Source organism: Amblyraja radiata, chromosome 11 (genome assembly GCF_010909765.2).
Source record: "Amblyraja radiata isolate CabotCenter1 chromosome 11, sAmbRad1.1.pri, whole genome shotgun sequence".
Lineage (NCBI taxonomy): Eukaryota > Metazoa > Chordata > Chondrichthyes > Rajiformes > Rajidae > Amblyraja > Amblyraja radiata.
This window is the reverse complement of record NC_045966.1, coordinates 62837869-63414584: the sequence shown is the minus strand read 5'-3', so window position 1 is coordinate 63414584 and position 576716 is coordinate 62837869. Positions and strand designations below refer to the sequence as shown.

Here is a 576716-nt window from a genome sequence, read left to right as displayed (position 1 = left end):
CCCTATTTCCTTCCATGAAGCCAATTTTATATACGGTGGGCTGGCTCTCCCTGGTTCCCATGTGATCTAACATTCCAGAGCAGCGTACCATGCAGAACATTATCCAAGGCCTTACTGAAGCTGTTCCTAAGTACAATGCCTGCAGCATTGCATTGCTCCATTAATGCTTTACCTGAAGTGATGTGGTGCTCTGTCATCATGGCCCATATATCACAACTCTCCTTCAATTCACTCCTTGCAATTTGTGGCACAAATTAATTTAATTCCCTGCAACAGGAGTTTATCTTGGTACCAGTGCACCACACCTTTGCTCCGTGTACAGGCATGGCACTCATTCAGTGCCCTCCATGCACCAGTGCAGCACTCATTTGCTGTTTTGCCTGCATCAATGCAGCACTCCTTCAGTGCTCTGCATGCACCCTGGTGCATTACTATTGTATAGCAATGTTACTAAATTTTGAGATTAAAAAAATAAAGTCTGCAATTTATCCCACCAGATAAAGCATAAACAGAAGTTTAATTTGACACCTAATTCACTTTCATATCTTCAGTATTAAAAAAGCTATGGCCATTTTCATACTCTGAAATTAGCATCTTGTTCCCTATTACTTTTCCATTGACTTAACTCAAAAGCTGTGATCGAGAACAGTCAAAAGCCCATAACTTTCTTAAAAATTAAGAGAATTGAATGAAATTTTCAGTTATTATAGATTGAAGCATTCTGAAACAAATATGAAACAATCTTACTTGGATGACCTGAAATTAAAACATATAATTAACTAGTTACCCAATTGTAGCTAATTACAAAATTCAATTACTAGATCTAAACATCTATTTGTTTCTTCAGAAAAGGTTAACATTTTTAAATAGCCTGTCCAAATAACATTCACACAAGAATTCACAATCTAACATGATTTTTAAATCTCGTCATGAATTTATAGGCCAAATGGAAGGAATTTAATGTTTAATTCCCGTAAATTAATGAGCATTTTAATCATCTTGCGAGTGGGTTTTTGTGGAACGCAATCGATTGGAACGTTGCGGTTGCAGTGAATATGAACCCCATATCGGCAGGAAAAACACTGCCGGTTCGTATGGGGCCAAAATCACATTATCGCCAAGGAAATTTTGATTAGTCATCCTAAGAAGCAAGTTTATATGTAAAATATACGACTTACCTTATGTTTTGTCCTCTACATTAGATCCGTCCCATCGTAGGCGTTGATGGCGTTATAAGTAGCTTTTTTAATTTTACTCCAGGGATTAAATTGTCCCATGATTTAAAAAAAAAAACTTCCGAGAACGGAAGTCGGAACGATTTCTCTGCAGCAGCTGAACAGGCTGAGAAAGTTCAACTCTGGCAGGCTGGAGAAAACGGCATTTTAATCCCCCCCCCCACCTCAAAGGCGCCAAACTTGTGCACACGGCGCTGCTGAAGGTAGGTATTGTAACATCGCTATATTGTATGCTATTCCACTGTATTCAACCGATTGCATAATGTTGGAGAGGTCACAGCCGTTGACAACAGCACTGTCACTTTCACATGGTACACAATAATGCTGGAGAAACTGAGTGGGTGCTGCAGCATCTATGGAGAGAAGGAAATAGGCAACGTTTCGGGCCGAAACCCTTCTTCACCTTCACATAGTTGACTTGTCTTGCTTATTATATGCTTAGTCTTCTAGACCATCCCACCGCAACTAGAGAGCAGTCCTGAACTACTATCTACCTCATTGGTGACCTTCGGACTATCTTTGATTGGACTTTACTGGTTTTACCTTGCACTAAACATTATTCTCTTATCATGTATCTGTACACTGTGAATGGCTCGATGGTAATCATGTATTATCTTTCCACTGACTGGTTAGCACGCAACAAAAGCTTTTCACTGTACCTCAGTACACGTGATAATAAACTAAACTGTGAAAATTGATAATGATATTGATGTGCAGGTGGTTTATGATGTGGAGTTTGACTCGCTGATAAATATTGATGAGCTTTGGTGGTGAGTGTAATAAATGAATGAGCTCCAAGTGTGTGCAATAAATTCTCTTGCTCTTAAATTCTCTTAACCTTGGGAGCACAGTTGCAACAGTTCAGTTGTTTCTTCCTTTCTGCGCAGCATCTGGCTGTTGTGGTGCCACTGGATGTGTGATACAGTTGAACTTGCTCACGGAACTCATGGCAGGCTTTTCTTCTGCTGGCCAAACTCCTCCCACCTAATATTTCTTATTCCCAACTTCAACCATTCATATGTCACGCACAGCATGTTCAGTGCAGGCTCATTATTCACCTCACTTCAAGACTCTGTCGACAACTGACTGGACCAAAGAATCAAACATTCCCAGACCATGAGCAGAGGTTGATGTTGTAATTCCTGTGCCATGCCATCATTTTCTCCAAAATCCACTGAGAGCTGGTATCTATATAAGTAAAAGTCTCATCTTGACCACTTCCTGTCTGTGCTGTATATTCATTTTAGAAAAAACGGTACCCCATATCGCTATGATTTTTGGCCATCTTACTCACAGTCCTCATCCGCTGAGGCAGCCCCGAAGCTTTTTCCGATCGATGAAAAATAAAAAAGTTATGATTGTTTAAAAAATCTTGATCAGCTGATTGGTCCTCTCACCTGTCAATCACCATGTTGAAGGTAACACCCCTTCTGGAGGGGGGGGGGGGGGTGGGGGCAGGACTATAAAACCCCGGATGCCTGGACATGAGTCAGTCACTCTGGAAGATCACGAGGGAGAGGCCATAACTCTGATTCTGCTGTGAGTCAACTGAACTGTGTGTCTACTGAGCTGTGAGCCTGCAATGTACTTGCAATAAATGATTTGTTAGCCCTTAATGAAAATAAAATGAGTTGTTTGGCCTTCCGTGCTCGAAACTGAAATGGCAATGGAAATGAAATGAAATGAAATGAAAATGAGATGAGTTGTTTGGCCTGTCCGGTGCTTGAAACTGAAATGGCAATGGAAATGAAATGAAAATGAGATGAGTTGTTTGGCCTGCCCTGTGCTTGAAACTGAAATGGCAATGGAAATGAAATGAAAATTAGATGAGTTGTTTGGCCTGCCCTGTGCTTGAAATTGAAGTGGTAATGGAAATGAAATGAAATGAGTTGTTTGGCCTGCCTGAAATCACTCATATCGGCCCACAAAGCCCCTATTAGCCAAGAAACCAGTCCCTTTTGTCCAAAATGCCCATATTAGCCCAGGAAGAGCATTTTGGCCCAAAAGGCCCGTGCTAGGACAGCAAAAGTCCAGAAAAAGTGCCTTTCACTGAGATTTCACTCAGATTTTTTTTTAAAGTGTCCCTTCAGCCATCAGGCCTGTACTAGCCCAGGAGGAATCCCTTCTGCCCATCACTAAGCATTCCCCCTGCAAGTATTAAACCTCACCCCAGTATTTTTCTCCCTCCCTTCATTGGCTCCCAGTGAGATCCAGGCCAGGATAGACTTTCCTCTTTCATTGCAGTGATCTGCAGAAATAGATGAAAAATGCCTAAAATTGATTCTCCACCCTCTCCCCCTTCTCTCTCACAGTCTCTCACCTGTTTTGGGCAGAATTTTGGCAGTTTCTGAGCTGCCAGCCCACCAGCCCTGAGTGACTGAACTGCCAGCCCACCAGCCCTGAGTGACTGAGCTGCCAGCCCACCAGCCCTGAGTGACTGAGCTGCCAGCCCACCAGGCCTGAGTGACTGAGCTGCCAGCCCACCAGGCCTGAGTACCTGAGCTACCAGCCCTCTGGAAACCAGTTCCTTCGGCCCACAACACCCATACTAGTGCTCCAGAAAGCCCCCCCCCCCCAATTGGGGGACCAGGCTTCCAGTGTGAACATGGGACCCAACGGGTCCCACTTAGTCTAGTAGTCTCTTGTGTAGGATGGAAGTGCAGATGCTGGTTTAAACCGAAGATAGACACAAAATACTGGAGTAACTCAGCGGGAGAGGCAGCATTGCTGGAGAGAAGGATAGGTGATGATTCGGGTCTAGACCCTTCTTCAGACTGAGTCTCTTACCCACTTTCCAATATCACCAACTGCTTTGGATACAGAGACAGTTCCACTACCTTCTTCCAGTCTTGCGGTATGTGGAGCTCTGTCTATATTAGAAGCACCCTCTGACTTGGCAAAGCTTACAACTAATCTCTTACAGCTAAAAAGACACACTGTGCTGAAGTAACTCTGTGGGTCAGGCAGCTTCTCTGGAAAACAGATACTGTAGGTGACGTTTTGGTTCAGAACCATTCTTCAGGCTGACTGCAGTGGTAGGGAGGAGGAAAGCCTGGCAAGTGATTGGTGAATACAGGTGAAGGGTTTTTGTTTGATCGGCGGATGGTTGGACAAGGGCCAGAGGTGAAGGCAAAAGGTGTGAGAGGGTAGGAGAGGAGCAAATTCTGAATCCAGAGGAAGGAATCTTGGTGGAAGGGGAGAGTGAAATGAGTGCAAGTCTTGTATCCATCTATTTTGGCCGGCTTTGTCCTGCCCCACACTCAAGAGGCCACGGAAGGTGACCCAAGCACACCAGTGGCAGAGACGCACAAACACACACGCACCAGGGCAGTGACACACACACACACACACACCAGGGCAGCGACCCACACACACACACACCAGGGCAGTGACCCCCCCCCCCCCCCCCCACACACACACACACCAGGGCAGTGACACACATACACACACCAGGGCACTGACACACATACACACACCAGGGCACTGACACACACACACACACACCAGGGCAGTCACACACACAGACACACACACCAGGGCAGTAACCCCCCCCCCCCCCACACACACACACACACCAGGGCAGCAGGAGCGGAAATCGCTATCAAAACATGGGGGAGGGGCACAATTACCTGGTGGCTGAGCGCGCGCGCACACACACTTGAGGCTTCAGCCGTGGGCCCTGTGGATGGTAACATAGGCAGCTGACCTGGTTGGTGACCGACTCCGAACTCCAGCAACAGCAGCTTCGTCCACCCCGAATCGTGGGGCTTCAATCAGCAAGTTCACGGAGCCTTTTATCGCCCGGCGTGCCATAAAATCGGCCGGCGGGGCTTCATCATCGGGAGTCTCGATCGCCTCGATGCAGCAGTTTGATTTTAAGCCACGCCAGGCGATGAAAGGCCCTGCGAACAGGCCTATTCAGCCCTTAGAAAGCGTTTGATACCTGCTTGAATCTTTCAAAAGCTACGTGATAAATAACACGAACAAATAAAACTGAAGCAAATAAAGGCAAACAGAAGAACCAACCCTGGAGGGGGGAGAGGGAGAGAGAGAGATGGGAAAAAAATTGTAAATAATGTGAGTGACGTGAATGAGGGACTTACCTGCAAGCCAGCCAGGAAACCCATTCGACCGGAGCCCTTAGTGACCCGACCCGTTTAAATCCGATACCAGTTTAAATCTTTCCCATCCACCAATACATCCAAAAATGGTAATTGTACCCACATCAGACAGCTTTAAGAAATTCTCTGTGAATACCTTCAGTAATACTTGAAGGTCAAAACACAATTGGTGACACATCGTGTTAATACGATGTTAATAGAGACATTTAACAAGCGCTTAACAGTGACACCCCCACTGTCTCGCGGAAAGTGGAGATTTTAATAGATTTGATTTCACCGAATTTCAAAATCCGGATTACAAAACATGGGGGGATTGTCCCCCACCTCTCAAAACATGAGGGGGACGTGTCCCCCCCCCCAGGATTTCTGTCCATGCAGGGCAGTGATACAAACAAAAAAAAAGAAACATGGCAGGAAAGCAGCAGAGGCTCACGTGCACGTGGGACGGTGCAGGAAACCCCGGCAGGGACTGTGAGCCATGAGCAGGGGCCAGAGCCAGCAAGCCGGGCACATGCTTGTGTTCATAGTATATGGCACAAACACAGCTTCAGTCTTGTGTGCAGGGTGGTGCACCCAAAACCTAAGCACAGTCTCAAGGACTAGAGACACAATTCTACCACTCAGATAAATACTCCACTGTGACACCAGTTCCTGGCCACGAAGGTAGTACCATGCTCCATTGACGCCAGGAGATTTGTGTTCTATGATTAAAACACCCCAAAGTACGAGAGGACCCTGAAGCGTTTGCGAATCTGTTGCCAATCGTGTTGTAACCCAAATTGGGCAGATTGTAATCAATTGCCTAGATTAATCGTTCCCGTGGAAGGCTAAAGGCAAAAGCCAGTAGCTAATTCAGGATCCCGAAAGGACAGATATAAAGGAGATAGTTCAGCATCTGATAGACGCTGTCCCCAAGGTCTGCCCAGTGAAACCTGATTGGGGCAAAACAGCAAAGGGGGCAATCCAGCTGACTTTCCAGAGAGATTGCAGGAATTAGTTCAGGCAATCGGGAATACAAAATCCCAGTGGCAATGCACCGCGAGCAGTAGCATTTGTAAACGGGCAGCACCCTAAGGTGCAGGGACTTCCTGGTGACTCATTATTTGCATGAGCAGGTCAAGGCCATCAAGAAGCTTGGTGACATGATTACCAATCTGTTCCACATGGGGGCGCCTCAGCATGGCTGTGTATACACTGGGAGAGTAACAAATCAAACGTCAGGAAAACAGTGTGGCTACCTTTTCAACTACAGTACTCTTCAATGCCTTTCCCTCAACAGATTTCTCTTTTAAATCATGAGTCTGTTTTTGGACATTTTAAATGTGGTGTTAATTTGTTTGTGAATTAAGTGACAACTTTTGTTCGTTGTGTACCTGATTTCTATTAAAGGGGAAATAAAACAAGTTGCCCTGTTTCCACACTATATCACTCTTTGACCATGAGATGGATTCTTGGATAGGATGGATTCTTAGCTATAATTCAGAGGATGGGAGAAATGAGGAAATGAATCAAGTAAGTAGCACTGCAGATTAGGCAGTTAGAAACTAAATGGCTGCCTCCAACGAGGGGACCGAGAAATAGAGGTGGAGGAGGTGGTGGACAGAGAGGAGTTTGCATCCGTTGAAGGAAACCGGGACACTGGAAGAGAAACACAAAAAGCTGGAGTAACTCAGTGGGTGAGACAGCATCTCTGGAGAAAAGGAATAAGTGACATTTTGGGTTGAGACCCTTCTCCAGACAGATATTCAGGGGAAAGGTGTAGATTGATGGTTCATGTTTACAAAAGGGAAACAAGAGATATAGAGATGTAGAACAAATGAATGAATGATATGCAACAAAGTAGCGATGATAAAGGAAATAGGCCATTGTTTGCTGTGGCCTTCGTTGAAAACGAGTCATAGGGTGACAATGTGTAAACAGGTCCTTCGGCCCAACTCGCCCACACCGGCCAACAATGTTCCAGTTGCACTGGACCCACTTGCCTGCGCTTGGTCCATATCCCTTCAAACCTGTCCTATCCATGTACCTGCCTATTTCATAAATGATGGGATAGTCCCAGCCTCAACTCCCTTCTCTGGCAGCTTGTTCCATACACCCACCACCCTTTGTGTGAAAAACGTACCCCTCGGATTCCTATTAAATCTTTTCCCCTTTACCTTGAACCTATGTCCTCTGGTCCTCGATTCCCTTACTCTGGGCAAGAGACTGTGCATCCAACCAATCTATTCCTTTCATGAGTGTACACCTCTATAAGATCACCCCTCATCCTCCTGGGCTCCATGGAATAGAGACCCAGCCTACTCAACCTTTCCCTATAGCTCACACCCTCTAGTCCTGGCAACATCCTCGTAAATCTTTTCTGAACCCCTTTCAAGCTTGACAATATCTTTCCTATAACATGGTGCCCAGAACTGAACACAATATTCTAAATGCGGCCTCACCAACGTCTTATTCAACTGCAACATGACCTCCCAACTTCTATACTCAATACCTTGATTGATGAAGGCCAAAGTACCAAAAGCCTTTTTGACCACCTTATCCACCTGCGACTCAACCTTCAAGGAACCATGTACCTGTACTCCTAGATCCCTCTGCTCTACAACACTACTCGGAGCACTACCATTTACTGTCACTTTTGTATCATCAGAAACTTGCTAATCTTGCCCTGTATGTTCTCATCCAAATCATTGATGTAGATGACAAACAGTAATGGGCCCCAACATCGAACACTGAGGCACACCACTAGTGTGCCTCACTAGACAGGCCTACAGTCTGAGAAGCAACCTTCCATCATCACCTTCTGCTTCCTTCCAGGGAGCCAATTTGCTGTCAATTCAGCTATCTCTCTTTGGATCCCATGCGATCTAACCTTCCAGAGCAGCCTACCATGCGGAACCTTGTCGAATGCGTTACTGAAATCCAAGTACACAACATCTACAGCTGCCCTTATCAACCTTTTTGGTCACATCTTCAAAAAAATCGATCAGATTTGTGAGACATGACCTTCCACATAAAAAAAACCATGCTGACTATCCCTAATCAGCCCTTGCCCATCCGAATGCCTGTATAACCTATCCCTCAGAATACTCTCTGGTAACTTTCCAACTGCAGATGTTAAGCTCAATGGCCTAAAGTTCCCAGCATTTATACTCCAGCCCCTCTCGAAAAGACGTACAACATTTGCCACCCTCCTGTCTTCCGGCACCTCTCCTGTATTTAAGGACTCATAAATTGAAACCAGGGCCTCCGCAATGCCCTCAGATATATCTGATCAGGCCCTTAAGAATTGTCTTCCTTCATACACGACAATGTCTTCAGTACTTCTTCAAAGGTAACACTGACTGCTCACAAAGTATAAATTTTACTACCAATATGTTAATTGCATTCACTCCTCCTACTGGTTGTAAGGCCTGCGCAGATCCTTTACAAATATTTAATAGTTACTGACAATGAGACTCAACAAGATGACTTGGAAATTAGTACAACGACTTGGGTGGGGGAGGGACGGAGAGAGAGGGGATGCAAGAATTACTTGAGTTACTCCAACTTTTTGTCTGCCTTCGGTTTAAACCATCATCTTCTTCTTTCGTGTGGCGTGCACAGCCTAAAGTTGTTGGACAACTTGGTCTATTTGATCTTCCGTTTGTGCACGTCGAGTTGATTGCATTAGTCGAAACAGGGCGGACCACGTGAAGGTTGCAATCTTCAACCCCAAACCATCATCTGCAGTTCCTTCCTATCAACCACCTGGCCAACCGACAAGGGAATATCCTCAGAGTAATAAACCAGGAGGTTATCCCAGGATAGATGATGATGATCCTGGAAACACCAGAGCAGTGTACCTGCCCTTTCCCCCACCACACCAGCAATGACAGGGGGACAGTGGGAGGATACCAGTAGATAATGCAGGACCACATGTCACCACCACTGTAATGGGAAAGGACCTGAGTTCTTAGTTGATACAGGGGCATTAGTTTCCACCATTCGTCAGTTTAAATTACCTGACACTCCCATTTCGCAAAATCATTGTACAGCGGTGGGAGTTGAGAATAAACTCACCGTTGAACCTTTGAATATGTAAGGATGATCGAATAACGCATCTATTTACACAAACGTACGGGGCCTCGAGCACCAAGACGGCTTTGGGATACATATATTTAGTAGCAATGTTACAAAATTTTAAAAGATTAAGTCTGCAATTTATCCCATCAGATAAAGCATAAAAAGAAGTTTAATTTGACACCTAATTCACTTTAATATCTTCAGTATTAAAAACGTTATGGCCATTTTCATACTCGGAAATTAGCTTCTTGTTCCCTATTCCTCGAAGTGATCGAAGACAGTCAAAAGCCCATAACTTTCTTAAAAATTAAGAGAACTGAAATAAATTATCAGTTATTATAGTTTGAAGCATTCTGAAACAAATATGAAACAATCTTACTTGGATGACCTGAAATTAAAGCATATAATTAGCTAGTTACCCAATTGTAGCTAATTACAAAATTCAATTACTAGATCTAAACATCTATCCATTTCTTAAGAAAAGATTAACATATTTAAATAGCTTAAGTGTCCAAATAACATTCACACAAGAATTCACAACACAACACAACGACAGATGGCACAATGGGCTAAGTGTTCGGCTGGCAACCGGAAGGTAGCTGGTTCGAATCCCACTTGGAGTGCATACTGTCGTTGTGTCCTTGGGCAAGACACTTCACCCACCTTTGCCTGTGTGTGTCCTTGGGCAAGACACTTCACCCACCTTTGCCTGTGTGTGTGGATGTAATTATGTGAAGCACTTTGGGGTCAATGCAAGTTGACTAAAAATGTGCTATATAAATTAAAAAAAAAAAATTAATTAAAAAAAAAAAACATGATTTTTAAATCTCATTGTCATGAATTTATAGGCCAAATGGAAGGAATTTAGTGCTGAAATTGTCCCGCGATTTAAAAAAGAAATTCACAGAACGGCAGTCGGAACAATTCTTCAGCATTAGCTAGCAGCCCGAGAAAATATATCCAGGCCAGGCAAGAGAAAAAAACGCATTTTAACCCTGCCCCCCCCCTCAAAGGCGCCAAAGTTGCGCACACGACCAGTGGCAGAACTGCAGAAACCGCTGAAGGTAAGTTTTGTAACATACCTATATTTAGGTCCTAACCACTCTCCAAATAATCTTGTGATCAGGTGTATTGAGCAGCCACTAAATATTTGTAAAGGATATGCGCGTGGCCTTACAACCAGTGGGAGGAGCGCGATTAACTATTGGTAGTAACTTTGTTGCAGAGTACGAAAGAGGGAAATTGTAGTGGAACAAATGGCAATCGTAAAAATAAAATGAGGTCAAAGGGTAACAGGACATCTATTTAGCTGCCAGGGAGGTTGGATTGAGCTGTGTTTGTTGATCTGTATCTGTCTGATGTGCATGATTTACAACTGTAAGACCATTCTGAAGAAGAGGAAAATGCTTGAGTGCCTACACCAGATGCAACACATCAAAGGGAGGTACAGTATATAAAGATCACACAAATCTTTGTTCCCAGTGATCATTGTATTTGATCCAGAGATGCTGCCTGTCCTGCTGATTTCCTCTATATTCCTGTGTCTACCATTGTATTTCATTGCCTCACACAATCTTTGTGGTGCGTTTTAAAGCTTTCTTTAACATTACCTGTTCCGGCCCTGAATCACTCACACAAGTGATTGGGATCCAAGATAGGAAACACTAGCACAGGACACAGGACCTTGGGCAAGGACACTAGCCAGGTTTCCCACCCCGTGCTTCCAGTATCAGACTCTGTGTTCCACTTTGTGCTAGGTCCTGTACTCTTTGCAAGAGCCCATGCATGGATTTTGAGCACAGTACGCTGCACATCGGACCCTCTGCCATGAGTGCAGACATGTGTCCAGTCCAAAATACAGCGCTGGCTCATGCACAGGGTCTGGGGCCCTGATACCGAAGCATGGGCTCGCACACAAGCACTGGGATAGCAAACTTAAGCTCAGGCTCACACGTAGCAGGGATCCCAGGCACAGGCTCGAGCGTACGCAGTGTTCATGGCAGGAAATCCAGGAAGGTGCTCGTGTCCGATGCGGTATCTCGGGCAGGAAACTTGGGCACTGACACGAGCACAGACTATGTGATAGGCAATGCACTTGTCCTTTCCAAATACAGTAAAATAAATGGACCAAAATATGAAAGTGACTTTTAATGAAATTATTTACATTGGGCCCATAGCAAATGCTGTGCCCGAATCCTGGGGTGGCAGAGGCGTACTCACTCGGCCTCTGGGTTGGGCTGGAGCAGAAACAATTCCGAGACAGGGAACCCAGCACATTCCTTCCACTCAGCCTGCAGTTTTCATCTGGGGAAGTGGAAAGAAATAACAAAAAGATCAAAGAAGCTGATCAACAGCTGGGCAGTGTCCACACTGAAATACAGGTCAGGCATAGATCAGGCTAGCTTCCTCACCCTGAACATACTCGCATACACAGGCCTGGATACTGAGCCACTGTCACACCTGCTCCAGGACAGACACACACACACACAACAAGGCATTTGATGAGGTTCGACATGGCAGGCAATTCAGCATGGGAAGCTATTCTGGAAGGTTAGACATGGGATCCAGGGAGAGCTAGCTGACTGGATAGAGAATTGGTTTCATAGAAGGAAGCAGAGTGTGATGGTGCAAAGCTGGTTTTCGAACTGGGGGCATGTGACCAACAGTGTGCCTCAGGGATCAGTGTTGGGCCCATTGCTGTTTGTGGTTTATTTCAACAATTTAGATGAGAAGGGGAAGACAGAATTAGTAAGTTTGCAGGTGACACTAAAGTGGGCGTAAATGGTTATCAAAAATTACAGCAGGATCTTGATCATTTTGGCAAGTCGGTTGAGGATTGGTTAATGGTGTTTCATGCAGAGAAGTGCCAGGAGTTGCAATTTGGGAAGTCAAACCAGGGCAGAACCTTCTAAGTGAATGTCAGGCCCTGGGGAGTGTTGTCGAGCAGTGGGATCTAGGAGTGCTCGTACAAAGTGGTGCTACCAGTACGTAGGGTAGTAAAGAAGGCTTTCAGTACATTGGCCTTCATCTTCAGGGTATTGAGTATAGAAGTTGAGACGTTATGTTACAGCTGTACAAGACGTTGGTGTGGCCATCTTTGGAGTATTGCATTTAGTTTTGGTCATCCTGCTATAGGAAGAATGTTATTGAGCTTGAAAGAGTGCAAAGAGTATTTATGAGGATGTTGCCAGGACATGAGGCCCTGAGCTATAGGGAGAGGCTGGGTGGGCTAGGACTTAATTCCTTGGAGCGCAGCGGGCTTAGGGATGGTCTTATAGAGGTGTATAAGATCATGAGGGCAATAGATAGGGTGAATGCAGAGTTTTATTTTTACCCAGAGAAGGGGAGGACATTGGTTTACGGTGAAATGAGAAAGATTTATTAGGAAAACTGAGGGGCAACATTTTCACAACATGGAACAATCTGCCCGAGGAGGTAGTTGGAGCAGGTACTATAACAGGTGTCAACTACCTTCTCTGCTAGCTTGTTCCATATAACAGACAGGTACAGGGAGAGAAAAAGGTTTACAGGAATATGGACCAAACACGAGCCAATAGATCATGGTTGGTATACGATTGAACTTTATTTATCCCAGGAGGGAAATTGATCTGCCAACAGTCATAAAACACAAAATACATGAAATTAAAGTGACTAGGGGAAAGGATTGGGGATGTGCAAAGATTTGGGGAGCGGAGGGTAGTCAGTCTACCCCACGAGGAGTTTTAGTTTGATAGCCACAGGGAAGAAGGATCTCCTGTGACGTCTGTCCTGCATCTTGGTGGAACCAGTCTGTTGCTGAAGGTTCTCCTCAGGTTGACCAGTGTGTCATGGAAGGGGTGAGCTGTATTGTCCAGGATGCTCCGCAGTTTGAGCAGCATCCTCCCCTCCAAGAGCACCTCCTATGAATCCAACCCCAGCACATGGCAGCAAAGAAGATGGCACTGGCCACCACCGATTTGTAGAACATCTGCAGCATCTTGATGACTCTACATCTACTGCGGTACAACACACTCAGACATCCCACCTACAACCCACACACGGGCATGGATACACAAATGCAAGAACCAACTACCCACACATGACTGCACAAACACGCATACTGACCCCGTTTCCACTTGGGCAAAGATATTTAGCAGCATGCTGAACACACAGAGCCACTCAAACCAACCCCTACCCCCCTCTCCAGGCACAGACCCATTCACACAGGGGAACGCCAACACATACTGGAGCTCTGACACACAGGCCACTTGTGCGAAGGTTATCACACACACCCACTTGAGCTAGGGGTCTCACATACAAATTACTCGGGTTTTATCACACACACTTATACTAGGGGTTTGACGCACACAATGACTTAGTAGTCCTGAGGCTCTGACAAACACACATGCATGTACTAGGGGTCTGAGACATAGATATGCTTGCATGGAGGCTCACACCCACATGCACATTCCTGTGAGGGTTCTGATACACACACTTCATTTCAGTGCTAAAAAGCTGGAGGGATTAGATGCCTCACTAACTTGATCAAGTTTCTTGAGGAAGTGATGGAGGCAGTGGATGTTGTCTCTATGGATTTTACTAAGACATTTGATGAAGTCCCTCGTGAAGATTCCAGAAGATTATGGATTCAGAACTGGCTTATTCATAGAAGGGGTGTGCAGTGGGAGAATGTTATTTTGGTTAGCGGTCTGTGAGCAGTGATGTTCCATAGGGGTGTGTGTGTGTGTGCGCGTGTGGGTTGGACATACATATAAACGGGTTGCTTAACTTTGCAGATGACACCGAGATTGTCGGGGTCATAGACTATGAACAACTACAGACATGGACGGTGGATGGCAGATGAGGTTTAATCCAAGCAAGTGTGAAGTCTTCCATTTTGGGAGGTTGAATGCAAGGGGGAAATATTCCCCCTTGGGATGTAAGTTGGGATGTAATGTTAAAATTGTACAAGGCATTGGTGAGGCCAATTCTGGAGTATGGTGTACAATTTTGGTCGCCTAATTATAGGAAGGATGTCAACAAAATAGAGACAGTACAGAGGAGATTTACTAGAATGTTGCCTGGGTTTCAGCAACTAAGTTACAGAGAAAGGTTGAACAAGTTAGGGCTTTATTCTTTGGAGCGCAGAAGGTTAAGGGGGGACTTGATAGAGGTTTTTAAAATGATGAGAGGGATAGACAGAGTTGACGTGGAAAATCTTTTCCCACTGAGAGTAGGGAAGATTCAAACATGGGGACATGACTTGAGAATTAAGGGACTGAAGTTTAGGGGTAACATGAGGGGGAACTTCTTTACTCAGAGAGTGGTAGCTGTGTGGAATGAGCTTCCAGTGAAGGTCGTGGAGACAGGTTCGTTTTTATCATTTAAAAATAAATTGGATAGTTATATGGATGGGAAAGGAATGGAGGGTTATGGTCTGAGCGCAGGTATATGGGACTAGGGGAGATTATGTGTTCGGCACGGACTAGAAGGGTCGAGATGGCCTGTTTCCGTGCTGTAATTGTTATATGGTTATATGCAATTAATGGCATGACCCATATCAGCACTGATGTACAGAGGGATCTTGGGGTCCAAGTTCATAACTCCATAAGTGGCAGCCCAAGATGACAAGAGTTCAGGGCATGCATGTAGTTAGGGTGAAAAGCCAGGAAGGCAGCAGGTAGGAAGCGTGGATAATGAGAGAAATTGAGACTTTGTTCACAAAAAAAGAGGCATGAGATTGGCATAGGCAGCTCGGATCATGTGTATTTTTTTTTTTAACAAAGGGTGGCGAGTATATGGAACGAGGTGCCGGAGGACGCAGTTAAGGCAGGTACCATCATACTATATTAGAGACAATTGGACATGTACATGGATAGGAACGATTTAGAGGATTATGGGCCAAACGCGGGAAGGGGAAACTAGTGTAGGTGCGTTGGTTGGAGTGGGCAAGTTGGCCAAAGGGCTCGTTTCTACTCTGTATGACTCAACGACTCTCTAAAAAGTGATCACCTCGTGGAGCTGCAGGAGGTGGATAAGGTCCTTAATGTATATTTCTCGTCTGTTTTTACCATGGAGAAAGACAGGAATACTGGGGAACTTGGGATAGTTAATAGAGACCTTCCAACTTCTATACTCAATACTCTAAATGCAGCCTTGAGGACAATCCTTATTATGGTCAAAGAGGAGTTGGACACATCTCCTGGGCCAGATCAGATACATCTAACAACGCTATCGGAAACCAGAGAAGAAGTTGCGGGAGCCTGAGATATATGAATCGTCTTTGATTCACAGGCGAGGTGCCAGATGACTGGAGAGTGGCTGATGTTGTGCCTTTATTTAAGGGCTTCAAGGAAAAGCATGAGAACTTTAGACTAGTGAACCTAAAATATGTAGTAGGTAATTACTGGAGAGTATTCTGAGGAGCAAGATATATATTCATTTGGATACAGCAGGGCTGATTACTGTGTTCACCTCAAGGAATACCTACATTGAACCCCCCCCCCCCACATCCACCTGTCACTTGCTAGGCAGTGTCGCTTCTAATTACCCCCCCCCACCATTCCCCGCGGAGGGTGCTGATCAGGACGCATCACAGCATGGTTTAGGAACAGCTCCATCCAAGACCACAAGAAATTGCAGGCAATTGTGGACGCAGCCCAGACCATCACACAAACCAACTCCCTTCCATTGACTCCATTTATACCTCACGCTGCCTCGGCAAAGCCAGCAGCATAATCATGGACGAGTCGCACCCTGGTCACTCATGGAGTCAAAGAGTGATACAGTGTGGAAACAGACCATTCGGCCCAACTGAATTTAATCAGGACAGTCAGACTGGTCGGAACGGTGGATCAACTGTCGGTACCTGTAATCTGGGTTGGGTCCAAATTGAGAGGACTGGAACCAGAGTTGAAAGCCCCAAGGCAGAAGCTAGAGGCGCAGGCAAGCGTCGAGAAAACACACGTGGCTGTGGCAGCGAGTCTAGGTTAAAACGTGGCAGTAGAGCTGGAGAGCAGGAGGAATCACAAAGGAATCAGGACTGTCTGCCTGATTACATGCCTCGTTGTAACCTTACCCTAGTTTAGTTTAGTTTAGAGATACAGCGTGGAAAAAGGCCATTCGTTGCACCGAGTCCATGCCGACCAGCGATCCCGTACAACACTATCCTACACACTAGGGACAATTTACAATTTTTACCAAAGCCAATTAACTTACAAACCTGTACGTCTTTGGTGTGTGGCAGGAAAACGGAGCACCCGAGAAAAACCCACGTGGTCACGAAGAGAATGTACAAACTCCGTAGTCAGGATCAAACCCAGGTCTTTGGCACTGTAAGGCTGCAACTCTACTGTTGTACCACCATACAATTATAGAGAGGCTGGGAACTTTTTCTTTGGAGCACAGAAGGCTTTTAAGGGACAGAAGTTTATGGGTAACATGAGGGGGAACTTCTTTTCTCAGAGAGTGGTAGCTGTGTGGAATGAGCTTCCAGTGGAAGTGGTGGAGGCAGGTTCGATTTTATCATTTAAAAATAAATTGGATAGGTATATGGACGGGAAAGGAATGGAGGGTTATGGTCTGAGTGCAGGTAGATGGGACTAGGTAAGTGTTCGGCACGTACTAGAAGGGCCGAGATAGCCTGTTTCCGTGCTGTAATTGTTATATGGATATAAGACTGAGGTGTACAAGATCACGATGGGTCATAGGAAAGGTTTGGAGACCCATGGGTCAAACAAAGGAAATGAGACTACCAACTTGGTCGGCGAGGGCAGGCTGTGCTGAAGAGCCTGTTTTGGTGTGGTACTACTCTACGAGTCAATAAAAATACAGCATAGGAACACGTCCTTAGTCTGTCATGCCTGCATTAACCACAATGTCAAATTAAACTCATCTCATCTGCCTCCACATGGTCTATATCCCTCCATTCATGCTTGGTTGTGTGCCTGTGTGAATGCCTCTTTGAATGTTACTGTCATATCTGCTTTTAATATCTTCCCTGGCAGTGGATTGCGTAGAGTCATCCAGCATGCAAAGCAGCTTCTTGGCACAATATTTCCATGCCGACCAAGATGTCTACCTGAGCTAGTGCTATTTGGCTTTGTTGGGCCAATATTCCATTATATCTTCACTATCCATTTACCTATACAAAATTTTTAAAGATTGTAATTGAATCTGCCTCTATAGCTTCTTCTGGCGGCTTGTAGTATATACCCACCAGCAACTGTGTGAACATGTCGCCCCTCATGAACTTTTCACATTTTACCTGTCTCATCTTAAAACGAGTTTTAGACTGAAGTGGAGAAAAGACTGTCTGTCTGTGACTGAAAAGACTGAGAACATTCACTTTATCTATGCTCCATGACGTTACATACATCTATGAGGCCACTCCACAACCTCCTGGGCTTCAGGGAAAAAATGTATTCGTCAGGCTGGGCCTTTGATGCCACGGGTGCACCTGTACTGGGGTTCCGATGTCAAAGCTCTGACGCTGGCGTGGGAACTTGTACCGGGGCTCCCACACAGACAGACATGTCCGTACAGGGACTCCCACACAGACAGACATGCCCGTACAGGGACTCCCGCACACACAGACATGCCCGTATCGGGGCTCCGAAGCAGACTGATGCCCGTGCTAGGGCACCCACACAGATCGGCGCATCACACTGGGTCTCCAATCTAAACAGGTACGCCTAAGCCTGGGCTCCGACACACACAGACTCATTTGTACTGGGGCTCTAACCCATACAGACACACTTGTACAAGGGCTCTAACACACACGCAGACACAATTATACTGTGCTTTGATATATACAGACAGTTACACTGTTCTTTGACACACATAGACACACTGGTGCTGGCATTCTTACACACAAACACACTTGTATGGAAACAAGCCCTTCGGCCTAACTAGCCCACACATCCCAGCTGCACTAGTCCCACCTGCCTGCATTTGGTCCACAGCCCTCCAAACCAGTCCTATCCATGTACCTGTCTAACTGTTTCTTAAATGTTGGGATAGTCCCTGTCTCAACGACTTCCTCTGGCAGCTTGTTCCATACACCCACCACCCTTTGTGTGAGACAGTTACCCCTCAGATTCTTTTAAAATCTTTTCCCCTTCACCATAAACCTATATCCTCTGGTCCTCGATTCATCTAGTCTGGCAGGAGACTGTGCATCTACCCGATCTATTCCTTAATTAATACACCTCTATAAGATAACCCCTCATCCTCCTGGGCTTGAAGGATTAGAGTCCCAGCCTACTCAACGTCTTTCTATAGCTCAGACCCTCAAGTCCAGGCAACATCCTCGTAAATCTTCTATGTACCATTTCCAGCTTTGTACCAACATCTTTCCTATAACACAATGCCCAGAACTGAACACAATACTCTAAATGCGGCCTCACCAACGTCTTATACAACTGCAATACCGGGTGGCGCTGTACAATGGCAGCCTCACTAGCGTCTGTCTCATCCTTTCCTTCTTTTGTGGTTTTTAGTTTGTTGTTAAATGTATGTTTTAGTGTATCTTTAATTTTGTATTATGCGGAGGGGAACTTTTTAAAATCTCTTTCCTCGACGGAGATGCGACTTTTCTGTATTGTATCTCCGTCCACACTGCGGCCGAACATCGTGGAGCTTGCAGCGTCTTGATGGGGATCGACTTTGGGAGGCTGCGGACTTAACATTGTGGAGCTGGCGGTCCCTTTGTCAGGGATCGACTTCAGGAGCCTGGGGACTGAACATCATGGAGCTCGCAGTCCCTGGGTTAGGGACCGACTTCGGGAGCTCCAACCGCAGAAGCTTCAACCGCCCCGATCACGAGAGCTTCAATCGCCCCGACGTGGGAGCATCGACTGCCCCGATTGCGGATGGTTCAACTGCCCTGTCCGCGGGAGAAAAGGAGGGAAGAAGATAAGAATTTTTATTGCCTTCCATCACAGTGCGCTGTGGTAGCTGTTTATGTTGATTTTTATGTAGTCGTGTGTCTTGCTGCTGTTTTGGTATGACTGTATGGCAAATCAAAGTCCTTGTATGTTCTTACATAATTGGCTAATAAATTATTTGTATCTTGTATCTTGAACATGACCATCCAACTTCTATGCTCAATACTCTGACTGATGAAGGCCAATGTGCCAAATGCCTTTTTGACCACCCGATCTACCTGTGACTCGACCTTCAAGGAGCCATGCACCTGCACTCCTAGATCCCTCTTCTCTACACCACTCCCCAGAGCCCTACCATTCACTGTCCGGCCCATGTTAGACGTCCCAAAATGCAACACCTCACATTTCTTTGTATTAAATTCCATCAACCATTCCTCAATCCACCTGGCCAATCGATCAAGATCCTGCTGCAATTTTTCACAACCATCTCCACTATCTGCAAAACCAGCAACTTTTGTATCATCTGCAAACTTGCTAATCTTGCCGTATATGTTCTCATCCAAATCATTGATATAGATGACTAACAGTAACGGGCCCAGCATAGAACCCTGAGGCACACCACTAGTCACAGGCCTCCATTCCGAGAAGTAACCTTCCACCATCACCCTCTGCTTCCATGAAGCCAAGGATATATCTGATCAGACCCTGGAGATTTGTCTACCTTCATACATGATAGTACCTTCAGCACCTCTCCGACTGTAGCACTGACTGGTCTCAAAGACGCTTCCATTGACTGCCCCAAGTTCCTCCGTCCTCCTGTCTTTCTCCTTGATAAATACAGAGGATGTGAGAGAGGACAGGCTCCCATTTGCACTGTGTCGCACATGAATACAGGAGACATTTGCACAGTTTGTTGTGCACCCCAATACTCACAGTCTCAGTGTTGATAGATTGGATCCTGCTGTGCAGTTCTTTCTCGCCACTTTGCGTGTGTGGCTGCGTGTCTGCACTATGGGAAACAAGCGTTACATCAGGGTGAATAACATAAAATTGACTGGTTCAGTGAGAACATCATTTTGCATGGAGTTATTCAGAATCATTTGCAAAGATATCTAGTCCACAGTGTGCTGTTTTGTGGTTTTCCCATCTGGGTTTAGTTTAGAGATACAGCATGGAAACAGGCCCTTTGACCCACCGAGCCCGCACTGACCAGCGATCCCCGCACATTAACACTATCCTACGCACACTAAGGACAATTTACACATTCACCAAGCCAATTAACCTGTACGTCTTTGGGGTATGGGAGGAAACTGAAGATCTTGGAGAAAACCCACGCGGTCACGGGGAGAACGCACAAATTCCGTACAGACAGCACCCGTATTTGGGATCGAACCCGGATCTCCGGCGCTGCAAGCGAGCAAGTTACAGCAACTGTGGATGGATGCATTTACAGCAGACGGATTGCAGCGAGGGTTCATAGCCCGACTCTTAGGATATTGGTAAACACTTTAAAACATGACTCTGTAACATGCAAACTTTCTGTGGGACATGGCTGGTGCTGTATTGTCCAGACCCAGCAATGAATCTCTGGAATTATCTGCCCAAAGAGGGTTGCGGAGGATATGTCAGTGCACAAAGAGTGATATAGCATAGAAACAGGCCCTTCAGCCCAACTAACCTACACCAGCAAATATACCCTGTCTACACTGGTCCCACCTGCCCGTGCTGGACACATAACGAGGGCTGCCAAGTTTTGACAGAGCATTTCAGTATTCTAGTACCTGAAAATCAGTATTTTGCTGAGGAAATCAGTATTTTTACATGGTGCCATTTTGCTGGGAAAAAAAATGTTATTTTCTATGTGCGGTCATAAGAGTACAACAATGCATAACTTTGCTACCAATTGACATGTCTTCTAAGCACCTTACTTGACAGTGCATTCATTGCCATCTCTTTGTATACTTCTGTTTGAATGGCTGCTTCCTGCCTTTAGCACCAGATGATGATGTAGAAGCCATTTTTGAAGCCTATCTCTCCCTCCCTCGCTGCTCCCTCTCTCTCTCTCTCTCCCTCCTTCCTCTCTCTCCCTCCCCCCTCCTCCTTCCCTCTTGCCCTCCCTCCTGTCCTCCCTCTCGGGGGGGGGGGGGGGGACGGGAAAAAGAAAGGAAGAGGCGAAATATGAGGTGCTGCTCCTCCAATTTGCGATGGGACTCACTCTGGCCAAGGAGGCCCAGGACAGAAAGGTCGGATTCAGAATGAGCCACCGGGAGATCAGGTTGGTTAATGCGAACTGTGCGGAGGTTACTTCTACCCCCCCACCCCCCCCAAATTCCTTTGACAGGTTGAATCAAAACTTTCCCAATCTCGTTGTTTTATTAATTGAACACGTAGATGGAGTGTAATCAGATGGAACCAGATTCAGATGTGATGTTTAAGAGTTATTATTTGTCTTTAGTTTTAGCTTGAACCAGGACATCTGAAGATTCAAAGTTTAATATAGTAATTGTGCTGATACTGACTCCAACCAACCACGTAATGAATATCATCCATTCCGGAGGCTTTATTTTTCTGATGCCATTTAAACTTCACTTGGATTTCAATCACTTCAATGTAAAAGTAAATAGGAATGGCGCGCAATGGCACAAAAATTTGCCCTCGGTACATAACTGTAATATAATAATATATGCATGTTGGTAGGTGCAACCAAAACAAAGATCTTTTATCATTGTTGTGTTATGAATACCACAGAAAATATTATGTACTCTCAAGATCACATTTAATAGAATAATATTGCTTAAATATATAGTTATTGGACTTTGCATTTCGGACATTTGCAATTAGGTAAAAGGTTGAAAAGCAGGACCTCCAGGATAGTTATCGTTGGTTTGCTTCCAGTACCTCGTGCAAATGAGGGTAAGAACAGAAAGATTATGAAGATGAATGTGTGGCTGAGGAATTGGTACAGGGGAGAGGGATATAGATTTCTGGACCATTGGGATCTTTACTGGGGCAGTGGTGACATGTAGAAAAGGTCCTAACTGGAGGGGGACCAACATCCTGGCAGGCAGGTTTGCTAATGCAGCATGGGTGGGTTTAAACTAGATTAGTGGGGGAGGGGGGGGGGGGTTGGATCTCACATAAGACAGAGGCAGGTGAGAGGTTAGAAGTCGGTATGGAGGGTGGTGAGAGAAAGGTTCGAGCACAGAATTGGCAGGAGGACGGCGGAGAGCGAGGAAGGAAGGTTGGTTTAAACTGCATGTATTGTAATGCAAGAGGCCGGACCGGTAATGCAGATGAGCTTAGGGCATGGATAGGTACGAGCGATTACTGTAGTCATTACTGAAACTTGGTTAAGAGAAGGGTAGGACTGGCAGCTCAATATTCCAGGGTACAGGAGAGACAGGGGTGAAGGTAAAAGAGGAGGGGGCGTTGTGTTATCGGTTAAAAAGGATGTCACGGCAGTGTTCAGAGGTGACATTAGGAACGGTTCGTCTAGTGAGACTATATGGGTGGAGCTGAGGAACAAGAAAGGGATGATCACCTTACTGGGGGTGTACTACAGACCCCCAAATAGCTAACGGGAATTAGAAGAACAAATGTGAGAGGGCAACACGTGGGCGGTCATGGCGGTGCAGCGGTAGAGTTGCTGCCTTACAGCGAATGCAGCGCTGGAGACCCAGGTTCGATCCCGACTACAGGTGCTGTCTGTACAGAGTTTGTACGTTGTCCCCGTGACCTGCGTGGGTTTTCTCCGAGATCTTCAGTTTCCTCCCACACTCCTAAGACGTACAGGTTTGTAGGTTAATTGGCTTGGTAAATGTAAAAATTGTTCCAAGTGGGTGTAGGATAGTGTTAATGTGCGGGGATCGCTGGTCGGCGCGGGCCCAGTGGGCCCAAGGGTCTGTTTCCGTGCTCTAAACTGAATTAAACTGATAAACTTGATCTAGTCTTGGGAAATTGGGAAGGGCAAGTGAATGAAGTGTTCGTGGAGGTGCCTTTTGGAAACATTAATCAGTAGGGTTAAGATAGTTATGTGCAGGTGCATAGTTCCCTGAAGGTGGAGTCGCAGGTAGATCGGGTGATCAAAAAGGCTTTTGGCACATTGGCCTTCACTAGAGTATTGAGCATAGAAGTTGATGAGGCAACATTTAGAGTATTGTGTTCAGTTCAAGGCACCATGTTATAGGGAAGATGTTGTCAAGCTGGAAATATAGAGATTAATGAGGATGTTGCCAGGACTAGAGGGATTGAGCAATAGGCAGAGGATGAGTAGGCCGGGACTCTATTCCTTGGAGCGCTTGAGGATGAGGGGTGATCTTATTGAGGTGTATAAGATCATGTGAGGAATAGATTGGGTAGATGCACAGAGTCTCGAGGACCAGAGGACATAGGTTTAAGGTAAAGGGGAAAAGAATGCGGGGTAGCTTTTTCGCACAGAATGGTGGTGGATGTATGGAACAAACTTCCAGAGGAGGCAGTTGAGGCTGGGACTATCCCAACATTTAAGAAACCATTAGACAGGTACATGGATAGGACAGGTTTGGAGTGATATGGATCACACGCGGGCAGGTGCGACTCGCGGAGCTGGGCCATGTTTGGCCGGTAAGGGCAAGTTGGACCGAAGGGCCTGTTTCCACACTGTACCCCTCTACATTGGACAATAAATAGTCGGGCCCTGTGAATTGTTGTCGAACAGAGAGAACCAGGATACAGGTGCATAGTTCCATGAAAGAGAAGACATAAGTACAAAGGACGCTTGGAGCTCGGAGTCAGGACGCCATATTACAGCTGGAAAGACGTCTGCACATCCGCATTATAGTTACTGTATACAGTTCTGGTCAACCTGCTACAGGAAAGATGTCATTAAACTGGAAAGGGTGCGAACTCTAAGCTGAACTAAAGATTTACAAGAATGTTACCAAACCTGGAGATATAAAACCGTGAGAGGCATGGATACTGGATTTCCCGGCAATGAAGACTCTATTTTTTACCCAAAAATAAGACACGGAAAATTTACCTGTGTCTTGGAGGCCGAAGGTTAGGTTGTTGGCCAAGAAAGATAGACTTTGCTATCCCTCAGTACAGCAAGTTCCAGAACGATGGTGCTGTACTGAGGGATAGCCAAGTCTATCCCTCATTGCTGGCAGCTGATGGGAAGCAGCTGTAAAGTGGCTGTGAAAGAACAGTGCCGTGGGGGGGGGTGAAAGTTCCTTTCACAGCATGTGGGAGTCTGGCCCCGGTCAGCACGGGCAGGAGCGTTGAGTAGGAGGGGGTCGGGGATCATGCCAGTAACTCACTCACTCACCACTTCCGTAGAGCTCTGGGTGCGGAACCACCGTATTGTGGCCGGGGAGGGAAGTAGCTCGGGTGGTTGCGAGCGGCCGCCGGGACTGGACAGCGGAACTGGCCGCCACCTCAGCACCTTCTGCCGGCCCGCCCGCCACCCAGTTACGGTGTCCTTCGGCACAGGCACAACAGGTGGAGGTGGTGGTTGGAGGGTAGCGACTGGGCGGAAGGCTGGCTGCTCTGTCCCGGGCTCTCTCTCCCCCTCTCTCTCTACTAGTCCCAGGGCAAGCGACCTGGGCGCTACAGCCAGTCCCGGGGCAGCCGACCTGGGAACTGCAGCCATTCGCGGGGCACGCAGTCGACCTGGGTGTCACTGCCAGACCTGGGGCAAGCAACCTGGGAACTGCAGCCAGACCTGGGGCAGGCAGCTGACCTGGGAACTGCAGCCAGTCACGGGGCACGCAGTCAACCTGGGTGTCACTGCCAGACCTGGGGCAAGCAACCTGGGAACTGCAGCCAGACCTGGGCATGCGAGGGATCTGGGAACTGCAGCCAGTCACGGGGCACGCAGGCGATGTTGCCGACCTCTAGACTAAACTAAACCCTCTTGATCCTGTCCCACCATCCTTTTTTCAAAATTTAGCAATTTAAATTGGGGTTGTGTCTTCGACACAGGTGTGTCTTCATTGCTGGGAAATGCGGTAAGTTGAATAGCCGGTTATTTGTCCAGGTCATGGGAGTCTAAAAGTGGAGGGCACAGCTTTAAGATAAGAGAGTAAAGATTTAAAAGGGACCTGAGGAGCAACAGTTTGAGCGAACTACCAGAGGACGTGATAGCCAAATTTAACTAAGAACATACAGCACAAGAACAGGCCCTTCGGCCCACAATATTTGTGAGAGCATGATGTCAAAACTATGTTATCAACCTGCGCATAATCCATATCCCTCCATTCCCAGCATATATATGTATATGTATGTGTATATATAAATGCCACTATTGAATGTGCCTCAATCACCAACTGTTGCAGCGTGATCCAGACACCTACCGCCCTCTTTTTTTTGTTTAGTTTAGAAATGCAGTGCGGAAACAGGCCCTTTGGCCAACTGCGTTCGCACCAACCAATGATCCCGCACATTAACACCATCCTACACTATGGACAATTTTATATATATTTTTATACCAAGCCAATTAACCTACAAACCTGTACGTCTCTATAGTGTGGGAGAAACCGAAGTTCTTGGAGAAAACCCACGCAGGTCACGGGGAGAACGTGCGGACTCGGTAGACAGCACCCGTAGCCAGGATCGAACTCGGGTCTCTGGCGCTGTAAGGCAGCAACTCTACCACTGCGCCTCTGTGCCGCCCGCTGTGTAAATAAAGATGCCTTGCACATCTCCTTTTGCCCACTCAACTTAAAGCTTTTCCCTCTCGGATTTAAATTTTCCATCTTGGGAAGAAGGGTCTGACTGTCTTTATGCCTCTCTTAATGTTTTCAGGTCTTCTATCAGGTCTCCCTAGAGCTTCCATTCAAGTCTGTTCAACCTCTCCCTGGAGCTAATACCCCCTAAGCCAGGCAACATTCCGGTAATCCTCTTCTGCACGCTTTCCAAAGTCTCCAGATCCTTCCAGCCATGGGTCAAACAGAGCTGCATACCATATTACAAATGTAGCATAACCAAAATCCTATAAAGCTGCATCATGACATCCTGACATTATAGTTAATGCCCCGGCATATGAAGGCAAACATACCCTGTGCTTTCTTTACCATGCTGTCTACTTGTGTTGCCAATTTCAGGGAGCTGTAGACTTGACTCCCTCTATACAGATTCTTCTGTACATCAATGCTGTTGAGGATCATGCCATTAATTGTATATTTCCCCCTTTTATTTGACCTAACAAAGGGCAACATCTCGCTCTTGCTTCGATTAAACTCCATCTGACAGTTCTCTGCCCATTTCTGTATCTGATCTATATTGTACTGTATACCTTGACAGCCTTCCTCAGTCAGCAATCTTGCTGTAAGCTGCACACTTACTGACCAAACCGTTTACGTTTACATACAAAATATTGTCCTTCCACCACAACCCTCTGTCTTCCATCAGTAAGCCTGTTCCAAATCCATACGACCAAGTGACTGCTAATCCCGTGCATCTGAATTGTCTGGATACCGTGGAGATTTTAACAAATGCTTTATCCATGTTGACAACGTCCACCGTCCTACCCTCATCCATCACCTTTGTGACCTCCTCACAGCATTGTTCCGTTTCATGACATTTGACTATAAAACACTTGTGACTTAAAAAATTCAAATCAAGTTGGTAAGACTCGACCTGCCATACTGACAGTTCCTAATTAACAAATTTTCCTCCAAATGGGAGTAATATTATCCCAAAGTATCTTCTCCAATGGCTTCCCTACCACTAATATGATGCTCACCGATCTATAATTCCCTGGATTGTCTCTATTTTCCTTCTTAAATAAAGGAGCAGCAGCAATTACTCTCTGCCCGGGGACCTCGCCTCTGGTTAGTGAAGACAAGGATCTTGGCCAGACTCCCACAGTCTCCCCTTTTTTCTCACTAAATAGTCTGTGTCCTGGGGATTTATCCACCTGAATGGTCCTCAAGAGCTCCAACACCTTTTAAATCTCAAACTACCCTTGCATATTAGTGTTCTACCTATTTATCTCATTCTCCTACACTTCCCTTTCCTTGGTGAAAAGACATTTGGACAAGGACATGGATAGAAAAGGTTTGGAGATATGTGCCAGGTGCCATAAAGTGGGACTAGCTTGGTTAGGCAACTTGATCAGCATGGACGAGTTGGGCCACTCTCTACCTGCCCTCTATCCTATCCCACCATCCAGCCCCTCCAGCATAAGCTGTGATTTACTTGTATTTCCTTGGATTATACTTGGCGCTAGCAATGACATTGGGGCCAACAGCACCCAGACACCATGTCCCACATAGACATGGGACAATGATTTTTTTATGTGCCGACATTGACTCCCCAGCTAATGTAACATATTTGAAATTAACAGATTTATTGTTTCTATTGTGTATATTGTCATCAGCTGTTGCTGTTTTCTTTGTTTCTGCCGATGCATTACTTGACTTCCACAATATTGAGAAAACGGTACCTTGCAGCTCACTTCCTCCATCACAGGCACCGTTACAATCAGCCGCATGCACCTCTATCTTCTCTAACGGGAACGGCTGACCACAAATCGGACACTCAACAGCAGGTTTCTTGGATGGCGAGATGGTGGCAAATTCCTCAGCTTCATCTTCTATCAACAGTAGGTCCTCAGGCTCCTATGGTGCAGCAGGGAAAGAGGAGATCATGGAGAAGAGATGATGAGAGAGGGAAGAGTGCACTGAGCCTACCAAATGCATTCATGAACCATGGGATATTTTCACATTGACATATACCAGTGTGTGGCTGCACTTATCGAGAACATCCTAGAATGACGGTTTGCCTCGAACAGACCAACACTGATATTCATAGTTTACCCACCCTAACAACTTCCATCTTGTCCTTCTATTTCTGTTTCTTTTTTAAGACTTCCGCACATACTTGAATACCCAAGGGGCACAAGAAATGTGTGGGAAGGAACTACAGATGCTGGTTTAAACCGCAGAAAGACACAAAAAGCTGGAGTAACTCAGCGGTTCAGACAGCATCTCTGGAGAGAAGGAATTGGTGATGTTTTGGGTCTCAACCACTCCTTTTCTCCAGAGATGCTGTTTGACCTGCTGAGTTACTCCTGTTTTTTGTGTCTATCTTCAGGCACAAAAGAGATCGCAGGTGCTGGAAATGGAGCGAGAAACAAACCGTTGGAAGAACTCAGCAGGTCAGGCAGCATCTGTGGGGGAGGAGGAGGAATGTGGACAATGATCAGTCTAAAGAAGAGTTGTGATTCATAATGCAATCTGTACATTTCCCTCCATAGAAGTTGTCGAACCTGTTGAGTTCATCCAGCAGGTACACAAAATTGCTGGGGAAACTCAGCGGGTGCAGCAGCATCTATGGAGCGAAGGAAATAGGCGACGTTTCGGGCCGAAACCCTTCTTCAGACTGTTCATCCAGCGAGTTCATCCAGCAGTTGGGTGTTTGCTCAGATTCCTAATTCTCACCTTTCTGTGCAAATAAATTGTTTTATTTGATTTGTTAGTGGTTATGTGAAGATACAACAAATTACCATTCACAACCCCAAGCCCTCTTGCCCGTCTCACCGGAGTTGAGTCATTGTCAGATCCTTGAGGACGTTCACCCTCCGGATGTATCTCTTCAGATAAGCTTTGTTGCGTCTCTGCAGAACAAACATTTTTGTTACTTATCACAATGTTCACTATTTATCTCCAGACAAGACACTGAGTCATACTGTTCCAACAGAAACAATGCAAGGATAAAGGGGTGGCTTTCGCCACAGGTGAGGTCCTGAGGACTGCAAAGCCAGTGTTGTTCATTTATTAATTTAAGAAGGGAGATAATAAACAATCTGGGAAATTATAGGCCATCTCACCAGTGGTAGGGAAACTATTGAAGATAATTCTTAGGGACAGGATTTAATCTTATTTGGAAAAGAATGGGCCATTTGGGGATAGTCAGCATGGCTTTGTGCAAGCAGATCATGTCTTACACATTTGATTGAGTTCTTTCAGGAGGTGATGAGGATGCTTGATGAGGGTTGGCAGCAGATGTTACCTCCATGGACTTTAGTAAGGCATTGGACAAGCTCCAGAAAATTAAGATGAATGGAATGCAATGTGATTTAATAGTTGGTTTGACTGGTTTGACCATGGAAAACAGAGTAGTGGTGGAAGGGTGTTATTCTTGCTGAACTAGTGCAGGTCCGCAGAGATCAGTTCTGCATTCTTAGTTGTTTGTGATATATATATATATATAAATGACTGTATGAAACTGTAGATAGACACAAAATGCTGGAGTAAGCGGGTCAGGCAGCATCTCTGGAGAGAAGGAATGGGTGACGTTTCGGGTCGAGGCTCTTCTTCAGACTTACACTGTAGATGGGTTGGTTAATAATTTACAGACAACACAACAGAAGGTGGTGTTGCAGACAGTAAAGAAGGCTGCCAAAGGATACAGCAAGATATAGATCAAATACAGGCACGGATGGAAAAATGGCAGGTACAGTTTAATTAGATTAGATAGATTAGATTAGATTAGATAGCCTTTATTGTCATTCAGACCGAAGTCTGAACGAAATTGCAGCAGTCAAACATACATAATCTGTTGAGTATCAGATGTTGGGAGGTCAAATGTAATGTGAAAGTACAGTTAATGGCAGGATCCTCAACAGCATTGATATAGAGGTATTTGGGGATTCAAGTTTAGTTTAGTGATGCAGCGCGGAAACTGGCCCTTCGGCCTACCATCCGCACCAACCAGTACATTAACACTACCCTGGGTCAATTTTACATTTACACCAAGCCAATTAACCTACAAACATGTACGTCTTTGGAGTGTGGGAGGAAACTGAAGATCTCGGAGGAAACCCACACGGTCAGGGGGAGAAGGTACAAACTTTGTACAGACAGGACCCGCAGTCAGGATGAAACCTGGCAACTCTACTGCTGCTTCTTCAAAGCAGCAAACAAGTAGAGAAAGCATAAGGTACGCTTGCCTTCATTGGTTGGGACATCCTGTACAAGAGTTAGGAAATGATGTTGCAGCTTCATAGGATTTTGGTTAAGCTGCATTTCCATACTGGGTGCAGTTCTGATCGGCCCAATACAGAAAGGATGTGGAGGCTTTGGAGAGGATGCGGAAGAGGGTTACCAGAGTGCTGCCTGGAATTAGCCAGAAAGGCAGGTTGGTCTAACCTGATTAAAGTTGATAAATTGTGCGAAGCTCAGATAATATAGGCAGTCAGAACCTCTTTCTCCAAGATTAAAAAATTAAAGATTAGAGGCAGAGGAATAATGTTTAAAGAGATCTTTTACATAGAGAGTATTAAATGCCTGGATACGGCCGGCAAAGGTGACATAGGTCAGAGTCGTAGGGTCATACAGCATGGAAACAGGATCTTCGGCCCAACTTGCCCACACCGACCAACATGTCCCATCTGCATTAGTTCTGCCTGCGTTTGGCCCATATCCCTCTAAACGGTCCTATCCATGTATCTGTCTAATTGCTTCTTAAACGTTGCAATATTCCCTGAACTGAACACAATACTTTAAATGCGGCCTCACCAATGTCTTATGCAATTGCACCTCCCAACTTCTATACAATACTCTGACTGATGTGCCAAAAGCCTTTTTGACCACCGCATCTATCTGTGATGCCACCTTCAAGGAACTATGTACCCGCACTCCTAGATCCCTCTGCTCTATCATTCATTGTAGGTCCTGCCCTTGTTCGACTTTCCAAAATGCAATACCTATCATTTCTCTGTATTAAATTAAAATTAACTGTTCCTCAGCCCACCTGGCAAATCGATCAAGATCCTGCTGTAATTTTTGACAACCATCTGCACTATTTGCAATACCACCCACTTTTGTATCATCTGCAAACTTGCCAATCTTGCTATGTATGTTCTCATCTAAATCATTGATATAGATGACAAATGGTAATGGGCCCAGCACCAAACCCTGAGACACACCACTCGTCACAGGCCTCCAGTCCGACAAGCAACCTTCCACCATCACCCTTTGCTTCCTTCCACAAAGCCAATTTTCTATCCCTTCAGCTATCTCTCTTTAGATCCCATGCGATCGAACCTTCCAGAGCAGCCTACCATGTGGAACCTTGTCAAATGCTTTCCTGAAGTCTATACATGCAACATTCAACCTTTTTGGTCACATCTTCTAAAAACTCCATCAGATTCGTGAGACATTGTGCACTACAGCGTTGTCCCACGTACAAAAAACATGTTGACTACCTCTAATCAGCCTTTGTCCATCCAAATGCACATCTTTCCTATCCTTCAGGATACTTGTTCTAGAATCTTTCCAACTAAAGATGTTGAGGTCACTGGCTTATGGTTCCCAGTCTTTTCCCTACAGACCTTCTTGAAAGGAGACACAACATTCGCCACCCTTCAATCCTCCGGCACCTCTCCTGTACCTAATGTCGACTCATAAATCTCAAGACAGACAATTTCCTAGCAAGAAAGAACTGCAGATGCTGGTAAAATCAAACGTAGACACAAAATGCTGGAGTAACTCAGCGGGTCCAGCATCTCTGGAGAGAAAGAATGGGTGACGTTTCGGGTCAAGACCCTTTTTCAGACTGATGTGAGGGGAGGGGGCGGGAGGGAGATCGAATGTAGGTGGAGACAGTAGACCTGGTGGGAGAACTGGGAAGGGGGAGGGGATGGAGAGAGAGGGAAAGCAAGGGCTACCTGAAGTTAGCCTCCATATTTCGCCTGGGTAGTTTACATCCCAGCGGTATGAACGTTGACTTCTCTAACGTCAGATAGCCTTTGCTTTCTCTCTCCATCCCCTCCCGCTTCCCAGTTCTCCCACCAGTCTCACTGCCTCTGCCTACATTCTATCTCTGACCAGCCCCCTCCCCTCACATCAGTCTGAAGAAGGGTCGCGACTCGAAACATCACCCATTCCTTCCCTCCAGAGATGCTGCTTGACCCGCTGAGTTACTCCAGCATTTTGTGTCCACCTTCCACAATTTCCTCTTTAGTTTCCCACAATGTCCGCGAATATATCTGATCCGGCTCGGAAGATTTATTTACCTTCATGCACGTCAGGACCTTCAGGATCTCTTTGACCTCTTCGGGTGGTGGCAGATGCAGCTACGATAGTGACGTTCAGGACAGAAGGGAATAGTTAAAGTAGGTGTCATATTCAGCACGAATATCATGGAGCAAAGCGCCTGTTCCTTTGCTGTACTATGTTACAAGCAACATATGTTCTGAGTGCAATGGGCATTTTGTGACCCAAACACAATGGATGTACATTAACCCCCCGTTATAAGGGTCCATGGGGCAAGGGGACGGTGTTTGTTATTGCCGATTGTCCGTTATGACCGAGTAAATTGTTATAGAGTAAGACAGCAAGGAAACAGGCCCTTCGGCACAACTTGCCCACTCCGGCCAACATGTCCCCACTACACTAGTCCCACCTGCCCGTGTTTGGTCCACATCCCTCCAAACATGTCCTATCCATGTACCTGTCTAACTGTTTCTTAAATATTGGGATAGTCCCTGCCTCAACTACCTCCTCTAGCAGCTTGTTCCATACACTCCTTGAGTGAAAGGTTAGAGACCAAAGCTGCAAGCAACACTCTGCAGTCTCACCAAGCCCCGTCCAATTGTAGCTGAACATCGCTGCTCCTACACTCGAAACCTCTCGTTATGAAGCCAACACTCAACCTGTATGGTGAATTCAGGCACGTGCCGTGAGTAATTACTCAGGGTAGGCAGTCAGTTGGCTTTTAAAAATTCTTAAACCGTGCATGCGCAGATTGTTCCCTCCCTAAGCTGTCAGTCAACTTTTATAAAATCTTCAAAAGCCAAATCTCTTAATAAAGTACCGTATTTCCCGGCAATGAAAACGCACCCCCATTTTGAGTTGCTAAATTTTGAAAGAATGCTGGTGGGACATAGAATTTCTCACGCTCAAAAAAATAAAAATAAAGAAAGCAATTTGCCCAAGGCTTCCAAATCTCCTTCATTCTGAATTACTGAATGGGTGGGGGGTGGAGGGTGACGGCAGTGGAGAGATGGTGGGAAAAACAGGAGCACACCGGGACAAGTTGAATCAGTTGTGATATTGAATGACAATACTTGTTCAAGGAACCAATTAGGGGGAGTTCCTTTCACCCTGTGGTGGTGAGTCTGGCCAGGGGTAAAGTTGTGGGGAAGGCAGGAGCATTGAGAAGGAGGGGATCGGGGATCATGCCAGTAACTCACTCACTCACCACTGCCCCCGCGGTCCGGGCGTGGAGCCCCCGCATTGTGGCCGTGGGAGGTAAGCAGCTCGGGTGGCTGCGAGCGACCTCGGGACTGGACAGCTGAACTGGATGCCACCTCAGCGCCTTCTGCCGGCCCGCTCACCTCTGGCTTCTCTGTCTGAACATCTCTCACCTGCCCCTCGCCGGCTTCGCTCGTCAGCCGCTTCCCGCAAATCCTTACATTCCGACAGCCGAGTAACCTCAATTGGTCCCTTGATCGCGCTGTCAGAATTTAAGGATTTGCGAGAAGTGGCTGACATGAGTGAGGCCAGCAAGCGGCAGGAGAGAGGTTTTCAGACGGAGAGCACTGCCAGAGGTGAGCGGGGGCCGGCAGAAGGAGCTGAGGTGGTGGCCGGTTCCACTGTCCGGTCCCAGCGGCCGCTCGCAGCCACCTGAGCTACTTCTCCCCCCCGGGCACAATGCGGTTGCTCCGCGTCAGGAGCGTCGCGGCAAGTGAGTTGCTGGCATGATCCCCGACCCCCTCCTTCTCAACACTCCTGCCCTCCGCGTAACTTTACCCCGGGCCAGACTGCCCACACGCTGTGAAAGGAACTCTCCCCTCCTCAGCGGCGCTGTCCTTTTACAGCCGCTTCCCATCAGCTGCCAGCAATGAGGGATAGACTTGGCTATCCCTCAGTACAACATCATTCTTGATGTTGCTGTACTGAAGGATAGCCAAGTCTATCTTTCTTGGCTAACAACCAACTTCGGCTTCCAAGACACGTAAATTTTTGTGCCTTATTTTTGGGTAAAAAATAGCGTCTTCATTGCCAGGAAATACGGTATTTAAAAACATATAGCACCAAGAAATGTACTTGCCACATCATTTGTACACGAACTCCATTCTTCTCTCTTTGTTTCATAAGATACTCTTAAGATGATGGCAATCCATGTTTGAAAAATCCGCCAAGAAACTAGTGCTGCGCATGCGCAGTACTGCAAAGGCAGAATTTCAGCTGCCCTCAGTCTGATTAGATACACATATACACACATATATGAATGTGATATAGATGTATATAATCATATTTCTCCAGATTTTTATATATATAATGATAAACTTTATTTCGGACTCAAGGCCCAGACAAGGGACAATTGCAAACCTCCCCGCAACTTTACCCTGGTGTCCCAGCCGTGCTGATCCGGGCCAGACTCCCCACACGCTGTGGAAGGAACATAGGCATCTTTTTGCTTTTTATTGTGAGGCAGAGAGGCAGAAAGAAAATGCTCTTGAGGAGAAGATTTTTACGAGGATGTTTCCATAACCGGCTTCTAGTATCTTTGCTCTGCTATAGGATCTTTCGTGCGGAAACGGAAGCCGGTTACGGAAATGGTGCTGAAGATTACCCATGACCCTACTACGGCGTTTTCGTCGCGTGGACTATCTTGCTCCGCTATAGGATCTTTGGTTTCCACCCAGGTAACTGAGAGCAGCCTTGTCACATAGGAGGTAGTGTTAAAACAACTAACCAGCCTACATAAATATCAGGACAGATCCCACTAACCAAGCTTTGCTCACCTGTATCAATAAACAGCACATCATCTTCCAGGTGATGATCATGGTTGGCAGAGGAACCAAACCGTCTGGTGTCATCACACTCTCCTTGTTCACTGTAGCAAATGGAAGGAAGCATTCGCAAATTATGGAAAATACATAGTCATACATTTCCATAAGCGTGGAAACAGGCTCTTTGGCCCAACTTACCCTTGCCGACCAAGATGGCCCATCTACACTAGTCCCAATAGCCCGCATTTGGCCCATATCCCTCTAAACCTTTCCTATCCATGAACCTGTCCAAGTGTCTTTTAAATGTTGTTATAGTCCTTGCATCAAATACCTCTTCTGGCAGTTTGTTCCGTATACCCACCACCTTCTGTGTGAAAAAGCTATCCATAAAGTTTGTAAATGTTACCCCTCACCTTAAACCTATGTCCTCTGTCTTGCAGTCTATCCAGTCAGGTAGTTTCCCCTGCAATCCGTTAGATCTAACCTTTCAGAGCAGCCTACCATGTGGAATCTTATCAAATGTCTTACAGAGATCCATATAGACAACTTCTACGGCTTTGCTGCCATCAACCTTTTTGGTTACTTAAAAAAAAACTCAATCATGAGAACCCGATTTCCCATGTACAAAAAAGTGTCCTGACTATTCCTAATCCACCCATTTATCCAAATGCCTATATATCTTATACGTCAGAATACTCTCCTGTAACTTGTCTACAACAGATGCTAGGCTCACTGGTCTATAGTTCCCAGGTATTTTCTTGCAACATTGAAACATATAAGATTGTTAAGGGCTTGGACACGCTAGAGGCAGGAAACATGTTCCCGATGTTGGGGGAGTCCAGAACCAGGGGCCACAGTTTAAGAATAAGGAGTAAGCCATTTAGAACGGAGACGAGGAAACACTTTTTCTCACAGAGAGTGGTGAGTCTGTGGAATTCTCTGCCTCAGAGGGCGGTGGAGGCAGGTTCTCTGGATGCTTTCAAGAGAGAGCTAGATAGGGCTCTTAAAAATAGCGGAGTCAGGGGATCTAGGGGGAAGGCAGGAACGGGGTACTGATTGGGAATGATCAGCCATGATCACATTGAATGGCGGTGCTGGCTCGAAGGGCTGAATGGCCTACTCCTGCACCTATTGTCTATTGTCCTTTTAAATAAAGGCACAACATTAGCCATCCATTTTATCAGGACACATCACTGCTTGGTTTGGGAACAGGCAATACCACATGAAATTGCAGCGAAATGTGGGCACAGCCCAGGCCATCACACAAACCAACCTCCCTTCTATTGATTCCTCACACTTCCTAGGTATAGAAGTGTGAAAATGCACACCTCCGGATTCAGGGACAGTTTCTTCCCAGGCAATCAGGTAATTGAATTGCGTCAAGTTGGGAAAAGGGGAAGTACAACGGGATCCGGGGGTCCTTGTTCATCAGTCTATGAAAGTAAGCATGCAGGTACAGCAGGCAGTGAAGAAAGCAAATGGCCTTTATAACAAGAGGAGTCGAGTATAGGAGCAAATAGGTCCTTCTGCAGTTGTACAGGGCCCTAGTGAGACCACACCTGGAGTACTGTGTGCAGTTTTGGTCCCCTAATTTGAGGAAGGACATTCTTGCTATTGAGGGAGTGCAGCGTAGGTTTACAAGGTTAATTCCTGTGATAGCGGGACTGTCATACGCTGAGAGAATGGAGCGGCTGGGCTTGTACACTCTGGAGTTTAAAAGGATGAGAAGGGATCTTATTGAAACATATAAGATTGTTAAGGGTTTGGACACACTAGAGGCAGGAAACATGTTCCCGATGTTGGGGGAGTCCAGAACCAGGGGCCATAGTTTAAGAATAAGGGGTAAGCCATTTAGAACGGAGACGATGAAACACTATTTCTCACAGAGAGTTGTGAGTCTGTGAAATTCTCTGCCTCAGAGGGCGGTGGAGGCCGGTTCTCTGGATGCTTTCAAGAGAGAGCTAGATAGGGTTCTTAAAGAGAGCGGAGTCAGGGGATATGGGGAGAAGGCAGGAATGGGGTACTGAAAGAGATGATCAGCCATGATCACATTGAATGGTGGTGCTGGCTCGAAGGGCCGAATGGCCTACTCCTGCACCTATTGTCTATTGAATCATCCTACCACAACCAGAGAGCAGTGCTGAACTACTATCTACCTCATTGGTGGCCCTCGGACTATCCTTGATCGGAATCTGCTGGCTTTACCTTGCACTAAACAGTATTCCCTTATCATGTATCTGTACACTGTAAAGGGCTCGATTGTAATCATGTTTTGTCTTTCTGCTGACTGGTTAGCATGCAACAAAAGCTTTTCACTGTACCTCGGTACATGTGACAATAAACTAAACTGAACTGAATTCCTGACTCCTCACCTGTATTTTATGATTTATATGTGTAAGAAAGAACTGCAGATGCTGGTTTAAATCGAAGGTAGACCCAAAATGCTGGAGTAAGTCAGCAGGTGAGGCAGCATCTCTGGAGATAAGGAATTGGCGACATTTCGGGTCGAGACCATTCTTCAGATTGATGTCAGGGGAGAGGACGGGACAAAGATAGAATGTAGGCGGAGGCAGTAAGACTGGTGGGAGAACTGGGAAGGGGATGGAGCGAGAAATCAAGGGCTAACTGAAGTTAGAAAAGTCAATGGTCATACCGCTGGGATGTAAACTACACAAGGTGATGTTCCTCCAATTTTGCGCCGGGCCTCACTCTGACAATGGAGGAGGCCCAGGACAGAAAGGTCAGATTGGGAATGGGAGGGGGAGTTGAAGTGCAGAGCCACCGGGAGATCGGGAAGGTTACGACAGACTGAGCGGAGGTGTTCAGCGAAACATACCCTGTTTGGGTTCTTGGATGGAGTCGGGTGGAGGTAAAGGGACAGGTGTTGCATCTCCTGCGGTTGCAGGGGAAAGTACCGGGGAGGGGGTGGTTTGGGTGGGAAGGGACCAGGGAGTTTCGGAGGGAAAGGTCTCTGCGGAAAGCAGAAAGGGGAGGAGATGGGAAGATGTGTCCAGTAGTGGGATCCCATTGGAGGTGGTGAAAATGTTGGAGGATTATATGCTGTATGCGACGGATGATGAGGTGGAAGGCGAGTTCTAGGGGGACTCTGTCCTTGTTATAAATGGGGGGAGGGGGAGTAAGAGTGGAGCTGCGGGATATCGAGGAGACCCTAGTGAGAGCCTCATCTACAATGGAAGAGGGGAACCTCTGTTCCCAAACGAATGAGTTCCTGGTATGGAACACCTCATCCTGGGCACAGATGCTGCATAGATGGAGGAATTGGGAGTAGGGGATAGAGTCTTTATGGGAAGCAGGGAAGAAGTGCAGTCAAGATAGCTATGGGAGTCAGTAGGTTTGTAGTCAAGATAGTTATGGGAGTCTAATGATTTATATATCTCAGCCAGGGCATCTGAAATTTATTCTTTAGCTTTCCAGTGTTCATAAGACCATAAATCCTAGGAGCAGAAATAGGCCATATTTTCCCCTCATAACCCCATTCTCCTGGCTTCTCCTGCAACCTGTGACACCCTTCCTGATCAAGAACCTATCAATCTCTGCCATAAAAATACCCAATATCTTAGCCTCCACAGGCATCCGTGGCAATCAATTCTACAGATTCACCACCTTCTGGCTAAAGAAATTCCTCCTGATCTCCATTTTGAAGGTATGTCCTTTTATTCTGAGGCCGTGCACTCTGGTCTTAGACTCTCCCGTTACTGGAAACATCCTTTCCACATCCACTCTATCTAGGCCTTCCATTATCCAGTAGCTTTCAATGACAAACCCACTGACTCCCAGGGCTATCTGGACTACACTTCTTCCCACCCTGCTTCCTGTATTGACTCCATCCCCTACTCCCAATTCCTCCGTCTACGCCGCATCTGCTCCCAGGATGAGGTGTTCCACACCAGGGCATCAGAGATGTCCTCATTCTTCAGGGAACGGGGGTTCCCCTCTTCGACTATAGATGAGGCTCTCACCAGGGTCTCTTCAATACCCCGTAATTCTGCTCTCACTCCCCATCCCCCCACTCGTAACAAAGGCAGTCCCCCTTGTCCTCACCTTCCACCCTACCAGCCGTCGCATACAACAATTAATCCTCCGACATTTTCGCCACCTCCAACGGGATCCCACCATTGGCCACATCTTCCCATCTCCTCCCCTGTCTGCTTTCCACAGAGACCGCTCCCACCGTAACTCCCTGGTCAATTTGTCCCTTTCCACCCAAACCACCCCCTCTCCTGGCACTTTCCCTTGCAACCGCAGGAAATGCTACACGTGTCTCCATTGAAGGACCCAAGCAGTCTTTCCAGGTGCGGCAGAGGTTCACCTGCACCTCCTCCAACCTCATCTATTGCATGCGCTGCTCTAGATGTCAGCCGCTCTACATCGGTGAGATCAAGCGTAGGCTTGGCGATCGCTTCGCCCAACACCTCTGCTAGGTTCACAATAACCTACCTGATCTCCCAGTGGCACAGCACTTCAACTCCCCCTCCCATTCCGAATCCGACCTTTCTGTCCTGGGCCTCCTCCATGGCCAGTGAGGACCACCGTAAATTGGAGGAGCAGCACTTCATATTTCGCTTGGGCAGTTTGCACCCCAGCGGTATGAACATTGACTTCTCTAATCTTAGGTAGTCCCTGCTTTCTCCTCCCCTTCTCAGCTCTCCCTCAGCCCACTGTCTCCGCCTCTTCCTTTCTTCTTCCCGCCCCCCACCCCCACATCAGTCTGAAGAAAGGTCTCGACCCGAAACGTTGCCCATTTCCTTCGCTCCACAGATGCTGCCTCACCTGCTGAGTTTCTCCAGCATTTTTGTCTACCTTCAATTTTCCAGCATCTGCAGTTCCTCTTAAACATCACAACTTCTAAACTCAATACTCTAACTGATGAATGCAATAATGTCAAAAACCTTCTTGACCACCCTATCTACCTGTGACACCACTTTCAAGGAACTATGCACCTGCATTCCTAAATCCCTCTGCCCCACAACACTCCCCAGAGCTCTACCACTCACAGGTTAGGTCCTGCCCTGGTTTGACTTCCCAAATTCAACAGTCACACTTAACTGTATTAAACTCCATTAATGATCCCGCAGCCAAGCTACCAAACCGATCAAGATCCTTCTGCAAATTTTAATAACCATTTTTGATAATCATCTTTGCCATCTATAATGCCATCTACATTCATGTAATCTGCAAACTAGGTAATTTGTAGAGTCTCATCTAAATCGTTGATATAAACCACAATAAGCAAAGGGCCCTGAGGCACACCATTATTTACAGGACTCCTGTCTGAAAAACAACCTTCCACCATCACCTCCTGCTTCCTTCCATGAAGCCAATTCGCTACCAGTCCGCTAGCTCTCCCTGGATCCCATGCGATCTAATCTAAGATGCAGAACCTTATCAAATGCCTTGCAGAATTCCATTTAGATATCGCCTACGGCTTTGCTCTCATCAACCTTTTTAGTTACTTCCTCAAAAAGATTCTGAGACACGATCCTAATCACCCCTTGTCTATCCAAATGCATATATAGCGTATCCCTAAGAACCCTCTCCAGTAACTTGCCTATCACGTGTTAGGCTCACTGGTCTATAGTTCCCAGGCTTTTCCATCAACTCTTTTTAAATTAAGGCACATTATTAGCCATCCACCTCACAAAAAGGTTCAAAAGGTTCATGTATCTAACAATGATTTGCATGCCTCAGCCAGGGCGCCTGTCATTTCTTCTCTAGTCTCCCAGTGTCCTCAGATATATCTGATCTGGCCTGGGAGATTTATCCACCATCATATCCCCTGAAACATTCAGCACCTCCTTGATTGTAATACTGACTGTCCTGAAGACACTTGGCAGTTCACCAATCTTCACATTTTTCTCCATAGTAACCACAGAGGAGAAATACTAATTAAGGGCCTTACCTATCTCCTTCAGCTCTATACATATATGGCCGCTTGGTGACGTTTCGGGTCGTGACTCTTCTTCAGACTGTTGCGGTAGTAGGGAGAAAGAAAGTTGAAAGAGAGAAGGGGCAATTGACAGGTGGATACATGCAAGGGTTTTTTTTGGATGGGCAGATGGTTGAACAAAGGCCAGTGTTGAACAGACAAAAGGTGAGATAAAGATAGAAAAGTGTGAATTGTGAAGCCAGAGGAAAGGAATGCATGTGGGAGGGGTGGGTAGAAATGATAGCGAATCCAGGGGGGGAGGGGCCACAGGGGGGAGGGAAGTGGAGGGAGGCGGGCGAGAAGAGAAGGGAGAGTTTCGCTAAACACTTGTCCTCAGTCTGCCTAAGGCCTACTGGATCTCCTGGTCGCTAGCCACTACCCCTCCCATTCCCATACTGACCTATCGTTTCCCTGCCTCCTCCAATGTAGAGCGAGGCCACATGCAAACTGGAGGAACAGCAGTTCGTATACCGCTTGGGTAGCCTATAACCCAATGGTATGAACATTGAATTCTCCAATTTTAGTAGTGACCAACCCCACTCCAACTCTACCCCATCACTCTCCAGGTTTTGTCTTGCTTCTCGTCTCTTCCAGCTTTCTTCTTCCCCCGACGATCAGTCCGAAGAAGTGTACTGACCCGAAACGTTACCTATCCATCTTCACCAAAAATGCTGCTTGATCCACTAAGTTACTCCAGCACTTTGTGTTTTTTTCTGTCCAACCGTTCCTGTAGTTAATACCCCATGATTAAATCTTCATTCTGGGAAATCTCCTTTCCTAACTCTGTCCACTTCCCTCCCAGCACCATTTCCTCAGCAAGCATACACACGCACACACTTGCACAAACTCTTTCCTATGGAGCACATACATCTATGACCACCAATTACTCAGCTTGCACATGCACACCCAACACTCCAACCACCCACCATGGAAATCTAACGACTCCCTGCATTCATACTACACAGCAGCATCTTTACACATACACTCCACACAACACTCTTCTTCCTCTGCAGATTTAGGTCACATCATCCTAACCCACCAAGAATTGCAACTAACTCAGTATCATCTCTCTGCTCCACACACCAGGCAACCCATCTAATTGTGGCATGCGGATAATCAACACTTTCCTTCACAGTCCCATCAGTTACAACTGGTATTCTGTAAAAAGCACACCAGAATGTGCATCGATAGGCCACAGTCCTTGCAATCACAGTGCTCTGAATAGGTTCACATGGAATATTAGCAGTAGCAATTATATCAGGCAATAATGATTCCTGGAGCCAATCCCCACAATCAACAAGTAGTTTTCTCCTTGTACCTGTTCTCTTCTCCACCATCCTTCAGGATTTCTTCAGCAGAAACATTTAATGACTGAAAACAAAAGAAGAAGAGCAATGAAGAAAGATGTGCATAGTGGTAAACCTTCTGACAGAATGACCGACAAGGGGACTCTCTCTAATACCTTGTGCTCCCACAACTGACCTCATCTCCATCAATTAGATGAAGCAAAATGTGTTAAGTATATCCAAGCAGGTTTCCTTAAAAGAGTATATGGATAGTCCAACTAAAGGAGAGACCATGCTTGACCTTGTTTTGGGAAACGAGCCTGGCCAGGTGACTGGTATTACGGTGAAAGAAAAGTTTGGAGATAGTGATCCCAACCATACATTTTAAGTAGGAACTGCAGATGCTGGAAAATCGAAGGTACACAAAAATGCTGGAGAAACTCAGCGGGTGCAGCAGCATCTATGGAGCGAAGGAAATAGGCAACGTTTCGGGCCAAAACCCTTCTTCAGACTGTTCAAAAAGGAACTGCAGATGCTGGAATATCGAAGGTACACAAAATTGCTGGGGAAACTCAGCGGGTGCACCAGCATCTATGGAGCGCTTCTTCAGACTGATGGGGGGGGTTCGACCAGAGAAGCAACCTATACCCGGCCACTGACACTCTCCTCCGCCTATATACCCTCAATAACTCCTCCCATTTCCTCCAAATACAAGGCGTAGCTATGGGCACACGCATGGGCCCCAGCTACGCCTGCCTCTTTGTCGGGTACGTCGAACAATCCTTGTTCAATACGTACCAGGGCCCATCCCCGACCTCTACCTCCGCTACATCGACGACTGTTTTGGTGCCACCTCCTGCACCCACACACAACTGACTGACTTCATCCACTTCACCACTAACTTACATCCGGCACTCAAATACACCAGGACCATTTCTGACACTTCCCTACCATTCCTTGACCTCACTATCTCCATTGCAGGTGATAGACTTCTGACCGACATCCACTATAAACCTACTGGCTCCCATGGCTATCTGGACTACACTTCTTCCCACCCTGCTTCCTGTAAGGGCTCCATCCCCTACTCCCAATTCCTCAGTCTACGCCGCATCTGCTCCCAGGATGAGGCGTTCCACACCAGGGCATCTGAAATGTCCTCATTCTTCAGGGAATGGGGGTTCCCCTCCTCCACCATAGATGAGGCTCGCACCAGGGTCTCTTCCATACCCCGCAACACTGCTCTCTCTCCCCATCCCCCCCACTCGCAACAAGGGCACAGTCCCCCTAGTCCTCACCTTTCACCCCACCAGTCGTCACATAGAACAAGTAATCCTCCGTCAGTTTCGCTACCTCCAACGTGACCACACCACTCGCCACATCTTCCCATCTCCCCCATGTCTGCCTTCCGCAAAGACCGCTCCCTCCGTAACTCCCTTGTCAATTCTTCCCTTCCGGGGCCAAATCACTGGATGGATTTAAGAGGGAGTTAGAAAGAGCTCTAGGGGCTAGTGGAATCAAGGGATATGGGAAGAAGGCAGGCTCGGGTTATTGATTGGGGACGATCAGCCATGATCACAATAAATGGTGGTGCTGGCTCGAAGGGCTGAATGGCCTCCTCCTGCACCTATTTTCTATGTTTCTATGTTGTTCCACCATCCTCCCTGCTAGGGCCCCTTTCCAGTCAACTTTGGCCAGCTACTCCCTTATGCCTCTGTAGTCCCCTTTGCTTAGTTGCAACACCTTCTGTAACAACGGATTGCACTGATTCACCGCCCTCAGACTAAATAAATTCCTCCACATCTCCTTCCTGAAGGAACATCCTTTTATTTTGAGGCTATGGTCTCCGCTCCTGGACTCTCTCACTAGTGGAAAGGATGTTTCCACTTATCCACGCCTTTTAATATTCGGTAAGATTCAATAGGGTCCCCCTCATCCTTCTAAACTCCAGCAAGTACAGGCCCAGTGCTGTTAACCCTCCTTCCCTCACCTTCCTTCCTCAGCACCTGTGCACCAGTGCCTCCTGTCATCAGTACCCCCTTTTCTTCCCCATTCTCCTTCCTTATGATCTGATTTCCTTTCTCTCCTCCAAGTGAAAGGCCTGGATGGAGTGGATGTGGAGAGGATGTTTCCACCAGTGGGAGAGTAGGACCGGAGGTCATAACCTCAGAATAAAAGGACTTTCTTTTAGGAAGGGATGAGAAGGAATTTATTTGATCAGAGGGTGGTGAACCTGTGGAATTCTTTGCCACAGAAGACTATGGAGGCTAAGTCAGTGGATATTTTTAAGGCAGAGATAGATAGATTCTTCATTTGTACAGGTGTCAGGGATTATGGGGAGAAGGCAGGAAAATGGGGTTAGGAGGGAGAGATAGATCAGCCATGATTGAATGGTGGAGTAGACTTGATGAGCCGAATAGCCTGATTCTGCTCCTGTCACTTTTGACCTTATAAACAACCACAAGCCGAGGCCGCCCACACCGCGTCTCTCGCTTTATTCCAGTGCACCTGTGTCCGACCACCACCGGCGTCCGGGCGAGTTTTCATCACTTCCTTGTCCCCCGCGGCCAAGTCGTCTTTCCCCCAGTCGGCCTTGTCCAGCTGCGCTCCGTGGCGAGACGGGGCCGAGCCGGGCCCGGGCAGCAACGGCGGCCCGAAGTCGGCCTTGACCAGGGAGCGGCTCTGCGCCCGCTTCAGGCAGCGTTCATACGCCTGTAGCTGGCACAGCAGGACGCGGGTGTACTGGTCGGGATCCAGCCCAGAGGGGCAGAAGGGAATGCCCCAGAAATAGTTCACCGGCTGGTCGCGGCTCTCGCCGTCTGGCGGCGGCGGCACTGCTCGGCCCGGGCTCCCGGTGGCAGCGGCCCAGCGAGTGGACGGTGAACCCATCGCCGGGGAGCCGCGGCCGCGCGCCTCGCACTCTCCGGCTGCGGCCGCGCGCACCGCTAGGGCAGCGTCACGGCCACGAGCACCGGTAGGGCAGCGTCACGGTCGCGCGCACGCACCGCCAGGGCAGCGTCACGGTCGCGCGCACGCACCGCCAGGGCAGCGTCACGGTCGCGCGCACGCACCGCCAGGGCAGCGTCACGGTCGCGCGCGCGCACCGCCAGGGCAGCGTCACGGTCGCGCGCGCGCGCCGCCAGGGCAGCGTCACGGTCGCGCGCGCGCACCGCCAGGGCAGCGTCACGGTCGCGCGCACGCACCGCCAGGGCAGCGTCACGGCCACGCGCGCACGCACCGCCAGGGCAGCGTCACGGTCGCGTGCACGCACCGCCAGGACAGCGTCACGGTCGCGCGCGCGCACCGCCAGGGCAGCGTCGCGGTCGCGCGCAAGCACCGCCAGGGCAGCGTCACGGCCACGCGCACGCACGGCCAGGGCAGCGTCACGGCCACGCGCGCGCGCACCGCTCGGGCACCGTGCACGAGCAGGGTCAGCAACGGTTGGTCCCAATGGGCCCAATCCAGAGGAATCCAGTGGTCCAGAGCAAGGGGATCCAGTGTTCTCAGACCAATGCAAAAGATCCAGTTATCCCAGTGGGAAGTCTATCGATCTAGTCCAGTAAGGTAGACCCAGTGAGAGAACAAAGATCTAACGTAAAGCAGTGGAGGGGACAGTCATCAGATTAGTCAGAGACTTGAATGTGTCTCAAAGCGGGAGAAATGTATTCAGTTCATAGGACAAGGATTTGGATAATATACACGGCATGGTTAGTTAGTACATTTTCTAATAATAGCACCAAAATAGGTGGCATCATAGACATTGGAGAAGTTTGTCAAGATTACAATGAGATTTTGATCAGCTGGGTTGTAAGTGAGTTGAGGAATAGCAAATTAAATTAAGATAACTGCAATGTGTTGCATTTTGGAAAATCAAACCAAGTTATGTATTCCGACTGCGCATGCCCAGGTCAAAGGTCACGATGCATAAACAGCCCTGGAAAGCAGTGGAGCAGTGTCTCTAGGGAATGAAAAGGTGGATAAATTAGCAAAGGAGGCTGTAAAAAAAAGAAACATAGAGGTAAACTTACAACTATCTTTGCGGAAGGCAGACATGGGGGAGATGGGAAGATGTGGCGAGTGGTGTGGTCACGTTGGAGGTGGCGAAACTGACGGAGGATTACTTGTTGTATGTGACGGCTGGTGGGGTGAAAGGTGAGGACTAGGGGGACTATGCCCTTGTTGCGAGTGGGGGGATGGGGAGAGAGAGCAGTGTTGCGGGGTATGGAAGAGACCCTGGTGCGAGCCTCATCTATGGTGGAGGAGGGGAACCCCCATTCCCTGAAGAATGAGGACATTTCAGATGCCCTGGTGTGGAACGCCTCATCCTGGGAGCAGATGCGGCGTGTGAATGTGTGTGAGTGATTGGTGGTGGTCGGAGGGGCCGTAGGCGCAGATTGGCAGCCACGCTTCCGTCAGTCTGCCCCAGGGCAGCTGTGGCTACAGAAGTAGCTTACCACCACCGAGTGTGACTGAGGAGTGAATGAATAATGCGATGTAAAGCGCCTTGAGTATTAGAAAGGCGCTATATAAATCCCATCCATTATTATTATTATTATCCAAATATGAAGGAAAACACATTGTGTGGAAGAAAATAAATCAGGAATGGCAACAATACTGGGAACAGGAGGCAAAGGGGAGACACCTCTATTCGCTACAAAACAGAGTGGGCATTACAGCAAGAAGAGGGGGGAACAGGAAGGAACAGGTAGTATTAACAAGATTGAGGATAGGACACACTCACCTGAACAGCACATTTAAAATATTGGGAAAACACCCTACTGGGCTGTGTGAGGAATGCCATCAACCAGAAACAGTTCAGCATGCCCTAATTGCATGTAGGAGATATGAGACAGAAAGAGGATTTATGATCATTGAAATGAGGAAAATTGGAATGACAGAAATATCAGTAAAGAACATTCTAGAGTGTGGAGGGAAAGGAAAAGGAATAAAGTTGTTGTTTGATTTCTTGAGGGCCTCTGGGCTTATAAAAAGGATATAATGTAAAGACATGAGTACTGTGGAATGAAGCCAGAAGGTGGCAGCAATGCAACATTGCGGATGCCGGCTGCCGTAAAACTCCAAAGAAGAAGAAGAAGAAGAAGAATAAGAACAGTCAGCCATGGCTCAGTAAAACTATAAAGGATAGTATTCGGCTGAAGGCAAGGGCATATAAGGTAGCCAGAGATAGTGGGAGGGTAGAGGATTGGGAAGCATATAAAGGTCAGCAAAAAATAACTAAGAGACTAATTAAGATGGGGAAAATAGACTATGAAAGGAATTTAGCGAATAACATAAAAACTAATAGTAAGAGTTTTTATAGCTATATAAAAAGAAAAAGGGTGGCTAAGGTGAACGTTGGTCCATTGGAGGGTGAGACTGGAGAGTTGTTGGTGGGGAACATGGAAATGGCAAAGGCATTAAATGAGTATTTTGTATCAGTCTTCACCATAGAAGACACAAAAAATATTCCAACGCTGGATAAACAGGGGGCGGTAGGAATGGAGGAGCTAAATACTATTAAGATCACCAAGGAGGTGGTATTAGGGAAATTAATGGGACTGAAGGAGGATAAATCCCCTGGGCCTGATGGATTACATCCAAGGGTCTTGAGGGAGATAGCGGTGGGGATTGTGGATGCATTGGTGATAATTTTCCAAAACTCCCTGGAGACAGGAACGGTCCCAGTGGATTGGAAAATGGCCAATGTAACACCTATATTTAAAAAAGGAAGTAAACAGAAGGCGGGTAACTATAGACCGGTTAGTCTAACATCGGTGGTGGGTAAAATGTTAGAGACAATTATTAAAGAAACACTAACGGGGCACTTGGATAAACATGACTTCATCGGACAGAACCAGCATGGTTTTGTGAAGGGGAAGTCCTGTTTGACGAATCTGCTCGAATTCTTTGAGGAAGTAACAACCCGGGTGGATAAAGGGGAACCGGTGGATGTGGTATACTTGGACTTCCAAAAGGCTTTTGACAAGGTGCCACATAAGAGACTATTGCTAAAAATAAAAAATTATGGGATTGGGGGTAATATATTAGCATGGGTAGAGGATTGGCTAACAAATAGGAAGCAGAGAGTGGGGATAAATGGTTCATACTCGGGATGGCAACCGGTAACTAGCGGGGTTCCGCAAGGGTCGGTGTTGGGACCCCAGTTGTTCACAATTTATATAAATGATTTGGAGGAGGGAACCAAGTGTAATATATCAAAATTTGCGGACGATACAAAAATGGGAGGAAAAGTAGGGGATGAGGAGGATAGGAAGAGTCTGCAAAAGGATATAGATAAGTTAGGTGAGTGGGCAACAACTTGGCAGATGAAATTTAATACTAATAAATGTGAAGTCATTCACTTTGGGAAAAAAAATGATAGGGCAAGTTATTTTCTAAATGAGGAGGAGCTGCGTTGTAATGCAACGCAAAGGGATCTGGGGTAGTAGTACATGAATCACTAAAAGTTAGTACGCAGGTGCAGCAAGCAATCAGGAAGGCCAATGGAGTTTTGGCCTTTATTGCTAGGGGGATTGAGTATAAAAACACGGAGGTCTTGCTGCAGCTGTACACAGTATTAGTGAGACCACATTTGGAATACTGTGTACAGTTCTGGGGTCCATACTTAAGAAAGGATGTACTAGCCCTGGAGGCAGTGCAGCGAAGGTTTACAAGATTAATTCCTGCAATGAGGGGATTGACATATGAGGAAAGGTTAAGTAGGCTGGAACTCTACTCTTTGGAGTTTAGAAGAATGAGAGGCGATCTCATTGAAACGTATAAGATCGTGAGGGGCCTTGATCGGGTGGATGCACCGAGGATGTTCCCAATGATCGGGGAAACTAGAACTAGGGGACATAGTTGCAGAATAAGGGGGGGCTCTTTTAAAACTGAGATGAGGAAGAACTTCTTCACCCAGAGGGTGGTTAATTTATGGAATTCACTGCCCCAGGGAGCAGTGGAAGCAGAAACATTAAATATATTTAAATCTAAAATAGATGTTTTTTTAGCTGCCAAGGGGATAAGGGGCTACGGGGAGAGGGCAGGGATATGGACCTAGGTATGGTTAGTATAGTAAGACCTGAGTGATCTCCTGGACAAGTGTCGATCGCCTGGATTGGGGTCGGAGAGGAATTTCCCGGATTTTTTTCCCGAATTGGACCTGGGTTTTTATCCGGTTTTTTGCCTCCCCCAGGAGATCACGCGGTTCTTGGGGTGGAGAGGGGAGATAGAGGTATAAAGGGGAGGGTAGTGCCTTGTGTTCTGTGTCTTGTGTCTACTGTTTGTGGGTAAGGGTGTCTGTTTAGTGTTCAGCCATGAGCGAATGGCGGTGCGGGCTCGACGGACCTGGTGGTCTACTCTCGCACCTACTTTCTATGATTCTATGATAAGAAGAAGTGGAGCAGTGCTCTTTGGAGCAGTGAACCTTCATTTCATCTGTTTTTTCCAGCTTTGATTATTCTAGGTAAGAAAATACTGCATTGATTCTGTGTAAATACAGGTGAGGAGGTGGTCTCTGGTGAGGGGGAACTGATAAAGTTAACGAGAAAGGACAAAGGATAACACAGTAGTGAAACGGGTAACAAGAATGCGGCCAATCAGGAAGAGGAATGGATACAGTACAAACAGAAGGTTGTACCTTCCATCAGACTCTAAAGGAAAATTGTTGTAAAGATAACATCAAATTGAAAAGGAGTAGGGGGAAGCCACATGAGATAAGACCACAAAAAGAACGTTAATTCATTGATGGAGTTTAGAAAAGGAAAGCCTTGGTGGAAATTGTCTACAGTCCCCAGAAGAGAAATAGAAAATGTAGTATCAATTGGGAAGATAGAAGTGTGCACAAGGATGATACAATGATCACCGAAGACTTTAATCCACATTTAGAATGGGAGAACCATTCTAGATTAGGATCCTGAAGAAACAACAGGAAACTGGTTATGTTAGATCCAGTTTTGTGTAGACATAGAAAATAGGTGCACAAGTAGGCCATTCGGCTCTTCGAGCCAGCACCACCATTCGATTATCCCAAATCAGTACCCCATTCCTGCTTTCTCCCCATATACCTTGATTCCATTAGCCCTAAGTGCTCTATCTAACTCCCTCTTTAAATCATCCAGTGAATTGCGTAGCGAACCACAGTGCGAACTCCATCATCAAGTTCGCTGACGACACCACTATTGTGGGGCGTATCACTGATGGGGATGAGTCAGAATATAGAAGAGAGATCGAGTAACTGTCCATATGGTGCCAGCGCAATAACCTGGCCCTCAACACTAGCAAAACCAAGGAACTGATTGTGGACTTTGGAAGGAGTAGGAGGGGGACCCACAGCCCCATTTATATCAATGGTTGATATAGATGGTTGAAAGGGTCAAGAACTTCAAATTCCTGGGCGTGCACATCTCTGAAGATCTTTCCTGGTCCGAGAACACTAACGCAATTATCAAAAAAGCTCATCAGCGCCTCTACTTCCTGAGAAGATTACGGAGAGTCGGATTGTCAAGGAAGGCTCTCTCTAACTTCTACAGGTGCACAGTCGAGAGCATACTGACCGGTTGCATCGTGGCTTGGTTCGGCAATTTGAGCGCCCTGGAGAGGAAAAGACTACAAAAAGTAGTAAACACTGCCCAGTCCATCATCGGCTCTGACCTTCCTTCCATCGAGGGGATTTATCGCAGTCGCTGCCTCAAAAAGGCTGGCAGTATCATCAAAGACCCACACAATCCTGGCCACACACTCATCTCCCTGCTACCTTCAGGTAGAAGGTACAGGAGCCTGAAGACTGCAACAACCAGGTTCAGGAATAGCTACTTCCCCACAGCCATCAGGCTATTAAACCTGGCTCGGACAAAACTCTGATTATTAATAACCACTTTCTGTTATTTGCACTTTACCAGTTTATTTATTCATGTGTGTATATATTTATATCATGGTATATGGACACATTTATCTGTTTTGTAGTAAATGCCTACTATTTTTCTGTGTGCTTAAGCAAAGCAAGAATTTCATTGTCCTATACAGGGACACATGACAATAAACTCACTTGAACTTGAACTGGCCTCCACTGTGTTCTGTGGCAGCGAATTCCAGATTCACAACTGTCTAGGTGAAAATGTTTTTCCTCATCTCAGTCCTAAATGACCTTATTATAACCCCTTATTATTAAACTCTGACCACTGGTTCTGGACCCCCAAAATCGGGAACATTTTTTCCTGCATCTAGCTTGCCTAATCCCTTAAGAATCTTATATGTTTCTATAAGATCCCCTCTCATCCTTCTAGATTCTAGTGAATATAAGCTCAGTCAATCCATTCTTTCATCATTCCGGGAATTGACCTGGTGAACCTACGCTGCACTCCCTCATTGGCAAGAATGTCTTTCCTCAAATTAGGAGACCAAAACTGCACACAATACTCCAGGTGTGGTCTCACCAGGACCCTGTACAACTGCAGTAGGACCTCCTTGCTCTTATATTCGTCCACTTGCTATGAAGGCCAACATGCCTTTTGCTTTCTTCACTGCCTGCTTTCACGTAACCCTTGCTTTCCCTCTTACTCCGTCTCTCCCCCATCTTAGTTCTCCAACTAGTTCTACTGTCCTCCTGATTAAATATTACTGATAGTATGCTGCATTGTCACCTTCTCCTCTGCTAACAATAAACCATTCTATAGGGACAATAGAGACATTTTGGTTAACTTTTAAAGAATACACAATTGACAAGGAAAGCCAATCTTAAATTGCTACAATCTTTAAAGCAAAACCAACAATAATGGAAACTTTCCAGGCATGGTTACGTAGAAAAGTTGATGAGGGCAGAGCTGTAGATGTGTACACAGACTTCAGTAAGGTGTTCGACAAGGTTCCCCATGCCAGGCTGCTCTGGAAGGTTAGATCGCATGGGATCCAAGGAGAGATAGCTGCATGGATAGCAAATTGGCTCCATGGAAAGAAGCAGAGGTTGATGGTGGAAGGTTGCTTCTCGGACTGGAAGCCTGTGACTAGTGGTGTGCCTCAGGGTTCGGTGCTGGGCCCGTTACTGTTTGTCATCTACATCAATGATTTGGATGAGAACATACAGGGCACGATTCGCAAGTTTGCTGATGATACAAAAGTTAGTGGTTTTGCAGATCGTGAAGATGGTTGAGAAAGATTGCAGCAGGATCTAGATCGATTGGCCAGGTGGGCCAATGGTTGATGGAATTTAATACAGAAAAATGTGAGGTGTTGCATTTTGGGAAGTTGAACAAGGGCAGGAACTACACAGTAAATGGTAGGCCTCTGGGTAGTGTGCCGAGTGGAGGGATCTAGGAGTACAGGTGCACGGTTCCTTGACGGTCAAGTTGCAGGTAGATAACGTGGTCAAAAAGGCTTTTGGCACATTGGCCTTCATCAGTCAGAGTATTGAGTATAGAAGTTGGGAGGTCATGTTGCAGTTGTATAAGACGTTGGTGAGACCGCATTTAGAGTATTGTGTTCAGTTCTGGGCACCATGTTATAGGAAAGATATTGCCAAGCTTGAAAGGATTCAGAAAAGATTTGCGAGGATGTTGCCAGAACTAGAGGGTGTGAGCTATAGGGAGAGGTAGAGTAGACTGGGTCTCTATTCCTTGGAGCGCAGGAGGATGAGGAGAGATCTTATAGAGGTACTAGACTAAGTGGGACCCGTTGGATCACAGTCACACAGGAGGCCTGATCCCCCAACGCAACCCATTCCAGAAACGCAATATTCCACCACTAATACGTTCCCCTAATGCAATATTCCACCACTCACCAATAGCCTTTAACTGTGGGGGAGTATAACGGGGGAGGGGGACAGGAGCCAGCGAGGGGGGCCAGAGGGGAAGGGGCTGGAGGAATCACAGCGGGCGATGTGGACTCACAGCGGGCGCTGCTCGCTGGATGTTTTCTGCCGGGATCAGAGTCTCCGTTTTCTGTTTGGCGACATCTCCGACAGGCCGGGCCGGATTGGGCCGCTTCCGGTTCCTCCGAAAATTGTGTCCGGTTGGAGACCTCCGTCGGCCATCCAGCGCCTCCCTCAGCTCCATTAAAGATGCGATGGCGCGGAAGGGGCGCACCGTCCCGTGCAGTGACAGGAGAAAAGACCAATCCATGTGACTGGCCGGAGAGTAGATCGATCTGCGCATATTTAAACCTCGCTGACTTTTACATTAGACCACTGATCGGAATTAAACTTAAATATAGATACAAAATCATGAGAGGAATAGATCGGGTAGATGCACATAGTCTTTTGCCCAGAGTAGGGGAATCGAAGACCAGAGGACATAGGTTCAAGGTGAAGGGGAAAAGAATCCAAGGGGTAACTTTTTCACACAAGGGTTGGTGGGTGTAAGGAACAAGCTGCCAGAGGAGGTAGTTGAGGCTGGGACTATCCCATCGTCTAAAAACAATTAAACAGGTACATGGATAGGACAGGTTTGGAGGGATATGGACCAAGGGAAGGCAAGTGGGACTAGTGTAGCTGGGACATTATTGGTCGGTGTGGGCGAGTTGGGTTGAAGGGCCTGTTTCCACACTGTTTCACTCTACGACTATAAGTGAAATGTGAAAAAGGGAAAATCAATTAGCCTGACGTTAGTTGCAGTGCGGTTGAATGGGAGAATACTGTACAAGCAACCTTTAGACTTTAGAGATACATCGCGGAAATGAGCCCTTCGGCTCAGCGAGTCCACGCAGATCAGGGAGTCCGCGCAGACCACCTGTACACTAGCACCATCTTACACCCTAGCGACAATTTATAATTTTACCAAAGCCAATTAACCTACAAATCCGCACAGCTTTGGAGTGTGGGAGGAAATCAGGGCACTCAGAGAAAACTCACGCAGTCACAGGGAGAGTGTATAAACTCTGTACAGACAGCACCCGTAGTCAAGATCCAACCCGGGTCTCTGGCACAGTAAGGCAGTAATTCTGTGACTGTGCCATTGCGCCACTCATATAATAGAATGTGTTTTACGCATGTTTGAGTAATGCATTTTTGAAATAATGTGCTTGTTTCTTTAATACCAAAACTTGATTTACACACTTGTATTTTCAGAATGACATACTTAAATTTACTGGTGACAGCATATATACATTGTGCATATATATATATAGTGCATATATATGTTTAATCTACGTAGATTTGAATTACGCCCTGCTTTTCAAGCACTTAACCCTACGTAAAGCAAGAGGTGCCTGTAATTGGAAATGATGCATTTATAAATAAACTAGACCAAGTGCAGACCCGTTGGAATTGGGCTGTTAGCAAGGATTTATGAATGGGAATTGTGGAAATGTATTACATTTTTTAATTGTAACAAGCAAATAGAAACCAAATAGATAAGACTAGATATGAAAAAACATTAACAGCGTTGATGTGGAGAAGGCTCTTGGGGTCCAATACCATTGCCCGATGAAAAGGGCATCATAAGTACATAAAGTGGTAAGAAGGTACATGGCAAGCTTAAGACCATAGAACATAGATGTAGAATTAGGTCATTCAGCCCATTGAATCTGCTCCGCCATTCAATCATGGCTGTTCTATTATTCCCTCTCAACTCTATTCTCAAGCCATCTCCCAGTAACCTTTGGCGCTCATTCACAGATCACAGTCAGTTCGTATTGGTGGAAATGTGTCAGCCTCGATAACAATCAGCACGGGAGCAAGGCTGCGTGCTTAGCCCCCTGCTGTACTCACTCTATACTCATGACTGCGTAGCCGGTCATAGTGTGAACTCCATCATCAAGTTCACTGACGATATCACTGGTGTGGGACGTATCACTGATGGGGACGAGTCAGAGTACAGAAGTGAGATCGACCGACTGACCAAATGGTGCCAGCACAATAACCTGGCCCTCAACACCAGCAAAACCAAGGAACTGATTGTGGACTTTGGAAAGGGTAGGATGGGGACCCACAGTCCCGTTTATATCAATGGGTCAATGGTGGAAAGGGTCAAGAGCTTCAAATTCCTGGCCGTGCATATCTCTGAAGATCTTTCCTGGTCCGATCATAAAGAAAGCACATCAGCGCCTCTACTTCCTGAGAAGATTACGGAGAGTCGGTATGTCAAGGAGGACTCTCTCTAACTTCTACAGGTGCACAGTAGAGAGAATGCTGACAGGTTGCATCGTGGCTTAGTTCGGCAACTTGAGCGCCCTGGAGCGGAAAAGACTACAAAAAGTAGTAAACACTGCCCAGTCCATGATCGGCTCTGACCTCCCTTCCATCAAGGGGATCTATCGCAGTCGCTGCCTCAAAAGGGCTGGCAGCATCATCAAGGACCCACACCATCCGGGCCACACACTCATCTCCCCGTTACCTTCAGATAGAACCTGAAGACTGCAACAACCAGGTTCAGGAATAGATACTTCCCCACAGCCATCAGGCTATTAAACTTGGGTCAGAGAAAACTCTGAACATTAATAGGTCATAATCTGTTTATTTGCACTTTATCAGTTTATTTATTCATGTGTGTATATATTTATACAATGGTATATGGACACACTGACCTGTATTCGTGCCTACTATGTTCTGGTGTGCTAAAGGAAAGCAAGAATGTCATTGTCCAGTCAGGGACACATGACAATAAACTCTCTTGAATCTTAAATCTATCAATCTCTGCTTTAAAAATAGTAAATGTCTTGACTTCCACACCCATCTGTAGTAATGAATTCCACAGATTTATCACCCTCTGACTAAGGAAATTCCTCCTTATCTCTATTCTAAAGGCAAGTCATTTTATTATTTTATATTTTCCAGCCTGTACTCTGCCTCGGCTGGAAACATCTTTTCCATATCACTCTTAGGCCTTTCATTATCTGGTAGATTTCGATGAGATCCCCCTCATCCTTCTAATCTAGCGAGGTCAGGTGCAGCACCTTCAAACTCTCCTCCTACATTAACCCAATCATCCCTGGGATCATTCTCGTAAACCGCCCCTGGACCACCTCCAAAACCAGCACATCCTTCCTCAGATATGGGCCCAAAATTGCTCACAATATTCCAAATGTGACTTCACCAGGGCCTTACAAAGCTTCAGCGTTACATCCTTGTTTTCATATTCCTGCCCCCTTGAAATAAATGCATTTGCCTTCCCTTTTGGAATCTTGTACCAGCACGCCCATGTCCCTTTGCACCTCCGATTTCTGAATTCTATCCCATTTAGAAAGCAGTCTAAAAACCTTTATTCCTTCTACCAAATGCATGACTGTATTCTATGTGGCACTTCTTTGCCCACTCTCCCAATCTTCTGCAGCCCCCTGCTTCTTCAACACCACCTGCCACTCCACCTATATTCAGATCATGCACAAACCTGGCTATAAAACCATCAATTCCACCCTCCAGATCATTAACATATAATGTGAAGAGTTGCGGACTCTACACCGACCCCTGCGGAACACCACTAGTCACCGGTAGCCAACCAGAAAAGGCCCCTTTCATTCCCACTTTTTGCCTTCTGCCAGTCAGCCAGTCTTCTATCCATGCTAGTACCTTGTCTCCAATACAATGGGCTCCTACCCTGTTTAGCAGTCTCACGTGTACCTGGTACCTAATCAAAGGCCTGATGATAATCCAAGTAAACACCATCTCCATCCCTCCCCCACCCAAGTCGTACCAGCTTCAAAGTCGTCGTCTTCTTCTTCTTCTTCTTCTTCTTCTTCTTCTTCTTCTTCTTCTTTTCTTCTTCTTCGTTCTTCTTTAATTCTGCTTCTTCTTCTTCTTCTCTTCTTGAGTGGTTCACGGCTCGCTGCTTCTTGTAGCGGCTCTCTGAGTGTCGTATTCTTCTGTAGGAGGCAGTCTTCCTATGCTTAGTACTCTTCCTCCACTCCTCGCTTCTATCCTCTTCATTCCCTTCCTACTCATCCTCTTCCTCTTCCTCTTCCTCTTCCTCTTCCTCTTCCTCTTCCTCCTCCTCTTCCTCCTCCTCTTCCTCCTCCTCTTCCTCCTCCTCTTCCTCCTCCTCCTCCTCCTCCAGAGGCCCTCAAGAAATTAAACAACACCTTTACTCCTTTTCCTTCCCCTCCATACTCTAGAATGTTGTTTTCTGATATATCTGTCATTCCAATTTTTGTTCATTTCACTGATCAAAACTCTTCTTTCTGTTTCATATCTTCTACATGCAACTAGAGCATGCTGAACGGTTTCCGGCTGATGGCATTCCTCACACAGCCCAGTAGGGTGTTTTCCCAACATTTTTAATGTGCTGTTCAGGTGAGTGTGTCCGATCCTCAATCTTGCTAATACTACCTGTTCTCTCCTGTTCCCCCCTCTTCTTGCTGTAATGCCCACTCTGTTTTGTAGCGAATAGAGGTGTCTCCCCTTTGTCTCCTGTTCCCAGTATTGTTGCCATTCCTGATTTATTTTCTTCCACACAATGTGTCTTCCTTCAGATTTGGATAATTGTAGGTTTACCTCTATGTTCTCTTTTTTAACGGCCTCTTTTGCTAATTTGTCCACTTTTTCATTTCCTAACACGCCAATGTTTGCTGGGACCCACAACAAAGTCACGTCACTGCCCTTCCTTGTTACTTGGCTTAATAGTAGTAGAATTTCATACACTAGGTCAGGCCGCCTATGGGATGCACCAGACCCAATACTCTGGATTGCAGACAATGAGTCGCTACATATTAATACTTTGCATGGTTGCACCTGTTCCATCCACCGAACTGCCATCAAAATAGCGTACCGTTCCACTGTATATACTGCCAAATAGTTATTTGTTCTTTTGCAAATCTCAACATTCATCCCTTGCACTACCACAGCTGCCCCTGTTGTTTCAGCTACTGGGTCCTTTGATCCATCTGTGAAAATTAAGAGGTGTTCCCTGTATCTATTATATATGTGGTTATGGTATTCTGTTTTTAGGTCCGAATTTTCTTCCCTCCTTTTTGCCTCCCATATCTCCAGATCTACTTTTGGGATGTTTAGTAACCATATTGGAACAGATGGCCACAATACTGCAGGGCAGAACTCTTTGTCCTCTACTTCCATGTCCCTTGCCACACCTCCTCCAACCCAGCCGAAGCTTCCAGACTGAGCCACCCCTCTCTCCCAGCACTCCTGTACTACCTGTTTTGTTGGGTGGTTCTCTCCATGACCCTTAAGGCTTAGCCAGTAATTAGCCATTAGTTGTCTGCGGCGCAGTCTCAACGGCATCTCCCCAGTTTCCACCTGTAGTGCACATACAGGTGACGTCCGCACACCTCCTATACAGATTCTTAGAGCTTCCGCTTGGACTTTGTCCAACTCGGACAACACTGACTTAGATGCTGACCCATACGCTATACTGCCATACTCTAGTCTCGATCTGATCAGTGATACATAGATATGTTTAACAGATAATATATCTGCTCCCCACTCTAAATCTGCTAAGCATCTCATTACATTGATGGCTTTTTTGCATTTTCCAATTATTTTTGTAATGTGGACCCTCCATGTTAATCTGGAGTCAAAATGGACTCCCAGGAAACGGAAATCTTTTACTCTTTCCAAATTGTTGCCGTATAGTTTTAACTGGACATCCTCTTTAATTTTCTTCCTTGTGAAAACCATTGTCTTTGTCTTCTCTATAGAGAATTTAAAACCCCATTTCACTCCCCACTCTTCCACCTGGGCTATCCCTTGCTGCATTTTTTCCACGATAAAATCTATATTCTTCCCCTTTCTCCATAGGCTGCCATCATCTGCAAAGAGCGATCGCCCCATCTCTGGTTGAATGTTTGCAAATATATCATTGATCATGATTGAGAATAGGATCGGGCTTATCGCACTTCCCTGGGGAGTTCCATTCTCGACTACACATTTACTAGAGATGTCTGACCCTATTTTAACTTGGATACTTCTACCGTTAAGAAAATCCATTATCCAGTTAAAAATATTTCCTCCTACTCCCATTAAATGCAGCTTTATTAGAAGACCTTCTCTCCACAACATATCATAAGCCTTCTCTACATCAAAAAATACAGTAACTACAGATTCTTTTTTAACTTGTGCTTTCCTTATATCATCTTCCAAGCACAGAACTGGATCATTAGTACCTCTCCCTTTTCTAAAGCCACTCTGATAATTAGCCACTATACCGTTTTCTTCCATTAGATGCATTAATCTTTCATTTACCATTCTTTCCATCAGTTTACACATGTGTGCTGTTAAAGCTATAGGTCTATAATTTACTGGATTACTTGCATCTTTCCCTGGTTTTCTAATAGGCACAATGATTGCTTCCTTCCACCTCTCCGGTATTCGCCCTTCTTCCCACACCTTGTTATATAGTGCAAGTATCTTTTGGAGTCCCTCCTCACTTAGATGCTTTATCATTATGTAACAAATATCATCCTTCCCTGGGGCTGAGTTCTTACACTTGGCCAGAGCTCTCTTTAGCTCCCCCAAATTAAATGGAATATTGTACTTGTCCTCTGTGATACATTTCCTTTGTAAGGCCTCAACATTTTCCTCTCTTGTTCTTTCCCTACCTCTTCTTCCTTCATCTGATAAGTTGTGGGAGCTGTGAACCCTACTAAAAGTGTTAACCATTAGTTCTGCTTTGTCTTTATTTGAGACTACAGTTTGATCTCCATTTGTTAGGATAGGATAACTCCACTCCCTTTTATCACCTTCCATTTTTTTAATCATCCCCCATATCTCCCCTACCTGTGTTGTGTTTCCAATTGAATCACAATACTTCCTCCAATATGCTCTTTTTGTTTGTCTTATAGTCCTCCTTACAATTGCCTGAGCCTGTTTGTAATTAATCATGTGTTGGTAGTTATGAGTTCTTTTTACATGCTCCCACTAGGGCAAATCATGCGATATAATAATATTGACCACCACTGCTATGCCGATGACACTCAAATCTATGTAGCGCTATCACCAAATGACTATCGCCCCATAGATCTGTTGTGCCAGTGCATTGAGCAAGTCAAAGACTGGATGTGCCAAAATTTTCTCCAACTAAATAAGGACAAAACGGAGATAATTGTTTTTGGTGCTAAAAAAGAAAGGCTTAAAGTAACCCAACACCTTCACTCTCTGTCCCTGAAAACTTCAAACAAAGCCAGAAATCTTGGGGTCATTATGGATTCAGATTTAAATTTCGACAGTCACATCAAATCAGTAACAAAATCGGCCTACTATCACCTCAAAAACATAGCAAGATTAAGAGGACTCATGAGAGCTCAAGATTTAGAAAAACTTGTACATGCCTTTATTAATAGTAGGCTAGATTATTGCAACGGTCTCCTTGCAGGTCTTCCAAAAAAAACTGTCAGGCAGCTACAGCTTGTTCAGAACGCTGTTGCTAGAGTTCTAACAAAGACCAAATAATTTGAGCATATTACACCAATTCTTAAATCCTTACATTGGCTCCCTGTATGTCAGAGAATTGATTTTAAAATCCTGCTGCTCACCTATAAATCACTACATGGTTTAGGGCCAAAGTATATCACTGACATGCTTCCACTATATAAGCCTTCTAGACCGCTAAGATCTTCTGAAACCAATCTGCTAGTGATTCCCAGAGTAAATACAAAACATGGGAAAGCAGGATTTAGTTACTATGCAACAAATAGCTGGAATAAACTTCCTGAAGATTTAAGACTTGCCTCAACTTTGACCACTTTTAAAACAAGACTGAAAACTTTTATGTTTACTTTAGCTTTCAGCTAAATCTTAACTACATTGCACTTTTAACTTTTGCACTTTTTATAATGCATTTTTAATTTTGCTTTTCTTTTCTTTTAGTTCTTCTATTTTATTTCATTTTATTATTTCATTTATTGTATGACATGTTTTTATGTGAAGCACTTTGAGTCTGCCTCGTGTATGAAATGTGCTATATAAATAAAGTTGCCTTGCCTTGCCTTGCCTTAATAATCTGAATGCTCTGTTTCTATTCACCACCGCCTCTTTACATTTATTGTCACACCACGGCACAGCTTTCCTTTTTGATCTTCCTTTACTTTTAGGTATGGAAACTAATGCTGCTCTTTTGATACCTTCTGACAATTTATTCTCAAGTTTTCTATATCTGTCTCTTCTTGTATCGATTTTACATATCTATCACTTTCCTCCTTAAATTTCTCCCACTTAGCTTTTCCAAACACCCATCGTCCACTTCTGTTTTCTTTACTCATAGTTAAAGTAATATTTATTTTGCATAGCACAGGATGATGATCACTTCCTATGGTACCCTTTTCATATACTTCCCAGTTACATTTAGCAGCAATCCTATTAGAAACAAGTGTAAGGTCCAACACAGACTCCTTCCCTTTCCTAACATCTACCCTGGTCTTCTTTCCATCATTTAGACATACTAGATTACCATCATTTAATAATTCCTCAATTACCTGTCCATTATTATCTGACTTTCCACTGCCCCATAATGTATTATGTGCGTTAAAGTCCCCACACCAAATAACATTAGATTTGCTCTGGCCTTCTACTTCCTGTAACTTATTGACCTCTAATCGCTTACATGGATTATAGTAATTTATTACCACTATTTTCCTCCTCTCAGACCATACTTCTATTACCACATATTCCTGTTCCTGCCCAATTCCTAATACCTTGTATGGTATCCCTTTTTTAATGAAAGTGGCGCAACCCCCTCCTCCCACATTTCCCCTATCACATCTCACTGCAACATAATCATATAGAACAAAATCTAAACTTGGTTTCAACCAGGTTTCCTGGATACATACGCCATCTGGTTTTTCCTTCCTACTGTCTATGAATTGCTTAAAGTCTTGCCCATTGGCTAACAAGCTTCGTGCATTCCATTGTAGGATTAACATTATTACTATTAACCCACACATGTTGACTCTTGGCTTGCCTGGATACTGAGACCATCATGTATTTCCTCCCACTTCAATCCTGCCATGCCCAAGTGGTGGACTGCAGCCTTTACAATGATTTGGATCCTTTCTGTTTTGGATTTTACTTCTGCTGTCGCATTTATTACTCCTGCTATAAATATAACCAGGTTTTTCTTTTCTTTCCATATACTCTTTTCTTTTTCTTTTATTGTCTCCATTATGCCCATATCTTGCTCCCTCCTGATCCTTCTTTCATTCATCTGTTTTGTAGGGTCAGCCCTTTTTGCTGCCTCTGCATAGGAGACCTTTTCCTTCACTCTTATGTTTTGTACTTCAGCTTCACGTTTCATCACCTCACAGCCCCAGTAAGCCACACTATGCTCTCCTCCACAATTACAGCACTTTGGTCTGACCCCCTCTCCACACTGACCATATTCATGGTCCCCACTACACCTTGCGCATTTCCTCGCCCCCTTGCACATTTTAGCTATATGCCCACATTTCTGACATTTGAAGCACCTCATTGGTTTGGGTATGTACTCTCTTACACTATATCGCATGAATCCAAAATGGACCACTTTTGGAAGGGATTCTGTCTTGAATTCAAGCAGGACTGACTCAGTTTCCTCTTTCTTTGCTCCTTTGGTCATTCTTTTGGCATTCATAATTAATTCACATCTCTTTCTGAGTTCCTGAACCAGTTCACTCGTATTGACTTTGAGAGGGATTCCATAGATAACCCCTTTACACCCTGCCCTCCTCCGTTCTCCCACTCTCACTACTTTGATTATTTTGATTTTGTCAATCTTGTTCATTTTCATTGCCTTTTCAACTTGAGCCTCACTGTTGCACCCTATTAGCATGTTTCCATCTTCCAGCACTCTTGCATACTTTACTTCCCCAACCTGGGCTCTGATTATTTTTAAGGTACACAAAATTGCTGGGGAAACTCAGCGGGTGCAGCAGCATCTATGGAGCGAAGGAAATAGGCGACGTTTCGGGCCGAAACCCTTCTTCAGACTCTGATTATTTTTGTCAGCTTCATTGGCTCTATCTTCTTTACTCCTCCTTCTCCTTCAAACCTCACCACTACATTTAACGAAATTTCCTTTTCTGGTTCCTTTTCTGGTTCCTTGTCTTCACTCTCCGATCCACCGATATTGCTTTTCCTTCTTTTACGGCTGCTCTTCCTGGGGCTACCCCGTGTTCCCACGGTTTCCCACTCCTTCTCAACATTTCCTTCATTATCCTCTCCTCCACTGGCCTCCATACCACTAGACCCACTCTCGCCTGTCATTTTGTAACAGCAGGGAATATTCTGCTCCGGCCTGCGAGTTGCGTGCGCACCGCCGCTCCTCAACCCACGCGCAATCTCAAAGTCGTCTTGTTGAGTCTCCTTGACTTTAACTTGTTCTCACCTAACAATGGCCTGTTTGGTTCATCATCGTTACTTTTTTGCCTATATTTCATTCAATTGTTCTATAACACTCTACATCACATTCTACATCACAAATATTTCCCTTTCCCCCTGACTCCGTCTGAAGGTGGGTCTTAACCTGAACTTCACCTATTCCTTTTCTAGAGATACTGTCTGACCCGCCGAGTTACTCCAATATTTTGTGTCTATCCACTGATTCTCCTTTGTCTGTACTGCTCTTCCAAAAAATTCAACAGATTTGTTAGGCAAGATCTCCCCTTAACAAAAGCATGCTGACTTTGGCATATTTTATCATGTGCTTCCAAGTACTTCTGAACCTCATTCTCAATAATGGAATCAACAATCTCACCAATCACTGAAGTCAGACTAACTGGCCCATTATTTCCTTTTTTTGCCTTGCTCTTCTCAAATAGTGATTTGCCAGTACCCTGCAATCATTCCTGACTATAGTGATTCTGAAAGATCACCACTAATGCCTACATGAGCTACCTCTTTGAGAACCTGGGCTGAGGTCCATCTGGTCCAGGTGACTTTTCCACCTTCAGACCTTTCAACTTCTCAAGCACCTTCTCAGTAATAGTGACTGCAATCATTTCTGCCACCCGACCTTCTTGAATTTCTGGCACATTGCTGGTGTCTTCCACTTGGAAGATTGATGCAAAAATCAGTTCATTCAATAAACGATAGGTGCCATTCGGCCCTTCGAGCCAGCACCGCCATTCAATGTGATCGTGGCTGATCATCCCCAATCAGTACCCCGTTCCTGCCTTCTCCCCATATCCCCTGACTCCGCTATCTCTAAGAGCCCTATCTAGCTCTCTCTTGAAAGTATCCAGAGAACCAGCCTCCACCTGAGGCAGAGAATTTCACAGACTCGCATCTCTTTGTGAGAAAAAGTGTTTCCTCATCTCCGTTCTAAATGGCTTACCCCTTATCCTTAAACTGTGGCCCCTGGTTCTGGACTCCCCCAACATCGGGAACATGTTTCCTGCCTCTGGCGTGTCCAAACCCTTAACAATCTTATATGTTTCAATAAGATTCCCTCTCATCCTTCTAAACTCCAGAGTATACAAGCCCAGCTGCTCCATTCTCTCAGCATATGACAGTCCCGCCATCCCGGGAATTAACCTTGTAAACCTACGTTGCACTCCCTCAATAGCAAGAATGTCCGTCCAAGAATATCCAGTTTAGGGGACCAAAACTGCACACAATACTCCAGGTGTGGTCTCACTAGGGCCCTGTACAACTGCAGAAGGACCTCTTTTCTCCTATACGCGACTCGTCTTGTTATAAAGGCCAACATGCCATTCGCTTTCTTCACTGCCTGCTGTACCTGCATGCTTACTTTCATAGACTGATGAACAAGGACCCCCAGATCCCGTTGTACTTCCCCTTTTCCCAACTTGACGCCATTTAGATAGTAATCTGCCTTCATGTGTTTGATACCAAAGTGGATAACCTCACATTTATCCACATTAAACTTCATCTGCCATGCATCTATCTGCCCACTCCCCGAACCTGTTCAAGTCACCCTGCATTGTCATAGCATCCTCCTCACAGTTCACACAGCCATTCTGAAAGGGACCCGTCAATCCCTACTCTTTGTTGCCTGTCTGCCAACCAATTTTCTATCCATGTCGGCACTCTACCCCCAATACCATGTGCCGTAATTTTGCCCACTAATCTTTTATATGGGACCTTATAAAATGTTTTCTGAAAGTCCAGGTACACTACATCCACTGGTTCTACCTTGTCCATTTTCCTAGTTACATCCTCTCCACATTAAACAGGCCTCTTCTCTTTCTGTTTTTAAATCACTTCTTAAAACCCATCTCTTCTCCGTGGCCTTTGATACCCAGTAAGATGTCGACTTTATTTACTTGATTTAATTTCTTATTTTGATTGCTTTTATTGCGTGGCTATTATTTTTACTCATGTTTTATGTCTTTTAATTTATTGTTGTATTTCATATGTAATTTTTGCGCCTCATGTGAGCTGTTATGTTGTCTGTTTATGATGTCTTGTTTATTCTTCTGTACAGCACTTTGGTCAACATTGGTTGTTTTAAAGTGCTTAACAAATAAAGTTGGATTGGATTGGATTGGATCCTCAAAAAATTCCAGAAGATTAGTCAAGCATGATTTCCCCTTCGTAAATCCATGCCGACTCGGATCGATCCTGTTACTGCTATCCAAATGTGCCGCTAATTCATCTTATAATAATTGACTCCAGCATCTTCCCCACCAGGCTAACTGGTCTATAATTCCCTGTTTTATCTCTCCTGCCTTTCTGAAAAGGTGGGATAACATTAGCTACCCTCCAATCCACTGGAACTGATCCTGAATCTATAGAACATTGGAACATTATCACCAATGCATCCACAATTTCGAGAGCCACTTCCTTAAGTACCCTGGGATGCAGACCATCAGGCCCTGGGAATTCATCAGCCTTCAGTCCCATCAGTCTACCCAACATAATTTCTTGCCCAATGTGGATTTCCTTCAGTTCCCCCGTAACCCCAGATCCTCTGGCCACTACTATATCAGGAAGATTGTTTGTGTCCTCCTTAGTGAAGATGGATCCAAAGTCCCTTTCAACTCATCTGCCATTTCCTTGTTCCCCATAATAAATTCACCTTTTTCCGTCTTCAAGGGTCCAACTTTGGTCTTAACTAATTTTTTCCTCTTCACATACCTAAAGAAGCTTTTACTATCCTGCTTTATATTCTTGGCTAGCCTACCTTCGTACCTCATCTTTTCTCCCCGTGTTGCCTTTTTAGTTATCTTCTGTTGCTCTTTAAACATTGCCCAATCCTCTTGTTTCCTGCTCATCTTTGCTATGTTGTACTTCTTCTCTTTTATTTTTATACTGTCCCTGACGTCACTTGTCAGCCACGGTCACCCCTTACTCCCCTTGGAATCTTTCTTCCTCTTTGGAATGAACTGATCCTGCACCTTCTGTATTATTCCTAGAAATACCTGCCATTGTTGTTCCACTGTCATCCCTGCTAGGGTATCTTTCCAGTCAACCTTTGCCAGCTCCTCCCTCATGGCTCCATCGTCCCCTTTATTCAACTGTAACAGTGACACCTCCGATCTACCCTTCCCCATCTCCAATTGTAGATTAAACCTGACCATATTATGGTCACTACCTCCTAATGGCTCAAGTTCCTTTATCAAATCCGGTTCATTACATAACACTAAATCCAGAATTGCCTTCTCCCTGGTAAGCTCCAATACAAGCTGCTCTAAGAATCCATCACAAAGGCACTCCACAACCCATGACTAGTTTAGAGAACAGGCTCTTCGGCCCACCTTGTATGCGCCGATCGCTGGATCCATGCATTCTACATACTAACACTATCCTACACACTCTAGGGATCATTTACAAATGTACCAAGCCAATTAACCTACAAACCTGTATGCCTTTGGAGTGTGCGAGTAAACTGGAAATCACAGAGAGCAGGTTACAGGGAGAACGTACAAACTCCATACAGATAGATCCTGTTGTCAGGATCGTACCTGGGTCTCTGGCGCTGTAAGGCAGAAGCTCTACCACTGTGTCACTCTGCCACCCCTAACTATACTACTTGTGCAGCATCATTTTCCAGTGGTCCAATGTCCACTCTTGCCTTTCTTTTACCGTTCATTTATATCTATCTATATATTACTGAAACTCTCATCTTGTTTGTTTCTATGTGTGTGTGTGTCTGCGTGTGTGGATGTGTGTGTATGTGATCCCGAAACTAAGCCAAAATGGTACAATATAGCGCTACAATTTTTGGACCACCTTACTCACAATTGTTTTGTGGTGTCTTTTTTAATCAAGTTTCGTTCACATTGATGTTATATTTTACAGGTTATTCACATTTTTAACTTTACAAAATCCAGTTTGAGAAAGAATCACTTGAACACTGCAGTGGCAGTTACAGCTATGATGTCACAATGAGATCTTATTTACATAAACTGTCGTGAGCAGTGCTGCACCCGACAGTGACATCACAGTGGGATCTTATTTACATAAACTGCCTGTGAGCAGTGTTCCAGCCCACAATTCCATCATAATGGGATCAACAGCTTCCACCTCAAGGGGGGCTAGGGAGGGGAGAGGGGTTATGGAGGGAGGGAGGGAGTGAGATTTAAAAAAAAATCAGTTTTAATCAAATTCTTGGGAGGTTTAATTTACTACAAAAAAAAAATGGTTTTCATTGTAGAATAGGGGAGAGTTTTCATTTACAAAAAAAATCTAGAATTTGCCTTGTGGGGAGTGGGATGGGGGGGAGATGAGCGCTGACGCCGCCCGCCCCCCACATGGGGACGTTTGATTGGCTCCGTGGAGCACCGACACCGCCCCCAGCAAAAGGTTTCATTTACAAAACAAAAATAACGGTTTTCATTGTGGGGGTGTGGGAAGGGGGGTAGATGAGCGTCGCCACCGCCCCCACCCCCACGGAGGGAGAGGTGAGGGAGGGAGTGGGGAATGGGGAGTAGGAGACATTTTATTTAAACATTGTGTTCAGTGGGGGAGTGAGATAGGGGAGAGGTGAGGTGTGGGGGAGCAGTGACATAGATGTAGAGGAGGGTAGGAAGGGGGGGGGGGTTATGGAGGGAGGGAGGGAGTGACTGAGGGTAGGGGAAAGGAGAGGGAGGGAGAGGTGAGGGGGGAGTGGGTGAGGGTAGGAGGAGAGCAGAAAGAAGTGGGAGGGCGAAGAGGAGGGGAAGGGAGTGCTGGGGATGAAGGGAAATGAGCTGCGCCTGCACAGTTGGGGGCTAGGGGTGAGTGGTGAAATGTTGCGTTGGGGGAATGGGTGAGTGGTGGAATATTACGTTGAGGGAACGTGGCCCAACGGGTCCCACTTGGTCTAGTAGAGTGCATTCAGACCACTTTTTCCACATTTTGTTATGTTACAGCCTTATTCTAAAATTGATTAAATTAATTTTTTTAGCATCAATCTACACACAATACCCCATAATATAAAAGTGAAAACAGGTGATTAGAAAAATTTGCAAAGTAATTAAAAATAAATAACCGAAATATCACATTTACATAAGTATTCAGACTCTTTACTCAATACTTTGTTGAGGCACCTTTGGCATCGATTACAGCCTCAAGTCTTCTTGGGTATGACGCTACAAGCTTGGCACACCTGTATTTGGGTAATTTCTCCCATTCTTCTCTGCAGATCCTCTCAAGCTCTGTCAGGTTGGATGGGGAGCGTCGATGCACAGCTATTTTCAGGTCTCTCCAGAGATGTTCGATCGGGCTCAAGTCTGGGCTCTGGCTGGGTCACTCAAGGACATTCACAGACTTATCACGAAGCCACTCCTGCATTGTCTTGGCTGTGTGCTTAGGGTAATTGTCCTCCGCCCCAGTCTGAGGTCCAGAACACTCTGGAGCAGGTTTTCATCAAGGATCTCTCTGTAATTTGCTCCGTTCATCTTTCCCTCGATCCTGACTAGACTCCTAGTTCCTGCCGCTGAAAAACATCCCCACAACATGATGCTGCCACCACCATGCTTCACTGTAGGTATGGTATTGGCCAGGTGATGAGCAGTGCCTGGTTTCCTCCAGATGTGATGCTTGGCATTCAGGCCAAAGAGTTCAATCTTGGTTTCATCGGACCAGAGAATCTTGTTACTCGTGCCTTTTGGCAAACTCCAAGTGGGCTGTCATGTGCCTCTTACAAAGGAGTGGCTTCTGTCTGGCCACTCTACCATAAAGGCCTGATTGGTGGTGTGCTGCAGATATAGTTGTCCTTCTGGAAGTTCTCCCATCTCCACAGAGGAACTCTAGAGCTCTGTCAGAGTGACCATCGGGTTCTTAGTCACCTCCCTGACCAAGGCCGTTCTCCCCGATTGCTCAGTTTGGTCGGGCGGCCAGGTCTATGAAGAGACTTGGTGGTTCTAAAGTTCTTCCATTTAAGAATGACGGAGGTCACTGTGCTCTTCAAGACGTGCAATTCTGCAGAAATTGTTTTATTCCCTTCCCCAGATCTGTATCTCGACACAATCCTGTCTCGGAGATCTACGGACAATTCCTTCGACTTCATGGCTTGGTTTTTGCTCTGACATGCACTGATACTTATATAGACAGGTCTGTGCCTTTCCAAATCATGTCCAATCAATTTAATTTTCCACTGGTCAACTTCAATCAAGTTGTAGAAACATCTCAAGGATAATCAATGGAAACAGGATGAACCTAAGCTCAATTTTGAGTGTCATAGCAAAGGGTCTGAATACTTACGTAAATGTGATATTTCAGTTATTTATTTTTAATTACTTAGCAAAAATTTCTAAACACCTGGCTTTGCTTCTTCATTCTGGGGTATTGTGTGTAGATTGATGTTAAAAAAATGAATTTAATCCATTTAAAAATAAGGCCGTAACGTAACAAAGTGTGGAAAAAGTGAAGGGGTCCGAATACTTTCTAAATGCACTGGTATCCATATCATATCTATATCTATCTATATAATATTAAAACTGTGTGTTTCTGCCTGTCTTGTGGTTGCCAGCCTGTGGGTGCCAGCCTTTGATTCGTTGCTACGCCAACACCAGACCCACAAACGCCCAGATTTTTTCCATTTCGGTAGAGATTTCACTTTTCATTCCAAGTATCCACTCCTCATTAAATTTCGTCGTGTTTATGTACACATTTTTAATAAAATCCTTCTCCCTCCCCCACTCACTAATTTTGTCGCTTCCTGCTGGCCAGCGACCATAACGGCTGCTGGCACCCGCCTCTCGCCTCAAAGACGCCATTTAAAAACAGCCGCAATGCTGAGTGCTGGAATCTTATATTCGGGAACGGCTTGAGTTGGAGGACCACGTCTCCCGTGGGGGCTATGGGTTGGGAATGGCTGCGTTGGGGGAGCAGACCCAACGGTCTGCACTTGGTCTAGTACCTATTAGAACTCTGATCTTGGATGTGTGTGTGTTTGTTTGTGTATAATCACACCTTCTCGATAAAGCGACACCCTGACGATAAATTTTTTAAATATTCCGCTAGAGATGTGATGACGCGCCCCCCACCCCTCAAACTCTAACCCCCTCCCTCTCTGCGCCACCCCCCCCTCCCTCTCTGCCCCCCACCGTGGGGGCTACAGATAGGGGACGCCTGCGTTGGGGTAAAACCCGACTTATTAATGAAAATGTTCAACATATCTGAAAAAACGTTGAATCTAAACAAAATGGTCTCGCTGATGACATCACAATGGGTCTACTCCGCGCAGTCTGCGCTGTGTTCCACGGGCTGCGAGTGACGTCACCCCCCCCCGCCCCCACCCGCCGAACTCGGTCCTTCGGTTGACGCCCTTTGCTCCCCGCTGCTCCCCTCCTCCTCTCCCTCATCTCCTCTCCCAAGCCCCTCTCCCCCCCCTCCGCTCCCACCACTCCTCTCCCCTCCCCCGGCCTCTCTCCTCTCCCCACCTCTCTCCCCCCTCTCTTCTCCCCCCTCCCCCCTCTCTCTCCCACTCCTCTCTTCCCCCTCTGCTCTTCCCCCTCTTTTCCCCTATCTCCATCCCCTCTCTCCCCCCTCTTTCCACCTCTCACCCTCTCTTCCACCCCCTCACCCCACTCTCCCCCCTCTCTCTCTGTCTCTGCCCCCTCCCTCTCTGCCCTCTCTCTCTATATCCCCCTTTCTCTCTACTCTCCCTCTCTAGACGCGCCTGCGAGTTGGGGGCTATGCGTGAGAGGATAGGGCGGGGATGGGGTAAAAGGAATAATATTAAGATAATATCAAGGGGGGTGATTAATGTGTATGTGTGTGTGTGTGGGGGGGGGGTGGTGGTTAGTGTGTGTGTGATGCCGTAGGCCACCCACCCTCCCGCAACCGTGCGTTGAGGGGGCGGGACCCAACGGGTCCCACTTGGTCTAGTATATCTATATACTTTAAAAACTCTGTGTGTGTGTGTGTATGTCATTTTTTTGGCCTTTGATTCGTTACTCCGCCAAAACTGGACGCTAACATGCCGAGATTTTTACCATTTCGCAAGCCATTTCACTTTTACATTCGCTCATCCACTCATCATTAAATTTAGTCATTTTTCTGTAAACATTTTTAATAAAATCCTCCCCCCCCCACTCACTCATTTTTTCGCCGCTGCTGACAAGCGACCATAACGGCTGCTGCCGCCCGGCTCTCCTCCATAAACGCCGACATTTTTCCCATTTCGCTAGCGACCGACATTTTTCCCATTTCGCTAGCGACCGACATTTTTCCCATTTTGCTAGCGATTTTACTTCCTCCACTTACCCCCGGCCCGGCTCTGTCACGCTGGCCGAAGCCAAAGATCGCCTGCTCCCCCCGCTGCTTTTCGCCATCCTCGCTGGCTTGCACTGTCCGAAAATCCCGCGCGTCCACGGCCTGTCGGCCCGCAGGCGCATTGAGGGCATTCGCAGTGTCTCGACGGGCGTACGCAGCGTCTCGACAGGCGTACGCAGCGTCTCGACGTCGTACGCAGCGTCTTGACGGCGTACGCCTAGCGCGTGGCATTGCGCGATGATGTCATGCCGCCCCCTCCCCATGCAACCGCACGTTGCGGGAACAGACCCAATGGGTCTGCACTTGGTCTAGTCTATATTACTAAAAGTCTGAACTTGACCGCTTTTGGCTCGCTGTGGCGTGATTTCTGAGAAAACGCCGCCACCTATGGCCGTCATTTTTGGCCACCTCGCTCAGAGCCCCCCTCCGCCTTCCGGGACCGGCGGAATTTTCCCATCGATGAAAAATCAGAGCGATATTAATGTTTTTTTAAAAATTGCCATTCTCTCTGATCCCCCCTGCTGGTGGGAGGGGGGAGGGACTATAAAAAACGGAAGTCGTGTGACTCACTCAGTCTCTGCAAGATGGAGGAACCAAGAGGATCACGTTTCTCTGAGCTCTGAATAACACTGAACGCATGTGTACTCAACTGTGAGTGCCCTTAATGTGGTTTGAAAATGAAAATATGGTTGGTTTGAAGTAAAAATGCACTGCTAATGAAGTAAAAATGCACTGCTAATGAAGTAAAAATGCACGGCTAATGAAGTAAAAATGCACTGCTAATGAAGTAAAAATGCACTGCTAATGAAGTAAAAATGCACTGCTAATGAAGTAAAAATGCACTGCTAATGAAGTAAAAATGCTCTGCTAATGAAGTAAAAATGCACTGCTAATGGTTGTTTGGGTTGAAGTAAAAATGCACTGCAAATGGTTGTTTGGGTTTAAGCAAAAATGCACTGCTAATGGTTATTTGGGTTGAAGTAAAAATGCACTGCTAATGGTTGTTAGTGTTTAAAAAATGTTGAGAGGGGAGGGGTTATAAAACCCGGAAGTATGGGTGTGGCTCAGTCTCTGTATGATGGGGGAGGGAGAGGTCACAACTCTGTCTGAGCTGCGAATCAACTGAACACACTGAATGTCTACTGAACTGTGTGTGGTGTTTTGTGTGGTTTTATGGTGGTTTCACCTTGCTTGAAATGGTATGAAACAGCATTTGAATATGGTGGCCTTGCACCCTGCATGAAATGGTATGAAACTTCATTTGAATGTGGTGTTGTTGTACCCTGCATGAAATGGTATGAAACTGCATTTGAATTTGGTGGCCTTGCACCCTCCTTGAATGGTATGAAACTGCACTTGAATTTGGTGGCCTTGCACACTGCTTGAAGTGGTATGAAACTGCACTTGAATTTGGTGGCCTTGCACCCTGCTTGAAGTGGTTGGAAACTGCACTTGAATTTGGTGGCCTTGCACCCTGCTTGAAGTGGTAGGAAACTGAACCTAAATTTGTTGGCCTTGCACCCTGCTTGAAGTGGTATGAAACTGCACTTGAATTTTGTGCCTTGCACCCTGCTTGAAGTGGTATGAAACTGCACTTGAATTTTGTGCCTTGCACCCTGCTCGAAGAGATAAGAAACTGCACTTGAATTTGGTGGCCTTGCACCCTGCTTGAAATGGTAGGAAAATGGATTTGAATTTGGTGACCTTGCACTCTGTTTGAAATGGAATTTCAAGGAATAGCCGTGAGTCAACTGCCAGCACGCCAGCCGTGAGTGAGCTGTCAGCACATGAGGCTTGAGGGACTGAGCTGCCACTCCAATAATCCATTTGGGCCACAATGTCCATACTAGCCCTCTGGAGACCAGTAGTCCCTGCAGCCAACAACACCCATACCAGCTCTCCAGAAAGACCCCCCCACTGGCCACCAATATTGGAATTGGTGGAGAGGTGGAATATTGCGTTGGGGGACCAGCCCTCCCATGTGAACATGGGACCCAATGGGTCCCACTTAGTCTAGTATATTACTAAAACTCTCATCTTGTTTATTATTATGTCTATGTGTCTGATCCTGAAACTACACCAAAACGGTACATGATAGGCTACAATTTTGGCCCACCTTCCTCACCACTGTCCTGTGGTGTGCTGTATCAAGTTTTGTTCAGATTGATGATATATTTTACAAGTTATTCACATTTTAAACTTTCCAAAGACGACTTTGACAAAAATCTCTTCCATCTGCACTGGCACTTAGCAGCGTATGACGTCACAATGGGATCTAATTTACATAAACTGCCCATCAGCAGCTTCCACCTCACAATGACATCAATGTGGGTAGGGAGGGAGTGACTGAGGGTAGGGTGGGATAGGTGAGGGAGGGAATGGGGGAGGGCAGGAGGAGAGGGGAAAGAAGAAGGAGGGTGAAGAGGATGAGGTGGAAGTGCTGCGGATTAGGGGGAATGGAGTATACAGGTAGGTAGAGGGATGGCGAGGCGCACTTGGGGAGGGTTGCCGTGACTCGTGTCACAACGGGGATCTCTGGCATCACAACGGGAACCCGTCAACCGCCCCAGCGCAGTTGGGGGCTATGGCTGAGTGGTGGAATATTGCGTTCAGTGACCAGTCCTCCCGTGTGACAGAGGCCCAATGGATCCCATTTGGTCTTGTATATAAATATATAAATTTATACAGTATTACAGCATGGAAACAGGACCTTTGGCCCAATTTGCACACACCGACCAATATGGTCCATATACATTAGCCCCACCTTCCCATGCTTGGCCTATAACCCTCAAAACCTGACCTATCTATGTACCACTAAATGTCTCTGAGACGTTATGATAGTACCTGCCTCAACTACGTTCCATATACCCACTACCTTTTGTGTCAAAAAAAAGTTACCCCTCAGGTAACCTATGTCTTGTGGTTCTCTATTACCCTACTCTGGGCAAAAGACTCTGTGCCTTTATCTGATCTATTCCTCTCATGATCCTGTACACCTCTATAAGACCACCCCTCATCCTCCTGCGCTCCAAGGAATAGAGTCCCAGCCTGCTCAACCTCTCCCTTTAGCTCAGGCCCTCTGGTCCTGGCAAAATCCTCATAAATCTTCCTTGCACCCTTTCCAGCTTAACATCATCTTTCCTATAACAGGGTGACCAGAACTGAACTCAATGCTCCTAATGAGGCCTCATCAATGTCTAATACAATGTCTATATTCAATACTTTGACTGATGAAGGCCAATATGCCGAAAGCCTTTTTGATCACTTTATTTGTGATGCTGCTTTTAAGGAACTCTGTACCTGCACACCCAGATCCCTCTGCTCACAACACTCCCCAGAGCCCTCCCATTCACTGCTTAGGTCTTGGCCCTGTTAGACCTTCCTCTGCAAAAGCTTTTGCTATCTTCTTTTATATTATTGGCTACCCTAACCATATTTCATCTTTTCTCCCCTTATTGCTTTTTTCGTTGCCTTCAAGAAACGGATGCCTTTAAGAAACAGTTAGAAGGATGCATGGATAGGACAGGTTTGGCATGACATGGACCAGACTATGGAGGCAAGATGGGAGAAGCTGACCAAAATTGACTGGAAAGAAACCTTAGCAGGGATGACAGTGGAACAACAATGGCAGGTATTTCTGGGAATTATACAGAAGGTGCAAGATCAGTTCATCCCAAAGAGGAAGAAAGATTCTAAGGCGAGTAAGAGGCAACCCTGGCTAACAAGGGAAGTCAAGGCCAGTATAAAAATAAAAGATAAGTATAACATAGCAAAGATGAGCGGGAACCAAGAGGATTGGGTAATGTTTAAAGAGCAACAGAAGATAACTAAAAAGGCAATACAGGGAGAAAAGATGAGGTACGAAGGTAAGCTAGCCAAGAATATAAAGGAGGATAGTAAAAGCTTCTTTAGGTATGTGAAGAGGAAAAAAATAGTTACGACAAATGTGGGTCCCTTGATGACAGAAACAGGTGAATTTATTATGGGGAACAAGGAAATGGCAGACGAGTTGAACAGGTACTTTGGATCCGTCTCCACTAAGGAAACCACAAGCAATCTCCCTGATGTACTAGTGGCCAGAGGATCTAGGGTGACAGGGGAACTGAAATAAATTCACATTAGGCAGGAAATGGTGTTGGGACTGATGGAACTAAAGGCTGATAAATCCCCAGGGCCTGATGGTCTGCATCCCAGGGTACTTAAGGAGGTGGCTCTAGAAATCGTAGACGCATTGGTGATCATTTTCCAATGTTCTATAGATTCCGGATCAGTTCCTGTGGATTGGAGGGTAGCTAATGTTATCCCACTTTTTAAGAAATGAAGGAGAGAGAAAACAGGGATTATAGACCAATTAGCCTGACATCGGTGGTGGGGAAGTTGCTGGAGTCAATTATAAAAGATGAAATAGCGGCACATTTGGATAGCAGTAACAGGATCGGTCCGAGTCAGCATGGATTTACGATGGGGAAATCATGCTTGACTAATCTTCTAGTATTTTTTGGGGTTGTAACTCAGAAAATGGACAAGGGAGAGCCAGTAGTCCCACGTAGGAGATTAGTGGGCAAAATTAGAGCACATGGTATTGGGGGGTAGGGTACTGACATGGATAGAAAATTGGATGGCAGACAGGAAATAAAGAGTAGGGATTAACGGGTCCCTTTCAGAATGGCAGGCAGTGACTAGTGGGGTACCGCAAAGCTCGGAGCTGGGACCGCAGCTATTTACAATATACATTAATGCTTTAGATGAAGCGATTAAAAGTAACCTCAGCAAATTTGCAGATGACAAAGCTGGGTGGCAGTGTGAACTGTGAGGAGGATACTGAGAGGATGCAGGGTGACTTGGACAGGTTGGGTGAGTGGGCAGATGCATGACAGATGCAGTTTAATGTGGATAAATGTGAGGTTATCCACTTTGGTGGCAAGAACAGGAAGGCAGATTATTATCTGAACTGTGTCAAGTTATGAAAAGGGGAAGTACAACGAGATCTAGGTGTCCTTGTACAGCAGGCAGTGAAGAAAGCTACTGGCATGTTGGCCTTCATTACAAGAGTATAGGAGCAAAGAGGTCCTTCTGCAGTTGTAGAGACCTAGTGAGACCACACCTGGAGTATTGTGTGCAGTTTTGGCCTCCAAATTTGAGGAAGGGCATTCTTGCTATTGAGTAGGTTCACGAGGTTAATTCCCGGGATGGCGGGACTGTCATATGTTGAAAGAATGGAGCGACTAAGCTTATATACACTGGAATTTAGAAGGATGAGAGACTTTGTCTCCATCACAGTGAGGATGTGCTTGGTGAACTCACTGTGGTGGATGTTTAATTTGTGTGTATTGTATGTTTTGTTATTATTGATTCTGTGTATGACTGCAGGCAACATAATTTCGTTCAGACCGAAAGGTCTGAATGACAATAAAGGATCTATCTATCTGTCTGTCTGTCTGTCTGTCTGTCTGTCTGTCTGTCTGTCTGTCTGTCTGTCTGTCTGTCTGTCTGTCTGTCTGTCTGTCTATCTGTCTATCTATCTATCTATCTATCTATCTATCTATCTATCTATCTATCTATCTATCTATCTATCTATCTATCTATTTGAAACATATAAGATTATTAAGGGATTGGACATGCTAAAGGCAGGAAACATGTTCCCGATGTTGGGGGAGTCCAAACCAGGGGCCACTGTTTAAAAATAAGGGGTAGTGTAATTCTCTGCCTCAGAAGACAATGGAGGCCTATTCTCTGGATGCTTTCAAAAGAGAGTTAGATAGAGCTCTTAAACATAGCGGAGTTAAGGGATATGGAGAGAAGGCAGGAACGGAATACTGATTGTGGATGATCAGCCATGATCACAGTGAATGGTGGTGCTGGCTCGAAGGGTCGAATGGCCTACTCCTGCACCTATAGTCTATTGTCAAACACAGGCAGGTGGGACCAGCGCAGTTAGGACATGTTGGCTGGTGTGGGCAGGTTGGTCCGAAAGGGCCTGTTTCCACATTGTATGACTCCATGACTGGTTTTTAAAAGCTTCCCAAATCTCTAGCTTCCCACTAATCTTCTCTTTAGCTTTTATGCTATCTTTGACTTCCTTTGTCAGCTATGGTTGCCCCGTTCTCCCCTTACTATGCTTCTTCTTCTTTGGGATGCAAAAATGCTGCCATAATTCCTGCTGGGATCCCCTTAACCCAGCTCCTCCCTCGTGCTCCTGTAGGTACCATTACTCAACAGTAATACATATACATCGGAAATGTCCTCGTTCTTCAGGGAACGGGGATTCCCCTCCGCCACCATAGATGAGGCTCACACCAGGGTCTCATCCATACCCCGTAACACTGCTCTCTCTCCCCATCCCCGCACACGCAACAAGGGCAGAGTCCCTCTGGTCCTCACCTTTCACCCCACCAGCCGGCAAATACAACACATAATCCTCCGCCATTTCCGCCACCTCCAACGTGACCCCACCACTCGCCACATCTTCCCATCTCCCCCCATGTCTGCCTTCCGCAAAGACCGCTCCCTCCGCAACTCCCTCGTCAACTCTTCCCTTCCCTCCCGCACCACCCCCTCCCCGGGCACTTTCCATTGCAACCGCAAGAAATGCAACACCTGTCCCTTCACCTCCCCCCTCGACTCCATCCAAGGTCCCAAGCAGTCGTTCCAGGTGCGACAAAGGTTCACCTGTATCTCCTCCAACCTCATCTACTGCATCCGCTGCTCTAGATGTCAGCTGATTTTCATCGGTGAGACCAAGCGTAGGTTGGGCGATCGTTTCGCCGAACACCTCCGCTCAGTCCGCAATAACCTACCTGACCTCCCGGTGGCTCAGCACTTCAACTCCCCCTCCCATTCCCAATCCGACCTCTCTGTCCTGGGTCTCCTCCATTGCCAGAGTGAGCAACAGCGGAAATTGGAGGAACAGCACCTCATATTCCGTCTGGGGACCTTGCGTCCTTATGGCATTAACATAGAATTCTCCCAATTTGGCTAGCCCTTGCTGTCTCCTCCCCTTCCTTAACCCTCTAGCTGTCTCCTCCCACCCTCCCATCCGCCCGCCCTCGGGCTCCTCCTCCTCCTCCCCTTTTCCTTCTTTCTTTCCCCCACCCCCCATCAGTCTGAAGAAGGGTTTCGGCCCGAAACGTCGCCTATTTCCTTCGCTCCATAGATGCTGCCGCACCCGCTGAGTTTCCCCAGCAATTTTGTGTACCTAGTAATACTAACACATCTGATTTCAACTTCTCCCACACTGCAGGTTGAATTGTGCATTGATTTAATTGATCACTGCCTCCTAGGGGTTCCATCACCTAAAGGGCCTGTCCCGCTTACGCAATTTTTTTCGCCGACTTGCCAGCACCCGTCATAGCCGCAGCAGGTTGCCGAAAATGTTCAACATGTCGCGGGGTGACGCCTGTTTGGTGGTGAGTAGTCACCCAAAGAGTCATACCTTTTTCTGGTAGCCGCTGGATTTTCAGCATGTTGAACATTTTCCGCAACCTGCTGCGACTATGACGGGTGCCGGCAAGTCGCCGAAAAAATCGCGTAAGTGGGACAGACCCTTTAAGCTTCCTATTCAAGCTTGGTTCATTGCACAACATAAAATCCCAAATTACCTTTTCCTAAGTGAGCTCAACCACAAGTTGCTCTAAGAAACCGCATTATAGGCATTGTACAAATTCCTTCACTTAGGATCCAATACCAACCAGATTTTCCCAGTCTACTTGCATATTGAAATTCCCCATGATTGCTGTAACATTGTCATTTTTACATGCCATTTTCATTTCCTGATTAATTTGTGTCTTGCATCCATTCGGACTGTATATAACCCCCCCTCAGTCTTTTTACACTTGCAGTTTCTTAACTCTACCCACAAAGATTCTACATCTTCTCATCCTCTGTTGTTTCTTGCTGATGATTGGATTGAATTTCCCAAAAGCCTTGAAAACTGGTTATTAAACCTCTTTTAAAAAAAGCGGAGCCTAGATGCCTCTATTATTAACAACTATAGACCAATATCAAACCTATCTTTCATAAGTAAAATCATTGAGAAAGTTGTCCTCCAGCAACTTAATCACTTCCTGGCTTCAACTGGCTGCTGCTTCAACTGGCTGCTACGACAACTTCCAGTCAGGATTTCGACCTCTTCATAGCACCGAGACCGCCCTTATTAAAGTTGTAAACGACATCCGTCTTAACACAGACTCTGGCAAAGTTTCAATATTAATGCTATTAGACCTCAGTGCTGCATTCGACACTGTTGATCACTCAATACTTTTGGACAGGTTGGAAAAATGGGTGGGGCTCTCAGGCACAGTCTTTAGTTGGTTCAGGTCATATTTACAAGATAGGAACTATTTTGTTTCCATTGGCGACTTTGTATCAGAACCAACCAACGTGACGTGTGGTTCGATCTTAGGGCCCTCTTTATTCAACATCTACATGCTCCCACTAGGGCAAATCATGCGAAATAATAATATTGACCACCACTGCTATGCCGATGACACTCAAATCTATGTAGCGCTATCACCAAATGACTATCGCCCCATAGATCTGTTGTGCCAGTGCATTGAGCAAGTCAAAGACTGGATGTGCCAAAATTTTCTCCAACTAAATAAGGACAAAACGGAGATAATTGTTTTTGGTGCTAAAAAAGAAAGGCTTAAAGTAACCCAACACCTTCACTCTCTGTCCCTGAAAACTTCAAACAAAGCCAGAAATCTTGGGGTCATTATGGATTCAGATTTAAATTTCGACAGTCACATCAAATCAGTAACAAAATCGGCCTACTATCACCTCAAAAACATAGCAAGATTAAGAGGACTCATGTCAGCTCAAGACTTAGAAAAACTTGTACATGCCTTTATTAATAGTAGGCTAGATTATTGTAACGGTCTCCTTGCAGGTCTTCCAAAAAAAACCTGTCAGGCAGCTACAGCTTGTTCAGAACGATGTTGCTAGAGTTCTAACAAAGACCAAAAAATTTGAACACATTACACCAATTCTTAAATCCTTACATTGGCTCCCTGTATGTCTGAGAATTGATTTTAAGATCCTGCTGCTCACCTATAAATCACTACATGGTTTAGGGCCAAAGCATATCACTGACATGCTTCCACTATATAAGCCTTCTAGACCGCTAAGATCTTTTGAAACCAATCTGCTAGTGATTCCCAGAGTAAATACAAAACATGGGAAAGCAGGATTTAGTTACTATGCAACAAATAGCTGGAATAAACTTCCTGAAGATTTAAGACTTGCCTCAACTTTGACCACTTTTAAAACAAGACTGAAAACTTTTATGTTTACTTTAGCTTTAAGCTAAATCTTAACTACATTGCACTTTTAACTTTTGCACTTTTTATAATGCATTTTTAATTTTGCTTTTCTTTTCTTTTAGTTCTTCTATTTTATTTCATTTTATTATTTCATTTATTGTATGACATGTCTTTATGTGAAGCACTTTGAGTCTGCCTCGTATATGAAATGTGCTATATAAATAAAGTTGCCTTGCCTTGCCTTGCCTTGAATTCCTTACCAACAGAGCCACCCTGCCCACCTGCCTGTCTTTTCGATAGGATGTGTACGTGTGGATGTTCAGCACCCGGCTGTGATCCTCTGTCAGCAGCGACCCTCTGATGCCCACAATGTTGTACCTGCCAATTGCTAACTGCACTACAAACTCATCCTCCTAGTTTTGTATCTTGCTTGTATTTAGATGTAGCACCTTCAGTTCTGTATTTACCACCCTTCTTCTCAAAATGGTCCCATGTTGCCTGACGTTAGACTCTCAAAACTTCCTGTCTGATTACTCATTCTGAATGAATGCATACTTTATTGTCCCATTTGACGAGTCTCAGCGTAATTCTGAAGACTTTGGTAACCTCTCCTGTACTCTCCTTCCCTTTATCTTTATTCATACTTTTCCAATCTGTTGTAGCCCCCCCCCCCTCCCCCCTCCCTCCCCTCCAGAATTTACTTTAAAGCCCTGCATACAACTCTTGTTATGCGATTCACCAGGATTCTGGCCCCAGTATGGTTTAGATGTTGAACCACCAGTTGCCAGAAAATCGGTGGTGGACCTTTTCATGCATTCGTAGACAGGGCTGATTAGGGATAGTCAGCATGGTCTTTTACGTGGGAGTTTGTGTCTCATGGTTCTGATGAGTTTTTTGAAGAAGTAATCAAAAAGGTTGATGAGGGCAAAGCCGTAGATGGTGTCTATCAATAGACGTTGCCTTCAACAAGGCATTTGATAAGATTCCACATAGTAGGCTGTTCTGGAAGATTACATTGCATGGGACCCAGGGAGAACTTCCCGAATGGATAGAAAATTGGCTTCATGGAGGAAGCGGAGAAGGAAGATTGTGTTTTGGATTGGTGGCCTGTGATTAGTGGTGTGTCTCTGTGATCTGTGCTGTGCCCATTGCTGTTTGTGATTTATATCAACGATTTGGATGAGAATGTACAAGGTCTGATTAGTGAGTTTGACACAAAAAGCTGGAGTAACTCAGCGGGACAGGCAGCATCTCTGGAGAGAAGGAATGGGGGACGTTTCGGGTCGAGACTAAAGGGTCTCGACCCGAAACGTCACCCATTCCTTCTCTCCAGAGATGCTGCCTGTCCCGCTGAGTTACACCAGTTTTTTATGTCTATCTTCGGTTTAAACCCGCATCTACAGTTCCTTCGTACACTGATTAGTGAGTTTGCAGATGGCACTAAAGTGGATGGTATTGTAGATAGTTGGTTATCAAAAATTACAGCAGGATCTTGATCAGTTGGGCAAGTGGGTTGAGGAATAGTTAATGGTATTGAATGCAGATAAGTGTGAATTGTTGCATATTGGGCAGGACCTTCACATTGAATGGCTGGGCCCTGGGTAGTGTTGTGGAGCAGAGGGATCTAGGAGTGCAGGTACTGTATATAGTTCTTCGAAAGTGGTGTCGCAGCCAAATGGCATGGGCAAGAAGGTGTTCATCACCTTGGCCTTTGTCAATCAGGGTATTGAGAATTGAAGTTGGGATCTATTTTATAGTTGTACAAGACATTGGTGAGGCCACATTTGGAGTATTGAATTCTGTTTTGATCATCCTGCTATATGAAGAACGTTGTTACATTGGAAAGGATGCAGAACAGATTCAACAGGATGGTGCCAGAACCTGAGGGCCTGGTCTATAGGGAGAGGTTAGGCAAGCTGAGCCTTAGTCCTTGGAATGGAGGATGATGAAGGGTGATCTTAGAGAGGTGTATACGATCATGAGGGGAATAGTAGGGTAGATACTTTTACCCAGAATAGGGAATCTTGGTGGCATGGCCAAGTTGGGCCAAAGGCCTGTTTCCATGCTGTAAGACCCCACGGCTATAAAATGTGTGGGACAGGTTTTTCAAAAGTGGTGGGTATCTGGAACACACTACCTGCGGTGGTAGTAGAAGCAGATACGACAGTGATGTTTGAGAGGCTTATAGAGAGGCGCATGGGTAGGCTGGGAACGGAGGGTTATGGATCATCTGCAGCCAGGGAGATTAGTTTAAATGTTCAGCATGGACATTGTTCTGTGCTAACTGTTCTATGTTCTAACAGGTTACAGTCATAGTCCTGCAGCATGGAAACAGGCCCTTCAGCTCTACTAGCCCATGCCTACCAAGATGCTCCATCTACACTAGTCCTGTGTTTGGCCCATATCCCTCTCCACCTCTCCTATCCATGTACCTGCCCAAATGCCCACTGATTGTTTATATAGTACCTGCCTCAACTAACTCCTCTGGCAGCTGGTTCTATATAACCACCACCCTCTGTATGTAAAAGCTGCAATGCAGGTTTCTATTAAACCTTTCCCCTGTCACCTTAAATCTATGTAGACTGTTTAGGTTTTAGTTTATTGTCACGAGTATCGAGGCACAGTGAAAAGCTTTTTTGAAGCTTTCAACGTTCAGGGCCATCGTTGCAAAACGAGGAAGGAACCTCTTCACTTCCTGATCATTATCTCCTTTGTCTTGTTGACATCTTGCTACACCATGTTATGAGGTTCTTGATCTCCTTCCTGTATTATAGTTGTACAAAACGTTGGTGAGACCACATTTGGCGTACTGTGTGCAGTTTGGTCACCCTGCTTTGGGAAGGATGTCATTAAGCTGGAACGAGTACAGAGAAGATTCTTGCCAGGATCCGAGGGCCAAAGGTGTGAGGAAAGGTTAGGCAGGGTAGGACTTTATTCCACGGAGCACAGGTGGCTGATCTTATAGATGTGTATAAAATCACAAGGGGATTAGATAGGGTGAATACACCCAGAATCTTTTACCTAGGGTAGGGAAATCAAGAACCAAAGGCATAGGTTTAAAGTGAGCAGGGCAATATTTAATAGGAACCGAGGGGCAATGTTTTCACTTAGATGGTGGGGACTAGATGTAACGAGCTGCCAGAGGAGGTAATTAAAGAAACAGATATTACAACAGCATTTTAATCTAGAGATACAGCATTGAAACAAGTCCTTAGACTCACCATCTCCACGGCTACTATTGATCACCCGTTCACACTAGTTCGATGTTATCCCACTTTCTCATCCACTCCCTACGTATGCCTGCAACTGGGAACTCAAGAGCTCTGCAAATTGGTTGCCTGGTCTGCACTTTGTCTCGTGATGCAGAGAAGGCCACATTAGGAGCACAGGATGCAGTAGCTGAAGATGAATGAGCTGCAAGTGAATTTTGGTTCAGGTGGAACAGCTGTTTAGGCGACTGGATGATTGTGAGAGTGAAGGTGTAAGAACGTGTGCGGCACTTCCTGGTGTTGTGGGGAAAAGTGCCATGGGTCAGAGAGGGGTGGGATCCGGAACAAAGTCATGATTGGATCAGACAGTCATGGGTGGAGCTATTGCATTGCAGCTGACGTAAAAGATGACGAATGATGTACACAAATTGCTGGAGTAACTCAGCTGGTCAGGCAGCATCTCTGGAGAAAATGGATAGCTGACGTCTCAGGTCGAGCTGAAGAGTCCTGACCTGAAAAGTCACTGAACCACTGTCTTCAGAGATGCTGCCTGACCTGTGAGTTATTTTGGCATATTTGTCTACTTTTGACATCAACTACTGTCTGCAGTTCCTTGTTATTACATGAAGAATGATGTGCTCGACTTGAAGATTCATAGGGTGAAAGGTGAGGATGAGAGGAACTCTATGTCTATACAGAGGGTGATGTGTAAGAGCAGAAGTATATGATACAGAGCAAATGCAATATAGGGCTCCAACCACAGTGGAAAGGAGCCTTGTTTCCTGTAAAAGGCAGATGCTGTGGGAGTCAGTGCTTTTGCGTAAAAGCCAGTTGATGATTTTTCCTCTGACTTGGAGACAGAGAGATGATGAAAAAGAGGGAAACGGTGTAAGTATGCCAAGTTGATTAAGTCGGAGATTCCAACATGTTGAAAGAAAAAAGCCAGCTGTGTAGGAAGGAACTGCAGATGCTGGTTTACACCGAGGATTGACACAAAATGCTGGAGTAACACAGCGGGACAGGCAGCATCTCTGGAGAGAAGGAGTGGGTGACGTTTCGGGTTGAGACCTTTCTTCCAAGAATAAATTTGTGGAATTAGCTGACCAGCTCCAGCCCCACTCAGTCACAGGCAAATGCCAATCTCATCTTTCACCTGGGCAACGTGCAACAAAGAAAGAGTCCACCTGGATGAGTCCAGACAGGATTTCTGTTCCACACTGTCTATTCCTCACGTGGCACTTGTATGAGGATTGTTTTCATCAACAACTAGAACCATGTTATTGAATAATAATAGTCTTGGTACATTTATTTAGCATGCAACAGCAAGTGAAAACTTTGGCAAGGCATGAGTGTAACACAGTGACATAGAAGGCAGCTTCTATTATTGATTGCTCTGTTACTGACTTTGCAGTGTGGAGATTGTGCTACATTCACCCGCAGGTTAACAGTGTCAGTACTTTATCCCAGGGACAAATTCCTTCGCATTGGGGTTCAAATTGCTTCCAGTCTGCAAACAAAAAAGTCAACAAAGTATAAGTCAATCACTTCAACTCAGTGAAAACGCTACTGCATCACTTGTTTGCACATTGATAATTCCACCACATTCTAACACAAGCATTGCCCATAGTCATTCAAACATCACAGCTGATCATATCTTAGATGAAATCCACACCTGTTTCTTCATCAGATCATTCAATACTCTTATCAAAAAAATTTTAAGCTTCTAAATAGTAAGTTATATTCAAAAGATAAATTTATGCGGCAGGGATAGATACAAAATGTTGGAGTAACTCAGCGGGACAGGCAGCATCTCTGGTGAGAAGGAATGGGTGACATTTTGGGTCGATTAGATTCAGATTCAATCTGTATTGTCATTGTGCAGTGTACAGTACAGAGACAACGAAATGCAGTTAGCATCTCACCCAGAAGAGCGAACATAGAATAATGGAACAGTAAAATATATATATGTATATACAGTAGCAGTAGTGCAATGTTTCTGGGGGAAGGAGTGTCCGGGGGGTGGGAGGTGACTGGCAATCACCAAGGTGCAGAATTAAGTTGTGTAACAGCCGCAGGGAAGGCTGCCAATAAAGGCTGCCTATATTGGCAGTTTACAAACAAACAGTCATCAAATGAATATATCGCCAAGTTTATCAATAATACATTCGACCTCCCGCGGCGACCAGCGTTCACAGAAGGCCGCTAAAGTCCCCGTGAACACCACGTGTTCCCGCTCCAGGGACACGCGGGCACGGACGTAACCCCGGAAAAGGGGGAGGCAGTCGACCCCGGTGCAGCCGTCGACCCCGGTGCCTGGACCCGCGATCGGCCATCTTGGCCAGGCCCAGGAGCAGACGGACAGGGAGATCCCCCCCCTCCCTCCCGACCCTCCACCTTCTGTACTGGGTGCCCAAATATCAGTAGTGTGGGGCTAAAATGTAGCCAAAACTTGAGGAGCAGCCCCTTCAGATTGTCGAACTTGGGCAGCAACCTCGCACACTGCATGTAGACATGGAACACGGTCTCTTCCTCGTCGCAGAAGTGACGGGCGGCTGGCGAGTCCATGAACCGGCTCAAGTACCTGTTACAGGCCACAGCCATGTGCAACTCTCCACCCCAGGTCCCCGATGTAAAGGAGGAGGAGGAGGACTCCCTTATACTCCACTGGGGACCGCTCCCGCCGTCAGGTGGTGATACAGACCGCCAGGGCATGCCTGGACGGAAGACGAGGGCGTGGAAATGTGGAGTGTGCAGGAGCAGCCTGTACAGTATGCGCCTCTCAGCGTCACGCAACGGCACGTTGGGCATCTCAGAAAGGCAGCTCATGTTCCGTGGGGCCGGCTCTCGGGAAGGGACCCGGGCTGTGGATCCTTTCCTTCCACACTCTAAAGACGTGCAGGTTTGTAGGTTAATTGGCTTTGGTACAATTGTAAATTGTCCCTAGTGTGTAGGATAGTGTTAATGTACGGGGATAGCTGGTTGGTGTGGACTCGGTGAGCCGAAGGGCCTGTTTCCAAACTGTATCTCTAAACTAAACTAAATTAATTCCCATTGACAAAAACAAAATTCCAAATGAGGTTCAATGGAAGGAAAAGGCATGTTCAAAATGAGGGGGACCTGGGAGCAGAAGCTGAAGCAGCAGATATAAAATCACAGGAAATATTGGGATATATTCAGCCACAGGTTGTTAGGTAGCCCACAACTGCCGTTCTGTTGTCACAGAGAGGGTTTGTGTTTATCATTATGGTCAGGTGTACCCAGATAATGTAAAGCTTGGTTTGCGTGCTATCCAGTCAAATCATTCATTACAGGAGTATAAACATGTATATGCAAGTACAGGAGGGGCAAGGAGAAAGTTTATAGTTGCAGAGTAAAGTCCCCGGTTTACAATGAGGTCGGTTGAAAGATTGGGACTACACCCTAGCTCAGGGGAGTAGTCTGATAACAGCGGGGAAGAAACTATTTTGGAATTTGGTGGTTTGTGTTTTCAAACTTTTGTATCTTCTGTCCAACAGAAGTCAATGAATGCGGTGAAAAAAGTGTCGGAAAAGCTCTTCCACCCCCATTACGATCAGTCTGAAGAAGGGTCCAGACCTGAATCTTCACCTATCCATTTTTACTGAGATACTGTCTGACCCACTGAGTTATCCAGCACTTTGTGTTCTTTTGTGTAAACCTTGTTTCTACACTGAAAAAAGTCCTTGATTGAGTTGACTGTTTTCCTGAGGCATAGATGGAAGTGTAGATGGAGTTAATAGTCGGGAGGCTGGCCTGTCTGACGGACTGGGCTACAAGCATAACTCTGCAATTTATTGCAGTCTTCAGCAAAGCTGTTGCCAATCCAGGCTGATTACGTTTGCTCAGTTGCCCCTCTGATTCCCTTCAGGAGAGCCCAACTGATTTTGTTTCCACATCCCTAGAGGTGGTGAATCTCTAACTAATGAAAAACTATTGTGGAATGGGTGATATTTGCAGAAATTCAAAGCAGAATAGGTAGAGATGGACTATTTGGGAAAATCAGTGTGTTTGAATGGCACTGCACACCCTTTACTTAATTTCTGCCCTCGCCCCCCTCCTATGCACCATCAGTGCACCGTGATCACATTGTATACCTGCACGGAGCACTGCAGATATATGCCCAGGTTTAATTTGGTATTTCCTGCCAAACCCTAAATCTCCACGACAAGGCAGTATAAGAGCAGTAGGGCAGAAGGAACTTCACTCCCTGATTCTATTTCATAAATAATCCTGACGTGCAAATGTATTGCTGCTGCTGGGTCTAAATCCTGGGTCTCCTTACCTGTGGAGTACTTTCACAACATAGACTGCAGTGGTTCAAGGTGGCAGCTCACCTCAACCTCCCACTGAGGGTTTGGTTATAATACTGACTGCAGCCATGCAGGACTGAGTAAACTGCAGGGCAGTGTGGCCAGAAAGATTAGTGGATTATATTGGGAGCAAGCTACAAGGTGCAAACATTAAGGAGGAAAGGTTTTATGATTCTAAAGGGAGAAGGATGTCTATAACAAACTACTTCAACTTGTGCAGAATACTAAATTTGTTCTTCGAGTCATAGAGTCATACAGCATGTGCCTTCGGCCCAACTTGCCCGTGGCAACCAACATGCCCCATCTACACTAGTCCCACCTGCCTGCTTTTGACCCATATCCCTCCAAAGTTACCCTATCTGTGTACCAAATCTTTCCCACTTCACTTTAAACCTATGTCTTCTGGTTCTCGATTCCCCGACTCTGGACAAGAGACTCTGTGCGTTTGCCTAACCAATTCCACTCATGATTGTGTACACCTCTAGGATAAAGCCCTAGCCTGCTCAACCTCTCCCTATAGCTCAGTCCCTCGAGTTCTGAAAACATCCTGGTAAATATTCTCTGAACCATTTGAAACTTAACATCTTTCCTATAACATGGTGACAAAAACTGAACACAATAGACAATAGACGATAGGTGCCATTCGGCCCTTCGAGCCAGCACCGTCATTCAATGTGATGATGACTGATCATCACCAATCAGTACCCCATTCCTGCCTTATCCCCATATCCCCTGACTCCACTATTTTTAAGAGTCCTATCTAGCTCTCGCTTGAAAGCATCCAGAGAACCTGCCTCCACCGCCCTCAAATGCCTCAAAACTCATTGGCCAGCTGTTCATTCTACAGCAAGACAATGATCCCAAACATACTGCTGAAACAACAAAGGAGTTTTTCAAAGCTAAAAATTGATCAATACACTCTAGTGTTTTATTTATACTGTTCCCTCCATAATGTTTGGGACAAAGACCCATCATTTATTTATTTGCCTCGGTACTGCACAATTTGAGATTTGTAATAGAAAACAATCACATGTGGTTAAAGTGCACATTGTCAGATTTTATTAAAGCCAATTTTTATACATATTGGTTTCACCATGTAGAAATTACAGCTGTGTTTATACATAGTCCCCCCATTTCAGGGCACCATAATGTTTGGGACACATGGCTTCACAGGTGTTTGTAATTGCTCAGGTGTGTTTCAATGCCTCCTTAATGCAGGTATAAGAGAGCTCTCAGCATCTTGTCTTTCCTCCAGTCTTTCCATCACCTTTGCAAACATTTATTGCTGTTAATCAACATGAGGACCAAAGTTGTGCCAATGAAAGTCAAAGAAGCCATTATGAGAGAGAAACAAGAATAAAACTGTTAGAGACATCAGCCAAACCTTAGGCTTACAAAATCAACTGTTTGGAACATCAGTAGGAAGAAAGAGGGCACTGGTGAGTTTACTAATCACAAAGGGACTGGCAGGCCAAGGAAGATCTCCACAGCTGATGACAGAAGAATTCTCTCTATAATAAAGAAATATCCCCAAACCCCAGATCAGAAACACCCTTCGGGAGTCAGGTGTGGATTTGTCAATGACCACTGTCCGCAGAGGTCCTAATGAACAGAAATACAGAGGCTACACTGCAAGATGCAAACCATTGGTTAGCCTCAAAAATAGGATGGCCAGGTTACAGTTTGCCAAGAAGTACTTAAAAGAGCAACCACAGTCTGGAAAAAGGTCTTGTGGACAGATGAGATGAAGATTAACTTATATCAGAGTGATGGCAAGAGCAAAGTATGCAGGAGAGAAGGAACTGCCCAAGATCCAAAGCATACCACCTCATCTGTGAAACACGGTGGTGGGGGTGTTATGGCCTGGGCATGTATGGCTGCTGAAGGTACTGGCTCACTTATCTTCATTGATGATACAACTGCTGATGGTAGTAGCATAATGAATGCTGAAGTGTATAGACACATCCTATCTGCTCAAGTTCAAACAAATGCCTCAAAACTCATTGGCCAGCGGTTCATTCTACAGCAAGACAATGATCCCAAACATACTGCTAAAGCAACAAAGGAGTTATTCAAAGCTAAAAAATGGCCAATACTTGAGTGGCCAAGTCAATCACCCGATCTGAACCCAATTGAACATGTCTTTTATATGCTGGAGAGAAAACTGAAGGGAACTTGCCCCCAAAACAAGCATAAGCTAAAGATGGCTGCAATACAGGCCTGGCAGAGAATCACCGGAGAAGACACCCAGCAACTGGTGATGTCCATGAATCACAGACTTCAAGCAGTCATTGCATGCAAAGGATATGCAACAAAATACTAAACATGACTACTTTCATTTACATGACATTGCTGTGTCCCAAACATTATGGTGCCCTGAAAATGGGGGGGGGGGGGGGGGGGGGGGGGGGGGGGGGGGGGCTATGTATAAACACTGCTGCAATTTTCACATGCATCACGGTGCCCTGAAATGTATAAAAATGGCCTTTATTAAAATCTGACAATGTGGACTTTAACCACATGTGAATTTTTCTATTACAAATCTCAAATTGTGGAATACAGAGGCAAATAAATAAATGATAGGTCTTTGTCTCAAACATTATGGAGGGCACTGTATATCCCACATAGAACAATGAAATTCTTATTCGCAGCAGCATAACAGAATATGTAAACATAGAGTTCTATAGACAATATATATACATACACTTAAAAACAAATAAACAATAATAGTGGAAAACCAATGCCCCCAATATGTAATTCAGAGCTTGAGTAGGAAGAAAACTGCAGATGTTGGTTTAGATAGACACAAAATGCTGGAGTAACTCAGCAGGCCAGGCAGCATCTCTGGATAGAAGAAATGGGTGATGTTTCGGGTTGAGACAGTCTGAAGAAAGGTCTCAACCCGCAACGTCACCTATTCGTTCTGTCCAGAGATGCTGCCTGCCCCATTGAGTTACTCCAGCATTTTGTGTCTAGTTCAGAGCTTATAAGGAGTTTGTAGTGTTTAATAGCCTGATGGCTGTGGGGGAAGAAGCTGTCCTGAACCTGGATGTTAGCAGTTTTAAGGCTCTTTTTCCCCGATGGCAGGGGTGATCAGAGTGTGTGGCCAGGGTGGTGAGGGTCTCTGATGATGATGAGTCTCTGACCTGTAAATTCCTTCGATGGTCGGGAGATCAGAACCCGTGATGGACTGGGCAGTGTTCACCACTTTTTGTAGCCTTCTTCACTCCTAGACATTCAAGTTGCCGAACAAGGCCATGATGCTCTCTACTGTACACCTGTAGATGTTCAAGAGAATCCTCTCTGACGTACCAAATCTCTGCAATCTTCTCAGGAAGTAGAAGCGTTGATGGGCTTTCTTTATAATTTCATCAGTGTGCTGGGTTCAGGAAAGATCTTCGGAAATATGCACGCTCAGGAATTTGAAGCTTTTGACTCTCTTTGCCATCGTCCTGTCGATATAGACAGGTTTGTGGGTCCTCATCCTTTCTCTTCCAAAGTTCGCAATCAATGGGCGGCACGGTGGCGCAGCGGTAGAGTTGCTGCTTTACAGCGCTTGCAGTGCAAGAGACCCGTGTTCATTCGGGGATTCGGGTGCTGTCTATACTGAGTTTGTACGTTCTCCCCATGACTGCGTGGGTTTCCTCTGAGATCTTCAGTTTCCTCTCACACTCTAAAGACGTACAGGTATGTAAGTAAATTGGGTTGGTAAATAACAATTGTCCCTAGTGTGTGTGGGATAGTGTTAATGTGTGGGGATTGCTGGTCGGCGCAGACCGAAGGGCCTGTTTCTGCGCCGTATCTCTAAACTAAAGTTCCTTGGTCTTACTGACATTGAGAGCCAGGTTGTTGTGCTGCCACCATTTGGTCAGTCGACCGATCTCACTTCTATACTTTGACTCATCATCTTCTGTAATTCGTCCAACAAAAGTGGTATCATCGGCGAACTAGAAGATGGAGTTCGCACTGTGTCCATGGCTGCACAGTTGTGAGTATAGAGTGAGTAGAGCAGGGTACTGAGCACGCAGCCTTGAGGTGTTCCCGTATTGATGGTTATTGTGGAAGAAGCGTTACTGCCAATTCAGACTGTGGCCTGTTGATAATCCAATTGTAGAGGGATGTGGAGAGACCTAGTTCTGTGAGCTTGATAAGTAGCTTGGGGATGAGAGAATTGAAAGCTATGCTGTTGTCTATAAACAACAGCCTGACGTATGTGTTTTTACTGTCCAAGTGATCCAGTGCAGAGTGGAGAGCCAGTGAGGTCGCATCCTCCGTTGACATGTTGTGGTGGTAGGCCAATTGTAATGGGTCTAGGTTCTTCATAAGTTCATAAGTGATAGGAGCAAAATTATGCCATTCGGCCTATCGTCTACTCCGCCATTCAATCATGTCTAATCTATCTCTCCCTCCTAACCCCATTCTCCTGCCTTCTCCCCATAACCCCTGACACCTGTACTAATCAAGAATGTATCTATCTCTGCCTTAAAAATATCCATTGATTAAAGATATCCATTAGTAGGTTAACCTATGATGAGCATTTGTCGGAACTGGGCCTGTACTCGCTGGAGTTGGACAGCGGGGAGGGGGGGGGGGGGGGGGGGGGGGGCACGACGACACATTGACACATGCAGAATAGTCAAAGACCTGGATAGAGTGGGTGTGGAGAGGATGATCTGATAATAGCCTCAGTCTCACATTCCTGTCTACATTGTGTTATATAGTCATACAGCCAAACGTACCCATACCGACCAACGTGGCCTATTTACACTAGTCCCACCTACCTACCTACCCATGCACATCCAAGTACCTGTCCAAATGTCTCTTAAATGTTGTGTTAGTACCTGCCTCAACCACCCTCTCCTGCAGCTCATTCCATATACCCTCCACTCTTTGTCTTAAACGGTTACCCTCAGGTTCCTAATAAATCTTTTCCCCCTCACCTTAAACCTATCACCCTTCCACCTCACCCTCTTTCCTCCATGAAGCCAATTTTCTATCCAGTTGGCTAGCCCTCCCTGGGTTTGACGTAATTGGGCCTATATTAGCTGAGTTTAGAAGAATGAGGGGGGACTTCATTGAAACTTACAGAATAGTGAAAGGCTTGGATAGATGTGGGGAGGATCTTTCTACCAGTGGGAGAGTCTAGGATTAGAGGTCATAGCATCAGAATTAAAGGACGTTCTTTTAATTTGGATGCCAAGTCAGTGGATATTTTTAAGGCAGAGTTAGATAGATTCTTGATTAGTACAGGTGTCAGAGGTTATGGGGAGAAGGCAGGAGAATGGGGTTAGGAGGGAGAGATAGATCAGCCATGATTGAATGGCGGAGTAGACCTGATGGGACGAATGGCCTAATTCTACTCCTATCACATATGACCTGGCTTATGACCTTATGACAGCCTCCACAGCCTTCTGTGGCAATGAATTCCACAGATTCACCACCCTCTGACTAAATAAATTCATCCTCATCTCCTTCCTAAAGGAACGTCCTATAATTCTGAGGCTATGGCCTCTGTTCTAAGCCTCTCCCACTGGTGGAAACATCCTCTTCATATCCACTCTATCAGGCCTTTCACTATTCGGTAGGTTTCAATGAGGTCCCCTTCGTAAACTCCAGCGGGTTGAGGGCCAATGCCGTAAAATACTCATCATATGTTAACCCACTCAGTCTTCACAAATCTAGTCTTCACATATCTAAACCAAAACTATTTTTAAAAAAAGGAAAATTTTCACATAACAGGAAATCAATAGATAAAATCCAAGTAAAATATGCAAAACAATTTGGTTTTGCACAACATTCCTTTCAGTTCATTTCAGTCCATTCCTGGGATCATTCTCGTAAACCTCCCCTGGATCCTCTCCAGAGTCAGCACACCCTTCCTCAGATAATGGGACCCTAAATTGGTCACAATACCCCAAATGCGGCCTGACCAGCACCTTAGAGCATTACACCCGTTTTTGTATTCCAGTCCTCTTGAAATAAATGCTTGCATTGCATTTGCCTTCTTGTTGAGGTAGGTGTTGATATGTGCGATAAATAACCTCTCAAAGCACTTCATCATCACAGTTGTCGTTGAGGCACGTCACCTTACTCTGCTTGGGCAATACTCTTAAAGCAGGTGGGAACCTCAGACTTCAGTAAAGAGGTTGAAAATGTCTGCAAAAACTGCGGCCAGTTGGCCTGCGGGGTTTTTAAGAACACAACCAGTTATACCATCAGGTCCAGTCGTCTTCTGAGGGTTCACCCCACCTAAGGATCTTCTGACATCGGCCTCTATGACTAAGATTGTAATAGCATCTTGGTGGAAGGCACATCAGTGTTCTCCCAATCAAAGCGTGCGTGGAATGCTTTGAGCTCGTCAGGGAGTGATGCTTCGCTGTCGCTTGAGCTGCCTCCTGATTTTGCCTTGTAGGAAGTGATGGCATTCAAGCCCTACCACAGTTGCTGAACATCCGCCTCATCCTACAGCTTTGAGCGGATGTCTCTTTTGGCTTTTTTATGGCCTTGTCAAGATCATATCTGGCCTTCTTGTATACCTCTTCGTCGCCAGACTTGAATGCCTGGGATCTGGTCCTCAGAAGAATGCGGATCTCCTGGTTCATCCAGGGCTTCTAGTTGGGAACCACTCAGATGGTTTTTGTAGGAACACACTCCTCCACACATTTCCTTATGAAGTCAGTAATAACTGTGGCATACGTTGCTAAGTCCTTGAACATTGCCCAGTCTACTAACTCCAAGCAGTCCTGTAGATGTTCCTCTGCCTCCCCTGACCAGCTCTGTGCAGTCCTCACTGCTGGGGGTGCACTCTTCAGTTGCTGCCTGTATGCAGGAAGAAGCAGCACAGCTGAATGGTCAGTTTCCCGAAGTGCGAGCGAGGGATGGAGTGATATGCATCTCTCTGGTCAAGGGTGTTTAATCCTCTGTGGCTGCAGGAAACATCTTGGTGGTAGTTTGAGAGTGGTTTTTCATGTTGGCTTTGTTGAAGTCCCCGGTCATGTTGATGGTAAAGGCTTCGGGGTATGCTGTCTGGTGCTTGTTTAAGAAAGAACTGCTGATGCTGGAAAAATCAAAGGTAGACAAAAATGCTAAAGAGAAACTCAGCGGGTGAGGCAGCATCTATGGAGAGAAGGAATAGGTGACGTTTCGGGTCGAGACCCTTCTTTTCAGACTGATGTCGTGGGGGGGGGGGGGGGGGGGGGGGGGGGGGGAAATGTAAGAGGCGAGGACTGTAGGCTTGTGGGAGAGCTGGGAAGAGGAGGGGAAGGAGGGAGAAAGCAAAGACTATCTGAAATTGGAGATGTCAATGTTCAAATTGGTGCTTGTTGACCACAGTGTGCAGCTCCTCCAGTATTAGACGGACGTCTGCCTGGGGTGGGGTGTCCACTGCCATCATGATGATAATGGTGAATTTTGTCAGGAGTTAGAAGGGGCGACACTTCACCGCCAGATAGTTAGACAGGACTGCCACATCTGAACACCACGCAGAGTTGACCATGAGGCAGACTGCCCTGCCTATCCCTTTCCCCGATGCCTGCGTTTGGTTCATACGATGGATGGGGAAACCTTCAGGTTGGACGACTAAATCTGGGGAGCTGGGGGTGAGACATGTCTCTGTGAAACAGAGCAGACAGTATTCCTTTGATAAAAGCAGCCTTGACCTTACATCCTCCACTTTATTTACCAGTGACTGAACATTGGTCAGTAGAATGGTAGGAGAGAGGGGTCGTAATCCCCTGTGCTTCAGTCTGACATAGTCCTGCCCATTGGCCATGTTTCCAAACACACACTGGATGCCTCCCTGGTGTTTCCAGGTACTGTACTCACTGTTCCTGCGATCCCCCGCGAGGTCGGGGATTCCCGTGATCGTGATATTCTCGTTGCCGTCGGTAGATCGCAATAGTGCTAATGCGTTTAAATGCATTAGCAGCTTGTTCGTTACAGCACTAATGTTTGCTGTTTCTTTTATCTGCTAAGCTCAGAACTAGTATATTTGATTGTTTGCTGTTGTGCAGCATTCAGGCACCATCTTCAATCACATTGACCTCACCAATGTCTTATACAACTGTAACATGACCTCCCAACCTCTATGCTCAGTACTCTGACTGATGAAGGCCAATGTGCCAAAAACCTTTTTGACTACCCTATCTACCTGTGATGCCAGTTTCAAGGAACTTTGTACCTGCACTTCTAGTTCCCTCTGCTCTACAACAATCCTAGAGGCCTACCATTCACTGTGTAGGTCCTGTCCATGTTAGACTTCCCGAAATGCAACACCTCACACTTGTCTATACAGTATTAAACTTCATCAACCGTTCCTCAGCCTACTTGTCGAATTGATCAAGATCCTCCTGTAACTTATGATAACCACTATCTACAATACCACCCACTTTAGCATCATCTGCAAACTTGCTAATTATGCCATGTACATTCTTATTCAAATCATGGATGTAGATGACAAACAGCAATGGGTGCAGCACTGAACCCTGAGTCACAGGCCTCGGGTCCGAAAATCATCCTTCCACCATCCCCCTCTGCTTCCTTCCATAAAGCCATTCAGCTATCTCTCCTTGGATCCCATGCGATCTAACCTTCCAGAGCAGCCTACCATGCAAAACTTTGTCAAATGCTTGGCCGAAGTCGATATATACATCTACAGCTCTGCCCTCATCAACCATTTTGGTCATATCTTCAAAGAACTCAATAACGTTTGTGAGACAAGACCTCCCTCATACAAAACCATGTTGACTATCCCTAATCAGCCCTTGTCCATCTAAATGCATGTTTATCTTATCCTTCAGAATATTCTCTAGTAACTTTCAGACTACAGATGTTAAGCTCACTGGCCTGTAGCTCCCAGCATTTCCCCTGCAGCCCTTCTTGAAAAGAGGCACAACACCCTCCAGTCTTCTGGCACCTCACCCGTATTTAATGACGACTTGTAAATTTCAGCCAGAGCACTTGCAATCTCCTCTCTAGTTTACTACAGTGTCCTCGGATATATCTGATCAGGTCCAGGAGATTTGTCTACCTTCATACACGTCAGGATATTCAGCACCTCTTGGCTGTAATACTGACTGCTCTTAAGACACTTCCATTGACTGCCCCAAGTTCCCCAGTCCTCAGGGCTTAGTTCACAGTAAAAACAGAGGAGAAATACTCATTGAGGATCTTGCCCATCTCCTGTAACTCTACATAGAGTTGACCGCTTTGATTCCTTATTTTCTCCCTGGTTACAATTTTCCCCTTTATATATACATAACATTTCTTGGGATGATCCTTAATGCTATCTGCCCGAGCTACCTCCTGTCCCTTTTTTGCCCTCCTGATTTTTAGCTTGCTTCTCAGATGGAATTGATTCTTGATGGAATTTAATTTGAATTTGAAACAAATCTTTGTAAATGCTATTTTAGCAAACAACTCGTCCATAGGTGGAGGAGTTCCCAAGTGAACAACGTTAACAGTTTCAATCAGATGTAAGTTGGCAGGATTCTCACAGAAAATACCACGAAGATATAACTGATACATTAGACACGGTGATGTGATTCACTCTTCCAGGCAGAGGAAAGAATCCATTTTTGTCAAGTGAAGCATTTTGGGAAGTTAAACCAGGGTAGGGGACAGGGTATGATGACATGCTTGCCTTCATCACTTGAGGCATTGAGTATATGAGTTGGGATGTCATGTTAAAGTTTGTACAACACATTGACTAAACCACACTGATCTGGTTCTGTACTGATCTGGTCCCCACACCATTAGCATACATAGGCATGATGATTGGCATAGATATGGTGGGCCAAAGGGCATGTTTCATCCTGTACTACTCTGACTATAACACTGCGCGGGAGATCCTTGCAGCTATTTTGAGAAGGTTTGTTTTGAAGTTGGAAACGTCAGTAGAGGGCACAGTGCAGGCTTTCGAGAAGAGGGCGAGCAGAAACATGGTAAGGCAACGTAGGATATTCTATTTTCCTTCAATTGTTAAAAGAAACAGTTATGGCTGTCGGTCAAGTGGTTTTGTTTAGTTTATTTAGTTTAGATTAGAGATACAGCACGGAAACAGGCCCTTCGGCCCACCGTCCGTTCCTGCAGAAATGATGTTCCTCCAATTCACGTTGGGCCTCACTCTGACAGTGGAGGAGGCCCAGGACAGAAAGGTCAGTGTGGGAATGGGAGGAGGAGTTAAAGTGTTTAGCAACTGGGAGATTGCGTAGGCCTGGGCGGACTTTTCAGCAAAACGATCGCCCAGTGTTCGCTTGGCCTCCCCGATATATAGGTGTCCACATCTAGAACAGCGGATACAGTAGATGAGTTGGGAGGAGGTGCAAGTAAGGCCAAACGTAAATTGGAAGAACACCTCATATTTCACGGGCAGCTTACAACCCAGCGGTATGAATATTGATTTCTCTAAGTTCAAGCAACCCTCTCTCTCTGTCCCTCCCCCACCCTAGTTCTCCTTCTAGTTTCACTGCCCTCCTGATTAATTTTACTGTTTGTATGCCTCATTGTTACCTTCCCCTCATCCAATAATGAACCATTGCACATTTCCTTGATCATCGTCGGCTTTGATCTGTTCTTTTCACATTACATCTTCGTTGAAGCATGCAGAGAGATGGGAAACGTTCAGAAAGAAATGAAACTTGCAGTCAGACACAAAATGAGCAGAGGAACGGGAACCATGCAAAGGGAAAGGAATCATTCAGGGAAGAGCAGAAGTGCGGAAAATGAAAACAATTGTGAATGAGGGCTCTATCAACCTGGAGTAGAAAGCTTCACTTTGATAACACCCGAGGCAGAGATGAAGAAAGAGATCTATCTTGGTTTGCAAGTCCACTGCTTCTTGAAACACCAGTAGATATAGAAGTAAAGAAGGCCTATGGCACACGGCAGGCTGTTGAGTATAAAAGTTAGGAAGTCATGTTGCAGTTGTATAAAACCTTAGTTAAGCAACATTTAGAGCAATGTGTGCAGTTCTGATCGCCGCATTACAATAAGGATGTGTGGGCTTTGGAGAGGGTGCAAAGGTTTCACCAGGATGTTGCCTGGATGAAAGAGTATTAGGTTTAAGGATTTGTATTATGTTCTCTGGAGCGTTGGAGGCTGAGGGAAGACCTGATGGAAATGTATTAAATTATGAGAGGCAAAGAAAGAATATATTGGTCAGAATTTGTTCCCCTAGAGGGAAGTGTCAAATTCTAGATGGTTTAGATTTAAGGGATTTAAAGATGTACAAGGCATGTAATTTTACAGAGTGGTGGATGCCTAGAACATGCTGCTGGGTTGGGGGTGAAATTACTTCTGATAACAACATTTAAGAAACATTTAGACAGGCACATGAACCTGCAGGAAATGGATACCAGCCACATAAAGGCAGGAGCAGCTGAAACTGGCATCATGGTTGGCACATACATTCTGTTCCTGTTCTGTACTGTTATATGGTCTAGATGTGTAAACAAGATTCCCCAGGCCCCTGTATAACTGGAGCAAAGCATCTCCGCTCTTGTGCTCATAACCTCTTAAAATAAAGACTGGAAACATTGTAGGTGAGGGATATATCAACAAGCGACAGCAGAGATGGAGAAACTGAGAGGAAAATATCTACCTTGAGGTACAAGTCCATAGCTCCTTGAAAATGGCACCACCAGTAGGTGAGGAATTAAAGAGGCCACATGGGCACAATGGCCTTCACCACATTGTCCTTTGCATCTTAATTTCTTTCGGAATCCATACACAATTATAGCAAAATGAGGACACCCTCGCCTTGAACACAAACATCTCCCACCATTAAAAAACTAGATTCGCTCATTTTTTGCATATTATGTGTGATCTGCCACAACCCTATCCATTCTCTTTGCCCATATCCCCCTAATGCCTCTCTATCCTCATCACAGTCCACACTGTCTTTCTCTTTTTATTCCATGTATTACTTGATCCCCTATCATTGATGTGAACCATTGGGGTTCCTGCACTGGTATCTGGGCCCCGCTGGTCACAGCCTTCCAACCTCAACATGACTTGTTTATTCCCACTCTTGCATTTCTGTTTGTTAACCAGTCCTCAACCCACATCACTCGTAATCCAATGCGCTCTAATTTTGCACCCAAAACCTCTTTGTGGTGCACCTTATTGGAGGCCTTCCCAAAATCCTAATATACGATATCAAATGGTTTCTTCTTACCTATTCTGCTGCAAGCTCAAAATTCTTCGAACAAATGTCACAAATCTACACTGCTCCCGTCCAAACTTATCTTTATTTTCCCAGCCTCCTGCTACACATTCTTAACAATAGATTCCAGCATTTTTCTTTCTATTGATGTACTGGAAGTCAAATTAATTGGTCTACTATCTACTTTCCTTTCCTTTAAGCAGTGAGGTTATTTTGCTAAATTCCAATTGCACAGAACCATTCTAAAATCTTTGGAAGATAACAACCAGCTCCTGCACAATTAAGGATGCATGGAATCAGGCTGGCATTTATTGCTTTTCAGTCCCATTAATTTCTCCAATACTAGGTTTTTACTAATTCTAATTTCTTCTCCTCATTCTCGTGAGACCTGTAGTTCTCCAATATTTCCGAAGGTTTTCTGTGTCTTCTTCCCTGAAGACAGATACAAAATATTTGTTTAATTTCTCTACCGTTTCCATATTCCACCATATAAAATTAATCCTGTCTCTGTCTGCAGGGGATCCACTTATCTTTTCCATTTTATTTAGGTATGGAAATTCTTAGTGTTGCTTTCATGATTCTCGCTCATTTTCATTCATATTCTACTTTCCTTTTCTTTATCAATGCTTCGGTTTTAGTGGAATACTGAAATATCCCCAATCCTTGGTATACTGCTTTTCCATTATTGTATGTATGTAAACATATGTATGTATGTAAGCATGTATGTATGTAAGCATGTACGCATATGCATGTATGCATGACTTTCTTTTTTTCTGTCTTTCTTTCTGTTTTGTGTAGGAAAGAACAGATGCTGGTTTAAACCAAAGACAGACACAAAAAGCTGGAGTAACTCAGCGGGCCAGGCAGCATCACTGGAGAGGAGGAATAGGACCCTTCTTTAGACTGAGAGTCAGGGGAAAGGTAACCAAGAGATATTGACGATGATATAGAGAAATATAGAACAAATGGATGAAAGATCTGCAAAAACATGACGATGATCAAGGTAAGGTAGAGCCTACAATGGTCCATTGTTGGCTGTGTGCTAGATGATAACGAGTTATACAGACAATGAAACACAACAGGACAGTAAAACTAGAATGACGACTAGGGTGGGGGTAGGGCGGAGAGAGAGGGGGTGCAGGGGTTACTTGAAGTTAGAGAAATCAGTATCATACTGCTAGGTTGTAAACTGCCCAAATATGAGATGCCGTTCCTCCAAATTGTATTTGGCCCCACTCTGACAATGAAGTAGGCCTGGGTCAGAAGGGTCAGTATGGGAATGGAAAGGGTAGTTAAAGTGTTTGGCAACTGGGAGATCACGTAGGTCAAGACAGATCGAGTGAAGGTGTTCGGCAAAAAGTTTGCCCGGTCTACGTTTGGTCTCACCGATGTACGAGTCCACAACTGGAACAACGGATACAGAAGATGAGGTTGGAGGAGGTACAAGTGAACCTCTGCCTCACCTGAATGGACTGTCGGGGACCCTGGACAGAGTCGAGGGAGGAGCTATAAGGAGAGTTGTTGCATTTCCGGTGGTTGCAGGGGAGGAGGTGGTTTGGGTGGGAAGGGGTGAGTTAACCAGGGATTTGTGGAGGGAACGGTTCCTGCGGAAGGCGGAAAGGGGTGGAGATGGGAAGATGTGACTAGTGGTGGGATGCTGCTGGAGGTGGCAAAAATGATGGAGAATTATGCGTTGTATGCGATGACTGATGGGGTGAAAGGTGAGGACTAGGGGGACTCCGTCCCTGTTGTGACTGGGGGGAGCGGAAGCAAGGGTGGTGCCCTATAGAATGGTTTATTATTAGCTGAGGGGAAGGTGACTACGCGGCATACAATCAGTAATATTTAATCAGGAGGATAGTAGAACTAGTTGGAGAACTAAGATGGGGTAGGGACGGAGCAAGAGGGAAAGTAAGGGTTACGTCTGGGGTGGAGATGGGAAAATTTTACAATTGGTGGGATCCCATTGGTGGTGGCAAAAATGTTGGAAGATTATGTATGCGACAGCTGATGGGGTGAAAGGTGAGGACAAGGGGGACTCTGTCCCTGTTGCAACTGGGGGGAGGGGGAGCAAGAGTGCTGCAGGGTACAGAGGAGACGTGGACCTCATCCACGACAGAAGAGGAGAATCCCCGTTCCCTAAACAATGAGGACATTCAGATATTGGAACACCCCATCTTGGGTGCAGATGCAGCGTAGATGGAGGAATTAGTAGGGGATAGTCTTTGAAGTAGACAGTGTGGGAAAAGGTGGTCTAGATAGTTGTGGGAGGCAGTAGGTTTATAATAGTCAATAGTCTATCTCCTGTGATGAAGACAGTGAGATCAAGAAAGGGGAGGGAGATGTCGAAGATAGTCCAAGTGAATTTGAGTGATGGTTGGATATTGGTAGTGAAGTCTATGCTTCTGCATGGGTGCAGGAGGCAGCACAGATGCAGTCATCAATGTAGCGGAGAAAGGGTTCGGGGGATAAGGCCAGTGTACGCCAGGAACAGGGATTGTTCGATGTACCCTACAAAGAGGCGGGCATAGCTGGGGTCTGTGCGAGTGCCCATGGCTACGCCTTTGATTTTGAGGAAGTGGAAAACATTGAAGGAGAAGGTGCCAAGAGTGAAGACCAGCTCTGCTAGGTGGAGGAGAGTGTTAGTAGAGGGAAATTGGCTGGTTCTGCAGTCGAGGATGAAACAGAGGGCTTTAAGGTCCTCCCGGTGGGGGATATAGGTGTCGTGACTGAACATCCATAGTAAAGATGAGGGAACAAGGGCCTGGAAATTTGAATTAATTTCCTTTATTTCCCTTATTTTTTTTAAAACTTATTTTGGTAGACAGCTGCATCACATGTCCTGTTCATATTTGTTGCCTTAAAGGGATGTGTATAACTTATAAACGGCATTATCTCTTTAAAGGCTAGCCACTATTTTGTTGCAGAGCCCTCAGTGTATTTCCCAATTTACAATAACGTTCTATGCTCATACCTTCCCAGTTCATTATTTTAAATCCTGGTTTCAAATTCATACAACATGTTATCATGTTGTGATCAATCCCCTGATACTCCTCTTAATTAACTGATCACGATCTCCCATTACACAAAACTAGATAGTTACTCCAACACTTTGTATCTTTTTTGTATGTACCAGCATCTGCAGTTCCTTGTATTTCTTCTAAAATTAACCAGTTTCCTGGCTCTTTGGTAGCTTGATTCATAAAATAATCTCTTACAAACTCCTTGAATTCACCTGCTACTACTACTGATCAATTGGTTCGTCTCGTCAATGTGTAAATTGGTCAATGTATCACCCTTTTACAGACACCAATACTTTCTCAATTTATACTGTGTCCTGCATTGCCATCATTCTTTTAGAGACCTTCAGTCATCTCCCACTCTCACAAAATTAGTGTACACGGTTTTTATGTAATATACTAGTGGCACTGGTGATTGGTCAACAGATAGAAAACAGAGTCAGAATAAACACCTACTCAAACTGATTTCACTATTTGATTTCCTGAGCTGAGATTCACCTGCTCAACTGTACATTTTTATATCAGGCTACCACTCCTCCTTTTATGTTTTTTTGTATTTCCTCCAAAATTTAAATATTCTGTTTTACTTAATTTCCAATCTTGGTCATTTTGCAACTATTCTGTAATGGCTAATACACTTAAACCTATTTAATTCAGTTTGTGCCATTAATTGGCATACCTTAATTCGAATGAAGATCCATCATTTATTCATTTGCATCTGTACTCCACAATTTGAGATAAGTAATATCACATGTGGTTAAAGTGCACATTATCAGATTTTATTAAATGCCATTTTTCTACATTTTGGTTTCACCATGTAGAAATTACAGCTGTATTTATACCTAATCCCCCCATTTCAGAGCACCATAATGTTTGGGACACATGGCTTCACAGGTGTTTGTAATTGCTCAGGTGTGTTTAATTGCCTCCTTAATGCAGGTATAAGAGAGCTCTCAGCACCTAGTATTTCCTCCAGTCTTTCCATCACCTTTGGAAACTTCTATTGCTGTTTATCAACATGAGGACCAAAGTTGTGCCAATGAAAGTCAACGAAGTCATTATGAGATTGAGAAACAAGAATAACACTATTAGAGATATCAGCCAAACCTTAGGCTTACAAAATCAACTGTTTGGAACATCATTAAGAAGAAAGAGGGCACTGGTGAGCTTACTAATCGCAAAGGGACTGGCAGGCCAAGGAAGACCTCCACAGCTGATGATAGAAGAATTATCTCTATAATAAAGAAAAACCCCAAACACGTCTCCGACAGATCAGAAACATTCTTCAGGAATCAGGTGTGGATTTGTCAATGACCACTTTTCGACCACTGAAGAATTCATGAACAGAAATACAGAGGCTACACTGCCAGATGCAAACCACTGGTTAGCTGCAAAAATAGGATGGCCAGATTAGTTTGCAAGAAGTACTTAAAAGAGCAACCACAGTTCTGGAAAAGGGTCTTGTGGACAGATGAGACGAAGATTAACTTATATCAGAGTGATGGCAAGAGCAAAGTATGGAGGAGAGAAGGAACTGCCCAAGATCCAAAGCATACCACCTCATCTGTGAAACACGGTGGTGGGGGTGTTATGGCCTGGGCATGTAGGCTGCTGAAGGTACTGGCTCACTTATCTTCATTGATGATACAACTGCTGATGGCAGTGGCATAATGAATTCTGAAGTGTTTAGACACATCCTATCTGCTCAAGTTCAAACAAATGCCTCAAAACTCATTGACCGGTGGTTCATTCTACAGCAAGACAATGATCCCAAACATACTGCTGAAGCAACAAAGGAGTATTTCAAAGCTAAAAAAATTGTCAATTCTTGAGTGGGCGTCAATCACCCGATCTGAACCCAATTGAGCATGCCTTTTATATGCTGGAGAGAAAACTGAAGGGGACTAGCCCCCAAAACAAGCATAAGCTAAAGATGGCTGCAATACAGACCAGGCACCCATTTCCATGAATCGCAGACTTCAAGCAGTCATTGCATGCAAAGGATATGCAACAAAATACTAAACATGACATTGCTGTGTCCCAAACATTATGGTGCCCTGAAATGGGGGTGGGGGGGGGGGGGGCTATGTGTAAACACTGTTGTAATGAGAAACCAAAATGTATAAAAATGGCCTTTATTAAAATCTGACAAGGTGCACTTTAACCACATGTGATTTTTTTCTATTCCAAATCTCAAATTGTGGATTACAGAGGCAAATAAGTAGATGATGGGTCTTTGTCCCAAACATCATGGAGGGCACTGTATATATGCACTATCCCTTTCTGCAAGATGCTGGCTGGCATTATCTGTTATAGTGTACTCTCCTTCGTGTCCAAGAGGGGAGGGGTGGGTCAACAGTGGTAGAGTAAAAGCAAAAGGAATTTACAGGCAGGAAAGAGAGAGGGATAAAGGGTCAGAGTGAAGGAAAGAGTGTGTCAAATGACACATAGAGAGGCAGCAGCAAAGACATCATTGTAGGAATAGATCAGGGAGTGATTGAGATGTGAAAGTTATCAGGATACGAGGGGTAAATGGAGTCAAAGTCCAACAGCATGGAAACAGGCGCACCTCGTCCAATGCCAACCAAGATGCTCCATCTAAGCCTCTCACATTTGCCTATTTGACCTATGTCCTTCTAAATATTTTCCTATCCATGTACTTGTCCAAATGTATTTTAAATGTTGTTATTCTATCTACCTCAATTACTTCCTCTGGCAGTTCATTCCATATGCCCACCATTTCTCCCTCAGGTTCCTATTAGGACTTCTCCTCTCATCTTAACCCTATGTCTTCTAGTTCTTGATTCCCTTACCCTGAGAAAGATACTCTGCATTCACCTTATCTATTCCCCTCATGATTGTATACACTGTAATGTGATCACTCCTCAGCCTCCTGCATTCTAAGGAGTAACTCCTAGCCTATCCAACTTCTCCTCAAAGCTCATGCCATTGTCGTGACATTCCTCGTAATCTCCATTTTCCAGCGTAATGGTAAGCTTTCTATAACAGATCAAAGCTGATCACAATACTTTAATGCTCCAGGTGCAGCCTCACCAACATTTATATGAATGTAACATAATGACCCAACTTCCATGCTCAATTCTGACTGATGAAGGCCAACATACCAAAAGCCTTCTTCACCACGCTTTCTACCTTTGATCCTACTTTCCAGGAGCTCTGTATAAATAACTGCCGATCCCTCTGCTCTACAATACTCTTGTGGACAGTTCTGTTCATTGTCAACATTCATCCCTGGTTTAGCATGCCAAAATACAACAGCCCACACTTATCTTAATTATACTCAATTGGTCATTCCCCTGCCCACTTGCACAGCTGATCAAGATCTCTGAGTGTTTTCTGTCAACCATTTTCACTGTCTATGATAGCACTTACTTCAGTGTCATCTGCAAACGTATTCATCATGCCTTGTACATGCTCATCCAAATCATCCATATAGATGACAAGCAGCAAGGGCCAGTAGCAATCCCTGATGCACACCACTAGTCACAGGCTTCCAATCTGAAAAACTAACATGAACCACTACCGTAGTTGGATTAAAAGGCATTGGATTAGTAGAGAGTCTATTCCAGTGTAGCAGCAGCAGGAAAGTTTAAGATGTAGCTGCTGGATTGGTCAAGTAATCAAACTTGGCTAACTGAGCAGCTAATAAAAAGACAAGTTGTAGCGGAGGGGGCTAATGGGAGCGGCCATGTTGGGAGACAGGCTGTGTTGCGGTGAAGTGCTACATTGAGGGTAAGTGTGATGCTTTCGCTCAAGAGGTTTCGGCAAAGAGGAGGACAAGAAGTCTGCTGTTTAGTTTAGTTTAGAGATACAGTGTCAATAAAGGCCCTTCGGCCCACCGAGTCCGTTCCGACCAGCAATCACCTATACACTAGTTTTATCCTACACACTAGGGACAATTTTACAGAAGCCAATTAAACTACAAACAATGGGGAAACTCAGCGGGTGCAGCAGCATCTATGGAGCGAAGGAAATGGGCAACGTTTCGGGCCGAAACCCTTCTTCAGACCAAACCTGCATGTCTTTGGAATGTGGGAGGAAATTGGAACACGCAGAGGACACCCACATGGTCACGGGGAGAACGTGCAAACTCTGTACAGACAGCACCTGTAGTCAGGATCAAACCCGGGGCCTCTAACCCTGTAAGGCAGCAGCTCTACTGCTGTGCTGCTGTTCCACATTGTTGTGTGTGATTATTGTGCTATTTTTTCCTTTGGTGGTGGTAGTTTTCAGTAGTGGTGGCAGGTAGAATGGTGCCATGTTCCTCCTGCAGGATGTGGTAAGTCAGGAAACTGCTGGTGTCCTTGATGACTACACCCGTCGGTATTGTGTCAAGGTGCAGCTCCTTACAGACCACGATAGGGAACTGCAGTTGGATTCATAGAGAGGGGTTATAGAAAAGTGCTCACGCCTAAGGTACAGGAAGAGAGTAGGTAGGTGACCATGAGGTAAGGGAGCAGGCAGAGAGTGCAGGAGACCATTTCTCTTCAATACAGACATACCCTTTTGGATTCTGTTGGGGGGATGATCTATAAGGGGTGAACAGCAGTAGGGCAGTGACACTGAGCCTGGTTATGAGGCACAGCAACAAAGGGTAATATCAGGGAGAGCCATAGTGGTAGGTGTCTCTATTGTTAGGGGAGCAGATAGGAGATTCTGTGGCAGGATTGTGTGTTGCTTCCCTGGTGCTAGGGTCCAGGATGTCTCGGAGCAGCTGCATGACATTCTCAGTAGGAGGGTGAGCAGCCATTAGTCGTTGTGCACGTTGGCACAAATGACATGGGTAGGAATAGGGGTGAATATAGGGAATGAGACAAAAAGGTTAAAAAGCAGGACCTGCTGGGTAGTAATCTCTGGATTACTCCCAGTGCCACCTGCCAATGAGGGTAGGAACAGGAAGATAGCATCATAGAGTGATACAACGTGGAAACAGGCCCTTCGGCCCAACTTTTCCACACCGACCAACATATCCTATCAATGATAGTGGCACCTGCCTCTAAACCTGTCTATCCATGTACCTGTCTAAATGGGATAGTGCCTGCCTCAACTACCTCCTCCAGCAGCTCTTCCATACACCCACCACCCTTTGTGTGAACAAGCTACCCCTCAAGTTCCTACTAAATCTTTCCTCCCGCACCTTAAACCAATGTCCTCTGGTTCTCGATTCCCCAACTCAGGCCAAGAGACTCTGTGCGCCTACCCAATCTATTCCTCTCATGATTTTGTACACCTCGATAAGATCACCCCTCGTCCTGCTGCGCTCCAAGGAATAGAGTCCTAGCCTGCTCAACCTCTCCTTATAGCTCAGGCCCTCCCAACATCTATACTCAAAAGATGGCACAAAATGCTGGAGTAATTCAGCAGCTCGGCAGCATCTCTGGAGAAAAGGAATAGGTGACGTTTCGCGTCGAGACCCTTCTTCAGTCAGGGGAGAGGGAAACTAGAGGTATAAAAAGGCACAGAACAAATCAGAGCAAGCACTGCTGACCCAGGAAAGGTGGAGCCCACAATGGTCCATTGCTGGCTGTGGAAGAGGTGATAACGAAGGGATGTGGATAGTGGAACTGATAGGATGACTCGGATGGGAGAGGGATGGAGAAGAAATGCAAGGTTACTTGAAATTAGAGATATCAATATTCATACCACTAGGTTGTAACCTGCCCAAGTGAAATATGAGTTGGTTTGCACGTGGCCTCACTCACGGTGGAGGAGGCCCAGGACAGAAAGGTCAGTGTGGAAATGGGAAGGGGAGTTAAAATGTTTGGCAATCGGGAGATCGCATCGGCCAAAGGTGTTCAGCGAAATGATCGCACAGTCTGTGTTTTGTCTCACTGATATATAAGAGTCCACACCTAGAACAGCGGATACAGTAGATGAGGTTGGAGGAGGTCCAAGAGAACCTCTGCCTCACCTGTCGGGGTCCCTGGACAGAGTTGAGTGAGGAGGAAAACGGACAGGTGTTGCATCTTCTGCGGTTGCAGGGGAAGGTAAATGGGGAGAGGGTAGTTTGGGTGGGAAGGGATGAGTTAACCAGGGAATTGCGGAGGGAAAGTGGAGAGGGGTGGAGTAGGAAAGACTGATGTGCCAAAAGCCTTTATGACCACCCTATCTACCTGTAATGCACCATGCACCTGCACTCCTAGATCCCTCTGCTCTACAACACTTCCCAGAGCTCTACCATTTACTAGGTCCTTCCCAAGTTAGTCTTCCCAAAATGCAGCTTCTCACATTCCTCAGTATTAAATTCCATCCACCGTTCCTCAACCCACCTGATCAAGATCCTGTTGCAATTTTTGACAGCCTTCTTCACTATCTGCAATATCACAAACATTTGTGTCATCTGCAAACTGACTAAACATGCCATGTGCATTCTCATCCAAATCATTGATATAGATGACAAACAGCAATAGGCCCAGAACCAAACACCGCTAGTCACAGGCCGCCAGTCCGAAAAGCGACATTCCACCATCACCCTCTGCGTCCTTCCATGAAGTCAATTTCCTATCCGTTCAGCTATCTCTCCTTGGATCCCATACGATCCAACCTTCCAGAGCAGCCTACCATGCCGAACCTTGTCAAATGCCTTACTGAAATCAATATATATGTCTACAGCTCTGCCTTCATCAACCTTTTTGATCACATCATTAAAAAGTTCAATCAGATATATGACACGATCTCCCACATACAAAACCACCCTGGCGGTCTGTGACTATCCTTCATCAGTCCTTATTTATCTAAATGCCTGGTAGACAAAAATGCTGGAGAAACTCAGCGGGTGAGGCAGCATCTATGGAGAGAAGGAAAAGGCGACCCTTCTTCATCTGTATATCCTATCGCTCAGAATACTCTCTAGTAACTTTCCAATTACAGATGTTAAGCTCACTAGCCTATAGTTCCCAGTATTTTCCCTGCAGCCCTTCGTTAATATTTGCCACCCTCCAGTCATCCGGCACCTAATGACGACTCATAAATGTATTGTATTTATTTACCTTTCTTGTACATCAGTGGAGCTGCACACTAAATCTCGTTGCACTGACGTGCAATGACAATAAAAGATATTATTATTATTATTATTATTATTAAATCTCGGCCAGGGCTCCCGCAATTTCCTCTCTTGCTTCCTACAATGTCGCAAGATGTATCTGATCAGATCCGGGAGATTTATCTATCTTCATGCGCATCAGGACCTTCAGCACCTCCTCGACTGAATACAGACGGCTCTCAAGACATTTCCAATAACTGCCCCAAGTTCCTCCATCCTCCTGTCTTTCTCCACGGTTGAGTCAGGAGGATGGAGGATCGTCATTGAGGACCTTGCCCGTCTCCTGTGAAACCCACTCACTCTGGTTCTCTTTTCGTCCTTTATTTATATAAAATGTCTTGAGATTATCCTTGGTGCTATTGGATAATGTTGATAGGGCAGATGAAAGTGTGGCTGAGATGTTGGTGCAGGGAGCAGTGATTCAGATGTTTGGACAATTGCGATCTCTACTGAGGCAGAGGTGACCTGTACAAGAGGGACGGGTTGCACCTAAACTGGAGGGGAACCAATATTCAGGCAGGCGGGTTCGCCAGTGTTACATGGGTGGGGGGGGGGGGGGGGGGGATGTAAGACTGAGGAAGGTGAGAGGCTGATAGTCAGTATGGAAAGTGATGAAAGAAAGTTTAGTGGATAGAATAGGCAAGAGCACAACAGGGAGCGAGGAAGGACTGTTGGATTGAATTGCATTTATTTCAATTCGAGAGTCCTAACATGCACGATGGATAAATCAGGGTATTGATAGGTCCGTGTGACTGGGATTTTGTAGCCATTATGGAAACCTGGGTAAGAGAGGAACAGGAATGACAGCATAATGTTCTAGGATACAGGTGCTACATGAGATATAGAGATGTGGGAAAAAAGGAGGTTTTAGAGATACAGCGTGGAAACAAGCCCTTCGGCCCACCGACCCCAAACTGCACAATGATCACTCGTACACTATTTCTATGTTATCCCAGTTTTGCATCCTACACACCAGGGGAAATTTACAGAAGTCAATTAACCTGCTTTATTGTTGCTTCATCAGTTCAGGAGAATGTCATGGCAGTAAGATGATACGAAGATAGGTGGAGGGGCAGGTAGTGTGGAGAAAGCACGGACTCTGCAAAAGGACTTGGACAGGTTGGGAGAGTGGGCAAAGAGCCAGATGGAAAATAGCATAGCAAAGTGCAGTCATGCATTTTAGTAGTATGGATAAAGGTGTAGAATATTTTCTAAATGGGGGGAGTTCAGAAATTGGTCCAAAGGGACTTGGGAGTGGTAGTTTTCAAAAAGATAATTTGCAAATCAGGCGTTCGAGAGGGTCCATTGGAGATCCACAAAAATCATCCCAGAAATGAGGGGAGAGAGAGAGAGGGGGGGAGAGTGAGAGAGAGAGAGAGAGAGAGAGAGAGAGAGAGAGAGAGAGAGAGAGAGAGGCAAAAGGAGCCAAGAGCCAGTGAGAGCAAGGACAACATAGCCAGAAAAGGGGAGCGTGTGACAGAGAAATGTCAACATACAGAAAGGAACAGATCCCTCTTCCATTTTGTAAAGGTTATCTAAAACAAATAAATGACATTACTTTCTCCTATAAAGCAGCCACACAACACTGTGTCATCCATGTTTGCCCTGCACCATGTTCTCTTTCAGATATGAGCTTGTCCTTACCACGATGTTCTCCAGTGATCCGCTGCTGTTGATCATGAGCCCACTGAGTTGATCCTGGATCTGTCCAATGGTCTGGGGAAGATCCCTTGCTGGAATAAACCATTCATGCTCCTCTTCTTCCTCCAGCATTTCCTGAAAACAGCGCTCGATAAATTCTTCCTCCCATAACTCCTCTACAATCTAGGATCAAAGAAACGTTTGGGAAAGCCTTGTTATACCAGAAACCCGTCTCCTGCACATGTACAAACGAGCAATGGTTTCTAGTGACTGTGACAATGGAGCAAAGTGGATGAGTACCACTCAACTGTTCGTGGTGCAGGGAATCTGAATTGTGTTGATTCATGATCCAGTGATGCCTCCATTTCATGTCTCTCAATGGCTTTTCCCTTTCCTCTCTCCCTTAATCATCTCCAGCCAAACATCTCTACATACGTCCGATTCTGACCTCTTCCAAAATCAAGTTTTTTATTGCTTCATCAATAATAGCAACATACTCTGGACTGTCATCTTTAATGTCTCAGAATCTATCTTTCCCACCTTAGAGATGCCTGAGAAATCTTTTATGACCATTTGTTAGATTAAATCTCCTCAGGTGACCTAGTATCACATGGTTTGATAAAACATAGAAACATAGAAAATAGGTGCAGGAGTAGGCCAATCGGCCATTCAAGCCTGCATCGCCATTCAATATGATCATGGCTGAACATGGCTGAAAAGAACATAGAACAGTACAGCACAGGATAAGCCCTTCAGCCCACAGTGTTTGTGCCAAACATGATGCCTAGCTGAACTGAACTCATCTGCCTGTACATGATCCATGTCCCTCTATTCCCTGCACTTCTATCTGAAAGCCTCTCAAATGCCACTATCATATCTGCCTCCACCACCACCACTCCTGGCAATGCGTTCCAAGCACCCTTCACCCTCTGTGTAAAAACATTTGCCCCACACATCTTCATGAAACTTTCCCCCTCTCACCTTACAGCTATGTCCACTAGTGGCTCCAGGGAAACCAGAGCAAAACTGCACACAATACTTCAAATGCAGCCTAACCAAAGTCTTATAAAGCTGCATCATGACTTCCTGACTCTTATATTCAATGCCCCCACAATGAGGGCATGTATACCATGTGCCTCCTTTACCACCCGTACTACTTGTGCTGCCACTTTCAGTGAGGTGTAAATTTGTACTTCAAGATCCCTCTGCACATCATTCGGGCCGAAACGTTGCCTATTTCCTTTGCTCCATAGATGCTGCTGCACCCGCTGAGTTTCTCCAGCATTTTTGTGTACCTTCCTTTATTTATTTGCCTCTGTACCTTTATTAAAATCTGACAATGTGCACGCTTTAACCACATGTGATATTTTCTATTAAAATCTCAAATTGTGGAGGACGGAGACAAATAAATAAATTATGGGTCTTTGTCCCAAACATTATGGAGGTCACTGTGTATCACAAACAGCATTGAGTCAGGAAGTGACGATACAGCTCGGTAGAACTTTGCTTAGGCCACATTTGGAATATTGTGTGCAGTTCTGGAAAGGTGCAAGCGCTTTGGAGAGGGTGTAAAGGAGGTTCGGCGTTAGAGGATTTTCAGCTACACGCAGAGGTTAGATAGACTTGGATTGTTTTCTCTGGAATGCCGGGTGTTGAGGGGAGACTTGATAGGTATGTAAAATTCTCTGTTGCTATCAAACTACTGAATGAACTTCACACAAGCTAATAGGGCAGTCTCCAATCTCCCAACCAACCTCATTGTGGCCCTTGCAATTTTTTTAATCTGCACTTTCTCTGGAACAGTAACTCTATAATACTGTATCATGACAGTCTGCAGTCTGGCTATGTTTCTCTCTTCACTACCTGTTGTCCTTGTGTATGGCTTGATTGTACTCATGTATAGCTTAATTTGGGCAAATCACAAAGAGCTGGAGTAACTCAGCAGGTCAGGCAGCATCTGTAGAGGACATGGATAAGCAGCTTTTTGAGTCGGGACCCTTCTTCAGAATCTGTAATTTCTTGCGTCTGGTATAATTGATTGGATGGAATGCAAAACTATTTTTTCCACTGTTTCTCATATGTACTGAGATACAGTGAAAAGCTTTTGTTTGGGTGCTATCCAGTCAAAGAAAAGACTATACATGAATACAATCAACACAGTGCACAGATACAGGATAAAGGATACACATTTAGTGCAAGATAAAGTCTGACTAAAGATAGTTTAGAGGTCTCTAGTGAGGTAGATGGGAGATCAGGACCGCACTCTATCTGATGACAGGATCGTTAAGTTGCCTAATAACAGCTGGGAAGAAACTGCCCCTGAATATGGAGATATGTGTTTTCAAATTTCTGTACCTTTTGCCTGATGGGAGAGGGGAGCAGAGGGAGTGACTGGGGTGAGACTGGTCCTTGATTATGCTGGTGGCCTTGTCGAGGGAACATGAAGTGCAGATGGAGTCAATGGAAGGGAGGTTGGTTTACGTGATGGTCTGGGCTATGCCCACAACTTACTGCAATTTCTGGCGGTCCTGGGTGGAGCTGATCCCAAAACATGCATCCTGATAAAATGCTTTCTACAGCACATGTGTAGAAGTTCGCAAGGGGTGTACGGGACATGCCAAACTTCCTAAGCCTTCTAAGGCAGTAGTCATTGGTGTTCTTTGTTGGCCATGGTTTTGAAGTTGCTCTGGGATGCTAAATGCTTTCAGTTACGAAACCAAAACTGCCCTTGTTTCAGTGTATGGCCTTATAGAAGTTCCACTCTTCTCTTGCTACTTTCAGTTGTTGAACATTTCAGCATAAATAAGATTAAAGGACAAAAAGGTACCAATGGGAACTGTACCATGTCCTCTATTTAAAATCTGAATTAATTACTGGATGAAAGTACATGATAGATAAGTGTGAGGCGGAGGCAAATAGCTTGCAAAAGGATGCAGAATGTTTATGGGATGAGTGTATATCATGATGGGAATGTAAACAATGTCAGGGAGTGTGTTATTATCTCTTCAGACAGAACGGTAAGAGAGCTATGCCACAGGAAGCTGTCCTTTATTGCTGTAGGGAGGATGTTAAGATGGAAAGAGTGCAGAGCAGACTCACCAGGCCGTTTGCCAGGACTTGAGGACCTGAGCAATAGGGAGAGGCTTGGCCGGCTAGGACTATCTTGCTTAGAGCGCAGGAGGCTGAGGGGTGATCTTAAAATCATGATATTAAAATCATGTGTAAAATCATGAGATTCAATAGATCAGGTGGATGGATAGAGTGGGCCGAGTGTAGATTGGGTATCTGGGTCGGCATGGGTAAGTTGGGCCAAAGGCCTGATTCTGTGCTGTGTGACTCCATGACTGGAAATAGGAAATGTTAATGTACAGAGTGTGCTTGCACAGGAAGTGCAGATTCAGCATGCAGTATTCATTATAGCAAGGACAATAGCAGGACAGGAATCTTGCTTGTTTGCCTCTCCCCTGACTCTCAGCCTGAAGAAGGGTAAAGGGCCTGTCCCACTTGGGCGACATTTGCGCCTCATTTACGTGACATCCTAAAAATTGGTTGGATTGTCGTGATGCGCGCATGGCGTGTGACGAGGCAGTGCTCAAAATCCTTGCGCGCCACCTGCGTGACATATCCCTTGCGCACGCTGACGTACTGATGGCATACGCTGACGTACTGACTGCGTACGAGTAGCACGTGGTGACGCATGGATACACACGGTGACGCACGAACATTGCCTAAGCTAATTTATTATGCGTCACCGTGCGTCAACGTCCGTAACCATGCGCCGCCCCTACGCTGTCGGGCGCGCCAATTGCACGTTATTGGAGCGCCACACCACGTGACCACCGGGTATAAAGCGCGCGTGAGTTTTTGAAAATCTTCACCATAGTATCTTTGATTTTCACTGGGAAAATCCTTGCCAAGGAGATCGGAATAAGTACGAACGACATCGCAAATGGCTCCCAAAAGATGCAGGTCCCTCAAGAGCATTTGGCGCGCGACTGTCGTACTGCTAGACGATTTTCGCGTGACTGTCGCTCGTCAGTCACTACCGGCCTGTCGCGTAAATGACCCGCAAATGACGCCCATGTGGGACAGGCCCTTTACTCCCACTGAGTTACTCCAGCATTTTGTGTCTATCTTCGGTGTAAACCAGCATCTGCAGTTCCTTCCTACACAAGAATTTTGCTATAGTTCTGCTGGACTTTCACAAGGACACACCTGAATATTGTGTGTAGCTTTGATTGCCATTCCTTAAATACACACTTGAGTTTAGTTCATTGTCATGTGTACCGCAGTTTTTGTTGCGTGCTAACCAGTCGGCGGAATGTCTACACATGATTACAATCGGGCCATCCACAGTGTACAGATACGTGACAAAGGGAATAACTTAAATAACGTTTAGTGCAAGATAAAGCCAGTAGTCCGATCAAAGTCAGTCTGTGGGTCTCCAATGAGGTAGATAGTAGATAGGTAGATAGTTGCCCCATAGAAGAGGAGCGAAGAGGGAGTGGCCGGATTGCGACGGATCCTTGATTATGCTGCTGGCCTTGCCAAGCCAGCCTGAAGTGTCGATGGAGCCAATGGAAGGGGGGGGTTGGTTTGTGTGATGGTCTGAGTGGCATCCACTATCCTCTGTAATTTCTTGTGGTCTTGGATGTAGCTGTTCCCAAACCATGCTGAGATGCATCCTGATAAAATGCTTTATGCGATGCATCTATAGAAGGTGAGAGTTGTTGAGGACATGACAAACTTCCTAAGGCTTCGAAGGAAGTAGACGCATTGGTGTGCTTTCTTGGCCATTGCTTCCATAGGGGTGGTTTAGGACAAGTTGTTGGTGATAATGACCCCCAGGAATTTGAAGCTTTCAACCATCTCTACTTTGGCACCGTCAATGCAGACTGGGGTATGTGGACCACTTCACTTCCTGAAGTCTTGCTGAAGTTGTGAGAAAACAGGACATGAGGTTCTCAATCTCCTTCCTGTACTCTGTCTCATCATTAGTTGATATCCAGCCCACAATGGCGGTGTCATCTACAAATTTGTACATTTAATGGGATTTGTACATGGAGTAAAGAAGGGGGCTGAGAACGCATCCTTGTGGAGCACCAGTGTTGAGGATTATCGTAGAGGATGATTTGTCCCCTATTCTCACTGATTGGGTTCTTTTGGTCAGGAAGTCGAGGATCCAGTTGCAGAGATGAGTGCTGATTCCAAGTCCCGCGAGATTGTTGATGAGCTTGGATGGGATAATGGTGTTAAAGGCAGGGCTGTAGTGTATGTATACGAGTCTGATGTAGATGTCTCTCTTCTCCAGCTTCTCTGGCATCATCTGTGGACCTGTTGTGGCGGTAGGTGATGGCAGTGGGTCAAGGCCGCTGGGTAGACTGGATTTAATGCATTCCATAACTAGCCTCTCAAAACATTTCATGATGGTGGATGTCAAGGCCACTGGACGGTAGTCATTAAGGCATGAGATTTTGCTTTTCTTCGATGCTGGGATGATGGTGGCTTTCTTGAAGCTGGCGGGTACCGCAGAATGGAATCGGGAGAAACAAATTGTCCGTGAACACTCTGGATAGTTGGTTCACGCAATTGCATCCAGGCCAGTTGCTTATCACGGGTTTACCCTCAGGAAGGCCGATTTAACCTCTGCAGCAGTGACCCTGGAACGAGGCACACTCGAGACTGAAGAGATGGGTGTCATCGCCCTGTTGGCCTTCTGCTCAAAACAACCATAGAAAGCATTCAGTTCATCAGGTAGGGCCGCACCATCACCAGTGATGTTGCCTAATTTCATTTTGCAGTCAGTTATATGATTCAGCCCGTGCCACATTCTGCAAGTTCGAATGATTATACTGGGATGTTTATCCCAGTATTATCTCTTAACATCCTTGGTGGCTTTGCGGAGATCATAGTGGGCTTTCTTGTACTGCTCGTGGCTGTTTAACTTGTATGCTGTAGATCTAGCATTAACCTGTGAATGTACCTCGCTGGTTCATCCATGGTTTCCGGTTTGGGGAATACTGGGATTATCTTAGTCAGCACATGGTCTTCCATGCGCTTGCTGATGTAGTCAGTCACAGCAGTGGCGTACTCATTCAGGTTAGCGGCAGAATCCCTGAATATGGAATAGTCCACTGACTCAAAGTAATTACGTAAGATGTCACCCGTGTCCGTTGACCAGCATTTCCCAACTCTCTGTACCGGATCCTCCTGCTTCAGTTTTTGTTTGCAGGCAGGGAGTAGAAGCACAGCGAGATTATCAGATTTCCCCAAATGTGGTCGAGAGACTGAGCAGTAGGTGTTTTTTATTGATGTGTAGCAGTGGTCAAGGGTGCTCTGGCCCCTGGTGGGCCAAGAGACATGCTACTAATACTTTGGTAGTATGGCCCTGAAGTTAGCTTTGTTGAAGTCTCCGGTTGCAATGACAAGGGCTTTGGGCTATTTTATCTCAAAGCTGTTGATAGTGGAGTACAGTTTGTACGAGATGCAACGAGACCTGGGTGTCATGGTACACCAGTCATTGAAAGTAGGCATGCAGGTGCAGCAGGCAGTGAAGAAAGTGAATGGTTTGTTAGCATTCATAGCAAAAGGATTTGAGTACAGGAGCAGGGAGGTTCTACTGCAGTTGTACAGGGCCTTGGTGAGCCACACCTGGAGATTGTGTACAGTTTTGGTCTCCTAATCTGAGGAAAGACATTCTTGCCATAGAGGGAGTGCAGAGAAGGTTCACCATACTGATTCCTGGGATGGCAGGACTTTCATATGAAGAAAGACTGGATAGACACGGCTTGTACTCGCTAGAATTTAGAAGTTTGAGGGGGGATCTTATAGAAACGTACAAAATTCTTAAGGGGTTGGACAGGCTAGATGCAGGAAGATTGTTCCCGATGTTTGGGAAATCCAGAACAAGGGGTCACAGTTTAAGGATAAGGGGGAAGTCTTTTAGGACCGAGATGAGAAAAAAAAAATTCACACAGAGAGTGGTGAATCTGTAGAATTCTCTGCCACAGAAGGTAGTTGAGGCCAGTTCATTGGCTATATTTAAGAGGGAGTTAGATGTGGCCCTTGTGGCTCAAAGGAATCAGGGGGTATCGAGAGAAGGCAGGTACAGGATACTGAGTTGGATGATCAGCCTTGATCATATTGAATTGTGGTGCAGGCTCGAAGGGCCGAATGGCCTACTCCTGCACCTATTTTCTATGTTTCTATGCACAGTACTCTTGGTGTACAACAGTGCGATAGTTTCATAGTCAAAATTGCCGAGGCTCTAAGTGTTCAGAGGCTCTGCCTCTACCATCTTCTCAGCAGTGCACTCCAGATTCTGGGTGCATTTTCTTTTTTTTTAATGATTTCCTCTTACTTCTTTAACAGACTTACTTCCTCACCTATGGCTTCTATTCTTTGTCATCTCCATGAAAGGGATACGTTTCTCACTATCCATCCATCCTCTCCAACTGATCGTCACCACGAGATTTCATTCCAGGCAAAATGCTGGTGAATCTCAAAAGTGCATTCCAGACTTTCAAAAGTGCATTCACGTCCTTTGTATCATGTGATGATTGGAACTGTATTCCATCTGTGTCTACAAAAGTATACTCTATGCTCAGCTAATGAAGGCCAGCATCCATCCCCATACCTTCTTCACCATCCTATCTACCTTTACTGTCACATTTACTGAGCAGTGTTGTACACCAAGTTTCTCAATGCTCCATCGAGCATGGGCCATTCCATTCATGCTGTATGTCCTATGCTATTTAACTCCTCAAACTGAATCACCTCTCAAATTAAATTTACTAATCCAGTAGCTTAATTGTATACTACTATACCCACTCTTGAGTTGCCCCACAAAGGTAGAATAAGATTGGCCCATACTCGCTGGAGTTTAGAAGGAGAGGATCCCGTTGAAGACTGGTGCTGAGAGGTATTTCCCCTGGCTAGAACTGAGGAGAAAAATGTACTAGTTTAGGACTCAAATGAAGACACGTGCCTCATTCAATGGGTAAGGAATATTTAAATTCCAGAGGACTAGGTTATTGAAAACTGCAACCACTATACGTTTAACATCCTTGGAATCATCGAATATGGGTATTGGTGGGAAACAAGACTGAGGGAGGAGATCAGCTAAATCATTGACTAAATCAGGGAATTGGCTCAAGAGGCTGCCGCATGGCTTCTTTTGGTGCATGTTCTGACATTGTTTCTGCTGATATCCTTAACCTTTTCACTTTGAATAATCCTTTCAAACTCCATGCTTTGTTTTTGTTTGCATGACTCATCATTATAACTGTCTTCTATCCTGACAGCCATTGCACACTCACCGCATGGCCCCATACCAAGAGTCCACAAAACCCTTCCACCAGTCATTGTTCTTCAGTGTTACAGCTTGGAAACACACTGCCCTTCAGCCCACTGAGTCCATGCTGACCAAGTATCACCCACACATTCGTTCTACGTTATCCCACTTTCATATCCTACACAATAGGCATAAGCCAATTAACCTATAAACCTGGATGTCTTTGGAATATGGGAGGTAATTGGAGCACCCGGAGAAAACCTACGTGGTCACAGGGATAATGTACAAACTCCGCACAGCCAACACCCTGACGTGGGTCAGGATTGAACTTGGGCCTCTGGCTCTGTGAGGCAACACCTCTACTGTTCACCACTTGTTACCCTTCCTACGGAGTCACCATCCTTTCTATCTTTAATGTCATCTTTACAGAATAGGGGAGTTGCCCATGAATGGCGGCAGACGCTCCCCGGGATGCCGCGGAGAAGCCGGGCGACAAAGCCTGCCTGGAACAATGGAGCCGTATGGTGGCGATGGGGCCTCGGCCGTGGCGTTGGAGCCTTGGCGGCGGCGGCGGCGGCATTGGAACTGCATGGCGAACTAAGCCTCGCGGCAGCGGCGGTGAAGCCTCGCGGATCAACCCACGGTCAGCGGTCAATGAGGGCACTGAGTCCACACCGATCCATACACTAGTCCCATGTTACTCCAGTTCACATCCGACACAGCACGGGCAATTTAAAGAAGCCAATTACATACAAACCTGCATGTCTTTAGAATGTGGATAAAAACAGGGGTACATAGGAGATAGTGATCGACTTCAGGAAAAGTTCAAATTCCTAGGAGTAACTATCACCAACAACTTCTCCCGGACCACCCATATTGAAGAAACGACCAAGAAAGAAGGCTTAGGAAGTTTGGCATATCACCAACAATCTCTCACCAACTTTTACAAATGCGACATAGAAAGCATTTTATCAGGATGCATCACAGCTTGTTTTGGAGCGAATTATGGATGCAGCCCAGACCATCACACAAACCAAAGGTGGACAAAAATGCTGGAGAAACTCAGCGGGTGAGGCAGCATCTATGGAGCGAAGGAATGGGTGACGTTTCGGGTCAAGACCCTTCTTCACACAAACCAACCTTCTATTGACTCCATTTACACTTCACGCTGCCTCGGCAAGCTCAGCAGCATAATCAAGGTCGAGTTGCAACCTGGCCACTCCCTCTTATCCCCTCGGGCAAAAGGTATAAAGTGTGAAAACACACCCTCTAGATTCAGGGACTTTCTTCCCAGCTGTTATCAGGCCACTGAACCATCCTAGCACCAACTAGAGAGCAGTCCTGAACTACGAACTACTTCACTGGAGACCCCCGGGCTATCTTTGATCGGACTTTACTGGCATTATCTTGCACTAAACGTTATTCACATCATTCCTTTTATCCTGTGTACACTGTGGGCGGCTCGATTGTGATCATGTATTGTCTTTCCAATGACTGGATAGCACGCAACAAAAGATTTTCACTATACAGCGGTACACGTAACATTAAACTAAACTAAACTATCAGGGAACCTCCTTGCCCGAGGTATTCTGTTGCCAGTCCTGATTTGTCCTGGCGTTTTTTTCTCGCCTCCAGTAACCCCCCCCCCCCCCCCACTACAAATAGTCTGAAGAAGGGTCCTGACCCGATTCATTTTAATTTAGTTTAGAGATACAGTGTGGAAACAAGTCATTCGGCCAACCGAGTCCATGCCGACCATGGATCCCTACACATTAAAACTATTCTACACACACTAGGGATAGTTTACATTTATACAAAGCCAATTAACCTACAAACTTGCACGCCTTTGGAGTGTGGGTGGAAACTGAAGATCTCGGAAGAAAACGCACGCAGGTCACGGGGAGAACGTACAAAGTCCGTACAGACAAACACACATAGTCAGGATTGAACCCGGGTCTCTGGCGCTGTAAGGCAGTAGCTCTACCGCTGTGCCACCGTGCCACCCACACCACCGTGCTGCCATAATTTTCTCCAGAGATATTGCCTGACCTGGTGAGTTATAGTCATACAGTCATAGAGTGATACAGCGTGCAAACAGGCCCTTCAACCCAACTTGCCCACACTAACCAACATGTCCCAGCTACACTAGTCCCACCTGCCAAAACCTATACTATCCATGTACCTGTATAACTGATTCTTAAATATAGGGCTGGTCCCAGCATCAACTACATCCTCTGGCAGCTTGTTCCATACACCCATCACCCTTTGTGTGAAATAGTTACCCCTCAGATTTCTATTAAATCTTTTCCCCTTCACCTTAAACCTATGGTCCTCGATTCACCTGCTCTGTGCATCTACCCGATCTATTCTCCTCTTAATTTTATACACCTCTATAAGATCAGCCTACTCAACCTCTCCTCATAACTCAGACCTCCTAGTCCTGGCAACATCCTCGTAAATAGTCATTGAGTGATGCAGTGTGGAAACAGGCCCTTCGGCCCAACTCGCCCACAACGGCCAACAATGTCCCAACTACCCTGGTCCCACTTGCCTGCGCTTGGTCCATATCCCTCCAAACCTGTCCTATCCACGTACCAGTCTAACTGTTTCATAAACAATGGGATAGTCCCAGCCTCAACTACCTCCTCTGGCAGCTTGTTCCATACACCCACCACCCTTTGTGTGAAAAAGTTGCGCCTCGGATTCCTTTTAAATCTTTTCTCCTTCACCTCGAACCTATGTCCTCTGGTCCTCGATTCCCCTACTGTGGGCAAAAGAGTCTGTGCATCTACCCGATCTATTCCTCTCATGATTTTGTATACCTCTATATGATCTCACCTCATCCTCCTGCGCTCCATGGAATAGAGACCTAGCCTACTCAACCTCTCCCTATAGCTCACACCCTCTAGTCCTGGCAACATCCTCGTAAATCTTTTCTGAACCCTTTCAAACTCAACAACATCTTTCCTGTAACGTGGTGCCCAGAACTGAACACAATATTCTAAATGCGGTCTCACCAACATCTTATACAACTGCAACATGACCTCCCAACTTCTATACTCAATACTCTGACCAAAATGCCAAAAGCCTTTTTGACCACGTTATCTTCCTGCGACTCGACCTTCAAGGAACCATGTTCTCCGAGATCCCTCTGCTCTACAACACTACATAGAGGCCTACCATTTACTGTGTAGGTCCTGCCCTTGTTCGACATCCCAAAATGCAACACCTCACTCTTCTCTGTATTAAATTCCATCAAACATTCCTCCACCCACCTGGCCAATCGGTCCAGATCCTGTTGCAATCGTTCACAACCATCTTCACTATCTGCAAAACCACTAACTTTTGTATCATCAGAAACTAACTAATCTTGCCCTGTATGTTCTTATCCAAATCATTGATGTAGCTGACAAACAATAGCGGGCCCAGCACCGAACCCTGAGGCACACCACTAGTCACAGGCCTCCAGTCTGAGAAGCAACCTTCCACCATCACCCTCTGCTTACCATCCATTCGGCTATGTCTCCTTGGATTCCATGCGATCTAACCTTCCACAGCAGCCTACCATGCAGAACCTTGTCAAATGCTTTACTGTAGTCCATGTACACAACATCTACAGCTCTGCCCTCATCGACCTGTTTGATCACGTCTTCAAAAAAAATCAGATTTGTGAGACACGACCTCCCACGTACAAAACCATGCTGACTGTCCCTAATCAGCCCTTGCCCATCCAAATGCCTGTATATCCTTTCACTCAGAATACTCTCCAGTAACTTACCAACGACAGATGTTAAGCTCACCGGCCTATAGTTCCCAGCATTTTCCCTGCAGCCCTTCTTGAAAGAGGCACAACATTTGCCACCCTCCAGTCTTCCGGCACCTCTCCTATATTTAAGGATGACTCGTATATTTCAGGGCTCTTGCAATTTCCTCTCTAGTTTCCCGCAATGTCCTCGGATAAACCTGGTAATAAATCCAATAAGACTGCTTAGTCTGAAGGGTCTTGACCCGAAACGTCACCCACCCAGAGATGCTGCCGGTCCAGCTGAGTTACTCCAGCATTTTATGTCTATCTTTGGCCATAACTGTACACAGTACTCCAAATGCAGTCTTACCAACATCTTGTACAACTGTAAGATGATGGCACTCAATGCCCTGACCAGTGAAGGCATACCACCAATTTTAATGGCATCTACAAACTTACTAACTATACCACCTACATTCACATCCCATTGATATAAATAATGCGAAATAGTGGAGCCAGCACCGTCCCTGTGCTATAACATTGTCGCCATGCTTCCAGTCTGAAAAAGAATCCTCTACCATCAATCTCTGCTTTCTACATTTCAAACCAATTTTGTATCCAGTTGGATAGCTTGTCCTGCATCCCAGCTAATCTAACTTTCCAGACCAGCCTACCATGGCGTACCTTATCAAAGGCCTTGCTGGTCCATGCAGACAACGGCTACCCCACTGCCAACAGCCTTCTTGGTCACCGCTTCAGAAATCTCAAATATCTCTGCCTTTCCACATGCATGTAGTCCTGTCTGTCAGAACCTCCTCCAATAACATGGCCTGGATAACAAACACACACCAACATCCTCTGAAAGCGAAAGAAATCAACTCAATGATTCTTAGTAATTTGTACAGATGTACCACAAAGAGCATCAGGCCTTGGTACAACATCTGCTCTGCCCAAGATCACAAGAAAATGCAGAACTTGTGAAGATCATGCCGTGCATTACACAAACCAATCTCCCCCGCCACAATCAACTCCTACACTTCACGCTGCCTTGGGAAGGCAGCCAACATAATTGAGGACCACTCACTACCTGGTCATTCTTTCTTCTCCACTTTCCCATTGGCCAGAAGGTATGAAAGCTTGAAACTGTGTACCACCAGATTCAAGAAGATGTTATCAGACTTTTCAACATGCTTCTCTTATCCTTGCAAAGAAGACTGATATCCAAACCAGCCTTGCTGTGACCCTTACATATTTGTACATTTTCTGTAGCTGTGATAAGACCATATAGGAACAGAAGTAGGCCATTCGGCCCATTGAGTCTATTCCACCATTCGATCATGGCTGATCTATTATTCTCTCAACCCCATTCTCCTGCCTTCTCCCATAACCTTTGACGCCCTTACTAATAAACAAGCTATCAATCTCCACTTAAAAATACCCAATGATATGGCCTCCACAGCCATCTGTGGCAATGAATTCCACAGATTCACCACCCTTAGGCTAAACAAATTCCTCATTTCCATTCTAAAGGGCCTGTCCCACTTGGCCGTCATTTGCGCCTCATATGTAAAATAGGTCGTCACGTTGTGACGCACGTGTAGCGTGTGGGTAGCGCAGGACAGGCGCATGGAGAGGCGTGGAGGAGTGTGGACTTGCGCGCGGTATCGCGCGGCGCTCCAGGATTTCGTCCTGTACGAAATCCTCGCGCGCCACCCGCGTGACGTATCGTGTAAGCAGGCTGAGGCATTGGGTACGCACGCTGATGCATTGGCGTCACACGCTGTGTCCCGACGTCTCACGTGTATCGCGTGGTGATGCATGGTTACGTCACTGTGCGTAACCATGCGTCGCCGCCGCCGCAGGGTGTTCTAATGACGTCATGCGCACCAGGCGGCATGAAGACGCGTGATTTGCGCGTGACGTCGCGTGTAACGACGCGTCGACCTATTTTACATATGACGCGTAAATGAGGCGCAAATGACGGCCAAGTGTTATATGGTTATATTAAGTGGGACAGGCCCTTAAAGGTACGTCCTTTTCACAGAATCATAGTCATACGGCGATAAAACAGGCCCTTCGACACAATCTGCTCACGCCGACCCACATACCCCTGTAATGATATTAGTCCTATCTGCCTGTGTTTGGCTCATATCCCTCTAAACCTATCCTAACTATGTATCTGTTCAAATGTTTCTTAAAAGTTGTGATAGTGCCTGCCTCAACAACTTCCTCCGGCAGCTCGTTCCATACACCCACCACCATATATGTTAAAAAGTTGTCCCTAAGATGTCTGTTAAATCTTTCCCCATCACCTTAAACCTATCGCCTCTGGTTCTTGATTCCCCAACTATGGGGAAAAAGACATTTACCCTATTTATTCCTCTTACGATCTTATACACCTCTATAAGATCACGCCTCATCCTCCTGCGTTCCAAGGAATAATGTCCTAGCCTGACCAACCCGAGAGCTCAGGCCCTCGAGTCCAGGCAACATCCTCATAAATCTTCTCTGCACCATTTCCAGCTTAACAACATCTTTCCTGTAACAGGTGACCGAAACTAAACATAATACCCTAAATGTGGATTCACCAATGTCTTGTACAAGTGATGAAGGCCAATGTACTGAAAGCCTTCTTGACCACCCTATGTACTTATGATGCCACTTTCAAGGAACGATGTACCTGCACTCCTATATTCCTCTGCTCCACAACCCTCCCCAGAGTCCTACCATCCACTGTGAAAGTCCTGTGCTGGTTTGATGTCTCAAAATGCAACACCTCACACTTCTCTGTATTAAACTCCATTAACCATTCCTCAGCCCACTTGCCCAACTGATCTAGATCCTGCTGCGATTTTTGATAACCATCTTCACTATCTTCGCATTTTTCAGCTTGAAATTGTGCAATCTGGTGCATACTGTAGCGAGTCTTTTAACTTACACTTGAATGCAATATTTATGCTTTAATTTGGTTTAGCTATGAATAAGGTTAGGCTAAATTACATTCATAATTACATTCCACAGTAGAGACAGGCTCTGATCAATAGGTGCAGCACGTGAATGATCTTAGTATATTCATGTATGGAAATCAGATTATAATCAAACACTTGGCCCATGTTGACCAACCCGAGTCTCACTGCACACCTGGTACTACTACTGACCCTGACTCCAGTTGCATACCTTCTCTCATTCCTGACGCTGAGTCCAGCCTTACACCTGGCCCCCTACTCTGCCCTGATCGTTGCTGCTTACCTGCTTAGGTTCCCAGTGCTGAACACTCCCATTGTCTCAGCTTTGACTGCACACCTAGTACTATTCCAGACCTTGACTCTGGATGCACACTTGGCCTTGCTCCTAGCCCCTCTGCACTGACAATATATCTGGCCCACACATAAAGCCCCATATCTGACCCCCTGGACTTAACCTATTACGTTCAAGTCCACAGGTGCTTATCTAATGCGGTAATCGTTTATGGGGCACTTCACAGACCAAATTTTGAAAAACAAAATTTGCTACATCCATTGGCTTCCTTGTTATCTAACATGCTAATTACTTTGTCAACAAAGTCATCAATTGGTTGAACACAATTTCTCATCCATAAAATTATACTCACTCAGCTGTATAAGTATTCTGTTACCATTTCCTTCCTTTTCCTAACAAACTGTCCTGAAGTCATTTTCACCCCCAATATTTTCAGTATTTTGCTGTCTTCCTCTCAGCTGGGACTTTTCCGAAATGCAAAGTCCAATAACTATATATTTAAGCAATATAATTCTATTAAATGTGATCTTGAGAGTACATAATATTTTCTATGGTATTCATAACACAACAATGATAAAAAGATCTTTGTTTTGATTGCACCTACCAACATGCATACATTACTATATTACAGTTAATATGTACCGGGGGCAACGTTTTATTCCAATGCACCCCATTCCCAATTACTTTTACATTGAAGTGCTTGAAATCCAAGTGAAGTTTAAATAGCATCAGAAAAATAAAACCTCCGGAATGGATGATATTCATTACGTGGTTGGTTGGAATCAGTATCAGCACAATTACTATATTAAACTTTGAATCTGCAGATGCCCTGGTTCAAGCTAAAACTAAAGACAAATAATAACCTCCTCACACATTCCCCTGCAAGTGTCTCTGTCACTCCTTTAAAATATGCCCCTTCTTTGAACAAGCTCTTAAACATTGCATCTGAATCAGTTTCCATCTGATTCCATCTACGTGTTCAATTAATAAAACAACGAGATTGGGGACATTTCTATTCAACCTGTCAAAGGAATTTGGGGGGGGGGGGGGGTTAGAAATATTCAGTGAGGTAAACAAACATAATAGTTGAGTGGCAAGTGACAATTGTGGTACCTTCCCAATACTGAAGGAAATATTGGGTTATCGGGGCTGTATGTTGTGACAGACAGCCTGACACCTTGCATGTCATTTTATGATTACACTTATCCCATCCCCCTGGATATTCTGGATTAATAAATTAAGGTTTTGTCAACTAATTACAAATCTTCAAATTACAAATCAATAACATTAGCCAACTCTGAAACACGAATCACTGAGCATTGGGATCCAGACAGCACAGACAACTGGTCTCAGTTCCCCGCTCAAATCTGGCAGTGTTCTCTGTCTGAACCAGCAGGGGTCACGGAGCATTTTTGAAAGTGGGGGGCTGAGCGATCACTGATCACTCGCCTTCGGGATACCCGGCGAGGGAGTGGATCAACTGAGTGGGGGGAGGTTGTGGGAGGGGGGTGTGGAGGGAATTTTTGAAATTTAATGTATTAAAATCATGTTTTAGTGCATTATGATTTCAAATTTTTTTGTTTGAAGTATTTTTAAGAGGTAACTTTTTAAGGGTGGTGGGTGTATGGAACAAGCTGCCAGAGGAGGTAGGTGAGGCAGGGACTATCCCAACATTTAAGAAACAGTTCGACTGATACATGGATAGGACAGGTTTGGACGGATATGGACCAAAAGCAGGTAGTGTAGCTGGGACATGTTGGCGGGTGTGGGCAAGTTGCGCCGAAGGGCCTGTTTTCACACTGTATCACTCTATGACTACATTATGCTTCCACCATGCATGAATACTTCAAAATCAAGTGGCCGAGTTTTATTGCCATATACTCAAGCATAGAAACATAGAAAATAGGTGCAGGAATAGGCCATTCAGCCCTTCGAGCCAGCACTGCCATTCAATATGATCATGGCTGTTCATCCAAAATCAGTACCTCTTTCCTGTTTTTTCCCCATATCCCTTGATTTTGTGAGCCCCAAGAGCTAAATGTAACTCTCTTGAAATCCAGTGAATTGGCTACCGCTGCCTTCTGTGGCAGAGAATTCCACAGATTCACAACTCCCTGGGTGAAGAAAGTTTGTCCTCATCTCAGTTTACCCTTTATTCTTAAACTGTGACCCCTGGTTCTGAACTCCCCTAACAGCAAGAACATTTTTTCTGCAGTTACAGTAAGTGAAAATCTAGCAGGCAAACAGGATGCTTTCTCCAACCACCCCCATTTGAAGGCCACTATCTTCCACCGTTTCTACCCAGTGCTTGGTATTACTTCCAGCAGCCACTGGTTGTCCTCCAGGATGCACCGAGCCGCAGCCTGAAGGGTGAATGCTAGTAAAACTAGTCCCTGACAGTCACCAAAAGAGTCGCCTCAGTGGGACAGGCCCATGTGCTCCCCTTAGGCCAAGTCATCCAAAGGCATGGCATTTCCTTCCACTGCTATGCAGACAATACACAACTCTATCTCCCCCTCAAACCCAACAAACGATCAAATTTACTCAGCCTTACCCACTGCCTCGAGGATATAAAGTATTGGATGGCCCAGAACTTCCTCCAACTAAATGAGAGTAAGTCTGAGGTCGTCCTACTCGGCCCCTCAGAACCCATCAAAATGATAGCAGGCAGCCTTGGAAGCCTTACCCCATTACTCAAACCTCACGTCAAAAACCTTGGTGTGATATTTGACTCTGCGTTGAAATTTGACAAACAAGTCAATGCCGTGGTAAAAGCTAGCTTCTTCTTCGAGCGATAGCTAAAATAAAATCTTTCCTCCGATTTGACCACCTTGAAAAGATCATCCACTCATTTATCTCCTCCCACCTTGATTACTTTACACTGGCATCAGCCAATCATCCCTGTCCCGCCTGCAATTGGTCCAAAATGCCTCAGCGAGACACCTGACGGGCACCCGAAAAAGGGATCATATCACCCCAATTCTGGCCTCTCTCCACTGGCTCCCTGTGCGGTTCCGAATCAATTTCCAGCTCCTTCTTTATGTTTACAAAGCCTTTAACTGGCTTGCCCCCACCTACATCAAAAATCTGCTTACCCACCACACCACCTCCAGATCCCTCAGATCGGCCGACTTGGGATTACTGACCATCCCGCGGTCTAGGCATAAGCTCAGGGGCGACCGCACCTTTGCGGTTGCAGCACCTAGACTATGGAACAGCATCCCTCTTAGAATAGAATGCCTTTTATTGTCATTCAAACAGACAAGGTTTGAACAAAATTGCATTCCACCACTCATGACATTACCAAAACAAAAAACCAAGATACACACTTAACACAATTTACACAAACATCCATCACAGTGAATCTCCAACACCTCCTCACTGTGATGGAAGGCACAAGTCTTATCTCTTCCCTTTGTTCTTCTCCCACGGTCCAGCATTCCAACTGCAGCGTAGAGGCGACTGGGGCTCACGATGTTAAAGCCCCCGGCGGGCGATGGTAAGTCCCGCGACCGTTTAAGCCACGCCGGGCGATGTTAGGCCCGCCTCCGAGTCATTTAAACCCCGCGATTCCGGTGGGAGAAGTTGCCATTGCAGGAGCTCCGAAAAGCGGTCTCCCACCAGGGACCTGCGAGCTCCCGATGTTCCTGTCCACCGGGCCTGCGGCCGGAGCCTCCGAAGCTCCGAAGTCGGGTTGCAGCCGCGCGCCACCACAGCTCTCCCCGCTCCGAAGTCGGCCAGCTCCGCGATGGCAGGTCACAGGCTCCGCGACTGAAGTCCTCAGGTTGGTTCTGCTTGGAGGCCGCCGCCGGCTCCATGATGTTAGGCCCAACGACACCGGAGACCCGACAGGGAAAAAGTCGGGTCCCCGTACAGAGAAGAGATTAAACGGTTTCCCCCACCCCCTCACATATACACAGCTAAAAAATAATAACAATTATAACCAAAAACATACATCTAACGGGACAAACAATTTAAAAAAGACAGATGGACTGCAGTCGAGCCACTGCCATTAGTTGCCGCCACACTCCACACTTCCCATCAGAACTGCCCCCTCCATCAACTCTTTTAAGTCTAGACACATACATACAGCGCTCCCTCAGAGGACCTCAAGAAAGGCTTGAGAGTAGAAATAAGTCTAGACTTAAAACTTATTTCTACTCTCACGCCTTTCTTGAGGTCCTCTGAGGGAGCGCTGTATGGATGTGTTTATGTATGTATTGTTAGATCTATGTACCACTGTATGTAGCACGTTAGTACCTGCACTGATGTGAAGCACTTTGGTCAACGAGAGTTGATTTTAAATGTGCTGTAGAAATAAAATTGACTTGACTTGACTTGACGTGTACCTGTCCAAATGCCGTTTAAATGTCATTGTGGTAATTTCAAGTGTAGAATGAAGACAAGAGTGTTTAGTTGTCACGTGCAGCGACATCAGAACAATGACATTCTCAGTTGCTGCATCTTAACAGGCCGGTTAAAGCAACAACACACAGATATATGTAAATAGATTGATTTAGTTTACTATAGCCATCTGTAGCGAGGTACAGGGAAAAGCTTTTGTTGCGTACTATCCGGTAAATGCAAGCAAGCCGCTCACAATGTACAGATAAAGGAGAACGGGTGCAACATATATAATCAATAATACAATGGATTAATAATCAGTAATATTGGGTAATCATCCCGGCATATCAGCGGAGGCCCATGTATTAGCATTACAATTAATGCCCCACAGCGCCGGAGACCCGGGTTCGATCCTGGTCTCGGGTGCTGTCTGTGTGGAGTTTGTACATTCTCCCTGTGACCGCGTGGGTTTCCTCCGGGTGCTCCGGTTTCCTCCCACATCCCAAAGACGTGCGGGTTTGAAGGTTAATTGGCCCTCTGTAAATTGTCCCCTAGTGTGTAGGGAGTGGATGAGAAAGTGGGATAACATAGAACCAGTGCGAACGGGTGATCGATGGTCAGCACGGACTCGAGGGGCCGAAGGGCCTGTTTCCACGCTGTATCTTTGAATTAATTATAATATTGAACAAATCAACTTACCTATCGGATTTGAACATGAATAATATTATCCCAAGGTTGCAGTATTTGAATTTGAATGGCATTTACTGCATAATCCACAAGGTTATTCTTTGTAAAGTGAAGGGCAAAGTTCATCTCTACAAGTTTCATTTTCTGACATTTGTAATTTATATTTACCATCTTGCCTTTGCTTATTTGTTCCCACGATACATGAATCCAAGACATATTTAAAGATGAACAAAATATCAATTTAAAGACAGATATCAACTAATTTCCCTGATTGAGTATGAATATCGATTTCTTTAACATCCCCTCTCTTTCCGTCCCACCCCACCCGAGTGGTACTAGCTTCAAAATCGTCTTGTGAGAAGGAACTGCAGATGCTGGTTTAAACTGAAGTGAGACACAAAATGCTGGAGCAACTCAGTGGGACAGGCAGCATCTCTGGAGAGAAGGAATGGATGACGTTTCGGGTCGACACCCTTCTAAGGTTTCGGGTCAACACCCTAAGAAGGGTCTCAACCCGAAACGTCACCCATTCCTTCCCTCCAGAGACGCTGCCTCACCCGCTGAGTTTCTCCAGCATTTTTGTCTACCTTCGATTTTTCCAGCATCTGCAGTTCTTTCTTTACCCAGGGCTGCCAACTCTCACGCATTGAGCGTGAGACTCATGCATTTTGACAAAATCTCATGTTCTGTCGTGGGAAATTCTGTGATCAACAAGAATTTCAAAACTCATATCAACTGCATGGGCCGCGAGTGTTGGAGAGCCCGGGACGTAAAAGCAGCGGCAGGGACAGATGCGGACGGGGAGCCGGGGCTGGCGAGTGTTTGCTGGGCTGGCGAGAGTTTGCCGAGCTGGCAAGTCGCTCGCTGCAGCTCCTGCCATGGAGCAGCCTAAGTGCAAGAGTCCCGGGCCGTCAGAGGCATTGGAAGCGTTGTGTCGCGGCCGTTAGAGTCCCTGTGCCGAATTCGCCCTGGTGACCGGCAGGAAGGCCTATTCTTTCGCTCCATAGATGCTGCCTCACCCGCTGAGTTTATCCAGCATTTTTGTCTACCATCCACTGTAGTGTTATCTGCAAACTTACTAATCATGCATTGTACATTCTCTCCTTGGACCCTATACGATTTAACCATCCAGAGCAGCCTACCATGTGAAAACTTGTCAAATACCTTTCTGAAATCCATATATATGTCTGTAGCTCTGTCCTGATTAATCTTTTTGGTCACATCTTCATAAAACTCAATCAGATTTGTGAGACATAATCTCCCACGTACAAAATTATGCTGACTATCCTTAATCAGCCTCTGACAATCTAATTGAATATATCTTTTATTCCGTGGTTGTGCCCTCTGGTCTTAGACACTCATGATCTTATAAGATCACCCTCATCCTCCTGTGTATCAACAAATAAAATCCTAGCCTACTGAATGAAGCTCTCCCGATAGCTCAGGCCCTCAAGTCCTGGCAACGTCCTCATATATCTTCTCTGCACACCTTCCAGCTCAGCAACATCTTTGCAACAACAGGGTGACCAAAACTGAACACAATATTACACAACACTAAATGCAGCCTCACCAATGTCGTGTACAACTGACCTCCAAATTCAGTAAGGTTCAATGAGATACTCCTTCATCCTAAACTCCTGTGAGTACGGGCCCAGTACCGTTAAACACTCTTCATACATTAACCCAATCATCCCTGGGATCACTCTCGTAAACCTCCTCTGGACTCCCTCCAATGCTAGCACATCCCTCCTCAGATATGGGGCCCAAATCTGCTCAGAATATTCAAAATATGGCCTGACCTGCTCCTTATAAAGCCTCAGCATTACATCCATGCTTTTACAGTGCCATCCATAATGTTTGGGCCAAAGACCCAATTTATTTATTTGCCTCTGTACTCCACAATTTGAGATTTGTAATTAAAAAAAAATCACATGTGGGTAAAGTGCACATTGTCAGATTTTATTAACGGGTATTTTTATACATTTTGGTTTCACCATGTAGAAATTACAGCTGTGTTTATACATAGTCCCCCCATTTCAGGGCACCGTAATGTTTGGGGCACATGGCTTCACAGGGGTCTTTCCACCAGTCTTTCCATCACCTTCGGAAACTTCTATTGCTGTTTATCAACATGAGGGGCGGCGTGAACTTACCATCTGGAGCCTGGGTTCCCTCGCCGGGGATCCCCGAAGAGCCTACAACATCCTGAAGCCGCGGTCTCCGGTGGGGAAGTGCCAATTCGGGACTTACCGTCCCGACGAGAGGGCCTGTACATCCGGTCGCCCATAGTGGCGACTGCGGAGGTTTATGGCCCCGACCACGGGGGAACAATGGAGGAGGACTGACTGTACTTTGTGCCTCCACCACAGTGAAGAATGCTGTGGTGGATGTTTGTGTTAAATTTTTATTGTGTATTGTGTGTTCATTTTTGATTGTACAGCTGCTGGCAAATTCATTTCACTGCACTTTATTGTGTATGTGATGAATAAATCTGATTGATTGATTGATTGAGGACCAAAGTGGTGCAAATGAAAATCAAAGAAGCCATTACGAGACTGAGAAGCAAGAATAAAACTATTAGAGACATCAGCCAAACCTTAGGCTTAACAAAATCAACTGTTTGGAACATCATTAAGAAGAAAGAGAACACTGGTGAGCTTACTAATCACAAAGGGACTGGCAGGCCAAGGAAGACCTCCACAGCTGATGATAGAAGAATTCTCTCTATAATAAAGAAAAATCCCCAAACACCTGTCCGACAGATTGGGGAGTCTTCAGGAGTCAGGTGTGGATTTGTCAATGACCACTGTCCGCAGAAGACTTCATGAACAGAAATACAGAGGCTACGCTGCAAGATGCAAACCACTGGTTAGCTGCAAACATTGGATGGCCAGGTTACTGTTTGCCAAGAAGTACTTAAAAGAGCAACCACAGTTCTGGAAAAAGGTCTTGTGGACAGATGAGACAAAGATTAACATATCAGAGTGATGGCAAGAGCAAAGTATGGAGAAGAGAAGGAACTGCCCAAGATCGAAAGATGGCGGCGCTGCCTTAGCAGCTGCGGCTCGCCTGCAGTCTGTCTGTTTTTTTCTTCTTTTTTTGTGTTGTTCTTTTGTCCTGTTTAGTTGATTTTTGGTTTATTATGTTGTGTATGTGGGGGGGGAACACGTTTTTGGTCTCTTCCTTCAGGGGATGCGACTTCTTTTGTCGTATCCCCCGTCTCCGCCTGCGCCGAGGCCTAATGGCGGAGCTGGCGGAGCTGGCGGCCTCGGAGCTGGGACAGCGGCAGCGGCGACCAGAACTCGGAGCTGGGCAGCGGCAGCGGCGACCAGAACTCGGAGCTGGGCAGCGGCGTCTTTGGCAGTGGCAGCGGCGACCAGAACTCGGAGCTGGGCAGCGGCAGCGGCGGCTTTGACAGCGGCAGCGGCGGCCTGGCCTCGGAGCTGGGACGGCGGCAGCAGCAGCTGGGACGGCGGCAGCGATAGCGGTGGCCTGGCCTCGGAGCGGGGACAGCGACAGCGGCGGCCTGGCCTCGGAGCGGGGACAGCGGCGACCAGAACTCGGAGCTGGGGCACGTTCCGGCGGCAGCGGCCACTCGACCCGACCGCGGGCCCAGTGGACGACAGCGGCGGCAGGGACAGCGGCAGCGGCCTCGGCGCAGAGGGAGAATAAGGGATGAGACAAAGACTTAAGACTTTTGCCTTCCACCACAGTGAGGAGGTGCCTGGTGAACTCACTGTGGTGTATGTTAATTTGTGTGTTTTGTGTGTTGTGTGTTGTACTTTATGTAGGACTGCAAGGCAACAATAGCTACTTGTTACTGACAATAAAGGCTACTTGTTACACCACCTCATCTGTGAAACACGATGGTGGGGGTGTTATGGCCTGGGCATGTATGGCTGCTGAAGGCACTGGTTTACTTTACTCAATCTCATACTTACTTTATTAGCCAAGTATGTTTTACAACGTACAAGGAATTTGATTTGCCATACTGTCATACTAATAAAGAGGTCACAGAACACACAAAATACATTTTAACATATACATCCACCACAGTGATTCCTCCACATTCCTCACTGTGATGGAAGGTGAAAAAAAGTTTCAATATCTTCCCTTCTTTGTCCTCCAGCGGTCGGGGGCCTCTAACCTTCCGTATGGCTGCTGAAGGTACTGGTTCACTTATCAGCATTGATGATACAACTGCTGATGGCGGTAGCATAATGAATGCTGAAGTGTATAGACACATCCTATCTGCTCAAGTTCAAACAAATGCCTCAAAACTCATTGGCCGGCGGTTCATTCTACAGCAAGACAATGATCCCAAACATACTGCTAAAGCAACAAAGGAGTATTTCAAAGCTAAAAAATGGTTAATTATTGAGTGGGCAAGTCAATCGCCCGACCTGAACCCAATTGAGCATGCCTTTATATGCTGAAGAGAAAACTGATGGGGATTAGCCCCCAAAACAAGCATAAGCTAAAGATGGCTGCAATACAGGCCTGGCAGAGCATCACCAGAGAAGATACCCAGCAACTGGTGATATCCATGAATCGCAGACTTCAAGCAGTCATTGCATGCAAAGGATATGCAACAAAATACAAAATACTAAACACAACTAATTTCATTTACATGACATTGCTGTGTCCCAAACATTATGGTGCCCTGAAATGTGGGGACTATGTATAAACACTGCTGTAATTTCTACATGGTGAAACCAAAATGTATAAAAATACCTTTTAATAAAATCTGACAATGTGCACTTTAACCACATGTGAATTTTTCTATTACAAATCTCAAAATGTGGGGTACAGAGGCAAATAAATAAATGATGGGTCTTTGTCCCAAACATTATGGAGGGCACTGTATATTCCAGTTCTCTCAAAATGAATGCTAATATTGCATTTACCTTATTTACTACCCACTCCACCTATATATTGGGAATTCTGCACTAGCACTCCCCAATTCCTTTGCATCTCCGATTTCTGAATACTCTCTCCATTTAGAAAATAGTCTGCACCTTGATTCCTTCTGCCAAAGTGCATGACTGTACTCTTTGCTACACTGTATTCCATTTGCCACTTCTTTTCTCACTCTCCCAACCCATCCTAGTTCTTTGCAGACTCCCCGCTTCCTCAACACGACCTGCCCCTCCATCTCTCTTCGTATCGTTAAAGCCACCGTCCATAATGTGAAGAGTAGCGGACCCAACACCGACCCCTGTGGAACATCACTAGTCACCAGATAGCCAACCAGAAAAGCCCCCCTTTATTCCTATTCTTTTCTGCCAGTCAGCCAATCTTCTATCCATATTCCTACCTTTGCTCTGATACCATAGGCCTCTATCTTGTTTAGCAGCCTCATGTGCGGCACCTTATCAAAGGCCTTCTGAAAATCCAAGTAAACAACATCCACTGACTCTCCTTTGTCTATCCTGCTATTTGCTTCTTCAAAGAATTCTGGCAGACTTGTTAGACAAGGTTTCCCCATAAGGAAAGCTGGCTTACATCGGCCTCTTTTGTCATATTCTTCCAAATACCCAGAAATCATGTCCTTAATAATAGACTAAAATCTTACCAACCACTGAAGTCAGTCTAACCGGCCTATAACTTCCTTTCTTTGGCCTCGCTGCTTTCTTAAACAATGGAATTACATTTGCGATTATTCAGTCGTCTGGAGCTGTTACCTACTCTGGTGATTCTTGAAAGATCGCTACTAATGCCTCCACAATCTCTACAGCTACCTCTTTCAGAACCCTGGGCTGTAGTCCAGGTGACATCCACCTTCAGAACTTTCAGCTTCACAAGAACCTTCTCCTTAGTAGTAGCGAATGCACTCACTTCTACCCCCTGACTCTCTTGAACTTCTGGCATGTTGCTGGTGTCTTCGACTGTGAAAACTGATGTAAGATAATTATTCAGTTCATCCGCCATTTCTTTGTTCCCCATTATTACTTCTCCAGCATCATTTTCCAGTAGTCAAATGTACACACTTGCCTCTTTTTTACTCTTTAAGTATCTGAAAAAACATTTGGCATCCCGCTGATATTTTTGGCTAGCAAGCCATATGCTATACCCTGAAGCGGGCTGCTAAGGCTGGTTTTGGAAGCATATGCTACAGAGGCGTTTAAGAGGTTTTTGCATAGGCAATATTAGTATGCAGCGAATATATGGATGTAGATCACGTATTGGCAAAAATAATTTGTTTGCTTTTGCATCATCTTGAGCACAGACATAGGAGCCGAAGGACCTGTCATTGTGTTGCACTGTTCTATGTTCTATCTCCATACAATAATTTAATGTCAATGTACCCACCACCGATATCAGGTTCATCAGTCGGTAGCTCCCAGGTTTTTCCATGCAGCCTTTCTTAAGTAGAAGCACATCAGCCACCCTCCATTCTTCCAGCATCTCACTAGTATTTATCGATGGTACAAAATTCTCTGCCAGTAGCCCAACAATTTCTTCTCCAGCTTCTCTCAATATTCTTTGATACACTTGATCAGGTCCCTTGAATTTGGAGTCATTGAGTCATAAAGTGTGGAAACAGGCCCTTTGGCCCAACTTGCCCACACCTAACAACAAGTCCATCTACACTAGTCCCATCTGCCTGCATTTAGCCCAAAACCCCACTAAATCTATCTTCTCCATAGAGAGGTTAATTAACTAAAATTGCAGAATTCAATGTTCATACCATTAGATAGTAAGCTATCCCAGCGCAACATAACGTCCTGTTCCTCTGGTTTGCATGCGGCCTCACTCTTGTAATGGAGGCGTCCGGACAGCAAAGGTATTGAGGTACAGCTCCTGAAGGACCGTGTTGGGGAACTGGAGAAGCAAGTGGATAACCTCAGGTTCGTCCGAGAAACGGAGTCGTTCCTCGACAAGTCCTACAGTAAGATTGTTACACCTAAGGTACTGGAAGAGAGAAGGTGGGAGACAGTGAGAAAGGGAGGGAAGCATGGAATGCCAACGTCCCCGGGTGTTGTACCTCTTGTGAACAGGTTCACCCACTTAGAAGCTGTCGGGACAGAAGACGTTTTTACACTGAGCGGCGGACTGGCTTGCGATGCGAATAGGGCTGTTGAGCCAAAACCAAAAAGGCCAACGTCAGGCAACGCCATTGTAGTGGGAGACTCCATTGTGAGAGGTACGGACAGGGGTTTCTGCGGCAACAGACGGGATTCGAGGATGGTGTGCTGCCTTCCTGGTGCCAGGATCCAGGATGTCACGGACCTCAAGGGCGAAGGTGAACAGCCGGAAGTGGTAGTGCATGTCGGCACAAACGATGTTGGAAAGAAGGGGATGAATATTCTGCAGCGTGACTTTAGAGAGCTCGGAAAAATGCTGAAAAGCAGGACCTCCAGGGTTGTTATCTCCAGTTTGCTTCCAGTTCCTCGTGCTGGCGAGATTCTTCAAAGGGAGATACGGGACCTGAATGTGTGGCTGAGGAACTGGTGCACGTGGCAGGGATTTAGATTCTCAGATCACTGGGATCTGTTTTGGAGTAAGGGGGAACTGTACAAAAGGGACGGATTGCATCTTAACAGGTGTGGGACCAGCATTCTGGCAGGCAGGTTTGCCACTGCTACACGGGTGGTTTTAAACTGAATAAGGGGGGTGGGGTGTCGAATGGGATAGTTCAGAATGGAGTTAAAGGGAAAGGGTTTCTTAAATGTGTGAGCGTAGAGACAGAGGGGTGTAAAATGAGGGTAGAAGCAATAGGTAGCAAGGCGAAAAGAAAAAGTGGCAGGCAGACAAATCCAGGGCAAAAATCAAAAAGGGCCACTTTTCAACATAATTGTATAAGGGGTAAGAGTGTTGTAAAAACAAGCCTGAAGGCTTTGTGTCTCAATGCAATGAGCATTCGTAATAAGGTGGATGAGTTGAATGTGCAGATAGCTATTAATGACTATGATATAGTTGGGATCACAGAGACATGGCTCCAGGGTGACCAAGGCTGGGAGCTGAACATCCAGGGATATTCAATATTCAGGAGGGATAGGCAGAAAGGGAAAGGAGGTGGAATAGCGTTGCTGGTTAGAGAGCAGATTAACGCAATAGAAAGGAAGGACATTAGCTTGGAGGATGTGGAATCGATATGGGTAGAGCTGCGAAACACTAAAGGGCAGAAAACGCTAGTGGGAGTTGTGTACAGGCCACCTAACAGTAGTAGTGGAGTTGGGGATGGCATCAAACAGGAAATTAGAAATGCGTGCAACAAAGGTAAAACAGTTATAATGGGTGACTTCAATCTACATATAGATTGGGTGAATCAAATTGGCAAGGGTGCTGAGGAAGAGGATTTCTTGGAATGTATGCGGGATAGTTTTCTAAACCAACATGTAGAGGAACCAATGAGAGAGCAGGCTATCCTAGACTGGGTATTGAGTAATGAGGAAGGGTTAGTTAGCAGTCTTGTTGTGCGTGGCCCCTTGGGCAAGAGTGACCATAATATGGTTGAGTTCTTCATTAGGATGGAGAGTGACATTGTTAATTCAGAAACAAGGGTCCTGAACTTAAAGAAAGAATGAGACATGAATTGGCCAAGATAGACTGGCAATTGATTCTTAAAGGGTTGACGGTGGATATGCAATGGAAGGCATTTAAAGACTGCATGGATGAACTACAACAATTGTTCATCCCAGTTTGGCAAAAAAATAAATCAGGGAAGGTAGTGCATCCGTGGATAACAAGGGAAATCAGGGATAGTATCAAAACAAAAGATGAAGCGTACAAATTAGCCAGAAAAAGCAGTCTACCAGAGGACTGGGAGAAATTCAGAGTTCAGCAGAGGAGGACAAAGGGCTTAATTAGGAAAGGGAAAATAGATTATGAAAGAAAACTGGCAGGGAACATAAAAACTGACTGCAAAAGTATTTATAGATATGTGAAGAGAAAAAGATTAGTTAAAACAAATGTAGGTCCCTTGCAGTCAGAAACAGGTGAATTGATCATGGGGAACAAGGACATGGCAGACCAATTGAATAACTACTTTGGTTCTGTCTTCACTAAGGAATACATAAATAATCTGCCGGAAATAGCAGGGGACCGGGGGTCAAATGAGATGGAGGAACTGAGTGAAATCCAGGTTAGCCGGGAAGTGGTGTTGGGTAAATTGAATGGATTAAAGGCCGATAAATCCCCAGGGCCAGATAGGCTGCATCCCAGAGTACTTAAGGAAGTAGCCCCAGAAATAGTGGATGCATTAGTGATAATTTTTCAACACTCTTTAGATACTGGAGTAGTTCCTGAGGATTGGAGAGTAGCTAATGTAACCCCACTTTTTAAAAAGGGAGGGAGAGAGAAAACAGGGAATTACAGACCAGATAGTCTAACGTCGGTAGTGGGGAAACTGCTAGAATCAGTTATTAAAGATGGGATAGCAGCACATTTGGAAAGTGGTGAAATCATTGGACAAAGTCAGCATGGATTTATGAAAGGTAAATCATGTCTGACGAATCTTATAGAATTTTTCGAGGATGTAACTAGTAGAGTGGATAAGGGAGAACCAGTGGATTTTCTGGACTTTCAGAAGGCATTCGACAAGGTCCCACATAAGAGATTAGTATACAAACTTAAAGCACACGGTATTGGGGGTTCAGTATTGATGTGGATAGAGAACTGGCTGGCAGACAGGAAGCAAAGAGTAGGAGTAAACGGGTCCTTTTGACAATGGCAGGCAGTGACTAGTTGGGTACCGCAAGGCTCAGTGCTGGGACCCCAGCTATTTACGATATATATTAATGATTTGGACGAGGGAATTGAATGCAACATCTCCAAGTTTGCGGATGACACGAAGCTGGGGGGCAGTGTTAGCTGTGTGGAGGATGCTAGGAGGCTGCAAGGTGACTTGGATAGGCTGGGTGAGTGGGCAAATGCATGGCAGATGCAGTATAATGTGTATAAATGTGAGGTTATCCACTTTGGTGGCAAAAACAGGAAAGTAGACTATTATCTGAATGGTGGTCGATTAGGAAAGGGGGAGATGCAACGAGACCTGGGTGTCATGGTACACCAGTCATTAAAAGTAGGCATGCAGGTGCAGCAGGCAGTGAAGAAGGCGAATGGTATGTTAGCATTCATAGCAAAAGGATTTGGACAAGGGAATGGCCGAATGGCCTACTCCTGCACCTATTTTCTATGTTTCTATGTTTCTACGAGGACAAGTTGCACCAGGCAGAGGTGAGTGTGATGAGAGGGAAATGGTTGGATCTGTATTCATTCAACACCTCGCCCATAATCCTATTCCTCCACACATAAACAACCTCATTCTCTCCCTGATTCATCTTTTGTCCCAAATATCCCTGGAGAACATCTATGGGTTCTCCTTTACCGTATCTGCCAAATCTATGTCATGTCCCTTTTTTCCCTCCTGGGATTGCGTGTTTCAGTTATCAGGAGGCCAGGTAGACTGGAATTGGTTCTCTGGAGTGGTGGTGACTGAGGACAGAATTGAGGTGTTCAAAATTATAAAAGGCATTGATAGAATAGATGGAGAAATAATTTCCCCTCAGTAGAGATGTCTATCATCAGACATCATAGATTAAGATAAGCAGTAGGACAACTGCATGGATTTAAACAAGATATTTTAATCAAACAGTACATAGAACTCTAAAAGTCACTTCCTAATTAGATGGTAGAGAAGATGACCTGTAACATTTAAGAAGTAATTAGATGAGTACTTGAATTGCCATGACATTGAAGGCCACAGGAAAAGCTCACGACAACGGGATTAGTATAGACAGGTGGGCTGAGAGTCTTGATTTCATAGTTTACGACTTAATGATGAGAAAGGTTGAGCGATTAATGTGTCAAACGGGGCATCTTGGTTGGCAATGGACAAGTTGGGCCAAAGGGTCCGTTCCCTTCCTGTATGATTAAAGCAGAAAGACAGCGAGAGAATTAAGAGAGAGTAGTTTGGGAATCAGAGAGCCAGTCAGTATTGAGGCCCGAGGCAGAGCAGAGAAGTAAAGAGGCACAGCCGCAAATCAGAACAAGGGGAGGTATAGCTGAGCAGACTATTGAGATGGCTGTGTTGGGAGAACGTGCGTGTTGAGATGAAAGCGCTGTTCCAGGGCAAGCGTTTGGGTTAGGCTCAGGAGGCTTCAGTGAGGAGGCTGAGCCGAGGTAGAGAGTAAAATAAGATGAGGTATTATTTTATTTTTTATGAGTTCCTCTCGTAGTAGTGCAGTGACAATGGCAGTTCGGGCAATGGTAAGCTGCTGTTGCAGGGAGAGTTTCAGCTCCCATGAGCATTACATCTGTAGCAGCTGCCCAGCTGCATAATTTAATTGTTCTATCTGGGACGTATGACAATAAAACACTCTTGTCTTAACTCCTGGACCAGAGTTGCCCTCTACAAGTGGGATGAGTTTCACCTGAACTTTGCCGGGAGGTTCACTAATGTTTCCTAGGAAGGTTTAAACTAGCGTGGAAGAGGTGTGGGAACCAGAGCAGAATGTCAGCAAATGAAGAAGTGATGGGAAGGTAGAACTTATGACTAGTCAGTCTCGAAGGAAAGACAGGCAGAGAGAAGTGAAGGAATATGGTGACACTGATGGTCTGAAGTATGTGTTTTTCAATGCAAGGAGTGTTGTGGTTAAAGCAGATGAACCAATGAACGAATAGGCCCTTCAGCCCACGCCGACCAGCGATAAACCTGTACACTGGCACTGTCACAAGGGACAATTTACAATTAATAGAGGCCATTTAACCTACAAACCTGTACGTCTTTGGAGTGTGGGAGGAAACCGGAGCACTAGAGAAAACCCACATGGTCGCAAGGAGAACGTGCAAACAGCACCCGTAGTCGGGATCAAACCCGGGTCTCTGGCACCGTAAGGTAGCAACGCTACTGCTGCGCCACTGTGCCACCTCATTGACAGTTTAGTTAAATAGGCTAATTGCTTAAACTTCTGAAGGAGAGCAGGAGATGGTGATTTTCAACGGGTATTTAAGGCAGGCCTAAATAACTGAAACTGTGACTATCAAATTGTGGAGCAAAAAAATGATTTGTCTGGTGCAGTTAGCCAGGTGAAGAGGGACTGTCATGTTTATAGAGGGATTTGAAAACAAGATTAGAAATTTCAAAATCAAACCAATGCTCAACCAATACCAAAATTAACGAGCACAGTAGCAATCAGTAAATTGGCTGAATTAATACGAGGACAGCAGTGCTTGGGATGAACCAAATTGCAGGGAAAGTTGTAAATGCAAGATTGACCAAGGGACAAGTGAAGCAGTTGAGTGCAGAGAAAATAAGAAAACAAGTGAGGATTTTTGCATAATATATGCTCAGGCAGAATTGGGCAAATAATGGAGAGGGCACATAGACTAAAGCCCAAGCTTTGTCCAAATTTATACAGATGCATCAAAAGATTCAGTAGATAAAGTAGGGGTAGCATTTATTGTACCAGAATTTCACATCAAAGTAGGGAAGAGGATCAATAATGAGGTCTCAGTATACACAGGTGAAATGATTGCAATACTGTTAGCGGTACAGTGGGTCGAGGATACTAGGCCTTTAAGGACAGTTATTTGTTCAGATTCAAGTTTAGCAATAAAGAGTTTACAGCACAGCCATTCAGACAGTAGACCAGACATTTTGATTGAAATACAACAAACACTATTCAGAATTCAAATGATGGGGCTTACAGTCATATTTTTATGGGTACCAGCACACATTGGCATTAGAGGAAACAAAATGGCAGATAAGGTAGCAAAAGAGGTAACAAAAAGAAGATTGATTTAAGTATTAACATAGGTAAAACTGAAATCAAAGACATTATTAAGCAAAGACTGAAGGAAAGATGGCAAAAGCAATGGGAGGAAGAGCGGAAAGGACGGTGGTTCTACAGAGTCCAGAGGAAAATGGGAGAAATGAGATGTGCAGGAAAAAAACAGAAAAGAGGAGACAGTAATTTCAAGAATCAGATTTGGACACACTGGTCTGAACAGTACACTTTTTATAATAGGCAAGCATAATACAGGCAGATGTGAATACTGTGGGCAAGAAGAGACAATAGAGCATGTAATTATACATTGTGAGAGGTATGAGGAAGAAAGAAGACAAATGAGTGAACGATTCAGAAAAGAAAAAGTACAATTTGATTTAATAGATATTTTACAAAAGAATTCATATAAGTGCTATCAAATCCTGTTGCTTTGTCTCAGGGTAACCAATTTGTTCGGAAAGATATAGGTTATTAGTATATAAGTTGTAATGTTATTTGGTCCACACTCCATACCAGTTGGTGGCGGTAATGCACTAAAAAGTTGTTTGCCAACCGCCCCAAAAAAAAACTACATAGAAGATAGAAGACTAAAGCCCAGCTGAGTGAAGTTAAACAGAGAGGATTAACCTCCAAAGAGTGGACAGATACAAGGATGGAGTCTGTGCATTGAAAAGTGAGTTGGCAATGGGAATCAAAGGACGATGGTTTCAGTCTTCCTAACATGTACTTTATGTATGCGTTGATGACCCATTGAAGATGTTACATTTGGTTCTATCTCCATGAACATTGACCCACTAATTAAGAATCTCTAGCAAATTGTGATTTCATCCTCTCATTCCGGATTAGATATCAACCAAGCAACATGAGAGTGGAAAGAAGGAGAGAAACTGGTGATGGTTAAGTAGACCCAAGTATAAGAACCTCAGTCGGTGCTTTAGGATAATGATGCAGGTGGACATCAGAACAGAAGTAGGAGAAAGCCAAAGATTCCAGAGATATGTGTGGGGTGCTGGTGAGAAAATATCATTGGACACATCATAGGTGTTTTTGTGATAGTGCCCCAACTCCACACTGCCTGCTTTTACCCCTTACCCGAGATGTAAACAGCACTGTTCTCGTAGGCCTATTTTGTCTGCCTATTCTTGCGCTCTGAACGGATTTTTCCATACCTTGACTCTATCCTGTTTTTTCTCACCCAGTTTATCAACGAGGCACGAGGACAGCATCTCAAACTAAACGCAAATTGGAGGAACAGCATCTCATATTTTGGCTGGGCAGTTTACAACCCAGTGGTATGAATATTCATTTCTCTAACTTTAGTAACTCTTGCATCCCCTCTTTCTCCACCCAAGTCGTACCAACTTCAGTCGTCTTGTTGAGTCTCGCTGTCTGTACTCATTTTCACCTAGCACACAGCCAACAATGGAATGTTTCCTTTATTATCATCTTACTCTTATGCATATCTTTCATTCATTTGTTCTACATCTCTCTACATCACTTGTAGAAAAGAACTGCAGATGCTGGTTTAAATCGAAGGTAGACATAAAATACTGGAGTCACTCAGCATCTCTGGAGAGGAATGGGTGACGTTTCGTCTGAAGAAAGGTCTCAACCTGAAACATCAGCCATTCCTCTCCAGAGATGCTGCCTGTCCCGCTGAGCCACTCCAGCATTTTGTCTCTACCCTCTCTCTACATCACCGTCTATATCTCTCGTTTCCCTCTCCCCAGACTCTGTCTGAAGAAAGGACTCAACCTCAAACGTCACCTATTCCTCTTCTCCAGAGATGTTGTCTGACCTGCTGAGTTACTCCATCCAGCTTTTTATGTCTATCTTTGGTTTAAAGCAGCATCTGCAGTTCCTTCCTACATATTTCCAGAATATTCAGTTTTCAATAAATTGTGTTTGGGGAATTTTCCTGTCTTAACTCTAGAAAATATGTCCTCATGTTTGTATAAATATACTCGGAAAGCAGCACAGCAAGCCAGCAAAAGTTTGTTTGCAGAAAAGACGGACTAATTGTCCAAGTTACTCCATCCAGCTAGTGTATCAGGGGCCTGATCGCATAATACACTCGCATACAGACTGATTCCTGGGATGGCAGGACTTTCATATGAAGAAAGACTGGAGACTCGGCTTGTACACGCTAGAATTTAGAAGATTGAGGGGGGATCTTATAGAAACTTATAAAATTCTTGTAATTTTGTAAAGGGGTTGGACAGGCTAGATGCAGGAAGATTATTCCCGATGTTGGGGAAGTCCAGAACTAGGGGTCACAGTTTAAGGATAAGAGGGAAGTCTTTTAGGACCGAGATGAGAAAATCCTTTTTTACACAGAGAGTGGTGAATCTGTGGAATTCTCTGCCACAGAAGGTAGTTGAGGCCAGTTCATTGACTATATTTAAGAGGGAGTTAGATGTGGCCCTTGTGGCTAAAGGGATATGGAGAGATGGCAGGGATGGGATACAGAGTTGGATGATCAGCCATGATCATATTGAATGGCGGTGCAGGCTCGAAGGGCCGAATGGCCTACTCCTGCACCTATTTTCTATGTTTCTATGTTACACTGTATGTTCATTATGTGAATTTTAAGTGTACAATAGTTTGATATGTTACATTGACACTAATCAATCTAGTTAAATATATGTAGGTTACATTCTGAGCAATTGCTGGAGCACGTTTCTGTTGCATCTGACAATATATAAACATCCACAGCAGTTGTTACCTGTCTATTGAATTCCTCTTCGTTTTCCATCCACATGTACTCTGCAAAGGGATTATCGTCATCGAACGAGTGACCATTTAGTATTACGTCGTCATTGTTGATGCTTGGAATATTCTTGTTCTGACTTGGGTCTTTCATTCTTGCTACCTATTAAACAGAGGAGTTTGGAGAGGTTATGTGATCTCCAGACGTGAACCACTGCCTCTGGTGCCGTGTGGGTAGTTCCTGCAAACTGGGTTTGATCCTGGCCTCTGACACTGCAAGGTTTGCAAATTCTTTCTGTGATCCCTCACCCACATCTCAAAGACGTCGATAAATTAAATAACTCCTGTAAATTACCCCCTAGTGTAATGTGAAAAAAAATAGGTTGCAGGACATGTGAGGGATAGGACGGAGTGACTCCACAAGTCAGCGTTGCATCAATGGGCAAAATGGCCTTCCATGTTGTGAGAAACATTAAATATAAATAATCTGCATCAGCCTGTGAACATTGACTGACATTGCCTAACTGCATCTTACCTCACCTGGTGAACTTGCAAGCATAAGAGTTTGGTCTAAAAGATTTTTAAGAATATTATTCATAATAGTGTCCAACGTGTGAAAGAATTGGAGTAAATGTCAAATGGTATGGCATTGGCACCTGAAATAGGATGTAGGTTGATGATCAGTGCATACTGAATTGGCCGAACGGCCTGGCTCCGTTTCTGATTGTGGCGACATTAACAGTTTCTTATCTCACTGACCAGCATTCTGTTCCCAACTAAATCGTCTTTATCTTGTTTATCTCTGACCCTGATGCTACTCACATCTATTTCTGGCATTTCCTGTGCATATGAAGCGTATTACAGCCCCAATACCTGACACACAACAGCATCGTCCCCAAAGTTGAAGCACTGGCCTGGAGCTGAACTGAGAACGTTGCAGCGACGAGCCACTGGGAGAAGAGCACTGTGGTGAGCGAGCAAGTAGCGAGGAACACTGTGACCCAGCAGGGAGAGCAAGATAAACCAGTGTTCGTTCATCCACTGAGCCGAAGGAGACAGTGGGAATCAGGGGAGACCTTGGCCTGGGGGAGCCGGGGTTAGTGGGGGTTGGGACCGGGTTAGTGGGAGGAGGGACCGGGTTATGGGGAGGGCCTAGGTTAGAGGGGGGGGACCCCGGGTTAGTGGGGTGGGCTGGGTCAAAGGGAGGGCCCGGGTCAGAGGGGTAGCCAGCAAAGGTCTCGGGTTTGGGGGAGCCCAGGTTAGTGGGAGCTATAGCTCGGGGCGGGACTGTATCGCGGTGTTCCTCATTGTGGCGCTGGGTTCTTGCCACCAAACTCTTGCCCAACGCTGGCTCGACTGTGTATCACTCACTGTGCGTGCTCAGGCCGGCTTCAATCCACAAGCTTACTGTCGCAGGGCGGCTCAGTGGCGCTGTGGCCAAGGCTCAGCAATGCTTCACCACTATTACTCCAGACTCAGCCCGCACACAGCGAGTAGCGCGGCGCTTACTGCGTGTACGCACCTCCCCACTGTGACATCACATAGTCCACCCCTGCTGCAACTAACTGGAAGCGCAAGGGCTGGAGAGTCAAGTTGCCTCTCCCCAAACCCCACTCCCTCCCCTCTCACCCAAAGATCTTATAGCTCTAAGATCTTTGCTCTCACCCACACAATCCCCCTCACACATACACATAACCCCTCACACACGCATCCCCTCTCACACACACACATACATCCCCTCTCTCACACACACACCCCCTCTCACACACACACAACCCCTCTCACACACACACACACAACCCCTCTCACACACACACACAACCCCTCTCACACACACCCTCTCACACACACACATCCCCTCTCACACACACAACCCCTCTCTCACACACACACACATCCCCTCTCACACACACACACACACCCCCTCTCACACACACACATCCCCTCTCACACACACACATCCCCTCTCACACACACACATCCACTCTCACACACACACAACCCCTCTCTCACACACACACAACCCCTCTCTCACACACACACACACACACATCCCTCTCTCACACACACACACACATCCCCTCTCACACACACACACACACACATCCCCTCCGCCACACCCACACACATCCTCCCCCCTCACACACACATAACCCCTCACACACACAACCCCTCTCTCTCACAACCCCTCTCTCACACACACAACCCCTCTCTCTCACACACACAACCCCTCTCTCACACACACTACTTCCGCTCTCACACACCCTCATCCCAACATCACTCCCCATAGATAGACAAAAAAATGGAGTAACTACTTAAATGTTACTTTGGGAATTTATTAGCAGAAAAAAAGCGGTCTTGGATTTAAATTGTGTAGGTAACCAAAAATTGTTTTCTATATAACCTTCCTGCAGTATTGAAACACCATTGTTTCTCAAAAATGCAGCTGCTATTTTAACCGAGGGTAGCCATTGAAATTAACAAACATCTATTGACACTTATGCTACAGCACTAATAAACAATGTAAAGTCTGAAGAAGGGTTTCGGCCCGAAACGTCGCCTATTTCCTTCGCTCCATAGATGCTGCTGCACCCTCTGAGTTTCTCCAGCAATTTTGTGTACCTAAGGTACAGCTTTAGTATTTTTAGCTTGCAGTAACAAAAATAAACATTACTATTGAAACATTATCTTTAAAAATCCTACAGGCAGAATAACTCGGGTATTGTGAGTCTAAAACTTTGTGGTGTCAGACTACCTTTCCAACATTGACAACATTGTCTTTTTCATGTGCTACTCCAAAATATCAAGTTTCTTAGGAACGTGCCCATAGCATTCGAGCAGAACTACTGGTGCTGGGAATTTGTAGGAAGGAGCTGCAGATGCTGGTTAACACTGAAGATATACACAAAATGCTGGAGTAACTCAGCGGTTATTGATTCCACAAGCCCCTAGAGCTCTATCTAACTCTCTCTTAAATCCATCCAGTGATTTGGCCTCCAATGCCCTCTGTGGCAGGGAATTCCACAAATTCACAACTCTCTGGGTGAAAACTTTTTTTCTCACCTCAGTCTTAAATGGCCTCCCCTTTATTCTAAGACTGTGGCCCCTGGTTCTGGACTCGCCCAACGTTGGGAACATGTTTCCTGCATCTAGCTTGTCCAGTCCTTTTATAATTTTATATGTTTCTGTAGGATTCCCCCTCATCCTTCTAAACTCCAGTGAATACAAGCCTAGTCTTTTCAATCTTTCCTCATATGACAGTCCCGCCATCCCAGGGATCAATCTCGTGAACCTACGCTGCACTGCCTCAATCACAAGGATGTCCTTCCTCAAATTAGGAGACCAAAACTGTACGCAAAACTCCAGATGTGGTCTTACCAGACCCCTATACAACTGCAGAAGAACCTCTCCTATACTGAAATCCTCTTGTTATGAAGGTCAACATTCCATTAGCTTTCTTCACTGCCTGCTGTACCTGCTGGCCAACTTTCAGTGACTGGTGTACAAGGACACCCAGGTCTCGCTCTACCTCCCCCTTACCTAACCTAACCTCATTGAGATAATAATCTGCCCCCTTGTTTTTGCCACCAAAGTGGATAACCTCACATTTATCTATATTATACTGCATCTGCCACGCATCTGCCCATTCACTCAACCTGTCCAGGTCACCCTGCAACCTCCTAACATCCTCTTCACAGCTCGCACTGCCACCTAGCTTTGTGTCATCCGCAAACTTGCTAGTGTTGCTCCTAATTCCTTCGTCCAAATCATTAATATATATGGTAAACAGTTGCGGCCCCAACACCGAGCCTTGCGGCACTCCACTCGCCACTGCCTGCCATTCTGAAAAGGACCCGTTCACTCCTACTCTTTGCTTCCTGTCTGCCAACCAATTTTCTATCCACGTTAACACCCTACCCCCAATACCATGTGCTCTAATTTTAGTCACCAGTCTCCCGTGCGGGACCTTCTCAAAGGCTTTCTGAAAGTCTAGATACACTACATCCACTGGCTCCCCTTCATCCATTTTACTTGTCACTTCCTCAAAAAATTCCAGATTAGTCAAGCATGATTTTCCTTTCATAAATCCATGCTGACTTGGACTATCCAAATGCCCCATTATTACCTCTTTAATAATTGACTCCAGCATCTTTCCCACCACCGAAGTCAGCCTAACTGGTCTGTAATTCCCCGTTTTCTCTCTCGCTCCTTTCTTGAAAAGTGGGATATCATTAGCTATCCTCCAATCCACAGGAACTGATCCTGAATCTATTGAACATTGGAAAATGATCACCAATGCATCCACTCTTTCTAGAGCCACCTCCCTGAGGACCCTGGGGTGCAGTCCATCAGGCCCCGGGGATTTATCATCCTTCAGTCCCATTAGCCTACCCAATACTATTTCTCGCCTAATGAAAATTTATTTCAGTTCCTCGACCCCCTTAGATCCTCTGTCCTCCAGTACTTCTGAGAGATTGTTTGTGTCTTCCTTAGTGAAGACAGATCCGAAGTACCTATTCACTCTTCTGCCATTTCCTTGTTCCCCATAATAATTTCACCCGTGTCTGCCTTCAAGGGACCCACATTTGACTTTGCTACTCCTTTTCCCTTGACATATCTAAAGAAGCTTTTACTGTCCTTCTTTATATTCCTTCTTTATATTCTTGGTCCACAGCCTACTATAGCTCGGTTTATAGGTAGGTTATATACCTGAACAGACAACCTTTGTCATTACCACAAGTCCAACCTCCGCAGTTTTGGGGACAGAGCCTTCTCCAGGGCAGCTCCCAGGCTCTGGAACTCCCTCCCCCAACTGATCCAGCAATTCCGTGTCCCTCACCATCTTCCAGTCCCGCCTCAAGACCCATCTCTTCACCTCTGCCTATCCTTAGCCCCACGTCCCCCTCCCTTTTCATCTGTGCTTGAATTGCCTCATATTGTGTTTTGAATTGAATTCTGTCTTTAATTTGTGTACTAGTCATGTCTCTACTATTTATTTCATTCCGCTTACATGTTTTTCCTCTACTTGCTAAATTTTTGTAAGGTGTCCTTGAGACTCTTGAAAGGCGCCCATAAATAAAATGTATTATTATTATTATTATTGCAGACCTTGCAATTGTGTTAGCAGCACTTGTTCTGTAACTGTAACATTATATCACTGTAATACTAAACTCTGTACTCTGATATTTTTCTCTTTGCTTTACCTGTTGTACTTGTGTATCGCTTGATTGTTCTCATGTGTATTCTCATTATTATCTGGTGGCCGATTAGGAAAAGGGGTGATGCAACGAGACCTGTGTGTCATGGTACACCAGTCATTGAAAGTAGGCACGCAGGTGCAGCAGGCAGTGAAGAAAGCGAATGGTATGTTAGCATTCATAGCAAAAGGATTTGAGTACAGGAGCAGGGAGGTTCTACTGCAGTTGTACAGGGTCTTGGATCAGGATGCATCACAACAAGGTTTGGGAACAGCTCCATCCAAGGCCACAAGACATTGCAGAGAATTTTAGATGCAGCTCAGACCGTCATACAAACCAACCTCTTTTCCATTGACTCCATCTATACTTCATACTGCCTCGGCAAGACCACCAGCATGATCAAGGACCGGTGTCATCCTGGTCACTCCCTCATCTCTCCTTTCCCATCAGCTAGAGGTACAGGTGTGAAAATGCACACCTCCAGATTCAGGGACACTTCTTCCCAGCTGTCATCAAGCAACTGAACCATCCTATCAACAATTGGAGAGTGGTCCTGAGCTACCATCTACCCCTTTGGAGACCCTTGGACTATCTTTAATCGAACTTCACTGGATTTTATCTTGCACTATACGTTATTTTCTTTATGCTGTATTTGTACAGTGTGGACGGCTCGATTGTAATCATGTATAGGCTTTCTGCTGACTGGATAGCACTCAACAAAAAGGATTTTACTTTGACAATAAACCAAACTAAACTACTAAAAAGTTTTATGCACATGGAAAAAATTCTCACCAGTGCCCCTTGACCATCTCAAAAGTGTTACTCTTTTATTATGTCTCCCCTCAGCCTCATCTGCTGCAAGAAAAACAAACGCACTCCTTTCCAGTCTCTCTTCATAATTCCATCTCAGGCAACATCCCTGTGAATTCTCTTTGGCACTCACTACAGTGTTAACACATACTTCCTCTGGTGTGATAACCAGATCTGCACCTTACTCCAGCTGGGGCCTGTCCTTTCTTTCAGCTTTACTTGACCTAACCTCCACCTTCCTCTCAATCCTTCCACTTGCTGACCTCCTGGGTCACACCTCCTGCCTCCTGTTTAACCCCTCCCAAGTAGCACGGAAATCTCTCTGCGAGGATATTGGTACCCCTCCAGTTAGGTGCAACCTCTCCTTGTACAAGTCCCACCTGCCTGGAAGCAAGAGCGGAACTCGCTATCAAAACATGGAGGTGACCGGGGGACACAATATTTTGGCGGTCATCCGCACACTCACGCACACACGCGTGCGCGAGGCTTCGGAGGCTCAATCCAGCGCTAAATGCAGCTCAACTCTGCCTGTCTCACCGGGTTAACTACAGCCCTGTCTGGACTGACATGACACCAGCGCTGCTTCTCCGCGCTGGCCATATTTCCCGCAAGTTCAGGAAGGGCTGTAGGCTCACCTGGTGGGACAGGCAGAGTTGAGCTGGGTTTAACGCTGCTTCTCTGCGCTGGCAGTGGGCCTGGGGTTACAGCTCCCGTCTGACTCCCGACCAAAGATCCTATAGCGGAGGACCTTTGCTGCCGACCTCTCTGGCCACCCGTGGGGTGGGCACTCGGGACAGCGCTGGAGAGCCGGCCGGGATCGATCCTGGCTGCGGATGAAGTGCAGGCCTGTGCCACGTCTCCCTCCTCCAATCACTCTAACCTCAGTCCCACCCCCACACTCCTCCCCCTCAAATGATCATGCTGAATCATCATGTCCTGCCCCCATTGCCTGCTGATCGACGTCTCTCTCGTCCAATCGGCGCCCTCGATCATCAGTCCCACCCCCACTGTCTGGCGGAAAGCGGTAATTTCACCGGGTTTTACAATCCGGATTACAAAAACTTGGGGGGGATATCCCCCACCTCTCAAAACATGGGAGGACGTGTCCCCTCTGCCCCCCCCCCGGGTTTTCCGCCCCTGCCTGGAAGAGTGCCCAGGCAGCGATGTATGTTCAGAACCCCTCCCTGCTGCTGCATGAGTTCCTTAGTCACCTGTTGAGCTATATTATTTTCCTGGAAAGAAAAAGGAAGCATATTTAATGTTTGGAATCAGATAGGGCTCTTGAGGAATACAAAAAAAGCAGGAAATAAAGGAAAATCAGTTCTTTACCATTAGGATTAAGGAAGATCCAAAAGCATTTTATGCCTACATTAAAACCAAGGGGGTAGCTAGTGTCAGACGATGCAAGGACAAAACAGGGAATTTATACCTGGAGCCAGAGAAAGTGGATAGGATACTAAATGATTACTTGATGAAGTTGATATTCGTCAAGGAGAAGGACAGTGGATATTGAGGGAAAAAAGGAGTATGTTAATATTCTGGAGCATGTTGCTATCAAGAAGGGAGGGGAAGGTGATGAATCTCTTGAAGAATATTAGAATGGATAAGTCCTCCGGGACCTGACGAGATTTATCCCAGGTTACTGCGGGATGCAAGAGGAAATGTTATTGGCCTTGACAGGCAAGGACCTAGAGGACTGAAGAATTGTCAATGTTGTTCTTTTGTTTAAGAAAGGCCAAAGAGATAATCCAGCAAATTATTGGGTGGTCGGTGAATCTTATGTCAGTGGTAGGTAAATTACCAGAGAATAGTGTTAGGGGTAGGATTTGCTTTTATTTGGAAAAACATCGGAGACGATATAGACAATGGACAATAGGAGCCATTCGGCCCTTCGAGCTAGCACCGCCATTCAATATGATAGAAACATAGAAACATAGAAATTAGGTGCAGGAGTAGGCCATTCGGCCCTTCGAGCCTGCACCGCCATTCAATATGATCATGGCTGATCATCCAATGATCATGGCTGATCATCCACAATCAGTACACCGTTCCTGCCTTCTCGCCATATCCCCTGACTCTGCTATCTTTAAGAGCACTATCTAACACTCTCTTGAACGCATCCAGAGAACCGGCCTCCACTGCCTTCCGAGGCAGAGAATTCACACTGATTCACAACCATCTCTGTGAAAAAGATTTTCCTTATCTCCGTTCTAAATGGATACCCCTAATTCTTAAACTGTGGCCCCTGGTACAGGACTCCCACAACATCGGGAACATGTTTCCTTCTTCTAGCGTGACCAAACCCTTAATATTCTTATATGTTTCAATAAGATCCCCTCATCCTTCTAAATTCCAGAGTGTACAAGCCCAGCTGCTCCATTCTTTCAAGATATGACAGTCCCATCATCCCAGGAATTAACATGGTGAACCTACGTTGCACTCCCTCAATAGCAAGAATGTCCTTCCTCAAATTTGGAGACCAAAACTGTACCCAATACTCCACTGTGGTCTCACTTGGGCCCTGTACAACTGCAGAAGGACCATTTTACTCCTATACTCAACTCCTCTTTGATATGAAGGCCAACATGCCATTCGCTTTCTTCACTGCCTGCTGTACCTGCATGCTTACTTTCAGTGACTGATGAACAAGGATCCCCAGATCTCGATGTACTTCCCCTTTTCCCAACATGACACCATTCAGATAATAATCTGCCTTCCTGTTTTTGCCTCCCAAGTGGATAACCTCACATTTACCACATTAAACTGCATCTGCCATGCATCTGCCCACTCACCCAACCTGTTGAAGTCACCCTGCATCCTCATAGCATCCTCACAGTCATACTGCCACCCAGCTTTGTGTCATCTGCAAATTTGCTCATGTTATTTTTAATCCCTTCATCACAATCATTAATGTATATTGTAAATAGCTGCGGTCCCAGCACCGAGCCTTACGGTACCCCACTAGTCATTGTGCTGCGATTGCACCAAGTTTTGTTCCGATCGGTGGTCTCATGTAAAAAGTAAGTGAGGTTTGAAAAATCTTAAAAACCGCGCGTGCGCAGATCGATCTCCTCTCCGTTCAGCACCGGGTAGGTTGGTCTTTCCTCCTGTCGCTCCGCAGGACGGTCCGCCCCTTCCTGTGCCATCGTGAGTTTACTGGAGCTCAGGATGGCCGGCGGAGGTTTCCAACTGGCCACACAACCCCATCCCCCCACAATCTCCCAACCACCTCCTCCCCCCGCCCCAAGGCCCACCCCCTACGGCCCCACACATCCCCACCAGCCCCACACCCCCCCCACAACACCCCCCGCCCACGGCCCACACCCCCCTCCCCGCCCACACTCCCCATCCTGCACTCACCCCCCTGGCCCACACAACAATGCTCTCCAACCCCCGCCAGAACCCCTCCTCCCCCGGCTGTAGGACGCTTCCACCCCCGGCCCCTGACAGACCCCTCAGGAAGCCATCCCCCTCCCACGAGCCCCTGTCTGAATCCGTCCCATCCCCAGCTGCAGGATGCTCCCCAACGGTCCCCGCCTGAAGCTGGTGGGGAGTGGTAGTGGTAGGCCATGGCAGCGATAGGCAACGGAAGGCCACGGCAGCGGTAGGGGTAGGCAGCGGCAGGGGTAGGCAGCGGCAGGGGTAGGCAGCGGTAGGGGTAGGCAGCGGTAGGCCACGACAGCGATAGGCAGCGGCAGGCCACGGCAGTGGTAGGGGTAGGCAGCGGTAGGCCATGGCTGTGCTCCACTCCCATCCCCACCGGCCCCCGACAGGTCCTGCGTTAAGCCGTCCCTCTTCCTGGCTGCAGGATGCTCCCACCCCCACTGGCCCTCGACAGCCCCCGCCTGAGGCCGATCCCCTCCGCCAGTTGCAGGACGCTCCCCCCCCACCCCCACCGGCCCCCGAAATCTCATCTTTAACGTTTCAATTGTTGTTATATTTTAAGAGTTATTCCAATTTTAAGCTTTAATAAATCCCTTTTCCACTTGCCGTGCTGGTGAGCTGCGCCTGCGCAGTAATACCTGTGGGTTCTACGTCACAATGGGAACCCAAAGGGCGGGAATGGCTGCGCCGTCATAGAGCCGCGAAGAGTGGTTGGGGGGGGTGGTTGAGGGGGGATGGAGTGAGTGCCGGATGCTCCCCCCACCGGTACCGGCCCCCCGGAAGCCTCGCCTGAAGCTGCCCCCCTCCACCGGCTGCAGGACACTCTCCCTCCCCCCCCCACTGGCCCCCGACAGCTCCCGCCTGAAGCCGTCCCCCTCCCCCGGATGCAGAACACAACAAGAGACGCAACAAGAAAGAATGGACTGAATAAATCTCATCTTTAATGTTTAAATGGTTGTTATATTTTAAGAGTTATTCACATTTTAAGCTTTAATAAATCCCTTTTCCACTTGCCGTGCCCGTCAGTGCACCTGCGTTGTGATACCTGTGTGTTACATCACAATGAGAACCCAATGGACGGGAATGGTTGCGCTGCCGGAGAGCCTCTGAGAGTATGGGGGGGGGGGGGGGGGGGGGGGGGGGGGGGTGTTGAGGGGGGACGGAGTGAATGCGTGGGGGGGGGGGGGGGGGGAGGGCGAGAGGCAGAATGCGGGAGGTGGGGGGGGGGAGATCAGGGGCGTCACAACGGGAACCTATCAGCCGCGTCTGCGCAGTTAGGGGCTATGGGTGAGTGGTGGAATATTGCGTTGGGGAATGGTTGCGCTGGGGGACCAGGCCTCCAACGGGTCCCACTTAGTCTTGTGTGCTCTAATTTTGCCCACTAATCTCCTGTGGGACCTTAATAATAATAATAATAAATTTTATTTATGGGCGCCTTTCAAGAGTCTCAAGGACACCTTACAAAAATTTAGCAAGTAGAGGAAAAACATGTAAGCGGAATGAAATAAATAGTAGAGACATGACTAGTACACAAATTAAAGACAGAATTCAATTCAAAACACAATATGAGGCAATTCAAGCACAGATGAAAAGGGAGGGGGACGTGGGGCTAAGGATAGGCAGAGGTGAAGAGATGGGTCTTGAGGCGGGACTGGAAGATGGTGAGGGACACGGAATTGCTTATCAAATGCTTTCTGAAAGTCCAGGTACACTACATCCACTGGCTCTCCCTTGTCCATTTTCCTGTTTACATCCTCAAAAAATTCCTGAAGATTAGTTAAGCATGATGTCCTCTTCGTAAATCCATGCTGACTCGGACCGATCCTGTTGCTGCTATCTAAATGTGCGGCTATTTCATCTTTTATAATTGACTCCAGCATCTTCCCCACGACCGTTGTCAGGCTAACTGGGAAAGGTACTGTAGCATGGCTTTTAGCGGGAGAGATCCATTTACCCATAGCTGCCATTTCTCTGCCTACATTTCCAACAGATCGACACACTGATGTATCCTTTGGCAATTTTCATTGCTATTCAGAACTCTGCTAATTTTTCTTATAATCTATAAACTCACGTATCAGACCAACAATATTTTATTCCAAATGATTCATATATAATACAATCAACTGATCCCTGCAGAAGACAACTAATTACAAACCTCCAGTCAGAAAAAAACACACCTCTACCACTATCCTCTGTGTTCTAGCCCATTTTGGATCCAATTACCAAGTCATTGTCAATATCATGTGACTTAATTTTCTGCAACAATCTACCATGAGAGACCTGATCAAATGCTTTACTAAAGTCCATGTAGACAACACACACTGCTCTACCATCATTACGGTAATCATTTTCATAATTTCCTCAAAAAAATCAAATTTGCACTGCACAATGTCATACTGACCATTCCAAATGCATGTAAATCCTATCCCTGAATATCCTATCTTCAATAATTCTCCTACCACTAACGTAAAACTCGCCAGCCTACAATTTCCTGGTTTGTTTCCATTGCGCTGCTTGAACAGAGGAACAACATCTGTGAATGTATTCACCACAACTACATTTACATCCAGATTGTCAATGAGTGCAACAATCAGCAAGTCCCAGCATCGTCCCTGTGATGTAGCACTGATCAAAGTGGAGACTCGTAGTACAAAATCCATGCTTTATTCTTCAGCAGTCCCCCCTTCTCCCTGGCTATCCATTTATTTTTAATTTAGTTATAAAAGGCCATGTAATTTTCTTTAATCCAACTTGTCAAATGCATTTTGGGCCCCGTTTGGCCATTCTAATCGCTCACTTGACTTCTTTCCTCCTTTCTTCATATTCCTCAAAGGGCCTATCTGATTTCATTCACCTAAACTTTGCATGCACTTTCTTTTTCTTTTTAACTGAATTTACAACCTCTTTGCTCATCCAAGATTTTCTTACTTTGCCATCCTTATCCCTACTACTTACTGGAACATGCCGGTTCGAAACTTCGATTAATTAGCTACATTAGAGGTGGACTTACCCAATAACAACAGCTCCCAGTGTGCCCTCGCAAGCTCCTGCCTGCAAATGTGGTCATTGAAACAGGAGATGTGGAGCCAGTATGGATAGAACTAAGGAATTGTAAGGGTAAAAATATCCAAATGGGACTTATCTCCAGGCCCCCAAGCAGTAGCCTGGATATAGCCATTATTATTCATTTTGTATATCAATAATAAATGTGAAGTGTCAAAAACTCTTGGAACTATTCTCTTCGCTGATGATACTAACTTACTCTGCTGTGGAGACAACTTGGAACAGCTCCTGGATAGTATGGAAAAGGAATTGAGCTGGATGAAGATTTAGTTTGACGAAAATATACTCACATTGAATTTAAGTAAAACAAAATTCATAATATTTGGAAATCGATCAACCAACACAGAGAAAAAGCTCATGATAAATGGCACAGAAATAGAAAGAGTATCTGAAATAAAATTTCTTGGAGTATTAATTGACAACAAATTAACTTGGAAACCTCACATAAATTATATTAAAGCCAAAATATCCAAATCAATTGCAATACTGAATAAAGCCAGAGACCTACTAAATCAAGCCTCCCTGTATATGTTGTACTGCCCCCTCATACTCCCATACATGATCTACTGTGTGGAGGTATGGGGGAACACATACAAAACAAATACACATCCAATCTACATCCTCCAAAAAAGAGCAATAATAATTATACATAAAACCACCCACAATCAACAAAACCATTATTTATCAGACTAAAAACATTAAAATTTCAAGATCTGACAGATTATAAAACTATCCAAATTATGTTCAAAGCAGCTAATCAGCAATTGCCTTGTAATATCCAGGGGTTGTTCCAACGGAGAGAAAGCAAACACAACCTGAGAGGAACCTATATATTCGAAAAACCGGAAATAAGAACTAATGCTAAACTCCATTGTGTTACAGCAAAGGGTGTTAGTCTCTGGAATAACTGCCATGATGAGCTGAAAAAATGTAAGACTCTATTCAAATTAAAAACACTCTTCAAAAACAAAAGATTGAATGGTTATGAGCTGGACCAGTGATTTTCTTTTCTGTTTGGTTATTTCTTGTTTGTGGACTGTTCAACAGATTTTGGGTCCATTTGTTCCCATTATTTTGTTTTTTTCCATGAAAATGTATAGAAAATAAGAGGGGGTAGGACCAGAAAAGTTTTCGAACTTCTTCTTACCCCTTTTGAACATGAACGATATTATTTGTATTATTTGAGTTACTTATTTGTTTGTTTTCCTTTGTGTTTTATTTTCTTTTTTTATTGCTTACAAGTTTATTTGTGTTTGTATTTTTTAACATGTTCAATAAATTAATAGATAAAAATAGATATAGGGTGCATGGTGAATCAGGAGTTAAAATTGGCATGTAGTAAAGGTAATGCTACGGTTGTTATGGGAGATTTCAACATGCAGGTAGACTGGGAAAATCAGGTTGGTACTGGACCCCAAGAAAGGGAGTTTGTGGAGTGCCTCCGTGATGGATTCTTAGAGCAGCTTGTATTGGAGCCAACCAGGGAGAAGGCAATTCTGGATTTAGTGTTATGTAATGAACTGGATTTGATAAAAGAACTTGAGGTTAATGAGCCATTAGGAGGTAGTGACCATAATACGGTCAGGTTTAATCTACAATTGGAGAGGGAGAAGGGTAAATTGGTGTCAGTGTTGCAGTTGAATAAAGGGGACTATGGAGCCATGCGGGAGGAGCTGGCCAAAGTTGACTGGAAAGATACACTAGCAGGGATGACAGTGGAACAACAATGGCAGGTATTTCTGGGAATAATACAGAAGGTGCAGGATCAGTTCATTCTAAAGGGGAAGAACGATTCCAAGGGAAGCAAAGGGCGACCATGGCTGACAAGGGACGTCAGGGACAGTGTAAAAATAAAGGAGAAAAAGTACAACGTAGCAAAGATGAGCGGGAAGCAAGAGGATTGGGTAATGTTTAAAGAGCAACAGAAGATAACTAAAAAGGCAATACGGGGAGAAAAGATGAGGTACGAAGGTAAGCTAGCCAAGAATATAAAGGAGGATAGTAAAAGCTTCTTTAGGTATGTGAAGAGGAAAAAATTAGTTAAGACCAAAGTTGGACCCTTGAAGACTGAAAAAGGTGAATTTATTATGGGGAACAAGGAAATGGCAGATGAGTTGAACAGGTACTTTGGATCCGTCTTCACTAAGGAAACCACAAATAATCTTCCTGATGTACTAGTGGCCAGAGGATCTGGGGTTATGGAGGAACTGAAGGAAATCCATATTAGGCAGGAAATTGTGTTGGGTAGACTGATGAGACTGAAGGCTGATAAATCCCCAGGGCCTGATGGTCTGCATCCCAAAGTCCTTAAGGAAGTGGCTCTAGAAATCGCGGACACATTGGTAATAATTTTCCAATGTTCTATAAATTCAGGATCAGTTCCTGGTGTTTGGAGGGTGGCTAATGTTATCCCACATTTTAAGAAAGGTGGGAGAGAGAAAACAGGGAATCATAGACCAGTTAACCTAACATCGGTGGTGGGGAAGATGCTGGAGTCAATCATTAAAGATGAAATAGCGGCACATTTGGATAGCAGTAACAGAATCGGTCCGAGTCAGCATGGATTTACGAAGGGGAAATCATGTTTGACTGGAATTTTTTGAGGATATTACTAGGAAAATGGACAAGGGAGAGCCAGTGGATGTAGTGTACCTGGACTTTCAGAAAGCATTTGATAAGGTCCCACATAGGAGATTAATGGGCAAAATTATGGCATATGGTATTGGGGGTAGAGTGCTGACATGGATAGAGAAGTGGTTAGCAGACAGGAAACAAAGAGTAGGGATTAACGGGTCCCTATTGTTTATTGTCGATTGTCTATTGCTTATTCTGTACCATCCCGCAAGGTCCAGCCTTATTCGTATTCAAAATAATCTTAAAACACTGTTGTGATAACAAATGCTCTTCCACTGAATCACCAGTCATCCGGTCAAGCTCATTTCACAACAGAAGGTCCAGTATGTTCCCTTTTCGGGTTGGACTATGTACACACTGTTTAAGAAACCTTCTTTGATACACCTAATACATTTTGCTCTGAGTAAGCCTTTGGCACTAATGTTGGGAAAGCTAAATTGGCTCACTAAGTACCTGCCTCAACCATCTCCTCTGGCAGCGCATTCCATATACCTACCACCTGCTGTGTTAAAAAGTTGTCCTCAGCTTCCCATTAAATCCTTCCCCTCTTAGCTTCAACCTATGTCCTTTGTTTTTTAATTCCCCAACTCTGGGTAAAGGGCTCTGTGCAATCTGACTATATATTTGTTCGCATGTCTCCTATTTAATATTGCAGGACCTATCATACAATTCCATTTGAGTGTTTTCTTATTTTTAAGCTCTATCCATATCGCTTCTGCAGTCGAACCCTCCAGTATGCCCCTACAAGTGCTGTTATGGGTGTAGAGCAACTTCTCATCCCTTTTCCATCACATCGGAAAAATCAAAACTCTAGAATATTTAGCTGCCAGTGTGTCTCTTTCACAACCATGTTTCTGCATCATAATCTCAAGCACAAATCCAGGATCTAAGTTCATCTGCTTTCCCCACAAGACTCCTTGCATTGAAATATCCACATTTCAGCCCAACAGCTTTGCAATAGTCCTTCACCTCTCCCTGTTTGTCCTTCCTTTGAACTTACTGGTCCTCACCTCTACCTTCTGATAAAAGGGACACAAAGGACTCAACTGGTCAGGCGGCATCTCTGGAAAACATGGATAGGCGACGTTTCAGGTCAAAACGCTTCTTAGTCTTGGACTCACCAGATGTACCCTTGTGCTAGGAGTCACCAGATGTAGATGCGGTAATAAATGAGCATTTTGCATCCGTTTTCATCAAGTAGAATGACATGGAGTTAGATCAGTACGGAGGATGCTAATGCAAGGGCAGTTTGAGATTAAGAAGGAGGAGGCATTGGGCTCTTGAAGAACATTAAGGTGATTACATTTCCAGAGCTGATGGGATCTATCGCAGGCTATTGAGAGAAGCAAGAGAGAAGATTGCAGGAGCCTTGAAAAAGATCTCTGGATTTTCTCTCGCCACAGGAGAGGTCGCAGAGGACTGGAGAATAGTCAATATTGTTCCATTGTTTAAGTATGGTAAATATTCCAGGTTAATGGACTATTTCAATCAATGATACTGGGTTAACAGAAAGTAGCCTAAATGGCTGGAGTTATATAACATATTCTATACCAATGAAGTAATAGATAAAACTAATAGATGAATGAAGCTGACGACATCCTGGGTTAATGCATTAACAGGTTCCTCCATGTAACTGGTTTTAACAGTAGGTATTCCAGGTTTCTCGTTTAACAGAAGGACACGAGTTACTTGGGAAAGAGAGGCATTACTGGAGAACCAGGTCCAGTGGCAATCTTTACTCCTGCATTAGGAGTACCCAGAGATACCCTTTGTTACTGTAGAGCATTGCACGGTGGTTCAGTTTACTGGAGTAATCAAATAGATTTCAGTTTAAAGAAATTGCAGAAGGCACTGGAGGTCACTGAAGTAGTAGATATACCCAGGCTCTTGGAGCTACATAAAGTATTCAGAGGTCATACCATGCATTCTTGGTTATCATTAATAAAATATTCTCTGGATTAATAGAGTTGCAAAAGATATTCCATGTAACAGAAGATACTCATGTTGAATGGAGTAACAGAATGCTATCCAGGTTATTGGATCAAGTAAACTGATTGTTTAGTAAACAGGTTGGTCAGTAAGTTTGCAGATGACACCAAGATTGCTGGAGTCTCAGACTGGGAGGAAGGCTGCAGCAACAAAAACATTCCAGTTGGCTACAGAGGCAGGAGGCACCCCAGAATGAACCTGTTTGCCGGATTAGTTCAAGTATTCGAGGTTACTAGAATAGTAGATGGTACTCCACTTTATTGAGATAGTATTCCAGGTTACTGGAGTAACAGAGACACTTTTTTAGTGACTAAAGTAACTAGACATTCCATGTAATGGAGTAATAGATGTTGCTGCCGGTTACTGCATTAGCACAAGGGGCAGTCTGTATTTACACAATCGAGGAAACTGGAGTATCAGAAAGGATTGTACTTTCCTGGAACAGCCTGTACATCAGGTTTCTGCATGCATCCCAGGCTACCAGTGAAGCAGAACAACCTCTGGTTTATAGATTTACAGGCCATTGGGTCCATTGAGTTTATGTTGGATTTCAGGGCATCCTCATGAATTTCATTCCCGCACATTTGCCTGTAACATATTTTCTCCTGTTCACAACATATTTTCTCCTGTTCTCCAGGAGAATCGGCCCGATTCTCCTGCCACCTACCGACCCCAGGGCTCATTTCCAGTGATCAATTAACCTGCACGGAGAGGCAGGGGAGGGAGATAAGGGGTGGGAAGATAGTTCTGAGGTTGATCCCATTTTATTGTCTGGTTTTACCTGGCCTGAAACACCATAATTTCACAAACATGTATCTACCAATAACCTAGTTGTAGCCACATTAATTACAGGAAGTACACAGTGTGTATTGTGTTAAATGTACTATCAGGGGTTGTGTACAATGTGTGAGCTGGCTTGGCGCTGATCCGATTGCCTGTTGCAACACGCTGCTGCTGCTGGCTGGATGACATGGCCCCTGCAGACTGCTATTGTAAGTACTGACATCATCGCCTGGCTCTGTTCCAGCCTCACCGGGAACCAGCTTCATAACCTCGCTCTGTCAGGCTCCGCCTCAGTCTTTGCACTTTGTCTGCATGGATGTGAACGCGCAGGCAGCCTTGGCTCTGAAAGTGCCTGCTGTGTAATGTGGTGAAATAACTCGCCCTGGGGAGGTTAGGTGTGTCACTTGCTTCTGAACTGTTTACCGTCACATGACCTTTAAGCAGCCAGAGAGGAGGATCTTTGGCAAAGATCTCAGAGCGGATCTTTGAGAGGAAGTTTCCATGTGGCCTGCGAGGGCCATATATGGAGTGCAGGAATCTCCAGATAAGGAGGTTCCTGTTTCCACAGATGGTGTTTCCTGCCCTGAGGCTGACTCTGCTCCATAGGCAGTGACTGGGCGAGTGATGAGGAGGTGGGTCAGGAGGAGGAGACTGCTGTATTTGGCAACCGATGGGATAGTGGGCTGGCAGTAAGCCTGGCAGAAGTGAATTAATCTGATAGCACGGTCAAATCATAGTTCCACACAGGGCATTACAAACAATCTCCAAGTAAAAGTGACTTTTTTTAAATTTCAAAGTAGACTTTATTCAAGTAATAAATATATACAATACAGGAACTGTGCAAAAAATTCATCCGACATTCTCGGAGACTATAGATTCAGATTAATTCAATTTTAATTGTCATTGTCAGTGTACAGTACAGAGACAACGAAATGCAGTTAGTATCTCCCTGGAAGAGCGACATAGCAAATTATTTGAATAAATAATAATAAGTGTCGGGGGGGGGGGGGGGGGGGGGGGGGGGTGATTGGCAGTCACCGAGGTACGTTGTTGAGTAGAGTGACAGCCGCCGGGAAGAAGCTGTTCCTGGACCTGTACAAGCATACAATACTGTTTACACAAAGTACACCAATTTCCCCCCCCCCCCACCCTTGCCACTCATGTGGCCCACTAGCATGGAATGTCTTCCCTTATTTTTGAGGAGCGTCTCCACCACACTCTGCCCCCCATGTCCAGCAGCGGGAGGACCCGAAACTGTGGTCCTCCCCCACAGAGCATTGGCGTTGGCTGCACCGAGCTTCAGTGCGTCCCTCAGCACTTACTCCTGCAGTCTGCAGTGGGTCAGTCGGCAACATTCCCCGACGGACATCTCGCTCTGCTGGGTGGTCAACAAAGCTCGGGCAGACCAAAGAGCGTCTTTCACCGAGTTAATGACCTTCCAGCAGCACTCGATGTCAGTCTCTGAATGTGTCCCTGGGAACAGTCCGTAAATCACAGAGTCCTCTGTGACGGAGCTGTTCGGAATAAATCGTGACAGGGACCCTTACAAACCTCTCCACACTCTGCAAAGAGGTGGGCAACTGTCTCCTCTCCATAGCAGCCGTCCCGAGGGCAGCTTGCGCTGGTAGTAGGGATCCGAAGGTGCAGGAAGGACCTGACTGGGAGGGCTCCCCTCACCACCAGCCAAGCCAGGTCTTGGTGCTTGTTGGTGAGTTCTGGCGATGAGGCATTTTGCCACTCAATTACTAATTCAGCGTGTTCAGATAAAGCATCAAATGGCGATTGTGAGTGGCAGAGATCTGCTCTTACACACCTCTGGCACACCTCGACTGGTGTTTTTAAGGTGGGACTCTAAAGAGTCAAGAGTGTTTTATTGTCATATATCCTGGATAGAACAATGACATTCTTACTTGCAGCAGCACAACAGAATATGCAAACCTAGTGCACTGTAAACAATATAATAAACAAGAAAAAAAAGTTCAGTGGGTGTATATTAATATACACATACATATACATATATATATATAATATATTTAATATATATACATATGTGTATATAAACACACACACACACACATTTACGTGCACGTTAAAAACAAACAAACAATAATAGTCTATGTAGTTCAGAACTTATTTGGAGGTTGTAGTGTTTAATAGCCTGATTACCTAGTTGTAGGGAAGAAGCTGTTCCTGAACCTGGACGTTACAGTTTTCAGGCTCCTGTACCTTCTTCCCGATGGCAGGTGTGAAATGAGCGTGTGGCCAGGGTGCTGTGGGTCTCTGATGATGCTGGCTGTCTTTTTGAGACAGTGACTCTGGTAAATCCCTTCGATGGTGGGTGGTCAGAGCTGGTGCTGGATTGGGCAGAGTTCACCACTTTTTGTAGTCTTTTTCGCTCCCGGGTGTTCAAGTAGCCGAACCAAGCCGTGATGCCGTTGTAGACACAAGGAACTGCAGATGCTGGAATCTTGAGCAAAAAACACAGCGGTCACACCTGGAGAAGATGGATGTGTGATATTTTGGATTGTGACCCTTCCACAACTTGTCACACCGACCAAGATGCCACACCTATGTTGGTCTCATTTATAGAAACATAGAAACATAGAAAATAGGTGCAGGAGTAGGCCATTCGGCCCTTCGAGCCTGCACCGCCATTCAATGTGATCATGGCTGATCATCCAACTCAGTATCCTGTACCTGCCATCTCTTCATACCCCCTGATCCCTTTATCCCTTGATCCCTTTGTCAATGCTTATCAATGCTTGGTCCATATTGCTCTAAATTTATCCTATCCATGTAACTGTCCAAATGTCTTAGATGGTGTTATTGTGCCTTCCTCAACTACGTCCATTGACAAAGTGTTCAAGAAGGGACTGCAGATGCTGGAAGACGTCCATTGACAGCTCATTCTATATAATCACTTCTTTAATCCTCCACATGTTACATCTTTTCCCACTTAAATCTATGCCATTCACCTACACTGGGAAAAATTTCCTGTGCATTCATCCCATCTATTCCCCTTCATAAGATTGCACATCAGCCACCTACGATCCAAGGAATTATCTTCTAGTCTGCCCAATCTCTTCCTATAGCTCAGGCCCAATGAGCCTTTGCAACAACCTCGTAAATCTACTCTGTGCTCTTTCCAGTTAAATGGCATCTTTCCAGTCACTCTCTGTAGCTGAAACCCTCAAAATGACCATAGCTGAACATAATACATGGGTTACCTCCCATTATTCCAGCATGCAAGGAAAAGCCTGAGAATTGCAAGGAATAGAGCTGTATATAATCATGAGCGGAATAGATCGGGTAGATGCACAGAGTTTCTTGCCCAGAGTTGGTGAATCGAGGACCAGAGGACATAGGTTTAAGGTGAAGGGGAAAGATTTAATAGGAATCTGATGAGTAGCTTTTTTACACAAAGGGTGGTGGATGTATGGAACAAGCTGCCAGAGGAGGTAGTTGAGGCTGAGACTATTCCAACATTCAAGAAACGGTGGCGCAGCAGTAGAGTTGCTGCCTTACAGCGCTTGCAATGCCAGAGACCCAGGTTCGATCCTGACTATGGGTGCTGTCTGTATGGGGTTTGTATATTCTTCCTGTGGGTTTTCTCCGAGATCCATGGTTTCCTCCCACACTCCAAAGATGTACAGATTTGCAGGTTAATTGGCTTGGTGTAAATGTAAATTGTCCCTAGTGTGTATAGGATACTGTTAGTGTACGGGGATCGCTGGTCGGTGCGGACTCGGCGGACAAAAGTTTACTCGCTGTATCTCTAACCTAACCTAACCTAAACTAAACAGTTGGACAGGTACATGGATAGGGCAGGTTTGGAGGGACATGGGCCAAATGCAAGCAGGTGGGACGTGTGTAGCTGGGACATACATGTTGGCTGGAGTAGGCAAGTTGGATCGAAGGGTCTGTTTTCACACTGTATCACTCTCTGACTTTATGACAACCTGGGGAACTATAGACCAGTGAGCCAAAAGTCTGTGGTAGGCTAATTATTGGAGAACATTCTGAGGGATAAGGTATATATGCAGTTGGATAGACAGGGGCTGATTAGGTATAATCAGCATAGTTTGTTTGAGTTTGAGTTTTTATTGTCACAAGTCCCAGGTACAGTGAAACATTTTGTTGCGTGCTAACCAGTCAGCAGAAAAACAATACATGATCACAGTCAAGCCATTCACAGTATCCACACACACAAGATAAAGGCAATAACGTGAATAACGATGAATGTCCAGTAAAGTCCGATCAAAGATAGTCCAAGGGTCTCCAATGAGGTAGATAGTAGCTCAGGACTGCCCTCTAGTTGTTGATAGGATGGTTTAGTTGCATGATAACAGCTGGGAAGAAATTGTCCCTGAATCTGGAGGTGTGCGTTTTCACACTTTTGACTGATGGGAGGGTGGAGAAGAAGGAGTAGCCAGGGTGCGGTTCTACTTAGGGGCCTTCAATGCAGACTGGGGTATGTGTACCACTTCACTTCCTGAAGTCGATCACTATCTACCTTTGTCTTGCTGACATTGAAGGAAAGGTTGTTGTCTCAACACCAGGACATGAGGTTCTCAATCTCCTTCTTGTACTTCAACTCATCATTAATTGATCTCCGGCCCACAATGGTGGTGTCATCTGCGAATTTGTAAATTTAATTGGGTTTGTACATGGCTGTACAGTCGTGGGTGTACAAGGAGTAATGAAGGGAGCTGAGAACACATATTTGTGGAGCACCAGTGTTGAGGATTATCGTGGAGGATGATTTGTCCCCTATCCTCACTGATTGGGGTCTGTTGGTCAGGAAGTCAAGGATCCAGTTGCAGAGATGAGTGCTGACTCCAAGTTCCACGAGTTTGTTGATGAGCTTGGATGGGATAATGGTGTTAAAGCAGAGCTATCGTGTATGAATAGGAGTCTGACGTAGAGGCCTCTCTTCTCCAGGTGTTCCAGGGATGAGTGTAGGGCTAAGGCAATGGCATTATCCGTGGACCTGTTGTGGTGGAAGGCAAATTGCAGTAGGTGAAGGCTGCTTGGTAGACTGGATTTAATGCACTCCATAACTAGGCTCTCAAAGGATTTCTGTGGTCGAGGAAGAAACGGAGGGCATTACGATCTTCCCAGTGGGGGATGGAGGTGTAGAGCGACTGGACATCCATAGTAAAGATGAGGGAGTGGAGGTCTGGAAAACGAAAGTCATTGAAGAGACGAAGAGCATGTGGGGACATAGGTAGGGAAGGATTGGACCAGGGGGGATAGGATGGAGTCGAGGTATGTGGAATTTAATTTGGTGGGACATGAACAAGCAGAAACAATGGGTCTGCCAGGACAGTTCTGTTTGTGGATTTTGGGGAGAAGATAAAATCAGGCTGTGCGGGGCTGGGGAACGATAAGGTTGGAGGCTTTAGGGGGCAGAGAGCCCTCTGTGGTAGATTTATTAGGAAAATAAAAAGCTAATGGAATCCTAGGTTAAGTAGCAAATTGGTTTAATAAAAGATACTGGGAATTCTGCAAATACCCAGTACTTCAGGCCACATTTCCTGCTATAGAGTCATAGATAATGGTTTGTCGATGACCATTTTGTCCCAAACATGATGCCAGTTTAAACTAATCTCCCCTGCCTGCATCTGATCCATATCCATCCATTCCCTGCTTATCCATGTGCCTAGCCAAAAGCCTCTAAAATGCCACTATCATATCTGCCTCCATCAGCAGCATGTTCCAGTCAGGCATCATCTTCTGTGTAAAAAGATTGCCCCACATATCTCCTTTAAATGTTGCCCTTCTTACCTTAAAGCTATACCCTCTAGTCTGGCATCCCCACCCCGGATAAAAGGTTCTGACTGTTCACCAAATCTACACCTCCATTTTTTAATATACCTTTATCAGGTCTCCCCTCAGCCTCTGGGGCTCCAGAGAAAACTATCCACATTTGGTCCAACATTTCAATTTCAGTTAATACCCATTAATCCAAACAGTATTCTGATAAATCTCTACTGCACTCTCTCCAAAGCTCCACACCCTTTCTGTAACAGGCAACCAGAACTGCACAGAATTTTCCAAATGTGGCTGAAACTAGTCCTATTAAGCTGCAGCATGACTCCTTGCCTTCTATAATCAATGTCCTGGCTGATGAAGACAAGAATACTATCTACCTTCTTTACCACTATCCACGTGCCCCTTCTAGGGAACAATGGGCTTGGACCCCAAGATCCCCCCCCCCCCCACCCCCAAGATACATCAATGCTCTTAAGGATCTTGTCATTAACTGTATACTTTACCCTTACATTTGATCTCCCAATGTACAACACCTGCTAGGATTAAACTCCATCTGTCATTTCTCTGCCCATTTCTGAGGGTGATCTATATCCCGCTGTATACTTTGACAGCCTTCCTTGCTGTCAGCATCTCTAAAGAATCCTCTCCAATAGCTTCGCCATCACTGACAGGAGGCTCCTTTATATCTGGCCTATATAAAGAAGAAGGGTCTCGACCTGAAACGTCACCCATTCATTCTCGCCAGAGATGCTGCCTGTCCAGCTTTTTGTGTCTATCTTCGGTTTAAACCAGCATCTGCAGTTCCTTCCTACAAAGGAACAGGCCCTTCAGCCCACAATGTCCGTGCTGTAAATAATGCTAAAATAAACTAATCTTATCTGCCTGCTCATGATCCACACTCCTCCATTCCCTGCTTATCTGAAACCTTCTAATCACCTATCATTTCCTTGATTATCTCTACTTCACCTCTGAAACAAAGGATCAACATTTACTGTTGTCCAATCCTCCAGAACCTCGCCTGTGGCTGGAGAAAATACAAACATCGTTGTCAAGGTTCCTTCAATCTCCTCCCTTGCCTCTCTCAATAACCTGGGATTGGGGACACTTCCTTCTCAATACAGGGGCACCGCAAGGCCATGTGCTCAGCCCCCTGCTCTACTCACTCTATACTCATGACTGTGCAGTTGGAACAGTTCCACTTCCATCTTTAAATTTGTGGACCAGACCACCATTGTTGGACGATTGTGGATAATGATGAGCCAGACTATAGAAGGGGAGGCAGAATGTCTGACTGAATGGTGTCAGCACAAAAAACATGCGCTCAACATCACAGGGTGGCCTGGTGGCGCAGCGGTAGAGTTGCTGCCTTACAGCGCCGGAGAACTGGGTTCGGTCCCGACCATGGGTGCTGTTTGTACAGAATTTTTACGTTCTCCCTGTGATTGCGTGGGTTTTCTCCGGGTGCTCCGGTTTTTCCCCACACTCCAAAGGCGTATGGGTATGTAGGTTAATTGGCTTGGCGTATGTGTAAATTGTCCCTAGTGTTTGTTAGATAGTGTTAAAGTGTGCGGGCATTACAGGACGGTGCGGACTCGGTTGGCCAAAGGGCCTGTTTCCGTGCTGTAATTGTTATATGGTTATATGGTGTGCGGGCATTACTGGACGGTGCGGACTCAGTTGGCCAAAGGGTCTGTTTCCATGATGTACCTCTAAAACTAAAACTAAAAACAAAATCAGTAAAACCAAGGAGCTGATTGTTGACTTTAGAAGAGGGAGGCCAAGGATGCACAAATCTGTTTTCATCAATGGGTCAGTGGCGGGGAGAGATTCAACAACTTCAAGTTCCTGGGCATGCTGAAGATCTGTCCTGGTCCCAGCACATTGATGCAATCATAAAGAATGCCCATCAATGCCTCTACTTTCTTAGAAGATTGAGGAGATTCAGTATGTGGATGAATAATCTCTTGAAAGTGTATTCTACAGTTTTAGGGTAGAGAGGATATTGACTGGTTGCATCACGTCCTGGTTTGTCAACTCAAACATCAGGAACAACCATCAGATCATTGAACTCTACAAACTCTGAACTATGAATTGCCTTGTTTGCACTAGGGATTTCAGGCTTTGGTGTTGTTTTTGCACTATATATATTTTTTAATCTATATATCTTTTTGGTGTTCATTATGGTATCTATTCAGCATCTACGCCACTATTTTTACCTGTTGTGCAGCTGCAAGTAAGAATGTTAACCCCAACTCTTAAAATGTGGATTACAAACATGTCTGAGACGCTACATCTTGAAGATATGAGAAGGGTTTCGGCCCGAAACTTTGCCTATTTCCTTCGCTCCATAGATGCTGCTGCACGCGCTGAGTTTCTCCAGCATTTTTGTCTACCTTTGAAGATATGAGACTTGTCTTAGCAGGAAAATCAGAGCAATTTTCAAAGATATGGTCTCCTTTCATTGATTCATTACAAGGATAATATGCAACACAACTTCGGAATTAAACCGAATTACGGACTAGGTGATGGGTGCGGTGAAAAATGAAGCAGGTATATCAACACTTTTTTTTTCTTTTTTTTTTTTTTAAGTTTTTACTCACTCACTCTTTGATGTATTTGGTAGTTTAGGGGTTCTATTCTTACAGATTCACTCTCTTTCTCACTTTCTTTCTTTCTTGCTCTTTCTCTCTTTTTCTATTTCATCTTTGTTAAGATCAAAATGGAAGCTGTACAATAAATGTATTATGTCATATGCCACGGTTTATACTTTTGTACACGGCTTCTAATAAAAATATTAATTAAAAAAAAAAAGAATGTTATTGTTCTGGTTCAGGACATATGACAATAAAACACTCTTGACACTCGAGACATTTGACTCTTGATCCCATAACGCCCTGTGGATTTATCCACCTTAATGCTCTTCAAGAGACACAACACCACCTCCACCTTGATCTCAAACTTCCCTAGCATACTGATCTCCCCACACTCTCACTGTCCACTATGTTTATATCAATGATTTGGATGGGAAACATACGTGGCAAGGTTAGCAAGTTTGCAGATGTCACAAAAGTGGGTAGTATTGCAGATAGTGAAGATGGATGTAAAATGTTGCAGCAGGATCTTGATTGGTTGGGCAAGTGGGCTGAGGAATGGTTGATGGAGTTTTAGAGAAATGTGAGATGTTGCATTTTGGGAACACTAGGGCAGAACTTACACAATGAATGGTAGAGCTCTGGAGTAGAGCAGAGGCATCTAGGAGTACAGGTACATTGTTCATTGAAAGTGGCTTCATAGGTGGATAGGGTGGTCAAAATAGCTTTTGGCATGTTGGCCTTCATTTAGAAGTTGGGAGGTTGTGTTGCAGTTGTATACGATGTTGGTGAGGCCAGTTTTGGGCACCATGTTATCGGAACGATGTTGTCAAGCTGGAATGGGTGTAGAGTAGATTTATGAGGATGTTGCCTGGACTCGAAGGCCTGAGCAATAGGGAGAGATTGAGCAGGCTGGAACTCTATTCCTTGGAGCGCAGGAGGATGAGAGGTGATCTTTAGAAGTGCACAAAATCATGAGAAGAATACATTGGGTAGATGCCCAGAGTATGGGAATCGAGAACGAGAGGACATAGGTTTAAGGAGAAGGTGAAAGATTTAGGAGGAGCCTACTGACCGGACGGCTGTTACTGCTCTCCCCCTGAGTAGTGACCTCCCCCTCCATCAATATTATCCAAAAGGTTATACTTGTTTTGGACGGCAATGGACACGGGGTTCCTGCACTTTATGCCTGCACCCTTTCCTGATGGTCATTCAGCTACTATCTGTCTATACGTTAGGTGTGACCACCTCTCTATAACTCTTATCTATTATGCACACATACTCCCATTATTTCAGATTTTTGCATCTTTAATGCCTTGGGGGGATTTTCACAAACTGCATTGATAATGACTGGAATTGACAAAGTAAAGGTAATAACCGTAGATATTTCAGTGCGGTGGGTTTTGGGCCATTTGCTTCCATGGAGCTCAGTGCAAGGAAGCTTGCTTTTTGTGATGGGTATTCATCTCCTGGGGTTAAATATATGTTTATGATTACAGAGTTTGCCACAATGTTTGCTGGTGAGCCTAATATCAGTGGTGAGAAAGTTATTGGATGGGGCTCTTTAGTTTAGTTTAGAGATACAGCGTGGAAAATGGCCCTGTGGCCCACTGAGTCTACACTGACCAACGATCACCTGTACATTATTTCTATGTTATCCCAGTTTTGCATCCTACACACTAGGGGCAATTTACAGAAGCCAATTAACCTACAAACCAGCATGTCTTTGGAATGTGGGAGGAAACTGGAGCACCCGGAGAAAACCACGAGGTCACAGGGAGAACATGCAAACTTAGTACAGACGAGCACCTGTAGTCAGGATCGAACCTGGGTCTCTGGCGGTGTAATGCCCCTGTCCCACTTAGGAAACCTGAACGGAAACCTCTGGAGACTTTGCGCCCCACCCAAGGTTTCCGTGCGGTTCCTGGAGGTTGCAGGTGGTTGCCGGAGGTTGCAGGTCGTGGAAGCAGGTAGGGAGACTGACAAAAAACTCCGGGAACCGCACGGAAACCTTGGGTGTGGCGCAAAGTCTCCAGAGGTTTCCGTTCAGGTTTCCTAAGTGGGACAGGGGCATCAGACTGCAACTCTACCGCTGTGCCACAGTGCCGTTCTTAGGGACAGGATCTACCAGGGAAAGTGGGTTAAGGAATGGCAAATTGAATTCGACTCTGACAAGTATGAAGTGGTGCACTTTATGACATTATTGTGGTGTATAAGCTCATGAGGGGCATGGATAAAGTGAACACTCATAGTCTTTCTCCCAGATCAAGGATTCTAAAACTAGAGGACATTGGCTTCAGGTGAGAGGAGGGAGACTTGAGAGGCAAGGTAGCTTTAAAGCAGATACAGTTATGCATTTTAAAAGAGACTTGGAAAGATATGAAAAAGGAAATGTTTGGATGGCTATTGCCAAATCCAGACCAATGGGACTACCTGCAAATGCCATCATTGTCAGCATAGACGAACCAGCCTGTTTCCATACTATATAGCTACATGACTTCAAAAGCAAAATTGGAGGCATTTGATAATGAGGAATGAAGTTATACAATTCAGGAAGACAGCAATGATGGGCCAGAGGAGTGACATGATGCATTTGGAGAGGGCAACAATGAGTAAAGCATAGGCCAATCGTGGCAGCCATTGAAATTGTTCTGCAAGGTGCAATGCTATTGCTGCAAACTAAATCCTCGCACAGCAGAAGATGTTTGCAACCCCAAAGCAACTGACAAATTCATCCCACCAGTCTTCCAAATGCTCATTTGAAAAGAAGAGTACATGAATCCGGTGTTCATCACCTGGGCAAGGTCTACGAACTGACTGGGAAAATCTTTGTTCTAGAATTTGCATGGATTTTGGGCAGATCCAGAGAAAAAAATTGCCAGACATCCACAATGCCTGTAACACAGGGTTTGAAATCTGCTTTGTGACTCGTCTTGTGCCAACACACAGCTTCTGTCCATGTTCTTTGAGAAAACTCAAAAGACATTCAATAACGTTTTCTGCCTCCTATCTGAACCCAGCTCTTCAGTGTGCTTGGAGCTGCATTTGAAAGCAATAACAGAACATACAATAGCACAGGATGGTGGGTTATGGAACGAGCTGCCAGATGGAATAGTTGAGGCAGGTATAAAAACAACATTTAAAAGACATTTGGACAGGTGCATGGATAGGAAAGGTTTAGAGGGAAGGTTTTGGAGGGATATGGGTCAAACCCGGGCAGTTGAACGTGTAGATGGGGCATCTTGGTTGGCATGGGCACGTTTGGCAGAAGGGCCTGTTATTGTGCTGTATGAATCTATGACATGAAACGCAGAGCCTTGGATCAGCAAGACCATAAGCACGCATCACACACAGGTCTGTGAGACTTTAATTGTGGGTCACTGGAGACATCTGTGAGACATCAAATTAAGATGCCTCGATCTGAGAAAATCAAATGAGATCCTGGATCTGTGAAATCATGGATCCCTGCAAATGTAAAGTGCAGTTCCCTGGTCTTTGGGACATCTAACACAGGTACATGGTCTGTGGGACATCTAACACAAGTCCCTAGTCTGTAGGACATCTAACACAGCTCCCTGGTCTGTGGGACATCTAACACAAGTCCCTGGTCTGTGGGACATCTAACACAGGTCCATGGTCTGTGGGACATTCAACAGAAGTCATTTCATTTATGAAACATCAAACAACAGTCCCTGATCTGTGAGACATGAAACACTAGACCCTGGATCTGCAAGACAACAACACAGGCCCCTAGATCTGCAAGGCAGCAAATGCTATTCCTGGACCTCCGTAACATTTATCATGGGACATCAAACATGAGTTTCTGTATTTGCGACACAACTGATGCAGATCCTTAGATCTGTGAAGTGTCAAACACAAGTTCCTGGATCTGTGAGATATCAATTGTTAGTCCCTGAATCTGTCACACATCATTTGTGGGTCCCTGGACCTCCACGACATCAATTGTGGGTCCCTGTAACTGTGAGACATCCAACACAGCTCCCTAGATCTGCAGGAATTCAAACACCAGTCACAGGAAGACATCAAATGCTAGTGTAGGAAGGAAATGCCATTGCTAGGTTACACTGAAGATAGACACAAAATGCTGGAGTAACTGAACGTGGCAGGCAGCATCTCTAGAGAGAAGAAATCAATGATGTTTTGGGTCGAGACCCTTCTTCAGACTGAGAGTCAGGGGGGAGAGAGTCTAGAGATATGAAGGGGTAAGGTGTGAAAACGACAGATCAAAGCAGACGATAAGGAAATGTAGAATGATTCACTTTAGCTGAGGGGGAGGTGACAAGGAGGCATATAATCTGTAAAATTAATCAGGAGGACAGTGAAATTAGTAGGAGAACTAGGGTAGGGAAGGACGGAGAGAGAGGTAAAGCAAGGGTTACTTGCTAGTCCCTGGATCTGTGAAATATCAACCGTGGTTCCTGGATCTGTGAGACATCAAACACTAAATCTGTGAGACTCAATCCTGGATCCATGGATCTGAGAGACATCAATTGTGGGCCCCTAGATCTGCAAAGCATCAGATTCTTCATACGAGTCATCTTTACATATAGGAGAGGTGCCGGATGTCTGGAGGGTGGCATTTCAAGAAGGGCTGCAGGGAAAGGGCTGGGAACTATAGGGCAGTGAGCTTAACATCTGTAGCTGGAAAGTTACTAGATAGTAATCTGAGGGATGGGATATACATGCATTTAAATGGACAAGGGCTAATTTGGGATAGTCAGCATGGTTTTGTACATGGAAGGTTATGTTTCATGAATCTGAATTTATTAGAGCTATAGATGTTGTTAATATGGACTTCAGCAAAACATTCAACAAGGTTTCAGATGGTAGGTTGCTCTGGGAGTTAGATCGCAAAGGATCCAAGGAGAGAGCTGACTGAATCGAAAATTGGCTTCATGGACGTTGTTTCTGAGACTGTAGGCCTGTGACTAGTAGTCTGCCTCAGGGTTCAGTGCAGGGCCCATTACTATTTGTCATCTACATCAATGAATGGCAAGATGAACAAGTCTGCTGAGGATACAAGAGTGGGTGGTATTGCAGGTAGTGAAGATGATTGTCAAAGATTGCAGCAGGATCTTGATTGGCTGGCCAGGTGGGCTCAGAAATGGTTGATGGAGATGATGATACAGAGAAATGCGAGGTGTTGCATTTTGGAAAGTCTAACATTGTCTGACAAAGTGAATGGTAGGGCTGAGGGGGTGGGGGATTCCTTTCCTATCCATGTACCTGTCCAAATATCTTTTACATTTTGTTTATTGTACAATATTGTTTGAGGCAGCAGAGTGGCACAGTGGTGGAGTTGCTGCCTCATTGTGCCAGAGACCCAGGTTTGATCCTGATGTTGTGTGCTCTGTACAGAGTTTGTATCTTCTCTCTGTGGCCACATGGGCTTTTTCTAGGTGCTCCAATGTCCTCCCATATTCCAAAGTGATAAAGGTTTGTAGGTTCATTGGTGTCAGTAAAATTGTCCTTAGGATATGTAGGATAGTGTTAGCATATGTGTTGATCGCTGGTCGGCATGAAATCAGTGGGACGAAGGGCCTGTTTCCACACTGTTTCTGTAAAGCCTAAAGAAAAGCAAAGTTTAAAGTCTACCTGCCTCAACTACTCCTTCTGGCAGCTCGTTCCATATACCTACCTGTGTATGAAAAAGTGGGCCACAGGTTCCTATTAAAGCTTGATAGACACAAAATGCTGAAGCATCTCTGGATGCAAGATAGGCACAATGAATATAGACACAAAATGCTGGAGTAGCTCAGGCATCAACTCTGGGTAGAAGGACCTCCTGCGTGAACTACTGAGTTACTCCAGCATTTTGTGTCTATTATTCATTGTGTCTATCTTGTGGGTCATCGTGTCTATCTTCCTACACAACTATATAACTAATAGTCTCATCTTGACCACTTCATGTCTGCGCTGTATATTGATTTTAGAAAAAACACTACCCTATACCGCTATGATTTTTGGCCATCTTACTCACAATCCTCCTCTGCTGAGGCAGCCCTGAGGATTTTTCCGATCGATGAAAATGGAAAAGTTATGAGTGTTTAAAAAATCTTGAGATCAGCTGATTGGCCCTCTCGCCTGTCAATCACCACGATGAAGGTAACGCCCCTTCTGGGTGGGGGGGGTGACAGGACTATAAAACCCCGGATGCCTGGACGTGAGTCAGTCACTCTAGAAGATCGCAAGGGAGAGTCCACAACTGTGATTCTAAGGTGTGAATCAACTGAACTGTGAGTCTGCAATGTAACCATATAACCATATAACAATTACAGCACGGAAACAGGCCATCTCGGCCCTACAAGTCCGTGCCGAACAACTTTTTTCCCTTAGTCCCACCTGCCTGCCCTCATACCATAACCCTCCATTCCCTTTTCATCCATATGCCTATCCAATTTATTTTTAAATGATACCAACGAACCTGCCTCCACCACTTCCACTGGAAGCTCATTCCACACCGCTACCACTCTCTGAGTAAAGAAGTTCCCCCTCATGTTACCCCTAAACTTCTGTCCCTTAATTCTGAAGTCATGTCCTCTTGTTTGAATCTAAGGGAAAAGCTGGTCCACATCAACTCTGTCTATCCCTCTCATCATTTTAAAGACCTCTATCAAGTCCCCCCTTAACCATCTGCGCTCCAGAGAATAAAGACCTAACTTATTCAACCTTTCTCTGTAACTTAGTTGTTGAAACCCTGGCAACATTCTAGTAAATCTCCACTGTACTCTCCCTATTTTGTTGACATCCTTCCTATAATTGGGCGACCAAAATTGTACACCATACTCCAGATTTGGTCTCACCAATGTCTTGTACAATTTTAACATTACACCCCTGCTTCTATACTCAATGCTCTGATTTATAAAGGCTAGCATACCAAAAGCTTTCTTTACCACCCTATCTATATGAGATTCCACCTTCAAGGAACTATGCACGGTTATTCCTAGATCCCTCTGTTCAACTGTATTCTTCAATTCCCTACCATTTACCATGTACGTCCTATTTTGATTTGTCCTGCCAAGGTGTAGCACCTTACATTTATCAGTATTAAACTCCATCTGCCATCTTTCAGCCCATTCTTCCAAATGGCCTAAATCACTCTGTAGACTTTGGAAATCCTCTTCATTATCCACAACACCCCCTATCTTGGTATCATCTGCATACTTACTAATCCAATGTACTTGTAATAAATGATTTGTTAGCCCTTAATGACAATGCAATGAGTTGTTTGGCAATTTGGTGGCCCGCACTCTGCTTGAAATGCTATGAAATTGAATTTGTTGACCTGCACTCTGCTTGAAATGGAATTTCAAGGAATAGCCATGAGTGAACTGCCAGCCCACCAGCCCTAAGTGACTGAGCTGCCAGCCCACCAGGCCTGAGTGACTGAGCTGCCAGCCCACCAGCCCTGAGTGACTGAGCTGCCAGCCCAAGAATCCATTCGGCCTACAATGTCCATACTAACTCTCTGGAAACCAGTCCCTTCAGCTGACAACACCCATACTAGCACTCCAGAAAGTCCCCCCAACTATCCTATCTATTTTCTACATGACCTTATACAATTTCAAAAAGATCACCCCTCATCTTCCTGCACTCCAAGGAATAAAGTCTTGGCCTGCCCAACCTCTCCCTATAGCTCAGGTACACAAATCCTGGCAACATCCTTGGAAATCATCTCTGCACTCTTTCGAAATTAACATCTTTCCTACAACCAAAACGGAACTAAATATTCCAAATGTGAGCCTACATTGTCTTGTACTACTGTAACATAACATCCCAACTTCTATACTCGATATCCTGGGGACATTGTGCCAAAAGCCTTCTTGATCATCATATCTATCTGAGACACCACTTTCAAGGAACTATGTACCTGCACCCGTAGATCCTTCTGCTCTATAACACTACCCAGAGTCCTGCAATTCACTGCGTTGGTCCTGCCCTGGTTCGACGTACCAAAATGCAACACCTTGCACTTACCTGCATTAACTTCAATTAACTTTTTCTCAGCCCACTTGCCCAACTGATCAAGATCCTGCTGTAATTCTTTCTCCAAGATCCTTTCTCCAGCTCAGTAATTTTCTGAGTAATTGGTCCTCTGCAACCTTATCAGATAGATTATACATGACACAATTCCAGCATGACCTGCCTGCTGTTACATTATATCCTGGCTAAAAGAGTCTCCTGCATGCCCTCTTACCTACCTTATCTGTCCACCCTGCCATCTTCAATCTGATTCCTTCCTTTATAGTTTAGTTTAGTTATTGTCAAATGTGTCAAGGTTCAATGAAAAGCTTCAGTTGCATACTAACCTGCCTGTGGACAGCCAGCACATTCTGTTGCCTTGTGCCATCCTTGTGTCTCGGACATGCTAGCGAGCAGCACAGGGGCCCCACAGGACACGGTTCTCTCTCCCTTCCTGTTCATCATCTACACCTCAGACTTCAGATATCTCGGATTCCGGCCACCTGCAGAAGTTTTCAGATGACTGCAAATGTGGGCTGCATCAGTGAGGAGGGGGAAGCTGAAGTAATCAACGACTTTGTTGAGTGGTGTGGGTTGAATCACATGCTGCTCAACACCGATAAGACTAAGGAGTTTGTGGTGGACTTTAGGAGGAGAGGCACACCCCTGTCCCCTGTCTCCATCAATGGTGTGGATGTGCAGTTTACCAGGGAGTACAAGTACCTTGTAGTGTACCTGGACAGTAAACTGGACTGGTCCAGGAACACTGAGGCATTATATAAGAAGGGACAGAGCCATCTGTATTTTCTGAGGACAATGGACAATAGACAATAGACAATAGGTGCAGGAGTAGGCCATTCGGCCCTTCGAGTCAGCTCCGCCATTCAATGTGATCATGGTTGATCATCCCCAATCAGTACCCCATTCATGCCTTCTCCCCATATCCCCTGACTCCGCTATTTTTAAGAGCCCTATGTAGCTCTCTCTTGAAAGCATCCAGATAACCTGCCTCCACCGCCCTCTGAGGCAGAGAATTCCACAGACTTACCACATTGTCTGAGAGAAAAAGTGTTTCCTCATCTCCGTTCTAAATGGCTTAATCCTTATTCTTAAACTGTGGCCCCTGGTTCTGGACCCCCCCAACATCGGGAACATGTTTCCTGCCTCTAGCATGTCCAAACCCTTAACAATCTTATATGTTTCAATTAAATCCCTTCTCATCCTTCTAAACTCCAGAGTGTACAAGCCCAGCTGATCCATTCTCTCAGCAAATGACAGTCCTGCCATCCCGGGAATTAACTTTGTAAACCTACGATGCACTCCCTCAATAGCATGAATGTCCTTACTGAGGGCGGAGTTCGATTCACTGGAGATGGTCTAGGAGGGAAGCAAGCTCCTCAAACTGTGGAGCATCCTGGACAATACAACTCACCCCTCCATGACACACTGGTCAACCTGAGGAGCACCTTCAGCAACAGACTGGATCCACCAAGATGCAGCACAGAACGACATCGTTTTTCCCCTGTGGCTATCAAACTGTACAATTCCTCCCCCCTCTGTCATGGGATAGACTGACTCCCCTCCCCCCCCCAATCTTTGCAGATCCCCAATCCCAGACATTCCACTCGTCTCTTTAATTTCATGTTTCATGTATGTCGTTGTGTTTTATGACAGTTGGCAGACCAATTACCCTCCTGGGATAAATAAAGTTCTATCGTATTGTATCATATTAATGCTCCCTCTGGTCTGAAGCTGCAGGTGTCATTTTCCTCTCCTGGAAGTGATTGAAAATCTAAGTAGGTGTGAGTGAACAGGCCTGCCGCTGACATGGGCAAGGATTGGCTGTGATCGATAGCACTGCTTCTCAGTAATGGAATGATCCAGTAGACCGCTGGGCCCTTTAAGTCAAGGCTTTGACTCTGAGAAGAACCCCACCCTTGGACTCTAGTGCTGAAGGTGCATGTTCACAGATAGCAGCCTTTAGCCTCCAAAGGTACAGAACACTAATTGCTGTAGCTCTGGCATTTTGCAGGTTAGACCAAACCATCTCCACCTGATGAACAACACACCAATATGCAGTAATTTAATGTATCCTGTAACTGACCTTATGTTGTGCTAGTTACGAAGGTAAGGCAGCACACTTGCAGTGTACAGTAATTCATTGTGCGAGTCAAGGACACGTTACATATATGTTGCAACCGGTGGCGGAATCCTTCACTGTTCAAACTTCATTGTTAACCACAGATCGCAGTTTCCTGCTTTGATTAAAGTCGTCATGCAGTAATGCAACAGCATTTCTTAGCCGTTTTGATGGTCTGAATGGGTATGGTTGAGGAATAGCTGGGGAGTAAATTTGGAGTAGGAAGGAACTGCAGATGCCAGTTTACACTGAAGATAGACACAAAATGCTAGAGTAACTCAGCAGGACAGGCAGCATCTCTGGAAAGAAGGAATGGGTGGCGTTTCAGGTCAAGTCCCTGCTTCAGACTGAGAGTCAGGGGAGCCGGAAATGAGAGATCTGGAAGGGTAAGGTGTGAAAACAATAGATCAAAGGGGACAAAGTGTAAGGAAACTGTAGAATGGATCATTGTTAGCTGGGGAGGCAGCAACAAGTCATACAATGTAGCATTTAATCAGGAGGACAGTCAGACTGGTCAGAGAATTAGGATGGGGGAGGGATGGAGAGAGAGTGAAACCAAGGGTTACTTGAAGTTAGAGAAATCTATAATCATACCGCTAAGGTGTAAGCTACCCAAACGAAATATGCATTTGGCATTTGACAATGGCGGAGGATCAGGTCAGAAAGGTCAGTTTGGGAATGGGAGGGGGAATGAAAGTGTTTAGCAACCAGAGATCATGTCGGGCTAGGCAGACTGAGCGGAGGTGCTCAGTGAAATGATCGCTGAGGCTGCGCTTGGTTTCGCCGATATACAGGAGTTCACACCTGGAACAGCGGATAGAGTAGATGAGATTGGAGGAGGTGCAAGTGAACCTCTGCCTCACCTGAAAGGACTGTTGGGGTCCCTGGATGGAGTCGAGGGAGGAGGTATAGGGACAGGTGTTGCATCTCCTGCGGTTAAGGGGAAAGTACCTGGGGAGGGGGTGGTTTGAGTGGAAAGGGACGAGTTAACAGGGAGTTGCGGTGGGAATGGTCTCTGGATTATGTGCTATATACGACATTTGGAAATTGGCTCTGGCTGGTCAATGAAACAACTTGTATGGCATCCATTTGTTTTTTTGGGATTAAAGAGAAAAGTTTAGGACCATGAGACAAGGATGATTCCAGGAATGAGTGGGTTAACATATGATGAGTATTTGACGTCACTGGACCTATATTCGATGGAGTTTAGAAGAATGAGGGGGGACCTCGTTGAAACGTATAGAATAGTGAAAGGCTTGGATAGAGTGGATGTGGAGAGGGTGTTTCCACTAGTTGAAGAGTCTAGGACTGGAGGTCATAGCCACAGAATTAAAAGACGTTCTTTTAGGATGGAGATGAGGAGGAATTTCTTTAGTCGAAGGGTGGTGAATCTGTGGAATTCTTTGCCAAATAAGGCCGTGGAGGCCAAGTCAGTGGATATATTTAAGGCAGAGATAGATAGATTCTTGATTAGTACAGGTGTCAGAGGTTATGGAGAGAAGGCAGGAGAATGGAGTTAGGAGGGAGAGATAGATCAGCCATGATTGAATGGCAGAGTTGACGATGGGCCAAATGGCCTAATTCTGCTCCTATCACTTATGATGACCATATTTTTTCGGCATTGGGAAAGCGTGAGACTGCTACATTTTTTTTTCAATTTCAAGATTCCAAGTCGTGCAAATTTCCCCCCATAAATCATAACCCAACAAACTTAAGAAAAATCTTTTAAAGATTTATTTTTCGTCAGGGTATATTGTACACCAAATATCCGCTCGGCAGTAAAGCGCATTCCATTGTGTAAGAAGCGTGAACAGGCAGGTGCTCCGTTTACAAACACTACATTGAAATGTATCCACCAGTTAAACGCAAATTGGGAACATACAAAAAAATACACGCCTACTCGGTAGGTAACAGAAACATCCCGGCTCTGAATCTATTTACACTCAGATTACAAAAATATACTTTAGATATTTTTTGCATACTTTCGAGGGAAATGCGTTGGCATTTCTTCCCTCCCCTCTAACAGCAAAGTGCCTTTAGTGACCAAGTCTCCTTTTCACCTTTAAGGCTTTGACGCGTCACATCCACTAACAGAAATACATGTCAGCAAGCTGCACATAAAAGGCACACAGACTTATCAGAACTTTACCAAAGAACAAAGCAAGGTTCAGCCACTTGGCAACCGCGGGGGCAGCTTCCCCGGCATAAAGACATCTCCGGTACATGCTGGTACACGGCATTCCAACTGCATTTCATTGTGTTGAAGGGATCGGAGACAGCATTGCACGATAGAAACATTAACCCTGTTCCATTCCAGACAATACAGGATGGAATATGAAAAGGCATAGCCCCCTCATGTTAGACAACCGTACCTGCAGAACACTGAGAGGGGCACTGCTTGGCACATGTACACAAGAGCACGAAGAAGTCTATTTATATAAAAACATGTCCATTCCCAGAGACCTGAGTAAATTCAGATTGCAATTGTCCTTGGTGTGAGTGTCGATGACATTTCCGACGTGGCTGGGCTCACTGCATGAAAGGTGCTGGTGACTGGAGAGTTGAAGGATGCGCTCACTACTGCGCACGGATACGTGTTAGTGACTGGAGAGTCAAAGGATGTGCTCACAACTGCAGAGGGATACGTGTTAGTGACTGAGGCGTCAAAAGTGCTCACTACTGAGGAGGGATACGTGTTAGTGACTGGGGAGTCGAAGGAAGTGCTCACTATTGAGGAGGGATACGTGTTAGTTACTGGGGAGTCAAAGGAACTGCTCACTACTGAGGAGGGATACGTGTTAGTTACTGGGGAGTCGAAGGAAGTGCTCACTATTGAGGAGGGATACGTGTTAGTGACTGAGGAGTTGAAGGAACTGCTCACTACTGAGGAGGGATACGTGTTAGTGACTCGGGAGTCGAAGGAAGTGCTCACTATTGAGGAGGGATACGTGTTAGTTACTGGGGAGTCGAAGGAAGTGCTCACTACTGAGGAGGGATACGTGTTAGTTACTGGGGAGTCGAAGGAAGTGCTCACTACTGAGGAGGGATACGTGCTTGGGACCGGGGAGTCATACGACGTGCTCACGACTGCGGAGGGATACGTGCTAGCGACTGGAGAGTCAAAGGTACTCACGACTGCGGAGGGATACGTGCTGGTGACTGGGGAATCAAAGGACGTGCTCACTACTGAGGAGAGATATCCGCTGGTGACTGAAGCATCAAAGGAGGTGCTGGCGGCGGGGTAGGTGTTGGTGACAGGGGACTGGTAGGAGATGGTATTGGCGGCGTTTGAGCTGGAGATACACATGGCCTTTTCAGCTTTCTTCTCCTTCTGCCGCAGGTGTATTTTAGTGTGTCTTTTCCTCTCATCGCTCCTTGCAAACTTCCTGTCGCAGATTTCGCAGGCGAAGGGCTTCTCGCCGGTGTGGGTGCGGATGTGGGTGGTGAGGTGGTCGCTTCTGCTGAAGTTCCTCATGCAGATGCGGCACTGGAAGGGTTTCTGACCGGTGTGGATGCGGATGTGGCGAGTGAGTTCATCAGACCGGGAGAAGCGACGATCGCAAGTGTCCATCGGACAGGCGTATGGCCGCTCGTGGGGAGGGGTCTTGCTGGGTCGGTTTGGATATTTCCTCAATCGAGACGGTTTGATCAGTTGAGAGTGGTAAGTGTTGATATTTTTCAGCTCCGAGCAGCTGGTCTGGTTGGCGATGGCTTTGATAGTGGACAGTGGGATGAGAGAAGGCTGCGCTCTGGGCTCCAAGTTTTGGAAAGGTTTCTGCTCCGAGCTGCTCACGCTCATGTCCTCTTGCTGGGAAAACATATAGTCTGGGATCATCGGTAGCTGGAAGTTGCTGCTACAGTTCTTAGTGTCGGAGAAGCTGGGGGGAGGGTAGTGAACGGAGCTGGCCGGGCTGGGGAAGCCCTGAGACTGCGCCTCCGTGAACATATCGGAACTAGTGTTGGTAAAGGTTGAAGAAGCAGAGTAGATGGCATTGGACTGGCTTTGCTGTACCGAGCAACTGATGGGCTGGCTGGACGAGGCTGCGTTTGAACAAGGAGCACTCATGCTGACGATGCCGCTGACCAGGCTGAAGAGGGGCTCCGGCCACAGGCTGTTGTTGCTGGAAGCGGGCTCCAGCGAGAAGCGGCCCGTGTAGGTGACGGATGGAAGCCTGCAGTTCTGGGCTCCGTACGACTCAATGAGGGACTTATCACCATTGGGCGAAATGTCGGTGAACGTGTCTGCAGAGAGAAGTGGAGATTATTTTAATAAATTAGATCAAACATACATCATTGATATAACATTAGGAGGGTAAATGTGGCACTGTTAATCTGTGGATATTCTTGTACGTAAATCCACCTTTGTGCATTTGTGGTGTGTATTTGTCAGCCTATTTCTATTTCAGACGCACTTCTACGCATTCCTGCCTTGCGAACTATATCTCAGGAATAACTTCTCTTTTTCGCAGCACTTTAAACATTATCACAGCGGTCAGAGATGGCGATACTATGACTGTCGACTCAATAGTTGGTCTAAAATGTATGGACTGTCCAAAGGAGGTGGAGCAGTGGAATGTTTGAGCTCTAGGTTTGTCACCGTAGTGGTTGGATGTTGAAGGGCCGGGGGGGGGGGGGGGGGGGGGGGGGGGGTCTCATCAGTAGTTTTTTACCCCCACGTTTATCTCTGTATACATTTCTCTGCAATCACATTGAATGCAGTGTGCTTTGTACATCGTGTACATTCACTGTGCTGGTTTATTTGTGCCTAGTTTTTATTTTGGTGTATATATATCTGTAGCTTTTGGTATACATCACTGAAGTCGTTTATTTATGTGCCCTATGTCCATCGCGGTACATTGTCACCAAGCGCGTTTTATATGTTTGTAGTTCCCTGTCCCACTGGTGTAGATTTCGTCTCGTCCAGTATATTTCCGAGTCCCGTGTTCATTGCCTGTAAATTGTACTGCGTTTATTGCCTTGTGTGTGTGTACGCGTGTGTGTCTCCTTGCCTCTGGTTCATTCGTTGACCGTTTCACCGTTCCCCATGCGCCGTATGTGACTGCGTGCAAGTCGACGTTTGGATTTCCCCGTGTATTGTCAGCGCTGAGTCCTCCCCGCGTATTCCCTGCCCTGTCCCTCGCTGTGTGGCGCCGTGTCCTCGCACTGCACAGGAATCAAGGAGCAGGGCATTTCCTCACACCTTCTCGGTGTATAGCGTCCGGGGAAGTCCGGGCCATGTCGGTCGGTCGGGGGCAGCTGGCGTGTGGCCGGCCGGCCGGCCGCTCACTGTCGGTGTCGGCGATGCATGGACTGCGGGCGGAGGTGAGATGCCGGGGCTCGGTGCGGGAAGAGATGCCCGCGGAAGCCAGGGACTCACCTGCCGGCAGATGCTCGAACTGCTCCAGGGGTTCCCCATAGAACGGCTGGTCGGTGGAGGCGGTGACAAATGTGCCCGTCATCATCACATCTTCCAGCTTCGGGTAGGAGTCCAGAGCCTGATAGAGCGGCTCGGGCAGCAGCGACGGCAGACTGATCTCCGCCTTGGTCACCATTCTCTCTGGCTGTTTGTCTGTCTGTCTAGCGGCGCCGGGCTGCGGTGCGGGTACGGGCCGGGGTAGAGGGTGCCGGTCTGGGCTGGGCTGGCTGGGCTGCCACCGCCGCCGCCACCACTACCACCACCACCGCCTGTACTACTACTGCTGCTCCGCTCCGCTGCTGCTCTGCGCTCTCTCCCCGCGGGATGAATGCTATCCCCGCCAGCCGCCGCTATTTAGCGGCCTTGGCTCCGCCCCGCCGCTGACGTACATGCCCAAACATGGAGCGCAGGAAGCCCATGTATGGGCAGCGGCTTCTTCCACGGCCATTGCTCCGTGACGTTGCGGGGGAAGGGGAGACCCCGGGCCGGGGAGAGATCACCTCTCTTCCCCCTGCAGCGGTAAACAAGCCGGTTCCCCGGCGCGTCGGCAGCCGCCAGCGCCGCCCGTCCCGCCCGCCCCGTCGCACCGGGAGCTCCCCGGAAGAGCCGGGGCTCCGCCGGACCATATTTGGTCTGGCCGCTCCCCGGCCCATATTTGGGCATCCGGCGGGTCCCGGGCCCGGACCAAATATGGAGCTTCCGCCGGACCTGGCGGCGGAGAAATGCTGAGCCGAGTGCGCTGCTGCCAACGACCGGGACACCGTGCAACCGGCTCCCGGCAACAGGCTCCAGGCTGCCGGCCACAGGCTCCAGGCTCCCAGCCACAGGCTCATACAACAGCGGCGCCCACACCCGGCACAGGCAACCCCCCCCCCACCCCACCCCCTGCACAAAGGCCAGCGGGGGAGAGGGAGGGAGCGACAGAGGTGCAGCCCAGTGCAGCTCTCGGTGGGTGAGCGTGGGTGAAGAAGTGTCTCGACACGAAACGTCACCCATACCCTCTCTCTAGAGACGCTGCCTGTCCCGCTGAGTTACTCCAGCACTCTGTGTAAAGCAGCGTCTGTACTTCCTTCCTCCACGGCCTGGCCTGTCCCGGGCCCCAGTCACATGTAGGAGCCGCTCCTAGACCCGGGCACACTGGCAGAAGCAACTAGATACGCTGCCCCGTCTGCCCAGTGCTGTTACCGGTGTGTCCCGGAGCCAGCCCGCCCCCTGCTCCACTGGCGGGCCCGCCCCCGTCCCATTCATAGGTCGTGATCGCGTTTCCTGGCCCGCAGCCCAGCCCTACCCGGCCCGACCCGACCTGCCTCGCCCCGCCGTGCTGCCAGGCACCTGGGCTGGCGAGCCGGATTTCCGCCGGGGCTAAAGGCCGTCTGGACGAGGGCAGTACATGTACACAAAATGCTGGAGTAACTCAGCGGGACAGACAGCACCTCTGAAGAGAAGGAATGGGTGACGTTCCGGGTCGAGACACTTCTTCAGACCCGAAATGTCACCCATTCCTTCTCTCCAGAGATGCTGCCTGTCCCGCTGAGTTACTCCAGCATTTTGTGTGTCTTCGGTGTAAATCAGCATCTGCAGTTGCTTCCTCCACTGTACATGTACAGTCCGTGTGAGGGTATTCGTGCCGGCACTCCCACACTTCACTAGCGCAGTCGGAACAGGAACGTGAGCTGGCGAGGCTTATGTAACAGTCCGTGTGGCACCTGCCTGTGCTCTCCTGTACCACTGCCGTCTCTTCGTTAGACTCCCCCTCTCCTCCACACGCACACTGGATAGCAAACTTCCGCATGTCATTCGCCACTGGCGAGCGTGGGCGCGGTCTCACACACTGACACTGACACAGGAACTGCCGCGTTTGTCAGCACGGGATTCCTGCTCTGCTACAGACAGCATCAGCAACCATCTTAATGGGGCGGCTTCCCCGTCAGAGATTCCGCCTTATCAGCCCACGTTTGTCTTTTCTAATCAATAAACTATGAATGAAAATGAACACGCAGAAATACACAGTTGTGGAGAGACAACTATCAGGGGGAGGGAGGGGGCGAGGGAGAGAGAGAGGGGGGGGGGGGGGGGGGGGGGGGGGGGGGGGGGGCGAGGGACGACTACCATTTCATAATGTGAGGTAGCGGGGGGTAAAGATGGGGGGGGGGGTATAACTTCCGAGGATGAGGTAGCGGGGGCGAGGGAGAGAGGGATGCAGGAAGGCTGGGCAGTGCGAGAGGGAGTTCCCAGTGAAGCCGCCAGCTGCGCTCTCCCTTCAATCCTCGGCTTTCCTGCCGCAACCCCCGCGTTTGCCAGTAAATCAGAGTAAACACCAGGCGAGGTGGAGCTGTGTGGGGCGGTCCGAACCCCGGCACTTGTCATCGAGCAAAACTGCATTCAGTGCATCTGGTCACGGTTAGAATCAGCACCCCCTCCCCCCCTCCCGAGCTCCCTCCCATATTAGAGCCCCCCGCGACCCCATGGCAGTGAGTCTGGGACAATCAGAATGAACCCCCTGTCCCACGGCGCCGTAAACCGCTGGGTTCCCCGACTCCCAATCTGAAGAGGGTCTCGACCCGAAACGTCACCTATTCCATTTCTCCAGAGATGCTGCCTGTCCCGCTGAGTTACTGCAGCATTTTGTGCCTAGTTCCCCCGGGCAGCTGGACTCTTCAATCCAACAGTTCCCCACGACTGACAGGCAGCAGTTTCATGGAGGCATTGTAATGGTTTTACAAAGAGCTCTCCAGGCGAGTGTGTGATTATCCCCCCCCCCCGTCCCACCAGCTTCTGCCCGCGCACACACCTTCCGTGGGCTCGTACAACCAGACTGGACCCCCACTGACAGTCGGAGGAAGCTCCTTAATCATCGTTTTTGCATATCTTTCATTCATGTTTTCTATCTCTCTCTACATCACCGTCTCCTTTCCTATTCCCCTGACGAAGGGCCTCGACGCTACCTGACCTGCTGAGTTACTCGAGCATTTTGTGTCTATCCCCTACGGACAGTACTCGCCAAGTCTGTAACCGTGCAGTAAGTCAGCCATCTTACAGTTCGTACTAGATGCCACCATAGAATGGACAGAGAGGGGGAAGGACAGCTGCCCATAATGATGGGGGTGCATAATACACAGCCCACACAGGGAAGCATGTACACGCACACAGAGGCAGGCCCTCGCCACTACAGTCAGACGGCCCCAGAGAGATTCCCTCACTAGTGATAGAGTGATATTGCACGGAAACAGGCCCTTCAGCCCAACTTGCCCACACCGGCCAACATGTCCCACTACACTAGTCCCACTTGCCCGCGTTTGGTCCAGATCCATCCAAGCCTGTCCTATCCATGTACCTGTCTAACTGTTTCTTAAACTACCTTCTCTGGCAGCTTGTTCCATACACCCACCACCCATTGTGTGAAAAATCTACCCCTCAGATTCCTATTACATCTTTTCCCCTTCACCTTAAACCTATGTTCTCCAGTCCTCGATTCACCTACTCTGGGTAAGAGACTGTGCATCTACCCGATCTATTCCTCTCATGATTTTATACACGTCACCCCTCATCCTCCTTCAGAGTCGCAGTCTACACAACCTCTCCCTATAGCCCAGACCCTCTAGTCCTGGCAACGTCCTGGCAACGTCCTTGTAAAATTTCTCTGCACCTTTTCCATTTGGGATATCCCCAAATAGATGGAGACTGCTCACTGCAAGCAGACAGTGAGAGGTGCCCGCAGCGAGGCGCTGGGTTACCCCGCTAATCCTCTCTGCACAGAGCCTGCTTATCGCTGGCTGGCGCGATGCCAGCGCAGGTTTCGACGCAGTCAGATTGCAGTGCGGTTGCGTGTTGCTGCCCGGGCTCCCCTCTTGTATCTGCCAGTCGTGCGTCATCGTGTGTGTGTGTGTGTGCGGGCTTCCCAAGCATCGACCCGGCTCCTCGCCTCATCCATTATTGATGGATGGCTCCAGTCAACTGAGCTGCCAGCCTCCGCCGGAAACTCCCTAACAGGGAATGCCGCACACGGCTAGCACCAGTGGCTGACAACGACACTGCAATCCCCCGTGGACAGGTGCCCCACGCATCCCCGCCCCGCACGTACACACCGCGGCCAGGGACCCCCCTCTTCCCCAGACTGAGCGAGCAGCCCCCGCCTGGATGCTGCTTCAACGCCTGTACTCGCCGCCACGCACCCAGACTAGGGTGCCAACATTCACCTTGTGCCGCGGAGAGCGGAGGGGAGGGGAGGGGGGCAGGACGGACGGACGGTCTGAGACTCGTGTGGGAAGGGACTGCAGATGCTGGTTTACTCCGAAGGCAGTCACAAAATGCTGGAGTAACTCAGCGGGACAGGCAGCATCTCTGACTGGAGAGAAGGAATATCTTCTCGACTCGAAACGTCAGCTATTCATTCCTTCTCTCCAGAGGTGCTCCCTGTCCCGCTGAGTTACTGCAGCTTTGTGTGACTGTGTGCAGACTGAGACTCCTTGCGATCCAGTCCGCAGTCCAAGCGGGACACGTGCTACCCTCGGAACTGACGGGAATTGCGTGAGGGGGGGGAATGCACCGGCGTCTGGGGGTGGTGGATAAGCGCAGATAGCCGCACTCAGCCTGGTCTCACACTGTGGCACATACACGGCCCGACCCATGGGAGTGCAACAGTGCTGGAGACAATCGCCGGGGACATGCCAATAGAGTGTGTAGATAGAGGCATGTTTACAGCTTCAGCAAATGTAGTGGCAGTGGGGTTGATGACTGAATAGGTGAAAGATGAATGGGGAAGATGCGGCGACATAGATCAGCATCTCTGTCTGAACAAGGGTCTCCAGCGATGTTGCCTGACCCACTGGGTTACTCCAGCATTTAGTGTTTAGCTTTAGCGTCTGTCCCGGGGTATCTAACATCGCACAGACGGAACGTTGACGGTGCCTCTGTCGGCAGCTGCAGTCTCGTCTGAGTTTTTTCCAGCAGGGTTTCAGATTCTCAGCACCGGCATTTTGTAACTGTTCTCGCCGCCTCTTCTCCCACAATATCAAACCTATTTGATTTTTAACATTTACCGGGAATGGTCGACCTGTTTGATGCAGCCTGGCCTGTAAACGCATTTGCTTCCCACACACATGGAGGCCATTCGCTCCATCACTGGCCATGCCAGCTCCCACTCCCCTACACCCTATTTCCCCCACATTCCCATCAACTTCCCCAGTTTCTACGCTTCACCTACACGCTCGGAGCTCTTTACAGCGGCCAATTCACCCAACGATCTGCACGTAGTTGGGACGAGGGAGGGAGGAGACGGGGCATGGCAGAAACCTACTGGGTCACCGGGAGAGCCTGTAAACCACCACACGGATATCTGTCAAGGTCATGATAGGACCCGGGCCACCGCATTTGAGGTCGTGGCTCTACCGTCTGTGCCACTGTCCCGCTGCCGCTACCCTGTTCTCGGCTGCTACCTCCAAACTACGTTTTACGTTGTTTTTCGATAAATGTCAGCGAGTTGGCTTTGGAATTTCCTTATGGCAATCGTGCAATGGGCCACGAGTAATGATCGATAAATTCTAGCGCGCTGTCAGGGTTATTTTTTTGCGGTTTTTCACTGATCGCGGAGATGGGATTAGTCAATGGAAGATAGATGGAGACGTGTGTCCAATACCATATGACACTTCCCGTGAACAACTCGCAGGCCAGCCAGGGACCGAGACAGCGTAGGCTGAACCACGTGTGATGAGGTGGGACTGAGAGAAAGATGAACGTGGCAGACATGAGAGAACACAAGGGTCTTTAACGCACAGGTGGCTGGTGGATTGGGGAAGTACCGGCATCGGAGATAGAACATAGACACATAGGAACAGGTCCTTCCTGTCATAGAAACATAGAAAATAGATGCAGGAGGAGGCCATTCGGCCCTTCGAGCCAGCACCGCCATTCATTGTGATCATGGCTGATCGACCCCAATCAATAACCCGTGCCTGGCTTCTCCCCATATCCCTTGACTCCACTAGCCCCTAGAGCTCTATCTAACTCTCTCTTAAATCCATCGATTGACTTGGCCTCCACTGCCCTCTGTGGCAGGGAATTCTATAAATTCACAACTCTCTGGGTGAAAACGTTTTTTCTCACCTCAGTCTTAAATGACCTCCCCTTTATTCTAAGACTGTGGCCCCCTGGTTCTGGACTCGCCCAACATTGGGAACATTTTTCCTGCATCTAGCTTGTCCAGTCCTATTATAATTTTATATGCTTCTGTAAGATTCCCCCTCATCCTTCTAAACTCCAGTGAATACAAGCCTAGTCTTTTCAATCTTTCCTCATATGACAGTCCCGCCATCCCAGGGATCAATCTCGTGAACCTACGCTGCACTGCCTCAATCACAAGGATGTCCTTCCTCAAATTAGGAGACTAAAACTCAACACTCTGGAGTACACAATACTCCAGATGTGGTCTCATCAGACCCCTATACAACTGCAGAAGAACCTCTTTTCTCCTATACTGAAATCCTCTTGTTATGAAGGCCAACATTCCATTAGCTTTCTTCACTGCCCGCTGTACCTGCACGCCAACTTTCAGTAACCGGTGTACAAGGACACCCAGGTCTCGCTGCACCTCCCCCTTGCCTAACCTAACCCCATTGTCCGTGTCGAAAATGGTGCCAGGGCAAACTAATCTCCTCTGTCTGCACATCATTCATATCCACCCATTCCCTGTGTATCCATGAGTCTATCTAAAAGCTTCTTAAAGGTTGTGATCATGTCTACCGCCACCACTAACCCTGGCACCCATCAACTTCAGTGTAAAACACCTGCCTGCACGACTCGTGTAAACCTCTCACATTTAAGGGCCTGTCCCACTTGGGCGTCATTTGCGCGTCACGCAGGTGGCTCGCGAGGATTTTGCGAATCCCCAAATGCTGGGGCGCCGCGCGCTACCGTGCGTCACTGCCAACGCCACCACGTCTCACCACGCGCACCATGTGCCCAAGTAGGATAGGCCCTTAAAGCTGTGCCCTTTAGATAGGACTGGTAGGCTGCATGGTCTGTCGTGTCTGCTCCACCTTGTCCGTTAGATCGTGGCTGATCTTATACCTCAGCAACACTTTTGTGTACCAACCTGGGATTTCACTAATATCCAAAAGTTGACCAATCTGTTTTGAATACACACACGGACTGAACATCCGAAGCTTTCAAAAGCGTTTCCATTCGCCGCGGGAAGAAATGCCATTTATTTCGCTTATTCTGAAGCCAACAATTGACTTTATTTGAAGATACAACAAAGATGGTCAACAAAGATGGTGAATTTGATGTGATGGATTTTAGCTTGATGTATGCCAGGGCTCCAAGTGGCAACTTAAGATATAAAAACCTTTCTGGGATACAAAGGAGAGTGGCAAAATATGTCCAACATTGGCACAGGGTCCCAGAAAGATGTGTGTGGGAGGCTCCATAAGATCATATGTGATAGGAATAGAATTAAGCCATTTGGGGCCCATCACATCTACTCCACCATTCAATTATGGCTGATCTATCTCTCCCTCCTAACCTCATTCTCCTGCCTTCTCCCCATAGCCCCTGACACCGGTACTAATCAAGAATCTATCTATCTCTGCCTTAAATTTAACCACTGACTTGGCCTCTACAGCTGTCTGTGACAAATAGTTCCACAGATTCACCCCTACAGGCTTCGGGCTGTAGGTGGGCTGGTCTGTAGGTGGCTCTGTCCTCAGTTGAACAGAATAATATGGGCCAAGCACTTCCCACGTCTGAAAGAAGTGGGAAGTGCAATGGGACAAAATAGTGTGCCATAAATCGGAGGCTATTGGAGGCTGTAGAGACCAGCGGATCTTTGTTATGGGTACTAAAAGTTCCCTCAAAGTAGCAGCAAAGATCAAATAGACACCTGGTTTCATCAAGGAGTAGGACGAGGAGGACAGTGTGAACAATACTAACATGCAAGGGCAGTTTGAGGTTGAAGAGGAGGAGTTTTGGGGCCCTTAAGGTGGATAGGTCCTCAGGGCCTGTTGCCATCTATCCCAGGTTAGTGAGAGATGCAAAATGGACATTGCCGGAGATCTGAGTCATTGCATCTTCTCTAACTACAGATGAGGCCCAGGATGACGGGATCGTTGCTAATATTGTTCCTTTGTGTAAGAGACAGTCGAGAGAATCCATGGAATTATAGGGCGGTGAGCCCCATGTCAGTGGAAGGGAAACGTTTGGAGACGATTCTTTGGGATATAATCTATTCCCATTTGGAAGAGGTTGGATTAATCGGGGATAGTCAGCATGGTTTTGTACATGGCTGCTTATGTCATACTAACTTGACAAGTTTTTTGAGTAGGTGGTAAAGGTGATTGATGAGGGTAGGGCAGGTAGATGTAATTTACATTGATTTTAGTAAGTCTTCTGATAAAGTCCCCCACAGTAGGCTGCTCCAGAAGATTAGGATGCATGGAATTAACAGTAAATTGATTGTATGGATTCAGCATTGGCATACTGATCGAAGACAGAGGGTTGTGGTGGAAGGACAATATTCAGGCTGCAACCAGTGGAGTTCTGCTGGGAAATGTGCTAGGACCTCTGTTGCTTGTGATATATCTAAACTACTTGTATGTCAATATAGATGGGCTGGGTAGGTTTGCAGATGGCACCAAGATTGCTGGGGCCACGGAATATGAGGTGTGGGTGTCATAGTGTACAGCGAAGCATAGATCAGCTACAGAAATGGGCAGAGAAATGGTCTAAGGAGTTTAATACAAAAAAGTGTGAGGTGTTGCACTTTGAGTGGTGGAATGTATAGAATTAGTGGGAATATGCTCTATAGCATTAATATACAGAGGGATCTTGGAGTCCATGACCATAATTCCCTAAAAGTGGCAACACAAGTAGATAGAGTGGTAAAGAAGGCATATACAATGTTTGCTTTCCTTGGTTAGGGCATTGAGTATAAGAGTCAGCATGGAGCTCTATCAGACTTTGGTTAGGTTGCACTTGGAGTATTGCACACAGTTCCGGTCGCCCCAATACAAGAACAATGTGGAGGCTTTGGAAAGGTTGCAGGGGAAGTATACCACAATGATGACTGGTTTAGCGGGCATTAGCTACAGGTAGTGGTTGGACAGACTTGGATTGTTTTCTCTGGAATGCCCAGACGTAAGGGGAGACTTGAAAGAAGTATATAATATGATGAGAGGGATAGATAGGATAGACAGTCAGAACCTTTGAGTCAGGATGGGAATAACAAATACTAAGAGGGGCAAATGTTAAAGGAGATGCTCTGGACAAATGTAGTTTTCACCAAGAGGGTGATGTGCCTGAAATCTAATGCCTGGAATGATGGTGGAGGCAGGTACAACAGTGGCATTTAAAGTACTTTTGGATAGGCAAATGAATATGCAGGGAATGGAGGGATATATGTTATGTGCTGGTGGATAAGAATTGGTCAGCTTCTAGTGAAGCACATACATTGTAGCCTGAAGGGCCTGATCCATGCTGTTCCATTCTGAGTTCCCTGTTCTCCCTGGAGTAGAGATTGCGGGAAGATTTTTGCTGAGGAGCAGAGATTTACAGAAGCATTAGAGAGCTGAGGGAGACTTTTATTTCACCTAGCGTGGGCAGGGAGAAAGGGTGGGAGAAACTCTCTCCTCACTTAAACAATGCCTGGACCAGAAGCAAAAATGCGGAGTGAAATGTGGAATCAACTTGAAGAAAGGTAGAGGGAATGGGGGAAGGGGGGCGTGAGGTAGAAAAATGGGGGCTCCCAGAGTAGAGCAGTGTGGGTGGCGAGAGGTTGGAAGATGTAGAGGATGAGAAAGGAACTGGTTGAGGGATGTAAAGGGAGTGCAACCAGCAGTCTCTTTTGCCTCAGGCAGACACGAAATGCTGGAGTAACTCCAGCGGGACAGGCAGCATCTCTGGAGAGAAGGAATGGGTGACGTTTCGGGTCGAGACCCTTCTTCAGACTGATGTCAGGGGAGGGGGCGGGACAGAGGTAGAATGTAGTCGGAGACAGTAAGACTAGTCGGAGAACCGGGAAGGGATGGGGACGGAGAGAGAGGGAAAGCAAGGGCTACTTGAAGTTAGAGAAGTCAATGTTCATACCGCTGGGGTGTAAGCTGCCCAAGTGAAATATGAGGTGCTGTTCCTCCAATTTGTGCTGGGCCTCACTCTGACAACTTAGGCCCAGGACTGCATAGGAGGGAATAGTGTGGGAATAGGAGGGGGAGTTAAAGTGCTGAGCAACCGGGAGATCAGACAGGTTAAGGCGGACTTAGCGGAGGTGTTCAGCGAAACGATCGCCTCGCCTCGCCGATATACAGGAGTTGACACATGGAACAGCGGATACAGTAGATGAAGTTGGAGGAGGTGCAAGTGAACCTTTGCCTCACCTGGAAATACGGTTTGGGTCCTTTGATGGAGTCGAGGATGGAGGTAATGGGACAGGTGTTGCATCTCCTGCGGTTGCAGGGGAAAGTACCTGGGGAGGGGGTGGTTTGGGTGGGAAGGGACGAGTTGACCAGGGAGTTTCGGAGGGAACGGTCTCTGCGGAAAGCAGAAAGGGGTGGAGATGGGAAGATGTGGCCAGTGGTGGGGATCCCGTTGGAGGTGGCGAAAATGTTGGAGGATTATATGCTGTACGCGGTGACTGATGGGGTGGAAGGTGAGGAGATGCGGGACTCTGTCCTTGTTATGAGTGGGGGGAGGGGGATCAAGAGCGGAGCTGCGGGATATCGACGAGACCCTAGTGAGAGCCTCATCTATTATGGAAGAAGAGAACCCCCGTTCCCTAAGGAATGAGGACAGATGCAGTGTAGACGGAGGAATTGGGAGTAGGGGATAGAGTCTTTTCAGGAGGCAGGGTGGGAAGAAGTGTAGTCTAGATAGCTATACACAGAAAATAGGTGCAGGAGTAGGCTATTCGGCCCATTGAGCCAGCACTGCCATTCAATGTGATCAAGGCTGATCATCCACAATCAGTACCAGGTTTTTGTCAAGGTGCGCTTTAGAAAGGAGATGCCAAATAAACGCAAAAGTTCGGGATGACCACCTAATGCCCAAAGTTCTCAGGTATTTGCTTGCATCTGTGGGACGACAGATGGCACAATGGGCTAAGTGTTCGGCTGGTGACCGGAAGGTAGCCGGTTCGAATCCCGCTTGGAGTGCATACTGTCGTTGTGTCCTTGGGCAAGACACTTCACCCACCTTTGGCTGTGTGTGAATGTGTGTGAGTGATTGGTGGTGGTCGGAGGGGCCGTAGGCGCAGATTGGCAGCCACGCTTCCGTCAGTCTGCCCCAGGGCAGCTGTGGCTACAGAAGTAGCTTACCACCACCGAGTGTGACTGAGGAGTGAATGAATAATGCGATGTAAAGCGCCTTGAGTATTAGAAAGGCGCTATATAAATCCCATCCATTATTATTATTATTATTACCCTGTTCCTGCCTTCTTCCCATATCCATTGATTCCGCTAGCCCTAAGAGCTCTATCTAACTCTCTTTTGAATGCATCCAGTGAATCGGCCTCCACTGCCTTCCGAGGCAGAGAATTCCACAAATTCACAACTCTCTGGGTGAATTCACAACTCCCTGGGTGGGTTTGTAATAGATGTCAGTCAATAGTCTGTGATGGAATCTAGAAACGGTAGGGAGATGTCGGAGATGTTCTAAGTGGATTTGAGTGCAGGATGAAGTCAGTAAGTTCTGCGTGGGTACAGGAGGTAGCACCGATGCAGTCGTCAATGTAGCGGAGGTAGAGCTTGGGGATAGGGCCAGTGTACTCCTGGAACAGGGATTGTTCGATGTACCCTACCAAGAGGCAGGCACAGCTGGGACCCATACGAGCACCCATAGCTACGCCTTGGATTTGGAGGAAGTGGGAGGAGTCGAAGGAGAAGTTGTTAAGGATAAGGACCAGTCTGCTGGGCAGAGGATATCTCAGGATATCTGCAAAGTAAAAGATGTGAGGGAACCAGGGAAAAGTAAACCATGTGGAACAGTGGCACAGCTTTATCACGCCAGAGACCTGGGTTTGGTCATGACTAGTGGGTGCTGTCTGTACGGAGTTTGTACGTTCTCCCTATGATCGCATGCGCTTTCTCCAGGTGCTCCGGTTTCCTCCCAAATTCCAGACGTGCAGGTTTGTAGATTCATTGGCTTCTGTAAATTCTTCCGAGTTTGTAGGATAGAACTAGTGTACGAGTGATCGTTGGTTGACGCGGACTTGATGGGCTGAAAGGCCTGTTTCCATGCTATATCTCTAAAAAACTAAAACAAAAAATGGATGGAGAGAACGGGAGAGCAATGAGGAGGGAAGAACAAAATAAAGAAGAATGGAACAAAGGGTAAATAGATAAATGGTGAAGGAGGGGAGTGAGGACCAATGTAGTGCTTGTGTTCACAGTGTATTTGGAAGCAGTACACATCAGACTCAAGATACACAAGTGATCACAGATAAATCATGGCTTCATGGTTTACAAACTTTCACAGCATGCTTTACAAAATGGAACAAAATGGTTCTTTACGAGTTTCTTGACACTCCACAGGCACGCAATAGAAAATCACTGTCTAGAAATTGCTTCCAGGTTAGATTCCAGACGTTTACCCAACAGGACACATGTACCAGCTGAAGACCAGGCAACACCATGATGCTGTCTCCAGTTGCAGTCTGCCCCACTGGGACGATCTGAAATGCTATATAATGTTTTCAAAAAGCTGTAGGGATCTCATGATATTTTCATCCTGTAATGAAGCAGAGACATAAAAGGTAATTGTCCTACCAGGAATGTGATTGGTATTCATTTTGTTTATTATTTTCACATATACCAAGATACAGTGACAATAGCGTGCTGTCCAGACATACACATCAGTTAGGCAGGAGGAGGGGAATGATGAGATTAGGGCAAGATTAGCAAGTTTGCTGATGATACAGATGTGAGTGGTTTTGCAGATAGTGAAGATGGTTGTGAAAGATTGCAGCAGGATCTGGATCAATTAGCCAGGTGGGCAGAGGAATGGTTGATGGTTGCATGATTCCTTGAAGTTCGTGTCGCGGAGTATATCAGGCGGTCAAAAAGTATTTTGGCACTTTGGCCTTCATCAGTCAGAGTATTGAGTATAGAAGTTGGGAGATCTTTCCCTCTCAAACCCATTCTCCTGCCTTCTCCCCATTACCTCCGACACCCGTATCAATCAAGAATCTATCAATCTCCTCCCAGTGGGGGTGGCGGGGGTGGCGTGGGCCCAGTGGGGGTGGCGTGGGCCCAGCGGGGATGGCATGGGCCCAGTGGGGGTCAGCGGGGTGGCATGGGCCCAGTGGGGGTCAGCGGGGTGGCGTGGGCCGAGTGAGGGTCAGCAGGGGTGGTGTGGGCCCAGCGGGGATGGCGTGGGCCCAGTGGGGGTCAGTGGAGGTGGCGTGGGCCCAGCGGGGGTGCGGTGGGTCCAGTGAGGGACAGTGGGGGTGGCGTGGGCCCAGCGGGGGTCAGTGGGGCTGGCGTTAGCCCAGCGGGGGTGGCGTGTGCCCAGCGGGGGTGGCGTGGGCCCAGCGGGGGTGGCATAGGCCCAGCAGGGGTGGCGTGGGCCCAGCGGGGGTGGTGTGGGCGGGTGATGGCTTGGGCCCCGGCGGCGGGGGGAGGCGAGGGGAGCGGGCATCACGGCGGCGGCATCTGCCGTTTTTTTTTGGTTTTTTTCTTACCCTGGGGGAAAAAAGGGGGGTGCGGTCGCACCCAACGTACCCCCCTCTTCGGACGGCCATGGTACTGATTGGGGATGATCAGCCATGATCACATTGAATGGCGGTGCTGGCTCGAAGGACCGAATGGCCTACTCCTACACCTATGGTCTATTGTCTATCCCAGCCAGGCACTCACCTCCCTCATTGTAAAAAACCTGCCCTGCACATCTCTTTAAACTTTTCCGCTCTCATCTTAAAACAATGCCTCTCGTATTGAATTTTTCCAGTGGGAAAATGGTTCTGACTGACTATTCTATCAATGCCTATCATCATTTTATATACTTCTATCACGTTTCCCTGCAACCTCCGGCGTTCCAGAGAAAAAGTTTGTCCAACCTCTCCCTCTAGTTAATACCCCCTAATCCGGGCATCATTCTGGTAAACCACCTCTGCACCCTTTGCAAAGCCTCCACATCATTCCTGCAATGGGGCGACCAGAACTGGACGGAATACTCCAGTGGAGCTGCATCATGCCCACCCTGCTCTCCTCTGTGACCCTGCCACCCTCTCATTGCTTGACCTGGGCACGAAGCTGCTGTGCTGGTACTGCAGGGGTATCTCTGCATGCTGCCAATAATCTGGAGTATACAGATGGTGCTGGGATCAGCACACAGCACATAATTTGTGGGTTCTCAGCAAGGTCAGTGGGGAAGGTCAGAATATAAAGGTGGAATAAATCCAGTGGGATGCAAATTGACTTCTCTAACTTCAAGTAATCCCTGTTCTCCAACTAGTTCTACTGTCCACCTGATTAAATATTACACTGTATGCCACATTGTCACCTTGCCCATAGCTAACAATGAACCATTCTACATTTCCTTTCATCTGTTGTTTTCACACCTTAGCCTTCTATATCTCTAGACTGCATCTCCCCTAACTCAGTCCGAAGAAGGGTCTTGACCCGAAACATCACCCATTGCTTCTCTCCAGAGATGCTGCCTGTCCTGCTGAGTTACTCCGGCATTTTGTATCTCAGTGGAATAAGGAATGTTCTTCCAATCCGATGTCCTTGCTTTGCCTGAGGCCACCTGGCCTTCACTCGCCTCGGTAAGTGAGATCAGCGATGTGGAATGAGCTTGCCGTGTCAAGGCACTTACCATAAGGCAGGATTCTATAAACTCGTCCAGAGTCACCACACCATCTTTGTTTTTGTCCATTTTCTGTGAAGGTAAAGGTATTAGATTTCATTAGGAACTGCCTCCACATAATGCTGCAGAATTAACAGTATTCTGTTTGAAGCAAGGAGCGACCGCAGTCAATCCTAATCTTAAATTCTTGAGTACATTAAGACTGAAATAATTTGAGAAAGTCCATTGCTTCATGTCCACACACATCACTCTGAGGTCGAGGGTCAAAGGTGCCTGATCTTCAACCCACTCGCATTCAACAGATGAAAATGTTGAACTATCCTGGACCTTCAATGCACAGTCCTGGCCACTTCCCAAAGGGAGTGCTGTTCACCAATGGTGCATGATCAAATGTTATTATATTTACACTTCATCCCCTCATCCAAATCATTGATATAGATTGCCGACCGCTGGGGTTCCAGCACTGTTTCTCTATGGATCCAACTGGCCAATTTGAGTGTGACCTGTTTATTCCCAATCTAAATGTTATATCTGTTAATCAATCCTCAGTCCCCACCAGAGTATCACCACATAATACTACACCTGATCCAAGGGAATGGATCCTTCCCTTGTAACGACTGCACTCAGGACCAGCCACTTTGCTAGTCGGGTGCCTACTCACAACAGTTTATTGGTGGTTTTCACTATCCCAGTGAACAATGCCGAGATTATCCACAACTTTCCTGCAGACGTTTGGCTAATTCCACTCCTCGTGGCTTCAGGGCTACTCGGCAATGCAGCGATGGGTTCTCCTGTGGATGGATCAATGCAACCATTCTGTGACGGTACTGCTCATGGGACTGACGTCTGAGGGTGAAGCCCTTGAATAGTCACCTGCCTGCAGAAGCTGCAGTGCAAGTGATATCAACGCTGCTAGCCAAGAGAAGCAGCTTGGTGCACTCATACCCTCTGTATGTCCTGGGCTGCCTCATGGCCAGTGAGCAACCTGCTGCGGACTGGTGCTTTCTGCTGTGTAATATTAGAATGAGTTCCATTGGTGGAGGTGAAGGGACTGTGATGGGCCAAAAGATTGTGGGAGTGCTGGCTTCGATATATCAATCATCAGTAGATGCAGTTGAGGTGCTGGAAGAATGGAGGGGGGCTAATATTGTGCAACCAGTGACTCTAACATCTCTACCAGGCAGAATGTGCAGAAAGGAACTGCAGGTGCTGGTTTAGACCAAAGATAGACACAAAAAGCTGGTGTAACTCAGCGGGTCAGGCAGCATCTCTGGAGAGAAGGAACCCTTTTATCCTTTTCTCCAGATATGCTGTCTGACCCGCTGAGGTACACCAGCCTTTTGAGTCTATCTCTAGTAGGTAGGTTACTGGTAGTTACTGGGTTCAGAGGGATAAGACATATATACATTTGGATAGACAGGAGCTGATTCGTGGCAGCATGGTTTTGTACATGGGAGAGTCATGATTGAGTTTTTCGAAGAAGTAACTAAAAAGGTTGACGAGGCAAGGCTGTAGACCTTATCTATATGGACTTCAGCAAAGCCTTCCACATGTTAGGCTGCTCTAGAAGGTCAGGAGCATGAGATCCATGGAGAGCTAGCTAACTGGATGTAACGTAGGTAGACAAAAGTGCTGGAGAAACTCAGCAGGTGCAGCAGCATCTATGGAGCGAAGGAAATAGGCAACGTTTCGGGCCGAAACCCTTCTTCAGACTGATGAATAGGCAATGTTTCGGGCCGAAACCCTTCTTCAGACTGATGTAACATTGGCTTCATGGAAGGAAGCAATGGAATGGCTTCATGGAATGTCAACTGGATGTAACATTGGCTTCATGGAAGGAAGCAAAGAATGGTGGTGGATGGTTGTTTATCGGACTGGAAGCCTGTGACTGGTGGTGTGCTTCAGGGATGTGTGGTGTGCTTCAGGGATGTGTGGTGTGCTTCAGGGATGTGTGCTGTGCTTCAGGGATGTGTGGTGTGCTTCAGGGATGTGTGCTGTGCTTCAGGGATGTGTGCTGTGCTTCAGGGATGTGTGGTGGGCTTCAGGGATCTGTGGTGGGCCCATTGCTGTTTGTGGTTTATATCATCGATTTGGATGAGAATGTACAAGGCATAATAAGTAAGTATGCAGATGACACAAAAGTAGGTGGTATCTTAGACAGTGAAGATGGTTATCAACAATGACAACAGGATCTTGATCAGCTGGGAATGGCTAAAAGAGTTTAATGCAGGTAAGTGTGAGGTGTAGGATTTTGGAAAGTTATACCAAGATGGACTTTCAAAGTGAATGGTATAGCCCTGGGGTGTTTTGTAGAATTGATGGATCTATGCATCCAGGTACACATTTCCCTGAAAGTGGCATAATCAGTAGAAAGTTTGGTATAATGGGCTTTTGGTACCTTGGCCTTCATCAGTCAGGGTATTGAGTACAGAGTACAGTCTGAAGCAGGGCCTCGACCCGAAATGTCACCCATTCCTTCTCTCCAGAGATGCTGCCTGTCCCGCTGAGTTACTGCAGCATTTTGTGTCTATTATTGAGTGTAGGTTATGTTACAGTTGTACAAGATGTTGGTGAGGCCGCCTTTCATGTATTGTGTTGAGTTTTGGTCACCCTGCTACAAGGGGGAGATCATTAAGTTGGAAAGAATGCAGAGAAGATTTACAAGGATGTCGCCAGGACTCGAGGGCCTGAGGCATGGGGAAAGGTTGGTCAGGCTACGACTTTATTCCTTGGAGTGCAGGAGGATGAGGGGTGATTTTACAGTAATGTAGAAAATCATGAACAGAATAGATGAGTGTATTTTGCCCAGAACCAAACGTTCCATCCATGCCCCTCTCTCCATACGTTCATGGAGAGAGGGGCATGATTTAATAGAAACCTGAGGGCCAACTTTTTGACTCTGAAGATGATGAGTATGTGGAATGAGCTGCCTGAGGAGGTAGTTGAGGCAGGTACCTTCCTGCGCAGCATTTAAAAAACATTTTTAACAGATACATGGCTAGGTTTTGGCCCATGGAAGGATCTGGGCCAAATGTGGGCAACTGGGACTAGCTTAGATGGGGCATCTTGGTCGGCATATACGAGTTGGGCCAACGGGGCTGTTTCCATGCTGTATGATTCCATGGTGACACATTGGCACAGCAGTAGAGTTTCTGCCTCAGAGCGCCAGAGACCCGGGTTTGATCCTGACTACGGGTGCTGTCCGTACGGTGATTGCATGGGTTTTCTCTGGGTGCTCTGGTTTCCTCCCATGTATAGATTTGTAGCTTAATTGACTTCCATAAAATTGTGAATTGTCCCTACAGTGTAGGATCTAATGTGATTGCTGGTCTGAGAGGCCTCGGTGGGCCGAAGGGCCTGTTTCCACACTGTTGCTCTGAAGTCTAAAGACAATAAAGGTAATTCTATTCTTCTATTCTATTCTAAGTGGCCATGCCACTTCATCCTAAATGAATCCAAGACCACTATACCCAGTGCCCAGGGTAAAGCATCAACCCCCCACCACCATCCACTGACGCACAGTAGCTCAGCGGTAGAGTCGCTGCCTTGCCGACCCAAGTTCGATCCTGACTACAGGTGCTGTCTGTATGGAACTTATACCTTCTCCCTGTGACTGCATGGATTTTCTCCGGATGCTCCAGTTTCCTCCCATATTTCAAAGATGTACAGGTTTGTAGATTAATTGGGTTCTGTATAATTGCCCTTAGTGTGTAGGATAGAACTAGTTCCAGGGTGATTGCTGGTTAACGCAGGCTCAGTGGACCTTAGGGGCTCTTTCCACACTATATCTATAAACTTCAACAAAACCTGGGTCCCTTCATGGCAGATCTCATGCCCCTCCTGACAGTAAGGAGTTTCCCTGCAAAGATGCCTGAAAGAGGTCTTACCTGAAAGAAGGTGTCCACATGGTGCCTTGGAGCATCATCCTTGAGCACGGGATACGTGCACTTCCCCATCATGCTGTAGATGGCCCTCACAATGTCCGTCATTTCCTGTAGCATTGGCAACACAAACAGCTCACAGCACCCTCTTGCCTGCACCCTCCAGTTTCCCCACCTCACAAGCAAATGTACTCACAAGGCCCGAGCTGCCCTCCCCATTTCCAACAACATACAAGTAAATGTCTGCCCTTGTCATCTACAGTGCCTCTGCCGACTTCTACTCCATCTCCCGTCATGTTCCTTTCTACTTTGTGGTGCAATCATTCAACTTCCAAATGAGTTCCAGTCCACCTGGTCACTTAACCTGTTGTTAGTGATTATCCATCCATTGCATTAACGCACCCACCAAACCGATCCCATTTGAATGAATGAATGCCCTTGAGCTGAACACCTACACCCGCTACATTGGGGCATGGCTATGTTCCTGGACTGTGGTTCAGTGTCCTGGGGCCAATCCCATGGACTGTCATGGGTAGGAAACCTCTTCCTGAACACCAGTCCTCGTCCTCCCTAAGATGACCGCACCCTGACCAAACTGGACACCCCAGACATAGCTGCCTAATGGGTCTGTAGTTTGTGAAAGGAAATTGCTGGTGATTTAGGAGAGATTGCTGGTGATTTAGTCTTTGCCAAATCACTTGCTGCCGATGCATCGTCCCTTTTGTCTTTGTGAGGTGTTGCACTTTGGGAGGTCGAATGTAAAGGGAAAGTATACATTTATTGGCAAAATCCTTAACAGCATTGATGTACCGAGGGATCTTGGGATCCAATTCCATATCTCCCTTAAAGTAGCAACACAAGTAGGAGAGGTAAGAAATGGTATGCTTGCCGCCAATGAGGAGGCCATTGGCTCACTCGTGTTTTTATCCTTTTGTGCGCAAAGCATCAAGGCAAATTCCTTGTATGTATACATACTTGGCCAATAACATGTTATTCATCCATTCGTAGACAAAAGTGCTGGAGAAACTCAGCGGGTGCAGCAGCATCCATGGGGCGAAGGAAATAGGCAACGTTTCGGCCCGAAACGTTGCCTATTTCCTTCGCTCCATAGATGCTGCTGCACCCGCTGAGTTTCTCCAGCATTTTTGTCTACCTTCGATTATCCAGCATCTGCAGTTCCTTCTTGAACATTATTCATTCATTCATTGAGTAGAGAAGTCATAATGCAGCTCTATTAGACTTTGATTAGGCTGCATTTGAGTACTGCATGCAGTTCTGATCATCCCATTACAGGAAGGATGCGGATATTTTGAAGAGGGCGTACAAGAGGTTTACCAGAATGCTGTCTGGATCAGGGGGTATTAGCTATAAGCAGAGGTTGGACACATTTACATTGTTTTCTCGGGAATGTCAGAAGTTGTGGAGAGACCTGATAGAAGGATATAAACTTATGAGAGGCATTTATAGGGTAGACAGTCAGAACCAACAAAGATTTGTCACAAAACAAAGATTTTCACTGTACATCAGCGCACATAATGATAATAATAAAACAAACCAATCTGCCAAAACTATCTGATATCCTATTTTTGCCCTGCTGATTTCCAATGTACTCCTACATCTCTTAAACTGCTCCATGGTTTGCTTGATCCCAGCTTCTTTTTCCTGACTAGCATCTCAGTATACCCAGTCAACTAGAGCTCCTTAATCTTGCCATCTTTATTGATCACTCTAACAAGAACATGCTGTCCCTGAATTCTCCCCACCTCAGTTGTGAAAGCCTCTCACTCACCAGGTGTCCTTTTACCTGTTACACCCTCTTCCAATCAATTGTCGCAAATTCTTGTCTAATGCCTGCAAAACATCCCTACCCAATTTAAGATTTTAATTATAGACCAGTCCTATTTATTTCTATAACTATTTTAAAATTGATAGAATTATGGTCACTGGATCATCACTTCTCCAGCCTCATTTCTGAATAAGAGGTGCAGAGTTACTCTCTCTCTAATAGGATAATATACATACTGTTTGGAAAAAACCTTTCCTGGACACATTTAACAAATGCTGCATAATCCAACCCCTTTGCAATGGTAGGTAATGGCAACTTCCCTCATATTTGTCAAATGGGAGAAGCTGAAATCATCTCTCTCAACCGTGTTATCTTTGCAGCTATCTGGACCTCCCCACACATATGTCCAACTGACTATTGGCGGTAGGGGGGCAGGAGCTATAATACAATCCCATCAAAATTATCACCCCCTTCCTATTTCTTAGTTTCACTCTTACTGGTCAATCCCTCAGGAATAGTGAAAGGCCTGGATAGAGTGGTGTTTCCACCAGTGAGAGAATCTAGGACCAGAGGACTCAGCCTTAGAATAAAAGGATGTTCATTTAGGAAGGAGATGAGGAGGAATTTTTTTAGTCAGAGGGTGGTGAATCTGTGGAATTCATTGCCACAGACGGCTGTGGAGGCCATCAATGGTTATTTTTAAGGCATAGGTAGATAGATTTTTGATTAGAGTGGGCAGTAAGGGTTATGTGGAGAAGGCAGGAGAATGGGGTTAAGAGGGAAAGATGGATCAGCCATGGGATGGACAGAATGGCCTAATTCTGCTCCTATCACTCACGAACATGAAAATCTTAATATACTGCCATGATGTTCTCCCTGCTCAAAAACGCAACTCTAAATCCTCTCTTACCTCAATCTCTATCCCTGCTGCAGCATTAAGATAAATGCAGTTTACTTGATCAGACATTCCTCTCTCCCTGTCATGTTCCTGCCTGTCCTATCTAGTGAACTTGCTCACTTTAACATTGATATTTGACCCAACTTGCCCACTTACCATATTACCGCTTTGAATCCCACCAATGATATTGGTCCCCAACAACAGAGGCATCAGAAGAGAGACACAAAAAGCTGAGTAACTCAGCGGGTCAGACAGCATCTCTGGAGAAAAATAGGTGTGTTACTCCAGCTTTTTGTGTCTATCTTTGGTTTAAACCAGCATCTGTAGTTGCTTCCTTCATGACAGAGGCATCAGCAGTGATCTGTGTGTTATGCCACCGACCCAATCAAAACAGCATCCATTCATCCTTTCCCCCTGACTCCATTCACCAAACCAATTTTGGATCCATTCATTGTCCAATGCCATGGTAAAGTTCACACAGACAACATCTGCTGCCTTGCCTCATCAATCTTCTTCCTCACAACTGTCCCTCATTCAAATGAGTGACAGGACTTCCCTGCACAAAGTCACGCTGATTCACCATGATCAGCCCTGGCTTTCAAAACGTACAGACCTGGTTATGAAAGGGTTCCTGAACTGTTTGCAAGTCAGAAACCCAGCCACTAGCCGTACCCACAGAGCAGATGATGCCTGCAGATGGGTTGACCCATGGGAATACATTACCTGCAAAAGCATTGTCCAAAACTCTTCTTTTGCCATTCTTAATAATGAAGCTGATATTAACAGATTACAGTGTTCAAAAAGGAACTGCAGATGCTGGAAGATCGAAGGTACACAAAATTGCTGGAGAAACTCAGCGGGTGCAGCCGCATCTATGGAGCGAAGGAAATAGGCGACGTTTCGGGCCGAAACCCTTCTTCAGACTGAAGAACAGATTACACCCTGGTCGACGACGGGCTAATAATGATATTTTAAAAGATTTAACGCCAGATGAAGTTTTAAAAACGATTGGACTCAAGGAACTGCAGATGCTGGTTAATTAAAAAAACGTGCTGAATTAATTCAGTGGGTCAGGCAGCATCTCTGGGGAACATGGATAGGCGATGTTTCGGGTTGGGACCCTTCTTCAGAATGATTATAGTGGGGGTTGGGAGAGAGGGGGTGGAGGGAGAGTGGGAGGGAGGTAGAAGGGGAGCTTTTTCTAGCTTCCCCGTCCTCCTCCATCTATAAGAAGTGTACTGACCCGAAACACCACCCATCCATGTCCACCAGAGATGCTGCCTGACCCGCTGAGTTACCCAGCATTTCATGTTTAAAAAAAAATATTGTTGACAGTTTTAAAAAGGATAGTGCTGTTAGCCTGGACAGTGTGCTTGCAGATGGGATTGACACAATGAACAACAATGTGTTAGTCAAACGTATCCTTCCTGGGTTTCATTCAGCAAAATTCCAGCGTGTGTCTCAAACCGTCACCTGTAGCCCTGGTGCAGCTGACAAGTGCTTCACTCCAGTCTCCTGTTAGGATGTACACAAGTCAGGCTCTTGTTAATGGGGATGATACGTACATAAATTCTACCCCTTAGCATTTTCTTCAATACGTTCCCTTCCACTGACATATAATAACCCAGCTTACAATTACCTGGATATACCCAGTACCCTCCGTAAATGAACAACATCAATGATCCACTGGTATCTCATCTGTGCTTAATGGAGATGTAAAAATCTCCCAGGAATCTCCTCCTTTGTTTCCCACAATATTCTGAGACAAATCTCATCTGTCTGTGGGGATTTATTTATCTTTATGCATTCCAAGATACCTGACACCTCCCCCTTGTGAATACTGACCTGCTCCAAACTATCAAGCACCCCCTCCCTGATCTCACTGTCCTCCAGTCCTTGGTGAATACAGACAGGGGAATCAAAAACCAGAGGACATGGGATTAATGTGAGGGGAGGGGGGAAGATTTAATAGAAATCTGAAGGACAACGTCTTTACACAAAGGGCGGAAGGAACAGCAAACCATTATTATAACGGACCATGGGGGTAGGGGCGAGGCGTAGGTGTCTGTTATTGCTTTTACCGAGTAAGGTATTATCATTATATGTAGTTGAAACAAAGAACTGCAGATGATGGTTAATACACAAAAGGACACAAAGTACTGGAGTGACTCATTGGGTCAGGCAGCATCTCTGGAGAATGTGGATAGGTGACATGGGGACTCCATGTCAGACTGATTCAGTCTGCTGACTTACTCCAGCACTGTATTGTTCCACTTTAAAACTAGGCGCTGAGGCCACTAGTCTGCACCAGTGAGCACTTTTTAACCCACTGCACATTCCGGCTGTTGCAGCTCATGTTGTAGCCCCTGGCAACAGAGTGTTCTTCAGGCCGCCAACAACGACAGGACACGTCACCGTGGGGCTCCCTCCCCTCTCACCAGCTGTCTGCCAAGGTGGAATACGGCGACTCCGGGGGAGAAAGAGGCTGTTGTGGAGGAAGGAGCGGTGGAGTGGACAGTGATGGGAGAAGGAGGTAGAGGAGGTGGCGGAGTGGACAGTGTGATGGGAGGAGGCGCGGTGGAGTGGGGAGTGGACAGTGATGGCCGACAGGAAGAAGCTATAGCTGGTGAGAGGGGAGGGAGCCCCATGGTGTCCGAGCACGTCCTGTTAGTGTTGGCGGCCTGAAGAAAGCACTGTCGCCAGGGGCTACAATGTGAGCCGCAACAACAACCTCGTCAACAGGATGGTCCGGTGGGTGAAGAGGGGCTCGCTGGGGCACCTTGTGAGCTGGGGGTGGCGTTGGAAGCAGGCATTGCAAGTGGCCAGGAAAGCGGTGCAAGCCGAGGGGGGCATCTACAGGTCCATCCACTATTACCAAAATGTGTTATAAAGGGGTCCATTAAAACAATGGTTCATAACCATATAACCATATAACAATTACAGCACGGAAACAGGCCATCTCGGCCCTACAAGTCCGTGCCGAACAACTTTTTTCCCTTAGTCCCACCTGCCTGCACTCATACCATAACCCTCCATTCCCTTCTCATCCATATGCCTATCCAATTTATTTTTAAATGATACCAACGAACCTGCCGCCACCACTTCCACTGGAAGCTCATTCCACACCGCTACCACTCTCAGTTTAGTGTATATGGAACAAGCTGCATGGTGAGGTGGTTGAGGCAGGGACCATCACAATGTTTAAATACATTTGGACAGGTACATGGATAGGATAGGTTTAGAGGAATATGGGGTAAATGCACACAGGTAGGACTAGTGTAGATGGGGCATGTTGGTTGGCGTGCGCATGTTGCACCGAATGGCCTGTTTCCATGCTGTATGACTCTATGCCTCTAGAAGCATTCACTTCGGACTTTGCCCATATCCATTAGTTCCATGCATAACCTCTTTGGTCCCTACGGGAGCCACTTTATCATGCCTTCTCTCTTGTTCCAAAGATGCTTATAGAATGGCTTAGAATTCTCCTTAATCTTACCTTACAACGATATTACATGGTTTTGCTACATTGACGACTGCATTGGTGCTACCTCCTGCACCCATGCAGAACTCACTGACTTCATCCATTTCACCACCAATTTCCATCCGGCACCCAAATTCACCTGGACCATCTCCCTACCATTCCTTGATCTCACCATCTCCATCGCAGGTTACAGACTACTGACATGACACCCACTGACTGCCACAGCTATTTTGACTGCACTTCTTCCCACCCTGCTCCCTGTAAGGACTCTATCCCCTACTCCCAATTCTTCCGTCTACGCCGCATCTGCACCCAGGATGAGGTGTTCCAGACCAAGGCATCGGAGATGTCCTCATTCTTTAGGAAACGTGGGTTCTTCTATTATAGATAAGGCTCTCACCAAGGTCCCCTCTGTATCCTGCAGCTTCGCTCTTACTTCCCATCCCCCTACTTGTAAGGCTGGGTCCCCCATGTCCTCAGTTTCCACCATATCAGCTGGTGCATACAACATATAATCCTCCCACACTTTCGCCACCTCCATCTAGATCCCACCACTGGCCACATCTTCATCTCCTCACCTTTCTGCCTTCCGTAGAGACCGTTCCCTCCGTAACTCCCTGGTCAATTCGTCCCTTCCCACCCAAACCACCCCCTCCCCGGGTACTTTCCTTTGCAACCGCAGGAAATGCTACACTTGTTGCTTTACCTCCCCCTTCGACTCCATCCAAGGACCCAAGCAGTCTTTCCAGGTGAGGCAGAAGTTCACCTGCACCTCCTCCAACTTCATCTACTGCATCCGCTGTCGTAGGTGTCACCTTCTCTACATCGGTGAGACCAAGCACAGGCGCTGTGATCGCTTCGCCCAACACCTCCGCTCAGTTCGTGTTAACCAACCTGATCTCCCGGTTGCCCAGCACTTCAACTCCCCCTCCCATTCTGAATCTGACCTTTCTGTCCTGGGCCTCCTCCATTGCCAGATTGAGATCCAGCGTAAATTGGAGGAACAACACCTCATATTTCACTTGGGTAGTTTATACCCCAACGGTATGAACATCGACTTCTCTAATTTCAGGTAGTCCTTGCTTTCTCTCTCCTTCCCTTCCCCCTTCCCAGCTCTCCCACATAGCCTACTGTTTTCCACCTCTTCCCTTTTTTTCCCCCCCCCCCCCCCCCCCCCGATATCAGTCTGAAGAAGGGTCTCAACCCAAATCGTCGCCTACTCCTTTTCTCCATATATGCTGCCTTACCCGCTGAGTTTCTCCATCATTGTTTGTCTACTTAGGATATTACACGGCCTATTTCTGGCCACCTAGTTTTCTTAAGTTCATCCTAAACTATTTATATTGCAATAAGCATTTGGGGCAGCATGGTGGCGCAGTGGTAGAGTTGCTGCCTTATAATGCCAGAGACCCAAGTTCGATCCTGACTACGGGTGCTGTCTGTACGGAGTTTGAACGTCTTCTCTGTGACCGCGTGGGGTTTCCCCGAGAGCTCTGGTTTCCTCCCACACTCCAAAGATGTACTGGTTTGTAGGTTAATTGGCTTCAGTAAAAGTTGTAAATTGCCCCTAGTGTGTAGGATAGGGCTAGTGTACGGAGTCACTTGTCAGTGCGGACTCGGTGAGCGGAAGGTCTTGTTCCCGCACTGTATGACATGACTTCAGAATTAAGGGACAGAAGTTTAGGGGTAACATGAGGGGGAACTTCTTTACTCAGAGAGTGGTAGCGGTGTGGAATGAGCTTCCAGTGGAAGTGGTGCAGGCAGGTCCGTTGGTATAATTTAAAAATAAATTGGATAGGCATATGGATGAGAAGGGAATGGAGGGTTATGGTATGAGTGCAGGCAGGTGGGACTAAGGGAAAATAATTGTTCGGCACGGACTTGTAGGGCCGAGATGGCCTGTTTCCGTGCTGTAATTGTTATATGGTTATATGGTATCTTTATCTCTAAACTAAACTAAAGGAACTCTCTGAATTTTAATTGCCTGCTTCCTTTCGAATACTTCCTATTTTCATGATCAAACCATGAATAATCTTTGTTATCCAAGGTTCCTTAATTTGACCACCTTTGCCTTTCACCATTATTGGAACATGTTGGCAATTAACTCTTGGCAACACTCTTTTAAAAGATTCACACTTGTCAGGTGTTGGTTTACAAATAAGCATCTGCTCCCAATCTATTTTTGCCAGATCATTTCTTTTGCTATTGAAATCAGCCTTCTCTCAATTCAAGATCTTAACTCAAGGACTAACTTTCTTCACAGAAACAGAGAAAAATACGTGATTCAATATGATCATGGCTGATCATCTAAAATCAGTACCCCGTTCCTGCTTTTTCCCCATATCCCTTGATTCTGTTAGCCCTAAGAGCTAAATCTAACTCTCTCTTGAAAACATCCAGTGAATTGGCCTCCACTGCCATCTGTGGCAGAGAATTCCCCAGATTCGTCTGGTGGCTGATGGCATGGGGAGATAGGAAACGGGAGGAGAAGAGAAGAATTGTCTATTGTCTATTGAGTCATTCCATAACTACCTTGATGTTACAGAATTATGATCACTATTCCTACAGTTCCCCCCCTCCCCCGCTGCCACTGACTCTGCCCACAATTGGGAATAGCCTGGTCTCTCGTGAACTATCCACATATGTCTCACAAAACTCTCCTGGATGCACTTTACAAATTCCATCCTTTCTAATTCCACAGCACTAAGCCAATTACAGTCAATACTGAGATGTAAAGACCCTCCACTATGATAAATCTGTGGCTCTTACACTTGTTCTGTGATGTGCTTACATATCTGAACTCAAATAAAGAACAGTATAGGAACAGACCCTTAAGCCCACCATGTCTATGCCAATCAGGAAATAGGGGTGTGGGAACTGCCGCGAGGAGGGAGGGGGAAGGGGGGAACAAAGGAGAACCTGGCGTGGGATACTTTGTTGGGGCCCTTAATGTGGCGAAACAAAGAATATCACTGTGACTTATCACATGTGACAATAACGTACTCACTCATTCATTCATTCATTCATTCATTCATTCATTCATTCATTCATTCATTCATTCATTCATTCATTCATTCATTCATAACCTCAGCAAAGTGATTGCCCCTCCACTTTTCCTAAATGTTCCTCATTGGCCTCTTTGGACCGTCCCTCCAACATATCCCCCCTTTGTACCATTGCAAAGGTATCCCTAATCAGTAATATCATTCCTCTTCTTCTTCTTGATTCAGATATATCAGCTAGGACTCCTGCTATTTCTTCTCTAGCTTCCCACAGTGTCCTTGGATATATATCTACCTTCATACATTTTGGAAAATCCAGCAGCTCCTTGACTGTAATACAGACTATGCTCCATTTCTCAAGTTTCCTCGACTTCATATCGTTCTCCACGGTAAAACAGAAAAAAATATTAATTGAGGCCTTGCCCAACTCTTGTGGCCACATATAGATGACCACTGTGGTTTCTGAAGGCCCCATTCTCTCTCTAGTTACCCTTTTTTCTCCTAATGCCCCTGTCCCACTTTGTGCCCCACCCAAGGTTTCCGTGCGGTTCCCGGAGGTTGCAGGTGGTTGCCGGAGGTTGCAGGTAATGGAAGCAGGTAGGGAGACTGGCAAAAACCTCCGGGAACCGCACGGAAACCTTGGGTGGGGCGCAAAGTCTCCAGAGGTTTCTGTTCAGGTTTCCTAAGTGGGACAGGGGCATTACATGCATGAACTCCTTTTGGTTAATCCTTAATCTTCTATGCCAGAGCTGCCTGTATCTCATGCACCTTTTTGCCCTCCTGATTTTCTAGGGCCTTCAATGGAGGGTATTCCTCCATGGAAACACTTGATCCCAGCTGCACTATACGTAACCTATGCCTCCATTTTTTTCTGATCAGAGCCCCAATTGTTCTCATCATTCCTACCTGCCTTGCCTTTCACACAAACAGGAACATGTCAATTTTTTGCTGTGACCCTTTTTAAAACATCCCACTTTCTGGATGTCCCTTTGAATACAAACAACCTACTCCCATTAACTTTTGCAAGTTCCTGTTTAATACCACGTTTCCCTTGCCCCAGTTTCTAACTTGAGGATCACACCTATTCTTATCCATAAATACTTTAAAGCAAACAAAACTGTGTTTGCTGGTCCCTCACTTACTTACACTTCAGTCACTTGCCCTGCCGAACTCCCAAAAAAGTAGTCCTTTGTAGTGCCCTCCACATATTGCCTGAGGAGACTTTCACCATGCTTGACAAATTCCACTCCATCTAAGCTCTTGGCACTTTGGCAGTGGCACTTGCAGCCTACCTGATCAGCATGCCCTCCACCACTAGTGCACCACACTGCAGTGTGTACCATCATCAAGATGCAATGCAGCAACTACACAGCGGCTTTCCTGACAAGGCGCCTGTCCTCCTCCCCTCATATGCCGAGGACATACAGATGGGATCATGATTGCCAAGTTCCTCTCCAGCAAGCACCCTTTCTGATGTAGACATCTATTGTAAATTTTTCCTGGTTGCTTGGCCAAGATCCTAGCACCAATCTGTGCTTAGATTGTGTCCCCGCACACACTGCCACCATGTTATGGATTAAACCCAGCATTAAACCCAACATTACCCTCTGCAGATTCTTTCTTTACAAACCATCCCTCATGCCCACTGCACTCGGGGCCTCATCCTCCCATTAGTCCCTTCACTAACCTAAAAAAGGAGATCAGAAGGGCAAAAAGGGGCCAGGAGATAGCTCTGGCGGGCAGCATAAAAGACAATCCCAAAAGATTTTATAAATACATTAGGGGGAAAAGAGTAACTAGAGTGAGAGAGTGGGACCTCTCAGGAATAAAAGCGGTCCACCTCTGTGTGGAGCCACAGGAGATGGGCAAGGTCCTCAAAGAGTATTTACCGAGGAGAAAGACAGTAGGATGGAAGATATTCAAGCAGTAACTGGAAGTGACATGAGAGCAGTCTCCGGGGCCTGATCAGATATATCCGAGGACATTGCGGGACACTAGAGAAGAAATTGCGGGAGCCCTGGTTGAAATTTATGAGTCGTCCTTAAATACAGGAGAAGTGCCAGAGAATTGGAGGGTGGCAAATGTTGTGCCTCTTTTCAAGAAGGGCTGCAGGGAAATGGTGGGAACTATAGGCCGGTGAGCTTAACATCTGTAGTTGTTACTAGACTAGACTAAGGGATCAGGGGGTATGGAGAGAAGGCAGGTACAGGATACTGAGTTGGATGATCAGCCATGATCATATTGAATGGCGGTGCAGGCTCGAAGGGCCGAATGGCCTACTCCTGCACCTATTTTCTATGTTTCTATGTTTCAATATGATCATGGCTGATCATCCAACTCAGTATCCTGTACCTGCCTTCTCTCCATACCCCCTGATCCCTTTAGCCACAAGGGCCACATCTAATTCCCTCTTAAATATAGCCAATGAACTGGCCTCAACTACCTTCTGTGGCAGAGAATTCCAGAGATTCATCACTCTCTGTGTGAAAAATGTTTTACTCATCTCGGTCCTAAAAGATTTCCCCCTTATCCTTAAACTGTGACCCCTTGTTCTGGACTCCCCAACATTGGGAACAATCTTCCTGCATCTAGCCTGTCCAACCCCTTAAGAATTTTGTAAGTTTCTATAAGATCCCCCCTCAATCTTCTAAATTCTAGCGAGTACAAGCCGAGTATCCAGTCTTTCTTCATATGAAAGTCCTGACATCCCAGTAATCAGTCTGGTGAACCTTCTCTGTACTCCCTCTATGGCAAGAATGTCTTTCCTCAGATTAGGAGACCAAAACTGTACGCAATACTCCAGGTGTGGTCTCACCAAGACCCTGTACAACTGCAGTAGAACCTCCCTGCTCCTATACTCAAATCCTTTTGCTATGAATGCTAACATACAATTCGCTTTCTTCACTGCCTGCTGCACCTGTATGCCTACTTTCAATGACTGGTGTACCATGACACCCAGGTCTCGTTGCATCTCCACTTTTCCTAATCGGCCACCATTCAGATAATAGTCTACTTTCCTGTTTTTACCACCAAAGTGGATAACCTCACATTTATACACATTAAACTGCATCTGCCATGCATTTGCCCACTCACCCAGCCTATCCAAGTCACCTTGCAGCCTCCTAGCACCCTCCTCACAGCTAACACTGCCCCCCAGCTTCGTGTAATTTGCAAACTTGGAGATGTTGCATTCAATTCCCTTGTCCAAATCATTAATATATATTGTAAATAGCTGGGGTCCCAGCACTGAGCCTTGCGGTACCTCACTAGTCACTGCCTGCCATTGTCAAAAGGACCCGTTTACTCCTACTCTTTGCTTCCTGTCTGCCAGCCCGTTCTCTATCCACATCAATACTGAACCCCCAATACCGTGTGCTTTAAGTTTGTATACTAATCTCTTATGTGGGACCTTGTCAAAAGCCTTCTGAAAGTCCAGAAAATCCACTGGTTCTCCCTTATCCACTCTACTAGTTACATCCTCGAAAAATTCTATAAGATTCGTCAGACATGATTTACCTTTCATAAATCCATGCTGACTTTGTCCAATGATTTCACCACTTTCCAAATGTGCTGCTATCCCATCTTTAATAACTGACTCCAGCATTTTCCCCACTACCGATGTTAGACTAACTGGTCTGTAATTCCCCATTTTCTCTCTCCCTCTCTTTTTAAAAAGTGGGGTTACATTAGCTACCCTCCAACCCTCTGGAACTACTCCAGAATCTAAAGAGTTTTGAAAAATTATCACTAATGCATCCACTATTTCTGGGGCTACTTCCTTAAGTACTCTGGGATGCAGCCTATCTGGCCCTGGGGATTTATCGACCTTTAATCCTTTCAATTTACCTAACACCACTTCCTGGCTAACCTGGATTTTACTCAGTTCCTCCATCTCATTTGACCACCGGTCCCCTGCTATTTCCGGCAGATTATTTATATCTTCCTTAGTGAAGACCGAACCAAAGTAGTTATTCATTTGGTCTGCCATGTCCTTGTTCCCCATGATCAATTCACCTGTTTCTGACTGCAAGGGACCTACATTTGTTTTAGCTAATCTTTTTCTCTTCACATATCTATAAAAACTTTTGCAGTCAGATAGAAGTTACTGGAAAATATTCTGAGGGATAGGATATACAGGCATTTGGATGGGCAAGGGCTGTTTAGGAACAGTCAGCATGATTTTGTGGGAGGTCATGTCTCACAAATCTGATTGAGTTTTTTGAAGACGTGAGCAAATAGGTTGATGAAGGCAGAGCTGTAGATGTTATGTACATGGACTTTAGTAAGGCGTTCAATAAGGTGCCACATAGTAGGCTGCTCTGGAAGGTTAGATCTCATGGGATCCAAGGGGAGATAGCTGAATGGATAGCAAATTGGCTCCATGGAAGATAGCAGAGGGTGATTGTAGAAGGTTGCTTCTCAGAATGAGGGCTGTGACAAATGGTGTGCCACAGGGTTCGGTGCTGGGCCCGCTACTGTTTGTCAGCTACATCAATGATTTGGATGAGAACATACAGGGCAAGATTAGCAACTTTGCTGATAATACAAAAGTTTGTGGTTTTGCAGACAGTGAAGATGGTTGTGAACAATTGCAGCAGGGTCTGGATCAATTGGCCAGGTGGGTGGGGGAATGGTTGATGGAATTTAATACAGAGAAGTGTGAGGTGTTGCATTTTGGGACGTCGAACAAGGGCAGGACCTACACCGTGAATGGTAGGCCTCTGGGGAGTGTTGTAGAGCAGAGGGATCTAGGAGTACAGGTGCATGGTTCCTTGAAGCTCGAGTCGCAGTAGATAAGGCAGTCAAAAAGGCTTTTGGCACTTTGGCCTTCATCAGTCAGAGTATTGAGTATAGAAATTGGGAAGTCATGTTGCAGTTGTATAAGACGTTGGTGAGACCACATTTAGAATATTGTGTTCAGTTCTGGGCACCATGTTATAGGGAAGACATTGTCAAGCTTGAAAGGGTTCAGAAAAGATTTACGAAGATGTTGCCAGGACTAGAGGACAAAGGACATTTCTTGTCACATACACCATTTCTGGTGCAGTGAAATTTGAGTTGCCATTTGCAGCACACCAATAAAAGTAAGACGCCACATTAAAGAAGAATTTAACATAAAACATAAAAATATTCCCCCATAATGGTTCCCACTGTGAGGGAAGGCAAGAAAGTCCAGTCCTTATCCTCTTGTTCACCCCGTGGTCGGGGCCTATTTGAGGCCTCCGCAGTCGCCGCAACGGCGGCCCGGTGTTTCAGGCCCTCTCGCCGGACGATCGAGCTCCGGCGTCGGGAGAACACAGTTCAGCGGCTTGGAGTGTCCGGAACGGCCGCTTCCTCCCCGGAGACCGCGGCTCCCGAAGTCCACAGGCTGCGCTGGTCGGAGCTCCGACACTGGCGATCTCGGCGAGAGATCCCAGGCTCCGCAATTTTAAAGTCAGCGCCATCGCGGCTGGAAGCTCCGCAACAATAGCTCCGCTATGTCGGAGTTGGCGGTCTCAGCACTCCGGAGCTTACCAGACGGCGACCCGGGTAAGGCATCACCTGCTCCGTGATGGCGCCCCAGCGCAGCCCTGCCGCTGAAGCCGAAGTTCTGGCCGGTCCCGGCAGGAAACGCCGTTCCAGTCCCGTTGGTAAGCCGCAAGGAAGGGGCGAAGATACGGCTCGGAGAAAAGCCGCATCTCCGACCAGGTAGGGACCGAGAAGTGCAGTTTCCCCCCACCCACCCCCCTCCCCCACATAAAAAGATTAAACCTCCAAACTAAACTTTATAACATACTAAAAAATAAAAAAAAGGGTGAAAGGACGGACAGCTGCATCGGGGCAGCCATACTCGACGCCGCCCACTCGGAAGAGGACGTGAGCTATAGGGAGAGGTTGAGTAGGCCGGGTGTCTATTCCATGGAGCGTAGGAGGATGAGGGGAGATCTTATAGAGGTATACAAAATCATGAGAGGAATAGATTAGGTAGATGCACAGAGTATTTTATCCAGTGTAGGGGAATCGAGGACCAGAGGACATAGGTTCAAGGTGAAGGGGAAAAGATTTAATAGGAATCCGAGGGGATTCTCTTTTACACAGAGGGTGATGGGTGTATGGAACAAGCTGCCAGAGGAGGTAGTTGAAGCTGGGACGTATCCCATCGTTTAAGAAACAGTTGGACAGGTACATGGATAGGACAGGTTGGGAGGGCTATGGACCAAGCGCAGGCAAGTGGGACTAGGGTAGATGGGACATTGTTGGTCGGTGTGGGCGAGTTGGGCCGAAGGACCCGTTTCCACACTGTATTAGTGCGGAGGAGGCGCTGTCCTGAACGGCTGCCTGTCCTGCAGCTGTCCGTTTTTTTTCCCCTTCTTTTTTATTATTTTTAGTACGTTGAGTGTGTAGTCAGGGGGCCTAATCTTTTTATGTGTGGGGGGTGGTGGGGGGGAAGGGGGAAACTGCTTTTCGATTCCCTACCTGGTCGGAGGGGTTGCCTTCCTCCGAGCAGCGACTTCGACCTGTCCTCGCGGCCTACCAGCGGGTCCTGGAGCGACGTTTCCCTGAGGGGACCGGGCCAGAACATCGGCTTTGGCGGCGACGCAGAACATCGGCTTTGGCGGCGGCGCAGAACATCGGCTTTGGCGGCGGCGCAGCGCTGGAGCGCTATTGCGGAGCGGGCGATGCCTTTCCTGGGTCGCCGCGCTGGAACTCCAGTATGCTGGGACCGCCGATAAGAACATTGTGGAGCCGCGGTTCTGTGGAGCGGCCAGCTGCGACGTTGAACTTTACATCCCGGAGCCTGTGATCTCTTGCTGAGATCGCCAGTGTGCGGAGCTCCGTCCGGCGCGGTCTGTTGGCTTGGAAGCCGCGGTCTCCGGTGGGAAGGCGGCCGTTCCTGGCACCCCAAACCGCTGGGGGTTCTCCCGACGCCGAAGCACCATCACCCGGCGAGAACATCGGGCGCCGTGGCGGCGACTGTGGAGGCCTCAATAGGCCCGACTATGGGTGGACAAGAGGATGGGGACTGGACTTTGTGCCTTCCCCCACAGTGGGAATCACTGTGGGGGGATGTTTTTGTGTTGAACTTCTTTTTGAATCTATGTTGTATTTTTATTAGTGTGCTGCAAGGACATCAGAATTTCCCCTGAATAAGGGGATTAATAAAGTTTAATCTAATCTATTACTCTATGACTCTATGACCTAGTTACAAACACCCTTCCCACTGCAACAGTCCCCTTCCCGTGAATCCCAGCCTACTGAACCAACATGGCGAAGAAGCCCCCTCGCACACGTCAGTGAACTCCAAACCTTCTGCTGGACGGCACGGTGATGTGGTTGTTGGGTTGCTGTCTTACAGTGCCAGAGACTGTAGGATAGCCTTAGTGTACGGGGTGATCGCTGGGTGGTGTGGACTGGGTGGGCCAAAGGACCTGTTTCCACGCTGTCTCTCTAAACGAAACTAAACATTCTGATGTTCCAGTTCTCCCCATGAATACGTCCAAGTAATCAATCATTTCACCATTCAACCTCCTCCGAATGAGCATATTTCCTGAGCACCTTCTCATCCAAACCATCCATCCTGAAATACCTGGCCTCTCTCCGCGCATCTGCTGCACCAGAAAGCAACACCACCGCCTCAGACATCTTGCAATAGGCAGCCGAGCAATCTCGTTGCTTACCTCTTTATTGATAAATCCATCCTTGTTAATGTCATACAGATTAAAGGTCCATGTCAGCTTCTCATGAGCGGTTCCTCTCAGCAACACCGAAAGAGCCATCACAAAGTCCTGAGCAAACAAAAGAAGAAAATGGTTCACCCTCTGAATATTAGCTCCAGAAAGAATGGTCTCGCCCCGAAACGTCACCCATTCCTTCTCTCCAAAGATGCTGCCTGTCCCGCTGAGTTACTCCAGCTTTTTTTGTCTCTCTATTACCCCAAGGATCATGCCGCCACTGTTAAGCCCTGAGCCCTCATCCCACTCCTTATCCCTCCAACGGGGCGGGAGAGTTGGAATGGGCAGCAATGCAGGCAGTCGAATGAAGGGGGAGGAGGGATGGCCTGTGACAACATCGTGATTGAAGTGAGGTTCATCCAAAAACTGCAGATGTTGATAAACCGAGATAAAACAGTGCTGGAAACACTCAGCCTGTCACACAGCTTCTCACTCAGTCACAGAGTTATACAGTGTAGGAGAGGCCCATTGACATAAACACATCCATACTGAGCTTTGTTCTATTTGCCTGCATTTCACCCAGATCCCACCAAGCCTTTCCTATCTATGTGTTCATCCAAGAATCCTTTAAATACTGTAATGGTTCACTCAATGTGGACACTGTCACATTGTGAACATCCTCACAGTGCAAACACTCTCGACATGATCACTCCCAGCACACACTCTCACAGTATGTCCATCTGCAAGTGTGAGCATTCTCTCGGTGTGAAAACACTCATCATGTGAACATTCACAGTGTGAACATTCAGTGTAAACACACTCATTGTGTGAACACTTACAATGTGAACACTTATAGGGTGAAAACCCGTAAAATGAGCATCCTTGCAAAGTGAACACGGTGTGTACAAGTTCAAGTGTGAACATCCACCTATTGTGAACTTCCACAGTGTGCACAATCTCACTGCAAGAACACACCAGAGTATGAACATCCTCACAACGCAATCACGCTCAGAGTGAATGGGTTCACTCTCGCAATGTTTCGACATTTAGTGTCAACCCTCGTATTGTGCGTACTCATTCCAACAGTGCGAACAATCTCGCAATGTGAACATGAACAGTGTGCATATCCTCAATGTGAATGCACTCATAGTCTGAACACATTTGAAGTGTGAACATCCACACAGTGTGAACTAATAGTGTCAAGCGAATTTATAGTTTAGTGTGAAAACACTGAATATGATCACTCCCACAGTGTGAACATCCTCACAATGCTGTCACCCTGAAATCATGACGACCACCCTTGCAGTGTGACACTCACGGTTTAAACACACTCACAGTGCACACTCTCACAGAGTGAAAACAAGAACTCACTCATAATGTGAATAGCCTCACACAGTGTGAAAAAGGTGGCAGTGTAAACAGGTGACCACACTTCAAATAGTGCATATGCTCTCACAGTATGAACAGTGCGAGTACACTGATGGTATTAACATGCTCACAATAAATACCTGCACACGCCTGGTCACTCATTGTGTGAACATCTTCACATTCTGAACATTCTCACTGTATACAATTACAGTGTGAACACATGGTGTGAACTTCTGAGATTTTACACACTGCGTGAAAACCTTCAGTGTGAATGCACTCAGTGTGAACACCCTCTGTGTGAACTCCCACAGTGTGAACTCCCCACTGTATGAACATACTCAGTATGAGCACACTCAGTGTGAATACACACAGTGCGGGCATATTCACAGTGAACACCCACAGTGTGAACACCCTTGCAGTGTAAATACCCTCATAATACAAATACTCCCTTCCATAGTGAACACAAACTGCAAATGCTGGGTTACAAAAAAAAGTCACAAAGTGTTGGAGTAACTCATTCGGTCAGGCAGCACCTCTGGAGGACACACACACACACACACACAAAATGTGAACATTCTCAGTGCCAACACACTAACTGTTCCAATATCACAGCATTAATACTCTCAGTGTGAACACTCACAGTGTGAACACATACATTATGAATACACTCAATATTAACATCTGTGAACACTCTCACAGTGTAAACTCACTTGAACATATATGCAGTGCCCTCCATAATGTTTGGGACAAAGACCAATCATTTATTTATTTGCCTCTGTACTACACACTTTGAGATTTATAATAGAAAAAAATCACATGGGGTTAAAGTGCACATTGTCAGATTTTAATAAAGGCCATTTTTATACATTTTGGTTTCACCATGTAGAAATTACAGCAGTGTTTATACATAGTCCCCACATTTCAGGGCACCATAATGTTTGGGACACAGCAATGTCATGTAAATGAAAGTAATCATGTTTAGTATTTTGTTGCATATCCTTTGCATGCAATGACTGCTTGAAGTCTGTGATTCATGGACATCACCAGTTGCTGGGTGTCTTCTCTGGTGATGCTCTGCCAGGCCTGTATTGCAGCCATCTTTGGTTTATGCTCGTTTTGGGGGCTAGTCCCCTTCAATTTTCTCTTCAGCATATAAAAGACATGCTCAATTGGGTTCAGATCGGGTGATTGACTTGGCCACTCAAGTATTGACCATTTTGTAGCTTTGGAAAACTCCTTTGTTGCTTTAGCAGTATGTTTGGGATCATTATCTTGCTGTAGAATTAACAGCCAGCCAATGAGTTTTGAGGCATTTGTTTGTACTTGAGCAGATAGGATGTGTCTATACACTTCAGAATTCATTATGCTACTTCCATCAGCAGTTGTATCATCAATGAAGATAAGTGAGCCAATACCTTCAGCAGCCATACATGCCCAGGCCATAACACCCCCACCACCGTGTTTCACAGATGAGGTGGTATGCTTTGGATCTTGGGCAGTTCCTTCTCTCCTCCATACTTTGCTCTTGCCATCACTCTGATATAAGTTAATCTTCGTCTCATCTGTCCACAAGACCTTTTTTCCAGAACTGTGGTTGCTCTTTTAAGTACTTCTTGGCAAACTGTAACCTGGCCATCCTATTTTTGTGGCTAACCAGTGGTTTGCATCTTGCAGTGTAGCCTCTGTATTTCTGTTCATGAAGTCCTCTGTGGACAGTGATCATTGACAAATCCACACCTGACTCCTGAATAGTGTTTCTGATCTGTCGGACAGGTGTTTGGGGATTTTTCTTTATTATAGAGAGAATTCTTCTATCATCAGCTGTGGAGGTCTTCCTTGGCCTGCCAGTCCCTTTGTGATTAGTAAGCTCACCAGTGCTCTCTTTCTTCTTAATGATGTTCCAAACAGTTGATTTTGTAAGCCTATGGTTTGGCTGATGTCTCTAATAGTGTTATTCCTGTCTCATAATGGCTTCTTTGACTTTCATTGGCACAACTTTCATCCTCACGTTGTTAAATCATGTTGATAAATCATATTCATAGTGATGGAAAGGCTGGAGGAAAAACTAGGTGCTGAGTCCCAAACATTATGGTGCCCTGAAATGGGGGGACTATGTATAAACACAACTATAATTTCTACATGGTGAAACCAAAATGTATAAAAATATCGTTTAATAAAATCTGACAATGTGCACTTTAACCACATGTGATTTTTTTAAATTACAAATCTCCAATTGCAGAATAGAGAGGCAAATAAACAAATGATGGGTCTTTGTCCCAAACATTATGGAGGGCACTGAACACACAGCTGTAAATGGTGAAACAATGAATTGGAAACACAAAACGTTGGGGTTACTCATTTGGGTCAGGCAGCATCTCTGGAGAACTTGGATGGGTGATGGAATACCCATCCAAGTTGTGGCAGGAGTACAGGTGGAAGGGTAAAAATGGGCGTGCCCAGATGGGGCACAGGGAAGGGGGGTGGGGTGGACAAATAAAAGGGGTGTTTCATGGTTTATTGGAGAATTCAAAGCTCATACAGTGTGGCGACTGATTGAGGGTCGGTGTGGACCCGCTGGGCCAAAGGGCCTGTTTCCATGCTTTATCTCACAATTAAACTAAACATGTGAACACACCTACAACATGAACGATTCTACAATGAATGACTTACAATGTGACTGGGTTTACAATGTGAATGGGTTTACAAGATGAATGGATTTACAGCATAAACAGGTTTTGTAGGTGGTTATGCATGCAACCAAATATGTAGCTACCTCATTACCATTTGACACTCCCACCTTAGGTAGTATAACTGTAGTATCTGCATGCACCCTCCCTCTCTTGGTTCCAGTACGTGTGTAGACCAGTTGTGGTCAGTGCTGGGACGTGTGGATGTAGTGTCTTAATAAAGACTTAGTGAAGGACTAAGGACCACGTCTAAAATACCTTTACAGGTTTCATTGTAAATGGGCCTAAAATAGGAACAGGCCAACGTCATCAGTTTTACAACATGAACGGCCTGCAATGTGAACAGGCCATTAGGTAGATATGTGCTGTCAGGTGGATTCAAATAGTCATAGCACGGAAACAGACCCTTCGGCCCGACTTTCCCATGACGAACAAGGTGTCCCATCTGCACTAGTCCTACCTGCCTGCATTTGGCCCATGTCCCTCTAAAGACTTTCTGTCTATGTACCTGTCCAAATGCCTTATACATGTTGTTCCAGTACGTGCCTCAACTACGTCCTCTGGCAGCACGTTCCACATACCTTCCATCCTCTGTGTGAAAAAGTTGCCCCTCAGATTCCTATTAAGTCTTTCCCCTCTCACCTTAAACCTATGTCCCCTGGTTCATGATTCCTCTACTCTGAGTATAATACTTTGTGCATCTACTCGTTCTATTCCCCTCATGATCTTATACACCCCTCATCTTCTTGCACTCCAAGGAATAAAGTCCGAGCCTGCAAAACCTGCCTCCTGGTAGCTCATGCACTCAAGTCGAGGCAACATCCTCGTACATCATCTCTGCACTATTTCCAGATTAACAACATCGTTCCAATAGAAGGGTGACTAAAACTGAATGCAATACACCAAATGTTGCCTCAGTAACGTCTTGTACAGCTGTAACATAACATTCCAACTTCTATACTCAAAATCCTGACTAATGAAGGCCAATGTGCCAAAAGCCTTCTTGACTACCTTATCCACCTGTGAAGCCACTTTCAAGGAACTATATTGTGCGTTCCTGGATCCTTCTGCTCTACAACACTCCCCAGAGCCCTGCCATGTAGAACCCTGGTTCTGTAGTGTCATTTCACAGCTGTGTCATGACCTCACTGACTGCCAGCTCAGTGTTGGCAAATGATTAGCCCGCAGATGGTGGCATCCTTGTTGGCAGACCCCACTTCTCACTGGGTGACCCCCCCCCCCCCCCCCTCCTGCCCCACCGAATGATATCCATAAAACTCCCCTGCATCACCAATCTGTCATCCTGCACAGCCTTGGCTAGACCACAGTTCATGAAAAATACAGAAGCATCTTTAAACCAAAGAGGGTGGTGAAGGATGAGATGAGAGATTTCTGGATGCGGATACAGATTTCCTTCGTTAGTTGGGTGATACCTCAAATTTGATGGCTCCATCATGAGTGCTGTCAAACGTATTGAAGAGGTAGTGGGCGTACATGCTGGCATCTAGAAGGAACAAACAATGGTCATTGCTCAGTTACCACTCACCCATGGTTCATTACTGCCTATCACTCAGACAAAAATCAATGTTATGTCACCTATCCCAATAATTATTTAGCACAGAAGCTTTCAATCTCCATAATAGTTACGCACATCCACAGAAATCTCATCGTTCACATATTCCTTTTGATTATTTGTTGTTGCGGGCAGTGAAGTCCACTACTTCATATCACTCCCTTTCTCAGTCCCACCCTCACACTTCCACCCAGCATTGGTAACATCCTCAACCTTGTGGGGTGATTCTGCAGTGGCTCCTCCAACCCCCAAACCACCCTTCCTCTCCCTCCCTCACAAATCCCCCCTCATCAGCCTCTCACCCCATCACACCCTTCCTACCCCTCACATCCCCCTCCCTCCTCTGAACACCCTCCATATCCCTCTCTCCATCTGCCACCCTTCCTCTCCATCACACCCAACCTCCCACTCACATCCATCCTCCATCCCTCCCTCCCCCCACTTCACGCATTCACTCCTTTTCCACATGTTTCTCCTTCCCCCTCACACCCTCCCTCCCCCACACCCCAGCCTGCCCCTGATCCACTCACAACCAGGTCTCCATCCACACGCTCCCTCCCCCACACCCCAGCCTGCCCCTGATCCACTCACCACCAGGTCTCCATTCACACGCTCCCTCCCACAACCCCTTCTCCCTCACACATACTCACAGCCTCCTTCTCCTTCCCTTCCCTTACATCCCTCCAACTCTCCTCACTATTCTCCCATCCCTCCTCTCGCTGCCATCCTCACTACATCCCTCCCCCCTCCCCTTACTTTCCTCCCACCCCCCTCACATCCAGCAGCATGGTGGCACAGTGGCAGAGCTGCTTCCTCACAGACCCAGGTTCCATCCTGACCTCGGCTGATGCTTGTGAGGAATTTGCACCTTCTCCCCGTGACCGCGTGGGTTTCCTCCCATATTCGGTAATTACCCATAGCCTGCAGGATGGGAAGGTGATATAACACAGAACTAGAGTACGGGTGATCAATGGTAGGCGTGGACTCGGTGGGCCGAAGGGCCTGTTTTCACTAAACTAAACATTCATCCATTCCTCCCCTCACAACTCACCTAATCTGGTAATAAGATGTGTTCCAGGAGCCCGACCCCTGTAGCTGGGGTCCTGACTGTTTGTTGTCGACTCCCCCTCAAGGATCCTCACTGAGTTCTACCCTTCTGCCTGTTTTTGGCCCTTATCTCATGTACCTGTCCAACTGTCTTTTAAATCTTGTAATTGAACCTGCCTATGCCACCTCTTCTGGCAGCTCATTTCCACATACCCACCCCAACCCCTTTTACCTCAAAGCTATGCTCTTTAGTTTTCATCTCCCCTGCCCAGGGGAAAAGAATATGACCACTTTATGTACTCCCCTCGTGATTTCATAAACCTCTACAAAGTATCCCCTCAGCTTCGTACGTTCCAGGGAACACAGCCCAGTTCATCCAGCCTCTCCTTATAGCCCACACTCCCAGGCCTTGTAACATCCTCATAAATCTTGTCCACTCCCTTTCTAGCTTAATCTCATCCATTCTGTACAGCCAGAGCTGTGCAGAATACCACAAGTATGGCCCGTTACCTATCCAGTTTGTGTAGATCGTGTTGTAATCTTAAAAAACCTTCTTCACTGTCCATGAGACCGCAAGTTTTGCTGGTATAAAGGAGGACAACATTCACTGACAATACCGACAATTCCGGAAGTGGCGGCGCTGGGAACGGCTGCGGCTCGCCTGCAGTCCGTTTCTCTTTACTTTTTTGTGTTGTTTTTTTCCGTTTTGTCTAGTTACGTTTTTGCTTTTTAGGTTGTGTTTATGTGGGGGGGGGGGGGGGGGGGGGGTGGGGGGTTGAACCGGGGTTTGCTGTCTCTCCCTTCGGGGGAATACGACTTTTTTGTCGTATCCCCCTTCTCTGCCTCCGTCTGCGCTGAGGCCTAATGGCGGAGCTGGCGACCTCGAGACTCCGGAGGCAGCCTGACAGGACTCGCCCTGGGCTCGCTCCCGTGAGGGTGGCCCAGCTCGGGGCTGGAACTGCGCTCCCGTGAGGGCGGCCTGGCGAGGGGCTGAGACTCTCCCGTGAGGGCCTGTGGCACTCCCGTCGGAGCGGCCCAGCCCGAGGGTGGAACGGCACTCCCGTCGGAGTGGCCCAGCCCGAGGTGGAACGGCACTCCCGTCGGAGTGGCCCAGCCCGAGGTGGAACGGCACTCCCGTCGGAGTGGCACAGCTCAAGGGAGGAACGGCACTCACGTGAGGGCGATCCGGCTCGGGGCTGGAACGGTGCTCCGGGGGCTGGGACGGCGTTCTGGTGGCGGTGACCTAAGTCCGGGGTTCAGCCGCGGGCCAGCGGCTGCGTACGTTGGACTGGAGGGCGGCAGCTTCGACCACCCCCGGGCCGCGGTGTTTGAACCGGCCCGTTTGTGGGGTTCGGTGAGCCGCGGGACTGTTGTGCCATCGCCCGGTGGGGAATCGCCTCAGCGCAGAGGGAGAAGAGGAGGGAAGAGACAGTAACCCTAAGATTTTTGCCTCCACCACAGTGAGGAGGTGCTTGGAGGATACACTGTGGTGGTGTTAATTTGTGTTTATTGTTGTTTATTATTGTATGATTGTATGTATGACTGCAGGCACGAAATTTCGTTCAGACCGTAAGGTCTGAATGACAATAAAGGTATTCAATTCAATTCAATTCGGCACAGAATTTCTTAGCAGTTTCCAAGAGGGTTTCGTGAACCAGTATGTGAATAGTACAACTTGAGGGGGGACTATATTGGACATTCATCCCAAGTTACCGGGAGAAACAAGACAGGAAATTGGAGAGGCCTTGACGAAGATCGTTCTATCTTCGTTTGCCACAGGTGAGAACGGGAGAATAGCTACTGCCATTTATTTGTTTAAGAAAGAAAGTCGAGATAAATTATAGTCCCATAGGTATGCTATCCGGGAAGTTATTGAAGAGGATTCTTCAGGATAGGATGTACTCGCATTTGGAAGAGAATGGGCTAATTAGGGTCAGGCTACGACAGGTCAAATCTGCTTAACTTGATTGAGTTTTTTGAGGAGGTAATGAAGTTGATTGATGTGGATCGGGCACTGGATGTTGTTTACATGGATTTTATGAAAGGCATTTGATTATGGTATGATTATTTCCTTATGGTAAGTTGATCCAGTAGATTAAGATGGGATCATCGTGACTTGGTCATTTGGATTCAGATCTGACTTACTCATGGAAGACAGAGTTTGTGGTGGAAGGGTGTGTGGCTGGAGGTGTCAGACCAGTGAATTCTGCAGGGTTCTATGCTGGGGGTCGGGTACCAGTGAATTCTGCAGGGTTCTATGCTGGGGGTCGGGTACTTTTTGGCGCTGCCGTTCCGCGCCGCTGTTTCGGAACCGCTGTTTATTGATTTTTGAAAAATTATTGGTTTAGTAACTAAACGTTTAGTTAGACTAAATCAAATCTGATCGAAATGGCCCAGTAGTTTTGTTTGGCTTGCTAGTGACAGGAATTAACCACATAAGCCATAAATCAAGACATTATTTAGTCAATCTAAAAGCAGAAATAAACGATTTCTTAAGCAACTATTTTAATAAAATATGATTCCAAAATAGTATTCCTTCGCTCCATAGTGTTTCAAAGAAACAGTGGTGCCGAAACGGCGGCGCCGAATGGTACCATTCCATTTGGTACCGAATGGTACCATTTATGGGCACCCGGTGCAGAGGGGGGAAGGATGGGAGGGAGGAGTGGGCCTCCCTGTCGGTCTGCTCCTGGGCCTGGCCAGGATGGCCATTCGCGGGTCCAGGCAGCGGGCAGTCGATGGCCGCACACCGGTCGCCTGCCTGCCCCTTTTCCGGGGTTACGTCCGAGCTCGCGTGTCCCTAGAAAAGGAACACGCAGTGTCCATGGGGACTGTGGAGGTCTTCTGTGCACGCTGGTCACCACAGGAGGTTGAATATATTATCGATAAGAATGTTAATATTTTAATTTGATAATTTTGTTTAAGTGTTAAGAGGGAACACGTGGTGTCCATGGGGACTTTGGAGGCTTTCCATGAATACTGGTCGCCGTTGAAGGTCGAGTGTTTTGTTGATAAACGGAACACTCGACCTTCAACGGCCATTCGTGGGTCCAGTTGACGTTGATGTTATTAATTTGACGATCATTTGTTTGTAAACTGTCAGCATAGGCAATCTTTGATTGTGTTAATACTCTATGTTTATGTTTATTTTTTGAATAAAAGTAGTTTCATAATAAATAAAAATAAAAAAAAAATAGAATGGTACCATTCCGCTATGCTGGGACCTGTGTTGAGGCTGAAGGCTTGTGCTGTAATGTGCTATGTTTAATGTTAACAACATTGTCATGCGAATCGTGAATGTATATGGCAGTGGACCCAGCACCAATCCCTATTGCACAGGTCACAGGCCTCCAAACGGAAAAAAACCCTCCACCACTAGACTCCGACTCATTCCACCGACCCATGTTTAACCTTAAACTTCAACTATTTATTTGCCCCCAAAGATGCTGCTCAACTTGCTGTGTCTCTCCAGCAAACTATTTGTTGCTCCAATTTTTCATCCAGTTGGGAACTCTCCCTGGATCCCATGTGATCTAACCTCTTGGACCAGCCTACCACGCAGAACCTCACCAAAGGCCTTGCTAAAGTCATTGTATATGGGGTCCACCGCATCGCACTCATTTATATCATTTGTTGCCTCTTAACACAAGTCATTAAAATTGATGAGATGGATTTCCCAGGCATGTTGGTTGGAGGATGGGCGGTGTACGTTGAGAGATGGGTTATGGTGTTGGGGAGGGATGTGTGATGCGGGTGGGGACAGGGGTGATGACGGTGGGAGGCTGTATAATGTGAATGGGGAGATCTGTGAGGAAGGTGGAGAGTTGTGTAATATGGACGGGAAAGTCGGTGACATGGGTGGGGATAAATGGATGAAGTTGAAGGTGTGTTTGGTAAAGTAGATGCGGAGATAAACATAGCCCAGTACAGCAGGCGAACAGGAATTTATATAATGTTCATGTCCAATATGAATCCAACTTAAACAAACCACTTGTGTCTGCACGTGATCCATATCCCTCAATCCTCTGCATTCCCATGTGCTGAATCACTACCACTGCTTCGTATCCACTGCCAGCACCACCACTATGCGTTCCAGGCACCCATCACTCCCTGTCTAAAAGAAATGTGCCCTGCACAGGGCAGCACAGTGGCGCAGCATTGGAGTTGTTGCCTGACAACGCCAGAGACCTGGGTTCGATCCTGACCATGGGTGCTGTCTGTACGGAGTTTGCATGTTCTCCCCGTGACATGCGTGGGTTCACTCCGGGTGCTTCGGTTTCCTCCCACACGCCAAACACGTGCAGGTTTGTAGATTAATTGGCTTCTGTAAAATATCCCTAGGCTGTAGGATAGAACTAGAGTACGGGTGATCATTGGTCGGCACAGACTTGGTGGGCGGAAAGGCCTGTTTCTACGCTGTATCTCTAAACTAAACTAAACTTTAAATTTGTAGGGAACTGCAGATGCAGGTTTAAACCGAAGATAGAGACAAAATGCTGGAGTAACACAGCAGGACAGGCAGTATCTCTGGAGAGAAGGAATGGGTGATGTTTAGGGTTGAGAAGAAGGGTCTCGACCCAAAACATCACCCATTCCTCCTACCCAGAGATGCTGCCTGTCCTGCTGAGTTACTCCAGCTTTTTGTGTCTGTCTAAACGTTAAAATTTCTCTTTCTCAACTTAAAACTATGCCTTTGAGTCTTTGACGGTTCAGCCTGAGAGAAAGGCTCTGGCATATTCCACCGATGCCTCTCCTGTTTATATACTTCTACCAGGTCTCCCCTCAATCGCTGACCTCCAGAGAAACAATCTGTTTATCTAATCCGTGATCACACTCATAATGTTACTTACGATGTGAATAGACTGACGAGATTATGGTGATGCGGTGAGATGATACGGTCAGTGTGGACAGGGAGATGGTCAGTGTGGGAGTGAGGCGGTCAGTGTGGGAGTGAGGCGGTCAGTGTGGGAGTGAGGCGGTCAGTGTGGGAGTGAGGCGGTCAGTGTGGGAGTGAGGCGGTCAGTGTGGGAGTGAGACGGTCAGTGTGGGAGTGAGATGGTCAGTGTGGGAGTGAGACGGTCAGTGTGGGGGTGAGGCGGTCAGTGTGGGAGTGAGACGATCAGTGTGGGAGTGAGACGGTCAGTGTGGGAGTGAGACGGTCAGTGTGGGAGTGTGATGGTCAGTGTGGGAGTGAGACGGTCAGTGTGGGAGTGAGAAGGTCAGTGTGGGAGTGAGACGGTCAGTGTGGGAGTGAGGCGGTCAGTGTGGGAGTGAGATGGTCAGTGTGGACAGGGGGACGGTCAGTGTGGGAGTGTGATGGTCAGTGTGGACAGGGAGACGGTCAGTGTGGGAGTGAGACGGTCAGTGTGGGAGTGTGATGGTCAGTGTGGGAGTGAGGCGGTCAGTGTGGGAGTGAGACAGTCAGTGTGGGAGTGAGATGGTCAGTGTGGGAGTGAGACGGTCAGTGTGGGAGTGAGATGGTCAGTGTGGGAGTGAGATGGTCAGTGTGGGAGTGAGACGGTCAGTGTGGGAGTGAGGCGGTCAGTGCGGGAGTGAGGCGGTCAGTGTGGGAGTGAGACGGTCAGTGTGGGAGTGAGATGGTCAGTGTGGACAGGGAGACGGTCAGTGTGGGAGTGAGGCGGTCAGTGTGGGAGTGAGACGGTCAGTGTGGGAGTGAGGCGGTCAGTGTGGGAGTGAGGCGGTCAGTGTGGGAGTGAGACGGTCAGTGTGGGAGTGAGACGGTCAGTGTGGGAGTGAGATGGTCAGTGTGGACAGGGAGATGGTCAGTGTGGGAGTGAGGCGGTCAGTGTGGGAGTGAGACGGTCAGTGTGGGAGTGAGGCGGTCAGTGTGGGAGTGAGGCGGTCAGTGTGGGAGTGAGATGGTCAGTGTGGGAGTGAGACGGTCAGTGTGGGAGTGAGGCGGTCAGTGTGGGAGTGAGGCGGTCAGTGTGGGAGTGAGACGGTCAGTGTGGGAGTGAGATGGTCAGTGTGGGAGTGAGGCGGTCAGTGTGGGAGTGTGATGGTCAGTGTGGGAGTGAGATGGTCAGTGTGGGAGTGAGATGGTCAGTGTGGACAGGGAGACGGTCAGTGTGGGAGTGAGGTGGTCAGTGTGGGAGTGAGGCGGTCAGTGTTGGAGTGAGGCGGTCAGTGTGGGAGTGAGACGGTCAGTGTGGGAGTGAGATGGTCAGTGTGGACAGGGAGACGGTCAGTGTGGGAGTGAGGCGGTCAGTGTGGGAGTGAGACGGTCAGTGTGGGAGTGAGACGGTCAGTGTGGGAGTGAGGCGGTCAGTGTGGGAGTGAGGCGGTCAGTGTGGGAGTGAGACGGTCAGTGTGGGAGTGAGATGGTCAGTGTGGACAGGGAGACGGTCAGTGTGGGAGTGAGATGGTCAGTGTGGGAGTGAGGCAGTCAGTGTGGGAGTGAGATGGTCAGTGTGGGAGTGAGGCGGTCAGTGTGGGAGTGAGACGGTCAGTGTGGGAGTGAGATGGTCAGTGTGGGAGTGAGACGGTCAGTGTGGGAGTGAGATGGTCAGTGTGGGAGTGAGACGGTCAGTGTGGGGGTGAGGCAGTCAGTGTGGGAGTGAGATGGTCAGTGTGGGAGTGAGGCAGTCAGTGTGGGGGTGAGATGGTCAGTGTGGGAGTGAGACGGTCAGTGTGGGAGTGAGACGGTCAGTGTGGGAGTGAGGCGGTCAGTGTGGGAGTGAGACGGTCAGTGTGGGAGTGAGACGGTCAGTGTGGGAGTGAGACGGTCAGTGTGGGAGTGAGATGGTCAGTGTGGGAGTGAGATGGTCAGTGTGGACAGGGAGACGGAGTGGGCAGTGAGGTTGTCTCCACCCCAGGAGGAGGTTAGCTTTGCCTGCGATGGTGCCTCGTTACCAGTAGTCTGGCTGCGGTCACAGGTGCCACTAACTCTATCTACATCCATGAACGCTCTCCCCTTCCCACGTGACGCAGCCTCCCACAGGTGCTGAGTTCCAAGGGCAGACAGCAGGCCAGTGTGGACAGAAGCAGATACAAGATACAGAGCAAGGTCAAAGAGTAAGGTTGATAGCCCCACTGCTGCCCGGCTGCTACACCTGCAGTGAGATGGCCACTGGGCAGAGGTGACTGCCTTCCACACCGGACAGTGTGGCTGTACGACAGCTCACTCTCCGCACAAAGCCCACATGGCCCTAATGCCCCTGTCCCACTTAGGAAACCTGAACGGAAACCTCTCGAGACTTTGCGCCCCACCCAAGGTTTCCGTGCGGTTCCCGGAGGTTGCAGGTGGTTGCCGGAGGTTGCAGGTAGTGGAAGCAGGTAGGGAGACTGACAAAAACATCCGGGAACCGCATGGAGACCTTGGGTGGGGCTCAAAGTATCCAGAGGTTTCCGTTCAGGTTTCCTAAGTGGGACAGGGCATTACTCTGTGTGGGAAGGGACTGCAGATGCGGAATATAGACACAAAATGCTGAAGTAACTCAGAGGGCCAGGCAGCATCTCTGGAGAGAAGGCATGGGTGACATTTCAGGTGGAGACAACATCTTCAGTAAACCAGCATCTGCAGTTCCTTCCTACACATTCTGGGACATCTCGTCTGCTCTCTCTCTAATTAATTCTGTACAGTAATATGATGAGCAGACCTGTACACATTGCTCAGTGTCATCAGACTGGTGTTTTATACAAATTCCAGCATGACTTCCCAGTTCTAAGCATTTAAAAAATATTTTCATCCTTGGCATTTGGGCATTGCTGGCAAGCCCAGCATTTATCCCATCCCTAGATGGATGTGAGAAGTGGCAGTGATCTGCCTTCTGGATCCACTGTGCTGTTAGTGCTCACACCATCTCACTGCAATATTATATGAAAAAGGAACTGCAGATGCTGGTTTATACCAAAGATAGGCACAAAATGCTGGAGCAACTCAGCGGGTAAGGCAGCAACTCTGGAGAACATGGATCGCTGATGTTTTGAGTCGGGTCACTTCTTCAGGCTGAATGTGGGGGGAGGGAACGAGAAGCAAGAAAAGACAAGGACAAACCAGGGCGGGCAACTGATAACCTCAGGCAGGGAGGTTAACTGAGAGACTGATTGTTGTCCAGTGGCGGGGTGATCCTAAGAGGGATACATCGTTGGGAACTGAGTCACCAAATTTTAGCGCAAGGGGGCGGGGTGGCAGAGAGTGGGGGGGGGTGGGGGGGGAAGTTACCTAAAATTTGAGATTTCAACGTTCATACCGCCGAGTTGTGAGCTGCCCAAGCAAATGATGAGGTGCTGTTCCTCCAGTTTGCTTGTGACCTCACACTGGCAATGAAGGAGGCCCAAGACAGAAGGATCAGCACAAGGTCAGAAATGTGGATGTTTTCCTTATTGTTCCTTTTCATTTACATCTCCTCATCAAATGCAGCAGCCCACACCTTCATGAAAGAGGACTGGGACAACATTCAGACATCAGCTAATAAGTGGCAACTAACGTTTGTACTTCCAGAATAGCAGGCAATGAGCTTGTCCAAACAGAGGGAGTCAGTGGCATTGCCATCACTGAGTGCCTTAGTGTCACCACCACTGGTCACAGACTCATCTGCACTGGCTGCACAAATGCTATAGTTACAAGAACTGGCTGGGTATTGTATGAGGCGTGACTCACTCCCTGACACCGCAAGGTCTTTCCGCCATCTACAAGGGGAGACCTCTCCCCTTGACAGGATGAGTGGCAACTCCAACAGCTCTGAAGAAACTCAACACCATCCAGGACATTCTCATTTCAAATGTGCTCGGGTGGAAAACCTCATCTTGGGAAACCAAGACAGAGATATTGAGTGTAAGGGATGGCGTTCTAGTACAAGAGACAGGAAGGGAGGAGGTCCCGTTAAGGTAACTGTGGCAGCTGATAGTAGATGGCAGTCGATAAACAGTCTGTCCCCTGTGATGGAGATAGAGAGATGGAGAAATCGCAGAGAGGTGCCAGAGATGGTGAAAATGAACATGAGGGCAGGGTGGAGGTTGGTGGTATAGTTGATGAATTCAATGAGGTTTGCACTGCTGCGGTCATTGGAATAGAAGGGAAAGAGCTCCTGAATGATGTAGGGGTATGTTTGGAACAAGAACAAGGCAGGGATAGCAGGGGCCCATGCAAATGACCATGGCTATATCGTTGATTTAAAGAAAGTGACAGGAGTCAAAAGAGAAGTTGTTAAGGGTGAGGACATGCGGAGGAGAGCATTAGTTGAAGAGTACTGATTGGTTTTCTGTTCAAGGAAGTAGCAGAAGGCTCAGAGCGAGGCCTTCCTGATTTGTGAATAGTGGTGTAAAGGTGTAAAGCTGAGACGATGGAGGTCAAGGAATTGAAAGTTATTGAAGTGGTGAAGAGGCTGTGAAGTGCAGGTCAGGAGGAACTGGGCAAAGGGCACAAGATAGAATCTATGTACTCGGGAGCTAGTTTGGTGGGGCAGGAGCAGGCAGAAACCATGGCAATTGCTGCTCGTGGATTTTGGGAAGGAGATTGAAACAGGCAGTGCGGGGCTAATGAATCTGGATTGATAGATGATAGCTTTACTAAAAGATGTTAGTCAACAAGATAGCTTTCTCCAACATTCCATTATTTCAGAGCTACCATAGTTGGAATTCACATATTTTAAAATTCTAGATTATTCTTAACTAAATTCAAATTCCACAGCTTCACTTGTGGATTGTCACCCTAGACTTCAACTAGTCTGTAAATAATGTAATCTTTATACACCTTAGTCCATACCTATTGCCATTTAATTCATTACAGTCAGTGGCTGTATACTTCCTGACAACATCAAGGAGTTCTGAGAATCCACCAGCCATTATAACCATTCTGTTCTGTGCTTCACTCTGTAGCTATTAATGTCATCATACACCATATGGCAAATGCAGCAGCAAGCTCCCATCACTTCACAGCTGTGTTGTTACAACAATTAACACCACTTGATGTGAAGAAATGTTGGAATGCAAGTCGAACATTTGTTCAGCAGGTGGGTTTCACAAACAGTCTGGAGACATTTGGGCTTGGCCAGTGAGTCCTGATTTATAACTAATTTCATTAATTCACAAAAAGTCTGCACCTGCATAACATTTCTCAGCAGCTCGTCATTATGCCTGTGTTCATTCACCTTATTCTCCAGCGACCTCAAAAATAAGGCCAATTGTAAAGGTATGAAGGAAAAACGGTCTACAGTTTCAAAAATACAGTGCCGTCCATAATGTTTGGGACAAAGACTCATCATTTATTTATTTGCCTCTGTACTGCACAATTTGAGATTTGTAATAGAAAAAAATCACATGTGGGCAAAGTGCACATTGTCAGATTTTATTAAAGGGTATTTTTATACATTTTGGTTTCACCATGTAGAAATTACAGCTGTGTTTATACATAGTCCCCCCATCTCAGGGCACCATAATGTTTGGGACACATGGCTTCACAGGTGTTTGTAATTGGTCAGGTGTGTTTAAATACCTCCTTAATGCAGGTATATGAGAGCTCTCAGCGCCTAGTCTTTCCTCCAGTCTTTCCATCACCATTGGAAACTTTTATTGCTGTTTCTCAACATGAGGACCAAAGTTGTGCCAATGAAAGTCAAAGAAGCCATTATGAGACTAATGCACCTGTCCCACTTAGGAAACCTGAACGGAAACCTGAACGGAAACCTCTGGAGACTTTGCGCCCCACTCAAGGTTTCCGTGCAGTTCCCGGAGGTTCCCAGAGGTTTTTGTCAGTCTCCCTAATGGTCGAAAGTGGTTTCCGCTTCTTCTATGTTCCGGAGATTATTTCAAAAAATTCAAAACCGGCCGCGACTAAAAATCTGTTGCCGTTTTAAAAATCGGTAAGACCTTCCACTACCTGCAACCTCCGGCAACCACCTTCAACTAGCATCGCAACCGGCTTCGACTAAAAATTTACCGATTTTTAAAACGGCAACCTATTTTTAGTCGCGGCCGGTTTTGAATTATTTGAAATAATCGCCGGAACATAGAAGAAGCGGAAACCACTTTCGACCATTAGGGAGACTGACAAAAACCTCCGGGAACCGCACGGAAACCTTGGGTGGGGCGCAAAGTCTCCAGAGGTTTCCGTTCAGGTTTCCTAAGTGGGACAGGGGCATAAGAATCCAAGAATAAAACTGTTAGAGACATCAGCCAAACCATAGGCTTACCAAAATCAACTGTTTGGAACATCATTAAGAAGAAAGAGGGCACTGGTGAGCTGACTAATCGCAAGGGGACTGGCAGGCCAAGGAAGACCTCCACAACTGATGACAGAATAATTCTCACTATAATAAAAATAAATCCCCAAACACCTGTCCGACAGATCAGAAACACTCTTCAGGAGTCAGATGTGGATTTGTCAATGACCACTTTCCGCAGAAGACTTCATGAACAGAAATGCAGAGGCTACACTGCAAGATGCAAACCACTGGTTAGCCTCAAAAATAGGATGGCCAGGTTAGTTTGCCAAGAAGTACTTAAAAGAGCAACCACAGTTCTGGAAAAAGGTCTTGTGGACAGATGAGACGAAAATTAACTCATATCAGAGTGATGGCAATGGAGGAGAGAAGGAACTGCCCAAGATCCAAAGCATACCACCTCATCTGTGAAACACGGTGGTGGGGGTGTTATGGCCTGGGCATGTATGACTACTGAAGATACAGGCTCACTTATCTTCATTGATGATACAACTGCTGATGGCAGTGGCATAATGAATGCTGAAGTGTATAGACACATCCTATCTGCTCAAGTTCAAACAAATGCCTCAAAACTCATTGGCCGGCGGTTCATTCTACAGCAAGACAATGATCCCAAACATACTGCTAAAGCAACAAAGGAGTTTTTCAAAGCTAAAAAATGATCAATTCTTGATTGGCCAAATCAATCACCCTATTGAGCATTCCTTTGATATGTTGACGAGAAAACTGAAGGGGACTGGCCCCTAAAACAAGCATAAGGTAAAGATGGCTGCAATACAGGCCTGGCAGAGCATCACCAGACACCCAGCAACTGGTGATGTCCATGAATCGCAGACTTCAAGCAGTCATTGCATGCAAAAGATATGCAACAAAATACTAGACATAACTACTTTCATTTACGTGACATTGCTGTGTCCCAAACATGGTGCCCTGAAATGGGGGAGTCTATTTCTACATGTAATTTCTACATGGTGAAACCAAAATGTATAAAAATGTCCTTTATTAAAATCTGACAATATGCACTTTAACCACATGTGATTTTTTCTATTACAAATCTCAAATTGTGGAGTACAGAGGCAAATAAATAAATGATGGGTCTTTGTCCCAAACATTATGGAGGGCACTGTAGATACGTTAAGGGATAGAGTACATAAATAATGACAGGTATTTGAGCAAAATGCTTGATTTACTTTATCGTAATCAGAAAGAGTATCAGTGAGAAAGATGAGCTATCTATGGTTAACAAGGAATACATTAAATCTAGAGCTCATAAAATGGCAAGGCTAGTGATACTGGAGCACTAAAAGGCACAAAGGGAGGGGAAAACAATGATTAATAGAGAAAAGTGGTAAGTATTATCGAAATAAAGATCAAGGACTTCAATGGATAAATAAAAAGGACGAGTGCGGACAGTGAGACTTAGTCGGGGAATCAAGGATATGGTAAATACTTTGCATTACTGGGAGGAGGGGCTGCAAATGCCCAAAACAAATTTGATGGGCTAATTTCAAATATCCTGGAGGATACTATGGATATGATTCAGGGCATTGAGTCTGGAAGTCATGATGCCACTTTAGTTTAGTTTAGTTTAGATACGGCATGGAAACAGACCATTCGGCCTACCGACTCCGCGCCGACCACTGCTCCCCGTACACTTACACTATTCTGCACACACTAGGGACAATTTACAAATTTTACCAAGCCAGTTAATCTACAAACATGCACATTTTGGGGATGTGGGAGGAAACCGGAGCACCCGGGAAAAACCCACGCAGGTCATGAGGAGAACGTACAAACTCTGTACAGACAGCAACTGTGGTTAGGATCGAACTCAGGTCTCTGGCACTGTTAGGCAGCAACTCACCACCGTGCCACCTGTGCTATAAAAACTTTGATGCGGCTGCATTTCCATTACTACCTACAGTTTTGGTCACTGTATTACAGGAAGGATGTGGAGGCTTTGGAAAGGGTGTAGACAAGGTTTTCCTGGATGCTGCTTGGTTTAGCGGATATTAGCTGTAAGGAGAGATTGATTGCTTTCTCCGGGTAGTTGGAAGCTGAGGGAATCTGACTAAGGTTTAGGCGTAGATAGGATAGACAGTCAGAATCTTTTATTAAGGGTAGAAATGTTAAAAATTAAAGGCAGTAGGTTGAAGATGAGAGAAGGAAAATTTAAAGGAGATTTATGAGGCAAGTTTTTTGTGTCTGGAAGGTGTTGCTGGGGAGGTGGTGGAAGCAGATGTGACAGTGGACTTTAAGAGGCATCTATGAACAGACTGGAACTAGTGTGACATGGATGATGTGTAGGCAAATGGGATCAGTTTAATTTGGCATCTTGGTTGGCACAGGCATCGTGGACCAAAGGCCTATTCCTGTGCTGTACATTTCTATGTTTGATGTTGTAGCTGTACAAAGTATTGGTCAGACTGCATTGAGAATATTCTGTAGAGTTCTGGTCATCATACTACAGAAAGCATGGGGTAGCAACCAGGCATGTGCCGTGAGTAATTACTCAGGGTAGGCAGTCAGTTTGCTTTAAAAAAAATCTTAAACCGCGCATGCGCAGATTGTTCTCTCCATAAAAATAAAAAATAAAAATAAGTAACAATTCAATTTGCCCAAGGCTTCCAAATCTCCTTCATTTTTTAATTACTGAATGGGTGGGGGACGGAGGATGAAGGCAGGTGGAGAGATGGTGGGGAAAACGGGAGCACACCGGCATGTTGAATCAGTTGTCATCTTATTGAATGACAATACTAATTCAAGGGACCAATTGGAGGGAGAGTTCCTTTCACACCGTGTGGAGAGTCTGTGCCAGGGGTTAAAGATGCGGGGAGGGCAGGAGTGTTGAGGAGGAGGGGGTCGGAGATCATGTTAGTAACTCACTCACCGCTGCCGCAGCGCCCCGGGCATGAACAGCAGAACTGGCCGCCACTTCCGGGGAAGGAAGCAGCTCGGGTGCCTGCGAGCGGCCGCTGGGACCTGACAGCAGAACTGGCCGCCACTTTCAGCGCCTTCTGCCGGCCCGCTTACCTCTGGCAGAGCTCTCCGACTAAACATCTCTCACCTGTCGCTCGCCGGCTTCGCTCATGTCAGCCGTTTCCCGCAAATCCTTAAATTCCGACAGCCGAGTAACCTCAATTGGTCCCTTGAGCGCGCTGTGGGAATTTAAGGATTTGCGGAAAGCGGCTGACATGAGTCCGGTGAGCGGCAGGAGAGAGGTTTTCAGACGGAGAGCACTGCCAGAGGTGAGCGGGAACCGGCAGAAGGGGATGTCTGGTCCCGGCGGCCACTCACAGCCACCAGAGCTAATTCACTCAATGGCCACAATGCGGTGGCTCCGTGCCTGGAGCGTCGCAAGTAGGTTACTGGCCCCGATCCCCTCATTCACAACGCTCCTGCCCTTCCCGCAACTTTACCCTGGGCCAGACTCCTTAAACGCTGTGAAAGGAGCTCTCCCCCCAACCCCGGGAAATACGGTATTTTAAAACATAAAGCACCAAGAAATGTACTTTCCGCGTTATTGCTACACAAACTCCATTCTTCTCTCTTAAAATAATGACAATCCATATTTGAAAAACCCACCAAGAAACTTGCGCTACGCATGCGCAGTAGGCTGCTGCACATACGCAGTACAGCAAAGGTAGAATTTCAGCTGCCTTCAGCCCCACTTGTCATTGACGGCTTGAAGCAGCGCTGACGGCACGTGGGCTGCACAGACCTTCGCGTGTTGCAAGTATTGCGGATGAAAAGCACGGAGAATTATGCCTACCTTAGAGATCGATCTCTTAGATAGGCATAATTCTCCCATGCCTTTGCTATTAATATTTAATAATTAACATTTCATAATTTTAGTCAGGGAAGGCAGTGCCTACCCTGCCCACCCTGGCGGCACGTGCCTGGTAGCAACAGAGAGTGCAGAAGACATTCACCAGGGTATTGCTTGTAATGGAGGGATGTAGTTATAAGGAGAGACTAGATTTACTCTTACTGGAATATATGAGTCCTTATTGAGGTTAAACACATGAGGAACATACTGCCCTAATTTGACAAAAGGAAGCAACTGACACATTTGTCAAAATTGAGTTCTTGCTTGTTTTAGGGTATTTGAGATATGCTCTACACAATGGTGAACAAAATAAGTCTTCTCCGAGTACAATTTGAAAATATTTATACCAGAGAAGTAAGAAATTCCATCAAAAAGAGCTGAAAGAAAAACACGTTTTCCTCACTTGCAAGAAAACTCCTTTCTGTCAGTTGCTTCATTTTGTCAAAGTAGGGCAGCAAGCTGTAGATAGATAAAATATGTTGGTGTAACTTAGTGGGCCAGGCAGCATCTCTGGAGGGTAGGAATGGGTGACGTTTCGGGTCAAGACCCTTCTTCAGACTGAGAGTCGGGGGACAGGGAGTCTAGAGATTTGGAGGGGTAAGATCATAAAACAGGGCTGCCAACTCTGGGCGAGAATCGAGAGTGAAAAATTGCGAGGGAGCGCAGCGACCAAGCCCGAGGGAGCGTAGCAACCGAGGGGGAGAGGGTGTGGGAGGGGGATGTCCTACAGTAGGGAGCTTTTGCATTTTTCAGCTTTATGCAATCTGGTGCATAGTGTAGCGAGTCTTTTAACTTACACTTTAATGCAACATTTATGCTTTAAATTGGATTAGGTATGAATAAGGTTAGGCTAAATTACATTCCTAATGCTCAGTGCTGGAGTGCTGGAGGGGAGGAGTAGTGCTGGAGGGGAGAGTAGACTCTGGGATGGATGTGTTTGAGAGGCGTATGAGGCACAAGGTGCAGGTCATCCTGAAAAACCCCGGCATCCCCTCCATGTAATTCTGGAGAGTCAAAAGAGCATTTGGAACAACAACCGGCTCCTCTCCCTGCCCTGTAGAACGGAGCGGTTCAGGAGATCCTTCACCCCTGCAGCCATTAGATTTTATAATTCAAACCGCTAGGCAGTAGGGGGATGCATTTTGCAATTTTTAATATTTAATTGTTAATTATTGGTCTTTTAAAGTATTTATTGCTCTCAGGTAGTGTCCACATTGTATTCTATGTATTTTCTGTCTGCGTTCGTTTTGAATCTGTGGGTTTGTTGGTTGGGGGCTTCTGGACATCTGAATTTCCCTGAGGGGATCAATAAAGTATTTATTATTATTATTATTATTATTATTATTATTATTATTATTATTATTATTATTATTATTATTATTATTATTATTATTATTATTAATTACATTCCACAGTGGAGCCAGGCTCTGTTCATCAGGTGCAGCACATGAATGACCTTAGTATATTCATGTATGGAAATCAGATTATAATTCATGCTGTTATGCATATATAAAGAAAGAAATCCATAGAAACAAGGCAAGAGGAGTCAGACTTCCATCACTGTTCTGCACAAATAAATTAATCAACCTTACACTTTGACTATAGAAGCAAGACGAAATTAATGCCACATATTCAACCAAGTATATGGTTCAATGAAATTAAGATATATATGTAAAACATATATTAGGAACAGGCCCTTCGGCCCACCAGGTCCACACCGACCAGCAATCTACCATACACCAGTTATATCCTACACGCCAGGGACAGAAGCCAATTAATCTACAAACCTGCACTTCTTTCGGATGTGTGAGAAACCGGAATATCCGGAGAAAACCCATGTGGTCATAGGGAGAATGTACAAATTCTGTCCAGACAGCACCCGTAGTCAGGATAAGCTGTGAGCCGAGCATCAAAAATGTGTCTAGAAATCAACTTTCGTGACCCATGTCTTGGAACTACAATTTTACACAGATTTAGATAAAATATAATTGAGAAGTCATAACTCGTCAGTGCCAAAAGTTGCACATTAATTAAACAAATTACATTAATTAATTAAACGAATTACAAAATGAGGTCGAAAAAGTAAGCGCCATCTAGTGTATGATATATAATATGCCCATATTGCACCATGGGGAGCCTATTTCCATGTTGCAGTCTCCTTAAACCATATATTATACCATATATATATGTATGTATAGATATATATGACTTGTGAATATGACTGTAATCATATATAATTATGTATAACTATATTATATAAAAATAATATAATGAATATAATTGTGAGTGTGTTTTTTGTTTGAGACTGCCGCAGAGGTCCGGCTCTTGAACCAGCCTAATTAATGGGTGAGGGCAGTTCCTGTGGGTTCCCCCGTTTACTGAACCCCACTGACTGCCAGTGTGCAGAGTAGGGGCCACGGCCATAGTGGGACTGGGGCAGTGCCAGGCTGGAGGAAGACTAAGGAATCTTCCACTGACAGGAAAATGCCTAACCCTAACCCTAAGTTTCCCCCCTTCCAGAGCTGCCCACGGCTGGAGCTGCAGCTGCTTTGGGACCGGCTGCGGGCTCCGTAAGTGTGGCCCCGCAGCGTGTCCACCTCAGCCAGCATGCCCTTCTGGTGGTGATGATGGTAGGGAGCAGCACTGCTATGCACGCCGCCCGGCCACCTTCAGCACCACCATAGCACCGGCTCCGTCAGTCCGCCGGCACGCTTGCTGCAACACCGACCTACCGACAGCCCAACCGACTCCTCGCAGTACCAACTGTAGGCCCGGACCAACTCTCACGACCCACCGGAGGCCCGGCCCGGCTAAACGCTCTTACCACCCGCCGGAGGCCCGGCCCGACCGCTCTCACCACCCGCCGGAGGCCCGGCCCGACCGACCGCTCTCACCACCCGCCGGAGGCCCGGCCCAACGCTCACCACCCGCCGGAGGCCCGGCCCGACCGACCGCTCTCACCACCCGCCGGAGGCCCGGCCCGACCGACCGCTCTCACCACCCGCCGGAGGCCCGGCCCAACGCTCACCACCCGCCGGAGGCCCGGCCCAACTCTCACCACCCACCGGCGGCCCGACTGATCCACCACAGCATCCATCGGCCTGCCGGCAAGCCCGACCGACAGACTGACAGACTGACCGACTGACTGACTGACCAACTGACTGACCCTAATCCTAACCCTAGCTCTACATTTGTTATTTATCATTTTTATTTAACAGTTCACATCATAACTTTATAAAGTTCCTTCCCACACACTTTGTTAAGTGAAACAGGTCCTATTCTCATAATATTATTCACCTCAACTAAGTATTTTCCTCACCTCCGTTGCTGCAGAGAATACAATCCCAGTTATCAAATCTTTCTTCAACGTGAAAAAAAAATTCCAGCCCTGCCAACATCTTCATAAATCGCCCATGGATCCTTTCCAGATAAATTGCACACTTTCTACAATGTGTCATAGTCTTACAGCATGGAAACAGGCCCTTCATCCCAACTTGTCCATGCAGATCAAGATGCCCCATCTAAACTAGTCCCATTTATCCGCATTTGGCCCATATCCCTTTAAACCTTTGCTGTCCATGTACCTGTCCAAATTTCTTTTAAATGCTGTCATTTTACCTGCCTACTTCCCCTGGCAGCTCGTTCCACATACCCACCATCCTCCGCGTGCAAATGTTGTCCCTCAGGTTCCTATTAAATCATTCCTCTCTCACTTTAAACCAGAGGTGTCAAACTCATTTTAGGTCACGGGCCGGATTGGGCAAAATGCGACTTCATGCGGGCAGGATCAGTTGTGCACGCTCAAACTCACCCTTGCCATTAATAAACCATTTGAAATCGAACATTAGCAGACACAAATGTAGCCCTAACAAAACAAATTGTAAATGTAGGCTACACAACTGTACCTAATTTTTATTAGCCTGATTCCAACAATCAAACTGAGACAATGAACACAGTTAGCCTCTAATTTTTATAGAAGTGATAGAAGTGAGGGTGTGTGTGAAGATGTGTGACAGTGTGTGTCAGCGTGTGTGAGAGTGAGGGTGTGTGTGCCAATGTGTGTGAGGGTGTGTGTGAGGGTGTGTGTGAGGGTGTGTGTGAGAGTGTGTGAGGGTGTGTGAGGGTGTGTGTGCCAATGTGTGTGAGGGTGTGTGTGCCAATGTGTGTGAGGGTGTGTGTGGGTGTGTGTGAGGTGTGTATGCCAATGTGTGTGAGGGTGTGTGTGAGGGTGTGTGTGAGGGTGTGTGTGAGGGTGTGTGTGAGGGTGTGTGAGGGTGTGTGTGAGGGTATGTGTGAGGGTGTGTGTGAGGGTGTGTGTGAGGGTGTGTGTGAGGGTGTGTGTGAGGGTGTGTGTGTGAGGGTGAACCGGCGACAAGCACCCGGAGTGAGCGGACATTCGGAGACTTGGCAATGTCCGGGGAGCGTTTCCCTCTCTCCTCCCTCCCCCCGGGAATGCGAACTGGCCAAGGGCTCTGTGTCCAGCTGGGGTCTGGGGGAGGTGAGGGGCAGTGACCCGGGGGTCTGGCGTCGGAGCAGAGCCTTAGCCCGAGATTCATCCCCGCGGCTCCGGAGGCGGCACTGACCCCCCCCCCCCCACTCACCGGGTCCGCTCCTGGCTCCGGGCCGGGGTTAAAACTCCATGGGGTGTGGACAGAGCGGCCGACAGACACAGAGCAGTCGGAGGTGAGGGTGGGAGGTGTGAGCGGTGCCTCAGGGGTCTCACCTATTACACCATCTGCACGGGAATGTGTAGTTTAGTTTAGACTCTAAACAAAACTACTTCTTTTCCCCCCTAAATCATCCCGCGGGCCGGATTGGACCCCTTTGCGGGTTGGTAGCTTGGCATCGCTGCTTTAAACCAATGCCCTCAAGTTCTTGAATCACATATCCTGGCAAAAAGACTATGCATTCACCTTATATATTCCCCTCATGGTTTTAACTCACATCTAAAACAATTGTTGCTTTATTTTGAATTTCCAGCACCTGCAGATTTTGGTTCCATGAATGTCAAATGGAATCATTAGTACTGCAGGTACATTGCCGTTTTAAATAGTGTGCGATGGGCTTAAGACAATCAAATTGCTCGTTCTTTACGGGAAACCCGCCGACAGAAAACTAATCTCATTGGTGAGTGCGGAGGAGAACGGGAAGCCTTGGGCGAATTGAATTGTCCGTGACTTTATTTATTTATTTATTTTTTAAATAAAAAAAAAAAATAATAAAATGAGCCTGAGAAATTTTGTGATCCGCGTGAGAGCGTGAGAATTTCGTGAAATGCGTGAGTCTCACGCTCAATGCGTGAGAGTTGGCAGCCCTGGTGAAAATAACAGATCAAAGCAGACGATGTAGAATGTAGGAATGGTATGGTAATGTAGAATGGTTCATTGTTAACTGAGGGGAAGGTGACAATGAGGCATTCAATCAGTAACATTAATCAGGGGGACAGTGATACTGTGAAGTACAGTAAAACTCAGAAGGACAGTGATAGATGGGATATATGGTCATTCTTTTATCCAAGTCAAGGGAGTCTAAACCAAGAGGGTACGGGTTCAAGTTGGGAGGCAATTAATTTAAATGAGATTTGAGGGGTAAACGTGTGGTGGTATGTGGAGGGAGTGGCCAGAGATTATAAGGTCATAAGTGATAGTAGTACAATTAGGCCATTCGGCCAATCAAGTCTAGTCCCCCATCATGGCTGATCTATCTCTCCCTCCTAACCCCATTCTCCCGCTTTCACCCCATAACCCCTGGCACCCGTACTAATCAAGAATCTATCTATCTCTGCCTTAAAAATATCCACTGACGGCCTCCACAGCCTTCTGTGGCAAAGAATTCCACAGATTCACCACCCTCTGACTAAACATGGTCGAGGTTCAGACTGTTGTTAGAATGTTTAAAAGGCAGGTGGGCAAGTACGGATTGGAAAGGAATGGTGGGAAAGGGCTTAATGTGGGCAATGGATGAGCATCCTGGTTGGCATCGGTCTGGTGGGTGGGCCGGTGTTGCTGTGCTGAACAATTCTATATGATCCCTATTGCAAGGGACAAAACCAACAGGAACAAATACTGACACATTGTCAGGTCCTGATCGCTGGTATCCATGGGGTTTAAGGGAAGTGGCTGCAGAAATAATGGATCATTTGAAGTTTCCCAAATGGACTGAAATGGACAAACAGATTGGAAAATATGGATAGAGACAGAGAGAGAGAGATTCTAATTAAAATCTGGCTTAAAATATTTGACAGTGTAATCCAGCCTATTGCGCTTTATGGTAGTGAAGTATGGGGTCCGCTCAGTCACCATAGTTATAGTAAATAGGAAAAACATACAACGGAGGCCCTGCATACGGAATTTTGTCGGAACATCCTCTGTATCCAAAGGAAAACACCAACAAACGCATGTAGGACAGAATTAGGCAGATACCCACTGATAATAAATATCCAGAAAAGAGCACTAAATTTTTGGAATCACCTTAAATCTAGCCCCCCAGATACCCTCCAGTTTAAAGCCCTTAAAACACAAGAGGGGAGCCCAGAAAAGAGTTCCCTGTGTCAGTTGGTACTGAGACTAACACTCCTATTCAGTTAAACCCTATCCAGTTAAACCCTGACCGGCCTCAGATCAATACTGACCCCCAATCACCAGTTAGAGTGAACCAAATTATCAAACAATGTAAAGAAACGTATTTGGAACATTGGGATAAAGAAACCAAAAGCCAAAGCAGATTAGAATGTTACTGTTCCCTAAAAAGAGATTATAAATTGGCAGACTATCTCTCAACTGTTAGAGACATAAAGCAGAGACAGATCCTCACCAAATACAGGTTAAGTGACCACTATTTGGCAGTTGAAAAAGGAAGACAGAAGAGATTCTGGCAACCAAGAGAAAACAGAATATGCGGCCACTGTTCGACAGATGAGGTTGAAACAGAGGTGCACTTCCTCCTAAAATGCAAAAAATTTGACAAAGCAAGGAAAGCACACTTTGACGAATTCAGTGTGGCAACCCCTGATTTTACTTCGGAGTCACGTGAGTGACTACGTGAAGAACCCGCTCAGCACGCATGCGCGGCATTAACGCCAGCAGTGCAACAGCGGCTGCAACGGGAGTTAGGCGCTCCCGCTACAGAATGAAACGGACCGTCTGGTGAGTACCCTGAGGTCGGGTTTCTTTTACAGGGGAGCCTTTTTCTGCTTGTGTTTTACAGGCAGAGAAAAAGGCTCTGGAACAAAACTGTCCCCCGTTCGAGGAGGAACGGTTTCCGTCGGGGAGGGGGGCAGCAACAGGCGGTAGGAGCGTTTACCCGGTGTTCCGCTATTCCCCGACACCGTGCCGAGGCCAGCCCGCTAGTACCTGAGCAGCGGGCTGGATGCATAGCCACCCGAAGAGGCATCCGGCAGGTGTTTTCCCGATTTCGGACGGGACGTCTCTCCACCCGCACGGGGGGAGAGAGAGCCGCCTGAGCCGCTGGAGCGGCTCTCAGAGCAGGTGCCTGCGAGACGCGCTGCTTGAGGGGCGCTCTCGCTTCTACAAGGCACAAAAGCTCTAGAAGAAGGCGGTAGGAACAATTACCGGGCGCTCCGCTATCCTCATCACCGCGCCGAGCCCAGTCCCGCTAGTGCCTGAGCTGCAGGCTGGATGTTTAGCCATCCGAAGAGGCATCCGGCCGGTGGCTTCCGACTTGTCGGAGGGGACGTCTCTCCACCCGCATGGGAGAGAGACAGCCGCCTGAGCCGCTGGAGCGGCTCCTGGAGCAGGAGCTCCTGCGAGACACGCTATGTGAGGGGCAGTCTCGCTGGGGGTTCAGGCATACCCTCCACAGTGCCTAGGCACTGCCCATCGCTTCCTCCTTAGTGTGGTTAGCTTTGGGGTGACCAGGGGCTGGGCTGGTCATGAACAGGGGTCACTGGCTGAACAACATCGGGAGTATGCTTGAGGTACAGGATCAGGAAGAGCTGCTGGGTGTGGCCGCTATGTGGCTCCACCACTAGCGAGATGGCTTTTCAGTCTCAACTGATGGCCAGCTTACTACCTGTTCTTTCAAAAATCTCCAAGACAGGTAGTCATGAGGCGTTGGATTTCATCACGCTTCCCCTAAATTGCATTTACTCAAAGTGGCCACCATTATTGGAGGGTACATTGAGCATCGCTTTAAAAAAGCCAAAATATCAAAAAATGAATTTGATATCCCTGACGTCGGCTATCATTTTCGCATGCTCTTCCAGAGGGTCACGGTAGTATGGCAAAACACCTGACCTACTGTTCGCAGTGCTCCGCAACTTCTCAGGAAGTTACAAAACCTGCCCTCAAAGAACGCCGACCTCACAAAAACTGGACGAAGTGTCCAAAATATCGGCGCAAGAGGGCAGGGTCTGGAATGAGCACCACACGTAAACCAGTCAGCAGTACCTCTAACGCGTCCACCAGGAGGGTCCACCTCATGGTACTGGTGAAAGCTCGGGGCCTGCATGCCAAACCGTAAGCCTTTCAGGCCAAGGCCCAGAGCAGGCCCCATGGAAAATGCGCCACCCCCCAACACCACCACCACGTCAGACAACGTGCAAGACTCGTTGGACCGGCAGGAAACAGAAGAATACCCATAACCATGGAGGTAGGTGGGTCTGGTTCCTACCAACGTATACAAAATAGGGGCTTAATACTGACAGGGGAGATTACACCTGTTTTAAGAAGCACGGGAGTCTATCACAAGTGATCAGTATATACTCAATGGCTTAGTGGATACAAAATACAATTCATACTAGAAAAATTGCCACCAGTTCAACATTCACCCCAGAGGGTATTTTCCCTCTCCATTAAAGAAACGAGAGGGACAAGCTGTACTTACAAAGGGTATCATGGGAAACATGAACCCTTGGAATTCGTATCAAATATTCGTCACTAAACCGAAAAAGATGGTGGATGTCGCATCATCATTGACTTAACTTCACTAAATATGGTTGTTAAGTATATACATTTCAAAATGGAAACGGTTGTTACTGCCAAACAACTAATTTCCAAAGGATACTTCATGGCAAGCATTGATCTTAAAGATGTTTACTATTTTAGTACCATTCACAAGGATCATCGCAGATACCTGAAATTTACCTGGATGGGGCAGCTATGGCAATTTAAAGCGTTACCCAATGGGAATATAGGCAAGACCATGGAATTGACTATGTTAGCTGTATCAGCTACCAAACAGTTATTCGAAACCCTGGGATTGTCTTACATCCAGATAAATCTAGGTTGAAGCCATCCACAATCATGGACTAAGGTACACAAAATTGCTGGAGGAACTCAGCGGGTGCAGCAGCATCTATGGAGCGAAGGAAATAGGCGACGTTTCGGGCCGAAACCCTTCTTCAGACTTCTTCGGCCCGAAACGTCGCCTATTTCCTTCGCTCCATAGATGCTGCTGCACCCGCTGAGTTCCTCCAGCAATTTTGTGTACCTTCGATATTCCAGCATCTGCAGTTCCCTTTTGAACACAATCATGGACTACTTGGGCTTCACAATTAATTCAGTCTACGTGACTGTAACTTTGCCAAGAGACAAAACAATTGAATTGGCACAATCATGCAACAATTAATGGTCCACGTACTCCCAACTATTCGACAAGTAACAGATTAATTGAGAATATGGTAGCAGCATTTCCGGCTACACAATTCAGACCTTTGCACTGTCAAAACTTACAAAGAGCAAAGATACAGGCACCAAAACGACATACAGGTCATTATGATCGTGTCATTGAAGTCACCCACTGAAGCAATATCATAACTACAGTGGTGGGCAAAAAATGTTTGGCATAATTTTATGGTTTAAAAGCATATGCACAAATATGCATCACTTGCATGTACGGTCACAAATAGATAATACTACGGTGGTGGCCTACATTAACCATATGGGCGGCATAAAATCGGTATCATGCGACAAGTTGGTCAACACAATTTGGCAATGGTGTGTCGAAAGACATATTTGGCTATCAGTAACTTACCTGCCAGGTAAGCTAAATACAGTGGCAGACACCAGGTCACGTAAATTTAATGACAATGGATGTTAAACCCCAAATAATTTGCAAAGTTATCATGCAATATTGCACGCCAGATATCGATTTATTTGCATCAAGGCTAAATCACCAGATACCTATGTATGTCGCTTGGGAACCAGACCCTGAGGCAGCAGCGGTAGTTGCGTTCGCGCTGGATTGGGGAAATTTTTCTTCTATGCATTTCCTCCCTTCTGCCTCATCAGTTGGGGACTACGCACAATACAAATGGACTCTGTTTCAGGTATTTTGATAGTACCCGACTGGCCTACACAGCCATGGTTCCCAAAACTCCATAACATGGTTGTTGAAACTCCGATGGTATCCCCAGTGACCCAGAGTTATTTACACCCAGTGTCGGGCACAAGCCACCCGTGCCATGAAAATCAAACTCCTGGGTTGCAGATTCTGCACAAACCACTTCTGGGACTGGGATTATCAGAACAAACCATCGACACCATGTCAGCATCCCTTCGAACATCCACTGAAAAACAGCACTTGTCCAGCATCAAGAAATGGGAGAAGTACTGCTTGGATAAAGGGACCACCTACTCAACCGCTACAGTTACCAACGTACTGGAATTCCTGGCGAACCTTCACCACGATGAAGGACTCAGCTACAGAGCCATCAACACAGCTAGAAGAGCCATGCCTGTCTATTTAAAACCAGCTCCAGGACAACAGGCAATGGGGTCCCATCTGCTGGTGGTCAAACTAATAAAGGGTATTTACAACTCTAACCCCTAGACCATGGGATGTCAGTGTCCTGACATACCTCAGGGGATGGCCACCAGCCAGACCCCTTAACCTGGAACAATCTATGCTCAAAACACTCAAGTTGATGGCACTTGTATCTCCACAAAGGGTCCAGTCACTACACCTATTGCGACTGGACAACATGATCACAGCTCCAGACCAGATCTGTCGTTATCCAGCGACTGATCAAACAGAGCAGACCAGGAACACCTAATCCAGTCGTGGAATTCCGGGCTTACCCACCAGAACCACGGTTATGTGCCATGACCCACCTACTATCCTACATAGACACAACCAAAATATTCGAGGGAGATGAAAAGCCTTGTGGGTCAGTCATAAAAACGTTATGGTCGGGTGACGAGCCAAACCATTGCGAGATGGCTCAAGCAGGTGCCAAAAACTACTGGGATAAACACTAACATGTACAAATTTTATTCCACCAGGGCAGCATCCATGTCGACGGCTAAAAGAATGGACATGCCTATAGACCACATCCTGGCTACAGCAGGATGGTGGGGGGAAAAGACCGTTCAGAAATTTTATAATAAGCCGTTGGCAAAACCTGTTTTATTTGCAGTAAAGATTACGGACTGCAAATATTTAATTTAAGCCCAGGGGAGCAATTTAATTCTTGTTGTTATTGTTTAAAAAATACCATTGTGTTTTTCTACAAATAGATTCATTGGTTGATTACGATAACACTTCATCTCTCAAGAACTTCGGCAGTGAGTGAAATAAAACTGTTACACGGTTTGAAATCACAGATCTTTGAAGTCTTCACGTAGTCACTCACGTGACTCCGAAGTAAAATAGTAAGATTAAACGAGAACTTACCAGTTTGAAGTTTGATCTGTATTTTATGAGGGGTTACGATGAGGGATTACGTGCCCTCCGCTCCCACCCTCATTATATGGATCAAACTAATAAATTGATGTCTCCTTATCTTTACTATGTTTACTTCAAATAACTGTGTCTATCTGTGATTCCACACCGCTGCTTGGAAGTATGCCGCGCCTGCGCACTGAGCGGGTTCTTCACGTAATCCCTCATCGTAACTCCTCATAAAATACAGATCAAACTTCAAACTGGTAAGTTCTCGTTTAATCTTACTATTTTAAAGAACTAGACGATACATCAAAACTATGAATAATCCTTGGCGAAGGAAATACGGCACATCTTGGTGCACAATACGTAGCAGCATGCCATAACCTGAGAGACGGTGAATGACCAACATGCACATATGTACGCACACACTAATTGACATTAACTGACACTAAGAAATTAATATTGAATTGCTAAACTTGCTATTGTGTTGTACTGCTTACAGCTGCAAGAACGTGTAGCATCAATAAAGGGCTATAGGCCTATTGCGAGTTTATGTACAGGGACATATCTATCCATGCACTGTATACTTGTATTTATGCTTATGCATTTTAAATATGTATGTCATGTTTTATACTTTGGCAATATAACAAGGTTTTTATCATGCCAATAAAGTTTTTTAATTGAAAACATTGAAATTGAGAGACAGACAGACAGACAGACAGACAGACAGACAGACAGACAGACAGACAGACAGAGAGAAAGAGAGAGTGAGAGAGAGACGAATGGGGAGAGAGAGAGACAGATAGAGAAGGCAGAGAGGCAGAGATGGTGAGAGAGAGGGAGAGAGAGAGAGAGAGAGAGAGAGAGAGAGAGAGAGAGAGAGAGAGAGAGAGAGAGAGAGAGAGAGAGAGAGAGAGAGAGAGAGAAAGAGAGGAAGCGAAAGAGAGGAGGAGAGAGAGAGGGAGGGAGAGGGAGAGAGAGAAAGAGACACAGATAGAGGGAGACTGTGTGTGTGAGAGAGAGAGAGAGATAGAGAGAGAGAGAGAGGGAGAGAAGAGAGAGAGAGAGAGAGAGAAGGAGAGAGAGAGGGAGAGAGAGAGAGAGAGAGAGAGAGAGAGAGAGAGAGACAGAGAGACAGAGAGACAGAGAGACAGACAGACAGACAGACAGACAGACAGACAGACAGACAGACAGACAGACAGACAGACAGACAAACAAACAGACATAGACAGAGAGGGGAGAGAGGCTTGTTGATAAGATATCAGAGTCTATATTTAAGGAAAATAGCAACTCATTTAGAAAAGTTTATTATAATCTCATTGAAACATGTAAGATTGTTAAGTGTTTGGACACGCTAGAGGCAGGAAACATGTTCCCGATGTTGGGGGAGACGAGAACCAGGGGCCACAGTTTAAGAATAAGGAGTAAGCCATTTAGAACGGAGACGAGGAAACACCTTTTCTCACACAGAGTGGTGAGTCTGTGGAATTCTCTGCCTCGGTGGAGACAGGTTCTCTGGATGCTTTCAAGAGAGAGCTAGATAGGGCTCTTAAAAATAGCGGAGTCAGGGGATATGGGGCGAAGGCAGGAACGGGGTACTGACTGGGGATGATCAGGCATGATCACATTGAATCGCGGTGCTGGCTCGCAGGGCCGAATGGCCTACTACTGCACCTATTGTCTATTGTCTATTGTCTAATCAAAATAAGTCAACGATTTAGTTTTCATCAAACTATGTTTGATAAATTTGCAAGAGTTCTTCAAGGATGTGGCGCACGGAGTCAATAGATCTTTCGAGAGTCATAGAATGATGATAGAGTATCTTGTCTATGCCGACCAAACTGACACGCTGAGCTAGTTCTGCATTCGGCCAATATCCCTCTGAAGCTTTGCTCTCTGTATATCCTGATATATTTTGCGTCAATTTCTACAACTTTCTGTGTCCGCTCATTCAAAATAATGGATAGCTTCTGAATCGAACCGTTGTTCCCGAGGTCCATCCTAAATCTCTCTCCTCTCACCTTAAGCCTTTGCCCTCCAGTTTTGAGAATCCTCTACCCTGGAAAAAGACGACGTGCTCATTTTACCCATGTTCCTCACAGTTTTATATGCCCCAATAAAGTCAATCCTTAGCGTCCCAAGCTGCAAAAGAAAAAGTTCCAGCCCGTCCAAAATTATATCAACCTTATTCCCTATCTAATCTTTCTATGCCGTGTCTATTCAAGTGCCTGCCAAAATGTCTCCTGAACCTCACCAGCTACTCTGGCAGTGAGTGATAACAACATGTTAGATGGATCATCTTATGCCACTCACCTCCATGTGGAAAAAATTGAGAGTATATTTGTTTAAAAGTATCTTCGCTAACAACACCACTGGGACATTCCTGGAAAAAGAAAACGAGAATTAAGAGTTGTGGATCTAGCCCCCCCCACCCCAACTCTCCAACCCCCTCCCCCACCCCATCTCTCCACCCCCTCCCCCACCTCAGCTCTCCAACCCCCTCCCCCACCTCAGCTCTCCAACCCCCTCCCCCACCCCAACTCTCCAACCCCCTCCCCCACCCCAATTCTCCACCCCCTCCCGCCCCCTCACCCCCTCCCCCCCCTCACAACAGGGGGAGGAAGTTGAACCACCACATGAATGGCCCCAGCAAATAAATGATACACCATGTGTCGTACAACTCCTTGTCACTGCATCTTAGAATACGCACCAGCAGAGAGTAGGGTGTGGAGATAAAGGCTGGGCACACAGTGTCTATGGTTCTGTGAAGGACTCTACAGTGGAGCCACTATCCCACAGTCCAGAGACCTGGGTTTGATTCAGACCTCTGGTGCCGTGTGTGCAAGTTCTCCCTGTGACTGCGTGGGTTCCTTGGGGGGCTGCAGTTTACTCCGACGTCCCAAAGGCATGTGAGTTGGTGGGTTAATTACATGCTGGGGTCCCTCGTGTGTAGGTGAGGTGTTGAACTAGGTGGGAGGGAGAGTGGTGCACGGGAATCTGGTGGGTATTGTATAAATAGGCTGATGATTGGCATGGACAGTGTGGGCCGGAGAGCCTTTGTGTTAGTCTGCGATAATGACTCACCAGTATGTTGTGGGATGTGTGGGGCCCTGGTGCAGGGGCTCGCTCAGTACTTCCCTGGCGTGAGACCCCTGCTCTCTGCTGTGGTAATCACTGGCATAATGGTTCAGAGCCAAGGCAATGTACATTCTTTCTATCTCACCAATGGTAACACCAGTGCTAATGCCACCAAAGGCTGGAGTTGTTCAAAGAGTGTCCTGATCACCATCCTCTGGTCTCTCCCGAGACTTGGCCCCATTGCACTGAGCTTCCCCAGTGGTTGAAGCACACAGAAACTCAGCATCTCCTCACTGTCCCCATCACCAAGCTGTCCCTCAATACATATATGACCCTTTAGCTAAGTTAACCCAGCCCGCCTCCTTTGGGGGGAGAACACTGTGCTGCAGTGTGTACGAGGCACACTTACGTTCTTGAATCCTCTGTACAGCACCTGGATCTCTCCCCTGGTGAAGTTGGTTTGTGCCTGCAGCTGTCCTAAGCCTTCAGGCCGATGGCAGACTGTGTGCATTTCCAGCTCATCTTCTAATTTGTCTGCAAGAAGAAAATGGAAATCTGTGAGGGAAATAAGAGAGAATTGATCTCTGGAACAAAGCAGAACCACTCAGCCAAAGATCACAAGCCCACAACCCTGGCCAAACCAGGAGCGGAAGATAAACCAGCGCAGTGAGCATTGGGTAAATGTGACAGCAATGTCCTTGTATTCAACAGACAATAGGTGCAGGAGTAGGCCATTCGGCCCTTCGAGCCAGCAACGCCATTCAATGTGATCATGGCTGATCATTCCCAATCAGTACCCCGTTCTTGCCTGCTCCTAATTACCATTGAGAAAGTTATGGTGAGACAATACTTCTGTTCAAGGAGCTCCCAACAGGGAATTCCAGCATTTAGTCCCAGTAACACTGAAGGACTAGTGATATATCTCCAGGTCAGGATGATAGACGTGGATGTGATGAATGGGAACCTGTACTTGATGTTCCCATGTGTCTACTGCCCTGCCCTTGGTGCTGGAACACATGGAGGGGGCAGATGGTCTCAAGGCTGGAGATGGTGGATGGAGAAGACAAAGGGTGCAGATGGTGGAATCTACAAAGAAAGGAAGTTGAAGAGTGGACATAGAGAACCAGAGATAAGGGTCGTGGGTGGACGGGGAGGGGGAGAGGAAGAAAAATGGGGGGCCTGGAGTAGAGAGGATTTAGTGATGAGTGGATGGTGGAGTAAACAGAAAAGTAGGAGCAGGAGTAGGCCATTCGGCCTTCGAGCCAGCACCGCCATTCAATATGATCATGGCTGTTCATCTAAAGTCAGTACCCCGTTCCTGCTTTTCCCCCCATATCCCTTGAATCCTTTAGCCCTGAGCGAAATCTCTCAACTCTCTGGGTGAAGAAGTTTTTAGTCATCTCAGTCCTAAATGGCATACCCATTATTCTTAACCTGTGACCCTTGGTTCTAGGCTCCCCCAACATCGGGAACATTTTTCCTGCATCTAGCCTGTCCAATCCTTTAAGAATGTTTTATGTTTCTATAAGATACCCTCTTATCCTTCTAAATTCCTGTGAATGCAAGCCCAGTCAACCCATTCTTTCATCATAAGTCAGTCCCACCATCCCGGGAATTAACATGGTGAACCTACGCTGTACTCCCTCAATAGCAATAATGTCCTTCCTCAAATTAGGACACTAAAATTGCACACAATACTCCAGGTGCGGTCTCACCAGGGTCCTGGACAACTGCAGTAGGACCCCCTTGCTCCTAAACTCAAATCCTCTCGCAATGAAGGCCAACGCTAGCTTTCTTCACCGCCTGCTGTACCTGCATGGTTACTTTCAGTGACTGATGCACACACGCCCAGGTCTCGTTGCACCTCCTCTTTTCCTAATCTGTCACCATTCAGATAATAATCTGTCTTCCTGTTCTTGCCACAAAGTGGATAAACTCACATTTATCCACATTATACAGCATCTGCCCACTCACCCAACCTATCCAAGTCACCCTGTATCCTCATAGCAGCTCACATTGTCACCCAGTTTTGTGTCATCCACAAACTTGGAGATGTCACATTTAATTCCCTCATCTAAATTGTTAATATATATTGTAAATAACTGGGGTCCCAGCGCCGGGCTTTGCGGCACCCCACTAGTCACTGCCTACCATTCTGAAAATGGCCCGTTAATTCCTGTTCTTTGCTTCCTGTCTGCCAACCAGTTCTCTATCCATATCAATACCCTACCCCCAATACCATGTGCTCTAATTTTGCCCACTAATCTCTAGTGTGGGACCTTGTCAAAGGCTTTTTGAAAGTCCAGATACACCACATCCACTGGCTCTCCCTTGTTCATTCTACTTGGTACATCCTCAAAAAATTCCAGAAGATTAATCAAGCTTCATAAATCCATGCTGACTTTGACCGATCCTGTCACTGCTTTACAAATGTGCTGCTATAACATCTTTAACAATAGACTCAAGCATCTTCCCCACTACCGATGGAAGGCTAACTGGTGTATAATTCCTTGTTTTCTCTCTCCCTCCTTTCTTAAAAAGTCATCCAGTTTCCGATCACAATTGTGTTATATCACTTTTGACCATGTAATACAAATAGTGTTCCCGAATTCATCAACCTTGTTATATAAATTCCCATTGTGAAACACGTAACATAGCATAACCTCAAACAGTTGGTAGTTCACATCTACTAAGTGCAGAATGAAAAGAAACAGGTCATAGAAAGATTGGCTGTGCATTTCAACCTTGTCCTAAATAGACCCACGTGTGGACACGTTAGCAAACAAGACTTTTGCCCCACTGGCCTTTATCAATCAGATCATTTAATACAGGTTGGATTGCCCATTCGGCCCATCAAGTCTACTCTGCTATTCAATCATGGATGATCTATCTTTCCCTCTTAACCACGTTCTCCTGCCATCTCCCCATTGAGGAGGTAAACAAGAAGACTGATGAGGCAAGGCAGCAGATGTCGTCGATATGAACGTTACCAAGGCATTCCATGGACAAAGTCCTGCAGTGTAACCTGATCCAGAGGTCTAAGGCACATGGGTATCAATGTAACTAACTGGATCAAAAATTGGTTTAAGAAAGTACAGCAGATGCTGGTAAAATTGAAGGTAGTCACAAAATGCTGGAGAAACTCAGCGGGTGCGGCAGCATCTATGGAGAGAAGGAATTGGCGACGTTTCGGGGCAAGACTTTCAGGTCGAGATGTTTCGGGTCGAGAATTGGAGAGTTTTGGGTCGGGTCTGAAGAAGGGTCTCGACCCGAAACGTCGCCAATTCCTTCTCTCCATAGAAGCTGCCTCACCCGCCGAGTTTCTCCAGCATTTTGTGTCCAAAATTGGTTTGGTGATGGGAGCCTAAGGGAATTGATGAATAGATGCTGTTGGATGTCAGTGGCATAACACAGATCATAGACCAGTGCTGATGCCTCTGTTGTTGGGGACCAAGGTGAGAGATTTGTTCGAGCTGCTCGGGAAGGTTTAAATTAGTCTGGCAGGGGATGGGATTCAAAGCGGTAATATCGTAAATGGGCAAATTGAGTCAAATATAAATGTTAAAGTGAGCAAGTTTCCAGGCAGGAACATGACAGGGAGAGAGGAATGTCTGATCAAGTAAACTGCATTTATATTAATGCTACAGGAGGGATATAGATTGGGCTAAGAAAGTATTGGGAGTTGCGTTTATGAGCAGGTAGAACACCATGGCAGTATTTAAGATATTCATACGTTCATAAGTGATAGGAGTAGTTTTAGACCATTTAGCCCATCAAGTTTACTCCGCCATTCAATCATGGTTGATCTATTTCTTCCGCTCAACCCCATTCTCCTGTCTTCTCCCCATAACCCCTGACACCCGTACTAATGAAGAATCTATCTATCTCTGACTTAAAAATATCCACTGACCTGGCCTCCACAGCCTTCTGTGGCAATGAATTTCACAGATTCTCCACCCTCTGACCAAATAAATTCCTCCTCATCTCCTTCTGAAAGGAACATCCTTTAATTCTAAGGCTATGACCTGTGATCCTAGAGTCTTCCACTAGTGGAAACATCCTCTCCACATCCACTCTATCCAAGCTTTTCACTATTTTATTGTTATAATGCAGTTACACAAGTCATTGGTGAGGCCTCAACTGGAGCACTGTGTTCTGTTTTAGACTGCCTGTGAGGGGAAAGAGGCCACTAAACTGGAAAGAATGCAGATAACATTTATGAGGATGTTGCCAGGAGTCAAGGGCTTGAGTTACAGGGAGAGGTTTGGCAGGCGAGGACTTTATTTTTGGGGAGTAGTGGACATCATGGAGCTGGCAGCCTTGCTCGAGACTGACTTTGAGCCCCACCGCGGGGCTATGGACTTATCATCGGAGCCTGCGATCCCTTGCCTGGGTTCGACGCTCCAACCATGGCCTGCGGATTTCAACATCGAGGAGCTCGCAGTCTCGAGTAGAGACTGATGTCGAGAAGCTCCAAGCCACAGGAGGTTCGATCAGCCCCGACTTGGAAGTCCCATCGCCCGGTGCGGGGAGCTCAGATCCCCCCGATGCGGGAGCTTGATCACCTTGACGTGGAGGGCTATACCGCCGGTTGGTGGGAGCCAAGATCGCCCCGACAACGGAAGGTTTGAGTGCCCAGTCCATGGCAGAACAAAGAAGGGAAGGATATTGAGCTTCTTTTGCCTTCCATCACAGTGAGGAATGTGGGGGAGTCACTGTGGTGGATGTTCATGTTATAATCTATTTGGATGTCTTGTTGATCTTTATTGGTATGACTGTATGGCAATCTGAATTTCACTCTACCTTAATTGGTACATGTGACAATAAACTGACCTTGAAACCTTGAAACTACTGGGGTGATCTGATAGTGGTGTATAAAATCAAGAGGGGCAGAGGCACGTGAATGCACAGTCTTTTTTTCCCAGGTGTGAGTATAGGCTTAAAGAAAGAGGGAAAAGATTTAATGGTATCCTGAGGGGCAACTTTTTTAGTTATGCAGAGGATGGAATAGAACAGGTTGCCAGAGAAAGTGGATGATTATTACAATCAGATTATTCAAAAGATGCTTGGACGCGTACATGTACAGGGAAGATTTAGTGAAATATGGGTCAAACGCAGGCATATGGGACTCGCTTAGCATGTTGATGTGCGTGAACAAGTTGGGGTGAAGGACCTGTTTTCATGCTGTAGAACTCTCTGACTCTTGTTGCAATGAGCTCTGGTTCCCAAGGCTGGATCAGACTGGCTGCAGATACTTATCAAACCGTGGAGTATCTGTGGGTGACATCTGTGCCAACTTTTGCTTTTGAAGTGTGCTAATAGTTATGATTTTACAATGAGCTGAGGGTCATACTGTGTATGAATCATCAACCATTACAGAATCATTCATATACAGCTGAATGAAAAAATAAAATTAGATTCTGATGAAAAGTTGCCACCTCTCCCTGTGTAGATGCTGCCTGACCACTGAGTATCCTTGGCATTCTTCACTTCCACCTTGCAATCATCTTGTCCCTGATGTATCATATGTGAGACACAAATTTCCTACGTCCCACAGAACCACACAGTTATTCTGTGTGGCCTGTTCAACATGCTTCACATGTAACTAACAGTCGAGAATACAGATGAATGCAATAGTTGCATTGCTAAGAAACCATAGTCATTCTTAGAAGTCATAGAATTTTGTGTAATAAAACAATTCTGACAATAGGGAAAAGGGGGATAGAGGCTTGAGGGTTTTAAAATCACAATAACAGTTATTTATTTAGCAGGATTTTCAAAATAAAGGCCTTTTTAATAACTATACATTTCTTCTTGTTCTTGCATATGGTGTGCACAGCCTAAAGTTGTAGGACAACTTGTTCTATTTGATCTTATTTGATTTTGCACGCCGGGTTGATTGCATTCATCGAAACAGGGCAGACCACGTGCAATCTCCCACCCCAGCACTTTGGAGGGACAATGTAAAGGGACAGTATACAGTTAAGAGCAAGACCCTTAACAGCAATGATGTGCAGGGAGATCTTGGAGTCCAAGTTCATAGCTCACTGAAGGTGGTGGCGCAAGTTGATAGGGTGGTACCATAAAGCGTATGGTATGCTTGCCTTCATTGCAGGGGCGATTGAATATAAGAGTCGGGAGGTCATGATGCATCTCTATAGGACTATGGTTAGGCCGCATTTGTAGTACCGTGTGTAGTTGGGGTCTCCACATTATAGGAAAAATATGGAGGCTTTGGAGAAGATGGAGATTTTCCAGAATGCTGCCAAAATTAGAGGGTTTCAGTTACAGGGAAAGGTTGGATAGACTTGAATTGTTTTCTCTGGATGTTTGGAGGTTGAGGGAAGATTTGATACAAGTGTATTCAATTATGAGGCATAGATAGACAGTCAGCACATTTTTCCCAGAATGGAAATGTCCAAAACTAGGGGACATAGCTATAAGGTGAGAGGCAGAAGGTTCAGTGAAGATGTGTGGGAGAAAGCTTTCTTTACACAGACATGTGGGGATTTGGATGGCATTGCCAGGTGGTGGTGGTGGAGGCAGATGTGGTAGTGGTGGAGGCAGTATGGCATTTAAGAGGCTATTGGATAGGCACATGGAAGTGCAGGGACTAAAGGGATATGGATCATGTACAGGCAGATGAGATCAGTTTAACTTGGCATCATGTTTGGCACAAACATTGTGGGCCAAAGGACCCCTTGCTGTTCTATGTTCTATGTATATGCAATGAGTTGCCAGTGGAGGTGGTAGACGTGGCTACAATTACAATACTTAAAACGCAGGTGTGTGGATAAGGAAGATTCAGAAGAATATAGGCTGAATACAGGCAATTAGCTCAGGAAGGCAACATGGTCAGCATGGATGAGTTGGACCGAACGGCCTGTTTTGTGTTGTATAGTTCTATGAGTCTACAACCGCTATTGGCCCAGATAGTGTTTGGAGAGAGCTGCTGGGGAGAGAGTGTGTGTATTTACACCATTGCACTGAATTCCCGGGATGGCGGGACTGTCATACGATGAAAGAATGGAGCGGCTGGGCTTGTATTCACTGGAATTTAGAAGGATGAGAGGATATCTTATAGAAACATATAAAATGATAAAGGGATTGGACACACTAGATGCAGGAAACATGTGCCCAATGTTGGGGGAGTTGAGAACCAGGGGCCACAGTTTAAGAATAAGGGGTAGGCCATTTAGAACTGAGATGAGGAAAAACGTTTTCACACAGAGAGTTATGAATTTGTGGATTCTCTGCAATAACCAGCAGTGGAGGCCGATTCACTGCATGCATTCAAGAGAGAGTTAGATAGAGGTCTTAGGGCTAGTAGAATCAAGGGGTATGGTGAGAAAGCAGGAACGGGGTACTGATTGTGGATGATCAGCCATGATCACATTGAATGGCGGTGTTGGCTCAAAGGGCTGAATGGGCTACCCCTGCTCCTATTGTATATGTATCTATGAAAGTCGTTTCCCGGATGGGGCGCTGGTCAGGTCCCCTCAGGGTGCTTTCCGACTCGGGCAGGGTGTTAGTCATAACCTGACTGGTGGCCATGCTCTGGTACTGGTTGACCACTTTGGTCTCACTGGCTACTTTTGTTGGGATCATCCAGAGGAAGTTGGTGGATTTCTTAGAGTTATGGAGTCATAGAGTGATACAGTGTGGAAACTGGCTCTTCAGCCCAACTTGCCCACACCGGCCAACATGTCCTAGCTACACCAGTCCTACCTGCCTGTGCTTGGTCCATATCCTTCCAAACCTGTCCTATCCATGTACCTGTCTAACTGTTTCTTAAAGCCTCAACTACCTCCTCTGGCAGCTTCTTCCGTACACCCACCAACTTTTGTGTGAAATCTCCGGGGCCTCTTCTGGGGCAACAGACAGTCCTGAGTCTCTCAATCGAGGAGGGGGGGTCAGTCGCTGGTGTACATTCGCACCCAGGTGGCAACACTCCACCTCAGGACCCTGCAGAGATACCTGTATGCTGTACAGTGAAGATGCTGGTACACTGTGGAGCTGCCGGGCTCTTCACTGTGGAGCTGCCAGGCTCTTCACCATCGAGCTGCCCAGTTGTACGTAGTTCATTGAAAGTGGTGTCACAGGTAGATCGGGGAGTCAAAAAGGCTTCACCAGTCGGTAATGCGTATAGAAGTTTGGAGGTCATGTGGTAGACACAAAATGCTGGAGCAACAAGCAGCATCACTGGAGAGAAGGAATGGTTGACGTTTTGGGTCGAGACACATCTTCAGACTGATGTCAGAGGAGGGGGCGGAACAAAGATAGATTGTAGTCGGAGACAGTAAGACTGGTGGGAGAACTGGGAAGGGGGAGGGGATGGAGAGGGAAAGCACGGACTGTCTGAAGTTAGAGAAGTCAATGTTCATACCGCTGGGGTGTAAACTACCCAAGCAAAATATGAGGTGCTGTTCCTTCAATTTGCGCTGACAATGGAGGAGACCCAGGACAGAAAGGTCAGATTGGGAATAGGACGGGGAGTTGAAGTGCTGAGTCACCAGGAGATCAGGTAGGTTAAGGCGGACTGAGCTGAGGTGTTCAGCAATACGATTGCTGAGTCTGCGCTTGGTCTAGCGATGTAGAGAAGTTGACACCTGGAACAGTGGATACAGTAGATGAGGTTGGAGGAGGTGCAGGTGAACCTCTGCCTCACCTGGAAAAACCATTTGGGTCCTTGGATGGAGTCGAGGGGAAAGGTAAAGGGACAGGTGTTGCATCCCATGCGGTTGCAAGGGAAAGTACAGTTGCACAAGACATTGGTGAGGCCGCATTTAAAGTACTTTGTTCAGTTCTGGGCACCTTGTTACAGGAAAGATATTGTCAAGCTGGAAAGGGTACAGAGAAGATTTACGAAGATGTTGCCAGGACTCGAGGGTCTGAGCTATAGGGAAAGGTTGATTAGGCTAGGACTCTATTCCTTGGAGCGCAGGAGGATGAGGGGTGATTTTATGGAGGTGTATAAAATCATGAGAGGAATAGATCAGGTACTCGCATCTACTTTATATAAATTTCCATCAGGCCTCCCCTTAACCTCTGATGATCCAGAAAAAACAACCTCTGTTTCTCAACTCCAGTCGCCCTCCTCCCCCATGTACTTAATTGGGCCAACATTGTTAACCCCTCGTTGGTCTATGTAACACCTAGTAACCTCTATCTTGCCCATCTCCTTCTCCTCTTAATTCCAGCTACCTCTCCCTCCATTTTTAATCCTGATGCAGGGTTTGGAACAGAGAGGTCCCACAAATGCTGCTAAAACCTCTGAGTTACTCCAGCAGAGTTTTTCGTTCCCCTAGATTGCAGCATCTGTATTCTTGTGTCTCCAAGCTCATCCAACATCGCCTTATTGCTAAGCCCTGAGACGTCCTGGACCCTGGCACTGAGTAAAAGTCCGGTCCCACTTAGGCAATTTTTTCGGCGACTATCACAGTCTTAGCAGGTCGCTAAAAAAGGGGTGACTGGACCCCCCCAACGACAATGTCTATGTCCTAGGTCTACCACCTAGTCGACGTCAAGCGACGGCAAACTACCGACAACCGGCGACCCAATTGTCACGACTTAGGACGTCCACCAACGACCAAACATACGACCTCACAGGTGGCAACCTATGCGAACCAAAGTCAACCTACGACAACTGAAGACAATTCAGTCGCCGGTACCTGTCGCCGGTTGATGTAGGTTGACGCAGGTATCCACCAATGGAATTCACCAAAGTCAGCACCCGCCGATAACCAACGTCACCTGGCGACAACCTGCGTCATCCTGACGACAACGTACGACAGCACCTACGACCGGAGAAGACAAGCTATGTCAAGGCCACAGTCGCCGAAAATTTTGAACATTTCAAAATACAGCGGCGACCAGAAAAACGTTACGACTCTTTAGGCGACTTGAGGAGACTACTCACGACCATACAGGCGTCACCCAGTGACCATGTGAAAACAGTCTAGTCGCCTGTAGTCGCTGAAAAAATCACTTGTGGGACAGGCCATTTAGTATAATTCACGTTAAAACCGTGTACTTTAGCTTGTGTTCACAGTCAGAAGGAAGTTAGTGTCTAGGAAGATAACCATATGAACTTGCTATTGTAACTAAATAACGTAATCAGTACTTACCTATACTGATCTATTTAGTGCACAAACAGCACATACCTGCCTTGTATTTAGCCCACAGCACAGAAATTTAATTCCTTAGTACAGTTTATTCAGTCCAACACTACACCACTTGTTACACAGTCTGATGGGCCTTGATTTTGTATCTCTCTGAAAAATGACTCTTTGGAAGGCAGGGGATACCCCAAGTGTCAGCCTCAGGTCGTGTGCAGGTGAGCTCTGTGGCATACCCCGTCAAAACAGGTAGACCCTTTTGGACACAGTTGATGGGGATGAGCCGTCAGGGTGAGCAGTGTCAGTTCTGAGGAAGTACATAGATACATAGACAATCGGCGTAGGAGTAGGCTATTCGGCCCTTCGACCCAGCACCGCCATTCAATGTGATCATGGCTGATCATCCACAATGTGTTCATGGCTGATCATCCACAAAGTAGTATGCTTTCTTAGCCCTATTGCCAATGTGGTTGGACATGAACAAATTGTTGATGTTTATACCTAGGACCTTCAGCCTCAATTCATGGAGCAAGGAGCAAAACATGCGTCAAACGGGGAAGCAATGCATGATTTACAGTAGTCTCCACAGAGATATCCAAACTGGCCGTCCCAAATCAATTTCCATGCTCTACCTTTTTGTAACATGCATCAGTGATACCTGTGTCGCTAGGTGTTCACATATGATTGCCGTGGCAGTCGATTGATTGTGGCACAGGGCCTGCTGATGCTGGCACTTCAGTTAAGCCTTCCTCCAGTGAGTTATGGCTCACTCTCCATGTTTCCTCATTACTCATGTTGCTGTCATGGAGAATACACTTTCAGAGCACTAGTCTGTTGCAGTGGGCACAGTATCTGCAAGCTCAGTAAGAAGCCCCTTCTCTGGCAGTAAGCTACAAGAGTAAGTTCTTAAAGCAAAGATGCCTCATTTTCACAATTTGCTGGAGTAATCACACATTTGGCTTTTGCAGAAAAACACAGTGGCCATCTGTGCACCAAAATCTAATTTCTATGCAATAGTCACAAACTTCAATGTAATTTTAGTTTAGTTTAGAAATACAGCGCAGAAACAGGCCCTTCGGCCCACCGAGTATCCACCGGCTAGTGATCCCCACAAATTAACATTCCCCTTCACTCACACAAGGGACAATTTACATTTATACCAAGCCATTTAGTTTAGTTTAGGAAACCGAAGATCTCGGAGAAAACCTACACAGGTCACGGGGAGATGGTCCAAACTCCGTACAGATGGCCCCCGCAGTCAGAATCAAACTCGGGTCTCTGGTGCTGTAATGCCCCTGTCCCACTTAGGAAACCTGAACGGAAACCTCTGGAGACTTTGCGCCCCACCCAAGGTTTCCGTGCGGTTCTCGGAGGTTCCCAGAGGTTTTTGTCAGTCTCCCTACCTGCTTCCACTACCTGCAACCTCCGGCAACCACCTGCAACCTCCGGGAACCGCACGGAAACCTTGGGTGGGGCGCAAAGTCTCCAGAGGTTTCCGTTCAGGTTTCCTAAGTGGGACAGGGGCATTAGGCAGTAGCTCTAACGCTGTGCCACCATGCCATCCTAATTCATGGATCTCACTGTGTTCAACTACTGCGTCTTGTAACAGTGGCTGTGAAGCCCATTGGGCTGCCAAGGTTGCAAAAGAGGCTGCTGTATAAATGAAAGGTTGCCATTCTTTCAAGTGTTGTATGAGGGTGCACTACCAGGGGTGTATGACCAGGGTTCAATCCTGACCTCGGGTGCTATGTGTGGAGTTCGCACATTCTCCCTGTCATTGTGCGAGTTTCCCCCCGATGGCCCCAGGGCATAGGAACGCGGAGCATAATTGGCCATTAAATTGTGATTGAACGGTAGAATCTGGGGGAACAGATGGAATGTGGAGAGAATACAATACAAGTGTCTCAACCTGAAACGTCACCTATTCCATTTCTCCAGAGATGCTGTGTTTAAGAAGGAACTGCAGATGCTGGAAAATCGAAGGTAGACAAAAGTGCTGGAGAAACTCAGCGGGTGCAGCAGCATCTATGGAGCGAAGGAAATAGGCAATGTTTTGGGCCGAAACGTTGCCTATTTCCTTCGCTCCATAGATGCTGCTGCACCCGCTGAGTTTCTCCAGCACTTTTGTCTACCTCCAGAGATGCTGGCTGACCCGCTGAGTTACTCCAGCTTTTTGTGTCTATCTTTGGTTTAAACCAGCATCTGCAGTTCCTTCCTACACAATGGGATCAGTGCAGGGTCGATGTATGGTGGTCAGTATGGACTTGGTGGGGTGAAAGGATGTGACAGGTCACTGGAGATCACTCCAACATAGCAGCAGCACATTAAACGATGAGAGGAGTGATTTAGACCATTATCCCCCTACACAACAGACTCACTGCAGAACAGGGAGAGCTCAGCCAGCCCCTTCCCAACACTGAGGAGGGGGTCAGCATGGCACGTAATCCATCCCAGCTCAGGCCACACTGTAATGGCTTCCAACCCACTGTCGCATTCTGAAAATTACAATAGAAAACAGAATACCCCTTGTCCAAGCTGAATGGAAACATGCGGCAACTGTATGTTTCCAGGGCAACAGGTGTTGCTGGGCTAGCTGTTGCAATGGTAACCTTCAGTTGCTAGGCTACTCTATCGCATATTAATGGCAATTAACCAGCTGCCAATTAAAGGTCACATAACAGACATTACTTCGCCGATGGCTAACTCCTCCTGTTCACCCTTAACCAGGATGAGCAGTCCTTGAAGTTTGGAGGTTTATTGGCTTCGGCAGAATTGTGAATTGTCCTTAGTGGGTGATCGCTAGTCGGTGGGGAATTGGTGGGCGAAGGGCCTGTTACTGCACTGTATCACTAAAGTCGAATGTCTACACTGGTCCCATTTGGCCCTCATTTGATCTGTAACTTCTCTTGCGTAGAAGGGAAAGTCTTGTATGAAAGGAAAAGCAAATCAGCAAATGTTGCAGCTTTCCGGGTTGGCACCTCATCTTTTGGTGGACCTGGTGCCTCACCCGACATACCCCATCATTGAAAAAGGCTTGGTTGTAATGGTGGAATGTGGGACATTTACCAGAATGCTGGCTGGATTAGAGGGTTTCAGCTACAGGGAGAGGTTGCATAGACTTGCACTGTGTACTCTGGAACGCTACAGGTTGAGGTGAGAATTGACAGAAGTATATAAAATTATGTGACATAAATAGGATAAACAGTCAAAACCTTTTTCCCAGGGTGGAAATGTCCAACACTATATGGCATAGCTATAGCTGTGCTGTACTGTTCTATGTTGACATGATGAACCCCGAGTTTACAAATTATTGGGGTGAACATTCCTGCTGCTGTTAGTCACACAGCACAGAAACAGGCCCTAGCCCCAACTTGCCAATGATGACCAAGATACCCGAATACACTGGTCTCACCTGCCCTCATTTGGCCCATATCCTTTTAAAACATGTATCTGTCAAAATGCCTTTTAAATGTTGCTATAGGACCTACTTCAACTCCATAGTGAGGCTCTAGTGAGACCACACCTGGAGCAGTTTTGGTCTCCAAATTTGAGGAAGGACATTCTTGCTATTGAGGGAGTGCAGCGTAGGTTGGCGGGACTGTCATATGCTGAGAGAATGGAGCAACTGGGCTTGTACACTCTGGAGTTTAGAAGGATGAGAGGGAATCTCATTGAAACATATAAGATTGTTAAGGGTTTGGACACGCTAGAGGCAAGAAACCTGTTCCTGATGTTGGGGGAGTCCACAACCAGGGGCCACAGTTTAAGAATAAGGAGTAAGCCATTTAGAACGGAGATGAGGAAATACTTTTTCTCACAGACAGTGGTGAGTCTGTGGAATTCTCTGCCTCAGGGGGCGGTGGAGGCAGGTTCTCTGGATGCTTTCAAGAGAGAGCTAGATAGGGCTCTTAAAAATAGCAGACTCAGGGGATATGGGGAGAAGGCAGGAATGGGGTACTGATTGGGGATGATCAGCCATGATCACATTGAATGGCGGTACTGGTTCGATGGGCCGAATGGTCTACTCCTGCACCTATTGTCTATTGTTTATTGTCCCTCCTATGGCGGCTCGTTCCATATACCCACCACGCTGTGTGTGGAAAATGTTACTGCTCGGGTACCTGTTAAATATCTCCCTCGCACATTAAACCCAAGTTCTTTGGTCATGATTTTAAACATCTGTATGAGATCACTCTTCAATCTCCTGCACTCCAAAGCATAAATTCCAAGCCTGCCCGGCCTACCCCTCTCGCTCAGGCCAGCAAAATGCAACACCTCACACTTATCTGCATTAAACATTAATCCATTCCTCAGCCCACTTGTCCAGCTAATCAAGATGCTGCTGTAAATGTTGATAATCATCCTCACTGTCTATGGTACCACCCAGCACGATGGCGCAGTGGTAGCGTCATAGACCCGGGTTCGATCCTGACTACGGGTGCTGTCTGTACGGAGTTTGTACATTCTCCCCATGACCGCGTGGGTTTTCACCGTGTGCGCCGGTTTCTTCCCTCATTCCACAGATGTGCAGGTGTGTAGGTTAATTGGCTTCTGTAAATTATCCCAGGTGTGCCGGGGAAGAGGGTGGGCTGAAGGGCCCGTTTTCACACTGTATCTCTAAACTGGACAACTACTTTAATGTACCTGAGGCACACCCCTAGTCACAGGACACTAATCCGGAAAAACAGCCTTCCACCATCACCAACAGCCTTCATTCTATAAGCCAATTCTTCATCCAGTTGGAAAGCTCTCGCTAGATACCATGCGATCTAACCTTCCAGAGCAGCCTTGCACAACCTTATCAAATGCTTTGCTGAAAATTATATACAGGTCTACAGTTCTGTCCTCATCAACCTTTTTGGTTACTTCTCCAAAACACCCAATCAGATTCGTAAGACACGATCTCCAAAGTACAAAATCATGCAGATCATCCCTAAGCATGCCCTGTCTATCCAAATGCATATATATATGTATATTATCCCTGAGAGTACTCTTTAGTAACTTGCCTACCACAGATGGTAAGCTCCCAGGCATTTCCTTGCAGCCCTTCTAAAATAGAGACAGGACATTAGCCACTGTCCAGACTTCCGGCACCTCATCTCTGCCCAATCGTGATTCATATATATCTGCCAGGGCACCTGCAATTTCATCTCTAGTTTTACACAATTTCCTCAGACATATCCGATCTTGTCTTTCATGGGTTCTGGGAGCAAAAGTAGGCCATTTGGCCCACCAAGTCCATTCAATCATAACTGACCTATCTTTCCCTCTCAACCCCATTCTCCTGCCTTCACCCCATAACCCGATACCTGTACTAATCAAGAATCTATCTATCTCTGCCTTAAAAATATCTATTGACTTGGCCTCCACAGCTGTCTGTGGCAATGAATCCCACAGATTCACCACCCTAAAGAAATTCCATCTCATCTCTTTTTAATCTGAGGGTCTTAGACTCTCCCACTAGTCTGGGAGAACTATCTACCTTCATAAGCCTTAGGATGATCAGCACCTTCTGCGGGGGGCTCCACACAGAGATGATCGCAATGGTTTTTGAAGGGCCCGATTCTCTCTCTGGTTACCTTCTTTCCCTTAATGTACATAAGATCTCTTTGGATTTTCCTGAACATTATTTGCCAGAGCTATATCTTTCTCCCTTTATGCTATCCAGATTATGCTTCTCAGTTCCTGAAACTCCTCCAGGAATACACTTGATATCAGCTGTTTATACCTGTCCTGTGCTTCCTCTTTTTCCTGACCAGAGCTTCAATTTCTCTCATCATGTAGGCTTCCTTATGCCCACCTTGCCCTTCACTCTAACAGGAACATCCATGCCCTGAAGTCTAACCAATTTAAGCAAGGTCCTGCCTAATACCATTAACCTCCTCCAATAAGGACCCAAGCAGTCGTTCCAGGTGCGACAGAGGTTCACCTGCATCTCCTCCAACCTCATCTATTGCATCCGCAGCTCTAGGTATCAGCTGATCTACATCGGTGAGACCAAGCGTAGACTTGGCGATCGTTTCGTCGAACACCTCCGCTCGGTCCGCACTAACCAACCTGATCTCCCGGTGGCACAGCACTTCAACTCCCCCTCCCATTCCGAATCCAAAATTTCTGGCCTGGGCCTCCTCCATTGCCAGAGTGAGCAACACCGGAAATTGGAGGAGCAGCACCTCATATTCCGCTTGGGCAGTCTGCACCCCAGCGGCCTGAACATCGACTTCTCCAATTTCCGGTAGATAGGTGAATGGAACAAGCTTGCTGTCTCCTCCCCTTCTCAGCTCTCCCTCAGCGCTCGGGCTCCTCCTCTTCCTTTCTTCTTCCCACCCCCTCACCCTACATCAGTCTGAAGAAGGGTTTCGGCCCGAAACGTTGCCTATTTCCTTCGCTCCATAGATGCTGCCGCACCTGCTGAGTTTCTCCAGCATTTTTGTCTACCTAATACCATTAACACTGGGCTTACTCCAATGCAGAATTGTAACTTTACAGATCAATGTGAGATGTTGTATTTGGGAGCACTAGCATTGGCAGAACTACACGGGGCTCTGGGTAGTGTTGTAGAGCAGAGGGAACCAGGACTACAGGTACCTGTACATAGTTCCTTGAAAGTGGCACCACTGGTAGGTAATGTGGTCAAAAAGGTTTTTAGCACATTGGAGTCAATCAGAGCATTGAGTATAGAAGTTGGTAGGTCATGTTGCAGTTGTATAAGACGTTGGTGAGGCCACATTTAGAATATTGTGTTCTTTTTTTGGCACCATGTCTTAGGAAAGATGTTGTCAAGCTAGAGAGGGTGCAGAGATGGTTTACAAGGATGTTGCCAGGACTAGAGGGTGTGAACTACAGGGAAAGGTTGAACAGGCTGTGAGTCTATTCCTTGGAGCGCAGGAGGATGAGGGGTGATCTTACAGAGGTGTACTAAATCATGAGAGCAATAGAGTCTCTTGTCCAGAGTGAGGGAATCGAGAACCAGAGGACATAGGTTTAAGGTGAACCTGAGGGGTAACTTTTTCACGCAAAGGGTGATAGGTGAATGGAACAAGCTGCTGGAGGAGCTAGTTGAGGTAAGTACAATCGCAACGTGTAAGAAACATTGAGACAGGTACATGGATAGGACAGGTTTAGAGGGATATGGACCAAATGCAGATAGGTGGGACTAGTGTAGCCGGGACATGTTGGGCAGTGTGGACGTTGGGCCTATTTTAAAGCTAATACAGTAGAACGGTGATTGCTGGTCCCAGAAGCTTGCCTATGGACACTTCAGTCAGTTGCCCTTCCCAATTTCCTCTGTCTAGATCATGCTCATTGGAGACCTTTGAACTACTTTTAATTGGACTTTATCTTGCACTAAATGTATATCTTTTATCCTTTATCACTGTGGACGGCTTGGTTTTAATCACGTATAGTATTTTCTTTGACTGAATAGCATGCAAACAAACACTGTACATCGGTACACACGACAATTATAAACTAAACTAAGCTTTGCCCATCTCCCATGGTCTACATATTGCCTGAGGAAACTATCCTGTACACATTTGAAAATTCCACCCCATCTAACCCGTCTATATTGACAAAGTTTGAGGGCGGCCTCACTCTGACAATGGAGGAGACCAAAAACTGTCTCCTGTGTGTCCCATAGTCCTTCTCTCATTCCCCTTCCCCTCAGGTGGAACAGGTTCCCCTGTTCCTCATCATTCACATCACTGCCCTGCATCCAATACATCATTGTCCGACATTGCCGTAACCTTCAACGTAATCCGATAACTAGTTACATCCTCCCTCTCCCACCCCTTTCGAATATCTGCAGCGACTACTCACTCCACAATTCCTCAGTTCATAGATCATAGGGGGACAATTGGGCCCTTTGGCCATTGAGTCTACTCCGCCATTCAGACATGGCTGATCTATCTTTCCCTCCCAACCCTATTCTCCTGCATTCGCCCCTTAACCTTTGATACCCTTACTAATCAAGCAGTCATCGTCAAGGGTCAAGATTGTCTTCTTGTCATATGACCCAGTTTGAACAATGATATTCTTACTTGCAGCAGAATTTCATTGTTCCATCAATCTTCATTTTAAAAATACTGAATGACGGCCTCCACAGCTGTCTGTGGCAATGAATTCCACAGATTCACCACCCTCCAGCTTTCAAGAGAGAGCTAGATAGGGCTCTTAAAAATAGCAGTCGGGGGATATGGGGAGGAGGCAGGTACGGGGTACTGATTGGGGATGATCAGCCATGACCACATTGAATGATGGTGCTGGCTCGAAGGGCCGAATGGCCTACTCCTGCACCTATTGTCTGTTGTCTATTGTCGGAAGGATATTTGCTCATCCCTCCTCACCCAGCCCGCCCCCTTCCTAGCAACCGCAGGAGATACCATACCCGTCCCTATATCTCCTCTCTCACTTCCATCTCCGGACTCCAGCAGTCCTTCCATGTGAGACAGAGTTACACATACACCTCGTCCAATCTCGTCTATTGTATTTGGAGCTCCCGCCGTGGCTTATTTTAAATCGGTGACACTCAATGACACTAAGCAGCCATTTCACCAAGCAGGGTCCATTTGCAAGGCCTGTTGGCGTTCCCAGTTGTTAACAAATTTAACTCCCCTTCCCTTTCCCATTGTGACCTTTCTGTCCTTGGCTTCGACCATTGCCAGAATGAGGCCAGACACAAACTAGAAGAACAGCACCTCATGTTTCGCATAGGTTACTAATTCTACTTTGTTATTCCCTCACTGTTCCCCTTCCCCTGTGCGTTTCCACCTTTACCCCTTCCTCGAGCATCACATTTCACTCTTCCGTGTCTTTCCTTAAAGGGGCTGTCCCACTGCGGCCAAGAGCGGAACTCACTATCAAAACATGGAGGGGACGGGGGACACAATTTTCTGGCGGTCACACGCGCATGCGCACACTCACACACACGCGCGAGGCTTCGGAGGCTCAATCCAGCGCTAAAAACTGAGATTTTAAAATCGGGATCACAAAAACCTGGGGGGGGGGGTGTCCCCCACCTCTCAAAACATGGGGGGGACGTGTCCCCTCTTGCCCCCCCGGGTTTTTCGCCCCTGACTGCGGCGACCTAATCCGCAAGTTCAGAAGAGTGTCTTCGACCTTCAAGCAGCTCGAGGGCACTCGCCTGAAAAACCACGAGCTAGATCAATCGTCAGTGATGAAAGCGCGGGGAGAGAGGGGGGTAGAGAGGGGGGGGGGAGAGAGGGGGGGGAGAGAGGGGGGGGAGAAAGTGGGGGGGAAGAGAGGGGGGAGAGAGGGAGGAGAGAGAGGGGGGGGGGGCAGAGGGGGGAGGAGAGAGAGGGGGGGGAGAAAGTGGGGGGGGAGAAAGTGGGGGGGGAGATGAGGGGGGAGAGAGGGGGGGGAGAGAAGGAGGGGGAGAGAAGGAGGGGGGGGGGGGGAGATAGGGGGGGGGGGGGGAGAAGGAGTGGAGACACTTTTAAGAAGCCAGACAACTTTTACTTATGTTTAGCGGGCATTTAACATTACTGGTCGCTTTACTTACCATTTTTTTACCAGAGAAGGGTAGACCCGATTCATGTAAAAAAAACACTGCTTGCCATGTGAAATCATCTGAATTCTGCAGATCCTTTGAATGATGGAGGGGTTCTGCAAGAGGGGCTAATGGAGAGTTGTATTCTGAACTCTGAAATTGTTGGTAACAGGCCAAACACGAGATTGGGGAGAATGAAGATAGACACAAAATGCTGGAGTAACTCAGCGGGTCAGATCACATCTCTGGAGAGTAGGAATAGGTGACGTTTCGTGTTGAGACCTGTTCCTCAACATGCTGCACACACTCGGGAGCGGATATGTTGTGGTGAGTCCTGCAGCGACCCAGATTCACAAAGCACAGCACGGCCCTCTTATCTCCCAGTCCACTGGGAGCACTGCTTGCATTTTGGAGCTCATTCTCAAATCAAACTCGAGGAAAACTACCTTTAGAGACCTTGAATATGCTTGCACCGCACAGGAGTTTAACCTTGTAACTTGCAGCTTGATGGATTCCCAGAATAACTAGCATTCTTTACAAAGCAATACATCAGGGGGAGCAAACAAGATGAAAGTAGGGCATGAGAGTATGAATTATCTTAAAACATGCAGTGGAGCCATGCAGCACAGAATATAAAACTATGAGAGCCTTCGGTAGGGCAGACATTCACAACCTTCCCCAGGGTGGAAATGTCCAACAACAGAGGGCACAGCTATAAGGTGAGAGGGAGAAAATCTAATGGAGATGTGTGGGTTTAAAAACACACTGGGTGGTGGGGAGGGGGGACCTGGATTTGCTGGGGATGGCGGTGGAGGAAAATACAATAGTAAAAGGCCCATGGAAATCCAGGGAAGAGAGGGATATGGATCATGTTTAGTTTAGTTCAGAGATACAGCACGGAAAAAAGGCCCTTCGGCCCACCGAGTCCGTGCCGACCAGCGATCCCCCGCACACTAACACTATCCTATACTCACTAGGGACAATTTACAATCTTTCCAGAAGCCAAATAACTTACTAACCCGCACCCCTTTAGAGTGTGGGAGGGATATGGCGAGTTACTGATTGTCAATGATCAGCCATAATCACAATGAATGGCGATGCAGGCTCGAAGGGCCAAATGGCCTCCTCCTGCACTTATTTTCAATGAAACCGGAGCACCCAGAGAAAAACTTAGCAGGTTTGGGGAAAAGTGCAAACTCCAAACAGACAGTGCCCGGGGAAAAGAATCTCTTATTTTACTCTCCCTCTCTCTCTCTCTCTCTCTACCCACTCTGTCTCCCCCCTTCTCCTCTCTCGAACACTCTCTCTCTCTCTCAATGTCTCTCCCTCTCTCTCCTCTCACAATCATTTTCTCCCTCCCTCTCTCACACTTCCCCCTCTCTCTACCACCTGTGACTCTCTTACCTCTCTTTCCCTTCTCTCTCTTTCCCTCTCTCTCACTCCCCTTCTTCCCTCTCTTCCCCCTCTCATCCTGCCTCCCTCCACCCCCCTCCTCCTCCCCCCTCACTACACTTCCCGCCCCTGCACTAGTTTAGAGTTTATTTTACATTGGCATAGTTTAGTTTAATTTGCTTGACTTTGGTATATTTTTGTGTAGTTTTGTGTAGTTTAGAGTGCTTCAGAGTAGTTTTAGAATATTTTCATTTTAATGTTTTATAGTGCTGAGTGCATAATGAGAGGATTTGAGTATAGGAGTAAAGAGGTCCTTCTGCAGTTGTACAGGGCCCTGGTGAGACCCTGGAGTATTGTGTGCAGTTTTGGTCTCCTAATTTGAGGAAGGACATCCTTGCTATTGAGGCAGTGCAGCGTAGGTTCACAAGGTTAATCCCCAGGATGGTGGGACCGTCATATGAAGAAAGATTGGAAAGACTGGGCTTCTATTCACAGGAATTTAGATGAGAGGGGATCTTATAGAAACATAAAATTATAAAAAGAACTGGACAAGCTAGATGCAGGGAAAATATTCCCAATGTTGGGAGAGTCCAGAACCAGGGGGCACAGTCTAAGAATAAAGGGTAGGCCATTTAAAACTGAGATGAGAAAAAAACAAATTTCACCCAGAGAGTTGTGAATTTGTGGAATTCCCTGCCAGAGAAGGCAGTGGAGGTCAATTTTACTTCGGAGTCACGTGAGTGACTACGTGAAGAAGCCCGCTAGGACGCATGCGTGTCATTGCGCTACACGCATTGCGAAACGTCAGACGCGGTGGAAGGACGTTCCCCCGCGGCGGCAATTTAAAAAGCCGCTATTGCAGGTAAGGTTTTTACTCTGCGGTCTTTTTGCCTTTTTGCCCACTACAGACGGAGAATGGAGAAAGGGAAAAAGACAACGAGGGCTGCGATGAAGCTGGTCAGGGAGGACCGCGGAGCAGCGGACAGCCAGCAAAAGCAGCCGTCGGCACTGAGATCACCCGTAGTGGGATCAGCTGTGCCCTGTGTAGCCGCCGCGCCGGCCAAATCAACGCGGCCGGGCGGCAAGGCAAAACACAAAACAAACAGAGTCGTGGACTCGGAGGAGTCCGACTCTGATACACCGCGGGAGGCCAGCGACCGAGAGCGCTGGACCCGTATGGGACGGTGTTTGGAGCATCTGCTCCAGCGTGACTGGCTCTGGGATTTGGAGTCAGGCCACTGTGGACCCTATATCAAACCCACAGCAGCACCTTTCCAAGGGCTGCATAGTGTCTCCACCTTATCGGAGGGGAGCACTTCGGGTCAGTTCTGGGCTGACCTGGAAGAGGGGTCCGCAGAAGAACATACAAGTGTGCATGGGGTGCAAGAAAGAGAAAACTTGCTGGATATGGTGGCAAATTTCATACAGCCAGAACAAACTGGGGCAAATCTGGAGCCAAAGCTTGCTGCCAGTATTGACTATATGTCACTGAACCAGTTACAAGAACAGGCTGTAGTGGATACAACAGGAAGACATATGGCACCAGGCAACTGCATTTCCCTAAACGTCCCAATCATCAACAGCTGCATCTGGAAACACATCGGACCGGGGGTCAGAAGTATGGACGTGAAACTACAAAAAGTCCTAAAATTGCTGACTGCAGGAATAACGGCAATTGCCCGCACTGTGGATGACAGGGTTATGTCCCAAGATCAACAGGACGCGCTGGCACTGTTCTGCAACACCCAGCACTAATTAAACAGCATCAGACAAAGTGCCATACAGCCGACACTTAATCCTAAATTCGCGGGACTGTATAAACCTGGAGCCACCAAACCATCCATTCTCCTGTTCGGAGGCAACTTATCAAAGCAGGTAAAGGAGCTAGACGAAGAAGCAAAAACTTTGGGGTTAATAAAAGGAACAACGCACCCTGTAAAAACCCACCACAGCCTACGACAGCACCCCTACGCATCCACCAGCGGAACTGGTGAAATTTCGAGGGCATGGCACTCCAAACTAGTCTTTTTTAGGCCATGGCCCAGGCCGGCCTTCCTGGAAAATGCGGGGAACCCCAACAACACCAGCAACCAACCCGAAAAACCAAGCACCAGCACAACAGCAACGGAAGAACTTCAGGAAGAAGTAGTCCTGCCACTGGTAACAATGGAGTTAGGTGGGTCTGGTTCCCCAAATAATATGGGAAGCATGGAGGTTGGGGGAAGACTATACTGGTTTTTGAATGCATGGAGCATGCTAACAACCGATACTTACGTCTTAAGCAGTATCCAGGGATATACCATAGAGTTTATACACGAAAACAGCCCTCCAATTCAACATAAACCAAACCGAGAGTTTGTGCTCTCTGATAAGGAAAAAACAGAAGCACAAGCTGAACTGGAGCGGCTTTACATAAAAGGTGTAATTGAGCAAACGCGACACGAACCATTAGAATTCGTGTCCAATATATTTACCAAAACCCAAAAAAGATGGTTGTTGTCGCATCATCATAGATCTGACAAAATTGAATACATTTGTACAATATATTCACTTTAAAATAGAAACCTTTGTTACTGCTAAACAACTAATTTCCAAAGGGTACTTCATGGCCAGCATCGATTTAAAAGATGCTTACTATTCAGTACCCATACGAGGTGACCACAGATGTTACTTAAAATTCAACTGGATGGGACAACCTCTGGCAATATAAAGCACTGCCAAATGAGCTAACATCAGCCCCCAGGCTGTTCACAAAAATCTTGAAACCAGCCCTAGCGTTTCTACGGAAACGCAAACACATGATTATGGCATATTTAGATGACATACTCATTGTGGGCATAACTTTGGAATTGGCCATACTAACTGTAACAGCCACAAAACAGTTGTTTGAAAAACTGGGATTTATCATCCATCCAGTTAAATCTAAACTAACACCGTCCACTACTATGGACTACTTGGGATTCACCATTGATTCAGTTCATATGACGGTGACACTACCTAAGGAAAAGGCCAGAGAAATAATAGAGGTTTGCAGCAACCTCATTGACATCAGAAACCCATCCATCAGATTGGTAGCTAAAGTAATTGGTAAAATCGTGGCTGCTTTCCCAGCCATACAATTTGGACCCCTACATTACCAAAACTTACAGAGAGCCAAAATTCAAGCTCTAAAAATTAATGCAGGTCATTTTGACAGACCTATGAGACTACCAATCCAAGCCAAAACGGAACTAAAATGGTGGATAGATAACATCTGGCTTTGTTCCAACCCAATCATTGTCAGTAACCCTTCGATGGTACTACAAACTGATGCCAGTGCACTTGGGTGGGGAGCCACCAATACCATCACCAGCTGTGGAGGTAGATGGACAGCGCAGGAGGCATCCTTCTTACTCACACTGGGTATAAATTATTTGGAAATGTTGAGTGCATTTCATGGCCTTAAGTCATATTGTACTGGATCACACCACCAGCATGTTAGATTACAAATAGACAATACCACTGTGGTAGCATACATCAACCACATGGGCAGCAACAAATCGATATCATGTGACAATCTCGCTAATTCAATTTGGCAATGGTGCATCCAGAGAAATATTTGGATATCAGCCACTTACCTACCAGGGAGACTAAATTTAGTGGCAGACACCAGGTCATGCAAATTTAATGAAAACACCGAATGGATGTTAAACAAAACGGTGTTTGCTGATATTACAGCAAAATATGGAACACCAGATATCGATCTTTTCGCATCCAGACTAAACAACCAGATATCTAACTATGTTTCATGGGAACCAGATCCTGGGGCAGCGGCAACAGATGCATTTTCGCTGCATTGGGGGAAATTGTTTATTTACGCATTCCCTCCCTTCTGCCTCATCAGTCGGGTATTAAGGAAAATACACCAAGACTCTGCGTCTGGTATTTTGGTAGTACCCGATTGGCCTACACAACCATGGTTCCCAGTGGTGCAAAACATGGTATTAGAACCATGTATTACTATCCCACACAGACCAGATCTACTACTACATCCCGTGACAGGGGATAGCCATCCAAGCCATAAAAGCTTGAACCTGTTAATTTGTAGAGTTTAAAGACACCACTTCTACAACTGGGACTAACGGACCGAACAGCAAACATCATCTCGGCGGCCCAAAGAGAATCAACCAAGAAACAATATCTGGTCTACATCAGAAAGTGGGAAACGTACTGTCATAAGAACAAAATCACCAACAGAAATATCAACATCCCATCTGTTCTGGAATATCTGGCAGGCCTCCACTATGATGAGGGGCTCAGCTACAGTGCCATCAACAGTGCCAGAAGTGCCCTGTCGACATACCTATGGCAAGGGACAGAGCGTTACACGGTAGGGACTCACCCTCTGGTAACCAAGCTCATGAGGGGAATATTTAACACAAACCCCCCAAAAACCAGGTACTCCCATATATGGGATGTAAGCATTATCCTGAAAGCACTCAGGAACTGGTCACCAGCATCTACCCTGTCCCTACACAGACTAACATTAAAAACAGTCATGTTAATGGCATTGGTCACGGCACAGAGGGTTCAGTCACTGCACAAACTCAGACTGGACAACATGACATCCTCACCTGACGATATTACGTTCCATATTTACGAACTCGTAAAACAGAACAGACAGGGATCAGCAGGCCTCAATATCCAATTAAGGTCATACCCTGCAGATGACCGCCTCTGTATAGTTAAACATCTATCACTATACATGGAGAAAACAAAAATCCTAAGAGGCAATGAGAAGGGACTGCTGATCAGCCATAAGAAACCTCACAAAAAAGTGACGGTCCAGACGATCTCGAGATGGCTGAAACAGGTACTGACGCAGGCTGGGGTGGATACTAACGTGTTTAAATCTCATTCCACCAGGGCTGCAGCTACATCGGCAGCAGTACAACTGGATGTGCCCATGGACCAAGTCCTCGAAGCAGCAGGATGGTCATCGGAAAGAACTTTCCAGTTATTTTACAATAAACCAGTGATGAAAACTGGAACATTTGCAGAAAAAAATTTAAATTCTGTAAATTAATTAAAAACCCATAAATGGGGTTATAATTTGTGTTAATAAATTTTATGATTTCAATAACGAATCATGTGCAATTAAGTTAACACTATTCCTCCCACAGTCAAGGCAGACGTGTGCATGGACTCGTTTCCACGGCATGAAATCACAGAGCTTTGAAATCTTCACGTAGTCACTCACGTGACTCCGAAGTAAAATAGTAAGATTAAACGAGAACTTACCAGTTTGAAGTTTGATCTGTATTTTATGAGGAGATACGATGAGGGATTACGTGCCCTCCGCTCCCACCCTTGATCATATACTTAACTGATACCTCTTCTCTAATCTTACTATGTTTAGTCATTACAGTTATCTGTGAATTCACACCGCTGCTTTGAAGAATGACACGCATGCGTCCTAGCGGGGTTCTTCACGTAATCCCTCATCGTAACTCCTCATAAAATACAGATCAAACTTCAAACTGGTAAGTTCTCGTTTAAACTTACTATTCACTGGATGAATTTAAAAGAGATTTAGATAGAGCTCTAGGGGCTAGTGGAATCAAGGGATATGGGGAGAAGGCAGGCAAGGGTTACTGATAGTGGATGATCAGCCATGATCACAATGAATGGCAGTGCTGGCTCGAAGGGCCAAATGGCCTCCTCCTGCACCTATTTTCTATGTTTAGAGTTTTCGTTTTAGGGGTGCTTTAGAGTAGCTTCAGATTGTTTTAGAGTAGTTTTAAAGTAGTTTTGTTTGTTCTAGAGTAGTTTTAGTGTTTTAGTGTTTAGAGTAGGTTTAGAGTGGTTTTAGTAATTTATAGTAGTTCTGGAGTAGTTTACTTTAGTTCAATTTAGTGTCGTTTATGGTCATAAAGTACATAAGTGTGGCAACACGCCCGTCGGCCCAACTTGCCCACACCGGTCAACAATGTCCCAGCTACACAAGTCCCACCCACTTGCCTGCACTTGGTCCATATCCCTCCAAACCTGTTCTGTCCATGTACCTATTAAACTGTTTCTTAAGCGATGGGATAGTCCCAGCCTCAACTACCTCCTCTGGCAGTTTGTTTCATACATCCACCACCCTTTGTGTGAAAAATATACCCCTTAGATTCCTATTATATCTTCCCCTTCACCTTGAACCTATGTCCTCTGGTCCTCGATTCCCCTACTCTAGGGCAAGAGACTCGGTGCATCTACCCGATCTATTCCTCTCATGATTTTTACACCTCTGTATGATCACCCCTCATCCTCCTGCGCTCCATAGAATAGAGACCCAGCCTACTCAACCTCTCCCTATAGCTCACACCCTCTAGTCTTGGCAATATCCAAGTGCAGGCAGCTGAGAACAGTTCATCCCGGCATCATGTACGGCACATACATAGTGGGTCGATGGGCCTGATCCTGTGCTGTACTCTTCTATGGGTAAAGGTCCTTTGGCCCAACTCGTCTATGCCAACTAAGGTACCCAGTCTAAACTAATCCCATTTGCCTGTGTTTGGCCCAGATGGAGGCATGCTGCATGGAAACAGGCCCTTCAGCCCAACTTGCCCAGACCGACCCACCTGTCCTACCTGCCTGCTTTTGGTCCATATCCCTCTAAACATATCCTACCCATACAACTGTCAAAATGTTTCTTAAATGTTGCGATAATACCTGCCTCAATTACGTCGTCTGACAGCTCGATCCATACACCCACAACCCTTTTGTGTAAAATAGTTACCCCTCAGGTTCCCATTAAATCTTTCCCACCTCACCTTAACCTTATGGCCTCTCATTCTTGATTCCCATACTCTGGGCAAAAAACTGTGCGTTTACCCAATCTATTCCTCTTATTATTTTATACACCTCTATACGATCAACCCTCATCTTTCCACACTCCAAGAAATAAAGTCCTTGCCACCTCAACCTCTCCCTATAGCTCAGATCCTAGAGTCCTGGCACATCCTTCAAGGTCGGCAGAGGTGTGGCAGGTGAAGGATGCAGACCATCAGGCCCTGGGGATTTATCAGACGTCTGTCCCATCAGGCTACCCAGCACCATTTCCTGCCTAATGTGAATTTCCTTCAGTTCCTCCGTCACCCTAGATCCTCTGGCCACGAGTACATCAGGGAGATTGTTTGTGTCCTCCTTAGTGAAGACAGATCCAATGTACCTGTTCAACTCGGCAGCCATTTCCTTGTTCCCCATAATAAATTTGCACTTTTCGCTCTTCAAGGGTCCAATTTTGGTCTTAACTAATTTTGTTCTCTTCACATACCTAAAGAAGCTTTTACTATCCTCATTTATATTCTTGGCTAGCTTACCTTTCTACCTCATTTTTCTCCCCGTATTGCCTTTTTAGTTATCTTCTGTTGCACTTTAAAAATTACCCAATCCTCTTGCTTCCTGCTCATCTTTGCTAAGTTATACTTGGTCTCTTTTATTTTTATACTGTCCCTGACTTCCCTTGTCAGCCGCAGGTCGCCCCTTACTCCCTTTGGAACCTTTGTTCTTCTTTGGAATTAACTGATCCTGCACCTTCTGTATTATTCAAGGGTCCAATTTTGGTCTTAACTAATTTTGTTCTCTTCACATAGAGTTAAATGTAGTTTGTGTTTTTTAATAGTGTTTTTAACTGTGTATATGCGGGGGGGGGGGGGGGGGGGGGGGGAAGGGGGAAACTTTTTAAATCTCTTCCCTGTACGGTAGATCCGACCTTTTCCTTGTTGGGTCTCCGTTGTCGTTGGGGCCTAGCACCGTGGAGCGGCCTCCAGCCTGAACGACCTGGGGGCTCCAGTCACGGAGCCTGCGGAGCTGCGGACTTACCATCGTGGGGCTGGCCAGCATCGGAGCGTGGGGAGCGGTGGTGACTCGCTGCTGCGGCCAGACCATGTAGCTCGGAGGCTCCAGCTGCAGCCGCAGGTCCGGTGGACTAGGACATCGGGAGCTCGCGGGTCTGGGTGGAGAGACCGCTCTCCGGAGCTCCCGCAACGCGACTTCTCTAGCCCGTGTCGCAGGGTTGGAACGACCCGGAACGGGGCCGTACATCGCCCGGCGCGGCTTCATGGCCGTGGGACATTCCAGCGCCCGCCGGGGGCTCCAACTTTGTGACATTTAGACCGGGAGCGGGGCCGTACATCGCCCCGCGCAGCCTAAAATGGCCGTGGGACTCACCATCGCCCGCCTGGGGCTTCGACATCGGGAGAGAAATGGAGAACAGGGGAGAGAAAAGACTTTGCCTTCCATCACAGTGGGTTCACTGTGATGGATGTTTGTGTGAATTGAATTGTGTTGTCTGTATTGTGTTGTGTTGTGTTGTCTGTTGTGTGAATTGAATTGTCTGTAGGAAATTGTCTTTGTTTGTATGGCTGTGGAAACGGAGTTTCGTTTGAGCCTCACTGAGGTTCAAATGACAGTTAATAAATATTGATATTGATATTGATTGATTCCCTGAAATACCTGCCATTGTTGTTCCACTGTCATCCCTGCTGGGGTATCTTTCCAGTCAACTTTGGCCAGCTCCTCCTCATGCCTCCATAGTCCCCTTTGTTCAACTGTAATACTGACACCACCGATTTACCCTTCTCCCCCTCCAATTGTAGATTATAAACTTGTCACATTATGGTCACTGCCTCCTAATGGCTCCATTACCTCGAGTTCCCTTATCGAAACAACCCTTACCCAAAACATCACCCATTCCTTCTCTCTCTCTCCAAGAATCCGGTTCATTACACAACATTAAATCCAGAATTACCTTCTCCCAGTACAAACTGTTCTAAGAATCCATCTCGGAGGCACTCCACACATTTCCTTTCTTGGGGTCCAGTACCAACCTGATTTTCCCAGTCTACCTGCATGTTGAAATCTCCCATAACAACCATACTATTACATTTACTACATGCCAATTTTAACTCCTGATTCGATTTGCACCCAATATCCAGGCTACTGTTTGGGGGGCTATAGATAACTCCCATTCGGGTCTTTTTACCCTTACAATTTCTCAGTTCTATCCGTACTGACTCTACATCACCTGATTCAATGTCATCCCTTGCAAGGGAAGGAATTTCATTCCTCACCAACAGAGTTACCCCACCCCCTCTGCCCACCCCCTCTGCCCACCCCTTCTGTTTTTTCGATTGGACACATATCCTTGAATATTCAGTTCCCAAAAGTAATGGGCCCAGCACCGATAACTGAGGCCCACCACTTGCTATAGGCCTCCAGTCTGCAAACCACCCTTCCACCACCACCCTCTGCTTCCTTCCAGGAAGATAATTCTGTATCCAGTTATCTAGCTTTCCCTGGATCTAACCTTCCAGAGCAGGTTATCATGCAGAACCTTACCAAATGCCTTGCTGAAGTCCACATAGACAATATCGACAGCCTTGGTTCAGTTAACCTTTTTGGATATATGTAAAAAAAAATCAAAATTATAAAACATGATGTGAAGGAAGGAACTACAGATACTGGTTTAAACTGAAGATAGGCACAAAAAGATGGAGTAACTCAGCGAGTCAGACAGTATCTCTGGAGGAAAGGAATAGGTGATGTTTCGGGTCGTGACCCTTCTTCAGACCTGATCTTTCATGTACAAAGCCATGCTGACTATCCCTAATCAGCCCCAACTATACAAATGCAAATATATCTAATCTAATCCCTCAAAAATCCAATGCATACATATTTTATCCTTCAGAAATTCTATTTCCCGTATTGTACACATGACAATAATAAATCTAAACGTAAAGTAATATGTGTTTTTTTAATGAGACTCTCTGGTACAGGAATAAATATGCCACACTAAAAATATACAGAGCACTGAAGACTGCACCTGGGCTGGCAATGTACAGTCTTGAGGTTTTAATCTAAAGGACTAAGTAGCTGTCACTGATGAAATGCAGTAAATATTAACCAAACTGGTTCCAGGGATGGGGAGTAACTGCTTTTCCTGGAGATCAGAACAGAGGAGATCTCATTGAAACCTGCAAAACCCCCATAGGGTTCAACAGGGTGGGTGATGGGAGGGTGTCCATTTGCTGAGGATTCCTCATCTAAGAATGTGTTGTAGACAAAAATGCTGGAGAAACTCAGCGGGTGAGGCAGCATTTATGGAGCGAAGGAATAGGTGATGTTTCGGGTCGATACCCTTCTTCAGACTGTTTAGCTGTTTAGGACTGAGGATTCTTTACTCGGGGGGCTGAGGAGACTAGACTCCCCCAGTGTTCATTTGGAGCACAGGACAAAAGATTTCTGGGCATTGAGGGAATCAATGGTTGTGGCATGAGTGCAGGAAAATGGCACTAGGGTAGAAGGTCAGCCATAGCCTTGACATATAGAGCCAGGTGACATCTTTCTGCTGATGTTCTGATGTGGCCAACTCTTTTGAACGAGGCCCTGGCAATATTCTTCACCCAACCCTATTCACTGTGTGTGATAAAGACACAGCTGGGGCCCCAGTAACCACGAGGTCAGTTGTGCTTCCACCAAGTGGGCCTCATGCACTTCCAGCAATGGTATCCACATGACTGTGGAAAATTGCCCAGTTGTGTTACACCACAAAAAGCACAGCAAATCCAACCTGGAGACAGTCCACAGCGCACGACATGTACCAGCAAAGTCAATGATACCATTTGGCAGGACTTGTTCCTGCTGCTCAGTACAAATTCCACTGGCTCCAGAAGTTACAGCCCTCTCCCAATGGACAGGCCACTACGTTCTCAGGAGACAGATAATGTCTTTGACATATTGCATTAACACTTTCTCTCGCTAGTCGACCAACTGAGAGTTGCTGAATTCTCGTTTCATTCAGTCTGAAAAAGGGTCTCAACCCAAAAACATCACCCATTGCTTCTCTCTAGAGATGCTGCCTGTCCCGCTGAGTTACGCCAGCATCTTGTGTCTGTCTCCGTTTGTGTTTCAGGTTTGCAGCATCTGTATGGTTTTTGTTTCCACTTGCAGTGAGTTGAGGGCAGGCCTTCCTCTGACAGCAACCACAGACTGCCCAATTTCCCAGGAACAAAAGCAGATAAACCAATGCAGGGGGTGGTATGCTGCACAGGTGTGAGGTGTGTTATTCCCTGGTCATTTATCTATACACTGTAAACAGTTCAATTGTAATCATGTATTGTCTTTCCACTGTCTGGATAACACATAACAAAAGGTTTTCACTGTTAAGGGCCTGTCCCACTTACGTGTTCTTGGCATGCAAATTACGCGACCTTGTGGTCGTGTTGAGGCGCACGGGTATCGTATGGCCACGCGGGGCCGGTCTCACTGTGAAGCGCGGAAGGGTATGTAGTTGTGCGCGACATCGCACGGGGCTCCGAAAATTTTGCAACATCTCACCTCCAACAGCAGCAGAAGCAGAACCAGGCAAACGATCGCCGAACTCGGCCTGGGGCTCATGGCCGTTGTGGATCCGGATCCGCCCCCACTTCTACTCCCAGAGCGGGGCCAAGAAAATTGAAGATAGACACAAAATGCTGGAGTAACTCAGCGGGACAGGCAGCATCTCTGGAGAGAAGCAATGGGTGTCGTTTTGGGTCAAGACACGAAACATCACCCATCCCTTCTCTCCAGAGATGCTGCCGGTCCCCCTGAGTTACTCCAGCATTTTGCGTCCATCTTCAAATGACGTCACGCGCTCCAGACGGCTGTGCGGTCGAATGAAGTCACGCGCGACCTTCGCGGGACCGTCGCGGCTCAACGCGACCATGAGGCCGCGTAATTAGCGTGCCAAGGACACATAAGTGGGACAGGCCCTTAACTTGGTACACGTGACAATAAACTAAACTAAACTACTCTGAACAGCTTATTCTCTGGCACTTCACTCCATATTATATTAGAATGAACTAAATCCAGAATCGAACAGGATGTGAACTTGTGCGGACAGGTGATTACCGCTGTCACACTGCATCAACGTTTAACCCAAGGTGACTACCCGTCCGGTAGGCCTGGCTTCAACGCCAGGGACATTGGAATTGCCCGTCTTGCTCGGCACAGATGTTGATGAGACCTGCTCTGCAAGAGCGAGTAGGGTCCCGTGAGCAACCATTGAGATGCGCTGTTGGAAGCTCCCGGTGGGTGCTGCGGTGCCATCCAAGAGAGGACCCGATGGCAGACAGCCAATGACAGGCCCACGGTGGGTGCCGGAGGTCGGACAGTCGAGATATGCCACCGAGAACAAAGAGGAATCCGGTGTGCAGGGGCACTGCCAAGAATAAAGAGGGGCCATTGGGGACTACATTGAACACTTGTAACTTTGTCCGCGCCCGAGATGCGGCGACTCTTTGCATACTTTGTGTAGGGTATGCAAAACACAAGAATTTCATTGTGACATCAAATGTGATAATTAAGTATCAATCGATCAACGTCTTGTTCAATTGCAGCATAACATAACTGTCGGGTCTCGGATGTCGTTGGGCCTAACATCGTGGAGCCGGCGGCGACCTCCGGCCGGGACTAACCTAAGGGCTCCAGTTGCAGAGCCTGCGGAACGGACATCGCGGAGCTGGCCAACTTCGGAGCGGGAAGAGCTGTGGTGGCGCGCGGCTGCGACCCGACTTTTGGAGTTTGGAGGCACCGGCCGCAGACCCGGTGGACGGGAACATCGGGCGCTCGCAGGTCCCTGGTGGGAGACTGCTTTTCCGAGCTCCGCAACGACGACTTCTCCCGCTGGAATCGCGGGTTTAAGGACATGGAGCCGGGGCCTAACATCGCCCGGCGTGGCTTAAACGGCCTCAGGACTTACCATCGCCCGCCGGAGGCTTTAACATCGGAGCCCCAGTTCGCCTCGACACTGCAGTTGGACTGCTGGACCACGGGAGAAGGAACAAAGGGAAGAGATAAAGACTTTGCCTTCCATCACAGTGAGGAGATGTTGGAGACTCACTGTGATGGATGTTTATGTAAACTGTGTTAAGTGTGGGTCTTGGATTGTTTTGTAATGTAAAAAACTAGAAATTATATTTCGTTCAAACCTAGGTTTGAATGACAATAAATTGCATTCTATTCTATTCTATTCTATTCTAACAGCCCAACTTCTATACTCAATACTCTGACTGATGAAGGCCAATATGCCGAAATCCCCCTTGACCACCCTACCTACTCATGATGCCACCTTTAAGGAACTATGTCCCTGTTCTACTAGATCCCTCTGCTCGACACTCCCCAAATCCCTGCTATTCACTGTGAAGGTCCTGCCCTGGTTTAATTTCCACCAGGCACTTATCTGCATTAAACTTGATTAACCATTCCTCAGCCCACTTGCCCAACTGATCAAATTCCTGCCATCATCTTTGATAACCATCTTTGCTTCAATCACTGGCCACGTTAGTGTCATTTGAAAACTTATTAACCATACCTAGTATATTATCATCTAAGTCATTGATATAAAGCACAAACAGTAATAGGCTCAGCACCGATCCCTGAGGCACAGCACTAGTCACAGGCCTCCAGAAAAACAGCCCTCCACCATCACTCTCTGCGTCCTTCCACTAAGCCAATGTTCTATCCAGCAAGCTTGCTCTCCCTGCATCCCAGGCAACCTGGCAAGTGTGGACATCATTCACACATGTATACAGGCAGTGATGCTGAGGATCATGACCAAGACAGTGAAAGACTTAGTTAACCCAAAACCCTTTATTCAGCTTCTCTATCACAAGTGCTGTCCAGCTAGTTGACCATACCCAGCTTCCTTCAATTTTACTGCAAACTACATTTTTTTAATCCATTCAGACAGAATTCCAGGATATATATATAATGTCCTTGGAGAGGGTCACTCCATGTGAATGGGACTGGAGTCAGGAGAGATATACGAGGATAGTGCCAAAATGCAAGGGAGAAGTTGGACAGACCAGGATTATATTCCTTGGAGCAGGGGAGACTGAGAGATGATCTTGTATAGGTGTATTAAATCTTTTTCCCAGGGTTGCAGGAACCCTTACACATTTATTTCACCTCCATTTTCTCTAAGTGTAATGCTGTAGCACTACATTCTGCACTCTGGTCATTTTCTCAGCGCACTAACTGTTGTACTTCATTGACTACATTCATGTATGGAATGATTTGACTGGATAACATGCAAACAAACATTTTCATTCTATCTCAGTGCTTGTGACAATAATAAACCAATATCAATAGCAAAGAATCAAGAACTAAGGGGAATAGGTTTAAAATGAGAGGGAAATGAAACGTGTGGGGCAACATCTTTATATATTGCATGGAGGATATATGGAACAAGGTGCCAGCGGAGGTAGTTGAGGAAGAAACAATAACAACATTTAAACTATATTTGGAGAGGAACATGGATAGACGAGATTTTTGGAGGAATATGGGTCAAACATAGGCAAATGTGACTAGCTTTAGATGGGGCATTTTTGTCAGCATGGACAAGGTGGGCCAAAGGGCCTGTTTCCATGCTGTATGACTCTATGGCCCAGTAACAAGACAAATCCTGCTCTGATGGAACCTCAGGTGGATTTTAGAAAATAATACAGAGGCTCCCCATGTTACCTACGACTTGACTAATGCAAATGTGACCACACAAATGTTCCCATATTTTTAAAATCATTTTGTAAGATAACAGCAATATAGTTTTGTGGAATTCAACAATGGTAGCGTTAGGGTGAATTTTCAATTACGTTTGAAAGAATGATAGCAAGTATACGTAGAACGATACAGAATGGTTTCCAAGTTAGAAAAGGTTTGTCTTTCAGATAGTTCTCAGGAACGGAACCCAAGGACTAACTGTAAAATGATGGTTACCATTATAAGCATTTTCCAAGTTCTGTACCACTTGCCTGATAGGAGAAGGGGAAGGGGAAGTGACTGAGGTGAGACTTGTCCTTGATCATGCTCGTGGTCTTGTCGATGCAGCATGAAGTGTAGACAAAGTCAATGCAATGGAGATTGGTTTACATGATGGTCTGGGCTACATCCACAGACCATCAATGTATACCAGGGTGTGTGTACTACTTCACTTCCTAAAGTCAATAACAATCTCCTTGGTCTTGCTGATATTGAGGGAGATGTCGCTGTCTTGGCACCAAGTTACAAGGTGCTCAATTTCCTTCCTGAATTTGATATCCGGCCCACGACACTTCTGCCGTCTACGAAATTGTAAAGCGAGTTGGACTGGTATTTGGCTGCACACTGATGGATGTGTAAGAAGTATTATAGGGAGCTGAGAACAATCCATGTGGCACACCAGTGTTGAAGATTATTGTAGAGGATGATTTGTCCCCTATTCTCACTGATTGGGGTCTGTTGGTCTGGAAGTCGGGGATCCAGTTGCAGAGGTGAGAGCTGACTTTATGTCCACGAATATGGAGATGAGCTTGTTTGGGATAATGATATTGAAAGCAGAGCTGTAGTCTATGATTGTAGGTTTCCTTCTTATCCAGGAGTTCCAGGGATGAGGGAGAGTGTAGAGGCATGGAGATGGCATCAGCCGTTGACCTATTATGGCAGACGGTGACCAGCTGTAGATCAAGGTTGCTTTGTAAGCTGGATTTAGTGTGTGCCATCACTAGCAATCATTGTTCTCTGTTATTTGCAACCATATCTGTTCCACCATTAAGCGAGTTCGGTATTTTGATAAACGCAAGGAATCATGGGATTTGTCAAAGGTCATTCGGGAAAAAAAAGCAAACGCAGCACTGTATAAACTGTGTACAAATTGTTAACTATTAACTACAAGGAATTAATCTAGAATTCTGTCAACTCAATAGCTTCCTTTCTTGTTTGTCTGTTCACACACGACTTACACAGTCCCAGTTCTAGTTCATTAATCTGCAATTATGAATTTTCAAAAAGTTCAAGAATTTATTATTTTCATTTAATCCTTTTATACTGTAATAAGGAACTATTACTTGTGTTTGAAACATTTTCTTATCTTTATTCATAATTTATGTGTAAAATATATTTAATCTGAAGCAGGCAGCGACTGTATCAGTGTGATGTGGGCTGATGCTTTACCTACAGGCGGTGTGAATGTACTCTTAAGTCAAAGATTCATCTCTGAGGAAAACTGAGTACTGGGTTGGCCCTGTGAAGGGTCAATCCGATATGACATTTAACTGTGAAATGTCTGCCCTTTAGTATTGGATAGATTGAGTGGAGAGTCTGTGCTGTTCCAAGTTTGCGGTGGTTGCTGTGCGTTGTCCCCAGCCATCTCACCCAGTGCACGTTGACCAGCACAGTTCGCCAGCCCTTGTTAGCAGAGGCTCTTTGTGCAGGTGTTACCCAAAGCCCAAAGGCTTTGTGGAGGTTCTGCGTTAGGATCGGGCACACAGCGAGCTAGTGAGAGGGCTGTCAGAAGGAATGTGTGACGTTTCGGGTCGCGACCCTTCTTCAGATTTTCCAATTGCTTCTCTCCAGAGATGCTGCCTGTCTTGCTGAATTACTCCAGCAATTTGTGTCTACAGTACCTTCAATTTAAACCAGCATCTGCAGTTATTTCCTACCCAGCAAAGTGATGACAACCTTTTTGCTTCCAATCTCTACACCCTCATTTGCGGAGCATCTAAGACATCCTCACACAATTCTGAAATATTTCATTCCTTGACTAACCGAGTACAGTACTACCACCTCCTCTTTTACTCTCTGAAGGGGCTCGACCCGAAACATCACCCATTCCTTCTCTGCAGAGATGCTGCCTGTCCCACTGAGTTACTCCAGCATTTTGTGTCTATCTTTATGTTAATTATAGCTTTGAGCTCATCTACTGTACAAGTTAGACTCCTTCCATTAAAATAGATGCAGCCTGCCGTTGACCTCCCTTGATGTGAACTTAATCACTTATTCTGTCTACTAGACTCACTAATTATTTCTCCCCTGCCAACGCATTGTAAACCTTCCCCATTCACCCAGACGGATGTTAGTCCCACCCTGATTTAGGTACGTCTCACTTGTACAGTTCCCATCTTCCTCAGAAATGGTCCCAATGATCCAAGATCCTAAAACTCATCCTCAAACACCCCTTCAGCCATGGATTAATCTGACATCCTTCTATTCCTATATTCTCCAGCTTCTGGCACCAGAAGCAATAGAAAGATTACCACCTTTAAGGTCCGGATCTTTAAATGGTGACTTGGTTACCTAAACTCATGTTGCATCCTTTCTCCTAGCTATGTCATTGGTATCAACGTTTACCATGACCTCTGGCTCTTCCCCCATCGCTCTCAGAATGTCCTGTAGCCACTCCGAGACATCGACTTCAGGAAGCAAAGTGGTACACATACCCCAGTTTTCATTGATGGTGCCAAAGTAGAGATCCTAGGAACAAATATCACCAGCAACTTCTCCCGGGCCACCGATTTTAAAGCAACGTCCTAGAAAGCACACCAATGACACTACTTCCTAAAAAGGCTTAGGTAGCCTCTCCCCAACAACTCTCACCAACTTCTACAGAAGTGCAGTAGAAAGCATTTTACCGGGATGCATCACAGCTTGGTTTGTGAACAGCTCCATTCAAGACACAAGAAATTGCAGCGAACCTCCCTTCCATTGACTCCATTTACATCTCACACTGCCTCGCCATGGCCGCCAGCTTAATCAAGGACCAGTCTCACCCCGATCACTCTCCCTTCTCCCCTCTCTCATCAGGCAAGAGGTATAGAAGCTGGGAAATGCACACCTACATGGATAGTTTCTTCTCAGCAGTTATCAGGCAATTGAACCATGATCTCACCAGCTAGAGTGTGGTCCTGATCTCCCATCTACCTCATGGTGATGTTGAACTATCTTTAAAGGATTTTATCTTGCACTAAATGTTATACCCTTTATCCTGTATCTGTATACTGTGGATGGCTTGATTGTAATTGTGTATAGTATTTTCATTGACTGGATAGCAGACAATAAAAAGCTTTTTACTGTGCCCATGACAATAATAAATTGAACTAACGATAATCTATAGTAATATACTGGATTTTTAAAAACAAATGTTTCCATTCAAATGCACTTCTGCTTTGTCAAAATATACGGGATTTCAGCGAAGCCTGAAATAATTGACGATGTCCCTTCAATTTCAGGTAGTCCCTGCTTTATCCTCCCCTTCCCAGCTCTCCCTCAGCCCACTGTCTCCGCCTCTTTCTTTCTTCTTCCCCCCCCCCCCCCACTCCCCACCCTCACATCAGTCTGAAGAAGGGTCTCGACCCGAAACGTTGTCTATTTCCTTCACTCCATAGATGCTGCCTCACCCGCTGACTTTCTCCAGCATTTTTGTCTACCTTCGATTTTCCAGCATCTGCAGTTCCTTCTTAAACATCCCTTCAATATCCAGCATATTTTCTCACATCCGAGGTGATTCTAGTAGAAACAAAGAATTGCAGATGCTGGTTTATACCAAAGATAGATACAAAGTGCTCGAGTAACTCGACAGGTCAAGCAGCATCTCTGGAGGAAAAGGATGGGTGATGTTTCTGGTTGGAGCTCTTCTTCAGACTGAATAACCTGTTTCTTTGATGTGATGGAGGGTTGGGGCATGGCTTGGGGAGGTGGGAGTTTCAGAGCGGGCTGGGGTCTTGTTATCAAGTGTTGGAGGTGGGTGGTGGGCCATAACCAGGGCAGGGTCTGGTGCTGATGATTCATGCACTGAGCTCACTGACTCAGCCTGGTCTTAGTAAATAACACACTGCCTCGTCACATGGTTGGTGTTGATAGCAGACACAAAATGTAACTGAGCGGGTCAGACATCATTTCTGATCGATGTGGGGATTAGTGTTCAACGCGTGTTCAATGGTCGGCAAGGAGCGGATGAGGCGAGGGGGCTTATTCCACGCTCTGTCCCTCTCTGGCAGCCGATGCTTCGTGTGTGTTGGGCCCAGTACACAAATGGCGCGGACTGACAGAGCACGAACTGTGTGTGCAGCATGTGTTTATATCCAGCGACTCAGCCACCACAGCCGCTCCCACTGCTCAACTCCGCATTCAAACGTGCCAGACTGAACTAGACTCACAAGTTTTGAATGATTTTCATTGAACAAAAATATTAAGTAATCGACATCGTACTGAAGTCCAAGCAATGCAAAATAGAAACAGAACATGCTGGAAACACTTAGCGGGTCGGGCAGCGTCGGTGGGCAGTGAAACGGGGCTAACGATTCGTAAATGACCGTTTTGTATTCACGTTTGCAGCATTTTCCATTTGGACCAACTTGGAAGATGATCTTTGCATTTGAATGAATAACATTTTAAGTAAAATCCGATCTGTAAATCGCCTATTTATTTATCTATTTGTTTATTTATGCCATTAAACATACTCGGCGGTCCCGGCCAATTCACACCATGCAGGGAGACACAACAAAGTGAAGCCTGGTGTCGCCACAGCCCGTTCACGGGGACAGGACGGCTTGAATGTTGTGCATAAGCGGGGCCCCGGAACACGGATTGTGTTGACAGCGCCGACGCGTCTATTCCCGGTAAGTTTTAAACGTATCCCGAGACGGAAACTTGCCCGGTTACCCCGAGCCGACACTTCACGCCACAAAACCCGTTCCCCGGGAAGGAGGGGATGTTGTTCCACTTCCCCAACACCAGCCCGGCATCACGGACGTGCTGCCCATCCCCAATAAGGAGTCCTTCACAACCGCGTCTCGCTTCCTACCTCGCGAATGTCTTCTTTGCTTGGTCTGCAGCGATAACGTGCCCACTACCGCGCCCATTCTTGCCGGCACTGCCGGGTGGTCTGAGACCACAGGTGTGGAGCCGGCGCCTCTCCTGCTCTGGCTCGCTGTCTCTCACTGGGTCCAGGCGACTGTGAACGCCGCTTCACTGTTACTGCTCCGGGCGACTGTCAGCGTCCGTCCGCTCGCTGTCCCTGGTTCGGGTCCCGGTGAACGCCTGTTCAATGATCTTGCTCCTGCCCCGGGTCCCGCTGGCTGGCGATACTCGCTCCCGGTTGCTCGCTCGCTCGCTGTTCCTGCTCCGGCCACGCCGAGGCTACTCGCTGTTGAAGTGGACGTGAGGTGCAGGCCCCTGGCTGTCCCACCGCTACACACACAGTACGAGCCGTCACCACAACACTGACGCAGTGGGGACACGGGTACACTGCTCCCCCTCCAGCCCCCCGCCGGCCCCACTCGTACAGCGCTGGGCGGCCGCGGGCTCAGCGCTCACAGCCCCCGGGTTTACATCATGGGGTTAAATCAAAGCGACTGGACAGGCGGGCAGACCAGTAAATGCTGCTTGCTGCTCACAGGCAGAGCAGAGCAGGGTGTTGAATGGTGGTTGCAACGCCAGTGCCGGGAACAGCGAGGCGATCACAACAGGCGGCAGTGGAAAACTCCGCAACACACACACGGGTAGAACCACGGACCTCCTTCCCCAGGGATCAGTCAGTCAGGGCATGGTTGCTCGACCCTGAGGTCAGAGCTGTCTGGGGGGAGAGGGGTGCGAGCTAAGGCTGGAAAATGGCGACAGGTGACAGAACGGGAGTAGGAGGAGTTGGCCGGCCGGCCGGTTCCCCAGGATGGGCAGTCTTCACACTAACCCTAACGGGGCACCCACACATACCACGGCAGCGGCCCCGCGCCCCGACATGTTGATGCCCGAGTGACATGCCGGAGATACACGGCACTATACCGCCATTCAACGTGATCACACTCAATTATTCCAATGGAAGATTTCAACCACCCGAATATTGATTATGTCTCTCATTATGTGAATGGAATTTGTTAAATGTGTCTAAAGAAGGCTTCCTTAATCAATATATATAGACGGCCCGACCAGAGAGGGTGCAACACTGGACGTCCTCTCCAGGAAAGAGTTGCTGCATGTGACTGAAGGGTCAGTGCAGTAGGGTGGCTCCAGTGACCATAACACTATTGTTTCAAAGTCGTTATGAAGGATAGGACTGGTCCACAAGCAGATGAACTCCAGACATGGATGGGTACGTACAACTTGGGCATTGTAGCCATAGAATCATACAGCACGGAAACAGGCCCTCCGGTCCGACTTGTCCATGCCAACCAACATGCCCCATCTACACTGGTACATAATGACCTACTTCTCACCGTTGACTCCAGCGACTGTGCAATCCTGCTCCTTCTCGACCTCAGCGCAGCATTTGATGCTGTCGACCACACCATCCTAATTGGCCGTCTCCGGTGCAGGGTTGGTATTGATGGTACTGCCCTGAGCTGGTTCATCTCCTACCTCAAAGGTAGGAGTTTCTCTACTACCATAGGCAACTCTTTCTCCTCCCCAGCTAGTCTCTGCTGTGGGTTTCCACAAGGTTTCATCCTTGGCCCCATTCTCTTCTCTCTGTATATGCTCCCCTTAGGCCGTCATTCAAAGCCACGGCATTTCCTTCCATTGCTATGCAGACGATACACAACTCTATCTCCCCCTGAAGCCCAACAACCGATCAAATCTACTTAACCATATCCACTGCCTTGAGGATATAAAGTATTGGATGGCCCAGAACTTCCTCCAACTAAACGAGAGTAAGTCTGAGGTCATCCTTCTCGGCCTCTCGGAATCCATCAAAATGATAGCAGGCAGCCTTGGAAGCCTTACCACATTACTCAAACCTCACATCAAAAACCTTGGCGTGATATTTGACTCAGCATTGAAATTTGACAAACAAGCTGGTAAAAGCTAGCTTCTTCCAGCTTCGAACGATACCTAAAATTAAACAATTCCTCCAGTTTGATGACCTCATAAAGATCATCCACACATTTCTCTCCTCCGGACTCGATTACTGCAACTCACTTTACACTGGCATCAGCCAATCTTCCCTGTCCCGCCTGCAACTGGTCCAAAACGCCGCAGCGAGACTCCTGAAGGGCACCAGAAAAAGAGACCACATCACCCAGATCCTGGCCTCTCTCCACTGGCTCCCTGTGCGGTTCCGAATAAATTTCAAGACCCTTCTTTATGTTTACAAAGCCCTTAACGGGCTTGCCCCCACCTACATCAAAAATCTGCTTACCCACCACATCCCCTCCAGGTCCCTCAGATCGGCCGACTTGGGCTTACTGCACATCCCGCGGTCTAGGCAAAAGCTCAGGGGTGACCGCGCCTTTGCGGTTGCAGCACCTAGACTGTGGAACAGCATCCCCCTTCCCATCAGAACTGCCCCCTCCATCGACTCCTTTTAAGTCGAGACTTAAAACTGATCTTTACTCTCAAGCCTTTCTTGACGTCCTCTGACGGAGGGCTGTATGTATGTATTTATGTATGTACTTAATCTATGAACCAATGTTGTATAACGTTAGTACCTCCACCAATGTAAAGCACTTTGGTCAATGAGAGTTGTTTTTTAAATGTGTTATAGAAATAAAAGTGACTTGACTTAAGAATAATACAGCACGGAAACAGGCCCTCCGGTCCAACTTGCCCATGCCAACCAACATGCCCATCTACACTGGTACCACCTGTCTGCGTTTGGCTCATATCCCTCTAAACCTATCGTTTCCATGTATCTAAATGCTTCTTAAATGTTACAATAGAACTTGCCTCAACCACCTCCTCCAGCAGCACAACGAGTCCTGGCAACATCCTTGTAAATCTTCTCTGCACCCTTTCCAACTGGACAACATCTTTTCTATAACATGGTGAGCAAAATTGAGCACAATTCTCTAAATGTCGCCTCATCAACGTCTTACACAACTGCAACATGACATCCCAACTTCTGTACTCAATACTCTGACCGATGAAGGCCAATGTGCCAGAAGCCTTTTTGACCACCTGTGACGCCAGAACTCTGTACCTGCACTCCTAGATCCCTCTGGTCTATAACACTCCCCAGAGCCCCACCATTCATTGTGTAGTTCCTGCCTAGGTTAGAATTCACATTTCTCTGTATTAAGTTCTCAACCATTCCTCAGTCCACCTGCCCAACTGATCAAGATCCTGCTGCAATCTTTGACAATCTTCACTATCTATAATATCACCCACTTTTGTATTATCTGCAAACTTGCTAATCAAGCCAAATTTGTTCTCGTCCAAATAGTCAATCCATCTTATTCCATAGCCGTTATGCAAACCTGGCTTAGAGAGGCACATGACCGACAGCATAACCTTTCAGGGTCAGGTGCTACTTGCATGAAATGGAGGCAGGGGTAAAAGAGGACGGTGTGTTGCTTTATTGATTAAGGAGAATGTCACAACCACTGTCCAACGTGTCAATATTGATGGTATGTCCAGTGAGGCTATATGGGTGGAGCTGAGAATAAGATAGGATGATCACCTTATTGGGAGTGTACTGTAGGCCCCCAAATTGGCAATGGAAATTAGAAGAACGAATATGCTGGGAGTTTGCAGGCAGCTGCAAGACTAATAGGGTTATCATAGCAGGAGCTTTGAACTTTCCTAATATAAACTGGGACTGTCATAGTGCCAGGGCTTGGAAGGGGTGAAATTAATCAAATGTACTCAAGAACTTTTCCTCAGGCAATATCAATCTCAAGGGAGAGCGCAAAGTTTGATCTATTCTAAAGAAATTGGGACAGGACTGAAGTGTCAGTGAGCAAGCCTTTTGGGACCAGTGATCACAGTTTAATTAGCTTTAAAATTGTTAGGTATAAAGACACATGGGCCCGCAAGTTAAAATTCTGAATTGGGGCGAGACCAATTAGATGGTATTAGATGGGAACTTGTTGAAGTTGACTGTAGTAGGTTGTTTGCGGGCAAAGGGACATCTGTAATGTGGAATGCTTTAAAAGTGTGATGATGAGAGTTCAGGACATGCATGTTCTTGTTAGAGGGATGGACAATGCAGGTGGGAGTAGGGAAGCTTGGATGATGACAGCAATTGAGGCTCTGGTCAGGAAAAAGAGGAAGGCATTGGACAGGCATAAGCAGCAAGGATCTTCAAGAACTGAGGAGCAAACTTAAGAAGGAAGTCAGGTGGGCAAAAAAGGGGCAGGGGATAGCTCTGGCAAATAATATTAAGAAGAATCCAAACATTTTATAAGTACATTAAGGAGAAGAGGGTGACTGGAGAGAGAATTAGGCCCCTCAGAAACCATAGCCATCATCTGTGTGGAGTCAGAGTAGGTGGGTGAGGTATTGAATAGGTATTTGTCCTCTGTTTTTACCGGTCCGTGGAGAAAGATATGAAGACTGGGGAACCTGTGATAGTTAATGGAGATGACTTGAGGATAGTCCTTATTATGGTCGAGAAGGTGCTGGGCATCTTAAGGCAAATGAAGGTAGATACATCTCCCTGGTCTGATCAGGCATATCCAAGGACACTGTGGGAATCTAGAGAAGAAATTGCAGGAGCCCTGCCTGAGAGGTGTGAATCATCATTAGACACGGGTGAGGGGCCAGAAGACTGGAGTGTGTCTAATGTAGTGCATCTATTTAACCAGTAAACCTAACATCTGTCATAGGCAAGTTACTGGAGAGCATTCTGAGAGATAAGATATGCATTTGGATAGACAGGGGTTTTGTATGTGAGAGATGGTGTCATATGAGTCCAATGAGTTTTTTGAAGATGTAACCAAAAAGGTTGACTAGGGCAAAGCTGTGGACCTTGTTTGTATGGACATCAGTAAGGCATTTGATAAGGTTCCACATTGTAGGCTGCTCTGGAAGGTTAGATTGCATGGGATCGGGGGAGATGCAGCTTATTGGATGGAGAATTGGTTTCATGGAAGGAAGCAGAGGGAGATGGTGAAAGGTTGTTATTTGTTCTGGAGACCTGTAACTTGCAGTATGCCTCTGGGATCAGTGCTGGGGCCATTGCTGTTTGTGGTTTATATCAATGACTTGGATGATAATGTAGAAAGCATGATTAGTATGTTTGAAGATGACACTAAAGTGGGTCATAAGGTAGACTGTGCAGATGGTTATTAAACATTATTGAAGGATCAACTGGGCAAGTGGCTGAGGAATGGCTAATGGAGTTTAATGCGGATAAGTTGCATTTTGGGGAAGTCAAACCAGGGCAGCACCACAGTGAAAGGCAGGGCCCCCAGGAATGGTACAGAATCAAGTGATCTTGGAGCACAGGAACATAGTTCCCTAAAAGTGGCATCACAGGTTAATAGGATGATCATGAATGCTTTCAGGTTCGCCTAAATTAGATGGGGCAACTTGGATGACATGGACAAGTTGGGCTGAAGGGCTAGTTTCCGAGCTATTACTCTATGACTGCATGGTGACCAGTTTCAATGACTCCCATCCTCAGGCACTATGCACATCATAATGAAGTGCTTCAAGAAGATGGTTAAGGCAAAAATCAACTCCTGCCTCAGAATTGACCTTGATATGGTTCAGTTTGCATATAACCACAACTGCTCAACAGCAGATACTATCTCACTGGCTCTCCACTCTGCAGTGGAACGTCTGGATTACAGGAACACAGTTGTCACACTGCTGTTCATTGACTACAGCACGGCATTCAACACAATCATTCCCTCCAAACTCATCAGCACGTTCCAAGAGGAAAACATTTTTCACACAGAGAGCGGTGAATCTCTGGAATTCTCTGCCACAGAAGGTAGTTGAGGCCAGTTCATTGGCTATATTTAAGAAGGAGTTAGATGTGGCCCTTGTGGCTAAAGGGATCAGGGGGTATGGAGAGAAGGCAGGTACAGGATACTGAGTTGGATGATCAGCCATGATCATATTGAATGGCGGTGCAGGCTCGAAGGGCCGAATGGCCACTCCTGCACCTATTTTCTATGTTTCTATGTTTCTAAGTCCTAGGCCTTTGAACCTAGACTCTTTCATCAAGAATTCCCACTATCGTGGCCATGCTCTCTTCTCGCTGCTACCATCAGTATCGATGCTGTAGTCCCACACCACCAGGTTCAGGAAAAGATGCTTTCCTACAACCATCAGGTTCTTGAACTGACCTGCCCAACACTTACCACACTTAAGCAACAAAGCACTCTGGATCACCTTTTGCACTATTATGGACTTTTAATATCAAATTGTGTTTGGCACTAATGGCTTGTCTTTGTTTGCCAATCTTTTTGTCTTTTTATTGTCTTTTAGAATTTATCCGTAATTTATGTATAATGTATAATTTCTGTTTTGTGTGCTGCCTATGTATCTGTGATGCTGCTAAATAAGATTTTTATTGGACCTGTACCTCACCGTATTTGTACAACTGACAATAAACTTGACTTAAGTTGTGTATATAACAATAAACTCCACTTGACTTGAACTGTCTACTTGTCACCACTTTAACCATATAACATATAACAATTACAGCACGGAAACAGGCCATCTCGAACCTTCTAGTCCGTGCCGAACACATAATCTCCCCTAGTCCCATATACCTGCGCTCAGACCATAACCCTCCATTCCTTTCCCATCCATATAACTATCCAATTTATTTTTAAATGATAAAAACGAACCTGCCTCCACCACCTTCACTGGAAGCTCATTCCACACAGCTACCACTCTCTGAGTAAAGAAGTTCCCCCTCATGTTACCCCTAAACTTCAGTCCCTTAATTCTCAAGTCATGTCCCCTTGTTTGAATCTTCCCTACTCTCAGTGGGAAAAGCTTTTCCACGTCAACTCTGTCTATCCCTCTCATCATTTTAAAAACCTCTATCAAGTCCCCCCTTAACCTTCTGCGCTCCAAAGAATAAAGCCCTAACTTGTTCAACCTTTTTCTGTAACTTATTTGCTGAAACCCAGGCAACATTCTAGTAAATCTCCTCTGTACTCTCTCTATTTTGTTGACATCCTTCCTATAATTAGGCGACCAAAATTGTACACCATACTCCAGAATTGGCCTCACCAATGCCTTGTACAATTTTAACATTACATCCCAACTTCTATACTCAAATGGAACTATGGAACTATGGAACCATAGTTTCATGGAACTATGTACCTGCAGACTTTACTTTAGACTTTAGAGATACAGTGTGGGAACAGGCCGTTCGGCCCATTAAGTCCATGCCGGCCAGCTATCACCCCGCACACTAATTCTATCTGACGCACTAGGGACAATTTACAGAAGCCAGTTAAACCTACAAACCTGTATGTCTTTGGCATGTGGGAGGAGCACCTGGAGAAAACCCACGTGGTCCAATGGAGAACGTACAAACTCTGTACAGACAGAACCGGTATTAAAGATCGAACCTGAGTCTCTAGCGCTATCAGGCAGCAACTCTACCGCTACACCATTGTGCCACCCGACCTCTCGGCAGATGCTGGTTTAAACCAAAGATAGACACAAAATGTTGGAGTAACTGCAGAACAGGCAGCATCTCTGGAGAGGAGGAATGGATGATGTTTTACCCTTCATTCTGAAGAGGGGTCTCGACCCGAAACGTCACCTATTCCTTTTCTCCAGAGATGCTGCCTGTCCCGCTGAGTGACTCCAGCATTTTGAGTCTCTCTCGGTCACTCTGTTCCACAACACCCCCCTCCCTCCCCCCACCCCTCATTATGTCCTGCCCTGGTTTGTCTTACCAAAATGCAACACATTGCATTTATCTGAATTAAAGTCCACCAGTTATTCATTGGCCCATTTGATCAAGATCCCATTATAATTGTAAATAAGCTTCTTCACTGTCCATTATACAGTAATGTTTGTTATTGTTATGTATAACACACAGAATGCTTTTGTCAGAAAATGTATATCCTCAGTTGTATCAGCAAACAATGGATATTGAACAAGGTAGGTATAGAGGTTTGTCTGGAGTATCGCAAGAGTACTTATCAGGCGTGTGTATAACATGTGGGATGGATTAGGCCATAGGTATATAAGACAGGTGAGCAGTGGATTTGATGAAGTGAATTTGTATAATGGGGGCTGTTTAATCTGGGTTATATATCCAATGGGTGTGAAATAAATGTTGTATAAAAGAGGTGTGATGGACTGTGAGATCTGTAATGGGTACTGTAATGAGCAGACTCTGAACATTACATAGCAAGTGGGAGATGTAACAGCTGGGCAACGTCAACAAGTTAGTCATACACTGGGTGTAGTGTGCAGTAGGCAGTGTTGATGGGACCATAGTCTATTTACAGGATTGTGCAATGCAGAAGTAGCCCATTAGGCCCAACTTATCCATGCCACCCATGATGCATGTCCATACGAATCCCATTTGCCTGCATTAACACTGAATTTACCTGCATCCTTTACATCCAAGTACCTGTCCAATTGCCTTATAAATGCTGTCATTGTATCTGCCTCTACTTCGTCTGCCCGCTCTTTCCACATATCAAAAACGTGCCAAAAACGTATCATACACATATTGGGGGAGGAGCAATCTTGTTGAACGGCTGCTAACCAGCAGCCGTCTGTTTTAAATTCGTTTTTTTAATAGTTTTTAGTGAGTCCTGTTTTTTTGTTTGTAGGGGATATGGTCTTTTTAATGTGGGGGGGTAGGTGTAACTATATTTTTTGGTCCCTACCTGGTCGGTGTGGCAGCCTTTTCTCCGGGCTGCCCGTCGACCTGTCCTCGTGGCCTACCAGTGGGCTTGGAGCGCCGTTTCCTGGCGGGGACCGCCCAGCACCTCGGCCTCGTCGGCGGCACAGTGTTGGAGCGCTGGAGCGGAGCGGAGTGGAGCGGGCGATGCCTTGCCTGGGTCGCCGCGCTGGAGCGATGCGCTGGAGCTCTGGCGAGCTGGACCGCCCAGAGCAACATCTCCGGGCTGCGGGTCTGCGGAGCGGAGTGGCGGCAGTGCGGAGAGGCGGCGCCGACTTTTTCATCGGGAGCCTGGGAGCTCCAAACCGTCGCGGCCTTGTCGGCTTCAGCAGCCGCGGGCTCCAACCAGGAAGCGGCCGTTCCAGGTGGCCCAGCCGCCGAAAGGACTCTCCCGACGCCGGGGCAAGACCACCCGGTGAGAACGGCCAGGGACATCGGGCCTCCGTAGAGGCAATTGCGGTGGCCTCAATAGGCCTGACTTTGGGGTGAACATGGGGTGGGGACTGGACATTGTGCCTTCCCCCACAGTGGTATCTACTGTGGGGGGATGATTTTTTTGTCTAATTGTAGTCCTGTAGGTCTGTGTCCAAGATGGCTGCCGTGAAGAGAGAGTGGACGCTGGCGCGCTTTGGCTGCCGCTGCTCTCTCTTCACACTGTGTTTTTGATTTTCTGTTTTTGGATTGAATTCTGTTTTTAATTTGTGTCTCTGTGATGTCTTTATTACTTGTTATATTCCGATTATATGTTATTCCGATTACTATGTAAGGTGTCCTTGAGATGTCTGAAAGGCGCCCATTAAATAAAATTTATTATTATTATTATTATACTTAAGGGAAAATAGTCTTCCCCAATTTCACTGACCTGAAAAGGTACTCGTTTCTCCTCGCATTGATTCTGCCCGACTACCTGAACATTGGCATTTTCTGATTGTTTTATTTGGGTCTTCCAATGGCACCTGGAATCTTGTGTGTAGTTCTAGTGGGCGTATTATAGGAAAGATTATGGATAAACAAGAGATAGTTCAGAAATGATTCACATTGTTGAGACTAGCGGGATGAGTTCTAAGGAGAGACAGTGTAGACTGGGACTGTTTTCCATGTAACATAGGAAGCTAAAGGATGACCTTACAGAGGTTGGTGAAATGATGAGGGACAGAGATAAGGTGAATGGTCACTGTCTTTTTCTCCCTCAGTACAATGCTGAGTGCCACGTGTAGCTGGTCACTAGACTAGTAGTAGTGCCACCAGGACTAGTCGCCAGATTAATGAGGTATTGCCCCCTCACAGATGTGAGCTGGGGGTCAGCAAGATTTCTTGGGTACAGGCTGCCGTTCCCCAGTGTATGACGGACCCATTATCCAGCAGGCATTTCCCTCAGTGCCCTGGTGAATAACTGCAAAACACGGCTACTTTGATGCACTGTTGCCACGGCAACGGCAAGTTCCACTCGCACACTGCCTTTTACGCGATGCGTCTGCATCGTCAAACACATGGTCCAGTTTCAGCCACTCCTTTGTCTCACAGGGCTACAGACTGATGCGAATATATGCTGGGAGAGACCGCCGTTATGCTCAGTACAATGTTGATCTCCTCAGTGACACACTGACCCCTTCAGTAACATGGAGACCCCCACTGTAAAACACAATACCTTCAGTACAACACAAACATCTTTAGTACATCGCCAACCTCTTCAGTACGGAGATCCACTCAGTACAACATCAGACCCTCAGTATAATGCTGTCTTCCTCAGTACTATGCCGACCCCTTCAGTAACAGACCCACCTGTCAGTACAATGCCAATCCCTCTCAGTACAACACCGACCCCCTCAGTACAAACCCGGTTCCCTCAGTATTACATCGACCCTTCAGTACAATGCTGACCCCTACATTACAATGCCGACCCCTTCAGTACAAGGCTAAACCGCTCAGTACATCATCAACTCTCTCAGTAACACACTGACCCCTCAATTCAACGCCGATTACATCAGTAACTCGCCGACCCTCACAGTATAATGCTGACCTCCTCAGAATAACATCGACCAACTTGGTACACACAGACTCATACAATGATACAGCATGGAAACAGGCCCTTCAGCCCAACTTGCCCACGCCGACCAACATGCCCCATCTATATTGGTCCCACCTGCCTGCGTTTGACCCATATCACTCTATTCCTATCCTATCCATATACCTATCTAAATGCTTCTTAAAATTTGCGACAGTACCTGTCTCAACTACCTTCTCTGGCAGTTTGTTCCATACACCCACCACCCTTTGCGTAAAATAAATGACCCCTCGGGTTCCTCTTAAATCAATCTCTCCTCACTTTAAACCGATATCCTCTGGATCTCGATTCTCCGTGCTCTGGGCAAAAGACTTGATTGTTTACCTGATCTATTCCTCTCATGATTTTGTACACCTCTATAAAGTCATCCCACATCCTCCTGCACTCCATGGAATAAGGTCCTAGCCTACTCAACCTCTCCCTATAGCTCTTGAGATATGGCAACATCCTCAGAAACCTTCTCTGCGCCCTTTCCAGCTTGACAATAGTGGAGTGGCAGTCATGGTGGCGCAGCGGTAGAGTTGCTACCTTACAGAGAATGCAGCGCCGGAGACCTGGGTTCAATACCGACTACAGGTGCTATCTGGACAGAGTTTGTACGTTCTCCCCGTGACCTGCGTGGGTTTTTTCCGAGATCTTCAGTTTCCTCCCACACTCCAAAGACGTACAGGTTTGCACGTTAATTGGCTTTGCATATGAAAAATAATTGCCCCTAGTGGGTGTAGGATGGTGTTAATATGCGGGGATCGCTGGTCAACGCGGACCCGATGGGCCGAAAGGCCTGTTTCCACGCTGTATCTTTAAAGTTGCTGCCTTACATCTGCCAGAGAGTTTGTTTGTTTTCCATGTGACCTGTGAGTTTTCTCCGGGTGCTCCAGTATCCTCACACACTCCAAAGACTTACAGGTTTGGATAGGACAGGTTTGGAGGGATATGGACCAAGCGCAGGCAAGTAGGACTAGTGTAGCTTGGACATGTTGGCCGGTTTGGGCAAGTTGGGCCAAAGGGCCTGTTTCCACACTGTATCACACGATGACTCTAGGTTTGTAGGCTAATTGGCACTGGTAAAATAGTAAATTGTCCCTAGTGTGTAGGATAGTGTTAATGTACGGTGTGATCGCTGGTCAGCGCGGACTCAGTGGGCCAAAAGGCCTGTTTCTCACTGCATCTCCAAACTAAACTAAACATCTTTCCTATAACATCTTGACCAAAACTGAACAAAATGTCTAAATGTGAGCTCACCAACGTCTTATACAACTGCAGCATGACCTCCCAATCTCTACATTGATCTCACTGTCTTCATCACAGGAGATAAACTATCGACCGATGCCTATTATAAACCTACTGACTCCGATAACTGATGTCCTCATTCTTTAGGGAACGGGGATTCCCTCTTCCATCATAGATGAGGTCCTCATTAGGGTCTCCTCGATATCCCGCAGCTCCCCCTCCCCAGTCGCAACAGGGACAGAGTTCCCCTAGTCCTCACCTTTCACCCCATCGTCCTGCTGAGTTTCGCTGTTTGTATCACTCGTAATCACTGTCCCCGCAGCCAGCAATGGACCATTGTGGGTTCCACCATTCCTTGATCATCTTTGCTGACTTTAATTTGTCCTTTTGCAAATGTTTCATCCATTTGTTCTACATAACTTTCATATCTCTCGTTTCCCTCTCCCCTCGTGAAAAATAGGTGCAGGAGCAGGCCATTCAGCACCCAATCCTGTTTTTTCCCTATGTCCTTTGATTCCTTTAGCCCTAAGAGCTAAATCAAACTCTCTCTTGAAAACATTCAGTGAATTGGCCTCCACTACCTTCTGTGGCAGAGAATTCCACAAATTCACCACTCTCTAGGTGAAGAAGTTTTTCCTCATCCCAGTCCTAAATGGCCAACCCCTTATTCTTAAACTGTGACCGCTGGTTCTGGACTCCCCCAACATCGGGAACATTCTTCCTGCATCTAGCCTGTCCAATCCTTTAAGAATTTTATATGTTTCTATAAGATCCCTTCTCATCCTACATTCCAGTGAATACAAGCCCAGTCGACCCATTCTTTCATCATATGTCTTTCCCACCATCCCGGGAACTAACCTTGTAAACCTACGCTGTACTCCTTCAATAGCAATAATGTCCTTCCTCAAATTAGGAGACAAAAATTGCACACAATACTACAGGTGCGGTCTCACCAGGGCCCTGTACAACTGCAGTAGGACCTCCTTGCTCCTAAACTCAAATCCTCTCGCAATGAAGGCCAACATGCCATTAGCTTTCTATGTACCTGCACTACTTGATCCCTCTGCTCTACAACACTTCCCAGAGCCCTACCATTCACCCGTTACCCCTGGATGGAAAATTCAAATATTACTGGTCACAGCTGCAAGGTGAGAGGGGTAAAGTTTAAAGGAGACATACGGAATAAGTTTTTTCCCCACAGAGGGTGGTGAGTGCCTGGAACGTGCTGCTGGGGATGGTGGTCGAGGAGGATGCGATAGTGGCATTTAAGAGATTTTTGGATAGGAATATGGATATGCAATGAATGTATTATTTACAAGCAGATAAGAGTTGGTCTTAGCATGATGTTCGGCACAGACATTGTGGGCCGAAGGGCCTGTTTATGCCAACCCTGAAGAGGGAATCCGCAAGTCCGGCCCCTGCTCATCTCTGCGGACCGGAGCAGAGGGTGGATATGATCAAGAAGGTGGCAGACGCAAGAACAAAGAGACCGTAAGACAAAGCGGGGGGGGGGGGGGGGGTCGCACCTACCGCGCCCTCAAGGTCGGCTGCGGGAGGCGTCCCCTGAGCGCAAGGGCTGAACGGTGTCCGGGCACGGAGCGGGATGACGGATCGCTGGCTGATCCAGATAGAGGTGACAACTGGTGGCCCTGCAGCAGTCTGCAGATCTATTGGATCAGGCACTCTCCAGGAGACCAAGTGCACGGGCCAGACATGTATAGTAATCATTGCAGAACTGTCGGCAGATAAAGAATCTCAATGTACCTCGGTACATGTGATAATAAAGAACCATTGGGAGGACCTATCTCCCTGTGGGATTACAGGCTTCTCTGCCATGTTAAGCAGATGTTTAATGGGCAACGGAACATGTTTTAGCTAACTGAGAGGAACCAGGTCTGTGAGAACACAGCGACAAAGCACCCAGCAAGAAGATAAAATAACCTACTTTCCCAGAGGAATCAGAGACTAGCTCGGCGACTGACGTAGTCATTCAAAGCAGATTGCGGAATATACTTTAGCAGCTACAACCATAGTTTGTGACTTGCTGCAGCTAAGTTGTCAACAAGTATGATATAAAATGCTGCTGGCCTGAGTGAGCAGAGCAGTCGTAAGAGTTGACTTTAGTTTAGTTTAGAGATACAGCACGGAACCTACAAATTTGAATGTCATTGGGGTGCGGGAGGAAACTGAAGATCTCAATTGGCCTTTACTGCCTTCTGTGGCAGAGAATTCCACAAAATCACAACTCTCTGCGTGAAAACGCTTTTTCTCATCTCAGTTTTAAATGGCCTCCCCTTTATTGTGAGACTGCGGCCCCTGGTGTGGAATTCCCTGCCACAGAAAATAGTCGAGGCCAATTCACTGGATTAATTTAAAAGAGAGTTGATAGAGCTCTAGGGGCTATTGGAATCAAGGGATATGGGGAGAAGACAGGCACGGGTTACTGATTGTGGATGATCAGCCATGATCACAATGAATGGCAGTGCTGGCTCAAAAGGCCAGTGGCTTCCCCCTGTACCTATTTTCTATGTTTCTATGTAAAATCCACACGGTCACAGGGAGAACATACAAACTCCGTACAGACAGCACCCATAGTCGGGATCGAACCCGGGTCTTCGGCGGTGTAAGCGTTGTAAGGCAGCGTCATCTACCGCTGCGCCACCATGCCACTTACTCTTCTCATTGTCTTTTCTGCCACTACTATCTGAGGGTGGTAGAGTTGCTGCCTTACAGCGCCAGAAATTCAAGTTCAAGTTCAAGTTCAAGTTCAAGTGAGTTTATTGTCATGTGTCCCTGTATAGGACAATGAAATTCTTGCTTTGCTTCAGCACACAGAACATAGTAGGCATTTACTACAAAACAGATAAGTGTGTCCATATACCATGATATAAATATATACACACATGAATAAATAAACTGATAAAGTGCAAATAACAGAAAGTGGTTATTAATAATCAGAGTTTTGTCCGAGCCAGGTATAATAGCCTGATGGCTGTGGGGAAGTAGCTATCCCTGAACCTGGTTGTTGCAGTCTTCAGGCTCCTGTACCTTCTACCTGAAGGTAGCAGGGAGATGAGTGTGTGGCCAGAATGGTGTGGGTCTTTGATGATACTGCCAGCCTTTTTGAGGCAGCGACTGCGATAAATCCCCTCGATGGAAGGAAGGTCAGAGCCGATGATGGACTGGGCAATGTTTACTACTTTTTGTAGTCTTTTCCTCTCCAGGGCGCTCAAATTGCTGAACCAAGCCACGATGCAACCGGTCAGCATGCTCTCTACTGTGCACCTGTAGAAGTTAGAGAGAGTCTTCCTTGACAAACCGACTCTCCGTAATCTTCTCAGGAAGTAGAGGCGCTGATGAGCTTTTTTGATAATTGCATCAATGTTCTCGGACCAGGAAAGATCTTCAGAGATGTGCACGCCCAGGAATTTGAAGCTCTTGACCCTTTCAACCATCGACCCGTTGATATAAATGGGGCTGTGGGTCCCCCTTCTACTCCTTCCAAAGTCCACAATCAGTTCCTTGGTTTTGCTGGTGTTGAGGGCCAGGTTATTGCGCTGGCACCATATGGACAGTTGCTCGATCTCTCTTCTGTACTCTGACTCATCCCCATCAGTGATACGCCCCACAACAGTGGTGTCGTCAGCGAACTTGATGATGGAGTTCGCATTGTGATTGGCTACGCAGTCATGGGTATAGAGTGAGTGCAGCAGGGGGCTAAGAACGCAACCTTGAGGTGCTCCCGTGCTGATTGTTATCGAGGCTGACACATTTCCACCAATACGAACAGGCTCAATCCTGTCTGTACGCCGTTTGTACCATCTCCCTGTGATCATGTGGGTTTTCTCCAGGTGCTCAGGTTTCCTCCCACACACCAAAGATGTACAGGTTTGTAGGTTAATTGGCTTTGGTAAAAATTGTAAATTGTTCCGCATGTATAGGACAGTCCTAGCGTACGGGGATCGCTGGACAATGCGGACACGGTGGACCCATGGGTCTGTGTCCGCATTATATCTCTGAACTAAAATAAATTAAAAGTATCCATGTGAATTCCAAGTAGGGAAAAGGGCACTGACGAAGTTGGAATAACTGAGTAAATGAAAATAACTCCGGTTCAAGTCCTGTTTGAGTCCGTTTGTGTAACACCACATGATAATGGGAAGTTCACTATCTAATGGAACCCCCGCCAAGGAGATGCTGGTAGCATATATGTAAGTACATTACGGAAGAAAAAGTATTGTATGTAAAATAATAATGAAAATAAGAGTGAATCGTGGAGTACGGATCAGACAAAGAAACCACAAAATCCTGTCCAAGGTCATCCATCCCCTGTCAATGGGATGGGTTTAGCATCACTGTGCCACTGCGCTGCCCAAAATCTTCATCAACAACTTCCAGTATTTCTTTGCTTTAAAGTGTTAAAGTCTAAGTGTTTCCTTAAGGTCTGTATGATTCTATTCTTTCTTGTTAACTGCTTAACCCTTGCAGAGTAAGTCTCTAACTTGTTTAGAGTATTAAGTATCTGTGTCTTTTTTTTTAAATTGCAAGACTTGTTGCCCTTGTAAGTTAATTTTGATTTGCACGAGGGAAAAAAGAGCATGCATGGTATCGTGAGTGAAAAGACTGTTGTGTTTGTTAAATCTGTATTGGAGAATGCTGAATGAATCCTGTGGTTTGAGAGGCAGTGTCTCTATAAGAAGCTGTACACATTGTGTGGTGGATCCACATACCCATCTTTTCCTTTGTTCTTGGGATTATATGTTAGAAGTGGAAACTAACTATTTATTCTCCGTTTTTCAGTTATTTGTGAAGGTTCGAGAGGAAGATGTCATTTTGTTTTGACAGGTCTGTGTTTTAAGTGTTTCATTATTTCTTTCCTTTGAAATTGGTTTGAGAGACACCTGGATTCCTCACTGGTCACTTGGAATCCAGGTTAAGGTGAAGGAAATGTGAGTGTCTCTATTTCAGTTAGAAATTGGCATTTTGGAAAATTGTTGGTTGGGGTATATTTAAATGGGGAATTTGAAATTGGTATTTTGATAGGTCGGAACATACTGGGCATAGTATCAAAGCGAAGGATGATGCGTACAAATTAGCCAGAAAAAGCAGCATACCGGAGGACTGGGAGAAATTCAGAGACCAGCAGAGGAGGACAAAGGGCTTAATTAGGAAAGGAAAAATAGATTATGAAAGAAAACTGACTGCAAAAGTTTTTATAGATATGTGAAAAGAAAGAGATTAGTTAAAACAAATGTAGGTCCCTTGCAGTCAGAAACAGGTGAGTTGATCATGGGGAACAAGGATATGGCGGACCAATTGAATAACTACTTTGGTTCCGTCTTCACTAAGGAAGACATAAATAATCTGCCGGAAATAGCAGGGGACCGCGGGTCAAAGGAGTTGGAGGAATTGAGTGAAATCCAGGTTAGCCGGGAAGTGGTGTTGGGTAAATTGAATGGATTAAAGGCCGATAAATCCCCAGGGCCAGATAGGCTGCATCCCAGAGTACTTAAGGAAGTAGCTCCAGAAATAGTGGATGCATTAGTAATAATCTTTCAAAACTCTTTAGATTCTGGAGTAGTTCCTGAGGATTGGCGGGTAGCAAACGTAACCCCACTTTTTAAGAAGGGAGGGAGAGAGAAAACGGGGAATTACAGACCAGTTAGTCTAACATCGGTAGTGGGGAAACTGCTAGAGTCAGTTATTAAGGATGGGATAGCAGCACATTTGGAAAGTGGTGAAATCATTGGACAAAGTCAGCATGGATTTACAAAAGGTAAATCATGTCTGACGAATCTTATAGAATTTTTCGAGGATGTAACTAGTAGCGTGGATAGGGGAGAACCAGTGGATGTGGTGTATCTGGACTTCCAGAAGGCTTTCGACAAGGTCCCACATAAGAGATTAGTATACAAACTTAAAGCACACGGCATTGGGGGTTCAGTATTGATGTGGATAGAGAACTGGCTGGCAAACAGGAAGCAAAGAGTAGGAGTAAACGGGTCCTTTTCACAATGGCAGGCAGTGACTAGTGGGGTACCGCAAGGCTCAGTGCTGGGACCCCAGCTATTTACAATATATATTAATGATCTGGATGAGGGAATTGAAGGCAATATCTCCAAGTTTGCGGATGACACTAAGCTGGGGGGCAGTGTTAGCTGTGAGGAGGATGCTAGGAGACTGCAAGGTGACTTGGATAGGCTGGGTGAGTGGGCAAATGTTTGGCAGATGCAGTATAATGTGGATAAATGTGAGGTTATCCATTTTGGTGGCAAAAACAGGAAAGCAGACTATTATCTAAATGGTGGCCGACTAGGAAAAGGGGAGATGCAGCGAGACCTGGGTGTCATGGTACACCAGTCATTGAAAGTGGGCATGCAGGTGCAGCAGGCAGTGAAGAAAGCGAATGGTATGTTAGCTTTCATAGCAAAAGGATTTGAGTATAGGAGTAGGGAGGTTCTACTGCAGTTGTACAGGGTCTTGGTGAGACCACACCTGGAGTATTGCGTACAGTTTTGGTCTCCAAATCTGAGGAAGGACATTATTGCCATAGAGGGAGTGCAGAGAAGGTTCACCAGACTGATTCCTGAGATGTCAGGACTGTCTTATGAAGAAAGACTGGATAGACTTGGTTTATACTCTCTAGAATTTAGGAGATTGAGAGGGGATCTTATAGAAACTTACAAAATTCTTAAGGGGTTGGACAGGCTAGATGCAGGAAGATTGCTCCCGATGTTGGGGAAGTCCAGGACAAGGGGTCACAGCTTAAGGATAAGGGGGAAATCCTTTAAAACCGAGATGAGAAGAACTTTTTTTCACACAGAGAGTGGTGAATCTCTGGAACTCTCTGCCACAGAGGGTAGTCGAGGCCAGTTCATTGGCTATATTTAAGAGGGAGTTAGATGTGGCCCTTGTGGCTAAGGGGATCAGAGGGTATGGAGAGAAGGCAGGTACGGGATACTGAGTTGGATGATCAGCCATGATCATATTGAATGGCGGTGCAGGCTCGAAGGGCCGAATGGCCTACTCCTGCACCTAATTTCTATGTTTCTATGTTTCCTGTCACTATTGACTGGGGCCAAGAGACTCATTTTACAGATGCAGGCAGAATGTGTAGGAAGGAACTGCAGATGTTGGTTTATACTGAAGATAGACACAAAATGCTGAAGTTACTCAGCGGGACAGACAGCATCTCTAGAGTCTGCAGTCTCGGAGAACCTGAAGAAGGGCCTCGGCCCAAAACGTCACCCATTCCTTCTCTCCAGTGATGCTGCCTGTCCCGCTGAGTTACTCCAGCATTTTGTATCTATTACAGGTGTAGTCTGCCAGGAAGTCTGCTGCCTCTTTAACATCATCTGGGACTGGCATTGCCCTCACCACCCACCATCCTCAGCACAAGTGGAGCCTGTGAATTGGACCCTGAAACAAAAGTTAGCTAAATACCATCAAGAAGGAATGCCAAGCCCTCCGGATGTGCCAATAGACCTGTGCAGCATCAGGGATAAACCAAACAGAACCACGGGCTGGAGTCCATTCAAAGTCATTGCTGGAAGACCTATGTCCCTACCAGGAACTATTGATCTGCTAAAGCTGACTGCCACCTGAGCAACACTTTATTGATGGGTTAGGATAAGTGGAAGACGGATGCAAATGTTATACATTTGTTTGAGTGAATTAATTGTTTGTACTTTCCTTTATTTAGTAGATACTGGTAGCAAAGGTGGTGAGAGCAGGTATGGAGGGGGGTTGTTCTGGGAGCCTTCCCAAGGGGTCGTGGGCCTAACTCACCAGTGCACACTTGATAACCCCAATGATATACTTGCATCTACAGGATCAGTCTTTTAAAGTATTGTTAACATGTAGGTAGCTGATTAATGCATATGAAGTTAGTTATTGTCGTTAGCATAAGTGTGTATAAGCAGTCTTGATTATACTTTGGCTTTGGGCTTGGTTTTCCTTGTTGAGCACTAATACAGGTGTTATAGCATGTATTTTGTGTTTTAATTGTAATTAAAATACTATCAAAGTCCAACAAAAGCTGTCAGTTCTACTTCCCAACAGGTATTTGTAGCATGAGGTGACTCACCGAATCGTCCCTGGAGTTTGGGTCTGCATGGAGAAGCTACAAGAACCAAAGGGTTTTACGCGGGAAGAACTGTTCCAGGTGCTACTGACTACACACACCACCATGAAACTGCAAGGGAAAACAACCCCGATTCACACATCACACTGTCAAAGAGCACAAGCTCCAAAACAGGCCTCTGACTCTGGTTAATACTGATAATTGTCACAACGGGGCAAGTGAAGAATGTAGTGGCCTGGGCAAATAACTCAGCAGTTCAGCAGATGCCGGTGAGAGCATCACAGGGAAAGGACAGTGAATGCTCACTTCCCCACCATCACATCTGTCGCACAGTTAAGTTTGTTAGTATTCACTTCTGACCCATCCTGATATAGGGAGGGGATGAGAGCCTGGTCGACAATGTACTGCCCTGGGAGGCAGCAGCCCACTGCTGTTGTTATAAGGGGAGGGGCACATTATGTGTGCGAAAGTACAATAGTGGATGGAATGTGTCAGTTTAGAGCAGTGTTAAGGGCCTGTTAAGGGCGGTGACGTGGCGTGACGCGGCGGTGATGCGGCGTGACGTGGTGTAATGCGGCGGTGACATGGCGTGATGCGGGGGTGACGTGGCGTGATGCGGGGGTGACGTGTTGTGATGCGGTGGTGATGCGGCGTGACGTGGTGTGATGCGGCGGTGATGCGGCGTGACGTGGTGTAATGCGGCGGTGACATGGCGTGATGCGGGGGTGACGTGGCGTGATGTGGGGGTGACGTGTTGTGATGCGGCGTGACGTGGTGTGATGCGGCGTGATGCGGCGTGATGCGCTGTGATGCGGCGTGATGCGGCTGTGATGTGGTGTGATGCGGTGGTGATGCGGTGTGATGCGCTGTGATGCGGCGGTGATGTGGCGTGATGCGCTGTGATGCGGCGTGATGTGGCGTGATGCGCTGTGATGCGGCGTGATGTGGTGTGATGCGGTGTGATGCGCTGTGATGCGGCGGTGATGTGGCGTGATGCGCTGTGATGCGGCGTGATGTGGCGTGATGCGCTGTGATGCGGCGTGATGTGGCGTGATGCGCTGTGATGCGGGGGTGATGTGGCGGTGATGCGCTGTGATGCGGTGGTGATGTGGCGTGATGTGGTGTAATGCGGCGGTGACATGGCGTGATGTGGCGTGATGCGGGGGTGACGTGGCGTGATGCGGCGTGACGTGGTGTGATGCGGCGGTGATGCGGTGTGATGCGGTGTGATGCGCTGTGATGCGGCGGTGATGTGTGTGATGCGGTGGTGATGCGCTGTGATGCGCTGTGATGCGCTGTGATGCGCTGTGATGCGGCGGTGATGTGCTGTGATGCGGCGTGATGTGGCGTGATGCGCTGTGATGCGGCGTGATGTGGCGTGATGTGGTGTGATGCGGTGTGATGCGCTGTGATGTGGCGTGATGCGGTGTGATGCGGCGGTGATGTGGCGGTGATGCGCTGTGATGTGGCGTGATGCGCTGTGATGCGCTGTGATGCGTTGTGATGCGCTGTGATGCGCTGTGATGCGCTGTGATGCGGCGGTGATGTGCTGTGATGTGGCGTGATGTGGCGTGATGCGGCGTGATGTGGCGTGATGCGGTGTGATGCGGCGGTGATGCGGTGGTGATGTGGCGTGATGCGGTGGTGATGTGCTGTGATGCGGTGGTGATGCGCTGTGATGCGGCGGTGATGCGCTGTGAAGCGGCGGTGACGTGGCGTGATGCGGTGTGAAGCTGCGGTGATGTGGCGGTGACGCGGTGTGATGCGGCGGTGACGTGGTGTGATGCGGCGGTGATGCGGCGTGACATGGTATGATGCGGCGGTGGCGTGGCGTGATGTGGCGGTGACGCGGTGTGATGCGGCGGTGGCGTGGCTTGATGCGGCGGTGATGCGGCGGTGGCGTGGCGTGATGCGGCGGTGACGCGGCGTGATGCGGTGGTGATGTGGCGTGATGCGGTGTGAAGTGGCAGTGACGTGGCGTGATGCGGCGGTGACGTGGCGTGATGCGGCGGTGTTTTTTCAAGTATCGGATAATTTTTTTGGTTGCCGCTCGATTTTGAAATGTTCAAAATCTTTTGGCGACACTGATATGACGCCAGCACTCGCCGAAAAAAAATCGGCAAGTGGGACAGGCCCTTTAGTCCTTGGCAGATTACGATGCTGCAGAAGCCCAGTTCAGGTTCTCTAATGAAACCATCATAGTCAGTGGGAATAAAGTAGAGGGGCCCCTGACACCTGTGTCGCTAAGGTAGACACATAATGCTGGAGTAACTCAGCGGAAAAAGGCAGTATCTTTGGAGAGAAGGAATGGGTGATGTTTTGGGTCGAGACCATTCTTCAGACTGATGTCAGGGGAGTGGGCAGTACAGGGACAAAATGTAGTTGGAGACAATAAGTGGTCGGAGAACTGGGAAGGGGGAGGGGATGGAGAAAGAGGGAAAGCAAGGGCCCAGTGGAGGAAGAGCAAGCGTCAATTACGTAGACTCAGCCCACGTAATTGATGCTACCTCGCTCTCCCTCCACGTTAGCGAGCTTCAGCGGCGGCGGCACTGACCAAAGATTATGGAGCGGAACAAGATACGCCACTTGGGAAGGTAGACTTTGTCGGTACATTAGAAAGTTATTAGATTTTAAAAAAAATAGATCTATACTTACCACAATAATAAAGTCATCAATTTTTGTACTTCTGTACATTTTTGTTTAGTTCATGTAAGGCAGGAGTCTCCAAAATATGGGCCATGGGACACATCAGACCCACCACCTGATTTTTCAAGCTCAGATTCGAGTCGGGGAGCGCGGCGGCCCGGGGCTGCTCTTAGTGTTGTTACCGGTTAGATCCCTCGAATTGTCAGAGCTGAGACATCACTGGGACGCCGTGAAGAAGGGTCCAATGGTGCGGTGGGGGGGTTCGGCGGCGGTCAGAATGGGACGGCTGCGGGTTATAACGTGCCATCGTTCCTCTCTCCCTTCTCTCTCTCTCCATATTCTCTCCCTCTCCCCATTCTCTCTCTCTCCTTCTCTCTCTCTCCCCATTCTCTGTCTTTCTCCTTTCTCTCTCTCTCCCTTCTCTCTCTCCTTCTGTCTATCTCCACATTCTCTCTCTCTCCTTTCTCTCTCTCCCATCTCTCTCTCTCTCCCCTCCCTCCCTTCTCTCTCTCTCTCTCCTTTCTCTTCTCTATCCCTCCCTCCCAGCCACAGCTCCACCGCTCTCTCTCCTCGGGGAGACGCGGTGATCAATACGGGCCACTGATACTAGCCAGTGCCTCCCCAGCCATTGACTTTACTGCACGTCACTGTTTGGTGAGTGGGCAGATGCATGGCAGATGCAGTATAATGTGGATAAATATGAGGTTATCCACTTTGGTGGCAAGAACAGGAAGGCAGATTATTATCTGAATGGTGTCAGATTAGGAAATGGGGAAGTGAAACGAGACCTGGGTGTGCTTGTACATCAGTCACGGAAGGTAAGTAGAGTTCATTGCGAGAGGATTTGAGTTGTAGTTATTTACAATATTAATATTAATTTAGATGAGGGAATTAAATGTGACACCTGCAGTTGTACAGGTTTGTACAGGATACATGCACGCACATAAAAACAAACAAACAATAATAGTGCAATAATAACAATAATAACCTATGTAGCTCAGACCTTATTTGGAGGTTGTCGTGTTTAATAGCTTAATGACTATAGGGAAGAAGCTGTCCCTGAGCCTGGACGTTACTGTTTTCAGGCTCCCGTACCTTCTTCCTGATAGCAGTGGTGAAATGAATGTGTGGCCAGGGTGCTGTGGGCCAGATGATGCTGGCTGCCTTTTTGAGGCAGTGACTGGCAAATCCCTTTGATGGTGAGGAGGTCAGAGCCGGTGATGGACTGGGCAGTGTTCACCGCTTTTTGCCGTTTTCTTCGCTCCTGGGCAACCAGTCAATATGCTCTTTACTGTACACCTGTAGAAGTTCAAGAGAATCCTCTCTGACAGCTCAAATCTCCACAATTTTCTCAGGAAGTAGAGACGTTGATGGGCTTCCTTTATAATTGCATCAATGTGCTGGGTCCAGGAAAGATCTTCAGAAATGTGCATGCCCAGGAATTTGAAGCTTTTGACTCACTCCACCATCATCCCGTTGATATAGACAGGTATGTGGATCCTTATCCTTCCTCTTCCAAAGTCCACAATCAGTTCCTTGGTCTTACTGACATTGAGAGCCAGGTTGTTATGTTGGCACCATTTGGTCAGTCGGTCGATCTCACTTTTACACACTGACTCATCATTATTCGTCCAACAATGGTGGTGTCACTGGAGGTTTGCTGGAAGCTCCAAACTATAGACCCATCAAGCTGTGGCAAACATGATCTAAGTTTCTGAAAAAAATCGCTCATCGGTGAGCCACTCAGTGGCAAGCCTTTTAAAAAATGGCTTTGTTTTCCTACCATCACGAAGCCAGGCCTATTCTGGATCTACAGTAACAAAGCCTAAAAGACTTTGCCATGGATTGAGCAGGAACCTGCATGGTTGGCTATCTGGCTCCTCAAGTGTGCTTGGAGGGGCTAAATTCTCCAAGCACACTTAATCAGAAACTATATTCCATCCACAAGAAAGGAGGAATATTGAACACCTTTATGAAATATGCTTTGATTGGTTTGGCTATCATAATAGCCTGCATGATAATTCAGCTCTATCTCTGAGTCCTGCAAACTCTGTGCATCATTCAGAAGCCAGTGCTGTCACAGGACCTCTACCTGTGATACTTCAGCAAGGCATTGAATAGGAAACTACGGACTTAAAGCATTTTGATATGTACAATGATGTTGCACAGATAAGTAAGTGTTGTCCTGTAAGGACAAAAGAGGAGGATTGTGGTTAATTCTTTGCCACACGAGGCTGTGGAGGCCAAGTCAGTCGATATTTTTAAGGCAGAGATAGATAGATTCATGATTTGTACAGGTGTCAGAGGTTATGGGGAGAAGGCAGGAGAATGGGGTTAGGAGGGAGAGATAGATCAGCCATGATTGAATGGTGGATACACTTGATGGGCCGAATGGCCTAATTAAACTCCTATCCCTTATGACCTTATACAAGTATGATGCAAGTCTCAAGAAGGATCTCAACCCAAAATGTCATCCATTCCTTCTCTCCAGAGATGCTGCCTGTTACTCCAGCATTGTGTCTATCTTTGGTGTACACTCTATTATGTAAGTATGATATGATATGCCTGCTTGCCCAGGGTGAGCCAAGCAGTTGTGAGATTTGACTTGCTCTCCATGTTGATGAGTATTCAAATAGACAATGGCCAACACTCACATGCAGCATCATTGTTCCAACAACCCCTTCTGCAGGAGATCCTGCCATCATTTCTATAGGTAGGTTATCATATCTTCTACAGGAAGCCCCATAAACCTCCTCCTTGTAGGATGCAGCTTTGGAGGAATTTGTGCAATGTCAATCCAACCTCACTTTCATTGACTCCATCTGCACCTCACGTTGCCTCGGCAAGGCCACTGGCATCATCAAAGACCAGTCTCACCCTGGTCACTCCCTCTTCTCCCCACTCTCATCAGGCACGAGGTACAGAAGTGTGAAAATGCACACCTCCAGATTCAGGGATAATTTCTTCCCAGCTGTGATCAGGCAACTGAACCATCCTGTACCATGCCGGATATCTGGATTGTCCTTCCAATTAAGAAGTGCTGCCATGGGAAACCTGGGAACTATAGACTATATCTAATCATCCAGCGCCCGGTGGCGAGGAGAGCAGATGGCTGCTTAACCTCGAGCTCCCGATAGCAAGTTTAAAACTAGCCTCCCTTAATTCACTAATTGCCACATAATTCGCAGTTTTCTGTGTTGGAATGAGTGGGGGAGCGACAACTAGAAGTCAAAAGAAATGTGACGGATGAGAAAGAAAGAATTCATCGGAGATAGACAAATCTCAAAGCTCAAACAATGACTCGGCAGAAACCGTGCGCTCAATGCTCCACAATATCAGTAAGGACATATGTGACTTCAGGGCTGAATTTAAAGTGGACTTACATAAACTTAAAGAAGGACTCAAAGAAGACATGAAAGCTGAACTCAGAGTTCTGAAGCAAGAAATTTACCATAAACTTTCTGCAAACTCCAAACAAATCCACGCCCACGAAACTAGACTAAACAAAGCAGAAGCACAAATCGAAGAGGCTGAGACAATTAGCATGGCTATGAAAAATGTGCTGATTAAATCTATGAAAAATGTGTGATGCGGTGTGAGGTGGCGTGATGCGGTGGTGACGTGGCGTGATGCGGCGGTGACGCGGTGTGATGCGGCGGTGACGTGGTGTGATGCGGTGTGAGGTGGCGTGATGCGTGGTGACGTGGTGTGATGCGGTGGTGACGTGGTGTGATGCGGTGGTGACGTGGGGTGATGCGGTGGTGACGTGGCGTGATGCGTGGTGACGTGGTGAGATGCGGTGGTGACGTGGGGTGATGCGGTGGTGACGTGGCGTGATGCGTGGTGACGTGGTGTGATGCGGTGGTGACGAGGTGTGATGCGGCGTGATGCGGCGGTGACGTGGCGTGATGCGTGGTGACGTGGCGTGATGCGTGGTGACGTGGTGTGATGCGGCGTGATGCGGCGGTGACGTGGCGTGATGCGTGGTGACGTGGCGTGATGCGGCGGTGACGTGGTGTGATGCGGTGGTGACGTGGTGAGATGCGGTGGTGACGTGGTGAGATGCGGTGGTGACGTGGTGTGATGCGGTGGTGACGTGGCGTGATGCGGTGGTGACGTGGCGTGATGCGGTGGTGACGTGGCGTGATGCGGCGGTGACGTGGCGTGATGCGGCGGTGACGTGGTGAGATGCGGTGGTGACGTAGTGTGATGCGGTGGTGACGTGGTGTGATGCGGTGGTGACGAGGTGTGATGCGGTGGTGACGAGGTGTGATGCGGCGGTGACGTGGTGTGATGCGTGGTGACGTGGTGAGATGCGGTGGTGACGAGGTGTGATGCGTGGTGACGTGGTGAGATGTGGTGGTGACGTGGGGTGATGCGGTGGTGACGTGGCGTGATGCGGTGGTGACGTGGCGTGATGCGGTGGTGACGTGGCGTGATGCGGTGGTGACGTGGTGAGATGCGGCGGTGACGTGGTGTGACGCGGTGGTGACGTGGGGAGATGCGGTGGTGACGCGGTGTGATGCGGCGTGATGCGGCGGTGACGTGGTGTGACGCGGCGGTGACGTGGTGTGATGCGGTGGTGACGTGGTGTGATGCGGTGGTGACGTGGGGAGATGCGGTGGTGACGTGGCGTGAAGCGGTGGTGATGCGGCGGTGACGTGGTGTGATGCGGCGGTGATGTGGCGGTGAAGTGGCGTGACGCGGCGGTGACGTGGCGTGATGCGGCGGTGATGCGGCGTGTCGTGGTGTAATGCGGCGGTGACATGGCGTGATGCGGTGGTGATGCGGCGTGACGTGGTGTGATGCGGCGGTGATGCACTGTGATGCGGCGTGATGCGGCGTGACGCGGCGGTGACGCGGTGTGACGTGGTGTGAAGTGGTGTGAAGCGGTGTGACGTGGTGTGATGCGGTGTGACGTGGTGTGATGCGGCGGTGATGCGCTGTGATGCGGTGTGATGCGGCGGTGATGTGGCGTGATGCGGTGTGATGCGGCGGTGATGCGGTGTGATGTGGCGTGATGTGGTGTGATGCGGTGGTGATGCGCTGTGATGCGGCGGTGATGCGCTGTGATGCGGCGGTGATGCGCTGTGAAGCGGCGGTGACGTGGCGTGATGCGGTGTGACGCGGTGGTGATGCGGTGTGACGCGGTGTGATGCGGCGGTGATGCGGCGTGACGCGGTGTGATGCGGCGGTGACGTGGCGTGATGCGGCGGTGACGTGGCGTGATGCGGCGGTAACGTGGCGTGATGCGGTGTGACGTGGCGGTGATGCGGCGTGACATGGTGTGATGCGGCGGTGATACGGCGGTGACGTGGCGTGATGCGGCGGTGACGTGGCGTGATGCGGCGGTGTTTTTTCAAGTATCGGATCATATTTTTGGTTGCCGCTCGATTTTGAAATGTTCAAAATCTTTTGGCGACACTGATATGACGCCAACACTCGCCGAAAAAAAATCGGCAAGTGGGACAGGCCCTTTAGTCCTTGGCAGATTACGATGCTGCAGAAGCCCAGTTCAGGTTCTCTAATGAAACCATCATAGTCAGTGGGAATAAAGTAGAGGGGCCCCTGACACCTGTGTCGCTAAGGTAGACACATAATGCTGGAGTAACTCAGTGGAAAAAGGCAGTATCTTTGGAGAGAAGGAATGGGTGATGTTTTGGGTGGAGACCATTCTTCAGACTGATGTCAGGGGAGTGGGCAGTACAGGGACAAAATGTAGTTGGAGACAATAAGACTGGTTGGAGAACTGGGAAGGGGGAGGGGATGGAGAAAGAGGGAAAGCAAGGGCCCAGTGGAGGAAGAGCAAGCGTCTATTACGTAGACTCAGCCCACGTAATTGATGCTACCTCGCTCTCCCTCCACGTTAGCGAGCTTCAGCGGCGGCGGCACTGACCAAAGATTATGGAGCGGAACAAGATACGCCACTTGGGAAGGTAGACTTTGTCGGTACATTAGAAAGTTATTAGATTTTAAAAAAAATAGATCTATACTTATCACAATAATAAAGTCATCAATTTTTGTACTTCTGTACATTTTTGTTTAGTTCATGTAAGGCAGGAGTCTCCAAAATATGGGCCGTGGGACACATCAGACCCACCACCTGATTTTTCAAGCTCAGATTCGAGTCGGGGAGCGCGGCGGCCCGGGGCTGCTCTTAGTGTTGTTACCGGTTAGATCCCTCGAATTGTCAGAGCTGAGACATCACTGGGCCGCCGTGAAGAAGGGTCCAATGGTGCGGTGGGGGGGTTCGGCGGCGGTCAGAATGGGACGGCTGCGGGTTATAACGTGCCATCGTTCCTCTCTCCCTTCTCTCTCTCTCCATATTCTCTCCCTCTCCCCATTCTCTCTCTCTCCTTCTCTCTCTCTCCCCATTCTCTGTCTTTCTCCTTTCTCTCTCTCTCCCTTCTCTCTCTCCTTCTGTCTATCTCCACATTCTCTCTCTCCTTTCTCTCTCTCCCATCTCTCTCTCTCTCCCCTCCCTCCCTTCTCTCTCTCTCTCTCCTTTCTCTTCTCTATCCCTCCCTCCCAGCCACAGCTCCACCGCTCTCTCTCCTCGGGGAGACGCGGTGATCAATACGGGCCACTGATACTAGCCAGTGCCTCCCCAGCCATTGACTTTACTGCACGTCACTGTTTGGTGAGTGGGCAGATGCATGGCAGATGCAGTATAATGTGGATAAATATGAGGTTATTCACTTTGGTGGCAAGAACAGGAAGGCAGATTATTATCTGAATGGTGTCAGATTAGGAAATGGGGAAGTGAAACGAGACCTGGGTGTGCTTGTACATCAGTCACGGAAGGTAAGCATGGCAGTGAAGAAAGCTAATGGCATGTTGGCCTTCATTGCGAGAGGATTTGAGTTGTAGAGTTATTTACAATATTAATGATTTAGATGAGGGAATTAAATGTGACACCTGCAGTTGTACAGGTTTGTACAGGATACATGCACGCACATAAAAACAAACAAACAATAATAGTGCAATAATAACAATAATAATCTATGTAGCTCAGAGCTTATTTGGAGGTTGTCGTGTTTAATAGCTTAATGACTATAGGGAAGAAGCTGTCCCTGAGCCTGGACGTTACTGTTTTCAGGCTCCCGTACCTTCTTCCTGATAGCAGTGGTGAAATGAATGTGTGGCCAGGGTGCTGTGGGCCAGATGATGCTGGCTGCCTTTTTGAGGCAGTGACTGGCAAATCCCTTTGATGGTGAGGAGGTCAGAGCCGGTGATGGACTGGGCAGTGTTCACCGCTTTTTGCCGTTTTCTTCGCTCCTGGGCAACCAGTCAATATGCTCTTTACTGTACACCTGTAGAAGTTCAAGAGAATCCTCTCTGACAGCTCAAATCTCCACAATTTTCTCAGGAAGTAGAGGCGTTGATGGGCTTCCTTTATAATTGCATCAATGTGCTGGGTCCAGGAAAGATCTTCAGAAATGTGCATGCCCAGGAATTTGAAGCTTTTGACTCTCTCCACCATCATCCCGTTGATATAGACAGGTATGTGGATCCTTATCCTTCCTCTTCCAAAGTCCACAATCAGTTCCTTGGTCTTACTGACATTGAGAGCCAGGTTGTTATGTTGGCACCATTTGGTCAGTCGGTCGATCTCACTTTTACACACTGATTCATCATTATTCGTCCAACAATGGTGGTGTCACTGGAGGTTTGCTGGAAGCTCCAAACTATAGACCCATCAAGCTGTGGCAAACATGATCTAAGTTTCTGAAAAAAATCGCTCATCGGTGAGCCACTCAGTGGCAAGCCTTTTAAAAAATGGCTTTGTTTTCCTACCATCATGAAGCCAGGCCTATTCTGGATCTACAGTAACAAAGCCTAAAAGACTTTGCCATGGATTGAGCAGGAACCTGCATGGTTGGCTATCTGGCTCCTCAAGTGTGCTTGGAGGGGCTAAATTCTCCAAGCACACTTAATCAGAAACTATATCCCATCCACAAGAAAGGAGGCATATTGAACACCTTTATGAAATATGCTTTGATTGCTTTGGCCATCATAATAGCCTGCATGATAATTCAGCTCTATCTCTGAGTCCTGCAAACTCTGTGCATCATTCAGAAACCAGTGCTGCCACAGGACCTCTACCTGTGATACTTCAGCAAGGCATTGAATAGGAAACTACGGACTTCAAGCATTTTGATATGTACAATGATGTTGCACAGATAAGTAAGTGTTGTCCTGTAAGGACAAAAGAGGAGGATTGTGGTTAATTCTTTGCCACACGAGGCTGTGGAGGCCAAGTCAGTCGATATTTTTAAGGCAGAGATAGATAGATTCATGATTTGTACAGGTGTCAGAGGTTATGGGGAGAAGGCAGGAGAATGGGGTTAGGAGGGAGAGATAGATCAGCCATGATTGAATGGTGGATACACTTGATGGGCCGAATGGCCTAATTAAACTCCTATCCCTTATGACCTTATACAAGTATGATGCAAGTCTCAAGAAGGATCTCAACCCAAAATGTCATCCATTCCTTCTCTCCAGAGATGCTGCCTGTTACTCCAGCATTGTGTCTATCTTTGGTGTACACTCTATGATGTAAGTATGATATGATATGCCTGCTTGCCCAGGGTGAGCCAAGCAGTTGTGAGATTTGACTTGCTCTCCATGTTGATGAGTATTCAAATAGACAATGGCCAACACTCACATGCAGCATCATTGTTCCAACAACCCCTTCTGCAGGAGATCCTGCCATCATTTCTATAGGTAGGTTATCATATCTTCTACAGGAAGCCCCATAAACCTCCTCCTTGTAGGATGCAGCTTTGGAGGAATTTGTGCAATGTCAATCCAACCTCACTTTCATTGACTCCATCTGCACCTCACGTTGCCTCGGCAAGGCCACTGGCATCATCAAAGACCAGTCTCACCCTGGTCACTCCCTCTTCTCCCCACTCTCATCAGGCACGAGGTACAGAAGTGTGAAAATGCACACCTCCAGATTCAGGGATAGTTTCTTCCCAGCTGTGATCAGGCAACTGAACCATCCTGTACCATGCCAGATATCTGGATTGTCCTTCCAATTAAGAAGTGCTGCCATGGGAAACCTGGGAACTATAGACTATATCTAATCATCCAGCGCCCGGTGGCGAGGAGAGCAGATGGCTGCTTAATCTCGAGCTCCCGATAGCAAGTTTAAAACTAGCCTCCCTTAATTCACTAATTGCCACATAATTCGCAGTTTTCTGTGTTGGAATGAGTGGGGGAGCGACAACTAGAAGTCAAAAGAAATGTGACGGATGAGAAAGAAAGAATTCACCGGAGATAGACAAATCTCAAAGCTCAAACGATGACTCGGCAGAAACCGTGCGCTCAATGCTCCACAATATCAGTAAGGAAATATGTGACTTCAGGGCTGAATTTAAAGTGGACTTACATAAACTTAAAGAAGGACTCAAAGAAGACATGAAAGCTGAACTCAGAGTTCTGAAGCAAGAAATTTACCATAAACTTTCTGCAAACTCCAAACAAATCCACGCCCACGAAACTAGACTAAACAAAGCAGAAGCACAAATCGAAGAGGCTGAGACAATTAGCATGGCTATGAAAAATGTGCTGATTAAATCTATGAAAAAACAGAAAGTCATGCAAGAAAAACTGACTGATTTGGAAGGACGGTCTAGACGAAATAACATTCGCATCTACGGCGTAACCGAAGAGAAAGGAGGCAAATCCATGTCTGAATTTGTGGAGCAACTTTTGAAAACTGAATTCGCAATAACAACGGACATCAACGTACGGATCCAGTGCGTGCACAGAGCTTTGGCTCGCAAACCGGAACGTAACGCACCACCTAGGTCCATAGTGGTAAATTTCCTGGAGTTTAATACCAAAGAAATTATGTTGAAAAAGGCCTGGGGTAAGAAGATAATGATTGACGGGCGACGTCTATCATTTGACCACGACTATACAACGGTGGTTGTCCAGAAGCGCAAGGCATACAAGGGAATAAAGAGGGCCCTGAAGGAGAGAGGTGTCCGCTTCCAGACCCCGGTGGACAAGATGCGTATTCACTGGGACTCAGGAACATGCACATATCATAGTGCACAAGGTGCAGCGCAGGAATTGAGGAGGAGAGGCTACTCCGTGGAGACACCTGATTACAGCGCTGAGGAGCTGGCGGACCCAGAGATGGAGCATTTTCTCCAGGCTTTGACATGGCAGAGAGTTGGAAAGAGCAGCGCAGACAGGAGTGAGACAGCAAGAGAGCGACTACAGGAGTCTGAGCAGACCCCATCCAACTAGCTTTTATTGTGTCACAACTTCTTTTGGACTAGAAAATAAGTGCTATCGGATGACGTTGGACGATACTAGGATGCGTGAAATGGAATGTTTCACCTCTATTTAGGGGCCCTCTGGGAGGAGGCTTTCCCCTCTACCTGCCAACGGAGACTCAGGGTGGAAAGGAATCACCCTTACTTGGAAGTCAACTGTTTTCTCATCTTTTAAATTCTCTTTATTCGGCTCATGTTGTCCAGATGTTCAGACCTGCACAGTTTCAAGTTATCTGGAGATTTATGAATGCAAGACAGGATTAGGTAAATTAAATGTCACGTAATACTATCAAATTGGTGTCACTCAATGTAAATGGGATGAATAATCCAGTTAAAAGGAGCAAGGTCCTGGCTAAACTGAAAAAATAAAAGGCTCAGGTACTATTTTTACAAGAAACCCACCTGCCTCAACAAGAACATGAGAAATTAAAACGCTTTGGCTTTAGAAACGCATTTTATAGTTCCTACAAAACTAGTTCCTTCTCCATGGGAAGAAGGCAGGCACAGGTTATTGATTGGGGACGATCAGCCATGATCACAATGAATGGCGGTGCTGGCTCAAAGGGCCGAATGGCCTCCTCCTGCACCTATTTTCTATGTTTCCATGTTTCTAGCCAAAAGTGGGGAGTAGCTATCCTCATCACAAATGCAGTCCAATTTGAATGCCATAAAGAAGTCAGGGACAAAGAGGAAAGGTATGTATTAGTTAAAGGAAAGCTGGAAAACAAAGTAGTGACACTGATCAATGTATATGCCCCCCAGAGAGTACCAAACGTTTTTTCAAAACTCTGTTTGACATTATTGCTTTAGAGACTGAAGGTATTTTGATATGTGGAGGGGACTTCAATGTGGTCATCAATCATAATTTGGATACAACAAGCCTAAAAAAACCCCAAGATGCATCTGACCAAGTTTATTAACACATCAGTGCAGGAAATGGGCCTAATTGATGTTTGGAGAGAACTTCACCCTTTACAAAGGGACTACACACACTATTCAGTACCTCACTCAGTCTATTCCTGGATTGCCTACTTTTTAATGAACACGGGTGAAAGCCACAGGATCACAGAGTGTAAAATCTTGGTGGCAGTTATATCTGATCACAGTGCGATCAGCTTGACAGTACACCTGAATAGTAGAAAAATAAATACTGTTTGGAAGCTGAATATGGGTATTTTGAACAGGGATGTGGATCCTGTAATACTGTGGGATGCTATGAAGGCAGTTATACGTGGAAAGCTGATCGCTCTGACATCATCACAAAAAAAGGCCCGGCTAGCTACGTATGAACATAAAGTAGAAAAATTGAAAGAATTGGAGAAAAAAAATATAAAAACATACAGGATCAGTTGGTACTAAAACAGATTAAGGAAATAAGGAGAGAGATAGTTGAGATCCTCAGGGGAGATATGGAAAAAAGGGCAAGATTTGTAAAGTAGACCCATTATGAAGCAGGTCCAAAAGCAACTAGACTCCTGGCCAGACGCCTGCGTAAACAGCAGGCCTCTAATACAATTCATAAAATAAGAGATCCTAAAACCAATCAATTATCACATAAGCCAGATGAGATAGAAAGAATATTTGAAGAGTACTACAAGAAACCCTATTCTAAACCACCACCAGCTGACGAAAGGACAATGAGAAGTTTTCTTAATTCACTTGATCTGCCATCCATTGGTGAGATACAAAATAATACCATTACATTGTGGCGGCTCCCAAGGGTCGTGACACCATAGTGTCGAACCCCTCGGCACAGGAGTGGTTCAGTCCGGAGGCGGCCCTTAGCCGGAGGCTTTAAAGGCAGGGGTTTGGGTGCCATCTTCCTCTCGTTTGGTCTTCCCTACAACTGGGAGGAACGTAATAAAAAGTGCCTCTCAAAACACGACTTCGTGCTTCATTCTGAGACCCACGCACTACAACATCACAATTTACGGTTAATGAGCTGGAAGCTGCAATCAGTAGACTTAAGGCTAGTAAATCACCAGGCAGCGATGGGTTTCCACCAGAATGGTACAAGGCCTTTAAGAAAGAGCTAACACCTCTGCTCCTGTCTTGCTTTAACTGGACCCTTAAAGAGGGCAGGGCTCCCCCATCATGGAAGGAAGCAATTATTACCATTTTACCCAAGGAAGGCAAAGACAAAGAGCAATGTAAAAATGTCAGGCCAATCTCAATTTTAAATGTAGACTACAAACTATTTACGTCAATCATTTGCAAAAGACTCAAGACTTTTGTACCAGATCTGATTAATGAAGACCAAACTGGATTTATTAGGGGGCGCCAAACACAGGATAATATTAGAAGAACCCTCCACATTGTGGATAATGCTTAAAGAAAGGATACAAATATGGTCCAGGTTAGTTTAGATGCAGAAAAAGCCTTTGATAGTGTTAGTTGTGTATTTTTATATGAAGTACTAAGGAGATTTGGTTTCAATGAAGATGCAATTCGGTGTATTAAAACAATATATCAGGAGCCTACAGCTAGGATTAAGGTAAATGGAAACCTATCAAAAAGGATCCATGTAGAGAGGGGCACAAGGCAAGGATGCTGTCTTTCTCCTACTCTCTTAGTTTTGTATATTGAACCCTTAGCACAAGCAATAAGGCAGAGAGAAATTATTTCATTCAACTATTCTCCATCCCAACAAATCAGAGATGCATATAATCTGAAATGGAATTCTAAAACAATGCAGTATCTTGGTGTAACTATAACCAAAACACTTTCCAACTTGTTTGAAACTAATTATAACAAAATTGAAAAAAACATCAAAAAGGATGTTGAAAGGTGGTCGACCCTTCCTCTAGACTTCAGTGCCAGAATACAAACGGTACAAATGAATATCCTACCTAAACTACTATATTTATTCCAATCTCTCCCAATTAATGTTCCCTGAGATAAATTCATAGCCTGGGATAAGATGATCTCTAGATTCATTTGGAATAGCAAACAACCAAGTATAAAACTAACAACACTTCAACTGCCGAAAAGCTTTACCAAATCTGAGGAAATACTTTTATGCAGCTCAACTCAGACCTCTGGCGTGTTGGTGTCGACCCGATTATGAATCTCGATGGAAAGAAATGGAAAAGGAGATACAGGGTTACCAGACCCAGATTTTGGTAGGAGACAAATATCTGAGAGGGGCTTTGTGACATGCTATGGATCCAATAGTAGCATTTACGTTAGAAATATTGAATGTTATAGTGGAAAAATACAAATTAAAAAGAGGGGTTCACGCATTGAAGTGGTTTGCATATGACATACGTGTAAGCCAGGGGTGTATGATTCAAGATTCAAAGAATGGGCACAGTAAGGCATAACGGCAATGTATACAGTTTCAGAAAATGGCGAATTTCCCAGATTTAAAGGTCTTGAAAACAAAGATTTTTTTAGATACTTGCAATTAAGAGACTATTTTCCAAAAAGATAAGGTCGAAACTAGATGAAACTTTAAATAATGTGATCAAGGTGATTGTTGATGCATACAAACAGTAGGGGTCTCGGGTCATCTCTGATTTCTACCAAGCTCTGGTGGGAAGTGAGGGAGAATCAACGCTCTACATAAAAACAAAATGGGACGCAGAATTAAAGATTCAAATAACAGAAGAAGAATGGTTTCAAATGTGTGAAACACAATGTTCATCCACAAGCTCACTAGTATGGAGAGAAGTTTACTGGAAGAATCTAACTCGCTTTTTTATAACACCCAAAATAAAAAGCAGACAACTTGCTGTACAACAACACTGTTGGAGGCTGTGCGGGAGTATGGAGGCAGACCACGCGCATATTTTCTGGAACTGTGTAAAGATAAGGCCATACTGGGAAAATGTTAACGCAGTTGTTAAAAATACCTTGGGATATAAAATCCCAAATACCTGCCCCGTGATGTATCTGGGCCACATTAAAGATATTGTAAAGATAGAAGATACCTATTTGATTAAAGTTTTGCTTGCAGCAAGTAAGAAGGCCATTACCAGGCAGTGGCTTAATGAAAAAAGTCCAAAACAGGAACAGTGGCTAGAAATTGTGCGAGTCATCTTTACTAAGGAGAAACTGACATATTCCTTGAGAGTCAAGGAGAATTCATTTGAGAAGATCTGGGAAAAGTTACTTTATTTGAGCCATGACACCAACTAGATAAATGCCGAGCTAGATATGGGAAGATTGTGTTATATAGAACCAGATGGTATGTTTGTGTGAATATTGAAATATCTCCAGATAACCAATAAATGTAATTAAAAAAAAAAAATTTGGTAAGTGAACCATACGGTCTCATTCTAATTATTTACTTTTTAAAAAAGTTTTTTTTCCTATTTATTTATTTAATCTTTTTGGTTGTTGCTTTTCTTCTATTATTTTACTTATGGTGTTGGTGTTGCACTGTTTTGTATATATCTCTGTGAAAAATCAATAAAAACTTAAGTGAAAAAAAAAGAAAGCTGAATATCCGTGGTTGGTATTATTGGTAGAGGTATTTCTGAGGGAGAAGATATACACACATGCAAATATAGGGTGGTCACGGTGGAGCAACGGTAGAGTTGCTGCCTCACAGCAAATGCAGCGCTGGAGACCTGGGTTCGATCCCGACTACGGGTGCTGTCCGCTCGGAGTTTGTACGTTCTCCCCATGACCTGCGCGGGTTTTCTCCGAGATCTTCGGTTTCCTCCCACACTCCAAAGACATACAGGTTTGTAGGTTAATTGGCTTGGTTAATGTAAAAATTGTTCCTGGTGGGTGTAGGATGTGTGGGTGTAGGGTGTTAATGTGCGGGGATTGTTGGTCGGCACAAACCCAGTGGGCCGAAGGGCCTGTTTCCACGCTGTATCTCTAAACTAAACTAAATTTGGAAAGGCAGGTTGGTTAGGGAAATGGTTTTATGTGTGGGCCATCGTGTTTCACAAATTTGATACATTTTTTAGAAGACATAACCAAGAAGGTTGATGTGGGCTAGGCTGTACATGGAGTTTATATGGACTTCAGCAAGGCCTTTGATAAGGTTTCACATGGTGGTCTACTCTGGAAGGTTAGATTGCATGGGATCCAGGGAGAGAATTGGATACAGATACTGTACTGGACACTGGTAGGAAATAGAAGGTTGTTTGGCAAACTGGATGCCTGTGACTTGTGGTGTGCCGTAGGTATGGGTGTAGTAGGCCCAATGCAATTTGTCATCTAGATCAACAATTTGGATGAGAATGTACAAGGCACGATTAATAATGTTGCAGATGAAACAATAATAAGTGTTATGATGGATCCTGAAGATGGTTATCAAGAAGTTGATCGGCTGGGCACATGGACTGAGGAATCGCAAATGGAGTTTAATTCAAACAAGTGTGATGTGTAGCATTTTGTGAAGACAAACCAGGGCAGGACCTTCATCATGAAGGGTATGGCTCTGGGGAGTGTTGTAGAGCAGAGGGATCCAGGAGTATAAATACATAGATACCAAAAAGTGGCATCACGGGCGGCGCGACTTTCGTCAGCAGCGGCCTCTGCAGTCCGTCTGCGTTTTTATTATTTTATGTCTATGTTTTTATGTAGTTTTTGTTATTTTTTGTTGGGGTATGTGTGTGGGGGGGTGAGGGTGGGGTGGGAGGGAGGGGGTAACTTTTAAATCTCTCCCTGCACGGGAGACCCGACCTTTTCTTTGTCGGGTCTCCGTTGTCGTTGGGGCTGCAACGAGGAGCGGCCTCCAACAGGAAGACCGGGGGCTGTGGTGCCAACTACTCACCTCACCGTCGCGGAGCTGGCCGAGTCCAGAGCGGGTGGAGCTGTGGTTGAGCACTGCTGCGGCCCGACCTCCGGAGATTCGGTGGCTGCAACTGCGGGTTTGGCGGACGGCGGCACCGGGAGCCCGCGGGTTCCTGGAGGGAGACTGCTTTTTAGGGCTCTTACAACGGCGACTTCTCCCGCCCGAGTTGCGGGGTTGAAGAGCTCCTGGAGCGGGGCCTTACAGCACCGCCCCGCGCGGCTTGGAATGGCCGCGGGCCTCTGCGAGCGCACGCCGGGGGCTCTAACACCAAGAACCCGGTGCGCGACCTTGCATCACCCGGCGTGGCTTTAATGGCCGCGGGACAATTCGCCATCGCCAGCCGGGGCTTTGACTTTGACTCTGACATCGGGGGGGGAGAGTGCAGTGGAGAGATAAGTTTTTTTGGCCTTCCATCACAGCAATGTGATGGATGTTTATGTAAATTATGTTGTGTCTTGGGTCTATTTGTTTGTAATGTATGGCTGCAGAAACGGCATTTCGTTTGGACCTCAAGGGGTCCAAATGACAATAAATTGAATTGTATTGTATTGTATGTGGGGGAAGTGTAGTGATTTTAGACCATTGTACTTCATCAGTTAGCAAATTCAGTTTAGAATGGAGACAAAAGCAACAGTAGCTGCTGAAATCTTGCGTAAAACACAAAGTGCTGGAGAAACTCAACTCGTTACCGAAGCGTCTGTGGAAGAAATGGATAGATGGCATTATGGGTTGGGACCCTTCCTCAGACTAATTGTAATAGGGGAAAGGAAGCAGGAAAAGAGGTGGGGCGGGATATAGATTGGTGGATACAAGGGAGGGGCTTTGATTGGCAGATGGGTGGACGCATGTGAGGGCTGAAAAAGAGACAAAAGGATATCAGATAAGGAGAGTAGGAATGAAATATCAAGCCAGAGGGAAGGACATTGATGGGGGGTGAGCATGGATGAAGAGCATTGGGGGGGGGGGGCAGTTGGTGGGGACAAGGCTACAGGCTAGTGGGAGAAATGGGTGGGCACCTGTGGGAGGACAAGAAACAGAAGGACAGAAGGGGAATGTTACATTAAAGTAGGACTATCTCAGCAGTGGGTGACAATCTTATGGGTTGTGACGAACCAATATATCACCCATTCCTTCTCTCCAGAGATGCTGCCTGTCCTGGTGATTTGCTCCAGCATTTTGTGTCTATCTTTGGTGTAAAACAGCATCTGCAGTTCGTTCTTACACATGTTACTTAAAAGAGATGGAGGAGGTCCAGGACTGAGAGGTCTGTATGGGAATGCGAAGGGTAATCAAAATGGTTTGCAACCAGAAGTTCCAGCAGATATTGTTGGACTGAGCAGTAATATTTGGCAAAACAGTCGCCTCATCTATGCTTGGTCTCGCTGACGTAAAGGAGACCGTATCCAGAGCATCAAATGCACTAGATAAGGTATTGGAGGTGCATGTGAACCTCTAGCTCACCCAGAAAGGCTGCTGTGATCCTTGGAATGGAGATGCGAGAGAAAGTCTAGGGACAAGAGTTACATCCATGGTGGTTCCAGAGGAAAGTACCTGGGGAGGGGATGGTTTGGGTGGGAAGGGATGAGTGAACCAAGGAGTTACAATAGACAATAGGTGCAGGAGTAGGCCATTCGGCCCTACGAGCCAGCACCGCCATTTAATGTGATCATGGCTGATCATCCACAATCAGTACCCCGTTCCTGCCTTCTCCCCATATCCCCTGACTCCACTATCTTTAAGAGCCCCATCTAGCTCTCACTTGAAAGTATCCAGAGAACCGGCCTCAACCTGAGATAGAGAATTCCACACTCACAACTCTCTGTGTGAAAGAGTGTTTTCCCATCTCTGTTCTAAATGGCTTATCCCTTATTCTTAAACCGTGGCCCCTGATTCTGGAGTCTTCCAACATCGGGAACATGTTTCCTGCGTGTCCAAACTTTAATAATCTTACACATTTCACTAAGATCCCATCTCATCCTTCTAAAGGACGTCCCACTGTACGAGGTAATTCAAGACCTCTCCCGAGTTTAAAAAAAATCAAACTCGTGGTAAGCACGTAGAATGTACGTAGCGTTTACGTCGGAGCTCGGGATGTCTCTTAGCGGCTCGTAACGCTAACGGCAGGTACTCGGGAAACGCAGTAAGCTCGTGAAGACTCGTGAAGGTTTTTTAACATGTTGAAAAATGTCCACGAGAGCCCCGAGTACCTACGAGCGGCTATTACCGTAATTCTCAGAGTTCGAATCAGGGGAAACTCGGGAGAACTCTTGAATTAGCTCGTACAGTGGGACAGCCCTTTAAATTCCAGAGTATACAAGCCCAGTCGCTCCATTCCCTCAGCACATGACAGTCTCGCCATCCTGGGAATTAACCTTGTAAACCTACGCTGCACTCCCTCAATAGCAAGAATGTCCTTCCTCAAATTTGAAGACCAAAACTGCGCACAATACTCCAGGTGTGGTCTCACTAGAGCCGTGTACAACTGCAGAAGGACCTCTTTGCTCCCATACTCAACTCCACTTGTCATGAAGGCCAACATGCCATTCGCTTTCTTCACTGTCTGCTGTACCTGCATGCTTACTTTCATTGACTGATAAACAAGGAAACCCAGATCTGCCTTCTTGTTTTTGCTACCAAAGTGGATAACCTCACATTTACCCACATTAAATTGCATCTGCCATGCATCTGCCCCTCACCCAACCTGTCCAAGTCACCCTGCATTCTCATAACATTCCTCCTCACAGTTCACACTGCCACCCAGCTTTGTGTCATCTGCAAATTTGCTAATGTTTGTAATCCCTTCATCTAAATCATTAATATATAGATGCCAAAAAAAGCTGGAGAAACTCAGTGGGTGAGGCAGCATTTATGGAGAAAAGGAGTAGGTGGGAAAAAACGGGGGGGGGGGGGGGGGGGGGGGGGTGGGAAAAAACGGAAGAAGCGGAGACAGTAGGCATGTGGGAGAGCTGGGAAGGGGGAGGGGAAGGAGGGAGAAAGCAAGGACTACCAGAAATTGGAGGTCAATGTTCACAGCGCTGGGGTGTAAACTACCCAAGTGAAATATGATGCATTGTTCCTCCAATTTGCGCTGGCCTGACTCTGGCCATTGAGGAGGCCCAGGACAGAAAGGTCAGATTCAGAATGGGAGGGGGAGTTGATGTTCTGGGCCACCGGGAGATCAGGTTGGTTAATACGGACTGAGTGGATGTGTTGGGCGAAGTGGTCGCCGTGCCTGCGCTTGGTCTCGCTGATGTGGAGAAGGTGACGCCTACGACAGCGGATGCAGTAGATGAAGTTGGAGGAGGTGCAGGTGAACTTCTGCCTCACCTGGAAAGACTGTTTGGGTCCTTGGATGGAATCGATGGGGGAGGTAAAGTGACAAGTGTAGCATTTCCTGCGGTTGCAAGGCAAAGTACCAGGGGAGCGGGTGGTTTGGGTGGGAAGGGACAAATTGACCATAGAGTTCGGAGGGAATGTTTTCCACGGAAAGAAGAAAGGGGAGGAGATGGGAAGATGTGGCCAGTGGTAGGATCTCGCTGGAGGTGGCGAAAATGTCGGAGGATTATGTGCTGTATGTTCCTGGGTGGGAAGGGACGAAATAGCTGCGGTCCCAGCACCGAGCCTTGCGGTAGCCCACTAGTCACTGTCTGCCATTCTGAAAGGGACGCGTTAATCCCTATTCTTTGTTTTCAGTCTGCCAACCAATTTTCTATCCATGTCAGCACTCTACCCCAAATACCATGTACCACGGAGGGAGTAGTCTCCAAGGAAGGTGGAAAGCGGTGGGGATGTAAAGATGTGACTGGCCGTGGATGACATCGGGTAGCGCCCGAAATTACTGCCTCGCCAACAGTCTGTCTCCTCCTTTCCTTCTTTGTTGTTTTATAGTATGTGTTAATGTATGTTTTAGTGTTCTTTAGCTTTGTATTATGTGGGGGGAGGGGGAACTTTTTTAAATCTCTTACCTGGATGGAGATATGATTACTCCAGGAGCTCCAACCACGGGAGCCTGCGGTCATTGTGAAGCTCGCGGTCCATGGTTAGAGACTGCACCAAGCCACAAGAGCTTCAACCCACCAGTCCTGTGTGACTGAACTGCCAGCCCACTAGCTCTGTGTGACTGAACTGCCAGCCCACTAGCTCTGTATGACTGAACTGCCAGCCCACCAGCCCTGTATGACTGAACTGCCAGCCCACCAGGCCTGAGTGACTGAGCTGCCAGCCTACCTGGCCTGAGTGATCGAGCTGCCAGTCCACCAGGCCTGAGTGACTGAGCTGCCAGCCCAAGAATCCATTCGGCCCACAATGTCCATACGGGCCCTCTGGAAACCAGTTCCTTTGGCCCACAACACCCATACTAGCGCTCCAGAAAGCTGCCCCCCCCCCCCCCCCCAACCCCCAACTGGCCAACAATATTGGAATTGGTGGAGAGGTGGAATATTGCGTTGGGAGACCAGCCCTCCCGTGTTTCCAGAGAAAACAATCCATCTATCCAACCTCTCCCTGTATCTAAAACCCTTTTGGACACCAGAAGTACCATGGGAGGAAGGAGAGGTGGGGGGGGGGGGGGGGGGGGGGGGGGGGGGGGGGGGGGGGGCTTTAAGAGAGAGTGTCGAATATCTGAGAGTTTCTCCCTCTATCAGTGGTTATAGAGTCATAGTGTGATACAGCGTGGAAACTGGCCCTTCGGCCCAACTTGTCCACACCGGCCAACATGTCCCAGCTGCACTTGTCCCACCAGCCCAAATTTGGTCCATATCCCTCCAAACCTGTCCTATCCATGTACTTGTCTGATTCTTAAATTTTGGGGTAGTCCCATCCTTAACTACCTCCACAGGCAGCTTGTTCGATACTCCCACCATCGTTCGTGTGAAAAAGGTGCCAGGGTTATGGTGAGAAGGCAGGGGAATGGGGTTAGGACGGAGAGATAGATCAGCCATAATTGAATGGTGGAGTAGACTTGATGAGACAAATGACCTAATTCTGTTCCATCACTATCAGATTCCTATTAAATATTTTCCCCTTCACCTTAAACCTATGTCCTCTGGTCATCAATTCACCTAATCTGGGCAAGAGACTCTGTGCATCTACCCAATCTATTCCTCTCATGATTTTGTACACCTCTATAAGATCACCCCTCATCCTCCTGCACTCCAAGGAATAGAGTCCCAGCCAGCTCAAACTCTCCCTATAGCTCACACCCTCTAGAATAGAGTCCCAGCCAGCTCAAACTCTCCCTATAGCTCATACCCTCTAGAATAGAATTCCAACTTGCTCAACCTCTCGCTCACACCCTCTAGAATAGAGTCCCAGTCTGCTCAACCTCTCCCTATAGCTCACACCCTCTAGACTGATTCAGTAATGCAGAGAGGGAACAGTGCCCTGGAGCGGATTGTGAAGTTAGAGCTCCCTCTATGGGGCATCAATGAAAATGATCCAATTTGAAACTGCTGGAAGTCGGCCAAGACTCTCATTCCAAAAACTAGCCTGGTGTATACTTCCCTCACGGTTCTGCTTCATGGCACCCTGGCAGCAGTAATGGCAAAGGGGAAGGCTGTTCCTTTGGGCTGGGCTCTATCTGAACTGTGTTGGAGAATCCCAGAACTAGGATTGGAGACAGAGCTTTAAATAAGGAGAGGGGAGGGTTCCAAGAATAATAAATCTGGAGAAAATGAAAGGGAAGTGTGCAAGATAGTGAGGGGGATGCTGGCAAGCATATTACAGGCCAGCGCAGAATTGTAAATTAAAATATGTAAAACCGAGCACGTCTAGAATTGTAAATCACTGTAAAAAATGGAAGCTTAATGTTCCTTATTCAAATGCAAGATAAATGAATTGATAGCACAGAGAGCAACATGAATATGATCTCATAGCAATTGCAGAGACATGGTTGCAAGGTGATCAGCTCCCATTTTTCAATATTTCAGGCAATTACCTACTCAAAAAAATCAGAATGAAAGGGAAAGGAAGAGTAGGTCTGTTAATCAAGGAGGGTACTGGCGGGTGCTGACATGTGATATAGAGGCAGTGCATACTGACACATCATGTTTATGGAAAGAAGTCACAGGTGGGAGTAGTCTATTCATCCCAAAATGTGATCTCACCAGAGGGCAGAGATATCAAGGGCATGTTTGAAGTGACATGTGAATTGTAAAAATCACAATTAGCATAGGTGATTCTAATCAACGTTGATTGGATGAATCAAACTGATAAATAAATCATAAGACATTGTGGAGTGTGGCAGGGGATGCTTTTTAGACCTGTATGTTGTGGAGTCTACCCAGGAATGGGCTATCTTAGATTTGGGCTTATGTAATGAGGAATGATACAGTGAGGAAACAGGCCCTTCGGCCCAACACACCCACATCGGCCCAACACACCCACATCAGCCCAACACACCCACATCGGCCCAACACACCCACATCGGCCCAACACACCCACATCGGCCCAACACACCCACATCGGCCCAACACACCCACATCGGCCCAACACACCCACATCGGCCCAACACACCCACATCGGCCCAACACACCCACATCGGCCCAACACACCCACATCGGCCCAACACACCCACATCTGCCCAACACACCCACATCTGCCCAACACACCCACATCGGCCCAACACACCCACATCGGCCCAACACACCCACATCGGCCCAACATACCCACATCAGCCCACATGTCCCACCTGCCCATGTTTGGGCCATATCCATCCAAACATGTCATATTCATGTACCTGTCTAACAGCTTCTGAAAAATGTTGGAATAGTCCCTGCCTCAATTACCTCCTCTGGCAGCTTGTTCCATACACCCACCACCCTTTGTGTGAAAAGGTACCCCTCAGATTCCTATTAAAAATTTCCCCTTCACAAACCACTGTCCTCTGGTCCTCAACTTACCTACTCTGGGCAAGAGACTCTGTGCATCTATCCGATCTATTCCTCTCATGATTTTATACGCCTCTATAAGATCACTCCTTATCCTCCTGCGCTCCCAGCCTTCTCAACCTCTCCCCACAGTTCAGGCCCTTCACTCCTGGCAACATCCTCGTAAATCCTCTCTGTACTATTTCCTGCTTAACAACATCTTTCCTATAACATGGTGCCCAGAACTGAACACAATACTCTAAACGCAACCTCACCAACATCTTATACAACTGCAACATGATTTCCCAACTTCTATACTCAATACTCTCTGATGAAGGCCGATGTGCCAAAAGCCTTTTTGACCACCTTATCTACCTGCAACTCCACCTTCAAGGAACAATGCACCTGCACTCCTAGATCCCTCTGCTCTACAGCACTCCCCAGAGCCCCATCATTCAATCTGTAGGTCTTGCCCATGTTAGACTTCCCAAAATGCAACACCTCACATTTCTCTGTATTAAATTCCATCGACCATTCCTCAGCCCACCTGGCCGATCGATCAAGATCCTACTGCAACCTTTCACAACCATCTTCACTATCGGCAAAACCACCCACTTTTGTATCATCTGCAAACTTGCTAATCTTGCCCTGTATGTTCTCATCCAAATCATTGATATAGATGACAAACAGTAACGGGCCCAGCACCGAACCCTGAGGCACACCACTAGTCACAGGCCTCTAGTCCGAGAAGCAACCTTCCACCATCACCCTCTGCTTCCTTCCATGAAGCCAATTTTCTATCCATTCAGCTATCTCCCCTTGGATCCCATGCGATCTAACTTACCAGAGCAGTCTACCATGTGGAACCTGTTCAAATTAATGAGGGATCTTGTTCAAAATCCCCTGGACAGTAGTGGACACAATATTGTACAATTCTAAATTCAATCTAAGGATGTACACCATAATTCCAGAACAAATGCCTTCAATTTAAATAAGTGATTATAAAGATATGGGGAATAGTTTTCTGGGGTGAACCAAGTAAATAAGCTAAGAGACAAATTAATAGGGGTACAATGTCAGATATTAAAATGTTTAAGAAGGAACTGCAGATGCTGGAAAATCAAAGGAAGACAAAAATGCTGGAGAAACTCAGCGGGTGAGGCAGCATCTATGGAGCGAAGGAAATAGGCAACGTCTCGGGTCGAAACCTTCAGTCTGAAGAAGGGTTTCGACCCGAAACGTTGCCTATTTCCTTCGCTCCATAGATGCTGCCTCTCCCGCTGAGTTTCTCCAGCATTTTTGTCTCCCTCAGATACTAAAACAGCTGGTCTATAATGCTCAATAAATACTTATCCCCATCAAAAAGCAGGATTCCACGAGGAACAATCTATAATTAACAAAAGATAGACAGAATGGTCTCGACCCAAAACATCACCTATACCTTCTCTCCAGAGATGCTGTCTGACCTGCTGAGTTACTCCAGCTTTATGTGTCTATGGTCGGTTTAAACTAGCATCTGCAGTTCCTTCCTACACGTTTTGATTGCACCTCTAAAATTATCACACCATAATTACCAAAAAAAGGTGAAGGATAATATACCTTCAAGGTCAGCAGAGGAGCGGCAGGTGAAGGGGCGAGTGCAGGGATTGGCTGCAGAAGTTAAAGCAGCAAACTAGTTAATTAGCTGATTAGTTAATTGAACGGCAAGTAAAAGTAGGGCTGGCTCCAGGGGGAGTGGCTTCTACATAGAAGAAGGGGGTGTGGCCTTGTTGAGGTGAAGCGCCTTGTTGAGTAAAGTGTGAGTCTTTGGCAAGGAGGCTACACTTGATTTGAAAGTTGTGATTATTTTGTCCACTGAAGAAATGGCAGGCATATTGGTGCAGTGTGTTTCCTGCAGGATGTGGGAAGTCAGGGACACTGCTGGTGCTTCTGGAAACTACACCTTCAGAAATTGTGCCCATGTACAGCTCCTGAATGAACTGGATAGACTCGGCTTGTACTCGCTAGAATTTAGAAGATTGAGGGGGGAACCTTATAGAAACTTCTTAAGGGGTTGGACAGGCTGGATGCAGGAAGATTGTTCCCGATGTTGGGGAAGTCCAGGACAAGGGGTCACAGTTTAAGGATAATTGGGAAATCCTTTAGGACCGAGATGAGAAAAACATTTTTCACACAGAGAGTGGTGAATCTCTGGAACTCTCTGCCACAGAAGGTAGTTGAGGCCAGTTCATTGGCTATATTTAAGAGGGAGTTAGATGTGGCCCTTGTGGCTAAAGAGATCAGGAGGTATGGAGAGAAGGCAGGTACAGGATACTGAGTTGGATGATCAGCCATGATCATATTGAATAGCGGTGCAGGCTCGAAGGGTCGAATGGCCTACTCCTGCATCTATTTTCTATGTTTCTATGTTTCTATGAATGAATGTGTTGGAGAACTGGAGAAGCAGCTGGATGACCTCAGGACCTACAGTGAGGTTGTTGCACCGAGGATACTGGAAGAGTGAAGGTGGGCGACTATGAGAAAGGGGAGCAAATGTGGAGTGCAGGAGACCCCGTGGCTGTACATAATGAAAACAGGTACACCCTCTTGGGAGCTGTTGGGGCAGACAACGCTTCCAGTGTGAGCGGCGGACAGGTCGGTGGCTCCAATCCCAGCGATGAGACTCGGCCAGCAACACTGACATCGGGCAGAGCCATAGTGATGGGTGAGTTGCGAGGTACGGACAGGAGATTCTGTGGCGGCAGGTGAGACTCTAGGATGGTGTGTTGCTTCCCTGGTGCCAGGGTTCAAGATGCCTTGGACTGACTTAGACCATCCTCGAGAGGGAAGGTGAGCAGCCGGAAGTAGTGGTGCACGTGGGCACAAACGACGTCGGAAAGAAGGGGAAGGAGGTTCTGCAATGTGAGTTTAGAGAGTTAGGAAGAAGGCTGAAAAGCACGACTTCTAGAAAAGACTCCTCCACTTCCTCAGCCCTCGGGCTGTCTCCTCCCACCCCCCAGCCCTCTGGGCTCCTCCTCCTCCTTTTTCCTTCCTTCTCCCTGCTACCCCCTATCAGTCTGAAGAAGGGTTTCGGCCTGAAACGTTACCTATTTCCTTCGCTCCATAGATGCTGCTGCACCCGCTGAGTTTCTCCAGCATTTTTGTGTACCTTCGATTTTCCAGCATCTGCAGTTCCTTCTTGAACACTTCTAGAGTGGTTATCTTTGGATTGGTACCCAGACGTGGCATGGACAGACGAGAGGCCGAAGCAAAGAACCGAATGGAAACGAGGCCGAAACGCCAATAAACCGAAAGAGTCCGAAGACGAAACGCCTACTAACCGAAAGGATGGGATGCCTAAATGCAAACTAACCGAAAGGGCCGGATGCCTAAAAGCCAACGAACCGAAAAGCTGCGTCACCTAAAAGCAAACTTACCGAATGGCCGCTCAGTCGAAACGCCACCTACCCGAAAGGCGGCGTCGCCTACAGGCCAAAGGACCGACTGCCGCTCAACAGAAAAGTCCAATAACGGACATGACGTTGCCGGGGGGTGGGACTTGTCAGCGATTGGTCCAGACCCCCGCCTCCATCACATTACTGTGAAGGCATGAACATTGTCCCAAACTCCGCTCCACCCGACCCACGTTGTAAAGAAGCTACTCTGAAGCGGGGGATAGAATTAGAGGATACCAACCTCCAGGCATCTTGAGAAAGGAACCTGAAAGTATTAAAGATAAGGGGGAAGAAAATCTTCCGCAGGGAAATGGGCACCAGTAAATCTCGAGCATGAGGACCCGATGGGTGGCGTTAGTTTGAGGGGGACGATGACCATGAGTATTTAGAAGATTGGGAAAGTGTTAGAAGTAGAGATCCACGACCACCACCTTATTCCTCTTGCGTTCCCCGCACTTTAGATACGCATTGTGTAGCTTGTGAACGGAATAGACAATCGGATTCTGTAGCACAGGATTCCTTAAACCCGACTGCTCCATTAATAGTGGATAGTCTGAGAGTTCATGGTACAAGAAGCCAAACTAAAAAGAAAACAAGTAGTTAAGGACAAATAAGGTAGAGGAAGGGTACAGAAACCAGGGTATTCTTGCGAGCTTAAACCTAGACGAGTTGAACGAGTAGCGAGAGAAGACAAGGAGTCATTTAGAAGGTACCGTGAACCACCTAGTGAGGGGGAAGATACATCTGGGGGTGAGACAACAATTGAAGAAAACTAGATAGATCTTGATATGGCAGAAAATACAAAAACTAAATGAACAACCCGTAGACAGTTCACTGTTAGGGAAATGCCTAATCATTCTTTGATCCGGCCAATGCAGTGAGTGCAAATAATCCCCGTACAATAAGAGTCTATACCCCATGGAAGCCCAACTAGATGATGGCCATTTTAAGTCCAATACCTGATTGTAGAAAATCACCTGCTTCCTTTGTAGATCACCTAAGAACTACAATGCGCATTTACCACGCAGATTCCCGAGATCTATGGGCGGTGATCCAGCAAATAATTACCCCAAGCGAACACACCAGGTTCCTAACAATTCTATGACATCCGTCGCATGAAGCTCTAGCGAATATAATAGCGGACAATAGTGCATGAGAAGAGGCTGTTTTAACAGCCCTTGCAAACACCCTTCAATGGGATCATGGCTGATCATCCCCAATCAGTACCCCATTCCTGCCTTCTCCCCATATCTCCTGACTCCGCTATTTTTAAGAGAACTATCTAGCTCTCTTGAAAGCATCCAGAGAACCTGCCTCCACCACCCTCTGAGGCAGAGAATTCCACAGACTCACCACTCTCTGTGAGAAAAAGTGTTTCCTCATCTCTGTTCTAAATGGCTTACTCTTTATTCTTAAACTGTGGCCCCTGGTTCTGGACTCTCCCAACATCGGGAACATGTTTCCTGCCTCTAGCACGTCCAAACCCTTAACAATCTTATATATTTTTCAATGAGATTCCCTCTCATCCTTCTAAACTCCAGAGTGTACAAGCCCAGCTGATCCATTCTCTCAGCATATGACAGTCCCGCCGTCCCGGGAAGTAACCTTGTAAACCCACGCTGCACTCCCTCAATAGCAAGAATGTCCTTCCTTAAATTAGATGACCAAAACTGCACACAATACTCCAGGTGTGGTCTCACTAGGGCTCTGTACAACTGCAGAAGGACCTCTTTGCTCCTATATTCAATTCGTCTTGTTATAAAGGCCAACATGCCATTCGCTTTCTTCACTGCCTGCTGTATCTGCATGCTTACTTTCCTCAAGGATTGCCTCAAGGGTTTATCAATTTGCCTACTTTATTTTCCAGATGTCTACAAGACCAATTGAGTACTTTAAAGTTCAAAATTAATTCAACATTGGTGCAGTATGTTGATGATTTATTAGTGGCCAGCAAAAACAAATCCAGTAATTGGCAAGATACTGCTCAACTACTAAACCATTTAGCTGATTTAGGATATGTAGTCTCCCAGTCAAAAGTACTGATGACCCAGGAGAAAGTAACATTTTTAGGGATTATAATTTCGGCAACTGAAAGGACTCTCGAGAAAAGCAGACTTGAACCCAACAGGAATTCCCAATCCCAAAAGAAGCCAAACAAATGAGGCAATGACTTGGCATGATCAATTATTGTAGACCTTGGATCCCCACCATAGCTCTGGAAACCAAGGAGCTAATGCCCTATACCAGCAAGGAGGGTGAATTTAAATTAACAAAGATTAAGACAGCACAAGAGGCCTTTGAAAACTTTAAAAGATCACTGATGTAAGCCCCGGCGTTGGGAAGACCATTATATGACCAACTTTCCAGCTCTATTGCACCATTTTATCTGAATGTGCAAATTGGGTTCTGACTCAAAAACCTAGACCAGTTGCTTATTACTCCTCTAAATTAGATCCGGTTGCCAGGGGACATCCACTTTACACTCAAATTTTAACTGCAATCTATAATTGTTTACAATCAGCTGCTAAATAAAATCTAAAAGTAAATGTTTACACAGATTCTCTGTATGCCTTTGGAGTGGTGCATGATTTTGGACAATTATGGAAAATATTAATGCTACCGCAGGCTTATCGACCGCAGGCTGCTGTACTTGTAGAAGGGGAAAATCAGACCCTTAAAACTAAATTAGCCAAATTAAAGGCGGAGACTGGACTTGGATGGATTAAATTACTCCCAATAGCTCTTTCGGATGAGAGTCATGCCTGTAGGGAAATCTAGATTAAACCCAGCTGAAATTGTTTCTGGTAGACCCTTGAAAACACCTTGGAACCAGAATGCAATTAAAATAATCAATTTCCACCATATGACTGTGGAGATGACTGACTACATTCTAGCGTTGACCAGAGCCTTAAGGGATTCACATTGTAGAGTAAGAGCAGCCTATAGTGTGATGCCTTTGTTAGCAACTCCCATTAAAGTGAAACCTGGAGACTTTGTCCTAATAAAGAATTGGGTGAGGAAAGGATTGGAGGTTCATTGGGAGGGACCTTATCAGGTTCTTCTAATGACTCCAACAGATGTGAAAGTGGATGGATGGAAAGCATGGGTACATCTCCATCAGTGAAAGGCATCAGTGAATGTATGGATTGTTAATTTATTTAATCCCAGGTTGTCTTAGGAACTTTATACTCTATTTTGGATCAAGCACAGATGACCTATCAAGATTGATGGATGGGATTTGCACCCGCAAACTCAGGAGGCGAAGACTCATCAGACGGGAATCATGAAGCAACGCCCATGAAAATTCGGGAAGCTTGATGGAATTCTTGGAAAATACATCAGTATCTTTTTGTTAGAACATTTGTCAGAGTAAAGCAGTCGTCGTTGTATTTTAGGGTTATCATTAATGATAAGGGTTGTCATAAATGATAAAACGGGGGAATTTTTCCTGGACCCAAATACTAGAGGGCATGGATTTCAGGTGAGGGGGTGAAAGTTAAAAGTAGATTGGCAGGGGAGAGAGAATGGTGGATGCCTGGGACGTGTGCCAGGAGTGGTGGTGGAGACAGATATGACATTGGCATTTAAGAGACTTTTAGATGGGCGCTTGGATGTGCACTGAATGGAGGGATATGGATCATGAGCAGGTAGAAGAAATTAGTTTAGATATCATGTTCGGCATGGATATTGGCGACTGAATGTGTGATAACAGCTGTTGTGTGTACGGCAACAATTTCAAAAAAGATGATATTGTCATTGAATGGATAATGCCCACTATAATTCTGAAATCACCATGTTCTTCATCATTAGGTCGGCACGGTGGCACAACTGGTAGAGCTGCTGCCTTGCAGTACCAGAGACCCGGTTTCAATTCTGGCCTTGAGTGCTGTCTGTGCGGAGTTTGCATGTTGAGTAGGTTGTGCCTCTGGGAACAAAGGAGGACCTGGCGAGGGGGAACCGTGAGGGGGAAGAATAAAGTGGACCCGGCCTAGGGGAGGGGAGGGAGAGAACAAAGGAGGAGCTGGCACAGGGTACTTTAACTTTGTAAGTGTCCTTTATGTGGTGACTATTTGTATACCTTGGGTGTGTAAGCAAGTAATTTCACTGTGACCTGTCACATGTGACAATAAAGTATTCAATTAAATTCACTTATCCCTGTGACCACGTGGGTTTTCTCCGGGTGCTCCAGTTTCCTCCCACATCTTAAAGACGTGCAGGTTTGTAGGCTAATTGGCTGCTGTAAATTGCCCCTAGCCTGTCATGAGAGGATGCAAAAGTGGGATGAGGTAGAACTGTTTCCGCGCTGTATCTCTGAATAAGTACTTGCTTTGTGATCCTGCTAATGAGAATGGCAGGTCCCAGTCTCGGAAGGTGGCATGGCTTGGGTGCCATTCCCTTTCTCAGGTTCACTTGTATCAGAAGGGTCAGCTGTGGGTGGGAGAATTTCAGCCTTGATTAGGGAGTTGGTGTGAATGCATGCCCTGTAACAATCTAGCAGAAGAGAGGGATCCCGGATCCGACGACCCGGGGCTACTGATCCTAGGCTTTGTGACACTGAGATGCAGGTACCATATTCTGGGTGGTCATTTTACATGCTCTGATTCACTTTCCTGCCATTTGGCAGTTTTCCGCTTAGATGTAACAACACTGGAAATTTGCAGCCATTAATTATAATTCTGCAATAATTCTGCACAGTGGTGCAGCACCAGAGAACCAGGTTCAATCCTGCCCTTGTGTGCTGTCTGTGTGGAGTTTGTATGTTCTCCCTGCGACTGTGTGGGTTTCCTCCGGGTGCTCCGGTTTCCTCTCACGTCCCAAAGATGTGCACGTTTGTGGGTTAATTGGCCTCTAGTGTGTGTGGAGTTGATAGCAAATTGTGAATGAGTGATGGGTCGACATCCTGTTTCCATGCTGTATCTTTCCATGTTGCTTGTCTTACACACAGGCCTATTTTTGCTTGTCAAATGCTGAAAAAATATCATCAACTCAAACAAGGATAAAACGCATGGTCTTCAGTCCATGCCTCCATCACACAGGCCTGCATCACTGAACCCACACTGAGGACCCCAGTGGAGATGACCCAGATAGTGGTCTAAAGATGCACAAGCGAGATTTCAAGTTGGTATGTTGCCTCCCTTGTGCCAGGGTCAAGAATGTGTCTGGGTGGGCACAAGACATTCTAAGAGTGGAGGTAAACAGCCAGAGGTCGGAGTCCATATTGGTACCAATGACATAGGTAGGAAGTATGATTACATCCTGCACAAAAAATGTATGAAGTGAGACTAGGTTATAAAACGGGACCGCCAGGGTTGAAATCTCTGGTTATTGTCCATTCCACAGGTTTGTGAGGCAAGGAATAGAATGATAACACAGTTGAATATATGTCTAAGGAGCTGGTTCAGGAGGGAGTGTTTTAGATGTATGGATCACCAGGCTTTCCTTCAGGGCAGATAAACCAGTGCAAGGAAGAGAGGTTGCACTAAAACTGGAAGGGAACCAATATCCTTGCCAGGAAGTTGGCTAGTGATGTGAATGACTTAAAGTAGAGTGATGGGGTTAGGAGCCAGAGTAGCAGGTCAATGAGTGCAGGGATCAGTGGGAAGGCAGAGGTTAAACGATGTACATCTGAAAGAAGGAGACGCGGGGGTGGGTTCATGAACATGGTGAGTTTGATGGGCTAAAGTATGATTATTTCAATGTAAGAAGTATTACGGGTAAAGCAGATGAACTTGGAGTGAGAACTATCGTGTTGTGCCTATAATGGCTGGGATGTCCTGAGTGCAAGAGGCTTAGCAGGGGCAGAATTTGTTAGGTGGTTCCAACATGTGTTTCCTGCAATAGTATATGGATAGCTCAATGAAAGGAGGGACATTACTGGACCTTACATTGGGAAACAAGCCTGGCCTGGTGATGGGATTTCAGTGGGAGAGCGTGTTGGAAAAACATGATTACATCTCCGTATGTTTTATGGGAGTTTTGAATTGGGATATGGGAGAAAGTACTAAAATGCAGAGGGTAAGTTTCAACATTATTATGCAGTAAGAGAGAGAGTAATTTGGGAGTAGCTGTTACTGGGTAAGTCCATGCCTGAAATGTGGGAGTCTTTTGAAATCAAGCTGCTCAGAGTTCAGGACCAACATGTCGTTCCCCCCCCCCCCCCCGTGACCTGCATGAGTTTTCTCCAGGAGCTCCGGTTTCCTGCCACATTCCAAAGATGTACAGGTTTATAGGTTAAATGGTTTCAGTACAATTGTACATTGTCCTTAGTGTGTGTAGTATGCGGTGATCACTGGTCAGCACGGACTCGGTGGACCGAAGGGCCTGTTTCCGCTCTGTATCTCTAAACTAAACTAAACTAGATCCATTGCCCTACCCTCAACAATCACTTTTATCACCACCTTGATGTCACACGTGCGGACAGACAAATGTAAACAGCCACCGCAAAGGGGTGTGAGAATTCCACGGGCATATAGTATGGATGGAGAACCACAGCCATCAGTTCAATGTCCGGGCTACACACACGCTCCTTAACCATGATGTGACCAGGGTTGCACCATTTGTTGTTAATGGGAATAGCAGGTCCCCCACCTTTACACTCGCCACTCTGTCCGCCCGAACAGTCTGAACTTGCATTGAACTCAGGGATGTCCTCGTGGAGCCATGTCTACGTGAAACACATCACACTGCCCTCACGATACTCCCTCTGGGTCTTCACTAGTGCAGCTAGCTCATCTATATTGTGAGCCAGCCATCTCACATTCCCCATTGTGATGGAAGGCAAGTATGGCTTATACCTCCTTTTCTCAGCACGTCAGCAGCCTACCTACTGGATTGGCACGGCCTTTCCTGCCTGGACCGACCATAGCTCCAGCAGCGGCGGGACAGCGCTGATACATCGCGGGGCTGGCGATGCCTTACCGGGGATCGCCGTCTGGAGCCCGGAGTGCTGGGCCTGCGGCACCGACATCCTGGAGTTGTGGTTCGCGGAGCTCCCAAAGCGGGCGGCGCTGACAAACATCGTGGGGTCCTGCGACTCTGCCCGGCTCGGCCTGCGGACTCGGGAGCTGCGGACTCCGGTGGGAAGCGGCTGATCGGGAGGTCCGGGCCGCTGAGGAGGATTTTCACCGGCGGGGTTCGGCGTCGGCGTTCTATCAGCCCGGCGAGAGGGCCTGAGCATCGGGCCGCCCGGGGTGGCGACTGCTGGTGCTCGGAAGGCCCCGACCACGGGTGAACATCTGGGAAGATCGGAGGGGAGGCTGGCTGGACTATGGTGCCTTCCTCACCTTGGTGCCACTGTGATATGTTGTGTCGTGGACTTTGTGTTTGTGCTTTTTTTTGAAATTCTATTTTATTTTTAATATGTTTTATTATTTATTTATTATTTATTTATTTTTATGATACTGACTGTAAAGGGAAATTCATTTCGTTGTCTCTAATTGAGACAATGACAATAAATTTGAATACAATGGTGTAATAAACTAACCAACTAATCAAAAACATAACATAAATAGGAATCAGAATAGGATCATCATCTGCTTTGATTTGTCATTTTCACACCTTACCCATCCACATACCCCCAGTCTCCCTCTTCCCTGACTCAGTCTGCAGGAGGGTCTTGACCCGAAACACCACCCATTCTTTCTCTCCAGAGATGTTGCCTGTCCCGCTGAGTTGCTCCAGCATTTTGTGTCTGACATTAAACTAAACGGACTTCAATGGGCCTGTTTGATTCAATCCCCTTAAATCTTGCATCTATTCCCTTTTTCTTTTTGACCACAATTTGCAACCTCTTTGGTCATCCAAGGTTGCCTTACTTTCTCATCCTTGTCCCTCCTCCTCACTGGAACATGCCGGTTCTAAACCTCAATCCACAGCTGCGCTGGGAGCTGCAGAGTACCTGTGTGAACAGCAGAGGGCAGTAATGACCCAGTTTAATACAGGTAAGTAACCATGTCACCCCCAGCTCTCTATCATGGACCTGACTTTTTCTGCATTGACTGTGAGCTGCCCTACATGCTGGCATTAGGAGGGAGAGGGCAAGATGCCACAAAAAGGCAGGACAGATGAATGTGTGGAATCTCTTCTAGGGCAGGGGTGACCTATACAAGAGGGAGCCATAGGTTGCATTTTAACCAGAGCTGAACCAATATGCAGGTTTGCCACCACTTCTCACAATGGTTTAAACTAGATTGGGATCTAGTGCAGGTGTGAGGCAGGTGAGTGTTCAGTTTTATTTAGAGATTGTAGCGGCGCCTGCTGGTGCACGCAGATATCGAATCCGGCGTTCGGAAGCCGCGGTCACGTGACTCGGGAGAGGCTGCTGTTTTCGCGCGGTTTCGCTTTGGCGCCACAGTTGTTTTGCTGACCACCATTGTGATCAGACTTGTTTGCAGAGACCTGTTTGCCAAGGAGCGAGTGTGTAAATAAAACCCGGTTGTCGTTTCTGCATCCGCTAAAATATACAGTTTGGGGACAGGCTCATCGACCCACAGTGTCCGCGGCGACCAGTGTATAACTTTCATCCATACACTCGTTCTATCCTGTAAACTAGGGACAATTTACAGAAGCCAATTAACCTACAAACCTCCATGTCTTTGGAATGTGGGAAAAACCAGAGCACCCGAATAAAACCCACGCAGTCACAGAGAGTTCATACAAACTCCGTACAAACAACAGCTGTAGTCAGCATGGAACCTGGGTCTCTGGCGCTGTGAGGCATCAACTCTACCGCTGCACCACCATGGAAGCCGGTATCAAAGGTGATGAAGGGAAGCTCAGTGGATCGGGTATGTGGAAGGACTATTGGATTAAGTTGTATTTATTTCAATGATCAGGTTAGACTTGCAAGGCGGATAAACTCTGCATGTGGGTAAGTATGCGTGACGGGGATGTTGTAGCCATTATGAATGCTGCCTGAGGGAGGGACAGGACTGGCAGCTTAATGTTCCATGTTATTTGTGCTATTGCCAGGATAGAGATGGGGGTAAAAAAGGAGAGGAGGTTGCTTTATTGATTAAGGTGAAAATCATGGCAGTGGCTTGAGATTACATTACTGATGGTTCAGCCAGAGGCTATATGGGTGGAACTGATAATTAAAAAGGTGATGATCTTTTTTCAGGCCCCCAAATAGTCAGCTGGAATCGGAGGAACAAATATGCCTGCAGATTGCAGGCACCTCACAGGAAGGGGATTTTTTTTAAACATTTTCAATATAAACATAGAAACATAGAAAAATAGGTGCAGGAGTAGGCCCTTCGGCCCTTCGAGCCAGCACCGCCATTCAATATTATCATGGCTGATCATCTAAAATCAGAATCCTTTCCTGCTTTTTCCCCATATCCTTTGATTCCTTTAGCCCTAAGAGCTAAATCTAACTCACTCTTGAAAACATCCAGTGGATTGGCCTCCACTGCCTTCTGTATCTGAGAATTCCACAGCTTCATGACTCTCTGGGTGAAAACGTTTCTCCTCATCTCAGTCCTAAATTCATATTCTTAATCTGTGATGTGTAGGATCCAACTGCAGATGCTGGTTTAAATCAAAGGTAGACACAAAATACTGGAGTGACTCAGTGGGGCAGGCAGCATCTCTGGAGAGAAGGAATGGGTGACATTTTGGGTCAAGACCCTTCTTCAGACTTAAACTGTGACCCCTGGTTCTGGACTCCCCCCAACATCGAGAACATTTTTCCTGCATTAGCCTCTCCAATCCTTTAAGAATTTTATATGTCTCTCTAAGATCTCCTCTCCTCCTTCTAAATTCCAGTGACTACAAGCCCAGTCGATCCAGTCGCCCCGACCACGGGTGAACATTGGGGAACATTAGAGGAAGAGACTGACTTTGATGTCTTCCCTCACAGTGGGAAACTTTGATTCTGCTGTGGGGATGTTTTATGTTGAACTCTATCGTGTGTTGTGTTCTTTATTTTATTGTATGGCTGTATGGTGATCACATTTCACTGTACAAACTGGCACGTGACAAATAAATATATCTTGAATCCTTCTCTCCAGAGATGCTGCCTGTCCCGCTGAGTTGCTCCAGCATTTTGTGTCTGACATTAAACTAAACGGACTTCAATGGGCCTGTTTGATTCAATCCCCTTAAATCTTGCATCTGTTCCCTTTTTCTTTTTGACCACAATGTACAACCTCTTTGGTCATCCAAGGTTGCCTTACTTTCTCATCCTTGTCCCTCCTCCTCACTGGAACATGCCGGTTCGAAACTTCAATCCACAGCTGTGCTGGGAGCTGCAGAGTACCTGTGTGAACAGCAGAGGGCAGTAATGACCCAGTGTCATACAGGTAACCATGTCACCCCCAGCTCTCTATCATGGACCTGACTTTCTCTGCATTGACTGTGAGCTGCCCTACATGCTGGCATTAGGAGGGAGAGGGCAAGATGCCTCAAAAAGGTAGGACAGATGAATGTGTGGAATATCTTCTCGGGCAGGGGTGACCTACAGAAGAGGGAGCCATAGGTTGCATTTTAACCAGAGCTGAACCAATATGCAGGTTTGCCACCACTTCTCACGATGGTTTAAACTAGATTGGGATCTAGTGCAGGTGTGAGGCAGGTGAGTGTTCAGTTTTATTTAGAGATTGTAGCGGCGCCTGCTGGTGCACGCAGATATCGAACCCGGCATTCGGAAGCTGCGGTCACGTGACTCGGGAGAGGCTGCTGTTTTCGCGCGGTTTCGCTTTGGCGCCACAGTTGTTTTGCTGACCACCGTTGTGATCAGACGTGTTTGCAGAGACCTGTTTGCCAAGGAGCGAGTGTGTAAATAAAACCTGGTTGTCGTTTCTGCATCCGCTAAAAGATACAGTATGGGAACAGGCTCATTGACCCACAGTGTCCGCGGCGACCAGTGTATAACTTTCATCCATATACTAGTTCTATCCTGTAAACTGGGAACCATTTACAGAAGCCAATGAACCTACAAACCTCCATGTCTTTGGAATGTGGGGGGAAACCAGAGACCTCATTGGGACTACGCAGTTGCAACATGGGACCCATACGTAAATAAAAACATTTCTTCCATCGAACGTGTCCAAAGACAGGCAGCTCGATTTGTTACTAACACCTATGTGAGAGAGAAGCGAGTGTCACCAAACTTCTGAATTCTCTGGGGTGGAACCCTCTCCAAGACAGACGTGAAGCTCACCGTTTGACCTGTTTTTACAAAATGTTAAATGGTCAGCTCGACATAGATTACAAGACCTACACCAAACCCAAACCAATTAGGAGCAGACAAGGGCATTCGATCCAATTTGTGATCCCAGCTACAAAGACAGATGTGTACAGCAATTCGTTCTTCCCCCGCACAATTAAAGCATGGAATAATCTCCACCCAACTATAGTTACCCAACCAGATGCAACTAAATTTAAAGTAGCTCTTTCTTCCCAATAACCCTTTCTGGCTTAAGTCCTCCCTCCACCACCTCCAGTTTAAATTCCATTTGGAATATTTTGGAGGACCAAGAAACCAAGAACCAAGAACCTGGATAAAACCCATGCAGTCACAGGGAGATCGTACAAACTCTGTACAGACAACAGCTGTAGTCAGCATGGAACCTGGGTCTCTGGCGCTGTGAGGCAACAACTCTACCGCTGCACCACCATGGAAGCCGGTACCAAAGGTGATGAAGGGAAGCTCAGTGGATCGGGTATGTGGAAGGACTATTGGATTAAGTTGTATTATTTCAATGATCAGGTTAGACTGGCAAGGCGGATAAACTCTGCATGTGGGTAAGTATGCGTGACGGGGATGTTGCAGCCATTACGAATGCTGCCTGAGGGAGGGACAGGACTGGCAGCTTAATGTTCCATGTTATTTGTGCTATTGCCAGGATAGAGATGGGGGTAAAAAAGGAGAGGAGGTTGCTTTATTGATTAAGGTGAAAATCACGGCAGTAGCTTGAGATGACATTACTGGTGGTTCAGCCAGAGGCTATATGGGTGGAACTGAGAATTAAAAAGGTGATGATCTTTTTTCAGGCCCCCAAATAGTCAGCTGGAATCGGAGGAACAAATATGCCTGCAGATTGCAGGCACCTCACAGGGTGATCATGGTAGGGGATTTTTAACATTCCCAATAGAAACATAGAAAAATAGGTGCAGGAGTAGGCCATTCAACCCTTCGAGCCAGCATCGCCATTCAATATTATCACGGCTGATCATCTAAAATCAGAATCCTTTCGTGCTTTTCCCCCCATATCCCTTGATTCCTTTAGCCCTAAGAGCTAAATCTAACTCACTCTTGAAATCATTCAGTGACATGGCCTCCACTGCCTTCTGTGGCTGAGAATTCACGACTCTCTGGGTGAAAAGGTTTTTCCTCATCTCAGATGATTTCAAGAGTGAGTTAGATTTAGCTCTTAGGGCTAAAGGAATCAAGGGATCCTTAATTCTTAATCTTAAACTGTGATATATAGGAAAGAACTGCAGATGCTGGTTTAAATCAAAGGTATACACAAAATGCTGGAGTAACTCAGCGGGACAGGCAGCGTCTCTGGAGAGAAGGAATGGGTGCCATTTTGGGTCAAGACTTAAACTAAGATCTCCTCTCCTCCTTCTAAATTTCAGTGACTACAAGCCCAGTCGATCCATTCTTTCATCATACTGTATTTCAGTCCCACCATCCCGGGACTTAACCTGGTGAACCTACGCTGCACTCCCTCAATAGCAATAGTCCCTTCCTCAAATTAGGAGACCAAAATGGCACGCAATACTCCAGGTGCGGTCTCACCAGGGCCCTGTACAATTGCAGTAGGACCTCCTTGCTCCTAAACTCAAATCCTTTCGCAATGAAGGCCAACATGCCATTAGCTTACTTCACTACCAGCTGTACCTGCATGCTTACTTTCAGTTGATGTACAAGGCCACCCAGGTCCCGTTGCACTTCCGCTTCTCCTAATGTGACACAATTCAGATAATAATCTGCCTTCCTGCTCTTGCCACCAAAGTGGATAAACTCACATTTATCCACATTATATTGCTTTTGCCATGTTACTGCCCACTCACCCAACCTATCCAAGTCACCCTACAGCCTCATAGCATCCTCCTCACAGCTCACACTGCCACCCAGCTTTGTGTCATCTGCAAACTTGGAAATGTCACATTTAATTCCCTCGTCTAAATCGTTAATATATATTGTAAATAACTGGGGTCCCAGCACTGAGCCTTGCGGCACCCCACTAGTCACTGACTGCCATTCTGAAAAGGGCCCGTTAATTCCTACTCTTTGCTTCCTGTCTGTCAACCAGTTCTCTATCCATGTCAATACCCTACCCCCAATACCATGTGCTCACTAATTTTGCTCACTAATCTTTTGTGTGGGACCTTGTCAAAGGCTTTTTGAAAGTCCAGATACACCACATCCTCTGACTCTCCCTTATCCATTCTACTTGATACATCCTCAAAAAATTCCAGTAGATTCATCAAGTATGATTTCCCCTTCATAAATCCATGCTGACTTTGACCGATCCTGTCACTGCTTTCCAAATGCGCTGCTATAACATCTTTAATAATCGACTCGAGCATCTTCCCCACTACCGATGGAAGGCTAACTGGTCTATAATTCCCTGTTTTCTCTCTCACTTCTTTCATAAAAAATGTAGTTACATTGGCTACCCTCCAGTCCACAGGAACTGATCCAGAGTCGAGAGAACATTGGAAAATGATCACCAATGCATCCACGATTTCTAGGGCCACCTCCTTGAGTACTCTGGGATGCAGACCATCAGGCCCTGGGGATTTATCTGCCTTCAGTCCCAACAGTTTACTTAGCACCATTTCCTGACTAATCTGGATTCCTTTCAGTTCCTCCCTCCCACTAGATCCTCGATCCCCAAGTATTTCTGGGAGATTGTTTATGTCTTCTTTAGTGAAGACAGAACCAAAGTACTCGTATAACTTTTCTGCCATTTCCTTGTTTCCCCATCATAAATTCACCTGTCTCTGAATGTAAGGTCTTATATAGACCGGGACTGCCATGGTGCCAAAGGCTTAGACCTTGTGGGAATTCTTAAATGGGTTAGGCTGAAGATCTATTTCATCGTTGTCCTATGTTCTTATGGATTCAGGCAAGTTTCCGTCAGCAATATGTAGAAGGCCCTACAAGGCAGTAGATAAAACTTGACTTACTCGTAGGGTACTGGGAAGGGCAAGTGACTAAAGTGTTGGTGGATGAGCCTTTTGGGACCAGGATCCAGAGTTCTATTTGATTCAAAATATTTCTGAACAAGGACAATGTGGGGCCAAAGGTTAAAGTTCTGAATTAGGACAAGGGTAATATGATGGTATTAGACAGGAACTTAGTAAAGTTGATTTGAGTAGGTTGTTGGCAGGCATTGGGATGCATTTAAAAGTGTAATGGTGCGAGTTCAAAACATGCATGTTCCTGTTAGAGAGATGGGCAAGGCACTTGGGAGTAATGAGAGAAATTGAAGCTCTATTCTGGAACAAGAAGGAAGAATGGGCCACATAGGCATCGGAGATCATGTATCCCTGGAGTTTAGGGGACTGAGGGGCATTCTTAAGGAGAAATCAGGAAGGCAATAAGGAGATATTAAAGCTTTATTTCAGACACAGGTCCATATAACACATCAAACAGTACAAAGAATTACAAAGATACATTAAAAAATTGCATATTAGCCTAAAATATATATAAGCTATTGCACCAATGCCGTCTTAGCCTAGAAGTGAATCTATAGCAGCTTTTCAGAGGGCTGACTAGGGCTTCAATTATGTGATTCTCTGACTTGTCCAGGCGACACATAAAACTAAACATCAGCTGTCTTAAGAGTGCCTCACAGGTTGGCACTCTAGTGGACACAAACAATTGACTGGCACTGTGCCACCTAGGGACACGAAGTAGCAACCTCATTGCATCATTGTATGCAACCTTAAGCCTCTGCATACTCTTTTTCTTATAATTAGACCACAATTGAGCAGTATATAACGGTGTGATGTAGGTTCTGAACAGGGAACACTTCACAGAGTCAGAGCACATATAAAACTTCCTTATAAGCATGTTCGCTTGAAGATAAGTTTTACAGCGCTGTCGGTAAAGGTCTTTGTCATCCGTCCAGTCATCGGATATGACATAACCTAAGTATTTAATTTCCTCCCACACAGCAAGAGGACCGTCTGACAAATAAAAGGTCGGAAAAGTTGATTTCCTGTCCTCAGCGCTCCTAACTATCATTATGCGGCTTTTCTTAGCGTTATACTTTATGTCATAATCAAGGCCATACTGAGAGCACACCTTCAGCATCTGCTGCAGCCCAGCACTAAATGGACAGAGCAGGACCAGGTCATCTGCATACATCAGATGATTAACAATAGTGTTGCCCACAAGACAGCCAGTTTTTAGCCTATTTAACTGATTTGACAATTCGTCCATATAAACATTAAATAAAATAGGAGACAAAATTCCTCCTTGCCGCACTCTGTTACTAACACAGAATGGAGCAGATACAACATTGTCCCATTTAACGTAAAACGTTTGATGGGCATACCAGAACACTAAAATTCTCACTAAGAATTTAGGGGCACCTCTATTTAGCAATTTTACAAACAAGTGTTCATGGTTAATTCTATCAAATGCCTTGGACGCATCAATAAAACATAGAAATACAGATGAATTCAGGCTTGTGTACCTGAACACAATCTCTTTAAGAGCATAGATACACAGGTCAGTTCCATGTTTTCTTTTGAACCCAAACTGATTGTCAGTAGTAAGGACATACATTTCTAGCTTTGTCAGCAGTATTCTCTCCAGTACTTTAGATAAGATACTGGCTAGTGCAATAGGTCGGTAATTATCAATACTGTTGAGCCTACCAGCCTTATCTTTAATCACAGGCACTAGCATTACAGACATAATATCATTTGGCAAGACACCATGAACCAGACAGCCATTAAAGCACATGGAAAGCAAAGGGCAGAGCTTATAGCTGGCATATTTTAGATGTTCTGCAGTAATGCAGTCCATACCACAGGCTTTGTTGTTATCCAACATGTTAATGGCATCATAGACATCTGCTGCCCTAACTACCATATCTACAGAGAGATCAATAAGTTCATGATTTATTCTAACTGGGTTACTTTTAACACAGTTAAAAAGGTTACAGTAGTGCTCACGCCAACTCTCAGCTATTTTTTCTGGGCTACTAACACCTTCAATGTCAGACGGTAGGGGTGTTTTGCTGTTATTCATTACTCTGACCTCTTTCCAGAAGTTAGTAAGGTTGTTATTCTGTAGCTTCCTGGCAAGCGAGTCTGCTCTCATTGTGTTTTCATTTTTCTTAATAAAATGAAGTGCATACTTAACTCTAGCATTTGTGCGTTTTTTCATATCTAGCAATACCCCCTGTCTAGGCCTACCTGCCTCTGACCAGAGTCTAAAGGCCTCTCTTGCCTCAGCGTACTGCTCAGCCACAAACTCATTCCACCCAGGTCTGATGTTGGGTACCTTACATTTACTTTTACAAAAGGGATCACGTTACATCTGGAAAGAATTAGATTTGTCCTATTGGACAAGTATAATTCTTTTGAACAGATATGGTCTCCATATATACAGTATTTAGAGAAGTAGCTGTTCTTGGCAACACAGCTCGGCGTGCACCCTGCGGGATTTGGTGAGAATAATTCATTTTTATATTGGAATTAACATATATGTCTTTATTGATACTATCACTTGTAGTAGTGTTATTAATAATACATATTGTGGTTTCTCAATTTTTTTTTTTTTTTTTTTTTTTTTTTTTCGTTTCTCTTTTCTTTCTTATATATAATCAAATTATTATTTAATCACTCTCTTAATGATTTATAACTGTTCTATTCTTTCTCTATCATTATTTCTAAAAAAATAGTAGATAAGTATTACTAGTGTTTTACTTAATGCAAATTGAATTAATTTGATATAAAGTTGTTTGAAGCATTGTAATTGATTACCTTTAATAAAAAAATATATTAAAAAAAAAAAAAAAAAAAAGGGATCACTTGAAGCATTGAGACATTTCACAATAACATCATACATGGCACAGAGTTTTTCAGCATGTTGCACGTCCTTACAATTCATATCTGAGCACATTAGGGCCTCTTGAGGCAATGCAATATTATTTAAAAAACTGTCCGTTGGCAGTGAGTATCCAGCCATAACCTCTCTGCTCAGTTTTGACCAGTCCAGTTTACTTGAGGAAGCAGCATTATTATTACTGGACAGCAGGGGGACATTCTCAACATTTAACCGTGTAGCAATAGGTATGTGATCAGAGGTGGCAAGCTCATAACAAATCTCCACCTTTTCCAGTGAGGCATGAGCATCAGCTGTGGTCACAATATGGTCTAACCAAGATGTTGTGTGCCACGCTTCACTAACATAGGTAAAACTTGTGTCAGGCAACAGAGCTTTACTCGATAGAATTAGTTTAGACTCATTACAAAACTGCTGCAGGTGTGCTGCAAATAAAGATTTGCTATCTGACATGTCAGCATTAAAATCACCCATGACGTAGACACAAGATGAGCTGTTGTCCTCTATAAAGGACTGAATAAAAGCTAACCTGTACAGAAACTTGTCCTCATGCTCATATGATTCATACGGTGTATAAACATTTAGGACAGTAAATTTCTTTCCGTTATAATTACACTCCAGCCCTATGGCCCAGTCAACATTTAGACGCACCACCTTCACCAGTGAGTCATATTTGATGTTCCACAGTATAGCTACACCACCAGCTATCCTACCCCGAACCAGCCTCGTACTGAGGTCAGTAGTGGACTCTCCAGCCCCATGGAAGTTCATGTGTAGAGTGTTCAACTTATCCAGATCTTGTTTCGCCAGCCAAGTTTCTTGCAGGCACAGAATGTCACATTGGTCCAGCAGTGTGTCCACCACCAGCCGTCTTGATCTATCAGTAGCAGAATGTCCTACTCGCAAACCGCGAGTGTTGTATGAAACAACATGCATTTAATGTGTTTTGTCGCTCCCAGCGGAACAGCTGGCCTTCATCCCGTCCTCGCCCACAGATGCGACAGGCACCCCAGCATCGTTACCGTGCAGCAGCTCCTCATCCTGAGAGCGAGGGGCATCCTCTGGACCAGCCGGACCTCCGTCTGCTCCTCTAGGGCGACGAGGCTCATAGTCGCGTCGGACAAAAGACCCAGCGGGCCAAAGCTGCGAATCATACATGGTCGATACAATTAAGGAGAATCTGAAGAGATTTGATGTAAATTAAAGGAAAGAGGGTAACTAGAGAGAGAATACAGTCTTCAGAAGCCAAACATCATCCTTCAAACGGCAAACATCGCAGGAGATGGCCAAGGTCTTCAATGAGTATATTGTCTGTTTTTTCTGTGAAGAAAGCATGAAGATGAGGGAACATGGGACAGTTAATGGAGATGTTGTGAACAGTCCATATTAAGATCAAGGAGATGCCAAGCATCCCAAGGCAAATGAACATTGATAAATCCCCTGGGCATGATCAATATATCCATGGGCACTATGAAGAAACTGCAAGAGCCCTAGTTTAGTTTAGTTTAGCAGAAACAGTCCCTTTGGCCCAACGAGTCTGAGCCGACCATGATCTAGTTTTCTCCTCCACAATTTACAATTTACAGAAGTCAAATACAAACTTGCACATCTTTGGAATGTGGGAGTAAATCGGAGCACCCGGAGAAAACCCATGTAAACTCCATACAGACAGCACCCATAGTCAGGATCAAACCCAGGTCTCTGGCGCTGTAAGGCAGCAACACTGCCGCCACGCCACTGTGCCACCACTGAGATATATGAATCATCATTAGATACAAGTGAGGTGCCAGATGACTGTAGGGTGGCTAATGCTGTTCCTCTATTTAAGAAGGGCTGCAAGGAAAAGGTTTGGAACTACAGAGCAGTGAGCCTAACATCTGTGATAGGAAGGTTATTGGAGAGTATTCTGAGAGATAAGATATGGACGGTTTTGGATAGGTAGGGGCTTAGGATGGATAGTAAGCATGGTTTTGTACATAGGAAATTGTAGCTTATGAATCTGCCTGGGATGTTTAAGAAATAACGCAGAAGGTTGACAAGGGCAAGCCTATTTGGACATCAGCAAGGCCTTTGATAAGGTTCTGCATGATAGGTTGCTCTGGAAAGTTAAATTGCATGGGATCCAGGGTGAGCTAGCTTACTGGCTACTGTATTGACTTCATGGAAGGAAGCAAAGGGTGGTGGTCGAAGGTTGTTTTTTGGACTGGAGGCCTAAGACCAGTGGTGCTCCTCAGGGATTGGTGCTTGACCTATTGTTACATAAACTGGTTTACATCAACAATTTGGATAAGAATGCACAAGGCATGATTAGCAAGTTTGCAGATGGCACCAAAGTGGGTGGTATTGTAGATAGTGAACAAAGTTATCAAAAATTAGAGCAGGATCTTGAGTGGCTGAGCGAGTGGGGTGAGGAATAGCTTATGGAGTTTAAAGCGTAAAAATGCGACAGGTTGCAATTTGGAAAGTCAAACCAGGGCAGAACCTTCAGTGAATAGTAGAGCTCTGGAGAGTGTGGTGGAACAGAGGAATCTAGGAGTCCAGGTATATAGTTCCCTGAAAGTGGTCACTGACAGATAAGGTGGCAAAGGAGGCTTCTGGTGCATTGGCCTTCATCAGTCAGGGACTGAGTGCAGAAGTTGGGATGTCATACCACAGATGTACATGAAGCCGCATATTGTGTTCAGGTTTGGTCACCCTGCTGTAGGAAGGATGTAATTAAGCTGGAAGGAATGCAGAGAAGAGTTACGAGATGTTGCCAGGACTCGAGGGCCGAAGTTGTGGGGAAAGGTTATGCAAACTAGGACATTACACCTCGGAGTGCAAGAGGCTGAGGAGTGATCTTATAGAGGTGTATAAAATCATGAGTGGAATAGATGGGTATGGGTAACAGTAGCAGAGGACATAGGTTTATAGACAATCGGTGCAGGAGTAGGCCATTCAGCCCTTCGAGCCAGCACCGCCATTCAATGTGATCATGGCTGATCATCCCCAATCAGTACCCCGTTCCTGCCTTCTCCCCATATCCCCTGACCGCTATTTTTTAAGAACCCTATCTAGCTCTCTCTTGAAAGCATCCAGAGAACCTGCCTCCACTGCCCTCTGAGGCAGAAAATTCCACAGACTCACCACTCTGTGAGAAAAAGTGTTTCCTCGTCTCCGTTCTAAATGGCTTACTCCTTATTCTTAAACTGGGGCCCCTGGTTCTGGACTCCCCCAACATCGGGAAAATGTTTCCTGCCTCTAGCGTGTCCAAGCCCTTAACAATCTTCAATGTTTCAATGAGATTCCCTCTCATCCTTCTAAACTCCAGAGTGTACAAGCCCAGCTGCTCCATTCTCTCAGCATATGACAGTCCCGCCATCCTGGGAATTAACCTTACACTACACTGCACTCCCTCAATAGCAAGAATGTCCTTCCTCAAATTAGGGGACCAAAACTGCACACAATACTCCAGGTGTGGTCTCACTAGGGCTCTGTACAACTGCAGAAGGACCTCTTTGGTCCTATATTCAATTTTGTTATAAAGGCCACCATTATGAAAGACAAATTTTAATATGAACCTGAGGGTCAACATTTTCATTTGCAGGGAGTGGGTGTATGGAACGAGCTGTCAGAGAAGGTAGTTGATCCAGGTAATATAACTGAATTGAAAAGAAACTTGGTCAGGTTCATGGATAGGAAATCTTTCGAATGTGGAAGGAAGCAACTGCAGATGCTGGGTATCAAAACAAGAGTGCTGGTGTAACTGAATGAGTCAGGCAGCATCTTGAAGAAAATGTATAGGTGATGTTTTGCATCGGGATCCTTCTTCAGACTGATTGTGTTGCAGGGAGGGGCAGAAAGCTGGATGGGAGAAGGAGAAGAACAAAGCCTGGCAAGTAATAGGTAAACACAGGTGGGGGAGGTTTCTGATTGGCAGATAGTCATACAGAACAGAACAGGCCATTCGGCCCAAGATACCCCACCTGACCATGTTTGGCCCATATGTATCTAAAACTTTCCTATCCAAGTACCTGTCCAAATGTCTTTTAAATGTTGTTATAGTACCTGCCTCAACTACATCCTCTGGCAGCTCGTTCCATTTATCTATGCCTCATGTAATTTCATATACCTCCATCTCGTCTCTCCTCAAACCTCTGATGTTCCGAAAGAAAACATGAAGATGTGACCAAAACGCATGATGAAGGCAGAGCTGTAGATAGAATCAGTCATAAAGTGATACAGCATGGAAGCAGGCCCTTCGGCCCAACTTGCCCACACCGGCTAACATGTCCCAGCTGCACTAGTCCCACCTTGGTCCATATCCCTCCAAACCTGTCATGTCCATGTAGGTGTCTAACTGTTTCATAAATTTTGGGATTGTCCCAGCCTCAACTACCTCTTCTGGCAGCTTGTTCCACACACCCACCACATTTTGTGTGAGAAATGTACCCCTCATATTCATATTACATCTTTTCACCTTAAACCTATGTCCTCTGGTCCTCAATTTGCCTACTCTGGGCAGGAGACTCTGGGCATCTACCTGATCTATTCCTCTCATGATTTTATTCACCTCTATAAGATCACCATGGAAGAGAGTCTCAGCCTACTCAACCTCTCCCTATATCCTCATAAATCTTCTCTGTACCTTTTCCAGCTTGACAACATCTTTCCTATAACACGGTGCCCAGAACAGAACACAATACTCTAAATGCAGCCTCACCAACGTCTTATACAACTGCAACATGACCATCCAACTTCTATACTCAATACTCTAGCCGATGAAGGCCAAAGTGCCAAAAGCCTTTATGACAACCCTATCTACCTGCGACTCCACCTTCAAGGAACCATGCACCTGCACTCCTAGATCCCACTGCTCTATCATTCACTGTGTAGGTCCTGCCCATGTTAGACGTCCAAAAATGTAACACCTCACATTTCTCTGTATTAAATTCCAATAACCATTCCTCAATCCACCTGGCCAATCGATCAAGATCCTGCTGCAATCTTTCACAACCATCTTCACTATCTGCAAAACCTACCCACTCTTGTATCATCAGCAAACTTGCTAATCTTACCATGTATGTTCTCATCCAAATCATTGATGTAGATGCCAAACAGCAATGGGCCTAGCACCGAACTCCGAGGCACACCACTAGTCACAGGCCTCCAGTCCGAGAAGCAACCTTCCACCATCACCCTCTGCTTTCTTCTATGAAGCCAATTTCTATCCATGTTGTATACATGAATTTTAACAAAGCATTTAACAAGGTTCTACATGGTAGGCTGCTCTGGAAGGTTGGTTGTCATGGGATCCAAGGAGAGATAGCTGAATGGATAGAAAATTGGCTTCATTGAAGGAAGCAGAGGGTGATGGAGGAAGTTTGCATTTTGGAGTTGTTCTGGATGATTGGGAAATTGGCAATATTACCCCACTGTTCAAGATGGGACAAAGCAGAATAGTGGGAACTATAGGCCGGTTAGTCTGACTTCAGTGGTTGGTACAATTTGAGTCATTATAAAGGATGAGGTTACGGGGTACTTTAAAGTTCATGATAAAATAGGCTGAAGTCAGCGTAGTTTTGTGAAGGGGAGATCTTGCCAGAAGGAGGAAATATTGAGGAAATAAATAACAGGCCAAAGGAAAGTCAGTTGATGTTGTTTACCTAGATTTTCAGAAAGTCTTTGATAAGGTGCCACACGTGCGGCTGCTAAGGAAGATGAGAGCCCATGGTTTAAAATGAAAGATACTAGCATGGATAGCTGGATGGCAGAAGGCAAAGAGTGGCAATAAAGGGGGCTTTTTCTGGTTGGCTGCCAGTGACTAGTGGAGTTCCGCAAGGGGTCAGTGCTGGGGCCGCTACTCTTCACAATGTATATTAATGATTTGGACGAGGGGATTGAAGGCTTTGTGGCCAGGTTTGCAACTGATACTAAGTTAGGTGGAGGGGCAGGTAGTATAGAGAAAGTAGGGACTCCGCAGAAGAACTTGGACAGGTTGGGAGTGGGCTGAGAAGTGGCAGATGGAATATAGTGTAGCAAAGTGTGGAGTCATGCATTTTGGTGGTAGGAAAAAAGGCGTAGAATATTTTCTAAATAGGGAGAGAATCCAGAAATCAGAGATTCTAAGGGACTTGGTAATGCTGGTGCAAAAAGTTAACTTGCAAGTTGAATCGATAGTAAGGAAGGCAAGTGCAATGCTAGCATTTATTTCGAGAAGACTAGCATTTAAAACAGGAATGTAATGCTGAGGTAGACACAAAGCTGGAGTAACTCAGCGGGACAGGCAGCATCTCTGGAGAGAAGGAATGGGTGACGTTTTGGGTCGAGACTTCTTCAGATTGAAATATCACCCTTTCCTTCACTCCAGAGATGCTGCTTGTCCCGCTGAGTTACTCCAGCATTTTGGAATTTCGTTCAAACCAAGTTGTTTGAATGACAATAAAAGGCATTCTTCTTCTTCTTGTATCTACCTTCGATTTAAACCAGCATCTGCAGTTCTTTCCTACACATGTCATGCTAAGGGTTTATAAGGCTGGAGAATGTTTTTGGAATATCTATTCATAAATATTGAGAATAATATTTATTTGTAGTATTGAGCAATTTTGGGCCGCATATCTGAGGAAGGATGTGCTGGTGCTGCAGAGGGTCCAGAGGTTTACAAGAATGATCCCAGGAATGAGTGGGTTAACATATGAAGAGCGTTTGCCATCACTGGGCCTGTACTTGCTGAAGTTTAGAAGAATAAGGGGGAACCTCAATGAAACTTACAAATAGTGAAAGTCTTGGATAGAGTGGATGTGCAGAGGATGTTTCCACTAGTTGAAGAATCTAGGACCAGAGGTCATAGCCTCAGAATAAAAGGACTTTCTTTTAGGAAGGAGGTGAGAAGGAATTTCTTTAGTCAGGGGGTGGTGAATTTGTGGAATTCATTGCCACAGATGTCTGTGGATGATGGAGGACAAGTCCCACAGGTCCTCCAGAGTCCTACAGAGAGGCCAACGCAGAGCGAGTGGTCGAAGTACCGGCGGTTGTGCCATGTGCCCCGAGCTTGAATCGGGCTCGGGACGAGATCGGGTCGGAGCCTCGAGTGGGGTTGGGCCGAGAACAGGTCGCGAGGATGTGGTCAGGCCAAGGTAGACGGGCCAAGGTGGTCAGGCCAAGGTGGTCGGGCTCAAGGTGGTCGGGCTAAGATAGACAGGCCAAGGTGGTCGGGCCAAGGTGGACGGGCCAAGGTGGACGGGCCAAGGTGGACGGGCCAAGGTGGTCGGGCCGTGTCACTGAGAACAGTGGGGGACCCAGTGTGGGAGAGCACTGAACAAATGGGGATTCGGCATGGGGGGGGGGGGGTGGGGGGAACACAGAAGGAATGAGTACTTTTCGTATCTTTATCGGCACCTTTGTGGCAACTCATTTGCGTACTTTATGTGCAAAAATAACTGATTTCACTGCAGCTAGCTAGGTACAAGTGACAATAAAGCATCATCATCATCATCATCATCATCATCGGCTAGGTAATCAGATTTACCCAAGTGAATGAGTCAGGGGATGGAATGTGTGTGTTTCTGATAGAGGGTGTTTGGGCCTCATGTTAGGCAGGAGATGTGCTGATAATATTTTGGTAGCATGTTCTCGAGGTTGGCCTGATTGAAGCCCCTGGCTATTATGAACAAGGCGTTGGGGTACTTTGTTTCAAGGTATTTGCTGATAGTGTCTCGTGCCTCAAGTGCAAGCTTCGTATCAGCATAGTGTGGGATGTAGACTGCTGTCAGGACAGTGAATTCCTGCAGCAGCTGGTAGGGACAACACTTCACCAGGAAATATTCCAAGTCTGGGGAGCAGGAAACGCCTGCCCGAGCACTGAGCTGTTAATTAGAAAACAGACCCACCCCCTCGCCCCCCTCGCCCCCCTCGCCCACTATCCCACTAAGCAATGTGACTGAAATAATGGAGTCATCTAGGACTGGGAAGGTACTGGGAAGCCTTGGTGTTTGACCAGGTAGATGACACTAATATTTATATATTTATGCGTGTAATATTAAAATAATTTTGAGAGGACACCATTCGTGTTACCTCTCCAATGCTTCGAGGTGTCAGTTGCAGGATGTCCAGGTCTCAGAAGAGAACAGCTAAGTGGCAACTCCCAAGGAGCTGTACAAGCTAGCACCAGCTAGTACCATGGGCTTTTCCACCTAACTCAACAGAAGAGGACTGTGGTGTTCCCACTTCACAATCTCCATTCTGCAGAACCTTGTCCCAATCTTGCACTTTGATTTATGGTGGCGAGCAGGATGTGATCCTAAACAACAGTCTACATCAGCGGTAGCTGCCGCAGTGGTAGAGTTGCTGCCTTACAGTCTTTGCAGCACCAGAGACTTGGGGTTGATCCTAACTACGGGTGCTGCCTGTACGGAGTTGGTACGTTCTGATGGTGACCGTATCAGTTTTCTCCGAGATCTTCGTTTTCCTCCCACACTCCAAGGACGTACATGGTTAATTGGCTTGATGCAAGTGTAAATTGTCCTTAGTGTGTGAAGGATAGTGTTAATGCGCGGGGATTGCTGGTTGATGTGGACTCGGTGGGCCGAAGGGCCTGTTTCCGCGCTGTATCTCTAAACTAAACTAAACAGAGTTCATCTCAGTGAAACATCACTGGCCCACAAACTTTTCTTGCCCTTCCTGCAATTTATTGCCTCATCTCTGTCAGGGTGGTTGCATGCGATATCCATTTTCTCCGCACATGCTGCCTGACCTGCTTAGTTACTCCAGCACTTTATGTCCTTTTGTCCTCATCTGGAGTCATCATGTCACAGAATATTAAAAATGCCTCATCATGATCCATATCAAGACTGGAGCTCTGGACAATGAGTATCCCTTCTATTTGCCCTATAAGCCTTGACGCCAGTAGTCGAAGTGTCTGTCCCTTCAGCCAATTGAGCTCACGTTTGTAATCATATGTTGCCAATCCCGAGTACAACGTGCCTGCCAGTGCCCTGGTACACTGTGGCTGAGAGAACCGGGTCCTGTACCTCCAGCATGAATCCCTTACTGGTGTGCTTCCTCAAAATCCTTGGAACCATTTGGGATGAATGTTATGCCAACCCTATCCATCTTTCTGGGTCACCTTATCTCACCCCCACGTGATCCCAGGTGTCTGAAACCATGACATTACGGAGGCCCCATTTTGTACTCGAGTCCAAGATGGAAACCAAACAGTGGACAATAAAATGACAACAACAATGCTACAAACCTCTTGATGACTTTTTCCAGTTCTTTCCTATTTACAGTAGAAGCCACAGATCTAAACTGAATAGTCTGAAGGGTTTCGGCCCGAAACGTTACCTATTTCCTTCGCTCCACAGATGCTGCTGCACCCGCTGAGTTTCTCCAGCATTTTTGTGAGCCTTTACCTCAAGTTTAGTTTAGAGATGCAGCGCGGAAACAAGCCCTTCGTGCCCACCGAGTCCGAACCGACCAGCGATCCCCGCACATTAAAACTGCCCTACACACACTGGGGAATAATTTTACATTTATACCCAGCCACTTAACCTGCAAACCTTTGGAGTGTGTGAGGAGACCGAAGATTTCAGAGAAAACCCACACGTTCAAGGGGAGAACGTACAAACTCCACACACAACATTGGGAACATTCTTCCTGCATCTAGCTTGTCCAGTCCTTTTATAATTTTATATGTTTCTATAAGATTCCCCCTCATCCTTCTAAATGCCAGTGAATACAAGCCTAGTCTTTTCAATCTTTCATTGAGGTGAGAAAAAACATTTTCACCCAGAGAGTTGTGAATTTGTGGAATTCCCTGCCACAGAGGGCAGTGGAGGCCAAATCACTGGATGGATTTAAGAGAGAGTTAGATAGAGCTCTAGGGGCTAGTGGAGTCAAGGGATATGGGGAGAAGGCAGACACGGGTTATTGATAGGGGACGATCAGCCATGATCACAATGAATGGCGGTGCTGGCTCGAAGAGCCGAATGGCCATCTCCACCACCTATTTTCTATGTTTCTATGTTTCTACAACACCTGTAGTCAGGATTGAACCCAGGTCCCTGGCGCTATAAGACAGCAATCTACCGCTACATCAACGTACCGCTCTCAAGGCTGATAGATTTTCAATAAATGGTGGTAAGACTGAAGAAGCCAGAGCAATCTCAAGCTATAAAGTTGTTTTTCATGAAGCCGCTGGGATCTGGTTTTAGTGAGGCTGCACCATGCTGCGTGGTGCTTTGTAAAACATTGCTGAATGGCACTTGTTTCATGCTTCATTAAACAGCACATCATGGTGGGGTCACTGCTGATAATGACAGAGGTCTCTGGCCCTGTTGGAAGTAAGCTCACGTTACTGAAAATGTAATGACTGCCAAGGAGTTCTGCAGCATAGAATCAGGACATTCAGCCCACCCTGCCATTGCCAATCATCTATCTCCATCTCCCAGTATTTGGTCTGTAGACTTCTCAGCCTTGACAATCAAGTGCTGGTAAAGATATTTTTTAAATGTTGTGAGAATCTCTCCTCCACTATTAACTCAGTCAGCATGTTGCGGATTGTAACCACTCTCTGGGGACAAATAGTCTCTCTAATCCACTCCAAACCTCTCACTTCAAACCAATGCCTTCAGGTCAAAGTCTCTAATACAAGGAAACATTTCTCATCATCTTCCCAATCGCTAGCTTCATAATTCTGTTCACTTATGTCAGGTCTATTAATCGATTCCCCTCTAAGGAAAACAATGGCAGCTTCTCTGTTCTCTCCTCCATGTAACGTATCAACCAGGAGACTAACAATGTCATAGATAGAAGGTATTGTCACAAATAGGGAACAGGGTGGCCACCAGGAAAGGGGATAGGCACAGAGTGGTGTAGTCCAGTGTGGACACTCAACACAACACCAGCAAAGTGAATTTAGTTTAGTTTAGAGATACAGCATGGAAACAGGCCCTTCGGCCCACCGAGTCTGCACATTAATATTATCCTACTCACACTGGGGCCAATTGGACATTTTTATTCCAAGCCAATTAACCTACAAACCTGTATGGCTTTGAAGTGTGGGAGGAAACCAGAGAAAACGCACGCAGGTCACGGGGATCAGGCGCTGTAAGGCAGTAGCTCTACCACTGTAGGGAGTTGAGCAGAAGGGTAAAAAGCAAGACCGCAGAGTAACAATCTCCTGTTTATGACCAGTTGCACTTACTGTACTAGTGGGGGCAGGAACAGGAAGATAGGACAGATGGCTGAGTTGTTGGAGATGGCAGGGATTCAGATCTCAAAAACATTGAGATCTCTTCTGGGGCAGAGGTGACCTGTACAAGAGGGACAGGTTGCAACTGAACTGGAGGGGACCAATATCCTTGCAGGTAAGTTTGCTCGTGCTACTTGGGAATGTTTAAACTAGACATGGAGGGGGGTGCGATTCAAAGTAGGTCAGAAATTGGAAGGAGTGATGGGAAGATAAAGGTCAAGACGGCTAAGTTTCAAAGGGAAGGACAGCCGTGGAGAGGTGATGAAATATGGTGACGATGATGGATTGAAGTGTGTTTATTTCATTGCAAGGAGTATTGTGGAGAAAGCAGATGAAGCTAGAGCCTGGATTGGTGCTTGGGACTGTGATATCTTATGCTAAGACATAAAGCACGAGTTGACACACTGGTGAACAGATATCGACTGCACAGAGAACTGTAGTTTATTCATGATCATTAACAATCCTCCGACACAAAGGTGGCGCTGTTACAACTCCTCCCACCTTACTGAAAAAGTTATCACCTTGTTGACATTTTTTAATTGTTATCATACAAGTGTATGGCTTATACCAACAAACAGCATTGAATTCAAACTAAGTCACCATGCACACAATTTCACCCTCTAATATATGTAATGGTTTGTTTCATACCTTCTTAAAATAAAATCACATACCAAATTGGTATCATGTTATCTAATGATAACACAAGTGTAATAATCATAACTCACTACCCATGAGATATCATGTTCTTCATGTTACCAGAATATAACAAAACGCTATGAATTTATTACAATCTTGTCTGATAGTTTATGTATATAAACTGAATATAATGAGGGCGTCATGCATATATGTTGCATATGCAATGATATGTGCATTTCACAAATTAAACTTAACCACTGGGTTTCCTCTTCTTACTGGATATCTTCCTTGACCAAAAGTTTCTGACTGTTTAGAACCACATGGACTCATTTTTGATCGAGCCAAGCCTTCCGTTTGACCTACATTCATAGATTCCAGTTCATCAGTCAATTTTGTTTGACTGTTAACCACACTTGAACCTCCATTTTCAGGCTGGTTCAAACTCTCGCTATCTTGTGTACCTTCTTGTACCATGTCTGGTTCATCTGTTGGTACCTGTACTTGAGTGGTAACCAAATTATCTGACTCGTCTACTTGATCTGGTTGTAACCCTGACTGAGCTTGCATAGGCATGACATGGTCAATGTGTACTTTTCTCACCTTTCCACTTCCAAACATCTTGAATAAGTATGTCCATAGTCTGCACTTGCTCACTACTCTGCCAGGTAACCACTTCACCCACTTGTGATGATGGTTTTTCACCTTTATCTTCTGATTCAACTCAACAACTCCTTTCCTTTACTCTACTTGTCATGATATGCTTTTTGCTTCTCCTGTTTCTCTTACTGTTTGAGCCAAGTTCTTGGTTTTCTCTTCAAGAACAGTTCAGCTGGCATTTGATCAGTAGTGGTGTGAGGCATATTTCGATAGGTAATCAGAAAGTTAGCCAGTTTGTGAGACAGAGACAACTGTCTTTTCTTTGGATAGGTACACAACACTTCTCTGTGCATCTGTAGAATTCCTGATCTACATGAACAAATAAAGCTGGGGAATCCTCGATCCCATCCTCCTCGCCATTTGTGATATCTTATGCTAAGATGTAAAGCATGAGTTGACACGCTGGTGACTGGATATCGACTGCTCAGTGTACTGTGGTTTATTCATGATCATTAACAATCCTCCGACACAAAGGTGGCAATATTACAGGGACTATGATGTTGTTGTCATTGTGGCAATGTGGTTGTGAGATGGGCATGACTGGCAGCTCAATGGTCCTGGTTTCAATGTTTCAGATGTGATTAAGAAGGAGGCCAATAAGGTGGAGGAGTTGCACTACTGATCATGGAGACTGTCATGGTGGCACTCAGAGAGGACATACTGGAGGGTTTGTACGCTGAGTTGATATGGGTACAGCTTAGAAATAAGAAAGGTGCAATCACTCTCATGGGATTGTACTAGATGCCTCCCAATAACAAAAGGGAGATAGAGGAACAAATTAGCAAAACTAACGTGGTTGAATTTTTTGACGAGGTGACGAAGATGATTGATGAGGGTAGGGTGGTGGATGTTGTCTACATGGATTCAGGGCTGGATTTAGATGAAGAGAGGCCCTAAGCTGTTCCACTTGTGAGCACCCCCCCCCCCCCCCCCCCCACCCCCCAATCCCACACCCCCACGACTAGAGGAAGATGGTCTACCAGATTGACACCGATTTGCAGCCGAGCGTGGCCAATGAGATAAGGGTCTGGAAAGCTGGGCTTTATTTATTTATTTATTTATTGCCAGTGCTAGTATTGAGTTATTGGCTTAAAACACTATTATTCTGAAATGGAGGGCAAGGAAAATTACTGAAGTGTTGTTTAGAGACTACAGTGCATTGTGACAACATATGTAAGAAAAGCCTATGACAGTGTCAAAAATATTATACACCTTGCAGGGCTCTCACTTATTTTTTTTTCTCTGTTGTCAGCCGGGCAACCTCGGCAGCTTTTTAAGTTGCAAAATGACAGTTTAGGTGGCCATTTAAGATGGCTTGCATGACGCATGCGATAATGTGCTCGGACGAAGTGTGTAGTTACCAGTCGGAATTATGCTCAATGAAGCATTCACATATTATTTCTGCTTCAAATATTGCCACAAACTAAACATATTCACCAATCAAGACATGATATATACCACAATGACATACAGCAAAATTATAATACAGTATCTCAACTCTTTTTACACGTTGTAATGAATACAATTTCTATTATTTCTTTCCACTTCCAAACAAAAATGTGGTTGGATTATTCAGCGTATGATCAACCTCGGTGAGACCAAGCGCAGGCTTGGCGATCGCTTCGCACAACAGCTCCACTCAGTTCGCAATAACCAACCTGATCTCCCGGTGGCTCAACACTTCACCTTCCCTTCCCATTCCGAATCCGACCTTTCTGTCCTGGGCCTCATCCATGGCCAGAGTGAGGCCCACCGCATATTGGAGGAGGAGCACCTCATATTTGCTTGGGTAGTTTACACCCCAGCGGTATGAACATTGGCTTCTCTAATTTCAGGTAGTTCTTGCTTTCTCCCTCCTTCCCCTCCCATTCCCAGCTCTCCCACAGCCTACTGTCATGGTCACCCCCCGCCATCAATCTGAAGAAGGGTCTCGACCCAAAACGTCGCCTATTCCTTCGCTCCACAGATGCTGCCTTACCCGCTGATTTTCTCCAGCTTTTTTTTCTACCAATGGGATCCCACCACTGGCCACATCTTTCCATCTCCTCCCCTGTTGGCTTTCCGCAGAGACCGCTCCCTCCGTAACTCCCTGGTCAATTCGTCCCTTCCCACCCAAACCACCCCCTCTCCTGGCACTTTCCCTTGCAACTGCAGGAAATGCTACACTTGTCGTTTTAATTAAGTTCAAGACTATGGGGCTGTACATTGGCCATAAAGTTGCTGCCCAAAAGTGCCAGAGACCCGGAATTGATCCTGAATATGGGTGCTGTCTGTATGGAGTTTGCTCCTTTTCCCTTTGATCACATGGGTTTTCTCCGGGTGCTCGTTTCCTTCCACATTCCAAAGGTGTGCAGGAACCTATTTCAGACCCAACCCAAAACATAATATTTTCCTTTTGTCCAGAGATTCTGTCTGACCTGTTGAGTTACTCCAGCTTTTTGTGTCTATCTTCAGTTTAAACCAGCATCTGCACTTCCTTCCTACACACACGATACTATACGATAGAACTTTATTAATCCCAGGAGGGAAATTGTGTGTGTGTGTATATATATTATACACACACACACATATATTTATATAGTTATATATTCATATATAAATATACACCATTTTGTTTTCTCATTTATAACATTGTTTACAGATTACTATGTTTACATATTCTGTTGTGCTGCTGCAAGTGAGGATTTCATTGTTCTAACTGGGACGTGAGAGAATAAAACACTCTTGACTCTTGACTTACTCCGCTAATGTGTGGAATAGAACTAGTGTACGGATGATCAGTGGTCGGCGTGGAATCGGTGGGCCGAAGGGCCTGTTTCCACGCTGTATCTTTAAATTAAACTAAAGACACTAAAACCAGAGGGAGTCTAAAGAAGGGTCTCTACCCGAAAGTCACCCAATTTCTTCTATCCTGAGTTGCTGGCTGCTCCATGGAGTTCCCCCGCACAATTAAAGCATGGAATATTCTTCACCCTACCATAGCTACCCAACCAGACGCAACTAAATTTAAGGTAGCTCTTTTTTCCCCAAGAACCCTTTTTTGCTTAAGTCCAAGTCAAGAGTCAAGAGAGTTTTATTGTCATGTGTCCCACATAGGGCAATGAAATTCTTGCTTGTTGCAGCACAACAGAATATGTAAACATAATACAGAACAGGGGATAAAAGTTCAGTGTGTCTATACACCATAGACCATATATATACACAATAAATAAACAGATAAAATGCAATAGGCTGTTATTGTTCAACACTCCACCACCTCCAGTTTAAATTCCATTTTGAATATTTATGGAGGACCAGGAAACCAGAAGCAAGAGTTACTCCAGGGAGTTACTCCTGATCCAGGGTCAGGGAGTGATTCTGTGTTGGTTTTCAGCGTTGGCAGCGAGGCAGCGACCGGACAGCAATGGCGGCCAAATCTCCCACAATTCAAAGCGAGGGAGAAAGTGCCCAGCGCCGACCAGTTGCCGTGGCAGTGCGCATGCGCAGGGCGGCCGATGATATGCGGGTCGTGGTTGTGCGCAGGTGCAGGGGGAGGACGTGCTGGCCGTAGTAATGCGCATGTGCAAGGCGGCCTGCCGTGCCGGCGGATGAGGAGCGAGCGGAGAGCGGAGCCCGGCGGCCCGGATACGATAGCGGGGAGAGACAGAGAGAGAGATAGAGAGGGGGGCCCACCCAGAGTTGAACGGCAGGTGTCCTGCCTTGGCCGGAGGCCCCCTACTTTTCGATGCCCTAGGCTTCAGCTAATGAAGCCTAGTGGTAAACCCGGCTCTGTGAGGCCCCCCTAGATCTCGAGGCCCTTGTCCAGCTTATACGTAAATCCGGCCCTGCATGGATTTTAGTGAGACATTTGATAAAATCCATTCTGGTAGGCTGATGCAGAAGATTAAGATGCACAGAATTAACAGTGACTTGGATTCAGAGCTGGCTTACTGATAGAAGAAAACCAAGACAGAGGGTTGTGGTGGAAAGGCAATATTCAGGCTGGAGGTGTGTGACCAGTGGAGTCTTGCAGGGACCTCTGCTGTTTGTGATAAATATAAATGACTTGGACGTAAATGTAGATTGGCTGGTTAGTAGGTTTGCAGGTGACACCAAGATTGCTGAGGTCGTCGACTGTGAGGATGGCTGTCAAAGTATACAGCGGGATATAGATCAGCCAGTTAAATGAGTGGAGAAATGACAGGTAGTTTAATCTGAGCAAGGATGAAGTGTCGCACTTTGGGAAGTCAAGTGCACGGGAAAAATATACACTTGATGGCATGACCCTTAATAGCATTGATATACTGAGGGATCCTGGGGTCCAAGTCCATAACACCATGAAAGTGGCAACTCTAGCTAAAGTGGTAAAGAAGGCATGGTATACTTGTTTTCATAGTTCAGTGCATTGGGCCTCTGCTGGGCCTCAACACCACCCTGTGTCACTGGATCTTGGACTTTCTGACAGAGAGACCGCAGTCAGTCCGTGTTGGCAAGAACACTTCAGGCTCGATCACGCTGAGCACCGGCTCCCCTCAAGGCTGTGTGCTCAGCCCCCTGTTGTTCACACTGCTCACACATGACTGTGCTGCCAGATTCAGGGACAATAAGATCATAAAATTCGCGGATGACACAACAGTGGTGGGACTCATCAGCGGAGATGACGAATCAATGTACAGGGAGGAAGTAAAACAACTAGTGGACTGGTGCGGCAAAAATAATCTAGAATTAAATGTCGACAAAGAAAGGAGATGGTTGTCGACTTCAGGAGGGCGCAGCCAAAGCATACACCCCTCAACATCAGTGGCACCACAGTGGAGAGAGTGGAGAGCATAAAGTTCCTCGGTGTGCAAATTACAGACAGCCTCACCTGATCCAGGAACACCACTGGGACCGTCAAACGGGCCCATCAGCGACTGCACTTCCTGAGGAAACTAAAACAGGCCTCACTCCCCACCAACATCCTCAGGACTTTCTACAGGGGTACGGTGGAGTCTATACTCACGTACTGCATAAATACGTGGTACTCCACCTGCAACTGCTCGGACAGGAAGGCTCTGCAGAGGGTAGTGAGGGGAGCAGAGGGGAGCATTGGCGTCTCCCTACCCTCGGTACAAGAACTGTTCCAGAGCCGCTGTCTGAAAAAAGCTCAGAGAATTGCTAAGGACAAACTGCACCCCCTCCACATACACCTGGATCTCCTGCCATCAGGCAAGAGATATCGCAGCATCAAAGACTGCTAAACAGCTTCCTGCCACAGGCTGTGAGGCTGCTAAACAGTCACTCTGTACTCACAGTCACCTGATTCTGCGGCTTGGCACGGACACTTTAATAACTGGCACTGGCCACTTTAATAACTGGCACTGGCCACTCAAATCAGCTGCCCCGGACATTTTATGATTGGGTTATTGTATTTTAACGTTGTGTTTTACCTGCTTTTAACTATTTATACTGTTCCATCAGGGACTGGATTGTTTTTAGTGTTATTATGTGTGAAATGTTTTAAATTTCATGTGCGATGCTCCGCTATTCCCTGGGAAACGTCTTTTCATTTTGCACTGTACAACTGTTGCTTGCAAGATGACAATAAAGGTTGATTGATTGATTGATTGATCGATTGAGTATGAGTTAGAAAGGCAGCTTTATAGGACTTTGGATAGGCTGCTTTTGGAGTATTGCATACTATTCTCGATGCCTCATCACTGGAAAGATATGGAGCCTTCAGCATAGATGCAGATGAGGTTGCTTGAACGAGGGATATTAGTTACAGGGAGAGGACAGACTAGCATTTGTTTCTTTACAATGCTGGATGTTGCGGAGAGAAGTAAATAAAGTTACGAGAGGTGTAGATAGGGTAGAATCAGAGCCCTTTTCCCAGAATGGAAAAATTAAATATTAGATGGCAGAGCTTTAAGGTGAGAGGGACAAAGTTTAAAGGAGATGTGTCGGACATTCTTTTTTTACACAGAGGGTGGTTAGTGCCGAGACCTCGCTGTTGAGGCAGATACAATGATGGCATTTAAAAGACAATTGAATAGGCAAAAGGATTTGCATGGCATGGAGGGATATGGATAATAGCAGGCATATAGGAGTTGGTCTTGACACCATATTTGACACGGACATGGTGGGCCGAAGGGCCTGTTCTTGCGATGTACAGCACAGCACAGCAAGGGAAATGTGCTCCCACGTGTGGTCATGTCCCATCCCAGAGATCCACACTTCCCCTTTACCCCCGCTCTTTCCCCTACCTCATCCCCTTCCATCCACTACTCACTCCGTTGTCTCTGTCACTTACTCCACCCATCTGTCAATCAACTCCTCCCCTCACCTATCACATCCCAAGCTTTGTCCCAGCACAGTTTTCTTTTCCAGTTTTCTCTCCTTCCCCCACGCCCAACTCCAATCAGTCTGAAGATGGGACCCGGACCAAATCATCATGCGGGGAGGTGCAGCGAGACCTGGGCGTCCTTGTACACCAGTCACTGAAAGTTGGCGTGCAGGTACAGCAGGCAGTGAAGCAAGCTAATGGAATGTTAGCCTTCATAACAAGAGTATTTCAGTATAGGAGTAAAGAGGTTCTTCTGCAGTTGTATAGGACTCTGGTGAGACCACATCTGGAGTATTGCGTACAGTTTTGGTCTCCTAATTTGAGGACGGACATCCTTGTGATTGAGGTAGGTTCACGAGATTGATCCCTGGGATGGCGGGACTGTCATATGAGGAAAGATTGAAAAGACTAGGCTTGTATTCACTGGAGTTTAGAAGAATGAGGAGGGATCTTATAGAAACATATACAATACAATACAATACAATACAATACAAATTTATTGTCATTTGAGCCCCAGTGAGACTCAAACGAAATTTTGTTTCCACAGCCATACAAACAAAAACAATGTCCTACAGACATACACACAATTAAGTTCACACAAACATCCATCACAGTGATCCCACTGTGATGGAAGGCAAAGTCTTTTCTCTCCCCTGCTCTCAATTTCTCTCCCGATGTCCAAGCCCCAGGCGGGTGATGCTAAGTCCCACGGCCATTTTTGGCCGCGCGGGGCGATTTACGGCCCCGCTCCCGGTCTGAAAGTACATATAAAATTATAAAAGGACTGGACAAGCTAGGTGGAGGAAAAATGTTCCCAATGTTGGGCGAGTCCAGAACCAGGGGCCACAGTCTTAGAATAAAGGGGAGGTCATTTAAAACTGAGATGAGAAAAAACTTTTTCACCCAGAGAGTTGTGAATTTATGGAATTCCCTGCTTCAGAGGGCAGTGGAGGCCAAGTCACTGGATGGATTTAAGAGAGAGTTAGATAGAGCTCTAGGGGCTAGTGGACTCAAGGGATATGGGGAGAAGGCAGACACGGGTTATTGATAGGGGACGATCAGCCATGATCACAATGAATGGCAGTGCTGGCTCGAAGGGCTGAATGGCCTCCTCCTGCACCTATTTTCTATGTTTCTATGTTTCTATCACCTGTCCACCCCCTCCCCAGAGCCTTTCCTGACGCACTGAGTACCTCCAGCACCTTTTTTTAATGCTCAAGATTCCAGCATCTGCAGTTTCTTTTGTCTCCAAGACATCTATACATCCTCCTATTGAATAACACCATAGCCTAAGATATTCCCACCCCTCCAAATTCTGCAACTACAATCTCCTTTTCTCAATGAATACAGATAAGAAGTGTTCATTGAAGACGTCCTCTCTGTTCTCTGGCTCCTTAACCTTCCAGAGCAGCCTACCATGCAGAACCTTGTTGAATGCCTTACTGAAGTCCATGTACACAACATCTACAGCTGCTCTCATCAAGCGTTTTGGTCACGTCTTCAAAAAAATCAGATTTGTGAGACACGACCTCCTAAGTACAAAACCATGCTGACTATCCCTAATCAGCCCTTGCCCATCCAAATGCTTGTATAACCTTTCACGCAGAATACTCTCCAGTAACTTAACAACTACAGATGTTAAGCTCACCGGCCTATAGTTCCCAGCATTTTCCCTGTAGCCCTTCTTGAAAAGAGGCGCAACATTTGCCACCCCCCAGTCTTCCGGCACCTCTTCTGTATTTAAGGACGACTCATAAATGTCAACCAGGGCTCCCGCAATTTCCTCTCTAGTTTCCAACAATGTCCTTGGATATATCAGGCCCTGGAGATTTGTCTACTTTCAAACACGATAGAACCTTCAGTACTTCTTGGACAGTAACACTGACTGCTCTCATGACACTTCCATTGACTGTCCCAATTTCCTCTGTCCGACTGTCTTTCTCCTCGGTAAATAGAGAGGAGAAATACTCATTGAGCACCTTGCCCATCTCCTGTGCCTCCACACCGAGGTGACCGCTTTGATTCCACTCTCTCTCTAGTTACCCTTTTCCACCCTATGTATTTATAAAATCTTTTGGGATTGTCCTTAATGCTACCCTCCAGAGTTTTCTCCTGGCCCCTTTTTGCCCTTATGATTTCCTTTTTAAGTTTACTCCTTGGTTGCCGAAACTCCTCCAGGGATGCACTAGATCCCAGCTGCCCATACTCGTCCCATACATCCTTCTTGTTTTTGACTAATGTCTCAACCAAGCTTCCTTACATTTGCCTGCTTTACCCTTCACTCTAACGGGGATGTACACATCCTGAGCTTTCGTCAGCACACTTTTAAAAACACCCCACTTGGCCGATGTTCCTTTCCCCTCAAATAACCCGCTCCAGTCAACTTGAGCGAGACCTTCTCTCATACCCTCAAAGTTGACCTTACCCCAGTTGAGCATTTTAACACGTGGACCCTCTCCATCCCTATCCATAACTATCTTAAACCTAATCGAACTGTGGTCACTGGAACCAAAAGGCTCATCCACAAACACTTCATTAACTTGCCCTTCCCAATTTCCCAATACTAGATCCAGTGTTGCCCTCTCACGTGTGGGGGCCTCTACATACTGCTTTAAGTAAACTCTCCTGAACACTTTTGAGGAATTGCCCCCCATCTAAACCCTTTGTGCTATGATTTTCCCAGTCTATATTGGGAAAGTTAAAATCCCCTACTACAACAACCTCATTTGACCTGCAGCTGTCTGCAATCTCCTGGCACATTTGTTCTTCTAATTCCCATTGACTATTCGGGGGTCTGTAGTACACCCCCAACAAGGTGATCATCCCTTTCTTGTCCCTCAGCTCCACCCATATAGTCTCACTAGACCAACCGTCCGTATTGTCACCTCTGAACACTGGCTTCCGTCCATGAAGCCAATTTTCTATCCAGACAGCTAGGTCTCCTTGGTCCCATGCGATCTAACCTTTCAGACCAGACTACCATGTGGAAACTTGTCAAATGCCTTACTAAAAGTCATTTTTACAATGTCTACAGCTCTGCCCCTATCATAATTTTTGGTCACATCTTCAAAAAACTCAATCGTGAGACACGATCTCCCAGTTTACAAAACCATGCTGACTATCCCTAATTAGCCCATGTCCATCTGAATACATTAATATCAGGTACTGACCCCACCATTAAAGCGATCTATAGGAGGCACTACTTCTAAAACACAGCCAATATGATCAAAGAAGGTATGATCAATATGATCAAATATATGTTGTCTGAAGAAGGGTCTCCACCTGAAACATCATCTATTCCTTCGCTCCATAGATGCTACCTCACCTGCTGAGTTTCTCCAGCATTTTTATCTACCTTCGATTTTTCCAGCATCTGCAGTTCCTTCTTAAATAGATCATCCTGGTCACATTCTAATTTTACTCCTATCATTGGGAAGAAAGTACAGTACAAGAGCCTGAAAAATGTGACTACCAGGTTCTCAACAACCATCAGGCTCTTGAATACCACACAACACTAACCTCAGCAACTATGAACTCTGTGGACTATCTATGGTTGCACTTCATCAACGCTTTTTTTTGCACTGGTATTATGATAATTAATTTATCGATGTTTTAAAAAATATATACTTTATCTGTGTGTGTTGCGTTCATGAAGTTAAGTTGCTGCAAGTAAGAATTTCATTGCTCTGCTGTCGGTACATACTGTATGGCAATTAAACAGTCTTAACTTTTGATGAACGGTCAATGGTGAAGTTTTAAAAGATATTGAACATTTACATGGAGGGGAATGTTTGGAAGATTAAGGACCAAACAATAAATAAGGTGACAATGATAAACCCATACCAATTTTTGCAGATGTACTTTTGAAAGCTTCCCATCAGAATGTATCACAGCTTGATATTGTTACTGCTCTGCCCAAGAACAAAATTGCCAAGAGCTGTGCATAAAGGATCTAATATCATGCAAACCAGCCTCCCACCCATTGACTCCGTCGGCACTTCACACTACCTCAAGAATGCAGCTAACACAATCAAGGGCCATTCACACACTGATCATTCTCTCCTCTCTGATCTCCCTTCGGGCAGAAGATTAAAAGGCTTGACGCCACATACCACTGTTATCAGTTCTCTCATGTGCTGGGGATATTCTCAATCTACTTTGTTACATTCCTTGCCTTTGTTAAATATGCACCTACCTGGTCATGTGGGCTTGAATTATAGGGGAAGGTTGGATAGGCTTGGAATTTTGTTCTTTGGTGCTCTGGAAACTCAGGGGTGACCTCATTGAGGTGTACAAGATCATGAGGAGCATGCACAAATTGTAAGCACACAGTTGTTTCCCAGAGTAAAGGATTCTAAAAGTAGAAGTACCCTGTATAGATATGTCGACAGATTATCGAAGTATGCCACGGCAACAGGGTCATTATAGTGTGTGACTTTAACGCCACCATTACTGACTGGGATTGATCAGTGCCTGGGGCTTAGATAAGGCAGAATTTGTGAGATAGTCTGTGAATAGTGCAACATGAGAAAGGAACATATTGGACCTTGTGTTGGGAAATGAGTTTGGCAAGATGACTGGTGTTTCCGTGGAAAAACATTTTGGGGACAGTGATCGCAACTCCATAAGTTTTATGATTCTCTTTCAATATGGAGAGGGCTGGGCCTTGCGGGAAGGTATTATATTGGAGTAAGGCAATCTGCAACATTATCAGGCTGGGTCGGGACTGTAGACTGGCAACAGTTGTTATTGGGCAAGACCACACCTGACATGTTGGTATAGGAAAGAGTCGCAGGTACTGGTTTAAATCGAAGGTAGATACAAAATGCCGGAGTAACTCAACGGGACATGTAGCATCTCTGGAGAGAAACAATGGGTGACGTTTCAGGTTAAGACCCTTCTTCAGAATGATTCAGTCCGAAAAAGGGTCTCGACCCGAAACGTCACCCATTCCTTTTCTCCAGAGATGCTGCCTGTCCCGCTGAGTCAGTCCTGACAAGTTGGTGTTGTTTACAGGCCAGGTGATGGAGGTTCGGAACCGCATGTCCCAGTTAGGAAGAGGGATAAGGATGGCAAAGTAAGGGAACCATGGATGACCAAAGAGTTTGTACATTTGGTCAAATGAGAAAGTACATGCAAAGTTTAAGGGGGTGGAATATGACAGAGCCTTTGAGGAGCATAAAGAAAGAAGGAAAAAACTCAAGGGACAAAAAGTGACATGAAATGTAATTGCTGAAGACAGCATGTGACATGATTGCTTTCATTGGAGGGGGCATTGTGTATAAGCATCAGGATGTCTAGAGTCAAGAGTCAAGAGTGTGTTATTGTCATGTGTCCCAGATAGGACAATGACATTCTTGCTTGCTGCAGCACAACAGAATATGTAAACATAATACATAACAGGAGAAGAAAAAATGTTCAGTGTGTGTATACATACTCAATAAATAACAAATATAGTGCGATAATAATAATAGTCTGTTGTAGTTCAGAGCTTATTTGTTGTCATGTTTAATAGCCTGATGGCTGTCGGGAAGAAGCTGTTCCTGAACCTGGACTTTACAGTTTTCAGGCTCCTGTACCTTCTTCCCGATCAGTGTGTGGCCAGGATGGTGTGGGTCTTTGATGATGTTGGCTGCCTTTTTGAGGCAGCGACTGACTTCAATAGATCCCTTCGTTGGTGGGGAGGCCAAAGCCGGTGATGGACTGGGCAGTGGTCACAACTTTTTGCAGTCTTTTCCGCTCCTGGACGTTCAAGTTGCCGAACCAGGCCACGATGCAACCAATCAGTATGCTCTCTACTGTGCCCCTGTAGAAGTTCAGGAGAACACAGTGATACAGAGGTAGCAATGCAACACGACAGCACCAGATCTGGGTTCCATCCTGACTATGGATGTACGGAGTTTGTACGTTCGCTGGGTGCTCTGGTTTAACTCCTATATTCCAAAGGCGTGCATGTTTGTTAGTAAGTAGAGATGGTTGAAAGCTTCAAATTCCCAGGAATACGGGTGTCAGAGGTTATGGGGAGAAGGCAGGAGAATGGGGTTCGGAGGGAGAGATAAATCAGCCATGGTTGAATGGCGGAGTAGACGTGATGGGTCGAATGGCCTACTGCTCCTCCTATCACTTTTGATATTAAGAGTAACTATCACCTGCAACTTGTCCTGGGCTACCCATATCAAAGCAATGGCCAAGATATCACACCAATGCCTCTACTTCCTGAGAAGGCTTAAGAAGTTCGGCATGTCCCCAACAACTCTCACCAACATCTACAGATGCGCTACAGATATCAGGATGCATCACAGCATGGTTTGGGACCAGTTCCACCCAAGACCACAAACTATTGCAGAAAACTGTGGATGCAGCCCAGATCAACGCATAAACTAACCTCCCTTCCATTGGCTACAATTATACCTCATACTGCCTCGGCAAGGCCAGCAATATAATCAAGGATGAGTCGTACCCTGGCCACTCCCTCTTCTTCCCTCTCCCATCAGGCAAATGGTATAGAAGTATGAAAACGCACACTTTCTAGATTCAGGGACAATTTCTTCCCAGCTGTTATCGGGCAACTGAACCATTCTACCAACGACAAGAGAGCAGTCCTGAGCTACTATTTTCCTCATTGGAGACCCTAGGACTATCTTTAATCAGACTTCGCTGGACTTTATCTTGCACTAAACGTTATTCCCTTCATCATATATCTGTACACTGTCGATGGCTTGATTGTAATCATGTATTGTCTTTCCGCTGACTTGTTAGCACGCAACAAAAGCTTTTCACTGTACCTGGGACAGGTGAAAATAAACTAAACTAAACTAAACGGCTTCTGTAAATTGTCCCCAGTGTGTAGGATAGAACTAGTGTAGGGATGATTGCTGGTCGGCGCGGACATGGTGGGCAGGGGTGCCTGTTTCTACACCACATCTCTAAATGATTAAAGGACTTTAGTTAGGCTGTATTTGGAGTATTGCGTGTAATTCTGGTCACCCTATTAGAGGAAAGATGTGGAGACTTTGGAGGGGGTGCAGAAGAGGTTCACCAAAGTGATGCCTAGATAAGGGGGTAGTAGCTACAGGAAGAAGTTGAACAGATTGGATGATTTCCTCTGGAATGCCACAAGTTACCAGGAGACCTGATAGAGGTATATAAAATGAGGAAAGTCCGAACCTTTATTCCAGGATGGCAAAATCAAATATTAGAGGACATCACTTTAAAGTGAGAGTGGCAACGTTTAAAGGACATATGTGGGGCTAATTTTGTTTTACGTAGTGTGTGGTGAATGCCGGGAAAGTGCTGCTGAGGTGTTGGTTGAGGCAGATACGGTAGTGGCATTTATGAGACTTTTGGATAGGCATGTGGATATGCATGGAATTGAGGTACATCGACTATGTACAGTCAGATAAGGTTTGTTCTAGGGTCAAGGAAAGAGCCTTCACATCGCAGCCCTGTTTCCACCAATCTTTCCACAAGAAATATTTGCTCCAACAAATAAAGATTTGCTCAAAGATTGTAGGTCAACCACTACAAAAATTGTATCTATCATCCTACCTTAAAAACAAGGATGGCCATTAACATTTCCTCTGACACCAACCATGTTCTGAATAGTGAGTACAATTTGTTACCATCAAACCGGAGATATAGGGTTCCAAAATTTAATAAGGTGAGAATGAGGGGCTCTTTAGTGCACCAGTCAATCCTTGAACTAAACACGGCGCTCAATCCCAGATCAAACGTACGCTGACAGGCCATAAATGTGGTCTTCTGTTGTTGTAATGTCTTGTCGAATGTGGGTGTTTTGGGATCCTGTCTTGATATCTTGATGCGTGTCTTTGTTCGCCCTCTTGTCTTTTTTTGTGATGTTGTAAATGGAGCTTCTGTGATGCAAAACTAAGTTCAGACTCGCTCTGACAATAAGGTATTATCGTATCATATCATAAGAAGCACAAGGCAGACACCATTGTTTGCTGAGGCGGAGAGGTGTGCTCAGCTCTGGTTAAACAGTTTCTAATCTTGATGAAGAGATTTGTTCTTGGCATTTTGCTTGCCACTGACATTGTACCTGTTCTTGTTCTGTACTGTTTTAGGTTGGACTTTGTGAATGAAGATGATGTTGAGTACAAAAGCAGGGAAGTTATTTTGAACCCACATACACATCGGGTTAGACCACATCCACGTCCTGATGCAGGATTTAGATCTGAAAACAATAACCATCACTCTGCCTGACCCGCTGAGTTCCTTCAGCAGTTTTTTTCAACAGTATTGCATTCAGCTCGCCAGACTACAGGAGCAAAATGAAACTTCTTGATTAGGGGCAGAGGGGTCCACCAGAACTTTTTGAGGGATTAGGAATTTGAGCTGCAATGATCGGTTGGAAAAGCTGGGGATATTCTCCTTGGTGAAAAGGAGGTCTTGGGGAGATTTGATGGAGGTATTCAAGATGAAAAAAAATCAAACAGGGTAGATCTGGGCAAAAGATAGTTGAGAATTTTTTTGTAGCTGGTTGCATTAGGTAAAACTTGCTGCCCATGAGGGTGATAGAGTCATAGAGTGATACAGTGTGGAAACAGGCCCTTTGGCCCAACTAGTCCACACAGGCCAACAATGTCCCAGCTACACTAGTCCCACTTGCCTGCGCTTGGTCCATAACCCTCCAAACCTGTCCTATCCATGTACCTGTCCAACTGTTTCTTAAACAATGGGATAAGTCCCAGCCTCAACTACCTCCACTGCCAGCTTGTTCCATACGCCCACCACCCACTGTGTCAAAAAGTTACCGCTCGGAATAGGGTCTAGGTGAAGGGGAAAATATTTCCATTCCCACCACAGATGCTGCCTGACCCACCAAGTTCCTGCATCAGGTTGTTTGCTGAAGATTCCAGCGTCTGCAGTTTCTTGTCCCGCATGTGATTGAGAATCACCTCACTCACGCGCTGATTGCCAGAGGTGGTGGTGGAGGCAGATACAATAGTCGTGGTGTTTAAGTGGGTTTTAGACAGCCACATGGAATTGCAAGGATTAGAGGGATATGGATCAGGTCCAGGCAGATGAGATCAGTTTAACTTGACATCATGTTCGGCACAGACATTATGTTCCTGTGCTGTACTCTTCTATATTTCACATCCTCAGCAGGAATCCAAGGACTACATCACATGGACAGGCTTCTGGAGCCCCTGGGCCCACATGGCCATACTTGGTTCATTCCATTCTCTCACAACGGGAGCCAGGATGAAGGGAAAGAGGGAAGGTGAAGAGAAGACCTCTTTGGAAAAGATAGACACAAAATGCTGGAATAACTCAGCGGGGCAGGCAGCATTTCGGGATAGAAGGAATTCCGTCTCTCCGGAGATGCTGCCTGTCCGGTGAGTTATCCAGCATTTTGTGTCTATCTACAGTGTAAACCAGCATCTGCAGTTCCTTCCTCGACACCTCCCTTTGGAAAACCTTTACTTCACATTTTGCTTATCCTTTCTTTTCCCTCCATCTTTAATTTGATCCTTTTATATAAGTCGTTTGTCATTGCTATTTATACAAATGAAGAATACTGACCTCAGCATCCACAATTATTTTTATCCTTGGAGCGCTCTTTGCAACTGTTCCGTCAACTTGCTATGTTTTAATTTGACTGTATGCTTCATGCCACTGGGTTTTGCAGGTTCTGCTTTTCAAATAATCATTTACATTTCAATTATCAGTTGCATCTTCTTGCTGCTGAGTTGTTTACTTGTGCTGTTCCCTGAAACGTGCTGACCCTGCTCATTTAACTAAGCTTCACTTTGCTGCGACTGAGACATCCTCACAACTCATTTACTTTATGGCCGTTCATTCGCTTGTAATTTGTTTTTTTTAATGTTTCATATATCACCCTCTTTTTTTGCTGATGCCGTGCAATTTGATCACACTTCAAATAGTTCATTGGTAGCAAAAGGATCAGCCCATGGAGAGCAACATGCAAACCACTGGAAGCTCAGCGGGCCAGGTAGCATCTGTGGAGGCAAAGGGGTGGGTGAGACCCTGCATCAAGATGGAGAGTGAAGAACGGAGATAGCTGGTATAAAGAGGTGAAAGAGATGGATGAGATGGGTCAGGATGATACGTGGAACCAGGTGAAGAAAGGGAATATGAATTAGATGTGGGGGCGGAGAGTTGTTTGGCATTGAGAGACAGTGGCTGGTGGACCATAGGTACATTGGTAAGCAGTGGCAGATATTAATGACCGAATTCACAGTATGGAGACACTAATGACAATAGACAATAGACAATAGGTGCAGGAGTAGGCCATTTGGCCCTTCGAGCCAGCACCACCATTCAATGTGATCATGGCTGATCATCCCCAATCAGTACAACGTTCCTGCCTTCTCCCCATATCACGATTCCACTATTTTTAAGAGCCCTATCCAGCTCTCTCTTGAAAGCATCCAGAGAACCTGCCTCCACCACCCTCTGAGGCAGAGAATTCCACAGACTCATCCCTCTCTGTGAGAAAAAGTGTTTCCTCGTCTCCGTTCTAAATGGCTTACTCAGAGTCAGGACTCACCCATTTCTTTTCAGAGTCATTTTCAGGATGGCAGGCAGTGACTAGTGGGGTACCGCAAGTCTCAGTGCTGGGACCCCAGCTATTTACAGTATATATTAATGACTTGGACGAGGGAATTGAATGCAACATCTCCAAGTTTGCGGATGACACAAAGCTGGGGGGCAGTGTTAGCAGTGAGGAGGATGCTAGGAGGCTGCAGAGTGACTTGGATAGGCTGGGTGAGTGGGCAAATGCATGGCAGATGCAGTATAATGTGGATAATTGTGAGGTTATCCACTTTGGTGGCAAAAACAGGAAAGTAGACTATTATCTGAATGGTGGCCGATTAGGAAAAGGGGAGATGCAACGAGACCTGGGTGTCATGGTACACCAGTCATTGAAAGTAGGCATGCAGGTGCGGCAGGCAGTGAAGAAAGCGAATGGTATGTTATCATTCATAGTAAAAGGATTTAAGTATAGGCGCAGGGAGGTTCTACTGCAGTTGTACAGGGTCTTGGTGAGACCACACCTGGAGTTTTGCGTACAGTTTTGGTATCCTAATCTGAGGAAGGACATTCTTGCCATAGAGTAGCAATGTTACAAAATTTTGAGATTTTAAAAATCAAGTCTGTGATTTATCCCATCAGATAAAGCATAAAAATAAGTTTAATTTGACACCTAATTCACTTTCATATCTCAAGTATTTAAAAAGTTATGGCCATTTTCATACTGGGAAATGAGCATCTTGTTCCCTATTGATTTTCTATGGACATAACAAAAAAGCTGTGATCGTGAACAGTCAAAAGCCCATAACTTTCTTAAAAATTAAGAGAACTGAATGAAATTTTCAGTTATCATAGATTGAAGCATTCTGAAACAAATATAAAATAATCTTACTTGGATGACCTGAAATTAAAGCATATAATTAGTTAGTTACCTAATTGTAGCTAATTTCAGACTTCAATTACTAGATCTAAACATCTATCCATTTCTTAATAAATGATTAACATTTTTAAATAGCCTAAATGTCCAAATAATATTCACAAATAATTCACAATAAAACATGATTTTTAAATCTCATTTACATTAATTTATAGGCCAAATGGAAGGAATTTAGTGTTTAATTGCTGTAAATAAATGCCCATTTAAATCAGCTTTCCAGTGGGTCCCTGTGGAACGCGCTGGTTTAGAACGTTCACATTGCGGTAGATTTGTGCCCCAAATGCCGAGAAAAATACTGCGCGATATAATGGGCCCAAATTGAGCTACTCGCAATATTAAACTTTGTATAACGGGATCTTTAGAAGCCCTTTTTAATGTAAAAATATACAACCTAACTTCAGCTGTCTGCTTTATGAGACCCTGCGGTTGCTGGCTGTCGCGGGTTTAGAGATTGATTTTTAAACTACTATAACTATTATACAAGGCCTTTAAACCTAATAATAGCTTTTGCGACGGGGTCTTCCAGCGATTTTTCGTTAATAATTAACTAGGCTGAACATTTTCGATTGGAACAGCTTAGAGAAAATCGCGTTTTAAACCCGCCCCCTCTAAACGGCGCCAAAATCGCGCACACCCACAACGGCAGATTTTCAACGACGCTTCAGGTAGGCTTTGCAACATACCTACATAGAGGGAGCACAGAGAAGGTTCACCAGACTGATTCCTGGGATGTCAGGACTTTCATATGAAGTAAGACTGGATAGACTCGGCTTGTACTCGCTAGAATTTAGAAGATTGAGGGGGATCTTATAGAAACTTGCAAAATTCTTAAGGGGTTGGATGGGCTAGATGCAGGAAGATTGTTCACGATGTTGGGGAAGTCCAGAACAAGGGGTCACAGTTTAAGGATAAGGGGGAAATCTTTTAGGACCGAGATGAGAAAAACATTTTTCACACAGAGAGTGGCGAATCTGTGGAATTCTCTACCACAGAAGGTAATTGAGGCCAGTTCATTGGCTATATTTAAGAGGGAGTTAGATGTGGCCCTTGTGGCTAAAGGTATCAGGGGGTATGGAGAGAAGGTAGGTACAGGATACTGAGTTGGATGATCAGCCATGATCATATTGAATGGCAGTGCAGGCTCGAAGGGCCGAATGGCCTACTCCTGCACCTATTTTCTATGTTTCTATGTTTCTATTATGCACAATGAAACAAAAGCTTCAGACAAAAGCTTTCTTTCCCCCTCCCCCCTCACCTGCCCTCCTAATCAGTATGAAGAAGGGTCTTAACCTGAAACGTCACCTAATCATGTTCTCCAGAGATACTGTCTGACCTGCTGAGTTACTCCAACATTTCTTTCAAAAGCTACATAGATTCATACAGCATATAAATAGGCCCTTCAGTCCAGCTTGCCCATGCCGACCAAGGTGTCCCATCTACACTAGTCCCACCTGTCCATGTTTGTCCCATATCCCTCTAAACCTTTCCTAGCCATGTATCAGTCCAATTGTCTTTCAATAGTTGTTATAGCATCTGCCCCAATTACCTCCTCTGGCAGCTCATTCCATAAACCCACCACTCTGTGTGAAAAGGTTGACTTCGGAAGGAAGTTGCCGATTCGGAAACTCCAAGCCGCTGAGAGTGTTCTTCCGTAATCGGAGTTACATAGAAACATAGAAAATAGGTGCAGGAGGAGGCCATTCAGCCCTTCAAGTCAGCACCGTCATTCATTGTGATCATGGCTGATCGTCCACAATCAATAACCCGTGCCTGCCTTATATCCCCATATCCCTTGATTCCACTAGCCCCTAGAGCTTTATCTAACTCTCTCTTAAATCCATCCAGTGACTTGGCCTCCACTGCCCTCAGTGACAGGGAGTTCCGATCATCCCGGCGAGAGAGCCTGAACATCGGGCCGTCCATAGCGGCGACTGCGGAGGGTTCAAAGGGCCCGACCACGGGTGAACAAAGCGGAGGATGACTGAACTTTAATGCCTTCCCTCAGTGGGAAACGTTGATCCCGCTGTGTGGTGGATGTTTATGTTATATTCTATCGTGTATTGTGTTCTTTTTTATTCGTATGGCTGTATGGTAACTCAAATCTCACTGTCCCAATTGGTGCAGGTGACAATAAATGTAACTTGAACTTGAACTTGACCCTCAGATTCCAATTAAATCCTTCCCTTCTCACCTTAAATCTATGTTCTCTGATTCTTGACTCCCCATACACTGGATAAAAGACACTGTTGAACCCTTGGTTAAATTTGATAAGACTTGGGGAAAATTTATTGAACATTTTCATTCAACATAAATTGCTCCCTCTTTAACCGTTATAAAAATTATTTTACCTCTATAGGGTGGGACGGACTTGACGACAAACAGACTTACATTGGTCAATTCTCAGTTCAGATTCGGTTTTGCTTTGCTTTGTTTTTTTATCTATTCCTTTTTTTCTTTTTGTCTTTTTATCTTTGTATTTTTTTTTACATTTATAAGTTTCCTTTTAAAGATTTAACTATATTTACATAGAGACCGGGAGGTCTATATTCATTATGTATTTTGACACTGGTCTCATATTAGGTTATACCTGTTATTAATGTAATCCTGATCCCTATGTATCAATACCATTATGTTTATCATTATTCTTGTTGCTCTGTTTTTTTTATGTTTTATTTTTGCTTTTTTTGGAAAAAAAACAATAAAAAGATTTAAAAAAAAAAAAGACTATGCATCTACCCAATCTACTCCCCTTATGCCTTTATACACCCCCATTAGATCACTTCTCATCCTCCTACACTGCAAGGAATAGAATCCCAGCCTGCCCAACCTCTCACAATAGTTCAAGCCCTTAAACCCTGGCAACATCCTCATAAACCTTGTCTGCACTCTTTCCAGCTTAACAACATCTTTCCTATAGCAGAATGAACAGAACTGAACACAATGCTCCAACTGTGGCTTCACCAGCACTTTGTACATAACATCTCCACTCAAACCACTGATCCAAGGACAGCTAATGTGCCAAAAGCCTTCTTGACCATCTTACCATCCGTCTATGACAGAATAGGGAAAACCACATTCACTAAAGAAAGAGGACATCTCGGATGTCCTTGTAAGGAAAACCTCACCTTGGGAGTTGATGTAACGACATTGATCTGCATTAAACTCCATTAACCTTTCCTCTGCCCTCTTGCCCAACTGATCAAGATCCTGTTGTAACCTTTGATAACTATCTTCACTATCTACAATACTACCCACTTTTGCTGCATCTGCAAATTGGTATAATCCTGCCTTGTATGTTCTATGGTGTCAGCGATGACACTGGGTTCAGCACATCGTCACATGCAGCACGGTGAAGGTACATGGTTTATTCTATTTTCAACCAGTCCCTGCAAACCTGTACTGTCCCTGCCTGCTTCAAAGTCTATTGTCCCTGTATCCAAAAAGGCAAGGATTACTGGTCTTAACGACTACCGGCCTATCGCACTGACCTCAGTAGTTCCTGCTGACTGTTCCTAATCAGCCCTTGACCATCCAAATACATTTATATCTTATTCCTCAGAAAGTTATCCCTCAGAAAACTTTCTGACCACAGAATTTAGACTCACTGGCCTATAGTTCCCAGGGTTTTCCCTGCAAGCCTTCTTAAATAGAGGCACAACTTTTGCCACCCTCCAGTCTTCCGGCACCTCACCTGTATTTAATGATTCATATGTCTGTGTCAGGACTCCTGTAATTTCCTCTCTAGCTTCCCACTGTGGCCTCGGATATATTAGATTGAGCCCGGAAAGTTTGTCTAGGCATTAGGACCTTCAGCACCTCCTCGACCGTAATACTGACTGCCCTCGAGAGATGCCCTCAATACGGCCACAAGTTCCCCAGTCATCATGTCTTACTCCATGGTAAAAACAGAGGAGAAATACTCATTCAAGATATTGCCCATCACCTGTGGCTCCACACAGAGATGACCACTTTGTTTCCTGAGGGGGTTTATTTTCTCTCTGGTTACCCTATTTCCCTCAATGTACTGATGTTATCCTTAATATTATCTGCCAGAGCTATCCCCTGCCCCCTTTTTGCAGTTTGTAAATTGGTCAAATTTATAAAGGTCAATTAATCTTTAATTATCACTCCAAAGACATACAGGTATGTAGGTAAATTGGCTTGGCATAAATGTAAATTATCCCTAGTGTGTGTAGGATTGTGTTAATATGTGGGGATCGCTGGTCTGCGCGGTGGGCTGAAGGGCCTGTTTCCGCGCTGTATCTCTAAACTAAACTAAATCTGCAACCCGCACAAACTAATCTGCAGGTTTGTAGATGAATTGGCCTTTGTAAATTGCCCGTGGTGTGCAGGGAATTGATGCAAATGCAGGATAACATCCAACTGGTGTGAACACATTGGGCTATTTCATGCTGTATCTAAACTAAATTTCCTGCTGTTATTAGACCCTTGAATAGACCTTTCATAAGTTAAGGATATTTCCTTGAATTTTCAATCTATCTCTTTGCAGCCTTTGCATGTTTTTTTATCAGCGCTTTCTCTATTGCCATATTCAGAACTTTCTCTTTTGTACTAACTGGATGTATGGAATGACTTGCCAGTATAACCAGCAAAGAGAGTTTTTCACTGTGGCTCGGTACACAAATACACCAATAAACCAGGCCAATGAAGCGGATTTGTAAAACAGATGTTCAACAACCATAGAGGCATAGAATTATATGATGGAAACAGGCTCCCTGGTCCAACTCATCCATGCTGACCAAGATGCCCATCTAAGCTAGTTCCATTTGCCTGCAATTGATGCATATCCCTCTAAACTTTTCATCTCAATGTACCTGAGCAAATGTATATTAAATGTTGCTATTGTACTTGCTTCAAACACATCGCCTGGTAGCTTGTTTCATATATGCATCACCCTTCATGATTTCCCACAGCAGGGTGACCAAAACTGAACATAATACTCCAAGGGTGACTCATCAGTCTTGTACAATTGTGACATAACGCCCCTACTTCTAGACTCCATGCCCTTACTGATAAAGGTCAACATGCTAAAAGCCTTCTTCACCACCCTCCCACCTGTAAAACCACTTTTAGGGAACTTTGATGAATGAATACTTCATTGTCACGTGTGATAAGTCACAGTGCAATTCTTTGCTTGCATGGGTATGCAATAGTCACCACATAAAGTGCGCAGACGAAGTTACACAGTATCCCGCACCAGGTTCTTACCCCCCCCCCCCTCCCCTCCCACCGGTACCCCCATGCCAGCTCCTCCTTTGTTTCTCCCCCCGGCAGTGGCGGCCTCACTCCACATGGTCCATCCTCGTCCATTGGTTGGCGCCCTCACTAACCGTTGCACCGACCTCACCACTTTCGCTACCGCGTGTCCTCCTGACGCCTCCATTGCGCCGACCCAGGCCCCAGCCGCGGGCTCCGTTGACTCAGGCCCCATGGGCTGCGGGCTTCGTTGACTCACGAGACTCCAGCCCGCGAGACCCCTCTGATCCGCAAGGCTCCAGAAATGTATTTGTACTCCTCGGTCACCCTAATTTGCAACACTAAGGTATATCTAGCACCTCCTCTACTGTAATGCAAACAATCCCCAATACATCCTCGTTAACTTCCCCGACTCTTCATGCCTTTCTCCATTGTAAAGGGAGGGAAATATTCATTGAGCACTTCACCCATCTCATCCCCTTCAATCAAGGATGTCCGTATTCACCTTTGAGGGCTACTATTCTCTCCCCAGTTGCCAATAGTCCTGATGCTTGTACCTGACCCATACCTTCTTTTCTCTGACCAGAGCCTCAATATTTCATGACACCCCTACTAACCTTGCCCTTCACTCTAACAGTAAGATGCAGTCCTTGAACTTTCACTATCTCATTTATATAAGCCTCCTAAATGCCCTGTGTCATACTGCCGCAAACAACTTGCTCCAATCGACTTTTGCAAACTCCTGTCTAATACCATCAAACGTTGCCTTGCTCCAATTTAGAACTTTGACTTGCAGACCAGTTCTGTCATTAACATAATTGTATTAAAACTAGTAGAACTATGGTCACTGGGTCCTGAAGTACTCCCCCACTGATACTTCAGTCACATGCCCCACCCTTTTTCCCCCAAGAGTAGGTCAAGCTTTGACTTCTCCCTTTTAATGCCCACTATATATAACCTGAGCAAACCTCCCTGAATGCATTTAACAAATTCCACCCTATCTAAACCCTTATCACTATTGCAGTCTCAATCTACATCAGGGAATTTAAAATCTCCTTCTATAACCAACCGATTATTTTTGCAATCTCCCTTCATATTTGTCCCTCCAACTGCCATTGATTATTTTAGGACCTACAAGGTGATCATCCCTTTCTTATTTCTCAGCTCCATTAATAAAGTCTCACTAGATGGTCCCTCAATAATTTGATCTCTGACTACTGCATTGGAATAAACGATAAATAAAACGTGCTGCTTGTTGTCGGGGGGGGGGGGGGGGGGGGGGGGGGAGGGGGGGAGGGGGGGAGGGGGGTTGAATCATCCTGGTGTGGGGGTTGGGGTCCGATTGCGGTGCATTGCGGTCAGTGACTCTGGGTGGGCGGAGGGACCAGCCTGTCCCTCACCTCTGCTCCAGCCGGCGCTGCTGACCCACAGCCCGTCACAGAGCGGCCGCACGGGGGAGACGAGGTGGAGGGCGGCCGTGGGAGAGTGGGGGCTGTCCCGAGGGATGCGCTCCTTCGGCCGCTTACAACTTGGTGCTCGGGTTCAGACTGCCCAGTCACCTATGGCTTGTGTGGGAAAATGACCCCCACCCTCCCGTCTCCACCGGCCAGTGATGTGATGGACGCGGGGGTCTGGACCAATCGCTGACAAGTCCAACCCCCCTGGCGACGTCATGTCTGTTAGTTGGCTTTTCAGCATAGCGGCCTTTCAGTGAGTTGGCTTTTAGGCGTCCCACCCTTTCGGTTAGTTGGCTTTTCGGCTTCATTTCCGTTCAGTTATTTGGCTTCCACTTCTTTGCTTCGGCTTCTCGTCCTTCGATGCCACATTCACACACGGAACAATGGCACGTTGGCCTTCATAACAAGAAGAGTTAAGTATAGGAGCTAAGAGGTCCTTCTGCAGTTGTACAGGGCCCTAGTGGGACCACACCTGGAGTACTGTGTGCAGTTTTGGTCCCCTAATTTGAGGAAGGGCATTCTTGCTATTGAGGAAGTGCAGCGTAGGTTTACAAGGTTAATTCCCGGGATGGCGGGACTGTCATATGCTGAGAGAACGGAGCGGCTGGGCTTGTATACTCTGGAATTTAGAAGGATGAGAGAGGATCTTATTGGAACATATAAGATTATAAAGGGTTTGGACACGCTAGAGGCAGGAAACATGTTCCTGATGTTGGGGGTGTCCAGAACCAGGGGCCACTGTTTAAGAATAAGGAGTAAGCCACCTGGTCTTGATCCCTCCTCTCTCATTAACTACCGCCCAATCTCAAACCTCCCCTTCCTTTCAAAAACCCTGGAGCGTATCGTTGCGTCGCAACTTCATTCCCACCTCCTTGCGTATAACCTACTTGAACCCCTCCAATCTGGCTTTCGCCCCCTCCATAGCACAGAAACTGCTCTCCTCAAAGTCCTCAACGACCTCCTCACCTCTGCTGACACTGGTTCCCTCAACATCCTCATCCTCCTCGACCTGAGCGCAGCCTTCGATACAGTGAACCATAACATCCTGCTCACCAGACTCAAGGACCTCGGCATTGAAGGCTCTGCACTCAGCTGGCTCCGTTCCTACCTTTCCAACAGATCCCACTTCATCTCTCTCCACAACCACACCTCTGCTACAGCCGCAGTCACTCAAGGCGTTCCCCAAGGCTCTGTACTCGGCCCCCTCCTCTTCATCATCTACATCCTCCCCCTTGGTCAGATACTTCGCCACTTCAATCTGGACTTCCACTGTTACGCTGATGACACCCAGATTTACCTTGGCACCAAATCCCCCCACAACCCCCCCCTCTCCCATATCAACTCCTGTTTGTCAGCTATAAAAACCTGGATGCAACATAATTTCCTCAAACTCAACAGCGATAAGACAGAATTCCTCCTCATAGGCTCCAAAGCCACACTCAGCAAAATCAATAACCCCACTCTCACCATCGACGGCACCACTGTCTCCCCATCTCCCCAGGCCCGCAACCTTGGCGTGATCTTTGATTCCACCCTCTCCCTTGAGCCTCACATCCGCCATGTCATTAAAACCTCCTTCTTTCATCTCCGCAACATCGCCAAACTCAGACCCTCTCTCACTCCGCCTGCTGCTGAAAGACTCATCCATGCCTTCATCTCCTCCCGACTGGACTATTGCAACTCACTTCTCCTTGGCATCAGCTCCACCAACATCAACCGACTCCAACTGGTCCAGAACGCAGCCGCCCGACTCATCACCCACACCAAATCCTGGCATCACATCACTCCAGTCCTCAAAAAACTTCACTGGCTTCCCATCTCCCACCGGATCACCTACAAAATCCTGGTCCTCACCTACAAAGCCCTCCACCATCTGGCCCCCACATATCTCATTGACCTCCTCTCCCCCTACCAACCCTCACGGTCCCTCAGATCCACATCAGCCGGTCTCCTCTCCATCCACAAGTCCAACCTCCGCAGTTTTGGGGACAGAGCCTTCTCCAGGGCAGCTCCCAGGCTCTGGAACTCCCTCCCCCAACTGATCCGCAATTCCGTGTCCCTCCCCATCTTCCAGTCCCGCCTCAAGACCCATCTCTTCACCTCTGCCTATCCTTAGCCCCACGTCCCCGTCCCTTTTCATCTGTGCATTAATTGCCTCATGCTGTGTTTTGTATTGAATTCTGTCTTTACTTTGTGTACTAGTCATGTCTCTACTATTTATTTCATTCCCCTTACATGTTTTTCCTATACATGCTCAATTTTTGTAAGGTGTCCTTGAGACTCTTGAAAGGCGCCCATAAATAAAATGTATTATTATTATTATTTAGAACAGAGAAACACTTTTTCACACACAGAGTTGTGAGTTTGTGGAATTCTCTACCTCGGAGGGCGGTGACGGCCAGGTTCTCTGGAAACTTTCAAGAGAGAGCTAGATAGGGCTCTTATAGATAGCGGGAGATATGGGGAGAAGGCTGGAACGGGGTACTGATTGTGGATGATCAGCCATGATCACATTGAATGGCGGTGCTGGTTCGAAGGGCCGAATGGCCAACTCCTGCACCTATTGTCCATTGTCTATTGCCTGCAAGTGATCCATATCCTTCCATTCCCTGTATATCCATGCGCATAACCAAAAGTCTCTTAATTTCCACATTATATCTGCCTCCACCACTACCCATGACACCCCGGGTTCCAGGCACCCTCCACTTTCTGTGTAAAGAAAAAGCCCCACATATCTCCTTGAAACTTTGTACTTCAGGGGTCAAGCAACATCAATGGAGAGTTAATATTTTCAGACTGAAAATTCTTTGAGAGAATGGCGATAGAGACAGATTTTGTTAGTTTTAAATTGCAGAGGAAGGGATGAAGATAACAAAGTAAGTATCTCTGATTGAAAGAGAGATTATTACAGATACTCATTTTGTCCTATCCATCCTTACTCCACATTCTTTGCAAAAACTAACTCCCTGATGAAAGCTCTTCAACCTGAAATGTTAATTAAATCTATTTCTCATTCCACCGCTGTTGTTGGACCTGCTGAGTGTTCCCAGCACTTTCTGTTTGAAATCAGTCAAATATAAACCTCTGAACTGTTGCATCAGCATCCTTTCATAATTTAAAATCCTAATGTTGTACACAAGCCTCCAGATGTGGTCTTGCTAATGTCCTATTTAACTGAAGCATAACTTTCGTACTTTTGTATTCAAATCTCCAGTAATAAAGTAGAGAAGGGTCTCGACCCGAAATGTCACCTATTCTTCTACTCCAGAGATGCTGTCTGTCCTGTTGAGTTAGCTTTTTGTGTCTACTTTTGGTTTAAACCAGCATCTGCAGTTCCTTCCTACACAGAACATTATCAGCTTTTTTACTTACTTATTGTATCTGCATTGCAGCCCTTTACAATTCATGCTTTCAGACTCAGATCTAACTGCAGCTCAAGAGCACTGCAGACTTTCATCATCTGTTTTGTTCTATTTTTTCTCTCAAAATTTCACATTTTTCCATATTGTCAGATTTGACAACTCACTTAGTGTCATAGACACCTACTGTACAGAAACTGGGCCCTCTGCCCACCAAGATAGTCCATCCAAGCTTGTACCATGTGCCTGTGTTTTGTCCATATCCCGACAATGTTTCCTAGCTGCCTTTTAAATATTAGGCAATATTAAAGCATTTAAACAGTCCCTTCGGCCCATATTGGCCATACCGCCCAACATGCCCCATCTACACTGGTCCCACCTGCCTGCATTTGCCCTATATCCCTCTAAACTTGTCCTATTCATGTACCTGTCTAAATGTTTCTTAATCATTGTGATAGCGCCTGCCTCAACCACCTCTTCCAACAGCTCGTTGCATACACACACCAACCTTTGCTTGAAAAAGTTACCCCTCAGGTTCCTATTAAATCTTTTCCTCCTCACCCTAAACCTATGTCCTCTGGTTCTTGATTCCCCTACTATGGGCAAGAGACTCTGTGCGTCTACCCCAATCTATTCCTCTCATGATCTTATCCACCTCTATAAAATCACCCCCCATCCTCCTGTGCTCCTAGGAATAGAATCCTAGCCTGCTCAACCTCTCCCTATAGCTCAGACCCACTAGTCCTAGCAACATCCCTGGAAATCGTTTCTGCACCCTTTCCAGCTTGACAACATCTTACCCATAACATGGTACCCAGAACTGAACACAATACTCTAAATGTGGCCTCACCAACATCTTATATACTGTAACCGCTAAATGGCCTCCCAACTTCTATAGTCTGAAGAAGGGTCTCGACCAAAAACGTCACCCATTCCTTCTCTCCAGAGGTGCTGCCTGTCCCGCTGAGTTACTCCAGCATTTTGTGTCTATGTTCTATATTCGATACTCTGACTGATGAAGGGCAATGTGTCAAAAGCCACTTTAATCACCCTGTCTAAATGTGGTGCAACTTTCAACAACTATTGTTATTATACCTGCCTCAACTTCTTCCTCTGTCAGTTCATTCTACATACTCACCACCCTCTGTAAAAGATGCCCCTCAGGTTGCTAACCCTCTCATCTTAAACCTAAGCCCTTAAAGGGCCTGTCCCACGAGCATGTGACTGCATGCGGCAAGCGCGACCTAACGTGGTCGCTTGAGCCGTACGGCCTCGCGGGGCCGGTCCCACTTCGATCGCTGGAGCCATATGGAGTTGTGCGGAGCTGGTCCCGACATCCATAAAACTGACACTGTCCAAAAATTCCGCGCGGCAACGGCCTGCCGGTCCGCAGCCACATTGTGGCCGTACGCACCGCCTCGACGGATGTGTGCAGCGTCTCGATGCCGTACGCAGCTTCTTGACGCCGTACGTCACGCGCGAACTTCCCGCAGTCTTCGCTCGTTTAGAGGTACAGTGTGCAGACCATAGTGGGGATCAATTCCAGATCTCTGGCATTGTAAAGGGCCTGTCCCACGAGCATGCGACTCCATGCGGCAAGCTGAGTTTCCCCAGCAATTTTGTGTACCTTCGATATTCCAGCATCTGCAGTTCCCTTTTGAACACAAGTAGAACCTCAGCAGGTATTGACATAATAATGGGCCAGATGCCATTATTCCCTGACAGGCTGTGCTGGAAGGCCAACAAGGTTAGGGCACATCAATGAGAGTCTTTCACAGTTGATTGTCTTCCAGCAGCACTTAATGTATATCTTAAATTTGTTCCTGAGAACAGGACGTAAATGAGAGAGTCCTCTATTGTGAAGCAGTTTGGGATGAACCATCACAAGGACCTTCTCCAGACCCTCTTTGTAAATCCACACACTCCAAATGTAGTCTCACCAATGGCCTGTACAACCGTAACATATCACAACTTGTCTACTAAATGCCCTGACTGATGAAGAAGGCCAATGTACCAAAAGCCTTACCAACCACCCTATCTCCCCATGACACCACTTTTAAATTGTTAAAGTGTTTTAAAATGTTCTTCCTGCAGTTTACTCTAGCTTCTGATGCCAACTCAAACTGGGACATCCAACTGGCCTGGGACATCCCTTTTATACTCTCGTCCTTCAGCAAAGGGTTCCCTGCAGCACACAAATAACACTGCAAGGTGGGCGGGGTGGCACGGTGATGCAGCGTTAGATTTGCTGCCTCACAGCGCTAGAGCCCCGGGCTCGATTCTGACTACAGGTGCGGTCTGTACGGAGATTTTACGTTCTCCCTGCGCCCTTGTGGGTTTTCTCCAGGTGCTCTGGTTTCCTCTCACATTCCAAAGATGTGCAGATTGTAGGTTAATTGGCTTTGGTAAAAATTGTAAATTGTCAGTAGTTTGTAGGATAGTGCGAGTGCACAGGGTGATCGCTGGTCGGCACGGACTCAGTGGGTTGAAAAGCCTGTTTCAATGCTGTATCACTAAACTAAACTAAGCCCTGCCTGACACCAGACTTAATAGGGAAACTATCCATTTCCCAGCCATTGATTTGGACTATCTGTTGGACTAGCAGTGGATCCAGTTTCTGATTCCCTCCCCAAATCCCTTTTTGGACAGTGCATTCACATTTTGCAGTGAGATGGGTCTCCAATTCTTGATTTCATTGTTACCTGCTTTCTGCTTGTGGATATTGGCAATGAATCCTTTCCTCATGGCTTCTGACATACTGCCAGCCCAAGGCGTAGCATTGTACACTTTAAGCTGGTCCGGACGTTACGTTACAATACCATAGAACCTTATGACTGCCAACAGTCATAAAACACAACAAGATACATGAAATTAAAATGACCAGTGGAAAGTCCAGGATTGGGGATGTGCAAAGATTGGGGAGGGTGGGCGGGGAGGGGTGTCAGTCTCAGTCTATCCCACGACAGAAGGGGGAGGACTTGTACAGTTTGATAGCCACAGAGAAAAAGGATCTCCTATGGCGTTCTGTGCTGTATCTTGGTGGAACCAGTCTGTTGCTGAAGGTTCTCCTCAGGTTGACCAGTGTGTCATGGAGGGGGTGAGCGGTATTGTCTAAGATGCTCCTCAGTTTGAGGAACATCCTCCCCTTCAAGATCACCTCCAGTAAATCCAACTCCGCCCCCAGGACGGAGCCAGCCTTCCTGATGAGCTTGTTAATCCTGTTGCCGACTGCAGCCCGTCATTCTGTCCCATAGAGCCAGGTACAACTTCATTGATAAGCCTTTGCAACCAGTTGTATTCAATTCTAGGGATGGATGGAGCCAGTCAGCTCCTGTGGGGGCAGTGGTTGGTCCAGGTTCTCCAACTTACTGTTTAGTTTATTATTGTTGTCACGTGTAGTGAGGTACAGTGAAAAACACTTGTTGCATGCTAACTAGTCAAAGAAGACTATACATGAGGATAACAACAGGTGGCGCTGACGATGGCTGCCTCGCCAACGGTCTGTCTTGCTTTTTCTTTCTTTGTTGTTTATAGTTTGATGTAAAATGTATGTTTGAGTGTACTTTTAGTCTGTATTCTTTTCCACTCTGTGCGATGTGGGCTGATCGATACCGTGTCGCTTGGATATCTTTCACTGGTGCTCATGAGATTGATTTCAAAATGCTCAGATGATCTTCTAATGCGGTCATTGTTCCGAGCGCCAAATCCCTTCAGCTGTACCTGCAACTGAAGCTATGGGTGGATTAGTAGACCTTGAAGAGGCATTGACACTTTGTTTTTATGTAGAGGGGTAATAGAGGTAAGGTATGTGATTTGAGAGTAATGTATCGTCTGCGGGGGGAAAAAAAGTATCACTTACTCGACAACGCTGCTAAAATGGCACTGTTAAATGCGCAAAGTTCAAAAAAACAAATGAACTGTAAATAAAGTGGGAGGAGATAAAATTGTGGGAGGAGATAAAATTGTTTGTTGTCATGCACACTTGTCATCGGCCCACCAGGAAATTTGTGTCCCCCCCCATGTTTTAAAAGGGATTTACTATGGCTGTCAGTGCCCCAGGCCGTCTGTGAATCACCCTAGTGTGGGGGTCAGGGTCTGGTGGTGGTGCATCGCGGTCAGTGACTCTGGGTGGGTGGAGGAACCTGACTGTCCCCAATGCTGTTGCAGCTGACGGGGATGTTGTCGGGTTTTCGTCCCCGTGTGTCCGTTGCCCGGAGCCGCGGCCCTGCTCCACCCGGCCACGTGTGTGCTGCCGACAAACAGCCCGTCACAGTGAGGCCGCATGGGGGAGACGAGGCGGAGGGCGGCCGTGGCCGGACAGTGCTGAAGTCGGGGGGGCTGTCCCGAGGGATGCGCTCCTTCAGCTGCTTACACTTTGGTGCTCAGGTTCACAGTGCCCAGTCACCCTTCAGCCCCGGGCGGTCTTGTGTGTGAAAATGACCCCCACCCTTCCGCGGCTTCAAGATGGTGTAGGCCGCAGACCGGTGGTCGAAGATCTAAAGTCCCCTCCACGCCGCAGCCAGAAGCACCGCAGACTGCAGGGCTCCTCTCCCGGGGTACCCGGCGAGGGACCCCGCTCCGGATGGTAAGTCCCCGCTCCGGATGGTAAGTCCCACGGTAGAAGTTGGCCGCGGGCCGGCGGTCGGAGCTCTTCTCCTCCCTAGTCCCCAACGAGGGATCCCAGACGCTGCGCCAGCTGGAGCTCCGCAGACCGCGGCTTCATGCTGCCATGGGCCAGCGAACGGAGCGCTCCCCTCCGGTGACCACCAGCGAGGGCTCGCCCGCTCCGCGACGAAAGAGTCCTCGCTGCGCCCTCAGCTGAAGCCCCGGGCACGTCTCCGGGAAAGGCCGCACCGATCCTCGATGTTAGGCCACGGGGAAGGCGACATGGAAAAAGTCACCTCTCCGTGGAGGGAGGGGACCGAAGCGGTTTCCCCCTTACCCCCCCACACCACCCCCCACACAAGACACACCGAGAGACATTAAAAACACACATTGAGACACACAAAAAAAACAAAAAAAGTAGAAAAAACGAACACGCTGTTGGCAGGGCTGCCGGCTCGCAGCTCCCCCATCGACCAAAGGTAGTTTGTGGGTCTCCAATGCGGTAGGTGGTAGGTCAGGACCATGCACTAGTTGGTGATAGCATGTTTCAGTTGCCTGAGTGGTGCGACAGACTTGGATTGCTTCCACTAGAATGCCAGAGAATGCAGGGAAAACCTGTTAGAAGTATATAAAATTGTGAAAGGCATGGATAGGGTAGAAATTCAGAATCTTTTGCCCAGGATGGAAAAATTAAGTACTAAAAGGCTACCTGGAAGGTGAGAGGGGAAAAGTTAAAAGGAGATGTGGGGAGCAAGTTTTCTTTTTACGTAGAGGGTGGTGAATGCCTGGAAGGTGCTGCTGGATGTGGTGGTTGAGGCAGCCATAATAGTGGCATTTCACATTCTGTATCGGCACATGGATATGCAGGGAATGGAGGGATATTTATTATGTGCAGCTAGATAACCACCTGTGGTGCCTCACGATTGGCAGCCTCGCCAACGGTCTGTCTGTTTTTCATCTTTTTTTTGTTATTTTTAGTGTGTTTTAAAAGTTTGTGTTACTGTTCTCTTGTTTTCTTATGTGGGGGAGGGGGAGGGGAAACTGGAATCGGAGGCCTCGCACGAGACTGACTTTGAGCCCCACCGCGGGGCGTGGACTTACCATCGGAGGTGATCCCTCGTTGCAGGAGCTTGATCACCCCAACGTGGGGGGCTCGGCCGCCGGCTATGGGAGTAAGATCACCCCATCAAGGGAAGGCTCGAAGCCCCCGACCGTGGGAGAACAAAGAAGGGAAGAGATTGAACCTTTTTTTTGTCTTGCATCACAGTGAAGAATGTGGAGGAGTCACTGTGGTGGATGTTTACGTTAAAGTGTATTTTGTGTGTTCTGTTTGTTGCAAAACACACTTGGCTAATAAAGTATTATTGTATTGTAAAAGATGGTTTAATTTTTTTCAGTTTAGAGAAACCGAGTGGAAACAGGCCCTTCGGCCCAATGAGTCCACACCGACCAGCGATCCCCGCACTAACACTATCCGACACACACTGGAGATATCTTACAATTTTACCTAAGCCAATTAACCTACAAACCTGTATGGATTTGGAGTGTGGGAGGGACCCAGAGTAGCCTGAGAAACCCCACACAGGTCACGGGTAGAATGTACAATTCCGTACAGACAGCACCCGTTGTCAGGATCGAACCCGGTTCTCTGGCGCTGTAAGGCAACAACTCCTCTACTGCTCTACCGTGCCTCCCCATGTTCTTGTACTGTTCAACTCTTCATAGAACATAGTCAAGTCAAGAGAGTTTATTGTCATGTGTCCCAGATAGGACAATGAAATTCTTGCTTGCTGCAGCACAACAGAATATTGTAGGCATCAATACAGAACAGTTCAGTGTGTCTATATACCATAGACCATATATATACACATAAATAAACAGATAAAGTACAATAGGCTGTTATAGTTCAGTTTGTTTAAAGTTGTGTTTAATAGTCTGATGGCTGTGAGGAAGTAGCTGTCCTGAATCTGGATGCACCAAATTTCAGGCTCCTGTACCTTCTACCTGATGGCAGCGGAGAGATGAGTGTGAGGCCAGGATGGTGTGGGTCCTTGATGATGTTGGCAGCGTTTTTGAGGCAGCGACTGCGATAAATCCCTTCGATGGTGGGGAGGTCAGAGCCGATGATGGACTGGGCAGTGGTCACAACTTTCTGCATTCTTTTCCGCTCCTGGACGTTCAAGTTGCCGAACCAAGCCATGATGCAGCCAGTCAGCATGCTCTCTACTGTGCACCTGCAGAAGCTCGAGAGTGTCCTCCTTGACATACCAATTCTCCGTAATCTTCTCAGGAAGTAGAGGCGCTGATGTGCTTTCTTTATGATTGCATCAGTGTGCTGGGACCAGGAAAGATCTTCGGAAATATGCACACCCTGGAATTTGAAGTTCTTGACCCTCTCCACCATATTGATATAAGCGGGATTGTGGGTCCCTATCCTACCCCTTCCAAAGTAAACAACCAGTTCCTTGGTTTTGCTGGTGTTGAGAGGCAGGTTATTGTGCTGGCACCATTTGGTCAATCGGTCGATCTCACTTCTATACTCTGACTCGTCACCATCAGTGATTCGTCCCACAACAGTGGTGTCGTCGGCGAACTTGATGATGGAGTTCGCACTATGTCCGGCTACGCAGTCATGAGTATAGAGTATATATGAACATAGAAGGGTACAGCACAGGAACGGGCACAAGATACTCAGTAAACTGATCTCATCTGTCCATACATGATCCATATTCTTCTATTCCCTGCTCTCCCATGTACCTATCTAAAAGCCTCTAGACGTCACTTTGGTAACAGCCTCCACCACCGCTCCTGGCAATGCGTTCCAGGCCCCCTCCACTGGGAAAAAGGTTCTAACCGTCGACCCGATCTGTGCCTCTCATAACTTTATATACTACTATCATGCTTAAGGTTACTATGTCTATCATTACTCCCTTCAACTTCTGACATTCCAGAGAAAACAACCCAAGTCCACGCAATCTCTCCCTGTGGCTGAAGCCCTCTAATCCAGGCAGCATTCCGGTGTACCTCCTCTGCACCCACTCAAATGCCTCCTCATCTTTCCTATAATGGGGCGACCAGAACTGTACGCAATACTCTAAATGTGGCCAAACTATATTTTTATGAAGCTGCAACATGAATTCCTGACAATGCCCCAACTGATGAAGACAGGAATCCCATGCATGTCATGCTTTCATCATGCCATCTAATTCCATTGCTACTTTCAAGGAAATATGGATTTGGACCTCAAAATCTTTTTGTGCATCAATGCTATTGATTTTACCAAGTCACCACCATGGTTCCAATGCATCTTAATCTTCTTTGGACTTCCTGGCACAGAACTAAACTGGTTACTAAAAGAACAGGGACTACTTTGTGTCTATAGGTAATTACACATCAGAGTGGACAAATATGACATGTGGAGTTCCCCAGGGCTCCATTCTGGGGCCTCTTCTGTTTAACATCTATCTGCATGCTCCCACTGGCTCAGATTATGGAAAACAACAAGATAGGTTACCATAATTATGCAGATGACACACAAATTTACATAACCATATCACCAGGGGACTATGGTCCAATACAAATACTGAGTAAGTGCATCGAACAAATCAACGACTGGATGTGCCAAAACGTTCTTAAATTAAACAAAGACAAAACTGAAGCAGTTGTTTTTGGAGCCAAAGAGGAACGATTAAAAGTCAGTGCTCAGCTTCAATCGGCAATGTTTAAAAACCACGGACAAAGCCAGAACTCTTGGTGGAATCATGGACTCAGGCCTGAATTTCAACAGCCACTTGAAGACAATTACTAAAGTCAACCTACTATCACCTTAAGAATATATCAAGGGTTAAAGGACTTATGATTCAGCAGGATTTGGAAAAACTTATCCATGCATTAATCTTCAGTAGACTTGACTACTATAATGCTGTCTTCACAGGTCTCGCTAAAAAACTGATTAGACAGCTGCAGCTGATTCAGAACGCTGCTGCTCGAGTCCTCTCTAAGACCAAGACAGTGGATCACATCACTCCAGTTTTGAGGTCTTTACACTGGCTTCCAGTCTGTCAAAGAATTGATTTCAATATATTACTGTTGGTTTATAAAGCACTGAATGGTCTCGGGCCAAAATACATTTGTGAACTTCTGCTACATTATGAACCATCCAGACCTCTGAGGTCGTCTGGGGCACGTCTGCTTTCTGTCCCCAGAGTCAGAACGAAACATGGAGAAGCAGCGTTTAGTTTTTATGCACCACATATATGGAACAAACTTCCAGAAAAATGCAGGTCCGCTCCAACTCTCAGTTCTTTTAAATGGGGGCTGAAGACTTTTCTGTTTAACGCTGCCTTTAATTAAATTAAATCATTATTCATTTCTTACGCTGCAATGTAACTTTTATACTTGTATTTTATACCTGTCTTATTCTATTTTAGCGTGTTTATTTTCTATTCTTTTTAATGACTGTTTTTAATTGCTTTTGATTGCTTTTGGAGCTCAGGGTCTGGCACACATTGGCACAGAGACAACAACTTGGCTGCTCAACACCCGGCTTGAGATCGAACTATTCCTTTGATATATGTTTCATTCACAAGAAGAAGAAGATTGCATTTAATGCTTTGTGTAAAGCACTTTGAATTGCCTTGTTGCTGAATTGTGCCATATATATATAAACTTGCTTGCTTGCCTCTGAATCAGCTTACGTTGAGGAACCCTGTCAAATATCTTGCTAAAAATCCAGACATACAACATCCATTGTTCTACCCTCATCAATTATCCTCATCACCTCCTTATTAAACTTACTCAAATTTGTAAGACATTACCTGCCCTGGACATGTATGACTAAACCTAATTTGTCAATTCTCTTCCAAATACAAATGAATCAAATGCCTAAAATTCCTCTCCAATAGCTTCCGTACAACTTATGCCCCTGTCCCACTTAGGAAATCTGAATGGAAACTTCTGGAAACTTTGCGTCCCACCCAAGGTTTCCGTGCGGTTCCCGGAGGTTGCAGGTAGTGGAAACAGGTAGGGAGACTGACAAAAACCTCCGGGAACCGCACGGAAACCTTGGGTGGGGCGCAAAGTCTCCAGAGATTTCCGTTCAGGTTTCCTAAGTGGGACAGGGGCATAAGGCTCACTGGTCTATAAATTCCTGGATTATCCCAATTTCCCTTTTAAACAAAGGAATGACATTGGCTACTCCTCCAGGACCTCGCCTGTGGATACAACTTTGTTAAGGCCTCAGCATTTATATCTCTATCTCCCTCAGTAACCCGAGATACCATCAGTCCCTGGGGATTTATCCACCTTAATGCTCTTTGAGAGACCCAACACCATCTCCTTCTTGAACTCAAATGTACATTCGTATACCCCATGCTGATCTCATGATCCTCCACTTCCTTTTTGGTGAATATTGATGTAAAGTACTTGTTTGGACACCAAACATAAGTTCCCTCCTTTAAACTGGAGTGTCATAGAGTCATAGAACATAGAAACACACCCTTCCCAAAGCCAACTAAGATGCCCCACGCACACCAATCTCACCCGCCTGCATTTGGCCCACATCCCTCCACACCCTTCCCATCCATGTACCCATCCAAATGTCCTTCAAATCATGTCATACATAGTACCGACCTCAAAGATCTCCTCTGGCAGCCCGTTCCATATACCCACCACCTTCTGGCTAGTGATCCTCATTTACAAAACTACATAAAAAATGGCAAGGGACTCTTTTTTGTCTGACTTCCCAAGGACATTTCATGGCCCCTTCTGGCCCTCCTAATTCCCTGCTTGATTTATTTCCTGGTTTCTCTATACTCCTCAAAGGCCTCGTCTTATTTCATCTTCCTAAACCTTACATATGCGTTCCTTACACATTCTTATGAACATTGACTTCTCCAATTTTAGGTAGTCCCTGCTTTCACCTTCTTTCCCCTCCCCTTCCCAGCTCTCCCACAGCCCACTGCCTCCACATCTTCCTTTCTCCTTCCCGCCCCTCCCCCCCCACACCCCCACCTCAGTCTGAAGAAACGTTGCATATTTCCTTCGCTCCATAGATGCTGCCTCACCCGCTGAGTTTCTCCAGCATTTTTGTCTACCTATGGTTTTCTGACATATCTTTTTTCTTTTTGACTAAATTTGCATGTCAATTATGGGGTGTGCCATAGTAGGGGATTTTAATTTTCCCAATAAAGATTGGGACTGCGATAGTATCAAAGGCTTAGACAGGGTTGGATTTTTCAAATGTGTTCAGGAAAGTTTCCTTAGCCGGCAGGGTGGCACAGCGTTAGAGCTACTGCCTTACAATGCCACAGTTCAAACCCGGGTTCAATCCTGACTACGGGTGCTTGTCGAAGCAAAGCAGTCAACTACGTGACGAGTTTCAAAAGTGCAAAGGCCTCAGTGAGTTTTTCTCTCTTTAATGTGGAGAGCGATGTGCAGACTAGGGAATGTAGGACAGGAAATGGAGATGTCTTGAGCTCAGTCCACATTACAGTCGAGGAGGTGCTGGCCATCCCAAGGCTGACAAAAGTAGAAAGATCTGGACCTAATCGATATATCAGAGAACACTGTGGGAAGCTAGAGAAGAAATGACAGGAGCCCTGACTGTGAATGAATCATCATTAGACAGGGGTGAGGAGGGACTAGAAGACTGGAGGGTGGCTAATGTTGTGCCTCTTTTTAAGAAGGGCTTCAAGGAAAAACCTGGCAACCTGTGACCAATGACCCTGAGGTGGGCAGGTTACTGGAGAGGGTTCTATGGGATAAGATTATACATTTGGATAGACAGAGGCTGATTAGGGATAGTCAGCATGGTTTTGTCTGTGGGAGACCATGTTTTATGAATTTGATTGAGATTTTGAAGAAGTAATCAGAAAAGACCATAAGGGCAAGGCTGTAGACACTGGCAATATGGACTTCAGCAAGGCCTTCAAGGTTCCACATGGTTGGCTGCTCTGGGAGGTTGGATTGCATGGCATCCAGGAATATGTTTGGATGCAAAATTTGCTTCATGAAAAAAGCAAAGGGTGGAGTTGGAAGATAGTTACAAAATGCTGGCGTAACTCAGCGGGTCAGGCAGTATCTCTGGAGAAAAGGAATATGTGATGTTTCAGGTCGGGGGGAGTTCCCACTGCCACGGGTACCATGTAATCCCGTGCTACCTGCTCCATGGTCGGATAGTCGGCGACTTAACCGTCTCCCCACTTGGTTTGCCAGGTGAGGAGGGGGCTGTGGACCCCCAACAGGACCAAAACAAAACCTGTCAAAGGGCAGATGAACTTCTGGTGAGCCAACGGCCATCCACACTTCAGTAGAATTTGCGATCACTGTCGAACACAGCATTGTAAGGCACAGTGACTGTTGATGTTTTCAACGATGATGATGATGATGATGATGTTTTGGATTGGAACCCTTCCTTAGACTGATGGTGGTGGTGGAAGGTTGTTTTCAGACTGGAGAATTGGTGCTGGGCCCATTGTTGCTCGTGGTTTATATCAACAATTATATGAGAATGTGTAAGGCATGATTAGTAAGTTTACAGACAACGCCAAAGTAGGTGGTACAGTAAAGTGAAGATTGCTATCACAAACTGCACCAGAATCTTGATCAGCTGGGCATATGGGCTGAAGAGTGGCCAATAACTAATGCAGATAAGTGGGAGGTGTTGCATTTTGGGAAGTCAAACCAGGGCATGATGTAAAGTGAATGGCAGGGCCCTGGGGGATGCTGTGGAGCAGAGGGACCTAGGAGTGCATATACACAGTTTCTTGAATGTGGAGGCACAGGTAAATAGGATGATCAAGAAGGCTTTCGTTAACATTGGCCTTCATCTGTTACAGTACTGAGTATAGGAGTTGGGACATCATGTTACCGTTGTACAGGACATTGGTGAGACTGCGTTTGAGGTATTGTGTTCCGTTTTGGTCACCCTACTATAGGAATGTCATGAAGCTGGAGAGAGTGCAGAGAAGTTTTATAAAAGGACGTTGCCAGGACACTAAGGCCTGAGCTATAGAAAGAGATTGTGCTGGCTAGGATTAGTGTGAAACTTTCACCCAAGAAAGGGGACATTGAGAACCACCTGACACAGGTTTAAGGTGAGAGGGCAAATTTAATAGGAACCTGAGAGGCAAACATTTTCATTCAGAGGGTGGCTGCGCCAAGGGAGAGTAGTTGAGGCCTGTACACTAACCACATTTAAATGACACATGGATGGGAAGGTTTACAGGGACATGGGCCAAACTTGAGCAAATGGGGCATCTTGGATGGCATGGACTAGTTGGGCTGAAGAGCCTGTTTCCATGCTGTATGATTCCATGACCATTATAAATTGCAATAACTGTTAAAATCATAATTTTACTTCGGAGTCACGTGAGTGATTCCGTGAAGAACCCGCTCAGCACGCATGCGCGGCATTACGTCCAGCAGAGCAACAGCGGCACAGCGGGAGTCAGGCGCTCCCGCTATGGAGGTGAAAGAACGGACCGTCAGGTAAGCCGACGTTGGGTTTTCTTTCACAGGGAGCCTTCTGCTTTCAGGCAGAGAAGAAAGGCTCTAGAACAAACCTGTCCCCCGCTCGACTCCACGGAGGAGCGTTCCATCTGGGGGGCAGCATCAAGGCGGTAGGACCGCTTACCCGGCGCTCCGCTATCCCGACACCGTGCCGAGCCCAGACCCACTAGCGCCTAAGCAGCGGGCTGGAAGTACCGCCACGGAAGAGGCGTCCGGCCGGTGGCTCCGACTTATCGGATGGGACGTCTTTCCTCCCGCACGGGGGGAAAGACAGCTGCCTGAACAGACCTGCCCCCCGCTCGACTCCACGGAGGAGCGTTCCATCTCGCGGGGGCAGCAACAAGGCGGTAGGACCGCTTACCGGGTGGTCCGCTATACCCCAACACCGCGCCGAGCCCAGCCCGCTAGCGCCTGTGCAGCGGGCTGGAAGTAAAACCATGGAAGAGGCATCAGGCCGGTGGCTCCGACTTGTCGGACGGGGACGTCTCTCCACCCAGGCGGGGGAGAGACAGCCGCCTGAGCTGCATGGAGCGGCTCTTGGAGCAGGAGCTCCAGCGAGGTGCACCCCAGGAGGGGCGCTCTCGCAGAGGGGGGTCAGGCACTCCCTCCACAGTGCCTTGTGCACTGTCCATTGCTTCCTCCTTTCCAGAGGATAGCTTTGGTGACCAGGACTGGGCTGGTCAAGAACAGGGGCAATGGCTGAAGATCTTGGGAGTATGCAAGGGGTGCAGGAACAGGAAGAGCTGCTAGGTGTGGTGGACAGCTACGTGGAAACCCCACGTACAGGAGGCCGTTAAAAGCCTGACGTCAGCCATCACATCGTTTCTCCTCGTTCCATGGACAAACACGGAGATGACCACAACCTTCGTAAACAAGTCATAAGACCTGCCATAAATCCTACATTGCGGGGTTGTGCATACCCCAGCCACTGAGCCAGACCCACTGCTCTTTGGCAAAAACCTCACAAAGCATATGAAGGACATGCAAGAGGTTTACAAAACTTTCGGCTCATGAGGGCAGGGCCGGGACGAGCAAACCAAAAACAGTAATTCCTACGCAGCAGCACCCCATCGCGTCCATCAGTCAACGTCTACCATATCGGACTGATGAAAGCTCGGGGTCCGCATTCTATCACCGAAAGTCTTCTTTAGACCAGGGCCCAGAGCGGACCCCATGGAAAATGTGCCACCCCCCAGCGTCACCGCCACGTCAGACGACGTGCAACACTCGCTGGACCGGCAGGAAACAGAAGAATACCCATAACCATGGAGGTAGGTGGGTCTGGTTCCCACCAGTATATAGAGTAATACTAACACATGGGAGTCTATCACGAGTGATCAGTATATACTCAATGGCATTAGTGAATACAAATACAGTTCATACTAGAAAAATTGCCACCAGGTCAACATTCACCCCAGAGGGTATTTTTCCCCTCTCCGTTAAAGAAACAAGAGGGACAAGCTGAATTGGTGAGAATAATTACAAAGGGTATCATGGGAAAACCTGAACCCTTGCAATTCGTTTCAAATATATTCACTAAACCCAAAAAAGATGGTGGATGTCGCATCATCATTGACTTAGCTTCACTAAATATGTTTGTTAAGTATATACATTTCAAAATGGAACCGGTTGTTACTGCCAAACAACTAAATTCCAAAGGATACCATGGCAAGCATTCATCTTAAAGATGTTTACTATTTAGTACCATTCACAAGGATCATCGCAGATTTACCTGGATGGGGCAGCTATAGCAGTTTAAAGCGTTACCCAATGGGTTCACATCAGCCAAGAGTGTCACCAAGACACTAAAACCAGCTCTGGCAATATTCAGAAGACAAAAACATATTGTCATGGCATATCTTGATGATATCCTAAATGGTAGGCAAGACCAGGAAATTGACTATGTTAGCTGTTCAGCTACCAAACAGTTATTCGAAACCCTGGGGTTGTCTTACATCCAGATAAATCTAAGTTGAAGCCATCCACTATCATGGACTACTTGGGCTTCACAATTAATTCAGTCTACCTGACTGTAACATTGCCAAGAGACAAAATAGTTGAATTGGCACTATCATGCAACAATTTAATGGTCAACAAACTACCAACTACTCGACAAGTAACAGAGTAGTTGGGAAAATGGTAGCAGTATTTCCGGCTACATAATTCGGACCTTTGTACCAAAAACGACATACAGGTCATTATGATCATTTCATGAAGTTACCCACTGAAGTAATATCAGAACTACAGTAGTTTTCAGCCTATTATCATCACTAACCCAACGTCAGTTATCCAAACAGATGACAGTGCTCAAGGCTGGGGAGCAACTAACTCTATATCCAGCACAAGTAGTAGATGGACTAACCCAGAATCATCGTTACCACTTACACTTATAATTAATGGGCATTAATTATCTAGAGATGTTGGGTGACTTTTATGGTTTAAAAGCATATGCATAAGTATGCATCACTTGCATGTACGGTTATAAATAGATAATACTACGGTGGTGGCCTACATTAACCATATGGGCAGCATAAAATCGGTATAATGCGACAAGTTAGTCAACACAATTTGGCAATGGTGTGTCCAAAGACATATTTGGCTATCAGTAACTTACCTGCCAGGTAAGCTAAATACAGTGGCAGACACCAGGTCACGTAAATTTAATGACAACATCGAATGGATGTTAAAAACTTTTTCACAAAAGTTATCAAGCAATATGGCACGCCAGATATCGATTTATTTGCATCAAGGCTAAATCACCAGGTACCTGTGTATGTCGCTTGGGAACCAGACCCTGAGGCAGCAGCGGTAGATGCGTTCGAGCTGGATTGGGGAAATTCTTCTTCTATGCATTTGCTCCCTTCTGCCTCATCAGTCGGGGACTACGCACAGTACAAATGGACTCTGTTTCAGGTATTTTGATAGTACCCGACTGGCCTACACAGCCATGGTTCCCAATACTCCATGACATGGTTGTTGAAACTCCGATGGTATTCCCCAGTGACCCAGAGTTATTAACACCCAGTGTCGGGCACTAGCCACCCGTGCCATGAAAAAATCAAACTCCTGGGTTGCAAATTCTGCACAAACCACTTCTGGGACTGGGATTATCAGAACAAACCGTCGACACCATGTCAGCATCCCTCCGAACATCCACTAAAAAACAGCACTTGTCCAGCATCAAAAAATGGGAGAAGTACTGCTTGGATACAGGGACCACCTACTCAACCGCTACAGTTACCAACGTACTGGAATTCCTGGCGAACCTTCACCACGATGAAGGACTCAGCTACAGAGCCATCAACACAGCTAGAATTGCCCTGCCTGTCTATTTAAAACCAGCTCCAGGATAACAGGCCATGGGGTCCCACCAGCTGGTGGTCAAACTAATGAAGGGTATTTACAACTCTAACCCCCTAGACCAAGGTACACCCATATATGGGATGTCAGTGTGGTCCTGACATACCTCAGGGGATGGCCACCAGCCAGATCCCTCAACCTGGAACCATCTATGCTCAAAACACTAATGTTGATGGCACTTGTATCTGCACAGAGGGTCCAGTCACTACACCTATTGCGACTGGACACCATGCTCACAGCTTCAGACCAGATCTCCGTCGTTATCCAGGGAATGATCAAACAGAGCAGACCAGGACGACCTAATCCAGTCGTGGAATTCCGGGCTTACCCGTCAGAAACACGGTTATGTGCCATGACCCTACTATCCTACATAGACACAACCAAAATACTCGAGGGAGATGAAAAGCCTTGTGGGTCAGTCATAAAAAACCTTATGGTCGGGTGACGAGCCATTTCGAGATGGCTCAAGCAGGTGCTAAAAGCTGCTGGGATAAAAACTAACATGTACAAATTTCATTCCACCAGGGCAGCATCCACGTCGACGGCTAAAAGAATGGACGTGCCTATAAACCACATCCTGGCTACAGCAGGATGGTGGGGGGAAAGACCGTTCAGAAATTTTATAATAAGCCCTTGGCAAAACCTGTTTTATTTGCAGGAAAGGTTTTACAGACTGCAAATATTTAATTTAAGCCCAGGGGAGCAATTTAATTCCTTTGTTGTTATTGTTAAAAAATACCATTGTGTTTTTCTACAAACAGATTCATTGGTTGGTACGATAACACACTTCCTCCCTCAAAGACTTCGGCAGTGATGTAGTAATAACTGTTACACGGTTTGAAATCACAGAGCTTTGAAATCTTAACGGAATCACTCACGTGACTCTGAAGTAAAATAGTAAGATTAAACGAGAACTTACCAGTTTGAAGTTTGATCTGTATTTTATGAGGAGTTACGATGAGGGATTACGTGCCCTCCGCTCCCACCCTCAATAATATGGGTCAAATTCATAAACTGATGTCTCCTTGTCTTTACTATGTTTACTTCAATAACCGTGTCTATCTGTGATTCCACACCACTGCTTTGAAGTATGCCGCGCATGCGTGCTGAGCGGGTTCTTCACGTAATCCCTCATCGTAACTCCTCATAAAATACAGATCAAACTTCAAACTGGTAAGTTCTCGTTTAATCTTACTATTTCAGATGGTTAGTCCGTAGGTACTATGTCAACTTCCAGTAAGAAGTGAGCCCATGGCCGACACACTGGAGTGTGGCTCGTCTCTCATTGTTAACTGAGCAGCAAAGCCGTAAATGTAAAATAGGCAGCAGAGATAATAGGCTCAATGCAAGTGCTTCAAGATATCAGGTTATAGAAATATAATTCCAATTTCACAGCTCCTTTCTCATGAAGTTGAACTAATCTGAAATAGGACAAAGTTAAGATTATTCTGAACAATTTCCATGAATTTACATTGGTAGCAAAGCATACAAGAGATTGGGTCAGTGGGGGCGCTGCGGGCCAGCAGCCCTGCCAGCAACGTTAGTTTTTTCTACTTTTTTTGTTTTTTTAGTGTCTCAATGTGTGTTTTTAATGTTTCTCTGTGTGTCCTGTGTGGGGGCTGGTGTGTGGGGGGGGGGGGGGGGTAAGGGGCAGCCTGCTTCGGTCACCTCCTCCACGGAGAGGCGACTTTTTCCATGTCGCCTCCGTCGCGGCCTAACACAAAGGATCGGTGCGGCCTTTCCCAGAGACGCTCCGTTCGCTGGCCCACGACGGCCTGAAGCACCAGCTGGCACGGCGCCCGGAGCCTGGGATCCCTCGTTGGGGACCCGGGAGGAGAAGAGCTCTGACCGCCGGCCCGATGCCTACTTCTAACCGCAGGCGCGGCGAGTATTTATCATCTGGAGAGGAGCTTCGACTGCCGGCCCTGCGGTCTGCGGTGCTTCTGGCTGCGGCGCGGCAGGGACTTTAGGTCTTCGACCGCCGGCCTGCGGCCTACACCATCTTGAAGCCGCGGCCTCCAGTAGGGAAGCACCGGTTCAGAACTTACCATGTCTGCACATCTGGACGCCCGCAGCGGCGACTGCGAAGGGTTGTGGTCCCGCCCGCGGGGGAAAATGGAGGAGGACTGACTAAACTTTGTACCTTCCACCACAGTGATGAATGCTGTGGTGGATGTTTGTGTTAAATTTTTATGATGTATTGTGTGTTCTTTTTTTTATTGCACCACTGCTGGCAAATTTATTTCATTGCACTTTTTGTGCACATGACGAATAAACCTGACGACTTGACTTGATATCATTTGGATCATCCCCTGATTCAAACATGAATGTTAATATTAAATCAACACTCACTGCCACAATGACTGCAATCCAGTGACGAGGACAACCACCATCATGTAGAGGTCTCCTCGATATCCCATAGCTCCGCTCTTGCTCCTTGCTCTTGTAACAGGGGCAGAGCCCCCTTGTCCTCACCTTTCAGCCCCATCAGCCGTCACATGCAGCACATAACACCTCCAACGGGATCCCACCACTAGCCACATCTTGCCTTCTCCACCCCTTACCGCTTCCCACAGAGGCCGTTCCCTCGCAACTCCCTGGTCAACTTGTCCCTTCCAACCCAAACCACCCCCTCCCCGGGTATTTTCTCCAGCAACCACAGGAGATGCAACAAACCTCCTGTTCCTCTACCTCCCCCCTCGACTCCGTCCAAGGACCCCGACAGTCTTTTCAGGTGAGGCAGAGGTTCACTTGCACCTCCTCAAACCTCATCTACTGTATCCACTGATCCAGGTGTGAACTATATATCGGCAAGACCAAACGCAGGCTCAGCGATCGTTTCACTAAACACCTCCGCTCAGTCCGCCTAGACCTACCTGATCTCCCGGTTGCTGAACACTTCAACTCCCCCTCCCATTCCCACACTGACCTTTCTGTCCTGGGCCTGCTCCATTCTCAGAGTGAGGCCTAGTGCAAATCGGAGGAACAGCACCTCATATTTCGCTTGGGCAGCTTGCACCCCAGCGGTATGAACGTTGACTTCTCTAACTTCAAGTAACCCCTTGCTTTCCTTCTCTCCAACCCTCCCCCTTCCCAGTTCTTCGACCAGTCCTGCTGTCTCCGACTACATTTTATCTGTGTTTGCTTTGAAAGATAATAAAACAGCTAACTATATTCTACACTCCCTTTGTCCTATTTTCAAACCTTACGCTTCCTTATCTATGTATCTCCCTCTCCCATGACATCAGTCTGAAGAAGGGCCTTGACCCGAAACGTCGCCCATTCCTTCTCTTCAGAGAAGCTACCTGTCCCGCTGAGTTACTCCAGCATGTTGTGTCACACCACCATCCTGTAGTGCTTTGAGTACTTGATCACAGTGTACATCAACTCCAGCCTCCCATCTGGTCTTGAATCACTGCAATTCACCTAGTGCTGCAATATGTCCATGGCTTATGCCATATGGATAACTCCTACATCAGACTCATTTAGTGACTATGGCTCTGCTTCAACACCATAATCCAAAACAAACTTCCCCAAACTTCCAGTCCTAGGTAGTGGCACCCCGCTCTGCAACTGATCCTTGATTTCCTGATCTATGGATGGCAATCAGTAAGGACATGCAACAAAGCTTTCTTCATGATCATTCTCAATATTGGCGTCCGACAAGGCTGCATCCTCAGCTGCTCACTATACACCCTTTACACTCTCAACTGTGCAATCAAATTCTGCCCTAACTCTATTGACAAGTTTGCAGATAATAAATACTACTGTAGTTGGCCAAAAAGCAAACAATGACAAAACTGAGTGCAGGAGATGGAGTTTAGTCAGCGGCTCAGGCATCATCTCTGGAGAAAAGGAACAGGTGCTTTTATTTGGATCGAGACCCTTCTCAACCCGAAACATCACTTATTTCTTTTCTCCAGAGATGCTGCCTGTCCTGCTGAGTTACTTCAGTTTTTTGTGTCTATCTTCGGTTTAAACCAGTATCTGCAGTTCCTTCCTACACAGATAGTTTAGTAGAATGTTACCAAGAAAACAACATCTTTCTCAAGGTCAGCGAAATGAAAGCACTGGTAATCAACTTGAGGAAGCAGAGTAGAATACATGCCCCAGTACAACAACCTCAGAGTAGAATACATGCCCCAGCACAACAACCTGGCTCTCAACACGAGCAAAACCAAGGAACTGATTGTAGACTTTGGAAGGGGTAGGATAGGGACCCACAATCCCGTTTTTATCAACGGGAAGATGGTGGAAAGGGTCCAAAACTTCAAATTCCTAGGCGTGCAGATTTCCGAAGATCTTTCCTGGTCCCAGCATACTGATGCAATTATAAAGAAAGCACATCAGCGCCTCTACTTCCAGAGTAGATTACGGAGAGTCGGTATGTCAAGGAGGACTCTCTCGAACTTCTGCAGGTGCACAGTGGAGAGCATGCTGATTGGTTGCATCGTGGTACAGCAACTTGAACGTCCAGGAGTGGAAAAGTGCGCAGAAAGTTGTGACCACTGCCCAGTCCATCATCTGCTCTGACCTCCCCTCCATCGAAGGGATCTATCGCAGTCACTGCCTCAAAACGGCCGCCAACATCATCAAAGACCCACACCATCCTGGTCACACACTCATCTCTCAGTTGCCATCGGGAAGAAGGTACAGGAGCCTGAAATCTGGTATATCCATGTTCAGGAGCAGCATCTTCCCCACAGCCATCAGGCTATTAAACACAACTTCAAATAAGCTGTGAACAATAACAATCTATTATCATTATTGCACTTTATCTGTTTTTTTAGAAATATAGAAACATAGAAATTAGGTGCAGGAGTAGGCCATTCGGCCCTTCGAGCCTGCACCGCCATTCAATAGGATCATGGCTGATCATCCAACTCAGTATCCCCTACCTGCCTTCTCTCCATACCCTCTGATCCCCTTAGCCACAAGGGCCACATCTAACTCCCACTTAAATATAGCCAATGAACTGGCCTCAACTACCCTCTGTGGCAGAGAGTTCCAGAGATTCACCACTCTCTGTGTGAAAAAAGTTTTTCTCATCTCGGTTTTAAAAGGATTTCCCCCTTATCCTTAAGCTGTGACCCCTTCTCCTGGACGTTCCCAACATCGGGAACAATCTTCCTGCATCTAGCCTGTCCAACCCCTTAAGAATTTTGTAAGTTTCTATAAGATCCCCTCTCAATCTCCTAAATTCTAGAGAGTATAAACCAAGTCTATCCAGTCTTTCTTCATAAGACAGTCCTGACATCCCAGGAATCAGTCTGGTGAACCTTCTCTGCACCCCCTCCATGGCAATAATGTCCTTCCTCAGATTTGGAGACCAAAACTGTACGCAATACTCCAGGTGTGGTCTCACCAAGACCCTGTACAACTGCAGTAGAACCTCCCTGCTCCTATACTCAAATCCTTTTGCTATGAAAGCTAACATACCATTCGCTTTCTTCACTGCCTGCTGCACCTGCATGCCTACTTTCAATGACTGGTGTACCATGACACCCAGGTCTCGCTGCATCTCCCCTTTTCCTAATTGGCCACCATTTAGATAATAGTCTGCTTTCCTGTTTTTGCCACCAAAATGGATAACCTCACATTTATCCACATTATATTGCATCTGCCAAACATTTGCCCACTCATCCAGCCTATCCAAGTCACCTTGCAGTCTCCTAGCATCCTCCTAACAGTTAACACTGCCCCCCAGCTTAGTGTCATCCGCGAACTTGGAGATATTGCCTTCAATTCCCTCATCCAGATCATTAATATATATTGTAAATAGCTGGGGTCCCAGCACTGAGCCTTGCGGTACCCCACTAGTCACTGCCCGCCATTGTGAAATGGGCCCGTTTACTCCTACTCTTTGTTTCCTGTTTGCCAGCCTGTTCTCTATCCACATCAATACTGAACCCCCAATGCCGTGTGCTTTAAGTTTGTATACTAATCTCTTATGTGGGACCTTGTCGAAAACCTTCTGGAAGTCTAGATACACCACATCCACTGGTTCTCCCCTATCCACGCTACTAGTTACATCCTCGAAAAATTCTATAAGATTCGTCAGACATGATTTACCCTTCGTAAATCCATGCTGACTTTGTCCAATGATTTCACCACTTTCCAAATGTGCTGCTATCCCATCTTTAATAACTGATTCTAGCAGTTTCCCCACTACCGATGTTAGACTAACTGGTCTGTAATTCCCCGTTTTCTCTCTCCCTCCCTTCTTAAAAAGTGGGGTTACGTTTGCTACCCGCCAAACCTCAGGAACTACTCCAGAATCTAAAGAGTTATTGTGTATATGGTCTATTGTCTATAGACACACTGAACTTTTATCTCCTGTTCTGTATTATGTTTACATATTCTGTTGTGCTGTAGCAAGCAAGAATTTCATTGTCCTATCTGGGACACATGACACTAAAACTCTCTTGACTCTTGACTCTTATCAATGGTGCTGAAGTGAAAATGGGAGAGGTGTGAATATTACTAACAAATGGTCATAGTGCAACCACACTGATATTATGGTGAGGAAGACATACTGACTCCTCTACTTTCTCAGATGGTGAAGGAATTTCAGCATGTCTCTAATGGCTTACCATTTTCTACATTTGTACCATAAAAACCATCCTATCGGGATGCAATCACTGCTTCAAAAAAGCCGCAGCCCTTTCCAAAATTGCAAGTTGCAGACTCATACAGCACAGAAAAAGGCCCTTCGGCCCAAACTGTCCATGCCTACCATGATGCCCTATCTAAGCTTGTCCAGCAGCTGATGAGAAGAGTGGAGGAGTCCCTCTCCATGTTCTGGATGGAGGCTGCAAAATTCTAGATCAGATCTCAACTCTAGAGGTCAAGCACACTGTGCAAGGACTCAATGACAATCAGGGAGCACAGCATCTGCTGGTTCTGACACCAGATACGATGTGGCACAAACAGACACATAGTGTCTTTCAACCTCTATTCAATCACTCCCTGAACTAGTGGAGGACTGTTCTCTGCCACATTGGACCTACTTGAAGCTCTTCACCAACAACTCCCTGGGGGAGTAGCTGAGAGATGGCAAGAGAACAGGTTGTAGCTGTCCATGGACATGGGTTGCTTCTGGATGTCCTGCAGCAAGGCATGGTGCATGTGAGGACCTCTCGATAAATGGAGATACTACACGCTAGGAGATTGTTCGTGCAGTTCTCAGCCCCCTTCTTTACCCCTTGTACACCGATGTCTGCGCAGCCATGTAAAAATCTAATTCAATTTACAAATTCGCAGACAACACCACCCTTGTGGATCAGATATGAAATAATACTGAGACAGTACAGGAAGGAGATGGAGAACCTCGTGTCTTGGTGTTGAGACAACAACCTTTCTCTCAATATCAGGAACACAAAGGAGATAGTGATCGATTTGAGGAAGTGAAGTGGTCCACATACCCCAGTCTGCATTGACGGCGCCCAAGTAGAGATGGTTGAAAACTTCAAATTCCTAGAAGTCAATACCACCAACAACTTCTCCTGGACCACCCATATTGAAGCAATGGCCAAGAAAGCACACCAACGCCTCTACTTCCTTCGAAGGCTTAGGAAGTTTGTCATGTCCCCAACAACTCTCACCAACCTGTACAGAGATGCTTCATAGAAAGCATTTTGTCAGATGTATCACAGCTTGATTTGGGAACAGCTCCATCCAAGACAGCAAGAAATTGCAGTGAATTGTGGACGTAGCCCAGACCATCACACAAACCAACCTCCGTTCTATTGACTCCATTTATACCTCACACTGCCTCCACAAGGCCAGCAGCATTATCAAGGACAATCGAACCCTGGTCATTCGCTCTTCTCCCATCATAGAAATATGAAAACAACCATATTCAGGGGCAGTTTCTTCCCAGCTGTTATCAGGCAACTGAATCATCCTACCACAACCAGAGAGCAGTGCCGAACTACTATCTACCTTTTTGATGACCCTCGGACTATCCTCGATCAGACTTTACTGGGTTTATCTTGCAGTTGCGCTAAATGTTATTCCCATATCATGTATCTATACACTGTAAATGGCTCGATTGTAATTATGTATTGTCTTTCTGCTGACTGGTTAGCATGCAACAACAGCTTTTCACTGTACTTCGGTACCCGTGGCAATAACTGAATGGTCAGCTTCCACATGTACATAGAAGGCAAGGATGAGCTTGTTTCTCGTGCGTTGGTGGGAGTGAGGGAAGAACGGAATAGCATCAGTTCAACTCGATGGTTGAAGATCAGTCTGTAGAAGGGTCTCGACCCGAAACATCATCCATTCCTTCTCTCCAGAGATGCTGCCTGTCCTGCTGAGCTACTCCAGCTTTTTGTGTCTATCTTCGGTTGAAGATTGGCGCGGATTTGTTTGGCTACCAAACCCGTCCGTGTGATTTTATGAACGGCTTCCGGGCTCTTGCTGCTCTCGTTTCAAATTACGGAACATAAAGTGCAGATGCTCGAAATCAGCAAATTATGTTCAGTAACGCTGGAGTTACTCAGCGGGACAGGCAGCATCATCGGGGAGAAGGAATGGCTGACGTTTCGGGTCGAGACCCTTCTTCAGACGCAGAGACTGGTCTGTCTTTTCCAGTTCGGACCAAAAGTTTTTGATTTGAAACATCATCTGTGACCCCACAGACCCTCGCCCGCTGAATGTCCACGACATTGCATCGGAAGCAGTGTAGATATTTCACCCCAGCGACAGGGTGATACAAATACAGTATCAGCTGGACACAACTTATAACGGCACAGCCTGCGCTGCATTCCCTTCACCACAGTCCTGCACCACACTCACTCAGCACCAGAGCGACCTGCAGCGAGCATGAAAGATAGGGCTTAAAGGCGGGCAGCCAACAGCAAACCCAGTCTCCGGGAACAAGTTGCTCTGATGGGCTCAGATGTTTGACGTTTTTGCAACTGCTGCCGAACTTCTCCTCATCTTTGCTTGGCATCTGGCTGCGAATGACCGAGCCCTCTTGCCCAGCCCGCACACACGCCGTGCTCCCCGGCTTCACAGCGACATGCACACTGCCTGCAGCGTGGAGCGGCTCAGTCACAGCAGCCCGCAGTCCGCTGCACCTTGCCCCGCCGCTATACAGCGCTGCATATGCCGCAGCGAGGGAGGGGGGAGGAGGGGGAGAGGAAGGGAGAGAAGGGGGAGATAGGGAGAGCACATCCTACCTTTGTGCAGAGAGCCTCTGATCAGCCTGATCGCGGAGCGAAGGAAGCGGACGATGCGCTGCCTGCAGGAGCTCATCCTCATCGGACAGCGGAGCCGCAGGAGCCGCTCCGCAAACTCCCCGCCAAACTTCCCGCTAACCCACAGCCGCAGTCAGAGCTCCAGCAGGCGGGCGGGATACAGCCCATTGCCCAGTCCCCAGTCCCGCCCAGCCCCAGTCCCACACGCTCCCTGTGGCCCGCCTCCGCTCACCGGACCCGGGGCCGTCCCCACTCAACTCCCCTTGTACCCCATCCCAATATCCACCCCTCTCTCCAGGCCCACAACCACATTGCCGCTGTTTCAGCTCAGCGCGGAGATTGACGCGGGATGGCAAGTAACATTGAGTGCAGTTGCAGTAGACCCATACCTGTCCACTCTCGGAAAAAAGACAAACAGCCCCTTTGGCCCAACTCATCCACGGGGAACAGGGTGAATACATGAGCTAGTCCCAGTGGACATGACATCCCAACTCCTGCCATGCCAGGACTGATGTGGAGAAAGGAACTGCAGATGCTGGTTTACACCGAAGATAGGCACAAATGCTGGAGTAACTCCGCGGTTCAAGCAGTATCTCTGGAGAGAAGGAATGGGTGACGTTTTGGGTCCAGGGCCTTCTTCAGTCTAAAGAAGGATCTCGACCCGAAATGTCATCCAGAGATGCTGTCTGACCCGCGGAGTGTAACTCCAGCACCTTGTCTCTGTGCCATGACTGTTGAAGGCGTTCAGCTCATCCATTGACACAGTTATCATACTTATCTGTAAAAGACAAGTCCTCCCAGGACAACTGATGCATCTCTGAAGGCTTAGAAGGCTTAGGAAGTTCGGCATGTCCCCTACACCTCTCACCAACTTCTACAGATGCTCTGTACAAAGAATTTTATCAGGATGCATCACAGCATGTTTGGGAATAGTTCCATCCAAGACCGCAAGAAATTGCAGAAAAATGTGGACACAGCTCAAACCATCGCACAAACCAACCTCCCTTCCATCGACTCCATTTACACTACACACTGCCTCGGCAAGGCCAGCAGCATAATCAAGAATGAGTCGCACCCTGGCCACTTCCTCTTCTCCCATCAGGCAAGAGGTGCAGAAATGTGAAAATGCACACCTCCAGATTCAGGGACAAATCTTCCCAGCTGTTATCAGGCCTACCAACAACTAGAGAGCAGTCCTGAACTACTATCTACCTCAATAGTGACCCTCGAACTATCTTTGATTGGACTTTACTGGCTTTATCTTGCACTAAACGTTATTCACATGTTTCCCTTTATGATGTGTCTGTACACTGTGGACGGCTTGATTGTAATCACATATTCTTTCCTCTGACTGGTTAGCATGCACAAAAGCTTTTCACTGTACCTCAGTACACGTGACAATAAACTAAATTCAACAAAAGGCTCTTCTTCAACAAGTGACAGCCTGATGAGAGCTTCATCAGCGGACACAGACGTGGATCCAATCTAACACCTCTTGCCAGCAAAATATTTAACCATAACCAGCTCTATTAGAATGGCTGCGGCTATGAGTCCCTCAGGAGGTCAAAGAATTCTGAATGCAGTCAGGATGAAGGTGAAAGGGGAACCCTGCCACCATGGATCTCTTCCTCGGGAACGTCCTCGTGGAAGTGAAGGATATCTGCCCCAGGATTTCCAGGAAAAGGAAGCTCTGCTATCGCCACTGAAGGTGCAGCCACTTTCACACTACATACCCGGGAGGAATGTATGATTACTCACATGTGCCAGCCATTTATCACCTTTCCTTTATGTCTGAGCAGGGAGCTGTGATGGCTTAAGGGATCTGTTTGAGATCTGGACCAGCAAAGGCCCAGTCAAGATCAAAGGAGGATGACAAAGGAACCATCATTCCCCCCTCCCCCTTGGTGTTGGCTGTAGGAGGGAACCAAGGGCACATAGTGTACACGGGATAGCCCAGCGTGTGTCACAACTGCAACAAACACAGACATGCAGCACAGTCATCCGCAATAAGCGAGTTTGGTATTACAACAGCGCATGCCCAGGTCATGGGTCATTTGGGATAAACACTCTCGCCAGCTGCGCTACTGTGTGTGTACGGATCTGCATATTTATTTCAATGAGATTTTTAAATTTTTAATTTTTTATTTATTTATTTATTTATTATTAGAAGTACGGTAAGTTATAATAATACACAACACATATGTCTTAATACATTTTTTGTACCGCTTCATTTTTTGAGCTTTAAAAAAAAAAGATAGAAGTAAAGGAAGTAAGAAAAGTGCGCAAGAGTCGTGAAGGTGCAGGAGAGTGTTGAGAAAAGAAAGGCCCTTAGGAAAGAAGGAAAGAAGGAAGTGAAGAAAGAAAGTAGACCCTAGAAAAGAAGGAAAAAGAAAGGAGAAACAATCGCTCTATTATAACATTAAACTCCGCAGGAAGGGGACTACCAACCAAGTCTGTTTTTGTCGTTTTTTTTACCCCTCGTTGCCAGATCCTGGCACCTTTTATTTATTTATTTATTTACCTATTTATTTATTTATTTATTTATTTTTAAAATTACTATTGCACCTTATGCTTGTAATAGTTCCAAAAACGTAGACCACGTCTTTTGGAAGTGGTCTGCTTTGCCTGCTAAGAGGAATCTCATCTCTTCCAGATGTAGTGTTTCAAACATATTTGATATCCACATTTTTATTGTTGGTGTAGGCGCATTTTTCCAGAATTTAAGTATGAGCTTTTTTCCCATTATTAGCCCGTAATTGAGTAAATTCTTCTGAAACACGTTTAGTTCAGGGTTACCTTCCGATATTCCAAAAATAATCCATTCTGGTTTTGGTACCAGTTTTATTTTAATTAATTTTGTAAAGATGTCAAATATTTCATTCCAGAATTTTTGTATTTTTGTACAAAAAACAAAAGAATGCGCTATGGTAGCTTCTTGACACAGACATTTATCACAGATGGGTGAGACATTAGGGAAGAGTTTATTTATTTTAGTTTTTGAATAATATAGTCTATGTAATGTTTTGAATTGGATGAGAGTATGTCGTACGTTGATCGAACATTTATGCACCTGTAGTAAGTGATTATCCCAGCTCTCTTTTGAAATTTTTATAGCTAATTCTTGTTCCCAGTCTCTTCTAATTCCATCAGTTGTGGGTATTTCTATGTTTAAGATGATGTTTATATAAGTACAATATTAGATTAGCTGATTCCGCCTTTGTCTTCATTGCTTCATCCAGTAAGTCTGTTGGCATATTATGATAGTCTTTTGTGTATTTTTTCAGATAATCACGAATTTGAAGATATTTAAAATATTGATTATTTTTCAAATTATATTTCTGTTGTAGTTGTTGAAATGATAGTAATTTTCCCAATTCATACAGATCTCCGAGCGTTTTGATTCCCATTCTTTCCCATTGTATAAATGATTTGTCTATAATTGATGGTTTAAACGATGGATTATTAACTATTGGTATTAAAAGAGATAGTTTTCTTTATTTTAGATTCTGTTTTATTTGTTTCCATGTTCTAATTGTGCTATGTATAATTGGATTTTTATTATAATTTTTGTTATTCAGATGTATTGGTGAGAGGAGAGTCGCTCCTATATTACACTGAGAGCAGTCCTCTCTTTCCATTTCAATGAGATTTATAAATAAATTTATCCGTGAAATATGTCAGCAGTAGGCCTCAGCATACTGCAGGCTACACAAATCCACAAAAGTATCTATTTAAATTATTGACTCAATTCAGCACCAGCCTTGAAAACGCAAGAACGCCTTGAACGAACCTGTCAGTTATCAATTCCCTGGCATTAGCCTGAGTCACAGCCATTCAAATTCGATATTGATTTACACGAATTACAAGTTGTGTAGTCAACCAATTTGAAACAGCCCTTACATTCCAATCTAAACAACCTTCCTGGATTGAAGGAAACGAGGAGAATGTGTTGTGTAAGGTTGAAAAGTTCAGATTGGATTCGAACAGGCTGGTTAAACTTTCAAGGTGGGTTGGCTTAAATAAAGATGCTGTTGCTTTAACCTGTGGCGTTGGTTCCAGTCTGTCAGGGCACACAGTTGAGAGCCGGGTCCAGGTGACCGGGCGGTGATCATTATGAGAATTTGAAGCCATTTGAACCGCAGCCAAACTAGAGGCTTCACTCAGGAGTGGGTTGCAGCTCCCCAGATGACGGGACCTTGAAAGAGGCACTGCCCGCCCCAGTGAGTGGGCAAACGCGGAGCCAACCTGTAATATGAGGGGGAGCATTTTCTCAATCAGACTTTGGGGTGGGGGATCTGGGAGGGAGAGAGCTGGCGATGTCGCACAGTCGGAACAGTTTAATAACGACCCATTACAATCCACCCTTCGGTCACGTCACCTGGGCTGATCTGATCAGACAGCCCTCTCGCTAGCTCGCTGCGTGCCCTATCTTAATGCAGAACCTCCACAAAACATTTGGGCTTTGGGTAACACCTGCACAAAGAGCCTCTGCTAACAAGGGCTGGCGAACTGTGCTGGTCAACGTGTACTGGGGCGAGATGGCTGGGGACAACGCACAGCAACCACCGCAAACTTGGAACCGCACAGATCCAATACTAAAGGGCAGGCATTTCACAGTTAAATGTCTTATATCGGATTGGCGGCTCCTTCACAGGGCCAACCCTGTACTCAGTTTTCCTCGGCGATTAATCTTTGACTTAACGGTGCATTCACACCGCCTGTAGGTAAAGCATCACACTGATACAGTCGCTGCCTGCCTCAGATTAAATATATTTTTACACATAAATTATGAGTAAAGATAAGAAAATGTTTCAATAATGTAATATTTTCTTATTCCAGTAGCAAACACATTAAGGATTAAATGAAAATAATAAACTCTTTAACTTTTTGAATATCTCTTAATTGCAGATTAATGAACAAGAACTGGGACTGTAAGTAGTGTGTGAACAGACAACCAAGAAAGGAAGCTATTGAGTTGACAGAATTCTAGATTAATTCCTTGGTAGAATAGTTAACAATTTATACACAGTTTATACAGAGCTGCGTTTGCTTTTTTAAAATCCCGAATCACCTTTGACAAATCCCATGATTCCTTGCATTTATTGAAATACCGAACTCGCTTATTGGGTGCAGACTAATCAGTTCTGCATTATGTCAGTCCGATAGCAGTTCTGAGCTCAGTTGGTTCCAGGTCTATAGCTTTTGGTTCCATTCACATTTAAATTTTGGGTTTTCTTCAGTACTTCTCGGTGAGCCTGCTTTCGAATTCTTTCCATTTTTGAGCACGCTGACACATAGTGATATTTCAAGAATCACTAAGAAGTGGTTCCAGAAAATTGAAAAATTGCAAATATTACCCCACTGTTCAAGAAGGGTTCAAAGCAGAAGAGTGGAAACTATAGGCCGGTTAGTCTGACTTCAGTGGTTGGTAAGATCTTAGAATCCATTATAAAGGATGAGGATTCGGAGTACTTAAAAGTTCATCATAAAATGGCGGTGCTGGCTCAAAAGGCTGAATGGCCAACTCCTGCACATATTGAATATTTTTCATGTTGTATATCAATGATTCGGACGAGGGGATTGAAGGTTTTGTGGCCAAGCTTGCAGATGATAACAAGATAGGTGGAGGAACAGGTAATGTGGAGAAAGTCCTCTGCAGAAGGACTTGGACAGGTTGGGAGAGTGGGCAAAGAAGTGATGGATGGAATACTGTGTAGCTAAATGTGAAGCCTGTATTTAGGTAGTAGGAATTACTAGGCTTAGACTATTTTCTAAATGGGGAGAGAATTCAGAAATCGGAGGTGCAAAGGGACTTGGGATTGCTGGTGCAGGATTCCCAAAAAGTTAATTTGAAAGTTAAATCGGTAGAGAGGAAGGCAAATGCAATGCGAGCATTTAATGCGAGAGGACTAGAATACAAAAACTGGAATTTAGTTCTAAGGCTTTATAAGGAGCTGAACAAACAACATTTGGAGTATTTTGGATTTGAACTCCGCATCGGGGCGATTAGCTCCTGCATCGGGGGGATGTCAGCTCCCCCGTGCTGGCGATCGGACCCCGCGTCGGGGCTGGTCAAACCTCTGCATCGTTGGAGCTCCAGACTCGGCCTCTCCCGAGACTGTATGCTCTCAATTTAAAGTCCGCAGGCTGTGGTTGAAGTGATCCCAGGCAAGGTCCACGCCCCACCATGGGGCTCAAAGTCAGTCCGAGCAGGCCTCCAGCTCCATCAATGGTAGGCTGTACGGCGTAGAGTGACCGGAGAAGTGACCCAGAAAACAATCGCATCTCTGGCAAGGTAAGAAACTGAAAAATGTTTCCCCCAACCCTCTCCCCCTCCCACATAAAACAAACCGTAGAACATTAACACAGACTTTTGAAACGCACCAAAGCATTTTTAAAAGATGAAAAAACAGACAGACTGTTGGTGGGGCTGCCAATCGTGAAGCTCCCCTGGTGAGGATAAGAGAATAATGTTTAGTGCTAGATAAAGCCAGCAAAGCAAGCAAGGATAGTCTGAGGGACACCAAAGAGGTAGATAGGCACTGCTCTCTGGTTGTGGAATGACCATGATCCCAGGAATGATTGGGTTAACATATGATGAGCATTTGAAGGCATTTAACCATATAACCATATAACCATATAACAATTACAGCACGGAAACAGGCCATCTCGACCCTTCGCTGGAGCTTAGAAGGATGCTCATTTGCTGGAGCTTAGAAGGATGCGGGGGGACCTCATTGAGACTTACCGAATAGTGAAAGGCCTGGATAGAGTGAGTAAGGAAAGGATGCTTCTACTAGTGTTAGGGTCTAGGACCAGAGGTCACAGCCTCAGAATAAAAGGATGTACCTTTAGAACGGAGATGTGGAGGTATTTCTTTAGTCAGAGCATGGTGAATCTGTGGAATTCTTTGCCACAGACAGCTGTGGAGGCTGTCAATAGGTATTTTTAAGTCGAATATTGCCAGATTCTTGATTAGTACGGGTGTCAGGGGTTATGGCTAGAAGACAGGAGAATGGCGTTGAGAGGGAAAGATAGATCAGATAGATCAGACAGATCGATGATTGAATGGCGGAATAGACTTGATGGGCCGAATGGCCTAATTGTGTTTCGAGAACATAAACTTATGAGAGCAGTCAGTATTATGGTCGAGGAGGTGCTTAAGGTCCTGACGCATATGATGGTAGAAAAATCTCCTGGTCCTTATCAGATATATCCGAGGACACTGTGGGAAACTAGAGTACTGAGCAATAGGGAGAGGTTGAGCAGGCTAGATTTTTATTCCTTGGAGTGTAGGAGGATGAGGGGTGATCTCAGAGGCGTACAAAATTATGAAAGGAATAGACTGAGTAAATGCACAGACCTTTGCCCAGTGTAGGGGAATCGAGAACCAGAGGACATAGGTTTATGATAAGGGGAGATAGATTTAATGAGAAGCTGAGCAGTAATTTGTTTCACACATATTGTGGTGGGTGTATGGAACAAGCTAGCGGTGGAGGTAGTTGAGGCAGGTACAATCGCAACATTGCAAAATATGTGCAGGAATAGGCCATTTGGCCCTTCGAGCCACCACAGCCATTCAATATGATCATGGCTGATCATCCAAAATTAACACCCCGTTCCGGCTTTTTCCCCATATCCCTTGATTCCCTTGGCCCTAAGAGCTAAATCTAACTCTCTCTTGAAAACACTTAAGAAACTTATAGACAGGTACATGGATAGGGTAGGTTTAGAGGGATCTGGGCCAAAAGCAGGCAGGTGGGACTAGATGGATCATGTTGGCCGGTGTGGGCAAGTTGGGCTGAAGGGCCTGGTTCCACAATGTATCATGCTTGGGGCCCATACCGTATATGAGGAGGGCTGTGCTGGCGTTGGAGAAGGTCCAGAAGAAGTTTTGTTCAGTTCAGTTCAGTTAATGTCACGTGTACTGAGGTACAGTGAAAAGCTTTTTGTTGCATGCTAACCAGTCAGCAGAAAGACAATACATGATTACAATCATTCCATTTACTGATTCCTGGGATGTCAGGACTGTCTTATGAAGAAAGACTGGATAGACTTGGTTTATACTCTCTAGAATTTAGGAGATTGAGAGGGGATCTTATAGAAACTTACAAAATTCTTAAGGGGTTGGACAGGCTAGATGCAGGAAGATTGCTCCCGATGTTGGGGAAGTCCAGGACAAGGGGTCACAGCTTAAGGATAAGGGGGAAATCCTTTAAAACCGAGATGAGAAGAACTTTTTTCACACAGAGAGTGGTGAATCTCTGGAACTCCCTGCCACAGAGGGTAGTCGAGGCCAGTTCATTGGCTATATTTAAGAGGGAGTTAGATGTGGCCCTTGTGGCTAAGGGGATCAGAGGGTATGGAGAGAAGGCAGGTACGGGATACTGAGTTGGATGATCAGCCATGATCATATTGAATGGCGGTGCAGGCTCGAAGGGCCGAATGGCCTACTCTTGCACCTAATTTCTATGTTTCTATGTTTCTATGCTATGACCCTATGACAGTGTTGAAGAACCCACGCTCATCAATGCTGACAGGGAGTTGCTGAGCCTCCTGCGCTCTCTCCAGGCAGTGTCTCTTCTTTATGTCATGGGTTTATTGCCGGAGCTCTGTCTTCAGCTGCCTGGTGAGTTGTTTCTATCCTCGAGACATAATGGGGCTCTCAGCCCAGTAACTTATCGAATTTGTATTTCATTAGCTCCATGTGCAGTTCAAGTAGAACAAAGATAAGAAGAAGTGACAACAGAAATACATACTTAATGTACAAGCCCCTTCTATTACTTCTGTGCATCCTTACTGTGTTGTCAAAGGGTTCTAATTATTTTATTATTTTAATTACATTTGACATCAAATTCTTTGTATTCTGTTGTACTCTGTGGAATTGGTCTCACAGCTCATAATAAACAGTTAGCTTACAACGGCATACTCGTCTGAAAGCTGCTTTAACATCCTTGTGTTGATTGCATGGATGCTCACAGGACCTCGGCTGGGATATCCTTGCTGCCATGAAGGAATTTCTGAAGGAGATGTGTAATGAGGAACTGCAGATGTTGGTTTACACCGAAGATAGTCATGAAATGCTGGAGTACGTCAGTGGGACAGGCAGCAGACGGAATGGGTGATGTTTTGAGTCGAGACTGTTCGGGTCCTTCTGAAGAAGGGTCTCGACCTGAAAGGTCACCCTTTCCTTCTCTCCAGAGATGCTGCCTTACATTTTGTGTCTATCTTATGAATTTCTGGACTGTTATTTCAGTTCATCGAACGGCCTTGCGCAGTTGTGGTCCTTGGTTTAAACACGCCACTCATAGTAAAATCAAAACTGCTCACGTGGTTGTCTAAAATAAGACCATCAAAAAAATGGTGTGAAGAATTGTGTTCACCAAGACAGTAACATTGTAGCAGCCAGCGATCACTGTTCTATTAGCTGTAAAATAGTTATGGATAAAGACAGGCTGGGACAACGAGTTAAATCAGCAGGGCAAAAAAGAGGCAGGATATGGCTCTGGCAGATAATATGAAATGTGATAATTAAATCAAAAAATATTTGATGTACTTTAAAGGGAGAGAATACGGCAACAAGATGCTGGAATAACCCAGCAGGACAGGCAGCATCTCTGGAGAAGGAATGGGTCTTCTTCTTGTTGCGTTTGTGGCAGCAGAAGTCTGCAGCGTGGTGATGCCAACCGTGGAGTCGCGTGAGATGGGCAAGGTCCTCAATGAGTATTTCCCCTCTGTTTTCTCCGTGGAGATAGGCATGAAGACAAGAGAACTTGCGACAGTTAATGGAAATCTGAGGACAGTCCGGATTACTGTCGAAAAGGTGCTGGATGTCCTAAGGCATATGCAAGTAGATAAAACTCCCAGGCCTAATCAGGTATATCTAAAGATACTCTGGGAAGCTAGAGTAGAAATAGCTGAGAAACATGAATCATCATTAGATATGGGTGAGGTGCCAGAAGACTGGAGAGTGGCCAATGTTGTGCCTCAATTTAAGAAGGGCTGTAAGGAAAAGACTGGGAAGTATAGGCCGGTGAGCTTAACATCTGTGGCAGGCAAGCTACCAGAGAATATTCTGAGGGATAAGATTTACATGCATTTGGATAGGCAGAGGCTGATTAGGGATAGTCAGCATAGTTTTGTACTTGGGAGATCATGTCATATGAATCTGAGATTTTTGAAGAAGTAATCAAATTGTTTGAAGAGGACAAAGCCTTAGACATTAAGTTAATGGACTTCAACCAGGCATGGTAGGTTGCTCTGGAATGTTAGATCACATGGGATCCAGGGAGAGCTAGCCAACTGAATAGAGAATAGGCTTCATTGAAGAAAGTCGAGGGTGATGGTAGAAGGTTGTTTTTTGGACTGGAGGCCTGTGACTAGTGGTGTGCACCAGTGTACAGTATCATTGCTGGACCCATTGCTGTTTGTGCTTTACAGTATATCAACAATTTGGATGAGAATGTAGCAGGCACGGTTTAATAAATTTGCAGATGAGTAGGTGGTATTACAGATAGTGAGGAAGGTTATCAAAAATAATTGGCTTTCATCAGTCAAGGCGTTGAGTATAGAAGTTGGCGGTGCAGTGGTAGAGTTGCTGCCCTACAGTGCTTGCAGGGCCAGAGGCCCGGGTTCAATCCTGACTACGGCTGCTATCTGTACGGAGTTTGTACGTTCTCCCCGCGGCTTTGTGGGTTTTCTCCAAGATGATCGGTTCCCTCCCACACATCCAAAGATGTCCAGGTATGTAGATTAATTGGCTTGGTGTCTGTGCAAATTGTCCCTAGTGGGTGTAGGATCGTGTTAATGTGTGGGGGTCGCTGGTTGGTGCGGATTCGGTGGGCCAAAGGGCCTCTTTCCGTGCTGTATCTCTAAAGTAAACTGAACTAAAGTTGAGATGTTTTGTTACAGTTGCACAAGACATCGGTGAGGCCACATTTGGAGTATTTTGGTCATTTTTTGTCACCCTGCTATAGGATAGAAGTTGGTGAGGGTTGTCAGGAACATGCCAAATTTTCTGAGCCTTCTAAGGAAGTAGAAGCATTGGTGTATTTTCTTCACCATTGTGTCGCTGTGGAGGGTTAAGGGCAAATTGCTATTTATTCCAAGGAACCTGCAACTTTTGACCATCTCTACTTCATCACCGTCAATGTATACTGGGGAGTGTGTACTGCTTCACTTCTTGAAGTCAATCACAATCTCCTTTGTCTTGCTGACATTAAGGGAGAGGTTGTAGACCTGGCACCAGGTTACAAGATATGTTGCAAAGAACTGCAGGTGCTGTTTTAAACCAACGATAAACACAAAAAGCTGGAGTTACTCAGTGGGTCAGACAGCATCTCTGGAGTAAAGGGTTGATGTTTCGGGTTGAGACCCTTCTTCGGGCTGAGAGTCAGGGGAAATTCAGATGGCGATGTAGAGAGAGATATAGAACAAATGAATGAAAAATGCAAACAAGTAATGATGATAAAGGAAACAGGCCATTGTTGGCTTTGTGCTAGATGAAAACTAGTACAGAAAATGAGACTCAGCAGGACGACTTTGAAGCTGGTGGTGGAGGGATGGAGAGAGGGTTGTAAGGGTTACTTGAACTTAGATAAATCAATATTCATACCGGTGGATCTTAAGCTGAAATATGAGATGCTGTTCCTCCAATTTGCATTTGGCCTCACTCTGACAATGGAGGAGGCCCAGGACAGAAAGGTCAGTGTGGGAAAGTGTTTGGCCACCGGGATATCAGTTAGGTCCAGGTGGACTGAGCGAAGATTCATTCGCTGAACACCAGGTTACAAGGTTCTCATTCTCCTTTCTCTGGTCCATTTCATCATTATTTAATATCCGGCCCACTTGTAGATTGAGTTGGGTTGTTATTTGGCTGCACAGTCCAGTGTATATGGGGACTATAGTAGGGGGCTGAGAACACATCCTTGCAGGGCCCCAGTATTGTGGATAACCACAGAGGATGATTTGTCCCCTATTGTGGACCACTGATTGTGGTCTATTGGTCAGGAAGTCAAGGATCCAGTTGCAGAGAAGAATGCGGTCACAGGGAGACACAAAATACTGGAGTAAATCAATGGGTGAGGCAGCATCTCTGGAGCGAAGGAATGATCACAAGGAAAACGTACAAACTCTGTACAGACAGCACCCATAGTCAGGACCAAACCAGGGTCTCTGGCACAGTAAGGCAGCAAATCTACTGCTGTGTCACTGTGCCACACTTAGGCTAGAGGTATTGTGTGATATAACCGGCCTCAAAGCACTTGATGATGGTCAATGTCAAGACCATTGGACAGAAGACATTAAGGCATGAGATCTTCATTTTAGGGTCATACAGCATGGGAAGAATGTAGGTGTCCTTCTCATCCAGGTATTCCAGGTGTCCTTCTCATCCAGGTATCCCCTTGCCACACCAACCAAAATGCCCCATCTGTACTAGTCCCACCTGCCTGTGTTTGGCCCATATCCTTCTAAACCTATCCTATCCATGTACCTGTCCACTGTCTTTTAAATGTGTAATACAACCTGCCCCCTCTACCACCTTGTTCCATATATCCATCACACTTTGTGTAAAAAATACTCACCTGCGGCTGGAAAAAACACAAAGATCTTTGTCAAGGTTCCCACAATCTCCTCTCTTACCTCAGGTTCCTACTAAATCTTTCATCTTCAAGATCCTGCTGCAATATTTAACAACCATCTTCACTATCTACTCTGTCACCCACTTCTGCATCATCAGCAAACTTGATAATTATGCCTTGTACATTCTCATATGTATCTTTTATGCTGAGTTAAGATTGTTAAGGGCTTGGACATGCTAGAGGCAGGAAACATGTTCCCGATGTTGGGGGGGGGGGGGGGGGGGGGGGGGGGGGGGGTCCAGAAGGAGTAAGCCATTTAGAACGGAGACGAGGAAACACATTTTCTCACAGAGAGTGGTGAGTCTGTGGAATTCTCTGCCTCAGAGGGCAGTGGAGGCAGGGTCTCTGGATGCTTTCATGAGAGAGCCAGAGAGGGGTCTTAAAAATAGCGGAGTCAGGGGATATGGGGAGAAGGCAGGAACGGGGTACTGATTGTGGATGATCAGCCATGATCACATTGAATGGCGGTGCTTGCTCGAAGGGCCAAATGGCCTATGCCTGCACCTATTGTCTATTGTCTATTGTCTATTGTCTATTTCTGAGACTATCTCCTACGTACAAAATCATGCTGACTATCCCTAATCAGGCCTGTCTATTCAAGTACGTTGGGCTGATCACCAACGGTGATGAAACAAAATACAGAGCGGAGGTGCAGAACCTGGCGGACTGGTGCACACGTAACAACTTGTCACTAAACACCTCCAAGACCAAGGAGCTGATTATTGACTTCAGGAGGTCCTATAATGGAGAATACGCCCCAATCTCCATCTACGGGGAAAGTGTGGAGAGAGTGTCCAGCTTTAAGTTTCTGGGCACTCACATTTCAGAGGACCTCACATGGTCCACCAACACCACTGCGCTGATCAAGAAGGCACAGCAACGACTGTTCTCCTGAGGACATTAAAAAAGACTGGTCTGCCCCAACAGCTGCTGACAACCTTCTACCGCTGCACCACTGAGAGCATATTAACGTATGGCATCTCTGTGTGGTATCTCAGCTGCACGGAGGCGGAGAGGAGAGCTCTTCAGCGCGTCGTCCACAGAGTGCAGAGGATTATTGGGACATAGCTACCAGCCTTGGAGGGCATCTACCACACACGGTGCCTCAGGAAGGCCGTCAGCATCCATAAAGACTCCTCACACCCTTGTAATGGACTGTTCGAACTACTTCCCTCCGGCAGACGTTACAAGGCCTTCTACGCCCGAACCTCCAGACTCAGAAACAGCTTCATTCCCAGAGCTATAGCGGCTCTGAACCGGCCCTGCTGAGTGCCCCCCCATCCACCCTGGACTGTCTCCCTCGGATGGTCACGTCGCACAGACACATCTGCACTTTAGTCTGTTGAACTGTTTTGGCTGTTTTACTGTTCTTTTTACAATCCATGTTCTCGGGGTATCTATATCTAAATCCAAATTTTATTAGTTATTTATGTTATGACATTGGTTGAAAGCTGCAAACCAAATCTCGTTGCGCTGATGTGCAATGACAATAAAATATATTATTATTATTAATATTATTATTATTATTTTTTTTTAAAAATTATTATTAATTTTTTATTATACCTTATTTTCAGAATACTCTCCAGTAACTTTCCTAACACAGACAATGGTCAAAAGTGTTTTATTGTCACATGTCCCAATACGGAACATGTCTGGTGTGCTGCTACAGGTAAGAATTTAACCAGGTATGTTGAGTCATAGAGAGTCATAGTGTGGAAACAGGCTTATCTTGTCCATGACTAACATGCCTCATATACAATAGTCCCACCTGTACAAAGTACTATTGATACAGAGTTATTATGTATCATAACAAGTACTTTAATTAGAATACATACAGAGACCATCGAAATGAGCACTCTAGGCTCGGAGTCGTAAGTTGAACTAACTAACATGGCTGCCCACGTGCCACTAGGTGGTAGTGGAAACCTGACATGGATTATGGATTAGGTCAGCGGCAAAACCAGACACGGATCTAATCAGTAATACTCTTTGATCTACATCCCACCCCTTCTTGGCCCAAACATAAAGCATGCAGAAGTAATATGTATATAAAGCTATAATCAACCTGAGAATCAACCTGTTACTTTGACCTGTGACGCATCCCAGTACGGCCTTGGTGCAGCATGTCTGCAGGATGAGCAGCCTGTCGTTTATGCATTCAGGACAATGACGGACATGGAGACGAGGTATGCTCAGATCGAGAAGCAATTATTGGCAGTGGTCTTTGCATGTGTTAAATTCAACGATTACATTTTTGGCAAGGCTATTACCATAGAGACTGACCACCAACCTTTGGTTACCATTTTAAATAATCCTATACATGCTGCTCCAGCGCAGCTGCAAAGAATGATGCTGCAGCTCCAGAAGTATGATACCTCTCTCACTAACAAACTGGGTAAGCACTTGTATCTGGCTGACACCTTATCCCGTGCTCCCAGGAGGTCGAGCGCCCAGCAAACATCAGAAATATTGTTTAAGAAGGAACTGCAGATGCTGGAAAATCGAAGGTACACAAAAATGCTGGAGAAACTCAGCGGGTGCAGCAGCATCTATGGAGCGAAGGAGATAGGCAACGATTCGGGCCGAAACCCTTCTTCAGACACATCAGAAATAGACACTTTTGACGTCATGGCAATTGATTTCACTCATCCTTCACATCTGGATACTTTGGTAGTTCGCACGTCAGTAGATGCCACACTGCAGATGCTCGCCTCAGGCATCAATATTGGCCAGTTCGCAAGCCAGCGTTTCAAGGACTTTGCAAAGGAATGGGATTTTAAGCACATAACTTTTAAGGCAGAGATAGATAGATTCTTGATTAGTACAGGTGTCAGAGGTTATGGGGAGAAGTCAGGAGAATGTGGTTGGGGACGAAGAGATGGATCAGCCATGATTGAATGGCGGAGCAGATTAGATGAACCGAATGGCCTAATTCTACTCTTATTCCTTATGACCTTATGACCTTGTAACCCGTCCGGCAGTTCACCTGTAAATGATTCATATATCTCAGCGAAGACACCTGCAATTACTTCTCCAGCTTCCCACAGTGTCCTCGGTTATATCTGATCTGGCCCAGGAGATTTATTCTCCTTAATACACCTGAGGATATTCAGCACCTCTTTGACTGTAAAACTGGATGCTTTCATGAGAGAGTTAGATAGAGCTCTTAAGGGATATGGGGACAAGACTAGAATGGGGTACTGATTGTGGATGATCAGCCATGATCACATTGAATTGCGGTGCTGGCTCGAAGGGCCAAATGGCCTACTCCTGCACCTATTGTCTGTTGTCTCCCTTATCCATTCTACTAGTTACATCCTCAAAAAATTCCAGAAGTTTAGTCAAGCATGATTTCCCCTTCATAAATCCATGCGGACTTTGACCTATCCTGTCACTGCTTTCCAAATGTGCTGCTATAACATCTTTAACAATCGACTCAAGCATCTTCCCCATTACCGATGTAAGGCTAACTGGTCTATAATTCCCTGTTTTTTTTCTCCCTCCATTCTTCCAAAGCGGAGTTACATTGGCTACCCTCCAGTCCACTGGAATTGATACAGTCGAGAGAACATTGGAAAATGATCACCAATGCATCCACGATTTCTATGGCCACCTCTTTGAGTACTCTAGGATGCAGACCATCAGGCCCTTGGGATTTATCTGCCTTCAGTCCCAACGGTTTACCTAACACCATTTCCTGACAAATGTGGATTCCCTTCAGTTTCTCCCTCCCACTAGATCCTCGGTCCCCTAGTATTTCTGGGAGATTGTTTGTGTCTTGCTTAGTGAACACAGAACCAAAGTACTTGTTTAACTGATCTGCCATTTCCTAGTTTCCTATTGTAAATCCACGTGTTTTTGACTGTAGGGACCCACATTTGTTTTCACTAATCTTTTCCTCCACATATCTATAAGCTTTTACAGTCAGCTTTTATATTCCCCACAAGCTTTCTTTCATACTCTATTTTCCCCCTCTTGATTAACCTCTTTGTCCTCCTCTGTTGAATTCTAAATTTCTCCCAGTCCTCCAGTTTGTTGCTTCCTCTGGCCAATGTATACGCCTCTTCCTTGGATTGAATACTAGCCCTAACTTCCCTCATTAGCCACGGTTGAGCCGCTTTCCCTGCTTTATTTTTACTTCAGACAGGAATGAACAATTGTTGTAATTCATCCATGCAATCTTTAAATCTTTGCCATCACATATCCACAGTCAACCCTTTAAGTATCATTTGCCACTCTATCCTCACCAATTCCTGTCTCATACCATCAAAGTTAACTTTCTTTAAATTCAGGACTGTGTCTCTTATTGCAGAATTTCTCTCCAGAGAACATGGGGGTCAACCTTTTCACACAGAGGGTATATGGAATGTGCTGCTGGAGGAGGTACTTGAGGCAGGTACACTGACAGTATTTAAAAGGCATTCGGACAAGTATATTGATAAGAAATATTTTAACCCAATTTGGCCAAAATGCTGAATGAGTGCTGAACAGTTTCGAGCTCATACATTTTTGATTAACACAAAATGTTGGAGTAAATCTGCGGGACAGGCAGCATCTCTGGAGAGAAGGAATGGGTGATGTTTCGGGGCGAGGCCCTTCTTCAGACTGAGAGTCAGGGGAGAGGGAGACGAGAGATATTTGGAAGGGTAAGATGTGAAAACCACAGATCAAAGCAGATAAAGTTCAAGGAAATGTAGAATGGTTCATTGTTAGCTGAGGGGAAGGTAACAACGAAGCGCACAATCAGTAAAATTAATCAGGAGGACAGTGAAACTAGTCAAAGAACTAGGGTGGGGGGAGGGATGGAAAGAGAGGGAAAGCAAGGGTTACTTGAAGTTAGAGAAATCAATATTCATACCACTGGGCCTACTCATACATTTTTCCTCCCCTGCTGGCTATTTAAAGCACACCACTTGTAAAACAAGAATTAATAGAAGTGACAACATAAACCCCAATAAAAGTTAAAATCCTCCCTCTGAGCTCTTAACATTTTTATGGTAATGGCTTTTGCTGCTTGTGTTTTTACTCTCCTCTAAACTTCCTCCAGTTGTTTTATTACTTTGGTTATTTTATGTGCTTGCCTTTAGTTTTAGATTTTATTATTACAGATACAGGGTCGAAACCCACAGGGTCTCAGCGAGAACGTGCAAACTCCACACAGACAGCACCCCGGGTGAGGATATAATCTGGGTCTCTGGCACTGTGAAGTAGTAGCTCTTCCAGCTGTAATACTATGCTGCCCATTCTTCAAGTTATTTTATGATTTTGCCGGCGGTCGCCTGAAAAACCGGCAACTGGAACGGCGACTGTCAGAGTGGAACACACACACACAGACGAACACGCGCACATACACACAGACACACACACAAACACACACACGCACACGCACGCGCACGCGCACGCGCACGCACACGCGCACACACACACACACACACACACACACACACACACACACACACACACACACACACACACACACACACACACACACACACACACACACACATCACTTTCTTCACCAGCCCGTTATGCAGGCGGGGGACAGGGCAAGCGGGGGGAGCACTGACTGAGTGAAATTCACACAGTGCAAAGACAAGGTAATACCGCGGTGAACAGGAAGGTTGGCGCTGTAATTAAGACGGCTAAAGCACAGTGTACGGTAAGTCCTTTAAAAGAGGGCGGGGGGGGAGAGGGGGGAGAAGGGGGGAGAAGGGGGAGAAGGAGTGGAGACAACTTTTAAGAAGCCAGTGATACAAGGCTGTGAAGTTCGGCGGACATTAACATTAACACCGGCTACAACCTAAGAGAACCTTCGACCTCCTGGCAACCCTCTAGGTCCTCCTGGCGACCCACCTACTGCACGAGAATTCTCGCTACTCTCCATGGCGGCTTCGTTCAAGTCGCCATAAATTATTAAACGTTGAAAAATTTGCGGAGACCATAATGAGGCTGCGACTAGTTCCCAGAATGCGGGAACGACCATGAAGGCGACTCCCCGGCAACCACCCGCGAACATGTGGCGACCATGTGGCAACTGTGTAGTCTCCTGCAGTCGCCTAAAAAGTTGCCTAAATGGGACAGGCCCATTAAAGTACCCAACCAAAACACAAACAGGCAGTAACCTGGTATTTTGATAACCCTTTGAACTCATCATTAGCTGATTCCACGGACTGGCTGCCTGGGGCAAAGCAGACTTTCATCATTATGAGACGGCTGCATCAAGTTACATTTGAAGGTAAAGCAGTGTTACATCAGTCCCAAACAGAGACATATTCCAGGACTGATTCCTCAATGCGGAAGCTGTTGAGAAACAAACACAGCATTCTATCAGGATGCATCACAGCTTATTTGGCAACTTCTCTGCCAAAGATCACAAGAAACTGCAGAAAGTTGTGGATGTAGCAAAGTCCATCACAAGAAAACCAGCTTCCCCTATCGACTTTGCACAGCCTAGGGAATCAATGGGACTTTATTGGATCAATGGATTCTTTATTCTCTCCTCTCTCATCAGGCAAAAAGATACAAAAGCTTGAAGCACACACACCCAGATTCAAGAACAGTTTCTTCCCTGCTATTACCCAGACCTGCCAACATTGAGTGACTTAGAAGTTGGGAGTCTATAACTTGATATTTCTTTAGTTGCAAGAATTGCATGAAATGCATGAGTCTCACGCTCAATGCGTGAGAGTTGGCAGCATTGTATTACCAAGCTGTTGAATGGATAAATTCAGCATGTAGGCCCAATCTACCTCACTGTGTTCCTTGCACTCTTCGTGTCTAGATTTGTTCTGTAACATTGAGTGACAGTTGAGAGTGAGAGATCTGGACCTTCCCTATGACAATGTGTACGATAAGCTAACACCTAGTCGACGTCAAGCTACGACAAGTTACGTCGACCTGCGACACAATTCCTCACGAATTGGGACGTCCACCTACGACCACACCTACGACAACCTACGACCATACAGGCGACAAACTATGACAACCGAAGTCAACTTGCTTCCACCCGCGACAAGATACAACGTTAAGCTTAGAAGTTGGGAGTCTATAACTTGATATTTCTTTAGTTTGTTTCTGCCCATATAAAACTAAATTCCCCCAAATAAACGTAATACATGCTCACTTCACAGATAAATAAACAAAGTAATCGTAAACAAAATACGTACCATGCAAAGTCACTGTCAGGGAAGCCGCGGAACTTCTAAATTCACCAAAGTGCAATGATGAGCTGAGATCGTCTGCACGTATAACGTACCCGGAGTCGATCTGGCAACGTTACACAATTCCATGTCGGGCAGGCGTGGGCATAACGAACGTATGCGTATGCAGGCTATGGGATACCGCGTATGGGAGCTCCATGACAGCCGTTTTACTTCGCATCGATTGTTTTCGGTAGATGCTTATGCATATTAATAGTGTGTGATGGGCTTAAGCCAATCAAATTGCTCATTCTTTATGCGCTGACAGAAAACTATTTTCATTGGTGAGTCACTCAGAGTGTGGAGGAGATCTGGAAGCGTGAGAAGTTCTGTGATCAGCGTGAGAGCGTGAGAATTGCATGAAATGCATGAGTCTCACGCTCAATGCGTGAAAGTTGGCAGCATTGTATTACCAAGCTGTTGAATGGATAAATTCAGCATGTAGGCCCAATCTACCTCACTGTGTTCCTTGCACTCTTCGTGTCTAGATTTGTTCTGTAACGCTATATTCTCCACACGGTTTCCTTTCTCTTTTTGCACTAACAGTTGTACTTATGCATAGTTTGATTATAGTCATGTATGCACCAACTTGCCTCTATGGGAACCAAAACAAAGGTTTTCACTGGATCTCAACGACAATAAGAAAATAATACCAATAGGTGGTTCCAATTCAGATTAATTTATTGCCACGTACTGTATACATGGGTGCAAAGAAATTCCTTATTCACATGAAGTTCACCGAGTAAACAGTATCCATGCAGTCATGATAAATACAGCAATACATCCAATGAAGAGTATAAAACAGCAGGATTGTGCAATATTGTGGTGCAATCCAAAAACAAATTAAAGACAGAATAACCAAACCCGGTAGAGTTAAGAGTGAGAGTACATGGCAGCATCTCCTGTGAAAGAGATGGAGACACAGGGAACTGCATGTGCTTGTTTACAAATAAAGGCACAAAGTGCTGGAATAACTAAGCAGGTCAGGTAGCATCTTTGGAGAACATGGCTAGGTGCCATCTCAGGTCTGACCCAAGAAGTCATCTGTCCAAGTTCTGCAGGGATGCTGCTTGATCCGTTGAGTTATTCCAGCATTTTGTGCCCTTTTTTGGTGTGAGGGATGAGTGGTCCAGGAGTCTGATAGCAGTGGGGAGAAAGCTATTGTTAAGTCTGGAGGTCTGAGCTTTCAAGCTCTTGTTTCTAGTGAGGTATAAGAGAGAAATGGGAATGAACAGGATGGCAGACATCCATGATGAAACTTCCAGCCTTCCTGATGCATGGACTCAATGGATGAAGTGGCAAGCCATTGAGGACTGGACTGGGCTGTGCACTTTCTGCAGGTTCAGGCAGTCAAGGACAGGGCTGTTGCCATAACAGCCTGAGATGCATACTGTCAGGGTACAATCTATAGCGCATCTGTATGTGCCAAATCTTCCAGATGCCTAAAAATTAATTACGCTGTTGAGCGTTCTTGATCAACGCATCATTGAGAAGGGACCAGGTTAGATTGGTGGTGATATGAATGTCTAGGAACTTGATGTTGTTGACCATCTTTATAGCAGTGCTATTGATCAAGAGTCAAGATTCTCACATGTCCCAAAAAAGAACACTGAATTCTTACTTTGATCAGCACAACAAATATACAAACATAGTGCACAGTAGGCAGCATAATAACCAACAAAATGTTCAATATATAAAACAAACAAACAATAATGTGCGAAGACAAAAATAAAGCTCCAGGTTCCTCGTGCAATCAAGGCAGTTGGTAGCTTGGAGTTTAGTTGGATGAATATAGGGCTGTGTTCCTCCTCACTTCTATATGTCAACAACCAACTCTATTGGCTTGAGGGTGAGGTTGTTGTCCTGCATCACAACATAAGGTTCTTGATCTCTTTCCTCGAATCACTGTCGTTGTTGACCTGGCTGCGAACAGTAATCTCACTGGCACACGTAAAGATCCAGTTGGAGTTGTGTTTGGCCACACAGTCAAGAGTATGCAGGGAATTGGGCAAGGAAGTGAGCATTGCATGTGGTACTCCACTTATAAAAGCAAATGCCAGACAGGGTTAGAACTGTTATAAAATTCACATCGCATTTCAAGGTTCAAAAAGGCAAAACATTTGAGAGAAATGATGAGCAGTTATCCCAGCACTTAAGTATATATCCCCATCCCGTTTCCTCCCATATCTTACAACACTGATCCCACATCCTACACCCACTGATAAAATATCCCAATCTCACTCCCTCCAGTATCATATCCAAACCTTCCTCTCCAGAGTTATATCCAGGCAGTCTGAAGAAGGGTCTCAACCCATTCATTCTCTCCAGAGATGCTGCCTGTCCCGCTGAGTTACTCCAGCATTTTGTGTCTACCATTCTCAACATTATCTCCCCATCTCCCTCTCACGCTTCTTATTATTCTATTTCTGCTTAATGGTGCCTGTCCTGTTGAGATACTCCTGCAATTTGTGTCTGCAGTTCCTTCCCACATATTTCTACACATACTGTAGAACAATACCGCACAGTATTGGCAAACGAGCCTGGCCAGGTGACTGATGTTCCAGTGGCAGAGCATTATGGAGATTGTGATCACAACTCCATAGGTTTTAAGATTGTTTTGAATAGGGACAGGCCTGGATGTTGGGTCAAGGAACTTAATTGGGGCATGGTAGATTACAATGTTATTAGTCAGGAACTAAGGAGGATAGAATGGGAATACTCTATAGGGTAAGTCCACAATGACATGTGGGAGTCTTTAAAGGCCATCTGATCAAACTGTAGGATCAGCGTGTTCTAGTAAGGAAGAGGGATAAGGACGGCTCCATAAGTGAACGATGAATGTCAACTTGGTTAGCATGAAATGGGAAGTGTATGTCAGGTTTAAGAAGGTGGCATCAATCAGGCCTGAGTAGTTTAGTTTAGTTTATTGTCACAATGAAAAGCTTTTGTTGCGAGCTAACCAGTCATCGAAAAGACTATCCATCATTACAATATAGCCATCCATAGAGTATAGATATATAACAAAAAGGAATAATGTTTAGTGCAAGATAAAGTCCAGTAAAGTCTGATGAAAGATAGCCTGAGGGTCTCCAATGAGGTGGATAGTAGCTCCGGACTGCTCTCTAGTTGTTGGTTGGATGGTTCCATTGCCAGATAACAGTTGGAAGAAACTGTCCCTGAATCTGGAAATGTGCATTTTCACACTTCTATACCTTTTGCCCGATGGAAGAGGGGAGAAGAGGGAGTGGCCAGGGTCCCTAGATTCAGATCAAACACACAAATCTTTGAGTGATGATTCTGTAACCTCTAACGTTTAACTCAGGATTATATTGTCTTGGGTTTCATTTTATCTACGTTTAGATACCAAAATCATAATTGTTAATCAGATCTTCTGGCAGGATTCTGTTTCCCGACTCATCCTTGATTATGCTGTTGGACTTGCCGAGGCAGCGTGAAGTGTAGATGAAGTCAATGGAAGGGAGGTTGGTTTGTGGGATGGTCTGAGCCGTGTCCACGATTCTCTGCAATTTCTTGCAGTCTTGGAGGGAGCTGTTCCCAAACTATGCTGCAATGCATCCTGATAAAATGCTTTCTACGGAGCATCTGTACAAATTGGTGAGAGTTGTAGGGGACATGCCGAACTTCCTAAGCCTTCCAAAGACTGAGAGAAAGGTTGTTGTCTCGACACCAGGACACAAGGTTTTCAATCTTCTTCCTGTACTTCGTCCCATCATTAACTGATATTCGGCCCACAATGGTGGTGTCGTCTACGAATTTGTAAATCAAATTAGATTTGTACTTGGTGAACAAGGAGTAAAGAAGAGGGCTGAGAACACATCCTTATGGAGCACCAGTGTTGAGGATTATCGTGGAGGATGATAGAGGTCTTTAAAATGATGAGAGGGATAGACAGAGTTGACGTGGATAAGCTTTTTCCATTGAGGGTAGGGAAGATTCAAACAAGGGGACATGATTTGAGAATTAAGGGACAGAAGTTTAGAGGTAACATGAGGGGGAACTTCTTTACTCAGAGAGTGGTAGCTGTGTGGAATGAGCTTCCAGTGGAAGTGGTGGAGGCAGGTTCGATATTATCATTTAAAAACAAATTGGATAGGTATATTAATGGGAAAGGAATGGAGGGTTATGGTCTGAGTGCAGGTAGGTGGGACTATGTGAGAGTAAGTGAATAAGAAATAACCTACGTGAAGAGCCTAAAGATAAAATGTCATTGATTTCAGAAAATCCCAAGGCCTTTTATACAAATATTAAAAAGAAGAGGGTGACCAGGTAGAAGTAAGGTCTGCTCAAGAATAAAGGAGGGAATCTATGCTTGGGTTTGGATGATGTAGGTGAGGTTCCTGGTGGCGGCGCGACTCGTTGCAGCGGCTCCTACAGCCTGTCTGTCTTGTTTTTTTATTTTTGTCTAGTTAAATGTAGTGTTTGTGTTTTTTTAAGCTTGGTTTTAAATGTGTATATGTGGGGGGCGGGGGGGGGGGGAGGGGGAAACCATTTAAAATCTCTTCCCTGTTCGGGAGACCCGACCTTTTCCCTGTCGGGTCTCCGTTGTCGTTGGGGCCTAGCACCGTGGAGCGGCCTCCAACCTGAACGACCCGGGGGCTCGGGAGACTGCGAGCTGCGGACTACTCACCATCGTGGGGCTGGCCGGCATCGGTGCGTGGGGAGCGGTGGTGACTCGCTGCTGCGACTCGACTCCTGAGGCTCGGAAGCTCCAGCACCGCAGCCGCAGGTCCGGTGGACTGTCGGGACATCGGGAGCTCGCGGGTCCGGGGGGAGAGAGAGACCGCTTCCCGGAGCTCCCGCAACGCGACTTCTCCAGCCCGTGTCGCGGGGTTTGGAACGACCCGGAGCGGGGTCATACATCGCCCGGCACGGCTTCATGGCCGTGGGACATTCCAGCGCCCGCCGGGGGCTCCAACTTCGAGACTTTTAGACCGGGAGCGGGGCCGTAAATCGCCCGGCACGGCCTAAAATGGCCGTGGGACTTATCATCACCCGCCTGGGGCTTGGACATCGGGAGAGAAATTGAGAGCAGGGGAGAGAAAAGACTTTGCCTTCCAACACAGTGGGTTCACTGTGATGGATGTTTGTGTGAACTTAATTGTGTGTATGTCTGTAGGACATTGTTTTTGTTTGTATGGCTGTGGAAACAAAATTTCGTTTGAGTCTCACTGGGGCTCAAATGACAATAAATTTGTATTGTATATTGTATTGTAGTAAACAAGTACTTCGCATCTGTATTCACCAAAGAGAAGGACTTGGAGGACAGTGAGATCAGTGTGGAGAATACAAATATGCTAAGGTGGTGCTGAGACCCTTGAAGAACATTAAGATGGATAAGTTCCCAGGGCTTGATGGGATTTATCACAGGTTATTGAGGAAGCAAGAGAGGCAATTGCAGGAGCCTTGATGAGGATCTTTGTTTCTTGTCACAGGCGAGGTCCCGGAGGACCGGAGAGTGGCCAATGTTGTTCCATTGTTTTAGAAGAGAAGTTGAGATAATCCAGGGAACTACAAGCCTGTGAGCCTCACTTTAGTGGTAGGGAAATTATTGGAAAGAATTCCTTGAGTTAGGATTTACTCTCTAATTAGGGATAGCCAGCACAGCTTTATATGTGGCAGGTCGTGCTTTACGAACAATTCTTTTTTGAGGAGGTGACAAAGGAGATTGATGAGGGTGTGGTGCTGGATGTTGTATACGTGGATTTTAAGGAGGTTTTCGATAAGTTCCCTCGTGATAGGCTGATCAATAAGATTAAGATGTATAGGATTCTGACGGTCATATGGAATCGGAACTGGCTTATTTATAGAAGGCAGAGTTGTGGTGGAAGGTGGATATTCTGGCTGGAGATCTGCGACCAGTAGAATTCTGCAGGGATATGTGCTGGGACCGCTGTTGTTTGTGATACTGTATATGTAAGGTACACAAAAATGCTGGAGAAACTCAGCGGATGCAGCAGCATCTATGGAGCGAAGGAAATAGGCAATGTTTCGGGCCCAAACCCTTCTTCAGTCTGAAGAAGTTGTGTACCTTCGATTTTCCAGCATCTGCAGTTCCTTCTTAAATACTGTATATGGAAATGACTTGCACATAAATGTAGATGAGCTGGTGAGTAGGTCTGCTGATGGCACCAACATTGGAGGAGTTGCAGGCAGTGAGGAAGGCTGTCAGAAGATACAGCTGCTGAAATGGGTGGAGAAATGGCAGATGGAGTTTAATCCGAGCAAGTGTGAGCTGTTGCATTTGAGAGGTTGAATATTAGGGGTAAGTAATGGCAAATCCTTTAATAGCTTTGATGTGCAGAGGGATCCTGGAATCCAGGTTCATAGCTCAGTGAAGGTGGCACCACAAAGAGTAGAGGTAAAGGAGGTACAGGTGGTAAAGAAGGCATTGATTAAAAGAGTCAGGAAGTCATGATGCAGCTTTATTAGACTTTGGTTTAGCTACATTTGGATTAATGCATGTAGTTCAGGTTGTTCCATTACAGGAAAGATGTGGAGGCTCTGGAGAGGGTGCGGAGGAGGTGTACCAGAATGCTGCCTGGATTAGAGGGTTTCAGCTATGGGGAGAGGTTCGATAGACTTAGATTGTTTTCTTTGGAATATCGGAGGTTGAGGGGAGACGTAATAGAAGTATATAAAATTATGAGAGCCATCGTTCGGGTAGAGAGTCAGAATCTTTTTCCAAAGGTGGGAATGTCCAACACTAGAGGACATAGCTATAAGGTAAGAGGGGGAAACTTTGATGGAGTATTTTACACTGAGAGTAGTGGGGGCCTGGAATAAATTGCCAGGGGTGGTGGTGGAGGCAGGTACAACTGTGGCATTTAAGAGGCTTTTAAGTGGTGCATGGCAGGGAGTAGAGGGATATGGATCATGTTCAGGAAGATGAGACCAGTTTAACTTGGCATAATGTTCGGCACAAATATTGTGGGCCGACAGGCCCGCTCCAGTATCGACCTGTTCTATATCTATACTAGTCTGAAGAAGGGTCTCGACCCGAAATGTCGCCTATTTCCTTCGCTCCATAGATGCTGCCTCACCCGCTGAGTTTCTCCAGCATTTTTGTCGACCTGTTCTATATTGTAGATTCTATGACGTTGATAGGTCTTGAGGGCCTGAGCTATAGGAAGAGGAAGGGCAGGGTAGAACTTTATTCCTTGGATTGCAGGCAGCTGAGGGGTAATCCTATGGATGTATATAAGATACTGAGGAAAATAGATAGGATGAATGCACAGTCTTTTACCCAGAGAGGGGAATCAAGAACCAGAGGACATAGATTTAAGGTGAGAGGGGAGACATTTAATGGGAACCTGAGGGGCAATTTTTGCACATAGTTGGTATATGGCCAGGTATTATAATAACATTTAAAAGACAATTGGACAGCTACATGAATAGGAAAGATTAGAGGGATATGAGTAAAATGTCTAAAAAAGAACTGCAGATGCTGGTAAAATTGAGGGTAGACACAAAATGCTGGAGAAACTTAGCGGGTGAGGCAGCATCTATGGAGAGAAAGAATTGGCGACGTTTTGGGTCGAGATCTTTCTTCAGACAACATATCGGCAGGTGAGACTAGCAGCAAAGGGGCACTTAGGTCAGCAAGGCCAGGTTGGGCTGAAGGGCCTGTTTCCGTGTTGTATGACTCCATGACTTTATGACTCTAAGTGGTTTAGAGAAAGCACATTCATCAACTCATCATATCTGTGAAGTGAACTTGGCAACAGATTGCTAGATAGCTTATTGCCAACAACCACATTCAATATCAGCACAAAACACCGCTGTGTGAAAAAAAACAATCTTCCAGCAAATCAGATGGCAGGTATTGAGCAACGAACATTATTGTGTAATCTGAAACAAATTAAAAACTAACTTCCACAGACCGATTGAAGGGAGATAAAACCGTGAAAAGATAAAAGTAATAGAAACTTACTGAGCAATTCCAGGTGAGGAGGGATCTGTCATTCAGTGAGAGGGTGACCAGCCTCACAGAGGCTCATGATGATGGATGTCAATGCAATTGGGCAGTATTCATTAAGGACCAGGTTTTCCTTTGGCACTGAAATTATAGTGATTTTCTATAGAATTGGCATAGGGAGAGGTTAAAACTGTCCGTGAATACTCCTGCAAGCTGCTGTGTGCATGTTCAAAGGACTGAGACTCCATTAGGGCCTGATGGTTTCCATCAGCTGAAGGCTAATCCGATGTCCGTGAAGGTTGGTTAATTGGCCATTGTAAATCGACATCAATATGTAGGTGAGTGGTGGAATCTGGGGTTTGTTGGATGGCAATGCGGATTGATTAAAATGAGATTAGTGCAGGAATGGATAGTTGCTGATCGGCACAGATTCAGTGGACTGAGGGGACTGTTTCCATGCTAAACAAGATACTGTAAGAGGCCATGGTATGAGAGGGCAGTACTAGCATGGCTAACGGGTTGGTTGAATGACGGAAGGTAAAGAGTGGGAATAAACGGGACTGGCTGGCTGCCAGTGACTTGCGGAGTTCCGCAGGGGTCGGTGCTGGGGCCGCTGCTCTTCACGCTGCATATCAATAATTTGGAAGATGGAATTGATTGCTCTGTGGCCAAGTTTGTAGATGATATAAAGATAAGTGGAGGGGCAGGTAGTGTAGAGAAAGCAGGGAGCCTGCAGAAGGACTTAGGCAGGTTGGGCGAGTGGGCTGAGAAGTGGCAGATGGAATATAATGTAGCAAAGTGTGCGGTCATGAATATTGGTACAGAGGAATAAAGGCGCAGACTATTTTCTAAATGAGGAGAGGATTCAGAAATCAGAGATGCAAAGGGACTTAGGAATACCAGTGCAGAATTCACAAATGTGCATGTTAAATCGGCAATGAGGAAGACAAATGCAATGTTAGCATTTATTTCTAAAGGATTAAAATATAAAAACAGGGATGTAATGCTGACATTTTTGAAGGCACTGGTCAGACCGCATTTGGTGTATTGTGAGCTGTTTTAGGCCCCATATCTGAGGAAGGATGTGCTGGCTCTGGAGAGGGTCCAGAGGAGGTTTACCAGAATGATCCCGGGGATGATTAGGTTATCATATGATGACCATTTGATGGCTCTGGGCCTGTACTCACTGGAGTATAGAAGGATAAGGGATTAGTGAAAGAACTGGATAGATTGAATATGGAGAGGATGTTTCCACTAGTGGGAGAGTCTCGGACCAGAGGCCATAATCTCAGAATAAAAATATGTTCCTTTAGAAAGGGGATGAGGAAGAATTTCTTTAGTCAGAAGTTAGTGAATCAATGAAATTCATTGCCACGTGGAGGCCAAGTCAATGGGTATTTTAAAGCAGAGATTTATTAGTGCTCATTAGTAATCATCAAAGTTCTTTATTAGTGCGGGTGTCAAAGGTTATAGGGAGAAGGCAGGAGAATGGGTTTGAGAGTGAAAGGTGGGTCAGCCATGATTGAATGGTGGAGTAGACATAATGGGCCGAATGGCCTAATTCTACTCCTAAGGAGTTAGTGGTGGACTTTAGGGGGAGAGGAACACCCCTGTCCCCTGTCTCCATCAACGGTGTGGATGTACAGTTTACTAAGGAGTACAAGTACCTTGGAGTTTACCTGGACAGTAAACTGGACTGGTCCAGGAATGTTGAGGCCCTGTACAAGAAGGGACAGAGCCGCCTGTCCTTTTTGAGAAGGCCCCGCTCTTTCAACGTCTGCAGATGTTCTACAAATCAGTGGTGGCCAGTGCCATCATCTTTGCTGCCGTGTGCTGGGGCAGCCGGGCGAAGGTCGCCGACGCCAACAGGATTAATAAGCTCATCAGGAAGGCTGTCTCTGTCCTGGGGGCAGAGTTGGATTCATGGGAGATGGTCTTGGAGGGGAGGATGCGCCTCAAACTGCGGAACATCTTGGACAATACAGCTCACCCCTTCCATGACACACTGGTCAACCTGAGGAGCACCTTCAGCAACAGACTGGTTCCACCAAGATGCAGCACAGAACGCCACAGGAGATCCTTCTTCCTGTACAATTCCTCCCCTTTCTGCCATGGGGGAGACTGTCTGGGCTTGTTTCTGCTAGAATTTAGAACAAGGAGAGTGCCTCGCCAACAGTCTGTCTCGTCCTTTTCTTTCTTTGATGTTTTATAATGTGTTAAATGTAAGTTCTAGTGTTCTTTAGCTTTGCATAATGTGGGGTGGGGGGGGGGGGGTGTGTGGTTGGAGTAATTTTTTAAAAATCTCTTAAAGGCCTGTCCCACGAGCATGTGACTGCATGTGGCAAGCGCGACCTAACGTGGTCGCTTGAGCCGTACGGCCTCGCGGGGCCGGTCCCACTTCGATCGCTGGAGCCGTATGGAGTTGTGCGGAGCTGGTCCCGACATCGCGCGGGGCTCCGAAAAACTGACACTGTCCAAAAATTCCGCGCGGCAACGGCCTGCCGGCCCGCACCCGCATTGAGGCCGTTCGCACCGCCTCAACAAGCGTGCGCAGCGTCTCGATGCCGTACGCAGCGTCTTGACGGCGTACGCCTAGCACGAACTTCCCTCGGACTTCGCTCGAACTCGTACGGGATCACTCGACCTCCGCGCAGCCCTGCGCGGCCCCCGCTTCCGGTTTGGTCGCGCTTGCCGCATGCAGTCACATGCTCGCATGTTAGGGACCGACTTCGGGAACTCCAACGGCGGGAGCTTCAACCACCCCAATCGCGGAAACTTCGATCGCCCCGACTGCGGACAGTTCGACTGGTCCGTCCATGGGAGAATAAGTAGGAAAGAACATAAGACTTTATTGCCTTCCATCACAGTGTGGAATGTGGGGGAGTCACTCTGGAGGATGTTTATGTTAACTTTTATGTAGTTGTGTGGCTGGTTGCTTTTTCTGGTATGCCTGTATGGTAAAACAAATATGACTGTACCTTAAATGGTACACGTGACAATAAAGGACCATTCAACCATTCAACCATTGAAATATGTAAGACTCTGAGGTCTTGACAGGAAGTGTTTGGAGATGATGTTTCCTCTTGTGGAAGTATTTCAAAGTAAGTATCACTATTTAAATAATGGGATGCCCATCTCAGACACAGATGTGGCATTTTTTTCTCAAAGGATCAGTATTCTTTTGAACTATTTTCTTCAAAGGTTGATGAAAGCAGAGGGTTTGAATATTTTTAAGGGAAATTTCTAGTTTAGTTTGTGTTTAGTTTAGAAACATAGAAATTAGGTGCAGGAGTAGGCCATTCGGCCCTTCGAGCCTGCACCGCCATTCAATATGATCATGGCTGATCATCCAACTCAGTATCCCGTACCTGCCTTCTCTCCATACCCTCTGATCCCCTTAGCCACCAGGGTCACATCTAACTCCCTCTTAAATATAGCCAATGAACTGGCCTCGACTACCCTCTGTGGCAGGGAGTTCCAGAGATTCACCACTCTCTGTGTGAAAAAAGTTCTTCTCATCTCGGTTTTAAAGGATTTCCCCCTTATCCTTAAGCTGTGACCCCTTGTCCTGGACTTCCCCAACATCGGGAGCAATCTTCCTGCATCTAGCCTGTCCAACCCCTTAAGAATTTTGTAAGTTTCTATAAGATCCCCTCTCAATCTCCTAAATTCTAGAGAGTATAAACCAAGTCTATCCAGTCTTTCTTCATAAGACAGTCCTGACATCCCAGGAATCAGTCTGGTGAACCTTCACTGCACTCCCTCTATGGCAATAATGTCCTTCCTCAGATTTGGAGACCAAAACTGTACGCAATACTCCAGGTGTGGTCTCACCAAGACCCTGTACAACTGCAGTAGAACCTCCCTGCTCCTATACTCAAATCCTTTTGCTATGAAAGCTAACATACCATTCGCTTTCTTCACTGCCTGCTGCACCTGCATGCCCACTTTCAATGACTGGTGTACCATGACACCCAGGTCTCGCTGCATCTCCCCTTTTCCTAGTCGGCCACCATTTAGATAATAGTCTGCTTTCCTGTTTTTGCCACCAAAATGGAGAACCTCACATTTATCCACATTATACTGCATCTGCCAAACATTTGCCCACTCACCCAGCCTATCCAAGTCACCTTGCAGTCTCCTAGCATCCTCCTCACAGCTAACACTGCCCCCCAGCTTAGTGTCATCCGCAAACTTGGAGATATTGCCTTCAATTCCCTCATCCAGATCATTAATATATATTGTAAATAGCTGGGGTCCCAGCACTGAGCCTTGCGGTACCCCACTAGTCACTGCCTGCCATTGTGAAAAGGACCCGTTTTCTCCTACTCTTTGCTTCCTGTTTGCCAGCCAGTTCTCTATCCACATCAATACTGAACCCTCAATGCCGTGTGCTTTAAGTTTGTAAACTAATCCCTTATGTGGGACCTTGTCGAAAGCCTTCTGGAAGTCCAGATACACCACATCCACTGGTTCTCCCCTATCCACGCTACTAGTTACATCCTCGAAAAATTCTATAAGATTCGACAGACATGATTTACCTTTTGTAAATCCATGCTGACTTTGTCCAATGATTTCACCACTTTCCAAATGTGCTGCTATCCCATCTTTAATAACTGACTCTAGCAGTTTCCCCACTACCGATGTTAGACTAACTGGTCTGTAATTCCCCGTTTTCTCTCTCCCTCCCTTCTTAAAAAGTGGGGTTACGTTTGCTACCCGCCAATCCTCAGGAACTACTCCAGAATCTAAAGAGTTTTGAAAGATTATTACTAATGCATCCACTATTTCTGGAGCTACTTCCTTAAGTACTCTGGGATGCAGTCTATCTGGCCCTGGGGATTTATCGGCCTTTAATCCATTCAATTTACCCAACACCACTTCCCGGCTAACCTGGATTTCACTCAATTCCTCCAACTCCTTTGACCCGCGGTCCCCTGCTATTTCCGGCAGATTATTTATGTCTTCCTTAGTGAAGACGGAACCAAAGTAGTTATTCAATTGGTCCGCCATATCCTTGTTCCCCATGATCAACTCACCTGTTTCTGACTGCAAGGGACCTACATTTGTTTTAACTAATCTCTTTCTTTTCACATATCTATAAAAACTTTTGCAGTCAGTTTTTATGTTCCCTGCCAGTTTTCTTTCATAATCTATTTTTCCTTTCCTAATTAAGCCCTTTGTCCTCCTCTGCTGGTCTCTGAATTTCTCCCAGTCCTCCGGTATGCTGCTTTTTCTGGCTAATTTGTACGCATCATCCTTCGCTTTGATACTATCCCTGATTTCCCTTGTTATCCACGGATGCACCACCTTCCCTGATTTATTCTTTTGCCAAACTGGGATGAACAATTTTTGTAGTTCATCCATGCAGTCTTTAAATGTCTTCCATTGCATATCCACCGTCAACCCTTTTAGAATTAATTGCCAGTCAATCTTGGCCAATTCACGTCTCATACCCTCAATTAAGTTCAGAACCATTGTTTCTGAATTAACAATGTCACTCTCCATCCTAATGAAGAACTCAACCATATTATGGTCACTCTTGCCCAAGGGGGCACGTACAACAAGACTGCTAACTAACCCTTCCTCATTACTCAATACCCAGTCTAAAATAGCCTGCTCTCTCGTTGGTTCCTCTACATGTTGATTTTGATAACTATCCCGCATACATTCCAAAAAATCCTCTTCCTCAGCACCCCTGCCAATTTGATTCACCCAATCTATATGTAGATTGAAGTCACCCATTATAACGGTTTTGCCTTTGTCGCACGCATTTCTAATTTCCTGTTTGATACCATCTCCAACTTCACTACTACTGTTAGGTGGCCTGTACACAACACCCACCAGCGTTTTATGCCCCTTAGTGTTTCGCAGCTCTACCCTGTTTAGCTCTACCCTGTTTTCTGCCCCTTAGTGTTTCGTAGTTCAGAGATACAGTGTGGAAACAGACCCTTTGACCCACCAGGTCCGCGCCGACCAGCGATCCCCGCATATGAACACTGTCCTACACACTAGGGACATTTTTTACATTTGCCAAGCCAATTAACCTATAAACCTGTACGTCTTTGGAGTGTGGGAGGAAACAGAAGATTTGGAGAAAATTCCACACAGGTCACGGGGAGAACGTACAAACTCTGTACAGACAGCACCCGTAGTTGGGATCGAACCAGGGTCTCCGGCGCTGCATTCGCTGTAAGGCAGCAACTCTACCGCTGTGCCACCATGACACCCAAATGTAGATTGATAACAAGCAAAGGATGAAGGGTAGTGGAGGTAGGCTGGATGCAGTTGATCAGCGATGGAGCAGGCTGAGGAGTGAAATGGCCTCCCCATGCTCCTTATTCAGATGTTTGTCTGCTTGTGTGTTTGTTTATTCTTCAACCCTTTGTAGGATGGCCATGTAGCCTGTGGATTAAGTTGCATAGGGCAGTGCTATCCACATAGAATATGGAGAGGTAACAGAACTGCTCAAAGGATGATCAGCCGAACATGGCCAATATGTAGAGTAGATGTGGAGACAGAGGAATTAGGTGAGGAAAGCTGGGTTAGGCTGCGGGGTGGAGGAGATGGAGGGGGTGGGGGGGGGGGTGGGAGAGAGAGAAGGGAGGGGAGGGAGGGTAGGGGTAAGTAGGAAAGATGGGGACATAATGGCAATGTGGAGGGGAGGAGGACAGTGTGAGGATGGCGAGGGAGGAAGGGGAGCACGGAGGCCTTGCGGCTGATGCCCTTGAGATATCGGATATTGGATGCCAGATCTTCTTTTTTTTTAAATTCTTTTTTAAATTTTTTATTAGAAGTACAGTAAATTACAGTAATACACATCACATATATCTTATTACATTTTGTTGCACCACTTCGTTTTTCGAGCTTTTAAAAAAGGTAGAAATAAAAGAAGTAAGGAAAGTGAGCAAGAATCGTGAAGGTGCAGGAAAGTGTTGGGAAAAGAAAGCCCCTTGGGGAAGAAATTAGAGAAGGAAGTAAAGAAAGGAAATAAGACCCTAGAAAGAAAAGGAAAAAAAAAAAAAAAAGGGGAAAAACAATCGCTCTATTTAGCAATGTTACAAAATTTTGAGATTTTAAAAATCAAGTCTGTAATTTATCCCATCAGATAAAGCATAAAAATAAGTTTAATTTGACACCTAATTCACTTTCATATCTCAAGTATTTAAAAAGTTATGGCCATTTTCATACTCAGAAATGAGCATCTTGTTCCCTATTGATTTTCTATGGACATAACAAAAATGTTGTGATCGTGAACAGTCAAAAGCCCATAACTTTCTTAAAAATTAAGAGAACTGAATGAAATTTTCAGTTATCATAGATTGAAGCATTCTGAAACAAATATAAAATAATCTTACTTGGATGACCTGAAATTAAAGCATATAATTAGTTAGTTACCTAATTGTAGCTAATTTCAGACTTCAATTACTAGATCTAAACATCTATCCATTTCTTAATAAATGATTAACATTTTTAAATAGCCTAAATGTCCAAATAATATTCACAAATAATTCACAATAAAACATGATTTTAAAATCTCATTTACATTAATTTATAGGCCAAATGAAAGGAATTCAGTGTTCAATTGCTGTAAATAAATGCCCATTTAAATCAGCTTTCCAGTGGGTCTCTGTGGAACGCGCTGGTTTAGAACGTTCACATTGCGGTAGATTTGTGCCCCAAATGCCCAGAAAAATACTGCGCGATATAATGGGCCCAAAATGAGCTACTCGCAATATTAAACTTTGTATAAAGGGATCTTTAGAAGCCCTTTTTAATGTAAAAATATACAGCATATCTTGTGTGGTTTGCTTTATGAGACCCTGCGGTTGCTGGCGGTCGCGGGTTTAGAGATTGATTTTTAAACTACTATAACTATTATTCAAGGCCTTTAAACCTAATAATAGCTTTTGCGACGGGGTCTTCCAGCGATTTTTCGTTAATAATTAACTAGGCTGAACATCTTCGATTTGAACAGCCTAGAGAAAATCGCGTTTTAAACCCGCCCCCTCTAAACGGCGCCAAAATCGCGCACACTCGCAGCGGCAGATTTTCAAAGACGCTTCAGGTAGGCTTTGCAACATACCTACTCTATTGTAACACAAAACTCCGCAAAAAAGGATATACCAACCGTGTTTTAAATTTTTTTATTTTATACCCCCCGTTACCAGATCCTGGTACCATTTATATTTTAAATTACTATTGCACCTTATGCTTGTAATAGTTCCGTAAATGCAGACCATGTCTTTTGGAAGTGGTCTGCTTTGCCTGCTAGGAGGAGTCTCATCTCTTCCAAGTGTAGTGTTTCGAACATTTGAAATACACATTTTTATTGTTGGTATTGGAGCATTAGAATTCAATATAAAACATTACATAGACTATATTATTCAAAAACTAAAATAAATAAACTTTTCCCCAATGTCTCACCCATTTGTGATATATGTCAGTCACAAGAAGCTACCATAGCGCACTCATTTGTTTTCTGTATAAAAATTCAAAAATTCTGGAACGAAATATTTGAAATCTTCACAAAATTATTTAAAATAAACCTTGTACCAAAAGCAGAATGGATCATTTTTGGAATATCGGAAGGTAACCCCGAATTAAATGTGTTTCAAAAGAACTTACTTAATTACGGGCTAATAATGGAAAAAAAAGCTTATACTCAAATTTTGGAAAAATGCTCCAACACCAACAATAAAAATGTGGATTTCAAACATGTAGGGGTATGTAGGAAAGTACATACTTGTAGGGGTATGTCGTACGTTGATCGAGCATTTATGCACATATAGTAAGTGTTTATCCCAGCTCTCTTTTGAAAATTTTATAGCTAGTTCTTGTTCCCAGTCTCTTCTAATACCATCGGTTGTAGGTATTTCTATATTTAAAATAATGTTGTATAAGTATGATATTAGATTTGCTGATTCAGCCTTTGTCTTCATGGCTTCATCCAATAAGTCTGGGGGCATGTAATGATAGTCCTTTGTGTATTTTTTCAGATAGTCACGGATTTGAAGATATTTAAAATATTGATTATTTATTATATTTCAGTTGTAATTGTTGAAATGATAATAATTTTCCTAATTCATACAAGTCTCCGAGCGTTTTGATTCCCATTCTTTCCCATTGTGTAAATTATTTATCTATAATTGAGGGTTTAAACGACGGGCTATTGACTTTTGGCATTAAAAGAGATAGATTTCTTAATTTTAGATTCTGTTTTATTTGTTTCCAAGTTCTAATTGTGTTATGTATCATTGGATATTTATTATAATTTTTGTTAATCAGATTCATTGGTGAGAGGAGAGTCGCTCCTGTATTACACGGAGAGCAGTCCTCTCTCTCCATTACAATCCATTCCACCTGCTGGGCAGAGTTGTCCAGCAGGTGAATCATATTTTTAATATTTACTGCCCAATTATAGTACATAAAGTTAGGGAGCGCTAGACCACCCATCTCTTTTGGTTTACTAAGGTGTGCTCTCTGTATTCTGTGGGATTTGTAATCCCATATAAAATTTGTAATGTCTGAGTCTAGTTTTTTGAAAAACTTTTTTGGAAGATATATTGGAATTGATTGAAATAAATATAGGATTTGTGGTAAAAAGATCATTTTTATAGCATTTATTCGACCTATTAAAGACATCGGGAGTGTTTTCCAGAATTTGATTAGATTATTTAGTTTCTTAAGTAAGGGGCTATAATTGGCATTAAACATAGATTGATAATTTCTAGTGATTTCAATTCCTAAATATTTAAATTTTTCTGTGGCTATTTTAAAGGGGAATTTCAAGAGATGTTGAGTCTTTCGGTTTTATCGACATAATTTCACTTTTGTTCCAGTTTATTCTGTATCCTGAGAAAGATCCAAAGTCCTCAATTAGATTTAATATGTTTGGTATACTGATTTGGGGTTTTGTGATATACAGTAATACATCGTCTGCGTATAAGGATATTTTGTTATTTGAATATTTTGTATTATAACCGTAAATATCCGGGTGTGTTCTAATTTTTTTAGCTAAAGGTTCAATTACCAGAGCAAATAACAGCGGTGATAATGAACATCCTTGTCTATTGCCCCTTGTTAATTGGAATTTCGTAGATAGTATATTATTAGTTAATATTCTAGCCGTGGGTTTGTTATATAATAATTTTATCCATGCGATGAAGTTCTCTCCCATTTGAAATTTTTGCAATATTTTAATCATATAATCCCATTCTACTTGATCAAACGCTTTTTCTGCATCCAATGAAATGATAGATAACTCTTGTTCTTGAGGTTTGTGAGAGTGCATTATGTTAAGCAGATGTCTCAGGTTATTAAATGAATGTCTCTTAGGTATAAATCCCGTTTGATCCTCATTTATTAATTTACTAACATATTGACTTAGTCTTCTAGCTAGTGTTTTCGCTAATATTTTTTGATCCGTATTTAACAAAGCAATAGCTCTATATGAGCCTGGTTCGTCTATATCTTTATCTTTTTAAAGTATTAATGTGATCGTTGATTCTGCTAGTGTTTCAGGTAAGATTTGTTCTTTAAAAGCGTATGTATACATTTCCTGTAGACGTGGTGTAACTATGTCGTAAAAACATTTATAAAATTCATTACTGAATCCGTCTGGTCCTGGTGTTTTTCCATTCTTAAGTGTGTTTATTGTGTCTTCTATTTCCTTAGATGTAATTTGTGCTCCCAGTTCCTCTTGTTCCTTCAATTCTAGTTTTGGAAGGTTACAATTGTCCAAAAATTCTGAAACTTTATTATTGTCTATTAGCGTTTTAGATGTGCATAAATTCTTGTAAATTTGAGCAAATCTTTTATTGATATCATTAGGTAGTGTTAATAATTCCCCTCTATCTGATTTAATCTTTAAAATTGCATGAGCTTTTTCCCGTTTTTTCAGTTGGCGTGCCAAAAGTTTATGGGGTTTATCCCCAAATTCGAAATGTTCTTGTTTTGTAATTTGGAATAATCTTATAATGTTCTCTGATAATAATTTATTTAGCTTAAATTTCAGTATTAAAATTTTATTATGTTTATCCATAGTTGGGTCTTTAGCATTATCTATATCTAGTTGTCTGATTTGTTCTTCTAATTGTCTTTATTCATTCTTATTCTTTTTGTTTTGAAAAGCTTGATACGAGATAATGACTCCTCTAATAAATGCTTTGAAGGATTCCCATAATAAAGTGGGCGATATATCTGGTGTATCGTTTGTCTCAAAAAATAGGTCCATCTGTTTTTTTAGATATATACTCCCTTGTGGGTCTTTCAGAATTTGCGAGTTAAACCTCCAGAACGATTTGTTCGTAGACATTCCTTCCAATTTTAAAACGAAAGTTAGCGGGGAGTGATCTGAAATCGTATTGGTGTGATATTTAAGGGATTAGTTTTGTATCCACTAGGAGGTAGTCTATACGTGAGTATGTTTTATGTACCATTGAATAAAACGAGTATTCCGTTCCATTCGGATTCGCAATCCTCCAGACGTCTGCTATATTTGTATTTTTTATATATGTATTTAAGAGTTCACTAGTTTTAGATTTCATATTACCTCTTTGTTTTTGCATCGATTTATCTAAGTACGGATCTAAACACAGTTGAAGTCTCCTCCAATTATAACATTTTGGTAGTTAAATTCTGCAATTGTATTCAGGATTTTATTTAAAAAATTGAGGATTATCAAAATTGGGCGCATATATGTTTACCAAAGTGATTGGCGTAGCATGGATCTCCCCTGTAACTATAAGATATCTCCCTTCCTTATCTGATATAATGTTCTTTGATTTGAATGGTATTCCTTTGCGAATAATAATTGCGGTGCCTCTGGATTTCGAAATATATGAGGAGTGAAATGTTTGGCCTATCCAATTCGCCCTCAATCTCATCTGATCTTGATGTTTAAGGTGCGTTTCTTGTAGAAAAGTAATGTCCGTGTTATATGATTTCAACTGAGCTAGTATTTTGCTCCTTTTAATTGGTTCATAAATACCCCTTATATTCCAGCTACACAGTGTGATTCCTCCCATTTTCTTTTGTTTATCATCTTGCATTTTCTCTGATTTTAATACCCTTATTTATTACGGTGCATCCATACCTCAGGACTCTGGATATTTGGGGGCGTTTATATTATTAACTTCCTTGGTAGATCCCTTTTGCGATTTTCCTTGAAAAAAAAACACATAGTAGTGACATATTGTGATTAAAAAAAATTGAACAAGTAAAATTACAGTGTCTGAAGTATTCGACACTGCAGTGCGTGTCCCACGCGTCTGTGGGATTCGACATCTATTCGACTTCCGATGTTGATGTTGTACAATTAGCTCCGCACCTTTTATTACTCTAAACCTAGGAAGGCGGTGCCATTTCAAAATTAATTATATTTCACCCAATTACACTATATATATATATATATATATATATATATATATATATATATATATATATATATATATATTTCATTCAGACTTATCAGATCTGTGTTCAGCTACTGTGAAATTTATTTATCTAACACTTTCATCTACTAATTATTTATAATTAGTTATACCTTTGATAATAGTAAGCTGTTAGCTGTAAGGGTTAACCAGAAACAGGCTCCTGGAATTATGCCAAGTGCCTGAGTCTCCTCCCTTCTCCACACGAACTACATAACACTTAACCTTTCAATATTATCTACTTTAATTCTAAAATTTGTTATCTCTATATACGAGCTAGTCAGTCTTATTAGCACATTATTACATTTTGCCCATTATATAGTTCAGGTTAGTTTCCATTTATATTTCTATATTAGTATTGTTAATTATTATTAATTCTCTATATTTTGTAAAGCTGTTTTAAGATCTTAAACCGCCATTTGACCTTGTGGTGTTTTCCACATTCGGCTCTGCTGTTCATCTCTGCGTTGCTTATCAGTCTTTCCTTCATTTTGAACAAAGAATGTCCTTGAGTTGAATTCCAAAGCGTCCAAAGGAGATAAGGTGTCTAGACCAGCGCACGTGGAAATGCTCTTCCATTTTAAACTTTTAGAGAATGGTGTTTCTTCCCTTATCTTCATGTGTTCTCTGTGAAGTAATAAAAGGAAAGAAATTGTCCATATCGTCCCGCTGCCTTCTGTTTCTGCCACAATCTCTTGGGCATATTTATAAGATGCGTCCGAATTAGTGAAAGTTTTCTCTTTTCCCTTGAAAGTAATGCGCATCCTGGCCGGATAAAAAACGCCACATCTGACATCTTTAACTCCTTGGAGAATCTGTCTTGTCTGTGCGAACTTTCTTCTCTTTTGCACCATCTCATAGGGATAATCCCGGAGGAGTTTGATAGTCATTTCCAAAGGTCATCTTCACTCCATATTTAATTTTTTTCATCAGCTCTTCAAGTGCTGAAATGTCCCGAAGTTTGACTATGATCTGTCGTGGGTGGGCTGGATCTGCTTGTGATCTTGGCTTAAATCTAGGTATTAGATGTGCCACTTCAATTTCCGGTTCCACAGGTAAATTGAGTACATGTTTGATTAAGTTGGCAGTGAACTCACGGGTGTTGTTTCCCTCTGCCCCTTCTGTTACTCCCAGTATTCGTAAATTTTGGCGTCGTGAGCGAGCTTCGAGATCAAGACATTTATCTGAGACTTTCGCCAGTTGACTCTTGAGGCTGTCTAGTTCTAGCTTCATTCCCTGCATATCTTCAGACATTTGATCAACAATTGTTTCCATGTCTTTTATTTCAGTTACATGTGAAGAAACAATTACATGCACAGCCTCAAACTTCTTCTTAGATTCTTCTTCCCCTTTATTAATTCTCCCCATTAGCTCTTCATGCACATCCTCAATTCGTTTTTGTATAATGCCAATGCAGTCAATAACTTTTTGATTACCAGCATTGATGTTCGACATATTTTCCATCAATTTAACATTAATATTTTCCATCATTTTTGAGTTTCCAGCCTCAATATCCTTTCTCAGTTATCTTACCGAGTTTTTTATCTCCTCCATTTCATTTTTCTCCTTAGTAGCCATCTCAGTCTTGGCCCTTGTAGCCATTCCAGAATCCACTTCAGAGGTCTGTTCTTCAGTTTTCTGTGTTTTCAGCAGTTTTGAGATTGTTCTCTGAGGGCTCTGAGCTGAAGACGGTTTATTTCATTTAAAATCTTTATCCTCCGTTTTAAATCACAGCGCTTACTGATGACGTCATCAGCGCGACGTCCCGGGGCTCCGGTGAGTTTTTGAATTGGTCCCAACCTCCAGGCCCGATTTTAACGCGGAAAATCGCGATTTTACAGCAGCGGAGCTAAAAGTTGCAACTGCTAGTCCAGCATGGCGCCACCGGAAGTCGGATGCCAGATCTTCTTTCCGTCATAAAGAAGTGGTAATGTTCACTGATTTTAGTTTAGTTTAGTTTAGAGATACAGCATGAAATGGGCCCTTTGGCCCACCGAATCTGCACCGACCAGCGATCCCTGCACATTAACACACATTAGGGAGAATTTACATTTATACCAAGCCAATTAATGTCTTTGGAGTGTGGGAGGAAACCGATGATGTTGGAGAAAGCCCATGCAGGTCATGGGGAGAATGTACAAACTCCATACAGGCAACACCTGTATTTAGGATCAAACCCTCATCTCAAGCGCTGTGAAACAGTAGCTCTACCACTGCGCCACTGTGTTGGCACTAATGATTACATGATATTCAATCCATTTACATTTCCTTAGCAAATGACCAGGCTCCTGTCTCCTCTGGTAATTTGCACTCATACGCACCATGATGAGGTCCAGAGAGCTAGATGCAACTGCTGTATCATTACAGTTACAACACTAGCTTTCGGTTAACACTGTGGAAAAGTGCTCAGGTTCGTCATATTGACAGAATTGAAATCGAATCCAGTTAGTTAATGTATATTCAATCATTGCTAATGTGATGGAAGTTTTGTCAACATTGTGATTAAGTAGCATTACTCACCAATAATCTGCTCACTGCTGTCCAGTGTAGGTTTTGACAGGACCACTCAGAACCATACAACCATGGTCTAAACATGGATTAAAGCCCAAACACCGCCAGAGACCTGGGTTCATTCCTGACCTCAGATGCTGTCTGTGTGGAGTTTGCTTGTTTTTTCTTTGAGGTTTCCTCCGGGTATTCTGGTTTCCTCCCACACCTCAAAGGCAGGCGGATTTGTAGGTTAATTGGCTTCTGTGATTTACCCCTAGTGTGTATTAGTGCATGTGCATGTGCATGTGGAATAACACAGAACTAGTGTGAACAGGTTATTGATGGTCAGCATGGGCTCAGTGGGCCAAAGGGTCTGTTTCCATGCTCTATCTATCTATCTATCTATCTATCTATCTATCTATCTATCTATCTATCTATCTATCTATCTATCTATCTATCTATCTATCTATCTATCTATCTATCTATCTATCTATCTATCTATCTATCCTATTACTAAAACTCTCATCTTGGCCACTTCAGGTCTGGGTTTCTTTTTAATTTGTGCAAATACGGTACCCTATATCACTAGGATTTTTTCGCCACCTCACTCACCGTTCTCCTCTGCTCCAAGCGCACCAAGTTTTATTCCGATCGGTAGAATATTACAAAAGTTATGAAAGTTTTAATAATCGTGAGATGAACAGATTGGTCTTCTCGCCTGTCAATCACCTTGAAGGTAACACCCCTTCTGGGGGCGAGGAGAATAAAGCCCCAGAGGCCGGGCATGAGTCCACAAGTCGGGCGTGAGTCAGTCAGCAAGCCCGGAAGCCTGGAAGCCGTGAGTGAGAGTCGAGTCCAGCAGCCGTGAGTGAGTGAACTGTGGCTCCAACGGCCGTGAGGAAGAGAACTGTGGGCCCAGAAGCCATGAGTGCATGAACTGTCCAGAAGCGGGGAGCCTGCCCGATTGCTGCAAACTCGAGATCCTGGGAAGTGAGGAGTGAGAGTGGGGAGATTGAGGGAGCCGACCGCTGGCGGGGCAGGGCGCTGGCAGGGCTCACAGCGGCAGGTCATAGCAGCGGTAGGCTACCCCCCTGCACCGGTCCCTACCTGAAGCCATCCCCCTCCCCGGCTACAGAACGCTCCCTCTGGCTCCCACCTGAAGCCTCTCCGTCCCCAGCTGCAGGACTAGCCCAAGAATATATTCGGCCCACAATGTCCATACTAGCCCTCTGGAAACCAGTCCCTTCGGCCTACAACACCCATACTAGCCCTCCAGAAAGCCCCCCCCCCCAATGGCCACCACCTGTAGCCATCCCCCTCCCCCGGCTGCAGGACCTCCCCCCTCCTCCACCGGCCCCAACAGTCCCCTCCTGAAGCCATGCCCTCCCTAGGCTGCAGGACGCTCCCCCCACCGGCCCCCGACAGCCCCCGCCTGAAGCCGACCCGCTCCCCCCCGGCTGCAGAACGCAACAAGAGACGCAACAAGAAAGAATGGACTGAATAAATCTCCTCTTTAATGTTTAAATTGATGTTATATTTTAAGAGTTATTCACATTTTAAGCTTTAATAAATCGGGGGGGGGATGGAGTGAGTGCGTGGGGGGGGGGGGGGCAAGGGGCGGAGTGGGGGGGGGGTGCTGAGCGGAGGAGGGGGGATCAGGGGCATCACAACGGGAACTCGTCAGCCGCACCTGCGCAGTTGGGGGCTATGCGTGAGCGGTGGAATATTGGAATTGATAGAGAGGTGGAATATTGCGTGGAGGGACCAGGCCTCCCATGTGAGAATGGGACCCAACGGGTCCCACTTAGGTAGACAAAAATGCTGAAGCATCTATGGAGCGAAGGAAATAGGCAACGTTTACGGTCTAGTCTCGAAACTAAACTCAGGATTGGTTTGACTATTTACCTGTAATAAACAGTGTTTATCAATGCTGGTGAAACAGATGTCAACAAGCATCAAGGGGAAACACCCCAGTGATTGGAGGCATTTACTTTAGTTTAGCTTAGCGATACAACACAGAAACAGGCCCTTTGGCCTACCGAGTCCACGCTGACCAGCGATCCCCGCTCACTAACATTATCCTCCACACACTAGGGATAATTTATAATTTACAGAAGCCAATGAACCTACTAACTGGAGCACCTGGATAAATCACACGCAGTCACAGGGAGAACATACAAGCTCCCTAAAGACTACAGCATCTGTAGTTAGGATTGAACACATTCTCTGGCGGTGTGAGGTCCACCGCTGTGCCACCATGCCGCATTTCTCATACAAAGGAAGTTGGCTGTGGTCGCTGGAGTCATTCATCTCGGTTGCAGAATATTGTCCTAGGCCCAACTATCTTCATTTGCTTCATCAACAACCTTACTTCCATTATATCGTCAGATGCATGGGTGGAAATCCGGGGGGGGGGGGACAGGGGGACATGTCCCCCCATGTTTTGAGAGGTGGGTGACAATCTCCACCATGTTTTGAAATCCGGATTTTGAAATTCGGTAAATGAAAATCTATTACAAATCTCTGCTTTCCGCGAGACAGTGGGGGTGGGACTGATGATCGAGGACGCCGATTGGACGAGAGAGACATCATTCATCAGGCAGTGGGGGGGGGGGGGGGGGGCAGGACATGATGATTCAGCGAGATGATTGGAGGAGGGAGGTGTCAGCCAGAGGCGGAAGTAGGGGGGTGGGACTGAGGATAGAGCGCGGTGATTGGAGTAGGGAGACGTCCTGGTGGAGCAAAGATCATAGAGCAGAGCTTGAATCGGCCCGTTTGCGGGGCCTTTCATCGCTCGGCTAGGCTGGCTTAAAATCGGCCGCGGGATCTTCCATTGCTCCTCGGTTTTAAGCCACGCCGGGCGATGAAACGCCCCGCGAATGGGCCGATTGAAGCCTCACGATTCGGGGCGGACGAAGCTGCTGTTGATGGAGTTCAGAGTCGGTCACCAACCAGGCCAGCTCCCGAAGGTAGATAAAAATGCTGGAGAAACTCAGCGGATGAGGCGACATCTATGGAGCGAAAGAATAGGTGACGTTTCGTGTCGAGACCCTTCTTCAGACGCTCCATAGATGCTTCCTCACCGGCTGAGTTTCTCCAGCATTTATATCTACCTTCGATTTTTGCAGCATCTGCAGTTCCTTCTTAAACAAGTCAGCTCCCGATGTTACCGTCCACAGGGCCCATGGCTGAAGCCTCACGTGTGTGTGTGTGTGTGTGTGTGTGTGTGTGTGTGTGTGTGTGTGTGTGTGTGTGCGCGTGCGTGCGGCCGTCAATAAATTGTGTCCCCCCCATGTTTTGATAGCGATTTCCACCCCTGGTCAGGAGTGGTGGCAACAATAGCAGGTCAGAGGTTGTGTATCCTGAAATGAGACCCTTCTATCATTTACAGAAAATTGATTAAACATTCTCCACTTGCCTGGATGAATGTAGCACCAAAAATCTCAAGATGTACAATACCATCCAAGAGACAGCAGCCCACTTGAAAGGCATCCGATCCACTACCCTAAACATTCACTCTCTTCACCACCAGTGCATGGAATACTTTGGGTACCATATACTAAATATACTGAAATTATTCACAAAGGTTACGCAGACAGAACGCTCGAACCCATTCTGATAAAGGATCTATGACCAAAAATGTTAATTGACTTCTCTTTCCACAGATAGACGCAAAATGCTGGAGTAACTCAGCGGGACAAGTCTGAAGAAGGATCTCGACCTTAAACGTCACCCATTCCTTCTCTCCAGAGATGTTGCCTGTCCCGCTGAGTTCCTCCAGCATTTTGTGTCTATCTTCTGAATATTATTTGTTTCTCAAGCTTAGGACCTCTCGCACCAAGAAGGATAATAACAGGAGAGAGGGGATATCAGAACCTCAATGTTCCCCTCAATTCCCATATAATTGTTAGGTCAAATAGATTCAGATTCAGATTCAATTTTAATTGTCATTGTCAGTGTACAGTACAGAGACAACGAAATGCATTTAGCATCTCCCTGGAAGAGCGACATAGCAAATGATTTGAATAAATAATAATAAGTGGGGGGGGGGGGGGGGGGGGGGGGGGGGGGGGGGGGGGGGGGGGGGGGTGATTGGCAGTCACCGAGGTACGTTGTTGAGTAGAGTGACAGCCGCCGGGAAGAAGCTGTTCCTGGACCTGCTGGTTCGGCAACGGAGAGACCTGTAGCGCCTCCCGGATGGTAGGAGGGTAAACAGTCCATGGTTGGGGTGAGAGCAGTCCTTGGCGATGCTGAGCGCCCTCCGCAGACAACGCTTGCTTTGGACAGACTCAATGGAGGGGAGCGAGGAACCGGTGATGCGTTGGGCAATTTTCACCACCCTCTGCAATGTCTTCCGGTCGGAGACAGAGCAGTTGCCATACCATAAAGTAATCAATCAATCAATCAATCAATCAATCAATCAATACTGTGATGCCGTTGGTAAGGATGCTCTCGATGGTGCAGCGGTAGAAGTTCACCAGGATCTGAGGAGACAGATGGACCTTCTTCAGTCTCCTCAGGAAGAAGAGACGCTGGTGAGCCTTCTTGATCAGAGTTGAGGTATTGTGGGTCCAAGAGAGGTAATCGGAGATGTTGACTCCCAGGAACCTGAAGCTAGAAACACGTTCCACCTCCGTCCCGTTAATGTGGATGGGGGTGTGCGTGCCGCCCCTGGACTTCCTGAAGTCTACAATGAGCTCCTTGGTCTTCTTGGAGTTAAGGGCCAGGTTGTTGTCAGCGCACCATGCTGCTAAGTGCTGGACCTCCTCCCTGAATTAGGGTGATGGTGGAAGGTTGTTTTTCAGACTGTAGGCCTGTGGCTTGTGGTGGCCTCAGGGATCGGTGCTGGGCCCATTGCTTTTTGGGGTTTATATGAACAATTTGGATGACAATGTCGAAGGCATGAATAGTAAGTTTGCAGATGACTAAAAGTGGGAGGCACTGGAAATAGCGAAGATGGTTATCAAAAATTGCAGCAGAATCTTAATCAATTGGGCAGGTGAGCTGAGGTATGGTTAATGGAATTGAATGCAGATAAGTGCGAGGTTTCATGTTGGGAAATCAAATAGGGGAGGACCTTTACAGTGAAATGCAGGGCTCTGGGGACTGTTGCAGAGCGGCAAGATCTAGGAGTGCAGGTACATAGGTCCATGAAAATGACGTCTACGCCTCTATAGAGACATAGAGTCATGGAGTGATACAGTGTGGAAACAGGCCTTTCGGCCCAACTCGCCCACACCGGCCAACAATGTCCCAGCTACACTAGTCCCACTTGCCTGCGCTCGGTCCACATCCCTCCAAACCTGTCCTATCCATTACCTGTCTTAAACGATGGGGTAGTCCCAGCCTCAACTACCCCCTCTGGCAGTTTGTTTCATACACCCACCACCCATTCGTGTGAAAAAGTTACCCCTCGGATTCCTATTAAATCTTTTCCCCTTCACCTTGAACCTATGTCCTCTGGTCCTCGATTCCCCTACTCCGGGCAAGAGACTCTGCGCATCTACCCAATCTATTCCTCTCATGAATGGACCTCTATAAGATCCAAGGAATAAAGCCTAGCCTGTTCAACCTCTCCCTATAGCTCAGGCTCTTGAGTCTTGGTAACATCATAGTAAGTTTTCTCTGCACCCTTTCCAGCTGAACAACATAGTGTAGCTGGGACATTGTTGGCCGGTGTGGGCAAGTTGGGCTGAAGGGCCTGTTTCCACACTGTATCACTCTATGACTCTATAGAAGTGTAGATGATCATGAGGGGAATAGATATAAAGTCAATGCACAGAGTCTTTTACCCAAAGTTGGTGAATCAAGAACCGGAGGACATAGGTTTTAGATGAGGGGGGGAGGGGAAGATTTAATAGGAACCTGAGGGGCAGCTTGTTCACACAAAGGGTAGTGGGTATATGGAACGAGCTGCCAGAGGAGATGTTGTCTGACCTGCTAAGTTACTCCAGCTTTTTGTGTCTATCTTCAGTTTAAACCAGAATCTGCAGTTCCCTCCTACACAACAGATAACTGGAACAGGTTTGAAAGGCTGAATGGCCTCCTCCTGCTTTAAGTTAATTATCTGGAGGCTATTTCTTATGAACAGCTATGAGGATAACAATATTGTTGCTGTGTTTAACCTCTCTGTAGAGAGTCCAAACATTGTGTACAAACGTTGTTTTTATTAAGACATTACAGGTTTGGCATACATGCGAGTTTGGTACACTCTAACATAAAGTCATTGTTGCTGCTGTTGAGTGAGGTTGTTGACTTGTGATCTCGAGCTCAGTTTCTGCTTTTGTTGTAGGATACAGCCCTTAACTCATGACGTTTTCTTCCCGCCCAATGCAGTCACGTGACCGTTCCAGTTCTGGTGACGAGGGTTCGATCAGTAAGTGGCTTGACCACCAGGTGGCGCCACATGGACCCCCCCCCCCCCCCAGAACCGGAGGAATGAAAACGAGCAGACAGAGACGAAACGCGGCGGCCTGAACTCGTAAACATAACACCGGCGCCCAGAAACACAACTGGCAAAGATGATAGCGATGAGGCTGGGCCACCTGTATGGGTTGACCAATGTCCCAAATGAGCGGGATGAAGACGAGCCACACACAGGTAGACGCACAGGCAGTCCTTGAGGGTGGAAGTGGGCGGGACGGCAAAACTGAAGAGGGAAAGCCCTCCTTCATCCGGAAGGTGAGCCAGCATGGTCGAGGGCGGCTCCTGCTGTGGGTCCGTGGGCACCTGGCCGTGGGTCGAGACTGTGGGGCCCGCGGGCGCAGTCGGCACTCCAGCTGTGGGCCATCCCTACCATGGACCATAGGGTGCAAGAAGACCTAGGCAAAAACTGCAGAAGGGGCGAGACGCTGGCCCCTCTCATCGACCAGATGGTGGCGTGCCAGGGGACAAAAAATTATCACCCAGCAGCGGCTGGGATACGTCGGCAACAACGAAAGAACAAGGAAACAACAGGAATCGAAAAGAAAAAAACTATGCAGACACCGGACGTCGGGTTGGGGCGGCTGTTGACGGTGATCAGTTGCCTTTTATCTCTAAGATCATGGAGAAAGTAGTTTATGCTCAGCTGACACTCTTCCTGGATGAGCACAATATTCGGGAGGTTTTACAGTCTGGATTCAAGGCTATGCATAGCACAGAGTCGGCTCTGCTAAGAGTCTTCAACGACATCCTCCTAGCAAACGACTCTGGTAATTATGTGGTTCTTGTCTTGCTGGACCTATCTGCCGCCTTCGATACAGTGGACCATGGAATTTTAATTTCCCGATTACAGCACCAAGTGGGCATTTGTGGCAGTGCCCTGGGATGGTTCAGGTCCTATCTGGCAGACAGAACCATGCGTGTAAGCCTTGCTGGCTTTGAATCCTCCTCCACTCCCTTGGTATATGGGGTTCCACAGGGCTCAATTTTAGGGCCCCTGCTCTTCTCTTTATACCTACTTCCTCTGGGCTCAATTTTAAGAAGGCATGGCATCTCCTTTCACTTTTATGCAGATGATAGCCAGTTATATATGCCACTCAGGAAAGAAGACGACTATTCTCTAAAATCACTTCTGTCTTGTCTTGAAGACATTAAGTCCTGGATGGCCTTAAACCTTCTGGGACTTAATGAAGAGAAGACAGAGGTGATTTTGTTTGGCCCCAATGGCTGCCGTGAACCTCCCTTTGTTGACTTGGGTCCACTGGCATTGTCTGTAAAGCCAACCGTTTTGAACCTGGGTTTTAGGATGGACGGTGATCTTTCACCTAAGGAAGCTGGCAAAGGTGAAGCCCATTCTCGAGCGGCAGCATTTTGAAACAGTAATCCATGCCTTTATTACATCTAGGCTGGATTACTGTAACGCACTCTACTCTGGAGTCGCACGAGCTTCATTGGCTCGTCTCCAGCTTGTTCAAAATGCTGCCGCTCGCCTTTTGACCGGAACTCGAAAGAGGGAGCACATTACGCCAATTTTGGCCTCCCTTCACTGGCTCCCAGTGCACTTTCGAGTTCATTTCAAAATTCTTTTATTTGTTTTTAAATCGTTGAATGGGCTCGCCCCACCTTACCTCTCTGAGCTGCTCCACCTATATGCTCCTGCCCGGTGCCTCAGGTCAGCTGATCAGCTGCTCCTTGAGGTACCAAGGTCTAAGCGGAAGCTCAGAGGGGATAGAGCCTTTTCTGTTGCTGCTCCGGCACTCTGGATCACCTTGCCGCTGCACATCAGACAGGCCCCCTCACTGTTCAAATCCTCCCTAAAAACACATTTTTATTCTTTGGCTTTCGACAATGACTGAGGCATTGCTCCAGTTTTTAGTGCTTTTAATGTCTTTTAATTTTTAGTGTGTTTTTTATAGTCCTTCGTTTTACGGTTTTTAATGGTTTTTAATTGTTTGTAATAGCTTTTTGTTCATGAGTTCTCATGTACAGCACTTTGTGGCAACTGCAGTTGTTTAAAGTGCTTTATAAATAAAGTTATTATTATTATTATTATCAGAGCAAGGCTCACCACTGCTCCCGATGTCAAGAAAGGAGCGCCTTTCGGAAAGATGGTCTCCAGTAGAGGCGACGATGCTGGACGACCACAACCGCGGCCACCATTACTGGCGGCCGGCCGAGGCGTTTCCCGGATGCTGGCAGGTCGGTCGGCCTTGACGGGCCTCGGAAACCCCACCGCTGGAGGTAGGAACACCACGTACCTTCGCCGGGTGCACTAAAGACCGCTTGCGCTGCCACGCCTTCAGTACAAACAGGAACAAATCCAAAACATCGCTTTGGAATTTATTAAAGCTTTATTTCAGACACAGGTCCATATAACACATCAAACAGTATAAGGAGATACAAAAATACATTAAAAATTGCATATTAGCCTAAAAGATATACAAGCTATTGCACCAATGCCGTCTTAGCCTAGAAGTGAATCTATAGCAGCTTTTCAGAGGGCTGACTAGGGCTTCAATTATGCGGTTCTCTGACTTGTCCAGTCGACACATAAAACTAAACATCAGCTGTCTTAAGAGTGCCTCACAGGTTGGCACTCTAGTGGACACAAACAATTGACTGGCACTGTGCCACCTAGGGACACGAAGTAGCAACCTCATTGCATCATTGTATGCTACCTTGAGCCTCTGCATACTCCTTTTCTTATAATTAGACCACAATTGAGCAGTATATAACGGTGTGATGTAGGTTCTGAACAGGGAACACTTCACAGAGTCAAACATAGAAAACTTCCTTATAAGCATGTTAGCTTGAAGATATATTTTACAGCGCTGTCGGTAGAGGTCTTTGTCATCCGTCCAGTCATCGGATATGACATGACCTAGATATTTAATTTCCTCACACACAGCAAGAGGACTGTCTGACAAATAAAAGGTCGGAAAAGTTGATTTCCTGTCCTCAGCGCTTCTAACTATCATTATGCGGCTTTTCTTAGCGTTATACTTTATGTCATAATTAAGGCCATTGTTAGGCGCTTCCCCCTCCTGGTGAATGCTATGTACTTACCTTTCTCTGTTTCGCTCCCAAGTACAGGCCTCGTGGCTGTGAGTCTGGAATCGAGGGGTTAAAGGCTCCTGTACCCGATTGGCCAAGCTGCGTCAGGTGACGGGTGACTCATCTGAAGTATAAATACCAGAGCTTCCCAGGATTCTCTCTCTTCTTCGTAGACCCTGACTGATGAGCAGACTGCTGGTGTGAGCCGAGGAAAGCCTGACCACATGGCATAGAACTTTGTGTACTTTCACCATTCCTTGTTAACAGATATTGAATTGGGACGGATAAGGGCTGACCTTAGAGTTTTCGTGTATTTTGGTTTCAGGGTTATATCTCTTTAGGCAGGTTTTAGAGTCTCCGGTTCGACGGCCCATTACGTGGCTGGCTGGAGCATTGTTAAATTGTTTGTCAGTTTATCCATATCCCTGACTGGGTTGTTTAAAATCAGGTTTGGGTTTTGTGTTCCAATGAATAATTAAAACTGTTTTTGAACTTGAACCTGGTTTTTGACTTGTGTTACGCGGCTCTGAAGTACTTGCATTCGGGAGTCGTAACAAAATGGGGGCTCGTCCTAAGTTTTGAGGACCCTAGACGTTTTTAGGGGGGTTTTTTGGTAGGCTTCTGGACTGAGGAAGTCTGTGTGTTGTAAGGGAATTTTTTCTTCCCTGTTTGTGGTAGCATTAGTGCCCAAGTTTTAGCTGGTGGTTTGGTGCTACATTAGAAATGGAATTTAAGGTGGAAGAATTTGTTGAGGCTCCTAGTCGGGAGTTGTTTGATAGATGTACGAAGGAGCATTTGATTTTGCTGGCTGAGAACTATGCCGTGACTATTGACAAGCATTCAAAGAAACACTCCATTAAAACGGAGTTGTGGGCTGCGTTGGTGGAGGGTGGGGTTTTGCCTGGTTGTGCAGACAGTCCCCCACCTTCTGTTCAGCCAGTTCAGAACATGGAGGCCATCATTAAACTGAAGGAGATGGAGCTTGAGTCACAGAGAATTGCCTCTTTGTTAAAAGAGAAAGAGCTCATGCATGTTCTTGAAATGAAACGGCTTGAGGAGGAAACCAAAAGGGCTGAATTTCAGCTGCGGGAAAAAGAAATAGATAATTCCCGGGTTTCTTCTAGGGAACGAGAGTTTGATATGAGCAAGAACATCCGCCTGGTTCCCCCATTTCGTGAGGAGGATGTGGACAAGTATTTCACAGTGTTTGAACGGGTGGCTTTGTCCTTGAAGTGGCCTAGGGACGTGTGGACCTTGCTATTGCAGTGTGTCCTTGTGGGTAAAGCACGGGAGGTGTACTCGTCTTTATCTGTTGAAAGCAGTCTGGACTATGAGTGTGTGAAGTCTACAGTATTAAGGGCTTATGAATTAGTTCCAGAGGCGTACCGGCAGAAGTTCCGGCGCTTTAGGAAGTTTGATAGTCAGACTTATGTGGAGTTTGCTAGGGAGAAGGAGGCACTTTTTGACAGGTGGTGCGCTTCTCAAGGAGTTAAGGATTTTGAACTACTGCGGGCCTTGATGATTATGGAAGACTTTAAGAACTGTCTCCCTGAGAGGGTTACTACTTACCTTAATGAGCAGAAGGTGAATGAGGTGTCTAAGGCTGCGGTGTTGGCAGATGAGTATGTATTGACTCATAAATCTGATTTTGTTGGGCGATCCTATAGTTTTGGTGCACGGCCGGTTGATCATGGTGGTGTCGCCGGGGGCAGTGTCAAAGCTGTTTCTGTGCCTGCAAGTGGCAGCACGTTGATACAGGGGGAGGTCCGAGCGGATAAGGTTGACGGAAATGTGAGGACTAATGAAGGTCCTGTGTGCTACTATTGTAGAAGGAGAGGGCACATGTTAAAGTCGTGTCCCGTTCTGAAGCAGAAAAATGCAAAGCCTGTGGCTTTGGTGGGTGTACAGAAGGCACCTGTCGTACCTGAGGTGCCTGAGTCTGATGAGTGTAGGAATTATTCTGCGTTCATCATGAATGGTTTTGTTTCTCTAGAGGATGGGGGTGATAGAGTTCCAGTATCCATCTTGCGTGATACTGGTGCTACTCAGTCCTTTATATTGGATGGTGTACTGCCGTTTTCTGGGGAATCATCGGTTGGGTCAAGTGTCCCAGTGGTAGGATTCGGGATGGATGACATGGTAGTGCCTTTGCATACCGTGCGTCTCGAGTCCGAGTTGGTTTCAGGCCGGGTAACTGTTGGGTTACGGCCGTGTTTTCCCGTTGGGGGAGTTTCTGTGATTTTGGGGAATGACTTGGCAGGAGGTAGAGTTTTAGTCACTCCTGAGGTGACGGCTGTTCCGATGGTGCAGAGTCCTGATAGATTGGCTATGCAGCATCCAAGGGTCTTCGCAGCTTGTGCTGTCACGAGGGCTATGGCTAAGAGCCAGGCGAAGTTTGAGGATGTGGTGGACCTGAGTGAGAGCATTTTTGGGGATCAGGATGATAGATCCTGTGTTGTGAAGGGTGTTTCTCCATCTCAAGATGGGATAGTGTCTGGAAATGTGCCGGTGTCACTGTCACGTGACCGGCTGGTTGAGGAGCAAAAGAGTGATCCAGGTTTATCTGATCTGTGCGACTGCGCAGTGCCTGAGGGGGATATGGATTCCACAGCAAAGGGGTATTTTCTAAGGGATGGCTTACTGAGGCGAAAGTGGTCTCCCTTGGATATATCTGGGCATGATGATTGGAGCGTGGTTGATCAGATTGTGATGCCTCGTCGGTATAGGGACGAGATACTCTGTTTGGCTCATGATGGTCCTCTGGGTGGACATTTGAGGGTCCTGAAGGAAAAATGGTTGCAGGAGGATACAAAACGTAGTATTTTAGACCACGTCTGTACTTTTCGCTCTAGACTGAGGAGGGCATGCGAACTGGCAATGGGTAATCTTGCCTCTGCTCAGTCTAGGATGAAGGACTGGTTCGACAGGAAGGCTTCTAGTAGGAATTTTTCTCCAGGTGACAAGGTCCTGGTGTTGTTGCCTATTCCTGGTTCCAGTCTGCAGGCTCGGTATAGCGGTCCCTATCAGGTGGTTAAGAAGGTTGGTGAGAGGGATTACGTTATTGGTACCCCTGATCGGAGGCGTAAGACTCAGCTCTGTCATGTCAACATGATGAAACAGTACCATGAGCAGGAGCCTGTGGAGGTTGATGGGTCGGAGCTATGTCCTTCGGTTTCGTCTAAGCCTGTTTTGGCTGCAATGGTGCTGCCCCCTGACACGGGTGGTGATGTGGGGGAGGCACGGTTGTCTGTGGCAGTAACGCAGGGAAAGCTGAGTAACTCTGAGGCTTTGGAGACGCTTCCCTTGCGGTTGTCTCATTTGACTGGCATATCCGTGGCAAGGATAATGTATTGGCTGATGCATTGTCGCGCCAGTGATGTCTGTGCTACTGAATAGTTGCTGAAATTTGGTGGTGTTTTTTAGTTCATTTTCAGAAACTTATTCAGTATCTTTGGGTGGGGGTAGAAACATAGAAACATAGAAAGTAGGTGCGAGAGTAGACCACCAGGTCCGTCGAGCCCGCACCGCCATTCGCTCATGGCTGAACACTAAACAGACACACTTACCCACAAACAGTAGACACAAGACACAGAACACAAGACACTACCCTCCCCTTTATACCGCTATCACCCCTCTCCACCCCAAGAACCTCGCGATCTCCTGGGGGAGGCAAAAAACCGGATAAAAACCCAGGTCCAATTCGGGAAAGAAATCCGGGAAATTCCTCTCCGACCCCAATCCAGGCGATCGACACTTGTCCAGGAGATCACTCAGGTCTTACTATACTAACCATACCTAGGTCCATATCCCTGCCCTCTCCCCGTAGCCCCTTATCCCCTTGGCAGCTAAAAAACCATCTATTTTAGTCTTAAATATATTTAACGTTTCTGCTTCCACTGCTCCCTGGGGCAGTGAATTCCATAAATTAACCACCCTCTGGGTGAAGAAGTTCTTCCTCATCTCAGTTTTAAAAGAGCCCCCCCTTATTCTGCAACTATGTCCCCTAGTTCTAGTCATGTTAGGCGCTTCCCCCTCCTGGTGAATGCTATGTACTTACCTTTCTCTGTTTCGCTCCCAAGTACAGGCCTCGTGGCTGTGAGTCTGGAATCGAGGGGTTAAAGGCTCCTGTACCCGATTGGCCAAGCTGCATCAGGTGACGGGTGACTCATCTGAAGTATAAATACCAGAGCTTCCCAGGATTCTCTCTCTTCTTCGTAGACCCTGACTGATGAGCAGACTGCTGGTGTGAGCCGAGGAAAGCCTGACCACATGGCATAGAACTTTGTGTACTTTCACCATTCCTTGTTAACAGATATTGAATTGGGACGGATAAGGGCTGACCTTAGAGTTTTCGTGTATTTTGGTTTCAGGGTTATATCTCTTTAGGCAGGTTTTAGAGTCTCCGGTTCGACGGCCCATTACGTGGCTGGCTGGAGCATTGTTAAATTGTTTGTCAGTTTATCCATATCCCTGACTGGGTCGTTTAAAATCAGGTTTGGGTTTTGTGTTCCAATGAATAATTAAAACTGTTTTTGAACTTGAACCTGGTTTTTGACTTGTGTTACGCAGCTCTGAAGTACTTGCATTCGGGAGTCGTAACACCATACTGAGAGCACACCTTCAGCATCTGCTGCAGCCCAGCACTATATGGACAGAGCAGGACCAGGTCGTCTGCATACATAAGATGATTAACAATAGTGTTGCCCACAAGACAGACATTTTTTAACCTATTTAACTGATTTGACAATTCATCCATATAAACATTAAATAAAATAGGAGACAAAATTCCTCCTTGCCGCACTCCGTTACTAACACAGAATGGAGCAGATACAACATTGTCCCATTTAACCTGAAACGTTTGATGGGCATACCAAAACACTAACATTCTCACTAAGAATTTAGGGGCACCTCTATCTAGCAATTTTACAAACAATTGTTCATGATTAATTCTATCAAATGCCTTGGATGCATCAATAAAACATAGAAATACAGATGAATTCAGGCTTGTGTACATGAACACAATCTCTTTCAAGAGCATAGATACACAGGTCAGTTCCATGTTTTCTTTTGAACCCAAACTGATTGTCAGTAGTAAGGACATACATTTCTAGCTTAGTCAACAGTATTCTCTCCAGTACTTTAGATAAGATACTGGCTAGTGCAATAGGTCGGTAATTATCAATACTGTCCAGAATGGATCATTTTTGGGATATCGGAAGGTATCCCTGAATTAAACGTGTATCAGAAGAATTTACTCAATTACGGGCTAATAATGGGAAAAAAGCTCATACTTAAATTCTGGAAAAATGCGCCCACACCAACAATAAAAATGTGGATATCAAATATGTTTGAAACATTACATCTGGAAGAGATGAGATTCCTCTTAGCAGATAAAGCAAACCAATTCCAAAAGACGTGGTCTACGTTTATGGACCTATTACAAGCATGAGGTGCAATAGTAATTTTTAAAAATAAATAAATAAATAAATGGTATCAGGACCTGGCATTGGGAGATAAAACAACAAAAACAGACTTGGTTGGTAGTCTTTCTGCGGAGTTTAATGTTATAATAGAGCGATTGTCCTTACTTTCTTTTTCTTTCTTTTCTAGGGTCTACTTTCTTACTTTACTTCCTTCTCTAACTTCTTTTCTAAGGGGCTTTCTTTTCCCAACACTCTTCTGCACTTCACAACTCTTGCGCACCTTCTTTACTTTCCTTACTTCTATCTTTTTCTTAAAGCTTTAAAAAAAAAAAAAAAAATGAAGCGGTACAAAAAATGTATTAAGATATATGTGTTGTGTGTTATTGTAATTTACCGTACTTCTAATAAAAAAAAAAAAAAAAAAAAAAAAAAAAAAATTATCAATACTGTTGAGCTTACCAGCCTTATCTTTAAGCACAGGCACTAACATTACAGACATAATAGCATTTGGCAGGACACCATGAACCAGACAACCATTAAAGCACATGGAAAGCAAAGGGCAGAGCTTATAGCTGGCATATTTTAGATGTTCTGCAGTAATGCAGTCCATACCACAGGCTTTGTTGTTATCCAACATGTTAATGGCATCATATACATCAGCTGCCCTAACTATCATATCTACAGAGAGATCAATATGTTCATGATTGATTCTAACTGGGTTACTTTTAACACAGTTAAACAGGTTACGGTAGTACTCACGCCAACTCTCAGCTATTTTTTCTGGGCTACTAACACCTTCAATGTCAGACGGTAGGGGTGTTTTACTGTTATTCATTACTCTGACCTCTTTCCAGAAGTTAGTAAGGTTGTTATTCTGTAGCTTCCTGGCAAGCGAGTCTGCTCTCATTGTGTTTTCATTTTTCTTAATAAAACGAAGTGCATACTTAACTCTAGCATTTGTGCGTTTTTTCATATCTAGCAATACTCCCTGTCTAGGCCTACCTGCCTCTGACCAGAGTCTAAAGGCCTCTCTTGCCTCAGCGTACTGCTCAGCCACAAACTTATTCCACCCAGGTCTGATGTTGGGTACCTTACATTTACTTTTACAAAAGGGATCACTGGAAGCATTGAGACATTTCACAATGACATCATACATGGCACAGAGTTTTTCAGCATGTTGCACGTCCTTACAATTCATATCTGAGCACATTAGGGCCTCTTGAGGCAATGCAATATTATTTAAAAAACTGTCCGTTGGCAGTGAGTATCCAGCCATAACCTCTCTGCTCAGTTTTGACCAGTCCAGTTTACTTGAGGAAGCAGCATTATTATTACTGGACAGCAGGGGGGCATTCTCAACATTTAACCGTGCAGCAATAGGTATGTGATCAGAGGTGGCAAGTTCATAACAAATCTCCACCTTTTCCAGTGAGGCATGAGCATCAGCTGTGGTCACAATATGGTCTAACCAAGATGTTGTGTGCCACGCTTCACTAACATAGGTAAAACTTGTGTCAGGCAACAGAGCTTTACTCGATAGAATTAATTTAGACTCATTACAAAACTGCTGCAGGTGTGCTGCAAATAATGATTTGCTATCTGACATGTCAGCATTAAAATCACCCATGACGTAGACACAAGATGAGCTGTTGTCCTCTATAAATGACTGAATAAAAGCTAACCTGTTCAGAAACTCGTCCTCATGCTCATATGATTCATACGGTGTATAAACATTTAAGACAGTATATTTCTTTCCGTTATAATTACACTCCAGCCCTATGGCCCAGTCAACATTTAGACGCACCACCTTCACCAGTGAGTCATATTTGATGTTCCACAGTATAGCTACACCACCAGCTATCCTACCTCGAACCAGCCTCGTACTGAGGTCAGTAGTGGACTCTCCAGCCCCATGGAAGTTCATGTGTAGAGTGTTCAACTTATCCAGATCTTGTTTCGCCAGCCAAGTTTCTTGCAGGCACAGAATGTCACATTGGTCTAGCAGTGTGTCCACCACCAAACGTCCTGATCTATCAGTAGCAGAATGTCCTACTCGCAAACCACGAGTGTTGTATGAAGCAACATGCATTTAATGTGTTTTGTCGCTCCCAGCGGAACAGCTGGCCTTCATCCCGTCCTCACCCACAGATGCGACAGGCACCCCAGCATCTTTACCGTGCAGCAGCTCCTCATCCTGAGAGCGAGGGACATCCTCTGGACCAGACGGGCCTCTGTCTGCTCCTCTAGGGCGACGAGGCTCATAGTAGCATCGGACAAAAGACCCAGCGGGCCAAAGCTGCGGATCGTACAGTTCCGCCACATCATTACATTCAGCGGTGACACAGAAGGAGCTGAATCTACTCTGTGTCGTCTCTATTTTTCTACATATCACTTCCCGACCCAGCTTCATTTTTAAATAGTCACTGAGAGTGTTGGCGTCCACGCTGAGATCAAACTTTGTAGCAAATACCTTTACCATCTTTGTTTTGACAGCCAGTATATTGCTACCCACACCAGTCCCGATTATGCCGGTCTTCTTTCTCACATGCCTCGCTGGAGTTGGTGTAGGGCGTCGATGGGCAGAGTTCTCAGGTACCTGCTTCAGTCGGCGCCCTTCCTTCACCACCATGCTCCACGGGGGAGTCTGCGTTCGTCCCAGGGCTGGATCTACAGGCTGGGCTGGTTGTCTACCGTCGGCCCCGCCAGGCGTTGCTGTCAACCATCCATTAACCACAGAGGGAGTGCAGGGGGCAGGATCAGGGCCCGGCGGCTTCTCCATCACAGTCGAGGAAAGACCTGTCGCACTGGGCGCAGGGCCCGGTTGTATCTCCACAGCAGAGAGGCAGGCAGCCGAAAAAGTAGCGTCCGGGCCACAGGGCCCCTACACAGCAGTCAGACGGCCGTCGAGTTTAGCAGAAACCTCCCGCAATGTTTCACAGGCAGCTACCTGAGTTCCCATAGTTCTTTTTAGGTAGTCAATGTCAGCATTGATTTGCTGCATTCTCCCGAGGAGCGCAGACACATCGATGTGTTTAAATGAGACGGGGGGTAATTCATCCAGAAAGTGCGATACAAATCTCGGGATCTCTTCACCACACTCATTAAGCACTTGCAGGCACATTTTGACATTGTTAATGTCCTTCTTTTGTCCCCTGTAGGTGATCCATCGTTTGTTGTGTGGAAAGAGCTCTGACAAAACTGCCTTTGAGGACTCAATCCGCTCGGAGCTGAAACTGCTCGTAACTATTGACACAATATCATCGTGGCTTAGTGTTCGCATTTTGACCACAATAAAGTTCAGCAATTCATCCTCGACTATGACTCTACCGTCTTCAGTCGGGTCACCACTTTAGAGAGTTCAAACATCGTGTACAAACGTTGTTTTCATTAAGACATTACAGGTTTGGCAAACGCAGTCACGTGACCGTCCCAGTGCTGGTGACGATGGTTTAATCAGTAAGTGGCTTGACCACCAGGTGGCTCCACAACTCATTATATAGTTACAATACAATACAATTCAATTTATTGTCATTTGGACCCCTTGAGGTCCAAACGAAATGTCGTTTCTGCAGCCATACATTACAAACAAATAGACCCAAGACACAACATAATTTACATAAACATCCATCACATTGCTGTGATGGAAGGCCAAAAAAACTTATCTCTCCACTGCACTCTCCCCCCCCCATGTCAGAGTCAAAGTCAAAGTCAAAGTCAAAGCCCCCGGCGGGCGATGGCGATTGTCCCGTGGCCATTAAAGCCATGCCGGGTGATGCAAGGTCGCACACCGGGTTCTTGATGTTAGAGCCCCCGGCGTGCGCTCGCAGAGTCCCGCAGCCATTCCAAGCCGCGCGGGGCGGTGATGTAGGCCCCGCTCCAGGAGCTCTTCAACCCCGCAACTCGGGCGGGAGAAGTCGCCGTTGCGGGAGCCCTGAAAAGCGGTCTCCCTCCAGGGACCCGCGGGCTCCCGGTGCCGCCGTCCGCCAGACCCGCAGTTGCAGCCACCGAATCTCCGGGGGTCGGGTCGCAGCAGCGTCCACCACAGCTCCACCCGCTCTGGACTCGGCCAGCTCCGCGACGGTGAGGTGAGTAGTCGGCACCACAACCCCCGGTCTTCCTGTTGGAGGCCGCTCCTCGTTGCAGCCCCAAAGACAACGGAGACCCGACAAAGAAAAGGTCGGGTCTCCCGTGCAGGGAGAGATTTAAAAGTTACCCCCCCCCCCACACCACCCCCACCCCCCCACACACATACCCCAACAAAAAATATCAAAAAACTACATCAAAACATAGACATAAAATAATAAAAACGCAGACGGACTGCAGAGGCCGCTGCTGACGAAAGACTAATTCCCATTATGTTTTGTGTTCAAAGACCAGGTACTAGCTTAATCCCCCATTGAATGTTCACTTTCTGTTCTCACAATAGGCATGGTACTATCTCGGCAGGGCTTGGTGAGGAGAGAGTGCCGTGCTGCGGGAGTGGTAGTGAGGAGGGAGGGTTGCAAATCACTGTGCCAGGTAAATGATGGAGAATGACTGTCAATGAAGTGCTGGCATCTCCTTGAATTGAAAGTATTCTGCCTTCCAAAGACAAAGTCTTTACCAAAACTTGCCCTTCCACTATTTTTGGAACATCAGGCATGCAGGGCAGCAGTCAGTTGAAGCTTCAAGCCTTTCCTTTTGCTCGAGAAGCCACCAAATAACCCTAGAAACTCACTGCCTGTCTATACTTGAAGAAGTTCTCCGCCTGTCTATACTACATCATGTTTAAAAGCATAAAGGGTTAGGAGAGGAGCGTCCACATCACTAAGCTGGACTCATTGTCAATCCATGATGAATGGGCACTGAGTCTTCAGGAACAGAAGGCTAATCTCCTGGATCTATTGCAAGCAATGCACAGGAGAAAAAACTATTACTGTGGCACAAAATTGTAAGCGGAGGTCAGAGCAGCAGCGACCGCTCGGAGCGAGGAAGTTATCTCAAAAGCAGATAGGAGGATAAGGTGCATTCTGCTCTTTTGTGCGAGTCTCATACTTTTATTATTGGTTTAGTTGTAGAGATGATGGCAGGTATGTTTGTACAATGCTCCTACTGCAGGATGTGGGAAGTCGGGGAACCCGCTGGTAACTCTGATGACCACAACAGTGGGAAGTGTGTCCAGGTGCAGCTTCTTAAAGACTGCGTTAAGGAACTAGAGTAGCAGCTGGATGACCTCAGGACCACGTGGGTGGGGAAAATAAGAGCTCCTTTGTCAGGACCTATAGCGAGGTTCTCACACTGAAATTCCAGGAAGAGAGAAGATGGGTGCCACGAGGAAGGGAATTAAACGTGGAGTACAGGTGACCCCAGTGGCCGTACCTCTTCAAAACAGGTACACCCTCTAGGGTTCTGCCGGGGAGGATGACACATCAAGATTGAGCAGCTGTGGCAGGCAGGGCTGTGACACCAACCCTGGCACTGAGGCTCAGCAGGGATGGACGACGGTAGGCAGAGCCATAGTGGTGGACGACTCTAAAGTTATGGATCTGGACAGGAGATTCTGTGGCAGCAGTCGAGAAGCCAGGATGGTGTGCTGCCTCCCTGTTGCCAGGGTCCAAGATGTCTCGGAGCGGCTGCATGACATCCTCAGCGGCAGCTGAAGTTATTGTGCATGTTGACACAAACGATATAGGTAGGAAAAGGAAGCAACATCAGTATATAGTTAGGTAATTTAAGGGCCTGTCCCACTTGGCCGTCATTTGAGCGTAATTTACGCAACATCATTTACGCGCCTAGATGCATGACGCGCGTATGGTGCCACGCACGTGAAGCGCGCATGGTGCCCATTACGCGCGCATGGTGCGTGATGACAAAGGCAATGACGCTCGTCCACGAGCGGTGTCGCAGGATTTTGTGATGTACAAAATCTTTGCACGCCATCTACGTGATGCGCAAAATGACGGCCAAGTGGGACATGTCCTATGGTCTAAAAAGCAGGACTTCCTGTGATCTCGGGGTTGCTTCCAGTGCCACGTGCTAGTGAGGGCAAGAACAGGAAGATAGGGGAGATGAATGTGTGGTTGAGGAGTTAGTGCAAGGGGCAGGGATTTCGATTTTTGGGATCTCTTCCAGGGCAGGGGTGAGGTGTGCTTGAAGGATAAGTTGCACCTTAACTGGAGGGGGACCAACATCCTGGCAGGCAAGTTCGCTAGTGCTACATGGGTGGGTTTCAACTAGTTTGGCAGTGGGATGGGAAATCATACAGGACAATAGGCAGGTGAGTAGTTGAGTTGGAGGTTGACGATAAAATGTTTAGAAGATAGAATGGGTGCTATCTCTATGGAGTTTATACGATCTCCCTGTGACCACGTGGGTTTTCTCCAGGTGCTTCAGTTTCCTCTCACATTCCAAATGATGGACAGACTTGTAGGTTAAGTGGCTTCTGTAAATTGTCCCTCGTGTATTGGATAGAACTGGTGTACAGGTGATCGCTGGTAGATGTAGCTTTGGTGGGCCGATGGGCCTGTTTTCACTTTGTATCTCTAAACTAAACTGCGTTTAAGGTAAATTCAGACAAGTACTAGAATAGGCAAGGCATAGCATAACACAGATCTAATGTGGGTAAATTGTATTATTGTAGATGGGCAAAATGGCTAGCATGGACTTAATGAGCCAAAGGGCTCATTTCTATGATTCTCTGATGTTGATCGGGTGGGTCAAAATGTCACAACCCATTGGATCGTGCACAGGTTGGCAAATGTAATCCCAAATGGTTTATGATAGGAAGCAGGTATGGCGGTGGAAAGCTGCTTTTCTGATTGGAAATATCTGTGACAAGTGGTGTACCCCAGAGATTGGTGCTGGGTCCATTGCAGTTTATAATATACATTTAGCAACTTGGATGTGATTGGGAAAGGTACAATTAGTTTATAGGTGAAAAGTAAATTGGTGGTGCTTTGGAGAGCGAGGTAGTTGTCCAAGGCAAGAGCATAAAGATGGGCAGAGCAATGGCAAATGGAATTAAATTCTGACAAGTACAAGGTGATGCATTTTTGGAAGGTTAACAAGGGAAGGGCGTACATGCTAAATGTCAGAGCCCTGATGAATGTTGATGACTAAATCCTGAGATACAAGTCCAGAGCTCCCTGCAAGTGGTGGGTGGATAAGGCAATATGGCACGCTTGCTTTCTTTAGGTGTAACACATCAAATAAGAACAAGGTTGTTATTTTCCTGTTTTATAAATCACTGGTTTGGCCACACCTGGGTTTTTGTGGGCAGTTCTAGTCACCACACGACAGGAAGGATATGATTGCACTAGAGAGGGAGCAGAGGAGATGCCTGGGTGGAGGCATTTCACTGTAGGGAAAGATTGAGTTTGTATCACAGGAGCAAAGGGAGCTGAGGGAGTGACCTTAGCACAGGGGTGTAAAATTACGAGGACGTTAGATAAGATAGATAGTAAAACATCTATTTTCCATGGTGTGAGGGCACAAGTTCATGATGAGAGGTGCAAGGTTTAGAGGGGATCACAGGGAGGTTGGCGTCTGGAACTGAAAACGATACTCCAAAGATAGACACAAAAAGCTGGAATAACTCAGCGGGACAGGCAGCATCTATGGAGAGAAGGAATGGGTGACGTTTCGGGTTGAGACCCTTCTTCAGACCTTTCCCCAGAGATGTTGCCCGTCCTGCTGTTACTCCAGCTTTTCGTGTCTATCTTTGGTTTAAACCAGCATCTGCAGTTCCTTCCTACACAATGCAGCTTCACCAATGTCTTGTACTATTGTAACATAACATTCCAACTTCCGCACTCAACTGGTGAAGGCTAAAGAGCCAAAAGCTTTCTTGAACATCTGACACCACTTTCAAGGAACTATGTCCCTGTACTCCTAGATCCCTCTGCTCTACAATACACCCAGAGCCCTACCCTGGTTTGACTTCCAAAAGTGCAACAACTGGCACTTATCTACACTACATTCCATGAATCACTCCTCAGTCCAATTGCCCAACTGATCAAGATCCAGCTGTGATTCATCATAACCATCTTTGCTATCTATGATACCAACCACTTTAGTGTAGGCTGCAAACTTACTAATCATGCCTTCTACGTTCTCCTCCAAATCGTTGATATAAACCACAAACAACAACGATTCTTGAGACACACTACTAGTTTCAGTCCTCTATTCTGAAAAAACATCCTTCCACCATCACCCTCTGTTTCTTTCCATGAAACCAGTTCACTCTATAGTCGGCTAACTCTCTCTAGATCCCATATGATCTAACCTACCGTGCAGCCTATCATGCGGAACCTTATCAAATGCCTTGCTGAAGTCCATACAGACAACATCTAGGGCTTTGCCCTCATCAACCTTTTTGGTACTTCTTCAAAAAACACAATAAGATTCATAATACATAATCTCCCATTTATAAACCCATGCTGACTAGCCTTAATCTAACTTCGTTACCCTTGCATCCCCCTCTCTCTCCGTCCCTCCGCCACCTTAGTCGTCATACTAGCTTCACTGTCGTCCTGTTTAGTTTCACTGTCTGTATAACTCGTTATCACCTAACCAACAGTCAACAATGGACCATTGTGGGGTCCGCCTTTCCTTGATCATCATTATTTTTGGCATATCTTTCATTCACTTGTTTCATCCACTGCATTGCTGCCTCGCCAACAGTCTGTCTGTCCCTTTCTTCTACGTTGTTTTTTTAGTATGTGGTAAATGTATGTTTTGGTGTTCTTTAGCTTGTTTTATGTGGGGGAGGGGGTTGGGGGAAATGTTTTCTAATCTCTTACCTCGATGGAGATGCGATTTTTTCCCCATATTGTATCTCCGTCCGCATTGCGACCTAACATCAAGGAGTTAGTGGCCTTTGCTGGAAACCGACTTCAAGAGCTCCACCACAGGTGCCTGCGGATTTACCATCGTAGAGCCCGCGATCCCTTTAATAATAATAATAATAATAAATTTTATTTAATGGGCGCCTTTCAAACATCTCAAGGACACCTTACATAGTATATCGGAATAACATATAATCGGAATATAACAAGTAATAAAGACATCACAGAGACACAAATTAAAAACAGGATTCAATCCAAAAACAGAAAATCAAAAACACAGTGTGAAGAGGGAGCAGCGGCAGCCAAAGCGCGCCAGCGTCCACTCTCTCTTCACGGCAGCCATCTTGGACACAGACCTACAAGACTACAATTAGACAAAAAAATCATCCCCCCACAGTGGGTAGCACTGTGGAGGAAGGCACAATGTCCAGTCCCCACCCCATGGTCACCCCAAAGTCAGGCCTATTGAGGCCACCGCAATTGCCTCAACGGAGGCCCGATGTCCCTGGCCGTTCTCACCGGGTGGTCTTGCCCCGGCGTCGGGAGAGTCCTTTCGGCAGCTGGGCCACTTGGAACGGCCGCTTCTTGGTTGGAGCCCGCGGCTGCCGAAGCCGACAAGGCCGCGCCGGTTTGGAGCTCCCAGGCTCCCAATGACAAAGTCGGCGCCGCCTCTCCGCACTGCCGCCTTGCCGCCTCTACGCACGCCGCCTCTCCGCTCCGCAGACCCGCAGCCCGGAGTTGTTGCTCTCGGCGGTCCAGCTCGCCAGAGCTCCAGCGCGTCGCTCCAGCGCGGCGACCCAGGCAAGGGATCGCCCGCTCCGCTCCAGCGCTCCAATGCTGTGCCGCCGCCGAGGCCGAGGTGCTGGGCGGTTCCCGCCAGGAAACGGCGCTCCAAGCCCGCAGGTAGGCCACGAGGACGGGTCAACGGGCAGCCCGGAGAAAAGGCTGCCACACCGACCAGGTAGGGACCTAGAAATTAAGTTTACACCTACCCCCCACATTAAAAAGACCATATCCCCTACAAACAAAAAACAGGACTCACTAAAAACTATTAAAAAAAACGGATTTAAAACGGACGGCTGCTGGCTAGCAGCCGTTCACCAAGATGGCTCCTCCTCCTCCTTTGCCAGGGATCGACCTCTAAGCTCTACCATGGGTGCCTGTGGACTTTAACATCGCAGAGCTTGCAGTCTCTGGTCAGAGACCGACATCGGGAACTCCAAGCTTCGACCGCCCCGACGCAGGGGCTTCGACCGCCGGTTGGATGGATGGTTTGACTGTCCCGACCGCGGGAGAAAAATGAGGGAAGAAGATTAGACTTTATTGCTTTCCATCACAGTGAGGAATGTGGGGAATCTGCTGTGGTGGATGCTTATGTTAATGTTTATGTAGTTGTGTGTCTTGTTGCTTTTTTAGTATGGCAGTATGGTCATTCACATATCACTGTACCTTAATTGGTACACATGACAATAAAAGACCTTTGAAACCTTTGAAACCTTACAGGGCCTGTCCCACTTGCTGATTTTTTTGGCGACTGCTGGCACCATTGACTGACGTATCAGGTCACCGAAAATTTTTGCGGCGTGAAGCGGCAGTGACGCGGCGTGATGACGCAGCATGATGAGGCAACACGGGTGGTGTTTTTTCAAGTGTCGCAACATTATTTTTGAAATTGGATTTGAAATGTTCAAAATGATGGATTTTGGAATGTTCAAAATCTTTTGGCGACACTGATATTGATGCCGGCAGTTGCAGAAAAAATCGCAAAGTGAGGCAGGCCCTTATGTTTCTCTATATCACCGTCTGTATCTTTCGTTTCCCATTCCCCTGACACTCGGTCTGAAGAAGGGTCTTGACCCGAAACGTCACCTAATCCTTTTCTCCAGAGATGCTGCCTGACCTGCTGAGTTACTCCAGCTTTTTGTGTCTATCTTTAGCCCTAATCAGCCTCTGTCTATCCAAATGCATATATTTCTTATTCTTCAGAATACTCTCCCGTAACCTGCCTACTACAGATGTTAGGCCCACCAATCTATAGTTCCAAGGCTTTTCCTTGATGCTCTTCTTAAATAGAGGCACAAGATTCGCCTGTGTCTAATGATAATTCATATATCTTAGCCAGGGCAACTGCAATTTCCTATCTAGCTTCCCAAAGTACCCTTGGATATATTTGATCAAGTCCGGTAGATTGTTCTACCTTCATACCCCTTAGAACATTCAGCACTTTCTTGACCATAATACAGACTGTCTTATAGATATTTCCATACAGGTCAGCATGGCAGTGCAGTGGTAGAGTTGCTGCCTTACTGCGCCAGAGGCCTGCGTTCAATGCTGACCACGGGTGTTGTCTGTATGGAGTTTGTACTTTCTCACTGTTACCGCATGGGTTTTCTCCCGCACTCCAAAGATGCACAGGTTTGTAGGTTAATTGCCTTGGTATAAATGTAAAAATGTATAAATGTATAAATGTCCCTAGTGTGTGTAGCAATGTTACAAAATTTTGAGATTTTAAAATTCAAGTCTTTAATTTATCCCATCAGATAAAGCATAAAAATAAGTTTAATTTGACACCTAATTCACTTTCATATCTTCAGTATTAAAAAAGTTATGCCCATTTTCATACTCGGAAATTGGCATCTTGTTCCCTATTGCTTTTTCATTGACTTAACACAAAAGCTGTGATCGAGGACATTTAAAGGCCGATAACTTTCTTAAAATTTAAGAGAACTGAAAGAAATGTTCAGTTATTGTAGATTGAAGCATTCTGAAACAAATATGAAACAATCTTACTTAGATGACTTGAAATTAAAGCATATAATTAGTTAGTTACCTAATTGTAGCTAATTACAAAATTCAATTACTAGATCTAAACATCTATCCATTTCTTAAGAATAGATTAACATTTTTAAATAGCCTAAGTGTCCAAATAACATTCACACAATAATTCAGAATATAACATAATTTTTAAATCTCATTGTCATGGGTTTATAGGCCAAATGGAAGGAATTTAATGTTTAATAGCTGTAAATTAATGGCCATTTAAATCAGCTTGCGAGTGGGTTTTACTGGAACAGGACCATTTAGAACGTTCAGATGCGGTGAATGTATACCCCCATATCTGCAGCAAATACACTGCTGGTTCTTCGGGGGGGGGGGGAAAATCACCGTTTCGCAACGTAAAATGTGAATTAAATACATCTTAAGCAACACTTTTATACATAAAAATAAATGACTTTCTTTTACCTGGTCCTGCATAAAATCCGTCCCAGTTGTCGGCATTGACGGCTTCAGAAGCTGCTTTTAAAATGACTCCAGCGATTAACTTGTCGGGTGAATATTTTTTTAAAACACACAGAACGGCCGTAGGAACGATTCTTTAGCAAAATCTTGCACTCCAACAAATATAATTTTAACCCCGCCCCCCCCCCCCCCCTCAAACTCGCCAAAATCGCGCACACGGCGAGTGGCAGAATTACAGCACCGCTGAAGGTAAGTTTTGTAACATACCAAGTGTGTGTAGGATGGTGTTAATATATGGGGATTGCTGGTCGGTGGGGACTTGGTGGGCCGAAGGGCCTGTTTCTACACTGTATCTCAAACCTAAACTAAACTTTAACTGCTGCAAGATTCCCAGTCTTCATGTCTTTCTCCACGATGAGAAACAGAGGAGCAATACTCATTGAGGACCTTGCCCGTCTCCTGCAGCTCCACACCGATATCACCACTTTAGCTTCTGAGAGGCCCCATTCTCTCTCCAGTCACCCTCTTTCCCTTATATATGCTTATGAAATCTCTTTAGATTTTCCTTAATATTAGACTTAGACTTAGACTTAGATCCCTTATTTGTCATTCAGACATTTCGGTCTGAACGAAATGTCGTTGCCTGCAGCCATACATATAATAATAAACAATAAAACACACAATAAACACAAATTAACATCCACCACAGTGAGTTCACCAGGCACCTCCACACTGTGATGGAGGCAAAAATCTTAGGGTTACTGTCTCTTCCCTCCTCTTCTCCCTCTGCGCTGAGGCGATATTATCTGCCAGTGCTATCTCCTACCCCCCTTTTTCCCACAGTTCCCGAAACTCCTCCAAGGATACACTTGATGGCAGCTGCCTATATCTGTCCCACGCCTCTTGCTTTTTCCAGAACAGAGCTTCAATTTCTCTTGTCAAGCTCCCTTATTCCCACCTACTATCCCCTGCACTATAATAGAAACATGTATGCCCTGAACTCTTGTCATTGGATTTTTGAATGCGTCCCAAAAGGACCTTCCTTTCCCCACAAACAACCTACTCCAATCAACTTGAGTAATTTCCTTTTTAATTCCATAAATATCTTTATAAATGTCTTTATCCAAAACTTTTGTAAAGTGAATGAAACAGTGGTCACGAGTCGAACAGCACTTCAGTCACTTGCCCTTCCCATTTTCCGAAGAATAGATCAAGCTTTGCCCTCACCTGGGAAGGGTCTTCTACAAATTGCCTGAGGGAACTTTCCTGAACACATTTGACAAAATCAACCCCGTATAAGCCCTTGCCACTATGACAGTCCCAGTATATAATGGGAATGTTAAAATCCCTTACTGGGACAACATTATCAGTATTGCAGCTGCCTGCAATCTCCTGGCATATTTGCTCTTCTAAATCCCGCTGACTATTTGAGGTTCTGTAGTACACATCCCCTTCTTGTTCCTCAGCTCCACCGTATAACCTCACTGGGTGAACCAACAGTAATGTCATCTCTGACCACTGCCGTGACATTCTCCTTAATCAATAAAGCAACACCCCCTCCTCTTTTACCCCACCTCTATCTCCCCTGTAGCACCTGCACCTGGGAACATTAAACCTGCCAGTCCTATCCCTCTCTTGCAAGTTTCCGTAATGGCTACAATGTCCCAGTCACATGTGTCCATTCATGCCCTGAGTTCATCCACATAATCCGTCAGCCTCTCACATTGAGATAAATGCAATTCAATCGAACAACCCTTCCTCACTCCCTACCACGTTCCTGCTTATTCAATCCACTGAACTTACTTCAATCACCTTCCATACTGACTTCCAGCCTTTTACCTGCCTCAGTCCTGACGAGGAACCCCCTCTGCCAAATTTAGTTTAAACTGATCTGTATCGCACCAGCAAACCTGCCTGAGAGGATATTGTTCCCCTCCAGTTAAGGTGCAACCAATCACTCTTGTACGGGGGACTTCTGCTCCAGAAGAGATCCCAATATTCCAAAAATCCAAATCTCAGCCCTCTGCACTAACTCCTCAGTTATGCATTCATCTATTCTACCCCCACTAGCACGTGGCACTGGGAGTAATCACCACCGTGGAGGATGTGCTTTTTAATCTTTTCCCTCACTCCCTATAATCATTTTGCAGGTCCTTTACAATTCATCACATTTCCTACCTTGGCCATTAATGCCAACATGCTTATGAGGGGTGTAAACAACACAAACCCTCCTTGAGCGAGGTACTCCCAGATATGGGATGTCAGTGTTGTTCTTACATTGCTCAGGAGTTGGTCACCAGCAATGTCCCTGTCCCTGGAGAAGCTGACTCTTAAAACAGTTATGCTGATGGCACTGGTCTCAGCTCAAAGGGTCCAGTCCCTACATAAACTAAGGCTGGATAACATGATAGTACCAACAAATAAGATAAATTTTCGTATCTTAGAGTTGGTAAAGCAAAACAGACCAGGATCATCAGGACTTAATTTGGAATTTCGGGCTTACCCATCAGACACCCGATTGTGTGTTATGACACACCTTCTGCTATATTTAGAGACCATTAAAATCATTAGAGGCAGTGAATTGGGATTATGGATCAGCCATAAACAGCCTCATAGCGGGGTGTCGGTGCAGACCATCTCTAGATGGCTCAGACAGGTTTTGGGAGCTGCTGGGGTGGATACTGACATTTTTAAATCTCATTCCACCAGGGCTGCAGCAACATCGGCAGCTAGAGATATGGAAGTGCATATGGACCACATCCTGGCTACAGCAGGATGGTCTAGGGAGAAGACCTTCCAACTCTTTTATAACAAACCGATCACCAAACCTGCGGTGTTTGCAGAAACAATTTTAAATTCTGTAATATGATTTATCCCAAGTTCAGGGATCATTATTATTTTGTTAAAATAAATTCATTATTGTTTGAATTTCTGATTCATGTTTGAATATGATAACATACTTCCTCCATTGGACAACTACGGCAGTGAGTGAAGCATGGACTCGATCCACGGCATGAAATCACAGATCTTTAAAATCTAGTCACTCACATGACTCCGAATTAAAATAGTAAGATTAAACGAGAACTTACCAGTTTGAAGTTTGATCTTTATTTATTTTCTCCACGCCCACCCTCTATCATAAAGGTCAACTGGTATTCTAGTTCCTCTTATCTTACTATGTTTATTTCACTTACTGTTGTCTGTGATTTCACACCGCTGCTTTGAAGAATGTCGCGCATGTGTGCTGGCGGGGTCTTCACGTATTCCCTCGACGTAACTCCTCATAAAATAAAGATCCATCATCATCACTGACACTTTCAAACTCCTTGGTACCCACATCAGCAACAATCTCAAATGGAGGACAAACGCAGACCACATCTATGGAAAAGCCCAGCAAAGACTTTTCCATCTTCGACAGCTTAGGAAGTTCAGAGTAAGGCCTCATCTGATGCTCTGCTTCTATACAGCTATTATTGAAAGCATCCTCACTTCATCTATCACAGTTTGGTTCGGCAGCCTCAACTCACTCTCCCGGAAGAAACTACAACGCATTATAAACAGAGCTTCCAAAATTATTGGCTTACCCCTTCCATCACTTGAATCACTCTACCATAAACGGACACTTCACAAAGCCCGCAAGATCATCACTGACCCCACTCACCCTGCACACTATGCCTTTCAGCTACTGCCCTCTGGGAGGCGTTACAGGTCAATTGCCTCCAAAACAACCCGTTTCAAAAACAGTTTCATTCCTACCGCAATTAACTTTTTAAACTCCGTACGGTGAGGAAATACGAATAAGCGTGGCCCTTATGCATTATGAAATGTGTCTGTTTGTATGTTTATCTACGTCACGAGTTGAATGTTTGATGAAATGTTGGAACCTGTATCGAGCTGTACTGAGAACAAATTCTACCAGCCTGGCTGTGTGGTCATTAAAAAATACAATACAATACAATACAATCAAACTTCAAACTGGTAAGTTCTCGTTTAATCTTACTATTTAATTTAGACGCAATATTTTGATTTTGGAGCACTGATCCCTGCCAGGGCAGCTCTTAAAACCCAGTACAGGCTGTCCCTGGGTGACAATCAGCTGACTTATGGTCACTGCTACCTATGAACAAGATTCAATAATATCATTAAAGTGTGACAATGCTCCAGATTCAGGGACAGTTTCTTCCCAGCTGTTATCAGGCAACTGAACCATCCTTCCATAACAAGAGAGCAGTCCTAAACTACTATCTACCTCATTGGTGACCCTCGGACTATCCTTCATTAGACTTTACTGGCTTTACCTTGCACTAAATGTTATTCCCTTATCATGTATCTCCACACGATGGCACGGTGGCGCAGTGGTAGAGTTGTTGCCTTACATCGCTTACAGCGCCAGAGACCCGTGTTCGATCCTGACTGCGGGTGCTGTCTGTTTATTCTCCCTGTGACCGTGTGTGCTTTCTCCAAGATCTTCGGCTTCCTCCCACACTCCAAAGACCTACAGGTTTGTAGGTTAATTGGCATTGGTATAAATGTAAAATTGTCTCTAGTGTGTGTAGGATAGTGTTAATGTGTGGGGATCGCTGGTCGGTGCAGACTTGGTGGGCTGAGGGGTCTCTTTCTGTGCTGAGTCAACTAAACTTAACTCAATTCAACTACACTGTGAATGGCTCGACTGTAATCATGTATTGTCTTTCCGCTGACTGCACAGCATGCAACAAAAGATTTTCACTGTACCTCGGAACATGTGAAACTAAACTGTAACTGTAAACGTTTGAGGGACATACATATATTAGTTGCTATGAATGGCAGTTTCCATTCTCTCTCCACTTTAAATAAAGTGATCTCTCAAGTCAGTCTCATGTGCTTATGAAGCCATTCGTGATGATAATATAAAGGTCTGGTTACCATGTCAGGTGATCATGTGTATCTTCTGACTCATGGACAGAAACGACTTAAGCACAGCTGTAAAAATGGGACCAGCTCACTACCCAAGTGCATACCTGTCGGACTGTCTGTGCAGAGAAATGCTGTTGTCCATTAGTAAATGACTCAGAGATCAGTACCCTACACTGAGGAATAGGGGGCCTACTGAGCAGTATTTAATGTCAACTAAGATGTGGCTCGAACACAAGCTCCTCATGGTGCCTTGTACTCAGCAACCATGATAAACAAAATTGGATCAGGTCATGCAGAAGGAAATGAACTGTGCAATCAAAGCAGAGAGAGATGACCAGGGACCATCAGCGTTCCCTTGGAACCACTAAGAAAAGTGTCCCACAGGCTCAGTCAGTTAAAAATGTGATCACCCCGTGATTGGTATCAGGTATGATGCAATAATAAAGTTCTAATCCCAACCGGACACATCAGGAATGTAAATAGCTTTTCAAGTTCGAGTTCAAGTTCAAGTGAGTTTATTGTCATGTGTCCCTGTATAGGACAATGAAATTCTTGCTTTGCTTCAGCACACAGAACATAGTAGGCATTTACTACAAAACAGATAAGTGTGTCCATATACCATAATATAAATATATACACACATGAATAAATAAACTGATAAAGAGCAAATAACAGATAATGGGTTATTAATAATCAGAGTTTTGTCCGAGCCAGGTTTAATAGCCTGATGGCTGTGGGGAAGTAGCTATTCCTGAAACTGGTTGTTGCAGTCTTACATAGATACATAGAAAATAGGTGCAGGAGTAGGCCATTCGGCCCTTCGAGCCTGCACCGCCATTCAATCTGATCATGGCTGATCATCCAACTCAGTATCCCGTACCTGCCTTCTCTCCATACCCCCTGATCCCTTTAGCCACAAGGGCCACATCTAACTCCCTCTTAAATATAGCCAATGAACTGGCCTCAACTACCCTCTGTGGCAGAGAGTTCCAGAGATTCACCACTCTCTGTGTGAAAAATGTTTTTCTCATCTCGGTCTTAAAGGATTTCCCCCTTATCCTTAAGTTGTGACCCCTTGTCCTGGACTTCCCCAACATCGGGAACAATCTTCCTGCATCTAGCCTGTCCAACCCCTTAAGAATTTTGTAAGTTTCTATAAGATTCCCCCTAAATCTCCTAAATTCTAGCGAGTATAGGCCGAGTCTATCCAGTCTTTCTTCATACGAAAGTCCTGACATCCCAGAAATCAGTCTGGTGAACCTTCCCTGCACTCCCTCTATGGCAATAATGTCCTTCCTCAGATTTGGAGACTAAAACTGTACGCAATACTCCAGGTGTGGTCTCACCAAGACCCTGTACAACTGCAGTAGAACCTCCCTGTTCCTATACTCAAATCCTTTTGATATGAAAGCTAACATACCATTCACTTTCTTCACTGCCTGCTGCACCTGCATGCCTACTTTCAATGACTGGTGTACCATGACACCCAGGTCTCGTTGCATCTCCCCTTTTCCTAATCTGCCACCATTTAGATAATAGTCTGCTTTCTTGTTTTTGCCACCAAAGTGGATAACCTCACATTTATCAACATTATACTGCATCTGCCAAACATCACCCAGCCTATCCAAGTCACCTTGCAGTCTCCTAGCATCCTCCTCACAGCTAACACTGCCCCCCAGCTTAGTGTCATCCACAAACTTGGAGATGTTGCCTTCAATTCCCTCATCCAGATCATTAATATACATTGTAAATAGCTGGGGTCCCAGCACTGAACCTTGCGGTACCCCACTTGTCACTGCCTGCCATTCTGAAAAGGACCCGTTTACTCCTACTCTTTGCTTCCTGTTTGCCAGCCAGTTCTCTATCCACATCAATGCTGAACCCCCAATACCGTGTGCTTTAAGTTTGTATACTAATCTCTTATGTGGGACCTTGTCGAAAGCCTTCTGAAAGTCCAGATACAACACATTCACTGGTTCTCCCCTATCCACGCTACTAGTTACATCCTCGAAAGATTCTATAAGATTCGTCAGACATGATTTACCTTTCGTAAATCCATGCTGACTTTGTCTAATGATTTCACCACTTTCCAAATGTGCTGTTATCCCATCTTTAATAACTGACTCTAGCAGTTTCCCCACTACCGATGTTAGACTAACTGGACTGTAATTCCCCGTTTTCTCTCTCCCTCCCTTCTTAAAAAGTGGGGTTACTTTAGCTACCCTCCAATCCTCAGGAACTACTCCAGAATCTAAAGAGTTTTGAAAAATTATCACTAATGCATCCACTATTTCTGGAGCTACTTCCTTAAGTACTCTGGGATGCAGCCTATCTGGCCCTGGGGATTTATCGGCCTTTAATCCATTCAATTTACCCAACACCACTTCCCGACTAACCTGGATTTCACTCAGTTCCTCCATCTCCTTTGACCAGCGGTCCCCTGCTATTTCCAGCAGATAATTTATGTCTTCCTTAGTGAAGACGGAACCAAAGTAGTTATTCAATTGGTCCGCCATATCCTTGTTCTCCATGATCAATTCACCTGTTTCTGACTGCAAGGGACCCACATTTGTTTTAACTAATCTCTTTCTCTTCACATATCTATAAAAACTTTTGCAGTCAATTTTTATGTTCCCTGCCAGTTTTCTTTCATAATCTATTTTCCCTTTCCTAATTAAGCCCTTTGTCCTCCTCTGCTGGTCTCTGAATTTCTCCCAGTCCTCTGGTATGCTGCTTTTTCTGGCTAATTTGTACGCTTCATCTTTTGCTTTGATACTATCCCTGATTTCCCTTGTTATCCACGGATGCACTACCCTCCCTGATTTATTCTTTTGCCAGACTGGGATGAACAATTTTTGTAGTTCATCCATGCAGTCTTTAAATGCCTTCCATTGCATATCCACCATCAACCCTTTTAGAATGAATTGCCAGTCAATCTTGGCCAATTCACGTCTCATACCCTCAAAGTTACCTTTCTTTAAGTTCAGAACCATTGTTTCTGAATTAACAACGTCACTCTCCATCCTAATGAAGAACTCAACCATATTATGGTCACTCTTGCCCAAGGGGACACGCACAACAAGACTGCTAACTAACCCTTCCTCATTACTCAATACCCAGTCTAGAATAGCCTGCTCTCTCGTTGGTTCCTCTACATGTTGGTTTAGAAAATTATCCCGCATACATTCCAAGAAATCCTCTTCCTCAGAACCCCTGCCAATTTGATTCACCCAAACTATATGTAGATTGAAGTCACCCATTATAACTGTTTTACCTTTGTTGCACGCATTTCTTATTTCCTGTTTGATGCCATCCCCAACTTCACTACTACTGTTAGGTGGCCTGTACACAACACCCACCAGCGTTTTCTGCCCCTTAGTGTTTCGCAGCTCTACCCATACCGATTCCACATCCTCCAAGCTAACGTCCTTCCTTTCCATTGCGTTAATCTCCTCTCTAACCAGCAACGCTACCCCACCTCATTTTCCTTTCTGTCTATCCCTCCTGAATATTGAATATCCCTGGATGTTCAGCTCCCAGCCTTGGTCACCCTGGAGTCATGTCTCCGTGATCCCAACTATATCATAGTCATTAATAGCTATCTGCACATTCAACTCATCCACCTTATTACGAATGCTCTTTGCATTGAGACACAAAACCTTCAGGCTTGTTTTTACAACACTCTTATCCCTTATACAATTATGTTGAAAAGTGGCCCTTTTTGATTTTTGCCCTGGATTTGTCTGCCTGCCACTTTTACTTTTCACCTTGCTACCTATTGCTTCCACCCCCATTTTACACCCCTCTGTCTCTCTGCTCACACATTTAAGAACCCCACCACCTCTTATTCTCTGTTTATCATTGTTTTCTTCTTTCCCCCCTACATGTTGGGTCTGAGTGCTTTCCTTCTCTGCCTCCTGCCTCACACACTGTCTACTAGCTTTCTCTATTTGAGTCCCTTCCCCCAACCGTTCTAGTTTAAATTCTCCCCAGTAGCCTTTGCAAATCTCCCCGCCAGGATATTGGTCCTCCTCGGGTTCAAGTGCAACCCATCCTTTTTGTACAGGTCGCACCTTCCACAAAAGAGGCCCCAATGATCCAGAAATTTGAATCCCCGCCCTCTGTAACAGTCCTTCAGCCACGCATTTATCCTCCACCTCGCTCCATTCCTACTCTCACTGTCGTGTGGCATAGGCAATAATCCCGAGATTGTTACCTTTGCGGTACTTCTCTTTAACTCCCCTCCTAACTCCCTAAATTCTCCTTTCAGGACCTCGTCTCTTTTTCTACCTATGTCATTGGTACCTATATGCACCATGACCTCGGGCTCCTCTCCCTCCCATTTCAGGATATCTTGGACACGTTCAGACACATCCCAGACCCTGGCACCAGGGAGGCAAACTACCATCCGGGTCTCCCGTCTGCATCCACAGAATCGCCTGTCTGACCCCCTAACTATAGAGTCCCCTATTACTAATGCCCACCTCTTCTTTTCCTTACCCTTCTGAGCAACAGGACCGGTCTCTGTACCGGAGGCACGGCCACTGTCGCTACCCCCAGGTAGGCTGTCCCCCCCAACAGTGCTCATACAGGAGTACTTATTGTCAAGGTGTACAGCCACCGGGGTACTCTCTAGACCCTGTCTGTGCCCCTTGCCTCTCCCAACCGTGACCCACTTGCCTGCCTCCTGTGGTCTTAGAGTGACCACCTCCCTGTAACTCCTCTCAATGACTTCCTCGCTCTCCCTGGCCAGACGGAGGTCATCGAGCTGCTGCTCCAGGTTCCTAATACGGTCCCATAGGAGCCCCATCTCGACGCACCTGGCGCAGATGTGGACGTCTGTAAGGCTGTCAGATTCCTTGATCTCCCACATCTGACATCCAGAACAGCAAACTGCCCTGGGCCTCATACTCCCCTCTTACCTAGGATACAATACAAAACAAACAGCCACAATACAATCGTACAACACATAATCCTCCGCCATTTCCGCCACCTCCAACGTGACCCCACCACTCGCCACATCTTCCCATCTCCCCCCATGTCTGCCTTCCGCAAAGACCGCTCCCTCCGCAACTCCCTCGTCAATTCTTCCCTTCCCTCCCGCACCACCCCCTCCCCGGGCACTTTCCGTTGCAACCGCAAGAAATGCAACACCTGTCCCTTCACCTCCCCCCTCGACTCCATTCAAGGTCCCAAGCAGTCGTTCCAGGTGCGACAAAGGTTCACCTGTATCTCCTCCAACCTCATCTACTGCATCCGCTGCTCTAGATGTCAGCTAATTTACATCGGTGAGACCAAGCGTAGGTTGGGCGACCGTTTCGCCGAACACCTCCGCTCGGTCCGCCTTAACCTACATGACCTCCCGGTGGCTCAGCACTTCAACTCCCCCTCCCATTCCCAATCCGACCTCTCTGTCCTGGGTCTCCTCCATTGCCAGAGTGAGCAACAGCGGAAATTGGAGGAACAGCACCTCATATTCCGTCTGGGGTCCTTGCGCCCCTATGGCATCAACATTGAATTCCCCCAATTTGGCTAGCCTGTGCTGTCCCCTCCCCTTCCTTCACCCTCTAGCTGTCTCCTCCCACCCTCCCATCCGCCCGCCCTCGGGCTCCTCCTCTTCCCCTTTTTCCTTCTTTCTTTCCCCACCCCCCATCAGTCTGAAGAAGGGTTTCGGCCCGAAACGTCGCCTATTTCCTTCGCTCCATAGATGCTGCTGCACCCGCTGAGTTCCTCCAGCAATTTTGTGTACCAGCCACAATACAATCAGCAGGGATCTGACTCCCAATCAGCTGCTCCCTCTTGTCAGCTTCCACCAATCAGCGGCTTCCTCAAGCCCACTTGTTTTGAAGTGCGAATGCAACTTGGAGCGTTGCAGATTTTGGCACCCCTCCCTCGGCGACCTCTCCAACGGCTCTCGGGCCTCTGTAAGCAACAAGCTCCACGTTTGGGTTTTATCCCTACCGCTCGGGTGTAGCTCCTCCCTCGGCGACCTCTCCAATGGCTCTCGGGTCTCTGTAAGCAACAAGCCCCGCGAGATAAAGCATCCCCGTGACCAGGTTCAGCGTGCCGGCCACGTGCTGAACGTCGGTAGTGAACTCTGACATGAACGCCAGGTGCCGTTGTTGTCGAGCTGACTAGGGGTCGGACATCTTGGTAAAGGCGAATGTCAGGGGCTTGTGGTCCGTGAAGGCCATGAAAGGCCTGCCCTCGAGGAAATAACGGAAATGGCGGACAGCCAAATAAAGGTCCAGGAGCTCCCGGTCGAAAGCGCTGTAGCTTCGCTCCGGAGGTCGCAGGTGACGGCTGAAGAATGTAAGCGGCTGCCAGCGGCTGGTGACGAACTGCTCCAGAACCCCTCCGACAATCGTATCTGAGGCTTCCATGGTGAGGGCAGTCGGGGCAGCAGCCAGTGGGTGCACCAGCATGGTGGCCTTAGCCAGCGCCTCCTTCGCACCGTCGAAAGCAGCCACGGTCTCGGCATTCCACACGAGGTCCCGTGGCTAACCGGCCAGGCACTCAAACAAAGGCCGCATGATCCAGGCCGCCGCCGGCACGAAGCGATAATAAAAGCTGACGAACTCCTGCAGTCCCTTTAGCAGCCGAGGAAACTGCCGAATGGCCTCCACTTTCGCGGGCAGAGGGGCCGCGCCCTTCAAGGTGACGTGATGCCCCAGGAAGGAAATCTAGCGAAGGTTGATCACAAGCCCGTGGTCCTGAAGCCGCTAGAACAACACCCGTAGGTGCGCACAGTGTTCCTGGTGGGTGCGGCTGGCGACCAGAATATCATCCAGGTACATGAAGACGAACTCCAACCCACGACCCACCATATCCATTGGCCGCTGGAAAGCCTGCGCGGCGTTCTTTAAACCGAACGGCATCCGCAGCCATTCAAAAAGGCCGAATGGGGTCTTGGGCACAACATCGGGTTTGACGGGAATCTGGTGGTAACCACGCACCATGTTCACCTTGGATAAAAAGGTAGCACCATCCAGGTGGGCCGTAAAGTCCTGGATATGCAGGACAGCGTAGGGGTCCGTGGTCTTGTCAACGTTCAGGCGTCGGTAATCCCCACACGGTCTCCACCCCCCGGATGATTTGGGGACCATGTGTAATGGAGATGCCCACAGGCTGTCGGAGCACCGCACGATCCCCATGTCCTCCATTTGACGGAACTCCTCCTTCGTGATCCGCAGCTTGTCGGGCGGGAGCCTGCGCGCCCTTGCATGCAGCGGGGGACCAGCAGTTGGGAAGTGATTTACCACACTGTGCTTGAGAGCGGCTGCATGAAAACAGGGGGTCAGGAGCTCCGGGAATTCGGCGAGCAGGGAGGTATACGGCCCGCTCCCATCCGCCACTGAACCCAGTTGCAGGCTGGAAGTGTCCGCGGGCCAATGGCGATGCAGGCCGAGGGGACTCCAGAGGCACGAGGTACCGGCCCCGCACGTTCACCAGTAACGAGAAGGCTCGCAGGAAATCGGCGCCCAGTAACGGCTGGGAAACGTCCGCGATGTTGAAAGTCCATGAGTACGGACGGGTCGAGGACGAGGGAATGGGTCTGAGTTCCATAAGTGCGGATGGGGCTACTGTTGACGGCGGTCAGGGAGGGGCCACGCTTACCGGCACGGGTATTGAGTCCAGTCGGAGTGGATGCTCAGCACAGCCCCGGAGTTAACCGGGAAGCGAATCCCGGAATGGCGATCCCGGACATAGAGGCGATGGTTCTGGCCGACCGCAGTAGCCTCTACTGGCGATCGGCCAGAACCATATCAATCTAAACGCCTCTTAAACACCACTATCATATCTGCCTTAATCACCATCCCTGACAATGCATTCCAGTCCCAACAATTGGTGCACAAACCTTGCCTCGCAAGTCTCCATTAAACTTTCCCCCCTCTTACCTATAGGTATATCCTCTAGTGTTGGACATTTCCACCCTGGGAAAAAGGTTCTGACTGTCTACACGATCTATGTCTATCATAATTTTATATATGTTTTAGTTTAGTTTAGATTAATTTAGAGATACAGCACAGAAACAGGCCCTTTGACCTACCGAGTCTGCACCAACCAGTGATCATCGCACATTAACACTATCTTACACACACTAGGGACAATTTACATTCATACCATGCCAATTAACCTTCAAACCTGTACGTCTTTGGAGTGTGGGAGCAAACCGATGATCTCGGAAGAAATCGCTGTCAAGAAAGAATGTACAAACTCCATACAGTCAATGAGAGTTCAAAGTGGTCGAAGATCAAGGAAGATGTAGATCATTGTTAGCTAGGTGAAGGTGACAACGAAAGTGACAACAACCTTCCCTCGCTAACAATCATCTAGTCTACATTTAACAAAAAGGCTTTGTCCCTTTGATTTCTCATGTTCACACCTTACCCGTTCATATCCTCTATGTCACGGGTGGTTTGAAACTGACTAAGGGGGGGTGGGGTGTCAAATGGGATAGTCGGGGATGGAGTTAAGGGGAAAGGGTTTCTTAAATGTTTGAGCTTAGAGACAGAGGGGTGTAAAATGAGGGTAGAAGCAATAGGTAGCAAGGTGAAAAGTAAAAAAAATGGCAGACAGACAAATCCAGGGCACAAATCAAAAAGGGCCACTTTTCAACATAATTGTATAAGGGGTAAGAGTGTTGTAAAAACAAGCCTGAAGGCTTTGTGTCTCAATGCAAGGAGCATTCGTAATAAGGTGGATGAGTTGAATGTGCAGGTAGCTATTAATGACTATGATATAGTTGGGATCACGGAGACATGGCTCCAGGGTGACCAAGGCTGGGAGCTGAACATCCAGGGATATTCAATATTCCGGAGGGATAGACAGAAAGGAAAAGGAGGTGGGGTAGCGTTGCTGGATTTATGAAAGGTAAATCATGTCTGATGAATCATAGAATTTTTTGAGGATGTAACTAGTAGAGTGGATAAGGGAGAATGAGTGGATGTGTTATATCTGGACTTTCAGAAGGCTTTCGACAAGGTTCCACATAAGAGATTAGTATACAAACTTAAAGCAGTCGGGTTTGGGGGTTCAATATTGATGTGGATAGAGAACTGGCTGGCAGACAGGAAGCAAAGAGTAGGAGTAAACGGATCCTTTTCACAATGGCAGGCAGTGACTAGTGGGGTACCGCAAGGCTCAGTGCTGGGACCCCAGCTATTTACAATATATATTAATGATTTGGACGAGGGAATTGAATGCAACATCTCCAAGTTTGCAGATGACACGAAGCTGGGGGGCAGTGTTAGCTGTGAGGAGGATGCTTGGAGGCTGCAAGGTGACTTGGATAGGCTGGGTGAGTGGGCAAATGCATGGCAGATGCAGTATAATGTGGATAAATATGAGGTTATCCACTTTGGTGGCAAAAACAGGAAAGTAGACTATTATCTAAATGGTGGCCGATTAGGAAAAGGGGAGATGCAACGAGACCTGGGTGTCATGGTACACCAGTCATTAAAAGTGGGCATGCAGGTGCAGCAGGCAGTGAAGAAAGCGAATGGAATGTTAGCATTCATAGCAAAAGGATTTGAGTATAGGAGCAGGGAGGTTCTACTGCAGTTCTACAGGGTCTTGGTGTGACCACACCTGGAGTATTGCGTACAGTTTTGGTCTCCTAATCTGAGGAAAGACATTCTTGCCATAGAGGGAGTACAGAGAAGGTTCACCAGACTGATTCCTGGGATGTCAGGACTTTCATATGAAGAAAGACTGGATAGACTCGGCTTGTACTCGCTAGAATGTAGAAGATTGAGGGGGGATCTTAGAGAAACTTACAAAATTCTTAAGGGGTTGGACAGGCTAGATGCAGGAAGATTGTTCCTGATGTTGGGGAAGTCCAGAACAAGGGGTCACAATTTAAGGATAAGGGGGAAATCTTTTAGGACCGAGATGAGGAAACCATTTTTCACACAGAGAGTAGTGAGTCTCTGGAATTCTCTGCCACAGAAGGTAGTTGAGGCCAGTTCATTGGCTATATTTAAGAGGGAGTTAGATGTGGCCCTTGAGGCTAAAGGGATCAGGGGGTATGGAGGGAAGGCAGGTACAGGATACTGAGTTGGATGATCAGCCATGATCATATTGAATGGCGGTGCAGGCTCGAAAGGCCGAATGGCCTACTCCTGCACCTATTTTCTATGTTTCTATGTTTCTATGTCACCCTCTCACCTGACTCTCAGTCTCAAGAAGGGTGTCGATCTGAAACGTCACCCATTCCTTCTATCCAGAGATGCTGCCTGTCCCGCTGAGTTACTCCAGCATTTTGTGTCTATCTTCGGTGTAAACCGGCATCTGCAGTTCCTTCCTACTTACTCAGAGAGGACATATTGGAGGGTTCATCTGCTGAGGCAATATGGATAGAGCTTAGAAATAAGGAGAAAGCACTAAAGTTACTAAAGGTTATTCTGACTGGTAGGATATACAGGCACTTCAATGGACAAGGGCTGATTAGAGATTGTCAGCTTTGTTTTGTATATGGCAGGTCGTGTCTCACAAATCTGATTGGGATTTTTTGCAAAATATGACCAAAAAGGTTGATGAAGGCAGAGCTGTAGATGTACATAAGAATTTCAGCAAAGCATTCGACAAGAATCCGCATGGTAGGCTGTCTGGAAGATTAGTTTGCATGGAATCCAAGGAGAGATAGCTGAATGGATAGAAAATTGACTTCATGGAAGGAAGCAGAGGGTGGTGGTGGAAGTTTGCTTTTTGGACAGGAGGCCTGTGACTAGTGGTGTGTCTCAGGGTTCGGTGCAGGGCCCCGTTACTGTTTGTCATCTATTTCAATTATTTGGATGAGAGCCTACGTGGCATGGTTAGCAAGTTTGCTGATGGTACAAAAGTGGGTGGTTTTGAAGATAGTGAAGATGGCTGTCAAAAAGTGCAGCAGGATCTTGATCGATTGGCCAGGTGGGTTGAGGAATGGTTGATGGAATTTAATACAGAGAAATGTGAGACGTTACATTTTGGGATGACTCACATGCGTAGAACCTACACGGTGAATGGCAGGGCTCTGGAGAGTGTTGTAGAGCAGAGGGATCTAGGAGTGCAGGTAAGTAGTTTGTTGAAAGTGGCATCACAGGTAGATAGGGTGATCAAAAAGACTTTTGACACATTGGCCTTCATCAGTCAGATTATTGAGTATAGAAATGTATCGAGGTCATGTTGCAGTTGTATAAGATATTGGTGAGGCCACATTGAAAGTATTGTAGGTAGTCAACAATGCCGGAGAAACTCAGCGGGTGAGGCAGCATATATGGAGCGAAGAAAATAAGCAATGTTTCGGGCTGAAACCCTTCTTCGGCCCAAAACATTGCCTATTTCCTTCGCTACATAGATGCTGCCTCACCCGCTAAGTTTCTCCAGCATTTTTGTCTACCTTTGATTTTCCAGCATCTGCAGTTCCTTCTTAAACATTTAAAGTATTGTGTTCAGTTTTGGGCACCATGTTATAGGAAAGATGTTGTCAAGCTGGAAAGGGTGCAGAGAAGATTTATGAGGATATTGCCAGGACTCGAGGGCTTGAGCTACACGGAGAGGTAGAAGAAATAAAAAAGGAGGAGGAGGAGCCCGAAGGCTGGGGGATGGAAGGAGACAGCAGGAGGGCTGAGGAAGGGGAGGAGACAGCAAGGACTAACAAAATTGGGAGAATTCAATGTTCATGCCCCCAGGATGCAGACTCCCCAAGCAGAATATGAGGTGCTGTTCCTCCAATTTCCGGTGTTGATCGCTCTGGCCATGGAGGAGACCCAGGACAGAGAGGTCGGATACGGAGTGGGAGGGGGAGTTGAAGTGCTGAGCCACCGGGAGGTCAAGTTGGTTATTGCGGACCGAGCGGAGGTGTTCGGCGAAACGATCGCCCAGCCTCCGCTTGGTCTCACCGATAGAGATCTGCTGAAATCTAGAGCAGCGGATGCAATAGATGAGGTTGGAGGAGATGCAGGTAAACCTTATTGCAGGTAACAAATCTTATTTTAGTTTCACTTTATTCCTTGTGAAACTTCATGATTAATAATAATGGCATATTTGAAGCTATCTGATTTATAGTATTACGCTGCACTGGCCATTTATCCACATCACCTTTGGTCACAGGTTCTGTGTTTGACAGCTTCCTGCAAATATTTGTGAATACAGGAAGGAAGGCTGTAGTGGCCTGTGGATTTACTCGGGTTAAATACTTCCATGTATGTGAAATCCTAAATCATGGTGGAGGAAAGAGTCGGGGCCATACGAAAAAATGAGCTCCCTAAATCATCTTCAGATATTAGGACCAAGATAAATTCTGAAAATACCTTTACATGAATTTATGACTGGAAATACACTAACAATCTCTGTCCGTAGACACAAGGCACTGCAGAAGCAGGAGAGTGTACGATCCTGATTGCTAATTGAATAAGGAGTGGACGAGAGAGGTGGAGGCTGGGTTGGATTGCTAAGGAGAGTTAGTGTACAGGAGGGATGAATTTCAATATGTATTGGAATACTGGAGAGATTAGCAGTGTATCACATGGATGGGCATCAATGAGAGGGTAAGTGTACCTGTGTAATAAGTTTGGTTAGATTGGTACTTTTCTCAATCTTTCCTTTTCACCAATTACTAATGTCTACTTTTCTAAGTAGGAACTGCTAACTCACCTGCTCAATGCATGATAAACTCTCATAGACCTAAGGGTACGGGTACATGGTTTCTTGAAAGTGGCAAGACAGACAGACAGACAGACAGACAGACAGACAGACAGACAGACAGACAGACAGACAGACAGACAGACAGACAGACAGACAGGATGGTGAAGAAGATGCTCGGCGTGCTTGCCATCATCAGTCAGGATATTGAGTACAGGCATCAGGACGTCACATTGCAGCTGGGCAGGTTTAGCTTAGTTGAATTCAGAGATGTAGCATGGAAACAGGCCCTTCGGCTGTCCGAGTCCATGCTGACCAACGATCACTCCATACACTAGTTCTACCCTACACACTAGGTGCAATTTACAGAAGCCAATTAACCTACAAATCTGCACGTCTTTGGAATGTGGGAGGAAACCAGAGCACCCGGAGAAAACCCATGTGGTCACAGGGAAAACGTACAAACTCTGTACCGTCAGGATCGAACTGGCTCTCTGGCACAGTAAGGCAACAACTCTGTCACTGAGCCACCCCTTCCCAAGGCATTGGTAGACCACACTGGAATACTATGTACAGTTCTGATTGCCCTGGAGTAAGGAGGGCATAAGTTGGGAAGGGTTCAAAAAGATACTCTCAGGACTGGAAGGCTTGATTTATAAGGTTTGAGGCTGGATAGGCTAGAATGTTTTTCCCTGGTGCATAGGAGGTTCATGGGTGATCCTGTAGAGGGATATAAAATATTGGTCAATGGTTACTTTATTGTCACATGCTACTGTTAATATTGACCAATTTAAAGACGCCATAAAATGGAGGATCCCTGCATTTGTCAGAATTGCCTAACCTTTGTCAAAGTCACAGGCTACGGATGGCGCCGACCAGTCTGAGCTTCAGATTGATATGCAGGATGGAGAATGATCCAGGTGTTCTCCTAATTTCCCCTTAATTGATAAAATGCATAAAAACTCTGTAAACAAATTAAAATGCATTGAGATGATTGGATTGCTGCAAATGAATTGTAAATAATATAAATAATGTTTTCAGACAGTTACCCTGCTGTTTGTTGATTGGCCAAAGTGTTAAGCCCTGGCAGAATTGTTTTGAGTTCCAGTGTAAATGTTGCATTATTCAGTTAAGTTAGCTTCCTTCCAGAAGCTTCTCTAAGAAACAATGTATGGGAGACACTGTAATTGGTTTGGGGAATTGTTAATAATGTATTGATGTAATTAATACGTTTGATTTGACTGTAAAGAGACCACCCCTATGTAGTTCGGCCCCTCAAGGTTCATGGACAGATAAAAAGTAACCCCATTTTGGATCGAGGTCGATCTTCTGGAGGAACGCTTGGGACTGCGTGACCTTTTGGAGTGTGTCTGCTTGCACGAGGCTGAAGAAGTGGGCAGGCAGAGACAAGGATCGAATCTGCTGTGGTTTAGGTATCGTATAGGAGAATTTGCTGTTCAATCTAAAAATAAAGTTTAGTTGTTCCAGTGCTTGAGTCAGTGTTTTTTGACTGTACTAAACTGGGGGGTAAGCTTGTCAAGAGCATATTTACATTGGGGGCTCGTCCGGGATCTTAACGGACCCCCAAACACAAGTTTGCGATTAAGGGTGTTGGGCTGTTCCCGATTGCGAGTGCAGAAATCGGTGCCACGGTGCGGTTTTCGCATCGGTTTTCATCACTTTGCTAGTCGGAGCAGATCGATCATTCGCGGGCTTGGGAAAGGGTCCCAATGAAATCGTAGAACAGAGTCTAGCAAGCACTGGGGGCAAAAGTGCCTTTGGGGTTAGAGGCCCTTCTAGGGTTGGGTTAAAGACCCTCTCCTTTGGGTTAAAGACCCATAAAACTAGGGTTGGATTAAAGGCCCTCTCCTCTGGGTTAAAGGCCCGCAAAACTTAGTCATAGTTAGTAGCTGCAGCTGCTGATAAAAAAAACTATTCCGTAAAAAATAAAAACTCGAGGTTCGAGGCCGTTCCCAGATCGGGTATCCAAATGACTGGATATTTCAAGATGACCTGGGTGTAACAGTGCTAAGCGGCTAAGCACTGCGTCGTTGCTGGGGTTGCAGATTGGAAGCGCGCTGCAAAAATCGGCATCGACTGCCAGCGTGATGAGGCTACGCAGTGACACCCGGTGCCAAGCAGGTGGAAAGGAAGAAGCATTTTCCACAGGGTGAGCCTGTGTTGGTTAAAGTCCACGCCTGTTTGAGATATCCAGATCTCTGAAAGGATGGGGGAGGACCCTCGTAATAGGTATTGGGCACTAGGTGGTTAGAGTATAGATTGGTTGAAAATACTCTAATCCGTTTGAGAATTCTATATCCAAACTAAATTTGAATTGGAATTTGCATACGTCGAGTTAAGAACCAAAAAGCTAATTGGTCTGAGCAGAGCGAGTTGAAATTCTTTGATTTAAAGTAATTAATATTCAGAACCTCACATTGAGGTGCTGGACTATAAAGTGTGCACATTCCTTATCAGATTAATCTGTGTATTATAATAAAACTTCGAAGTGTGTATAAATATTGTATAAGATTGATTCCGAATTGTGGCTGATCAACCAGGAGTTCGTACCCCCTCTGATTGAATGTTGATTAGTACCTGATAGTGAAGAGTAACTGAGAGAGGGAAAGTAATTTTTAGTAAAGAGTAACCCGACGGGAAAGGTACTCCTACGTCTAAGCATTTAGTGTGAGGAAAAAGTACCAGAAGATAAAGAGTAGCTAATTAAGAAAAAGTACCCCTCAGCAAAGAGTACCCTAGGAAGGGGAAAATCTTCTGTATCGGAGGGAGAGGTTCTCTGGTTGATAGCAGCGCGACGCGGGATTGAAATATTGTGATTTGCTTTTGGATGTAAAACTGCTGTTGTTGCATTATGTATATCGTGTATTGCCTTTGATTTAGATTTCGAGTGTTGGATACCCTGTTATGGTAATGGTTTAAATTGGCTGTATAAAAATATAGTTTCAAAATATCGGCTTGTACATGCTAGAATTTAGAAGATTGAGGGGGGTTCTTAGAGAAACGTACAAAATTCTTAAGGGGCTGGACAGGCTAGATGCAGGAAGATTATTCCCGATGTTGGGGAAGTCCAGAACAAGGGGTCACAGTTTAAGGATAAGAAGGACGTCTTTTAGGACCGAGATGAGAAAATCATTTTTTACACAGAGAGTGGTGAATCTGTGGAATTCTCTGCCACAGAAGGTAGTTGAGGCCAGTTCATTGGCTATATTTAAGAGGGAGTTAGATGTGGCCCTTGTGGCTAAAGGGATCAGGGGGTATGGAGAGAAGGCAGGTACAGGATACTGAGTTGGATGATCAGCCATGATCATATTGAATGGTGGTGCAGGCTCGAAGGGCCGAATGGCCTACTCTTGCACCTATTTTCTATGTTTCTATGTTTCTATGTTGATCTGGACTGTTATAATCGGAGTCCGACGTGATTGTTCGGCCAGGGGTTCGTATCCTTCCGATCGGTATCGTATAGGGAAATTTGCTGGTCAATCTAAAAATAAAGTTTAGTTGTTCCAGTGCTTGAGTCAGTGTTCTTTACTAAACTAGACTGGGGGGTAAGCTTTAGAAGAGCGTATTTACACTACCAGGTCCAGTAAAATACATTTTCTGCATATAGATCAGCAAGACTATCCCTGCACATACACACAATCCCTCGGTCAGTACAGAATGTACAGCCCCCCACTGAGTCCATATGCAAGTGGTGCCATTTTACAGTCCCAACTGCAGTTGGTTACAAAGCTTGTTGCAGTCGTCACCTCCATTCTGGTCGTCCCATGAACCGATGTTCCTTTCCACGCCTGGCCCTCTTCAGCCTTCGTTACCCATGGGAGCTGGGGATGGGGTGCCTGTCGCAGCCGACCTCGAGGGTGCAGAAGGTAAGACCCCCCGGTTCCTCTTATCCAGCATCTGCCGCTGTCACAGTTTCCTTCCACCCTCTCTCTGATTCCCCTCCACTGGCTGATCAGGGGCCAGGCTCGGTGGCCTCCTCTCTCTGAGCGAGCCAGGCCTGCAGTAGGCTTGCCAGGCTGAGCTCCAGGCTGCTGCAGGGCCTCCGGTGGCCCTGTTCACCATTGAGGCCCTGCCCTACTTCCTGCCGCTGGTCTGACTTCCTCCACTCCCGTCTCCAATCCTGGGAAAAAGGTTCTGTCCAGGTTCTGTTTAAGGGCAGCACAGTGGAGTGGCAGGACATATACTGTCTTACACTGCTTACAGAGCCAGAGACCTGGGTTCAATCCCAACTACGTGTGCGGTCTGTATGGACTTTGTACTTTCTCTCCGTGACTGCGTGGGTTTTCCCCGGGTGCTCCGTTTCCTCCCACACTCCAAAGATGTGCAGGTTTGTAGGTTAGTTGCTTGGTATAATTCAAAATTGTCGCTAGTGTGTGTAGGATAGTGTTAATGTGCGGGGGCTGAAGGGCCTGAAGGGCCTGTTTCCATGCTAAACTGAACCAAACTGTCTACCCTATCCATGCCGTGCATCATTTTACTTCGGAGTCACGTGAGTGACTACGTGAAGAACCCATCCAGCACGCATGCGCGACATGAGCGTTCACGCAGTGCAGCAGCGACGAACGGGAGTACGGGCGCTCCCGCTACAAGCTTGAAAGAACGGACTGTCAGGTAAGTACTTACCCACAGGTTCGAATTGCCAAACTTGCTCTTCTTTGTGCACCTGATGAAAGCTGGAAAGAGCAAAGCAGCACAGAGAAAAATCGCCCCCGTTCGACTCCAGGGAAGGAGCATTCCATCAGTGGAGAGGCGGCACCTGGACCGCACACGCTGCGGTCCACAGACACGGGTACCGAGCCGAGCCCAGTCCGCTAGAGCTGCCTGACCAACAGCAGCGGACTGGAGGGAAATCAAGATACAAACCGGCCGGTAATCCCTGCATACTCCGACAAGGAGATTCGCCGCCCGAGAACGGCAGAGGCAGCCGCTTGAGCAAAGTTGGCGACCAATCATCGGGCTGGAGACAGACACACGGAAGACTAACAGGCCGGCTTATTCTGAGAGCCGACATTTCAAACAACCGCCCGAGAGCGAGAAAGTGTCTGTCTCCAAGCCTTAGAGAAAGGTCATGGAGTAAAGAACTCCAGCGAGACTTGCCACGGGAGCTGGGGCAAGCTCGCCAAGGGAGCACAAACACTCCCGCTCCAGTGCACTAACAGCACTGGCCATCGCCCTCATCAGAGGAGATCGGTGGTGACCAGGGCTGGGCTGGTCAAGAAGAGGGGTCACTGGCTGAACAACATCGGGAGTATGCTTGAGATACAGGACCAGGAAGAGCTGCTGGGTGTGAGTACCGCTAGCGAATACCACCACGAGCGAGATGGCCGTTACAGCCTAATCTGGCGGCCAGCTTACTACCTGTCTTTTCTAAAAACCTCTCCAAGATAGGTAGTCATGAGGCGTTGGACTTTATCACGCCTCCCCAAAATTAAATTTGCTCGAAGTGCCCACCATTGTTGGGGGTACATTGAGCAGGGCATTTAAAAACCCCAAATCTTAATTTGCAACATTGATACCCCTGACGTCGGCTATCATTTTGCATGCTCATTCCAGAGGGGCAGGGTAGTATGGCAAAACACCTGACCCTACTGTTCAACACAGTATGTGATCCGCAACCTCTCGAAGGAAGTCACAGAACCTGCCCTCAACCTAAAAAATTCACAGGACTCTGAGAACGCCGACCTCACAACCACAGATCCTGCTATCTGGCAAAGTTACCAAACCAAGCCTAAAAACTGGACGAAGTATCCAAGATATTCGGCATCATGAGGGCAGGACCTGGAATGAGCAAACCACACAAAACCAGACAGCAGTACCTCCATGCATTCACCAGTAGGCGTCTACTTTATGGTACTGGTGAAAGCTCCGGGCCCGCATGCCAGTCCCCGCAAGTCTTTCTGGACAGGGCCCAGAGCGGGCCCCATGGAAAATGCGCCACCCCCCAACAACACCATCCAGACAGACAAGGAATCAGAAACCGAAGAAATGAACACACCACTAAACAACAGTGGAGGTAGGTGAGTATGGTTCCTAGCATCACATAAAAGGTGAAGGGTTAGTGCTAACAGGGGGGGGGGGAAACCACACCTGGTTTTGGAAGCATGAAGAACTATCACACTTGGTAGATATATATCTAAAGTATTCAAGGATAAAAATTGAATTAAGAAAACTTGCCACCAGTTCAGCATGCACCCCAAAGGGGTTTTTCCCTCCCACTAAAAAGGAAACATGAGGGACAAGCTGAACTGGAGAAGACTTACAAAAGGGTCATAAAGAAGTCTAAATATGAACCTTTGGAACCGTATTAAATTTACCAAAAAACCCAAAGATGGTGAATGTCGCACCATCATTGACTTAACCACTTGAATATTTTCACCAGGTATACACACTTTAATGGAAAACTTTGCAACTGCCAAACGTGGATTTCCTTAGGATACTTTATGGTAGGCATCGACTTAAAAGATGCATACTATTCAGTACCCATTCATAAAGATCTTTGGAGATACCTAAAATTTACCTGGATGGGGTAATTATGGGAGTATCAATTATTGACTAATGGGCTAAATATGAGCCAAAACTGTTTTCCAAGATATTCTAACCAGCCCTGACACTATTAAGGAAACATATTGTCATGGCATGTCGCGACGATATTTAACGACAGACAAAACCATGGAAATAGCTAAATCAGCAGCATTAGCTACTATAAACTTATTTAGCCTGGGCTCTGTCATACTATCCAGATAAATCTACGTTGACACCATCCACAACTATGGACTATCTGGTATTCAATTAACTCAATCCACTTGTCTATAACATTGCCAAAAGGAGAGTCAGCATAATTGGCACAAACCTGTAACAAATTAATGGTTAACAATCAACCAACCATTCGACAAAGTGGCTAGAGTAATGGGGAAATTAGTAGCAGCATTACCAGCTACTTAACTTGGACCTTTCCATTAGAGCTAAGGTGCTAGTGTTTAAACAAAATAACCCATATCCAGAACAGGTGGTAAATGGACTAATCTGGAGTCATCATTACTACAGACACTGGACATAAAACCTAGTTGGAAATATTGGGTGCGTTCTATGGGTTAAAAGCATATTGTTAAATAGTGCACCATTCGGCATGTTCATTTATAAATTGACAATATCACAGTGGTGGCATATACTAAACCACATGGGCGGAATAAAATCGATATCATGTGACAAATTTGATTAACAATTTGGTAATGGTATGTCGTCAAACATATTTGACTATCAGCAACTTACCTACCAGGTGAGCTAAATACTGTGGCAGACATATTAAACCAGTATTTGCTGAAATTACAAAGCAATATGGAACACCAGATATCGATTTCTTTGTATTCCGATTGAATCACCACGTACTGATGTATGTCGCATGGGAACCAGACCTTGCAGCAGCGGCAATGGATACATTCTCGCTGAACTTGGGGGGGGGGGGTCTAATCTCTGTTTTCTCCCCTTTTCTACCTCACCAATCAGGTGCTACGGCCTCATCAGTCGGGTACTACTCAAAATACAGATGGACTCTGCTTCAGGTATTTTGATAGTACACGACTGGCCTACACAGCCATGGTTCCCAGTGGTCCTCGACATGGTCATCGAAACCCCATGACTTTCCCAGTAGCCCAGACTTATTAAACTCACCCGGTATCAGGCATAAGCCACCCATGCCACGATAAATTAACTACTGGGTTGCAGATTTTGAAAAGACCACTGCTGGGCCTGGGATTGTCAGACAGCACTATCAACACGATGACAGTATCCACCGCATGTCCACAAGGAAACAATACTTGGCAAACATCAAGAAGTGGGAAAGATACTGTTCGAATACAGGAACTACATATTCAACTACTACAATAACCAATGCACTGGAGTTCCTGGCAGGCCTTCACCACAATGAAGGACTCAGCTACAGCGCCATTAACACAGCCAGAAGTGCTCTGTCAGCCTACTTAATTCAGGCACCAGGACAACAGGCCATAGGGTCCCACCAGCTGGTGATGAGAGGCATATTCAACTCTAATCCCCCAGACCTAGGTACACCCAAATCTGGGATGTCAGTGTGGTCCTGACATTCCTTAGGGGATGGTCACCAGCCAGGTCCCTCACCCTGGAACAGCTAACCCTGAAGACGGTCATGCTGATGGCACTTGTCTCAGCACAAAGAGTCCAGTCCTTCCATCTATTACGATTGGACAATATGGTTATAACACCAGACCGTGTCACATTTACCATTCAGGGGCTGGTCAAACAGAGCAGACCAGGAACATCAGGTCCAGTCATGGAATTCCGGGCATACCTACCTGAACCACGGTTATGTGTCATGACCCACTTATTGAATTACATCGACACAACAAGAAATCCCCGAGGGAGAGGAAAAGCCTTATGGGTCAGCCACAAGAAACCTCATGGTCGGGTGATAAACCAAACTATCTCAAGATGGCTCAAGCAGGTACTGGGAGCTGCTGGAGTAAATACTAACGTGTATAAATCTCACTCCACCAGGGCAGCATCCACATCGGCGGCTAAGAGGATGGACGTGCCTATGGACCACATCCTGGCTACAGCGGGATGGTCTAGGGAGAAAAACGTTCCAAAATTTTTTATAACAAGCCGCTGGCAGAACCTGTATCGTTTGCAGAAAAAGTATTAGAATCTGCAAATATATAATTGAAGCCCGGGGGAGCATTTTTGCTTTGTTATTGTTTAATAACAGCATTATTGTTTTTACAAACAGATCATGGTTGATTACGATAACATACTTCCTCCCTCGAATGACTTCGGCAGCGAGTGAAGTATGAACTGTTACACGGTTTGAAATCACAGAGCTTTAAAATCTTCACGTAGTCACTTACGTGACTCCGAAGTAAAATAGTAAGATTAAACGAGAACTTACCAGTTCGAAGTTTGATCTGTATTTTATGAGGAGTTACGATGAGGGATTACGTGCCCTCCGCTCCCACCCTCAACTATAGAGATCAACTGGTATTTAAGTTCTCCTTTTCTTTACTATGTTTATTTCAATTATTGTGTCTTTCTGTGATTCCACACCGTTGCTTTGAAGTATGTCGCACATGCGTGCTGGACGGGTTCTTCACGTAATCCCTCATCGTAACTCCTCATAAAATACAGATCAAACTTCGAACTGGTAAGTTCTCATTTAATCTTACTATTTTATACGCTTCTACCTGGCCTCCCCTCAACCTTCGGCATCCCGGAGAAAGTTCAAGTTTGCCCAACCTTTCCTTACACCTCTAATCCAGGCATCATTTTGATAATCTCCTCTGCTCATTTCCTGTAACGGGCAACCAGAACTGCATACAGTACTCGCAATGCAGCCAAACCAAAGATCAAAAATGCTGCACATACTACCTGACTCTTACACTTAAAGCCCCGACTGATGAAGGCAAGCATACCATGTGCCTTCTTTACCACTTTATCTATTGGTGTTGCCACTTTCAGAGAGTTATGGACTTGGACCCCAAGATCCCTCTGTACATCAATGTTGTTTCGGGTCTTGCCATGTACACTTTCCCCTTTCCTGTGACCTCCCATAGTGCAACATCACGCACTTGCTCAGATTAAATTCCGTTCAATTTCCCCACCCATTTCTGCAACTAATCAATATTCCACTGTATACTATGACAGCCTTCCTCACAATCCGAGACCCCATCAATCTTGATGTAATCTGCAAATTTATTAACCAACCCATCTACATTTTGAAAGATATTTAAAAAATGTAACAATATGTTTCCCTTATCCTTAACCAGTCTGAAGAAGGGTCTCGACCTGAAATGTCACCCATTCCTTCTCTCCAGAGGTGCTGCCGATCCCGCTGAGTTACTCAAGCTTTTTGTGTCTTTCTTTGGTTTAAACCAGCATCTACAGTTCCTTCTTACACATCTAGATTTTAGTTCAAGTCCTTTATCCTTCAATTCCAGTATCGTCCTCTAACTTCAGCATAGTTTGTGGCTTGCATTACTCCAGTGGTGAAGAGAGAGAAGTTACTCACTTCCAGCTTGGTGCGGTGAATTCTGTGTCTGAGAACTGATGATAATAATTTGCAAGACAAAGTGCGAGAATAACATGCTTCACTTATGAGCAACCGTGCGATTTGTGCTCTGCATTGTCTAAAGGGCCTGTCCCACCAGCATGCGACTGCATGCGGCGAGTGTGACCTAATGTGGTCGCTTGTGCCGTACGGCCTCGCGGGGCCGGTCCCACTTCGATTGCTGGAGCCGTATGGAGTTGTGCGGGGCTGGTCACGACATCGCGCGGGGCTCCGAAAAACTGACACTGTCAAAAGATTCCGCACGACAACGGCCTGTCGGCCCGCAGCCGCATTGAGGCTGTACGCACCGCCTCGACGGCCGTACGCAGCGTCTCGACGACGTATGCAGCGCCTTGGTGCCGTACGCCTAGCGCGTGACATTGCGCGATGACGTCACCGCCCGGCGTGCCGTTGCGTGCTGACGTACCCTCCCGACGCCGTGCGACGTCCAAATTCAGTCGGCCCGCCTCCTGCCCAGCTTATTGGTGAGTATTATGTCGGGACCAGCCCCGCACAACTCCATACGGCTCCGCGGTTGGAAGTGGGACCGCGCCGCGTGAGGCCGTATGCCTCAAACCACCACGTTTGGTCGCACTAGACGCATGCAATCGCATGCTGGTGGGACAGGCCCTTAAGTTGTTGAGCTGGTTTAAACTAATCAGGGGTGTGAGAGATCAATTGAAGATAGCCTGCCATTGTGGTGCAGGTAGGGGGCGCTGCACTGGCAGCAGCCTGTCGGCAGCGTGTCCGTCAGGTGTCTGCACATACACAGGGCAGAAAGAGATGTACTGTAGTTAGCGTAGATGGGCTTATTTCAAAGAAACATCTGTTAGTTTATTCAGTGAATGCTGAGAGCAGGACTGACAGTAAGAAAGGGCCAGTAAGCTGTGAGATGAATGCTCCTGCTGATTCCGTGACAGGCTAGAAAGGTCATGGAATTTCTTCCTACACTGCCGAACAGGAAAAAGACAAATTAATCTTGACAGCTATTTCTGCTACATTACCATCATCATTCTGTCATCTTAGAGTTCAGTAAAGTTCATCAACTATGATTTTCATTTCCAGTATTCATACTAACTAACATAAATTTTACTTCGGAGTCACGTGAGTGACTACGTGAAGACCCCGCCAGCACGCGTGGGTGACATAGCGTCTCACGCAGTGCAACAGCGACTGGCGGGGGTGGAGCGCTCCCACGGGAAAATCAAAACGGACCTACAAGGTAAGAAAAATTGAAGTTGTATTCTTCCCCTTGCTGTGCTTTATGTTACAGCACGTTGGACAAGGGGAAGAAAAAACGGCTCCAGGCCCGCAGGCTGCCGCGGGGAACCAGATAGTTCCCGGCAGCCGACAACTATAGACGCCCAGCGGCTCCAGGACCGCAGGCTGCGGGAAACCAGGAAGGTTCGGGCAGCCGTCAGCCATGGGCAAACAGCGGCTCCAGGACCGCAGGCTGCGGGGAACTAGGGAAAGTTCCGGCAACCCACAGCCATGGGCAAACAGCGGCTCCAGGACCGCAGGCTGTGAGGAACTAGGAAGGTTCCGGCAGCCGACAGCCGGGTACGACCAGCGCAGGCTCAGCCCAGCACCGCGAGCTGTATACCTGGAAACAACACAGCGGGCTGCAGGCAGGCAGGAGTCGGTACAGCCGATAGACTCAGGGAGTCCGGCCAGGAGGACGCACTGCCCACGGGCAGTGAAAGTGACCGTTGGCGTGGTTACTAAGGTCCACTTACCGACTCCAAGCTGAATCCAGCGCCATGAGTCATACAGCTCAAAGCAGCGCAGCAGGCTGGAGGCAAATCCCAGCAGGATTCAGCCCGGCCGATCATACTCATCTGAGTCCGGCCGAAGGGGCGCGCTACCCGAGTGCAGCAGAGGTCCGCCCCTGTGGGGGGGGGGGGGGGGGGGGGGGGTGGGAACTTGTTTAAACAAGTAAAAAAGCTCGACAAAGAGATTATAGCCTTCGGGCTCATAACAGCGTCATCAACAACGACAGCACCCCTATGCATCCACCAGCAGGTATCAACACCAGGACGCTGGTGAAAGCATGAGGGCCGCGCAGCACCATGAAGGTCCTTTTTTAGGCCAAGGCCCAGAGCGACCCTCATGGAAACGTGCCAACCCCGCACTCCGGTGCGTCTTCCGCAGAAGAGGCAGAAATTAAAGAAAGGGACGTACCACCGGCAACCAGGTAAGTAGGTTGATCTGATTCCTTCCAGAACACAAAGGTGTACGACCTGTACTAACAGGGGGAATGTTACACTTGTTTTGGGAGACATGGAGGGATCATTGTCAATACCTAAAATTTAGCTGGATGGGGCAACAATGGCAGATAATAGCATTGCCTAATGATCTAACTTCAGCCCCAAGACTTTTCACCAAGATATTAAAACGGGCCTTGGCAATATTAGAAACAAAAACATATTTCATGGCATATCTTGATGATATATCAATAATGGGTGAAACTCTGTGGTCATCTCCATCCAGATAAATCTAAGTTGACGGCATCCACAACTGGACTTTCTGGGATTTACAATTAACGTGATCCATATGTCTGTAACATTGCCAAAGAGTAAAGCAGACTTGGTGGAAGCCTACAACAAAATTAATTATTACAAAATAACCCATCATTAGTAATCATCATTACTAAAAACACTGGTGTTGGGTGCGTTTTATGGGCTAAAAGCCTACTGCTAACAATGCACCATCTGCATGTCCACCTACGAATTGATAATATCACAGTGGTGGCATATATTAATCATATGGGAGAAAAGATCGATATCATGTGTCAATCTGGCCAATACATTTGGCTATGGGTGTTAACATACATATTTGGCTATCAGCAAACTTACCTACCAGGTAAGCTCATTACTGTGGCACACACCAGATCATGAAAATTCAATGACAGCACCGAATGGCTATTGGACCACAATAAAGTTGCTGATATTACCAAAAGAGGGACACCAGATATCGATCCATTTGCATCTAGACCCAATCACCAGTTACCAACATATGCCGCTTGTGAACCACACTTGGGGCAGCAGCAATGGACGTTACTCACTGAATGTGAGTAACCACAATTGGAGGAAAATGGCGCCGGTGAGACGGCAGCCTGTCGCGAGCAGCTGTGTGTAGTGTTTATTTATTTAGTATTATATAGGATTATTAGTGTGTATGCTTAGTTAGTATTTTAGTAGACTACATATAAGTGTTATAGCTACAACTATTGCGTGTTGTTGAGTTCGTAATCAAGACTTAACCATACTTTCTGGGGAACGGGAGTGGAGTGGAAATATGTGCCTGATATCGGCCAGACGGGCGGAGCAAACTGCCGTGATATATACCCGTCAGGAACTGCTAAGCCTGGTACATGGCTCAATATTCGGGACTCGACATGACATATCGAGGGAATTCTTACGGAGGAGACATCGGGGAACGCGTGCGGGAGTGAAGAGAAACAAGAGGAGGTTGACGAGAACATGGAGAGAGACTTTTAAACCAGCCCTTCCATCTATCACCATGGGAAATGTTCGCTGTCTAACGAACAAATTAGACGAATTAGAAACCCTGGTCAGGTACCAGAAAGTGTACCGGGAGAGCAGCATTGTTAGCCTGACAGAGACGTGGCTGACGGAAAACACGCCCGATTCTTTGATCAGTTTCACCGGCTTCAGGTCGATACGTGCGGACAGGGACACCGGAGCGAGCGGTAAGCAGAAAGGTGGGGGGCTTTTACTGCTCGTCAATAACAAGTGGTGTAACCCTAATCACGCTACTATCAAAGAACGGATATGCAACAAGGACATTGAACTCTTAGCGGTTAGTTTAAGACCTTATTACCTACCCAGGGAGTTCACTGTGGTGGTAGCCATTGTTGTTTATATTCCTCCATCTGCCAAGGCGGAAGTCGCGTGTGACGTGCTGCACACCACTATAGCGGGACTCCAGTCCAAGTACCCAGAGGCGTTCATTGTTGTATCGGGAGATTATAACCATGTCTGTCTCTCTAAGACTTTGCCCACCTTTAAACAGTATATTGACTGTACAACCAGAGGTGATAAAACGCTGGATCTCTTGTATGCAAATGTCAAAAATGCATACAAATGTACTGCACTGCCCCCTCTTGGTCGATCAGACCACGACATGCTACATCTCTCTCCCTCCTACACACCAGCTGCCAAGAGGTTGCCTGTCACCATCAGAACATCAAGAGACTGGTATCCTGAGGCAGATGAAGCCCTGAGGTATTGTTTTGAGACAACAGATTGGGATGCGTTCTGTGAGGAGTATGGGGAAGACATTGACGGCCTAACAGAATGCATTACCCATTACATCAATTTCTGTTATGATGACATCATGCCACCCAGGGTAATTCGTTGCTACCCTAATAACAAACCTTGGATTACCAGCAGCCTGAAGGCCTTACTAAATGAGAAGAAAAAGGCTTTCAGGGAGGGCGACAGGAATAAAATCAAAGAACTTCAAAAGGAACTGAAGGTGAGGATTAAGGAGGGGAAAGAAGCCTATAGGTTCAAATTGGAACGACAGCTGCAGCAAGATGGTGTGAAGCAGGTATGGGCTGGAATGCGAAAGATCACGGGCATGAAGCAGAACGGTGGTACACTGCCTGATGGTGAACAGGGTCTGGCTGATGATCTGAATAGATTCTTCAACAGATTCGACGGCTCCACACCACCCCAGCCTCCCCCACCTGGTCTGCTGACCATTGATGCTTCCTCTCCACCTCCCATCCCTCTCTCCATCACTCCTGAGATGTCACCTGTACGGAGTCCCCTCTTTCCACCTCCCACTCCACCGGCAGCCCCACCCATGACTCTTTATACTGCTCAGGTCAAGGTGATGCTGGACAGACTGAAGCCAGGGAAGGCAGTGGGGCCTGATGACACCAGCCCAAGGCTACTGAAGACTTGCTCTTCAGAGCTGTGTGGTATTCTAACACACCTGTTCAACCTGAGCTTACGTCTACAGAGGGTTCCAAGGCTGTGGAAAACATCTTGCCTGGTACCTGTTCCAAAGAAGACCCATCCCACTCTCTACAATGACTACAGACCAGTAGCGCTCACTTCTCACATAATGAAGACATTTGAGAGACTTGTCCTTTCCTACATCAGGACTAGTGTGTCAAATCACATGGATCCTTTACAGTTTGCATATCAGCCTAACATCAGTGTCGATGATGCCCTCATTTACATGCTGCAGAGGGTGTACACACATTTGGACACTACTGATGCATCTGTAAGGATTACTTTTTTTGACTTTTCAAGCGCCTTCAACACTATTCAGCCCCGACTGCTAGGGGAGAAGATGGAGAAGATGAAAGTGGATCCATCACTGGTACTGTGGTGTTTGGATTACCTTTCCCTCAGACCACAGTACGTGCGCCTACAGAACAGTGTCTCGGGCACCATCTTGAGCAGCACAGGGGCTCCACAAGGAACTGTGCTGGCTCCGTTCCTGTTTACCATCTACACAGCGGATCTCCAATGGAACACCAACAGCTGCTTTTTGCAGAAGTTTTCGGATGATACAGCTGTTGTCGGCCTCATTAAAGGGGGCAATGAGGAGGAATACAGAGACATTATAAGTAACTTTGTGGAGTGGAGCGCACACAATAATCTCCATCTCAACACCAAAAAAACAAAGGAGATAGTGGTGGACTTTAGGAGGGGGAGGAGGAGGACTCAAGCAACGCCGATCACCATTAAGGGCACTGAGGTGTAGGTGGTTGCTAATCACAGGTACCTTGGGGTGCAGCTTGACAGTGAGCTGAACTGGAAGTGTCATATGGAGGCGGTGTACAGGAGGGGACAAAGCCGACTGTATTTTTTAAGGAGGCTGAGGTCTTTTAATATCTGCCAACCCCTACTGTGCAGTGTCTACCATTCAGTGGTGGCCAGTGCTCTGTTCTTTGCTGTGGCCTGTTGGGGAGATGGCGCCCGTATAGCGGATAAAAACAGATTGGACAAACTAATCAGGAAGGCCGGCTCAGTGGTCGGGGCTGAGCAACGAACGGTCCAGCAGGTGGCAGAGGCCAGAACTCTAAATAAACTAGGTTCCATAATGACAAACCCCACTCACCCACTCCATGCCCTGAAGGTGATCAACAGCAGCATCTTCAGCCAGAGGCTGATTGCACCAATGTGCAAAACGGAGAGATACAGGAAGTCCTGTTTACCAGCTGCTATAAGACTTTATAATGAGCATAAATAACTGCACTTTTTTAAATTAATTGTATTTTAACTTGTATTTTAACGTATTTTAACTTGTTATGTATGAAAGCGTGGTGTTATGTTTGTCTTGAAGCTGTCGTGGCACTGTAATTTCCTGAAAAGGATTATTAAAGGAATAATCTATCTAATCTATCTATCTAATTGTTTACAATGTTTTTTCCCTCCTGCCTCATCAGTCAGATCCTAAGCAAAAACATATATGGACTCAGCATCTAGTCTTGAAAGTACCTGATTGGCCTACACAGCCATGGATCCCTGTGGTCTCGGACATAGTCTCTGAACCATAGTCCACCATGCTAGATCCGGGCTGGCGGACAGGACCATGAGCATGATCACGGCAGCCTATCAAGTATCAACAAGGACTGGTGTAGCGTTTAATACAGCTACAACCACCAACGTCCTGGAAATTCCTATCCAGCCTTCATGTAGATGAAGGACTGAGCTACAGCACTATAATTATGCAGGAGTGCCCTGTCAGCTTGCTGGTGGCAGGCGCCACGACAACTCTCCATGGGATCTCACCCTCTAGTTGTCAAACTTATGAGGATTATTTATAACACTAACCCTCCTAGAGGAAGGTACTCCCAGATCTGTGACATCAGTGTTGTACTAACATTGCTAGGGGCACCAGCAATGTCCCTGTCCTGGGGGGGGGGGGGGGGGAACTGACATTTAAAAACAGTATGCTGATAGTACTGGTCTCAGCTCTAGGGGCCCAGTTTCTACATAAACTGAGACTGGGATAAATGGTGGCATCTCCAGAAAAGATAACTTCGCATATTAGAGCTTGTTATACAAGATAGACCATGAACATCAGGACAAAATATGGAATTCCAGATATACCCAACTGACACCCGACTATGTGTAATGACACACCTTCTATTATACCTTAAAACTACTAAAACTTAAGAGGAAGTAAATTTGCACTATGGGCAGCCATAAACAGCCTAATGGCCGGGTATCAGCACTAACCATCGCTAGATGGCTCAGACAGGCTTGGGAGCTGCTGGAGTGGATACTGACATCTTAAGTTTCTATCCACAAGGGCAACAGCAACATAAGGACAGCTAGAGACAAGGAAGTGCCTATAGACCATATCCTGGCAACAGCAGGATGGTCTAGAGAAAGACCTTCCAATTCTATATAATAAGCCAATAACCAAACCTGCGGTATTGCAGAATCAAGTTTGAATTCTGTAATATATTTAGCCCTAGGGAGAATTATTTTGTTAAAATAAATTGTTATTGCCTGAATTGGATGCATGCTGAATACAATAACATACTTCCTCCCTTGAATTACTTCGGCAGTGAGTGAAGCATGGACTGTTCCACGGCTTGAAATCACAGAGCTTTAAAATCTTCACGTAGTCACTCACGTGACTCCGAAATAAAATAGTAAGATTAAATGAGAAGTTACCAGTTTGAAGTTTGATCTTTATTTTATGAGTAGTTACGATGAGGGATTACATGCCCACCGCTCCCGCCCTCAATTATAAAGGTCAACTGGTATCTTAGTTCTCCTTGTCTTTACTATGTTTACTTCAATTACTATTTCTGTGATTCCACACCGCTGCTTTGAAGAATGTCGCGCAAGCGTGCTGGCGGGGTCTTCACGTAATCCCTCATCGTAACTCCTCATAAAATAGAGATCAAACTTCAAACTGGTAAGTTCTCGTTTAATCTTACTATTTCAATGGGCAATGATGAAAGTTTTTCTGGGACGTATAAGAGAATTGGTCAAGTTTGTAATGTGTAGGAAAGAACTGCAGATGCTAGTTTAGACAATAGAAAACAGACAATAGACAATAGGTGCAGGAGTAGGCCATTTGGCAGTTCGAGCCAGCACCGCCATTCACTGTGATCATGGCTGATCATCCCCGTTCAGTACCCCATTCCTGCCTTCTCACCATATCCCCTGACTCCGCTATTTTTAAGAGCCCTATCTAGCTCTCTCTTGAAAGCATCCAGAGAAATGGCTTTCGCTGCCAACTGAGGCTGAGAATTCCACAGATTCACAACTCTCTGGGTGAAAAAGATTTTCCTCATCTCCGTTCTAAATGGCTTACCCCTTATTCTTAAACTGTGGCCCCCGGTTCTGGACTCCCCAAACATTGGGAACATGTTTCCTGCCCCTGAGCGTGTCCAATCCGTTAATAATCTTATATGTTTCAATAAGATATCCTCTCATCCTTCTAAATTCCAGAGTGTACAAGCACAGCTGCTCCATTCTATCAACATATGACAGTCCCGCCATCCCGGGAATTAACCTCATGAACCTACACTGCACTCCCTCAATAGCAAGAATGTCCTTCCTCAAATTCGGAGACCAAAACTGCACACAATACTCCAGGTGTGGTCTCATTAGGGCCCTGTACTACTGCAGAAGGACCTCTTTGCTCCTATACTCAACTCATCTTGTTATAAAGGCCAACATCCCATTAGCTTTCTTCACTGCCTGCTGTACCTGCATGCTTCCTTTTAGTGACTGATGAACAAGGACCCCCCAGATCTCTTTGTACTTCCCCTTTTCCCAACTTGACACCATTCAGATAATAACCTGCCTTCCTGTTTTTGCCACAAAGGTGGATAGCCTCACATTTATACAGAGAAAACTGCATCTGCCATGCAGCTGCCCACTCACCCAACCTGCATCCTCATAGCATCCTCCTCACAGTTCACACTGCCACCCAGCTTTGTGTTATCTACAAATTTGCTAATGTTACTTTTAATCCCTTCATCCAAATCATTGATTTATATTGTAAATAGCTGCAGTCCCAGCACCGAGCCTTGCGGTACCCCACTAGTCACTGCCTGCCATTTTGAAAGGGACCCTTTAATCCCTACTCTTTGTTTCCTGTCTGCCAACCAATTTTCTATCCATGTCAGTACCCTATCCCCAAACCAGGTGCTCTAATTTTGCCCACTAATCTCCTATGTGGGACCTTATCAAATGCTTTCTGAAAGTCCAGGTACACTACATCCACTGACTCTCCCTTGTACATGTTTTAGTTATATCCTCAAAAAATTCCAGAAGATTAGTCAAGCATGATTTCCCATTCGTAAATTCATGCTGACTCGGACTGATCCAGTTACTGCTATCCAAATGTGCCGCTATTTCACCTTTTATAATTGACTCCAGTATCTTCCCCACCACCGATGTCAGGCTAACTCGTCTATAATTCCATTTTCTCTCTCCCGCCTTTCTGAAAAAGTGGGATAACATTAGCTACCCTCCAATCCGCAGGAACTGATCCAGAATCAATAGAACATCGTAAAATGATCACCAATGCATCCACAATTTCTTGAGCCACTTCCTTAAGTACCCTGGGATGCAGACCATCAGGCCCTGGGGATTTATCAGCCTTTAGTTCAATCAGTCCCAACACCATTTCCTGCCTAATGTGAATTTATTTCAGTTCCCCTGTCACCCTAGATCCTCTGGCCACTAGTACATCAGGGAGATTGCTTGTGGTTTCCTTAGTGGAGACGGATCCAAAGTACCTGTTCAACTCGTCTACCATTTCCTTGTTCCCCATAATAAATTCACCTGTTTCAGTCTTCAAGGGTCCAACTTTGGTCTTAACTATTTTTTTCCTCTTCACATACCTAAAGAAGCTTTTACTATCCTCCTTTACATTCTTGGCTAGCTTACCTTCGTACCTCATCTTTTCTCCTCATTTTGCCTTTTTAGTTACCTTCTATTGCTCTTTAAAATTTTCCTAATCCTCTGGCTTCCCGCTCATCTTTGCTATGTTATGCCTCTTCTCTTTAATTTTTATCCTGTCCTTGACTTACCTTGTCAGCTACGGTCACCTCTTAATCCCCTTAGAATCTTTCTTCCTCTTGGGAATGAACTGATCCTGCACATTCTGTATTATTCTCAGAAATACCTGCCATTGTTGTTCCACTGTCATCCCTGCTGGTGTATCTTTCCAGTCAACTTTGGCCAGCTCCTCCCGCATGGCTCCATAGTCATCGATGTTCAACTGTTACACTGACACTTCCGATTTTTTCTACTCCCTTTCAAATTATAGCAGTCAGGGAAGAGGGAGTCTAGGGATATAGAATGGTAAGGTGTGAAAATGACAGATCAAAGCAGATAATAGGGTAAATGTAGAATGGTTCATTGGTAGCTGAAGGGAGGTGACAACGAGGCATACAGTAACATTTAATCAGGAGGACAGGGAAACGTAGTCGGAGAACTAGGATGATGGAGGGATGGAGAGAGATGGAAAGCATGGGGTACTTGAAGTTAGAGAACTCAATGTTCATACCGCTGGGGTGTAAGCTGCAAGGGAAATATGAGGTGCTGTTCCTTCAATTTACGTTTGGTCTCACCGTAACAATGGAGGTGGCCCAGGACAGAAAGGTCAGTGTGGGAATGGGAGGAGGAGTTAAAGTGTTTAGCATAGGCCTAGGCGGACTGAGCGGAGGTGTTCATTGAAATGATCACTAAGCCTGTGCATGGTCTCGCCATATATAGGTGTCCGCACCTGGAATAGCGGATACTGTAGATAAGGTTGGAGGAGGTGGAAGTGAACCTCTGCCTCATCTGCAAGGACTGTCGGGGTCCCTGGACAGAGTCAAGGGAGGTATAGAGACAGGTGTCTTATCTCCTGCAGTTGCTGGGGAAGGTACCTGGGGAGGGGGTGGTTTGGGTGGGATGAGTTAACCAAGGAGTTGCGGAGGGAACAGTCTCTGTGGAGAGCGGAAAGGGGTGGAGATGGGGAAATGTGGCTAGTGGTGGGATCCTGTTGGAGGTGGCGAAAATGTCTGAGGATTATGTGGTGTATGCGACAGTTGATGGGGTGGAAGGTGAGAACAAGGGGGCTTCTGTTCTTGTTGTGACTAGGGAGAGGGGAGCTGTGGGATATCGAGGAGACCCAATGTGAGGGCCTCATCTATGATGGAAGAGGGGAACCCCAGTTATCTAAAGAATGAGGACATCTCAGATGTCCTGGTATGGAACACCTCATCTTGGGCGGAGGTGTAGTGTAGGCGGTGGAATTGGGAGCAGGGGATAGAATCTTTGCAGGAAGCAGGGTGGGAAGAAGTGTAGTCCAGATAGCTGTGGGAGTCAGTAGGTTTATAATAGATATAATTGATGAATCAAGACTTGCCCATAGTTTATGACACTGATTTACAGTGCAAATGGGAAATTGGCTGTTAGTTTAGTTTATTGTCACATGTACCGAGGTACAGTGAAAAGCTTTTGTTGCATGCTAACCAGTCAGCGGAACAACAAAGGAAAGGAAAAGGAAGATTTCCTAGCTGTTAGACAGAGAGAATCAACTCCCATTGTGATCAAACACGAATCTGAGACTATAAAGAAAGGTGGACTACTGGTGAATTATTGTAAAAGGGCAAAATCCGCATGCAACTATTTAGATGTGATTGCTGGAGGTGCTCTCAGCCAGTTGAGTTGAAGTGATTCCTCAGCATTCACTGTGACAAGGCCTCAATAAAAACGGAATTGGTTGAGAAACTCACTATGCTGTATAAGACATAGCAGAATTAGGCTATTCGGCCCATCAAGGTTGCTCCGTAAGTGTATGACCCGGAGTAAGACTTTCTCTGAGTGCTGCCCTCATCTGTACCATAATTAAGAGGTCCACTGAGCCCCAAATAAAGGACAGATTCAGTTTCAGTTTAGGCTTTATTGGCATGTGTGCAGAGGTTAAGTGAAAAGCTGCTGTGGCCTGCTAACCAGTCAGCAGAAAGACAATACATGATTACAATCGAGCCATTTGCAGTGTAGATAATAATTAGAGAATAACGTTTAGTGCAAGGTAAAGCCAGCAAAGTCTGATCAAGGATAATTCAAGGGTCATCAAAGAGGTAGATAGTAGTTCAGCACTGCTCTCTGGTTGTGGTAGGATGATTCAGTTGCCCGATAAAAGCTGGGAAGCAACTGTTCCTGAATCTGGAGGTGTGCGTTTTAACACTTGTATACCTTTTGCCTGATGGGAGAGGGGAGAAGAGGAGTGGCCATGGTGCCAGGATTCAGGTCAAACACACAAATCTCTCCATCAGTATTCTTTGAGTGATGATTCCGTTTCCTCTAATGTTTAACTTAGGATTGTATTGTCTTGGGTTTCATTTTACCTATGTTTAGATACCAAAATCATAATTGTCTTCTGGCAAGATTCTGGCAGGATTCTGTTTCCCAAATACATCTCAGCCATCCATGCGCTAGCTTCTGTTAAAATGCATCATTACAATCTAACTGGCTGAGAGGCTTCTTCCGGCCAATGGCTGTTTATCCATTATAACTCCTTTTCATCTGAAATGCACTCATGTTTGTTTTGAATTCTTCTCTTAACGTCATAAGGTAATTAGTGATAAGAGTAGAATTTGACCTTCCGGGCCATCAAGTCTACTGCACCATTCAATCGTGGCTGATCTATCTCTCCCTCCTAACCCCATTCTCCTGCCTTCTCCCCATAACATCTGACACCTGTACTAATCAATAATATCTATATCTGCTTAAAAATATCCACTGACTTGGCTTCTACAGTCTTGTGTGGCAAAGAATTCCACAGATTCACCAAGAAATGCCTCAAGAAATGTCTCCTCATCTTCTTCCTAAAAGAATGTCCTTTAATTTTGAGGCTATGACCTCTAGTCCTAGACTCTCCCACTAATGGAAACATTCTCTCTACATCCACTCTATCCAAGCCTTTCACTATTCTCATGTCACACACATATATACTAGACTTTCTGGTGAATACTAAGATCAAATCATTTTTATTCTCTCTCCTGGCACTTTTCCTTACAACCGCAGGAAATGCTACACTTGTCGCTTTACCTTCCCCCTTGTGTCCATTCAAGGACCCAAGCAGTCTTTCCAGGCACGGCAGAGGTTCACCTGCACCTCCTCCAACCTCATCTATTGCACCTGCTGCTCTAGATGTCAGCTGCCTGCCATTATCTTTGAGTTTATTGTATTTGTCTCCCATTGAATGATCTATTGTATATTAGTTAATTAATTTAATTTATTGATATGGCGAGTTCTTCCTAATTACTTTTTGATCTTCTTAACATTGTATTCTCTCACAAACATACAAGCAAATGAATGAGGAGCAAGTGTTGGTCACTTGCACCACAGGTTCTCTTGACAATAAGGTCTTGGCTCATCTCATTATTACTTCAGCTCTGCATTTTCACCCACCCCAAGTTGTCTTGCACTCTCTTGCTTCTCAAGGATCTATGCACCTCTGCCTTAAACATATTCAAAAACTCTCCTTTCACTGCCCTTGAAGGAAGAGAGTTGCAAAGATATACCACTCCCTCTGAGAGAGAAACAAATATCTTATCCCTGTTTTAACTGTGTGACCCCTGATTTTTGACAGTAGCTCCCTGTTCTAGATGTTTTAACAAGGGGAACCATCCGCACCACAAACCTAGTCCAAAGATACCCCATGAAAACAGGACGTATGGCCCACTGAGCCAATGCCAATCATCACCCATTCACATTAGTTCTATGTTATCCCACTTTCTCACCCACTCTCTACACATTCCGAGCAATTAATTAGAAGCCGGATGTCTTTTGGATGTGACAGGAAACACAGCACCCAGTAGAAACCCATGTGGTCACAGGGAGAACGTGCAGACTCCACTCAGACAGTACCCGAGCTTAGGTTTGAACCCGAGACTCTTGTAATGTGAGACAGCAGTTCCACCAGCTGTGCCACTGTGCCACCTCTCGGGTTCTTTTACCTTTGTTTCCTTTACTGTCAGAGTACTCAAGATGTTTACATTTTCTTCAAGTTTAGTTTTGACCCTTTCTCTTTATTGAACCAGGATATCCGTTGAACAATCCTCATCCAGGCGTACACTGGCACCATCCCCCAACTCATTCTCCAATGTGTCGATGATTCCACTCCCTGCTTTCTTCCACCCCCCGCAATCAATCCAGACCCTAAACAGCACCTATCCATGTTCTCCAGGGTTACTGCTTGTCCCACTGTTATCACAGCACTTTGTGTCTTTTTTTTGTTGTAATTCAGCATCTGCAGTTCCTTTTTTCTCCATTACTGACTTGTTTACTTCAAGTTGGTACTGTTGAAAACAGACAAATGATCATCATTTTAAATGTTGCCCACTGCTCCAATTGTTGTCCATCAGTAACTGTGTTCAATTCATTTTGGTAAACAGCCCTGTGAGAAAAACAACAAATGCTGGAAAAACACAGCAGGTCAGGCATCGTCTGTAAAAAGCTAAACAGGGCAAACATTTCAAGTCATAGACTCTTCCCTCATACTGAGAAAGCCAGAAAACAATTTCAGAGAGGATTAGGGAGAGATGGATAAGGCTCAGGGATTTCTCCATTTTTATATCTGACTTCCACATCTGAAAATTTGCAATTTTCGTGTATCCATTAAGTAACCTTACTCAAAGCATTGTAAATCAGAACTTTGGGAATTTCACTCTCTTCCATCAGAAGCCCATTGTTTTCAAGGTTCTACATCTTATTCAGCACAAAGCATATATTCAGCTTAGGATCTACTATAGAAAAAATATTGATTGCTGGCAGAACTAACAAAATATTTCAATTTAGACTCAATATAAAACGAGTTATTGAGTGCTTCAACTTTACACGTCAATACATTCAGTGCTTTGCAGGGTTTTCACATAGATCATAATGTCAGCTGCTTTATATGCGTATCGCTAAAATCATTAACCAGGTACATTAACCAACATGAATTCCAGCCTAATGCTGAAAGAATACTGGGATATTAGGACTGATGAATATTCAGGTGATCATTTTATTTTTATGCCTTCACAGACCGTGCACTCAATTGCAGATCAATGATTTCACAGAGCAGCTTAAAGGGTAATAAAGACTGAATAATGGAGAGAAATTTTGTTATTTTGTGTACAGCAACTGTAGCTGATGAAAGAATGGGTCGACTGGGCTTGTATTCACTGGGGTTTAGGATGAGAGAGGATCTTATAGAAACATATTAGATTCTTAAGGGATTGGGCAGGCTAGATGCAGGAAAAATGTTCCCGATGTTGGGGGAGTCCAGAACCAGGGGTCACAGTTTAAGAATAAGATTCTATTGAGATATGGAAAAATATTTTCAACCAGAGAATTGTGAATCTGAGGAAGGCAGTGGAGGCCAATTCACTGGATGTTTTCAAGAGAGAGTTAGATTTAGCTCTTCAGGCTAACGGATTCAAGGGATATGGAAAAAGCAGGAATGTGCCACTTTAACCAAATCGCTGGATCTTGTCTGATTGCATGCAAGCAGGGAAGGGAGAAGGAATCAATCCAGTTGTCTCAACCCAAAACGTCACCCATTCCTTCTATTCGGAGATGCTGCCTGTCCCGCTGAGTTATTCCAGCATGTTGTGTATATCTTCGGTGTAAACCAGCATTTGTAGTTCCTTCTACACAATCCAGTTGTAGCCCACATTCCAGCAGTAAGTCCACACTTCCAGCAGTAAGTCCTCCATAACTCAGCACATCTTGTGCAAAGGTCCCAATTGAGCATCACAAGAACAGGCCCTTTGGTCTGCAATATCGGTGTGGAACATGATGCCATGACCATCACTTAGCTGCCAGCACATGACCCATAGCCCTCCTTCCCTGCATATCCACATGCTTATCCAAAAGTCTTTTAAATCCCACTCATTTATGCCCTCCAGCATTTGATGTTTTCATCCTGGGAAAAAATAATCTGATTGTCTACTCTATCTATGCCAGACCACCTATGCCAGGATCCTCTTCATTGATTTCAGCTCAGCTTTTAATACAATCATCCCACGGCAGCTGGTGGAAAAGCTGAAGCTGTTGAAGGTGAACACTGGCACCTGCAATTGGGTCCGTAGCTTTTTGACGCAGCGGCAGCAGACAGTCAGGGTGGGCAGCCGTATATCAAGAACCATCGCAGTAAGCACTGGCTCACCTCAAGGCTGTGTCCTGAGCCCCCTGCTGTTCAATCTGCTTACTCATGACTGCACTGCCAGGCTCAGCAACAATTACATCAATGTTCGCTGACGACACAACAGTGGTGGGTCTCATCAGTGACAATAATGAGTCGGCATACAGGATGGAGGTGGAGCTGCTTACAGAATGGTGCAGATCTCACAACCTCACCCTCAACGTGGATAAGACGAAGGAGATGGTGATTGATTTCAGGAGAGCTGGCAAACACCATCATACTCCGTTGCATATTGATGGTGCTGCTGTGGAATGGGTTAGCAGCATGAAGTTCCTGGGAGTTCACCTAGCGGACGACCTGACCTCAACGACCAACACCACAGCAGTCATTAAAAGAGCACAGCAGCGGCTCTACCCTCTCCGGAGTCTAAGAAAAGCAGGTCTCCCCACTGTTCATCTAACGACCTTCTACAGGGGCACCATTGAGAGCATACTGACCTACGGCATCACTTCCTGCTTTGGGAGCTGCAAGGCTTACAAACAAAGACAGCTAAACAGGATAGTGAAGACAGCCAGTAGGATCATTGGTGCTCCACTCCCTTTCCTGTTGGAGTATAGTGGGGTACCGCAAGGCTCGGTGCTGGGACTGCAGCTATTTACAATATATATTAATGATTTAGATGAAAGAATTAAAAGTAACATCAGCAAATTTGTTGATGACACAAAGCTGGGTGGCATTGTGAACTGTGAAGAGGATGCTATGAGGATGTAGGGTGACATGGGCAGATGCATGGCAGATGCAGTATCTATATTACTAAAAGTCTGATCTTGACCGCATTTGGCTCGCTGTGCTGTGATTTTCGAGAGAACACAGCCACCTACGGCCGTCATTTTTGGCCACCTCGCTCAGAGTCCCACTCCGCCTTCCGGGACCGGAGGATTTTTCCCATCGATGAAACATCAGAGAGATATTAATGTTTTTAAAAAATGCACCATTCTCTCTGCTGCCCCTGCTGATGGGAGGGGGGAGCGACTATAAAACCCGGAAGTGGTGTGCCTCACAGTCTCTGCAAGATGGAGGAAGCCAGAGGGTCACGTCTCTCTGAGCAACACTGAACATATGTCTACTCAACTGTGAGTGCCCTTAATGTGGTTTGAAAATGAAAATATGGTTGGTTTGAAGTAAAAATGCACTGCAAATGGTTGTTTGGGTGCTTTGGGTTGAAGTAAAAAGGCACTACTGCAAATGGTGGTTTGGGTGCTTTGGCTTGAAGTTAAAAGGCACTACTGGAAATGGTGGTTTGGGTGCTTTGGCTTGAAGTTAAAAGGCATACTGCAAATGGTGGTTTGGATGCTTTGGCTTGAAGTTAAAAGGCACCACTGCAAATGGTGGTTTGGGTGCTTTGGCTTGAAGTTAAAAGGCACTACTGCAAATGGTGGTTTGGTTGCTTTGGGTTGAAGTTAAAAGGCACTACTGCAAATGGTGGTTTGCGTGCTTTGGGTAACTTCCTGTTTGCACTGTATATTGATTTTAGATAAAACGCTACCACTTACGGCTGTGATTTTTGGCCATCTTACTCAGTCCCCCTCCGCTCAGCAGGTGCAGAGGATTCTTCCCATCAGTGTAGTGAAATTTGACTTGCCATGCAGCACACGAATAAAGATAAGACACAACATTAAAGAATTTAACAATAAATATAAAAACATCCCCCCACAATGGTTCCCACTGTGGGGGAAGGCAGCAAAGTCCAGTCCCATCCCCTGTTCACCCATAGTCGGGCCTATTGTGGCCTCCGCAGCCAGTCTGAAGCTTCAGGCCCTCTTGCCGGGGAGATGGAGCTCCGGCGTCGGTAGAACACTCCTCAGCGGCTTGGAATGTCTGTAGCGGCCGCTTCCTCCCCGGAGACCGCGGCTCCAGATGTCCTCAGGCCGCGCTGGTTGGAACTCCGACCCCGGCGATTCTCTGGTCTGATTCCAGGCTCCGCGGTGTTTTAAATCCAGCGCCACCCGCGGACGGACGCCCGCAACCACAGCTCCTCGGATGTTGGAGTCGGCGGTCACAGCACTCCGGAGCTTACCGCACGGCGACCCGGGTAGGGCATCGCCTGCTCTGTGATGGTGGTAGGCTGCGAGGAAGGGGCGAAGAAGCAGCTTGGAGGGAAGCCGCCTCTACGACCAGGTAGGGACTAGGAAATAAAGTATCCCCCTTCCCCTCCCCCACCCACCACATAAAAGATCTCCAAAACAAACATATTTAATTCACTAAATATTTTAAAAAGGGTGAAAAGGACTAACAGCTGCTGGCAGGGCAGCCATACTCGATGGCGCCGTATGACAGGGGACAGGGCAGCCATACTCGAATATCACATTTACATAAGTATTCGGTATTTTATTGAGGCACCTTTGGCAGTGATTACAGCCTCAAGTCTTCTTGAGTATGAAGCTACAAGCTTGGCACACCTGTATTTGGGTAATTTCTCCCATTCTTCTCTGCAGATCTTCTCAAGCTCTGTCAGGTTGGATGGGGAGCATTGCTGCACATCTATTTTCAGGTCCCTCCAGAGATATTCGATCGGGTTCAAGTCCGGGCTCTGGCTGGGCCTCCCAAGGACATTCACAGACTTGTCACAAAGCCACTCCTGCATTGCCTTGGCTGTGTGTTTAGGGTCGTTGTCCTGTTGGAAGGTGAACCTCCGCCCAGTCTGAGGTCCAGAACGCTCTGGAGCAGATTTTCATCAAGGATCTCTCTGTATTTTGCTTCGTTCATCTTTCCCTCGATCCTGACTAGTCTCCCAGTTCCTGCCGCTTAAAAACATCCCCACGGCATGATGCTGCCACCACCATGCTTCACCATAGGTATGGTATTGGACAGGTGATGAGCAGTGCTAGGTTTCCTCCAGATATGATGCTTGGCATTCAGGCCAAAGAGTTCAATCTTGGTTTCATCAGACCAGAGAATCTTGTTTAGGTGCCATTTGGCAAACTCCAAGCGGGCTGTCATGTGTCTTTTACTGAGGAGTGGCTTCTGTCTGGCCACTCTACCATAAAGGCCCGATTAGAGGAGTGTTGCAGATATAGTTGTCCTTCTAGAAGTTTCTCCCATCTCCACAGAGGAATTCTGGAACTGTCAGAGTGACCATCCTGACCAAGGCCCTTCTCCCCCGATTGCTCAGTTTGGCCGGGCGGCCAGCTCTATGAAGAGTCCTGGTGGTTTCAAAGTTATTCCATTTAAGAATGACGGAGGCCACTGTGCTCTTCGGGACCTGCAATGCTGCAGAAATTGTTTTATACCCTTCCCCAGATCTGTGTCTTGACACAATCCTCTCTCGGAGGCCTATAGACAATTCCTTCATCTTCATGGCTTGGTTTTTGCTCTGACATGCAATGTCAACTGCGGTACCTGATATAGACAGTTGAATGCCTTTCCAAATCATGCACAATCAATTTCATTTACCACTGGTGGACTCCAATCAAGTTGTAGAAATATCTCAAGGATAATCAATGGAAACAGGATGCACCGAAGCTCAATTTTGAGTGTCATAGCAAAGGGTCTGAATACTTATGTAAATGTAATATTGCAGTTATTTCTTTTTAATTACTTTGTAAACATTTCTAAACACTTGTTTTCGCTTTTTTATTATGAGGTATTGTGTATTGTAGATTGATGTTAAAAAAATGAATTTAATCCATTTCAGTGTAAGGCTGTGACATAACAAAATGTGGAAAAAGTGAAGGTGTCTGAATACTTTCTGAATGCACTGTATACCTTTTGCCTGATGGGAGAGGGGAGACGAGGGAGTGGCTAGGGTGCAAGTCGTCCTTGATTATGCTGCTGGCCTTGCCGAGGCAGCATGAAGTACAAATGGAGTCAGCGGAAGGGAGGCTGGTTTATGTGATAGTTTGGGCTGTGTCCACAATTCGCTGCAATATCTTGCGGTCCTGGATGGTGCTGTTCCCAAACCAAGCTGTGATGCATCCTGTTAAAATGCATTCTAAGGTGCATCTGTAGAAGTTGGTGATAGTCGTGGGGTCATGCCAAACTTCCGAAGCCTTCTAAGTAAGTAGAGGCATTGGTGTGCTTTCTTGGTCGTTGCTTCAATGTGGTTGGTCCCGGAGAAGTTGTTGATGAGATTTACTCCTAGGAATTTGAAATTTTCAACCATCTCTACTTCGACACCATCAATGCAAACTGGGGCATATGTACTGCACCACTTCCTGTAGTCGATCCACAAGTTGTCTTGCTGACGTTGATTTGTTGTCTCGACACCAGGACACGAAGTTCTCAATCTCCTTCCGACTCATCAATACAATACAATACAATACAATACAATACAATACAATCAATACAATCAGTTTTATTCATCACATTGCACATAAAGTGCAAGTGAAATGAATTTGTCAGCAATGATAAAGAACACACAATACACAATAAAAATTTAACACAAACATCCACCACAGCATTCATCACTGTGGTGGAAGGCACAAAATTTGTCCAGTTCTCCTCCATTTCCCCCCATGGTCGGGACCAGAGTCCAGAATCAGTCCAGGATCGGCTCTTCCCCACCAGAGACCGCGGCTTTAGGTTGGTGTAGGCCGCAGGCCAGCGGTCGAAGATTTAAAGTCCCCGCCGCAGCCAGAAGCACCGCAGACCGCAGGGCCGGCGGTCGAAGCTCCCATCTAGGGGTGATGGTAAGTCCACGTCGGGGCCGCGGTAGAAGTTGGCTGCGGGCCGGCGGTGAAAGCACCTTCTTCTCCCGGGTCCCCCACGAGGGATCCCGGGCTGCGGACGCCGCACCAGCTGGAACTCTGCAGACCACGGCTTCAGGCTGCCGGCTGCCGTGGGCCAGCGAAACGGAGCACTCCCCTCCGGCGTGCCCCAGCGAGTGCTCGCCCGCTCCATGCCGAGAGTTCACGCTGCGCCCGCCGCTGAAGCCCCGGGCGCGTCTCCGGGAAAGGCCGCCCGATCCTCGTTGTTAGGCCATGGGGGAGGCGACCTGGAAAAAGTCGCCTCTCCATGGAGGAGGCGACCAAAATGGTTTCCCCTTCACCTCCCCACACCACCCCCCACACAAGACACACAAAGAAACACAAAAAACATACTTTAAAACATACTAAAAAAACGAAAAATGTTGAAATAAAACGGACACGCTGCTGACAGGGCGCCGGCTTGCTGATCCAATTGATATAATTTGATTTGACGTACATTCACATCCAACTGAAGATGGATCTCGACCCGAAACATCACCCATTCCTACTATCCAGAGATGCTGCCTGTCCCACTGTGTTACTCCAACATTTTGTGTCTATCTTCAATATAAACCAACATCTGCAGTTCCTGCCTAACCACTTCACATAGAAACATGGAACAGAAAATAGGTGCAGGAGTAGGCCATTCGACCCTTCGAGCCTGCACCGCCATTCAATATGATCATGGCTCATCATCGAACTCAGTATCCTGTACCTCCCTTCTCTCCATACCCCCAGATCTTTAGCCACAAGGGCCACATCTAACTCCCTCTTAAATATAGCTAATGAACTGGCCTCAACTACCTTCTGTGGCAGAGAATTCCACAGATTCACCACTCTCTGTGTGAAAAATGTTTTTTCTCATCACGGTCCTAAAAGACTTCCCCCTTATCCTTAAACTGTGACCCCTTGTTCTGGACTTCCCCAACATCGGGAACAGTCTTCCTGCATCTAGCCTGTCCAACACCTTAAGAATTTTGTAAGTTTCTATAAGACCCCCCCTCAATCTTCTAAATTCTAGCGAGTACAAGCTGAGTCTATCCAGTCTTTCTTCATATGAAAGTCCTGCCATTCCAGGAATCAGTCTGGTGAACCTTCTCTGTACTTCCTCGATGGCAAGAATGTCTTTCCTCAGATTAGGAGACCAAAACTGTACTCAATACTCCAGGTGTGGTCTCACCAAGACCCTGTACAACTGCAGTAGAACCTCCCTGCTCTTATACTCAAATCCTTTTGCTATGAATGCTAACATACCATTCGCTTTCTTCACTGCCTGCTGCACCTGCATGCCTACTTTCAATGACTGGTGTACCATGACACCCAGGTCTCATTGCATCTCCCCTTTTCCTTATCGCCCACCATTCAGATAATAGTCTAATTTCCTGTTTTTGTCACCAAAGTGGATAACCTCACATTTATCCACATTATACCACATCTGCCATGCATTTGCCCACTCACCCATCCTATCCAAGTCACCTTGCAGCCTCCTAGCATCCTCCTCACAGCTAACACTGCCCCCCAGCTTCATGTCATCTGCAAACTTGGAGATGTTGCGTTCAATTCCCTCATCCAGATCATTAATATATATTGTAAATAGCTGGGGTCCCAGCACTGAGCCTTGCGGTACCCCATTAGTCACTGCCTGCCATTCTGAAAAGGACCCGTTTACTCCTACCCTTTGCTTCCTGTCTGCCAGCCAGTTCTCTATACACATCAATACTGAACCCCCAATACCGTGTGCTTTAAGTTTGCATACTAATCTCTTATGTGGGACCTTGTTAAAAGCCTTCTGAAAGTCCAGATATAACACATCCACTGATTCTCCCTCATCCACTCTACTAGTTACATCCTCGAAAAATTCTATAAGATTCGTCAGACATGATTTACCTTTCATAAATCCACGCTGACTTTGTCCAATGATTTCACCACTTTCCAAATGTGCTGCTATCCCATCTTTAATAACTGACTCTAGCATTTTCCCCACTACCGATGTTAGACTAACTGATCTGTAATTCCCCATTTTCTCTCTCCCTCCCTTTTTAAAAAGTGAGGTTACATTAGCTACCCTCCAAACCTCAGGAGCTACTCCAGAATGTAAAGAGTTTTGAAAAATTATCTCTAATGCATCCACTATTTCTGAGGCTACTTCCTTAAGTACTCTGGGATGCAGTCTATCAGGCCCTGGGGAATTATCGGCCTCTAATCCATTCAATTTACCTAACACCACGTTCCCGGCTAATCTGGATTTCACTCAGTTTCTCCATCTCATTTGACCCCCGGTCCCCTGCTATTTCCGGCAGATTATTTATGTCTCCCTTAGTGAAGACAGAACCAAAGTAGTTATTCAATTGGTCTGCCATGTCCTTGTTCCCCATGATCAATTCACCTGTTTCTGACTGCAAGGGACCTACATTTGTTTTAACTAATCTTTTTCTCTTCACATATCTATAAAAACTTTTGCAGTCAGTTTTTATGTTCCCTGCCAGTTTTCTTTCATAATCTATTTTCCCTTTCCTAATTAAGGCCTTTGTCCTCCTCTGCTGGACTCTGAATTTCTCCCAGTCCTCTGGTAGGCTGCTTTTTCTGGCTAATTTGTATGCTTCATCTTTTGTTTTGATACTATCCCTGATTTTCCTTGTTATCCACGGATGCACTACCTTCCCTGATTTATTTTTTGCCAAACTGGGATGAACAATTGTTGTAGTTCATCCATGCAGTCTTTAAATGCCTTCCATTGCATATCCACTGTCAACCCTTCAAGAATCAATTGCCAGTCTATCTTGGCCAACTCACGTCTCATACCCTCAAAGTTACCTTTCTTTAAGTTCAGGACCCTTGTTTCTGAATTAACAATGTCACTCTCCATCCTAATAAAGAACTCAACCATATTATGGTCACTCTTGCCCAAGGGGCCACGCACAACAAGACTGCTAACTAACCCTTCCTCATTACTCAATACCCAGTCTAGAATAGCCTGCTCTCTTGTTGGTTCCTCTACATGTTGGTTTAGAAAATTATCCCGCATACATACCAAGAAATCCTCTTCCTCAGCACCCCTGCCAATTTGATTCACCCAATCTATATGTAGATTGAAGTCACCCATTATAACTGTTTTACCTTTGTTGCACGCATTTCTAATTTCCTGTTTGATGCCATCCCCAACTCCACTACTACTGTTAGGTGGCCTGTACACAGCTCCCACTGGCATTTTGTGCCCCTTAATGTTTCGCAGCTCTACCCATATCGATTCCACATCCTCCAAGCTAATGTCCTTCCTTTCCATTGCGTTAATCTCCTCTCTAACCAGCAACGCTACCCCACCTCCTTTTCCTTTCTGTCCATCCCTCCTAAATATTGAATATCCCTGGATGTTCAGCTCCCAGCCTTGGTCACCCTGGAGCCATGTCTCCGTGATCCCAACTATATCATATTCGTTAATAACTATCTGCACATTCAACTCATCCACCTTATTACGAATGCTCCGTGCATGGAGACACAAAGCCTTCAGGCTTGTTTTTACAACACTCTTACCCCTTATACAGTTATGTTGAAAAGTGGCCCTTTTTGATTTTTGCTCTGGATTTGTCTGCCTGCCACTTTTACTTTTCACCTTGCTACCAATTGCTTCTACCCTCATTTTACACCCCTCTGTCTCTCTGCTCATGCACCCATCTCCCTGCCACATTAGTTTAAATCCTCCCCGACAGCACTAACAAACATCCAACTTGATTTTTTTTTTAAACTAGGAGCCGTATGAAACCAATCAGACGACTGAAGTGTTAAAATATGTCTTATGTCCCGTTAATTGGTTTATTGGTGCTTGGGCTCATCTCAATGTTACGATTCGAATGAGTGAGCAGGGATTGCTTCTGGGCTGGTTTAAATTTTGCCCAAATAATGATGAGCCAGCAGTTCCAAAGTGTGCTGACTGAGAATAGACATTTTAATTTTTGTTGCTTGTTCTTGCAAATAATTTACCAAACTGATGAACACAGCATTGTCCACCACTTCCTCCTCATCAAATATATCCCAGTTATCAACTGCGGCATGGAAAGAAAAACGGGAAAAACAACATATCTAGATAAACAGCAAAGTTGAGAAGATATTTCTAATTTGGGAAAATCAAAACAAATCAAAAGTTTAATTACTGCAACATCATTTGCATCCCTTTCATAACACCCCTGAGTATTTTCATCCAATCTAGTACTTTTATCTAACATTCATTACAAGCCTCTATGACTCTTTCAGCTACACTTCCTTCCATCCTGAGCACAGCACAGTGGTGCAGCCAGTAGAGTTACTGATTCTGGGTGCTGTCTTTAGATTTTGAACTTTAGAAATCATCGGCTGTCACTCAAAATGAGTATGACTGTCCTCTCCTCTCCAAAGGGTCGTCAACTTGTGGGTCTGCAGATGTCTGTATAGGCCGATCTGCGATCCACGCACCTTGGTGCTACATGGGCAGTGAAGACAGGCAGTAGTTGGTAGTCGTCGCGCCCCCTTCTCTCTCTCCTTACTGTGCTATTACTTTGTCTCTGCGACACGCCGTAGTTCCATTTTGTGACATGCAGCTCCTTCCTGCACGGATTTCATCCAGGAGCGCCTGTCCAGTGCAATGTGTTCGATGTGATGTGGAATTTCTTCAGACTGTTCTTGATGTTGCCCTTGAAGCGTTTCATAGAAACATAGAAACATAGAAAATAGGTACAGGAGTAGGCCATTCGGCCCTTCGAGCCTGCACCGCCATTCAATATGATCATGGCTGATCATCCAACTCAGTATCCTGTACCTGCCTTCTCTCCATACCCCCTGATCCCTTTAGCCACAAGGCTAAACATTCTTTTGACCCCCGGAGGCTCGCCGACCTTCCTTCAATTGAGAGTACAGGATTTGTTTAGGGAGATGTGTGTTGGACATGCAGATGACATGGCCAGTCCATTGAAGTTGGTGCTGCATTATTGTGGTGGTGATGCTGGTCATGTTGGCTTCCTCCAGAACGCCGATGTTGGTGCATTTGTCCTCCCAGCTGATGGTATTTGGCATTGTTCCGGGGCTCTCAGGTGCCTGCTGTAGGTGGTCCATGACTCGGCTCCATACAACAGGGTGGAGAGGACAACGTCTCTGTAGACCAGCAGTTCTGTTTGAGCCTTGAGCCTTTAGGCCTTTAGAGATACAGCGTGGAAACAGGCTCTTCAGCCCATGGAGTCCGTGCCGACCAGCGATCATCCTGTCCATACTGGCACTATTCTGGACACTCGGGATGTGTCACTATACTTACCGAATAGTTAAAGGCATGGATAGAGTGGATGTGGAGAGGATGTTTCCACCAGTAGGTGAGTTTAGGAATAGAGGTCATAGCCTCAGATTTAAAGGATGTTCCTTTAGGAAGGAGATGAGGAGGAATATCTTTAGTTAGACGATGGTGAATCAGTGGAATTCTTTGCCGCAGAAGGCTGTGGAGGCCAAGTCAATGGATATTTTTAAAGCAGAGATAGATAGATTCTTGATTAGTACGGTTGTCAGAGGTTATGGGGAGAAGACAGGAGAATGGGGTTAGATAGATCAGCTATGATTGATTGGCGGAGTAGCCTTGATGGGCTGAATGGCCTAATTCTGTTCCTATCACATGACCTTTTGATCTTATGACGATTTACAGTTTACAGAAGCCAATTAACCTCAAAAGCACCAGGAGAAAACCCATGTGGTCATCGGGAGAATGTACAAACTCCATGCATACTCCATATAGACAGGATTGAACCCGAGTCTCTGGTAAGGCATCAACACTACTGCTGCTCCACTGTCAGTGTGCAGTTTGCACATTCTACCGGTGATCATATGGGTTTCCTCCGGGCGCTTCATTTTGCTCCTTTGTGCAGATTAGTGGCTTAATTAGCCACAGTAAATTTATATAACCATATAACCATATAACAATTACAGCACGGAAACAGGCCATCTCGGCCCTACAAGTCCGTGCCGAACACGTATTCGCCCCTAAATTTGATATGTAAATAAATGGAAGGAGCTGGGGGGAGTTGATGTGAATGTGGGGACCATAAAATGAGATTGGTGTAGGATTTTTGTAAATGGATGCTCGATGGTGCTCATAAACCTGCTGGCTAATTTAGTTTAGTTTAAAGATACAGGCCCTTTGGCCCACCGAGTCCGTGCCGACGAGCGATCCCCCGCATACTAACAATATCCAACACACACTAGCGACAATTTACAATTGTACCAAGCCAATTAACCTACAAACCTGTACTTATTTTGAGTATGGGAGGAAACCAGAGATCCCTGAGAAAACCTATGCAAGTCACAGGGGGAACGTGCAAACTCCGTACAAACAGCACCCATGGTCAGGATTGAACCCGGGTAAGGCAGTAGCGCTACTGCTGCGCTACTATGCCGCCCCAATATTCTATTGTCGTATTTCTCTATGACCTGCTACCTTCGAGGACATCATTCCCTGCTATGTCCCAAGCTTTTCCCACTGAGAGTAGGGAAGATTCAAACAAGGGGACATGACTTGAGAATTAAGGGACTGAAGTTTAGGGGTAACATGAGGGGGAACTTCTTTACTCAGAGAGTGGTAGCTGTGTGGAATGAGCTTCCAGTGAGGGTGGTGGAGGCAGGTTCGTTTTTATCATTTAAAAATAAATTGGATAGTTATATGGATGGGAAAGGAATGGAGGGTTATGGTCTGAGCGCAGGTATATGGGACTAGGGGAGATTATGTGTTCGGCACGGACTAGAGGGGTCGAGATGGCCTGTTTCCATGCTGTAATTGTTATATGGTTATATGGTTATATGTCAGCAATAGAACCAAATTGCACAGGCTCCCAAAAGGCTCCCACCAAAAATGTGATTATAGACAAATAATCTTGTTTTATTAATGCTTAGATTGTCAAAGAGATATAGGCATGCGGTAAGGAAACAGGCCCTTCAGCTCACCAAGTCTGGGACAACCACCAACTTTCACTTACATAATCCTATCTCAATCCTCGAGAATTTTAGGGAATGGGGTGTTCTTCTCCTTCATCATAGATGAGCCCCTCACCAGGGTCTCCTCAATATCCCAATGTTCCACTCTTGCTCCCCCTCTTCCCAGTCGTAACAGGGACAGAGTCCCCCTGGTCCTCACCTTCCACCCTATCAGCCGTAGCATACAGCACATAATCATCCAACATTTTCGCCACCTCCAATGGGATCCCACCACCAGCCACATCTTCCCATCTCCATCCCTTTCCGCTATCCGCAGATACCATTCCCTCCGCAACTCCTTGGTTAACTCATTCCTTCCCACAAACCACCCCCTCCCCAGGTACCTTCCACTGCAACCGCAGGAGATGCAACACCTGTCCCTTTGCCTCCCCCCTCGACTCCATCCAAGGACCCCAACAGTTTTTTCAGGTGAACCAGAGATTCACTTACACCTTTTCCAACGTCATCTACTGTATCTACTGTTCCAGGTGTGGACACCTATATATCGGCGAGACCAAGCGCTGGCTTGGCGATCGTTTTGTTGAACACCTCCGCTCAGTCCGCCTAGACCTACCTGATCACCCGGTTACTAAACACTCTTACTCCCCCTCCCATTCCCAATCTGACCTTCCTGTCCTGGGACTCCCCCATTGTCAGAGTGAGGCCCAGCATAAATTGGAGAAACTCATATTTCGCTTGGACAGCTTACACCCCAGCGGTATGAACGTTGACTTCTCTAACTACAATTAACCTTTGCTTTCCCTCTCTCTCCATCCCCTCCCCCTACCCAGTTCACCCACAAGTTTTACTGTCTCCGACTACATACTATCTTCGTTTGTTGTTGTGAATTTCCCCATTAACATTGATCTATTCTACGTTCCTTGATCTCCATTCCTTTAGTCGTGTTTTCACACGTTACACTTCCTTATATATGTATCTCCCTCTCTCCTGACATCAGTCTGAAGAAGAGTCTCGACTCGAAACATCACCCATTCCTCCTCTCCATGGTGCTGCCTGTCCCGCTGAGTTACTCCAGCATTTTGTGTCTATCTTCAGTTTAAACCAGCATCTGCAGTTCTCTCCTACACATGAATCCTCTTTTATTTTCCCCACTTTGTTATCAACTCTCCCCAGATTCTCCCATTCACCCACACACTGGAGAATGCCAATTAATCTAACATGTGCACATTTAGGCTGTGGGATGAAAGCGGAAACCAGCACTCAGAGGAAACCCATGTGTAGGAAGCAACTGCAGGTGCTGATTTACACCAAAGATAGACACAAAATGCTGGGGTAACTCAGCAGGTCAGGCAGCATCTCTGGAGAGAAGTGTTAATATTGGCCAAATTAGAGTTATTAGAAAATGGAGGATCTTTGCATTTGCAAGGCCTGCTTTGTCTTTCTCTGAGAAAAACTACAAGCTGCGAGCCGGTGCCAGAAAGTTTAGGTCCTAGATTGATATGTCAGATAAGGTGAGGTCCATATGTCCTCTCCATTGTTAAAATTCATGAGGACTCTGCAGAGAAGCTCAGAGGTGTTGGAAATGCATGATCAGGATTGGCCAGCTGCAGAGGGATTGTAAATACTGCTAATAATGTTGCAAGGTGTTTGTGCTGCTGTTTGATGATTGGCAGAAGAGTGAAACCTTGTTTGAGTTGTTTATAATACCTGGGAAAATGTTGCATTACTTGTTCAACTGACTTCCTTCCAGAAGCTTCTGTAGAAACATTGTAATGGGGTACTTTGTAATTGGGTTGGGGAACTGTCAATAAGGTGATTGATATGTGTGATTGGTTTGTAAGGGCTGCCACCCCCATGTAGTTCTGCCCCACAGGGTCCTTCTTCTTCTTGCAAATGAAACGTAAACCAAAGGAATAGTTAGATCTCAAGCCGGGTGTTGAGCAGCCAGGTTGGTGTCTCTGCATCAATGTCTGCCAGGCCCTGAGCTCCATTTGGTGAGTGATAGAGTGGGCACTCTGAGATGACATGGTTGGCTGTCCGTTGTTCTGCTCCGAATTCACAGGCTGGGCTCTGGCGGAGCCCCCATCTCCACATGCTGGCATTGAAACGCCCAGCTCCAGTACCAAGGCTGTTGAGCTTCATCCATGCTCCTCTGTGGAGCTCAGAGCCTGGACAGCTTTTATCTGGTGAATAGATATAGCTGTGTAATGGAGATGAGGTTGCATTCCACTCCTGTTACCACTTGGTGGCTATCCAGTGTGCTTTTGTCTCAGTTGGCTGGATGAATGCTAGGAGTTGTTTTCCATGTGGAGCAAAGGGGTGATGGCACTTCAGTCGGGGTTGCCTCTGCACTCTGCTGATAGGCCCCACAGAGTCCGATGACCTATAAAAAGTGATCCCCACTAGGATCGTTGTCGATCCTCTGGAGGGGCACTTGGGACTGCATAACCTTTTTGAGGTGTCTGCTTGCCCGAGGCTGAAGGGCTTGGACAAGCAGAGACAAGGATCGAACCCGCAGTGGTTAGGCATTATACAGGGAGTTCGTTATTGTTTCAAAAAATAAAGTATAGTGGTCCAGTGCTTGACTCAGTGTTTTACTGAACTAGACTAACGGGGGTTAGCTCTAGGAGCATAATTACATTGGGGGCTCGTCCGGGATCACAATGGACCCCCAGACATAAGTTTGCGACCTTCACCTCCGTTCACCACCTCCAGTTTAAATTCCATTTGGAATATTTTGGAGGACCAAGAAACCAAGAACCAAGGTCGGGACGTTGAGCCGTTCCAGATTGCGAGGGGAGAAATCAGAGCCACGGTGCGGTTTTCCCACTTTGCTTGTCAGAGCGGATCGATCATTCGCTCGCTTGTGTTGGGGATCCCAACGAGATCTGAGAACAGTAGTCTAGCAAGCGATGAGTGCATCCTTGCCTTTTGGGGTGAAAGGCCCTTCAGAATTAGTCAACAGCTGTTGCGAAATCCAAAAGTCAGGTATCATTAAGTTGGCCTGAAATCCAAAAAGTAACTGAGGGGCTTGGGACGTCTGATTGGCTGGATATCTGATTGGCTGGATATTTGAATATTCAGCACTGGGTCAGAACAGTACCAAGAGGTGAAGTACTGCATCGTTGCTTAGGGTGCAAATTGAAAAGGCACTTTAAAGATTGGCATCGACTTCCAGCGTGATGCGAACACGCGCTGACGCCCGGTATCAAACAGGTAGAAAGGAAGAAGCACGTGGGTGAGCCTATGAGGGTTTGAGTCCTCGCCTGTGTGAGTGGTATCTGGAACTGAAAAGAAGGGGGAAGAGTCTCGTGAAGGTACTGGGAACTCAGTGGTTAAAGTATAATTGGCAGAAAATGCTTTTAACCAATCTTGAGAATTTAATCATAATAAAGACGTCTGTCAGGCACACACAGAAATTAAATGCCTGTCGTTATGTAGTTACAGGCAGTCGAGGGCAGCCGTAGGCAATCTCCTTCGCTGACCGGGCATTTTAATTAGCTCATTGGAGTTTTCAGGACTAAGGAAAACCGACCGGTAATGTTAAATGCCCGCTAAACTTTATTATAAGTTGTCTGGCTTCTTAAAAGTGTCCACACTCCTTCTCCCTCCTCCTTCTCTCCCCTTCTCTCCTCTTCTCTTCCCCCCCCCCCCCCCCGCACTCTCTAAAGGACTTACCGTACACTGTGCAGCCGTCTTTTACCTTCCTCTTCATCGCGGGTGTGAATTTCAGACAGGGCTCCCCCGCTTTCCCTGGCCCCCGTCTTTGCCATGTGTTTGTGTGTGTGTGCGGTCGGTCGATCCAGCTCGCGGTTTCATCGCTGACGGTCGATCCAGCTTGAGGTTTTCCAGGCGATTGCCCTAGAGCTTGAAGGTTGAAGACACTCGCTGTAAAGTTGCATCAGTGGTACAGACCCTGAAGGAAATCCAACACATGCAGCATGGGCAGATGTAATAGCAGACAGTTGTGTAAGGGAAGAGGCAGTTTTAACAGCCCTTGTGAATACCTTTCAGGAACAAAATGATCTAGCTCGAATTTTGGAGATAAAACCAATGAAAGAAACATAGAAAATAGGTGCAGGAGTAGGCCATTCGGCCCTTCGAGCCTGCACCGCCATTCAATATGAACTGATCATCCAACTCAGTATCCTATACCTGCCTTCTCTCCATACCCCCTGATCCCTTTAGCCACAAGGGCCACATCTAGATTCCTCTTAAATATAGCCAATGAACTAGCCTCAACTACCTTCTGTGGCAGAGAGTTCCAGAGATTCACCACTCTCTGTGTGAAAAATGTTTTTCTCATCTCGGTCCTAAAGGATTTCCCCTTTATCCTTAAACTGTGACCACTTGTCCTGGACTTCCCCAACATCAGGAACAATCTTCCTGCATCTAGCCTGTCCAACCCCTTAAGAATTTTGTAAGTTTCTATAAGATCCCCCCTCAATCTTCTAAATTCTAGCGAATACAAGCCGAGTCTATCCAGTCTTTCTTCATATGAAAGTCCTGACATCCCAGGAATCAGACTGGTGAACCTTCTCTGCACTCCCTCTATGGCAAGAATGTCTTTCCTCAGATTTGGAGACCAAAACTGTACGCAATCCTCCAGGTGTGGTCTCACCAATACCCTGTACAACTGAAGTAGAACCTCCCTGCTCCTATACTCAAATCCCTTTGCTATGAATGCTAACATACCATTAGCTTTCATCACTGCCTGCTGCACCTGCATGCCTACTTTCAATGACTGGTGTACCATGACACCCAGGTCCCATTGCATCTCCCCTTTTCCTAATCGGACACCATTCTGGTAATAGTCTACTTTCCTGTTTTTGCCACCAAAGTAGGAGGAAGAAAGATTCCAAGGGGAGAAAGGGACAACCATGGCTGACAAGGGATGTCAGGGACAGTATAAAAATTAAAGCGAAGAAGTACAACATAGCAAAGATGAGCGGGAAGCAAGAGGATTGGGTAATGTTTAAAGAACAACAGAAGATAACCAAAAAGGCAATACGGGAAGAAAAGATGAGGTACGAAGGTAAGCTGGCCGAGAATATAAAGCAGGATAGTAAAAGCTTCTTTAGGTAGGTGAAGAGGAAAAAATTAGTTAAGACCAAAGTTGGACCCTTGAAGACCGAAAAAGGTGAATTTATTATGGGGAACAAGGAAATGGCAGATGCGTTGAACAGGTACTTTGGATCTGTCTTCACTAAGGAGGACACAAACAATCTTCCTGATATATTAGTGGCCAGAGGATCTGGGGTGACGGAGGAACTGAAGGAAATCCACATTAGGCTGGAAATGGTGTTGGATAGACTGATGGGATTGAAGGCTTATAAATCCCCAGGGCCTAATGGTCTGCATCCCAGGGTACTTAAGGAAGTAGCTCTAGAAATCATGGATGCATTGGTGATAATTTTCCAATGTTCTATAGGCTCAGGATCAGTTCCTGTGGATTGGAGGGTAGCTAATGTTATCCCACTTTTTAAGAAAGGCAGGAGAGAGAAAACAAGGAATTATAGACCAGTTAGCCTGACATCGGTGGTGGAGAAGATGCTGGAGTCAATTATAAAATATGAAATAGCGGCACATTTGGATAGCAGTAACAGGATCGGTCCGAGTCAGCATGGATTTACGAAGGGAAAATCATGCTTAACTAATCTTCTGAAATTTTTTGAGGATGTAACTAGGAAAATGGACAAGGGAGCGCCAGTGGGTGTAGTGTACCTGGACTTTCAGAAAGCATTTGATAAGGTCCCACATAGGAGATAAGTGGGCAAACTTAGGGCACATGGTATTGGGGGTAGAATGCTGACATGGATAGAGAAGTGGTTGGCAGACAGGAAACAAAGAGTAGGGATTAACGAATCCCTTTCAGAATGGCAGGCAGTGACTAGTGGGGTACTGGAGTAACTCAGCGGGTCAGGCAGAATCTGTGGAGAACATGGATAGGAGACGTTTCACAGAGTGCTGGAGTAACTCAGCTGGTCAGGCAGCATCTGTGGATAACATGGATAGGTGACGTTTTACAGAGTGCTGGAGTAACTCAGCTGGTCAGGCAGCATCTGTGGAGAACATGGATAGGTGACGTTTCACAGAGTGTTGGAGTAACTCAGCGGGTCAGGCAGCATCTGTGGAGAACAGGGATAGGTGACGTTTCACAGAGTGCTGGAGTAACTCAGCGGGTCAGGCAGCATCTGTGGAGAACATGGATAGGTGACGTTTCACAGAATGCTGGTGTAACTCAGTGGGTCAGGCAGAATGCCCATAATAAAAAGTACAGCATTGAGCAACTCAGGCAGTGAGTTCACTGTTTGTGTGAAGGTACAATAAATATTCCTTTAAAGTGCAGAGCTTGTGTCTGTTTTCACTCATAAAAATAATTGTGAGAAGTTAAAATGGGAATACATTGCATTCCTTCCTTGATTTGGTGCGTGTTTCAATTATCTAAATATATGATAAATTAAATATGAGATATAAGTTCAAGTTCAAGTGAGTTTATTGTCATGTGTCCCTGTATAGGACAATGAAATTCTTGCTTTGCTTAAGCACACAGCAAATAGTAGGCATTTACTACAAAACAGATAAATGTGTCCATATACCATGATATAAATATATACACACATGAATAAATAAACTGGTAAAGTGCAAATAACAGAAAGTGGTTATTAATAATCAGAGTTTTGTCCGAGCCAGGTTTAATAGCCTGATGGCTGTGGGGAAGTAGCTATTCCTGAACCTGGTTGTTGCGGTCTTCAGGCTCCTGTACCTTCTACCTGAAGGTAGCAGGGAGATGAGTGTATGGCCAGGATGGTGTGGGTCTTTGATGATACTGCCAGCCTTTTTGAGGCAGCGACTGCGATAAATCCCCTCGATGGAAGGAAGGTCAGAGCCGATGATGGACTGGGCAGTGTTTACTACTTTTTGTAGTCTTTTCCTCTCCAGGGCGCTCAAATTGCCGAACCAAGCCACGATGCAACCGGTCAGTATGCTCTCGACTGTGCACCTGTAGAAGTTAGAGAGAGTCTTCCTTGACAATCTGATTCTCCGTAATCTTCTCAGGAAGTAGAGGCGCTGATGGGCTTTTTTGATAATTGCGTTAGTGTTCTCGGACCAGGAAAGATCTTCAGAGATGTGCACGCCCAGGAATTTGAAGTTCTTGACCCTTTCAACCATTGACCCGTTGATATAAATGGGGCTGTGGGTCCCCCTCCTACTCCTTCCAAAGTCCACAATCAGTTCCTTGGTTTTGCTGGTGTTGAGGGCCAGGTTATTGCGCTGGCACCATATGGACAGTTGCTCGATCTCTCTTCTGTATTCTGACATCCCCATCAGTGATATGCCCCACGATAGTGGTGTCGTCAGCGAACTTGATGATGGAGTTTGCACTGTGGTTCGCTACGCAGTCGTGGGTATAGAGTGAGTACAGCAGGGGGCTGAGCACGCAGCCTTGAGGTGCTCCCGTGCTGATTGTTATCGAGCTGACACATTTCCACCAATACGAACAGACTGTGGTCTGTGGATGAGGAAGTCGAGGATCCAGTTGCAGAGGGATGCGCAGAGACCCAGTTCTGCGAGTTTGGTAACCAGTTTGAAGGGGATGATTGTGTTAAATGCCGAGTTGTAATCAATGAATAACAGCCCGACATGTGAGTTTTTGTTGTCCAAGTGGTCCAGTGCGGAGTGGAGGGCACGCGAGATCGCATCCACCGTTGATCTGTTGTGGCGGTATGCGAACTGCAGTGGGTCCAGGTTTTTGTCGATGTAGGAGTTGATTTGCTCCATGATCAACCTCTCAAAGCACTTCATCACCACTGGCGTTAGTGCCACTGGTCGATAGTCATTGAGGCACGTCACCTTACTCTTCTTGGGCACCGGTATAATTGATGCCCAATGCATTTCATTGTCTCTGTACTGTACACTGACAATGACAATTAAAATTGAATCTGAATCTGAAGCAGGTGGGGACCTCAGACCTCAGAAGTGAGAGGATGAAAATGTCCGTAAAAACTCCCGCCAGTTGGTCCGCACAGGTTTATAGAACACGACCGGGTATACCATCAGGACCAGGTGCTTAACGGGGGTTCACCCCTCTGAAAGATTTCCTGACATCGGCCTCTGTGACTGAGACTGAAATGCCATCACAGCGAATGGGGGATCAGGAAGGCACATCAGTATTCTCCCTGTCAAAGCGTGCGGAAAACGCATTGAGCTCGTCAGGGAGTGATGTTACACCGACATTCGAGCTGCCTCCTGGTTTTGCCTTGTAGGAGGTGATTGCATTCAGGCCCTGCCACAGCTGCCGAACATCTGTCTCGTCCTCCAGTTTGGAGCAGAAGTCCCTTTTGGCCTTTTTGATGGCCTTACCAAGGTCGTATCTGGTCTTCATGTAGGCCACTGTATCATTGGAGGTGAATGCCCTGTGTCTGGACTTCAGGAGAGTGCGGATCTCAAAGTTCATCCAAGGTTTCTGATTGGGAAACACTCGGAAGGTTTTTGTAGGGATGCAGTCCTCCACACATTTCTTTATGAAGTCTGTTACGACTGTTGGTCACATGTTGGACTAATATAAAAATAATGGATGTCAGACATCAATTCTAGTTTGAAAAAACAAGAATATCCTTCATTGTGCATTAAAGGTAACGAATTGTGAAAAGCAAATATATTTTGAAAAATATTCTTTAACAAGAAATTTTAATTCACCTTAACAATGTGAGAACTTCAAACAAAAACCAAAGTACAGACTATTAACTTTAACAAACATACACATGACATCTACATCAAAGAGAACATCAATTATGCCCCAGGTCCATGCTGTAACCCCCTATTGCTGCCGATGCCGGTGTGTCTGTTGGAGGAAGAATGTAATCAACATAATCTGAAGCTAATAAAGATAACATTGATCCAGCACGATGGAGGTCTGTGTAAGTGATGTCATTGACTGTCTCTGAAAACAAAAGATGGATTTCAATGTAAAAACAATACAGACCCTCAACAGCTGCAAATGACCCTAACCCTAAACTGGCTTTAGTTTTGTCAATTGCAGCTGTAGTATTTGCGGTCAGATCATGGACGATTTTTGAAACACATAAATATTACGAATGGAAGGAGGATGAATTTAATAATCTTATAAGGGTGTGAATGACAAATAATTCAAGTCAAATCTAAGCTCACAATTTTCTTTTTTTAAATGTATACCTGTCCAGCCTGCAGATGTGTCTGTACCCCCATTCGCATCTCCGGTGGATGTGGCCTCGATGTCTGCTTTTGAAACACAGAATCATATATGGAACTCAATGAAGTTAATAAATCTCACTGAGGAGTTCTGTTACAAATGACTGCAATCATCAAAGCGTTTATTTAATACCTGCTCAGAATAACATGGTCAGGTTTAATCTACAATTGGAGAGGGAGAAGGGTAGATCGGGGGTCACAGTGATGCAGTTGAATAAAGGGGACCATGGAGCCATGAGGGAGGAGCAGGCCAAAGGTGACTGGAAAGATACACTAGCAGGGATGACAGTGGAACAAATATGGCAGGTGTTTCTAGGAATAATACAGAAGGTGCAGGATCAGTTCATTCCTAGGAGGTAGAAAGATTCCAAGGGGAGAAAGGGACAACCATGGGTGACAAGGGACGTCAGGGACAGTATAAAAATTAAAGCGAAGAAGTACAGCGTATCAAAGATGAGCGGGAAGCAAGAGGATTGGGTAATGTTTAAAGAACAGAAGATAACTAAAAAGACAATAAAGGGGGAAAAGATGAGGTACAAGGGTAAACTAGCCGAGAATATAAAGCAGGATAGTAAAAGCTTCTTTAGGTAAGTGAAGAGGAAAAAATTAGTTCAGACCAAAGTTGGACCATTGAAGACCAAAAAAGGTGAATTTATTATGGGGAACAATGAAATGACGGTTGAGTTAAACAGGTACTTTGGATCTGTCTTCACTAAGGACACAAACAATCTTCCTGATGTACTAGTGGCCAGAGGATCTGGGGTGACAGAGGAACTGAAGGAAATCCACATTAAGCAGGAAATGGTGTTGGATAGACTGATGGCTGATAAATCCCCAGGGCCTGATGGTCTGCATCCCAGGGTACTTAAGGAAGTGGCTCTAGAAATCATGGATGCATTGGTGATAATTTTCCTATGTTCTATAGACTCAGGATCAGTTCCTGTGGATTGGAGGGTAGCACCGCCATTCAATGTGATCATGGCTGATCATCCCCAATCAGTACCCCATTCCTGCCTTCTCCCCATATCGCCTGACTCCATTATCTTTAAGAGCCCTATCTAGCTCTCTCTTGAAAGCATCCAGAGAACCGGCCTCCACTGAGGCAGAGAATTCCACAGATTCACCACTCTGTCAGAAAAAGTGTTTCCTCGTCTCCGTTCTAAATGGCATAATCCTTTTTCTTAAACTGTGGCCCCTGGTTCTGGACTCCCCCAACATCAGGAACATGTTTCCTGCCTCTAGCGTGTCCAAGCCCTTAACAATCTTATATGTTTCAATAAGATTCCCTCTCATCCTTCTAAACTCCAGAGTGTACAACCCCAGCCGCTCCATTCTCAGCATATGACAGTCCCGCCATCTCGGGAATTAACCTTGTAAACCTACGCTGCACTCCCTCAATAGCAAGAATGTCCTTCCTCATATTAGGGGACCAAAACTGTACACTATACTCCAGGTGTGGTCTACAACTGCAGAAGGACCTCTTTGCTCCGATATTCGATTCCTCTTGTTATAAAGGCCAACATGCCAGTCGCTTTCTTCACTGCCTGCTGTACCTACATGCTTACTTTCATAGACTGATGTACAAGGAACCCCAGATCTCATTGTACTTCCCCCTTTCCCAACTTGACGCCATTTAGATAGTGCTGGAATAGGTGCAGGAGTACTAGTTGCCACATGGCCACATCCTTGTAAAAATCTTCTCAAGAGCATTTTCTTTCTACCTGTTATTTAAAGCAGAATAAGAACATATTGACTGCATATTTTCTGTAATTCCAGATGTCGACAGTGTGTCCAGAATACTCGCTGACATGATCTCCTACACCGAACTGCAGAGTATTTGTCAAATAACTACCGTCTTATGTACATTGTGTGAAATTGTAATTTGTTACCTGCGCAAAACAATGCAAATGGCGATTTATTTATTATTGTATCTACGTTGGACGTTTTGCTCTTTGGTGAAGCAGGGGTGGGGCTATCATTGTGTTACATACGTTGAATTGTACATCACTTTCACTGGTTAGCTGATATGCTGAACACTGCAACCCTGTATATCTCGCGCAGAATAATGTGAATTATGTAAAGCTTACTATGCATGTCAGAAATAAAGTGTTAACCATGTTAATGGATTTCTATTATGAATTATTTAAAATTGAGTGGGTTGGTGCAATATGCTGCTAATGTGTCGTTATCAGATATTCAGTTAAAAAGAGAAATAAATCACAATAAAAGCGAAAAGATATTCCTTCCACAGCGTGCGGGGAGTCTGGCCTGGATCAGCACGGCCGAGGCACCAAAGTGAAGTTGCAGGGAGGTTTACAATGTTTTTTTATTTAATGTTGTCCCTTGTCTAGTCTGAAATAAAGTTCATCATTGGATATAAAAATCGGAAGAAATATAAATGTGTGTGTTATATTATTATATACATCTATATCACATTCATATATGTGTGTTCTTTCCAGCACAATCTAATCAGTTGTATGCTCGCTGAATAAAACCATCCTTAAGTTATACATCATTTGTAAATCTTGCTTAAACAAATTCAATTTTGTGAAATATTTAATTTAGATAACCCCACCAAAACAGACAGATCTCATTCCACTCTCTGGCTATTGGGAAGACCAGACCCATTTTATTGTTGGGAAACAACTCCATAGACACAAAAACATTAAGTAACATTCCAGGGCTAGAGCAACTGGAATCTTCATATTGCTAATATTTTCCCAAATAATGCAGTTGTGAACAGTGTGATTAGATGAATGAATTACAGAGTGCAAGTGTAATACAAAATCAACTCAAACACAGCATATGAGCCATTTAAAAAGAAATGATTTAAAAAACATTAAAAAAGAAAATTACCAGAGTCAAAATTTATAAACATTTTATTCTTTAACATGAATTAACAGAATTATGAACTAACAGAATTATGAACTAACCCTATACAGGGCTGCCAACTTTGGGTGAGAGTTGAGAGTGAGAAGTTGCGAGGGAGCGTAGCGACTGGGGGGGGGTAGGGAGCTTTTGCATTTTTCAGCTTGAAATTGTGCAATCTGGTGCATACTGTAACGAGTCTTTTAACTTGCATTTGAATGCAACATTTATGCTTTAAATTGGATTAAGGTAAGGCTAAATTACATTCCACAATAGAGCCAGGCTGATCAACAGGTGCAGCACATGAATGACTATATTCATGTATGGAAATCAGGTTATATTCATGCTGTTATGCATATATATAGAGAACATTTCAGAGAAACAAAGCAAAAGTTGGACTTCCATCACTGTTCTGCACAAATAAATCAATCAACCTTGTTCAAGAAGGAACTGCAGATGCTGGACAATCGAAGGTAGACAAAATTGCTGGAGAAACTCAACGGGTGCGGCAGCATCTATGGAGCGAAGGAAATACGCAACGTTTCGGGCCGAAACCCTTCTTCAGACGGTTTCAACCTTACCCTTTGAATATAGAAACTAGACAAAAATAATGCCACATATTCAATGAAATTAAGATATATATGTAAAATATATATATGGAAACAGGCCCTTCCGCCCACAAAGTCCACACCGACCAGCAATCTATCATACACCAATTCCATCCATGACGCCAGGTACAATTTACAGAAGCCAATTAACCTACAAACCTGCGCTTCTTTCGGATATGGGAGAAACCGGAATATCCAGAGAAAACCCATGTGGTAGTAAGGCAGCAACTCTACCACTGCGCCACCGTGTCACACCATTAAATTATTTTTAATGTAATATATTTATTATGGTGTCACGTGAATAAAGATGAACACATGATTCTGATTTCTGCCCTTAGTTGGATAAGACATATCCAGTCATTGTGTTTCATGGCTGTTTTTCAACCTCTTCAGGCTGAAGGTCTCAACTCGAAACATCACCCATTCTTTCTCTCCAGAGATGCTGCCTGCTGAGTTTTTCTAGTTTTTAGTGTCGATCTTCAGTTTAAACCAGCATCTGCAATTCCTTCCTACGCTATTTGTTAAGCAAAACAGGTCTTATTCTCATTATATAATTTTGTGATCAGCGTGAGAATTTTGTGAAATGCGTGAGTCTCACACTCAATGCGTGAGAGTTGGCTGCCCTGCTAATAATGCAAACATTTTAAGCAAGTTCCAATTGTTTGGACAAAAATCACATATTACTGCTTTATAACAGTTAAGTTACTTTAAGACCATTTCAGAAATTATGGCAGTCAACAAAAAAATCAACTAACAAATTAAAGCAAACTAAAAAAAAATAACATGTTCCCTTTCCTGACTACCTCATAAGTACTTTAACGCTGCTAACAGAGCAAAGGGGTATTAATCTCAAGAATCAAAATGGAGAAAGTGAGGGTAATTTTGCTTAAATGGTCATTCTAAGCCCATTCAGATCTGCATAGAGTCAGAGTTATACAACATGTACATGGCTGGCCCAATTTGTCCATAATTATCAAGTTGGCATTCTGCGTGCCCAGGGACTGGCTGCCGTTCCCAGATCAGCTCGCGTCCCAAGGACTGGCTGCGGTTCTCAGGTCGGCTCGCCTGCCCTGACTCCGCGAAAACGAATTGAAAATAAAAGCGGTTTTTCGGGTTACGGGCCGGATTCGGCCCGTGTGCCGTAGGTTGCCGAACCCTGTCCTAGATATTTGGCCTCATTGTGGTCCCCCCATGTTTTACAACTGATTCACCTGGTTAGTTCTATCTCCGGCTGCTTCATATTGTCGGCGGCTGCACATCCAACCAAGAAAGGAGAAAAGAGATGCGACGTCACTCACAGCCGCCAACCGACGCTCTTCCACAGACCGCACAGATCGCTCTGATGTGGTGCAAAAGAGACAAACTGTGCAGGGACTGAAGACAGCGTGAGAATTCTGTCATCAGCGTGAGAATTGGCTGAAATGCGAGAATTGTCTAAGGCCAGGATGTGACAACAGACACACAGGGACACACATACACAAAGGAAGACACACATACATACACACACACACACAGGGAGACAGACAGACACACACACAGGGAGACAGACAGACACACAGGGAGACAGACAGACACACAGGGAGACAGACAGACACACACACACACACACAGGGAGACAGACACACACACGGGGACACACACACACACACACAGGGATACACACACGCACAGGGAGACACACACACGGGGAGTCACACACACACAGGGAGACACAGAGACACACACGGGGAGACACACACACACAGGGAAACACACACACACAGGGATACACACAGGGAGACAGAGAGACACACACACACACAGAGGGATACACACACACAGGGAGACACACACATGGGGAGCCACGCACACACACACAGGGAGAGAGACACACACGGGGAGACACACACACACACAGGGAGACAGACACACACACACACACACACCTTTCCTCCCCCCCTCCATCCTCCCCCTCCCTCCCTCTTTCCTCACCCTCCCTCTTTTTCCTCATGCTTCCTTTCTCCTTCCCTTCCTTCATCCCCTTTCTACATTCCCTCCCCGTCTCTCTTTGCCTCCATCCCTCCCTTTTTTTCTTTCTCTCTCTCTTTCTTCCCTCCCTCTTTCCCCGGCCACCCAATGGGGAGTCTGGCGGGCACGGTGTAGTGTGGATTGGCGGTGCTGGCGCTGCCGTGTGAGTTGAAGGTCAGGAGGGAGGGAGGGAGTGAGGTTGCCACGGCAGCCGGCAGCGCAGAGCTCGCAGACGGCGCATAAAAGCGCTGGCACCCGCTGCCCGGGACCGACGCGCTTCCCTAATCCGTGCAGATCGTTGTCATGTGACGCAAAGAGACAAACTGTGCAGCAAAGACCCTTTAGCTCCGCTATAGGATCTTTGCTGTGCAGGGACTGAAGACAGCGTGAGAATTCAGTCTTCAGCGTGAGAATTGGCTGGAATGCGTGACTGTCACGCTCAAAGCGTGAGAGTTGGCAGCCCTGCCTATATCACACACATAAACTGTTCCCCCGCAACGTTGATTACACTGCGAGTCGGGTAGGTTCCGGTTACTGAAATGGACAACAAAAGGCTCAGTTTCCGCTTCATTGCTACTACACGTCAGCCCATTGCATTTCGCAGGAGTGGCCTATCTTGCTCCGCTATAGGATCTTTGTTAGGGATTACCTGAAATTAGAGAAGTCAATGTTCATACCGCTGGGGTGGAAACTGCCCAAGCGGAATATGAGGTGCTGCTCCTCCAATTTGCGGTGGGCTTCACTCTGGCCATTGAGGAGGCCCAGGACAGAAAGGTAGGATTCAGAATAGGAGGGGGAGTTGAAGTGCTAAGCCACCGGGAGATCAGGTTGGTTAATGCGAACTGAGCGGAGGTGTTTGGTGTGTGTGCGTGAGTGTGAGAGAGTGAAAGTGTGTGTGTGAGAGAGAGCAAGAGAGAGAGGGTGTGTGAGAGAGTGGAGGGGGGCACGAGAGGGTGGAGTGGAGAGAATTTGTGTACGAGTGGGGGGAAAGTGTGGGGAGAGGGGAGAGAAAGGAATGTATATGTGCAGCTTTAAGGGGTATTGGTCAGGTAGCATTTTGAGTATTGCATAAAGTTCTGGTCACTCCATTACAGGACTGATGCGGAGGCTTTGGGGAAGGTGCAGAGATGGTTAACCAGAATGATTTAAAAACAAGAAACTGCAGATGCTGGTTTGCAAAAAAGGACACAAAATGTTGGAGTAACTCAGCGGGACAGGCAGCATCTCTGGAAAGAAGGAATAGGTGATTGAAGAAATGACCCGAAACGTTACCCATTCCTTCCAGCATTTTGTGTTAACCTAAACAGCTCCTATCTCTCCACGTGGCAGTGTGCCAGCAGGCTGGAGGAGCGGGCAAAGGCCTTGCCACAGAGCGGGCAGGTGAAGGGGCGCTCACCGCTGTGGGTACGCTGGTGCTGCCACAGGCTGGACATGCGGATGTAACCCTTGCCACACTCAGCGCACACAAAGGGTCTCTCTCTGGTGTGTATCTGCTGGTGCTCCCGCAGCCCCCATGCTCGCTTGTCACAGTGGGAGCAGCTGCTCGCCGGCGTGGGACCGCCGGTGCTGCCGCAACCCCCGCGAGCTGTCAAACTCCTCACCGCAGTACGGGCAGTCGTAGGGCTGGTCACTGGTGTGCACGCACTGGTGAGACAGGGCATGCAAGGCCATGGCAAAGCGCTCTTCACACACCGGGTTGGGGACGGGATTGTCGCCGGTGTGCACCCGCTGGTGGGACAGCAGCTTTGTGGAGCAGGTGAAGTCCTTGCCGCACTGGGCGCCGGTGTGGGTGTGCTGGTGGGACAGCAGATTAGAGGAGCGGGTGAAGCCCTTGCCGCACTGGGCGCAGGTGTAGGGGCGCTCGCCTGTGTGGATGCGCTGGTGCACCAGCAGGGTGCTGGACTGGGTGAAGTCCTTGCCGCATTGGGCACAGGTGTAGGGACGCTCGCCGGTGTGGGTGCGCTGGTGTTGCAGCAGGCTGCTGGAATGGGTGAAGCCCTTGCCGCACTGGGTGCAGGTGAAGGGGCGCTCGCCGGTGTGGATGCGCTGGTGGGACAGCAGGTTGCCGGAGGAGGTGAAGCCCTTGCCGCACTGGGCACAGGTGAAGGGGCGCTCGCCGGTGTGGGTGCGCTGGTGCTCCAGCAGGCTGTTGGACTCGGTGTAGCCCTTGCCGCACTGCGTGCAGGTGTAGGGGCGCTCACCAGTGTGCACCCGCTGGTGAGACAGCAGCTTGGAGGAGCGGGTGAAG

At 46.1% G+C, this 576716-nt stretch overlaps 4 protein-coding genes and 1 long non-coding RNA gene across 9 annotated transcripts; all 5 read right to left on the bottom strand.

Annotated features, from left to right (window-relative positions):
* Positions 1 to 11551: 11551 nt before the first annotated feature.
* uimc1 (ubiquitin interaction motif containing 1) lies at positions 11552 to 45175 on the bottom strand. The gene is made up of 8 exons (XM_033030023.1): positions 44747 to 45175; positions 42274 to 42326; positions 35021 to 35112; positions 32285 to 32344; positions 28806 to 28882; positions 27710 to 27884; positions 20218 to 20293; positions 11552 to 11722 (listed from the first exon to the last, which is right to left on the bottom strand). The coding sequence occupies exons 1-8, from the start codon at positions 45125 to 45127 to the stop codon at positions 11719 to 11721; spliced, it is 918 nt and encodes a 305-aa protein (XP_032885914.1). The 5' UTR covers positions 45128 to 45175; the 3' UTR covers positions 11552 to 11718.
* A 6222-nt stretch (positions 45176 to 51397) lies between these two features.
* On the bottom strand, positions 51398 to 74784 carry LOC116978702. Its single transcript, XR_004413509.1, has 3 exons — positions 74652 to 74784; positions 58846 to 58853; positions 51398 to 51408 (listed from the first exon to the last, which is right to left on the bottom strand). It is a non-coding gene; the product is annotated as an uncharacterized LOC116978702 (long non-coding RNA).
* Positions 74785 to 85502: 10718 nt separating this feature from the next.
* Positions 85503 to 149255, bottom strand: paip2 (poly(A) binding protein interacting protein 2). 3 transcript variants are annotated; one of them, XM_033030020.1, is made up of 5 exons: positions 149081 to 149255; positions 148224 to 148370; positions 112441 to 112620; positions 101102 to 101145; positions 85503 to 85729 (listed from the first exon to the last, which is right to left on the bottom strand). In XM_033030020.1, the coding sequence occupies exons 1-5, from the start codon at positions 149243 to 149245 to the stop codon at positions 85714 to 85716; spliced, it is 552 nt and encodes a 183-aa protein (XP_032885911.1). In that variant the 5' UTR covers positions 149246 to 149255; the 3' UTR covers positions 85503 to 85713. The 3 variants fall into 3 exon arrangements, with proteins under 3 accessions (XP_032885911.1, XP_032885913.1, XP_032885912.1); XM_033030022.1 differs by lacking the exon at positions 149081 to 149255 and adding an exon at positions 149030 to 149048; XM_033030021.1 differs by lacking the exon at positions 101102 to 101145 and having other exon boundaries at positions 149081 to 149234.
* A 37013-nt stretch (positions 149256 to 186268) lies between these two features.
* On the bottom strand, positions 186269 to 190283 carry LOC116978699 (early growth response protein 1-B-like). 2 transcript variants are annotated; one of them, XM_033030018.1, is made up of 2 exons: positions 189935 to 190283; positions 186269 to 188799 (listed from the first exon to the last, which is right to left on the bottom strand). In XM_033030018.1, exons 1-2 carry the CDS (start codon positions 190107 to 190109, stop codon positions 187031 to 187033), a joined length of 1944 nt encoding a protein of 647 aa, XP_032885909.1. In that variant the 5' UTR covers positions 190110 to 190283; the 3' UTR covers positions 186269 to 187030. The 2 variants fall into 2 exon arrangements, with proteins under 2 accessions (XP_032885909.1, XP_032885910.1); XM_033030019.1 differs by lacking the exon at positions 189935 to 190283 and adding an exon at positions 189567 to 189767.
* Positions 190284 to 202159: 11876 nt separating this feature from the next.
* On the bottom strand, positions 202160 to 434798 carry kcnip1 (potassium voltage-gated channel interacting protein 1). 2 transcript variants are annotated; one of them, XM_033030016.1, is made up of 8 exons: positions 434629 to 434798; positions 262263 to 262387; positions 261089 to 261158; positions 230952 to 231022; positions 225470 to 225577; positions 208651 to 208755; positions 204773 to 204835; positions 202160 to 202684 (listed from the first exon to the last, which is right to left on the bottom strand). In XM_033030016.1, the coding sequence occupies exons 1-8, from the start codon at positions 434708 to 434710 to the stop codon at positions 202637 to 202639; spliced, it is 672 nt and encodes a 223-aa protein (XP_032885907.1). In that variant the 5' UTR covers positions 434711 to 434798; the 3' UTR covers positions 202160 to 202636. The 2 variants fall into 2 exon arrangements, with proteins under 2 accessions (XP_032885907.1, XP_032885908.1); XM_033030017.1 differs by lacking the exon at positions 434629 to 434798 and adding an exon at positions 302496 to 303283.
* Between the last annotated feature and the right edge of the window lie 141918 nt (positions 434799 to 576716).

Excerpts from the sequence above, each read along its gene's own strand:
- uimc1 (XM_033030023.1), bottom strand. The coding sequence starts at position 45,127 with ATGGGTTCACCGTCCACTCGCTGGGCCGCTGCCACCGGGAGCCCGGGC. Across the intron at positions 42,327-44,746 it reads CCGGTGGTGGTCGGACACAG|TCATTAAATGTTTCTGCTGA; the intron begins GTGCACTGGAAT and ends TTTTGTTTTCAG. Across the intron at positions 32,345-35,020 it reads TGTGCTGTTTATTGATACAG|CTGCATCTGCCACCACCCGA; the intron begins GTGAGCAAAGCT and ends TCACTATCGTAG.
- paip2 (XM_033030020.1), bottom strand. The coding sequence starts at position 149,245 with ATGAACGAACACTGGTTTATCTTGCTCTCCCTGCTGGGTCACAGTGTT. Across the intron at positions 112,621-148,223 it reads AAGAGGAATTCAATAGACAG|ATTGTAGAGGAGTTATGGGA; the intron begins GTAACAACTGCT and ends CTTTGATCCTAG. Across the intron at positions 101,146-112,440 it reads GATCACTGGAGAACATCGTG|GGAAGAAGACACAGAAAACC; the intron begins GTAAGGACAAGC and ends ATCTGTCTTCAG.
- LOC116978699 (XM_033030018.1), bottom strand. The coding sequence starts at position 190,109 with ATGGTGACCAAGGCGGAGATCAGTCTGCCGTCGCTGCTGCCCGAGCCG. Across the intron at positions 188,800-189,934 it reads GTTCGAGCATCTGCCGGCAG|ACACGTTCACCGACATTTCG; the intron begins GTGAGTCCCTGG and ends TTCTCTCTGCAG.
- kcnip1 (XM_033030016.1), bottom strand. The coding sequence starts at position 434,710 with ATGAGGATGAGCTCCTGCAGGCAGCGCATCGTCCGCTTCCTTCGCTCC. Across the intron at positions 231,023-261,088 it reads TCAATTTTTTCCACATGGAG|ATGCCAGCATGTACGCCCAC; the intron begins GTGAGTGGCATA and ends TGTTCCTTCTAG. Across the intron at positions 204,836-208,650 it reads ATGTGGACACCTTCTTTCAG|AAAATGGACAAAAACAAAGA; the intron begins GTAAGACCTCTT and ends TTACCTTCACAG.